The sequence below is a fragment of the Prionailurus viverrinus genome, chromosome B3 (assembly GCF_022837055.1).
Source record: "Prionailurus viverrinus isolate Anna chromosome B3, UM_Priviv_1.0, whole genome shotgun sequence".
Taxonomy (NCBI): domain Eukaryota; kingdom Metazoa; phylum Chordata; class Mammalia; order Carnivora; family Felidae; genus Prionailurus; species Prionailurus viverrinus.
Genome location: NC_062566.1, coordinates 48,688,206 through 49,149,134, shown reverse-complemented (window position 1 = coordinate 49,149,134; position 460,929 = coordinate 48,688,206). Strand labels below are relative to the sequence as shown.

Sequence of the window (460,929 nt, the reverse complement as noted above, 5' to 3'; positions counted from 1 at the left end):
CAGATTATTTCAAGTCCTACCTAATATTTTAAGGATCAACAACAAAATCATTTGGTTAAATTGAGAGAAATGGGGTTTGATTTTCAGAATTTCTTTAGGATACAGAAATTCTTTGCTGCAGCTCCTGCAGCTACACCCACAGCTAGTAAAAACATGGTTGCTTATGCAGTCATAGCAGCCAGTAAACCTGGAGAAGGGCCAAGGATGACTACAAGCAGCCCCATCTACACTTTTTTTTTTTTTTGGCAAATTTGCAAGCTTAGCAGGATTTAGAAAGATCCTTCAGCTTTTGTTTGAATTACAGAGAACCTAGGAAGAGAGGAAAAATTGTTCATTTAATGAAAATATTCCCCTGATAGGAGCTAAAAAAGGACTTTTACTTAATTTTGCCTTGGTACTGAGGTGGCACATGGAGAGAGAAAGTAGGGATATTAGGCTCTGGGTTCCACCTGCACTGGGGATTATATTAGGGCAGAAAGAAAAATTTCCAGGAATGATGATCTCAGTTTCTTAGAGCCAGAATAATTTAGGGAGAAAAAAGGAGTTAGATGTGGCATTCTAGCTTACTGACTTAAATTTGGTAGTCATTTTATAAATGTGTAGGTGTGTTATGGACTGAATGTGTCCCCCCAAAATCCATGACCTCTAACCCCTAATGTGATAGTATTTGGAGATTATGCCTTTGGGAGGTAATTAGGGTTCAGTTCGATCCTGAGAGTGGAGTTCTCATGATGGGATTAGTAGTAACCTTATAAGAAGAGGAAGAAGAGCAAGAGAGATCTCTCAGCTTGGGCAAGAGGAAAGGCCATGTGAGGACACAATGAGGAAGCCATCTGCAAGCCAGGAAGAGAACTCTCACCAAATTAGCCAGCACTTTGATCTTGGACTTCTAGAACTGTGAGGAACAAATTTCTGCGGTTTAAACCACCCAGCCTAGAGTACTTTGTTATGGCAGCTCGACTTGAGTAAGACCATGTATTTCTGGTTTTCCACAGATTCATAAAGGTCCATTAAAACAAGTTGTCATAACTATTAATAGTGTCTTTCTTCACATTAACTACAACCAACGTATTGTTTGTGTTTCCTGCACAATTTGGAAATGATTACATCTTCACGCATGGCAAGTGACTATTGGGAGGTCTTTCAATTTAATACCCCTAAATTTTAATTTGCATCTCAGGAATGGCTTGGAATTTGGAGTCTTTCTCATTCTTGAATTGAGCTATAGGAGTGCATGGGTGGTTGGTTAAGCCTGAGACTCCTGATTCTACTCAGGTCATGATCTTGTTTGTGAGATCAAGCCCCACATCAGGCTCCATGCTGAGCATAGAGCCTGCTTAGGATTCTCTCTCTGCCTCTCCTGTGCTCCCACTCTCTTTCTCTCAAAATAAATAAACATAAAAAGAGGTATATAAATGCAGTTATAAATTCATTAACTAAATGGGCTATGTGTGTTGCACACTGGTGATTGGATATTTGATGGTACCAAGGAATCATACTACTTTTGTTGAGTTGCAATGTTTTGTTATGGTTAAGTTTTTTAAACAATCTCTTTTTAAAAAGTTTTAATGTTAATTTTTGAGAGAGTGTGAGCAGGGGAGGGGCAGAGAGAGATTGGGACTGAAATCTGAAGCGGGCTCTGTGCTGACAGCAGAGAGCTCTATGCGGGGCTTGAACTCGTGAAGCCAAAAGTCAGACACAACTGACTGAGCCACCCAGGTGCCCCTAAACAAGAATCTTTTAGAGAGCTGTTGAAATTGAAGAGGAAATGATATTTTATCTAGGATTTGTTTCAAAATAATCTGGAGTGGCAACAGGGTATAAATTTTTGGCAATATCAAGGAAACAGGATGATAATTAAGAAGCTGGATGATGGATATGTGAGGGTTCTTTATATATTTTTTTCTTTATATGTTCTATACTAAAAAGATTAAAATAATTTTTGATTGTGTATAACTAGTGACTACAATTATGCTTTTATTTTCTTCTATTCTGGGTGATTCTGATAACTGCTGAAGTTAACATACAAAGAATTTTCAACTTAAGTGTCTTACCAAGCGTACAAATGAAAATGCTGGGCATTAGTACACATTGAACTAAATTTACCATGCATTTATTTAGCAACTATTAAATGTATTCAAGTAGATTTTCTCATTTAATCTCTGCAAAAGTAGGTGCTATCCCCATTTTACAAAGGAGAAAATACAGACTCTAGATAAGTGATACACAGATAGAAAATAGAATTCAGATTTTTTTCCCCCAGTTGGTCTGCCTCCCAAGATCCATGTTTTATTTCTACTATGCCATACTGCTTTTCAGACATGACCGACTACCCTTTCTTCCATGCTGTTTTTTCTTTCAGGAGTGAAAGCCTGGCACAACAGGTAAACAAACTCACGTGTGAAAATGTGAAAGATTTTGGAGGTCTTGTTGTCCTCTCCTTTCCTGTTAAGTCAACTACGGTCCCAAGACAAGAGTTAAAGGTGTACTATACCTTAAGGAAACAATGAAAACTGAATTGATAAAATTCTAGACCTAACTCACCAAGCTTTGGTTCTCCAAGAATTATTTTGACCATTATTACGTGTATTTGTGTTGGTTACTGTTCAAGATACGGAACTGGTCCTCTCATCTTACTTTCAGAACATAAATTAAGAGCTCAACCTTGATGGCTTTATGCTAACCTTGAGGACATAAGTAAAATAACTCAGAAAAAAGCAAATACTGTATGATCTCACATATACCAAATCTAAAAAAAACAACCTCAGGAGCAGTTGGATGGCTCAGTCAATAGAGCATGTGACTCTTGATCTTAGGGTCGTGAGTTTGAGCCCCACATTGGGTGTGGAGCCTACTTAAAAGAAGAAAAGATTTTTTTTTTCATCAACTGTATAGAAACAGATTTATGGTTGCCAGGGTTGGGGTGGGGAGAAGGCAGGGGAATGGGGGAAGGTTGTCAAAGGGCACAAACTTCTAGTTATAAGATGAACAAGTTCTGGTGATCTAATGTACAGCATAGTGACTGTAACTACTGTATTCTTAAAAGTTACTAAAAGAGTAGATCTTAAAAGTTCTCACCACAAAAAAAAATGTAGGATGATGGATGTGTTTGTTAACTGTCCTTATTGTAATCATTTCTCAGTATGTATGTATATCAAACCATATTGTACACCTTAAACTTACACAATCTTATATGGCAGTTATATCTCAGAAAAGTGGAGGAGTGGGGTGGGGCTTAATCCTGACACACTTAACCGTGTCCTTCCTCCTGCAGCCCACTCTGTCGACTACATCCCCTCAATTAAAAGCCATACCAGTGCAGCTCAGGAAATGGAGTAAGTGCAAAGTAGAAACATCGCCCAGCTAACACTGAGCAGCCAGTCCTTTCTTTCTCTTCCCAAAGACCTGCCACGTTTGCAATATAAGGAGGCTTGGGACTTCTCCCTACTCCTAAGCTGGTCATAACAATGGAACTTTAAAAATGCTTACGTATAGTGTGGCAGAGCTTCACAAATCTCCACCCACATTTTATAAGCGCTATTGGTTAAAGCAAGACTTGAATCCAAGAAAAGGATCTATTCATTGAGGCCTTACATGGGATTGGGTATTTTTATTCCTCCTCACCCATCTCTCCCTCCAAATAAGAAGCACCATACTTTGGTAAGTCTAGACTCAACTATGCTTAAAACAATTCCTCACTGACTAGACTGCAGAGTGGGTCATATGGGATAGACCTGAAGCTCCTTGGTACACTTGCCTTGCCCCTGGATTCCTGCACCTCCAGGCCAAGGAAAGATAAAATGAAGAGTTAATAACAGCACAAACTCCACACTTTTATCTGGAGATATTCTTTAGTGAAGCAAAAAAGGAATTATTAGTGAAGTTATATCACATTTGATTATATATTAAAACAAGTTTAATACTTGATCCCAAAGAGAAAAAAAAAAAAAAAAACCCAGGAAATGAGAAATAGAGAGCTTTAAGTTTGAGCAAGAGAATACCTACAGGGTACTTAAGGGCATAACCTTCAAAATGCTTCTGGTATGGCTTCTGCCCTTTGAGAAGGCTTTCATTAAGATGGAAAGCTGAAAGATGCCTTTTCCCCTTTGCTAACCCAACTCTTCTTGGCAGTAGGCAACAATACGTGGGGTAATATATTATTTACTAAAATGGTGAAACCCAAAGTTTTGGGTTAAATTTAGATTTTTGTGCTAAAAACTGGTTTGTCCTTTTGCCAACTGCATGCACTTTGCTTGCATACAGGACCTATAAGAAGGAACTTGAGTATCCCACTTCCCTTTAAGCTCTTCAGATGAAATTGTTTTACTTTCCTCTCCCCAACTTCTTTATCTTTACCAAGGTACCACTTTTCTCCAATAGTCCAGGCTCAAAACAGTCTTCATTTTTCTTTAGTTTTCCTTTCATAATTATAAACCTAATGCTGCAATTCAGCTGGACTTGGAGGAGAATAAGAAAAATATAGAGCCAAGGAACTGCAGTGAGAGCACAAAGGTTATAGGATATAGTGAGCCAGGTGAGGGTGGCAAGGTGTTCTCTTGAGCTCAGAAGGAATGAGCTGGAGGTCAAGGTAAAACAAGTCAAATTTGTTGGTGTTGTTGACAGCAATAGTGAACTTCTTGGTGGTCCTGCCATTCCTGGACCCAAGCAGTCCATGGCATCCACAATATTCATTCCCCCGCCCACTTAGCCAAAGACCACGTTTGCCATCCAACCACTCGGTCTCGGCAGCATACATGAAAATCCGGGCACTGTTTTTGTTGGGTCCAGCATTTACCATGGACAAGATGCAAGGATCCATATGCTTCAGGATGAAACATCAAATTTCTCCCAGGTGAACTTGCCACCAGGGCCACTATGGTGTATGAAGTCACCACCCTGGCACATAGGCCCCAGGATAGTTCTATGAAATCAGGAAACTTTATAACCAAATCCTTTGTCTTCAGTGCTCAGAGCATGAAAGTTTTATGCTGTCTTTGAAACTTTGTCTGCAAACAGCTCAATGGAGAGCTGGCCCAAGGGCTCACCATAGACAGCAATGTCAAAGAACACAGTGGAATTGACTGTGGGCTGCATTGGCATCTGCAAAGCCATACTTTAATTCTTCAATTGAACTTGCTTGTCCTCCCTGGTAAGAAATCTCCTTTGTATTTATACATTTATCTCCACAGCAAGGACTTCACCCTAAGTAAGCCTTTGTCACTTTTCTTTCAGATTACTGAGTCTTGCTGCCCTCTGAATTTAACTTTTCCTTTCCATTCCCAGACTATTCTGTCTCACTGCCACTGCAATTGTCCTCAAATACTGCTTTCATCTTGATACTCCTCTGAGCATTACCCTACAGAGTATCTGGTGGACCTCTAGGCTCATCCTTGATCTGGCCCCATCCAGCCCTAGGTTTGGGCAGCTCTGCAGTCAAGTATGATAGAATGTGAAAAATCCGTAGCATTGTTCCTGACACATAGCAGGCACTGTTAGCTTCTTTTCCCTCCTCTTACCAAGTTAGTCTCTTTACTGCCCCCAAACTACCAATAATCGTATGTGCCTCATAGATTATTCTCCCTCCAAAAAAATGTATTCACTCTAATTTTCTGCCTCTCCAAATCTAGCAAACATGAACAAATTCAAATTCTACCTTCAAATTTTAACACTATCTTTTAGGTCACAAGAGTAGTAACAAATAGAAACCATGCTTTGTTCTTGGCTAAGAAATTCAACATCATAAAAATATTGTTTCTATGTTTAACATGTCAAAATACTAATAAGGGTTATTGAGGAGCAAAGGAAATGAGAGAAGGGGAGCCATCCAAGCTGACTATAAAGCTCATATGGGAAAGATATACATGCAAAAATAGCGAGAAAACCCTGACAAAGAAGAGTGGTAAGGAGACTGACATATGCTAGATATTAGTGCCTCAATAAGGGCGCTAATCTGCCCTCATAACCTAAACACGTCTCAGAGGACCCTCCTCCAAATGCCTATAATTTGGGGATTAGGTTTCAACATGAATTTTGGGGAAATACATTCAGTGTATAGTCCATCTACAGGGGAAAAAAATAATCTATAAGTACTGATAAGGAAACATCTCCAGCTTAATATATCATTAAGTTTAAAAAGGAAAGTGCTGAAAGTGTGTATAGTGTGCTGCCTTTTAATAAAGGGAGAAGATATAAATATGTGTTTGTATTTTGAAAACCATCAAAGATCCCTGAGATTATAATAAAAGTGGTTACCCATAAAGGTTAGCCCATTGGACGGTGATGGGAGCAGAACTTTTCAATGTACCGATTGATAATTGTGGTGGTGGGGTTTTGTTTTTTTTTACCACATGAATTAAATGTATGTCCTTTAAAAAGGAGGGAGTCCCCCATCTAGAAATAAAACATAAAAATTAAGAGTTGGAAAAGCCTTCAGAGATCACTGAAAGTTTCCTCATTGTAAAAGTGAGAAAAGGAAGGAATACAAGGGGGAAATGTTCAATACAGGGTGACATAGCTAGTTTCTGAAAGAACGAGAATACAGGTCTCTTGATCAACACTTTTCCTTCTCTCTCTGTTTCTTTCTCTTCAGTCTCTTGATAGGTGCTGTCTGCCCTAGCCCTTGCTAATCTCCCTTTTTCCTAACTCACAGACGTCTTAGCTTGTTTGCTGATTATTTCATGTCTTAATTTCTTCTCATAAATGTTTACATCTTCAAAGTATATCTTTGTATTTTTGATAGCACTTCACACAGTGGCTCATAACTGCTTTGTTCATTTGTTCAATAATGTATTGAATGCTCACTAAATGACTGGCCCATTGGTAGGTTTCATGAATGCATAACTGTCAATTGGAATACTGGAAAAGGAAGTAGAAGTTTTAATCCTTGTTCTAGCATTGAACATAAAAGCAATAAGGCCTCTAATTCAGTCACCTAAAGCCATATTTAAATTTACTTTGTTAATTATTTTTCTTTGAGTAGGGCCTAGGCAGGGGGCAACATATATCCTGCTGCTCATATGTAGGTGCTAGGTGGACAAGACTATTGATCATCAATCCCAGTTTTAGGTAAACAGAGAAACTTTGGCCTGCCTGCTCTTAATAACCCATAGATTACCCTTCTAGGCCACTTATGGGATCACTATAGGTTTTCAGAAACCTTCTAGAAAAGACTCCCCAGCACTCTGTCTCCTATTTCTATCAACTGACTGCCCCATGCCAGTGTCTTGAAGGCAGGAACCATTTGTTCCTTTGTATTCCTAGCACCTGTTACAGTACCCAGCACATTTAATGTAACTGAACTGAACCGAACGTGTAGGGCCACGCACATGCTATACTTAAGATCCAAATGTGTCCTCTCCAATGTGTTTCCCACTAGAGTGAGTTTCGCCTGATTTCGAATCTTCTAATGTTTCTGATTCCCAGTTATAAATCCTGTAGCCTCTATTTCCTTACCCCACAACCATAACTACCATGTGGCCTCTATCCCTTCTGGGAATGTTTCTGTTCCCTAATCCTAAACCTAGTGGGAAGCAGTTACTTCCCTGGTTCTCCAGATAAAATTTGACAAGTTTATTTGTGTTCCTCAGGATTTCCTCAATACAAGGTTTGATATAACCCTGACCTTTGATTCTGGCAGATTGTACTCCCCCTTGGTTCAAGGGTTTCTCCAGTTGTTTCTCCAGAAACCTGAGTATATGGCATGAGGAGGAGGAAAAGAGCTTACACTTGAGTGTCTCACATGCCTGCTAAAGCACTTTGAGTCTTGTTTTCGTTATTTATAAATTTAGAATAATAGTGCTCATCTCATAATGTCATTATAGTGATTTGGAGATAAGTATGTGAAAATCCCTGGCATATAGTTACTGTTCTAGACACATCCCCCTTCTTCTCCACGAAGTGGTTTACGAATTAATGAAAAATCAAATGAATGGTTCCTGCAAGCAGCAATACTTACCTTATTCATAGAAACCTGAACTACCTGTTCATGAAGACAGGGGTAAATCCCGTCTCAATAGCTTGCGTTGGCCTGTCTCTAACATTGTGCTCTTCAGGTGTGTCACAGTATGTCCTGATCAAAAGCCAAGTCTTGTTGTGCCAATGATGTAGGTAAGTAATGGTTCCTCTTACTAGGCTCCATGAGGCCCTTGATATGATAAGGCAGAATCTCTGGCCTTTCAGTGATAACCATCTATCAGAGAATATAAGCTATCTACATAGATAACAATTACACATGGTAGAAAGTGATGCTATGACATGAGATGTATATAGAAAATGCTATGCCAGTTTAATAAGCAAAAATTACAGCTACAGATCAAAAATGGTTTGAGGGGCGCCTGGGTGGCTCATCTGGTTAAGAGTCCAACTCTTGATTTAGGCTCAGGTCATGATCCCACGGTTCATGGGTTCAAGCCCTGCATCAGGCTCTGTGCTATCAGCAATTCTGTCTCTCTGCCCTTTCCCTGCTCATGCTCTCTCTTTCTCTCTCTCTCAATCAAAATAAATGAACTTTTAAAAAAGTGTTTTCAGTCATTCAGTCAATAGAGATTTATCATAGATGTCTCTGTGCAGGGTATTAGACTAGACACTGAGGATGTAAAAATTAAGATTATATTTGCTTTTGAGACTCAGTAGTTTAATGAGAAAATAATTGCAGTACTATGTAGTAGTGACTTTTGTTTTTATAATTGTATGTTCAATGTGCTTTGGAAACAGAGATCAAGAGTGATTAACTTAGTTTTACAGATAGTATAAGGAAGAAATTATGTTTGAGCTGTGTCTTGAAGTATAAAGAGGAGTTTACCAGATAGAGAAGATGGGAAAGGATATTCATTAGGAGTTGGCTTTTCACCTTGAAAAAGTGGGAAGAATTTCAACATTCAGAAGTGAGGGGAATCTAGAATTACATCAACAAAGTTACCAAAATAGAAGACATGAAGTGAAATTGTTCTTACTGTAGTGTGGGTGAAGAAGAATTAATGAATTTGATGCAGTTTGTGGTGGGATTTAATACAATGGGAAAAACTATTAAAGATCTTTAAATTAGGACACGATATGGTTAGAACCTTAAGAAGACTAATTCCAGTTTTGTACAGGATAAGTTGGATAAGGGCACATTAGGAACAAAGAGGGCAGTCAGACCATTAAAATAGCTAGGTGAGAGGGAAGGAGACCACGCAGAAGATGGCAAGAGGAATGGAAGGGAGAGGTCAAATGGGAGAAATGTTACAGACATGGGTGTAAGTTATTGGCAGCCTGAGTGTCTGAGAGCATGGTGTACTATTGACAGAAATAAACATAAAAGATAAGGCTTGGGGGAAGTGAAAAAATTCAGCTTGGACACACTAATTTTGAGAATCTGCAAGAGAGCAGTTTCCACCGATTGGTAGAAACAGTAGGCAAAGTGGTACAAGTTGTTAAGGAGAAATGGGAAGTGAGAAAATAGGGGCAGCAAATGTGACTACTTTTTTTGTGAAGTTTGGCAATGAAGGAGAAGCCTGAATGAGGAAAGGTTTGCAGTTTCCAGTGTATGATGGACTGAGGAGACTGAGATTGTAGAGTGAAAGGGAAAACAAAAGAGCAGACCAGAAACTGAAGGAGAAAGAGGAGGGCATAAATGAGGGAGCAAGGTCATGGTATTAGAGGTATTAGTGGAGGGAAAGATATGAAATACCTCTGTGACAAGAATTTCCAGGCATAAGAGATAATGAATCTCAGATTCTACTTCAGATGATCTCAAGGGTTTATTTTCCTGGGTGGAAAAATCTCACACTGTTTTATTTTTTTTTTTCCAGTCCCTTTGCAATTAAACTAATTTCTGACTAGCTTGCAGCATGGCCTAGTTAGTAAGAGACACTTTGCTGAAGTAGAGTGGGAGTTGTGTAATTGCTTTTCCTAGTATTCTTACTGCAGAGAGCTGCTTGTTCAACTACTTCAGATTTTATATCACAATACTCTGTGACTGGTTCTTCAAAAATAGCTCTTCAGTTTGGATAGATGTTGATTTTCACAACTTTCCCAACTCAGGAATTTTAAAATTCCAGAGTTGGAGTGCTTGAGTGGCTCAGTTAGTTAACTTGATTTTTGGCTCAGGTCACAATTGTATGGTTTGTGCGATCCAGCCCCGCATTGGGCTCTGCACTGTGAGCACAGAGCCTGCTTGGGATTCTTTCTCTCCCTGTCCCTCTGCTCCTCCCCCACTCACATGCATGTGCTCTCTGTCAAAATAAAATAAATATTAAAAAGAATAAATAAATAAATAAATAAATAAATAAATAAATAAATAATCAGGAGTGAAACAATAAAGCCTCTAGAAGAAAATATATGAGAATAACTTCTTGACCAAAGATTTCTTAAATAGGACATAAAAAATACTAACCATAAAGAGGGGTGGGGAATGTGATAGATTGGGACTATTAAACAATTATAAATTTTTCATCAAAAGACACCAATAAGACAAAAAAAAGCTGAGACAGAGGGAAAGATATTCTAAATATGTAAATAAAAAAGACTCATAGCCAAATTACATTTAAAAATGCCTACAATAAGAAAAAGATAGCTCCATCATAAAATGGGCACAGAATTTAAATAGGCATTTCCTAAAAGAGACTATACTATCCAAAGGACCAATAAACATCTTGAAAGGTACTCAACTTCTTTAGTCACCAAAGAAACATATATTAAAACCACAACAAGATATTTTAGTCATCAAAATGGCTAAAATGGAAAGAACAGAAAATATCAAGTGTTTGCAATATTTGGAGCAAATAAAACTCTCATACATGGCTGGTGAAATTATAAACTGCTACAACCACCTTGGAAAATTGGTTGTATCTACTAAAGCTGAACAAATGCATACTCTGTTACCCAACAATTCCAATTCTAGGTATATAGCCAGCAGAAACTATTGGATTCTATCCAAATGTTCTACAGTTGAATAAACAAATAATTGTAGTAAATTGTTATATTGTTGTATTACTCTACAATGAGAATTAACGAACCACAACTACACACAACAGTATGGACGAATTACACAACATGATGAGCCAAAGAGGCTGGTGACAAAAGAGTTCATACTGCAGAATCCATTTGTATACAATTGAAAAATAAGCAAAGATAATCTATTCTGTTTAGAAAAGAGGATAGTGGTTATTCTGGGTGTATGTATGAGGAGGGAGCAGTGTAGTAACTGGACAGGGGAGCAAGAGAATTATCAAGGGGATACATAACATTATCTTTCTTGATCTGATAGTCATTATGCAGGTGCATTCAATTTGTAAAAACATTGAGATATACATTCATGATTTGTGCACTTTTCTGTATGCATGCAAGATTTTTTCTAAGTCAGAGGTCTAAAGTCTGTCAACCTTGTTTTCATATTAGGTTTAAATGAAGACAAGACCAAGATTGTAAGTTACTAGCTTCTCTGTGATTTATCTATTAAAACTGTCCATGCTTCTCATTAGTTTCTACCTTCCAAATCTCTCACTGCCCAGTTCTTCACATTTGGGAACTCTTTAATGATTTCAACACAAGAGAATATTATACCAGGTTCTGTACTTTGTGGTCTTTGCTTCTGTGTTATAGAGCACAGGATATCTCCCTTAAAACCCACAACACTGGGGAGCCTGGGTGGTTCAGTCGGTTAAGCGTCCGACTTCAGCTCAGGTCACAATCTCGTGGTCCATGAGTTCGAGCCCCGCGTCGGGCTCTGGGCTGATGGCTCAGAGCCTGGAGCCTGCTTCCGATTCTGTGTCTCCCTCTCTCTCTGCCCCTCCCCGTTCATGCTCTGTCTCTCTTTGTCTCAAAAATAAATAAAAACGTTAAAAAAAATTTTTAAAAATCCACAACACTAATGAAATTGCTCAAATAACTAGATAGATAATAACCTCCATTTAGTTTGAAGTTCACAACTGTAAAGTCCAGCACTATTTTAATTATGGACATCTACATTTGGTCAGTACGTTGCCGCATTCTAGTCTTCGAACCACCTTGAAGATATTTGGACAATATCATCAAGTTCAAGAGGATGTGATGATAGTGAAAGGAGATTGAAGTCAGGAATTCCTTGTTTAGGGCAGCATTCTTGTTAATAAATTATTCACCATTCAAGAGTGATAATTATACAAAAATACCTTCAATATGGACATCTGAGTACTAGAGAAAACAAGAAATAAGAAAAAAATGAAATGAGAACTAAGTTTTTAAGAGTAAAAATAAGCCTAACATCATGGAGTTTTTGGTTTTTTTACAAAGTATATTGCTGGTTCAGAAGATATGCAACTTTTTATTGGTATAGCATTTCACCCAAAATGTGATTTGGATAGAATTGATATTTTAAATAATGTTCCGTTCTGTAATTCAAGAATATGATATATCTTTTCATTTATTCTCCTATGTAAAGTTTTAAACATTTCTCATTCAGACCCAGCCCATTTCTTATTAGGTTAATTAATTTCTAAGTAAACGTAAGACAAGACTTTGAAATTCCTGGTGCTCTGTTCCCAAAGGAGCCCAAGTGGGCAGAGAGTGCGTCCTTTTTCCTCTTTAAATTGTGCACCTCCTAGTACAGTTCAGGGAGGAACAAGCTCTCCATATAACCTTAGATATATCTGTATTTTTTATTTTGATGGGGCAAAAGCAAGAAAGGAACATGTGGACGTGTTTTACCATTTTTGTGGTTGGGGTAAAAATACGAATATCCCCAATCAACCAATTTTCTCATTATTATTGCTCTTCTAATATTACCATTAGGTCCAGGGAACAGGGGTCATTGCTGTGTGCTCCATCCTGAAGAGGGCCCCATATTATCACAACCACAAAAAATAAATTATTAAAGTGCCTCTGACACCCAGGATCAGATGAAACCCTCAACAGCCAGTCCCATAATTAATCTCATTTAGTTCTCAGGAAAGTATTTCTCACCTGTCTCTGATATAAAGGCCACTTTGTTCAAATGCCACAAAGCAGGGTTCTCAAGACACTCCACACTTTAAAATTGAGGGCCCTAAAGAGCTTTTGTTTATGTTGGTTTTACCTATTGACATTCACTGAAATTTAAATTAAAACTGAAAAAATAAATAAGTTATTTAGAAACTTAACCAATTGCATGTTAATATAAATTATGTATTTTTATGAAAAATAATCACATTTTCCCAAACCAAAAAAAAAAAATTAAGAGTGACATCGTTTTACATTTTTTGCAAATCTCAATGTCTGGCTTAATAGAAGACAGATGGATTCTCATCTGCTTCTATATTCAATTTGTTAGAATATCACACACCATGCAGCCTCTGGAAAATTCCACTATACATTTGTAAGAAAATGAAAGGGAAAGCACAAATGATGTCTTAGCATTATTGTGAAAATAGTTTTGACCTTGTGGCCCCCCAAAACAGAATTGAGAACCTCCTGAGATCCCAGACCACAATTTGAGAACCACTATCACATAGGGCTGGCAATTTCACATGGTTCAATTTAATATCCGCTCCTCCCTCAAGATGCTCATTGCCCAGGTGCCTGGGTGGCTCAGTAGGTTGGGTGTCTCACTTTGGCTCAGGTCATGATCTCACAGTTGGTTCCGTTTGTGAGTTTGAGCCCGCGTTGGGTTCTGTGCAGCCCAAAGCCTAAAGCCTGCTTCGAACTCTGTGTCTCCCTCTTTCTCTGTCCCTCCCCCACTCATGCTCTCTCTCTCAAAAATAAATAAGCATTAAAAAAAAAGATATTCATTGCCAATAAATCAAATAAATACATTTCTTTAAATATGGTATGATTGCATCTTAAAAATTGCCTTTATTATACTTTCAGTAATGTCTGAGTAGTATGATACATATCTTCATCTTTTATCCAAAAAGATTTCTCAAATCAGAAAAATATGGCAGTGTAAGAGTGCTAAAGGATAAATGATACATGTAGGAAATTCAGGAAGAATGACTAATATACATATAAAAACATTTTTCACTTTGCTACTCAAAGAAACCCAAATAAAGCAACATTGGGTACTATTTTTTAATACTCAAAGTGACAAAATATTGGGGTTTTTTGTTTTAAAAAATATGAACTCGGGGCGCCTGGGTGGCGCAGTCGGTTAAGCGTCCGACTTCAGCCAGGTCACGATCTCGCGATCTCGCGGTCCGGGAGTTCTAGCCCCGCATCAGGCTCTGGGCTGATGGCTCAGAGCCTGGAGCCTGTTTCCGATTCTGTGTCTCCCTCTCTCTCTGCCCCTCCCCCATTCATGCTCTGTCTCTCTCTGTCCCAAAAATAAATAAACGTTGAAAAAAAATTTAAAAAAAATATGAACTCATATCCTTCATCATCACATTTAATGTTACCATATTTTTGGGAGAATGAACAAAAGTCTAATGGGATATGAACCCATTCAACCTCACCAAAGGCAATTTGGTAACAGGTGTAAAAAAAGGTTGGGATTTGCTGTGCCATTTGTTGCAGGAATTTCATTCCTGAAAATTTATTCCAAGAAGTTTAATCATGGATGTGTACTAATAGTTATGTGACAAATACATAAGGATATGTATTTTTATACTCAGGGCTTTTTATAATATATAATAGGCATAGGGCTGCATATAGCCAAGGAAAGGAGAACCTTTTTCTGAATTGTTCAAAAGCATCAATTGGACTACTGGGAGCCCTGCTGGAAGGGCTGAAATTGTGATCAGTATGTATTTTCATCTGCCTAATCTGTATTTTCTATATTTTCACCAATGAATAAGTATTACTTTTGCAAAAGAAAAAATAATTTTAAAAATACACCTTTTACAAGCAATTGATGGGAGTTGAATTGATGGATACATGGGTATTGATTGTACTACTCTACTTTTTTGTGTTTGAGATTTTCTACAATAAAAGGATTTCTTCTAATATCCATATGGACACAATATTTTATATAGCTTGCTCTTTCTTGAAATATGAATCCATATCTTTTTTTCACATGTGTGCTTATTCAGCTTTATTGAGCTATAATTGACAAAATTATAATATATTTAAAGCATATAAGGTGATTTGATATATGCAAACATTGTGAAAGGATTCCCACATTGACTTGACTTTTTTCTTTCTTTTTAATATAATTTATTGTCAATTGGCTTATGTACAACACCCAGTGTTCATCCCAATAAGTGCCCCCCTCAATGCCCATCACCCATTTTCCCTCTCCCTCCTGCCCTCCCCCCCTCCCTGTCCCCCCTCAGTTTGTTCTTAAGAATCTCTTATGGTTTGCCTACCAATCAATGGCAGGAAGAAAGAAGGGAGGAAAGAGGGAAAAAAGGGTCGGGGGGAGTGAAAGAGCTCTCTGCCTATGCATGTCAACTTGCAGACTCTAGTTGATTTCTGTCTTCCAAGCTTGAGATTTTCTCTTATGATTGGCCAAAGATTTAATTTCTCCAGCTTGACACCATTTGCACAGGAAAGATATTTCCTGGAAGGCCTAAGGGCATAAGAAGAAACATTGAGTGCACAAGATACCATTATGTGACATGAAATAGTTAGCAGGGACACATTTAATTTGAAGGTGTTTTTAGTAAATGTTATGAAATTCTTGTGGACTATGCAGAGCACTTTTGTGTCCCAGTGGGGGAACATGCACCTTGTGGCAAAACACAGACGTTATTAATGCGGTCTGATTGAAAGACAATGTTTTTGAAGTTTTTCAGAGGACCATCCATTAATATTTTGAAAGATCATCAGATCTGGCTGATAGGCTGGGGTAGAGATATTCAGTGTATGGGAGTATGGATTCTCAAAGGTCCATGAAGAGGAAAGGCCTTGGGGATGGAAAGTAAGAAGGTAGGCTGGTAGACAGTTAGGGTGGCAGCATGGATGCAGAAAGTGCCTGTGGGAGAAAGGAGCTGCAGAAGGGGTATGTGGTCAGAAGAAAGAAGGAATGATTTCAGTCCCTTCATTGCTCCCCCCACATCAAATTTAAAACCAAAATCTTTCAAAGACATCCTGTGTTTTTTTTAATCTTTCTATATATGTTTACTTAGATTACAATAGAGAATTATTTCTGAAATGCTGAAACTTGCTAAACCTTGCTGCATGGCTGCAAGATAATCAACATTGTTGAAAAACAGCATTTGCTGGGTATTTTTCTTTTCTCTTTTCTTTTGTTTTCTTTTTTTGGGAGAGAGAGCAAGCTGGAGAGAGGCAGAGAGAGAGGAAGAAAGAGAATCTCAAGCAGTCTCCACACCTAGCACAGAGCCCGACATAGGGCTCAATCTCACAAGCGTGAGATTATGACCTGAGCCAAAATCAAGAAGTCTGATGCTTAACCAACTGAGCCACCCAGAGGTGACCTTCCGCCCTCCAACCACCACTGAGTGTTTCTTAAGGCAAATATCTCATCTTCAGAGAAATGGCCTACAAAGCAAGACTTCAGCAAACTGTGTAGTAAGGGAACTGTCTTCAGCAGAACTCTTCCACTTTGCTTTCTCTCTTCTACTCTTGGGAACCCCACATCTCTCAACTCCATTCCAATGCAACACAGTGGGGTTATATTCGTTCTCAAGGAGCTGCACAATAGTGGGGGAGACATAGACTGTGATTTAGACTGCAATTGATAGACAAAGAAGCAAGTCATACACTAAGTAAGATAAGTACACAGTGCTAAGGGAACACAGAGAAACAAGTAAGGCAGGGATGAGATTAGAGTTCACAGGAGAGAGAAAACTTGAGGTGAAGATTAAAAGGACAATGGAAATTGCCAAATGGTGTGTGTGTGTGTGTGTCGAGGGCATGTTTCAGGAATAGAAGTAAATGCAAGGAAGGTAAGCTTGTTGTAAGAACTGCAACTAGTTTGGGGCGCCTGGGTGGCTCAGTTGGTTGAAGGTCCTACTTTGGCTCAGGTCATGATTTCGCAGCTTGTGAATTCTAGCCCCTGTGCTGGCAGCACAGAGCCTGGAGCCTGCTTCGGATTCTGTGTCTCCATGTTTCTCTCTCTCTGCCCCTCCACTGCTCATGCATGCTCTCTCTCAAAAATTAACGTTAAAAAAATTATTTTAATAAAAAAAAGAACCGCAACTAGTTCAGCATGACTAGGAATTCAGGTGCTGTGGAGGCCTGCTAGGAGATGACACTGGAGAGGGAAATAGGAAAACCCTGTATGCTGCATTGAAGAGACTTTATCTTGAAAGTGATGGGCAGCTATTTAATATCTTAAGGAGAGAGGCTTTACCTGTCAATTAATCAATTTTTTATTGATTGCCAGTTGTCTACCGTGTAACAGATACTATACTAGATGCTAGACGCTTGCTAAAAACAGGATTTTTCAAAGAAGGGGGGAAAAAGATGTATAAGGAATAATTTCATAAATGTGACTCATGGTTAAAGGGATCATGTGTGTGCAAGGTGCCAATAGGGTCATAGAAGAAGCTGCTTGTTCTGCCTACCTCCGTCACAGAGCCTACAGTGAAGCTTGAGCTGTGTTCTGAAGGACGAAAAATGTTCTAGGTATATAGATAGTGCAAAGGCAAAGGTACAAAAGAGTGGCAAGCTCCGGAAATGACCAAGGAGTCAGTATGAAAGGAGAGGAAGATAGACGTATTTAAAAAGGCAGGTGAGGCTGGATAAATTGATGACAGCCAGCTCATGAAGATCCTTGTGAGTATGCTAAGGGATTTGGACATGATGTATAGATGACAGGTGTATTTATCAGGGTCCTCTAGAAAAACAGAACCAATAGGAAGGAGATGGATAGAGAGATAGAGAGATTTTAAGGAAGTGGGTCATGCAATTGTGAGGGCTGGCAATCCAAAAGCTAAAGACAAGATGGCAGCCTAGAGATTCAGGTATGATTTGATATCATTGTCTTGAGTATGAAGACTGAAAACTCCAGCAGAAGTCCTGTGCTTCAGTCTGGAGGCAGAATTTCCTTGAGATTCTTTGGGGAAACTTCAATCTTTTGCACTTAAGACCTTCAAATTATTGGATAAAGCCTATTCACCTTATAGAGGGTAATTTGTTTTACTTAAAGTCAACTGACTGTAAATGTTATCACATCTGGACAAATACTGCATGACACCACTTGTATAAGGAATCTAAAATAGTCAAACTCATCGAAGCAGAGAGTAGAATGGTGGTTGCCAGGGGCTTGGGAAGGGAGGAAGCAAAGAGGTACAGGATACCTTGTACTTCTTTAGTCAAAGGGTACAAGGTTTTGGTTATGGAAGATGAATAGGTCCTAGAGATCTACTGCACAGTATATCATATACTTAAAATTTTGCTAAGAGGTTAAATCTTATAAATGTTATCACACACTCACAGAAAATTAATAGATAAGAGGGTAAGAAACTTTTTGAGGTGATGGGTATATTTATGGCATAGATTGTGGTGATAGCTTCATAGGCATATACTTCACTCCAAACTCATCAAGCTGTACACATTAAATATGTATGGCTTTTTTCATGCCAGTCATACTTCAGTAAAGTTGTTAAAAAAAAATAAAAATTAGAAAATGTTAATCACATCTAAAAAATCCATAATCTAGCCAAGGTAATACATAAAATTAAATATCACAGGTAATACATAAAATTAAATATCCCAATGGATAAAGAAGTTGTGGCATATATGCACAATGGACTATTACTCAGCCATAAAAAAGAATGAAATCCAGCCATCTGCAACAACATGGATGGATAGAGGGCATAATGCTAAATGAAATAAGTCAGTCGGAGAAAGACAAATACCATATGATTTCACTCATATGTGGAATTTAAGGAAAAAAACACAAATGGTCAAAGAAAAACAGAGACCATAAAAACCAAGCTCTTAAAAATTGAGAACAAACTGGTGGTTACTAGAGGGGAGGTGGGTGGGGGGATACCTAGGAAGTAGGTGAAGGGGATTAGGAGTACACTTATCATGATGAGCACTGAGTAGTGTGTAGATTTGTTGAATCATTATACTGTATGCTTGAAACTAATATAACTGTATATTATTATAATATCAGATTATATTAAATTATATGCAAATATAATTAACATAAGATCTGGAAGGAGGAGTGGGCCGAATAACTTGAGAGCCAAGTGAATAAGTGGTCATTGAAGTTATGAGATAAATTAAATACCCTCTAAAGAACAATGGTGTGAGATAGGGAGAACACTGAGGGTGGTGGAAGACATCAACATCTTTGGGATGGGGTGGATGAGGAAAGTAACATCTTTGAAGGAGACCAAGAGGAAACTGTCCACAAAGCTGGAGAGGTACCAAGGAAGGAAAGAATTGCAACAGATGCTAGAGAAAGACCAAGGGAGATAAGGACTGAAATGCCACTGTTGGATCTTGCATTTAGGAGGTCCCTGGCACCCTCAGCAAGAAGAGCTACCCCTGAGAGAAAGGTGAGAAAAAAGAGAATGTCTGAATTTAGGCATTCTTCTAAGAAAGTTGGCTATGAATGGAAGAGAGTGAGACAGTGATGGTAAAGGGGGACGTGGGGTGGAAAAGTTTGGGTTTTGTGTCATGTGTGTGTATGTGGGGTGGGGGTAGTTAAGGTAGAAGAACATGTTCATGTTCAGAGAAGAAAGGGCAATAAGAGAAACAGAGATACAAGTTACAAGGGGGAAATGGGGGACTAATTGACAAAACAGAGCCCCCCAAAAGGTAGGACAGTTTGAGATCTAGAACACAAGTATCCTAAGGGCACCTATGTGGCTCAGTTGGTTAAGCATCTGACTTCAGCTCAGGTTATTATCTCATGGTTTGTCAGTTCAAGTCCCATGTCAGGCCTGCTTGGGATTCTCTCTCCCTTTTTCTCTGCCCCTTGCACTCTCGCTCTCCCTCTCTCTCAAAAATAAATAAATAAACTTAAAAAAAAAAAAACCACAAGTATCTTAGAACTACAAGACAGATGAGTGGTGATAGATAGCAATTCTCAGAGGAGGACAAGGTTCTATGAGCATAGTAGAATAATAAGTTGGAATGGACTTTAGAATGTCCTTAGCTTTAGTGAGGTAGTGTGTTCATGTCTCCACTTGATAAATAAGATGGCCGTGGCCCAGAGAAGTTCAGTTTGCCTACTCATATGACATTATCTTCACAACCTTATTTTAAGCCTTTGGTTAATAAGATTTCCAACTTATGCCTTCCAGAAGGAACATTACTGCCTAACAGTAATCTGTGATAATAACCAGCTATACCTTATTTTTCTATTCTTCTGATTCCCTGCGGGAGAACCCACTACTGCTTGTAGTCACTACTGATTCTTTGGCTGTATTTAAAATAAAAGGCTAATAAAGACTTTACTCTTCACTGGGCATCATATGTAAGAGATGAATCACTGGGTTCTACTCCTGACACCCAGATGACACTGTATGTTAACTAACTTGAGAATAAATAAATACATACATACATACATACATACATACAGAAATAGTTTTTGCTTTTACATTAGATGGAAGATGTATACTTTCTTGTTATGTATTACTTGAAAAAATATTTTAATTTTTCAAATATTTATTTATTTTTGAAAGAGAGAGAGCATGAGCAGGGGAGGAGCAGAGAAAGAAGGAAACACAGAATCCGAAGCAGGCTCCAGGCTCTGAGCTGTCAGCACAGAGCCCAATCCGGGGCTCAAATCCATGAGCTGTGAGATCATGACCTGAGCTGAAGTCGGAGGCTTAACTGACTGAGCCACCCAGATGCCCCTAAAAATATAATTTTAATCAGAAATAATAACCCCTTTAAAATATTTTTATAGAACCATGGCTATGACCAGTTTCTATTTTGACAAAAAGTTAAATGTCCTTAAGTCTGTTCCTGAGAGATAAATACAGAAAAGTGACAAATGGAACTCAAGGTGTCCTTCAAAATTAAAACTGTAATATTCTGTGTGGACTTTCTATTATTCTAACAGGACTTTCTTCCCTTTAAAATGCTGTAAGTGATGTGACTCCCCTTCCACTGCGGCATTTTTTATGAGGGTTAGAGAAGTTTTGAGCTAGACCGTGACCATCTCATACCTATAGACAAAGAATTTTACCCAGCAAATTGTAGATTATCAGCTGTAAACTCTAATATGTCCCTAATGATTGTGTAAGCAACAATTATATAACCTTCAAGTGAGACCATCTGTGAATTGATCATTATCCTGCTCAGCCTTCATGGACTATAGTTTTTTTGGAGTTTGTTTCCAATTCTTACCCACATTTCAGTTTCTAAATCTGTGTTCTAAATTATGCTTTCAATTAGACATTGCTCAGGGGTGGAAGACTTCACAGAGAATAGCCAACTAAAGACACATTCTTTTTTTGATGTCATAGACTTTTCTGCACAAGGTGCTGCTTTGGAAAAACTGTTGTCATCCAGGAGACTTCTGTTGTGCACAAGAGACTTTCAGAGTATGTGGCTTAAGGATGGGGGTTCGGGTAGGAATAAAAACAAGCAAGGAGACACTGAGAGAGAAACACAGAAGTTCTACCTCTCTGTGGCCCATTGCTCCTAGAATATTATAAAATTCTTATTCACATGCTAGTATGTGACTTACAAAACAGCGACAGCTGAGGTGCACAAGGACATGGGCTCCCTTTCTTTAATATCTGTTCCCCTGACATCACTGAAATGATGTGATTTTGATGACATGCCTTGCAGTATGTCCAGCTGTGAGAGAAAGGCAGCTGTCTGTGCTGGGATATTAGCTTACCCTTGTCTTAGGGTCTCTGGACAGATCTGACTCTGAAACCTGATGTTCTCTCCTTGGCCTTGATGCCCAGTCCCCATGTATCCCACTGGCTCCTGTATTAACCCAGGAATACTTCACTTGTTTCTTTGCATTTAGCTGGGAACTTTCCCATGATAAACTAAATAAATTGATTATAAGCAAAAGCAAAACAAAACAAAACAAAAACAAACTGGGGGAGCTTTAGCATGGGTCCTTTCCCTTGTGCACCTGTATTCTTATTAGGTAGGGAGGAGCTTATATATTCAGATCCCTTCATGCTGCCTCTCAGGGTTTCCTCAGGAATATTACATTTTCATATGAAGAAATGAGTCTTTAATGATGGCATTTCAGATACCATGATAAGTCAAAGGAAGAGATTTGGAGATATAAGATTAAAAGTGACCTTGTCTGCCTCTCTGCCTAGTCTTGCTACTGGACAGAAGAACAGAAGAACAAATTAATTGGGGGAAAACAAATAAATTATGGAAAGAAAGATTATTTCAAAGGCAACACATGCCAGTGAGTCAGAGAGCCAATTGCAGTTCCATAATTTACATATAGAAATGGCTCATTGTGGGGCACCTGGGTGGCTCACTCGGTTAAACCTCTGACTTCGGCTTAGGTCATGATCTCACAGTTTGTGGGTTCGAGCCCCACATTGGGCTCTGTGCTGACAGTTCAGAGCCTGGAGCCTGCTTCAAATTCTGTGTCTCCCTATCTCTCTATCCCCACCACCACTTGTGCGCTCTCTCTCTCTCTCTCTCTCTCTCTCAAAAATATATAAACATTAAAAAAAAAGAAATGGCTTGTTGGAATGAAGGCTTGGACTTGCTTTCACACAGCACTCCACAAATATTGATAAAAATATTAACTGACACCATTAAAGAATGAGGGTGGGGGTTGCTGTCATTGAAAAGTGTTAAACCACTTCTCAATTTTCCCTCCTAGGTGCCAGCCAGCTTTGCAGTCAGGCAACATATTTATTGAGCACCTATTATGTGGCAGGCATTAGTTAAGTCCTTTTGTAGTATAAAAACAGGTTGTTGTTGTTGTTTCTTTTTTCATATACGAGAGCATATGAAACTCTTTGTTTATCTAGATTGAAACTTAAGTTAAAACAGTAGAAATTATCTATATAATCTGCAAATGACATTGTGCACATTTATCTTAAATAGGAAGAAAATATAAATCAAATAACTTGACCACTATATCTTTACCACGTTGTCCAATCATGAGGCAGTGAAAAAAAAAAAGTTACACATTTTCCCCTATCCCAAATCATCACATTCCTAGACACATACAGGAATAGGTTCATCCAGTAATCCCATCTTTATTCATGAATAGACTATACAAAGACACAGAGACACTCACTCTATTATATATTCCGAAATACGTCGCTTCTCTAAGTTAATCACTGAGGTACTACCCGGTTCACAGACTAATATGACCCACTGAGAGGAGGCACAGGAAGAAACATCAATCAGAACAGCAACTGGTTTCACATGTGTCCACCACAAGAAGGACCATAAAGATGGCTGGGTCATTGTACCTCCGCACTTGGTAGATTGTATAATGACATACTGATAGATTTGGAATGTTAAAATATTTCAGAGATAAAATTATAAACTCCCCAGTAACTATATAAAGAATCTCATCAACCAGTTAGAATTTCAAAAATCTTCCACAAGTTTCTCACAGTTATTTGAAAAATGAAATCAGGTTGAAGAAAATGTTTTCTCATGACTGAGTGAGGTAACATTTCTTCACGTGGAGCCCATGATCACCACCAGCAGAATCACCATGGACATCTTAAAATGCAAATTCATGGCTCCCTCTCCTTACCTTGTGAATGCAAGCTCAAGGTTGATTTTTCTGCACACTTAGGGAAACACATGCTAGTCTGTCTCATGGATAACCCAGGTGCTTGGACGCTCACTCCACCTGCAGCCTAGCAACAATCTGGCTCAGCAGAGAGGCAGTAAGGCCTGCAGGCAGAAACCAGAGTCAATAAGGAAAACTGCTCAGGCAACTGGTGTCAAAGCTTATTTTATTTTATTTTATTTTATTTTATTTTATTTTATTTTATTTTATTTATTTTTAAAGTTTATTTATTTAGTTTGAGAGAGAGAGTACAAGTGGGGGAGGGCCAGAGAGAGAGGGAAAGAGAGAGAATCCCAAGCAGGCTCTGCACTGACCAAACAGAGCCCGATGTGGGGCTCGGACCCACAAACCATGACATCATGACCTGAGCCGAAACCAAGAGTCAGAGGCTTAACCAACTGAGCCACCCAGGCACCCCAAAAACTTGTTTTTTAGACCAGTAAGATTGTAACGCCAAAAGAAAAGCACAAAGTTCTCCAAATCAACTAGGTGATCCCTGCTCCCTCTCTACTCCTCCATAAACATGTGAGATGGCAGGGAGTCAGGGTCCCTCTTCTGGAACATTTCCCAAAGTGCATTCACTAGTGCCAGTCCAGACACAGCTTTCCATGGATTGGTGAGCAGCTGGGGGTTCCTGTGCATTTGGCTAGCTCTGAGTCTGTAAGTTTTTGTTTGGGGCCTGCACTGTATGTTTTTATTTATTATCTGTATATTGCTTGATAATACTGAAGTTTGAAAAACACTGGGTATGTATTATTTAATATATTTACCTATGGTTTGGAAGAAGTAAACAGCCCAACAAAAATCATACCCTTAGATGACATCCCATAGATGACATATTACTTTAGATAGTGAGGAGTCATAAAAATGAAGTAAATTGCATATAAATAAATAAATTGCAGAAATATTTTTTGGAGGTTTTACTTAAAGAAGTATCTTCTTTATTTCTTGTAAATGTTTATTTATTTTGAGAGAGAGAGAGAGAGAGAGAGTGTGTGTGTGTGTGTGTGTGTGTGCGTGCACGCGCACGCTGGCAAGCATGAGTGCACGAGTAGGGGGAAAGGGCAGAGAGAGAAAAGAGAGAATCCCAAACAGGCTCCACACATGGAGCTTGATGTAGGGCCTGATCTCACAAACCCTGAGATCATGACCTGAGGTGAAATCAAGAGTCAGACAGTGGGTGCCTGGGTGACTCAGTGAGTTAAGCCTCTGACTTCAGCTTAGGTTATGATCTCACGCTCCTGAGTTTGAGGAGCCCTTCAGATCCTCTGTATTCCCCCTCTGTGTTCCTCCCACTAGCATGCATGCTCTCTCTCTCTCTCAAAAATAAATAAGCATTAAAAAAAAGATTCAGATGTTTAACCAATTGAACCACCCAGGCATCCCAAAACAGTATCTTCTTTAAATCAGATGCTTCCTTAAGCTAAAACCTAATAGTTTCTTTTTGGAAAAATGTAGAAAAGGCTTAAGCCTGTATGTTGATTCTATGATTTCAATTAAGTACACTTAAAGCTCAACAGTTCTGTGTCAAATAGGATTCTCTTTTTGCCAGTTAATGTTAGCATGACAAAATTGCAGAAACAATCCTTAAGGAGTTTAAGTAACTCTTTGGTGACTTCAGTCAAGTAGGTGAAAATTTTGTGGTAGGTCAACAGACTGAAAACTAGCTCTCATTGGTATAAAACCATGTGCATCACCATGTGTAGTATTGTATTCTGAGTATTACATCTGTAAGGAAAATCTGATGGAAGAAGAGAAGATCCAGAAGACAAAGTAACAACTTGAACGGGGAACCACAAAGGAGAGCATAATAATCAGACTAAAACTCTTCCATTTGGATAGAAAAACAAAAGGCAGAAAGGAGAGAAGATCTAAGTGTGAAATCATAAAGAGATGAAAAAAGTAAGCACAGCTGTTCACTAAACCCTAAAATTGTAGAATGAGAGTGCATCTCTAAAACCTTATTGAAGTAAGTTTAGCACAACTTCACATAAAAAAAATAGAACTCAAATTACTCTAAGTGGTGATATAGTTGATTATTTACAACTTCACATAAACCAATGGCTGATAGAGTCTTAGTGATGTGCCGAGTGGTGAGTTCCTAAACTCAGATGTTGATATCTAAGAGGATAGCCAAGATTTGCCACCCCTTGTCTGGGGATGCAGACCCAAGAGATAAAATGTGTGATGGCCCATGCAACCAGCCAATGTGGTAATCATTCTGACTTTAGAAAACAAAAAACAGATGAATAGAAAAAACAAGTGACTAGTGAAAGAACCACAAGATACTTTTGCTTTGGCTAAAAAACAATTGTAATGAATGTTTGTACATAATTTGTAAATTTTATCACCCATATGAAAGCTAATTTTTCATATAATATTACTATGTGCTTCACTTCTTGCATTATTGGGGGATAGTGGGATAAACATGTTTTATAGACCTATAAATCCTATGGAGTCTGCATTATTCTCTCTTCACCCTTCTGTCCTCCTTGCATTTCCTCCAACACATTCACCTTTTCCTGCCTCACTGACTTTATCTGTGCTTCTCCCATTGCCTGGATGCTCTTTTTCAACACACACATATTCATGGCTTGCTCCCTCTCCTCACCAAAGGTTCTGTGGAAATGTCACTTTCTCAGAGAGCTCTTCCCTGGCTATCCCATCAAAATTACCAGTGTGTTTTCTGGCCCCTTACCCTTTTTTGTTTTGTTTTCTTAACATTTAATAATACCTGACATAGTATACATGTATTTGTTTATTATACGTCTCCCTCACTAGAATGTAAGTCAGCTCTGTGTTGAGGAGGGACTTTATATCCCAAGTCCAAAACAATGCCTGTCATAGAACATGCATTCAGTAAATACTTGTTGAACGGATGAAGGATGAACAAGGTTCAGTAAATTTTGGACTACTGCTTATTCTGGATGGCAAAGGAATTAAAACTATTGCCAAATACAGTTCATGCAGTCTAGACAGCTAGTGACCCATTACTTAAACGCTGGGGTACCATAGATACTGTTGCTTAGTTTGTCACAACACAAATTTGGAAAAGAGCTAGGGTTTACAATTCAATTCAATAAACATAGTTTCATCAAGGTAACCCTACTCTTTAAGCATGCTTATTCCACTAATACTGAGAAGTCACAGATGTCTGTGAATTTCCTCGGAAGGTTCTGGGTTTTTCCTGCTTTCGCCATCTTAGTTTAGTTTTGGAATCATCTCATCATCTTGTGCCTGCTTTCCCTTCTGCATCTGTTGACTCACATGTGGCACTACTCCTTAGTTTTCAAAAAAACTCAGGCAGATGACTTGTGTTTGAGCAAACTTGACTGACACTTTAAGAAGTGGGGGAAATTCTACTTATGGGGGGAATTGGAACCATTATAACAGAGCAACAGAAGTAACTTCAGGTGAATGTTAAAGAGTCCTATTTATTAAAATCTTTTTTCCACCCCATCATAAGGGGCTCTTTTCATTGGTTAATTCATTATCATTTCTCTTTTTCTCTATCACCTCACATTCCTGGTATCCTCTCTCCGAGATGGTCTTCAGGGAATTTCCCATTCTTCTCCCTATCTTTGGTTCCTACTCCCACACTCAGTTTTGTTTTGTTTTGTTTTGTTTTGTTTTGCTGCTGCTGCTGTTGTTGTCTTATTTATTTGTTTTGAAAGAGAGAATCCAAAGCAGGCTCCTTGCTTTCAGCATAGAGCCCTATGTGGGACTCTAACCCAAGAACTCCTATGAGATCATAACCTGAGCCCAAATCAAGAGTCAAACCATTAACCAACTGAGCCACCCAGGCACCCCTGTCTTTTTTTTTTTATATACCCAAATTCATCAAGGTGCTCAACAGAAAAAACAAAACACAAAATAACAAACTCCAACAACCAACTTCCTTTCCTACCATCCATTTTCAAAACAGATGCAATTGTTTCCTTGTTACGAAAAATTTGCTAAGGCTTCCTAATTAGCAGTTCCGGGCAGCACTGTATATTTCATATCAGTCTTAAATCTTTTGGGAAAACTGTCTATAGCTTAAGTATAAAAGAGCTACCATATTTTTGCAAGTATTTCATTGTAACAGAAAGGAAATTAGCATTTATTGAAAAGACTACTTACTGTATGTGAAGCACTATGTTTATTACAATTTATTTAAAACCTTTCTAGCAGACACTTACTAGACCTCACCCTCCAGCTTTCCCACCCATGAGACACCTGGATTGTCCCTGGGGACTTAAGTGACCATGCCCAGCAACTCCATCCACAAAACTTTACCATCCAGGCAACTTTACTTTTACTAATTGGAGCATCCAATCACCTTTCTCTATGACAGTACAAAGATCACCTTACAAGAAAGTTCAAATCTCTTGTTTTTGTAACACTGGGCCTTTAACTTTTGTTAAATGTGTATATATATGTTTTAGGATTATGTTCCTTGTTTGGCCAGAGACTTGGCTTCAGAGAATTTTAAACTTTCAGCCAGAGTTTGAGGGGATTCCAACCCCTTTTCTATTCTAAATCTCCTATCTGAAGAGGCACAAGAGTCCCGGCTTCCTCCGCGGCAAAGCCCACGAAGCGTGTAACACCAAAGTGACTGAACTAGGCCCGACAAATGCAGGGCGCAGGGTACGGACAGGCAAGCATACGGAAACTTAGTCTAGCCTGAGCCCTGCCCTTGCCGCCCATCCCAAACTTCCCCTTTGGTCCTCCCTCCGCCCGGGTAAGGGCAGGACTGCGGAAGAGGAAGCTGTCACGGGCGCGCGCGCAGCCCCTCCCCTCCGTGACGTCCGAGACGCGACGCGTCGCAACGCAGTGCAAACTGGGAAAAGGGGATGCGCTGGGCTGGTTTCCGTCGGGCTAGCGAAGGCTAATTCTTCCTCGAGTTGTTGGAAGATGGGCCTTTGGCGAGGAGGCCGGCGTTAGTCAAGCGTTCCCGGCGCCACGGTGAGTGTGGGTCTGGGTCCTGTCCTTTGTTCCTCGGAAAGCTGTCTGCATTGAACACCCTTTCCTTTCACCAGCTGCTGGTCACTCGGGAGACCAGTCCTGTCCGCCGAGAGGGGTGGAACAACCCCGAACATAGAATCGGCTTTTAGAGGAAGGGCCCAACCTCGAGTCTTTCCCGCCGCCTACCTAGGGTTACCCAGGGAGTTTCGTGTAGTTTTTTTTCAGGTTTTCCGATCTTAGAGGTGGCCTTGACCATTCCTCGTTCTTCTTCGACACTTAGACTCGACTTTGACCTGCTTCCTCTGGCCTCCGTTTTCTGATTTTCTGCTGTCGAGCTACAATTCCAGGCCTTTGATACCATCTCTTAGACTGTTTCCCAATCCCTCTTCTGTCCCAGTCAAACTTGGTTTTAGTGAAGTCCAAGTATGAGTTTAAAGAGCCTATAAGCTCATCAGAATTAAAATATGCCTTTCCCAAATAAAAGCTTTTGCTAAAATGTGGCCTCTCTCCTGGAGTTGCGGGACAAGTTAATTTCACCTCCACTCCACCTTGGTAATTTCAGAACCCTGAATCGCACTGATGTTCATTTATACATAAAGCTGTAGACCACACTTCTCGGGTTCATTCTTTTCTCCAGTTCATTCTGTGACCTTGAAGCAAGTCATATAATCACTAACAAAATACTTACCTGAAGGCATTTAATATTTGTTAAGCACCTTGAGGGTTTCAGATGAAAGGGATGTTACTCTTTCCGAATCTGCAAGCAGTCTTAGTTTTTGTATGTCTTCTGCAGCCAGTAAAAATATCAAGTGATATTGTTAAGGAACTGTACCTGTTCTAGGCTTGCTCTGGGGCTTTGCTCTGTAAGCAGATTTTGCATTTCAACAGATTCTGTTTAAGGTTCATTGTCAAATGTCTTTCTGATGGATTTAAATAGTTTCTTGTGACTCCACAGTACTGGACCAGTTTGTCTGAAAGGTGATGTAGGTTGTGCTTTGCTTTTATCATATTGCTCTGGCTGCCTTGAAACGTGTATCCCTTTTTTTGTGGCACATTGGTATATCTTTAAAATTAGATAGTAAGATTCTTATAATAGTAAAACAACACTTGTTATTAATGACCTAAATATGCATTAATTGCATGTAAGCATGTAGGTATGTATTCTTTAAGAAAACAATGCGTGAGAAAAACAAAAACAATTTAAAGATGTCTTTCTAGCATTTAACTCTGTATATCTGCTTGACCTTTATTAATCATTGTGGTCATTTGTTCAGTAATATGAACATACTGGGAAAGATCCAAAATGGCTTCTGTAAAGTTCTAAAATCAAGCATATTAGATTTTTTTCCCTTAAAATATCTAACATATTTTCTACATGAAGTTGCAATTATTTTTGTAGAGATTAAGGGGAAAATGTGCCCATTAAATATGAGTTGATAACCAAATTAGATATAGTTAAGGAAGCATTTTTAAAAAACTATTGGTTATTGTCCCAGTTACAAATTGCTATATAACGAGTCACTCCAAAGTAGCTTCAAACTACAATGTTTTATCTGTTATATTTCTCTGGGCTGCCTGGGGTCAGCTGGTTGATTCTCACTTAAGAGTTTCATGCAGGGGCGCCTGGGTGGCGCAGTCGGTTAAGCGTCCGACTTCAGCCAGGTCACGATCTCGCGGCCCGTGAGTTCGAGCCCCGCGTCAGGCTCTGGGCTGATGGCTCAGAGCCTGGAGCCTGTTTCCGATTCTGTGTCTCCCTCTCTCTCTGCCCCTCCCCCGTTCATGCTCTGTCTCTCTCTGTCCCAAAAATAAATAAAAAACGTTGAAAAAAAAAAATTTAAAAAAAAAAAGAGTTTCATGCATTTGTAGTTAGATAAGCAGCTAGGTTTTGGAGTCATCTGAAAGCTTACTCGAGTGGGATATCCCAGATGGCTCATTTGTATGGGTGGCAGTTGATGTTGTCTGGGAGTTCAGCTGGGGATGTTATCTGGAGCGCCTGCACATGGACTCTTCATGTGCCTTGGACGTCTCACAGCATGGAGTTTGAGTTTCAAGAGCAAGTATTTGAGGAGACAGAAGTGAAAGCTGTCTCTTAAAGCTGGACCCAGAAATTGGCATAGCATTGCTCCCAGCATTCTCTGTTAGAGCAGTCAGAGCCTTCCCCTAACCAAGTGATAGACCCTACCTTTTTTGGAGGGAAGAATATCAAAGAATTTGGGGGCCATTAACCTACTATAATAAAGTTGTATTAAACTAATGTTTGGATTTAATAGTAGATGCGGAGTAAGGTACACTTCTGATTTCTTTAACCATAATGCTTTGTATCTTCACAGTACGTTACAATTTTCAAAGCATTTCTCTGTGGGTATTTTGTCATTTGGTACTTAGGAAAACTCTGTAGAAGCAGATGAATCGTTCCCATTTTGTAGATGACATAAACTGAGGAGTAGCAGTGTTGGTGTTGGGAGGATTTAAGGAATTTGCCCGAAGTCATGTGCTAATAAATGGAAAGTGAAACCAAGACCTACAGTGCTCTAATAACATAAAACTTAATATAGTAAATGATGAAATATTATATTAAGCTTATTTGGAATTCCATATTTATCGCCATACTAATTCAAGTAAAACTACTCATGTGTAGTGGTGAATAAAGTCAGTGTCTCCTCTAACACATTACAGTTTAGTTTTTCATAATTCTGAATTCTCTGAAACATACCAATAATGATGTGAACCTGTATGTCTTTATAGTAAGAGAAATTGTTACATGTTATAATACCAATTTCAAAACAAATTAGTCCTGAAAAAGTTATGGGTATAGGAATCCTGAAGGTTTTATTTTAATTATTATTCTCTCAGTTACATAATTTTAAAAATGAAAATGATTTCTGAGGGCACCTGGGTAGCTCAGTCAGTTACACGTCTGACTTTGGCTCTGGTTATGATCTCATGGTTTGTGAGTTCGAGCCCATGTTGGGCTCCGTGCTGACAGTGCGGAGCCTTCTTGGGATTCTCTCTCTCTCTCTCTCTCTCTCTCTCTCTCTCTCTCTTTTTCTCTCTTCTTCTCAAAAATAAACTTCAAAAAGAAAAAGAACATGGTTTCTTATTATTTTGATAGATTGGGAATCATAAGACTTAAAATATTGATATCAACTAGAGCCTAATTGTCATCGTCATACTGTTTCACTGCTTTTAGTAACATGCTTATATCCATTTTTTATGTCCATGGATCTGTCTTGACCACGTGTTAGAATTTACCTGAGGAGCTTTTAAAAAATACCTGTGTGCAAGTCCCATGCTCTAAGATTCTAATATAAGCATTTAGGAGTGGGTTCTGCACATCAATATTTTTAAAAATTCTTTAGGGGATTCTACAGCTAAGATTGAGAAGCATGTCTGCTTTTGTTTATGGTGGTTTTTGGTACATACTAAGTGATGTGGTTCCCTGTTCATCTATTCTTGCATATGCTAAAAAAAATTAAGGAGATAGGGAGAAGATGTACAAAATGGATTAAGGTTATAAATGTAAGTAGACACCTGTTACAGAAAACAGTTACCCTTCTGGTTTCTTTCTAGGAATAGTCTTAATTCAAGTTACAGATTTTGGCATGGTTTGTTAGTACCTATATGATGGTTCTTTGCTTTATATTAACATTATGTACTTCTCTTTCATCTTAAAAGGTGGAAGCTTTGTTAGGAGGTATAGTCTGTGTATTTCTTATAGCTTCTGACATGGCACCTTGAATAGATGTAGGGAGTCTAATAAATGTTTGCCAAATAGAAGACAATTTATACAGTCAGTCTTCAAAACTAGGACTAGTTTATTCTTTTTTTTTTTCTTTTTAAGCATTGTAAGAACTTAAAGTTCTTTGAAGCTCTTTTTTTGTGCTTTTCATGACGTTGCACTTATCTGGTTTTTCTTCAGGCTGTTTCTTTCCTCTTTTAGAAATATTCCCTTTCATACTCCTCCCCACCAGGTTCTGAGCCCTTCAAGTATATTATCAGTTATAGAGAAACACGATCTTATTTCCTTGATTCATTCTCCTGATTTATTATTAGCATAAATGATGTCTGTGTTTTAAAAACTATTATAGAAATCTTAAAGTATACATAAAAGTGAAGAAAACCAGATTATTTTGAACCACATCCTAGATAATATATCATTTAAGTGTCAATACTTTGTTATCTCCCAAAACAATAGGGATTATCAAAATTAACATTAATGCTTTAATAGTTGATTTAATATTTGTCTGGTCTCTCTATGGACCAAGTCTCTAATTACATATTTATATCTCTGTCAAGACATCTTTAGGTGTTGTTCTTTTTGTATACATGTTCAAAATTTTCTGTAAATCAATAGTTCTCATTTGGGAGTAATTTTGCCCCCCAGAGGTCATTCAGGAATGTCTGGAGACATTTTTGGTTGTCACAACAGGATGGAGATGAATACTACTGGCATCTAGTGGGTAGAGTCCAGGGATGCTCCTAAATATCCTACAATGCAGAGAGCAGCCTCCCACAACAAATTTTTATCTGGTCCAAAATAGGAGTAGTGCCCAGGTTGAGAAGTGCTGCGGTAAACTGACATTTTTAAGACCACAGTATTCATTTTGTTGTTGTTGTTAGTAGCACTACCATTCTGTGGTGTGTGTGTGTGTGTGTGTGTGTGTGTGTGTGTGTGTACAGAAGAGAAAATTTTCTGTTTCAGTCTGTTACAAAAGCATGCTTCTGCCTTTTTGTGTTCTCTTAAGTGCAACGGCCTGCTAATTCTTATCCAAGAATAGCTGTAAGGGATTACAAAGTATTATTCTTTTGTTCTTGTTTCTTCACATCCATCTTGTATATTCCCACTTTGACCTGCCCTGAGATACCATTTTTCCCTTCAAAACTGGTTTAGGGGTGCCTGGGTGACTCAATTGGTTAAGCGTCCACCTCTTGATTGTGGCCCAGGTCATGATCTCATAGTCGTGAGATTGAGCCCCCATGAGATTGAGCCCCACGTTGGGGCCTAAGAGTCTCTCTCTCCCTCTCCCCTGCTTGCTCTTCTCTCTCCCTTCCTCTCTGTCTCCCTCTCTCCCTCTCTCTCTCTCTCTCTCTCAAAAAAAAAAACAAAACAAAACTAGTTTATTGCCTGCTGAATAAAATATAAACAATACTTGACGGCTTCAGAAGTCCTCCATGATATGACTCCATCTCCTTACCTAATATAATTTATTGTTAGCCAACCATTATTAAGTGTTGACTGTAAGGACTGAGGTAGGTGCTAGGGATCTAGCATGTCAGAGTAGTGACACGTAAAGAGTACATTTGCATGTAATCCATTGATCTGATAATTTCCCAGTACTGATGGTGCCCAATTTACAATGGTTTGACTTAGGATTTTTCAACTTTTTGATGACGCAGAAGTGATACACATTCGGTAGAAACCGTACTTCAAATTTTGAATTTTGATCTTTTCCCAGGCAACACTATGTGGTATATTCTCTTGTGATGCTGGGCAGTGGCAGTGAGCCAGAGCACCCAGTCAGCCATGTGATAGTGAGGGTAAACAACTGATACACTCCAACTATTCTGTTTTCAGTTTCAGTATACAATAAATTATATGAGATATTTAACACTTTATTGTAAAGTAAGTTTTGTGATAGATGGCTTTGCCCGACTATTGGCTAATGTAAGTGATCTGAGCACGTTTAAGGTAGGCTAGGTCAAGCTATGATGTTTGTTAGGTTAGGTATATTACATGCATTTTCAGCTTAATGATATTTTCAATTTATGATGGATTTATTGAGACATTACCCCATCATAAATTGAGAAGGATTTGTAATCCCTATAGTATTCCTTATTTTTTTCATTGCCTTCCCATACTAATTCCTCATTTTGTGTCTTTGTTCATGTTGGTTTCCTCTTCTGGAATGCCCTCCTTTCTCTCTGTTCATAGCTAAATCTCATCCATAGGGCTAATTTCTGTCTCTGCTTCATCACATCATCATGAACACTGCATGTTTATGAGGTATGAGGGTCTTAAAACCTAGTCATAACTGTCATTTGGCCCAAATACCATACTAAGGCAAAGGCAATGACATAGATTACACATACTGTAGACCTGAGATCAAGAAATGAACTTCCAAGAACTGGGGCCATCAAGGATGGAAGAAGTGGACCTTAAGTTGGTCCTTGAAAGCAGAAGGACCAGCACAAAAGAGAAGAGAGTGGCTGGAAGAAGCTACACTGCATTTTCTCCTTCTTTTGACTTCCCAGTGACTGGAGTCACATATTAATGTACAGAGTAGCAATTAGTTGATGGCTTATTATTTAATAAGTATTAGATTGGTCTTGGTAACTAAACTAAGATTTGAATCAGAAGCCCTGTGGTGACTCTCTTTATCCTCTAGAGCAGTGTCACTCGAAGTAGTCAATCTGTGTGATAGGCTTGAATATGAATCAGTGGATTGCTTTCTTCACAGAGAAAGTCTTGCTCCTATAACAACTTCAGTGTGCTTAATTGATTTACATTCTTTCATAAATTTCTTATGTTATCACACACGGGTGACAGTTCCCCAACCATCACTGGTCTGTGGGCCACACTTGGAATAGCATTACTCTGCAGAACTTGTACACTTTTTCATTTGTAACCTATAGTAAGAAATACATTTTACATTTCAACCCAGTGTTCTGTATATGCATATGCATATAAACAAAACTAAAGTTTGATGAAACAATACTTAACCTTACCATATGTGACATGCTCTCATATTTTCTCATCAATTTTATTTTTTAAATGCTGATTGTGACCTTCTAAATGGTCTTAAAAAAATAAGGAATACTATAGGGATTACAAATCCTTCTCAATTTATGATGGGGTAATGTCTCAATAAATCCATCATAAATTGAAAATATCATTAAGCTACAAATGCATGTAATACACCTAACCTAACAAACATCATAGCTTAGCCTAGGCTACCTTAAACGTGCTCAGATCACTTACATTAGCCAATAGTTGAGCAAAGCCATCTATCACAAAACCTACTTTACAATAAAGTGTTAAAAAATTTTTTTGAGTATTTATTTTGAGAGAGACAGAGTGTGTGTGTGCGTGAGAGCAGGGGAGGAGCAGAGAGAGAGGGAGAGATAGAATCTCAAGCAGGCTCCATGCTGTCAGCACATAGCCCAACATGGGGCTTGATCCCATGACTGTGAGACCACAACCTGAGCTGATAGTTAAGATTCAGACACTCAACCAACTGAGCCACCCAGGTGTAGGTGGATTTTTAAAACACTACTGTCACACAGCAAGTGCTAGACACATAGCAGATACTTAGAAAATATTTAGAAAATAAGTTTTAGCAGTCACTAATTCTTGAAGGGGTTGAGCCTTTTAATACTTTAGGATTACCTTATTATTTTTTTTAATCTATTTATTTTGAGAGAGCATGAGTGGGGAAGGGACAGAGAGAGAGAGAGAGAGAGTGAGAGTGAGAGAGAGAACCCCAAGCAGGCTCTGTGCTGTCAGACAGCAGAGCCCGATTCAGGGCTCGATCCCATGAACTGTGAGATCATGACCTGAACTGAAATCAAGAGTTGAACGCTTAAGTGACTGAGCCACCCAGGTGCCCCAACTTTAAGAGTACTTTAAAACATTTCATGAGGTGTGCCTGGGTGGCTCAGTCAGTTAAGCATCTGACTCTGGCTCAGGTCATCATCTCACGGTTTGTGAGTTCAAGCCCCATATCGGGCTGCGTGCTGACAGCTCAGAGCTGGAGCCTGCTTCAGATTCTGAGTCTCCGTCTCTCTCTCTCTGCCCCTCCCCTGCTCATGCTCTGTCTCTCTCTCCCTCTCTCAAATATAAACACTAAAAAAAAATTAAAACATTTCATGAATACTTACTACCCTATGGCATTTAAATTAGAATGAGTATAGAATGCCTTATATGACACATAAGGCAATCAGAAGATACAATGAGTGCTATTGCTGTCAGAAGGGTAGAGATGAGATGAGATGATGGATGCCTGCTGGAGACAAACTTTGCTTTCCTTTCAGCTTTGCCAAGAACCCAGGCAGTGGCTCGTGTGAAGCCCTAGTTCAGATATCAGGACCAGTTTGAATACCACAAACCTCAGTCTTCACTTTTTTTACTTTATAGTCTTTGTGGTTCAGGTCATCTCATTTCTACTTTTTCTCTTTGGAAGAATCAGAAGGATGTCATAAACAGAGAGTGGATACATCTGCGTTCCCTTTCCTTCCCCCATTGTTAGCTCATTTCAGTACTGTCTGGATTTCACTTTTGGAGCATTGCCGTTTGACTGAAGCTGAAGTATTTCATCTTTTTTTTTTTTTTTTAAGTTTATTTATTTATTTTGAGAGAAAGATAGTGAGCAGGGGAGAGGCAGAGAGAGAGGAGAGAGAATCCCAAGCGGTCTCCACCCTGTCAGTGCAAAGCCCTATGCGGGGCTCAAACTCACAAACTCTGAGATCATGACCTGAGCCGAAATCAAGAGTCAGATGGTTAACTGACTGAGCCACCCAGGCGCCCCTGAAATATTTCATCTTTATCAGATTTACACATCTTAAGAAAATTAATTTTTTAGAAGAACTTTAATTTTTCTTACATATCCTTTTTTGTTTTTATTTGTTTTTAATTTACAAACCTTTCTGAAGCATAACACAGTTTTAGTGGGCTGTATGTTATATTCAGTTCTAGAGCTAAACAAGTAGACTGTATAAATTGAGTTCTATACATATTAAACATTTTATAAGGATCAGTAGGATTGTTGTGACAACAACAAACTGCTGCTGCTCTTTTTCTTGTTTTTACTGTTACAGCCCAAATAAATTATGATTTCATCCAGTGATACAGCCCTTAATTTATTTTGTCAGTCTATTTTGAAATCTCTTTAGAGGTTTTCACTTTAAAGTGTAGCAGAATGACTTATCAGGAATTTAACACATTAAATTTCGCATAGATTTAAGTTACACATGTATCCTTCTTTGCTGTCTTATTTGTTTAGGGGAAATACTCTTTACCTTGTACTTTGACTTCTGTAGAATGTGTGCTTGTAGAGACAAACAGCAATTAAGGCAGTACTGTTAAGTATTTTTAATACCAGGCATCTTATTTAACAGCATAATTTATATAATTTTGTGAATGAAAATGAAAACAACCTTGGTCCTTTTATTAGAGAAAATGTTTTCTTATTTCAGCTATTCTCAAAAATCAAATAATGACAGGGGTGCCTGGCTGGCTCAGTCAGTAGAGCATGCTACTCTTCATCTCGGGGTTATAAATTGGAGTGGGTGTAGAGATTACTTAAAAATAAAATCTTAAAAAAAAAAATCAAATAAGGACAGAGAAGTTCACTTTAAAAAATACAATCTTTCATGGGGCGCCTGGGTGGCGCAGTCGGTTAAGCGTCCAACTTCAGCCAGGTCACGATCTCGCGGTCCGTGAGTTCGAGCCCCACGTCAGGCTCTGGGCTGATGGCTCAGAGCCTGGAGCCTGTTTCCGATTCTGTGTCTCCCTCTCTCTCTCTCTGCCCCTCCCCCGTTCATGCTCTGTCTCTCTCTGTCCCAAAAAATAAATAAAACATTGAAAAAAAAAATACAATCTTTCTCCCAGAAACCCTCAGAAAAAACTTTGTCACCGTAATCTTATTATTGTACTTTCCCTCCATGTATTTAATTGTTAGCCAATCCCTGTTATTCTACCTTTGCAGTGTCTCTTGTATCTGCCTCCTCCATTCCATCTCTCCTGCCCTAGTTCTGACCTTCATCATCTTTCCTTAGGATCATTATCATAGGTTACTAGTGTCTTCTTTATCTCCAGTCTTTTAAAACCTAACTTTGTAGTGTTGCCAGTTTGGATCATGTAACTCTCTTCTTCAGAACCTTATGGTTATTACCTTTAGAAAACAAAGTGAATGCTTTAATGTGACATTCAAGGCCTTCCATTTTCTGTTCCCAGACTATTTTTTCAGGCTTTCCTGTCTAGTAGGTCTTAGTTCTTTCCCTATATCAGCTAGTTCCTAAAGATGTTCTTTGATTTTTTTCCTGTCAAAAGCCTTTTACCAAGATTCACATAAATGCTGTCTCTTCCAAGATCCCTCTTCTCATGGTTAATCTTCCTTGTTAATTTTTCTTATTGTACAATGTTTGTAACTCTTTATAGTTGGATATCTTATGTGTTGTATTACCATTGCTTCCAGCTTTCTCTTTCACGTTAATTTTTTTAAACTTGTTGAGGCAAGAGATATCTAATCTTTGAGTTCTTGGCAGCACAATATCTTTTATACAGCAGGATATCTGTGAATGTTTGAATTGAATTTAATCTTGAGATAGCTAATGGTTTCCTATTTTAAGTTACCTAGGTAGCATAATTAGTTTTTGTATTATTTGTCTTTCAAAGATCCAAGCTTTAAAGGTAATCATGAAAAACAAATGCAACTGAGAATATTGTCTAGACCTTAATTTTAGAAGGTTCAAATCAATAGCTTTCTTTCCCAGCCAAGAAACCTAATTGTCATGAATCAACAAAATAGGCTCTATCTGACTTTTTGAACATATATTCTGTGGTTAGACCACTAACTTGTGACCCAGATAGAGAATAGAGTTGGCAAAACAGGTACTGTCAGACTGGTACCTGGTTACTCTGCCTAACTCTGGCTTTAGTCCCTGTCTTAGCACACTTACTAGTATCACCAACAAAAAATGATTGGGTTTTGGGGGAATTACATTTCAAGAGGTGGTTTGTATTGGGGGAGCAGATATTTGTTCACTGTTGGCTAAGTAAGCCTAAGATCTTAGCTGAGCTACTTGAGGGCAGAAGAGTCAGAAATAGCTCTTGTTACCATTATCTGTCTTCTGGCCTCATTAATAGTCCCAGCTCCAGTGTCCCCTGCCCTCTGCTATATGTTTCCTTAAACACCTTCCTTAAGAGTTTCTTGACCTTACTGTGCTTTCCTTTAGTCAAATGTATTACTCCTCAACTATTGCTTCTTATATTTCAGTAGAAATCATGTTCCTGGAGCACTATCCAACTCTATCCCAGCATTCTCTTTTTTATTGCCAGTTTTTTATTTTTCAAGCTATCTACAATGTTTCCATTTCTTTATTCCTTAATGCTCATGCTTTTGCTTCTATTCACACCACTGTATGGAAGCTATATTCCAAAAGATTTATATATCAGGCTCTTCCAATATTCTAAATATTTTTTATTTATTTATTTTTTTATTAAAAAAAAATTTTTTTTTTCAACATTTATTTATTTTTGGGACAGAGAGAGACAGAACATGAACGGGGGAGGGGCAGAGAGAGAGGGAGACACAGAATCGGAAACAGGCTCCAGGCTCTGAGCCATCAGCCCAGAGCCTGACGCGGGGCTCGAACTCCCAGACCGCGAGATCGTGACCTGGCTGAAGTCGGACGCTTAACCGACTGCGCCACCCAGGTGCCCCTCTAAATATATTTTTTTAAATCAATATTTTAAAACATACATATTTTGTCTTTGTTTTACCCATACTTCCTAACTTTCACATGTGTCTGGGTGTTTTCATATTTATATACAATTGCACATTTTTATTCATATTTGCATTGTTATACTCATAGTTAATTGCTTTCTTTAAAATTTTTTATGAGATCTATGTTAAGTACATTACTTAAATTCTTTTATATGTTATGAAGCATGACAATAAAATGATTACCGTATGATCACCTTCAAGTGTGCCACTGAAGCTGAGGAATAAAACCTTACTGATACCTTGTATGTGTCTCCTGATTACATCCTCTCTCTGCCTCTCCAGATACAGAATTTATGTTTATCATTTCCTGTCTGTCTTTATAGATTTATCTTATTTGTATCTTTAAGCAATACACTGTTAAATTTAATTTGTTTTAAAACTTTATACAAATGGTGTTATATATATTCCTGCTTTTTCACTCAGAGTTGGGGGGATAGGCAGGAGGTGGGAATGGGGGAAGAAAGGGTGTTCTATGGTTAAACTGTTTATCTTGGAAAGTCACGGACCATGTCTTATATACCCTTTATATCTTTAATACATAACATAGTGTTTTTTGCAAGTTAAGATACTCAGACAATGCTGTAGTCTCTGTAATTGTGAGGAAATCCAAGGGATCCCTGTCATACTCTACTTAATGGGTGCTGTGACCTGTTTTTGTGATGAATTGTTGATGAATTAGATATGTAACTAGAAGGACATTTAATGTTTTTGATCCATTTGGGAATGATGGTGTGGTCCGAAGGTTTTTTTTCCTCCCCTATCCCTTTGGCTTTAGTCACAGAACGCAGGGTGGAGAGACAAGTGTAGAAAGTGCTTCTATTTAAGACTTGTTCCTAAATGCAGAGATCTGAAACTGCTAAGTAAAGCATTTGATTAAACATGTGTTTGTAGGTGCATAGAGCAAGTATAAGATGGAAAAGCATGAATGTTATAAAAATGTAACTTTTAGAGAAAAATAGACAGCTAGGTTTGGTGACTAAGGCAGTCGGTTGATTGTACAGGGTTAGAAGGAATAAGTTTTAAAAAATCACAAAATATTAGTATTTAATATAAAAAATGACTAGAATCAAAGCAAATCAGGGTGCCTTTGGAGTTTCACAAAAGTGAACAGATGCCTTTTTCCCCCTAAGTTGTACCTTACTCAGCTTTTCAGGATTAGATATTCATTGATGACCACTCATCTAATAAAAGTAAACTGATAAAAGGAAGAGCATTAAGATAGTGAAAGGAAATGATGGGGGGAAAAGTTACAGTCTGTTAAATGCATTAATGTAGTTACAGGCATACCTTGGAGGCATTGTGAGTTCAGTTCCAGACCACTGCAATAAAACAAATATTGCAATAAAAAGAACCAAATGAATGTTTTTGTTTCCTAATCCATATGAAAGTTATGTTTACACTGTACTATAGTCTATTTAGTGTGCAATAGCATAGGTCTAAAAAACTACATTGCTAAATTAAAAAATACTTTATTGCTGGCTGGGAAGATGGTAGAGTAGGAGAACCCTAAGCTCACCTTGTCCCAGAGTTACTACTAGATAACACTCACATCAGTGTAAATGGCCCAGAAAATTATTTGGAGACTGGCATAACAAATTCCACAGCTAAAGGTGTGGAAGAAGAAGGCCCCATCAGAGAAGGTAGGGAGGGCAGAGATACAGTTTGGAAGCAAAATGAACTGCAGCTATCTATGGTGGGGAGGGAACTGGTGGTAAGAAGAAGGGCAAAAAAAAAGAGAGCTTCACACCAGAGAGCCCACACAGGGGAGACATTTTCCCATAGCATTTGCTTTGAAAGCGAGAGGAGCTGCATTTTGTGAGTTCTTACAACTGGTGGGACTTAGAGCCTGGGATTTTACCGGTGGGACTTAAAGCCTGGGATTTTAAAACTCAGCAGGCTTGGGCTCTTGGAGAGCCAGGAAGGTGTTAGGAAGTGGAGTCCCCAACCTTAAAGAGACAGCACGACAAACAGCTCATGAAGATACAGCCTGGAAGCAGCAGTTTGAAAAACACTGGGAGCAAGTGGGAAAGAGAGTGATTTATTCAGAGTGTGGCCTAGAGAGGCAGGGATCACAGAGAGACCCCAACAGGAACAAAGGAGCTGGCACACTCTCCCCAGTGTAAACACAGTGCCACCTGCAGGAACCAGCATAGCACCAACACTCACTACGTAATTTGCTTACACCAAGCCTGATCCCTGTACTTGGCAGATCGCCCTTCCCAGTCACACTTGGCTCAGTCTGGGCACCGCAGGCCCCCTCCCCCAGAAGACTGGCACAGACCCCACCAACACCTTGTCTCCCGACACATGCATTTTGTGGGACCTCAGTAATACCGGCAGCAGTGACAACATCTCATTTCGCAAGCTGACCACCACACACCTCGTTAAAATGTGTCCCACCCCACCCGGGATCAAACACTGCCCACAACAGGCAAAGAGAGCCTCTGCAGACAACTGGATTGAAGGAAAAAGAGGCCAGGTTCTCAACAGCAGAGCACACGCAACACACATGGGAGATACTCCCTGAAGCACCAGGCCCTGGGGAACAGGGGACATTGAACACAGGACATTACAGGACCTCTTCATAAGGCCATTAACGTGAAGAGCAAGAGATGTAGCTTAACTTCTTACCACAGAGAAACAAAGTTAACAAAATGAGGAGACAGAGAAATATGTCCAAAATGAAAGAACAAGACCACACCGCAACAGAAGCCTAAGTGAAATGGATATAATGTGCCTGCTAAAGAATTTAAAGTAATGATCACTAAGATAACTCACTGGACTTGAGAAAAGAGTGGACTACATCAGCGAATGAGACACTTAACAAAGAAAACAGAACCAGATATCAAGAACACTATAAATGAGGGACACCTGGGTGGCTCAGTTGGTTAAGTGTCCAGCTTCGACTCAGGTCATGATCTTGGGGTTTGTGGGTTCAAGCCCCGCATCGGGCTCTGTGCTGACAGCTCAGAGCCTGGAGCCTGTTTTGGATTCTGTGTCTCCCTCTCTCTCTGTCCCTCCCCTGCTCCTGCTCAGTCTCTCTCAAAAAAAAAAAAAAAAAAAAAAAAAAAACATTAAACAAAAAAAAGAGGAACACAATAAATGAAATTAAAATACACCTGATGGAATAAATAGCAAACTAGATGAGGCAGAGGAACAAATTAATGACCTGGAAGAGTAATGGAAAGTAACCAAGCTGAGCAAAGGAGAGGAAAGGAAATTAGGTAAATTGAGAATAGTTGTAGGGAACTCTGACTCCATCAAGTGTAGTAACATCTGCATTATAGGGATCTCCGAAGAAGAGAAAAGGGGATAGAAAATTTATTTGAAGAAATAATAATAGCTGAAAACTTCCTTAATCTGGGAAAGGACACAGATATCCAAGTCTAGGAGGCGCAGAGATCTTCCCAAAAAAATTAATGCAAGGAGGTCCATACCACAAAACATATTAATTAAAATGGCAAAAAGTAGTAATAAAAAATTCTTAAAGCAGCAAGAGAAAAGAAGATAGTTACATACAAGTGAAGCCCCATAAGCCTGTAAGCAGATTTTGCAGCAGAAACTGCAGGCCAGAAGGGAGTGGCATAATATATTCAAAGTGCTGAAAGGGAAAAATCTGCAGCCAAGAATACTCTATCCAGAAAGGCTAGCATTCAGAAGAGAAGGAGAGATGAAGAGTTTCTCAGACAAACAAAATTAAAGGAGTTCATAAGTGCTAAACCAGCCCAACAAGAAATATTAAAGGGAAATCATTGAATGGAAAGGAAAGACCATGAGAGGATGAAAAGTAAAAAACACAAGAGCAGTAAAAATGAGTATTTCTGTAAAAATTAAAGGATTCATAAAATAAAAGGATGTAAAATGTGACACCATATACCTAAAACATGGGGTGGGAGAGGAGTACAAAGTGGATCACCAACTTAATATAGATTACTATATATATAAGATGTTATAATAAACCTAAGAGTAACCACAAATAAAAAGCCAGTAATGGGTATGCAAAGAACAAAGAGAAAGGAATTCCAGTATATCACTAAAGAAAACCAATAAATCATGAAAGAGCAAGAGAAAAAAGGATCAGAGAAAATCTGTAGAAACAACCACAAAACAAGTAATAAAATGGCAATAAATACATATCTATCAACAATTACTTTGAACGTAAATTGAATGCTCCAGTCAAAAGACATAAGGTGATAGAGTGCATTAAAAAAAAAAAAAAGACCCATGAATAATGCTGCATACAGGAGGTTCATTTCAGACCAAAGACACCTGCAGATTAAAAGTGAGGGGATGGTGAAATACTTATCTTGTAAATGGATGTCAAAAGAAAGCCAAGGTAGCAATACTTACATTGGGCAAGATAGACATTAGGGCAAGGCTGTAACAGACAGACAGGGACACTATATAATCATAAAGGGGACATTCCAGCAAGAAGATCTAGCAATCGTAAATATTTAATGTACCCAACATGGGAGCTCCCAAATACATTAAACAGTTAATAGCAAGCATAAAGGAAATCATTAGTAGTAATACAATAACAGAAAGGGACTTTATTATCCCATTTACATCAATGAGCAGATCATCCAAACAAAATCAACAAGTAAACAGTAGCTTTATTTTTAAATTATGTTTGTTTAAGTAATCTCTACACCCAGCATGGGGCTTGAACTCACAACCCCTAGATCAAGAGTCACATACTCTTCTCACTGTGCCAGTCAGTCACACTGAAAACAGTAGCTTTAAATGACCACTGACCAGAGGGATTTACCGGGTATATTCAGAATATTCCATCATAAAACATCAGAATATGCACTCTTTTCAAGTGCACACGGAACATTCTCCACAAAAGATCACATATTAGGCTACAAAACAAGTCAACAAATTCAAAAAGATCAGTAATATACATCTTTTCTGACCACAACACTATGAAACTATAAATCAACTACAAGAAACTATCTGGAAAGAACACTACATGGAAGTTAAATAACATGGTACTACACAATGAATGGGTCAACCAAGAAATCAAAGAAGAAATCATAAATTTCATGGAAACAAATGAAAATGAAAACACCACAGTCTAAAATCTTCGGGATGCAGCAAAAGTGGTTCTAAGAGGGAAGTGTATAGTAATACAGGGCTACTTCAAGAAGCAAGAAAAATCTCAAACAACCTAACCTTACACCTAAAGGAGCTAGAAAAAGAACAAACATACCTAAAACCAACAGAAGGAACTATTAAGATTGGAACAGAAATAGATGACATAGAAACAAAAACAAAAAAATAGAACAGATAAATGAAATCAGGAGCTGGTCCTTTAAAAAGATCAACAGAATTGATAAACCTCTAGCCAGACTCTTCAAAAACAAACAAACTTGACTGAACAAAATCACAAACGAAACAGGAGGCATAACAACCAACACCACAGAAATACAAACAATTATAAAAGAATATTATGAAAAATTATATGCCAACAAATTGGACAACCTAGAAGAAATGGATAAATTCCTAGAAGTATATAATCTACCAAAACTAAAGCAGGAAGAAATAGAAAATTTGAACAGACTGATTACCAGCAAGGAAATTGAATGAGTCATCAAAAACTGCCAACAAACAAAAGTCAGGACCATCGCCTTCACAGACAAATTCTACCAAACATTTAAAGGAGAGTTAATACCCACTCTTCTCAAACTATTCCAAAAACTAAAAGAGAAAAAAACTTCAGAATTCATTCTATGAAGCCAGTATCACCCTGATACCAAAACTAAATAAAAACACCATAAAAAAAGAGAACTATAGGCCAATATCTCCATATTAGCAAACTGAATCCAACAATACATTAAAAAAAAAATGCACCATGATCAAGTAGATTTATTCCTGGTATGGCAGGATGGTTGGTTCAGCATTCACAAATCAATCTCTGTGATAGATCACATCAGTAAGAGAAAGGATACACACCATATGATCATTTTAATAGATGTAGAAAAAGCATTTGACAAAGTACAACATCCATGACAAAAACCCTCAACAAAGTAGGTGTAGAGGAAACATATGTCAACATAATAAAGTCCATCTATGAAAAACCCACAGTTAACATCATACTCAATGGTGAAAAACTGAAAGGTTTCCCCCTGAGATCAGGAACAAGACAAGGATGTCCATTCTCCCCACTTTTATTCAACATAGTACTGGAAGTCCTAGCCACAGCAATCAGACACCAAATAGAAATGCATCCATATTGGTAAGGGAGAAGTAAAACTTTTACTCTTTGCAGATGACATGGTACTGTATATAGAATACCCTAAAGCATAAACCAAAAAAAGTACCAGAACTGATAAATTAATTGGTAAAGTCACAGGATACAAAATCAGTGTGTAGAAATCTGTTGCATTCCTATGCACTTATAAAGAAGCAGCAGAAAGTGAAATTAAGAATTCCATTTACAGTTGCACCAAGTACAATAAAATATCTAGGAATAAATTTAACCAAGGAAGTGGAAGACCTGTACTCTGAAAACTGTAAATCACTGATGAAAGAAATTGAGGATACAAAGAAATGGAAAGACAGTCTTATGCACATAGGTTGAAAGAACAAATATTGTTCAAATGTCTATACTACCCAAAGCAATCTACGGATTTAATGCAATCCCTGTCAAAATAGCAACTCAAACTAGAACAAACAGCCCTAAAATTTGTATGGAACCACAAGAGACCCCAAGTAACCAAGGCAATCTTGAAAAAGAAAAAATGAAACTGAAGGTATCACAATTCCAGACTTTTATTACACAGGTGTAGTAATCAAAATAGTAGGATACTGGCATAAAAATAGACAATAGATCAATGGAACAGAATAGAAAACCCAGAAATAAACCCACGATTGTATAGTCCCTTAATCTTCAGCAAAGGAAGCAAGAATATACAATGGAAAAAAGACCAACAAATCGTGTTGGGCTATCTGGACAGCTACATGCAAAAGAATGAAATTGGACCACACAATGTATTTCTTCATACACAAAAATAAACTCAAAATGGATTAAAGACCTACATGTGAGACCTGAAACCACAAAAATCCTAAGAGATCATAGGCAGTAATTTCTCTACCATCGACCATAGCAACGTTTTTCTATATATATCTCATGAGGCAAGCGGAAAAATAAACTCTTGGGGCTACGTCAAAAAGCTGCACGGTAAGGGAAACAAAGGCAAACTAGTGAATGGCAGAAGATATTTGCATATAACATATCTGATAAAGGGTTAGTATCCAAAATATATAAAGAACTTATACAACCTCATACCCGAAAACAATAATCTAGTTTAAAAACAGGCAGAAGACATGAACAGACATTTCTTCACAGGAGACCTAGGGCGCCTGGGTGTCATAGTCTGTTAGGTCATAATCTCATGGTTTGTGAGTTGGAGCCCCACATTGGGCTCTGTGCTGACAGCACAGAGCCTGCTTCAGACTCTGCCTCCCTCTCTCTGCCCCTCCCCTGCTCATGCTCTTGCTCTCTCAAAAATAAACGTTTAAAAAATCTAAAGAAAAACCTATAGAGGACCAACAGACACACATAAAGGTATTCGGTGTCACTCATCATCATCATCTAAATGCAAACGAAGACTACAATGAGGTATCTCACATCTGCCAAAATGGCTAAAATCAAAGACACAAGAAACAAATGTTGGCAAGAATGAAGAAACAGGAGCCCTCATGCACTGCGCAGCCACTGGTGCAGCCACTGTCGAAAACAGTGTGACTGTTTCTTAAAAAGTTAAAAATAGGGGTGCCTGGGTGGCTCAGTCGGTTGAGCATCCGACTTCAGCTCAGGTCATGATCTCACACTCCATGAGTTCAAGCCCCGTGTCGGGCTCTGTGCTGACAGCTCAGAACCTGGAGCCTGCTTCAGATTCTGTGTCTCCCCCTCTCTCTGCCCCTCCCCTGCTCATACTCTGTCTCTCTCTGTCTTCAAAAACAAATAAAAACATTAAAAAAATTTTTTTTAAGTTAAAAACAGAACTACCCAATGATCCAGTAATCACTACTGGGTATTTACCCCCAAAATACAAAAACACTAATTCAAAGGGATACATGCACCCCTTTGTTTATTGCAGCATTATTTATAATAATAGCCAAGATATGGAAGCAACCCAAGTGTTCTTTGGTAGATGAATAGATGAAGAAGTGGTATATATTATATATATATATATATGAGTATGGCATATAATTATATGTAAAATATTTTATATGTTACATATTTATTATATATGGTGCATATATATGAAACATATTTTATATATGTAATGAAATACTTAGCGATATAAAAGAATGAAATCTTGCCATTTGCAACAACATGGATGGCACTAATATAAACGACATTTTTAGAGAGAGACAAAAGCATATTGACTCGTGGAATTTAAGAAACGAAACGAAAAAAAAAACAAGGTAGACAAACCAAGAAACAGATTCTTTTGAAAAGATTTTTTAAATGTTTATTTTCGAGAAAGAGGCAGAGCATGAACAGGGAAGGGGCAGAGAGAGAGGGAGACACAGAATCTGAAGAGGGCTCTGAGCCATCAGCACAGATCCCCATGCAGGGCTCAAACCCACCGACCTGCAAGATCATGACCTGAGCTGACCTGAGCTGAAGTCAGACACTTAACTGATTGAGCCACCCGGGCACAAACAAACTGGTAGCTACCAGAGTGGGCGGGGGGGGGGGGGGGGGGGGGGGGGGGGGGCAATCGGTGAAATATGTAATGTGGAGTAAAGAGTACATTTATCATGAAGAGCACTGAGTAATGCGTAGAATTCTTGAATCAATACGTTGTACTCCTGAAGTTAATATAACGCTATGTTAACTATACTGAAATCAAAATTAAAAACTTAATAAAAAATTATTGCTAAAAAATGCTAACCATAATCTGAGCTTTCAGCGAGTCATAATCAGTAATCACAGATAACTAAAAAATATAATAATGAAAGAGTTTGAAATACTGTGAGCATTACCAAAGTGTGACACAGACATGAAGTAAGCAGATGTTGGAAAAATGACACTAGTAGGTTTGCTTGATGCAGTGTGGCCATAAACCTTCAGTTTGTAAAAACCAGAAGCACAATAAAATGGAGTACAGTGAAACAAGGTATGCCTGTATTTATTTGAATTGCAATTAGTTCTTCACAGCAGAAGACATTGTATAAATTTAATGGGATTCCTCTGAAGCTTTCATTTGGTGACAACTTAGGATCTTGCTGAGACTTCTCATTTGCTATGCTCTCCTGATCTGCCCTATATGCATTCCTGCACACATACACACACAATTGATACATACCCAGCTTTTCTTACTCTTAATGTTCATTTTACTACTTGCTCCATCTTCCTAATCAGAATTTAGCACAGTGTATGAGGAGCAAAGAATGTAATGAAGCTTCAAAGACCCTTTTTAGAATAAACCAAAGTACTTGGGTGTATTCTGTTCATATATCCCTAGCTCCACATAAAGTGGCCCTGCCTACTCCCTACCCCCAGTTTGTTTCCTTTTATAAACTGGTATTATCAATGAGAGAGGGAAATATTTCTAAATGAAACTTCTTTCTACTTGTGATCTATGCATTAATGCAGATTTAATGGTAGAAAAATATAGAAGTTCCTATTCTGTTAATTCTTTTGACAGGAAAGATTCTTTTTTTTTTTTTTTTTAATTTTTTTTTTTTCAACGTTTATTTATTTTTGGGACAGAGAGAGACAGAGCATGAACGGGGAGGGGCAGAGAGAGAGGGAGACACAGAATCGGAAACAGGCTCCAGGCTCTGAGCCATCAGCCCAGAGCCCGACGCGGGGCTCGAACTCACGGACCACGAGATCGTGACCTGGCTGAAGTCGGACACTTAACCGACTGCGCCACCCAGGCGCCCCGAAAGATTCTTAATAATTAAGGCAAAGCAATAGAAATCATAATTCATTTAGTGAATATTTGAAAAAAATTAAATTGTTTAATGATACCCTTTATATCTTGAATTCCCAAAATAGATACTCAAGATAATTTGAAATTAACTCTTTTAACAAAAGATATAGTTTAGGGCTTTTATGTCTTTTAACTCTTTTAACAAAAGAGTCAGTTTAGAACTATTATGTCTTTTCACTTGTTAATTGGAATTATTTGCATTTGTTTTGTTTCAGAAAAGAGCTACTTTTAATGAAGTACACCGTCCATTGTGAAAGTGGAAAAGTAAAGCTAATTCATCATGCCTGCTGTGGCTTCAGTTCCCAAAGAACTCTACCTCAGTTCTTCACTAAAAGACCTCAATAAGAAGACAGAAGTTAAACCAGAGAAAATAAGCACGAAGAAGTATGTATTCTTTGCTAGTTTCACTGAATCATATATTAAGTTTTACTTCATTTCCTTATTATTAAATGAATTAGAGGAGTAGTCAATTTGAAGCTTATTTGAAAAATGGCATCATCACATGAATAAGACCTGCTTAGAGAAGTTCTTTATCTTGGCAGAATGTATGTGTATTCTGGCAAAATGCATGTTTTCTATTCTTTGGACAATATATCAAATTATAAGTTTACGAGGTGAAGACTACGAGGTTTCTACAAAACTCATACAGCCACAGTTAATGTCCTTTTATAAAATAGTGCAGAAATACTTCCTAATTAAAGATCATTTTTATCCTTGTATGTTTCACATGGAACATCTGGTCCTAGCATAGGCTTCTTTGATTAAAGGAAGTGAAATACATATTTTTTTTATCTTATATTCAGCATAATATTAATTTGTACCAATTTAACATGAACTTTTAACTAAATGATTTATTTTATGTATTTTTATTTTTGAAGACATGGAGTCTATCAACCTGCTGAGGTCGAGGCTAGAGATGATACTTTACTGATAATGATTACAATATCTATCTTGAAATAAAATATAATTGTGAGGGAGAGGTCCAGGTATTTTGATATCAACTGGAAGTAATTTTGCTAAAAATGGGCTATCAATAAGATTGTTTCTTGAAGTTTTGTCTCCGTTAAGAGACAAGAGGCAATAGCGAACTTTTCCTCTGAATTAATTTTGACCGACAAAGGAGATTTGGAGATGAATGAAGTAACTACATTATTGTAGAGTTGGAAATAGAGTTTCAGAAAGAAAGATGGATTTAGTCAGCCATATACCCTGGACTTGGGGTAAGCAGATTGTAGAAATCAGGGAGAAAAGAAAGGTTCTGTGGGTCCTCCATAAATGGAAGGCCCTAAAAAAAAAGATATGTATGATCCCAAATGAACCTGTGAACAGACGTCTAGAGAAACCTATGAATGCACAGGGACATCTTTATGAGTCATTTTCTACATAAATAGACAGAAAATGCAAAGAAAAAACATCAAGCATGAAGAGGAGGGAATAGTAGAAACTTTAAAGAAGGTCAAGAAAGAAAATCCCAAAATGAACTGGTATTTCTAAGCATCATAATTATGGACAAAATGGGCTTTTTATTTTTTTATTTTTTTTTTTTTTTAATTTTTTTTTTTCAACGTTTATTTATTTTTGGGACAGAGAGAGACAGAGCATGAACGGGGGAGGGGCAGAGAGAGAGGGAGACACAGAATCGGAAACAGGCTCCAGGCTCTGAGCCATCAGCCCAGAGCCCGACGCGGGGCTCGAACTCACGGACCGCGAGATCGTGACCTGGCTGAAGTCGGACGCTTAACCGACTGTGCCACCCAGGCGCCCCCAAAATGGGCTTTTTAAAAAGAGATCTTTTCAGGGGCAGGAAGAATAAGAGAGGGATTGTTTCACTTCTTGAGCTAAGTTGGTAATATTAATGCAGTGACAGAGAAAGCAGCTCTTTAACTTCTGTTGAATCACTTTCAAATAGGAAACAATGGGAAAGATAAAGCCACCTTGAAGCTTTCTCAGAAATCTTTACCTAATCCTAAGATAGATCAGTTTCATTCTGACAGTGTCTAGGTTAGCTCTGGGACCACCCTGGTCCCATAGGAAGTGATATGTCAGAAGGACTCCCTAAGTATAGAACCACAAACTCATGTTCTTGCTATGTCACAGCACTATTCTAAAAAATGCTAGAATCCTTTTAGGATTTTTGGTTGTTTCACTGGACTCACAGCAGCACTGCAGCCATCTCACCTTGATCTGCTACATATAAGCCCGTGAAATGTACATGCCTCAGAGTGAAAGTTTAAAGAAAACCCAAGCACTGTTGCACCTACTCCTAAGCTCTTCTAGGGAATCTCCTTTCTAGCTTTGGTTTGATTTACTTCTGTCCTAGGACTGTGATGCCATGCTAGGCAGGGCATACACACTGACTAAACTGGTCCTTGTATAGGACTGTCTTTGGTCCTAAATATCACTTTGGCCCTGTTCCTTTGTGTGGTGTTCTTGGCCTGACCAATTTCATCATTAATTCGTGTTTGCAGTTGTGGAGCAGTTTGAAAAATATAGAAAAACAAGAAGCACTGCTTTGCATAAATAAGTTGCCAATAAAGAGCATTATATATAAGCATTGACACTATAATTGGATTGCCAGAACTTTAGTCCTAAGTGATTGCATTTCTCTTGCAGAAATGCCTATTTTATTAATTTGCTTTCTAAAGACTGTTAACCAGACAAATGGCCTTATAATGAAGGCCACAGAATCTTTAAATATTTTACTGAAGTGGAATTTTAAAATGCCTTATTTTTAGATTTTAAATCTCTTTTCCACGAGGACCAGTGAATAAGAGTGCAGTTCAGCCATTTTGTAGAAAACTTTAACCGGCTGAAAAGATTGAATCACGTCCCCTTCCCTGTCCCTTTTTTTTTTTTTTTTTTTTTTGGATTTTTAGGTGGGGAAATTTTTACAACATAGTTAGAAAGGGATGAAGAAAACTGAAAAGTATTTTAACATTAAAGTAATAAAGATTTTGCCTTTCTTCAGTAAAAATGGTATGGAGTTTTGTTCTTTAATCAGAGTATGACTATTACATGGCTGCCCAAGGAACACTTGCCTCAGGATTATCTATTAGCAGATCTTTTAAAACTAGGCTTAATGCATTTTGAATAGCTTGATGGAATATAAACAACTATTAGGAAACAGAAGTATTTATTTGTAGGCTAGGGGAATTTTCAGGTTGTATCCTAACATATATCTAACTTTGTACCAGTTATGAAGTTATGAAGTAATGTACCAGTTATGAAGACCTTAAACATGACTCGCCCTGCCCCCTGCCAACGTGTCAAGTGTTTTAATTATTTTTTTTTTTTCTCTAATTGAAGTTATGTACAGAGTGCCCTGAAGATCTTCAAGACAGCAGAAGAAAGCAGATTAGATCGTGATGAGGAAAGGGCCTATGTACTATATATGAAATATGTGACTGTTTATAATCTTATCAAAAAAAGGCCTGATTTCAAGCAACAGCAGGTACCTTTTATTTCTGCATTCTTATTTGCTAAGTTATTTTTACGCAGCAGAGCTATCGATTTCTTCTAAGAGTTTTAACTAATACTGAAATTTAGATCACATTATTCAGCAGCATGTTCAAACTCCTTTGCAGATAGAAAAAGCAGATTTAGTTTGATTATTTGCAAAGTTATATGTGTATAAATCTGGATACACTCACACTATATACACATACCTAATTTGTCTTGGATTAATACAAGTTTTTTTTAATGTTCTATTTTTGAGAGAGAGAATGCACGCACACATGTGCAAGTCAGCAGGGGAGGGGCAGAGAGAGAGGGAGACACAGAATCTGAAACAGGCTCCAGGCTCTGAGCTGTCAGCACAGAGCCCTATGTGGGGTTCAAACTGACCATGAGATCATGACCTGAGCTGAAGTCATATGCTTAACCCACTGAACCACCCAGGCGCCTGGATTAATACAAGTTTATAGCAGCATACAGACACATAATCAGTTTTCCTCTGCACTAAATGATCGCCAAGTCAAGTGGAAGGATTCAGTTTACTCATGCATTAAATAAGAAAATTGTGGGGTGCCTGGGTGGCTCAGTGGATTAAGCGTCCCACTTTGGCTCAGGTCATGATTTGCAGTTCATGAGTTTGAGCCCCGCATCAGGCTCTGTGCTGACAGCTCAGAGCCTGGAGCCTGCTTCAGATTCTGGGCCTCCCTCCCTTTTTGCCCCTCCCCCACTCAAGCTCTGTCTCTCTGTCTTTCTCAAAAATAAATAAACATTAAAATAAAAATGTGACTGCAGCTGTACTTTCTCAGGGTTCGAGGTTTAGTCACTTATTTTGTGTGTGTGTGTTTTGTTGTTTTTTAACTTTTTTATTTGAGTGTAGTTGACCCACAATGTTAGATTAGTTTCAGTGTACAGCATAGTAATTCGGCAACTATGTGTTATGCTGTATTCACCACAAGTGTAGCTACCATCTCTCACCATACAGAACTATTGCAGTATCATTGACTACATTCTCTATGCTGTGCCTTTTATTCCCATAACTTACCCATTCCATAACTGGAAGCCTGTCTCCCATTCTCCTTCACCCATTTTCCCTATCTCCCCACCCCCCTTCCCTCTGGCAACCATCAGTTCTCTGTGTTTACAGGTATGATTCTACTTTTTGTTTGTTTATTCATTTGTACTTTTTTAGATTCCACATTTGTCTTTCTCAATCTGTTTCATTTAATATAATACTCTCTAGGTCCATCCATGTTGTCATACATTACACAGTCATCCTTTTTACAGCTGTCTAATACTCCAGTGTGTGTGTACACATACCTACACACCACATCTTCCTGTTTCATTCAACAAGTGATTAGTCAGTCCCTTGTTTTTATGTGACAGCTTTTTATATTTGAATGACATTGTAGTCATGTTAGGGTTCAGTTAATACTGATTACTTCCATTTTTATTTTTTACTATCAATGTTATTAGTATTACTTTTTCTTTTAATCCTTTGAGCAGGTACCTTTCTTCCACTTTGCTGGAGCCATGGGGAGTTAGGGAAGGAGGGTAGGAGAGGTGTAAATGATTAAAAAGAATTAATGACTAGGATAAATGTTGCTAGAGAAGATGGTTGCGTTTCAGTTGCACCAGAAATAGGCAAAAGAAGAACATAGACACTAATGAAATTGGAGGAATATTTTTTTGGTGGTTCCACCTTTACTTAGTAATAATCTTGCTGCCAGACAATAGTAGTCAAATACTGCTTATAGGTTTCTTACCTGGTGGAGAAGCCATTCTTGAATTAGTGTTGAGATTTTATTTTGTTCACTGGTGGTAGAATTGGCTTGCCTTGTTTAAATTGACTTACAGAAGTACAAAAAAAAAAAGAGTTCTCATATTCTTTGAAATAACTTTTTTTCCAGAGTAGTGTCACCAGTATAATTTCTTTTGGTTAAGTGGGTTAAGGGATGACTTTAACGTTTGATTTAATAGTAATAGGGGTACCTGGCTGGCTAAGTCGGTAGAGCATGAGACTCCTGTTCTCAGGATTGTGAGTTAGAGCCCTACATTGGGTGTAGAAATTATAAATAAATACACTTAAAAAAATTGTGATAAATCATTGCTGGTATTTCTTCTCACCAGCAAAGTCATGTTAATAATAGTTACAGGGATTTAGATGTAGCCTTGGAAAGGTGGCCCCTTGCATTTGGAGATGAATCCTCCTGTCCACAAATGGCTAGATTGGTCCTGCCTTAGAACATTCTTGGGCATGTCTGTCTGCAGGTAAGGTTTGGCCTTCCCAAATTCAAACATGTTTCTGCATGTTCTTTGATGGTTTTTACGACATCTATTAAAGTGGAATCACTTTATTTTATGTTTTAATTTTTTTTAATGGTTATTTTGAGAGAGAGACAGAGCGCGAGCAGGTTAGGGGCAGAGAGAGAGGGAGACACAGAATCTGAAGCAGGCTCCAGGCTCTGAGCTGTCAGCATGGAGCCCAACACGGGACTCGAACTCATGAACCATGAAATCATGACCTGAGCTGAAGTCAGACACTCAACCAACTGAGCCACCCAGGTACCCCAAAAATGGAATTGCTTTAAAAAGAAGTGTAGAAGTGTTTATTAGTAAAGTAAATACTTTGAAAGAGTTGCAGCTTTGGATAACTTGGTAGTTTTGGTGTCTGCCATTTTGTCTGTTGTAGGAGGGCCAGGTTTTTATGTTTACTTTTTACTGTATTTTTCTTTTAAAAAAAAAAATTTTTTTAATGTGTATTTTTGAGAGAAAGAGAGCACGAGCAGGGTAGGGGCAGAGAGAGAGAGGGAGACACAGAATCTGAAGCAGGCTCCAGGCTCTGAGCTGTCAGCCCAGAGCCCAGTGTGGGGCCCAATCCCACAAGCCGTGAGATCATGATCTGTGCCAAAGTCAGACGTTTAACCGACTGAGCCACCCAGGTGCCTCGCTGTATTTTTCTAAGTTAGTAGTCACTTTTATCCTTTGAGAAGATTGGTAGTGTTTTTCCTGCTACTACTTTTTAAAAGAGAAGGTTAGGAGTGCAGTTTAATCGATAAATTTTTTCCATTTCCACAGAGTATCTATTGCATTTCCAAAGGGAGTAGTTGAAAGTGGCAGGAGTTGTTCAGCTTAGGAAGTTCCCTGCAAAGGCTAAGGCTGTTATCTTATATACTGCAGTTGTTCATTTGCTCTGTCCAGGGTACACATCTGCTTCTGCCTTAGAACTGTTTGTCGTTTTATTTTATTTAGCCCAGCATCTCCAGTGCACGCCAAGTATGTGAAAAGTCAAATTTACTAACTAGATGGGGCGCATGGGTGGCTCAGTCAGTTGAGTGTCCAGCTTTGGCTCAGGTCATGATCACATGGTTCGAGTGCAAGCCCCGCATCGGGCTCTGTGCTGAGAGCTCAGAGCCTAGAGCCTGCTTCGGATTCTGTGTCTCCTTGTCTTTCTGCCCCACCCCCACTCGCACTCTCTCACTCGCGTGCTCGCTCTCTCTCTCTCTCTCTAAAACATTAAAAAGATTTTTTTTTAATTTGTTAGCTAGATATTTTCTGGGTTTTACCCTTTAAATCAGGTTGTGACAGAATGTAGTGTCACCAGTCTTCTTCAGAAACTTGTATCTTTCACTCTTGTACATGAGGGAATATTTCAGATTTAGATAAGACATTAACTTCATAAGCTCACTAGCAGAAGACATATTTCTTACTCGTTGAAAACAGTTTATGAAGAATGTTTTCAGGGTTATCTGAGAAGGAGGTGGAAGACTAATGATACTGAAAATATTAGTGTAGCAAAGTCTAGATAAAATCAGAATTAAATTTTTAAGTCTGTATGGCATTATTGTTGATTATTCCTAAATATTATAGGCAAACTTTTTTGTTTGGGAAATCATGAGATTTGTTTGATTTTTTAATTTTTTTTTTAATTTTTTTATTTTTTTGAGAGAGAGAACATGAAGCAGAACAGGAGCAGAGACAGAGAAAGCGAATATTAAGCACTTCACACTCTCGGCACAGAGCCTGATGTAGGGCTCGATCCCATGTCCCTGGGATCATGACCTGAGCCAAAATCAAGAACCGACTGAGCCACCAGGCACCCCAAGTTGTTTGAATTTGCATGTTCAGGAGTAAGAAAGTTTTCCTTGGGTTAACCTGAGAAGCAAACATTTTTAGTTGTGTAAGAATTGGATGTTATTTTTTTATTTTGCCAATTGTCAATATTGAAAACTTGAAAATATTCATACTTGCTTTAACTGTGATCCTTTAAGAGCACGGAAAGAGAGAATTATTGACAAGAAACCTTACTAATATTAGGGAAGGGTCTTCTGGAAATTTGTAACAGGTATGCCTAAACACAATGTTTTCAGCTTTTAAACAGTGTTAGGCTGGGCTTACGCTGGCTTTTTAATAAATTCATGTCAAAAAATTAATATAACAAGTCATGGTATTTTTTGTTTTTGTGTTTTATTTTTATGAGAGAAACCTTACAGTAATGACTAAATTTTGTTTTCTGTTAAGAGAATATTGCATCTAAAGTCTGGACATTGTGGCACTGAAGTAATTACAGTTTCCACTGTAATTTTCAGTTGATACAGTTTTGAAAAAAACTAAACTTTTATTGAAATTATATAGGGAAGGATCCTTTTAATTTATTTAGTCTTTATTTAGAAGAATAAGCCTAACTGAAACATTACCTACTTATTTATTTATTTTAAGTAATCTCTACACCCAACATGGGGCTCAGATTCATAACCCTGCCCCTGAGAAGAGTCTCAAGCTCTATCACCTAAGCCAGCCAGGTACCCCCAAACATGATCTTCTTTTAGGCTAGATAGATATATGATAGCTATAGGTTTTAAGTTTGTTTATTTTTGAGAGAGAGAGAGAGAAAATGGGAGAGGGGCAGGGACAGAGGATCCCAAGCAGGCTCCACACTGTCTGCATAGAGCCCTCAACAGGGCTTGACTCATGAATGGCGAGATGGGTGAGGCCGTGACCTGAGGCAAAATCAAGAGTCAGAAGCTTAAGCAAGTGAGCTTAAGTTTGATGCTTAACTGATTGAGCCACCCAGGCACTCCCTTGGATCTTTTTACATTTTATTACTATATCATTTGTGATGAACTGTGCTACTAGGCTCTATTTGCACAGTCACATTGACAGGTTGTGGCTAATTAGATCCAAAAATCAGTTAGCTGAGTCTCACTATGCTATTGTCATGTCAAACCAACCTTGATTTGAAGATATCTCTGACTGCAGGATTCAGTGAGTGACTTCTTAGAGAAGTGATCTTGTAGCAGGATTCTCGCACAGAGAGTCGTGACACCGAGGCTTTTCTGTTTAGGAAGCAGCTTTATTCATGCCGGCAATGGCTCATTTGAGATCATACCCGAAGAACTGAGCCCTGAACGTCATGTGGCATAGTTTTTTTATATATTTTTTATTTCTTTGTCTTCCATATATGGTAACACACAAACATGTAGTCTGATTAAGTGGTCTTGTGTTACAAGGTTGTGAGGGATGTCATGTATGCTTATAGCCAGGTTGCCTTGAGGGCTTTTTTTCCTTTATATTCCTTAGTGAGGACACACTACTACAATTTTTCTTAACTTTATTATGCTTGTTAGTAAATTATGTGCCAAACAAGTTGTGTGTGTGTGTGTGTGTGTGTGTGTGTGTGTGTGTGTTTAAAGAAGAGTATATTATTAATGATTTATTTCTACCATTTGATTTTCATTCAAGGTTTCCTTGGATGTGAAACTTGTTTTATATCAAATGTTTGACTCCACTTGAGAGGTGGGTCACTATTATAAAATAAAGGTGGAAGCCCCAAAACATCTCAGTATAAAACAAGTAAAACAAAATAAATCCCATGTCAATATACAATTTACTGCTTCTCAGACTAGAGAAAAAAAACTAACATATTTACAAAAGGAAATATATATTTTGCTCCTGAAAGCTTTGCTTTTTGTCACTTATTCATAAATAGTAATAGTATTTATACTTCTTAAAGGTGTCTCCCAAATAAATAAAATTATTACCTATTAGTTTTTTTTAGCATACTATTGATATGAAGAGATACTTTGGAACATTCAGAAAATAAGTTGTGTTTATATAGGTTAAAAGTTTAAAAAAAATACTTCAATCATAATGTTTTCATCCAACCTTTCTTTTACATAGCACCATGATTTTAACGTTTTTAGCATTAGTGCTGTGTACAATGGCCAGTACTAAAATTATGGGATGGTTTTCTTATAATTTTAGGACTACTTTCATTCAATACTTGGACTTGCAAACATCAAAAAAGCTATTGAAGAAGCCGAAAGACTCTCTGAAAGCCTTAAACTCAGGTACAAACATTATTATAAAATCTTTAAAAGAACATATATTTAGAAGATAAAAATAATATTTAGAACTTGTCTGACCATGCATATGAATCCTAGTTCCTAGCAATAAATCTTACGTTAACTGGAACACAAAAATGAGAATCTTTTGCCATATTAATGCCTTTATTGTGTTCATGTGTTACCATTCATATCTTTTACTGAAAATCTAAAAATATGTAGAATGATAGATTCTTAAGGTAAGCATTGGTAGAGTAGATGGGAGCTCAGGTCCAATTTTTTCTAACTCTCTGGCAGGATTCTTGAGAAAAATATAATTCCTCATATTCCCCAGGTTATAATGTGCTACTGGACATTGGTCTTAGGGAAATGAAGTATTTGTGGTTAGTTTTGAACTGCATAGTTTGCAAAAATTTTGTATGTTTAAAAACAAATCTAATTCTAATATTTGTCATGAGTGCCTTATCAGACTTAGAAAGTAATTAGAAATTAAAAACAGTATGTTTGAATTTTTAGTTATTAATAATTCTTTGTTTTTTTATTTTTATTTATTTTGGTTAGTCATTCTTTGAATAATGAAATAAAAGAGGAACGATTTTTCTTAATGATTTTTCACACTTGGATCAATTAACTAGTCTAATTATATACATCATAGTCTTTACTTACAAATTATTTTTTTGAATTAATGTATTCCCTTCATCCTTCCCAGAAATTACTAATCTTGGAGCTGGAATATGTTAAGATGGTTGATAAAAGTTGGAATCACTATTCTCTTCCTCCTTTAGCCAGTTAATGAACTAAGTAGAGTAGAATTTCTCCTAATCTTTGAGTTACCCCTATTGACTGTTTCTCTTGGATTTACTAGGTTTTTCCCTACTTGTACTGTTATCAACAGTAATATTCTTTATTCTTTTATCTTTCGGGCATTAGGGCCATTTTCTCACTTATTATCTTTTTTATATTTTGAACTACTTTATAAGTAAATGAGTCTTTAGAGTTAATTTTAGGATTTTAAGTCCTTTGTAAAAGAAATTGCAGCAGATGTGAAATTCAGTGGAAAGGTTGAAATTAGTGTAAGGAAAGAACAAAAAACATTAAACAACTTTAACTTGAGATCATAGTGTTTCTTTTCAGGATATTTGGCAATTTGAAATAAGTCTACAGAGGGCAAATTTATGACTTGTGGTTTGTAACAGAACACTGGCAGAATCAAATTTCAGTTGGAGGGAGAAAGTATGCTGCCATAAAATATCCTAAGGTAGGGTACCAATTTTATGGAACTGGAAGTCCTTTACTTTTCATGATCATGCCAATAAAAGACACCTTGACTTGTTTTCTCAACTAGATATGAAGAAGCTGAGGTTCGAAAAAAACTTGAAGAAAAGGACAGACAGGAGGAGCAGCTGCAGAAACAGAAAAGGCAAGAAGTAGGAAGAGAGGATGGTGGTACATCAAATAAAAGTTCCTTGGAAAATGTAATGGATTCCAGAGACAAAACCCAAAAGGTATTTCAAATTTATTCTGTGATGTTAAAAAAGACTGGTTCCTTTTTTTCAGATGATTTGCTTAAGGTGAGTTGAGATACAACAACAATGTACTTTGAGACAACAAGGGTAAAATTTAATGTGTTTTTTATTAGAAATTGAGTTAAATATTCTAGCTTCATTTGATCCCAGGTTTCTCTTGGAGCTTCCATAGAACTGTGTTCTGTGCATTAATTAGTTTTTTTGCAGTCACTGTTAACTTGATAACAGTAGTAGAAAGAGCATTAAAGCTGTGATTTAGTATATCTGAGTTCCAGTCCCATGTCAGGTCTTGCTTAACTGTTCTGGGACTTCATTTCCTTACTGCCAAGTGAAGATCTTGAAATAGATGATTTTTAAGGTTTCTTCTTTCTAATAAATGTAATTTGCATTGAAAAGGATTTGGTGTACTAATTTGGTGCCTAACCTTTTATCCATTTCTAGGGTCTCATACTCTTCTCTTTGCTTTTTCTTCCTTTCTGCCCATTTCCCTTTCCTCTTCTGTTTCATTTTATTCAGCAGCTCCTTGAAATCTAGCTACATCATTTGTTTGCCAAGAACCATCAGTGACTCAGTCTGTACCTGCCAGCTACCACTGTCTACTGTATCTCCTTCCTTCACCTTCTGAGGAACAATTCTTCCTAAAATAAAATTTCTTTTTTGGGGGGGGGCTCAACCGACATTTATTGAGGAGTTACTATATTCTAGTCACCATACATTATCTATAGTTAACTCTTAGAAAAAAAATTTTTTTAGATTATTTATTATTTAATTTATATCCAAGTTAATTAGCATATAGTGCAACAATGATTTCAGGAGTGGACTCCTTAATGTCCCTTACACATTTAGCCCTTCCCCCCTCCAGCAACCCTCTGTTCTCCATATTTAAGAGTCTCTTATGTTTTGTCCCCCTCCCTGTTTTTATGTTATTTTTCTTCCCTTCCCTTATGTTCATCTGTTTTGTATCTAAATTCCTTATATGAGTGAAGTCATATGATATTTGTCTTTCTCTAATTTCTCATAGCATAATACCCTCTAGTCCGTCCACGTAGTTGCAGATGGCAACATTTCATTCTTTTTGATTGCTCCATTGTATACATATACACCACATCTTCTTTATCCATTTGTCTGTTGATGGACATTTGGGCTCTTTCCATACTTTGGCTATTGTTGATAGTGCTGCGATAAACATTGGGGTGCATGTATCCCTTCAAAACAGCATACCTGTATCCCTTGGATAAATACCTAGTAGTGCAATTGCCAGGTTGTAAGGTAGTTCTATTTTTAGTTTTTTGAGGAACCTCCATACTGTTTTCCAGAGTGGCTGCACCAGTTTGCATTCCCACCAGCAGTGCAAAAGAGATCCTCTCTCTCCACATCCTCCCCAACATCCGTTGTTGCCTGAGTTGTGAATGTTAGCCATTCTGACAGGTGTAAGGTGGTATCTCACTGTGGTTTTGATTTGTATTTCCGTGATGATGAGTGATGTTGAACATTTTTTCATGTGTCAGTTGGCCATCTGGTTGTCTTCTTTGGAGACGTGTCTGTTCATGTCTTTTGCCCATTTCTTCACTAGATTATTTGTTTGGGTGTTGAGTTTGATAAGATCTTTATAGATTTTGGATACTAACCCTTTATCTGATATGTCGTTTGCAAATATCTTCTCCCCTAAAATATAATTTCTTAAACTCTGTTGAAATTCAGGGAAGGATTTCTGCTTTACTTTTTCTTAAGCATTTTGTAGCTTTCAGCTATCATTTGTGTGTGAATCATCATTGGTTTCATTAAGAAATAGATGTTGAGGGTGCTTGGGTGGTTCACTTGGTTAAGCTCCTGACTCTTGATTTCAGCTCTGGTCATGATCGCATGGGTTTGTGGGATCAAGCCCTGCATTGGGCTCATCCATGCTGATAGCATGGAGCCTACTTGGGATTCTCTTTCTTCCTCTCTCTCTTCCCCTCACCTGCCCGCACTCTGTCTCTCTCAAAATAAATAAATAATAATAAATAAATAAACATTAAAAAACATTTAAATATTTGACCTTATACTAAGCACTGTGTAAAAAGAAATGAAGAACTAGTGGTTTGTTGATTTTAGGAACTCATAATATAAGCTAAATAACACTATCTTAGGGAGATATAGGTTAAATGGCTGATATAGATAAATACAAGACTTCAAAGAACTATGTGAAATGATATTTTAATCTCTTCATTTTGTTGCCTTTCCAACAGGAGGGCCAACTACTTTTTTGTTACTTTTATTTTTGTTTAGCCTTTTTATATTGGGAAAAAACCACAATTAAACACTGTTACCCAGTTGCAATAGTCAACTAACATTTGTCACATTTTTTTTTTGTCACATTTTGTATCTGTACCTCTCCCCTTTTCTTTTGCTGTATTATTTCAAAGGAAGTTTCAGATAACATACCATTTTGCCCCTAAATATTTCAATATGCATCTCAAAGAAAGGGACATTTTCTCAATAATGACAATGCTACTTTTCCATCTCACAAGATTAATAGTAATTCCCTGATGTAATATCCAGCCTATATCCACATTTACCCACTATCTCATAGTGATACTGCAGAGTTGATTTGTTTGAATTAGGATCCGGATGAGGTCCACTTACAGTCTTTTGGTTGTTATGTCTCTTAAATTTAAGTCTCTGTAATACTCTCTGCTTGAGTTCCCCTTTAATTTTTTTTGTTTCATGCCTTTGGCTTTTTAATACTAGATCAGTTCTTTGAAATGAACCAACCACATTCGGGATTTATCCGATTGTTTCCTCCTTGTATTATTTAATTTCTACTTCTATCTTCCATATTTCTTGTAGGCTGAAAGTTCAGCCTAGCAGCTTAATAGGATTCAGGTTCAGTTTTTGTTTTGGCAAGAATGCTTAGTAGCCGATACTGTGTACTTCATAGTGTATAATATTAGGAAGCACGTAATATACATTTCTTTTTTAATCTTAGTAATGCTAAAATGGATCAGTAGGCTCAGGTAGGTCATTGGTTTTCCCATCTATAAAATGAGTTAGTACCTGACAGAATTATCATATGTTGTCTTGGTTAGAAAATACAAATTTGTAAAACCTTATATTACTTCATCTTCCTTTCATTATATAAAGAGAACTCTGAAGGGAATTGCCAGAATTTTTATTTCATTGCAAGAAATATTCTCTCATTAAATTAAATATTAAATTTCTGTAACAGTCTGTGCTTTTACATTATATTTAGTCATTAACTGAAGAAAATTTCAAGGAAGTGTTAAATGATTCTGATGTGCTGCTGGTTATTTTAGCTGTTATCTATTGCCAGATAACGTGGGGAAGCCATTATTGTTCATCTGTATCTTAATAAAATGCCAGTACTCCACATGCTTCATTTTCCAGGCTTTTAGTTTCAATGATGTAATAGAGTTGAACTTTATGTTTCTATGAAAATTTTTACTTCTATTAAAGTTGAAACTTTTTTTTCCTGTGAAATAGATAAATGGTGAAAAGAGTGACAAAAATGAGACCACAGAGAAAGGTAAGTGTGACAGAAAGAGGGAGTCCTTTTAGGTTATTATTGAGATCTTCTTTTAATCAAAATAAGCTTCAGATTTTACACAATGAGATCTTAACGTTGTGTCTAATTTGTATGTAAGCTTTATCATTTTTCTTAGCCTATGCAATTATATTGAAAATGTGTTTATATTCCGTATATATCATGGGGAATATTTATGGTAATATGTAATTAAAAACATCAAAACCATAGTTTATACTTTTCATTCTTTTTTTTCAAGATGTAGTTTAGCATAGCAGTTAAGAGCATGGACTCTCTGAAGTCAGACTACCTGGATTTTACTGGCCCCTCCTGAATTTCCATGTGATCTTGAGCATGTTATTTAATCTCTACCTTAATTTCCCCATCTGTAAAGTGAGGATAATATTAATACCGATTTTATAGATTTACTGTGAGGATTGAATGAGTTAATATATTTGAAACTCTTAGTAACGTGATATGAGGATTTGTGTATTAGCTATTATGACTTATGGTTCTAGTTTGTAGACCTAATTATTTAAAATCTTCACTCCCCTCAAAAATATCTACACCAGTAATTTGGATATTATCCATAGGTGGTGTTGATGTTCCAATTACACGTATGTGACCTATACAACAGGACTCAGACAGTTGCCTAAGTTTTCCTTTCTCAGAAAAGATTTAATTATTAATTGTATGTAACACTAAAATAAATTTTCTATTTAAAGTATTATCATACAACAATTTAAAAAATAAGATACCTTCCTAAAAGATGTTATTAATTCATTCCAAGATTTGTTTTTATCTATGTTTTTTGTATCTCATTCTGCTTAGGTGTTATTTCCCTAAGTGGTTTGTTCCCAACTTGTTTAGATGATTTTGTTGTCTAAATGATCTTGATGGTTAGAGAAGTAGGGTGGTTATTTTCAGCTGGGTATTTAACTTAGGAGATCATGTGACTACGTTCTTCTCACATCTCACTGCCAAAATAGTTCTTTACATTTTTAAGCTCCCTTGTAGCAGCTTTTTATCTTTCTAATATTTATTTATTTACTTTTAAAGTTTTTATTATTGAAGTATAGTTGACTTTGTTGTGCTTTTTAATCTTTCATTTCAGATGGTAGAAGCTGTAAGAGGAAAATAGCAACATAACAAATATTTATTTTGGTTAAATATTAAAGGGCTGGAGAATAAACATTTTAGGCTTGGGGGGGTCACTGAGGTTCGTGCTGTCACAGCAGGAAAGCAGCAGCCATTGGCAATATGTAAACACGTTTGTACAGCTGTGTTCCATTAAAAACAGGTGGCCATAGTTTGTCAACCCTTGATGCAGAACACAAAAAACAAGCCTTTGACTTGTTACTCTAGAAATACTTGAAAATCTAAATGTTTTTTAAATAGTCCCCATAAGACCTCATCAGAGACTTTTTAAAAAGAATTTAGAAACTGTCAAGAATTTTTGAACCATGGATGTTTTTTTCTGGTTGACATTTTTCAAATGATTTAATTATTAAATAGAGAATAAGAAAATCTTCATGAGATACATATATTAATTTCCTTTATTTTGTACCAGCGACAGTCAGCACCTTATGTAGTTGTAACCTCAACAGCTAGCTTTGGTATTTAAGCCTTCAGAAATGGAACATTGAACTAGTTTCTTGATGAATGTCAAAAACACAAATTATATTTAATGTTAGTTTAAAAAGTAGTAAGTAGTGTGATGGGATAGCAGGTATATGACACCTAGTGTACCTCACTCTTCTAGAAGAAGCAATTATTGTCCTGTGTTTAGTGATAAGAAAGCATGTGGAACTAGGTGTTTTTTGTTGCTTATATTGTCTCTCTTGATTCCAAGGGGCAATCACAGCGAAGGAGCTATACACAATGATGATGGATGAAAACATCAGCTTGATTATAATGGATGCTCGAAGAATGCAGGATTATCAAGATTCCCATATTTCAAATTCTCTCAGTGTTCCTGAAGAAGCCATCAGTCCAGGGTGGGTCATTGTGTATTTAGGTAAAATGGTTAACTGTAGACAGTAGTAAATGTTACTACTTACCATCCAGGCTAAATATGATAAAGTAGGCTTTCTTCTCCGGTTACTCCATAATGTTACACTTTACTCTTTCTCTGAAGGGTGGTATAAAGAACATTTTGGTTTGGGTGTTTTCTCCTATTTGTGACATTTGTAGTCTTATTGGAAGAGAAGTGAAGCTGCCTTTGTGTGCCCTCTCTCCCAAGGTTTTTTTTGACTAATTTTTCCTTTTTTTATTTATGAGCTTGTGAAGTATATGCACCAAATTGACTAAAATCATGAACTGATTGAATTGTTTTTTTATTTAGGAATACCCCATAGTGGGACACCTGGTTGGCTCAGTTGGTTAAGCATCCAGGTCTTCATTTTGGCTCAGGTCATGATCTCACAATTCATGGGATCGAGCCCCATGTCAGGTTCTGCACTGTTAGCTTGGAGCTTGCTTGAGATTCTCTCCTCTCTCTCTGCCCCTCCCCAGCTCATGCTCACTCTCACTCTCTCAAAAACAAATGAATAAAATTTTAAAAATTAAAAAAAATAAAAAAGAAATATCCATCCTGTTATCTGTAGTAAAAGAGTACATAAATACTTTTTGGGGGAAAAAAAAAACAGTATCGCCAACTGATTAAGTAAATGGATAGACTCCAAAGTCAGACTATATTCAGATCGAAATTGTTTCTTCTCAGCTACATTACTTCTAGCCAGTGACCTAACCTCTCTAAGCCCATATCCATCTATAAAATAGGAATAGTAATATTACCTATCTCAGGTTTTGAGAAGCTTAAGTGAAATTTTATATACACAAACTTACCACAGTGGCTGGCACTAGTAAGGACTCATTAAAATTTTTTTTTCTTTTTTGATAAGGATGTTAATCTATAAAATAATGTAAAGTTACTTGCATGAATATATTATGTATTAAAAACTATCATCATAATGACATCATAATGGAGCTAAACCTCCATATCCAGGGCTATTTTTAGTATTTCAAGTGTTAAATAAATTATATAACCTCTCTGGGTCTTAGTTTATGGGATTGGATTAAAATCTGTGGCCCATTTTAAGATTAACTTAAACAGCATTGAAAAGACATACTTTTTTTTTTTTTTTTTTTTTTAATGTTTATTTATTTTTGGGACAGAGAGAGACAGAGCATGAATGGGGGAGGGGCAGAGAGAGAGGGAGACACAGAATTGGAAACAGGCTCCAGGCTCTGAGCCATCAGCCCAGAGCCTGACGCGGGGCTCGAACTCACGGACCGCGAGATCGTGACCTGGCTGAAGTCGGACGCTTAACCGACTGCGCCACCCAGGCGCCCCAAAAGACATACTTTTTAAATTAAGTAGTAAAAAAAAAAGGGGGGGGTGCGCCTGGGTGGCTCAGTCAGTTAAGTGTACGACTTCGGCTCAGGTCATGATCTTGCTGTCCGTGTGTTTGAGCCCTGCTTCAGGCTCAGAGCCTGGAGCCCACTTCAGATTCTGTGTCTTCCTCTCTCTCTGCCCCTCTCCCGCTTACACACGATCACGCTCTCTTTCAAAAATAAATAAACATTAAAAAAATTTAAAAATAAGTAAATTAGGCAGTAAAATTTGCATAGTTTTTGGCACATTTTTTGACGCTTGATAAAGTTTGACCTGAAGAATAGGGTGCTTTGTAAATAATGCTGTTGAAAAGTGACACTAGAGTACTTAGTCTAATCAAGTGGGTGTCACTGTATTCCTAGGATTTGAATAGGCAAAATTGTATTAATCTTTGGATGGTCTAATCTGTACTAGCAGAAAGCCTGGGTTTTTATTGAGTTTAAGTGTTTCCCAAAATGCGAGAAATTTGACTACTATGAAACTCATGATGAGTTTAGGTTGAAGATTAAAGAGTGATGAACTGCATGCCAAGAAAATTATTCCCCTTTAACTTTTGTTTCAGTCTTTCTGAAGTCATTAAAAGAAGTCTGTTTGGTGCTAGCATTCCTTTTTAATATTTGCTTATCTTTTTCACCAGAGAGTAGGCCTTAGAGCTTTCTGGAGGCAACAGTATCTACAGCTAGCTGATGGTGATTACTGTATTCTTTATTTTTGATTTTTTCTTAAACATTTTAATACCATATAGCATACATACAAAAGCACTCCTGTCCTAAGTATTTGGCTCAGTGAATTTTCAAAAGCAACACACCCATTTAGTACACCCATTTATCTGACCAGAAATAGAATATTACTATCATTCCAGAATCCCTTCATATGCCCTCTGTTAGTTACTACCCATATCCCCACCCACCAAAGGGAACCACCAGCTTCTAACAGAATAGATTTATTTTTGGGGCGCCTGGGTGGCTGAGTCGGTTAAGCATCTGACTTTGGTTCAGGTCATGATCTCATGGTCCATGAGTTCAAGCCCTGTGTCAGGCTCTGTGCTGACAGCTCGGAGCCTGGAGCCTGCTTTGGATTCTGTGTCTCCTCTCTCTCTGCCCCTTCCCTTCTTGTGCTCTGTCTTTCTCTGTCTCTCTCAAAAATAAATAAACATTGGGGCGCCTGGGTGGCGCAGTCGGTTAAGCGTCCGACTTCAGCCAGGTCACGATCTCGCGGTCCGGGAGTTCGAGCCCCGCGTCAGGCTCTGGGCTGATGGCTCAGAGCCTGGAGCCTGTTTCCGATTCTGTGTTTTCCTCTCTCTCTGCCCCTCCCCCATTCATGCTCTGTCTCTCTCTGTCCCAAAAATAAATAAACGTTGAGAAAAAAAAAAAAAAATTTAAAAAAAAAAATAAATAAACATTAAAAAATTAAAAAAAAAAAAAGGACAGATTTATTTTTGTCTGTTTTTGTATTTTATATAAAAGGAAATATATAATCTATAGTTTTTTATATATCTGGCTGCTTGTACTCCATATTATTGGTGTAGTTATGGTTCATTCTGTTGTGTGAATAAAGCATAATTTTACTGATGTATGTATTTTACTGATTATCATTTATTCATTAGATATGCTGTTGTTTCCATGTATATGGGACTGTACATTTTCCTGTTAAATTTAAGTAAAGGATCACTTTCAATTAAGTAATTAAATTAATAATTAAGTTTATTAAATAATAGACAAGGTAGGGCAAAATTGCAGCAATTTGTAAAGATGTTACATGAAAGACTGAGTTTGGGAAATGCTAGTGATACAATTATTTCCTAAAGTGTTTTTTATAGAGTACTAATCTTGAGTTTTTAGACTAAAAGGCAAATATATCCCTAGAGTCAGGGATAGTCCTTAATATCACATTTCAGGGGTGCCTGGGTGGCTCATTTAGTTAAATGTTTACCTCTTGATTTCAGCTCAGGTCATGATCTCACGATTCGTGAGTTCAAGCCCCGAATCAGGCTCTGTGCTGACAGTGCAGGACCTGCTTGGGATTCTCTCTCTCATGCTTTCTCTCTGCCCCTCCTCTGCTTGAGCACTGTCTCTCTCAAAAATAAATAAGTAAACATTAACAGTAAAAAGAAATCATATTTCAATTTTTTTCATTCTTATCACTATATATCAGGTGAGAATATTAGGAGACAGTATTTTATATTTCTTCTCTTTTCCTTTATTTCCTACAAGATATAGTAGCCAACATTATTATATAGGAGCAAGTTTTTTTTTTCTTTTAAATAATCTAAACCATTTCTTTTACTTATGAATAAAAGTGTACCAGTCCTGCCCAGCTTGCCAGTATTATCAGTTAAATATTAAAATGCTTAGTGCTTTGCCAGGAATAATATGGAGTTTCTTACCTGATAGAACAAATTTGTATTATTTATTCAGTCATTCAGCACTCATATACTGAGCACTAGTTTTCTGTGGGCTGGATTGCTATGGTTCTAAGTACTGGGGCTTACCTATTGAACAAAAAATTTGCTTCATGGAGCTTATATTTTAACAGGGAGGTGGGATAGCAAAACAGACAATAAACCGTAAAATATATGTCTGCTATTTAATAAGTGCAATGGAGATGGGTGTATCAAGTGTGTACATTGGGCTAGGTATTAAAATTTTAATCCAGGAAGGCTTCATGGAGAAGTTATTACTGAGCAGATTTTGAGAGGGTAAAGGAAATGAGTGATGGCAGTTATCTGAAGGAAAAGGATTCCAGATAGAAAGGCACAGAGGCAGAGACCCTTAGGCAGGAGTATACCTGAATAAGCAGGAACTACAAGGAGGCAGTGGCTGGTGTCGAGTGGAATAAATGGGCAAGTAGTTAGTGATGAGAAGTTGATGTAATAGGATTTGGGGGGGAGGGGCTGTGCTGCAGGACCACTCTAAGGACTTTAGGTAACTTTTAAATTAACTTTTATGTGAGCAAAAGACATGAATAGCATGCTTTAATGTACAGTTGATATTTTTCACAGTTGATGATTTAAAAGGCAGCACAGCAGAACAGCTAAGAGCATGGACGTGAACAAGATTGCCTGAATTTGAAATTTGGCTTCACTTGGCATCTGTAACCTTCGATAGGTCAATTAATATTTTTGTGCCCCAGTTTCTCCATTTATAAAATGGGGTTAGTAATGCCTACTTCATAGGATTTGTTGTGAGGGTTCAGTTGAGATTCTATGAAAATAAAGCATTTAGGAGAGTATCTGGCACATAGTAAATGCTCTATGTGTTTGTTAAATAAGCATTTTGGTATTTGGTTAGCAATTATCTACATAGGTATAAGAGAACTGAAGTATAAATAATGTTACCCAAGTGATCCCCCAGTTATTTATATTTAGCTGAGAGAGGTGTTCAGATGACTTCTTTGCAGTTTTGGCTTCCTTTTTTGTGAGGGGTTACAGTTGATTCCATTTCTTTGAGTTTCTAATAATTACTAAAACATATTCCAGTGTTATGCAGAGGTGAAGTTATTAAACATTTTAGGATTATTTATTATCCAGACATACAATTTGACTTTAGAAAGAAATGTTGCTGAAAATTTACTGTGGTACAGACTAAAAGAAAACTCAGTGTCTTATATTAGTATATTAAGACTTCTTGTCTACCTTTGCCCCAATACAAATGTTAATACATTTCAGAGTCACTGCTAGTTGGATTGAAGCAAAACTCCCAGATGATTCTAAAGACACATGGAAGAAGAGGGGGAATGTGGAATATGTGGTACTTCTTGACTGGTTTAGTTCAACAAAAGATTTACAACTTGGAACAACTCTACGGAGTCTGAAAGATGCACTTTTCAAGGTTAGCAAGTTTCCTTGTTAGTTCACTGTAATTGTAAGCCTTCTTTGGTTGTTAGAAAGGTATACTGACTAGCTGTTTATCTTAAGGATAAGAAGATTCAGCAGCTTTGGTTGGAGATTTTTTTTTTAAATGCAGATTTAAAAGACTAGTTTTGAATCATCAAATAATAATAAACTGATAATATAACATAAGATTAGAATTTCCAGGAACATAAACTGTCTAAAAAAAAGCGTTATTTTTTTGTTTTAAGAATTAGACTATGGGGGCGCCTGGGTGGTGCAGTCGGTTAAGCGTCCGACTTCAGCCAGGTCACGATCTCGCAGTCAGTGAGTTCGAGCCCCGCGTCAGGCTCTGGGCTGATGGCTCAGAGCCTGGAGCCTGTTTCCGATTCTGTGTCTCCCTCTCTCTCTGCCCCTCCCCCGTTCATGCTCTGTCTCTCTCTGTCCCAAAAATAAATAAACGTTGAAAAAAAAAAAAAAAAGAATTAGACTATGACAGAGAGGGAGAAAGGCAAACCATCAGAGACTCTTAAATACAGAGAACAAACTGAGGGTGGAATGGGGGAGGCGGGGAATAGGTGATGGGCATTGAGGAGGGCCCTTGTTGGGATGAGCACTGGATGTTGTAAGTAATGAACTACAGGAATCTACCCCAAAAACCAAGAGCACACTTTACACACTGTTTAGTCAATTTGACAATAAATTATATTAAAAATAAATAAAAAAGAATTAGACTACGAAACATAGAAGCAAAGGAAGAAGTCACTAAGGAGAAAAAGCTTGTTAGATTTGACTTGACAAAAATAAATTTGTGGAAAAATACCATATGATTAGATTGCAGAAGACAAATAGAATATTTGCAATAAAAAGGGCAGTACAGTTGGCCTTTGAATAACAGTGTTTAGGGGTACCAACACCCTGCCACAATTTTTGACTTATCCCAAATTTTACTAATACTGTTGACCAAAAGCCTTACTTATAAACAGTCAATTAGCAAAGTATTTTTATATGTATTATATACTGTATTCTTACAATAAAGTAAGCTAGAAAAAAGCAAATGTTATAAATTATATAAAATTATATAAAATAATGAAAAAATTACTGAAATCATAATTCAATCATAATTAAAATCACAGTTACTGTACTGTATGTATATTTATTGGAAAAAGGCCCCATATAGATGGGTAAGCAGCACCAGGATAAGAATGGTGGCAGCAGTGGGCCTGGCCCTGGAATGGTAGGGTTCCACAGCCTGGTAACCTCTACTGAGCGATGGCAGCCACTGGGTAGGCCTGTAGGTGGCGACAGCACCCTTGAATCACAGTATAGCTGCCTAGAGGTGTACCACCAGCCTGTGGCCATTGGCAACCACAGCCTCATGTGAATGTTCTGGCCTCCAGGAGCCACCATGGGGAGGAGCATTCTGCCCTTGGCCAGGGAGGGTCCTAGGCCCAAGGAGGACCAGGGCAGGGAGGAGGGAATACGAAGAATGCTGGACTTCCTGGGCAGCACCGACCTGTACTCTGCGGGGTGTGTCTCCACTTCAGCCTCACCTCCTGTCCACCAGTCCAGGGCTTTCAGCCTGACCACTCTGCTGGCATATAAGGACCTGAAGCTGTGTCCAGTTTGGGGCTTCTGGGAGCTGCTGACAGCTGGTGACAGCCTCAACAGGTTGCCCAGGTACTCATTTGGGCAACAGGCACAACCTCTGCACTAGTCGCTTTCAATTTGGTCCCATCGGTGGGCAGTTGTAAATGCCTGTGGCTTTTGCCATCAACTCAAAGGGGAGAAAAAAGTGTGTAAGTGGACTTGGCGCAGTTCAAACCCATGTTGTTCAACAGTCAACTATAGAACACCTAAAATATGAAGGAACTTTTGCAAATAAAAAAATTATTTAAGATAAAATAGTAAAATAAGTAGTGGACATAGGCATGAACAGAAGAGGAAATACAAGAGACAAACATAAAAACAATCCTCTTTACTAGTAGAAATGCAGTTAAAAAAGTGAATGCCATTTTCTGATCAAATTAGCAAAGAAAAAATAATCAGTATAATTTGTTAAATTATTAAACTGATAGTACTAAATGAATGCTGGTAAGAATCAAACTTAATCTGCTCTTAGGAAGGTCAGTTGATGGAACATTACCCTTCAGGAGGACAATCTTAAAAGCCTTAAAACAGTTCATGCTTTAAAATAGGGAATCTAGAAATATACCCAAGTACAGATCGATACATGAAACTGCCAGTATTCAACTAGTTTTGATGTACAATACTGGCACTTTCATAAAGTTCAGCCTAAGATATATGTAGGTTTAGTGTATGAGAAAGATGATTTAACAAGTCAGTGTGGGGAAAAATGGATAAAAATGAATGGTTTGGAGACAGCTGGCTAGCCAGTAGGTAAAAAGAAAGGGGACCCCTACCTTACTTCTTAGATCACACCATATTCCAGATGGGTCAATTATATAAATATGTTGATTGAAATAGTGAAGTAGTACTAGGAAAAAGCATTTGTAGGTCTTGTAAACCAAGACACCATGAAGGAAGATCAATGTATTTGACTGTTTTAATTCCATAAATAAAGTAAAAATCAATCAGGAAAATAATTGTAACATATATGACAAAGAGCTATTTTTCTTAATATTCAAAGTACATTCACTATGTACTAAGAAAATAGCAAATTCTACTGAAAAATGGGCAAAGGATGAGATTATTTAAGTCATAGAATATTATAAACATTTAATATTAATAAACGTTAAAAGATGTGCAGCTTCACTGATAAAAGCTAATTAAAACATGATTCCATTTTCTATCCACCAGTTTGGTAAAAATTATAAAGATTTATGATAGGCTTTCTCATAAACTGTTGGTAAGTATATAAATTGGTATCATCTTTTGAAGGGCAATTTGGCAGCATCTACCAAACTTTTAATCCAGCAGTTCTAGTTCTAGTAAATTACCCTGCAGAAATATATATATAGATACATATTTTTAATGATCATTTAAAGATTAGGAATGTATACTAAAAGCCTTAAAATGTTCATGTGCCTTGGCTCAGCCACTCCACTTCTGGGGATTTTTCCCTAATGGAGTTGATTGGGTATGTGCGTATATCAGGATCTTCAGTATTTATCTCAGCATTTTTATAACGGGAAAGATAACCATAAGTGTTCCATTGGTTGATTCAGTTTTGGGGTGTGTGTATGTGTGTATAAAACAGAATATTATCTGGTCATTACAAGTGGTGGTGATAGGACCCTTAGTAAAAGATGTTCATGTAAGAGAAAAGCAGCAGCATAAAAGTTTCACTGTTTCATAAAAATAAAATTTAAAGTATGTATCTACATAGAAAATGGTAAGAATAAATCCTACAATGTCAAAGTTGTATCTCGGGGTGCTCAAATGATGGATGATTTTTAAATATATGAACATACTTTCACAATTTTCTTCTAAGATCATGTATTACTTGTGTGGTTTTAAAAACCTGATCTATCCATGTGTTTCATTTAATGCTGAATTTTGAATTCTCTCATTTTTTATCATTTAGATGAATCTTCAAGAGCAATTTTAAAATTCAGTTTTTTGTGTTGTTTTTTTTTTTACTGTGAAGAGACTGCTGCCATATTGAAAATACTATTGCCTAATCTTGAAAATATTATGCTAAGTGAAAGAAAAATAAAAATACTGTTTCCTTATTTCCTAGTGGGAAAGCAAAACTGTCCTGCGCAATGAGCCTTTGGTTTTAGAAGGAGGCTATGACAACTGGCTACTTTGTTATCCCCAGTATACAACAAATGCTAAAGTCACTCCACCCCCACGAGGCAAGAATGAAGAGGTGTCTATCTCATGTATGTATGTGAAAATTTTTGTTTAAAATTGCTTTGGTAAAATAAACTTTGGTAGTGTTCTTGGTTGTGTGTTTAGTTATCCTACTGGATAGCAGTTTGTTTTCAGGCGTAAAAAATATAAGATGTCCACATCCTAGAAGTTAAATGTTTAATTCTTTAAGATTGTTGTGGTTGTCACTTCATTTACTTTATCTTTATCACATAGTAACATGCATGAGATATGTAACTACTATTTATGGGGTTTGCTCTTCTTTCATACCTATTATTCTTTTGGGAATTTTAGTGGATTTTACTTATCCTTCACTGGAAGAATCAATTCCTTCTAAACCTACTGCCCAGATGCCACTTCCTTCTGTAGAAATAAATGAAAATACAGAATTTTTAAATGATCAAGATGAGAGAATGGCACCACTGAACATATCAACTCCAATTGAGTCAATTGCTGCTTCTAAATCTGATGTTTTACCCATAATTCAGCCAGTGCCTGTTGTAAAGAATGTTCCACAGGTATGTGTTTGATTTCTTTTAACTGTATTGTTTCTCTTTTTTAATATTATGTTAAATACATAGTATACAAATGAAGTTTTATTTATAAGCTTTTATGTTTTAGGAAGAAAAATACCAGTGAGAAGAATTTATATGTTTTGGTGCCTTTTGGCTATAAAGATTTTGCATTATAATTCAGTCCTGTTACCACAGCAGTGATAAAATAGATAAGTCAAAAGATTTCAAAGCCAGCTAGCAGTGTGTTTACTGTAGGAAGTACCAGTAAAAGATTGTATTATGACAGAAAACGTGAAGATTTTCAGGGTTTTCTTGTATTGTAATTTAACCCATAGTATTTTCCCAAATAGTTTGGCTTAAAGATGATAACGTGATGTCAATATATTGGTTTCAAAATAATACCGTAGTTCCGTTTCCTTAGAGTTTGACAAGTAAATAACATGCATAGTTTTTGTTGTTACTTCCTTTGTTATTATTATAGGTGCCATACAATATTCTATTAGTTTTAGATGTACAACACAGTGATTAGACCTTTATATACCTTATGAAATGATCACCATAAGTCTAGATTCCATCTGTGAACCGTTCAGAGTTATTACGATATTATAGAAAATGTAGTCTATGCTGTACTTTTCATTCTTGTGACTTATTTATTTCTTAACTGTAAGTTTGTGCCTCTTAATCTCCATTACCTATTTCACCCATCCTTCCAAACACCTCCCCTCTGGCAACCATAAGTTTGTTCTATTTATTTATGAGACTTTTTCTGTTTTGCTTTGTTTGCCTTGCTTTTTAGATTATACATATATATAAGTGAAATCATAAAGCACTTGTCTTTGTCTGACTTATTTCACTCAGCATAATACCCTCTCGGTCCATCCTTGTCACAAATGGCAGGATTTCATCCTTTTTCATGGCTGAGTATTACATTACTATATAGATAGCACATGTTCTTCATTCATCTGTTGATGAATACAAGTTGTTTCTATATCTTAGCTTTGTAAATACTGTAATTAACTAGGGTTCATATATCTTTCTGAATTAGTGTTTTTATTTTCTTCAGATGAATGGAATTATCAAAGGCGGAGTTGCTAGACCATATGATAGTTCTCTTTTTAATTTTTTGAGAAATTTCCATACTGTTTTCTCTGGTGGCTGCACCAATTTACATTCCCACCAACAGTGCACCAGTGTTCCTTTTCATCACATTCTTACCAACATTTTCTAGTTTTGTTCTTTTTTTTTTTTTAATGTTTATTTTTGAGGGAGAGAAAGAGAGAGAATGGGGGAGGGGCAGATAGAGAGGGAGACAGAATCCGAAGCAGGCTCCAGGCTCTGAGCTGTCAGCACAGAGCCCAACGCGAGGCTTGATCTCACGAACCATGAGATCATGACCTGAGCCAAAGTCGGATGCTCAACCTGCTGAGCTACCCAGGCGCCCCTCTATTTTTGTTCTTTTTGAGATTACCCATTCTGACAGGTGTAAAGTGATACCTCATTGTGATTTTAATTTGCATTTCCCTAATGATTAGTAATGTTGAGCATCTTTTCATGGTTTTCTTGGCCATCTGTATGTCTTCTATGGAAAAATGTCTATCAGGTCCTTGGCCCTTTTTATTTTATTTTATTTTTTCTAATTTTTTTTTTCCTTGGCCCATTTTTAAATCAGATTGTTTTGTTGGGTGTTGAGTTGCATGAGTTCATGTGAGCAGGGGAGGGAGAGAGAGAGAAAGAGAGAATCCCAAGCAGGTTCCACGCTCAACATTGAACCTGACACAGGGCTCAATCCCACAACCCTGGGATCACAATCTGTGCTGAAATCAAGAGTCAGACACTAAACCAACTGAGCCACCCAGACACCCACATGAGTTCTTTATATATTTTGGATATTAACCCATTATCATATATGTCATTTGCAAATATATAATCTAATTCAGTAGGATGCCTTTTCATTTTGTTGATGGTTTCCTTCACTGTGCAAAGCTTTTTAGCGTGATAAATGAGTCCCATTTGTTTATTTTTGCTTTTGTTGCCCTTGGCTGAGGAGACAGATCCAAATATATTGCTAGGATCAGTCTCCAAGAATTTACTACCTATGTTTTCTTTTAGGAATTTTATGGTTGCAGGTCTTACATCTACATCTTCAATCCATTTTGAGTGTACTTCCTTATTGATAAAGAAAGTGTGGTCCAGTTTCATTCTTTGCGTGTAGCCGTTTCAGTCTTACCAACACCATTTATTGAAGAGATTGTCTTTTCCCCATTGTATATTCTTGCCTCCTTTCTTATAGATTAATTACCATATAAGGGTGGATTTATTTCTAAGTTCTCTATACTGTTCCATTGATCTGTGCAGCTGTTTTTTAATGCCAGTACTATATTGCTGATTACTGTAGCCTTGTAGTATATCTTGGAATCTAGAATTGCAACACCTCCAGCTTTGTTCTTCTTTGTCAACATTGCTTTGGCTATTGGGAGTCTTTTGTGGTTCCATACAAATTTCAGGATTTTTTTTGTTCTGGTTCTGTGAAAAATTGTATTGGTAATTTTATAGAGATTGTATTAAATCTGTATGTTGCTTTGGGTAGCATTGATGTTTTAACAATATTAATTCTTCCAATCCATGAGCACAGTACATCTTTCCATTTTTCTCCTCTTCAGTTTCTTTCATCAATGTCTTAAAGTTATGAGAGTATAGGTTTTTCACCTCCTTGATTAAATTTATTCATAAATATTTTATTCTTTCTGATGCGGTTGGAAATCGGATAGTTTTCTCAATTTCCCTTTGTGATGCTTCATGATTAGTGTGTAGAAACAACAGATTTCTGTATATTGATTTTGTATTCTCCAACTTTATTGAATTCATTTATTCTAATAGGTTTTCTGGTGAAGTCTAGGGTTTTCTACATAGATTGTCATGTGATTATAGATAGAACCAGTTTTACTTCTTCCTTACCAATTTGGATGTGTTCTATTTCTTTTTCTCATCTGATTGCTATCTATGGCTAGGACTTCCAGTGCTATGTTGAATAAAAGTACCAAGGGTAGATATCCTCATTATTAAAGCAAAATCTTTTAGCGTTTCACCATTGAGTGTGATGTTAGGTGTGGGTTTGTTATATACTTTCTTATATGTTGAGAGTTTTAGCATAAATGGATGCTGAGTTTGTTGAGAGTTAATAGCATAAATGGATGATGAATTTTGTCAGATGCTTTTTCCACATCTGCTTGAGATGATCATAGGGTTTGTATCCTTCATTTTGTTAATTGATTTGCAGGTATTGAACCATCCCTGTATCCCTGGAATAAATCCCTCTTGGTTGTGGTAAAAGATCCTTTTAATGTACTGTTGAATTCAGTTTGTTGATATTTTGTTGAGGATTCTTGCAGCTCACTTTATCAGGGATATTGGTTACTAATTTTCATTTTTGTAGTGTTTTTGCCTGCTGTTGGTATGAGGGTAATGCTGGCCTTGCACAATGAATTTGGAAGCGTTCCTTCCTCTTCAATTTCTTGGAATAGTTTGAGAAAAATACCTATTAACTCTTCTTTGGTAGAAGTCACATGTGAAACTATCTGTTCTTGGAATTTGGATTGTTGGGAGTTTTTGATTACTGATTCAATTTCATTACTAGTACAGGTGTGTATCAGAGATGCTGTTCATTCAAATCCAGGCCACCACAATAAAGTGCATATCACAACAAAGCAAGTCAGTGAATTTTTGGTTTTCCCATTCATATAAAAGATCATTACATAAAGAATGAATGGGTCAACCAGGCAATTAGAGAAGAAATTAAAAAATATATGGAAACAAATGAAAATGAAAATACAACAATCCAAATGCTTTGGGATGCAGTGAAGGCACTCCTGAGAGGAAAATACATTGCAATCCAGGCCTGTCTCAAGAAACAAGAAAAATCCCAAATTCAAAATCTAACAGCACACCTAAAGGAAATAGAAGCAGAACAGCAAAGACACCCCAAACCCAGCAGAAGAAGAGAAATAATAAAGATCAGAGCAGAAATAAACAATATAGAATCTAAAAAAAACTGTAGAGCAGATCAATGAAACCAAGAGTTGGTTTTTTGAAAAAATAAACAAAATTGATAAACCTCTAGCCAGGCTTCTCAAAAAGAAAAGGGAGATGACCCAAATAGGTAAGATCATGAATTAAAAAGGAATTATTACAGCCAATCCCTCAGAAAGACAAGCAGTTATCAGGGAATACTGTGAAAAACTATATGCAACAAACTGGACAACCTGGAAGAAATGGACAAATTCCTAAACACCCACACACTTCCAAAATTCAAACAGGAAGAAATAGAAAACTTGAACAGACCCATAAGCAGAGAAGAAATTGAATCAGTTATCAAAAATCTCCCAACAAATAAGAGTCCAGGACCAGATGGCTTCCCAGGGGAATTCTACCAGACATTTAAAGCCGAGATAATACCTATCCTTCTCAAGCTATTCCAAAAAATAGAAAGGGAAGGAAAACTTCCAGACTCATTCTGTGAGGCCAGCATTACTTTGATTGCTAAACCAGAGACCCAGCAAAAAAGAACTGCAGGCCAATATCCCTGATGAATATGGATGCAAAAATTCTCAATAACATACTAGCAAATCGAATTCAACAGCATATAAAAAGAATTATTCACCATGATCAAGTGGGATTCATTCCTGGGCTGCAGGGCTGGTTCAACATTCGCAAATCAATCAACGTGATACATCACATTAATAAAAGAAAAGAACCATATGATCCTGTCAATCGATGCAGAAAAAGCATTTGACAAAATTCAGCATGCTTTCTTAATAAAAACCCTCGAGAAAGTCAGGATAGAAGGAACATACTTAGACATCATAAAAGCCATTTATGAAAGCCCACAGCTAACATCATCCTCAATGGGGAAAAACTGAGAGCTTTCCCCCTGAGATCAGGAACACGACAGGGATGTCCACTCTCACCGCTGTTGTTTAACATAGTGCTGGAAGTGCTAGCATCAGCAATGAGACAACAAAAGGAAATCAAAGGCATCAAAATTGGCAAAGATGAAGTCAAGCTTTCACTTTTTGCAGATGACATGATATTCTACATGGAAAACCCAAGAGACTCCACCAAAGTCTGCTAGAACTGATGCATGAATTCAGCCAAGTCGCAGGATACAAAATCAATACACAGATATCAGTTGCATTCTTATACACTAATAATGAAGCAACAGAAAGACAAACTGATCCCATTCACAATTGCACCAAGAAGCGTAAAATAACCTAGGAATAAACCTAACCAAAGATGTAAAAGATCTGTATGCTGAAAACTATAGAAAGCTTATGAAGGAAATTGAAGAAGATATAAAGAAATGGAAAAACATCCCGTGCTCATGGGTTGGAAGAATACTGTTAAAATGTCAATACTACCCAAAGCTATCTACACATTCAATGCAATCCCAATCAAAATCGCACCAGCATTCTCGAAGCTAGAACAAGCAATCCTAAAATTTGTATGGAACCACAAAAGGCCCCGAATAGCCAAAGTAATTTTGAAGAAGAAGACCAAAGCAGGAGGCATCACAATCCCAGACTTTAGCCTCTACTACAAAGCTGTAATCAAGACAGCATGGTATTGGCACAAAAACAGGCACATAGACCAATGGAATAGAATAGAAACCCCAGAACTAGACCCACAGAAGGATGGCCAACTCATCTTTGACAAAGCAGGAAAGAACATTCAATGGAAAAAAGACAGTCTCTTTAACAAATGGTGCTGGGAGAACTGGACAGCAACATGCAGAAGGATGAAACTAGACCACTTTCTCACACCATTCACAAAAATAAACTCAAAATGGATAAAGGACCTGAATGTGAGACAGGAAACCATCAAAACCCTAGAGGAGAAAACAGGAAAAGACCTCTCTGACCTCAGCCGTAGCAATTTCTTACTTGACACATCCCCAAAGGCAAGGGAATTAAAAGCAAAAAGGAACTCTTGGGACCTCATGAAGATGAAAAGCTTCTGCACAGCAAAGGAAACAATCAACAGAACTAAAAGGCAACCAACAGAATGGGAAAAGATATTTGCAAATGACATATCGGACAAAGGGCTAGTATCCAAAATCTATACAGAGCTCACCAAACTCCACACCCGAAAAACAAGTAATCCAGTGAAGAAATGGGCAGAAAACATGAAGAGACACTTCTCTAAAGAAGACATCTGGATGGCCAAGAGGCACATGAAAAGATGTTCAATGTCGCTCCTCATCAGAGAAATACAAATCAGAACCACCCTCAGATATCACCTCACGCCAGTCAGAGGGACCAAAATGAACAAATCAGGAGACTATAGATGCTAGCAAGGATGTGGAGAAGTAGGAACCCTCTTGCACTGTTGGTGGAAATGCAAACTGGTGCAGCCGCTCTGGAAAACAGTGTGGAGGTTCCTCAAAAAATTAAAAATAGATCTACCCTACGACCCAGCAGTAGCACTGCTAGGAATTTACCCAAGGGATACAGGAGTGCTGATTATAGGGGCACTTGTACCCCAATGTTTATAGCAGCACTTTCAGCAATAGCCAAATTATGGAAAGAGCCTAAATGTCCATCAACTGATGAATGGATAAAGAAATTGTGGTTTGTATACACAACGGAATACTACATGGCAATGAGAAAGAATGAAATATGGCCTTTAGTAGCAACGTGGATGGAACTGGAGAGTGTTATGCTAGTGAAATAAGTCATACAGAGAAAGACATAATCATGTTTTCACTCTATGTGGATCCTGAGAAACTTAACAGAAGACCATGGGGGATGGAAAGGAAAAAATAAAAAAAGGTTAGAGAGGGTGGGAGCCAAAATATAAGAGACTCTTAAAAACAGAACAAACTGAGGGTTGATGGGGGGTGGCAGGGAGGGGGGTGGGTGATGGGTATTGAGGAGGGTACCTGTTGGGTAGAGCACTGGGTATTGTATGGAAACCAATTTGGCAATAAATTTCATATTTTAAAAAAAGATCATTAGATTATACTGTAGTCTACTAAGTGTGCAGTAGCATTAAGACTGAAAAAAACCATGTACACGTCTTAATTAAAAAATTTTACTGCTAAAATATGCTAACCATCATTTGAAATTACAGGAAGATGTAATCTTTTTGCTTGTGGAGGGTCTTGCCTCACTGTTGATGACTACTGACTATTGATAATGGGTGGTTGCTAAAGTTTGGGGTAGCTCTGACAATTTCTTTTTTTTTTTTTTTTTTTTTTCAACATTTTTTATTTATTTTTGGGACAGAGAGAGACAGAGCATGAACAGGGGAGGGGCAGAGAGAGAGGGAGACACAGAATCAGAAACAGGCTCCAGGCTCCTGGCCATCAGCCCAGAGCCTGACGCGGGGCTCGAACTCACAGACCGCGAGATCGTGACCTGGCTGAAGTCGGACGCTTAACCGACTGCGCCACCCAGGCGCCCCCTGACAATTTCTTAAAATAAGACGAGAATGAAGTTTGCCATATCATTTAACTCTTTCACAAATGATTGCTTTGTAGTATGTGATGCTGTTTAATAGCATTTTCCCCACCATAAAACTTCTTGCAAAATTTGGGTTAGTTTTCTCAAACCCTGCTGCTGCTTTATCAACTAAGTTCGTTATATTCTAAATTCTTTGTTGTCATTTCAGCAATCTTCACATCATCTTCACCAGTAGATTCCATTTTAAGGAACCACATTCTTTACTCATCCAAAAGAAGCAACTCTTCATCCATTCAAATTTTTTCATGAGATAGCCACAATTTAGTCACATCTTCAGGCTCACTTGTAATTCTAGTTCTCTTGCTGTTTCCACCACATTTGCAATTAGTTTCACCACTTAAGTCTTAAAATCTTCAAAGTCATCCATGAGGACTGAGATCAACTTCTTCCAAACTCCTGTTAAATGTTGAAATTTTGACATCCTTCCACAAATCACTAATGTTCTTAATTTCATGTAGAATGGTATATCCTTGCCAAGAGGTTTTCAATGACCTTCCTAGTTAGTAGGAATCACTATCTATGCTGCTCTAGCCTCACAAAGTGAATTTCTTTAGTAAGATTTGAAAGTTACCATGACTTCTTGATCACTGGGCTGCAGAATGGAATGTTAACAGGCATGAAAACATTAATCTTTTTATACGTTCAGTCAAAATTCTGTTTACCAGGTACATTGTCAGTGAGCAGTAATATTTTAGAAGGAGTCTTTTTCTGAATAGTAGGCCTCAATGTGTGCTTAAAATACTCAGTAAGTCATGTTGTAAACAGGTGTGCTATCATCCAGACTTTGTTGTTCCGTTGATAGAGCACAGGCAGATTAGATTTAGCATAATTCTTAAGGGTCGTAGGATTTTCAGAACGGTCAATAAGCATTGGCTTCAGCTGAAAGTCACCAGCTGTATTAGCCCTTAATAAGAGAGTCAGCCTATCTTCTGAAGCCTTGAAGCCGGGCATTGACTTCTCCTCTCTAGCTTTGAAAGTCCTAGATGGCATCTTGTCCAGTAGAAGGTTGTTCCATCTATATTAATATCTTAGCTAATTTTTCTAGATAACTTGCTGAAGCTTCTACATTAGCACCTGCTGCCTTCACCTTGAACTTTTATGTTATGGAGACAGCTTCTTTCCTTAAATCTCATGACCCAACCTTTGCCAATATCATTTTTTTTTTTCCTGCAGCTTCCTCACCTCTCGTAGCCGTCATAGTGTTGAAGAGAATTAGGGCCTTGCTCTGAATTAGGCTTTGCTTATAGGAGTGTTGTGGTTGATTTGGTCTTAGGCTTTGCTTATAGGAGTGTTGTGGTTGATATGGTCTTCTGCCCAGACCACTAAACAACAGTAAGGCTGTTTCACATTCTTATTATTTGTATATTCACTGAACTAACACTTCAAAAATTTTTGAAGAGTTCCTTTGCATTTTCAACTTGGCTTTTTGATGTAAGGCCTAGCTTTTGGCCTAACTCAGCTTTTGATATGCCTTCCTCATTAAGCTTAATTGTGTATAGCTTTTGATTTAAAGTGATAGAAACGTGACTCTTCCTTTCACTTGAACATGTAAGAGGCCATTGCAGGGTTATTTATTCATTGATCTAATTTTGGTATTGTGTCTTGGGGAAAAGGAGAGGGAGAGAGATGGGGGAACAGCTGGTCCTTAGAGCGGTCAGAACATCCACAACATTTACTAAGTTACATAGGTGTGGTTCGTGGCACCAGAAAACAATTAAAATAGTAACATCAAAGGTCAGTGGTCACAAATCACCATAATAAATATAATAATAATAAAAAGTTTGTGAAGTATTATAACAATTACCTAAATGTGACACAGAGACATGAAGTGAGCAGATGCTGTTGGAGGAATGGCACTAATAGCCTTGTTTGATTCACGGTTGCCAAAAACCTTTAATGTTTAAAAAACACAGTATCTGTGAAGTGAAATAAAGCGAAGTGCAGTAAAACAAGTTATGCCTGTAATCAGTCTGTTCACATTTTCTGTTCCCCTGAGTGAGTCTTAGAAGATTGGATGCTTCAAGGAATTTATCCTTTTTTCCTAGGTTGCCCAATTTGTTGGCATATAAGCTTTCATAATCTTTTTTTTAAATTTGTTTATTTATTTTGAGAGTGAGAGAGAGAAAACAACATGGGCAGGGGGAGGGGCAGAGAGAAAGTGAAAGAGAGAATTCCAAGCAGGCTCCTTGCTGCCAACACACGGAACCCAACATATGGGGCTTGATCTCATGAACTGCGAGATCACGACCTGAGCTGAAATCAAAGAGTTGGATGCTTAACCAGCTAAGCCATGCAGACTCTCCATAATTTTCCATAATCTTCTGTAATCTTTTGTATTTCTGTGGGGTCAAGTTGTTATTTCCTCTCCTTCATTTCTGATTTTGTTTATTTGAGTCCATTCTTGTTTTCTTGATGAGTCTGACTAAAGGTTTATCAGTTTTATTCATATCTTCAAAAAACCTGCTCTTGATATCATTGATCTTTTCTATTATTCTTTTACTATTTCATTTATTTCTGATCTGTTTCCTTCCTTCTGCTGGTTTTGAGCTTTGTTCTAGCTTATTTAGGTGTAAAGTTAGATGTTTTTTTATTTGAGATTTTTCTTGTTTTTTGATGTGGGCCTATATGACTATAAACTTCCCTCTTGGAACTGTTTTTGCTGCATCCCAAAGATTTTGGACCATTGTGTTTTCATGTTCATTTGTTTCCATTTATTTTTTAATTTCCTCTTTGATTTCCTGGTTGATCGATTTGTTGTTTAGTTGCTCTATGTTTGTGTTCTTTCCAGATTTTTTTCTTGTAAATTGATTTCTAGTTTCATACTGTTACAGTTGGAAAAGATGCTTGATATAATTTCAGTCTTCCTAAATGTATTAAGACTTGTTTTGTGGCCTAACATGTGATCTGTCCTGGAGAAGATTTCGTGTACACTTGAAAAGAATATGTATTCTGTTGTTTTGAAATGGAATGTACTGTCTATGTCTGTTAGATCAATGTGATCTAATGTGTCCTTCAAAGCTACTATTTCCCTTGTTTATTTTCTGTCTGGATAATCTATCCATTCATGTAAGTATGGTTCAAGCCCCCTACTATCATTGTATTATGATCAATTTCTTCCTTTATGTCTTGTTAATATTTGGTCTACGTATTCAGGATGGGTGAATAATATAATATAAATATATATGATATAAATAAAGATAAATAAAATAAATAGGATGGGTGCATAGATATTTATAATTGTATCCTCTCATTAGGTTGATCCCTTTATCATCATATAATGCCCTTCCTTGTCTCTGTCTTTGTTTTAAAGTCTGTTTCGTCTGATAAAACTATTGCTATCCCAGCTTTTTTTTTTTAATCCCTTCACTTTTTTTTTTTCCCTATCCCTTCACTTTTCATCTGTATTTGTCTTTAGGTCTAAAGTCTCTTGTAGGGAGCATATAGATGATTCTTATTTATTTATTTTTATTCATTCTGGCACACTGTGTATTTGATTGGAGCACTTAGTGCATTCATATTCAAAGTAATTATTGATAGGTATGTGCTTCTTGCCATTTTACGTTTTTCTGATAGTTTATGTAGCTCTTTTCTGTTTCTTTGTTCTTCTTTTGCTATCTTCCCTTGTTATTTGATGACTTTCTCTAACGTTTGTTTGGATTCCTTTCTCTATTTTTTGTGTATCTAGTACAATTTTTTGGGTTTTGTACCATTAGGTTCATATATAACACCTTAAATATATAGCAGTCACACACATTTTATATTTCTGACACATTTTCCATTTTTATATTTCTCCAACAATTGTAAACATACTTGAATTTACTACTTCCATCTTAATCTTCATAGTAGTTTTAGAATTGGTTGATCCCCTACCTTTACTATATTTGTTTTTACCAGTAAGATTTTTTCTTGTAAAATTTTACTTCTAGTTATGGCCTTTTCTTTTCCAGTTAATGAAGTCCCTTTAACCTTCTATGTAAGCCTACTTTAGTGATAATGAACTCCTTTAACTTTTATCTGGGAAACTCTTTATCTCTCCTTTAATTCTGAATGATAACCTTAGTAGGTAGAGTATTATTGGTTGTAGGCTTTTCCTTTCAGCAATTTGAATATATCGTGCAATTTGAATATATTCAATTCAGCAATTTGAATATATCCCTTCTGGCCTTCAGTTTCTGCTGAAAGATCAGCTGATAGCCTTATAGGGTTTCCCTTATAGGTGACTTTTTGCTTCTTTAAAAATTCCCTTTATCTTTAACCTTTGACATGTTAATTATTATGTTTTGGTGCACACCTCTTTGTTTCATCTTGTTTTGGGTTCTCTGCTTCCTGGACCTGGATTGTCTGTTTTCTTCTCTAGGTTAAGAAAGTATTGGGAGAGGGGAAAGTGGGTGATGGGCATTGAGGAAGGGCATCTGTTGGGATGAGCACTGGGTGTTGTATGGAAAACAATTTGACAATAAATTATATTTAATGTAAAAAAATAAAAATTAAAAAAAATTTTTTTTAAAGTATTGTTATATTTTTTCAAATAAGTTTTCTTCCCCTTCTCCTTCTGGTATCCCCATAATGCAAATATTAGTACACTTGATGTTGTCGCAGTCATACCTTAAACTACCCTTTTTTGTTTAAAATATTTTTCTGTTGTTCAACTTGATTTCTACTACTCTGTCTTCCAGATCACTCATCTGTTCTTTTGTATCTTTTAATCTGCTGTTACTCCTTCTAGTATATTTTTCATTTCAGTTATTTTATTCTTCAGCTCTGAGTTGTTCTTTCTTATATTTTCGACCTCTTTATTAAAGTTCTTGTATGTTCATCCATTCTTCCATGTTTACTGAACATCATTATGACCATTACTTTGAACTCTTTATCAGATAGATTGCTTATCTCTGGTTCTTTTAATGAAGTTTCATTTTGCTCTTTTGAACATTTACCTCTGCCTCCTCATTTTGTTTGACTCTCTGTGTTTCTGTGTATTCTGATGCATCTCCCAGTTTTGAAGGAGTGGCCTTCAAAGGTACCCTGTGGGGCCAAGATGCACAGTCTCCTCTGGGTCATCAGAAGCAGGCACTTCAGGGGTATCTCCTATGGGCTGTGTGTGCCCTGGTGTGAATGGCTCAGAGGCCTGATCACAATTGTTTAGAACTAACGCCTTCCCCATCCCCAGCAGAACTTCTTGGGGGAGTGGGGGACTGCTGTCATGGCTTAGGCTGCCCACCAGGTGTGGCTGAGCCTGAACTGCCTTGGATGGGTACCTGGCAAAGTATGTGTATTGGGCGGGGCTGATCCATAGGCGATCACCAGGTGGGGTGAATGGTGGCACATGGAGAGTATCAGAAGTGGTGCCTACCAGCATTTCTATTCCTGGAGAAAGTCCCTATAGATCCCTGCCCCTCCTGCACATACCCTAAAATTAGTTAATAAGTTTTCTTCACATATGGCCCCGGTGCTTTTCAAACTGTCGCCTCTCTGTTGGGTCTGAAAACAAGTGAATTTGTGGCTGGCCCTTTAAGAGCAGAGTCTCTGTGTCCTGTAGCTCTCTGGCTCTCCTGGAGATAAGCCCAATTGATTTTCATAGCCAGACATTGTGGGGGCTCATCCTTCCTATACAGGCCCCTTGGGTAAGGGTGCCTAATGTGGGACTTAAACCCCTTGATCCTCAGGGAGGACCTCTACATTTGTGATTATTCCTGCCATTTGTATATTGCTGCACAATGTATGTGGCTACTGGCTAGACTGTGTCTCTGCCCCTCCTACCTCTCTGAATGTGGCTTTTTATTTATATTTTTAGTTGTGAAAGAGCTGTTTCACTAGTATTCAGGTCATTCTCAGAGAGTTTGTCTATATTTAGTTGTAATTTGGTGTGTCTGTGGAAAGAGGTGAGCTCAAGATCTTTCTACTCCACCATCTTGATCTCCTCTGCAGCAGGCATGTTTTAACAATAGTTACTTAAATGATTTTAAATAACCAGTGTATTACAATAAAAATGCAGCTTTTTTCTCTACATTTTACTCAAAGGAAGGTAAACTAATTCTCCCTTATTGTTTTTCCAAAAGATTTTTTATAACATTTATTTTTATTTTTTCGTATATATTTCAAGTGTTTCATATTTGAAATGGATGTCATTTGATTTGTACAATAGGCTATGAATAGAAAACTTAATCTTTTTTTATATCAAATGAGATGGTTTATTTCTTCATTTTTTTTTTTTAAAGGTCTTCTACTTTTAATATTTTGGACTAAATCTTAAGACTGAACAGTATGTGATTAATTTTTCTTAACATAAATTTAAGAAATTGAAAAAAAAAGCGTATGTTATTGTACTTCCTTTAAACTTAATCAACATGTTATTTGAACCATAATCCTTTTGTGACTGAGATATGTGCGATTTGTCTAACATATTCTGAGGATTTTCTATGTGAAAGACAGCATGAAGGTTTACAGATATGATTAAGCTGTGAATTCTGTTTGATGTTTAGAAGGAGAAAGTTGTACAAAATTAAACAACGTATAAGGCAGAATATAATTGCTCACCAGAGCACAGAGCAAGGAGAGAAATTTTGACAGGGTATCAGAGAGATCTTCATAGAGAGGCAGTATTTTTATCTGGGCTATGAGTTCAATAGGATTTGAGGATGAAAGAGACAAGTAGATTTTGTGACTAAAGGAACAAAGCATGCTCTGGAACCAGTGAGTAGTTTTGACGTGCTTGGACACAGCTCTCTGTTGGAGACAGGCAAGTGTGAGAGTAGATAAGATTGGAAAGATGGGCAAGAGTCATCAAGAGATACTTGGATCAAATTGGAATTTTATCCTGTAGGCACAAGGAAAATTAAAGAATTTTAAAGGTGAAAGTAACATGATCATAGTTATGGTTTTAAAATTAGGGGGGAAATGGATCAAGTTGTTAAAATGTAGATGGAAACTTATTTTGGTTCCTTTCCATGGAACTTTGATTATCCTTATCCTTGTAGTGGTTCTTCACACTTCATTCTCAAATGTAGAAAAAAGACAATAGATTTTTAAAGTAAAGAGGTAAAAAGAGAAGTGAGGAGCAAAGGTATGATTTTTTCTTCACTAAAATCTTCCTATGGTATTATTTTCTAGTTGCAAAACATATAATTCATTTTGTAAGAATACCATGCAAGTTGTTATTGGCAGATATTCTTATTAGTTGTTATACTTGTTTCAGTAAATTTTACTCTTAAAAGAAATGATGTTAGGGTCATTTCTAACAATTTTGTAGAATTAATATGCTATTAAATTGAGGTAATAAACATTTAACACACTAATTCAGGAATTTAGATAGTTTATTAAGCTCAATTTGTATTTAGTAACTTAACTGTTGTGAAAACTGTTACAGAATATTTTATTCATTCCTTCAACAGCATATTTATTTACTGTCTATCAGGCACAGTCTTTACCCTCCTGAAGCTTATATCTTAGGAGGGAAGAAAGATCTTAAACAAGTTCCACTAATTGGAAACAGTGTAGAGGATGGGGCGCCTGGGTGGCTTGTCGGTTAAGCATCCGACTTCGGCTCAGGTCATGATCTCACCGTCTGTGGGTTCGAGCCCCGCATCGGGCTGTGTGCTGACAGCTCAGAGCCTGGAGCCTGCTTCCGATTCTGTGTCTCCCTCTCTCTCTGGCCCTCTTCTGTCCATGTTCTGTCTCTCTCTGTCGCAAAAATAAATAAAAACATTTTAAAAAATTTAAAAAAAAAAGGAAACAGTGTAGAGGAGATGTTGGCATGGACTTGGTTGGTGCTGATGGAGAGGGACAGAGGAAGAAAATCATCAGACTGCATAAGGGCAGGGGAGGACATATAGAACTCAGCTTTCTGGTTTGAGCTATGTTTGGATAGTGGTTACATCCATGAGATAAGGACAGTGTTAGTAGGGGGAATAGCATGTATTCAGTTTTGGCCATACTTGGTTTGTGGTGTATATGTGAGACGCTGACATGGAGATACTGAATAGGCAATTGGTTATGTGGAAATGGAACTTTAGGTATGTTTTAGGTGAACTCTTCCATTTCCATATACAGAACATATACAGAATATCATGGTGTATTGAAAGTATGGAGTCAAGTAGGAAGTAAGTGCCAAGTGCCTTTTGAGAAACCTTGACATAGGGTAATGTTATCAATAGATGTTCTGGCAAATGTTGTCTCCACAAAGGTGATGGTTCTTTTATAACAACTGAGGTTACATTCCTGGATTTTGGCAAAAATATTCTTGGCTCTGTTTTTGTTAATATAGGTTGATCGTACTAAAAAACCAGCAGTCAAATTGCCTGAAGATCATAGAATAAAATCTGAAAATAAAGATCACGAGCAACAGTCTTCTCAGGATGGAAAAGTTGTTCCTGATCGCTCCACAAAGCCAGTATTTCCCCCTCCAACTGCCATGTTAACAGATGAAGAAAAAGCTCGTATTCATGCAGAAACTGCTCTTCTAATGGAGAAAAACAAACAAGAAAAAGAACTTCGAGAAAAGCAGCAAGAAGAACAGAAAGAGAAACTGAGGCGAGAAGAACAAGAACAAAAAGTCAGAAAGAAACAAGAAACTGAAGAAAGTGAAATCACCGAGAAACAACAAAAAGCAAAAGAAGAAATGGAAAGGAGAGAAAGTGAACAGGCCAAGAAAGAAGATAAGGAAACCTCAGCAAAGAGGGGCAGAGAAATAACAGGAATAAAAAGACAAAGTAAAAGTGAACATGAAACTACTGATGCTAAGAAATCTGCAGAAGATAGGGGTAAAAGGTGTCCCACCCCAGAACTGCAGAAAAAGTCAGTGGGAGATGGACCCCATGCCTCTGTGGCAGGAGATTCAAATTCAGGCAAGGTAAGCAGAAACAGTACAAATTGCCAAGTAAGGGAAATAAAATGTTATATGTAAGAAGATGATACCACTAGCATTCTATAGATAAGGGCAGACCTTTTAAGTAATTTTCTAGTGGGTGATAGATTTATACTGATCTATCTACATTTACTCACCTACTCTTTTGGTTGGCTGGAAATGGAATTGCTTTTTTTGTCTATGAAATGCAATATGTGTTAGCAATTGAGATAACTAACTACATACTTCATTTTTATATGTGATATATGATCATCAGAAGACTAGAATGAAATATAATCTTCCTCTCAGTACAGAGGAGTTAGGTGCCAAATATGTATATGGTAGAGTTTGTATTTGTTTCATATATGTCCAAAATCAGTAACATCTAAATGGCCCAACATTTATCTTTGTGTATAAAGATTTTTTTGGTTACATCTTTGTCCTTTTGTTTATTGCTTCATCTAATCAGTAATATTGGCAATAATCCCATTAATGTTGCTTTTTTTTCTGCCCTGGGCTATTCCCCAAAATTGATTCCCATAATTTTGAGGAAAATTTTTTGTTGTTATTCTTTTTTAACCTAATAATATCATATGTGCTTTTTATTTTTTTCCTCTATTATACAATTAACAATGCCTTTCCCTTTTGAACAATAAGTTTTTATAATAGTAGGAACAGTTATAGTCCTTTTTATATGCACGTAAATAGAAATAACGTTCTTGGTAGTGTAGAAAATGACTTTGGATGGAAGACAAAATACTATATCTTTACAGAATGTCTACCTTTATGACTTTTGAAGCAGCAGTTCAGGCATATGGCAAAAATAACAATTTATATTAATGGCACACTTATTCAAGGAACACTTAATCTAGTAACCTTAACTACCAAAAATACAACTCTCATATAAAAACCTTCTAAACACCTAAAGTTAGGGAAATGAAGCTCATGTACTAAAACGTTCTCACTTTATTTATGGGAGACTCAGAATTGTTGAGCTCTTCCAATTTTAATATTATTCATTAAATATTACTCAGTAGTAGTTACTATACGCCAAGGATTTTTCATACGTTATCTTATCCTTCTAATGATAAGCCCATGAGATATTTAATTTACAAATAAAATTGAAACTTGGAGGTTAAATAATTTGTCTTAGAGCCCATATTCAGTGAGATTCCAAAGCTACTTCCTTTCTGTCTTGCTTCACTTAGAGATAGGCAGTCATAAAGAACTGAAAGCATTCATATTTCTGGGGTCATTTACTATATAGGTGCCAAATAGCCCTGCAAATCTAAGTAGCCCCAAGAATATCACATTAGTTTTTGACATTTCCTGTGATATATAACACATTGAAAACAAGATTGTATTTATTATGTGGTCCTTTTAAAAGTAGGTAACATATATAATTTATTCTAAATAAATTTTATTAAATTATCACAAAGATTTAGAAGTTTTTACTTTACTGTAATTTTTAAATGAACTATAAAATTAAAGTGAAAAAATTTTAAGTTTATTTATTTTTGAGAGAGAGAGAGCAGGGGAGGGGCAGAGAGGTGGCAGGGGAAGAGAGAGGATCCCAAGGATCCACTGACAGTGCAGAGCCTGACATGGGGCTCAAACTCAAACCGTGAGATCATGTACTGAGCTGAAATCAAGAGTCAGAAGCTTAACCAACTTAGCCACCCAGGTGTACCAAAGTGAATTTTTAAGGAACTCATGATAGGTTCCAAGAGGATATAACATAGGTTTTGTACTTTTGAGTATTGTGTATGAAACTCCTGTTATCTCTTCATTCTCTTCAGGGTGTTCATTTTGGGAGAACATGACTACTTCGAAGGTAACATCATATGAGATTAAAATAAAAGGATAGTGTTCAAAAGAGGCTATGGTGACTATACACTGATGACCAGCATCATGTATTAGGAATCAGTGCTTGCTTCCCAATCCACTGTGATTTGCAGCCCACCCCCATTGATTCATCAGTTTCTTTTCTTCTTTACCGTTAGTGTCAGGAAATTCCACATGGGCTCTATCACCTTTAATTAAAAATATCTATACTTTGAGGGGCACCTGGGTGGCTCAGTCGGTTAAGAGACCAACTTTGACTCAGGTCATGATCTCATGGTTCGTGGGTTTGAGCCCCGTGTCAGGCTCTGTGCTGACAGCCCAGATCCTGGAGCTGCTTTGGATTCTGTGTCTCCCTCTCTCTCTGCCTCTCCCCTGGTTGTGCTCAGTTTCTCTCTCTCTCAAAAATAAGTAAACGTTAAAAAATCTATATATATATATATAAAAATATCTATACTTTGACAATAAAATTGAATAAACTTTGGGCGCCTGGCTAGCTCAGTCAATTAAGTGTCTGACTCTTGATTTCAGCTCAGGTCTTGATCTCAGGGTTGTGAGTTCAGGCCCCGCAGTGGGCTCTGTGTTGGGTGTGGATTCTACTCTTAAAAAAAATTTTTTTTTCTAAGAAACTTTCAGAAGTGTCATTTTTTTTCTTCTTTTATATTTCAGTCGGATGGATTTACTTGTATTAGCTAGTGGTTGATAGGTAAGTTTTTATGGGAGGAAAGTTAAAGTTTTCTTTCACTTCTAAAATTTTAATAATTTTTACAGCCTGTTAAGATTAAAGGACAACCAGAAAGTGGAATTCTAAAGACTGGAACTTTTAGAGAGAATACAGAAGACACTGAAAGAAACAAAGTGAGTAGTAGTTCATTGGGTGGGGGGAAAACATGGATTATAACCACATGGTTGTCTTTACCATATTGTCATCCTCCATCTTAAGATCTACTTTCTGAGGAAATCGTTGCTATCTTTTATAGCTGTTTTTTGTTTATTTTTACATATTGATCCATTTATATACTAAAGGGAATGAATAGATGTGGGGCACCTGGGTGGCTCAGTCGGTTAAGCGTCTGACTCTGTTTCGGCTCAGGTCATGATCTAATGGTTTCGTGAGTTCGAGTTCCGCATTGGGCTCTGTGCTAACAGTGTGGAGCCTGGTTGATATTTTCTCTCTCTCTCTCTCTCTCTCTCTCTCTCTCTCTCTCTCTCTCTCTCTCTTTTTCTTTCTTTCTCTACTCCTCCCCTGGTCATGCTGTCTCTGTTTCTCCCAAAATAAATAAATAAAACTTAAAAAAATTATTTTTAAATTTTAAAAAAAGGGAATAGATGTTTGTCTTCCTATTTAAAGTACAACAGTATATTCTCATTTTATGAAATTAGAAAATAAATTAGAAAATACCTAGGCCTTACTACATGATCCAGCAATTCTACTTCTAGGTATATACCCACAAGAATTGAAAGCAGGACCTTACACACCTATGTTCATAGCAGTATTATTCACATAGCCAACTAGCCAAGAAATGTAAGCAACCCAAATATCCATTGACAGAAGAATGTATAAACAAATGTGATAAATACATACAATGGTGTATTATTTAGCCTTTTTAAAAAGGAAGGAAATTCTGACACATGCTACAACGTGGATGAATCTTCAGGACATTTTGCAAGTGAAATAAGCCAGTCACAAAGAGACAAATACTGTATGATTCCATTTATATAAGGTGGTTGCCAAGTAGATGGAAGTGAGTTGTTTAAATGGGTGCAGAGTTTTGAGTTTTGCAAGATGAAGAAAGTTCTTGAAATTGGTTCCACAACACCGAGAATATACTTAATGCCACTAACCTATACACTTAAAAATGGTTAAAATGACAAGTCTTATTTTCTGTTACTTTATCACAATTTTTGAAATATTTAGGTCTTATATAAGACACCTTTGCTTTTGTTTTTATTTAAGAGTTTTATTGAGGTAATATTTGCATACCATAAAATTCACGCATTTTTAGTGTACAGCTTAGTGGTTTCAGTTCAAAGGTGTGAAGCAAGTATTTACTCAATCCATTTTAGAACATTTTCATCATACCAGAAAGATCTCAGTGCCCAATTATAGTCACTCTCTGTCCTTACCCTAAAGCCACAAGCAACCATGATCTACTCTGTCTTCATAGTTAGGTCTCTTCTGGACATACCAGATAAATGGAATCGTGGGTGTGTGTGGGTGTGTGTGTGTGTGTACATACATATGGTCTCTTGCATTTGGCTTTTAACTAGTATAATTTTTTGAGATTCATCCATGTATCTGTAGTTTATTCCTTTGTATTTACTGAATAGGATTCCCTCATGTGGGTATACTACATTTTATTCATTCACCAGTTAATGGATATTTGGATTGCTTCTGCTTCTTTTGGGCTATTATGAATAATGTTGTGAGCATTTGTACATAAGTCTTTGTGTGCAGATATGTTTCATTTCTTTTGGGTTGATACCTAGCAGTGGAAATGTCTTTGTGTTTTTTGTTTTTTGTTTTTTAAAGAAACTTAAAAAACCATCATCATTATAGGCTTGTGCATATACACATTGCTCTTCCCCTTGCTGTGGCAGTATTTGGACTTTGAGACAACATACAGAGTTATTCATTTTTAAACTTCATTTAAAAAACATTAAGGGCAGCCAACACAGGTTTTTTGGTTTTTTGATACAAGTAGCTTAAGTTTGTGTATGGCAAAATTTAATTGATTTTTTTTTTTTTTTAAACCAGGCTCGAGAACCTTTGACAAGAGCACGAAGTGAAGAAATGGGGAGGATCGTACCAGGACTGCCTTCAGGCTGGGCCAAGGTAAAACTCAAAATTAGCACATACATAACATGGTCATGTGTTCTTTTTTATAAAGCTTTTTTTGTTTATTCTATGTCTTCTCTAATGCAGAGTCAATTCTGTTTCTTCATGGTGGAGGACATAGCCCATTCCCCTAATTATAGCAGGATTGGATTTCTCAGTATAACCAATCTGAGATGCTGGCTACCATATATGAACATTTCTGGCCTTTGTCATTTAGAAGCAGTGTATTATTCTAATACCTAAAGTTCTTTGGAAGTTTAATCATAGAAGTGATTATGACCATCTTACTCAAATTATTGTAATCCGAAAGTAAACTTAGCAATAGAATACCCTTGAGTGATTTTCTTTAGTTTGTAATGGTCATTGTTTTTTGACCTGTTTTATTTTTGTTTTTGTTTCTTTTTTATCTAAGTTTCTTGACCCAATCACTGGAACTTTTCGTTATTATCATTCACCCACCAACACTGTTCATATGTATCCACCGGAAATGGCTCCTTCATCTGCACCTCCTGCCACCCCTCCAACTCATAAAGCCAAGCCACAGATCCCTGCTGAGCGGGATAGGGAACCGTCCAAACTGAAGCGTTCCTACTCCTCCCCAGATATAACCCAGGCCATTCAAGAGGAAGAGAAGAGGAAGCCAACAGTAACTCCAACAGTTAATCGGGAAAATAAGTAAGTTTATCCTAACTCTTAGAACTAGAAGAATCTGCTATATTTGAAAAGTTCTACTCTAAACATTTCAGCTTATTAAGATCAGGAAGTCAGAAATTTCTGAGGGTGGCTGTTCTAGCCATTGTTATGTAGCACAGAGGAAAAGTGAATGGATTAAATTCCTTGGTTCTTATCCCAAGTGCTAACTTAAATTTATCAGGAAGGTTATCATAATCCGTATTAATGTAGGTATAAAAGAATATATATTATTATATTTTAGGGCAGCATGATATAGACTACCTAGAAGTTTTTCATAAATCTCCATGGTCCCTAAATCTCTCTTTGAGGACCATAATCTGTAGGACTGTTGAGTTTGTTTTGTTGCAGCTCTCAAATTCCAAACTTTTTTTTTAACTCAGCCGAATACTGCGGGAGTAAACTTAAATAGTGTTAAAATAACAAGTATTGTGGTATCAGTTCCTAATCCTTATTCTGTTCCCTTTTTTTTTCATTGCATTTCTGCTATTCTCTTTATAAGTAGTTATCAGTAGGTTCAATTAAGTTTCCCAAATCAATATCTCTGTTTAGATGTTTTCCTGGTGTGATCCCTCTAATGCTCCTGGTTTATGATTGATAGGATTGTGAGGAGATAATTATCAAATCTGCTTATTGTAATCTTTACTTTTTGGGGCAGGTGGATAGATGGAAATATAAATAAATGGGTTTATGTTAGGACTGACTATTAAAACTGGTAAAATTTAATTCTTTTTTGAATCATCATTGGGGATTGTTTTTGTTTTGGTTTTAAAGATTTTTTTTGAGAGAGAGGGAACATGACCATATGCATACAAGTTGGGGAGAGGCAGAGAGAGAATCCTAAACAGGCTCCACACTGTCAGGACAGAGCCTGACGGGCAGCTCAATCCCACAAACTGAGATCATGACCTGAGCCAAAACCGAGAGTTGGACCTTAACCGAATGAGCCACCTGGGCGCCCCTCATTTTAAATTTAAATAGCCACCTGGGGCTAGTGTCTACCACATTTGTCAGCATATCTCTACACTTCAGGTAATAGTACCCAAATAATCCCTGCCTCTTTTGAGATTATTCCACTGTAAGATATTCTTTATTCTTTGTTTGGCGTCCTGGTTGAGTTCAACATTTGGTAATGCTGAACTTCCTAGGATTACTTAAAGGAATTTGAAAGAGCCTTCTCTACTAGAAGTCTCTGCCTGTTGATGAGAATCCAGGGACTCTATCTCCGGGTGTAAGAACAATAGACCCCCCCATAAGAGGTTAAGGTACTGTTTCATGGGAGGGTCACAAAATACAAGCAGTGTTACCTAGATAGTAAGTGTCCTGTAAGACCCAGTACCTTTTGGCTTATTAACTCTTTCCAAGATTACTGTGTACTGTGATACCAATGGTGGAGTTTACTGCCATTTGTAATATGAACCTTAATTTTAGATGCCATGCATTTTAAGACATTCTGTACACTTTTTCTTCCTCAGGCCAACGTGCTACCCTAAAGCTGAGATCACAAGGCTTTCTGCTTCTCAGATTCGGAACCTCAATCCTGTTTTTGGAGGATCTGGACCAGCTCTCACTGGACTTCGTAATTTAGGAAATACTTGCTATATGAACTCAATACTGCAGTGCCTATGTAATGCTCCACATTTGGCCGATTATTTCAACCGAAACTGTTACCAGGACGATATTAACAGGTAAAGAAATTTCATACTTTTTGCAATATAATATTAGAAGGACGATCTAACTACACTTTCTTACCACCCAGCTCCAGAGAGAAGTCAAATTAGGAAGGGGGGAAAATATCTTTAAGAAAAATGTGAGAGTGCTCGCTTCGGCAGCACATATACTAAAATTGGAACAATACAGAGAATCATGGCCCCTGCGCAACGATATGTGAGAAAAGCCCCCTCTAATTGGTAAAGGACAGATAGGCAAAGGCAGAACCTCATATAAACTGGAGCCTGTTGAGGAGAAGGAGACAGTACAGGATTTGCAGCCCAAAAGAAGCAAGTTGGCGAGGTATAATCAAAGTAAGAATCAGATGAATATTTGGTAATAAACCTGTGATTAAATAAACATTTTAGTGTTGGATTACAGATACGAAGAGTTTAATGTTGACCTCAAGAACCTGCTGTACCTTGACCTTTTAAAACTTCCTTTATTGCTGTTTTCTAATTTTATTTGCAAAGGTCAAATTTGTTGGGGCATAAAGGTGAAGTGGCTGAAGAGTTTGGCATAATTATGAAAGCCCTGTGGACAGGACAGTACAGGTATATCAGTCCAAAAGACTTTAAAATCACCATTGGGAAGATCAATGACCAGTTTGCAGGATATAGCCAGCAAGATTCACAAGAACTGCTTCTGTTCCTAATGGATGGACTCCATGAAGATCTAAATAAAGTAAGAAATTTGTTTTCTAAGTTGTAAAGGCTCTTTAAGGTTGCTCAACACTGCGATCATTTTTATAGCAATTTAAAATTATAGTTGGGGCGCCCAGGTGGCTCAGTCAATTGAGCATCCGACTCTTGGTTTTGGCTCAGGTCATGATCTCATGGTCGTGAGTTCAAGCCCCGCATTGGGCTCTGCGCTGACAGTGCAGAGCCTGCTTGGGATTCTGTTTCTGCCCTTCCCCTGCTTGCTCTCTCCGTCTCTCTCTCTCTGTCTCAGTCTCTCTCTCTCCCTCAAAAAGTAAATTAAAAAAAATTAAAAAGTAAATTTAAAAAACTAAAAATTAAATTAAAATAAAAAAAATTAAAAATAGAATTATCTTATGATCCAGTAATTCCAATACTGTGTCTTTACTCAAAGAAAATGAAAACACTAATTCAAAACAATATATGCACTTCTATGTTGATTGCAGCATTATTTACAATAGCCAAGGTATGGAGGCAACCCAAATGTCCATCCATGGGTGAATGGATTTTTTAAAATGCGGTACACACACACACACACACACACACTAGAATGTGTGACACACTAGAATGTCACTCAGCCAGGGTGCCTGAGTGGCCCAGTCAGTTAAGCATTGACTCTTGGTTTCAGCTTAGGTCATGATCTCACAGCCATTAGATCGAGCCCTATGTCAGGCTCTGCACTGGGTGTGGAGGCTGCTTAAAATTGTCTCTTCCTCTTCCCCTCTCCCTGCCTTGAGTGCACGTGTGCTCCCCCTCTCAAAAATTAAATAAGTAACATGTTAAAAAAAAATAAAATTATAGTTGGTGATTGTTCAATAGTAGTTTATTCAAATCTAGTGACTTTGTACTAAGGTCAGAAACTATAAAACAAATATATCTGATATGTCTAATATTTGAAAAGAAGTATATACAATTTTTTTATATTTGCTTACTAAAATGGTAGGTTGTGAGAAATTGTAAATGTTGAAATAGTTGTTAGAGATACTCTGTGACCACATGTATGTGAAAGTGAAATCATAAATATTTTTTTTAAGTTTATTCATTTATTTTGAGAGAGAGAGAGCATGCACATGTGCTTGAGTGGGAGAGAGGCAGAGAAAGAGGAAGAGAATCCCAAGCAGGCTCCACACTGTAGCACAGAGCCCCACACAGAGCCTGACGTGGGGCTCACGAACCATGAGATCATGACCTGAGCCGAAGTCAGTTGTTTAACTGAGCCACCCAGGTGCCCCAAACATAAATTTTACAAAAGATTAGCTGTAGAGAGCTTGAACATCTTTATTATTGTATATTTATGTATTTTGTATATGTTTTATCAGTTTTATAGTTTTTTCTAAAATAAGAATTGCCTCATGTAACCAAAGGATTCATGTGAAAAGTTGAGACATGTATGTCTCTAATACCTTTGGGATCCCTGTTACCATTGAACGTACATACATACACACGGACATACATGTGTATGTATAAATACGTGTTTTGTATGGATATATGTGTGAATATATATAGGATATGTGTATATCCATCCACAAGCCTAGGACAACAGCTTGCAGCGGTGTATGGGATGTCTTCTCTTTTCAAAACCAGAATTTCAACTTAAAAACAGTTAATAAAATATACTTTCATTTAAAGTTTTTATTTGAATTGAAGTTAACATTCATTGTAATATTAGTTTCAGGTGTACAGTAAAGTGATTCAGTATTTCCATACGTCACTCATTCAACACCCAGTGACAAGTCCACTCCTTAATCCCCATCACCTAAAAAAAAATGTATTTTATTAATTTCTGTTTAGTAAAATAAGTCATACCCTTCTGATAAAGTGGGATTTTGGGGGAGGATTTTTGGCTGGAATTTTTTTTTTTTTTTTTTTTACCTCTGAATGAGATTAGAACTCCTTTATGAAAGAAACCAGAAATGTTTCTAAATCTGCAAAGTGTATTCAATATATTCTTTTAGTTTTCTATTTAAATGATGATTTTGAGATATTGATATCAATTTTAATATTATTTCCAGGCTGATAATCGGAAGAGACATAAAGAAGAAAATAATGATCACCTTGATGACTTTAAAGCTGCAGAGCATGCTTGGCAGAAACATAAGCAGCTCAATGAATCTATTATTGTTGCACTTTTTCAGGGTCAGTTCAAATCCACAGTACAGTGCCTCACCTGTCACAAAAAGTCTAGGACATTTGAGGCCTTCATGTATTTGTCTCTACCATTAGCTTCTACAAGTAAATGTACATTACAGGTAAGTTTGAGAGAAAATGATTTGCTGAATAAATGCTGTTTCTATGCATACAAAGATGGACTTTATTCAGCAGAGTCTGTACTTTGCCCCTATAAATGTTTTGTAGGTAAAACTCCTACATAAATTTTGTTTTAATTATGTTTATGTGTATTAGAAAATTTAAAAAAAAATTTAAATTACTCTTTCAGAATTCAGGGCACCTGGCTGGCTCAGTTGGTTAAGCGTCCAACTCTTGATTTCAGCTCAGGTTATAATCTCACAGTTTGTGATTTTGAGCCCCGTGTCAGGCTCTGTGCTGACGCTGTGGAGTCTGCTTGGGATTCTCTCTCTCCCTCTCTCTCTCCCCTCACCCACTTGCACACTCTCTCTCCAAATAAATTAACTTACAAAATTTAAAAAACATTTTAGGGCACGTGGATGGCTCAGTCGGTTAAGCATCTGACTTCAGCTCAGGTCTTGATCTTGCAATTCATGAGTTCAAGCCCTGCATCGGACTATGTGCTGACTGCGTAGAGCCTGCTTGGGATTCTCTCTCCCTCTCTCTGCCCTTCCCCCACTCACACTTCCTCTCTCTCAAAATAAATAAACTTAAAAAAAAATTTTTTTAAATACTTTTCAGAATCGATAAATGTTTTTAAAGTTTGTATTTTGAAGAAATAGAACTTCTATTTTAAAAGTTAATTTGAAAATTGCATATTGACTTTAATTAAATTCCCTTTTTATAAGAATTTGCTCTATGTGGGGATCAGATAAATAGCCTGTTTTCTACCCAGTAACAGTGTGATTTAGCTAGCTTGTTGATACCTTGAGTGTTAGCTCCCTTGAGAATGTCATTTCTTCCAGTAAGACTTCCTGAGGCACCAGGCAGAGGTGGCTCCTGTGTACATTCAGGATGCACAGTCCTGCTTCCCTCTGTCAGGGGCAGCGCCCACCAATCCCTGCACTGATTACTGTTGGCTCTCCCCTCTGGGCTCCCCACTAGGTCGTAAACTTTATGACAGAACTATTTTCTGCTAGTTACCTGTTGTGTCCTTTCATACCTGGCAGAATAACTTACTGAATTAGATGCTCAATGATACTGTGTTGAAGAAAGGAATTAGTGAGTAACTACTACTTGTTTTTGCCTCCAGGACTGCCTTAGATTATTTTCCAAAGAAGAAAAGCTCACAGACAACAACAGGTTTTACTGCAGTCATTGCAGAACTCGACGGGACTCTCTAAAAAAGATAGAGATCTGGAAGTTGCCACCTGTGCTTTTAGTGCATCTGAAACGGTAAAAGGAACATATTTTTCTGCAGTTTAGATGAAGGAAGTCTTAAGTTGTACTTCATTCTAAGTCATTTTGTTGCATTGCCTGCTAAGGATGTATTACAAAGGAAGATTATCTGGTTAGGGAAACAAGGCAGAAATGAGGAGACTCCAGTTCCTTACTTTAGTGTTTGCAAGAACAGCAAAATGACAACACGGTGCTTTTAGGTCATTTCATCTTTTAAAAATTAGTGAAATTGCATTTCAAATATAAAATTTTACATCATAAAAAATCCATGTGAAAATGTATAAAATCACACAGCATAACTCTAATACAAATGATAAGTCAATAAAATTTATTGTAAACTAAGAAAAGATTTAATCCTGTGCTGAAAATGAGAATGCAGTTTTAGAGAAGATGTTAAGGATGCCATTGCTGGGTGCAGCTATTTTTGTCCACATTTTTCTAGCCTGTGAAAAAGGTCTGGCCCTATAATAGATGGGATAATAGCAAGAGAGTTGTAAAATCTGTTCCAGATGTTGTCTTTTGATTCTTTTATCTTTATGGAATCCATTCATGGAGTGATAACTATGAATCATTATTTTGAAAAACTTTTTAAAAGGAGGTTTCATCTTTTTATTGAGAGCTGTAATTTTTGTCTCAAACGAAGCATTTCTATTTTAATTATTTGTTTCATTTTGTATTATTGGAAATTCTTAGGCAATTACTTTTGTTAGTTTCTATATTGACCTGTTCAAATTCCTCACGTAAATTTTCTACCAGAAGCTTGTTCCATCAGTTTTTCTCTTCTTGAGGATTGTGGAGGTACAGATAAACATTCTATAAATGATTACACATATGTTAAGATTTCTAGTGCTATGTATTAATTCTTTGGAGAATACAGGTATCTAAAAATATAAATGGTTCAGAATTCAGTTTTTGAAAACTAATTCTGAAATAATCTTATCGCACCAACCAAAGTACCAGTATTTTGGTGTTTAAAGGAGTAGAGTATGTCAGGATAATGGAATGCCATTACAGTTCTCCCCTGCTATCCAAAAGTAGAGTGTTCCTGTGAAATCTTTCATAAGCCAAAATGGTGTAAAGCAAAGAAGCAGTTATCATTAATTTATATAGAAAATCTTTCAGTATTCCCAGACCCCCAAAATAACCTTCTCTTAGACTTTTCTAATACCTTAGGACACATCTTGCTTAACAGATGCACAAAACAGATCAAGATAAAACACAGGTACGGGCAGACAATTCAAAGCTGTGGCAGCTTGACCCTGAGTATTCTGGGAAGGAGCATGGTGATGCCACTTTATCTATTCAGCAGGGTGCCTGCTGCCTCCAGCAGCCTACTGCAAACAAACGCTGCCCAGTGCTGCTTTCCCCTTTTCACCTTTTTTCTTAAAAGCAGAAACCTTCTTTGGATTTCTTTTAGGGAGCTAAAACAGGTAACTCATGGAAGTCTTGTAAAAATGAAGTGGTGTAACACCAGCCTTTGAAAAGCAGGGGATACCTGTGTAGTCTGTGTGCTTATGATTTCCAGCTTCAGTTTCCCCAAAAGTACAGTCTTAACAGCTAGAGCAGCTCTCCTTAGTCTTTCCTCTGTACTCGTATGGTAGTTAGCATTATAAACGTGGGTCTTCATAACTTTTTACCTCTGCAGAAGACTCATCGAACAGTTGTCGCTGGCCTAGGGGTCAGGGCACCCAGGTGTGGCTCTGTCTCCACCACCTTAGCTGTTTGACTGAGGGCAGGTCATTTCATATCTGCTCATACCTTCGTTTTCTCATTGGTAAAGTGGAAATGAAGCCAAATGTCTTTCCAGGTCCCTCCACCATTGAAATTCTGAGTGTGTTTGAAATGAATTTTCTGGTCTTAGCTACAAATCTAGAACATTAATGAATGAATTCAAGTCTTTCCAGTGTTTGTGGTCTCTCAGTTTAATTGCTATCCTGTTTCACTCTACAGTTTTTCCTACGATGGCAGGTGGAAGCAGAAACTACAGACCTCTGTGGATTTCCCATTAGAGAATCTTGACTTGTCACAGTATGTTATTGGTCCAAAGAACAATTTGAAGAAATATAATTTGTTTTCTGTTTCAGTAAGTATCTTGTTGGAACTAAATCCTTTCTCTTTTTCTAAGCAAACTATAAAAATAAGAGTTTCATGTGGTTCCTTAACCTCATAGGAAAATAACATAAAGCTTTGAAGTATTTAAAATATGACAATAATTTCAGTTTGAACTGATTTTCTATCTTGTTTGGCACAGAATCACTATGGTGGGCTGGATGGAGGCCACTACACTGCCTATTGTAAAAATGCAGCAAGACAGCGGTGGTTTAAATTTGATGATCATGAAGTTTCTGATATCTCCGTTTCTTCTGTGAAGTCTTCGGCAGCTTATATCCTCTTTTATACTTCATTGGGACCACGAGCAACTGATGTAGCCACATAAGGAGAAGTAGGTTCTAAGCTAGTTATCTTTTAAGAAGCTGAGCAACACAACTCTTGACATGCTTATAAAGATACTGGATAAATACAGCTGGCCATTTAGAGGAATTCTAAGACCGTGGGAGCTGTGTTACTATCACCATATACTTTAGGTCAGTGCCATTATCGAAAAACTGACTAATAACATATAACGAGTATTGCAGTTAAGCACTCCTTACAGGTACCATTTATTTCAAAACCTTTATAGTTTGCTCCAAAGTTAAAATAATTAGCTAAGCATTATTCTTCTCCTGGTCTAAAAACCATTATATCCTTTCTTTTCCTTTTCACTGTTATGGCCTTTTCACATTTCTAAATCCCAGCTTGATCTATGAATACTCTAGAATGATGTAAAGCAGATAGGAATGTATGTGTATATATTTATTGCACACTTGCACATCAAATCAATGTACATAGTATAATAACGTGGTCCTTGTGTGAAGCCTAGAACTCAGAGGACTGTTTGTTTTTCCTTTTTCTTTTGGCCTTTTCTGAGTAACTGCAGTGCTTTCTTAGGGAAATGACAGGGCAAAGCTATTTTTTTGTTGGCTTTGGGCTGTATTTGTGCACTAAATCTTTATTCTAAAAAATAAATGGAAACTTTTCTTTAATTTTTTAAAATGAGAATTTTCATTTACACCTACATTAAAATCTTAATGAGAAAAATAATTTAAAACCCTGTAAATGTTCTGTCTTTATTTTTTTATCAAACCATTTTATATACACACACACTTTGTCCTACTATGTGACTTAAAATTTAGTTCACTTATCCTGTTGTATTAGGACTTGATTTTACTCTTCCTTCAACTTGACCCAGAACTGCATAAAGCACTTATTTAGAATTCTCAAGAGTTGGGAATCAGGATTAAAATTAAAAGGGATAGGGATCGGGAATGACTACAGAATAAACTGCATTAAGAACCACATCTTTGCAAAGTGATGTGTTAAAAGAGAGGAGCTGAGAATGTATTATTTACCTCACAGACTCAGGCGCTATAGATGAAGTCAGTAAAAACTCCCCATATAAAAATATTCTAGAAGTTGCTTCTGAAAGATGCCACTATGAGTAAAGATGAGTCTTGAATCGTGAGGTTGGCATCTTTTCATATTCTGCAGTTGGTCTAAGAATCTTAGAGTTTTTGGCTAAATTATCAGATCAATGAAATATTTCCAGGGGCGCCTGGGTGGCACAGTCGGTTAAGCGTCCGACTTCAGCCAGGTCACGATCTCGCGGTCCGTGAGTTCGAGCCCCGCGTCAGGCTCTGGGGCTGATGGCTCAGAGCCTGGAGCCTGATTCCGATTCTGTGTCTCCCTCTCTCTCTGCCCCTCCCCCGTTCATGCTCTGTCTCTCTCTGTCCCAAAAATAAATAAACGTTGAAAAAAAAAAATTTTAAAAAAAAAAAAAAAAAAAAAGAAATATTTCCAAATCATAAGGTCACAGAGCCACTTGAACAAAACTTACTTTGTTTAGCTCCATGAAGTATCTTTGGAGAATACTTTGTTGCATATATATAATTGAGGTATTTTAGGTTTAAAAATATCCATCCTAATAGACATTGAATTTTGAAACCTGAAATTAATACATACTTTGCTGTGCTTTGCAGGCCCCCATCCATTAGCATTTCATCATGCTGCCTTTTTCAGGAGGCCAGGACCTCTCTTCTCTGCTAGAGGCTTATCATATAAAAAAGTGCATAATACAGTAGAAAGAGTGAAAATTATGTTGGATGTAAGTAAATTGCAAGAGTTTAATGACAAAGCAAACCTGAAGTACCAGTTTCTGATTGCTTGTTTTGCAGTTTTCAGTTCTGCAGTTTTGCACCATTTTCCTAGCTCTTGCATTTTTTTATAGGTATAGAAAAGGGCTGGCAACTGTAGAACAGGAGATAGGCTGTAGCAGTTTGCACTGAAGTATCTGGAATCTCACTGACTCGTGTGTCATCAAAGCTATACCAGGCCTGGGTCACTGAGTTCTTGCAGAAAGCAGTGTAGTGGCCACCGTCCAGATCACCAAAGTGGTTCTAGGGGAAGAACGAATGTCAGACTTAATATTCCCAAGCAGATAACTCTACTAGAACAAAAAAAGGTATAGCCAAGAAATATTTTTCACAATTGTCCCTTACACTAAATTAAAAGGAGGAGGTAATGTTGTTAAATGATAGATATGGCCTGACTGCTACAATATTTTTCTTCCATTGAACTGCGTATACATTGGGCCTATCGACTAACGAATCTATGAATGAAATAGTTTAGTATTTGGCAGCATCTAATATTTATGACTGAATACTGAGCATCTACTATACATAGACTATTAAACGTTAAAGGAGTTGGGGCACCTGGGTGGCTCAGTTGGTTAAGCTTCCAACTTCGGCTCAGGTCATGATCTCACAGTTCGTGAGTTCAAGTCCTGCGTCGGGCTCTGTGCTGACAGCTCAGAGCCTGGAGCCTGCTTCAGATTCGGTGTCTCCCTCTCTCTCTGCCCTTCCCCTGCTCACACTCTCTCTCAAAAATAAACATTAAAATTTTTAAAAACATTGAAGATTTTAAAATAAGATAGTCCTCTTTCCTAAATGAGCCTACAGTTTAATTTTAAAGATAGGAAAAAGGACATTTAACATTGGGACAAGACAGTTAACTGCATATTGCTCCTACACAATTTGAGGGGTTATGCGACAACAACCCCCTCGGTCATGTAGCATCCAGAGAAGAACCTATTCCATTCTCTTTTCCATGTCTTTCCTAACCCCGTAAAGGAATGTTTGAAACCGGCACTGGAGAACCTCACTTTGGTGTGGACTGTGAGGAAGAATGCATTTCATATTTTTGTATGATTGAAAAAATATTTTGTGACCTGAACATTATATGAATCTCAAATTACAGCAAGTAAAGTTTCATGGGAACACAGCCATGCTCATTCGTTTTATATCTTTTAGTAGCTGCCTTCACACAACAATAGTAAAGCTGAATAGTTGCAGTAGAAACTGCTGGCCAACAAAGCCTAAAATATTTACTGTCTGGCCTTTTACAGAATAAGTTTGCTGACCCCTGGTATAGAGGGCAGAAGATGGTCAATTATAGTCATTTAGTAGTCAATATAGAATTGATAGTGAGTTCAGCTCTAATACTACACAATGGCTTTAAGGTGTATTTAACCTTCCTGAGCTTTAATTTCCCCATCTATTAAAATGGGGTAATAAAATATGTCTTGTCTTACATAGCAGTTATCAGATGTCTTTGAAATTACGGAAGTAGCACATAGGAGATACTTACTAAATATTCCCTTAGACCTTCATCTTCCCTACCTCTCACTTTACATGTTACAGAAATATCCCAAAGCTGACATTTAAAAGATCCGAGCTCTAGTCCTGGTCCTTGCCCTGTGACCTTATTTGGGGGGCTATTTTGAGAATGATTTGAGGGGTGCTTGGCAAAAGGAAAGAACTATATTCTGTTTCTGGATAGATGTGCTTTCATTCAGGCTGTACAGGACACCCACATATAGAATGTTCTTGAACATTCTAAAAAATGACCATGAACATAATACACAGTGCTATAAGCTTAAGATGTTATATATGAACCTCATGGTAACCAGAAGCTCATAACATTGAACAGATGCACAAAAATTAAAGAGAAAACCAAACCTAACACTACAGAAATCATCAAGCACAATAAAAGAAAGCAAGAGAATAAAGGATCAGAGAAAGACCACAAAAACAACCAGAAAACAAAATGGCAATAAGTTTACTTACCAGTAATTAAATGTAAATGGCCTAAATCCTCCAATCAAAACACATAGGGTGGTGGAATTGATTTAAAAAAGCACACACATAAACCGTCTATATGTTGCTGGCTACAAGACACTCAACCTCACACCTAAAGATGCATACAGATTGAAAGTGAAAAAACAGCATGCAAATGGATGTGAAAAAAAAAACCATGCTTCTATCAGAAAAAATAAACTTTTTAATTTTTTTCAATGTTTTTGAGAGAGAGCAGGGGAGAGGCAGAGAGAGAACGAGACACAGAATCTGAAGCAGGCTCCAGGCTCTGAGCTGTCAGCACAAAGCCTGAAGCAGGCTTGAACCCATGAACTGTGAGATCATGACCTGAGCCAAAGTTGGACACTTAACCACCCAACTGAGCCACCCAAGTGACCAAGATAAAATAAATGTTAAAACAAAAACTGTAAGAAGAGACAAAGAAGGGCATTACATAACAGTGAAGGAATCAATCCAACAAGAGGAGCTAAAAATTGTAAATATCTATGCATCCAACATTGGATTACCTAAATATATAAAGCAAATATTAACAGATGTAAAGAGATAAATTGGTAATATAGTAATACTAGGGAACGTGAAAACCCCAGTTACATCAGGGCCCCTGGGTGACTCAGTCACTTGAGCATCTAACTCTTGATTTCAGCTCAGGTCATGATCCCAGGGTCATGGGATCAAGCACCACGTTGGACTTTTGGGTGAGTGTGGAACCTGCTTAAGATTCTCTTTCTCTCTCTCTCTCCCTCTGCCTGCCCCCCCCCCCCCCCGCCACACACTCTCTGATAAAAAATTAAAAATAAAAAATCTTAAAAAAAACAACAGCCACTTACATCAATGGATAGATCATCCAGGAAGAAAAATCAATAAGGAAACTTTGAGTGAAACATTAGACCAGGTGGACATAAAAGATCTACACAAACATTCCATACAAAAACAAGAGAACAGACATTCTTTTCAAGTACATCTGGAACATTCTCCATAATAGAACATATGTTAGGCTCCAAAGTGGTGGTAAATTTAAGAAGACTGAAACCATATCATGCATCTTTTCTGACCACAGCAGTATGAAAAGAGAAATCAATCACAAGAAAAAAAACACAATCATGTGGAGGCTAAAAAACATGATACTAACAACCGAAAGGTCAATGAAGTAATCAAAAAAGTTATAAAAATACATGAAAACAAAGGAATGATCCAAAACCTTTGGGATGCAGCAAAAAGCAGTTCTAAAAGGGCAATTTATAACAATACAGGACTACCTCAAGAAACAATCTCAAACAACCTAACATTACACCTAAAGGAACTAGAAAAACAAAACAAATAAAGCCCAAGGTTAGTAGATGGGAGAAAATAAAAAAGAACAGAAATAAAGGTATAGAGACAAAAAAAAATAGAAAAAAATTAATGAAAAGAGCTGGTTCCTTGAAAAGATAAAATTGATGAACCCTTAGCCAGACTCCTCAAGAAAAGAAGAGAAAGACCCAAATAAGTAAAAAAAGAAAGAGAAGTAACAACTAACAGCACAGAAATACAAAGGGTTATAAAGAAAACATTGTGAAAAAGTATGTGCCAACAAATTGGAAAACCCAGAAGAAATGGATAAATTCCTAGAAACATACAATCTTCCAAAATTCAATCAGAAGGAAATAGAAAACCTGAAGAGACCAATGACTAATAACAAAAATGAATTGGTTTTCAAAAAACTACCAAAAAAATAAAAGTCCAGGACCAGATGGCTTCACAGGTAAACTATACCATTTAAAGAAGACTTTATACCTATTCTCTTCAAACTATTCCAAAAAATAGAAGAGTAAGGAAAGCTTCCAAGTTTATTCTATGAAGCCAGCATCACCCTGACACCAAAACCAAAGACACCACAAAAAAAAAAAAACAAACAAAAAAAACTACAGGCAAATATCCCTGATGTACATAGATACAAAAAATCCTCCACAACATATTAACAAATCGCATTCATCTAGATGATAAAGGATCATTCACCATGCTCACTTCAACAGCACATCTACTAACATGGGAATGATACAGATATTATCATGGCCCCTGCACAAGAATCACAAATTTGTGACATGTTGCATATTAAAAAAAAAAAATCATTCACCACAATCAATTGGAATTTATTCTGGGGCTGCAAGGATGGTTCAATATTCACAAATCAATAAACATGATACACCGTATCAATAAAACATAAAAATCATCATCTGCATCTCAATAGATGCAGAAAAAGCATTTGACAAAGTACAACATCAATTCATTTAAAAAACTCTCAAAAGTGGCACCTGGGTTGGCTCAGTCAGTTAAGTGCCTGACTCTTGATTTCAGCCCAGTTCATACCTTATAGTTTGTGGGATTGAGCCCCATGTCAGGCTCTGTGCTGCAGCCTGCTTGGGATTCTCTCACTTCTCTTTCTGCCCCTGCTCCTGCTCATGCATGCTCTCTCTCCCTGTTTCTCTCAAAATAAGTAAACATTAAAAAAAACAAAAAAACCTCAACAGTGGGTTTAAAAGGAACATACCTCAACTTAACAAAGGATATATATGACAAATTCATAGCTAACATCGCATTCAGTGGTGAAAAATGATGTGGAGAACAAAGGCAAAAGAAATATAGAAAAAAATTTTTTAAAAATTTTTAACAAGTACTTAAGACAGGTAGAGTGACCTTTTCTCAAGGAGCTTAGCTGCCTTCATGTTAATCTTTGCTAGAGGCAAAAGGCAACCTCATCTTGACATTAGCTGGGCCTCCAGGATCCTGTAAAAATCCCCTTGGAAACTTTATCTCCACCTCCTCAAGATATATGTTACCAATTATTTTCCAAAAACATGGCCCACTGATATACATCTGAAAAGTCTCATGACTAACAGTTTACTCGACAGTAGTAAATGACCTTTTCGTAGCAACAGCTAGCTCCTCAAGGTCCAAATTCCTTAAAAACTTCTCCTATCCCTAACCCCCTCCCAACTTGAAAGTATGTCACTCCTCATGACCTCAGAGCAGCTACAACAACCCTTTTTGTACCAAAGACATCTCAAGAATTGTTTCTTGACTGTTCACTCCCGAACCCCAACATGACACATCAAAAAACAGAATTTTGCTCTAAAATTGTAAGACAAGGATGCCCACTGTCACTTTTATTCAACACAGTATTAAAGTCCTGGTTATAGCAAGCAGACAACAAAAATAAAAAAGAGGCATCCATATTGGTAAAGAAGTTAAACTGTCACTATTTGCAGATGACATGAATCCTTAAGATCCACCAATAAACTACTAGAATTAATAAATGAATTCAGTAAAATTGAAGGATACAAAATTAATACCCAGAGGTCTGGGAAGATGTTGGAGTAGGAGGACACTAAGTTTGCCTTGTCTCACGGATCCAACTAGATAACACCCATATCAGCATAAATAACCCAGAAAACAATCCAGAGACTGCCAGAACAAACTCCACAACTAGGGGCCACATTGAAGAAGGTAGGAATGGCAAAGATGTGGTCTAGAAGTAAAATAGACCATGGCTGTCTGTGGTAGAGAGAGAGCCAATGACACTGAGAAGGGAAGAAAACAGACTTTTACTCTAGGGATATTTGCCTTTGAATATGAGAGGGGCTGAATTTCCTGAGTTCTTAAAACCAGTAGAGCTTAGCCTAGAATTTAAAAATAATCAGGCTTGGCTCTGGGAGAGACTGGAGGGTGCTAAGAAACAGAGTTCCCTCCCCTAAAGAGACAGCATAACAAACAGGCTGTACACATACTGTGTAGAATCAGCAGTTTGAGAAACACCAGGGGGGCAGATGGGAGGAAGAGTGATTTGCTCATCTCAGAGTGTGGCCTAGAGAGACAGGAAGCACAGGGAGACCTTTCCAGGAAAAAAGGAGCTGGCAGAAGCCATTTCCTCCCCCAACCCCAGCATAAACGACGGCCACCTATGGGAAAGAGAACAGCCCAGATACTCCTTACCTAAATTGCTTGCATCAAGCCCCAATACCCCAGACTTTGCTGGGTCTGTCCTTCCCAATCACACTCTCTCCTCAGTCCTGGTGCTGCAAGCCCCCTCCCCGTAAAGACGAGCGCACACCTTGTTAACACATCTCCTGAACCACACATTTTGCAAAACGTCACTTCCAGCAGCATGGAGGGCTGGTCTCATTTTGCAAACAGACCACTGCACACCTCATGGTCCACAACAGACAAAGAGAGCCTCCATAGACAATTGGACTGAAGGAAAAAGAGGCCAGGGCTCAACAGGAGAGCACACACAACACACATAGGAGATATGTTTTTGAAGCACCAGGTCCTGAGGAAGAGGGGACAATGCACTTCAGGGCACTATAGGAATTCTTCTTTATAAGGCTATTATCATTAAGAGCAAGAGAAGTAGGTGACTTTCCTAAAAGAGAAACAGACATAGAGAGTTAAACAAAAGGAGGAGACAGAGAAACATCTCTCATATGAAAGATCAGGACCAAACCGCAGAAAGAGACCAAAGTGAAATCAATGTAAGAGAATTTAAGTGGAAAGAGAATTTAAAGTAATGGTCACAAAGATACTCAGTGAACTTAAGAGTGGAGGACATCAGTGTGACCCTTAACAAAGAGAAAAAACCAATCAGATATCAAGAACAAAATAAATGAAATTAAAAATACACTTGATGGAATAAATAGCAGGCTAGATGAAGCAGAGGAATGAATTACTGACCTGGAAAACAGAATAATGGAAAATAACCAAGCTGAGCAAAAGTGATGAAAGAAAATTATGTAAATTGATAATAGTCATAGAGAACTCTGAGTCCATCAAGTCAGAACATCCACATTATAGGGATCCCAGAAGAAGAGACAAATAAGGAGGCAGAAAATTTATTTGAAAAAATAGTAGCTGAAAACTTCCATAATCTAGGGAAGGACACAGATAACCAGATCCAGGAGGCAAAGAGATTCCGCCCCCAACAAAATTCAATGTAAGGAGGTCCACACCAAGACACATAGTAATTAAAATGGCAAAAAGTCGTGATAAAAAAATTTTTGGAAGCAGCAAGAGAAAAGAAACTGTTACATACAAGTGAAACCCCATAAGGCTATAAGCGGATTTTTCAGCAGAAACATTGAATATATCATGCCACGTTCTTCCAGACAGCAAAGTGCTGAAGGGAAATATTTAAGGCCCGGAATACTCTATCCAGCAAAGCTATCATTCAGAAGAGAAGGAGGGATAAAGAGTTTTTCAGGCAAACAAAACTGAAGGAGGTTATGACCACTAAACCTGACCTCCAAGAAATAGTAAAAGGGAAACTTTGAGTGGAAAGAAAGACCATAAGTGAGAGTATGAAAAATAAAAAACACAAAAACAGTAAAAAATAAGTATTTCTGTAAATCAAAGAATTCATAAAATAAAAGGATGCAAAATAGGACACCATACACCTAAAAACATAGAAGGAAAGAAGAGTAAAAAATGGGCTTAAACTTAAGTGACCATCAACTTAATATAGACTGCTATATGCAGAAGACATTATATACAAACCTAATGATAACCACAAATCAAAAGCCAGTAATATATATGAAAAAAAAATGAAGGAATCCAAGTATTAAGGAAAGCCAACAAAACATGAAAGAGAGCAAGAAAGGATCAAAGAACATCTATAGAAACAACCACAAACCAAGTAACAAAATGGCAATAAATACATATCTATCAATAATTGCTTTGAATGTAAACTGAACATTCCAGTCAAAAAAACACAAGATGACAGAATGCATTACAAAAAAAAAAAAAAAAAGATCCATCTATATGCTGCCTACAAAAGACCAATCTCAGGCTGACAAGAGACCTGCAGATTGGAAGTGAGAGGATGGAGAAACATTTATGATGTAAATGGATGCCAAAAGGTAGCTATACTTATATAGAACATATTGGACTTTAAAACAAAGACTGTGGGGCGCCTGGGTGGCTCAGTCAGTTAAGCAGCCGACTACAGCTCAGGTCATGATCTCACGGTCCATGAGTTCAAGTCCCGCGTCAGGCTCTGTGCTGACAACTCGGAGCCTGGAGCCTGTTTCAGAATCTGTGTCTCCCTCTCTCTGACCCTCCCCCATTCATGCTCTGTCTCTCTGTGTCTCAAAAATAAATAAACGTTAAAAAAAATTTCTTTAAAAATAAAAATAAAAAAAAATAAAACAAAGACTGTAACAAGAGACAAAAAAGGATAAGAAAGGGGATAATCCATCACGAAGATATAATAATTGTACTTATTTATTCACCAAACACAGAAGCACCCAAATACACAAAATGGTTAATAACAAACATAAAGGAACTAGTTGGAACAGCTTTGAATGATACAATGAACCAGATGGATTTAGCAGATACATCAGAACATTCCATCCTCAAACAGCAGAATACACACTCTTGTCAAGTGCACATGGAACATTCTCCACAATAGATCACATATGAGGCCACAAAAGTCTCAACAAATGCAAGAAATCAAAATTATACCTACAACTTTTCTGACCACAATGCTATAACCACAAGAAAAAATCTGGAAAGACCACAAATAACATGGATGTTAATTAACATGTTATTAAATAATGAGTCAACCAAGAAATCAAAAAACAAATAAAAAATTACATGGAAACAAATGAAAGTGAAAACACAAGAGTCCCAAATATTTGAGATGCAACAAAAGTGGTTCTAAGAAGGAAGTTTATAGCAATAAAAGTCTACCTCAGGAAGCAGGAAAAATCTTAAATGACCTAACCTTACATCTAAAGAAGCTAAAAACAGAAGAACAAACAAAACCCCAAACCAGCAGAAGGAAGGAAATAATGAAGATTAGAGGAGAAATCAATGATCTAGAAACTAAAAAATCAATACAACAGATCAATGAAACCAGGAGATGATTCTTTGAAAAGATGGATAAAACTGATAAACCTCTAGCAAGACTCACTAAAAAAAAAAAAAAAAAAAAAAAAATACAGAACCGAAATAAAGAAAATTACTAATGCAAGAGGATAAATAACATCACAGAAATACAAACAATGGTAACAATATAATGAAAAGCTATATGCCAATAGACATCTTAGAAGAAATGGATAAATATCTAGAAACAAATAACCTACCAAAGCTAAAGCAAGAAAAAATAGAAAATTTGAACACATCAATCACCAGCAATGAAATTGAAACAATAATCAAAACTCCCCCCAGACAAAAGTCCAGGACCTGATGGCTTCACGGTGAATTCTACCAAACATATAAAGAAGAGATAATACCATTCTTCTCAAACTATTCCAAAAAATTCAAGAGGAAGGAAAACTTTCAAATTTATTCTATGAGACCAGTATCACCTTGATACCAAAACTAGATAAAGATACCACACACAAAAAAAGAGAACTACAGGCCAGTATCTCTCACAAATACAGATGCAAAATCCTCAACAAAATATTAGCAAACCAAATTCAACAGTGTATTAAAAAAATCATATACCACAATTAAGTGGGATTTAAAACTGGGATACAAGAGTGGTTCAATATTTGCAAAGCAATCAATGTGATACATAGCATCAATAAAAGAAATGGTTAAAACCATATGATCATTTCAATAGGTGTAGAAAAAGCATTTGACAAAATACAACATTCATTCATGATAAAAACTCTCTGCAAAGTAGGCCTAGAGGGAACACATCTCAACATAATAAAGACCTTTATATGAAAACCCACAGCCAACATCATACTCAATGGGGAAAATCTGAGAGCTTTTCCCCCTAAGGTTAGGAACAAGACAATGATGTCCATTCTTAGCACTTTTATTCAAAATAGTACTGCAAGTCCTAGCCACATCAATTAAACAACATAAATAAAGGCATCCAAATTTGCAAGGAAGAAGTAGATGACATACTATATATATGTAGACTCCACCAAAAAACCTACTAGAACCGATAAATGAATTCAGTGAAATCGCAGGATACAAAAATCAAGATACAGAAATCTGTTGTATTCCTATATACTAATAATGAGGCAGCAGAAAGTGAAATAAAGAAAAAAATTCCAGGGGCACCTGGGTGGCTCAGTCTGTTAAACATCTGACTTCAGCTCAGATCATGATCTCACAGTTTGTGGGTTTGAGCCCCATGTCAGGCTCTGTGCTGACAGCTCAGAGCCTAGAGCCTTGCTTCAGATTTTGTGTCTCCCTCTCTCTCTGCCCCTCCCCCACTCATGCTCTCTCTCTTTCTCTCTCTCTCTCTCTCAGAAATAAATAAGAATTTTAATTTTTTTTTTCCAACGTTTATTTATTTTTGGGACAGAGAGAGACAGAGCATGAACGGGGGAGGGGCAGAGAGAGAGGGAGACACAGAATCGGAAACAGGTTCCAGGCTCTGAGCCATCAGCCCAGAGCCCGACGCGGGGCTCGAACTCACGGACCATGAGATCGTGACCTGGCTGAGGTCGGACGCTTAACCGACTGCGCCACCCAGGCACCCCATAGATAAGAATTTTAAAAAAGAAAAAAAATTCCATTTACAATTGCACCAAAACAATAAAATGTCTAGGAATAAACAACCAAAGAGCTAAAAGACCCATACTCTGAACAGTATAAAACACTGATGAAAGAAAAAGAAGATGACACAAAGAAATGTAAAGATATATGCTCATGGATTGGAAGAATAAATACTGTTAAAATGTGTATACAACCCAAAGCAATCTACAGATTTAATGCAATCCCTATCAAAATAGCAACAGCCTTTTTCATAGAACTAGAACAAACAATCCTAAAATTTGTATGGAACAAAAGATCTCAAATATCCAAAGCAATCTGAAAAAGAAAAAAAAAACCCTGGAAATATCAAGTAATATTACAAGAATTCCAGATTTCAAGTTACATTACAAAGCAGTAGTAATCAAAATACTATGGTACAGTCATAAAAATAGATACAATGATCAATGGAATACAGCAGAAAACCCAAAAATCAACCCACAATTATATGGTCAATTAACTGACAAGGGAGGAATGAATGTTCAATAGGAAGCAGTCTCTTCAACAAATGGTGCTGGGAAAACTGGACAGCCACATGCAAAAGAACGAAACTCAACCAGTTTCTTTCACTATACACAAAAATAAACTCAAAATGGATTAAAGACCTAAATTTGAGACCTGAAACCATAAAAATCCCTGAAGAGAGCATAGGCGGTAATGTTGCTGACATCGGCCGTAGCAAAAAAATTCCTGCACAGGAAGGAAACAATCAACAAAACTAGAATGCAATGTAATGGGAGAAGATATTTGCAAATATCATACCCGATAAAGGGTTGGTATCCAAATATATATAAATAACTTCTACAACTCAACACCAAAAAACATAATCCAATTAAAAAATGGGCGGAAGACATGAAGAGACATTTGTTCCAAAGAAGACATACAGATGGCCAACAGACACATTAAAAGATGCTCAACATCATAAATCATCAGGGAAATGCAAATCAAAACTACAATGAGGTATCACCTCACACCTGTCAGAATGGTTAAAATAAAAAACATAAGAAACAAGTGTTAAAAAGGATGTCAAGAAAAAGGAACCCTGGTGCACTGCTGGTAGGAATGCAAACTGGTGTAGCCACTGTGGAAAACAGTACAGAGGTTTCCCAAAAACAAAAAAATAGAACTACCATATGATCTAGAAACTCCACTACTGGGTATTTACCCAAAGAAAATGAATACATTAATTCAAAAAGATATCTGCACCCCTATGTTTAATGCAGCATTATTTATAATAGCCAAGATATGGAAACAACTCAAGTGTTGATCCATAGATCAATGGATAAAGAAGATATGATATGGATATTATACATATACATATATATATATATATATACACACACACATACACACTCAGTCATAAAAAAGAATGAAATGTTGCCATTTGCAGTAACATGGATGAATCTAGAGTGTTTAATGCTAAGTGAACTAAATCAGAGAAAGACAAATACCACATGATTTCACTCCTGTGGAATCCAAGAAACAAAACAAATAAAGAAAAAACAAGGAAAACAAAAAACACAGACTCTTAACTGTAGAAAACAAACTGATGGTTACCATGGGAGTATGGTAGGGGTTAGGTAAAATAGGTGATGGGGATTAAGAATACACTTAATCATGACCAGCACGGAGAAATGTATAAACTGATCAGTCACTATTTTGTACACCTGAAATTAACATAACACTGTATGTGAATTATACTTGAATAAAAAAATGGTAAAAGAAAGAAAGAAACAAAGAGAAAGAAAGAAAGAATATATTCTGGAATCAGAAAGAACTGAATGTAAACTCTGATCCCATTAGTTTTTAGCTGTGTGACTTTGATCAATTAACCCCTCTAGGACTTTTTTCTTATAATAAATTAATAATAAAAAATATGTTCTACACTATAAAATTATTATAAATTTTTTTACTTAAGAAATATAGTGGATACTTGCAGTGAAATCAAGGAAAAGGGGGTTCTGTACCATGCAATAAATATTTGCTCATAGAATTCAAAATTAGTAAATAGCAATATTAGTATTATATTAGTCTACCTTGTAAGCACTGTAAGCAAGTTAATATTAGTGGAGAAGAATTAATAATGTATACTTGAGGGGCACCTGGGTGGCTCAGTTGGTTAAGCATCTGACTTCAGTTCAGGTCATGATCTTGCGGTTTGTGAGTTTGAGCCCCGCATCAGGCTCTGTGCTGACTGATTCTGTGTCTCCCTCTCTCTCCGCCTTTCCCTCTCTCTCTCTCTCTCTCTCTCTCTCTCTCTCTCACACACACACACACACACACTCTCTCTCTCTCTCTCTCTCTCTCTCTCTCTCTCTCAGAAATAAAGCATTTTTTAAAATTAAAAAAATAATAATTTCTACTTAACATTAAACATATCCAGTGAAAACATTAAACATATACAGTTGATACAAATAAAACTATTGCAAAAAATATGAAAAAGACATACTTTAATAGGATAGGAAAAACTAATAGCAAAGAAATATGGTAAGATGATCAACCTTATTAATAATCAGGGAAATGCACTTTAAGAACAAAATGAGATACAATTTCAGACCACTAGACGGGCAAAAACTAAATCTGATAATAATTGATAGGGCTATATATTGGTACAACCTCTTTGAAAACCATTAACATTACCTAGAAAGTTAAATTTTCATACACTCTATGATCCAAATGACTTCACTTCTAAATATATATGCTAGACAAACTCACATATCTGCAAGAATGTCTACATAATGTCGATCATAATAGCAAAAAATCTGGAAACGATCAAATGTCCATGAACAGGGCAATAGATAAATTACAGTACCTTCACACATATCATATGCTAAGTGAAATTATAGCTACATATAAAAATATGGATGAATTTTAAAAATAATACAATGAAAAAAGAACTTGCCAAAGTCTAAAAAATATAATGCATTTTTATAGCTAAAACGCAAAGAGTCTAAGCAATAATTTATAAATATATACAATAAAATGATATTAAACAGTCAAGAAAATAATAAACATTAAATTGAGAATACTATAACCTCAAGAGGATAAGGCAAGAGAATGGATTCTCCAGAGCCAAGCGTAGATGAGAGGCCCGTGGAAGAGGGAAGGAAGGGTGGTGAGGCGGTGCAGGCTACACGGACTGGCAGGAGGGAGCCGGGGCAGAGGGGCAGCCTGCCAGCAAAGCAGAACCCCCGAGTCTGGCTTGCAAAAACGGAGGGGCCGGACAGAGCGCGTTTGGACAGCAAGCGGGAGTTAACATCTAGAAGGTTATAAGCTAACAGCTCTGCTCGGAGAGCAGGAGGGCTGGAGGACAACGAGAGGGAGAGTTGTTGCGCCCCGGAAGAAAGGCACTCACCAGCACCATCTCCCTCGCCCATCTCCCAGCCAAAATCCAAAAGGGAACCAGTTCCTGCCAGGGAACTTGCTTGTACTGCGCAAACACCCAACGCTGTGCTTCTGCGGATCCACACCTCCAGCAGCAGGTCTGACTCCCTCCCAGTGCTGCAGGGCCCCTCCTGAAGCGGATCTCCGAAGGAAAAGCGAGCGGAGCCTGCCCTTCCCGCCCCTGTGCATCTTGCCGATCCACCCCAGCTAATACTCCAGATCCCCAGCACCACAAGCCTGACAGTGCAAGTAGCCCAGAGAGGCCACGCCACCCCACAGTGAATCCCACCCCTAGGAGAGGGGAAGAGAAGGTACACACCAGTCTGACTGTGGCCCCAGCGGTGGGCTGGGGGCAGACATCAGGTCTGACTGCGGCCCTGCCCACCAATGCAAGTTATTCAAGACAGCACAGGGGAAGTGCCCTGTAGTTCTGCACCACTCCAGGGACTATCCAAAATGACCAAACGGAAGAATTCCCCTCAGAAGAATCTCCAGGAAATAACAACAGCTAATGAACTGATCAAAAAGGATTTAAATAATATAACAGAAAGTGAATTTAGAATAATAGTCATAAAATTAATCGCTGGGCTTGAAAACAGTATAGAGGACAGCAGAGAATCTATTGCTACAGATATCAAGGGACTAAGAAACGCCAGGAGGAGCTAAAAAATGCTGTAAATGAGCTGCAAAATAAAATGGAGACAACCACAGCTCGGATTGAAGAGGCAGAGGAGAGAATAGGTGAACTAGAAGATAAAATTATGGAAAAAGAGGAACCTGAGAAAAAGAGAGAAAAAAAATCCAAAAGTATGAGGGGAAAATTAGAGAACTAAGTGATGCACTAAAGAGAAATAATCTACACATAATTGGTATTCCAGAGGAGGAAGAGAGAGGGAAAGGTGCTGAAGGTGTACTTGAAGAAATAATAGCTGAGAACTTCCCTGATCTGGGGAAGGAAAAAGGCATTGAAATCCAAGAGGCACAGAGAACTCCCTTCAGACGTAACTTGAATCGATCTTTTGCACGACATATCATAGTGAAACTGGCAAAATACAAGGATAAAGAGAAAATTCTGAAAGCAGCTAGGGATAAACGTACTCTAACATATAAAGGGAAACCTATAAGACTCGTGACCGATCTCTCTACTGAAACTTGGCAGGCCAGAAAGGAATGACAGGAAGTCTTCAATGTGATGAACAGAAAAAATATGCAGCTGAGAATCCTTTATCCAGCAAATCTGTCATTTAGAATAGAAGGAGAGATAAAAGTCTTCCCAAACAAACAAAAACTGAAGGAATTCATCACCACTAAACCAGCCCTACAAGAGATTCTAAGGGGGATCCTGTGAGACAAAGTACCAGAGACATCGCTACAAGCATGAAACCTACAGTCATCACAATGACTCTACACTCATATCTTTCTATAATAGCACTGAATGTAAATGGACTAAATGTGCCAACCAAAAGACATAGGGTATCAGAATGGATAAAAAAAACAAGACCCATCTATTTGTTGTCTACAAGAGACTCATTTTAGACCTGAGGACACCTTCAGATTGAAAGTGAGGGGATGGAGAACTATCTATCATGCTACTGGAAGTCAAAAGAGAGCTGGAGTAGCCATACTTATATCAGACAAACTAGACTTTAAATTAAAGGCTATAACAAGAGATGAAGACGGGCATTATATAATAATTACAGGGTCTATCCATCAGGAAGTGCTAACAATTATAAATGTCTATGCACCGAATATGGGAGCTCCCAAATATATAAAACAATTACTCATAAACATAAGCAACCTTATTGATAAGAATGTGGTAATTGCAGGGGACTTTAACACCCCACTCACAGCAATGGATAGATCATCTAGACACATGGCCAATAAAGAAACAAGGGCCCTGAATGATACATTGGATTAGATGGACTTGACAGATATATTTAGAACCCTGCATCCCAAAGTAACAGAATATACTTTCTTCTCGAGTGCACATGGAACATTCTCCAAGATAGATCACATACTGGGTCACAAAACAGCCCTTCATAAGTATACAAGAATTGAGATCATACCATGCATACTTTCGGACCACAATGCTATGAAGCTTGAAATCAACCACAGGAAAAAGTCTGGAAAACCTCCAAAAGCAGGGAGGTTAAAGAACACCCTCCTACAGAATGAATGGGTCAACCAGGTAATTAGAGAAGAAATTAAAAAATATATGGAAGCAAATGAAAATGAAAATACAACAATCCAAATGCTTTGGGATGCAGCAAAGGAAGTCCTGAGAGGAAAATACATTGTAATCCAGGCCTGTCTCAAGAAACAAGAAAAATCCCAAATACAAAATCGAACAGCACACCTAAAGGAAATAGAAGCAGAACAGCAAAGACACCCCAAACCCAACAGAAGAAGAGAAATAATAAAGATCAGAGCAGAAATAAACAATATAGAATCTAAAAAAAACTGTAGAGCAGATCAATGAAACCAAGAGTTGGTTTTTTGAAAAAATAAAAAAAATTGATAAACCTCTAGCCAGGCTTCTCAAAAAGAAAAGGGAGATGACCCAAATAGATAACATCACGAATGAAAATGGAATTATCACAACCAATCCCTCAGAAATACAAGCAATTATCAGGGAATACTATGAAAAACTATTTGCCAACAAACTGGACAACCTGGAAGAAATGGACAAATTCCTAAACACCCACACACTTCCAAAACTCAATCAGGAGGAAATAGAAAGCTTGAACAGACCCATAACCAGAGAAGAAATTGAATCAGTTATCAAAAATCTCCCAACAAATAAGAGTCCAGGACCAGATGGCCTCCCAGGGGAGTTCTACCAGACGTTGAAAGCCGAGATAATACCTATCCTTCTCAAGCTATTCCAAAAAATAGAAAGGGAAGGAAAACTTCCAGACTCATTCTATGAAGCAGTATTACTTTGATTGCTAAACCAGAGACCCAGTAAAAACAGAGAACTACAGGCCAATATCCCTGATGAATATGGATGCAAAAATTCTCAATAACATACTAGCAAATCGAATTCAACAGTATATAAAAAGAATTATTCACCATGATCAAGTGGGATTCATTCCTGGGCTGCAGGGCTGGTTCAACATTCGCAAATCAATCAACGTGATACATCACATTAATAAAAGAAAAGATAAGAACCATATGACCCTGTCAATCGGTGCAGAAAAAGCATTTGACAAAATTCAGCATCCTTTCTTAATAAAAACCCTCGAGAAAGTCGGGATAGAAAAAACATACTTAAAGATCATAAAAGCCATTTATGAAAAGCCCACAGCTAACATCATCCTCAATGGGGAAAAACTGAGAGCTTTCCCCCTGAGATCAGGAACACGACAGGGATGTCCACTCTCACCGCTGTTGTTTAACATAGTGCTGGAAGTGCTAGCATCAGCAATGAGACAACAAAAGGAAATCAAAGGCATCAAAATTGGCAAAGATGAAGTCAAGCTTTCACTTTTTGAGATGACATGATATTCTACATGGAAAACCCGAGAGACTCCACCAAAGTCTGCTAGAACTGATGCATGAATTCAGCCAAGTCGCAGGATACACAATCAATGTACAGAAATCAGTTGCATTCTTATACACTAATAATGAAGCAACAGAAAGACAAATAAAGAAACTGATCCCATTCACAATTGCACCAAGAAGCATAAAATACCTAGGAATAAGTCTAACCAAAGATGTAAAAGATCTGTATGCTGAAAACTATAGAAAGCTTATGAAGGAAATTGAAGAAGCTATAAAGAAATGGAAAAACATTCCGTGCTCATGGGTTGGAAGAATAAATATTGTCAAAATGTCAATACTACCCAAAGCTATCTACACATTCAATGCAATCCCAATCAAAATCGCACCAGCATTCTTCTCGAAGCCAGAACAAGCAATCCTAAAATTCATATGGAACCACAAAAGGCCCCGAATAGCCGAAGTAATTTTGAAGAAGAAGACCAAAGCAGGAGGCATCACAATCCCAGACTTTAGCCTCTACTACAAAGCTGTAATCATCAAGACAGCATGGTATTGGCACAAAAACAGGCACATAGACCAATGGAATAGAATAGAAACCCCAGAACTAGACCCACAGAAGGATGGCCAACTCATCTTTGACAAAGCAGGAAAGAACATTCAATGGAAAAAAGACAGTCTCTTTAACAAATGGTGCTGGGAGAACTGGACAGCAACATGCAGAAGGATGAAACTAGACCACTTTCTCACACCATTCACAAAAATAAACTCAAAATGGATAAAGGACCTGAATGTGAGACAGGAAACCATCAAAACCCTAGAGGAGAAAACAGGAAAAGACCTCTCTGACCTCAGCCGTAGCAATTTCTTACTTGACACATCCCCAAAGGCAAGGGAATTAAAAGCAAAAAGGAACTCTTGGGACCTCATGAAGATAAAAAGCTTCTGCACAGCAAAGGAAACAATCAACAGAACTAAAAGGCAACCAACGGAATGGGAAAAGATATTTGCAAATGACATATCGGACAAAGGGCTAGTATCCAAAATCTATACAGAGCTCACCAAACTCCACACCCGAAAAACAAGTAATCCAGTGAAGAAATGGGCAGAAAACATGAAGAGACACTTCTCTAAAGAAGACATCTGGATGGCCAAGAGGCACATGAAAAGATGTTCAATGTCGCTCCTCATCAGAGAAATACAAATCAGAACCACCCTCAGATATCACCTCACGCCAGTCAGAGGGACCAAAATGAACAAATCAGGAGACTATAGATGCTAGCAAGGATGTGGAGAAGTAGGAACCCTCTTGCACTGTTGGTGGGAATGCAAACTGGTGCAGCCACTCTGGAAAACAGTGTGGAGGTTCCTCAAAAAATTAAAAATAGACCTACCCTATGACCCAGCAGTAGCACTGCTAGGAATTTACCCAAGGGATACAGGAGTACTGATGCATAGGGGCACTTGTACCCCAATGATTATAGCAGCACTCTCAACAATAGCCAAATTATGGAAAGAGCCTAAATGTCCATCAACTGATGAATGGATAACGAAATTGTGGCTTATATACACAATGGAGTACTACGTGGCAATGAGAAAGAATGAAATATGGCCCTTTGTCGCAACGTGGACGGAACTGGAGAGTGTGATGCTAAGTGAAATAAGCCGTACAGAGAAAGACAGATACCATATGGTTTCACTCTTATGTGGATCCTGAGAAACTTAACAGGAACCCATGGGGGAGGGGAAGGGAAAAAAAAAAAGAGAGAGGTTAGAGTGGGAGAGAGCCAAAGCATAACAGACTCTTAAAAAAAGGAGAACAAACTGAGGGCTGATGGGGGGTGGGAGGGAAGGGGGGGTGGGTGATGGGTATTGAAGAGGGCATCTTTTGGGATGAGCACTGGGTGTTGTATGGAAACCAATTTGACAATAAATTTCATATATTTAAAAAAAAAGAGGATAAGGCAAAAGATAGAGGGAAAGACCATACAGATAGATTTAACTGTACTGATCATGTTTAAATTTATAAGTTGGGTGATAATTTCACAGTTATTCATTTATTATGCTTAATGACTTCCATATATCTGACATATAGTCCTTTGTATTTATCAAATATCACATAATGACATTCAAAAGAAAAAGAAAGGGATAGAAAATATACAAAGAATATCATCCAAAAGAAAGCTGGCATAGTTTTATCAATATTAGCCTAGATAAATTAGTCTAATATTTCACTCAAAGTGAAAAGCATTTTTACGAATAAAAGATTCTCCGTATGATATAAGGAACAATTCACTAGATTGTTCTAGTGAATTGTGCAATTCACTAGATTGCACTAGATACAAAATTGCACACATAGCTTCAAATTATGGAAATTAAAAATGACAACTACTAGAAAATTTTGACCAAAATCACAATCTTTTAACACACATCCTTCAGTTATTTTGAAAAAGCAAACAAAAACTTATTAAGAGTATATAATATTTGAACAACACAATTAATAAATTATATCTAAATGAAATATGGAACTCTGAACCTAATTTAAAAAATCCTTTCAAGCACACATAAATCTCGGCCACAAGGCAAATATCAACACATGCCAAGAATAAATAACATTTGGACCACATTTCCTAATAAGAATGCAGTTAAGTTAGAAGTTAGCAACAAAACAATGATGAAAAAAATCATGTTTGTGGGGGGCCTGCATGGCTCAGTCAGTTAAGCATCCAACTCTTGATTTCAGTTCAGGTCATGATCTCACAATTCATGAGCTCGAGTCCTACATCGGGCTCTGCGCTGACAGCACTGAGCCTGGTTGGATTCTCTGTCTCTCTTTGCCCCTTGTCCTCTCGTGCTTTCTCTCTTAAATAAATAAACTTAAAAAAAAATCATGTTTGGATGTATCATGTAAATGGATGTCAAAACAAAGTCAGAGTAGCAGGATATATATCGGACAAACTAGACTTTATTCTTGTATTTTTTTTTTTTTATCCTGCTTTGGTAACAGAGTATACTGGCCTCATAGAATGATTGTGAATGTGTTGCCTCTATTCCATTATTTGTAAGATTTTGATGGAAAAATTGGAGTAATTATTGGTTTAAATGTTTGATAGCATTTGTCAATGAAATCTTGTGGTCTTGGGCTTTTCTCTGCTGGCAGATTCTTGATTCCTAATTCAACTTTCATTCATGCTTTTGGTCCAAGATTTCCTACTTCTTGAATTCAAGATTGATGATTCAATCATGGTAACTTGGGCATTATCTGATTTTTTTTTCACTCTAAGTTATCTGATTTGTTAGTATATAATTGTTTATAGTAATCTGTTATACTATATTTCTGTGGTTCTGCTATATTGTTTTCTCTTCCATTTCTCATTTTGGTGTTTGAGTATTCTCTCTTTTTTTGTCTTAGTTACAGTAGTTAAAGCATTGCCATTTTCCTTATTTTTTATTGTTTGCAAAACTGGTCATTACTTTCAATGTTATGTTATTGATTATTCTGGTCTATTTTATCTCTGATCTTCCTCGGTTATTTCCCTCCTCTACTAAATTTCAGCTAAGTTTCCTTTTTTTCTAGTTTCTTATGGTGTAACATTCAATTTTTTCTTAATAGAAGCATTTATAGCATAAATTTCACTCTAACATCTGCTTTTGATGCATCTCGTAGGTTTTGGAATATTGTGTTTTCTTTTTCTTTTGTTATAGGACATATTTTGATTTGCAGTTTGATTTCTTATTTGGTCCACTGCTTGTGTAGTGTGTTGCTTAATTTTTAAATATTTAATATTTACATTGTAGATATTCCAGCTTTGTTTTATTGTTGATCGTTGGTTTTGTACAAAAGACTGTGGTTGGAAAATATACTTGGTATGATTTTAGACTTTTTTTAAAGTTTATTTATTTAGAGAGACAGCATGAGCAGGGGAGGGGCAGAGAGAGAATCTCAAGCAGGCTTTCCACTGATAGTGCAGAGCCTGATGTAGGGGCTCCATCTCACAAACCAAGAGATCATACCCTGAGCTGAAATCAAGAGCCACCCAGGTGCTGGATGATTTCAGTCCTTCTTAGGTCTGCAATATTTGTTAGGTCTCTTTTTTATGTGATTTAACCAGGGGTTTCTTCTGTATGCACTTGAGGAAAAGGTCTTGGATGGAATGTTTTATATGTATCTTTTAGAACCATGTATTCTGAGGTATACTTCAGGTAAGAAATGTTCTTGTTGAAAAAAAATAGCTTAGGGTACTTGTTTAAACTAAAGTATATCAGGGGCAACTGGGGAGCTCAGTTAAGCACCCAACTTTAGCTCAGGTCACCATCTCACAGTTCCTAGGTTCAAGCCCTACATCAGGTTCTGTGCTGACAACTCAGAGTCTGGAAACTGCTTCAGATTCTATGTCTCCCTCTCTCTCTCTCTCTCTCTCTGCACCTCCCTCACTCATTCTCTGTCTCTCAAAAATAAAATAAACCTTAAAAATTTTTTTGAAAATAAAGTGTATCAGAGGGGAAGTGGGGATGGGTGAAACAGGTGAATAAGATTAAGAATATACTCATGATGAGCACTGAGTAATGTTTTGAATTTTTAATCATATTGTACATCTGTTTATATAAACAGTATATTTACTATACTGGGGTTGAAATTAAAAAAATTTTAAAAATCATGTATGGAATTTTTTTACTAGTGGATAAAAAAACACTGGATAAAAACACTAGTGGGTAAAAAAACACCTCTAACTAGTAGATTAAAAAAACACTGTGTGTGTGTGTGTGTGTGTGTGTGTGTGTGTGTATTCATTCATCCCCATACATTTGAAGATATAGAAAAGGGACAATTTTATTTTTTAATTCCAGTTAGTTGGGGCGCCTGGGTGGCTCAGTTTGTTGAGCATCTGACTTCAGCTCGGGTCATGATCTCATGGTTCACGAGTTCAAGCCCCACGTCGGGCTCTGTGCTGACAGCTCAGAGCCTGGAGCCTGCTTCAGATTCTGTGTCTTTCTCTCTCTCTCTGCTCCTCCCCCACTCATGCTCTGTCTCTTTCAAAAATAAATACAAACAAATAAATAAATTCAAGTTAGTTAATCTACAGTGTAGTATTAGTTTCAGGTGTACAATTTAGTGATTCACAACACTTGGTGCTCATCACAGCAAGGGCAGTAATTAATCCCCATCACCTATTTCAACCATCTCCCCACCCACCTCCCCCCTGTTAATAATCAATTTGTTCTTTATAGTTAAGAGTCTGTTTCAGGGCTCCTAAGTGGCTCAGTAGGTTATCGGTATGAATCTGGATTTTGGATCAGGTCATAATCTCATGGTTCATGGGTTAGAGTTCCACATCCCCCCAGTCTGCAGCCTGCTTGGGATTCACTTTCTCTTCCCCTCTTTTTGCCCCTCCCCTGCTCATGCTCTCAAAAATAAACATTTTTTAAAAAGAGTCTGTTTCTTGGTTTGCTTCTTTTTTCTTCCTATAATCATTTGCTTTGCTTCTTAAATTCCACATTTGAGTGAAATCATATGGTATTTGTCTTTCTCTGACTTATTTCACATAATATACTCTAGTTTCTTTTTTTTATTTTTGAGAGAGACAGAGCATAAGTAGGGGAGGGGCAGAGAGAGAAGGAGACACAGAATCACAAGCAGGTTCCAACCTCTGAGCTGTCAGCACAGACCCCGACGCTGGGCTTGAACCCATGAACCATGAGATCATGACCTGAGCTGAAGCTGGACACTTAACCAACTGAGCTATCCAGGTGCCCCAACATACTCTAGTTTCATCCACATCATTGCAAATGGCAAGATTTAATTCTTTTTGATGGCTGAGTAATATTCCATTGTGTGTGTATGTGTGTATATATATATATATATATATATATATATGTATATATATATACACACATGTGTATATATATATGTATATATATATATACATATGTGTGTATATAACATTTTCTTTCTCCATTCACTAATCAGTGGACATTTGGACTCTTACCATAATTTTACTATTGTAAATAATGCTGCTATCAACATCAAGGGTGTATGTATCCCTTTCAATTAGCATTTTTATGTTAGTATTTTTACATTCTTTGAGTAAATACGTAGTAGCGCAATTGCTGGGTCATAGGGTAGTTCTATTTTTTTTTTTTAATTTTTAAAAAATTTTTATTTTTTGAGGAAGAGTGAAAATGCACATGACCAGGGGAGGGGCAAAGGAAGGGAGTGAGAGAATGATGAAGACAAACTCCATACCTTTTATGAAAAGTTAATGGCCACAGAAGGTGCTGCTGATTCTCTGGGTGAAGAATGGAAGGGTATGTGGTCCAAATCAGTGGTGGAAATGACAAAGAGACCTCCTCCATGAAGCAGGGTGTCTTGACCCATGGCTGTGTCTGCCTGCTGCTGAGTAAGGGGCATTCCTGCTACCGACCAAGGAGGACTGGGGGGAAGAAGCACAAATCTGTTCGGGGTTGCACTGTGGCTGCCAATATCAGTGTTCTCAACTTGATCATTGTGGAAAAGGGGGAGAAGGATATTCCTGGACTCACTGGTACTACTGTGCCTCATCACCTGGGGCCCAAAAGAGCTCACAGAATCTGCAAACTTTTCAATCTCTTTAAAGATGATGACGTCTGCCAGTATGCTATAAGGAAGGCCCTAAACAAAGATAAGAAACCAAGAACCAAAGCACCCAAGATTCAACGTCTTGTTATTCCACGTGTCCTCCAACACAAACATCGGCATACTGCTTTGAAGAAACACGATACTAAGAAAAATAAGGAAGAGGCTGCAGAAAATGCTAAACTTTTGGCCAAGAGAATGAAGGAGGCCAAAGTAAAACGCCAGGAACAGATTGCCAAGAGACAGAGGCTGTCCTCTCTGAGAGCCTCTACCTCTGAGTCTGAGTCCAGTCAAAAAGGAGATTTTTCTAAGAGTAACAAATAAGATTAGACATCAAAAACAAAATAAAACGAGTTGGGCACTTAACCGACTGAGCCACCCGGTGTCCCTAATTTTTTGAGGAAACTTCACACAGTTTTCACAGGGGCAGCACCAAGTTTGCATTCCCACCAGTAGTGGTAAATGGCCAGTTTTATTTTTTTTTAATTTTTTTTCTATCGCTAAGCATACTTTGTTTTTTTTTTATTTTTTTAAATATGAAATTTATTGTCAAATTGGTTTCCATACAACACCCAGTGGCGCCCTCTCAATACCCATCACCCACTTTCCCCTCCCTCCCACCCCCCATCAACCCTCAGTTTGTTCTGTTTTTAAGAGTCTCTTATGGTTTGTCTCCCTCCCTCTCTTTTTTTTCCTTCCCCTCCCATGGTCTTCTGTTAAGTTTCTCAGGATCCACATAAGAGTGAAAACATGATTATCTGTCCTTCTCTGTATGACTTATTTCACTTAGCGTAACACTCTCCAGTTCCATCCATGTTGCTACAAAAGGCCACATTTCATTCTTTCTCATTGACAAGTAGTATTCCATTGTGTATATAAACCACAACTTATTTACCCATTCATCAGTTGATGGACATTTAGGCTCTTTCCATAATTTGGCTATTGTTGAGAGTGCTGCTATAAACATTGGGGTACAAGTGCCCCTATGCATCAGCACTCCTGTATCCCTTGGGTAAATTCCTAGCAGTGCTATTGCTGGGTAGTAGGGTAGATCTATTTTTAATTTTTTGAGGAACCTCCACACTGTTTTCCAGAGTGGCCTCACCAGTTTGCATTCCCACCAACAGTGCAAGAGGATTCCCATTTCTCCACATCCTTGCCAGCATCTATAGTCTCCTGATTTGTTCATTTTGGCCCCTCTGACTAGTGTGAGGTGATACCTGAGTGTGGTTTTGATTTGTATTTCCCTGATGAGGAGTGACGTTGAGCATCTTTTCATGTGCCTGTTGGAAAATGGCCAGTTTTAAACAGAACTTTAAATATCGTGTTAAGGTTAAAAAAAAAAAAAGCTTTTAGAAGACTCTAGGTAAATGTCTTTGTGATCTTTGGGTAATTCGTGGCATTTTCACACAATAGAATACTATACAGCAATGAGAACCAACAACTACAGTGCACAAAATATGAATGAATTCTGCAGAATTTTTAGTGGAAAGAGCCAGACACAAAAAGCGTACCTGCTGTATTATCTTGTTTGTTTTTAAAATTTTTTTAAATCTTTATTTTTGACAGAGAAAACGCGACTGGGGGAGGAACACACAGAGAGGGAGAAGACACAGAATCGGAAGCAGGCTCCAGGCTCCGAGCTGTTAGTGCAAAGCCTGACGTGGGGCTGGAACTCAACGATGTGCCAGATTATGACCTGAGCCGAAGTTGGACCCTCAGGTGACTGAGCTATCCAGGTGCCCCTACAGTATTTTATTCTTAGCATTGGTGGAGGATAATGTGAATGCTTATTACATTGTCCCTTCTGTGCCTGAAATATTTCAAAATCTCAAAAATAGTCTTTCTAAAAACTTCAAGAGGGTTGAAGGAAGTAAACACTGTTAGCATGTTTGCTACTTTCAAATATTGGGAGGGACATCATGTATAAGAAAGAAAAAGACTTGGGACGAATGGAAGAAATTATGAGGAGGAAGGCAGACTTTTATGAACTATCAGAGGCAACATGAAATAGTGGCAAGATCAGAACTGTCTGGAGCCAGCCCGCCTCGCTTCAGATCTTGGCTCTGTCCTCTTAGGCTGTATGATTGGGGCAGTTTATTTAACCCTACTGTTCTGTTTCCCATCCTGTAAAAGGGGGATAATAATAGTCCTTACCTCACAGGGCTATAGAAGGACTAAAGGATATTTGCAAAGTGTTGAGAACAGTGCCAGGTACATAACAGGCACTATACATTTGTAAAGTAAGTCCAAACAAATCTGTCAGATAAAGAGCCTGCCTTGCAAAGCAATAAGCTCTTCAAGGGCTTGTGCAAAGGCTGGAAAAATCTCAATTAAGGATGATGTAGAGGTATCCATTTCTGGTCTAGAGAAGTACTTCTCAAACTTCCATAGGCATTTGAATCACATAGGGATCTTGCTAAAATGCATGTTCTGAATCACTAAGTCTGGGGTGAGCCTGAGATTCTTTATATCTGAAAGTCACGCTAATGCTGCAGGGCTTCCGAGAACAACAGCTTTAGGAACAGAGCTCTAAATGGCCTTTCCCTGTGGCCATACATCATAGTTACAAAGATGCTTAGTTCTTACTTCTGCTCAGTCATCAATTTCCAGTAAATTCTAAATATATTTGTCTTTCAAAAGCAACTTTTGGCCCCTCAGTTAACAATTTGTATTTTTCTTTAAATGTTTATTTGGGAGGGGGGGGTGTGGATAGGGGCAGAGAGAGAAGGAGACAGAGGATCTGAAGCAGGCTCCAGGCTCTGCACTGACAGCAGTGAGCCTGACACAGGCTTTGAACTCCCGAACCATGAGATCATGACCCGAGCTAAAGTCAGACGCTCAACTGACTGAGCCACCCAGGAACCCCTTAACTAATAGTAATTTAAACACTAGAAGGCCTACCAATTTATAGGAGGTTTGGGGCAAATCTTTTCATACAAATTTGTATCTTCTCATAATGTGGATAATTATATACTCTTTTACAAATTCAGCTTTCTGACTTTGGATTTTCATGAAGAACAAATGCTTATAATCAGAAATTTAAACAGTAAAATATAGGGGAGGCAGTTCCTATAACATTCTGGAATTCACAGTAGAAGCTATATTTGATCTGATAGAAGATGGCACTTTAGATTTCCAGTAGGGAAGTAAAAGAAAGAAAACCACATGTGAGAGCAGGATAGATAAGAAAGAAGGAGACTGTCAAGGCTTAAACTAAGAAAAAATGGGGGCACGTGGGTGTCTCAGTCAGCTAAGCATCTGACTTTGGCTCAGGTCATGGTCTCGCAGTTCATGGGTTCGAGCCCGGCATTGGTCTCTGTGCTGACAGCTTGGAGCTTGGAGCCTGCTTTGGATTGATTCTGTGTCTCTCTCTCTCTGCCTCTCCCCTACTTGTACTCGTTCTCTCTCTCTCAAAAAATCAATAAACGTTTAAAAATATTTTTAAAAAAGAAACAAGGATCATTTTTTAAAGGTTGGAGATATGGTTCTGAGAGGTTAAACAGGTTAAAAAGTGGGATGGACATTTTATAATGTATTAATTCAACAAGCTCAATAGGAGAATTAGTTGTCTGTGTATCAGAGGACCCTGGTGAAGCACAGTGGGCTCTGCTGGGAGCTCTTTGATGTGCTCTGGGCCCAGCTGGACCTCCCAGGTTCAAGGGGAAATCAGGGTGTGTGATCCAGAAGAGAAACCCAGAGAATGGCTTGGTGCCTGGGGATGGTCGACATTGTAGGAAGCTCTGGATGATTTGGTCTGAATTATACTCCACACTTTCCTTCCTTCAGGGAATCCTCAGTGACAGATGACTTAGAGCCAAAGGGAACCCCTAGAGTTTCCTGAGGACTGGATAACTATAGACTGGCTATAGAGTGTCTCATGAATATTCAACACAAAGCTGCTGAAACTAACTTCTGCTGCCCCACAGCCCAACCTGCAAGTACCCCCAGATCTGAACTAGCCAATGAGTGGGGGGGAAAGCCAGCAGGCAATGGACAGGACATTTTATTTTGTCATTATTCTACTGTTCTAAGTCAAAGCAGAAAGTTCCAAGCTCTGTATTTTGCTTTAAAAAGAAGAATATAGGAGAAGTGAGGGAAAGATAAGAGTAGGCATTCAAGGGATGCCTGGGTTAAGTGTCCAACTTTAGCTCAGGTCATGATCTCACAGTCTGTGAGTTTGAGCCCCACATCAGGCTCTGTGGTGAAAGCTCAGATGTGCTCAGATTCTGTGTCTCCCTCTTTCTCTCTGCCTCTCCCCGGCTCACTCTTGTGCTCCTCTCTCTCTTTCTGTCTCAACAGTAAATGTTAAAAAAAAATAAAATAAAAAAGAATAGGCATTCGAGTAGATAATTCTATAATTTTCTTTAAACGTGTGTTATTTTTAAATAGTTTCAGTATTTTACTCACCACAACCGCACAGAGGTTATATTTAGGGTGTTTCCGAAAAACTGGACAAATATAAGGACTAAGGTCCAAGTTTGTGAGTGGATAATGAATATCTGTCCTCAGTTTTCTTTTCATTGTACCCAGAATGTCAAATCTGGAGAGAGAAACATGTGCAAAATACAAAGTAAGTTTGTATATGACTCATTAGTGAAGTCTACATACCTTGGTAAATTCCAAGTACAGTTACAAGTAATTTCTTACAAAGGTAATTTGGCACAGACCTGTACATAATTTCCCTTATCTATGTATACTTATAATCTCCACATTCCTTAGTGTCACCAGAACTGACACTGGTTGGGCCAGGGGTATGAGTCAGAGGGTAAGACATTACAGAATCAATCCAGTGAGAAGGCAACAGGGAAAAAGCCAGGCTTGACATCAGGGAGTAGAAATGACCTGACTGACTCAGCTTTTCCTTATCTTGATTTTAGCACATGTTGTCTTGGCAATGCCCTTTTACCAGCTCTGAGGTTTGTTTTTTTAATGTTTATTTTTTGGGGGGGGGGAGCATGAGCGTGGGGCACTGGGGGGGTGGGTAGCGGTGGCAGACACAGAGGAAAACATAGAATCTGAAGCAAGCTCCACGCTAATCAAGTTGTCAGCACAGAGCCCAACATGGGGCTCAAACCCATGAACCATGAGATCATGACTTGAGCCAAAGTCAGACACTTAAACAATTGAGCCACTCAGTCACCTCTCCAGCTCTGAAGGTTTTTTGTTTTTTGTTTTTAATGTGTATTTATTTTAGAGAGAGCACGTGAGCAGGGGAGGGGCAGAGAGAGAGAGAGAGAGAGAGAGAGAGAGAAACACAGAATCAGAAGTAGGCTCCAGTTGCTGAGCCGTCAGCACAGAGCCTGACATGGGGCCCAAACACACGAACTGTGAGATCGTGACCTGAGCTGATGTCAGACAATTAACAAACTGAGCTACCCAGGCACCCCTCTGAGGTTTTAACGTATCTTTAATAAGATAAAATTTTCTGCGAATCTTGTCACATTCTCGAATTGTTATATAGATCAGCAGTTCCCAAATTTGAACTCCTATCAGCATCACTGGAGTTTTTTCAAAAATTATGTTTATTTTAGAAAAATGGCTGATTTAGGGCTGGGGCAGGAAAATTATTGCATGACCATGCTTATGTACCATAGCAAAATAAAGGAAGATTTATACTCATATAAAAACCTATATGCTAATGTTTATAGCAGCTATATTCGTATCTGCCACAAATTGGTATCAGCCCAAACGTTCATCAACTGATGAATGAATAAACAATTGTGATACAGTCACGAAAGGGAATACTACACAGCAAGACAAAGGAAAGATCCACTAACTGATGCCACGACACGAATTCATCTCAGAAACATTATGTTAAGTGAAAGAAGCGGAACTCAAAAACGAAACAAAAAAAACCAAAAACAAAAACAAAAAACAAAACCACACATGGTATAACAAAGGACATTCTGGAAAAGGCAAAACTATAAAGACAGAAATCTGATCAGACGATTCCAGAGGCTGAGGGTAGGAGAAAGGGTGGCTTATAAGAAAATGTTTTGGGGTGACGGACGTACTCTGTATGTTGGCTGTGATGGTTTACATGACTGCATGTATTTGTCAAAATTCATAGAACTGTACACCTAAAATGGATACATTTTGTACTTGCAATTATACTTTAATAAACCTAAACTAACTAATGGGCTCAGAGCAACAGGCCTGAAGGGTCTCCCACTGGTCAATTTTGTGTGTGTGTGTTTTTTAAATATATGAAATTTATTGTCAAATTGGTTTCCATACAACACCCAGTGCTCATCCCAAAAGATGCCCTCTTCAATACCCATCACCCACCCTCCCTTCCCTCCCACCCCCCATCAGCCCTCAGTTTGTTCTCCTTTTTTTAAGAGTCTGTTATGCTTTGGCTCTCTCCCACTCTAACCTCTCTCTCTTTTTTTTTTCCTTCCCCTCCCCCATGGGTTCCTGTTAAGTTTCTCAGGATCCACATAAGAGTGAAACCATATGGTATCTGTCTTTCTCTGTACGGCTTATTTCACTTAGCATCACACTCTCCAGTTCCATCCATGTTGCGACAAAGGGCCATTTTCATTCTTTCTCATTGCCACGTAGTACTCCATTGTGTATATAAACCACAATTTCGTTATCCATTCATCAGTTGATGGACATTTAGGCTCTTTCCATAATTTGGCTATTGTTGAGAGTGCTGCTATAATCATTGGGGTACAAGTGCCCCTATGCATCAGTACTCCTGTATCCCTTGGGTAAATTCCTAGCAGTGCTACTGCTGGGTCATAGGGTAGGTCTATTTTTAATTTTTTGAGGAACTTCCACACTGTTTTCCAGAGTGGCTGCACCAGTTTGCATTCCCACCAACAGTGCAAGAGGGTTCCTACTTCTCCACATCCTTGCTAGCATCTATAGTCTCCTGATTTGTTCATTTTGGTCCCTCTGACTGGCGTGAGGTGATATCTGAGGGTGGTTCTGATTTGTATTTCTCTGATGAGGAGCGACATTGAACACCTTTTCATGTGCCTCTTGGCCATCCAGATGTCTTCTTTAGAGAAGTGTCTCTTCATGTTTTCTGCCCATTTCTTCACTGGATTACTTGTTTTTCGGGTGTGGAGTTTGGTGAGCTCTGTATAGATTTTGGATACTAGCCCTTTGTCCGATATGTCATTTGCAAATATCTTTTCCCATTCCGTTGGTTGCCTTTTAGTTCTGTTGATTGTTTCCTTTGCTGTGCAGAAGCTTTTTATCTTCATGAGGTCCCAAGAGTTCCTTTTTGCTTTTAATTCCCTTGCCTTTGGGGATGTGTCAAGTAAGAAATTGCTACGGCTGAGGTCAGAGAGGTCTTTTCCTGTTTTCTCCTCTAGGGTTTTGATGGTTTCCTGTCTCACATTCAGGTCCTTTATCCATTTTGAGTTTATTTTTGTGAATGGTGTGAGAAAGTGGTCTAGTTTCATCCTTCTGCATGTTGCTGTCCAGTTCTCCCAGCACCATTTGTTAAAGAGACTGTCTTTTTTCCATTGAATGTTCTTTCCTGCTTTGTCAAAGATGAGTTGGCCATCCTTCTGTGGGTCTAGTTCTGGGGTTTCTATTCTATTCCATTGGTCTATGTGCCTGTTTTTGTGCCAATACCATGCTGTCTTGATGATTACAGCTTTGTAGTAGAGGCTAAAGTCTGGGATTGTGATGCCTCCTGCTTTGGTCTTCTTCTTCAAAATTACTTTGGCTATTCGGGGCCTTTTGTGGTTCCATATGAATTTTAGGATTGCTTGTTCTGGCTTCGAGAAGAATGCTGGTGCGATTTTGATTGGGATTGCATTGAATGTGTAGATAGCTTTGGGTAGTATTGACATTTTGACAATATTTATTCTTCCAACCCATGAGCACGGAATGTTTTTCCATTTCTTTATAGCTTCTTCAATTTCCTTCATAAGCTTTCTATAGTTTTCAGCATACAGATCTTTTACATCTTTGGTTAGACTTATTCCTAGGTATTTTATGCTTCTTGGTGCAATTGTGAATGGGATCAGTTTCTTTATTTGTCTTTCTGTTGCTTCATTATTAGTGTATAAGAATGCAACTGATTTCTGTACATTGATTGTGTATCCTGCGACTTGGCTGAATTCATGCATCAGTTCTAGCAGACTTTGGTGGAGTCTCTCGGGTTTTCCATGTAGAATATCATGTCATCTCAAAAAGTGAAAGCTTGACTTCATCTTTGCCAATTTTGATGCCTTTGATTTCCTTTTGTTGTCTCATTGCTGATGCTAGCACTTCCAGCACTATGTTAAACAACAGCGGTGAGAGTGGACATCCCTGTCGTGTTCCTGATCTCAGGGGGAAAGCTCTCAGTTTTTCCCCATTGAGGATGATGTTAGCTGTGGGCTTTTCATAAATGGCTTTTATGATCTTTAAGTATGTTTTTTCTATCCCGACTTTCTCGAGGGTTTTTATTAAGAAAGGATGCTGAATTTTGTCAAATGCTTTTTCTGCACCGATTGACAGGGTCATATGGTTCTTATCTTTTCTTTTATTAATGTGATGTATCACGTTGATTGATTTGCGAATGTTGAACCAGCCCTGCAGCCCAGGAATGAATCCCACTTGATCATGGTGAATAATTCTTTTTATATACTGTTGAATTCGATTTGCTAGTATGTTATTGAGAATTTTTGCATCCATATTCATCAGGGATATTGGCCTGTAGTTCTCTGTTTTTACTGGGTCTCTGGTTTAGCAATCAAAGTAATACTGCTTCATAGAATGAGTCTGGAAGTTTTCCTTCCCTTTCTATTTTTTGGAATAGCTTGAGAAGGATAGGTATTATCTCGGCTTTCAACGTCTGGTAGAACTCCCCTGGGAGGCCATCTGGTCCTGGACTCTTATTTGTTGGGAGATTTTTGATAACTGATTCAATTTCTTCTCTGGTTATGGGTCTGTTCAAGCTTTCTATTTCCTCCTGATTGAGTTTTGGAAGTGTGTGGGTGTTTAGGAATTTGTCCATTTCTTCCAGGTTGTCCAGTTTGTTGGCAAATAGTTTTTCATAGTATTCCCTGATAATTGCTTGTATTTCTGAGGGATTGGTTGTGATAATTCCATTTTCATTCGTGATGTTATCTATTTGGGTCATCTCCCTTTTCTTTTTGAGAAGCCTGGCTAGAGGTTTATCAATTTTTTTTTATTTTTTCAAAACACCAACTCTTGGTTTCATTGATCTGCTCTACAGTTTTTTTTAGATTCTATATTGTTTATTTCTGCTCTGATCTTTATTATTTCTCTTCCTCTGCTGGGTTTACCCACTGGTCAATTTTGAAAAATTTAAACATCAAGAAGAATGATGATACTAATGATATTAAGCACATGGACTTTAAAAATATCCAGGCGTCCAGAGTTATGCTAATTACAGAGGGAAACTATACCTTTAAATGGTGGGATATTATAGTCACTACTGTATCTAAGAATCAAACATAACATCACCAATAGTGGGCCAAACTTTGATGATGTGCCTCCTGATGTAATGTGGTAACAAGTATAGAAAGTCACCTGGGCTGAATTCTTGCTTAAAAAAAAAAAAAAAAAGAGTTTAGCTTGAGCCTCACTTGGATCAGCTGGAGGGAGAAGGCACTAGATTCTTCTTTGGAACCTCTCAGAAAGGAATGCAGCCTTACAGACAGTTTGATTTTAGCCTTCTAAGACCCACGTTAGCCTTCTAACTACAAAACTATAAGGCGAACACTACACACATTAAAATGCCAAGATTGCTAGGAAAATAGAATAGGAGGATCTGAAGCTCACTTCGTTCCCTGGTCCCATGGAGCAACTAAGTCAGAAAATGACCCAAAGCCTGGCATTATAGACTTTCCATAGTTAATCATAAAGAGGAGGCCACATGGAAAAGGGTAAGAGGGGCAGAGTCCCAGTGGGGAACCAAACTTTCCAGGAAACTAACCACATAGGGGAGAGACACCACATGCATGTAGGCAGAGGAGCAGACCCCACAGCAGGCACCCTGGACACAGGGACCTGCACTGGAAAGAGTCACCATAATATCTGGCTTTGAAAACAAAACAGAAAGCCAATCTACTGAATGGGAGAAGATATTTGTATAGGTAATATGTCCAATAAGGGCTTAGTATCCAAAACATATAAAGAATGGATAACTCAACACCAAAAAACAAATAAGAAAAAACTGAGCCTGGCTGGCTCAGTCAGTGGAACATGCGACTCTTGATCTCAGAGTCGTGAGCTCAAGCCCCACACTGGGGGTAGAATTTACTTAAAGATGAAACAAACAAAAACCAATAATCCAATTAAAAATGGGCAGAGGACCTATATCTCTCCAAAGAAGATATATATCAAAACCACAAGGAGATAGCACCTCACACCTGTCAGATAACTAAAATCAAAAAGATAAGAAACCAGTGTTGGCAAGGATGTGGAGAAGAAGGAACCCTCGTACAGTGTTGGTCAGAAGGCAAACTGGCATAAACACTGTGGAAAAAAATTAAAGATAGAATTTTTAATTCTCTAAATTTTAGTTTAAAATTTTAAATTTAAAAAAATTTAAGAAACCTTAAAATTCAAAAATTCAAAAAATTAAAAATAGAATTACCATATGGTCCAATAATTTCACTATTGGGTATTTACCCAAAGAATACAAAAACATTAATTTGAAAAAGATACACACACACCTATATTTATTGCAGCATTATTTATAATAGCTAAGATATGGAAGCAATCCAAGTGTCCATCAATAGATGAATGGATAAAGAAGTTGTATATATCTACAAGGATTATTACTCAACCATAAAAAGGAACAAAATCTTGCCATCTGCAACAACACGGATGGATCTAGAGGGGATGATGCTAAATGAAATAAGTCAGAGAAAAACAAATACCCTATGATTTCCCTCCGTGTAGAATTTAAGGAACAAAACCAACAAAGAAAAAGCGACAAAAAAAAAAAAACCACATCAGACTCAAATACAGAGAACCAGCTGTTACCAGAGAGGAAGTTGATGGAGGGATGGGTGCAATGGGTCAAGGGAATTGGAAATACTTATCGTGATGAGCACTGACCAACATATAGAATTGCTGAATCCTTATATGGTACACCTGAAACTAATCTAACACTGCAGGTTAGAGTTCAATAAAAAAGGTTAAAATGGCAGATTTTATGTTACATATATTTTATCACAAATTTTTAAAAGTTTGTAATGTAATATACTGAATAGCACTGAATCACACACTTTAAATGGTTATATTGCATGGTTGTCAATTCTGTCTCCATAAAGCCTTTAAAAAAAAAATCTGTTCACAAAATGTCAAAATCCATACCTTTTTAAGTGAAAGATAATTACTTTTGGTGCTTTGGAAATACTGGCCCTCACTGCTGTTTCTTGCTTGGTTTCACAGAAGGAACAGTGGATTTGGTTATGCCAGGTCAGTGTATCTTGTTGAAAAAAACACTGGAGACAGTCCTGTTGAGGAAAAAAAAAAGCACTGGGTAACCAAACTGGATGGACCGCAGCCAGGCTTTCTGTTTTCAGAAGGACTTTGCAAGAGTTGTAGAAATGTAATCCTCAGCACTTTCCTCAAAGTCAACATATCCAGGAGGTACCAGTGTCTCAAGCTGCTGCCTGGATAGGTGCAAAATCTACCCGACAAAGGGGATGCTTCTTTCTTGCTTAGTTACTGAAATGGATCCAAGTGCCCATCTCACTTCTAATCTCTGGATCTGCATTTTAACCTTTCTGGTTTATAACAGAATAATACTGACTGTGCAAATTCCACTAAGCAAGTCAGGCAGCTGTTTTATGTGATTCATCACATCACAAAAGTGATCTGGAGACTGAAAAATTACACTGCCCACTGTTTTGGATAATAAAGACCACAGAACACCCCGAATTAGATCCCATGCCCACCGGGGCCACCCTCAATGGAACCGGCACCCCTGCTCTGCAAACCATTAACCTAAAGAGAAAGATGAGCAGATTCTCTTTTCAGCAGACTTGCCAGCACCTCATTTAGAGTCTTCAAAATCTGTTTCCAGTAATCTTTAGCAGTTTGATCTGAGAACAAAGCCCAGTTCTAAATAAGTGGTAGGATTCTGTTCTCCAATTTGGTATGTGAAAACTTTTAGCAATAAATGTGCTTTCATAATTTAGGTAGAAAAAAATAAATGTGTATTTTTCTGCAAGGGAATATATTCGTCCCTGCCTTCTAGCTGTCCCCTGCTTTCTATCACTATCCTTCCCCCTACCGTTTACAGATTAATTTTTGGTATTATGGTGAAGAAAATTCAAAAGGTAAACTAAGGCACTATATTCCATTCTATCTTTCCAACATATGCCACACAGCTTCCGTCCAAACACAAGAACTCAAAACCAAGTCAGAATCTTCTATATATAGTTACCAACCTGGATCTACAGACCTCGAGGGTGAGGAAGGGTCACAAAATTTTTACAAGAATGTATGAATTCCCTATATGCACCAAGCCATCTCAGCAGAATGAATAAACCCTACCTGTCATTCCAATTTCACAACGAGGCTGTTTTATTGAGTACATTGGGAAATACAACTGAATTCATGCTAACTTTTGGCTGTATGTCACTTTCCTATCAAATGTTGTCATATGGGCTTCCAATTTGTTTTAACTTACAAAGCAGCCCCCATCATAATAGAAAATGTAGGCAACAGCCCTGAGAAGTGGGATCCAGGAGGAACCACACCTACCTGAAGAGAGCACTGGTAATCGGATGGAATGGGGAGGCAAAGAATGGTGAAGACTTCATTCTTGTAGGTGCAGTTCTCACACTTCAAACACATGATGCTATAGTTGAGCTGCCCTTCAAACAGCTGGGTGATGATGGAGACCTCATTGGCAATTGTCTTCCTGCAGCACCTTGGAATAGATCCTTTTTCATATGATTTTCGATGGCACTGAGTCAAGGAACAAATTAGCTCTGAATCAACTACTGGTTATTTGAAAAAAAAAAAAGTTTTTAATACAATGACTTGTTTTTTTTCTATCACAATGACACATTGCTACCAAAAACCACTTAGTTTTGGATTCCGACAATAGAGTAAGCTCTTCTTAAGAGTATCGATTAGGTGTGATTTCTGATAATTCAGTTATTTTCCTCATAAATGACACCTAGCAATGATGACTCCCTACCCCTGGTAAGACACATGGCCGTGCCCCAGAAGCTGACAGCCTACAAAAGTATGAGACAGGGTCTGGGGGACAGTACTTCTTGGGAAGAGGGTAAGGAAGCTTGTGAACTAGCTTTCAGTCATGCAAACTGATATAAAGGTAAAATAAAGAAATTGACCTCTTCTCCAGCCCCTTCAGATTATGGCAACCTGATTTAACTAACCTTACAGCCCAATTTGAATCTAGCTCATACTGAGAAGTAGCATTTCTGGGAGCACAACCTGACTTGTTAGCAGTTTTAGGGCCTCAGTAGAATATACCTTTGGAAGATGCATTGACTCCACCGCCAGCTTTACTTCGGAGCTGCACGCGCTGCTCTCCTTTGCCTTGCTGCTTTTATTACGCCCTGCTGCCAAGGTCTTCTACCTGATGGTAATTTAATGTCCCTAATTCCAACTTTGGGCTCGGAAACGAGAATGCTATTTATTTCAGATTGGCTGCAGATGAGGACCTAAGTGATTTTATTGACCACCACCCTCCCCTCTGTCAAAAAAAAAAAAAAAAAGTTCCGCCAGGTATATCTTATTAGAAAAAATGAAAAAAGGAACTGAGGATTGCAGATGAGAGTGATTAATGGCTATAGTTTGTGATCTCTGATATTAAGTATTTCTTTAATATTAAGGATATTAACTTTGAAGTAAGCTAACGCCGGCACAAGGACACTGCATAAAACCAAGGACCTATCTTTGTGGAGTACGCGTCTCAGATCAAGGCTGAAGGCAGTGGGTCTCACAGATAAGGGCAAAACCCTTCGTTACTGGCGATCTCATGTTTTATTAAATGTATGTCCTGATCCAGTAAATAACTCTGGTTAGGAATGCTTGGCATGAAGATGAAACAGCAGTATTTAGATCTTTTAATTCCGAGCTTAACATTTTCTTGGGTTTGTAGTTACCAAGAACACGTACTTTAAGTTGTAAAGCTCTATATGTTATACCTCATGAGGACTATATTTGTATAAAAATGCAATTTTCACTTTAGAAAACTAGTCTGTGCAGATGTTATTTGCAAAGGGAACCGATTAGCGTTTCCCGCACCTGCTGATCACTGGAAACACCAAGTGAGCTTTACTAAAGGACAGCCCGAGAAGTTTTAATTCAATAACGCTGGAGTGAGGAGCGTCTTAGAATCTGTGGCGTAAAACTCTTCCCAGGTGATTCTGATGATTCACTAAGTTTGGTAAATACAGACCAATTCAAACACTAACTTGAACGTCCCCCTACACATCCCCCAGCACCTGTGCTCAACACAGAGTGGGCAATATTGACAGAAGAAATGAAAGAATGAAAAATGAAAGTTGCCCATAGAGCTGAGGTCTACCTTATTTCAAGTCCATTGATGTCACTTACCTTTTTCAGAGATTCATGAAGCTCATTCAGTACATAAATCAAGAATTCCTGGGCATCTTGTTGCGTTTTTTTCATGAATGCTGGGTAGAGGTTGCCAAAAGCTGACCGAAATATTTCTGGCGAGACGCATTCTGAGTCTCCAAGCCACATATCTGTCATCACGTAGGCAAACGCAGTGGCAACTTCACTGCAATCCCTTGGAAGAAGGAAGGAGAATATTTCTGGCTGATTTAATGAAAGGAAAGCACCTAAAAACTCAAGCATACGTGGCATCAGACTGAAAACAAAGCTCTGTTCTTGGTTGAACTTCCGGTCTCTGGGGCTCTGCGGCCTCTACTGACTTGTTTAGCCCCCATTAGGGACTTCAGAGGGCTCCCTCCCTCACCTCCCCTTGGGGGAGCAAGGGGCGGAGGCTGGGCGGCAGAGAACGCAAATGGCTTACTTTTGAAGAGCAGTAATGTACTTTCCCGAGAGAAAGTATTCCACCAGCGGTGAAATGCTGCAGAGACACTGGAGAATGGCGTTCATGTAACACGTGTTGCCCAAGTTCCGCAGGCCTGTCACTCCCTGGGAATGGGGCTGGTTCTCCTCCACCTCCTTGACTGGAGAGCTGTCATAGTGATCTGTGCACTCTGCGCTGTGTTGGGGCCACGCAGAGAGAAATGAGAGCATTTTGAGGGTATAAAATATGTGAAAGTGACAACAAATCACTCTCAAGCTCATGATACAAAGAAGAGTCCTCAATGAGACTTCTGTCAAATACATTCCCTACCCAGAACAGAAGTACTCAAACTCAAGGTCTAAAATTGCATTACTTATTCTGGAATTCTGAACAGTGCCTGCAGCCAAATAAAGGGAGGTAGAAGATTCTTCCTGAAACCAGATCAAGAGGACAGAAATAACGGCCTTTCGGAGACCTAGAATTGCTTGGCTAAAACTGCACTTTCACTCTGAATACCAAAGTATTTCTTTTTTTTTTTTTTTTTTCCTCTCTGGGCCAAATAATTTAATGATTTGTAGTAACAGTAATGGCAATAGATAGTAGTTAATAAAAACAATAGCTATCATGTATTGAGCCTCGCCAGTTGTTAATATGCATTTTCCCATTTAATCCTTTCTATGGGGTAGGTATACTTATTTAAAAAAAATTTTTTTTAATGTTTATTTATTTTTGAGAGAGATACAGGGCACGAGCAGGGGAGGGGCAGAGCAAGAGGGAGACACAGAATCTGAAGCAGGCTCCAGGCTCTGAGCTGTCAGCACAGAGCCCGACGCGGGCTCAAACTCACCAGCCATGAGATCATGACCTGAGCCGAGGTCAGATGCTCAACCGAGCCACCCAGGCGCCCCCAGGTGTGCCCTGTTTTTAAATCCTGTTTTACAGAGTAAATATCACATTTAAGTGGTTTAGTCATTTGCCTATGATATAAGTATGTGCAGTAGTATGTGGAGAGAAGGAATACCTATCTACGTACCTACCTACCTGAGTTATTTGGATTTATATATCATATATTAAGAGAGTGTATGTGTACACATACATATATATGGCATATGTACATATTGAGAGCATATACACATACTAAAGATATCAACATTAAGAGCACATATATGTGTGTATAATATGTACGTGTGTGTATGTATTCATATAAACACACATGTACACAGAGAGAGAAAGAGCATAGGCTTTGTAAAGAACAGATCTTAGTTTAAGTCCTGACTCTGCCAGTTTCTAGTTACACGATGTGGGACACTTATATCTGTGTCTCATCTATAAAATAGGATCAATGCTACCATGTAGGGTTGTTGGGAGGATTAGATTAAATGATGTGAGGCACATGGCACAGATTGCATAGTTAATAAATGGCAACCTAAAAATATTTTTGAACAAGTGACTGATGTAGGCTGTTCCTAAGAGTAAGTGTATAGAATTCGAGAATTCATGTGCACAGACAGCCCAGCACAGAGGAGAGAACAGGTTCCCAGGGAGTCCTCCTCTCTCCACACAAGCTTCCTTTTGTAATTTGACTATTGCTCACGGCAGCCCAGCATCTTTGTCCTTTATGATTTTTCTTCCCGTGTACAGTATCTAAAATTGGGTCTCCATGAGACAGTTACCTCACCTCAGTACCTCCATTTACAATTCTGCCAGTTAGAAAAGTGTTCACTATTACATGATGTTCATTTCATGTTTATTGACTGGGGTCATCGGAGGCCCTGGACGGCCCCTCTTTAGGAATATCTATTGCCTAGATATTAAACAACATCTTCCCTTCCTTTTGTGGGCCCTCCACTGGGTCAAACCTGGGGGAACCCTTCCAAAGGTGACATGTATCCCCGACTCCTTTGACATGCCCCGCCCCCCAAATGAACTTATCAAGAAAGCTATGGTAGATAGTGGCTCACAGGACATAGTAGATACTGAAGTCATCTGCAGGGCAGGGCCGCTCTGAAGCCATTTTAGTGCATCTACGTTGGACTTTCACTTCTATTCAGGGACTACATCTAATCCTTTTAACTTCATTTCTCTGAGCCTGTTACTTTAGCTCTTTTTGTTTGTAATAAACAATTTGTATGTTTCCCTCCCTTTTCAGTAGATGCAAACTGATTTTTATCTGTACTTCAGGTACATTCCAACTTAGATTTTCCATACATCATAATCATTTCCATTCACCCTCAGGATTCTAGCATGTTGCCATGAGATACTGTTACTCAGCTGCTTAAAAACTTTAAAAACATTAGATTTCAGAGAATGAACTGAACATATAAGCTCTATTCCCCCATCACTCAGTTTCTCTTTTGTGTGTGTGTGTGTAATATATATCTTATATATTATCTCTTGTGTGTGTGTGTGTAATATATATAAGATACATCATACATATGTATAAGATAGATCAACATATACATATGTATGATCTGTCTTATACACATACACAGATGTGTGTGTGTAATATATATCTTATATATCTTATATATTATCTCGTGTGTGTGTATGTAATATATATCTTATATATATATGATAGATCATATATATATGATAGATCATATATAGATCTAAGATAGATATATGTAAGATATATATATGATCTAAGATCATATATAAGATATACATATGATCTTATACACATACACAGAAGATTTACCTCCATATAGTCCATTATGGCAACTCTGCCTCCTTTTGGTGCCCATCCCCATTCCCAGGGATCACATCACTCCTAGATCCCAAGGGAATATTTCTCACCCTGGGAAGGGAGGCAGTTGGACTTTGCTGCTTCTAAAAATTGATAGCATTGGGATAGACTGGAGTCTTTCTTTTTGTGGTCACCAACTACAGTCCAAAGAGGGTGCAGACATACATATACACCCCACTAAGGCCACCCAGGGCAAATATAAAGTGTTCATCATAGAAGGATTTATAAACTGAGGGGCAGCAAAGCTCACAATCTTCCAAGCTCTCAACCCATTGTCTTCATTCTTAAGAAACCATTCTTAAGAAACCCTTCAGTAGGGGCGCCTGGGTGGCTCAGTCGGTTAAGCGTCCAACTTTGGCTTCAGGTCATGATCTTGCAGTTTGTGAGTTCAAGCCCCGCGTCGGGCTCTGTGCTGACAGCTCAGAACCTGCAGCCTGTTTCGGATTCTATGTCTCTCTCTCTCTCTCTCTGACCCTCCCCCGTTCATGCTCTGTCTCTCTCTGTCTCAAAAATAAATAAACGTTAAAAAAAAAAAAAAAAGAAAGCCTTCAGTAAAGAGGGACCCACCCCCAACTATGCTCTATCTGGATGAAAAGAGGTCAGAGAGTAGGTGCAACCATGCAACCTGGGTAGGGAAGTGGTCTTGCTAGAAAGGGGACCCTCTGGAGCTCCAAATTTGGTACCAGTTTGTTCTTTTTCTGAGCTCAGAATCTGTGAAGAATGGTGAAGAAAGAGCCTTAGGGCCAATCCAGTTTGTCTTTTCTCAATTCTGCATTAAAATGAATGAAGTAATAAAATAACAACTTTTCAAAAATGTAAATTTCAGGAAAGATAAAGAAGGCTAAGAACCATAACAGATTAAAAATAAACTGGAGGGGCTCCTGCGTGGTTCAGTCGGTTAAGTGTCAGACTCTTGCTTTCAGCCCAGGTCATGAGCTCATGGTTCATGGGATTGAGCCCCGTGTCGGGCTCTGTGCTGACAGCATGAAGCCTACTTGGGATTCATTCTCTCTCCCTCTCTCTCTCCCTCTCTCTCTCTCTCTCTCTCTCTGCCCCACCCCCACTCGTGCTCTCTCTCAAGTAAATAAACATTAAAAAAAAAAAAGAATGATTGTTCTTCAATGTCTGTATATATAAGAGATCTTGGCAATGAGAGATGTTGCGTTTTATGGCTATTTTATATTTGTGGTCTATTTAAAAGGGGTTCATGAAGTCACCTGAGTGGTGATTCCGCAGGACTTGAATCCTGTCACTCTGCTCCTTTGGTCTGTGTACTTCTCCCAAATACTTCTGTTTCTCCCCATCAGTGGAGTCTTGTTAAAATTTCATTTTATGATTGATGCTTATAGGTAAAAACACAACACATATTCATATGTTGATATTATATCCAAGGACCTTCCTAAACTCAGTCTATAATTTTTATATAGGTTCTTTGGATTTTCTGTAAACATTCAAGTCATCTGCCAAAAATAAGCCTTACGTTTTCCTTCCCAATCCTAATACTTTTTATTTCCTACCTTGTGAACTAATTAGCACCTTCAGTAAAATGCTGAATAGAAGTGGGGATAGTAGGCATCCTTAGCTCACTCCTGAACTAAGAAGGAAAGCTCTGAATAATTCACCATTATGTATGATGTTTGCTAAAGGCATAGGTTCTTTGGAGAATTGTCATCATGACAGACATTGAGAGTGATGAGGTTCTTCTGTATCTTTTGAGGCAATCATGAGAGTTTTCTTCTTGTAGTCTGCTATGATGGTCACATATTAAACCAATCTTCTGTTCCTCAGATAAACTTACCTTGTTAGTGATGTAGTATTTTCACAAATTGCTGGATTCTATTTGTTAATCTTTTGTTCAAGACTTTTGTATCTATGCTCATGAATAAAAGGAGTTTTATGTTAGTGTTCTGTGCTGTGTAACAAGTTATCACAAACTTAGTGGTTTAAAACAACACACATTTTATTATCTTAGTTTCTGGAAGTTGGAGTCCAGACATGGCTTAGCTGGAATCACATGTTGCATTTTGTGGTCATGTCTTTTTAGGTCCTTCATCCTATAATAGTTCTTATGCATCTCCTTGACTTTCAAGAACTTGATACTTTTCAAAATTTCTGGCTAGTTATTTTGAAGAATATCCCTCAGTTTGAGATATTTCCTAAGATTCATACTATGCATTTCTAATATCACAGAAGTAATGCTGTGCTCTTTTTACTGCATTGTACTAGGTGCTACGCATTTTTGATTTGTCTCAATACTTGTGATATTAGCTGTAATCACTCACAAAAAGTGAGGTCTGCCAAGTTTCTCTACTGTAGTTACTTTTCCCTTTTGTAATCAGTATTTTGTAGAGAGAACTTTGAGACAATGTAAATGATCCATTCCTTATCAAACTTTCACAAACTAGTTTTAACATTAATTGATGTTGCTTGGCTAGATTAATTATAACTATGGTGGTTGCCAAATGGTCGTTTTCTAATGCCATTATTCCAACTGCACTCATCAATTGCTACCCTGCTCTAAAGAGCAGCTTTTTCTTTTCCCTGTTTATTCTTTTAACCAGTGTGGACTCATGAATTCCTACTTTATTTGATGGATTATAATGTTACCATTATTTATTTTTGATATACAAAGTGCCTCAAGATTAGCCAGCAGAGGGCTCTTCAAGATGTTTTCTGTACCTGTTTGACGGGTCCCCATCATTCTTTGAACACTTCCTTATTTTTGGCACGTGAGATCTTCCAGACATAACCTGCCCCAGTCCTAGAGTTAGTCATTTCTCGAAGAGCCCTGGTTCCTTTTAGAGAATAGTATTTAGAATAGAGATGCAGAAGCTAGATGTACTCATGCTATTGCAGTGTCACAACCCTATCATCTTCAGTGTTTCCTTATGTGATCAACTCCTCTACATGTAACTCATCTGTTGCTGCTACCCTCCCAACCACATACACCACACATACCTCATTCTCACCCTGCTTTTCTGACACCTCACACAAGGCCTACCTAAATTGATCTCAACTAATGGCTTCTAAACTAAATTGTGAATGGATAAAAGAAGGAAACCTGGCTCTGTTATTGCCTGCTTCCTTCTTTGATGGATTACGTTTTTAAAACTTCCCTTCCCCTCAGACTCTTTTTTTTTCTTTCTAATTGTCGAGAGATTTCACATTGTTTTTATATTCTTGGATTGTTTCCTTTAAATATTTCAACAAATACTCAAGGAGCCCTTGTTATCTTAATCTATCTGGGTCTAAAGTTGGAATAGCAAGGGATACCATTATTATCCCAACATACTTTTTTAAAATGTTTATTTATTCTGGGGGAGGGGGAGAGAGAGGGAGAGAAAGAGAATCTCAAGCAGGCTCCGCGTTGTCAGCTCAGAGCCCAACATGAGGCTGGAACTCACAAACTGAGATCACAACTTGAGCCGAAATCAAGAGTCAGACACCTAACCAACTGAGCTATCCTGGTGCCCCTTAACCTATTTGGTTTTTAAGATCTGGATGGCTTGTCATAACTCTGTGTGAAATTTTATTTGGTTCCTTGAGATCACATACTGAGTCAGGATAGCAAGGTTACTCATGCTTAAAATTACTTTTTGATCAATTAATATCTGTAACTTTACCCAACTGGATGAGATCTTTAGTGTGCTTAACTACCATCTTCCCCTGAATCTTCTTTTAATATTTAAAAATGTTTTATTCTAGTTTACTTTAAAATTTTATATCATGTATAAATATTTTCCAGCAAGCATTTGAATTTGTACATTTTATGAACATTTGCTTTTCTCTGTATCTTTTATCTCATGTCTTCCCATTTAGATTTTTTCTTTTTGATTGAGTAAATCCTTGATTAACATTTTCCAAGAAAGTGGTGAACTTTCTGAGAATGCCATCACATGGCTGGGCTCAATGTCCTCCCTTTCTCCTAATAATATTGCTTTACTGCCTCTTGGATACTATATGACAGAAGAAAATTCTTTTGTCAATCTGATTTTTTTTTCTTCATAAACATTATATTATTATTATTATTAGCTACTTATTTGCAGAGTTACCAAACTGTGGCCTGAAGTAGGTACTTCTATTTTTTTCCTTTCTAGGTCTTGCATTCTGGAACTCCTATTAAATAATTGTTGTAGCTCATTCATTAGTCCAGAAAATATCTATTGTGCATCAGTTCCGTGTCGGTCACTGGGCTAGACGTTTAGTAGTGAATAAAATACAATTCTTTACCTTAACACAGCTTACAATATGTTGATCATTTGGATTTATTCTGCTTTCAACTCTTCCCACATATCTTGCATTGTTTTAACTTTCTTACACTGTTACGATTGAGCACTTGTAAAGTTACTTTATTTGAATTATCTTGATGTTTTAGCTTTACATTTGTGCTCACGGCTACTTTTTACATCCTTTGTTCTAATTTCATTCTTAAACTGAATCCTAAAAGTGCCTTCAAGAGATGAAAATGGAGCATACTTAAGCACTTTGGTGCAAATTATACACATCTACATATCTCATAAACATGTGCTCATACTTTAACAGAAGAAGCTACAAGATAAGTTCCTTGTAAAGAAAAAATCACTCTCAGAATTTTCTGTATTCTCTGCCATGTCCTCCTTTCTTCATTGGAATTCCCAAGGTTAAAGAGGCAACATGAAGAAACCTATTATTTGAGTACATTTATGTGCTGAGTACTGCACCTTCACAACAGTCTGAGATCAGTATTATCAAAGAGGTTTGCTCAAGTAGCTGGTCACTCATGGAATAAGAGACAGAGCAAGAACGAAAGTCCAAGTCTATCTAGTTCCATTTTGCATTGCATACACAGCAGCTACAGAATTGGGAGACCCATAGATGTAGGACTTACCAGTACCTCATTTTTATTGCCAGATAATATTCTATCATATGGATTTATCACTATTTTACTTATCTGCTCACATGTTGTACACTTGGGTTATTTTCATTTTTTAGCTATTATCAATAATGCTGATATGAACATTCATGTATAAGGTTTTGTGTAGACATATTTTCATTTTCTTGGACATATACCCAGGAGTAAAACTGCTGTCATATGGTAACTCTAATTAACCTTTTGAGAAGCTTCCACTGTTCTTTGCGAAGTGTCAATACTACTCAAATCCCCACCAGCAATATATGAGCATTCCAATTTCTCCACCTGCTCCTTCTCAACACCTGCTGTCATCTTTTTGATTCTAGCTATCCTAGTGGGAGTGAAGTGGCATTCATTCCATTGTAGTTTTGATTTGAATTTCCCTGACGGCTAATAAAGACTTTTTTCATGTGTTTATTGACCACTCCTATGTCTTTGGAGAAATGTCTACTCAATCCTTTGCCCAGTTTTATTTTATTAATTTTTAAATTTTTATTTATTTTTTTTTTAATTTTTTTTTTCAACGTTTATTTATTTTTGGGACAGAGAGAGAGAGACAGAGCATGAACGGGGGAGGGGCAGAGAGAGAGGGAGACACAGAATCGGAAGCAGGCTCCAGGTTCTGAGCCATCAGCCCAGAGCCTGACGCGGGGCTCGAACTCACGGACTGCAAGATCGTGACCTGGCTGAAGTCGGACGCTTAACCGACTGCGCCACCCAGGCGCCCCAAAATTTTTATTTATTTTTGACACAGAGAGACAGAGCACAAGTCGGGGAGGGGCAGAGAGAGACTGAGACAGAATCCGAAGCAGGCTCCAGGCTCCAAGCCGTCAGCACAGAGCCTGACGCGGGCTCGAACCCACAGACTGTGAGATCATGACCTGAGCTGAAGTCGGACGCTCAACCGACTGAGCCACCCAGGCGCCCCTCCTTTGCCCAGTTTTAAATTGGGATGTCTTTTTATTATTGAATTGTAAGTTCTTTATACAAGTCCTTTATCAGATAGATTACTTGCAAAAATTTTCTCCCACCGAGTTGTCTTTTCCTTGTTGATAGTGTACTTTAAAGCACAAAATTTTTAATTTTGATGAAGTTCAATTTTACTTTTTTTCTTTGGTTGCTTTTGCTATTGGTGTCATATCTAAGAAACAATGGGTTACTCCAAGGTCACAAAGATTTACCCTTACATTTTCTTCTAAGTTTTATGATTTGGCACTTACATTCAAGTTTGTGATCCATTTTGAAATAACTTTTGTATATGGTGTGAGGCAGAGGCTCAACTTCATTCTTTTGCATGTAGATATCTAGTTGTCCCTGCACAGTTTATTGAAAATTCTTTCCCCTTTGAGTTGTTTTGACACCCTTGTCAAGAATCAATTTACCATATATTATTGATTTATATGTTGTAACACATGGTCTTGATTACTGTAGCTCTCTATGGGGAAGAGTATTTTAACAGCCTTTTAAGGTAATTGTGGATTCTTATTTAAGACGACACTAAAATTGGACAAATGGTAGTTTCCTAAAGGTCAACTGCAGTATAGAATCTGAAATCTTATAAACTTTTCATACTCTGTTGGATCTTTAGATCATCTGGAAAATATTTGTTGTGAAGATTTCCAAATGTGGACACATTTCATTACACACTATCAAGGTAACCATTGTTAAGTCAACACTGATTTCATTAGGAAAGTTTTGGGAAGCTGTCATGTTACTGGTGTTAATAGGCAAGTTTTACCCAAATTCCAATTTTCTCTTGAAAACTCAAATTTTCGCATTAACAAGTACTATTATTCTTTGGCCAAATCCTCAAGTCTAAATACCCCTGGTTTGCCTGCCAGTCACTCTTTCAAAGTAGAAATGATGCGCAGTGAAAAAGTGCCTAGTTCATTTTCACTTGTGTTTTTTCTTCAAACCACCATTGCACTTCATTCTTTAGCAAAAGTTTTATGTGTTTCTCATTTTGCCTACCGATATTAAGGACATGTATTGAAGGGTCAAGATTAAGTAAAAATTAACTTATGACTTCAGCAAAGACATTTTAAATGAAATATAAATATAAATATAAATATAAATATAAATATAAATATAAATATAAATATAAATATAAATATAAATATAAATATATATATATATATATATATATATATATATTTTAACTGTGGTATTAGACTGAAGGACAGGACCACCATGTAGAGTTTGGTGCTACAGCTTCAACTTGTGCTAAGACCCATCAATCATTTTGCCTCACCAGTAAAACTTTCAACACAGAGAAAAAGGCAAGTATTATCTTAGGATTATAGAATATATAGTATTATTTGACCTTGTGGGGCCCCTGAAAGTGCCCTATGTACATTCAGTGCCTATGGTCCATTTCCAGAACCACTGACCTCATCAATAGATCCAGGTAATGACCATCAAAAAGACAACCAGAATTGTGTGTCCTCATGGAACTAGACACCACCACCAAGGACTCATTCTCATCAAACATCTAGACTCTGACCAAGCCTTTAACTAACCATTTAAGGCATATTCAAGAGAGAAACACGTAAAATGGCACCTAAGGGAAAGAATTAGCAAAATCTTGAATGTGGGAAACATTTTTTTTTAAGATTTATTTTTGAGAGGGACAGTGCAAGTGGGGGAGGAGCAGAGAGAAAGGGAGGCATAGAATCTGAAGCAGCTCCAGGCTCCCAGCTGTGAGCACAGAGCCCAAGATGGGGCTCAAACTCACAAACCGTGAAATCATGACCTGAGCTGCTTAATGGACTAGAGCCACCCAGGTACTCCTGGAATACTTTTTAGAACAAATGATCAGATTCTTCAAAAAATGAATTGGGGGTGCCTGGGTGGCTCAGTTGGCTGGGCAACCAACTCTTAGTTTCAGCTCACCTGAAACATGATCTCGCAGTTCCTGAGTTTCAGCCCCACAGGGGGGCTCTGTGCTGACAGTGTAGGGCCTGCTTTGGGATTCTCTTTCCTCCCCCCTCTCTGCCCCTCCCCTGCTAGTACACACAAACTCCTTCTCTCCCTCTCAAAATAAATAAATTGAAAAAGAAATGAATTGGTCGGTGGTGGTGGGGAGTGGTTGAAGCCTATATATATCAAGAGACTTTAAAGACAAATCAAGATTAAATTATTTATACACTGCAGTTGTAAAGATAAATCAAACAACTGCAATGTATAAATAAATCTTACCTGGGTCCTGACTCAACCAAACCGTAAAAAAATTTTTTTGGAGAACATTTTCTGAAATTGAGAAACTTAATTTTTGAGGCGTGAAGATATCAGTTCTCACACTTTAGAAACATATACCAAGACATTTATAATTAAAATGAAAGAAAAGTTCCATGGATGCAGATTGCACAGAAATTCCAAGGAAAAGGGGCACCTGGTGGCTCAGTTGGTTGAGCGTCTGACTACGGTTCTATGATCTCATAGCTTGTGAGTTCGAGCCCCACGTCCGGCTCTGTGCTGCCAGCTGAGACTGCAGCCTGCTTTGGACTGTCTGCCTCTCTCTGCCCTCCCCCACTCACTCTGTCTCTCTCTCTCTCTAAAATAAACATTAGGAAATCAAGGAGGGGGGAGGGGAACACCAGGGAGCTAAATGTAGAGTAGGGCAGCACACGAAAGCAAGCAGTTATTGTGGAGTGTGTAGCTTTTCTGAATAACCATGTCCTCTCCCTCCCTGCTCTCTGTTCGTTACCACTAAGGCAGAATCATGGACTCCAGTTAGAAATTCTGCTTTGAGGAATTTCCAGAGTGCAGAAGGAAAATATATTCCAGAGGTTCAAAACCATAGCTTGGGATTTTCCCTAAAAGGCTCACAGATTATCTAATACTAGAAATATTCTGCGGTACACATACTTATTGAGCACCTATATTCCATACTACAAACTCCAACAAGGCACTAAGGGAAACACAAAAATAAATAAGACAGCTCGCAGTTGGTAACACAGACCAAGTTTTGAGAGCCACACATTGGTTGGGAGGTTTCACTCCAGTACATAATTACTGAACAATTAATTAAGCACCAGTTGTGACTGATCTGAGGATCCAGGTTCCCCCAAAACAGGTACCTTTGTGAAATCTAGCTGGGAAACAATGAGAGCAGAAGGATCACAAAAATGCCCACACATGGATTCATCCTTTTCTGCAAATAATTACTTGATCTCTGAGTGATAAATGACTACTGGGTACACTTGCTTTGATTGTCTGCTTAAACACATAAGACTATATATATCACTGTGATCTATCTTCCTCAAGAGAAAGTTTGGTATTGTAGAAAAACATTTAAAAATTCATGTTTTGTTTTTTTTTTCAGTATACATATCACAAATTATGAACTATGCAAGGTGCTGGGTGATATAGTAGTGAAAAATCCTAAAGGTCCTTTCCTCTGTGAAATGTACAATCTAATGGGGTATATATCTATGAAACAACAGCCCAATTTAAGGCTGGGAAACAAGGGTAATTTTTATATTTTTCTTTACATTTTAAAATATTTACCTTACAATACAATGAACATGCATTACTTTAAAAATAATGAAGGCTCATAGATCCCCAGATAGATGAAGGCAAATTATCAGAGAACATCTATGTAAGACGTTTTAAGAAGTAATTTGGGGGACACCTGGGTGGCTCAGTTGGTTAAGCTTCTGACTCCTGACTCTTGATTTCAGCTCAGGTCATGATCACAGTCCTGAGATCCAGCCTCGTGATGGACTCCGCTCCCTCTCCGTCTGCCCCTCCCCTGCTCATGTGCGCTCTCAAAAAAAAAAAAAAAAAAGTAATTTGGCAAAGAGATGAGCTCTGTTCTCAGCAGAATGACACTGAGAAGAAAATGCTAAAGAGATTACGCAAATGACACTTTCAGACCAGAGTAATAATGACAAAATTCAGTAATCTAAGGAAAGATCATACTTCTTTGGAATGAGAAATGTGGTCTTCGGGTAAACTGTTACTTTCCAGAATTAACAACAAAAAAAAGTTATCGGATAGATTTAGTTTGGAAAAGCAACCAGGAACTGGTACAGAAATCAATCATCACTATGCTTAAAAGTCAACATAACACAGGGCTCAAGAGCATACTCAAAAGCCAGTTTCCCGGGTTTGAATCCTAGTGCTGCTACATTCTAATTATAAGAATCTTAGGAAAGTTACTTTATCTAATGCTTTTATTTTCTAATTGGTAAAACAAGATAATAACCTATATTTCATAAGATTGTTGTAAGGATTAAATGGGTGTAAGTACTTTATATATAAAGCAGTTAGAGTAATGCCTGGCACATATTAAGTGCTACATAAAGACTGGTTACTATTAACATCTTATGAAAATAATCAACATAAAATTAAATTTCAAAAGATAACCCATATCTCCATTTTCTGACATAACAAGAAACAGATTGAAAAGAGAGAGAGAGAGAGAGAGAGAGAGAGAGAGACAGAGAGAAGGAAACCAAGACCACATTAAACAATACACAGGACAGAAGATGAAAGGTGTACAAAATGGTTCATTTAAAAAAGCTGATACTTGGGGCGCCTGGGTGGCGCAGTCGGTTAAGCGTCCGACTTCAGCCAGGTCACGATCTCGCGCTCTGTAAGTTCGAGCCCCGCGTCAGGCTCTGGGCTGATGGCTCAGAGCCTGGAGCCTGTTTCTGATTCTGTGTCTCCCTCTCTCTCTGCCCCTCCCCCGTTCATGCTCTGTCTCACTCTATCCCAAAAATAAATAAACGTTGAAAAAAAAAAAAAAAAAAATTTTAAAAAAGCTGATACTCTGTAATTAAAAAAACACTTTGAAAACATAGATAATTTTTCAGAATGATTGAACTCAGTAAACATCTGTAAACAAGAATAAATTTATTTAATTTCTTTTAAAGATTTAATGATATACAAAATGTATATAGTATAATATCTTTAATACACTTTTTCTTTCTTCCCCTCCCCCCCATTAATATTAAACACTATTTAAACAGCTCATCTCTTCTTGCCTTGTCTGTATCTATGAGATACACTACTGAATACAAGTAAGATTTACACTGCTCCTTCCTAAATAAAAATTAAAATTAGTACCTAGGAAACAAAGAGAAAAAAAGCGTAAAACTTTAGTCAGATGAAAGCTTTTCTTGTTGTTGAGTATTCAACAGTATCTGGGGCAGTTAAAGTACATTTTTATTGGCATAAAGTTACATTGCAATCTCCCGACATCACATAATGATAATCCAACTCAATTTCTTAAATAAGTACCACAAACAATACTCATGTTCAGGTGTTCCTACACAATTTTAAATAGAAGCAAGAATTTACGTTTACATTCTGATTTGGTGTACTGTCAATAAGATCTTTGGAGAAGTGTGTAGCTTCCAGGTTGTCACTACAGTTACAGATAGGAAAAAAGCACTTGAACTTTTTTTACAAGGTAACTGCTCTTGAACAACAAGTTTCTCCTCTGATATATTTAGGTTAGACCAGTTTACCATGGCTTTCTTCTACTTAACAATGACTTGAAAAAACAATGTTAAAAAAAAAATAACACTAATACCTTTGCACAATTTGGGGTCTATTTAACAAAAAAAAATTGGCTCCATCTTTAAATATGGAGCCTAATCCTGATTCATAAAGTCCCTCTGTGAAAATAGTTTTCAGCTCAGGCTTCTTGTATCCCTATGGATCTAGAATAATAAATCATCTCCTTTTCCGTGGCCAACAAGCATCTAGTTGGGGACTAGTGACATCATCACTGAACACACTAAAACATACTGAGGAAGACGTCTGCCATTTAACCAAAAGGCTGGGCGATTTCTTCTTTTCACTAGCTGAATGGCAGGAAACCAGCTGCCAATAAAATCTACACTGACACTTAACTTTGGTTAATGGTATTGCACCACATGAGAGAGGGTGTCACCCTCATCAGAACAAAGTCAAATGAAATCTTCTGCTAAAAGAGCCCTTTAAAAAGTTATAAATACTAATTTTCCTTTACCTTTAAAATTTAACAGCTGCCAGCTGTATCCTATAGGGAGCTCCTGACTGACTAGTTTAATCAGGTCAAAAGAATACCGACCTTTTAACAGTGCCAGAATCAGCATATTCATTTGCACACATTTTTCTCTATTACCAAACAATTTCCTCCTGAAGGAAAAATGACAAGGTAACATTTTTGTGAGGTGTAGGCAAAAAAACCCACAATGATTCAGTAATATTATAACATCAGACGAATAGAATTAGTTGATTCTGATTCTTTGGTGGAATTTCCAGGCTGAAGAGTCAAATCTGAAGGTTCATCCTGAGGAAATATAATTTTATCAGGTGTATAGTCATTCCTCTTCAGATCTATATTCACACCCCCAACAAAAAAAGAAGAAAAAAGTCAGTATTTCTTAGAAATGAAAAGTTAAGAACATTTTCTAAATCAATTTTCCTCTAAATGTGCCACATCTATTTTCTAGGAGGTAGTTTTTAATTAAAAAGTCACAAAATATATACACATAAAAACGAAATCATTCATTCATTCAACATATAAGTATTCTGCTCTGACCAAGAGTCAATAACTCATGTAAGAGTGGAAACACAGCAATAAGCAAGGCAGACAGGTATGGTTCCTGCTCTCATGGAACTTATATTCTTGTAGATGAAGAAAAATAAATAGAAAAATAACAGAATTATTATTAGTAACAAATGCTTTGAAGCAAACAGTCTGGTGAGAGCCAGACAAGAGATAGTATAAGCTGATTCTTTCATTAGACAAGGCTGGGCTGAAGAGGCACAGGAGGTAATATCTGAGTAAAGACCTCAATATTGAGAAATGACCTATCAAAGCTCTGAGCAGAGGGAAGTTTAACTGCAGACCGTAAAAAGGAAATGAACTTGGCATTTTTGAAGAATGGCAAGAAGACAGCATGGCTTGTATGTAGTGAATGAGGGGAAGACTAGTAGCAAATGGGGTCAAGCAACAGTTAAAGACCAAGGGTTATCAAAATCTAGCCAGTGAGCCAAATCTCACTTGCTGCCTGTTTTTGTAAATGGTTTTACTGGAATGCAGCTATGCTCATTTGTTTACAGATGTTCTGTGGCTATTTCTGCACTACCATTGTACAGCCAGGTAGCTGAGACATAGGCCATATGGTCCACAAAGCCTAAAATATTTACTACCTTGTCTTTTACAGCAAAGTTTGTTGACCCCTGATTTATGGGATGCAAGCTATGGTAAGGAGTACAGATTACAATGAAAATCTGGGGGCGCCTGGGTGGCTCAGTCGGTTGAGCATCCGACTTTGGCTCAGGTCATGATCTCGCCGTCTGTGAGTTCGAGCCCTGCGTCGGGCTCTGTGCTGACAGCTCAGAGCCTGGAGCCTGCTTCGGATGCTGTGTCTCCCACTCTCTCTGCCCCTCCCCTGCTCATGCTCTGTCTCTCTCTCTCTGTCAAAAATAAACATTAAAAAAAAATTAAAAAAATCTGTTGGAAGGTACTAAGCAGTATTAAGGAAGGAACATAATCAAATTTAAGTGTCTATTCTGACTGTCATGTTAAGTCTTGTTAGGGGCATTTGGCAAGAACACATGAAAGAAGTGGTGGCAACAAAGATGAAGAGAAATGGATAAATTCTAGGAAGATTTCAGAGCAGAGCAGACAGAGTTCAAAAGATTGGGAATGCAAGGTGAGAGAAAAAAACCAATTAACTTTTAGGTTTTGGTCTAAGCAACTGAGTAAACACTGGTTTACTCAGGGTAAAGCTGAGCTGGAAATGATGGGTGGGAAATGAGAGTCAAGAGTTGTGGAATGGATATACTACCTATAAAGATACTTTAGGGTAACCCAGTAGAGATGCAAGAAACTGAATATAGAAACAGGAGCTCAGGAAAGACAGTAAGTCTTCATTCAGTTAAACATGGTACTATCAGTATGCAGATTACATTTATAGCTATGGGATAGGATGAAATCATTTTGGGAATTATAGACAATAGTTGCAGAATTGGAAAACAATGCAGTAATACCAAGTTTAACTTAAAACTAACCATAGTCATGCACATATCCTTATGCTTTTATCTCCATATAAAATAGAGCTCAGAATATGAACTCTCAGCTGAGAATATGAACTGCTTATTTTGAGTGATAGCCTATATTCAACGATCCAAATACATATTTGCTATTGTATGAGTACATTTTGATAAATTTTAAATTTAAAAGACTGTGCCAGTGTGGCCTTAGGGAATGCAAATTAATTTGTAGTTGTATTGTACACCAAGAACAATGGAAAGAAACCCAATTATAATTCAAGTTCTGAAAATGTTAACTTATGGTATAACCATGGACAAATTATCTGACTTCTAAAATGTTCTGGAAAATGACAGATTTGGGTTGGAATGTTTCTAAGGTCTCTTCCAAGCTACGAAATCTTGACTATATTAGTAATTTAAAAATTAATTAAAAAAATAGATATACTACTTAAAATATTATTAGATCCAAAACCAAATAAACATTATATCTGGGCTACCTATTAATAAATTCACCACTGTTATGTTCTAGTTCTGGCTAAAATGGACTAAGGATATTCAACTCTCTCTCTCCCACTGATTATAAGTAAAAACCCTTCACATAAGCATAAAGTCACTATCTCAGTATCCTGAAAAGTTAACAGCAGACATATTGAGGAAGGGGATGAAAACCCGAAGAATGGCCTAGCCTAGATTGGTGGTGAGTTTCCTGGGTTTTTTTCCCCCTCTCTTATTTTTCAAGCTTAGACTTACAGATAGCTGGCTTGATCTCAGAAATGTATAGTGAGCATGGAAAGAAAAAGCTTTAAGACTTTCTGACCAGAAGATCAGGAAGGGGGACTCTGTGGGATGGAGAATGTTGAGGGGAATGCCCTCTTTTTGCTCCTCTGGCCCTTACCTACAAGTCCCAGTCATGAAGAGGCACTTTTGAGGTGGTGGCACCTGGGCAAGCACCTACAATTCCAAGAGAAAACCTTTTTCTGGGACTACAAGAACTAAAAATAGGTATCTTTAAGAGCCAAAAAAAATTTTTTCCCTCTTTCTAGCATCAGAAATGGACTCAGTTGAAGGAAATGTGTGACAGCATAGGGAAGCCACAATCCTGACTTTCCAGGCAAAGTACCTTATCTGTCCCCTGTACCCCCCACCCCTGTCCCGCTCCAACCAAAAAAGAAAAAAAAAAAAAAAAAAAAAAAAAAGGCCTTGAAAATCACAAAATATGGAATCGTGGAAGGGAGGAAAATGGAGAGAGGGATACCCTAAATTTGTGTATGAAATCCCAAGTTCACCTTTGAGTGGCAAATATGTGAAAAGACAGCATAGGATGGGCTTTGAGGACTAAACTATGTGCTGACCTCCACTCAGTTTCCAGACTTGACCATGTTTGACACAGTGAGGCTGACCTAAGTACTACTGCAAAAGCTTTGAAAACTAAACTGACGTTGGAATCACAGCTACAAAAGGTAGACTAGGACTTGTAAATTGAGCTTAAATGAGCTGTCTACTAACACAAATAAACAAAAATCAACATTCTCTAGAGGATTTTTAGTAAGAATAAGAATCTCCTAGTCAAAATATCTAGGACACATTCTAAAATTACCAGATACAAAGAACTAGAAACATCTCAAAGAAAAAGACAAGTGATGCCAACCTTAAGGTTATTCTGATGGAATGATAAAAGACTTTAAACCAGCTATTACAACCATATTTCATGAAGTGGTGCAAACAAACTTGAGATGATTGAAAAAAACAAGTTTTCAGCAGAGAAATAATCAGTATAAAAGAACCAAAAGGAAGTTTATAGGACTGAAAAACATAACTGAAACAACAAATCCAGTGTGCGGGCTTAAAAGCAGAATGAAGAAATGAAGAGTAAGGGAAAAGTCTGTGAACTTGACAGAGCAATAGAAATTATTCAATCTAAACAACAGACAAAAAATAATTTTTAGGGGCGCCTGGGTGGCGCAGTCGGTTAAGCATCCGACTTCAGCCAGGTCACGATCTCGAGGTCCGTGAGTTCGAGCCCCGCGTCGGGCTCTGGGCTGATGGCTCAGAGCCTGGAGCCTGTTTCCGATTCTGTGTCTCTCTCTCTCCCTCTGCCCCTCCCCCGTTCATGCTCTGTCTCTCTCTGTCCCAAAAATAAATAAACGTTGAAAAAAAAAATTTAAAAAAAAAATAATAATTTTTAAGGAAATAACCAGAGACTCAAGTCCCTGAGAAACAATATAAACATGTCTAATATTTTTTTTTAATGTTTATTTATTTCTGAGACAGAGAGAGAGAGAGAGCATGAGTGGGGGAGGGGCAGAGAGAGAGGGAGACACAGAATCAGAAGAAGGCTCCAGGCTCTGAGCTGTCAGCACAGAGCCCGACGTGGGGCTCCAACTTACAAACCGTGAGATCATGACCTGAGCCAAAGTCAGTTGCTCAACCGACTGAGCCACCCAGGTGCCCAAAAATGTCTAATATTCTTATTATGTGAGTCTCAAAAAGAGATGAAAAGAGATTGATGCAGAACAAATATTTGAAGAACAGCTAAAAACTTCCTCAATTTGACAAAAATCATAAATTTACAAATAAGCAAACCTGAACCAAGATAAACTCAGAAAAACCTACAACTAGACATCTCATAATCAAACTGCTGAAAATCCAAATTTTGAAACAAGCTAGATTATAATGATACATCACATATAGGAGAAGAACAATTCAAATGACTGTGAAATTTTCATCAGAGATAACAGAGGCCAGAAAACAGCAAACATTTTCTATGCCCTGAAAGAAGTATCAACCTAAAATTCTAGATCCAGTAAAAAATAGCCTTCAAGAATGAAGGCAAAATATACACATTCTTGATAAGAAGAACTAAGAGCAACCGCTAAAAAAAATAAACATAAAGATAAAACAATACTAAAACAGAGTGGGGGGTGGAAAAAGAAGGCATTAATCAGAAAAGAGTACAACAGAAGATCTGTATCTAATCACATCAATAATTATGTAAAATGTAAAGGGTCTGAAACATTAGTTAAAAATGGAAATTAAGTAAAAAAAAAAAAACAACAACACAAAAAAACAAATTAAACCTATGACCCAACTATATGCTGTCTGCAAGCAGCCCACTTCAAATATAATTAACATATATATAAGGGGCTCCTGGGTGGCTCAGTCGGTTCAGCGTCTGACTTTGGCTCAGGTCATGATCTCATGGTTCACGGGTTAAGAGTTCCATGTTGGGCTGTGTGCTGACAAGTCAGTCTGGAGCCAGCTTTGGATTCTATATCTCCCTCTCTCTCTCTGCCCCTTCCCTGTTTGCATGGTCCTGCTAAAAAAGGAAGGAAGGAAGGAAGGAAGGAAGGAAGGAAGGAAGGGAGGGAGGAAAGAAGGAAGGAAGGAAGGAAGGAAGGAAAGAAAGAAAGAAAGAAAGAAAGAAAGAAAGAAAGAAAGAAAGAAAAAGAAAGAAAGAAAAAGAGAAAGAAAGAGAAAAGAAAGAAAGAAAGAAAGAAAGAAAGAAAGAAAAAGAAAGAAAGAAATTTATAGAAGTAAACTTCTTGTTAGAAAAGGCCTCAAATCAATAATCCAAGTATTTCCCCCCACCAGGTTCATTTCTTATTATTATTTCTTTTTATTTTATTTTTTGTTTTTTAAAATTTACATCCAAATTAGTTAGCATATAGTGCAACAATGATTTCAGGAGTAGATTCCTTAGTGCCTCTTACCCATTTAGCCCATCCCCCCCTCCTACGACCCCTCCAGTAACCCTCAGTTTGTTCTCCATATTTATGAGTCTCTTCTGTTTTGTCCCCCTCCCTGTTTTTATATTATTTTTGTTTCCCTGCCCTTATGTTGATCTGTTTTGTCTCTTAAAGTCCTCATATGAGTGACGTCATATGATTTTTGTCTTTCTCTGACTAATTTCACTTAGCATAATACCCTCCAGTTCCATCCACATAGTTACAAATGGCAAGATTTCATTCTTTTTGATTGCTGAGTAATACTCCATTTTATGTATATATATACACCACATTTTCTTTATCCATTCATCCATCGATGGACATTTGGGGTCTTTCCATACTTTGGCTATTGTGGAGAGTGCTGCTATAAACATGGGGGTGCATGTGTCCCTTCGAAACAGCACACCTGTATCCCTTGGATAAATGCCTAGTAGTGCAATTGCTGGGTCTTAGGGTAGTTCTATTTTTAGTTTTTTGAGGAACCTCCATACTGTTTTCCAGAGTGGCTGCACCAGCTTGCATTCCCAAATAATCCAAGTTTTTACTTTAACAAAGAACAAATGACCCAAAGCAAGCAGAAAGACAGAATAAAGAGAATAAATCAATGAAATTGAAAACAGAAAGTAGAGTAAAACAATGCAAAGAAAAGCTGGTTCTCTCAAAGTATCAAAAGAACTAATAAACCTTAGCCAGAATGGCGAAGAAACAAAAAACAAATTATCATAAGAAAGGACTCACAAGATCCCAGACATTGAACAAATTAGTATATAAATAACCCTATGCCCATAAATTTGACAACTTAAGTAAAACAAACCAATTCCTTGAAAGACACAAACTACTAAAACTCAATTTAAAAAATGGATGACCCCTCTGGGGCGCATGGGTGGCTCACTCAGTTGAGGGTCCGACTTCAGCTCGGGTCACGATCTCGCAATTCGTGAGTTTGAGCCCCACATCGGGCTCTGTGCTGACAGCTCAGAGCCTGGAGCCTGTTTCAAATTCTCTGTCTCCCTCTCTCTCTGCCCCTCCCGTGGTCTCTGTCTCTCAAAAATGAATAAACATTAAATAAATAAATAATAAAAAAATGGATGACCCCAACAATCCTACATCAATTAACATATTAAACTGTTCCTTAAAAACCATCTGACAAAGAACTTCAGACTGAGAGAGTTTTACTTGACAATTCTATCAAACATTTAAAATGAGAAAAGTATCGATTCTATATAATTTGTTCCTCGAAAAAGAAAAGGTGTGAACATTTCTAACTTATTTTTAAGGTCAATATTACGGTGATACCAAAAGAAGAGAAAGATAGTACAAGGAAAAAAACCACAAACATAGACCAATATTCTTCATGAACACAGATGCAAAAAGCCTCAACAACATATGAATAAAGTGAGTCCAACAATACATAAAAAAGGGTAATATATCATGACAAAGTAGTCTGTCCTGAATGCATGACTGGTTCAACATTTCAAAAATCGAGGCAATACAATGTACTATTAACCTATTAAAGAAGAAAACACAAATGACCATATAAACACATGCAGACAAAATATCTGACAAAATTTAATACCCATTCAGGATAAACATTTTCAAGAAACAAGAAGTGAAGAAAATTTTCTCAACCTAATAAAGTATATCTAAAAAACTCTTACAAGCTAGCATCATGTTAATGGTGGAAGACCGAAGGCTTTCCCTTTAAGATCAGGAACAAAGCAGATTCTACTTTCACTATTCCTTTCACTATTCAACACTGTATGAGAATTCCTTGCCAGTGCAAAAAGTCAAGAAAAAAGGAAATAAAAGGCATATAGGTTGAAAAGGAATATAACTGTCTCTACTATCTATACAGAAAATTCCAGTAAGTTTACAAAACAAAACAAAAAACAATTCCTAGAATTATGTTACCTTAGTTGTAGGATACAAGGTCAACAAAAAACAAAAACAAAACAAAAACCTCCAAACAATAACAACAAAACTCAAACCAAACAAAAAAATAAACAAAAATAAAAAAAAACCCAAACCAAAGAAAAAACCCAAGGTTAATAAAGAAAGAAAAAAAACAAACACAAGAATTAATGGTCTTTCTGTACATTAACAATCAACAATTAAAAACTGTGGCATTGGGGCATGTGGGTGGCTCAGTCCATTGGCTGTCCGACTTCGGCTCAGGTCTTGCTGTTTGTGAGTTCGAGCTCTGCATCAGGCTCTGTGCTGACAGCTCAGAGCCTGGAGCCTGCTTCTGATCTGTGTCTTCCTCATAAATAAACATTAAAAAAAAAAAAAAAGTAGCATTTACATGCTTACTATGTGCCTGGCACTGTTCTAGGTACTTCACAAATACTAATTCATTTAATTCTAAAAAACAAAACAAAAAACCTATCTCTATAATGTAGGTATTTTCTGGACCCATGCAACCTGGCTCCTAACTCCAACCTCTTAACTACTGAGTTATCTATCAGTCATAATGACAGGGACATTAAAAAACACAGCTCAAGGGTTAAGTCTCAGGCAGAGATTTTTTAAAAAAATTTTTAATGTTTATTTTTCAGAGAGAGAGAGAGAGAGAGAGAGAGAGAGAGAGACAGAGCATGAGCAGTGGAAGGGCAGAGAAAGAGAGGGAGACACAGAATCAGAAGCAGGCTCTAGGCTCCAAGCTGTCAGCACAGAGCCCAACGCAGGGCTCGAACTCACAAACTGCGAGATCGTGACCTGAGCCGAAGTTGGACGCTTAACCGCTCAACCGACTGAGCCACCCCTCAGGAAGCTGTAATTTTTAAAAAGTTTCACAGGGAGGCTGATACACACCAAAGAATGAGAACCACTGGTTTGTGCTATAGCTTAGATTCAATAGTAACTGGTAATTTTTCAAATGTATAAATGAAATTACAATCCTGAGAGAATATATCTGAAGTTCTTGTTCCTGCTTCATGGGAATACTCCTCCAACTCTTTGCCAGGCTAACTTTAAAGTCTATTTAACCTTCAGTTTTAGGCAATCTGTCAGTTCCTCAGGTAGCACTCCCTGACCTCTTACCTGCTTACCTGTTCTATTTCTTCTGTTTGGCATTAACGACAGTCCTACCTGTTAATCCTGTCAGTATCTAAGATTTGACTAAATTCCATTGAGGTCAGGGATCATGTTTGTCTGGTTCACAATTGTACTGTTAACATCTAGCACAATTCTTGGCAGCGAGCAGACACATAATAAATGTATTAAATTAACAAACTTTGTATTTTTAAAAGCAATTAAAGAAAACATAGATCCATTTATTAAATAATGTGTATTTATGCCCTCAGCTTTATGAAGAATTGTAGTAACCAAATGTGCTAACAATTTATACGTTATACTAAGAAAATGTTACCTGGAAGTTTAAGCTTTCTACAACAAGAATTACAGTGATGTTTTGCTCTAAAGTTTTTTATTGCATCTTCACCTAGATTTGCTGGGCCAAAAACCATATCACAGGATCTGTGGAATTGGTAGTTAAAAAAAGAAAAAAGAAAAAAAAAAAGACAGTTTATGCAAATAGAAATGTAGAATTTGAAATTATAAACATATCTTCATGAAATTATTAAAACTTATTACCTCTTTTCTTCTGCTTTTATCACAGACGGATCAGTCAAATTTTCACCCACACCTTTATATGTATATATAAAAAAAGATAATTTATATTGTATAATTGATACAAACATTGACATTTGCATAATAAAATTAGTTATGAGAGATTTTATAGCATCAATTATTACACAATGTTAAATTTTTCAAGAGTATAGGTTTTCTCTCTTAGTATTTCATAACTTGTGACCTTAACACTGCACCTAGGACACACACAGCTCCTGCACCAGGAATAAAAGTTAATTGTCAGAGTTGGGAGATAGGCAGGTGGACTCCTGATGGCACTTCCTTTTGATGCAACAGGGACAAAGCTGGAAAACAAACAGTTTATGTAAACAGTTTACATGATCTCCCCCTTTTTCACCTTATTAGCAAAGAACATTTTGGAACACGAAGGCATAATTTATAGGCCATTTTTAAAGTGTTTCCCATTTTTAAAAATCATATACTACCACATTTATCTTCTTCAAAAATATTCAGGTTACATAAAGAATAAGATTGTGAACATCTTCCTTTACTTCCATTCCTCCCCAGAGGTACTAAAAGTGTAATTAAATATTTTCAGTCTTTCTTATCTATTTATTCACATAAAAGAATACCTATTGACCTACTACTCATCAGACTGGCAAAGATTAAGAATATTTAGTACTGGAGAGTCCGCAGAGAAATGGGAACTCATATACAGTGCTAAGTATGTGTTCCCATAACTTTTTGGAAAAATAACCCAGTGGCTGTTAAAATTGCACTCATCTCTTCTTACTAAGCCAATTCAGAAATCTACTTAATGGAAATGAAAGTAGCAATACATGAGTATATTTGTTGCAGCACTGTTTACAGTAGCAAAAAAAAAAAGAAAAAAAGGGGGGGTAAATCATGCCACCCCTCCATACTATAGGTTATCATGCATGCATCTATTAAAAGCAGTAACTCAGATTTATCAGTAATGACCCAAAAGATGTCCATGATATATTGTTAGGTAGACAAAAACAAATCTCACACACTCACACACACACACACACACACACGAGGCATCATCCCAGTTGGAGGAAAATCACAACACAAAATATTAAAAATAAGGAAAAAAAACCCTTCTATTTGTGTACAGTATTTGTCTTCACCAAAGTTAGAGAAATAATGAAATGGGAAAACTTTTTAATATATTTCCATATTGTTTATTTGTGGTAATCGTGTAAAATATTTTTTTAATGTTTGTTTTTGAAAGAGAGAATGCGAGTGAGCAGAGGAGGGGAAAGAGAGAAGGAGAAAGAATCCCAAGCAGGCTCTATACTACCCATGCAGAGCCCGTGGGGTTCAAACTCATGAACCATGAAATCATGACTTGAGCCAAAATCAAGAATCAGATGCTCAACCAACTGAGCCACCCAGGCGCCCCTTGTGTAAAACAGCTCTATGAAAAATGGCTCCAGGAACACATTAATGTAATAATGTAATGTAAAGAACATTAAAACTACTTTGTTTACTGAAAATAAGTCCCATCTTTTATTTTCATTTATTTAAAGTTTATTTTTGAGAAAGACAGAGGGAGAGAGAGAGAGAGAGAGAGAGAGAGAGTCAGGTGCTAGCAGAGGAGGGACAGAGAGAGGGGGAGACTGAATCAGAAGCAGGCTCCAGGCTCTGAGCTGTCAGCACAGAGCCCGACGCGGGGCTCAAACTCAAAGACTGCGAGATCATGACCTGAGCCCAAGTTGGAGGCTTAACCAAATAAGCTACCTAGGCGCCCTTATTTTCATTTATTTATTTTTTTAAAATAAGCTCTATGTTCAACATGGGGCTTGAACTCACGGCCGTGAGATCAAGAGTTGCATGCCCTACTGACTGAGCCAGCCAGGCACCCTAACTCCCATCTTTTAAATTAGGAATTCAGATAAAATCTGTTTGGCTTTACCTCCTATGCATGTTTGAAGATAATTAAATGTCACTATTTAAGAATATACTTAAAGATCTTTTTTACTTAATTGGATTGACCTAATAATACATATCAGTTTTCACTTTATATACTATTAAATCATTTATGTAAACTGATGAACTACTGAAAAAAGGGTAGTTATTTTTACAGATTTTCTTTCTTCAGCTTGATTCCATGCCATTTGCTTTTCAGCAAAATCCTTTATATCTGTGACTATATGTAACAAAAAAAGTCATCAAGTGATAAACATTCTAAATAACTGTTCTTATGTATAGATTTTGAAATCTGGTCTATGGTGACATTTGAAATTAAGGCTGCTCTTTCAGGAAAAAAATCATGGAAGTTATAATAAGAAAGTACAACTCAGGTAGAGCAGGCAACCTGCTCAGTTTTATTTTCCTCTGACCCTGCAGACAGACAATACTCTAAGCAAATGTGCCCTCTCCAAGCCACAATTTCCATTTTTTTCTTTTCCACATATGACAGATTCTGTCTACAAAAATGGTTATGATCAGTTTTTCCTTCCTTGTATAGATGCTACTCCACCCACCAAGTGCTGGAATCCATTCCCCACTTCTTGAACTGGGCTATCTTTATTATCTGCCTTGATCAGTAAAATGTGGAGGAGGAGATCTGGGCCAGTTCTGGAACTAATGTTAAGAGTTTCTGCTTTTTCTCTGGAGGAAGCTAGCTGCTATGTAAAAATCTAACTACCTGAAACTACCATGTTATGACCAAGGTCACAGATAACTAGCCACATGGAGAGATCACTTGGTGGAGAACTGAGGGATTCAGATGTCAGTGAACAGAAACCTCAGACATTTGACTCTAGTCATGTTGTTCATGCTTATTCTCCAGTCATTTGAACCTTCTGAGAAGACAGCAGAGATAAGCCATCCCCACCATGTCCCATCCAAATTCCTGAACCAAAGAACTGGAAACAAATAAAATGGTAGTTTTAATCCCTAAATATTTAGGTAGTTTAGTTCACAATAATAGATAACATAAACACCAAGAACAGGAACACATGCTACTGTTTTAAATAAACAGTATAGTTTTAAAAGACTAAAACTACATACACATCTAAGAATAGAATAGTGGATTGCATGTGTTTCTGCTCATCAAAAAAATATATATATTATGTAAGTAATAATCAAGGAAGCAAGATCCCACTATTCAGGGCCCTGATGGCTATATGCTATGGCTGTTATTGACTTGCTTTTTTATTTTTTTCAACGTTTATTTATTTTTTTTGGGGGGGGACAGAGAGAGACAGAGCATGAACGGGGGAGGGGCAGAGAGAGAGGGAGACACAGAATCAGAAACAGGCTCCAGGCTCTGAGCCATCAGCCCAGAGCCCGATGCGGGGCTCGAACTCACGGACCGCGAGATCGTGACCTGGCTGAAGTCGGACGCTTAACCGACTGCGCCACCCAGGAGCCCCTTGACTTGCTTTTTTAATAGCTTTTACTAACCTGAGGTTTTTACCGATCTATAAGTTAGAAGATGACCGTATATCATTCAAAACACATGAACAGGTGAGAACCTACTGTACAATTTTACTTTAGCAATACTTTAATAAATTTACCTTGTAAATCAAGTACCAATAGCTCCCCTCTTGTATATTCATATGTCCAGTGGCTAAAGGCCAGCATGATTTCTTCCAGTGTATTAGTTGGTATAATCTCATCACCATTATTATTGTTGTATTTTCTAAATTCTCCAGTCATACATTCTTCCACAGCAAACCACTGTCCTGCTGAATGGCAATACAGCAGGAAAACTTCAAGGAACCTTATGAAAAACAGTTATAGATATTACTAGTAGTTTTGTTAATAAAATTCTAATTGAGCTTTTAAATGGGTAAATAATTAAATATTCAGCATTAATAACGAAGGTCAAAAGACAATGGTATCCAGATAAAACTGCAAGATCTCAGAAAAATTTCAAGATTTACCTTGGAGAATATGGTATGGATTTGGGTTTCATTTGGTTGAAGGCAAACGTGAGCTTTTGTGCTGCTCTCTGTTGCTGTATTTCCTACAGAACAACAACAAAAAAATACACCTAAAAAATCTCCTTGCTGAACACTGAAACTAAGAGGTTTTTTGGTTTAACATACATTAGAAGACAAAACATGAACTCCAAATAATGTTCTACTGTTATGCATTCACTAGCACTTACTCTGAGACAGAGATGCAGAACTGTATCTTCCTTATAAATACTTGACCATGTGTTGACCACCTCAGGAAGAAAAGATTTGATAATATAAAGATGACCTGATTTGAGGATATCATGTTCTGACCAGGTACACTGTACTTTGACAGCTCTCCGTAAACCTCCTCCCATCTCCTCTTTACTTAAAAACTCTATTTTGGCACAAAGGCCAAGCTGTGACCAAGAAGACATGCTGTTATTCAGTATACTGGGTGAACTCTCTTCCAAGCGATACACTGTGACAGGCTCACCTGCAAGATGAATGGACACAATTTGAGGTCAAATTATGACCCTTTAAAATGACAAAGTAGAATAAAAATTGGCAGGTATCTTGTTAAGATTAAGTAAGAAACAGAAAATTAACTGGACAAAGTTGTAATTTTATAAAGGAAGTTTAAGGGCAACAAATGCTCAGAAATCAAGAATCTACTAATATTTCTAAATTTATGTATATTAGTAGTAATAAACATTTTTGAAATTATGATCATTTTCAAGAAAAACTTTAAGAAAGCAACTGTTCCACAAAATTTGTGGTGTCAATTTATCTATGCTTTCTATACTAAACAATGGGTTAAGATCCTTTCTTAATTAGAATACACTATTACTTCTGGATATGATGGAAATACAGAAATCTAATATTTCTGATCACTCCTTCTTCTATTTAAACTATACCTGACTCTTGCTAATTAAAATTTATATGAAATTGACACTTCTCAACGTGACCACTCCTTCTATTACCACCCATGTTCTACATCACAGCTAAAAATCACACTATTAATAAAAGGTTTATTTTCTCCTTCATTTCTTTACTATTTGGATTTACCTCTTGGAGGCACAGGTGTAAATGGAATGCTCTGGGATAATCTCATCAAATTATTTCTTTCCACAGCTGCACAAAAATGAGAGAAAAATAATGAAATCCTTTCTAAAAGCTCAAAATATTGTTAGATTTTGTTTTTAATAGTACTGACCTGAGTAATAGTAATTTGTATCCATAACTGGTTTAAATGGAGAAGCGAGACCTAAAATGGCAAATAAACAAATGAAAGCCTTTTAAAAGTACTAATGTGGTATAAAAATTTTTGCTCATTCTCATACAATCATCCTAAGTTCCCCTCATATAAGCTCTCTTCACTGAACAGAAAAAATAAATAGTAAAATACACTCATCATGTGCTTGCTCTATTATCCTTTTTCATTGTGCCAGATTATCCTAACTGTGCACTCAGATACCTGGAAGGGAAAAAGCACGTGACATTTCACACTCTCCTGTCATAAGCTGCGCTTTTCCCACACCCTCCACCCCCACTCAAAAAGGAAAAGATCTTTTAGTTTAGGAGCTGGAGCTTGTAACCAAGTAGCCATTTTAGTGGGCTGACCATAAGAAGATGAACTTCTGGAATGTGAAACATACCCAAAAGCCCTTCCTCCATATTTAAATGTATTTGAGAATTTGACTTTTTAACTGTAATGAGAAGACTGGAGAATCAATTGAATTTTCCATGTGTTAAGTTTAATGAATATTAATGAAAAAGACCTTACTGTCTTGAGAAGAAGAAAATCAGTCAATAGTTTTAATACTATGTAGGAAATATAAAATATACATATTATATATATATTATAGGACTATATATACACATGTATATATGATGTATATATGTATGTATATATGTATATATGATGTATATATACATCATAGGACTATAGAGGAGGGGTACTAAATGTCTTCTGCTTGCAGAAAGGTTGAAGGATGTCTCAGAGAAAGAGAAGGGGAAAAAGAATAGTCTGGAAGACAGTGGTGTGGTCAGGGCAACATTTTCAGACACGGAACTGTTAAAGCACATGCTACACTTGAGAAACTGCAAGTTGTTTAGTATGAACAGAAACAGCAGTTTTCAAAACTAATTTTATACACATAAATATATATCACGTATAATAGATATAAATAAATTTATAATAAACATATATCAGAATCACCTGTGGGGCTTTTTCACTGTGCACCTACCCAGATCTCACTTCAAAAAATTCTGTAGGTGTGTGTCAGCGTAAAGTGATTCTCCGTAAGTACTTGGACATGTAACCAGGACTGCAAACTAACGAGCAAGAGTACAGGCACGCCTGTAGGAGGTAAAGCTACAGAATCAGGGAATACCAAATAGTTAGGAGCCAAATATGCCATGCTAAGAAAGGACACGATTTTACCCAATGACAGTGAGGAAAATGTAAAGCAGAGGAGGATCAGTTTGGTGGAAGAATAGAAGACAGACTAGAAGGGAGATTAAGTGGCACAACTCTAAAAACCTACGGGACAGTAACAACTAAATGTGAACACATACATACCCTACCACCTACAAATTCCAGTCCTAAGTACATGCCCAATAAAAAACAAATACATATGTTTACCAAACAACATGAATAAGACTACTCATAATGGCACTCATGGTTCATAATAATCATACAATGGAAGCTACTGAAATGCCTATCAAATAACAGAATGCATACATTCAATAGATTCATATAAGGAAATACTATATAGTAATGAGAATGTGCAAACTACCACTATACACAAAAATATTGATGAATCTTATAAACATATGTTAGGAGGAAAAAGCCAGACACAAAGTACATACTTTATGATTCCATTTATATATTCCATAAACAAACAGAGACAAAAATATACATGTGTTATTCAGGGGCAGAGGTTAAAACACAAGGACACGAGGAGCTGAGATACTGGCAATATTCTGTTTTGTGACCTGGGTGCTGATTACAGGGGCATAGTTGCTTAGAGAGAATTCACTGAGAGGCTTATCTCTACCTTTTTTGTATGCATGTTATATATACTTCAATAAAAGGTTTAAAAAATGATGAAGTGTGAACTGAAAGCAGCAGAATAATGTATAGTGGAAGATGGAGTCTTAATATTTAAGAAGTAAATACAACAGGACTTTGTGAGTGCAAGGTCAAGGGGGTCAAGAATAACTCCTTCTCAGATTTTACCTAGTAGACTGAAAGAGTATCACTCACTAAAACAGGGTATACAAGGGAAAGAGCATACTAGGTCACAGGGACGAAGGGGGGTAGGGTGACAGTAAAGATATATCATTCACATGGTGAGTTCATGTATATGTGAAACTACTATATCGAAGAGAAACTAGCTGAACAAAGAACTTTTTACCACCTTGGCTCTTTCAAACACGAAGTCTGAAGTTTCTTAGCTAGAATAATGTGGTATTTGCTATAACATAACATCATATATAATCCTCATTTTTTTGCATTAAATCTACCATATGGACTCACCATTTAACGTTCCTTCTTCAGATGGCCTAAAGAAAACACCAAAAAATACAAGTTGTGACACAATCTTTGTTTTGGCTACCATACACTTTGTAAAATTATGATTATTTAATATAATGTGATTAAAGTAATTCTGAGATCCAGATTCACTTTTGTTTGAATATATGCCATTTCCCTTAAAGCCAATGCCAAATTCATATATGGATATAAATATATGTTTAATCTGTACTAAAAATCTCTTTCCAGCTCTTACCTTCTACCTAATATAAATATTTTATTATAGGAAGTATTTTGACCCTAGCATCATCCCTTTGCTGTTGATAAACTACTCTTTTTTCAGCACCCAAAAAGTGCTGACCAACTCCACCTTTCTGGGTACTTCTTTGGCTCAACATTCTGTAAGACAAGGTTCTCTTGTTAGCTGAGTTAACATCAAGTACCTATTCTGTATTTACATCCTATGGTTTTGGTTATAAAACACAGTATACTCTGAAGAGATCTGATTACAGTTTGATCTTCCAAGTGCCATACAAGGCCCAGAGCACCCAAAGAACTTGAACACTGCATACCCATGTGGTACCTGGTTTATTTTCTTCTCTATATATTCACATATATTTCTGATGCACAGAAAGCACTAGGGGAAACACTGTGGTTCCTTCTCAAATAGTCCATATCAGAAAGTAACTCTCCCATGCTGTGCTGACTGCTCAGAGCTCAGAGCCTGGAGCCTGTTTCCGATTCTCTTCCTGTGTCTCCCTCTCTTCTGCAACACCCACCCCCGGCCCCCCCCCACTCACTTTCTGTCTTTCTTTCCTTCAAAAATAAACAAACATAAAAAAAAAAGATGACTTTTTCTTTTGTAAACGTCCTCTGGAATCCTAAAATATAGTAATCATAGCATCGCCATAATGATAGTATAACTATATAAAATTGTAATTTTAAATGTATATATTAACTCATAATAAATGAGTTCCCTCAGTCTCTTCTATGTAAAGACAAGAGATGTTAAAATAAATAATCATCACTCACAGATAAAAGAGTGTTTTAAAAGATGGTACAAAGAACAGAAAAAACCCCCAATAACTATGATACTTTTCAGGTTAACGATGAGAAAAGGCTTACTTACATTTCTCTGTTTGATGGTCTATCTTGTAACCAATCCTTTAGTCAAAAACAAACACAAACAAAAATTAAAGAAAAAAATCTCTCTAGAAGAAGCATAACTGTTTAACCCTGTTTTGTTTCCCTATAGTCTGAAAAATTAATGTGAAGTCCTTATTTTATACAACTGAACTAAAAAAATAATAAATGGATATAATTACCATAAGACCATTCCACAAGGTAGAATAAAGAATTTCATGAGTGCTATTTCCTACAACATAATTACACTCTGGCTAGTTTCTTTACTTCTGATGACAACTTTATATTCTTATACATTTGTTTCTATGATTCTAAATAGTATGTGCTCATTGAAAAAGAAAAACACAACGAAGTAGAAAGAGTAAAATTAAAATCATGCATACTGTAAACAAATCACTAAAAACATATAAGCATATCTCACTGAAGTCTTTTTCTGTATACGTGCATATTGTTTTTATTCTGTATTTTTTCCATTTAATTATAACTCTATAATTATATTCTCATCCAGTTTAGTAATTCTCTGTTTGGCTGTGCCTAATCTATGTTATTATAACCCCCACTGAGTTATTTTTTATCCTAGATTTTTATCTAATTTTTCAGGACTTTCTGAGTAGTATCTTATCTTTTTTTCATATTTTTAATACCGTCTCTTTTATGGTTTTAGTCACCTTAATCATATTATTTTATAACTTGTAACCAGTAATTCTACTATCTCAAGTTGGTAGAGGTTTATTAATACTGTTTGTGTAACTTGAATCCCAGAAGTTCTGTAATTTCGCATTGTCAGGTCATCTTCAATGGAACTTACTTTGTGGCAAAATTGTGCAGGGTGTGTCCTTCCAAAAAGGAGGAATTGTTACTGTGAAACTGTGTTCACTAACCCCCTTTCCTCACTGAAATAATTTTTTTAATAATATGACTTTCCATAATATAATCTATCTCCTTATAGCAGAATGTAAATAAAATGTTCTTGATGATCCAGGATAATTATGAATACTGATTTCTATACTTGACTATAAAGGACCAATTTTTCTACTTTCTCCCAAGTTATTTATCTTGATGCCAGAGTATGCTTTTAAAGAGTATTTGTGGGGAACCTGGGTGGCTCAGTTGGTTAAGTGTCCGACTTCGACTCAGGTCATGATCTCACAGTTTGTGAGTTTGAGCCTTACATCAGGCTCTGTGCTGACAGCTCGGAGCCTGAAGCCTTCTTCAGATTCTGTATCTTCCTCTCTCTCTGCCCCTCCCCAACTCATGTTCTATCTCTCTCTCAATAATAAATAAACTTTAAAAAAAAATTTAAAGAGTATTTGTAAAATCAAATACTACCCCAGTTGGCTGGGAATGACTACATACAACCAGTTTCAATACAAACAGAGATTCCTAACTTTCTTTTGAATAAATTTTTCTGTAAAATTTCCTAACTATTATGCAGATAGTAATCTCTCTGACATTGGCCACAGCAACACTTTTTTTAGATGCATCTTCTGAGACAAGGGAAATAAAAGCAAAAATAAACTACTGGGACTACATCAGAAAGTTTCTGCACAGTGAAGGAAACAATCAACAAAACTAAAAGGCAACCTATAGAATAGAAGAATATGTTTGCAAAAAACATATCTGATAAAGGGTTAGCATCCAAAATATATAAAGAACTTATACAACTCAATACCCAAACAACAAATAATCCAATTAAAAGATGGGCAAAAGACATAAACAGATTTCTCCAAAGAAGACATCCAGATGGCAAACAGACACATGAAAAGAGGCTCAACATCACTCATCAGGGAAATACAAATCAAACCTACAATGACATAGCACCTCACATCTATAAGAATGGTCAAAATCAAAAACCGAAGAAACAACCAGTGCTGGTGAAGATGTAGAGAAAAAAGAACACTCTTCCACCACTGGTGGGAATGCAAACTGGTATAGCCACTGTGGAAAACAGTTTGGAGGTTCCTCAAAAAGTTAAAAACAGAACTACCCTATGATGCAGTAATTGCACTACTGGGTATCTACCCAAAAATACAAAAACACTAACTCAAAGGAATACATGCACTCCTGTGTTTATTGCAGCATTATTTATAACAGCCAAACAATGGAAGGAGCTCAAGTGTCTAGTGATCGATGAATGCATGAAGAAGATGAGGTATAAATATAAATATAAATATACCACGGAATATTATTTAGCAATAAAAAAGAACAAAACTGCCACTCTGGAAAACAGTATGGAGGTTCCTCAAAAAATTAAAAATAGAACTACCCTACAACCCAGCAATTGCACTATTAGGTATTTATCCAAGGGATACAGGTGTGCTGTTTCAAAGGGGCACGCGCATCCCAATGTTTATGGCAGCACTATCAACAATAGCCAAAGTATGGAAAGAGCCCAAATGTCCATCAATGGAGGAATGGATAAAGAAGATGTTATATATATATATACACACACATACATACACACACACAATGGAGTACTCAGCAATCAAAAAGAATGAAATCTTGCTATTTGCAACTACGTGGATGGAACTGGAGGGTATTATGCTAAGTGAAATTAGTCAGAGAAAGACACATATCTTATGACTTCATGCATATGAGGAATTTAAGACACAGAACAGATGAACACAAGGAAAGGGAAGCAAAAATAATATAAAAACAAGGAGGGGAAGAAAACATAAGAGACTCTTAAATATGGAGAACAGAGGGTTACTGGTGGGGTTGTGGGGGGGGGGGGTGATGGGCTAAATGGGTAAGGGGCATTAAAGAATCCACTCCTGAAATCATTGTTGCACTATATGCTAACTTGGATGTAAAAAAATAAATAAATAAATAAAATAAAATAAAATAAAATAAAATAAAATAAAATAAGAATAAAACCTTGCCATTTGCAACTACATGGATGGAACTAGAGTGTAGTATGCTAAGTGAAATAAGTCAGTCAGAGAAAGACAAATACCATTATGATTTATTTCACTCATATGTGGAACAAAACAAATGAGCAAAGGAAAAACAAAACAAAACAAAGAGAGAGAGAGACAACCAAGAAACAGATTCAACTATAGAGAACAAACTGATGGTTACCAGACGGAAGGTAGTGGGAGGATAGGGTAACTAGGGGGTGGGGATTAAAGACTACATTTATCATGATGAAAAACATAACATGATAAAAACAAAAAAACATAGACACACATATACATACATACAAACAAATTCTTAACTATTCACACTACAGGAAGAAACTCTTTTCAAAGAATAAATTGCTAATATTCTAAGAATAAATGCACTAATGTCAGTTTTCTAAGGTAAAATTTTTTGAAAGCTAAACAGAACCTCAAATAAAATATCACCATCTTTTTTTAGTTCTTCTTTAATAAATATATATTTTAAAATACACATTTGTTAACTGAAATGTACAAACCGGTAGTAAAGCTGCTTTGGAATCTACTTCATGAGTTTCTTCTGTGGATGGCCTTCTATTGCTAGTTTCCACTTAAAGAAAATTAAAAAAAAAATTAGTTATACAACTAAAATATTTTGATACCAACCAACCAAACACGAAGTGTTTCAACACACAGTGTAACTTTCATAAACTAACTTATCCTCTCCCCAACACTGCTGAACATTAATAGTTAACATGAGGCCCACAGGTCTCTTGGCAGGACACCAAAATTATTCAATTTATTTTTGTAAAAAAGCAGTAAGAAATAAGAGTCTGAAGGAAAAAGTCTTAGTCTTCCTATTTCCAAATTTCTTGTGTATTCATTCTACCATGGATATTTTTTGTGTATGTGTGTACAATCACCATTTTTTTTAACCATAAAAGGTAGAATAATATATATTTTAGGGTTTTTGTTGTTGGTTTAACTTTAAGCTTGGAGATCTTTCCAATCACAGAAAATTTCTCTATTCTATTTTGATGCTACACTGAACTTCATACTATGGCTGTACAGTAATTGTAGAGAATAACAACCAAACTCCTACTAATGGACATTTGGTATGATTTCAATCTCTTGCCATTCTAACATTGCAATTAATCATCCTATACATATTAATAGTCTTATACATACACTGTTTTACAATAATGGAAAAAACAGTTCATCTTTTCTGCCACGACTTAAAATGGCAGGCATCTCTGTCATATTTTGTTATTTTATCCTAAATAAATTTTAGAATTAAGCCTATTTTTAAAAAGTCAGGATGTTACATTATTTTTTTAATTAATTTTTTTTTAATGTTTACTCATTTTTGAGAGAGGGAGACAGAGTGCTATCAGGGGTGGGGCACAGAGAGAGGGAGACACAACCTGAAGCAGGCTCCAGGTTCCAAGCTGTCAGCACAGAGGCTCAAACTCATGAACCATGAGATCATGATCTGAGCTGAAGCCGGATGCTTAACTGACTGAACCACCCAGGTGCCCCAAGGATGTTAAATTTTAAAGAAACTTATAATTCACAACTTTATGACACAGTAAAGAAAAACCTCAGAATGAATGAATGGTGATGGGAAATCTTAGAATGAAATTTGTATTCTAAGTGTAGAGGCCAAAAAAACCAGACTGAAGTACATTAGAAGAGTCTGGGCAAAACTTTTTCTAGATGATGAAACTGATAGCATTACTTATCTGAATATCTTGAAGAAATGTAGCCCAATAGCAGAGAATCTACTTTGATCTAGCCAAAATTATAACTATATTGTGGGAAAGAATAAATGTGTGTGCATGTGCATGCGTGTGTTTGTGTCTTCTGGGAACAGGAGGAAGAGGAAAAGTTTGATCCTTGTCTTCTTTAGTGGGAGGTTAATAATTATTGTTTAAAACTGAAATACAGGGGCGCCTGGGTGGCGCAGTCGGTTAAGCGTCCGACTTCAGCCAGGTCACGATCTCGCGGTCCGGGAGTTCGAACCCCGCGTCAGGCTCTGGGCTGATGGCTCGGAGCCTGGAGCCTGTTTCCGATTCTGTGTCTCCCTCTCTCTCTGCCCCTCCCCCGTTCATGCTCGGTCTCTCTCTGTCCCAAAAATAAATAAACCTTGAAAAAAAAAATTAAAAAAAAAACAAACTGAAATACAAGGATGCAAAATTAGAAGCGTGTTAACTTCAGAAATAACATCCATGTTACTGAAAATAATTTTTTTTTCTTCTGTCCTAACCATTCTACCATATCTTTTTATTTTATTTTTCAGTGAGAATACTAAACAGGGGCGCCTGGGTGGTTCAGATATCTGACTTTGGCCCAGGTCATGATCTCATGGTTGGTGAGTTTGAGCCCGCGTCAGGCTTTGCGGATAGGTCAGAGCCTGGAGCCTGCTTCGAATCCTGTGTCTCCCTCTCTCTCTGACCCTCCCCTGGCTCATGCTCTCTCTCAAAAAAATAAAATAAATAAAAAAAATTTTAAAAAGAGGGTATTAAATAGGAATGAAAACAGCCAGAATCCTTGCCTTGGTTCCCCATCTGGCTTTCAACATATCATTATGAAAGAGAATATCTGTGATAACTTTCTGTAGATAACCCTTTATTCAGATTAAGGAGACTCTATTCTAACTTTAGGAAGAGTTTTAATCATGAATGGATACTGAATTTCATCAAATGCCTTTTCTGCAGCTACTGAGATGAACAAATGATTTTTCTCCTCTAATCTGTTACTATCATGCATCAATTATATTTTTATATATATTCCCCTCCACCCCCAGGTAAGCTCTACACCCAACCCGGGCTTGAACTCACAACCCTGAGATCAAGAGTCACATGCTCTACTGACTGAGCCAGCCAGGTGCCCCTCATCAATTATATTTTTGATGTTAATGTTAAACCAACTTGCACTCCTGGAATATATCCAACGTGATACTGCTGTATACAAAAAGAGAATGAAAGGGGAAATGATGGTGAGGGGGACATGGTAGTGATGTTTTTCTTAAGGAATCTTATAAAGGCTACATGTACATTAATGAAACGTTGACTAATAAATTTATATGCATATATAACCAACTCATAAAAAAGTATGTTATGGAAACATCCCCAGTCCATTTAATTCTCAAGTTAAAAATTGAAGGTGTAGAGCAAAATGTATGGTATGTTACTTTCTGTGTAAAAAATAGAAGGAAAGACTACCGTCACATACTATGTGTGTGAAACTCTACAGGATAAAAACAACAGTGGTTACATACAGGGCTGGAATGAGAGGGAGACTTATTTTCAAAGTGCTTGTATGTGTATGTATTTCAATTTTTGAACCAAATAAATGTATTAACTATTAGAAAAATAAATTTTTAAAAGTTTATTTATTTTTTGAGATACAGTTGAGTGGGGGAGGGGCAGAGAGAGAGGGAGAGAGGAATCCCAAGCAGGCTCCACACCGCCAGCATGGAACCTGATGCGGGGCTCAAACTCATGAACCTAGAGATCATGACCTGAGCTGAACCAAGAGTCAGACATTTAACCAACTGAGCCACCCAAGCACCCCTGTATTAGCTATTTTAAAAGTTAAATTAAAAAAATGTTGACTAAATGATAATACTGATTAAAATAGATTTATAAAAAGCAAGCCTTTATATTTCATCTTTAGGACTAAACAATTTGTAAAAAATATCAGAATACTAGAATTGTGTGTTTTATTCAAGGTTGCAGCAACAATGACGGACCAGAATCGTCATTCTCTGACTCCCAAAACATTCACTGCTTAGGTGTGTGACATACGTAATAATACATTTAAAGCTTAAGTGAATATGTTTGGTAACATAATTCACATAGTCAAAGAACTTACCTTGTTCTGAAGGAAGAGGAATAGAAGTTTTGTGACATTCAGTAAATCCAGCATGAGAACTCATGTGTTTCAAAGTGTTTTCAGAAGGAATATCATTCTGCATATTACACATAAACATAATTTAAAAATAATCAAACTGAATTTCAAATAAATGTTCTAAGTAGTATAAGAGACTCTGTTTCTATTTAGCTCAATATACTTTAATCTACCTAGTCACCAAAGGGTATATTACAGGTTACAGTTAATTTTCTTCAATGACCTTCTCAAAAAACTGCATCAAAATATCCTACTTGCTTATTGTTCATAAATCCATCTGAATGGATCCTTTTTCATAGTAATATGATTTCATTAAAAACTTGGGAGAAAATATTTATCAGTTCACCTAAAAAAGAAAAAGCTATTTTACACTAATATTGATAGATTATAACAATTTGGAAGGTGGAAGAGTAGTTTTTTTGGGAAACCTCAGTAGGTTTCTTATTGATTATATAAGCTGTTCATATAACCAAAGATCTATCTGCTCATTATTTGTCACGTTTCAATTTTTTCCAAATTTGTTTTGACTTATCTATGATTTCCATTTTTTGGTACTTCTATCTTTTCTCATCCTTCGTTTAATATCACCTCTTCCTCATATGTTTAGAAAGCCTTCCTGGTTTTACTGACTTGGCATTACTATTTTCTTAAGTTTATGATTTGAGCTTTTACATTTAAAGCTAGAATTCATCTGGGCTTATGAAGTGACATGAGAACATAAACAGACTTTTCCAAATGTCTACTCGATTATCCAATTTGTATTTACTGACAAGGCATTTCCCTTATCGTCAATTTCTAATCCAACTCTTCTTATTAAATTCTTATTTGTAAACAAGTTACTTTGTAGTCACTAAAATGTTTAGCTAAATATTCATGTTTCAACTGTTCTACCTGTGTAATATTTTATAGTCTAATTCTCCCTCATTTTCTTCTTTTTACCTATATATTTTCCCAGATGAACTAACAAACTGCATTAAAATAATGTGGGGACAACCCAAAACATTCACCCTGTTTTCTCTTTTCAACTATAAACAATTCACCCTATTATGCAACTTTAAAATATTTCCAAACCTCTACCACCTCTCAGAAAGAATGAATTTAAAAATGTTACTACCAAAAATAAACTATTACTTTCATTTAAAAAATTACTTGTATCTCAAGAAAAGTAAGTTTTTCTACCTTTGATGCTCTGCACTCTTCATATACAGCTGATTTATACAGCCAAGTGAGAGGGCTAACATTTTTTCTGTAGTTACAGAGCAATTCCAATTTCCTTTCTGATTTTAGTTCTTTTGGAACCAGATCTAGCTATTTATTTGCTTAAGTATTTTCCATCTATGACACAAGTTCTAGTACAGGATTGATGGTGGGCTTCAAGGTATTTGTAAAACTCCATATACCTTAATAGATAAAATTTTGTATACGTCCATTTTTTGGGGAAGAGGGTCTACAGTTTTCATTTGATTTTCAAAGGGGTATATAACCTACAAAAGTTCAAGAACTCAAAGTCTCAGACCATCATGGGCTAGAACTCATTATTCTATTATTACAGTCTGAGTTCTTTTCCTCTAAGTGAATTACTCAAAATTGTTTAATTCAAAACAGCCACAGAAACTTGTAATTTCTTCTTACTTTTACCAGGAAGTTACCTGCACTTCAAAATTTTCAGCGCACTCTTGCTTTAAATTCATTTAAACTCATTGTTAAAAGGCAAAATCTGTGGGGGAAACCTTGCCAGGTACCCTTTCCCATTAAGAAATACCCATTTATCCTAAATGACTTCCTATGTATATCAAGTGCTTCTTTATAGCAAAACGATGCCACCAGAATGTGCTGATGTAATTTTTTTTCAACTGCCATTGTGGTACTTATGAAGACAGTTTAAAAGTTCAGTGAAATACATATTAGACAATGACAGCCTAAGTCAGAGTAATTGTTACTTAGGATTGAAAGAAACAGATAACTAAAAAAATTTTTAGGAAACAAAACAAGTTAGACTTGGCTGTTGATTAGAAGAGAGAGCAGTGCAGTTTTGCTCTCTAAACTAAAATGCTGATGTTATTAACAGAGGCAGGAAATACAGAAGAACAAATACATCTGCTGAACAAGAAGATGATGAATTTGAGTTTCTGATTGCTGAGTTTGACAACTATAAGAGTTCCAACTAGTTAGCTCTAACCTTTTACTGTGGTGTCATATCAATGCTCTAGTCAGAATCTCTCCAAAGATTTACTTTCCCTACATCTCTTCCCAGCCTTCAGTTTTCCTGTCTAAAATCCAAATGTAGATATGGCTATAAAAAAATTCATGCTATTTTCAACTATATAGCTGAGAAATCATATTCTTGGTTTCCTCTTGACTCCTTAATCACTTTACACAATAGTTACTCTAAACCTTCTCTTTCTCAAGTACTCCCTTGTGGTTTCCATTAGTCTTACTGGAAAAACAAATGCCTTAAAAGATTCAACAAACTCCCCAGATTATTTATTCTCTTTAAGTTTTAAAAAAACTTTGTGTGATTTATATACAATGAAGCACACAGATTCTTGAAGAGTAAGTTAGAGAAAAGTTTTAGCATTCTTTCTCTCCAACGCAAAATATTTGTGTGACAACTCTATCAGTCTGTCCTCCCATCTGAAAAAAGTTATACTTTTTATTTTAAGATTATCATCTAAGTGATCGATTTTACTCCATCTAGGTCTTTTTGCTTTTTTAAATTATAATTCCCAGTCAGTTCTTCCTCCCTGTAAGAAACTCAGATAAAACAAGAGATACAACTTAAAAAAACCCCACTGGTTTCCCTACTGGTTCCTTTCCCTCATTTTAAGACTCTATCATTATGGGTATTTATGAAAGCAACAGTTAAGAAATAACTTTTCATTCATTGTTCTGTACATTTAAACAGTTACTCAACAAATATTTATTGAGTATCTTACACCTGCACATAACAGTGTAGTTAGGTATATTCAGCTTTTTACTGATTGCTAGATTCTTTGACAGACATGGTTATGTTCTAATAAACTTCTGGGCCTGGGAAAGAGTTGAGCTCTGTATTTAGTGAATGAGAAATGTATAGGGAGAAGCATTTAGAAAAAGAGAAATGTTAAATTGGTGTTTTTATGTTCATTAATATAAGTGCAAACTATTTGTATACTTTTCATATTCGATTGTTTCTTCTTTTTAAATGATGTATGATTTAAATATTTGGGATCATCAAGTTGGTGATGGTCTCTGCTAAAACTGCATTTTTATTGGAACGTTTAGTTCTATTTTGAACTAAACCCCCAAATAGCAAAATAAAATTGAATTGTGCTGTAATAAAGATTTACTTACAGATAACATTTCTTTTATTTTGTTTGATGTTTCTTTGAACTTCTGTAAATAATCTATGCTATCTCTGTGTCCTTAAAGAGAAAAAAAAAGATTACAACAAAAATATTTACTTTTTATCAAAATAATGTCATTGCTTAAAGTCTATATAAACAAGTGATTCATATTGCTTTCCAAGTAGTTTTGAGGGCTCTGAAGTTTCCTATAGATCTTTTGATAAATACTAAAAATATGTGTCAAGAAGCTGGAGAAGATGAGCAATTCAGTTTACAGTAACAGTAAAAGCCTAAGGGCCTTCTAAAAGAATCCAACATGTGATATGAATTGCTTGAAATTTAAAAAGAGGGAAGCGATCATTTCTACTATTAATAAATATAAAAATACATGGGGTGCTTGGGGGGCTCAGTTGGTTAAGCATCCAACTCTTGGTTTCGGCTCAGGTCATGATCTCATGGTTCGTGAGTACGAGACCCACATCAGGCTCTGCACTAACAGCACAGAGCCTGCCTGGGATTCTCACTCTCCTTCTCTCTTTGCCGCTTCTCTGCTCTGTCTCTCAAAATAAATAAACTTAAAAAAGAAAGTTAAAAAAAAAAAACTACATATATGTTATACATATATATCCAAACTATATATACACAAATCATATATAAATATATAGATAACTAAATATATCCATCCCAATGGCAATATACTAACAGACTAAAAATGTGCTTTTACAGAATACATTGGGATAGATTTTATGTAGGCAAAGCTGTCTCTATAAATCCACAGTAAACTGTATATAACCTAGCAGTAGAGATCAGTATGCTCTGTACCTAGATAACTTACAGGGTTGGCCTCCATGTGGAGATTTTACATGGACATAACATATTCTTTGACCAATCTCAATACATGTTCCACGACTAGGTAAATTTCTAAGCTGGGAAAGCTCAAATAAGTATTAAGACAAGGTTAGGATACATCATAGGATGCCACCCGATGAAAAAATTCAAACCTGAAGAGACAGAGGACATCACTCATGCCTCAGAACACTCTGGTCATGTCCACAAACGACCCAAGTTATTTTTTTAAGAAATTTTTAAAAAATACTTTAATAATCTAACAGGAAGACTCTTAGAACACTATATTCTCCCAAATGCAAGGAAACGTTAGCTCTATGAAGTGTTCCCTCTTCATCTTTTCCTTCCATATGATACACTGTCAACATTTAAATATGCTTAGGTCTCTCCATCATTAAAAATAAAACAAGTAAGGGGCGCCTGGGTGGCTCAGTCGGTTGAGTGTCTGACTTCAGCTCAGGTCATGATCTCACGGTTTGTGGGTTTAAGCCACACATCAGGCTCTATGCGGACAGCTTGGAGCCTGGAGCCTGCTTCGGATTCTGTGTCTCCCATTCTCTCTGCTCCTCCCCTGCTCACGCTGCCTCTCTCTCTCTCAAATAAACATTAAAAATAATTAAAAATAAACAAAACAAATAAAAAACCTTACACAAAAACCACATTATGAGTTCTTTCTTTTTATATTTATAGTAAGCTTTTTTTTAATCTTTTTTTTTTTAATATTTAAAAAAAATTTTTTTTTAACATTTATTTATTTTTGAGACAGAGAGAGACAGAGCATGAACAGGGGAGGGGCAGAGAGAGAGGGAGACACAGAATCGGAAACGGGCTCCAGGCTCTGAGCTGTCACCACAGAGCCCGACGCGGGGCTTGAACTCACGGACCGTGAGATCATGACCTGAGCCGAAGTCCGACGCTTAACCGACCAAGCCACCCAGGCGCCCCTAATCTTCTTTTTTAATGTTTATTTTTTGAAGGAGAGAGACACAGAGCGTGAGCAGGGGACGGGCAGAGAGAAAGGGAGACACAGAATTCGAAGTTGGCCCCTGGCTCTGAGCTGTCAACACAGCCTGACGCGGGGTTCAAACCCACGGGCTGTGAGATCATGACCTGAGCTGAAGTCGGACACTCAACCAACTGAGCCACCCAGGCGCCCTGCCTTAATAGTAAGCTTTTAATTGCCCATCCCATCTGCAGTCTCCCTCTTTACATTTCCTCCTCTCATTCACACTTTATTTCAATATAATCTGGCTTCTGCCTCAACTGCTTCACTGAAACAGATTTCACAAAGGTCATTAATTTATTATTACTGCCAAAATAAATACATTTTCAGTCCTTATTTTACTTCAGCTAGCTGACGTGTTAAGAATGAGTCATTCCTTTCTGAAATGCTCTTCTCTCTGGGTATATAAATGGGTTGACCATAAATCCTCCACTTTCCAAGCAGAGTCCTGGTTTTCCCTATTGCCCTAATGTAATTTACTGTACCCGTCACTCTCAAAAGTGTACTGGTTGGGCTGAAAAATTATATGGTCACCCTATTTGTAAGACACTGATCTTTTCCAGTTATTTCTATCTAGCCTCCTCTGTACCTTTCTATTATTCTCCAAATATTTAACATTTATGAATAACTCAGGTTCTGTCAACTAGTTAACTGAATTCAGTAGAAGAGTCTCAAATTCAAAAGAGCCCAAGTAAGTTTTACATACAACTGTTATTATAGTAAATTCACCAAAGAAGAATGTGCCAATAGAACTATTACAGCTCAATTTCAACCTATTTCCCCGACTTGATTCCTTTTAGAAATTTTAGAACTATACTCTATGAAAAGTAGTCCACTTATCATACAAGTTCAGTTTTATTAATTAGCTACTTATTTTTATTTCTAAGGTGATAATTATAATTTTTAATGTTTATTTATATTTGAGAGAGACAGAGCATGAACGGGGGGAAGGGCAGAGAGAGAGAGAGACACAGAATCTGAAGCAGGCTCCAGTCTCCGAGCTGTCAGCACAGAGCCCGATGCGGTTCAAACTCATGAACCGTGAGATCATGACCTGAGCTGAAGTCAGAGGCCCAACCAGCTGAGCCACCCAGGCACCCCAGGTGATAATTAAAAAATAAATAATATTTATATACAAATGTTAGTTTGCCAAACTTACCTACAAATGCTCCAAATTCTACATTATCTCCTTCTGCAGCTTTAGAGCAAACAGTTTCTTGATCTTTGGTTACAGTTTCTGAGTGGCTTTTACAACTTGGCTGGGAAGGTGTACTAACAAAAAATTTGGTTGGTGGGGATGACAGATGTGGTATGCTATTAGATGAACTGCCTAATTTTTGATTTTTACTGAACATTTTTAACATTTCTACCCCATGTGGTCTCTGTCGCAGTTCTGGAGGAGAAATAGCACTTGGGAATAAGGCACCACAAGAGGAACCAGCCTCTGGGAAATTGAATTCTTTTCTCTGGGGTATTACAGGTAAATCCTGACCAAATATGTTACATTGGGTATCTTTTTCATCTTTCATAAAAATATTACAAAGAAAAGGATTAGTACTTTCAAGACCACCTTGGGGAAGAGAGGAGCTAAGTGTATTTACAACACTATGCTTTTTCCATACAGAAGGTCTTATAGGACCATCATCAATAAGGTTTTGAGCCAAATGTTTGGAAATACTCAATTCTCGTGTGATTTCATTGTGAACTTTGCTAGCTTCTGAAGCTTTCTGGGCAGTGAGTGTTTTTAATGTATCTACAGTCAGGGCTGAAAGATCTTGCAAATGGCCAATTTGAGAATCTAATGACTGTAATGATCTTTTTATATAGTTGACACGATCTCCAACTTCTTTAATTTGAATGCACATCTGCTCCACCCTGTAGGAGAAACACAGGCTTTTTATAAATGTTAAAAATTAATGTTTGAGAGATTCTTTCTGTAATCTCAATAAATGCCAATGGTAAAAAGAAATTTTACATGTACTCACACAAGGTAAGATATAAAATATGATTATTTATTTATAAAAGGCACACAATGTTTAAGAAGGATCCACTGCTAATTCTATTATAGTAAAATGTAAGAGTTCATAAAACATTTTTGTTCCATAGGCTATTTATTATGATTTCTGCACATCAAAGTAACACACACACAAATATGTATAAAGCTACATATATAAAGAACTAACATTACCATCTGCTTCCAGAATGTAGCAAAGCTAATGGGGAAAAAAAATGCTTTAAAACAATAAGGATAGTTTCACTTTTCTCCACTGACTCTTCACTGTCCTCTATAACAAGGTCAAAAAATAACAAGAAATTGACTTACACTAAGTATTAGAAGTAAAGAACTGAATTGTCTTCCAATATGTAAAACTATTATTAAGTTTACTTATTTGACAAAGATAAGTTGAACAATGGGCATGTAGAAGACATAAAAAAAAACCCACTCTGACATATCAATTATAATTAAAAAGCTTCTGAACCTTTCAAAAGTGACACGAATTCTCTCTTCACTCCCAGAATGGAATTTGTCATCTTTTTCATTAAAATACATCTCAACACACTGCTCTTCAAAGTCATGTAGTTTCTTTTGATCTTCTTCTGTTAAAAAAAGTTCTAAGCAGGGAAAAGAACAAAAAAATCAATGAAGACTATCAAGATATCAAATTGCAGTCATGGGTCTTATGAATTATTCAGGGTTCATAAGACTATATCCATCATCTATATACTTATTCTCTTTTTACTGTAGTGTTTCTAAAGCAATGGGCAGATATTTTCTTTTTTTTTTTTTTTCTTTAGCAGAATAGTTTCAGTACCTCATCCTCTTCTGATTTTCATTTTCCTATTAAATACTCTTAACCCTATCTATCTTTCTCTTTATACCTCCCCCTCATTTATCTAGGTAGAGGAATTTAAGAACCAATTTAGTAGAGCAGAAAACCATTGTAAAATTAAAAGCAAGGTTTGGTATGATTAGTCTCATGTAGTATACAGAATAAAAGTATTATTGTTCACAGAGCAGCAAAAACGGTTTATAGAACAGCAAATGTTATGGTTTCCATTATCATTTTAATGAAAACAGACATACCACACTCAAAAGAAGTTTAGTACTAAATTCAGTTTTATAGAGATTGTAGTATACTCAAAATTCTTTTATGTTCAGACATATTCAACAGAAGTTTTTATAGTAACATTAGCAATTACGTCTTCTGAACAAAGTTAACACTTAGCCTTCAGTGTAGTACTGATAAGTGATAAAACACAAATATTTGCCTTAATATATTTTACTTACTTGGTCCATCTGAAGTCTTATCTTTTTTTCTTCTTTTACATATGCAGCAAAACAGAGAAACTATATGGCTGAGAATGATAAGTGGTGGAGGCAGAACTGGTTTCTCATGATAAGCCATAATAAAATGATAACGCTGGTACTTCCATACAATATTGGAAATTGCCTTTACTTGTAAATACACATTACTTGAATAACAAAGGAAAAAAAATAAAACAAACATAGTTAATCATACTTTAAAGTTTTAAATACTAGATATTTTATTATAATTCTGTTCTAAACAAGGATTCCAAAGAGTACTCTACCATACATAAACTAAAAGGCAAATGAGAAACTGGAAAAAATACATGCAGTAAGTATAAGGCACAAGTTTGATACTATTGAAGGTCTTAATTATAAACTCCCAGAAAAATGAGCAGAAAATATGATCCTAAAATTTTAAAATTATATACAAATGACAAAACCATAAGAAAATAATAAATCTTAGAAGCAAAGTAAGCTCAAATAAAAACAATATACTTTTATGTACTATCAAACTAGCAACCATTAACGATAACAATACCTAGTGTTGGCAGAGATTTGAGGATGCAAGTCTACTTTAGTTTAAATTCAGAAAGTCCTAAAAATGCATATATCAAACAGTTCAACTTTTAGGAAAACATACTTAAGGATGGATAAAAATTTAACCACATGGTTTTTGAGAACAAAAAAATTATAGACAAACTCAACAATGTAACATATTGGTTGAAAAATTAGGCTCTATCATGGAATATCAGATATTCCTGAAACTGGAGTGGGGTGCCTGGGTAGCTTCGTCAGTTAAGCGTCCCACTCTTGATTTTAGCTCAGGTCATGATCTAACTGCTTGTGAGTTTAAGTCCCATATCTGGCTTTGTACTGACAGTTCAGAGCCTGCTTGGATTTTCTCTGTCTCTTTCTGTCTCTCCCCCGCTGTCTCTCAAAATAAATAAATATTAAAAAAAACTGGAGAGGGGTATTTATTAATGTTGAATAATAGTCATGTTTTGCTTAATTAAAAACAGTATAGGTGGGGCGCCTGGGTGGTGCAGTCGGTTAAGCGTCCGACTTCAGCCAGGTCACGATCTCGCGGTCCGTGAGTTCGAGCCCCGGATCAGGCTCTGGGCTGATGGCTCGGAGCCTGGAGCCTGTTTCCGATTCTGTGTCTCCCTCTCTCTCTGCCCCTCCCCCGTTCATGCTCGGTCTCTCTCTGTCCCAAAAATAAATAAAGAAAAACGAAGAAAAAAAAAATTAAAAAAAAAAAAAAACAGTATACAAAATATAAGAACATTATTTCTGAACAGAAAAGTATTCACAAATATTCATAAAAAATAACAGAAAGAGGTACACCAAAAAATATAAATGAGATTACTGATGAATTTTCCATTTGCCTTTCTGTTTTATATACTAAATGTGTATTCCTTGGCAACATAGTAAAACTACCAAATCAAGGTTAAATTTATAAAAGAACTGCATGTTGATTTGAAAAAGCATGCCTTCCTATTCGTAATTTTCAAAGATAATTTTAATAGTTTAAGCTCTACGAAGTTTTTGTATTTGAAATTTTGTACATATCCTTCAAAATGAAAACTATATATTAAATGATCTCATTATAATAAGCAACTGCATAAAATTCTTACTTGAAAAATGCAATAAGAAGATTGACCATAATGATATACTGTACAAAGAGGTAGACCGCTTGAAGAAATGGAGTCAACCATGTCCCAGGACCACAGATTTGAGAGATAGTGGAATCATTTGCACACACTTTGGAAAGAAGAAAACAGTTTAGATATAGTATTCACACCAGTAACTATTTTAAATTAGTATTTACATACTTTTGAAGGAAGTTTTGATTATGTAGAAATCTGTTTCAGATTCTAGTAAAAGCTTCTGGGCAAGCAGTTGGAACACAAACTTAAAAAATATTCCAACATAGGGGCACCTGAGTGACTCAGTTGGTTAAGCGTCCCGCTCTTGATTTCTACTCAGGTCATGATCCCACAGTCCTGAGATGGAGCCCCCGATCAGGTTCTGTGCTGCATGTGGGCCTGCTTAAGACTCTCCCTCCCACTCCTGCCCTTCCCTGGCTTGCGCTCATGTTCTCTCTCTCAGTCTCTTTCTCAAAAAATCCAAAATAGAAAAACTTTGTGAAGGATGTGGGTATGTGTTCTACCACCCTAATCTAGATGAGATGGTATACAGTTGTATTATGTATGCAATTCAAAGCAGGGTTTAGTTCAAGGAACATTAAGTAGAAGAAAATTCCCAGATTTAGCCACACTATAGCATTTCTGTAAGAAAAAATAACAACTATAAAAGGGTATGGTAAACTCAGTAAATTTACAAACATGAAGATTACTGAGTTTACCTTACTATGTCACAAAAGAAGGTTGAAAGAGCGGTTTAAGTGCCTTTCAAATAGATAATGATTAGATTTTAATTCCTTGGTTTTCATCAACCTCACCAGGAATGTTTCTGAAACCAGAACACAGCTGAATAAAAACAAGGAAGGGAAGGGCTTTAGTACCCACCAGGGTATTAAAAGAATAAAGCAAAATAATTTAAGTAGGGTAAGCATTAGAATTAAATAATCATGAATTAGTGACAAGTTTTATATAAATGCTTATAATTAGCATTTGTTTAGTAATCATTTAAAAATATATACACCACTGAAACACTCAAACGCACAACGTTTTTTTGGTCTTAAAAAGCGTTATGACTCTTGGGGTGCCTGGGTGGCTCAGTCACTTAAGACTCTGACTCTTAATTTTGGCTCAGGTCACTATCTCATGGTTCGTGTGCTTGAGGCCCGACTTGGACTCTGCTGACAGCAAGAGGAGACTGCTTGGGATCCTCTCTCTGCCCCTCCCATTGCGTGTGTGTGTGCACGCGTGCTCTCTCTCTCTGAACATTTTTTTAAAAAAAAGCTTGAGGAATCTATTTCTATTCTATTCACATTAGTTTGACAAAGCAAGTACCCAAGGAAGAGAATGAAGGAGACTAAAAAGCTATATCCAATACTTTATAATACTAAACTAGAACTACATCAGAAAAAAAGCAGAAAATGAAAACCTGAAAAGGGCATTAAACAGGAAAGCATTAAACATAAAATTTGACCAGACTGGTAAAACCTCACAGTTTTAAGCAAAATCTGGTAACAACCATCCTCTAAATAAATAGGTGCCTAGGGAGCAACACAGGTATGGGGTGAGGGAGGAATAAAGATGAGAGAGAGTATAAAAGAGATCAAGAGCAAAACTAACAAAACAAAGATTCTATAATGCAAAATAAAGATTCTATAATGCAAATGTAGAGGTCTGTAGAACATCCCTGAAAGCTGGCAGCATCACCCATGTTCACAAGCTATCTAGCCTCATGAGCTAAAACAATTTTAAAAAGTTTATTACCTGTGCAGTTGAATTTTGTAATTCAAGAGTTTATCCACTACCATATTTGGATTAGTTCTAATCCTATTACCCTCACCCCAACTGTTTTGGAGATAAGCAGGATGAAGCCAATGTGAGCTAATGAGTTTGAAAGAACAGGTTCAATAGGGGGCTTCTGGGAAAGGGACATTTTACCCTTAAGAGAACCAAAGAAAACACTCTCTTTCCTCTACTAGTGACAGTCTTCCAATCATAAAGGAAACCTGTATGAATCAGACATTGCGATTACAGAGCAGTGGGATAATAAAGAACAAATGTTAACAGCTATGAATTAACAAACTCCAAAGACCACTACCTCTGAATTCTATGTCACATGAGCTAATATATGTCCTTATTTTGTAAGCCAGGTTAGGCCAGATTTCCATTTATGGCTGAAAAAGTTCTAAAAATACTTTTTTCCAAATAATTTTTGTAGTTCTTTTCCTCCCCCTGGGCTAAACTAATGTATTTTGAGAGGGCTTAGGTTAGTAATATTTTGACTTGTGAAAATATTTAATATTACTGTAATGCAATCTAACTTTAAAACATAAATAACCAAAAGATGAATTTGTAAACATAAACCCTTACCATCAATTTCATATGCGTAAACTTCACCAAAAATCATCCAGTATGGATGAAAAACTATATCTTTAGCAAGAGTCCAAGAAGGTGCTTCACGAGGATAAAGTATTGCTTTTCTGGGAACACCAAAACTAAGTAATACAAGAGCCATAATCACTACAATGTAGAACATATTGGCTACCTGTTAAAAAATGAACAACGTTAAAATATATGGGAATTTAAAAACAATGACAATTATTCATGTTAAAATAGTTTTTAACGTTGTAATAGACAACTAGAATCTTTTGTATTTCTTTTTATTTCTAGTATTAGCATTCAGGAAAAATCTCATCACTACATAAACCTTAATGTCAAGGAGATTATGTAAAAATTGATTTGTGAAGCTAGACAGGTTCAGATCATTTTCTGTACAATGAACCATATCCCTGGTTCCAACTGGAGTCTGCTTATCTTGAGTCCATGAAGATTTAAAGAGGTATAGACACATGGGCAGATTCAGGGAATCAATTTCCACATGTGCTCTTTCTTAAAGTTGTTGTATTGTTATACTGGAGGTTCAGACTCGCTCTTCTACCTCCCTTTGATATTTGTTCTTTGCCCACTTCATACACAAAAAGGTATTTGTTCTCACCCATCTTGAACTCCACACCATGGTGCCTTATCCTACACTGTGAAACCTCCTAGGAGCTAAGTAAAACAATAAACTGAATTATCAGCATGGGTGTTGAAAAAAATAAATGAAACTAATAAATGGTTAAAAAATCCTTTTACAAATCAGGTAGTCTGCAATTCTTTAATTTCAACAAAGTTGAAAAAGAGCCTAATTGAACTATCACCTAATAAATCAATAAAAAAAAATTTACTGTTAAATCACAATGTGAATTTTGGTATCATTACTCAAGAATTCTAAGAATTAAGTGAAATCATTATTCAAGAATTCTAAGAGTTAATTTCTATCCACTTTTCTAAGTGTACAAGTGTTCAGTATTTACATCTAAAAAAGTGAATACTGTCTTACTCCAACAACATAGTATTCATCCACAAATAATAATCTACAGGGGGAAGACCCACACAGATTAAGAGACTGCATTTACAATAAATCTGTACTTTAATCTACTACAATAAATCAACCTAAATAATTATTATGACATTTGCATATATTTGCAATAAATTAACAATAATTCTGTATCTCCCCTCTCTCTGCCTTTCCCATGCTCATGCTGTCTCTCTCAATAATAAATGTTAAAAAATTTTTTTTAAATAAAATAAAATATAGTTAGACAGATATAAATATTCTGTAGAAGAGGAACATGGGCCCCATAAAATTATACAGCAAATAAACCTGATCTAGCAGAAAAAGATAAAAAAAAAACTCCCCTAAAAAAATCATGTTGGAGATGTGATCTGTAGGATAAACCTAACTTAGTCAAAAAAGCTAAGGATGTCAGTGTAGATAAGGGTAGTCATTTCTGGCAGAAAGAAGAACATAAGCTATGGTACCATGATAGGGACTATGTTAAAAAAATTAGAGAAAAGCCTGTATGACTACAGCATAGTTAAGAGGTCAAAAACTGGTTAAGAGATGAGACTTAGATCTCTGTGATGGGTATTGAAGAGGGCATCTTTTGGGATGAGCACTGGGTGTTGTATGGAAACCAATCTGACAATAAATTTCATATATTAAAAAAAAAAAAGACATGAGACTAAGAAAGCAAGGAAGATGTTTCTATTGGAAGAAACAAGGTAAAAAGTACATAAGATCTCCATCATTTCTTAAAACTGCATGTGAATCTATAATTAACTCAAAATTAAAAGTAAAAAAAGAAAAGCAAGAAGTCATACTGGGCAGGGTTTAAGGATTTCATTAAGTATAATGATCTCTAGGGGTAATGAAAAAGCTTTAGATTTTTTACAAAGCGGGTATGATATATTCAGATATGCATTTTGAAATTACTCTAGCTATAATATAAAGATAGGCCACAGTGGTTATGAGTAAACAGATTTTACTACATTACTGCAGGTGCCAGATGATGGACTGGTTTAGGGTAGTAGTAGTAGTAGTAAAGACGAAAAGAACTTCAACAAGTAGCTAATAAACTTGTATTTTTCATTCTCATCTCAAATGCTTCTAGAAAGTAGCATTTAAAAACTAAAACATTTTAAGATAAAACGAAAAAATATGGTTTTCATAATCTTATCCCATCACATATTTTCTTCAAAAGTTAATATCTGGAGGAATGGCTGATTTGAAGTATGAAGCAAATAAAAATGAAATAACATTCTCTAATTCAAGCAAAACTATGTTAGTAACAGGTTTTTATGATTTTAAGAAAACATATCAATAAACCCATGAATATTATTAGATGCCTCTCAACTTACCATTTTCCCAATCATCATTACATAAGGTCCTGCCTGTTGATTTACAGCTAGAAAGTCTAGCAAACGCACATACCAAAATATTATGTTAAGACAGTAAATTAATCTTCCAGCAACAAAAACATGATTATCATATGCATTCTCAAAGTTCCATTTTGCTCCAAATCTTAGTCCAAATCCAATGAAGAAAGAAATTATAGCAATTGTATCACTGATATTGAAGTAATCACTAAACCACACTTTAATCTTCTGGCTTATTTTCCCAGCTTCAGACATAAAGATCTAAGGATAAAAAAGAAAAAAAAATCTAATTAAGCTGTTTAAGAAATCAGTTTCTTCCTATTAAAACATATACCAGCATTCAATTATAATATCACAGTAGAATTTTATATCTTTTAATATTTCAAAGTATTTTTTTAAATTGAAGTACAGTTAACACATGTTACATTAGCTTTATGTATACAACATAGTGATTCAACAACTCTATACCTTATGCTATGTTCACAAGTGTAGCTACCATCTGTCACCACACAATGCTGTTACAGTAACAATGACTATATTCCAACTATGCTGTACATTTCAGCCCCATGACTTACTCATTCCATAACTACAAATCAGTACCTCCTACTCCCCTTCACTCGTTTTGCCAATCTCTCCTCTCCTCCTCCTCCACCATCACTTTGTTCTCTGTATTTACAGGTCTGTTTTTCTGTTTGCTTGTTTGGTTTTTTTTTTGTTGTTGGATCTCATATATAAGTGAAATTATACAGTATTTCTCACATGGCATTTGGGAAAATATGTTTGATTATCTTGGCATCTGATGATGTATTTGACCACTAAAACAATTCAGTAAGATATGAGAGACAGATACTACTTGTCCTCATTCCACATACATATATGTGTGTGTATATATAAACCCATATAAGTATGTATATATACCCACAAATAAATGACCTATTCAATCAAGGTCATCTTACTAATAATTTGAAAATCTCAAATTAGAACACAGTTCTCTAGAAAGTGAGATACTTCTGAAAGTTGTTTTATTTTTCATTGAAACAACAAAAGAATATCCTAGTAGAATCTTCCAAAGGTGTCTTATTTGCAGAAAGTAAACAACTCAGTGGTTTAAGTACCTGTACTTATCTCTTCCCTTAAATATAAAAATTAAAAAAAAATTTTTTTGGGTGGGGAATGGTAATATATTTACAGCTTTAAAATTATAGTGTATATAAAAATAAGTACTGAAGGGGCGCCTGGGTGGCTCAGTCGGTTAGGTGTCTGACTTTGGCTCAGGTCATGATCTCATGGTTCACGAGTTTGAGCCCCACATCGGGCTCTCTGCTGTCAGCACGGAGCCTGCTTCAGATTCTGAGTGCCCTCCTTCTCTATGCTCCTTCCTGGCTTGTGCTTGCTCTCTCTCTCTCTTCTCAAAAGTAAATAAACATTAAAAAAAGTAAGTATTGAAAAGTCTCCCATCCACTCTTGGTTCCTCAGCCAATTAACTTCCCTTCTGACTAGAGGCAACCACTGTTATTATAATGTAAAGAATCCTTACAGAACTATTTTATGAATGTGCACTTAAAAAATTCTTTGCAACTTACATTTTTCATTTAACAATTTAATTTTTTCAAACATGTTTGTAAAACAACAGATTCCATAAATATATAAAACATGAACTCATGATCCTCAGATCAAGAGTCAGACACTTGGGGCGCCTGGGTGGCTCAGTCAGTTAAGCGGCCGACTTCGGCTCAGGTCATGATCTCGCGGTCCGTGAGTTCGAGCCCCGAGTCGGGCTCTGTGCTGACTGCTCAGAGCCTGCAGCCTGTTTCAGACTCTGTGTCTCCCTCTCTCTCTGACCCTCCCCCGTTCATGCTCTGTCTCTCTCTGTCTCAAAAAAAAAAAAAAAAAAAAAAGAGTCAGACACTTAATCAACTGAGCCAGCCAGGCACCCCCACTGATTTCTATTCTTACGCCACAATTTTTAGAACAGTAAAAATAAACATGTTCTATAATGTCATCACCTACTGAAATGATAACACATACACATACACATACCCCTACCCATACCAAAAAACAAACAAAACACCTTCCACACATATAGTAAGTTACTGGTAGGAAAAACTAAAGACATACCTCACGGACTTTCTCGATAGCATAGGTAAAAATATAAGCAATAACAATCCATTCTTGAACTGAAGGTAATCGTTCCATTTGTACAAGAACCACAAATGTATAAAGCATCAGAAATCCTAAATATGCCAGCTAATTTAAAAAAATACAAAATATAGTGTTATGAAGTAAAATGTTTTACTATAAAAATTTTCAAACACACAGAAAAAGAGACTAAATGAACCCCTGTGAACTATTTCCCAGCTTCAATCATTAAAGTTTTAGAAGTAACTCTTCAGTGTATACACTGCTTTTATCAATCAAAATACAAATGGTTCCCAGAGTATAACTGTGTTGTTCTAGAACTTTGATGACTTTTCAGTACTTCATACAGGAGAAATTATACAAGATTTATGTTCTCAGCATAGTTCATATAATTCCATTTAACTTATACCTATATATTAAATATATTATAGAAATTCATCACTATCATCATCAAGAAACAAATACTACCTGCTTCCTTCTTCCCCCAACCAAACAGCATTCCCAGAAATACAACTGGTATTTTCCTAACTCCCAGTCACTGTGGATTTGAATCCCAAGAAATGAAAACAGATATGAAAACCATTTTCCTGGGGCACAGGGGTGGCTCAGTTGGTTAAGCATCCCACTCTTGATTTTGGCTCAGGTCATGATCTCATAGTTCATGGGATTGAGTCCTACATTGGGCTCTGCACTGACCTGATGGCATAGGCCTACTTGGGATTCTCTCTCTCCCTCTCTCTGCCCTTCCCTGCTAGCATGTCACTCTCTCTTTCTCGCTCTCTCAAAATAAACAAATTAAGAACAAAAAAAAGCATCTTCCCTAGGTAAGGGATCATCCCACTTGTGATACTCTTAACAGAAAAGATTGAGGTAAAGTGATAAGATCTATGTATAACAACATCTGAAGAGTCATTTCATTTCAGAGGAGACCCAAGACTTAGCTGACCCTTAAACAATTGTATTCAAGAATCCTCACATCACTCTCCCTGCCTCTCCAAGTGTTAAAATAAGCCGTATTCATGATTAAAGATATGGGAGGGTAGGGAAGTAAACTCCAATAAATAAGAAGAAAGAGATATCTCTATTTGGCCACCAGGGCTATCCATTTTTAAATAGTCACTCACATGAATGCAAACGTGATGAAAGTGAAAAACAATAAAATAATAACAAAATACACAACTTAAGAATTTTTCTGGGGGGCGCCTGGATGGCTCAGTCAATTAAGCATCCAACTTCAGCTCAGGTCATGATCTTGCAGTCTGTGAGTTTGAGCCCTCCGTCGGGCTCTGTGCTGAGGGCTCAAGGCCTGGAGCCTGCTTCAGATTCTGTGTCTCCCTCTCTCTGCCCCTCTCCCACTCGTACTCTGTCTCTCTCAAAAATAAATAAACATTAAAAAAAAATTTTTTTTTTAAGAATTTTTCTGGGAAGGGGAATAAAAACTCATTCACTCAACCCATGGTTAAAAGTTGGGGCTAATGTCATATATTTCTTGAGGTGAGCCTCTCCCCCATGGACATATTTACCTGGGAGAAAAAAACTGTTCTTCCAGAAAGCAAGAGAAAAGCCAATTATGTGTCAGATGATAAAACATGTACTATAGTATGATTAAGGAAATAAGCCGATAAATAAAACGATATGAATGACCTAGATTACTTCTGACCTTCAAATTAACACTGCAAAAAGGTTCATTTCAAAAAGTCTGGGGGCGCCTGGGTGGCGCAGTCAGTTGAGCGTCCGACTTCAGCCAGGTCACGATCTCGCGGTTCGTGGGTTCGAGCCCCGCGTCGGGCTCTGGGCTGATGGCTCAGAGCCTGGAGCCTGTTTCTGATTCTGTGTCTCCCTCTCTCTCTGCCCCTCCCCCGTTCATGCTCTGTCTCTCTCTGTCCCAAAAATAAATAAAAAAAAACAAAACAAAACAAACAAACAAACAAAAAACGTTGAAAAAAAAAAAAGTCTACACATTCTCTGCAAAAATCCTAAAGCACAAAGACATGTCTTTCTGACATACTGACACATTGTCTCTTCTGGTTAACTTTTGCCAATGTTTTTGGTGGACAACTAGTATTTGATACCCACTTACAAAGGCATATGGTTATCACATTTTTGCTTAGAAAATTTCTAGTTTCAATTTGATCTAAGATTTGTTAGTGTTTGTCATTTTTTATGACGGCAAATGAGATAAAACTAAGTTAAACATGTGCTCTTTTAAATGGAAAATGGCTTGTCAGTAATCTAAGTTATGTCAAAGTTAATACGGACTTTAGACCAAAGGTCCCCTAAAGCCTATCCTTTAAAACTGTTATGCTCATACAGCTTAAAAACATACAACATACCGTATTAAACCAGAATTTTACAATTGGTGCATGATAAAAGGCATAAAACTTTCGCGTAATGGGAAGCTTTTTTGATTTTATTTGTATCTCCATTTCATTCTTTCCTTCATTGCTGTCCAATATTCTTACTTCTTTAAACACTTCCTAAAATAAAAATAACACTTATCATATATTTATTCACAAAAAATTTATATTTACTTAAAAACATTTTTCTTCCTTACCATGGGAATCTCTTCTGCTATGTTCTGAAAGTTGTTTTCGCTATCTTCCATTGTCATTTGATGGGCATCTTGAGATTGTGGAATATGAGACATTTCTGCCTTTGTTTTATATTCTAGCATTAATATGGCAGGCGGAACTAAAATGCTTAATATGACCTAAAAATTTAGAAGCACGTAAGTTTACATTTTAAAATTAATGACCTTCAAGAATAAAAAGCTATTAAATATCTTGATTATTAGTTAGCCAGTTTGCCCCTGTTAGCATAGGGGAAAAAAAACCTCAAAAACATCATTTTTTACTTACATATTATATTTAAAGAGGCCCAGGTTGAATTATTTTAAGGAGTAACAAAACATGTCAGTATTATTATTATGATGATATAGAAAAGACTTAATAATTACTATAGAAAAATTATTATAGATGTGTCCTTTAAAAAAAAAAACAGTTCAGGGGCACCTGGGTGGCTCAGTCGGTTAAGCCTCCGACTTCAGCTCAGGTCACGATCTCACGGTCCGTGAGTTCGAGCCCCGCGTCGGGCTCTGGGCTGATGGCTCAGAGCCTGGAGCCTGCTTCCGATTCTGTGTCTCCCTCTCTCTCTCTGCCCCTCCCCCGTTCATGCTCTGTCTCTGTCTGTCTCAAAAATAAATAAACGTTAAAAAAAAAAAATTAAAAAAATAAAAAATAAAAAAATAAAAAAAACAGTTCATAATCTGTTCAGAAAACACATTTTTGTTTAAATAAAATTAAAGCCTTATGAAATTGCTATGTGCGTAATTTTATCCTAAATCTCAATGCAAGTGTTCCATGTCATAACATGATTATTCAGCTTGTGCCTCTATAAACAAACAAGTTTATTTGTAAAATTTTATGTATTATTGCAAAATCCTAAAACACAAAGAAATTATAATTGTGTATCAGGTTTTCTATTGGTTAATCTTTCACCATTATTTTTATTAGATGATCAGTATTTGTTACCCACTTACAATGGTGAAACTACTTGCCTGATTTCTGCCTTCTACATTTCTGTACCTTATTTAAGATATAAGATAATGAAAAGGAAAGTTTAAAGTAGTATCTCTCACTGTGAGGAACCCAAAGTACCAGTCAACATTTTATCCAAATTCTTAACCATAAAAACTAGGTACATCCAATATACTTCAAGTAAATTAAAAGTAACAAATTATTAAGTTAGTAGACAGATCCTGGACTTGAGAATTTGAAATTATCTTTTCATAAAGAAGCAACTTTTTTTCATGCCTAGTCAGGGCTATAAACACCAACACTTCCATTTGTTGCTCTCATGCCTCTGGCTCAGAGAGAGGCAATAATCATTATACGTTACACTTGAAAAGGATTCAGAGTGAAGAATAGGGAGGAAAAAAGAGGCCATTTCATGCCACTTGAGATAAAACGCCAACACTGCCACCTCCACCACCCTCATAAATCGGGGCATTTTACTATATATCTGGGCTAATTCCTCTGTTCTTTTTATCTAATCACACACTTTATACCAAATTGTTTCTAAAGTATACCTTGTACCAGGAATTTTTCCTCATATTCAGCCTTCCCATCCACATATCAGATAACAACATTTGTGTACAGGTGTGGGCTACAAAGGGTCTAAGTCTTGAAGAAACTGCCAACTTGAGGCAGGTAGAGTTACTCCAGTTTTTCAGTTCATAAGTGAGCAATTTCATAGCCATGGTTTCATCTTGTCTGAAGGACTGTTCCAATAATTCAACTGCGAGTTGACCAAAATCACTATCAAAAGATAAAAACCAAAACATTCATACTACCAAACTACAGTTCTAACATTATTCTTAAATAATTTCGTAACATGTTCCCATTTTTAATATTTTCACACACACAATCAGGGAACTGTAAGGCATTAGAATCACAGCTCTATGTTTTCAGATATCTACTACTACGTGGATATCACAAAATATTAAAATATGTCACATTAAGAACAAGTCTGAAAAGGTAACTTTGGAGCACTTTCTCCTCATCTTGGAAATAAACCTGCAGTTTCACAGGAAACCCAAACTGACAATGTTCAGATGCTCTGTTCAAAAAGTCGTATCTATATAGTATTTCAAACATAGAAAAGGGTTGATAGCCAGTGGAAAGACTAATGTGAACAGGGACTAACCTAATCATGAAAACACCTGAACCTTAGATACTCAGTAAGTAATTCTAAGATCCCTGCTTGTTATTTTCAGTACAACTCTGACTCTCTTCCAAAGACAGTCCATTTTGGCAGAGGGAGGTCCTATTTTCTATCATAAAGTTTACTACAAAGTATCTTTTCAGCTTAATATTCTATTATTCCTCTAAGTGTAAACTTCTGTGAACTGTTTTACTCTTCAATATATGTAGCTCCACCTCTGAAATGCCCTTCCAGTTGGATTCGTTTCCTTAGAACACAGTTCAAACCTCACTTTCTTCCTTTCCTTACCACTTCAAATGAAACTTTTCCTAATCGAATTAATTGCTAGTATGTGCAATTAATAAGATGACTTACGGATTTCTTTCTTGCCAAAATATTTAACTCTTGAATTTAAACAATATAATAAACCTCTTTTTACATGCATAAGCAGCAATGTTTCCTTCTGAATTAAAAAAAAATAACAAATATATTTTAATTGTACCAATAAAATTATATATATATATACATATATACCCACACAGTGCATGACACTATAACCTCCATTTAAATATGATCTGGATGTATTTTTTAAATGAAATGATAAAATCTAACTTACTTAGAATACTGTTTCAATTCTTCTGAAGTATCATCTACGAGATCACTCTGCTTTGCTTCATATGCCATTGAACGATAGATCTTACAGGCAACTAATGCTTTAGCCATTGATTCTTCACCATGCTGCCATAAAAAACGGGCCATGACCTGCCTCTTCATAAGGCAAGCCCAAATTAACAGTTCATTAAGTGGATAAGGAAAGCGCTTGGTTTCTGGATCATCAATATCTACAATTTCATCTTTGGCTCTTTTTTTCTTTCCTTCTTCCACAGCTGTATCAATCTTCAAGGGAAAACAAATGTCTAAGATTCATTATAATAAGGCCATATGACGTTAATCTCAGAATTTTATAAAATCTCCTTTGTACTGTTCAACTTCATACAACTGCACAAATTAAATCAAAATAGTATAAATTTTATATACTTGATTTTATTATAGCTCAAATTTTACCAAAATGTTATTTCTAAAAAAAAAAAAAAAGGTATTTGCATCAATAGACACTTTTCCAAAGAAGACATCCAGATGGCTAACTTATATATATATATAAAAAAAAATGCTCAACATCACTCATCATCAGGGAAATATAAATCAAAACCACACTGAGATATTACCTCACACCTGTCAGAATGGTTAAAATTAACAACTCAGGCAACAACAGATACTGGCGAGGATGCAGAGAAAGGGGTAAGCTTTTACACTGCTGGTGGGAATGCAAACTGGTGCAGCCACTCTTGAAAACAGTATGGAAGTTCCTCACAAAATTAAAAATAGAACTATCCTACCACCCAGCAATTGCAGAATGAGGTATTTATCTAAAGGATACAAAAATGCTGATCTGAAAGGGGCACATGCACCCCAATGTTTACAGCAACACTTTTGAGAATAGCCAAAAGTATGGAAAAAGTCCAAATGTCCATCAACTGATGAATGGATAAAGAAGACGTGGTGTATATATATTCAATGGAATACTACTTAGCGATGAAAAAGAATGAAATCTTGCCATTTGCAATACTGTGGCTGGAACGAGTGTAATATGCTAAGCTAAATAAGTCATAGAAAGACATGTCATATGATTTCATTCATTGGTGGAATTTAAGATACAAAACAGATGAACATAAGGGAAGGGAAGCAAAAATAAGATAAAAACAGAAAGGGAGACAAACCATAAGAGACTCCTAAAATACAGAGAACAAACTGAGGGTTGCTGGCAGGATGTTGGGTGGGGGAAAGGGCTAAAGGGGCAAGGGGCATTAAGGAGGACACTGGATGGGATGAGCACTGGGTGTTATAAGTAAGTGACGAATCAACAAATTCTATTCCTGAATGAACAAATAATTTAAAAATGTCTTTGTAATAAAGTTTTCCAAAATTAAAGGGCCTAAATATTTCAATATCTGATAAAACATAATTTTAATGAAAGACAAGTTTGGATAAGACACATTGTCTTGCATGTTGTTAATCAAGTTAAAGTGGAATAAGAGGAGGCAGTTTAGCATTTATCAAAATATTTAAAAATTTTTATTATCACAGCTAAATACAAAAACTTAATAGAATTGTTAACTCATAATGAATATCTTTTTGTATATGGGAAAATAATCAAAAATGTATCTACAAACATAAGTTGAATCTTACTAAAACAAGCAATTTTTTATTTCATAAATACTAGTAAATTAGAAAGAACAAAATTCAGAAAGGGTAGTATTTACGCAAACATACCTTTGGTCGATAGGGTTGTGCTGTTTTAATGAAATGATTGTGTCTCATTTTTTCCTTTTTATCTGCCCTATTGCCAAAAGATTCATGACTCTTGCGCAACTGAGGAGTGCTGCTGGAGGTATTTCGGCCAGACCTCTGAAAATGAAAGCTTATTCGTTTTTACAGACTTAAATATACTAATATGCTATAAAAATTCAATAATCAATCCAAATATATATATATACACACACACACACACACATATACATATATGTGTATATACACACACACATATAAATGTATAAATATATACATATACACACATATACATAAATGTGTGTGTATATGCATACAAAAATGATTTTAGATTTTGATTACAAAATATTTCTATGTATCTTAGTTGAAAAAACCATTTTTAAGACGATGTTACTTCACTGTTCTTATATTTAGTAGTTTTAAACTTTTAAAGTGTATGAATTTTTAACTTACAAAGTGTATAAAGTACACATATAAACCACCCCCCCAAAATATTACATACCCGATTATTTCCACCAAGACTGTTATAAATTAATCGAAAACGTTTCCGAGTGTAGGTGCACCTGTAAGTTCCTCCCATAAGATATTCAATAACAAGTCCTATATCAATTAGGGTGATCTTATATCCTGGAGGAAGATTTCCCTGGAAACAAAACATTAGTTTTAATTTTTTTTTATGTTTATTATTTTTGAGAGAGAGAGAGCAAGCAGGGAAGGGACAGAGAGAGACGGAGACACACAGAATCGGAGGCAGGCTCCAGGCTCTGAGCTGTCAGCACAGAGCCCGATGCAGGGCTCGAACTCACAGACCACAAGATCATGACCTGAGCTGTAGTCGGCCGCCCAAATGACTGAGCCACAAAGGCGCCCCAAAAACATTAGTTTTAAATAGACAAGACATTTCTCAATATTTCCATTCATGCCTATAAAGACACCTACTCTCCAAAATGACAAATGTTTACTTGTTACAGGAAGCTGGGGTTGCAGCTATCTTTGCAGGAGAAGGGAGTAACTTGGTCCTCCATTTCCTCTGTAAGAAGAGATAATTCTCAAGTTCTGAAATATGGCTTGCAGCAGCAGATCCTTTATCTTTCCACTGCTCTAATACTTCACACAAAGAGGCAAAGGAACTTCTAAGAGCCAAGTATTCCATTTTCACTGTGGCACATACCATAAATTGCATTTTCCTGCAAAAATAATGCTATAATTGCTACTTATGTTTCCAAATAAGCCCGTAAGTACTTATAAGTATTTTTTTAGCCAAAATTATATTGGCTATATTATAGGTTACACAAGTTTTTATAGCCTCATCTAAGATTTAAACTACCACTTGTAACACTGTTTAGAACTAAGACTTCATTTCCCTAGGATATCAATTTAAAAATAAACTCCTGGAACAGGAGCCATTTGTGAGTTTGGAAACACTGCCTGTTCAGAATCAAATATTTGGTTAATTTCATTAAATAATCTTAAAAGGGCTTAATCATAAGATGATTTACATATATCAACTAATTCTGCCCTTCTACCATCATCATTCTTTCAATTTTCCTAATTATCACCTCATGAACTTAGTACTTTAAAAAATGTTTATACCGGGGCGCCTGGGTGGCGCAGTCGGTTAAGCGTCCGACTTCAGCCAGGTCACGATCTCGCGGTCCGTGAGTTCGAGCCCCGCGTCAGGCTCTGGGCTGATGGCTCAGAGCCTGGAGCCTGTTTCCGATTCTGTGTCTCCTTCTCTCTCTGCCCCTCCCCCGTTCATGCTCTGTCTCTCTCTGTCCCAAAAATAAATAAACGTTGAAAAAAAAAAATTTTTTTTAAATGTTTATATCATGGGGCACCTGGGTGGCTCAGTCGGTTAAGTGTCCGACTTTGGCTCAAGTCATGATCTCACAGTTTGTGAGTTTGAGCCCCACATCAGGCTCCGTGCTGACAGCTCAGAGCCTGGAGTCTGCTTTGGATTTTGTGTCTCCCTCTCTCTCTGCTCCTCCCCCACTCATTCTCCCTCTCTCTCTCAAAAATAAACATTAAAAAAATGTTTATACCTTTTATAATTTGGTTTCATCTGTGAAGTTTTAAATTTCTAGATACTTATATTCTTTAATCTCCAATTTAAAAATAAAAAGTATTTTCATCTTAGGTGCAAGATTTTTGTTTTTGTCTTGAGCAACCTCAAAATATACTTTATGAGCAAGGATGTCATATACGGTATTTTTATTTTTATTTTTATTTGTGAAGAGAGAACATGCAAGTGCATGAGGGAAGGGCAGAGAGAGAGAGAGAGAGAGAGAGAGAATCTGAAGTAGACTCCATGCCCAGCACAAGCCCAACAATGGGACTGATCTCACCACCTGAAATTATGACTTGAGCTGAAATCAAGAGTTGGACTTTTTTTTTTAAATGTTTATTTATTTAGTTTTGAGAGAAACAGAGCATGCAAGTGGGAGAGGGGCTGAGAGAGAAAGAGAGAATCCCAAGCAGGCTCTACACTGTCACCACAGAGCCCAATGCAGAGCTCAAACTCACTAACCATGTGATCATGACCTGAGCCGAAATCAAGAGTGGTATGCTTAACCAAATGAACCACCTAGGCACCTCTGTCAAATTAAAAAAAATAAAACTAAAGGGGTGCCCAGGTGGCTCAGTAGGTTAAGCGTCTGACTCTTGGTTTCAGCTCAGGTCATGATTGCATGGGTTGTGGGATGGACCCTGAATATTCTCTCTCCCTCTCTCTCTGCCCCTTCCCCACCTGCACTTTCTTTCTCTCAAAATAAATAAATAAACTCAAATTAATAAATAAAAAATTTGACAAGGGTGCCAGGGTAGCCAGCTCAGTTGGTTTAGTGTCTGACTCTTAATTTCAGCTCAGGTCATATCTCACAGTTAACAAGACTGAGCCCCCATAGGCCTCTATGCTGAGCATGGAGCCTGCTTGGGATTCTCTCTCTCCCTCTCTCTCCTACTCTGCTCTCTCTCTCTCTCTCTCTCGAAATAAATAAACAAACATTAAAAAATTAAAAACATAAAAACTTCACAAATGCCATTAGGATATGGTCCCATTTAAATGGGAAATAAAATTATAGGAAATAATGCGAGTTATCTAAAAAAACAATAAGCAGTTTCTCAAACTATACAGATAATACTTATAACACTCAACTTTAATTTGAATTGAAAATAGTCAATTACTGCCTTTACTTTAGGATTTTTCACTTACGGAAATAAAAAAATTTGGCTTATTTAGTATAGCCACCAAGGTAAAGGTAGTGTATACCAAATCTCATATTTGTTCCTAGAATTAACAACTACAGTTCTTTCTGCTAACCCACATAAGTAAATCATAACGCAAATGTGTTTTAGAAACTGCTGGACTGGAACCTGGGTAGCTCAGTTGGTTAAACGTCCAACTTCAGCTCAGGTCATGATCTCTCAGCTCATGAATTCGAGCCCCTCGTCCAGCTCTATGCTGACAGCTCAGAGCCTGGAATCTGCTTCGCATTCTGTGACTCTGAATCCGTCTCTCTCTGCCCCTCCCCAGCTCATGCTCTATCTCTGTCTCTCAAATAAACGTCAGAAACCCATGGACTAAAGGTCTCTCCCATCAGTCAAGCGTCTAGGAAGAAAAAAAAAAAAGCTTATTTAAACAACAAAACAAAAAAACAATGTGAAATGTCCAGAATAGGCAAATCCAGACATACAGAAAGTAGATTAACAGTTGCCAAGGGCAGGGGCAGAGGAGTAGAGAAAGTAGAGTAAGGAGTAGAGAAAGAAACAGGAATGGAGAGTGACTGCTAATGGGTTAGTCTAAAATTAGACTGTAGGAGTGACTGGGTGGCTCAGTTGGTTAAGCAGCCGACTCCTGGTTTCAGCTCAGGTCATGATCTCACAGTTTGTGAGTTCGAGCCCCCAGTGGTCTCTGTGCTGACAGCACAAAGTCTGCTTGCGATTCTCTCCCTCTCTGTCTACTCCTTCCCCACTCATGCTCGGGCTGCCTCTCTCAAAATAAATAAATAAACTTTTTAAAAATTAAAAAAAAAATTTGATTGTAGTCACAGTAGCACAACTCTGTGAATATACTAAAATCCAATGAACACTCTGAATGAATTTTATGACATGTAAAATTTTTTAATAAAGTTATAAGGGAAAACACCTGGAAAAAATTGAATTAAAGAAAAACATATTTTTAAGTATAATAAAGTCTAAGTTTTTCCCATGGGAACCTAGTTTAGTATTAAATAAGCGACAAAACACAAAAAAAATCAAAACAGAAAATGACATTACTATTTTAATTTTTCAGTTATTTAATAGTACACTTACATATATTAACAAGTAAAAGTTTGAAGAATTCTAGGAAGCATTTTAGTTCAGAAACTACAAAAATATTTCAGTTAATTAAATGAATACCTTTTCACCTAGGAAAATAAAACTACTGGATACCAATATTTTAAATGACTATAAAATTTTTAATAGATGTCTAAAACTATTAATTCACAAAGAATCCCAATAGAAGAGAAGGGAAATATTAGTACATCAAGTTTAGTCCCCACAGAATGGCTTTAAACCACACGACAGTGCTATATATTCCACCATGACCAATACTGAATATGAAAAGAGAAACCATGCGCACATGAACGCAAACATTTCAGCACTTTTGGCAAACTCTGCCATGAAGATCATCATCCAGTGTTTCCCTCAATGTCTTTATTCACAGTCCTCTAAGGCCCAGGAAACAAATTTCTTCTGAACACAGACAAAGAAGATACATTTTATCAATAATCTTCCTTTATGGACCAATGAGCATTATGAAATTCATCACAGTCTATCTCAGATGACTAGAAGCTCATAAAACTTGGTCTGAGTATAATTAACTTTCCTTTTTTCTTGATTTCTGGTACACTATTTTCTTTACTTTTGTTACCACAAATGTAGCCCTTACTTTACCTTGTTCTAAAAAGTGTCACTTTTTTTTTTTTTAATTTTTTTTTTCAATGTTTATTTATTTTGGGGACAGAGAGAGACAGAGCATGAACGGGGGAGGGGCAGAGAGAGAGGGAGACACAGAATCGGAAACAGGCTCCAGGCTCTGAGCCATCAGTCCAGAGCCCGACGCGGGGCTCGAACTCACGGACCGTGAGATCATGACCTGGCTGAAGTCGGACGCTTAACCGACTGCGCCACCCAGGCGCCCCTAAAAAGTGTCACTTTATTGCTATTTTTGAGATGGACATTACTTAAATGTGTTTTAGGAACAGATGAAGTGTAACCAAATTTTTAAATTGCATTTTCAAAAACAAAAATAATCTCTTACCTGTTTGACATCCCGAACAAGATGAAAAAGCATTGGATTAGTTGGACCTTGTTTCTTTAAGGAGAAAAAATTAGAGCGAACTATTACTTTCTTCTAAAATAATTTAACAACTTCTCTTTTTGTTACTTACTGAACTTTATCAACCTTCTTGCCCAAATCATATTTTCAGTTAAATAAATTCTGTTCATAAAATGGAGCAAAGAAAAAGATATAATCATTTTGTATTATCATATTTACCTTCATTAAGATGTGTAATTTATGTTGTTTTACTTATGCAGAACACAAATTTATAATCACGAAAACATTTAAGTGTCACAATTATATCTTTAATCTACATTTCTTTAATTGGTAATGGAGCTTTACACTCTTCTTATTAAAATGTACCTTGTTTCTGCCACTAAATCAAGTTGCATCAATACTTTAAATATTTTGGATAATAAACTTTAAAAATTTATATATGTCATCTTAATTTCCACCTAAGGAAGTTAAAACGGAATACTTACATCCATAAATACCTTATTATCTTACTTCCATTTACGTATACTATTAGACTAAACACAAATGTCATTTTTACAGTAATCTTATGTTGATGGTGTCCTGTATTTTGAAAAAAACCCCAGTGTGTATGTCCCCCATCAAGGCTGAGGTAAATGGACCAAAAATGTATCCTAAACTTTTTAGACAGTGGTCTGATCCATCTGAAACCTACTACAGTGAATTCTAGGCAGCATCACAAATCAAGACACTTATTTTCAATATTTTAAATCTATTGTTTAAAAGAAATATCAAATGGGATTTTCCTCCCATCACTGTGTTATTAATTCTTAAGAGGTTATTATAGTAATCAACTCAATCTACTTGAACATTTTGACCACATATACTTGGTAATAGATTTTCAAATCTCAGTGGGTAAACCTCTTATTTCTTTACAAATACTTTCTCTTTTAATTATTTTTCAAATGTTTATTTATTTTGAGAGAGAGAGAGCATGAGTGAGGAAGGGGCAGAAAGAGGGGGGAAGGGAGAGAATCCCAAGCAAGCTCTGTGCTGTCAGGTTTGTGTAGCGCTCAAACCCACGAACTGTGAGATCATGACCTGAGCTGAATACATGGGTCAGATGCTTAACTGACTGAGCCAATCAGTCAGGGTGCCCCCCAAAATATTTTCATTTCAAAATTCTGTATAATATCTAAAGATGACTGTAACTAATATTGTGTATATTGTGTATTTAGCCTTACTTTGCTCTTTCTTTTTACAATATTTTTTAAAGTTTATTTATTTATTTAGAAAGAGAGAGACAGCAGGGGAGGGGCAGAGAGAGAGACAGGGAGAGAGGGGGAGAGGAAGAGGAAGAGAGAGAGAGGTAGAGAATGAATCCCAAACAGGCTCCACACTGTTAGTGCAGAGCCTGATGCAGGGCTCGAACTCATAACCATTAGATCGTGACCTGAGCCAAAGTCAGACACTGAACCGACTAAGCCACTCAGGTGCCCTCTTTTACTATTTAATCTATCCACTCAGAACCTAAGTTTTCTCTGGCAATTCTTCCTTGTATGTTAATTTTTTAAAAATAAATACAAAGTATTTCACATTTTTAGGTATTAGCAAGTTTCATTATATTTTCTCTAACAGTATATAATCACATAAACATGCAATATTTAGAATTCTATTTTATCTTAATCCATTACTGTTTATTCATTATATTAATTTCTTAGTATAAAGGAAATATATTTTAATATAGCAGTTTTCAAAGTGTGTCTAGTTTCCCCTGATGGCCCCCAAGACTCTTTCAAAAGGTCCTTGAAATCAAAAATATTTTCAGAATCATGTTAAGATATTTGCATTTTTTCATTCTCACTCTCTCTCAGTGATTAGTGTTTTCCAGAGGCTTCTTGATGTATGATATCATAAGATTAAATTCAAAAGCAAATATAAGAATCCAGTTGTCTTCTATGAAGCCTGATACTAAAGAGATTTGTAAAACAGTATATGTATTCTATTCTCTTCACTTTTTTTTCTCGAAAAATGTTTTTTTGTGTTAACATGTGACAGATTATTATTGTTACCTAAACAAACTAATATTTTAAAAATTTCTTGGTTTTATTCTGTAATATGGTAAGTATCGAGACACATAAACCCTTTTAAGAACAGCTCTTTTAAGTCCCCAATAATTTTTATGTAATAGGACACTGATACCCCAAAAGTTTGAGAGCCACTACTTTATCATATTATATAATCCCTTAACGTTAAAAAAATTTTTATTAGTAACTGATGCTGAAAAGTTTATCTTAATAATTTGAATTACACATTAAAAAAATTACTTGCCTTGCTAATGGGATCAATTTTTATTTTTATTTTTTTATATCTGGTTTATATTTCAAGGATAAACCTTACTTCAGCACAATGAATAATCCTTTTAATTTTTATATTTGTTCACTAGAAACAGAAGGTCATCAAAGTTCAATGTAACTGTGCTAGACATTATTAAAGATAAAAAATGGAGGAAAAATAAGAATATAATCCTTATTCAAAAAAAATTTATAATCCACAGGGGAAGATACAATTGTCCTCAACTAACTTCCTCAATGAGCTTCATGGAGGCAGCAGCATGGCATTTGAACTATGTTCTTAATAATGAATAAAATTCCAGTAAGTAGAGAGTAGCTGAGAGAAAAACACACTGCAGTGTGTAAACAAGAACTGCTTTTTTGTTAAGTTTATGTTTTTGAAGAACAGTAGGAAGACAACATAACAAACATTTATGGAAAGGTACGGGTGGGAATAAAAGGCCAAGTGAAAGAGCTATGACAAAATTTCAAAAGCTGGAGAGCTTTGAAAATCAAGCAAAGAGTTTGGGTATTATTTTATACACACTGGGAGCTATTAAAAGTTTTTTATTTAAATTTTATTTAAATGTTAGTTAACATACCTTGCAAAATTGGTTTCAGGAGAATTCAGTGATTCACAAGTGCCCTCCTTAGTACCCATCACTCATCTAGCCCATCTCCCACCCACCTCCCTCTGTCAACCTATAGTTTGTTCTCTATCATTAAGAGTCTCTTGTGGTTTGTTCCCTCTCTTCTCTTCCCTTCCCCTTCCCTTTTATTCATGTTTTGTTTCTTAAATTCCACACATAAGTGAAATCATATGGTATTTGTCTTTCTCTGACTTATTTTGTTAGCATAACACATTCTAGCTCCATCCACATCATTGCAAATGGCAAGACTTCATTCTTTTAGATGGCTGAGTAATATACCATTATATATACATGTGTGTGTGTATATATATATATATACACACATACACACCACATCTTATCTATTCATCAGTTGATGAGCATTTGGGCTCTCTTCATAGTTTGGCTATTGTTGATAATGCTGCTGTAAACACTGGGAGGCATGTACCTCCTTTGAATCTGTAGTTTGTATCACTTGGGTAAATACCTAATAGTGCAATTGCTGGATTGTAGGGTAATTCTATTTTTAGTTTCTTGCATCCTCGCCAACATCTGTTGTTTCCTGAGTGGTTAATTTTAGCCATTTTGACAGGTGTGAGGTGGTATCTCATCCTGGTTTTGATTTGCATTTCCCTGAAGATAAGTGATGTTGAGTATCTTTTCAGGTGTAGGTTGGCCATCTGGATGTCTTCTCTGGAAAAGTGTCTATTCATGTCTTCTGCCCATTTCTTCACTGGATTATTTGTCTTTCGTGTGTTAAGTTTGATAAGCTCTTTAAATATTTTGGATACTACCCTTTATCAGATATGTCATTTGCAAATATCTTCGCCCATTCCATAGGCTGTCTTTTAGTTTTGTTGATGGTTTCCTTCACTGTGCAGAAGATTTTTATCTTGATGAAGTCCCAATAGTTCATGTGTGCTTTTGTTTCCTCTGCCTTCAGCAACATGTCTATTAAGAAGCTGCACCAGTCGAGGTCAAAGAGGTTGCTGCCTATGTTCTCTTCTAGGATTTTGATAGGTTCCTGTCTCACATTTAGGTCTTCCATCAATTTGAATTTATTTCTGTGTATGGTATAAGAAAGTGGTCCAGTTTCATTTTTCTGCCTATCCCCATCCAGTTTTCCCAACACCATTTGTTGAAGAGACTCTTTTTTCCATTGGATATTCTTTTCTGCTTTGTTAAAGATGAGTTGACTATACGGTTGGGGAGTCCATCTGTGGGTTTTCTACCCTGTTCCGTTGATGTGTGTGTCTGTTTTTGTGCCAGTACCAAATTGTCCTGATGACTATAGTTTTTTGGTTTCTTGTTTTTTTTTTTTTTTTTTTTTTTGAGAAAAAGAGAAAGAGGGCGCAAGTGAGCAAAGGGAAGAGAGACAGGGTGGGGGTGGGGTGGGGGCGGGAGCAGAGCTCATGTTTTTTTTATCGGAGGCAGGGCTTGTGCTCACCAGAAGCAAGGCTCAAGCTCAAACTCACAAACCGTGAAATGATGACCTGAGCTAAAGTCAGATGCTTAATGCCTAAGCCACCCAGGAGCCCGCCTAAAGCTTTGTAATAAAGCTTGAAATCCGGAATCATGATTTGTTTTTTCCTTTTTCAGTATTGCTTTGGCTATTTGGGGTCTTTTGTGGCTCCTTACACATTTTAGGATTGTTTGTTGTAGCTCTGTGAAAAATGCTGGTGGTATTTTGATGGGGATAGCATTGAATATGAAGATTGCTTTGGGTAGTATAGACATTTTAACAATGTTTGTTTTCCAAACCATGAGCATGGAATGCTTTTCCATTTCTTTGTGTCCTCTTCAATTTCCTTCATAAGTGTTCTATAGTTTTCAGAGTACACATCTTTTACTTCCTTAAGTTTATACCTAAGTATCTTATTGTTTTGGGTACAATTGCAAATGGAATCAATTCTTTTATTTCTTTTCCTGCTGCTTTGTTATTGGTGTATAGAAATGCAACAGATTTCTGCCCATTGATTTTATATACTGCAACTATGCTGAATTCATGTGTTAGTTCTAGCAATTTTTTGGTGGAGTCTTTGGTTTTCTACATAGAGTATAACATCGTCTGCAAATAAACAGTGAAAGTTTGACTTCTTCCTTGCCAATATGGATGCCTTTTATTTTTGTTGTCTGATTGCTCAGACTACGATTTCCAGTACTATATTAAATAGTAATGATGAGAATGGACATCCCTCTCTTGTTCCACACCAGAGAGGAAAACCTCTCAGTTTTCCCCACTTGAGGGTATTAGCTGTGGGTCTTTTATATATAGCCTTTATGATAGTCCATCTATACCTACTTAGTTTTTAACAAGAATGGATGCTATATTTTGTCAGATGATTTTTCTGCATCTATTGACAGGCTCATATGGCTCTTACCCTCTCTTTTATTAATGTGGGGTATGTATCAGATTGATTGCTTTGCAAACACTGAACTACCCCTGTAGCCCAGGAATAAATCCCACTTGATCACAGTAATTCTTTTCATGTACTGTTGGATTTGATTCGCTAGTACCTTTTTTTTGTTTGTTTTTACAATTGCTAGTATCTTGTTGAGAATGTTTGCATCCATGTTCATCAGGGTATTGTTTGTAACTCTCCTTTTTAGTGGGGTCTTCATCTGATTTTTGAATGAAGGTAATGCTGGCTTCAATGAGTTTGGAAGTTTTCCTTCCATTTCTATTTTTAGAACAGTTTGAGAAGAATAGGTGTTAACTCTTCTTTAAAGGTCTGGTAGAATTCCCCTGGGAAGTCATCTGGCCCAGGACTCATTTGTTGGGAGATTTTTTATTACTGATTCAATTTCTTTGCTGGCTATGGGTCTGTTCAAACTTTCTATTTCTTCCTGTTTCAGTTTTGGTAGTTTGTGAGTTTCTAGGAATTTGTTTACTTCTTCCAGATTGCCCAGTTTGTAGGCATATCATTTTCATAATATTCTCTTATAACTGTATTTCTGTGGTGCTGATTGTGATCTCTCCTCTTTCACTTGTGATTTTATCTATTTGGGTCCTTTATCTTTTCTTTTGGTAAGTCTGGCTAAGGGTTTATCAATTTTGTTAATTCTTTCAAAGAACCAGCTCTTGGTTTTGATTTTTTTGTGTGTTTGTTTCTATATCTTTTATTTCTGCTCTAATCTTCATTATTTCCCTTATTCTGCTGCTGCTGGCTTTAGACTTTACTTGCTGTTCCTTTTCTAGCTCTTTTAGGCGTAGGTTAGGTTATGTATCTGGGGCCTTTCCTGTGTCTTGAGATAGGCCTGAATTGCACTATACTTCCCTTTTTGGACTGCATTTGCTGCATCCCAAAGGTTTTGGACCATTGGGTTTTCATTTTCATTTGTTTTCATGTATTTTTTAAAATTTCTTCTTTAATTTCATTCTTTAGTAGGATATTATATATATATATATAATGTCCATGTATTTGAAGGCTTTTCATGTATTTTTTAAAATTTCTTCTTTAATTTCATTCTTTAGTAGGATATTATATATATATATATATATATATATATATATATATATATATATATATATATATATAATGTCCATGTATTTGAAGGCTTTCCAAATTTTTTTGCGTGGTTTACTTCAAGTTTCATAGAGTTGTGATCTGAAAATATGCATGGTATTATCTCAACATTTTTGTACCTGATGAGGGCTGATTTGTGACTCAATACATGATCTGTTTTTGGAGAATATTCCACGTGCACTCAAAAAGAATGTGTATTCTATTGCTTTAAGATGAAATATTCTGAATGTATCTGGTAAGTCCATCTGGTCCAGTATCATTCAAAGCCATTGTTTCTTTGTTGATTTTCTGCTTAGATGACCTGTCCATTGTTGTATGTGGGATGCTAAAGTCCCCAACTATCACTGTATTATTATCAATGAGTTTATTATTAATTGACAACTATCACTGTATTATTATCAATGAGTTTATTATTAAATGATTTATATACTTTGGGTGGGTCCAAGTTGGGGGAATAAATATTTATAACTGTTAGATCTTCTTAATGGATAGAACCCTGTTTTAAAATGTAGTTTGTCTGATTTAATTATGAATACTGTGGCTTTCTTTTGACATCCATTAACATGATAGACAGTTCTCCATCCCCTCACTTTCAATCTGCAGGTGTCTTTAGGTCTAAAATGAGTCTCTTGTAGGCAGCATATAGATGTATCATTTTTTTTATCCATTCTGATACCCTACATCTTTTGATTCTCCAGAGAATTTAGTCAGAGTGATTACTGAAAGATATGAATTTAGTATCATAGTGTTACCTGTAGAGTTGGTGTTTTTGGTGATGCTCTCTGGTCCTTTCTACTCTTTGTTGCTTTTAGTCTTTTTTCTCCCCCCTCCACTCAAAGAGTCCTCCCTTAAAATTTTCTATAGGGCAGGTTTAGTGGTCACAAACTCCTTTAGTTTTTGTCTGGGAGACTCTTTATTTCTCCTTCTATTCTGAATGACAGCCTTGCTGGATACAGTATTCTTGGCTGTGTATTTTTCTGATTCAGCACGTTGAAAATACACTGTCACTCCTTTCTGGCCTAAGTTTTGTGGACAGATATGCTGTGAACGTGATTTGTCTTCCCTTGTAGGTTAAGGACTTTTTCCCCCATGCTGCTTTCAGGTTTCTTTCCTTGTGTGTGTATTTTGAGAATCTGACTATGATATGTCTTGGCAATGGCTGCCTTTGTTGAATTTAATGGGAGTTCTCTATGCTTCTTGGATTTTGATGTCTGTGTCCTTCCCCAGATTAGGATAAGTTTTCAGCTACAATTTGCTCACACAAACTTTCTGCCCCTTTTTCTCTCTCTTCATCTTCTGGGACTCCTATGATACAAATGTTATTACATTTAATAAATTACTGAGTTCCCTAAGTCTGCCTTCATGATCCCTGACCTTTGTTTCCCTCTTCTTTACAGCTTCATTATTTTCCACAATTTTATCTTCTGTATCACTAATTCCCCCTCTGCCTTGTCCATCCTCATTTTTATGGCCTCTATTTGGATCTGCATCTTGGTTATAGCAGTTTTTAAAACATTTATTTATCTTGAGAGAGAAAAAGAGCATGTGAGCAAGCAGGGAAGGGGCAGAGAGAGGGAGACAGAGAATCCCAAGCAGGCTCCATGCTGTAAGCACAGCCTGACACAGGGCTCAACCCTACAATGCACAAGATCATGACTTGAGCTGAAATCAGGAGTCAGATGCTTAACTGACTGAGCCACCCAGGCACCTTGTTGCTATAGCATTTTTAATTTCAGTCCGTGTAGATTTCGGGTCTTTTATCTCTGCAGAAATGGATTCTCTAGTGTCTTCTATGCTTTTATTCCCCAAGCCCAGCTAATATCCTTATAATCATTTAAAAAATTTTTTAATGTTTATTTATGAGAAAGACAGAGTGTGAGGTGGGGAGGGGCAGAGAGAGAGAGAGAGAGAGAGAGAGAGAGAGAGAGAGAGAGAGAGAGGGAGAGAGACACAGAATCCAAAGCAGGCTCCAGGCTCTGAGCTGTCAGCACAAGAGCCCAATGCGGGGCTCGAACTCAGGACCGCAAGATCATGACCTGAGCTGAAGTTGGACGTTTAACCAACTGAGCCAACCAGGCACCCCTAAATTCTAGTTCAGACATCTTACTGCATTGATTAAATCCTTGGCTGTCATATCTTCCTGTTCTTTCTTTTGAGGTGAATTCCTCTATCTTGTCATTTTTGATTACAAAAAACAGTAATAACAGAATCAAATAAAAATTTAAAAAGTAAAAAAAAAAAAAATCATATAATGGAAGCTAGATCCTAGGTGTGTTTTGGTCTGCTTGTTAAAAGAAGCTTGGAAGACAAAAGAGAAAAGAAGAGAGAAAAAAATATTAAAAAAAAAACAAAAAAAACACACAAAAAAAACAAACGATAAAAAGGCCGTCTAGGACGCTCAGTCAGTTGAGAGTCCAACTTATTTCAGGTATGGCTGTGTTTCGAAACCCCACATTTTAGAGACCCCTATGGCTCAGACCCAAAGCCATCCTCTGGGGAACGGTCTTGCTGTGCTATGTCTGGGGCTGGCTTGTCCCAGAAAATGGTTGCACCACGGTGCACTGGCACCAGCTCGAGTTTATGGTAAATAACAATACACAGCTGGTACCAGGGTTTACTGCCCTCAGCCACATCTCTGTTCCTATACAGGTGACTGAGGTGGCTTGATGGTGACCACTGGGTGTTTTGCTTGTGGAGAGGCCATATCACCTCTACCAAACGCACTCCAAGCAGGGGAACCGCTTCTCCCCATGCGACCTAGGGGATCCTCAGACTGGACAGCCTGCTCCCAGGTCTCCACCCTGCTTCCTCACTGGAGTAGCACCAGTGGCTGACCTCTGAAACTTGACTCTGTGCTCCGCTGTTTATAAAAGACTGGCAGTAATGAAACCCTCTCCTTTTTCCCCCATTAGTGGTTTCAGGGAGCAGTTTTCTCTTATGTAGTCCTCTGTGCATGTTTTCACTCCTTCTCTTTAGATGCTTTTATAGCGAGTGCTTTCTTGCACAAACCCAATGCACTGCTCTCTCTCCCTCTGTCTTTCTCCTCCCTGGGAAAACAGCTCCCTCCCATGTGAAGCACCACGGCTCTTCTATCCCCCAATTCACCTCTCCACACCATGTACCTGCTGTGTTCTCTCCCTCAAATTACTCAGATTGTTCTGTTACCCAGAACAATTGATCTGTTACTCAGATCAATTTTCTAGATATTCAAATGGTTTGATGTCAATCTAGCTGTGTTCAAGGGACAAGACAAGCCCAGGGTCTCCTTACTACTCTGCCATTTTAAACCCCCCACCCCCACCACCACGGATCTATCAAAAAATTTTAAACTGAAGAAAGACATGGTAAAATATATGATTATAAGAATAATTAGTTTAAAGAACTAATTTGAAGAAAGGATAAGAAGATTAGACTACTGAAGTAGTATGACTGCTATAAAGACAAGGTACAAAGACTTTAGGAATGAAAAGGAGATAAATAAGTAGAAACTGATGAATGGACAGACAGCTTTGCAAAGAAGTCAGATTTAGAAAGCTAGGATTTGGTAATAGTGCACTTCAAAGTATAGCTCAATTAAAGCTGGCAACATGGAAAACCAATAAGATGGCAGTATTTACTCTCTCCAATGCTAGACATGTGAAATTTCAAAATGAAATGATTTCAAAAGGCTTTGTAAGGGGGATAGTTTTCAGGAGCTCTTTAGAAAACAATGAAAAATGGTATGTAACCTAAAAGGGGGACACCATAAGGTCAAAATCATGAAAAACAAAAAGGATAAACAAAAAAACAATGTGTAATTTTTTACAAAAAAAGGCATCAATAAAAAGGCATCAATAAAAATTTAGTGTAACAAATGACGACCGAGAAAAAAGAAAAAGAAGGAAATACAATTATTCTGTAATTAAGAAGCTGATCCTAGAGTTTTAAAAAGGGGCGAGGATAAGGAAAAGACAGGCTTGTTAACACTTTACCTTTTCCCTATGTTGCTACGATGACAGGGAAAATCTCCAGAAACAAGGAAATGGTTTCAGATTGTCATATAGCACACTAAGACTTACAGGACACTAAGACTGGCTGCAATTTTTCCAAGTAATCAAGCAAATCATTAAAGGTTTTAGCAGAATTGGATATGTTTAAGTAAAATGACATTTCCCAAAGATAACAAAGCTTAGTCAACAAAGAATTTTAACACACACTTACTGTGTTGTAAAGTTCTTCCAGTCTAGGAATGGTAAGGAATTTATGCATGCTCACTCCATTTTCAATAAGTAGTTTTACAAATGCAACTCTATCCATCACAAGAGCATCAAGCATAGCTTGTTCCAAGGATCCAACCTAAAATATCAAAATTAGTGAATATATTTCACACATTCTAATTATACAAATAATTCTCAATGCAAGTCCTAGGATTTATACTTATTTGTTTTTGAACAGTTTTGGAACAAACTAAAAAGATGCAAAATAGTAAAAGGCTAGAACTTAAGGTATAAAGGGAATAGAAGAAAAGACCTCTCTATACTAGCATTCCCCAAAGAATACTCCATAAGCACTATTTCTGCAGGAGAGAAGTGTTACATGGGGGGGGGGGGGGGGGGGGGGGGGGACAAGAAAGAATCCATCATCAAGTAAATTTGGGGGAAAAAATCTTAGAGCAATGGTTCTCAATGTTTAGGAAAGGTTTTTTGGACAGATCATTTCACTATTTGGGGGCCATTACTAACATTCAAAGGATACCAGATATCATGCACTACGCCAGACAATTTCACTCAGAAAGGACTGTCCGATATCTCACACAACTTTGTTATGCTGTTGGACTTTCATGTGTGAAAATGCAATAATTCTGCTTTACATATAAACACAAAGTATTGTCATAGTTTGTTTTGCAATGAAGTTTCCAAAAATACAACATCATATTAGTTACATAAGATGGTACTTAGTTTTCTTTAGAACTTTAACAGAAATTATTCACCATTAGAGAAAAATTACATCTCCTAATAGCAATACAATCTGTGCCATTTGAGTTTAATGTAAACCATGTACGTCAGTCAGTATTTTTAAGCTGCCCCTTTTAAGTTTTTAGGGACTCTTTATAGACTTCAACAGACTCTGAATCAAATGCTGTTAAATTAGTGGAGACACAAATATAGAAATTTCAAGTATCATTAATAGGGTATTTTATTTTATTTAAGAAACAATTTTTAAAAATCATTTATTTTTGAGAGAGAGACAGAATGTAAGCAGGGGAGGAAGAGAGAGAGAGGGAGAAAGAGAATCCTAAGCAGACTCCAGGCTCTGAGCTGTCAGCACAGAGCCTGACTTGGGGCTCGAACTCACAAACCGAGAGATCATGACCTAAGCCGAAGTCAGACACTTAACTCAGCAACCCAGGCGCCTCATAAAGGGTATTTTATTAATAGAACACTAATATATTTAATATTAATGCATTAACATTAGTATATTTTATATGTATATTAAGATATTTTAAATATCTCATATTATTGCTTCTGTATATTTTTAATATTTTAGTACCATATGATAAAATAAAACTTCGTGGGGAAAATCAGTATCAAAATTATTGGCTGTTTTTTGGTTTTTTTTTTAACCTGTTGTTTTTCAATTTATTCTGTCTGCATAAGTTTACTAGATAACTGTACAACTTCTCTACAGCAGCTTCTATTACCATTTCTCCAATCTGTCCTCTATTTCCATCTCTTAGCAAAGGATCTGGTCACCAAGATCTTCTTAAGGATACAGACTAAATGCACACCTCATACATGATGGGATTTCAACATGGAAGATATGTTTTCTGCAGTTTTTAAGTATATTTATTTATTTTTTGAGAGTAAGTGCACAAGGAAAGGAGGGGTGGGGGGACGGGGGGAGAGAGAGAGAATTCCAGATTCTCTCAAGAATAAGATGCTCAACCAACTGAGCCACCCAGGTGCCCATGTTTTCTGCAATATTTTTTATCACTCAGCTCTATGTCACAACAAGGGAAATACTTTGATATTGCACTTAAAAATAAGGCTGAACTAATTAATAACACTGTAAAACTTATTCAATTTCTCCTATTAATAGCCACTGATTTATCAAGGCATGCTATTCTTATTTTAGGATTCTTTCTCTTATCATATACAAATAATTCTCATATGTTATTACTTATTCTAACTACTTTTGCTCTAATTCCTATTTGTTCCTCTTCTTTGCTCTTTCCTTGTCCTATAGTTGTCAATGGGTATTTTTCTGCTCCCCACGGAATTTAAATTACTGACAACATTTCCATATTAGCATGTACTCACAACTGCACCATTTTACATGGATTCTACATAAAATAAGTGCAAGCATATAATTATTTATTATGCTATTTATGTTTCCATTCTTAAGTATTGTCACTCTGAAATACCTATTTTTATTATAAATGACTTTCATTTATTTTTATCACAATATGGCATTATATTGTTGTTTTCTTTAATGTTTACTTATTTTGAGAAAGAGAGCACAAGCAAGGGAGGGGCAGACAGAAGAAGAGAGAGAATCCCAAGTAGGCTCTGCAATGCCAGCTCAGAGCCCAACACAGAGCTCAATCTCATGAACCGTGAGATCATGACCTGAGCCAAAACCAAGAGTTGGATGGTTAAAAGACTAAGCCACCCAGGCTCCCCAATATATTTTTATTTGTATAGTAAGTACTTGATAAAATTTTATTTTCATGTAATAAAAAGGGCATAATGAAACTTATATTTTAAAAAAGAAGTGTTCTATCTGAATTGAGTTTATAACCACTGCCCAAAACAACAATAAAGCCTTACGAAATTTTCACATCTGAGGAAAAAAAGGTTTAGTTAAAGAAAAAGTATTTGCTTTGTTCCACATTTCTTCATACACTCCATGCGTAACTCTTAACAACAAAGAGGAAAAACTGAAAAAATAGTGCTGCAAACTCTAGTATAAAGGAAAGCACAAAATCAAATAGGTAACATTGTATTTAATAGATCCATGAGATAAACCATATATACACAGAAGATGACGGCTTTTTCCAAGTCTTTACACTTGAGATAAAAAAATTCAATGAAGCTATTCAAGGGACTAAAAGGTTGGTTTACTATCGAAGAGTTTTACCACAGCTGATCAACATTAATTTCTTTCTCTGAAGTCCTGTAAGAATGGAAGTGACTAAATCTCTTTTTTATTATTTATAGGAAATACATCTCCATGGTTTAAAAAAACCATCAAATACCAAAAATGGCATAAAATGAAACTTTCTCTCTTCTGCCCATCTTTATACAAACATATCTCATAGTAACAGTTTCCAAAAAGGTTCTATGACTACACAGTGCATGCAGATATGCCTGAATGTGTGTACATCCAAAAACAGAATTTGCTACAAAGAAGCTCATGCTGTGCATACTTTTCTCCACTTTGCTGTTTACATTTCATAGAAAAGATTTAGCTCATCCTCTGTAAAGGCTGGATAAAAATTCACTGTGGGAATGAACATTTAATTTGCCAAATTTCCTATTGATTCAGACATGTAAAAAAATTTATCAAGCATTTACTATGTGCCAGGCTGTGAATATAGGAGGTGAACAAAAATAGTCTTTCTTCTATAAAATTTACTATCCAGGAGTAGAGAGAGAAATAAATAGCTAAGATATATAAATGATTTCTCAGATAGTGATAAATACTAAAGAAAAAAAATGGCAGAGAAGAACACAGAAAATGCTGTCATAGGGGACTTCTATTAAAATAGGTTAGACAATAAAAAGCCTACTTGAGGAGATGTTTGGTTAGAAACCAGAAAAAGAGGGGTGCCTGGCTAGCTCAACCGGGGGAGGATGCAATTCTTAATCTTGGAGCTGTGAGTTTGAGCCACATTGGGTGTAGAAATTACTTAATAAATAAAAATTAAAAAAAAAAAAAGGAAACCAGAAAAAGAAAACGAAGCAAGTCTAGGCAGGCATATAAGGGAATAGGGTTCCAGACCAAAAAAACCCCACAAGTACAAAGACAGGAATATTATTGGTATGTTTTAAAAACAGTAAGAAGGCCAATATGGTTACATAAAAGAGTGCAAAGGGAATAGTGGTAACATGTAAAGTAAGAGAGGCAGTAATGGGGCAAATGATGTGGAACCCTATAAGCCATCATAAGGGCTCTGGACTGTGCTTTGCATAAATGTGATGTGATCCATCTTCTGTGTAATAGGAGAGGAAGAATGAGAGTAAGGAAACAAACAGGATGCTACTAAAACAATAAAGAAGAAGGGTGACAGTAGATTGAACCAGGATGATAAAAAAATTGCATATTTTAAAGTAAATATGAAAACATTTACAAATGTTACTGAACTGGAATATATGAAAAAGAGAAAAGTAAAAAATGACACTAAGGCTTCTTATCTCAAAAACTGGGAAAAGGTTGTTGCAGTTTGGTTAAGATGAGAAAGACCACTAAAGGAACTAGTCTAAACATCTGATATAACACTATATTGAATTATCTTGTACATATAGGAATATTTCTTTTTTTTCCTTTCTTTTTTAATCTTTTGACCCCCTTCACCCATTTTGTCCCACTTCCCCACCCCCTCACCTCTAGCAACCACCAATCTGTTTATATATTCCACATATAATAGAGACCATATGGTATTTATATTTCACCTAGCATAATGATCTCAAGATCCATCTATGTTGCTGCAAATGGCAAGATTTCATTCTTTCTTATGGCTGAATAATATTCCATGTATTCCATACAATTACCTTATCCATTCATCCATCAAGCCAGAAAACAATGAACAAAATGGCAATTAGTACATACCTATAATAATTACTTTAAATGTAAATGGACTAAATGCTCCAATCAAAATGCACACAGTGGTTGAATGGATTTAAAAAAACAAGACTCATCATCTATATGATGTCTACAAGAGACTCACTTTAGATGTAAAGTCATACACTAAAAGCGAAGAAACAGAATTAAGATATTCCATGCAAATGGAAACCAAAAGACAGAATAGGTATACTTATCTCAGACAAAACAGATTTTAAAACAAAGACTGTAATAAAAGATAAAAAGGAAGGGATCAATCCACAAGAAGATATAACATTTATAAATATTTATACATCCAACATAGGAGAACCTAACTATGTAACACAATTAATACAGACACAAGGGATTAAGAGACATCAATAATGATAGGATACTTTAATACACCCTCCATTATATCAATGGACAGATCATCCAGACAGAAAATCAATAAAAAAAAATTGGCCTTCGAGGCACCTGAGTGGCTCAGTTGGTTGAGCATTCGACTTCGGCTCAGGCCATGATCTCATGGTTCATGGGTTCGAGCCCCACGTTGGGCCCTGTGCTGACAGCTCAGAGCCTGGAGCCTGCTTCGGATTCTGTGTCTCCCTCCTCTCTCTGCCCCTCCCCTGATTATGCTCTGTCTCTCTCTGCCTCTCTCGCTCGAAAATAAATAAATGTTAAAAAAAATTAAAAAAAAAAATTAAAAATTGGCCTTCAATGGACTTAATAGATATATACAGAACATCCTATCCAAAAGCAACAGAACACACATGTCAAGTATGTACATGGAACATTTTCCAGGATCGATAATATGGCAGGCCATAAAACAAGTTTTGATAAAATTATGAGGACTGATAATCATCAAGCATCTTTTCCAACCACAATGGTATTAACTAGAAATTAATTACATGAAAAAAATTGGGAAATTCACAAATATGTGAAGATTAAACAACATGCTACTGAACAATGAATGAGTCAAAGAAGAAACAAAAAAAATCTTGAGACAAAGAAAATTGGAAATACAATAAACCATCATTTGTAGAATGCAACAAAAGCAGTTCTAATAGGAAAGCTGACAGCAATAGATGCCTACCTCAAAAACTTCTAAAAGTCTCAAACTTAAATTTATACCTCAAGGAATTAGAAAAAGAATAAACAAAACCCAAAGTTAATAGCAGGAAGAAAGTAACAAAGATTAGAATAGAAATAATGAAACATAAACTAAAATGACAATAGAGAAGGTCAATGAAATCAATGAAACCTAAGAGCTAGTTGTTTGAAAAGATAAAAAGCTGAGAAATCTTTGGCTACACCCATCAAGAAAAAAAAAAAGAGGACTCAAAATCAGAAAATAGGTGATGCTACAACTGATACCAGAGAAATATAAATGATTTTAAAAGACTACTATGAACAATTACACACTAAAAAATTGGACAACCTAGAAGAAATGGGAAAACTCAATCCACTAAGGCTAAATGATGATGAAATGGAAAATATGAACAGACCAATTATGAGTAAGGAGATTGAATCAGTAATCAAAAACCTACCAAAAAACAGAAGAGCAGGACCAGACAGCTTTCTGGTGAATTCTACCAACAATCAAATCCTTCTTAATCTCTTCCAAAAAAATAAGGAGTGAATTCTTCCAAACTCATTTTATGAGGCTAGCATTATCCTGACAACACAAGAAAATTACAGGCCAATATCCCTAATAAACAAAGATGTATAATAGGGCACCATTTCTAAGATTTCTTTCAGTTCTAGGATTTTCAGTGATGTATACCCTATAACAAAGGTTTTATCATGAGCAAAACAGAACTTAGGAAATCCTAAATGGATCTGCATGTCGTAGAAATGTTTAGCTAAACCAATCTTGCATTTTTGGCAGACAGGTAAAATGTCAATTCAGATCACATTTCCAGCAAATACTTTGTTATTATGCAGTTTAAGTGAATTACATTGTGTATATATTTACATACCAGCCACTGCTGTCCATAAACAAACACATGATTTTTGGCAATGTCAACTCTATCCCATGCCAGTGTAAGGATAAGCTGGTCAAATGCTGATGCATTAGTGCCTAATTGAATAAAGAAAACAGTTAAGTTCAATTAATTTATCTCCATTAAAATGTGAACACTTATGAACCTTTCCCATTTCCTTTTAATTAACTTACACAGTTCATGTCAGCCACTGCTCAGAGGTAGCCGGTCTCAGAGAGATAAGGTTACCCCAGGGCTTAGGACTTTTATTTTCCAACTATAGAAAACACACAGCCTCATTTACTGCAAACACTTCAGAATGCAATAGGAATAAAACAAAAATTACCTGTTTCTATCACAGAGATAGTACTATGTTAGAATTATGAAAAATATCCTTACAACAGGTGCTTTCCTGTACGTATATAAATTCATACATATACTTTTAATTGTTCATGCAAAAGTACATCCTACGATACAAAGTATTCAGTAGCCTACTTTATGTGTCTTAATATCATACCCTTAGTTCCTTATAATAGTACATACAGATTAACCTCATATACACATTAACAATACTTTTTAAAGGTGAGCTAAACTTGATTCAACAATCACACTAATGGGCATTCAGGTTATTTTGAATTTTTTGGTGAATATATTTTTAGGTACATGTTTATTTAAATAGGATGACTCTGTAGAAGCCAAAATGCTGGGAAGAAGAATACATACTTTCAAACTTTTAATATACTGCCAAAATATGTCCCAAAAAGGTTATAAGAAACTTTCAATGGTATAAGAATACCCAGTAGGAGAGTAAAATGCTTCTTTTATTAATATTTACTTTAATTATAATATTGACCATCTTTCCACATTTTTCCCAGGCATTTATATTATTCTGCTAACATTTTTACTTAAATTCAGACTCCTTTTCCCATGAGGTATTCATCATCTTACCATTAATTTATAACAACTCTTTGTGGTCTCTCCACAATCCTATTCCTTAATTTCCTCATCTATAAAATGAAGAAATAATAGGAAATCTGTCTCTTAGGGTTGTTATAAGATTAAATGATAAAAAACGTAAACCACTAAAACACAATGGCTAGCACAAAGAAAATTATATGACAAATATTGAGTTCTCTTTTTATTTTTTATATGTAGGCAATCCCATTTATTGATTCTTCCCTTTACAGTTTCTGAATTTCCTACTACTTATTATGTCTTTTTCCCAAGATGTAAATAGGTTATATTTTATTGCAGTATTTTTCAAATGTTTAATCTATTGGCAATTTATTATGGTCTAATGTTTGGGAAATTCTTGTGAATGCTTAGTGCTCTTTTACTCTGCTCTGGCCACTTCACTGCATACTTGTGACTTTCAAGTACCCACCCAGATGAGACACAGTTTTAGCTTCTAATTTTTAGGAAGATTTTTCACCATAATTCTGTTTGTTTTATCAGTTGGATGTCTTTGGCAAGATATGTGAGAGGACAACAGTTCAATGTGATGTGTATTAACTCTTTAGTCCTCAAATATACCACTAGTTTTCTTTCCAAACTTCCTTTCAGAATGAAAACAGCATGTTTAAGAACATACTAATTTCTATCAACCAATACCTTATTACCTTTAAACATTTATTTTTCAGTCAATTAAAAATGTGACACATTCTTAACAGGATAAATAAATGGGTCTGGTGGCATACACCTTTCTAAAAATTAAAAAATTTTAAAAATTTCTGCAAGACAAAAACAAAAGCTCATTTGCTGACAAACAAAGCTAGCACTGTTATGTTCCACAAAGAATAATTACTGAAAAATTCCCCCAAGTTCAGCCAAATTAAAAGTCCTACCTTATATAAATAGGCTATGAATAAGATCTTACAAATAAAAAAATTTAAATCTTACCTTTCAGTAATGCAGTAAGTATTGCTACATCTATATCCTGATGTTCATCTGATCCAATATGGAAAACCGTGATCTATTTAAAGATGAATTCATAATATTATGCCTTTATATTTTCAAAGCTAAGGCATAAGGTATACAAAACAGAAACTAATTTCAAACCACATAGGAGATACAGTTTTTTGGGGTTTTGGTCAGAAATTAACTTCATTTCAACAAAAGACCCCCACAAAATTAAAAAATTTTCTCATCTACCAAATAAAAATGGCAAATATACTCAAAATGTTTAGTTTAATATTATATTCACTTTCTGACCTATTTTAGGTCCTTTACTACAATAAGCAACTTATGGCCTCAGAATACAGATTACGTATCTGAGTAAATCTTGACATTATTTCTACAGAATGAACATTTAATTCAAGTAATATATATGTGTGTTCTTGAATGAGAAATGTTTTATTTATTCAATTTTTAATTTTTTTTAATGTTTATTTATCTTCAAGAGAGAGGGAGACACAGAGCTCAAGCAGGGAAGGGGCAGAGAGAGAGGGAGACACAGAATCTGAAGCAGGCTCCAGGGTCCGAGCTGGGAGCACAGAGCCCAACGTGGGGCTTGAACTCACGAACTGCGAGATCATGACCTCAGCTGAAGTCGGACGTTCAACCGACTGAGCCACTCAGGTGCCCCGATAAATGTCTTATTTAATCCTTTTACTGGAAATGTCTCTGAATTATCTGAAGTGAAACACCACTTGAGAGATTTTTATTTAATAACATTTTTCATAAAGTAAAAGATTATAATCCCATATAATTTTTTCCTTTCAACTTTATTGTGTATAAAAATGAAATACATGAAACGAAACAGATCAAACCATGTTATCATCTACCTATTATAGTTGTTAAAAATTTTATCTCTGAAAACTTAAGCCCATGTTTAGATGAATGAAATTAGGCAACACTGATCTTTAATTTGGGCACTGAGAGTAAAATAAAATCTTTTCTAAATTTTTTTTTAAGACTTTTTTTTCAGTAATCTCTAGACCCAATGTGGGATCAAATTTACAACCCTGAGATTAAGAGTTGCATGCTCTACCGACCGAGCCAACCAAGAGCTCCTACAGATATATTTTGGAGAAACCATTAACAACTCTTGACAGTTCTTGCTTGATTCTAGATATAATCTGTGGAGGTCTAGTTATTAAACTTTTCCCAAAACAGAAATGCAAATATATGTCTCAATACCATACAGAAACCATAGTCCTTCTATGATATCCCTCCAACTGAACAAAATAATAAATGACATCTTTGCATGGTTAAAAAATATTTTAAAATTTTAAACCCAAATTTAAAACAAAAGTATTTCACCAATTTATAATGTATTTTGAATGAAATAAAGAGGGTTATTCTGCAAAATCTACTTACAAGCTCCTTTCTTTTCATGCATTCCATCAGTGTTTGAAATAAATGAACTGCTTCACTTTGGCCAAAGTTAAATGTTTTTTTGATTGTTGAAATAATATCAGGCTCTGCTGCATCAGGAAGATTGCTGGAGTGAAAGGAAACATAACTTAATTCACTGATTTCAATTTCTATTATTTGTAGAATCTAATATGAAGTATAGATGAATCTATGTTAAGACCTTTAACATACTGTATTAATATTAAGTACTTCACCCTGAGTGAAATATCCTCCTTCATGAGACTCCCAACTGTAAGTCATATGGGAGGAAAAACGGGAGTTATTTTTCTCTTTGTATTATTTCTTAATTGTTTTACAAGGCATGTGTTGCTATAACAGTACTCACATTTATAAGATACTGTATAAAGATAATTTTAAGATATTATTATGTAGTAAGCAATACTTTGCCAAGATATCTTAAACACGAGCACATTCACATTTTCTCATTACATGGCTCAAAAATATAATGACATAAAACATTATAAAATACAAAAATGAAAATTCATAGTGAAAGTCTCCCACTATCTTCCATCTGCCCAGTTCCATCTCAACTGCTTTCCTCTTTCCATGTATATACTTTGGTAATCTTCCAAAATCTAGTATGGATACCAACCTTTCTCAGCCACAAACTGTTATGTAGATATACCATAATTTGTTTATCTAGTCCTCTTGATACACATTCTATTTTGTTCCAATCTTTTACTTTTACAAAAAACATTGTAATGAGTAACTTTTTATAATCTTGTGTATATCACACGTGTAAAAGTACACGTATACCAACAATTCCTAGAAATGGAACAAAGGGGTCAAAAGATACATGCCTCTGTATGTTTCATAGATCTTACAAAATTGTCCTCTATGAAGACTGTTATATTTTAATTCATTCCCATAATGTATAAGACAAGCTATTTCCTCAAATCTTAAAGGTATTATTAAACTTTAAATTTTCATGTTCATAAAATACTGAAATGAATCCAATATTCTAAAAACCATAAGTCTCTTCACATAGTTATTAAAATCTTTTTTGCAATCACATACTTACCCTCCTTCTTCTGTTTGTTTATGAATATAAGCCAGTAGATCTGCAGCTCTGCCTGTTCCTTCACAAACAACGACTGGAACAGGAGGACTTTCCTGAAGGTATTCTAAAACTGTGAGGATGACATTTGGTCCACCCTCAAATATAAGTGCCACCACAGGGACACCTTGTCCAATTCCTTAACAAAGTAAAAGATTGCAAGGTATCAGGCAAAACATAGAGTAATTTAATCTTATTTTTTTACTTAATCAAAACCAAAATAAAAATAAGCCAAAATATAATTTCTTATACGACTGTGCTGACTTCACTTTAGGTATTCAACATGATACCAAATCTTGCATAAGTAAGTTAAACACCGAATACATTACTTTTTCATTAAATTAAAATCTGTTCTAAATGACAAAATTAGAAATACAATACTTCTATGATTAGGCATGCACTAGAATTTAGATTCACTGAAAAGTAAAATTTATTTTGTATATTTCACTAATTGGAACTCTTGACAAATAATTTATAACACCAATTTGTTTTTCTTTTTAAGATTTTTAAAATTTTTAAGTAATCTCTACACACAACATGGGGCCTGACCTCACAACCCTGAGATCAAGAGTTGCATGCCCCACCCACTGGGCCAGCCAAGACACCCCTAGTTTGCTTTCTAATACTGTGGGAGTTGAACTTCTAATGTATATTTGTTTTTACTCGTTTTTAAAATGTGTATTTCTGATTTCAAATGCAATGAGACATTAACATAAAAATTAATGACAGAGTCAGGACTACCTAAATGTAACTGATAAAAAAAAAAAATCCAAGACCTCTATAAGAGTAACAGAAAAGATTTAGTGAAGAATACCAATTTTTGTTTTTACAATAACTTGCAGTGAAAGAATCCCAATACACATAAATGTAGGATTCTAAAACATTCCTGAATTTTAGGAGAGGATATGACTCCAACATAATTTGAATGCACCCTTCTATAATTTTGTATTTCGATTTCACTTTGTCACAAAGCCCACCTTCTTGGTGTCCTAGGACTATAAAATTTCTTCTTTTTGAAAGAGAAATCTAGAAGTTGAATCAGAAAGTATGACCATAGTTGGAAAGGAAGACCAGTGTCAAGAATACCAATTTTTAAGACACAGCTACCAAAGAGTGATACCTATTCATGTTATAAACTTTAAACAAGATGATTCTTACTTTGCAATAAACTATCTTTTTTTCCTCTTTTCCTCTTCAATCTTGAATTTCAAGTCATGTATTAGAATACATCACACATTAAGAATATTTCTGAATTCCTTGGGCTGCAAGGGGATTACAACAGCAACAGAGCTTCCAATGAACCTTTGTGGCTTTGGCCTCAATATGTGAATACCCTATTTGGGCTCAGACTTCCTATTTGGCCTAAGATCAGTCCTTTTTTTTTTTAATTTTTTTTAATCTTTATTTATTTTTGAGAGAGAGAGAGACAGAGAAGAAGTGTGAACAGGGGAGGAATAGAGAGAGAGGGAGTCACTCAATCTGAAGCAGGCTCCAGGCTCCGAGGTGTCAGCACAAAGCCCAAAGCAGGGCTCAAACTCATGAGCCATGAGATCATGATCTGAGCCAAAGTCAGACGCTTAACTGACTGAGCCACCCAGTCACCCCTATGATCAGTCATTTTGGTTGTTCTGTATGCTGTCTTGCTACAAAAGGAAATAAACCCTCCGAAGAACCTTTTTAGAATCTTTTTAGAATCTAGCCTAGAATGATCTCAACAATAACAAACTTATAAATTCCCTTACTAGCATGAATTCTTTGCTGATTAATAGTTTTTTCAAGTTCTCTTCTCAGTCTGACTTCTGCCCCATACTTTCCAACAGTGCCATCATCCACCAATATGAAATGGGAATGTAGATTATTCAGAACATTCAATTTGCTCAGAGGGTTCAACAATGTTTGATAAGGAGCAACCACCTAAACAATAGCAAACATGAGTTAGTGGGCAGGATTAATTATAATATAAATAAAAAATAACTTTGAAATAATCTATAAAGGCAAGTAAGAGGTAAAATTCTATTTACAATATAGTAACAAATAGAAAATGTCAAAAAAAAAAAAAGGTGTCAAAAAGCACAAGCTTTTCTTTTTTAGGTTCATGGTTTTTTTTCTCCCAACACTTTTTTTTCCAAATTTTTATTTAAATTCTACTTAGTTAACATACAGTGCAATACTGGTTTCAGGAGTAGAATTCAGTGATTCATCAATTACATACAACACCCAGTGAAAAAGTACAAGCTTTTAACCAACTGAAAATTAACCAACAATGGGTTGAACCATACAACAGTATTTCATCTCATTTCAGAATATATATTATTTTTTTAAAGTTTATTTATTTATTTATTTATTTTGAGGGGAGAGGAGAGACAGAGAGAGAAAGAGAGAGAGAGAATCCCAAGTAGGCTCCAGGCTGTCAGCACAGAGCCCAACGTGGGGCTACATCCCATGAACCTTGAGATCACGACCTGAGCCAAAACCAAGAATCAGACGCTTAACCAACTAAGCCACCCAGACGCCCCTAGAATATATACTATTTTATTATTACATGCAAAGGAAACCGAAAATAAATAATAAGTAGTGTGAATAAACTGTTAGGTTATTAGTGAATAAAGAGCAATATACAAAGGACACTGAATTAGAGCAATCAAGTGTTATATTGCTATTTTTCTAGCCCTAAGGAGAATCTTTAAATTTGATAATAGAAATATAATCACACTTGAAAGTGATCATTATAATTCAGTAATTCTTTTTTACTAGTCTCTTGACAAATATTTATAACCAATTCACATGTCCTTAACCTATTCAAATAAAACACTAGCAACTGATTACTACTCTTAGTGACAATAAAATTAATTCTTAATGTCATTAAAAATTTAATTTCAAAGACTGGTGTGATTTGGAAAAGGTGTGAAATAGCTATACAAAACAGAAACCGAAACATACTAATAATATAATACAGGGCACCTGGGTGGCCCAGTCGTTTAAGCATCTGACTTCAGTTCAGGTCATGATCTCATGGTTCGTGGGTTCGAGCCCCACTGTCAGGCTTTGTGCTGACAGCTCGGAGCCTGGAGCCTGCTTCAGATTCTCCCTCTCTCTCTGCCCCTCCCCCACTCAAACTCTGTCTCTCAAAAAAATAAGTAGTAAACATTAAAAAAAAAAAATTTAAATAATATAATGCCAATTACTTATATCTATGAATGCATTTTTTTTTTTTTTTTTTTTTTTTTGGGACAGAGAGAGACAGAGCATGAACGGGGGAGGGGCAGAGAGAGAGGGAGACACAGAATCGGAAACAGGCTCCAGGCTCTGAGCTGTCAGCACAGAGCCCGACGCGGGGCTCGAACTCACGGACCGCAAGATCGTGACCTGGCTGAAGTCGGACGCTTAACTGACTGCGCCACCCAGGCGCCCCACTATGAATGCATTTTTGAAAGGATAGTAAGAAAACCTCAAGAAAATAACTTAAAAAATTTTTTTTTAATGTTTATTTTTGAGGGGGGGGAAGGGGCAAAGAGAGAGGGAGAGAGAGGGAGAATCTGAAGCAGGCTCCAGGTTCTGAGCTGTCAGCACAGAGCCCAATGTGGGGCTTGAACCCATGAGCCATGAGATCATGACCTAGGCCGAAGTCAGATGCTTAACTGACTGAGCCACCCAGGCACCCCAAGAAAATACTTTTTAAACATAATTTGAAAAGTATAGTATGATCATGAATAGTTTAAGTTGACTTGCACTATTTTTACTCTAATTTTGTTTATACAGAAGTTCAAACATAAGAAGTTTTTTAAATCATTCTTACATCTCTCCCAACAAGATCATTTCTGTTTTCAATCACTCCCCATGGAGCTATTCCAATAGTGCAAATCTTTCGAGATGATCTGGAAGCATGTTCTTTGAGGGCATCACCAACATGTTTTGCCACACCTGTTTATACAAAATTTATTTCACTTTATTTGAAAGTAGTTATTGTTTTCAGAATAATCCTGTGCTCAATCTATGACACTATAATTGGTGATATTTTTCTTTATACAAAGATAAAAAGCAATGAGGTCCAAAAGACAAACTGATGAAAGAAAACACAAGGACCAAAAAGAAAACAAACAAAAGAATCCCACAATGTCAAATCACTACAACTGCCTGAAACACATGTAAAAATAACTTTTACCATGTTGTTAGGCCTAGTCCTCTCTTAGATTCCTCATGTAAGTAACTGTAGTTTGTTATTGTTCTACACATCATCTAAAAAAAAATGAAGAGTATGGCTCAGGACCATAAGCAACACACACACACACACACACACACACACACACACACACACACCCACACCCACACCAAGCAACTACAAAAGTTGTCCAACTGAATCAAAAATAAGGAAAAAAGTAGAAAAGGTAATTCAAAAGAGCATGTAACTCCTCATTATCACTTGTATGGGCTGAACTGTATCTTTCCCAAAATTCTTATGTTGAAATCCTAATCCCAGCACCTCAGAATGTGACTGTATTTGGAGACAGGTCCTTTAAGGAGACTATACATTGTAAATGAGGCCCTAACCCAATCTGTCTGGTGTCCTTTTATGGAAAGGAAATTTTGGACCCAGAAAGAGATACCAGGAATGCACATGCACAAAGAGGAAACAGTGAGAAAGTGACCATCTACAAGCCAAGGAGAGAGGCCTCGGGAGGAGCCAAACCTGCTAACAACTTGATCTTGGGACCTCCAAAATTGTGAGAAAATTTATTTTGCTTAAGCCACCCAGCCTGTGGTATTTTGTTATGGAAACCCTAGAAAACCAATGCATCGCTCAATTTGATTTTTATAATGCATTAGATCTCCTTCCTCATCTGGATTATGGAAATAGCCTCTTCACTGGTCTTCCAACTGCTGCCTTGCCTGTGCATAGTCTATTTTCAAAACATCATCCAAATGATCTTTGTTCTTGTCAACTCTCTGCTTAAACCTTCCCTTCTTACTCAGAGTAAATGTGAAAGTCCTTGCTTGTAATGGCCTATAAGGTTTTATATAATGATGTGCCTTTGCCCCTGCTATTCACCACTCTACCCCAACTCACGCCATCCCATCACCCACCATACCTCCATACCTTTCCAACCTCATCATCTAGCCTTCCTTATTCATTCTACTTACCTACACTGTACCCTTCTTACCATTCTTCCAACAAACTAGCAGTTTATTTTCTTTTAAATACTCTGTCCCACACTATTCTTATCTTGCTCCCTCATTTCCTTCAATTTCTACTCAGATGTCACCATATTAATGAAGCCCCCTCCACCATCCCTCACCATCCTTCCTCTATATTTCATGTGTCTCCATAGCACTTATCATCTAACATGTAATAACATATTTACATGTTTGTTATCTGTTTGTTATCTGCATCTCCCCTGCTAAAATATAAGCTCCACAAAGGTAAATATTTTCTTTGCTTTGTGGAATGGTAGATCTTTAGCATCCAGAAGAATGCCTGACACACAATGAGATTCAAAAACCAGCTGCTGATAATGAATTAAATGTCTGCAAACAGTAATAATTATATTTTACTTTGGACACTAAAGTTAATCTGCCATTTTTAGATCTAACTTATATATGTGGTAAAGAAGACTTGGAATGAAAAATTATAGTATATTAAAAATTAATTTTGAAAGCTACTTCTTACCACTGCCTAGGCAATGGACTGCCATCCTGGGTTCAATTTACCAGTAGTCAGAGAGTGACAGGAGTAACACTTGGCTCTATAGTAGGGGTCAACAACCTTTTTCTGGTAAAAGGTCAAATAATAAACATTTTAGGGTTTGCAAGGTAAACAGTCTCTGTCACATCTATTCACCTCTGTTGTTGTAGTGCAAATGTAACTATAGATAATTCAAAAACAAATGAGTGTAGCTGTGCTCCAATAAATCTTTATTTACAAAAACAATGACTGGGTTGGATTTGGTGCCTGGGACCACAGTTTGTTAATACCTGCTCTACAGTTATTATTTTTAAGACTAAATGAAAATCAAATACTTCTACAATTACCATTTATACTTAGGAACTATATAAATTATTTAACAGAAAAAGATGAATATACTGATATTTGGTGTTGACTATTATTTAAAATATCTAATTAATATTATGAGACATTTATAAACACACTAAATAAAATTGATATAATCATCACATTACCTGTATTTACTCCTCCAGTTAAAATCCAGGCTCCGGTTGTAACTGCAGCTTTAATAAGACCCTTTCCAAGCAGCTGCTTGATTCGTGGGTGAAGCTCAAATTTCTGCATGCCTCCATGCACAGAGATAACAAGTTTGGGTAATTCCATTTGCCATTCTTTAAGCAGAAGTTGTAGAATGACTTCAGGTTTGGTGTCATATGATAGTCTCACATACTAAAAAAAGATTTTTAAAAGGACAAAATAACTGAATATGTTCATAGGTTTCATAATGCAACATTATACAACTTAAAAAATGTTATTTAGATCAGATTATTATTAAATAGATTTGACAGGTTGCTTTTAATGTACTTAACACTCCTAGGAATAAACAATAACAAATGATTTTAAAGTTGGAAAATCAGTCTGTAAGAGCTATAGAAGCAGTGGTACTCAAATTTTTAACCTTTAAAACATAAATATTTTCCTCTTTCTGTTTATATAAACTCAATTACTCTTTATCTATGCACAGTATTTAATGGTTTGGTGTAACTATGAGTATGCAGTAGTGGGAAGTGCTAAGGCTAGCTACAGTGATGATAAAAGGGAAAAAGAGAAAAGAATAATGAAAAAAAATGGAAGCTTCTACAACTCTTGCTATAAACAGAGGCAAATACTGTATTAACTTTGAAAATTATGCCAATGATCCAGTCTATTTATAACAGAATTTTGAATATGCAGTAAAATAACAAAAATATTTTTTTACTCAATATTTCAAGGTGTTCAAATGGATTCACAAGTTTAATATTTGAAAAATTCTATAGAAAATAAGCTGTCCCATCTGTGGTATAATTTACTCTTGTTTGAAAGGTTAAGAAAATTATCTTTGTCTTAAGTGACATCACGAAACTTACTTGCTATGACCACTCTAATTCATTTTCTCTAATGTGTTTGTATGATTTACTGCATAAGAAATCTGAAATATTCATATGTTGGAAGAAAAACATTAAAAAAAAGGTTTTTTTAAAAATGTTTACTTATTTTTGAGAGAGAAAGAGAAACAGTACAAGCAGAAGAGGGGCAGAGAGAGTAAGGGAGACACAGAATCCCAAGTAGGCTCCAGGCTCCGAGCTGTCAGCAGAGGGCCTGACACAGGGCTCAAATTCACGGACCACAAAATCATGACCTGAGCCCAAGCTAGACACATAACCAACTGAGCCACCCAAGCACCCCAGAAGAAAAACATTTTTAATCATCTCTAAGAAAGGTTCCTTGCAAAACAATATATTGCCCACTGCTTTACAGAGCTCAAATACCAATGAAAAATATTCTAAAATATCAAAATCCAAAATATCAGAATTCTACAAAAATGAGAAGACTCTAGAGAATGCAATGAGATTTGTTCTATACGAGGTCTTCCCACATTAGTTTTAAGTCATTATTATATTTGGGTACATAAAATAGTGTTTAGAAAACAAATTTAAAAAAAGATTATTTAAGGAATAAATAAGGAATTCCACTTTGGACAATGGTAGACTAGACTGTCTTGAATTAACTCTGCCCCTAGGAACAGAGAAGCTAGAAAATAAATAACACTTTTTTAAAGTTTATTTATTTAGGGAGAGAAAGCGCAAATAGGGGAGGGGCAGAGAGAGTGAAAATCCCAAGCAGACTCTGCACCATCAGCACAGAGTCTGACAAAGGGCTTGAACTCATGACTTGCAAGATCATGACCTGAGCCAAAGTCCGCACTTAAATGACTGAGCCAGGAGCGCCTGGGTGCCTCAGTTGGTTGAGCGTCCAACTTCAGCTCTGGTCATGATCTCGCAGTTGATGAGCTCGAGCCCTGCATCGGGCTCTGTGCTGACAGCTCAGAGCCCAGAGCCTGCTTCAGATTCTGTGTCTCCCTCTCTCTCCATCTCTCCCCAGCTCATGCTCTGTCTCTCTCTCTCAAAAATAAAGATAAACATTAAAAAAAATTAAAAAAAAAAATGACTGAGCCACCCAGGCATCCCATAAATAACAGGTCTGAAAGCATCAGAAAGCTACCAAGGCCATGAAAAACTGGGATCCAGATCCGAAAGAATAGGAAAACTTGGAGAGATGAATCCACCTTTAGCACTGCTTTTCCCAGCAAGGCAGGGAGTTAGAACAAAGAACAACCTAAAGGGTAAAATGTTCGTGAATCTAAACAAATAATAATTATGTTTGGGGGGTTTAAAATTATGCCAACAAAAGCACGTAAGTCATGAGAGAAATAAATGCAGTTAAAAAGTATTCTGAAGGTTCTCGCACTGTCCAAAAAGTAGTAAAAGGACTAACTTACAATAAATTAAAATGCATTTTGTAGTGTTTACTATAAGATTAATCTATAGAAAGGGGCACCTGAGTGGCTCAGTTGGTTAAGCACCCAACTCTTGATTTTGGCTCAGGTCATGATCTCACAATTCATGAGTTCAAGCCCCGCACTGGAGCTGTCAGCACAGAGCCTCCTTGGGATTCTCTCTCTCCCTCTCTCTCTCTGCCTTACCCCTGCTCATTCTCTCCCTCTCTCTCAAAACCAACCAACCAACAAACAAACAAACAAAGATTTAATCTACAGAAAAACAATGTTATCAATAACATGCTAATAAAGAAGGAAATAATAAAAAAAATACTTAATCCAAAGCATGTAAGAAAGAAAAGGGAATAAAGAAAAAGTGCGACAGTAACTAAACTTAAAAATTATGTGCTTCTTAAAAAGAAACCTCTTGGGGCGCCTGGGTGGCTCAGTTGGTTAAGCATCCGACTTCGGCTCAGGTCATGATCTCGCGGTCCGTGAGTTCAAGCCTCGCATCGGGCTCTGTGCTGACAGCTCAGAGCCTGGAGCCTGTTTCAGATTCTGTGTCTCCCTCTCTCTCTGGCCCTCCCCCGCTCATGCTCTGTCTCTCTCTGTCTCAAAAATAAATAAACGTTAAAAAAAATTTTTAAAAAAAAAAAGAAAGAAAAAAGAAACCTCTTAAACATAAGGAAAGGTTAAAAGTAAAAGGGAAGAAAAAAAAAAAACTTAGCTATGCTGATTTAAGAAAAACCAGACACTGGAGGCACCTGGATGCCCCAGGTGATGATCTTGCAATTCACGAGTTCGAGCCCTGCATTGGGCTCTGTGCTGACAGCTCAGAGTCCGGAGCCTGCCTCAGATTCTGTGTCTCCCTCTCTCTCTGCCCACCTCCCACCCCCAGCTCGTGCTCTGTCTCTCCCTCTCTCTCTCAAAAATAAAAACATTAAAAAAGAAAAAAAGAAAAACCAGACTTTGTCAAAAAAAATGAGATTAAAAGACATTTCATAATGATAAAAGGTTCAATTTACCAAAAAGATATGATACTTCTATATTTATATGCACCTATACAAATAACTTCAAAATACGTAACAAAATGGCTGAGACTAATTTCCTGACTTACTGTTACATAAATCTTCAGACAACAAATGTGTATTATTTAGATAACAAGATAAATGAAATTTTAAAAAATCAAGTATGTGACATACCTTAGCTCTATAGGAATGAGAACCGCCTTGAAAATTTATGACTCCATAAGCATCTGTTGGGCTCTGTTCTGTATGCTTTTCCACAGACCATTCTTCTAATGTCTGATTAAAATGGTCACCCAATTTCACATCTGAGTATTTCATGGCAAGACTTGCAGTAAAACAAGCATGTTGCTTGACCAAACGACCACAAAAACACCTGAAGTAAAGAAATTTTTAAAAGATCTTTCAAAAAAATTAGTCAATGGAAAACTGAATTAAAATGAACGAACCAATGAAGAGTATAAAATAATTTAACTTTTTAATTTTACAATACCAATAAATTAATACCTTCAACATAGCATGAAAATAGTATAAATACATTTGCTTGTGATGATGTAGTCCTCTAACTTTAGTGTGGGACACCTAAAAAATGTAGTATAACCACATAATAGAACAGTATTCAGCAGCAGAAAGGAATGAACCACTAATAAACACAATATGGATGATCTCAAAATTATCATGCTGCACGAAAGAATCCAGATGCCAAACAAAACGTATTTCTATGATTTCATGTATAAAGAATTCAAGAAAATACAAACTAACCTATACAGTGATAACACTGGTGACCCAGGTCCAGGAGTAGAAAGAGCAATTGTATTCTACCTAGAAGCAATTATTGGACACTACTACATAGGAAGCCAGAACCCAGTGGAGCCAGTCAGTCTCAATGATTTCACAAAAAAATCTTAACTGCAGTTTGTAGAAACCAAAGGAGCTAGATTTGTAGGGCAAAAAACAAAGAGAGGAGGGAGCTACATGAGAGAGTTCCAGATTTTTGCAGAACGGTCTCCTTGAACGTGAATAAGAATAAACTACCCAAAGCAAACAAGAACTACTAGACAACAGTAGGCCAAATAACTCCAGAAGTTCATAAAGGGCAGGGAACAGTTTGTGTTGTCACCAGCCAAAGTACAGATCTCAATCAATATACAAGACCTATAAAAGGGTCATCAGAAGAGTAATGCCTATTACTCCCTAACAGAAAATTACAAAATCCAGCACCCTAAGACATAAAGTTCATAACGCATAGCATCCATCAAAAATTACAAAGCATGCGCGGCACCTGGGTGGCTCAGTTGGTTAAGCATCTGACTCCTGATTTTGGCTCAGGTTATGATCTCGTGGTTTGTGGGACTGAACTCTGTGTTGGGCTCCAAGCTGACAGCATGGATCATGCTTTTTATACTCTCCTCTCTATCTGCCCCTCCCCTGGCTCGATCTCTCTCTCTCTCTCTCTCTCTCAAAACATTTTTTTTTTAATTACGAAGCATGCAAAGAAGTAGGAAAATAAGTAGGAAACAAATCATTACGTGAAGACACAAAATTGTACAGACATGGTTGAATTAGCAGAAACTATAACAACTACTATAAATAAACTCCATTAAAAATATGCTCTGGGAGGTGACCAGAATGAAAACATGACCACAATCAGGGAGGAACTGGGAAAAAAAAATTTTTTTTGAGAGAGAGAGAGAGAGAGAGAGAGAGAGAGAGAGAGCGCGAGCACATGCTCGCGCATACACACACACACACACACACACACACACACACACACACACACGAGTTGAGGAGGGGCAGAGGAAGAGAAAGAGAGAATCTTCAGTAGGCTCCATGCCCACTAGAGCCTAACTCAGGGTTTGATCTCATGACCATGGGATCATGACCTGAGTTGAAATCAAGAGTAGGATGTTAACCAACTGAGCCATCAAGGCACCCCTGTAAAACACTTTTTTAAAAAAGGCCGAACCAGGGGCACCTGAGTGGCTCAGTTAGTTAAGTATCTTACTCTTGATCTCAGCTCAGGTCTTGATCTCAGGGTTGTGAGTTCAAACCCTGCAATGGGTTTCATGCTGGACATGAAGCCTACTAAAAATTAAATTAAATTAAATTAAATTAAATTAAATTAAATTAAATTAAACAAAACATGCAACTATAACATCTAAAAATAATATCTGAGCAATCCCTAACAAAATAACACCACCATTCTTCACAGAGCTAGAACAAACAATCCGAAAATTTGCATGGAACCAGAAAAGACCCCGAACAGCCAAAGCAATCTTGAAAAAGAAAACCAAAGCTGGAGGTATCACAGTGCCAGACTTCAAGATGTATTACAAAGCTGTAATCATCAAGACAGTATGGTATTGGCACATAAACAGACAGACACTCAGATCAATGGAACACAATAGAGAACTCAGAAATGGACCCACAAAAGTATGGCCAACTAATCTTTGAGAAAGCAGGAAAGAACACCCAACAGAATAGAGAGAGTCTCTTCAGCAAATGGTTCTAGGAAAACTGGACAGCGACATGCAGAAAAATGAACCTGGACCACTTAAAATGGATGGATGAAAGACCTAAATGTAATACAGGAAGCCATCAAAATCCAAGAGGAGAAAGCAGGCAAAAACCTCTTTGACCTCAGTCACAGCAACTTCTTACGCCACACATCTCCGGGGGCAAAAATGGAACTACTGGGACCTCATCAAAATAAAAAGCTTCTATACAGCGAAGGAAACAATCAGCAAAACTAAAAGGCAACTGACGGAATGAGAGAAGATACTTGCAAGTGACCTATCAGATAAAGGGTTAGTATCCAAAATCTATAAAGAACTTATCAAACTCAACACCCCCAAAAAAACAAATAATCCACTGAAGAAATGGGCAAAAGACATGAATATCTTCTCCAGAGAAGACATCCAGATGGCCAACCGACACATGAAAATGCTCAACATCACTCATCATCAGGGAAATACAAATCAAAACCACAATGGGATACCACCTCACAACTGTCCGAATGGCTAACATTAACAATTCAGGCAACAACAGATGTTGGCAAGGATGCGGAAAAAGAGGATCTCTTTTGCACTGCTGGTGGGAATGCAAACTGGTGCAGTCACTCTGGAAAACAGTATGGAGGTTCCTCAAAAAACTAAAAAATAGAACTACACTACAACCTGGCAATTGCGCTACTAGGTATTTATCCAAGGGATACAGGTGTGCTGTTTCAAAGGAAAACATGCACCCCAAAGTTTATAGCAGTACTATCAACAATGGCCAAAGTATGGAAAGAGCCCAAATGCCCATCAACAGATGAATGGATAAAGATATGGTACATACATATATACAATGGAGCAATCAAAAAGAATGAAATCTTGCAACTACATGGATGGAACTGGAGGGTATTATGCTAAGCGAAATTAGTCAGAGAAAGACAAATATCATATGACTTCACGCATACGAGGAATTTAAGATACAAAACAGATGAACATAAGGGAAGGGAAGCAAAAATAATATTAAAAACAGGGAGGAGGACAAAACATAAGAGACTCTTTTTTATTTTTTTATTTTTTTTTAATTTTTTTTTTCAACGTTTATTTATTTTTGGGACAGAGAGAGACAGAGCATGAACGGGGGAGGGGCAGAGAGAGAGGGAGACACAGAATCGGAAACAGGCTCCAGGCTCTGAGCCCTCAGCCCAGAGCCCGACGCGGGGCTCGAACTCAGGACCGCGAGATCGTGACTTGGCTGAAGTCGACGCTTAACCGACTGCGCCACCCAGGCGCCCCCATAAGAGACTCTTAAACATAGAGAACAAACAGAGTGTTGCTGGAGGGGTTGTGGGAGGGCAGGAGCGCTAAATGGGTAAAGGGCATTAAGGAACCTATTCCTGAAATCACTGTTGCACTATATGCTAACTTAGATGTAAATTAAAAAATTAAATAAACTAATAAATAATAAAATAAAAATAATATCTGAAATGAAAATGCCATACGATAAGATTTATAACATATAAGACACCACAAAGAAAGAAAACCCGTAAACTTGAAAAAATAGCAAAAGACTCTATCCAAACTGAAACAATGACAGAAAAGACTGGAGGGGAACAAAAGGAATAGAACATTAGCAACCTGTGGAACAATATTAAGTATCTCAACACACACACATAATCCAAGGCCCAGAAATGAGGGAGTGGAAATAAAAATTTGAAAACACTGGGCAAAAATCTGAAAACTATTTGAAAGACAAATTTGAGCAGTTCAATAACAACTAAGGAAAACAAGCTTAAAGAAATCACACTAGAGCACTGCTGAAAGCCAGTGATAGAGAAAATCTTAAAAGTAGAAAAGTAGCAAAAAAAAAAAAAAAAAAAAGAAAGAAAGAAAAGTAGCAGAGTACAAGTGTCACAATATACGCCAAAGAACAAAGCTAATTATGACAGCAGACATCCTATAAAAAAATCATGCAATCCACAGTCACTGTGGTATAGCATCTTACTTTTTAAGTTTTATTTATGTAATCTCTAAACCCAACGTGGGGCTCAAATTCACAACCCCAAGATTAAGAGTAGCATGCTGTTCCAAGTGAGCCAGCCAGGTACCCCAACTTGTTTGCAAAGCATCTTTAAAGTAATAAAAGGAAAAACAAAACAAAACTCCTTATCAAATCAGAATCCTGTAAGACTGGAACAAAACTATCAGCCAACCAAAGTGACTGAATAGACATTTACAGAACACTCCACCAGCAAAAGAATAAAAACTCTACTTGAGTGCACAGGAAGTATTCACCAAGATTAACCATATTCTGGGCCACAAAATAAGTCTCAATAAACTAAAATAAGGATGGAAATCATATAAAGTATGTTCTCAGACTACAGTGAAATTAAACTAGAAACCAATAAAAGAAACATACTGGGAAAATCCTCAAGTTTTTGGAAATTAAATGACACACTTTTTATTAACTCATGGATCAAAGAAAGTCACAAAGAAACTAGAAAATACTTGAAAAAATGAAAATAGAAATAATATCAAAATATGCGGGATCTAACTGTACAGTGTTTAGTATAAAAGCTAGTGTATTTATATGCATACTTTGGACTATAAAAATATATAGGATAAAAATTTGTAATATATAAATTAGAAAACAAGATCTGCAAGCAATACTAATCTAAACTTCCACCTTAAAAAACTAAAAAGGGCAAATTAAACCCAAAGTAAGCAGATAGGAAGAAATAATAAAGAGAACATAATGAAATATGAAAAGAAAAACTAATGAAGCAAAAAGACCAACAAAATTCAACATCTATTCACTAGAAACATTTTCAGCAAACTAGGAAAAGAGACAACTTCTTCAACACAGATATCCTCATACTTACTAAGCATTGGCCATGAGTACTACTCACTACATCCTGAGTCCTGTGAGTCCTTCTAGCTAATCACCAAACCTCAAGGTCATCCTGGGGACACTTGACAAAAGTAGACAAAATATATGAGATAACTGTTTTTAACTACTGAACAAGAGGTACTGAGACTTCAATCCCTGACATGAAGAAAAATATATGAGGTGAGTCCCATAAATGCACCACACTGGGGCAGTTTCTCAACCATTATGCACTGAGATAATGCCCAGGTAAAAAATGGCAGTGTCAAGAGCTGAGGAAGGAAGCAACAAACAGAATTCCAGACTGCTGAAACAGCTAGAATTTGTAGCAGGGTACAAGAGAAGAGAGAACTATAAAGAGGGAGAAAAGAAACTTGCATGAGGAGTCACCATGGGTTCTTGGCCATACACTGAGCTGGATCTGTGTTAGTCAAGACTTTGACACCTAGCAGAAATCACTTGCTGTGGGTCTGAGAACGGAATCATAAAGAGCTGGGAAACACTGCAGTTTTAGCTCAGAGTGAAAAGCCATACTGGACATACTGCTGAGATCCTAAAAAGGTTATGCCTTAGGAGTACAGTCCATATTCTAAGACTAAGTTCAAAATAAAAATAGAATTGCCCTAACAAAGAATAAAATCAAGCCTGATAGGACAAAATAATCTGCCAATAATTTAATCACCTGTCAGAACAAAATTCAAATTCTTCAAAGGAAGACAACATAGCCCAGAACTCCTGAGGTGGATCATGCAAACACAGAGCATATAATAAAAAATTACTATATATATTAAAAAGCAAAAAAGTGACTTGTAATCAAGAAAAAAGTAAATTCAATAATTCAACAGAAACAGACCCTAAATGACACCTGATGTTGGAATTAGTAAAAAAAAATTTTAATGCAGATGTTATAAATATGTTCAAAGACTTCTATAAATAGAAGATGATGTGATAACAAGGATACAGACAGGGCATCTCAGTAGTGACTTAGAAACTGTAATAAAGAATCAAAAATTTTAGAACTGAAAAATATAATGCACAAAAAGTTCACTGGATGGGCCAAACAGCATTATTGGTGACTGCAGAAATAATTAGTGAAAGAAAATATACAAAGCTATAGTAATCAAAGAAAAAAAAAATTAGTGAATCTTAAGACATATCAATACAAATGTTCTACTTTAATCAGCATAATTTTAATTATTAATTTTAATTATTTAATTAAAATAAAATTTTAATTACAAAAAAAAAAACAGGGCCTCAGTAACCCATGGAAAATATCATACAATCTAACAAAGGTATAACTGGAGTCTCAGAGGGAAGAAAGAGAGAATGGGGCAGAAAAATATTTTAAGAAACATGACTAAAAACTTCCCAATCCAGTGATAGATATGAACTTGCAAATATTACTGCAGAGTATATACAAAGAGAACCACTCTTAGGCACATTGTATACCTGCTGCTGGAAACTAAAGATACAGAAAAAAAATCTTTAAACTAGCAGAGGGAAAAAAGATGGCATTACATACAGAGTAACTACACTAGTGACAACTGACGTCTCACCAAAAACAAAAGCCAGAAGACAAAATAACGTTATCTTTAAAGTGCTGGAATGGGAAAATGGTCAACTCAGCATTCTACATCTAGAGAAAATATCCTTCAAAAATGAGTTAAAAAAAAAAAACCTGAAAAATATGAAAATACATTTTCAGATAAACCAGTTTGAGAAAATTCACCTCCACTACCTGCATTATATCAAACACTAAAGGAAGCTCCTCAGTCTGAGTGGAAAGATACCAGATGGAACCTCACATATAAAGGAAGGAATGTATAAGACTGGAAATGGTAAAACAACTCAATATATCTAAAATGAACTCACTGTGTACTTTTCTTCCTAGCCTACCTACCAGAGACCTTCTATTATTACTCTTCTAACCCTTCATCAGATCTTAATGAACAAGATTACTATTTACTTAGATAAGTTAGAAATTTAGGTACTATCTTCAAATCTTCCTTTCTCTACACATTCATCAAATCTTATTGAGCTTATCTCATTCATCCCTTCAAATATGTCTACCTCTCTTCATCATCATAGCCACTATATTAATTCAAGCTGATTTATTCCAAAATTACTCCAAAACTTTCCAAACTACTTTTTTCTCCCAATAATCTCCTCAAAATGCCAACTGCTTTTACCAAAGAAGAAAAAAAAGAAGAAAACAAAATCAAAACTATGTGTCACAGTATATAGTTTAAATGATCTGGTCCCTACTTATTTCTCCAGCTCACATCTTTCCAATATCCATATTACATTCTGCAGTTTCCTTACAGAACCATAATCTCTTTCACTGTCAGGCTTTTCCACATCCTATTCTGTCTGCCTAAATCACTTTTGCTCAATCTTTACCCAACTAATTCACATCCAGCTTTAGAACTCTGCTCATATAGTTTCCTTGGAGTTTCACACCTTATCCTTTCTCTCCCAACTCTGAGTAAAGTAACCCTCAAACATAATAACCTGTGAGTTTTATACCTTTTTATTCTAACTGATGCTTTTAATAGATTTGTTTTATTTTTCAAAATTTGTTCAACAGAGTTATGTTATTAAACTTACCTGACAAGTTGCTGACAAATTTGACATCCTGGAAGGCATCTATAAAACAAGGTAAATTATTTATTTCTTAAAAGTTAAAAAAAAAATAGTTTAAACTATATAAAATCTATGTAATAGTACAAAACAAAGCAAAATTACATACTTAGTTTAATTTTTCAGTACATATCATAGGTCATTTATACCTTGATATATATATTCAAATAACTATTTTCTTAACTCACATAGTTTCCACTTTTTTTTTTTTAATTTTAGAAAGAGAGAAAGCACCAGTGGGGGAGAGAGTCAGAGAGGGGGAGAGAGAGAATCTTAAGCAGGCTCCACCCTCAGCGTGGAGCCCGATGCAGGACTCAATCCCACAACCCTGGGATCAGGACCCGAACTGAAATCAAGACTCAGATGCTCAACTGACTGAGCCACCCACGCGTCCCTCCACATTTTTTAAATTGTAGTTGACATACAATGTTAGTTTCAGATATACAACATAGTGATTCAACAATTCTATACATTAGTCAGTGCTCACCAAGATAAGTACAGTCACTATCTGCCACCATACAATGTTATTATAGTATTATTAACTATATTCCTTATGCTGTACTTTCCTCTCATTATTTATTTTACAACTTAAGTTTGTACCTCTTACTTCCCTTCACCTATTTTACCCAACGCCTCACCCTCCTAATATTTAAAATAGCTTCCATTATTTTAAATACAATTAGTTGTGACAAAAACCAGAAACTATAAGAGAAAAAGACTGATAGATTTAACTACATAAAAATACACTTTGTTATGTGGCAAAAATATGTCACTCATAAAGTCTAAAAAGAAACTGAGGAAAAAATAATTGCAGGCAAAAGGTTAGTTTCCCAACTATATAAAGAGTTTCACCAAATCTACATAAAAAAGGAAAATATATGGATACTTCATGGTAAAAACACATATGAAAAGGTATTTGATTAGAAAAGATTTTTTAACCTTTAAGACAGTATCTTGGAAAGAACAGAGATATGTAGACTCATGTTGGTGGGAGTATAAACTGATACAATCTCTATGGAGGGCAATTTGGTAATACCCATCAAAATGAAAAAAATATAAACTCCTCAAATTCTAATACCAATACTAAAAGTATAGGCTAAAAAATATTTGTAGCAATATACAAGGTTGTTCATTCATTACAGCATTTTTTTTCTAATAGCAAAAAGAAAAACAGAATAGCTAAAATGTTCGTTAACAAGGGACTACTAAAACAAATTATAATCCAGATATATAATTTAAAAGGATGAAACAATTAAGAAAAGTGGTTACTGCCAAGATAATAAACACAGTGGGTTAAATGGTATGTAATTAAAAGGGGAGAGGAAGGAGTAAATACACATCGGCTAGGACATGCAAAGACCATGCAAAGACAGTATCTGGCTATCTCTGAAAGGTATTCCAAGAATTAGTAACATTGGTTTTCTTTAGGAAAGGGAACTTATAGTTAAGGCACAGTGGTAGAAAGGAGCCTTTCACTTATAAATTTTGATATCTTATAAACCCATGTATTAAACCTATTTATATGAACAACTGGGTGGCTCAGTAAGTTAAGCATCCGACTTTGGCTCAGGTCATGATCTCACTGTTCATGGGTTTGAGCCCATGTCAGGCTCTGTGCTGACAGCTCAGAGTCTGGAGCCTGCTTCAGATTCTGTGTCTGCCTCTCCCCCACTTGCACTCTCTCTCACTCTCTCTCAAAAATCAACATTAAAAAAAAAATTTTTTTAATTAAACCTATTCATAAAAAAACTAATTTTAAAACTCAACTAGTGTAGGGGTGCCTGGATGGCTCAGTCGGTTAAGCGTCTGACTTTGGCTCAGGTCATGATCTCGCAGTTTGTGAGTTCAAGCTCCGCATCAGGCTCTGTAAGGACAAGCTCGGAGCCTGAAGCCTACTTCGGATTCTGTGTCTCCCTTTCTGTCTGCCCTCCCCTGTTCATGCTCTGTCACTCTCCCTCTCGAAAATAAAAATTAAAAATTATAAATAAATAAATAAATAAATAAATAAATAAACCTTAAACAAAATTTCAACTAGTATAGAAGGAAATGACCAGCTATCACTGTTTAAAAATTATGCCTCATATGGATGGCTAAAGCCAAAGATACTTAATAACAAAATGAGACTTAACACCTAATGAGTACTTTTATTGTTTCTACTGCAAAATGAAATTAATGAATTTATAGGAAATAAACTCCATATTAATAATATAATCTACTTGTTTAATAGAAACATAATTTCCTCCCAAAGAAAGAACAATGTCTTACTTTGAAATGACACACTGAACTAAGGAGATCTAAATTCTAATCCCACCTTTATGAATTATTAGTCATGTGACCTGGGAAATGTCACTTCTGCTCTCTGGTTAAGAAATGTAGTATTACATTGTAACAAAACATCTATAATAATTAGAAAGAAATTCAAATTGATCCAAAAAATAATGACTGAAAGAGACATTAAGATGATCTGTTTTGGGGTGCCTGAGTGGCTTAGTCAGTTAAGCATCCAACTCTTGATTTCGGCACAGGTTGTGATCTCATGGTCATGAAAATAGAGCCCTGTGTCAGCAATTCTCTCTCCCCCTCTCTCTTTGCCCTTACCCTGCACATATGCATATACTCTCTCTCTCTCAAAAAAGAAAAAAATAATAATGTTTTAATTATCTAAAAGACATTTACAGAACCCACAAAAAATTGAATATAAAAAGATAAAAAATGTTTTCTCAAAAATCAAATAAATGCAAATTTAAAATATACACTATTTTCTACTTAACACTTTTTCTTGAAGATAATGAAAAATGTTACTCTAATCAATATTTAATAAAGTAAGCATTCTTGTCACTACTGGTAATAATATATATTGCTTTAATCCTTTTAGAAAGTCTTTTGGCATTACATACCCTAAGAGGGGGAAAAAACCTTAAATACAGGGGTGCCTGGGTGGCTCAGTCAGTTGAGCGTCTGACTTTGGCTCAGGTCATGATCTCACGGTTTGTGAGTTCAAGCCCCACTTCGGGCTCTGTGCTGATAGCTTGGGACCTGGAGCCTGCTTTGGATTCTGTGCCTCCCTCTCTCTCTGCTCCTCCCCTGCTCACACTCTGTCTCTCTCTCAAAAATAAATAAAGATTTAAAAAAGTTAAAGGAAAATAAAATTGACAAAACCTGTTTATTCTGACTGATTTGTGGTAAGAAAAGAAATTAAAAAAAAAAACCTTAAATACAAAAAAAGTTTTATCCTCTAAGGTCTTCATTATGGCCTAATTTTACTTTATAATGGCTAAGAATTGAAAACCACCCAAATCTGCCCAACAGTGGAACAGGTATGCGAATTATGGCATATACACTAACAGAATATTAGTATTACCATTCTTATAAAATATCTGCAATATCAAAAAATATATTACTATAACATTTTGTTAAAGAGCATATACAGTATTTTACAGACTAAATGTATCAGTATTTTAAAACAAAACCTACTGAAGAAATATTAAAAGTAAATGCACCAAAATGTTATTAATAATGACTGCCTTGACATACTGAAACTCTGAGTACTGAACCAACTTTCTGATTCTCAAAAGTTTTCAAAATTTATCATGTACATGGCTCTTCTAACAGATACTTGTTTAAGAGAGACATATATTCAAAATAGAGTTTTCTCACTGTCAAAGAGAAATGTTGAATTCAAACAGCAGGTTTATGAAATGTAACAAACAGAAGGTTTAGAAATTCCATTCAACAAATATTTACTAAATACCCACTATGAACAATAACAGTGACAGATGCTATAATTTAAAATACACCAGTTAATAAAAAATTACCCATTTCCCTATTTTTCTAAAAAGTTTTATTACTGATATATAGTTGACATACCACTGTTATATAAGTTTCAGGTATACAACATAGTGACCAACTATACTGAAAATGCATACCACAGTAAATTGTCCCATTATTATAATATTACTGACTATACTCCTTATGCTGTACTTTTTTTTTTATCTCTGTGACTTATTCATTTTATTCATTTATTTCATGCATCTCCCCACCACACCCCTCACCCTCCACCCCATCTACTCTAGAAACTACCAATTTGTTCTCTGTATTTATAAGTCTATTTTTATCTGTTCTGGTTTTCAGAGTCCATATATGAGTAAAATCATATGGTATTTGTCTTTCTCTGCCTTACTTATTTCTCTTAGCATAATACCCTCAAGGTCTATCCATGTTGTTACAAATAGCAAGATTCCATTCTTCTTTATGACTAAGTAATATTCCACTGTATGTGTATACACACACCACACACCCACACACCCACACAGTATCTTCTTTATTTATCTATTGATGAACACTTATGATGCTTCCACAGCTGGGCTACTGTAAATAAGGCTGCAAGAAATACAGGAGTGCATATATCTTTTTTAATCAGTGTTTTTGTTTTCTTTGGGTACTAAGTAGTGGAATTCCTGATCAAATGGTATTCCTATTTTTAATTTTTGAGGACCACCACACTTTCATGGTCACTGTATCAAATTACATTCCCACAAATAGTGCAAAATGGTTCCCTTTTCTCCACATCTTTGCCACCACTTTTTATTTTTTGTCATTCTGATACTAGCCATTCTGACTAGTAGGAGATGAGGATAGCTCATTGATTTTTTTTTTCTTTCCATTGAGGCTTTGATTTTCATTTCCCTGATGATTAGTGACGTTGAGCATCTTTTCATGTATCTGTTGGCCATCTGTGTGTCTTCTCTGAGACAATGTCTATTTGGGTCTTCTGCCTAATTTTAATCAGACCATTTTTTTTTGCTGTTGAGTTATAGACGTTCTTTATACATTTAGGACACTAACCTCTTACCAGATATATCATTTGCAAATATCTTCTCCCACTCAGTAAGTTGCCTTTTGTTTTATTAATGGCTTCCTTTGATGTGGAAAAGCCTTTCATTTTTGTATAATCCTAATAGCTTATTACTGCTTTTGTTTCCCTTGCTTGAGGAGACATTTCCATAAAAATGTTGCTAAGGCATATATACAAGAGATTACTTATTTTCTTCTAGGAGTTTAATGATTTCAGGTCTCACATTTAAGTCTTTAATCCATTTTGAGTTTATTTTTGTTTATGGTATAAGAAAGCAGTCCAGTTTTATTCTTTGCATGTAGCTGTCCATTTTTCTCAACACTATTTGATGAAGAAATGGCTTTTTTCCCCACTGTATATTTTTGCTATCTTTCTCACAGATTAATTGACCATATAAGCATGGGTTATTTCCGGGCTCTCTATCCTATTCCATTAACCTCTATTTTTGTGCCAGTACCATACTGACTTGATTACTATAGTTTTGTAGTATATCTTGAAATCTGGGATTGTGCTAACCTTCAGCTTTGTTCTTCTTTCTCAAGATTGCTTTGGCTATATAGGGTCTTCTGTGGTTTCATATAAATTTTAGGTTGATTTATTATAGTTCTGAATTTGGCTATGTTTTGATAAGAGTCATATATCAAATGGAAGTAAAAGTTGCAGACAAGTTAACTGAGCAGAGAAGAAGATTTGGCAGGAGATGAGAAAGGTAAGAAGATTCAAAATTCTTTCTCAACTAATTTTTCCTAAGTGCCTGTAAAGAGAGGTTCTCTGTATGCTAGGAACCTCTCTGCATGACAGGAAATAACTCTATCTTTGATTTGCCCTTTTAAACTTTTTTCTATTTTTATGCCTCAAAAAAAAAATCATGAAAAATGTTACTTCAGTAAATACCTCAATAGGTCAACTTTTTCTTGAATTTTAACTAGCACCTTTACTTTAAAATTTTTCTATTACCAAAACCATTTTAAAGACCAAAAAGTCAATTAGAGATGCCTATAACCTCTGACAACAGGTTTTCTAGGAGATGCTGAGTTCTATCTACATTTTGGCAAACAAATACAGCAACTATTAGGTTTGCATTGGTTTCTTTAGCATGAACCATAGTGTTGGGTACTCAAAAGATGTTTAATAAATACATACACATTTTTAAGTTCTCATTATCGGTGAATCAGTTAAAAATGAGTCTTAATTGCCCTATCTTTGTAACATACTAGTATGATCTGGGGGAGTATAGGGATGGGGGAATACTCTGAGGAAGTAAACATCATTAAGAACTCCAGGGTGCCTGTGTGGCTCAGTTGTGAAACATGTGACTTCAGCTCAGGTCAGGATCTCATCGTTTGTGAGTTAGAGTTGCACACATCAGGTGAGCTTGAGCCCTGCACTGGGTGAGCACAAGCCCTGCTTTGGGTAAAACATGAGCCCCGCTTTGGCTGAGCCCCAGTTCTCTGTGTCTCTCTCTGCCCCTCATGGGATCCTCTGCCCCTTGCTCACTAGCCCCCTCTCTATCTCTCAAAAATACAAAAAATAAGAACTCCAGAATACTGATATTGTGCTAAGGATATCTCCTTCTCTCAATCTTAAATAATTAACAGCATGCACAAAAGTTAACAATAATTATAACTATTTTACTAATTTTGGCTTTTATCTGTACTGACAGCTCAGAGCCTGGAGCCTACTTCTGATTCTGTGTCTCCCCCTCTCTCTCTGCCCCACCCCTGCTCACGCTGTCTCTCTCTCAAAAATAAATAAGCATTAAAAATAATAATAATTTGGTTTTTAATAAATAAACTCCAATATAATTTACATCTAAATTTCTAGAAGAACCCAAGAAACAAAGGTATGCTTACCTGTGAGGGTCTTTGGAACTTGGTATAATATATACACATTCCCTCTTCGTCAAAGTGCTTTCTATCCAGGATTTCTGGGACTGAAACAAAAAGTTTTAAAAGATGGTTTATAAATTAACCCACCAATACTACAGTAAAATAATGTAATGATAAATACATAAAAACAAATAATTCCATACTATTTAATTTTTTTCCCAATCCAGTAAATATTTACCGTTAAGTATATAGTAAAGGCTTACTGAAGATAGCATACCTAAAATATCAGAATGAGTCCATTCAAGTCCATTGTTATTTGGATTACTAAATCAACATGCTGTGAAGATACTATTGCTTCATATAATGTGAGGAGGAAAATCAAGTTTGAGATTCCCACTATGGGCCAAAAACCTCAAGAGGGGGCAGTATGATCCTGGGAAATGGATCATTTAAAAGCCAATTAAAAGTGACCGTCAGAAAACGATATCAAACAAATCCTAAAAGAAAAATATCAGGAAAAATAGAGACTAAGCTTCAATAGAGATAGGGCAAGTTATTACATGATTACAGATGTCTGATTCACCAGATTGCTGTAACAATCTTAAATCTGAGTAACCAAATCAATAGTCTCAAAATATATAAAGTGAAAATTTAACAGGGAAAATAAGACAAATTTTAGGATCACAGTGGAAGATTAAAAAATTCCATCAATTACTGTAAAATTTGAAATAATTTTTAAAATTTAAAAGATATTTTATTTTGGAGAAAGAGGGAGTATGAGTGGGGGAGAGGGGCAGAGGGAAAGAAAGACAGTATGTTAAGCAGACTCCACATACAGCGTGGAGCCCAATGCGAGGCTCAATCCCACAAACCATGAGATCATGACCTGAGCCTAAATCAAGAGTCAGATGCTTGACCAATTAAGCCACCCACACACCCCTAAACGATTTTTTTAAATTGATTTTTTATATCACTACTTAAGCTTCTCCCTGGATCCTTAGACTCTTAGACTCTGGATCCTTATCCTGCTACTGGTGACTGATTACAAAAGGATGAGGCATTATGTACTGGGACAGACAAAACTCTATACATTATAATAGATTAAAGACCATTGGTTCCATCCTCCATGTAATATATTAGTATTAACAGGACAGTCCAAAAAGGAAGAGCCCATGTTCTAAAAGGAAACCTCTAGGAGAAGAAACATAAGACAAAATTATGATGGGTGAAGTTTTGCAGGTTCCTCTCAAATCCTTCAGGTACTGTAACGATAAAACTTAGTCTGTCCCCCAATGCTAATTCTGGTACCAAAATTCTGTCTCTCCATCCAAAATGTCCATCTCCTAGGTCAAGGGTTCTTTATTTAAATATACTCACGTAGGTAGGAGCAAATTATACCATAATCTCCTGGTTATAATAAAACACAGGATGACCGCTAGAAGTCAGGGCACTGAATCAGCAAAATATCTTACATTCTAAAACTCAGCATAATCCCTCCACCATTCCCTAACTACTCCATAACTATTCCATAATAGAACTAGACAAAAACAAAACAATGACCTCTAGTTTCACTTTAAAACCCTGACCATGGGGCGCCTGGGTGGCGCAGTCGGTTAAGCGTCCGACTTCAGCCAGGTCACGATCTCGCGGTCCGTGAGTTCGAGCCCCGCATCGGGCTCTGGGCTGATGGCTCAGAGCCTGGAGCCTGTTTCCGATTCTGTGTCTCCCTCTCTCTCTGCCCCTCCCCCGTTCATGCTCTGTCTCTCTCTGTCCCAAAAATAAATAAACGTTGAAAAAAAAAATTAAAAAAAAAAAAAAAAAAAAAAAAAAAAAAAAAAACAAAACCCTGACCACAGGGGCACCTGGGTGTCTCAGTTGGTTAGGCAACTGACTTCGGCTCAGGTCATGATCTCACAGTTCATGAGTTCGAGCCCCGCGTCGGGCTCTGTGCTGACAGCTCAGAGCCTGGAGCCTACTTCAGATTCTGTGTCTTCCCCTCTCTCTACCCCTCCCCTGCTCATGCTCTGTGTCTGTCTCTCAATAATAAATAAACGCTAAAAAAAAAAAACAACTCTGACCACAAACCTCAAATGCTCCTTAATGATGCCCAATAATCGCACAATATTTCTCTGGTCCATTTTCTCATTCTCCTGTATGATTTCACAGTATTTCCTTCTTTCCTCAAACCTCTAACCCTCCTTTCCCATTCTTAATCTCAAAAGATGACCTCACTTCCCATTTAACTGAGCAAATTTAAGCAACAAGAACATGTACAACTTCCATCACATCTAGCCACTAATGAGCCCATATATTCTGCTTTCCTTCCTGTGACTATGTTTACTTCTATTTAAGTCCAACCACTCCTCTTGCATCCTAGGTCCCACACACCTCACGAAGTAAAGGTCACTCTCTACAATTAATTTTTTTTTTGTCCTTTATTAACTCATTCCCATCAACATGCAACACGCTACCAACTCTCATTTTAAAAAACAAACACAACAAACTTTTGTTTGACCCCACCTTCTCCTCAAGTTAACACTCCATATTTCTGCCTCCACCTACAGTACAGATCACAGGTAAAAGTTTTTCCCTCTTTTCTTTTCCTCCCATGCTTTCTAAACCCCACTCCAGTCAGACTTTCAAGCCAACCATTCTTTCTCTAAATCCAAAAATCAATTTTCAGGACTCATCTTCACTGATATATCAGCAGCATTTAACAAAGCTGATCATTCTCACCTACTTAAAACATCTTCATGAGTTAGTTTGGTTTTCTTCTCTTCACTGCTCACTCCTTCTACCTCCTTTGCTGATTCCTCCCTTTATCTCCCCAATCTTTGGAGTTCTTTTTCCCAATTATATTCACTCACATCCAGTTTATTATCAATAACTAGATGACTCCCAAATTTATATTTCTACACTAGCTCCTTCCCTAAACTCCATGCTCATATATTCAACTGCCTACTCAACAGCTTTACTCTGATGTCCAAGAGGCATCTCAAACTTAAGATGGGGTATCTGGGTGGTTGAGTTGGGTAAGTGTCCGTCTCTTGGTTTCAGCTCAGGTCATGATCTCATGGTTCATGAGATCAAGCCCCGTGTCGGGCTCTGTGCTGATAGCATGGAACTTGCTGGGCATTCTCTCTCTACCTCTGTCTCTGGCCCTCCCCTGTGTGCATGCTCTCTCAAAATAAACAAACAAACAAACACACAAGACGGCCTAAACTGAACTCACCTTTCATTGAAACACTTATTTCTTAGTCTTCCCCATCTCAGTAAATGGCAACTCTTTTCTTCCAGTTCTATTTTTTAAGGCAAAAATCTCAGTGACATTCTTGATTTCCTCTTTATCTACTTCCCCTATAAAACCCCATGAGCAAAATCTGTCAGGTTGCCTTCAAAACACATCCAGAATCCAGCCACTTCTCACATCTTCACTGCTACTATTCTGATCCAAGCCATTACCACCTTTTGCCTGGCTTAACAGAAATCACTCTATCACCCTTGCTACTTTACAGTCTATTCCTCAAGAGAGATAATCTTTTAAAAATATGTCATTATGTCACTTCTCTCTCAAGACTCTCCAATGCCTTCACGTCTTACTCAAGAGTGTTATAAAAGCCAAAGTCCTTACATTAGCCTTTAAGGTCCTAGTGCTTTGCATCTCTGCATCCTGCTTCATTACTTTGATTCTATCACCTCCTTCAAGTATTTGAGCAAATGTCACTTTCTCAGTGAGGCTTACACTATTTAAAAATGCAATTTCCAACACCATCCCTCACAGTCTTATGGAACTACAGAGTAATAGGGCCATCATCCCCAGGATCACATTTAAAGCACTGTCCTGAGAACCAAAAGATCTGACCATGTCAGTTTAAACTACTAGTATATTATTCCTAATCTAGACCTTTCTCCCACTCCACAACCATACACTGAAACTAAGGCAGAGCACATGTAACTGAAAAGACAAGACATTTCATGGAATTTCTGCTTGTAACTTAAAAAAAATATTTGGTAGTGCTACTCTAACATATGATGATGTGAGGCTGAACTTCTACCAAAACCAACTTAACCTGCTGCTTAAAACTCATGAAATTTTCATTATGCTATTATTAAGAAACACAGGATTCAGGAGTAGTGCTGAAATTACATTGTGATTTGCTTATTTAAAGTCTGCATCTCTTAGGGGCGCCTGGGTGGCTCAGCTGGTTAAGCATCTGACAGGCTCAGGTCATGATCATGGCTCGTGAGTTCGAGCCCCACGTCGGGCTCTGCTGACAGCTCAGAGTCTGGAGCCTGCTTTGGACTCTGTGTCTCCCTTACTCTCTGCACCTCCCCTGCCCCTCTCAAAAATAAACATTAAAAATATATATAAAGTTTGCATCTCTTAGACAAATTGGAAACGGTTTGTAAAAAAAGAAAAGGCAGGTTAGTGATTGTACTTATTGCTATACGCTTATTGCTTGTTCACTTATTAATATAATTCAGATACAGATAATATGGGAAAGTTTGGTCATTTTAAACATAAACTTACTATCACCCAGCAATTCCACTCTGAAGTATCTTTCCAAGAAAAACATGTCCACACACAGACTTGTATCTGAATGTTCACAGAAGCAATATTCTTAACAGGCAACGAAATAAAATATCCATATAATAGTATACTACTTAGTAAGAGGGACAAGCTAAGGATAACATGCAACATTGCTACACCTCAAAAACATTACACTAAGTGAAAAAAGGCACATGATTATGTAACTGCATTTGCATGAAATTTCTAGAAAAAGACAAAAACATAGGAACTGTTAAGTTTAGTAAATGCCTGGGGCTAAGAGTAAGAGGGGTGATAAACTGCAAACACATACTAGGAAACTTTGGGAGAGGAGAGAAGTGTACTAAAACTGTATTGTGGTGGTTATAAAACTAAATTTACTAAAAGCCATCAAACTTGTATACTTACAGAGGGCAAATTTTTTTGCCCTTATGCATTATACCACAATAAAGCTACTTGAAAGGCAGGGGAGGGTTAAGAAACATATAAAAACAGAATGAAGAGAACAAATGTATGTTTAATCAGAGTTCCAGAAGGAGAAAAGGGAAAGAATGGGCAAAGGCAATGTTTAAAGAAATGATAAGAATTTCCCAAAACTGATGAAAAACGATTTGCAGATTCTGAAAACCCAATATGAAGATAAAGAAAAAAGTTATTAAAAGACAATAAATTCAGAATAAGTTAGAGGTAAAATATTCCAGCAATGATCTTCTATTACAGTTACAAGTTTATAAAACACCTCAAGCCATATGTTTTCAAATACAAAGTGGTTGTTTTGCTGTGTTTTGCTTTGTTTTTAGTAATCTCTATACCCAACATGGGGCTCCAATTCACAAACTCCAGATCAAGAGTCACATGCGTTTCTGACTGAGCCAGCCAGGCATCCCTGACAGTGGTGTTTACAATTTGCTTTGTATAACAAATGAAGATCAAAGGAGTACAAACCCATGGGGGCAGGGGTCTTTCTAGGCTCAACCAGAAATAAAGACACCACCCCCCCAAAGACTCTCATAATCCCATAGCTACATTTGGCATGGCCTCTTATAAAAATAGATTGGGGTGGGGCGCCTGGGTGGCTCAGGGTGTTAAGCGATGGACTCTTGATTTCGGCTCAGTTCATGATGTCATGGTAGTGAGATCAAGTCCCAAGTTAAGTACTGCATAAGCCCAGGGTCTGCTTAGGGTTCTCTCCTTCTGCCCTTCTCCCACTCACACATGAGCGCTCACTTGCTCTCCAAATAAGTGAACATTAAAAAAAGGGGGGGGGGGTGTGCCTGGGTGGCTCAGTCGGTTGAGCATGTGACTTCAGCTCAGGTCATGATCTCACAGTTTGTGAGTTCAAGACCCACATGGAGCTCCACACTGACAGTATGGAGCCTGCTTGGGAATCTCTCTCCCTCTCTCGCTGCCCCTCCCCCACTCATGCTCTCTCACACTCAAAATAAATAAACTTAAAAAAAAAAAAAAAAAAAGACTGGAGTCACAGACTACCAACAAGGCAGCATCAACTATTCTTGTTTGGTGGGAGTCTCTGGATCAAACATGCAACAGACAGCTTAAGTGCAAGGTGACAAGATACACAATGAGCAGGTACAGGATCTGCCCTTGCCTCATAAACCTCAAAAGCCAGTATCTCTTGTTAACAGCTTCATGGATGACAAGGTCCCCCACAAAGGAAATGCCCAGTACAGGAGTCACTGAACAAAGGGAAACCCAAAGCTATGACTTACTTCTCTATTAGCCAATATTTTTGGTTTCCCAATTCATATAAATTTACCCATATGTCACATAAAAAATGTTGCCTAAAAACACAGTTGACATTGTATCTTTTGTAAACCCTTTGCCCAAAGTGCATATAACAAGAGGTAACTTTAATTAGTTAGATAGTGCGTTTTTCAGGCACTGTTCTAAATGTTTTATATGCGTTAACTCATCCTATTCTCACAGTAATCCTATGAATTGGGTGTTATTAGTATTCCCTCATTATAGATGCACAAACTAGTTAGACACAGAAGTTAAGAAACTGCCCAGAGTCACACAGCTAATTGTTTGCCCTGACTCCAAAACCTCTACTGACTTTTCAAGAGAAATTTAAGATAAGCATTTCAAGATCACTTGATGATATGCTTTAAATAAGCCACTGAGTAAAAATACATTAATTACTTTAAAAGGGGAATGCCTAGGTGATCATTTTGTGTATAATTTTCTGAACAGGATTGCTTCTTGGCCCTTTGACTAAGATCAAGGGTAATTTTCTGAACATGGAGGCGGGGGGGGGGGGGGGGGGGTGAAGAACAGAAGGGCTAACATACTTCTCCCAAAAGGTATTGTCAATTACTAACTACTGCTAACCAGTATTAGCTTTCCCCCTATTCTGTTCCTAGCCTGCCTAAAGCAACTTCAGCTATAGTTATTCAAACAGGGTTGTGATAGGGGCAGATTCCAACAATTTGGACTGCTCTACAGCAATGAACTAATGGCCCAGTTAAGTCTAAATGCTGGTTTGCAAAACTTTGGGTATGTACCCATTGAAATACTCACAAAAATGAGTCACAGGTATATACTTTTCATAGCTATGCCTTCCTAACTAAATGTTAATAAAAATATTTCACATTTTTATTTAAGAGATGGTTCTATATGGAAAATAAGGAATCCCAAGTAGAATTTAACATTAAGAAATGATCAGAGCTCTGGATAGGAAGATTAATTAATTAGGGAGACAAATAAAAGTAAACCAGAGCCACCAGTATTTGTGGGAGGGGCAATGGGGTTCTGGACTAGTAAAGGAATGGATACAAGAGACAATTTCCAAATCCTTTACTTTAGCATGATGCCTTCTGTTTTTGTTTTTAATTTTTTTAATGTTTATTTTTGAGAGAGAGAGAGAGAGAGAGAGAGAGAGAGACCACTAGTGGGGGAGGGGCAGAGAGAGAGAAGAAGACACAGAATCCAAAGCAGGCTCCAGGCTCCAGGCTGTAAGCAGAGAGCCCTAAGCGGGGCTGGAACTCACAAACCTCAAGATCTTGACCTGAGGTGAAGTTGGACGCTTAACTGATGAGCCATCTAGGCTTCCCTGCACGATGCCTTTTTTAACAAAACTACAGAATGATTATTAATATAGTCCTGGTTTCCCATCTTTTCTTCAAATTCACTTCTACCATTATTTTTCAACAAACGTGTGCAACTTACTGGGCCCCTAATGAACACCTCTTCTCTTAAACTGATGTTCCTTCAATTTCAGACTTAGAGAAGTATGGCTATACTCTAAATGGGGAATCAGCAAATAGTGATGGTAAATGTTTTAGGCTTTTAGACCACATACTGTCTCTGTCATATATTGTTTTGTTTTTTAAACTTTAAAAAATGTAAAAACTGGGGCCCCTGGGTGGCTCAGTCAGTTAAGCATCTGACTTGGGCTCAGGTCATGATCTCACCATTCACAAGTTTAAGCCCCGTGTCAGGCTTGGTGCTTATAGCTCAGAGCCTGGAGCCAGCTTCAGATTCTGTGTCTCCCTCTCTCTCTGCCCCACTTGCACTCTGTCTCTCAAAAATAAACATTAAAAAAAAATTTTTTTTAATGTAAGAACCATTCTTACCTCAAAGCCATACAAAACAGGCCTTGGCCACATTTGGCCCACGTGGCATAGTATACCAAGCCATACTCTGAATCCCACAAAAATATGGACTTACACGTTCCTACTGAGTCCATTCAATCCAAAAAGCATGTGCCAAGCCCTTCAAATTATTCTCCTACACTGTTTCTTGGACATTAATATCCCTTCTACCCAGTTCTACAATCCCAATAGATCCTCATATTAAGAGTTGCTTTTCAATGGGGGGGGGGGGGAAAAAAGGTGGGACTGAAGAATTTTAAATGTTCATTAACAAAGTTATTTTTCCTGTAGGAATTTCAAAAGAAAAACACTTAAAATAATCATATATTTATAGATGTTGTGTCATCTATAAATATATATAAATCATATATAAGTCCTATATAAATAAAATAAATGAAATAAATAAAAAATACAATAAATCATATACAAATTGTATATATATAAAACAATAAAACCTAAACATCACTGGGCAAAAAAATCTAGTACTTTGAGTAGATATACTAGTTTTTTTCCAGAAATAATGGTCTTTTCCAATCACCATCAACCTAAGACACTTCAGCCACTTTTAGTATTCATTTTCTAACTACTCAAAATAGGAGTGCTACTGAATTTTAGGACATAACACAAATCTTGCTCACAAATTAGTTTCATTTTATCATTCTTTTTCTAAACAAATAGCCAGGGGCGCCTGGGTAGCTCAGTTGGTTGAAAGACCACTCTTGATTTGGGCTCAGGTCATCCCAGGGACATGGGGATCGAGCCCCACGTCGGCTCCACACTCAACATGGAATCTGTTTAAGATTCTCTCTCTCCCTCTCCCCCACTCATGCACACACTCTTTCTCTCTCTGAAATAAAAATAAATAAATAAATAAATAAACAGCCAGTGCTATCCTTTCAAAACCTCAAACTTTCCACAGTAGTTTCTAATTGGCATATCCATCTAAAACTTTAATGAAACTGTTTGCTAAGTAACTTAAATCGTGTCACTCTTGATGCTCACAAATTTTGACCAAATTTTGTGTCTGTAGGGACATCAATGACATTAGTATGTTTCAAGACTATCTCTTATAGCTTCCCCTAACTTTAATATTCACCAATTTTATTTCAAGGGCTTGCGGTCTTCTCACTTTGTGTAGCTGTCAAATGTAAACATATGCTCTCCACACAAAGCATTCCTGTGCATGGCCCTCATTTATTACATTAGGGACTGGCCTCAGACACCTGAGAGTCACATACCCCCAGGTGATGGTTATAAACCCCTCCCAACGATAGGTTTATGCAAGTTTTGGAATTCTGAGTTTCTTCCCTGCCATCACATACCCAATGAAATGTGCATGGATTTTAAACATATATTAATTTCTATTTTTATACTTCTCTTCTCCTTGTTTTGCTGGGCTGCATTACTGAATTTTACCAAGAGGTGGCACACTATGAACACAAACCAGAAAATTCCTAAACTTAAATGTTTTAGGTAAAGTAAAAACTAACTATAATCACTAGAAATTAACTTAAAAATCACTTCGTGATATTCAGTAGTGAAAGAGCAGAAATTCTGGAGTCTGAGTAACTGGAGTTAGAATTATAGCTTTGTTGTTTACTATCCATGCAACCTTAGGCAAGTTTCTGACGTTGTGACCTAATAACAATACCTATCTTATAATGTTGCTCTGAAGATAAAACAAAATGATCCACGCGAGGCGTTTCAGCAGAATGCCTAACACACTGTCAAATCTCAACAATGCTTCAAAATTCTTTAAGTTATAAATTCTTCCTGTCTACCAGCAATAAGGGGCACATACATTATAAATAAACCCTCTAACCTCATCCACTGTCTCCATAAATTAGTACCAGCATATCTCCTTCCCGCCTACATGCTAATGGTAAAAATTGGGGGAAAAAATTAAAGACTGCTTTTTTCTACTTCAAGGTAACAACTGGAAATCAATCTACTTTTAAAACTAAATACACTCTATGATTCTATATATTAATATTAAAAAGGAGCTGCTAGCTATGTTAGCTCTAGCAGACTAACCCTCCCACAAATAACAGCCATAAACTTTGGACAAAATAAAAACAAAAACAAGCAAACAAACAAACAAACAACTAGTTTACATACTAAAGACCCAAAAGCAGGCAGAAAATGAATGGAGTCTATTAAAAATGAAAGGACAGCACTGAATGAGTTTCCCAGTTTTTAAGGCTTTTCTGTAACAGGCCCCATTCCATACCTACTGAACATCTAAAACTCCAATGGAAATCCCAGAGTCTTACTGGCTTAAAAAAACAAAACATCAAGTTCAAGGTGACAAAAGCAGTTGGAAAGCGATGGGAAAAGTCCTTCAAAGGAAAAAGTCACATAAAGGGTGCCCCAACCTATGGCCGACCCATGAAAAATGTATACACAGTACAGACTCCAAGCAGCCCAATTAAGAATAAAAGAACTGAACGGACACTTTGGCTGCCCACAATGAGACAGAGTATGGAATCTGAGTACAGTCAAGTAAATCAACTACTATCTTAATCTATTCTGAGTGCCATAACAAATACCATAAGCTAGGTGGCTTAAGCAACCAAAATTCACACTATCACAGTTATAGAAACTGTAATCCAACATCAATCAAGGTTCCAACAGGGTTCATGTCTGATAAAGACTCTCTCCTTGGGCTGCAGACAGCTATCTTCTCACTGTGTCTTCACATGGTACAGGGCAAGCTCTCTGGTGTCTCTTCTTATAAGGGCCTTACCCTCATGACCTCATCTAACCCTAATAACCTCCCAAAGACCCCATGTCCAAATGCCATCACACTGGAGGTTAGGGCTTTAACAAAGAATTTAGGGGAGAGTGGCACAAACACTGTTCATAACAACTACTTTAAAAAGAATCAAGTCTTCAGAAGGGGTATAACAGAACTCAGAGTCTAAAAGGTAACATTCACAGTGTCTATTACACAATTCAAAGTGACGAGACTTAAGAAGAAACAGGAAAATGTGACCCACACTCAAAAAAAAAATTAAAAAGGGGTTTACATACTAATAAAATGCATATACTTAAAAATTAAATGACGTTACAGACCTAGAAATTCTGAGTTATGTGAAACATTTGTACACAGGTCAATATGCCTGCCAACAATGGCACAGACAGTGACAAAGAAAAATTAAGGCTAGCCTAAAGCAAAATGTTGAAATAGGCTGGCACTCTGACTTCCTCTATCTTTCTCCCTCTATCTAGAGCCCAACTCATTTGACCTTCTGGCATTCTTAAAGGCCATTACTCTGGAGTTCTGCTCTTATTCTTAATTGGCTGCCAACTACTTAACTAATTCACTAATAATTAGGTATCACTGGTAATTCAGATGTGAATTCTCTGAGAGGATCTTAAAGACACTACTGAAAAGTCTCTGTGGAATAACAAACAGTTGGTGAAGTTTTATATATTAAAAAAATTAAACTGAATCAAATTCTGACTATAACTATGTTTGTAAAGAGAGTCTTATTATATCCAACCTTATTTTCTGTTTTGCTTTCCTGCTGACCTCATGGAGATTGCTACTCTGGTTGTTTAACAGTCCAATATTACCCTAGACTTATGGAACAGAAAATGTTTGATGAAGAACTGTGAGCAGTTGCCATCACACTATATCTTGGGAGTCTACGGTACTAAATAAATGAAGACAAGGCACAATTGAGTCTAAAATGTGGCCAACCTGAATCTAGCTCAAAGAGTAGTAATTTTTTCCTTATGTATTCTAGAAAGAGTCTTACCTAGAGTAATTCATTTTAATATAAAGAATTATTAATAAAATGAAAAGGGATCGAAACTCATCAAGATAAAAAAGATAATAAGCATGTTGGCCAAGGGCCACCTGGATGGCTCAGTTGGTTAAGCATCGAACTTCAGCTCAGGACATAATCTCATGGTTTGTGGGTTTGAGCCCATATGGGGCTTTGCACTGACAGTGTGAGGAGCCTGCCTGGGATTCTCTCTCTCTTACTTTCTTTCGGCCACCACCCCCCCACCCCATGAACTTAAAAAAAAAATAAGCATGTTGGCCAAAAAAACTTTTAATTTTTTGTTATTTTTTTTTAAAGAGAGAGAGAGAGAGAGCACAAATGGGGAAGAAGGGCAGAGGGAGAGGGAGCAGAGAAAATCTCAACCAGGCTCCACACTCAGCACAGAGCCTGACATGGGGCTCAATCCCACAACCCTGGGTTCATGACCTGAGCTGAAAGCAAGAGCTGGATGCTCAACCAACTGAGCCACCCAGGTGCCCTCAAATTTTTAATTGTTTATGCCAAGTTATTTTACCTAGATACCTAAGAGTGCTAAAAAAACAAAATAAATATACCGACACAGGAACAGACAAACAGAACAATGGAACAAGTTGCTTGGAAACAAAAACTTACCTTGAAGGAAACTTTTGTTGTATGATGGAGAGAACAATATGAATTAGGAGAAGATATGATTTATTCTGTGTACATGAACTATCACACTAAATCCAAAAATGAATACTACATGGATTAAAGTCAAAATGTGAAAAGCAAAACTTTAAAATTTCTACCAAAAAAAAAAAAAAAATAGAACAACTTTATAACCTCAGGAAAATAAAAGGCACATGCTATAAAGAAAATACTGATAGGGGCACCTGGCTGGCTCAGTTGGAAGAGCATGAGACTCTTGGTCTCAGAGTTGTGAGTTTGAGCCCCCCATTGAGTGCAGAAATTATTTAAATAAACTTTTTTTTTTAAAAAAAGGAGAAAATACAGATAAATTATAACACTAACATTAAAAACCAAAGTACATCAGGGCACCTGGGTGGCTCAGTCAGTTGAGCATCTGACTCCAGGTTAGGTCATGGTCTTGTGGTTGGTGGGTTCAAGCCAACATCAGGCTCTGTGCTGACGGCTCAGAGCCTGGAGCCTGCTTCAGACTGCTTCAGATTCTCTGTCTCCCTCTCTCTGTGTCCCTTCACCATTGTGCTTGGTCCCCCCATCTCTCTCTCTCTCTCAAAAATAATAAACATCTGGGTCGCCTGGGCGGCTCAGTCGGTTGGGCATCTGACTTCGGCTCAGGTCATGATATTGTGGTCTGTGACTTCAAGCTCTGCATTGGGCTCTGTGCTGACAGCTCTGAGCCTGGAGCCTGCTTCAGATTCTGATTCTATGTCTCCCTCTCTCACTGCCCCTCCCCCACTCACTCCCTCAAAAAAAAAAATGAATAAACGGTAAAATTTTTTTTAAATATAAACATTAAAAAAAATGTACATCAACAACCTAAAATAAGTAAATAGCTTACCATTAACCAAGTAAAAAGTTAAGAAATTTTTACTCTACTAGCCTTTTCTACAGGCTAGAAAAGATATTTGTAGCCATAAAGTACCACCCAAAAATATGCAGAATACATAAAGAACTTCTACAAGTAAATAAGAAAAAAATAATCCAATAGAAAAATGAGCAAAGACTATAAATAGGCAATTCATCAGAGACAAGGAAACCATAGTCAAAAACTCATAACCTGAAATAATACTCAGTATTAGTAATCAGTAACATGCAAATTAAAACAATGAGGAACTACTTCACATTCATGAGTCTGGCAAAATAAAAGAACCTAATCAATGAAGTGTGGCAAAGATGTTGGCAGAAATGGAAATTCTCATATACTTTATAGGGAGTATAAACCACACAACTACTTTGGTCAACACTTTGGCAATTATCTCTAAAGTTGAAAATGCACCCACCCTACGATTTACCAATTCTACTTCTAGATATATGCATCTTAGAAAAATTCTCACACTTGTACATTAGATGATACATACATGCACCATTATTTGTAAAAAAAAAAAAAAAAAAAAAAAAGGAAATAACCCAAATGCCAAACAACAGTAAAATGGATAGTATATTCTATAATGGAATAGTAAACAGCAGTTAAAAGAGGTGAACTAAAAAGCTGCTCTGAGCATGCACGGGGAGGATATCTTACATAGTAGTAATGTTAACTTTGAATGAGAACAAAGATAAAAAAAAAAGTAAATAAAAACAAAATGAAAGTGGTGACCTAGACCTTACCTGTATTATTAATATGAATAAACCTCCAAAACCTAATGTTGATTTAAAAAACCAACAAATTCCATGGGGCACCTGGGTAGCTCAGTTGGCTGGGCCTCCGACTTCGGCTCAGGTCATGATCTCACTGTCTGTGGGTTCAAGCCCCGCATCAGGCTTTGTGCTGTCAGCTCAAAGCCTGGAGCCTGCTTCAGATTCTGTGTGTCCCTCTCTCTCTGCCCCTCCCCTGCTCACACACTGTTTCTCTCTTTCTCTCAAAAATAAATACAGACTTAAAAAAAAATTTTTTTTAAAGTCCATAAAGGGGCACCTGGGTGGCTCAGTCAGTTGAGCGTCCAACTTCAGCTCAGGTCATGGTCTTGCAGTTCGTGAGTTCGAGTCCCACAGTGGGCTCTGTGCTAACAGCTCAGAGCCTGAAGGCTGCCTCAGATTCTCTGTGTGTGTCTCTGTCCCCTTCCCCTGCTCATGCTCTAAATAAATGTTAAAAAAAATTTTTTTAAAAAGTCCATGAAAAGATGTACGTAATTCCATATATATAAAACTACCAGGAACTACTATGTGTTATAATTCTATAATACATAGACAATACTACATATATACAACATATATAAGATATATAATATATATTTACAACTACAAAAAGCAAGCAAAGGAACAACAGGAGACAGTTATGTCTGCAGAAGTGGAAAGTGGAATGGGATTTTGATGAAGTACTTGGAAGTTTCAATTTTACCTCCAATATTTTATTTCTCAAGCTGGGCGGTAAGTACATAGACTGCTATTACATTATGATCACACTTTTATCGATCTGAATTCCACAACAAAAAACAATTACCAAAGAATTCAAATGATATACATTTATTTAAAAATATTATGTACCTGTAATCAAACAGTACAATTTAAATTCTTCACTTTTATTCCTGTCTCCTTGTTACCTAATATTTTTCCCAAAGCAACAGAATCTGTTGAATTAAATGGATCCATCACATTAATCTAATTCAATGACCACTGATATACTTTCAGATGATGCCACAAAAGTTAATCTGAAAAAGACAAATCTAAAGAAAACATTAGGACATTCTCTATTACAAAACTCCAGCCTTCATATTGTGAGTAAACCCTACCAATCTATTCTCTATCTGAGTATTTGTTAATACACTTATGTTAGATTTTCACAGTTTTTATGAAAGAGTTCTACCCATCACAGAAATCTACTTAATGAATTTCCAATCTACTAAGGATTCCTTCTGACTAGTAAATCTCTGCACTTTGACAATGTATACAATGTATACGATGCATACAACTGAATTCTGAATAATTTATCTTAAGGATATTACATAGAAATTTGGTATTAAGAAAATTCTAAGTTTTACAGCATATGAAGAAAAAATATGGTAAATAAATTTTAAGGTAACACATTCTTCATGACCTTAACTTTTGAAGTACCTGGGTGACTCAGTCAGTTAAGCATCCAACTCCTGATTTCCACTTAGATCATGGTCTCATGGTTTGTGAGTTCAAGCCCCACATCAGGCTCTGCAATGACAGTGCAGAGCCTGCTTGGGATTCTCTCTTTCTCTCCCTCTCTCTCTGTCCCTACCCTGCTCGTGCGTTTTCTCTCTCAAAATAAATAAACTTAAACAAAATTTTTTTTAATATTAAAAAAAATGACCTTAACTTTTTACTTAACATAACACCTGCCATCTTAGATCTCACAAATATACATGTCTCTGAGTATCAAGGTCCTTCTCCAAGTGCATAATATGGTGAGTCAATTATCTGCTGTACCACTTACTGGCCTAATGACCTTTGGTTGAGTGATTTTGCCTCTCTGTTCCTTCCATAAATAATGGAGAGAAAGTGCCTACTTCAAGAATTTTTTTTGAGAGTAATAATATGCAATAATATATGTAAAACATTTAGAACAATGACCACAGCTAAATGCTACTACATGTTAGCTAATATTATGAAAATCGGTCTAAAGCCTGTTACACACGTTTCTAAATCAAGAGTACCTTCTGGGTATTAGGTATTGTAAATTATACTCTTAAAGACAAGGAAGACCACTGGTTTATATACCCAAGGGTAATTTATAGACCTATATTTCTAGTCTAGTTAATGTTTATCCAATCTCCTTACAGTAATAGTCGGCTTCTCAGATAACTTTCCTTCTATTCATTCCCAGCATACTACCAAATTGTCAGAGGAAAATAGGTAACTAAGCCTACTAACTTTCACTTTGCACATATTTTTCAATCAGTGAACTCTGGGCTCAGGTTGCTATATTCCTAATAATGATGTGGCTCAAAAGTGTTTTCTTTCCATGAGGAGCTGAGTTTCTAAAAGTAGTGGTTTCCAGCAGTCTGGTAGCTAGGTAGTTGAGGTGTTAAGTTAGTAACATTTTTTCATGATGCAAAGAGGGACAAATCGTGTCTCACAAACTTTAATCCTAGTATTCTCCTGATATCAAGTAAAGATTATCATCTGCTTTTTACAGACAGAGAGGGTAACAGCAGTGCTCCTCAAAGAGTATGATTTGGCAGAGATGCTTATGTGAAGAGCCAAGTCTACCAACTTCAAAAAAACTGCCTACCACCATACATCAAAAGCGTCCCAACTCTTGATGGTGGCTCAGGTCGTGATCGTGCCATAGTGAGATCATGCCCTGCGTTGGGCTCCAGGCTGAGCATGCAGCCTGCTTGGGATTCTCTCTCTTCCTCTCTCTCTAACCCTCCCTTGCTTGCTCTTTCTCAAAATAAATAAGTAAACTTAAAAAAAATAAAAACGACATATATCTAAGTTATTTTATATTAACACACGTTAAGTGACTCGGTTAATATCCCTACAGATAGCCAAATAATGCTCATTCTAAACTAATCTCAACTACTCTGAATTTGGGTACCTCCAGGCACCAAATTTAAAGCAAGCATTTAAGAAGCAGTTGTGAAAGGAAGGAAGGAAGTCAGAAAGAAGAAGGAAAGGAAGAGAAAGAAAGAAAGAAAGAAAGAAAGAAAGAAAGAAAGAAAGAAAGAAAAGAAACTAAAATTTAATCATATACTGAAAGGTTACTACAAAAAATAAGAAAAAAGAAAAACCTAGAAAGAAATAACAGATCAATAGCAATAATCATCAATGGCTACTACTAAAACTATATAAGTGTCTAACCAAGAAATTCACAACTGATCAGGCAGCTAACACCACCAAACCCACTGATCAATCCTAACAAGAGAAAGAAAAGAAAAAGAAAAAAGAAAAGAAAAAAGAAAAACAATCAGAAAGCATGTGCTTGTTAATGTGATGCAATACAAGATACATAGCACGACCTGTGAAGTACTCTTGCCAAAATATCATACCACAATCTGATCAAGTCTTTAGATTAAGCACAGGAAATAGAGAAACAAGTTACATCACACTGTATGGATGTATCGAACAAAATCCAAGCTGTGGGAAATTCTACAGGACAAATGATCTGGATTTTTCTTATTAAATAAATGGTAAGTGATAAGACCAAAAAAAAAAAAAAAGGGAGGGGTTACTAGAGACTGAAAGACTTATTTATCAACCAAATGCTATATGGAATTCTTTGGATTCTGAATTAAACAAGCCAACTGAAGAAAAACATGAACCAATCAGGGAAATAAGCTGAATATTTAATTATATTAAAGAATTACTCATTTTCCAGGTGTGTTAATAGTACTATGGATGTATTAAGAGTCCTTATCTTTTTAGAGATACACAGAATGAAGCTTTTATAGATATGTCCAAGATTTGCTTTTAAGTCATCCTATTTAAGGGGGAATGGGAGTGATAATAGAGGAAACAAAATACACATTTCAAACTGTCAAAACTGGTCATAAATATATGGTGATTGATTTTCCTATTATATTTCTGTATGTGTGAAATGTCCCATATTATAATGTTAAAGAGAGAGAGAATATCAGAGCACTAGACCAAAAATATCTGATTGGTGGAACTCTCAAACTTTTGCAAGTGCTTGTGCGTCAACAGACTTTTATTTAAAAATCAAAACCAGGGGCGCCTGGGTGGCGCAGTCGGTTAAGCGTCCGACTTCAGCCAGGTCACGATCTCGCGGTCCATGAGTTCGAGCCCCGCGTCGGGCTCTGGGTTGATGGCTCGGAGCCTGGAGCCTGTTTCCGATTCTGTGTCTCCCTCTCTCTCTGCCCCTCCCTCGTTCATGCTCTGTCTCTCTCTGTCCCAAAAATAAATAAAAAACGTTGAAAAAAAAAAATTTTAAAAATCAAAACCAAAAGTGTACATTTTAAGTACTGCCTTTAAGTATTAATTTGCATATTTTAAGTAATGACTTCAATTATAACACATTTTCATTTTATGTCGCGTTCTTATTACTGACATTTGCCAATACACACATACTTTACTCCGCAAAGTAACCAAGTTCTGAATATTCTATCTCCTAAACATCTCAATCTGTTCCATCTTCTACTACTTCATTTCAAACCATTGACATTTGGTCGGAGTCTTGCTATTGCCTCCTCATGGGTCTCTCTTTTCAACTTAAACACACACCATTCATCTTCCATATTGTTTCCTTAAGTGGATCCCATACATCTCCAGCATGAAATCCAAACTTCTTCACATGACATACATTGCCCTCAGAAATCTGGTCCTTGTCTGTCTCTAGAATACTCCCACCAGCATCCCATATCATCCCATACTCCACTCATTCATATCTACATAAAGTATTTGTACAGTAGTTCCCTGAATAAACTAAGGATTTTCTTCCCTCTAACCCTCAATTCCCTTGGACTAAAACCACCAATTCAATGCCCCTTCTATCTCCAGTTTAATTCCAATTCCTACTGCCTCTACAAGGCTCTAGTACTATCAGCTTTTGGGCAAACCCACCCAGACTTTCCTTTCTCTCCTTGATTACCCCGTATTTTCAAAGAAATCTATGCAATGGTATCACACTATCCTCCTGGTTTTTGCCTATCTGTACTGCCTTCAAAACTATTAAGGTATCACAGTGTGTGCAATACAGTAGACACTGTTTATGATGTATGCACCTTCCACTGACAACTAGATCTTTTATAAATAACTAGAATGTAAGCTGTTTGAAAGTGGAAAACTTGTCTAGCACATATTTGCCGCTCCAGTGCCTATGACAGTGCTTGGAATATATTAACCACTAAATAAGCGATTACCAAATGAATAAAACAAATTATTTCCAATAGCCACGGTAGATAATTTTGTACAAAATTTGATTCCACTCCAGTTTTTTAACTTGTGTTTCTTGGTATTTTGTTTTATATTATTTTATGGTTAGCTGATTAGTTTTAAAGCTTTTTAAAATGCAGAAAAATTTTGTATGCTTTCTTTTAGTGTCAAAGAAGAAACTGATTACCAGAAAGAAGCAAATGCTTTAAATAAGAATTTACAGGGGCACCTTGGTGGCTCAGTCGGTTGGGCGTCCGACTTCAGCTCAGGTCGTGATCTTGCCATCTGTGGGTTTGAGCCCCGCGTCGGGCTCTGTGCTGACTGCTCAGAGCCTGGAGCCTGTTTCAGATTCTGTGTCTCCCTCTCTCTGCCCCTCCCCCGTTCATGCTCTGCCTCTCTCTGTCTCAAAAATAAATAAAGGTTAAAAAAAATTTTTTTAAATAAGAATTTACAGTAAGAATTATACAGTGTAGATACAAGATACTAAAGTGAATTTTCAGGTCACAGTGCTGACCTAAAATTTGAGGGGGCTCAACAGATTATTATTGGACAACCTCAGTTTTCAGTTTTCACTATAATTTAATTGGAAATTAAAAAAAAAAAAAAATTCCAGAACTCAGTAGCAGTCAGGACTCAAGCATGTAAAAACTAAAATCAGATCCTAAATTTCAAATTTTTAAAGTGAGAATTTCTCTCTGTAAAATCAACAGGAATGTTAGCATGTACAACCAACACTGAGTTCACGTTATGTGCCAAGGATGGTGCACAACTTATGTATACCAACATACCGTCTGGGGGAGCACATCTGCTATAAAAAGACTGGACATAAATGGAAAGAGAGCAGGAAAAGGAGAAACTCAGACCACATCTTAATTTTTGGAAGCTGGGTTTCAAAGCATGCAAACAAGACATTAAGAGGCTGAGTTTGAAAAGAGCATCTAAGGTAAGACTAAGAAATTATAAATTTTCACTAGAAAGTCATTAGAAACAAAGGTGTCTGGTTGTATTAATAAAATATTAGGAAACAATGCCTTTGAAGGTGATGAATCATCTTAATTTCCATTTTCTAAGGTATCTAAATGTTTTTTAAGATACTGAAATGATAATGTTCAAATTTATACTGTTTACCATAAAAAGAAAAACTAGACACATCACCGAAGATTCAGAACTAATGGTTTGCTTTTTTTCATACAAAAGGAACTTTCATTCAACCCCCACCCCAAAACATATTCTCTTAAAAATCCATGTAAGTAACAAGTTAAAATATCTGGCATCAGTAAAGAAACTTAAACCCTTCTTTTAAAATTAGGAAAAAAAGTAAAACGAAGTTTTTATTGACTTTACATTACCAAAGAAGGTGGAAAACAGTGTAAGGTGCATTATTTATTCAAAGTATAACTATATTCGTGGTTTCACTTTTGTATGGCACCTAAATTAACTTCTGCTGAAAAGTAAACCTGCCAGACTCCAGCAGAGGGAGAGTTGTTTGCACGAAACCAACAAGTTCAAGTACTGACCAGAAAAACACCTCGCTCGTCAAGTCCCTGTAAATTACTTTCTTTGTAAAAAATCTTCAAATTTGATCCCTGGCCTTAACAACAACAACAACAACAACAACAACAACAACAACAGGCTAACGAAAGCTGCAATGCACCGCATCCCTCTCGCCACTCTGCACCGTAGGTTTAAAACACAACTAACCCTTCTCTAGAGCAACAGATGGGGTTGTTAGATATAAATCCAGACAACACATCGCCTCGATACCTCCAGCAGCGCCCCCAATAAAAATGTTTAATTCTTGCTAAAGAAAACTGCAAACCAGGTCCACCGTCAATACCGTCAAACCCCTCCTCTTTGGCTCCAAAAGGGAAACGTACCTGTGGAGTATCTACTGCGCAGCAAACAAGGCACAGTTCCAATCCCGCGTCCTCTATCCCTTTTTTGTTCCCTCCCAGCCCTCCTTCCCTTTCCAAGCAGAACTTTAGCAGAGCATTTGGCTCCCTTATCTGCTAGCAACTGGCGCCAGGAGGAAGGCGCTCCCAGGAGATGCGGAGGTTGAGCCCTGCGTCTGGCGCGCTGCGGCCGCTCTGCTCATCCAGGTACTCCCTGGCTCGCGCTTCTGCCGCCTCGAGCGGTCCCTGGTCGGAGCCAGGGCTCTGCTGTGGGGATTCCCGCGGCGAGCCGTCGGGCGAGATTTGCTACCTGCTTCCTGCCCCTCACCCCCGAACGAACTGCACTCCCGTCCCGCCGGGGCAAGTCCGGAAGGCAACTAGGAGTTCCTTCGCCCCAGGCAGCATGGCCCCGGACACACACTGGCCGGTCGGGTCCCCCCCCCTCCCTTCCGCAACCCCCAGGACTATTCCCCCGCCGCGGCCTGCGTGGGTCCAGTACCATTCTCCTCACGGGGCGGACTCCGGAAGGGCAGCAACTCCACCTCCTCCTCCTCCGCGGCCTGTAGCCATCTATCGGGAAGCGTCTCTGGAGGCGGCAGCAGAGGCCGCCGGACAAGGACAGCCCAGGGAAACCTTCTCAGAACTAACTCAGCTCCGGCACTAGCAGCAGAAGCTGAGTCTTTCATAATTGTGCGACCAACTCCTCCGGGGGACTGGCCACAGGGACGCGCCCGCGCCCGCCTCCGCCGGCGACGGGGCTGAAGACAGACCACGTGAGGGGCGCGTCGTGTGCGTCGCCGCCCGCGGGCTGGGTCACGTGAAGGGCGCGCGCTCCCTCACTTCCAGACTGCCTCCCTGCGCGCCGCGCGCACGCGCCGGGCACGGGAGCTTCGAGCTCCAGCGCTGTGGGTTTCCCGGGAAGGGTCGGCTGTTTTCCCAGGGTCTCCAGTGTGTACTTGGGCGGGACTCGCACAAACATCTGTGTCCCCTCCCGGGATGGAGCTGAAGGAAGCAATAGTGGAGGATTAAGGTTCTGGGCCTCCGGGATCCTGCCTGGAGTTGCGGCGTGGTCTCATCACCGCTGGCGGGGCCTGGGCTCCCCCCCCCCCCCCCCCCCCCGCCCCGCCCCGCCCCTGCGCTAACAGGGCTTGGCCACTGCCTGTGCTCTGCTGCGTTTCCGAGCCCCTTCCCTGTGCGTTAGACGGGGGCCTTACTCTCCTCGTCCAAAATGCCAAATCATCACACCCCAAATCATATTCTCTCTCCAATTTACCCTGTTTCTGCCAGAAAAAATTCTCCCAGATTTAACTGTGGGCTGCATCCTTTCCCTCCGGAGATGTCGCCCACAGACAACTCATACAGCACGTGCCTTAACCAAAGACTGCAGGTTGCTCCTGGGTCTAATACCTCTTTGCCTTTTCTTTTCCTTTGCTAACACACCAGCCAAGGTTTGACAATTAGCGATAGTTTACTAAGTTGTTTTTCACACATGATTCTTCTCCCGAGGAAAAAATTGGTCCATCTGATCCTCTATTACCTGATTTTATCACACCTCTTTTTTAAAAACAGCTTTATTGAGGAATAATTGACATACAATAACCTACACATATTTAAATGTACATTTTGGCAAGTGTTGACATATGTATGCACTTACGAAATCACTATGACAAGCCAGTGAACATACTCATTACCCCTCAAGTTTCCTCCGCAGTTTGTAACTATAGATTCGTTTGCATATTCCATGGTTTTATATAATGGAATCATACAACATGTACCTTTTTTTTGGTCTGGCTCCTTTCACTCAGCATAACTATAACTTAAACATTATGATCATGTTTATGTATGTATGTTATGTATTATGAACATAATCTTCAACAAAATTAATCTGCCCATTGTTTTACCTAATATGCTTTGGCAGTTCTTGTGAACAATCTTCAAGTACTGTGTATTCCCTCCCCATCTGGCAGGTCCAGCAGGACCAAGGTTTAAAAAAAAAACACTCTTACATGTGTCATACCTTTCCTACTAGATTATCAGCCCCTTGGGGCAGGGATTTTGGCTAATTTATGCATACATTCAACAAATGTTTATTTTCTAGATGTCAGCTGGGCCTACTCACTTACTGCCTGAATCAAGTTTATAATCTAGAAAGTGGAGAAAAACCAGAAAATCAAAATACAATGAGATGAGAGTGCTTTGTTTTCCTCAGTCTCTGTGACTCTGGCCCTTTTTTGCACCCACAAATGCTTCATCCCTTGCTTGGATGATGTAGAAAGGTAATAATAGCTCCATGGCACTTGATCTCCAGAGCTCTTGCTAAATTGGAGCATTTAGTTCACAGTTAGAAATGAGAAATATAATTCATCTTTAATTGAACTAATGAAAATAAAGTCCTTAATTTACAGGTTATCAGAAGCCCTGAAGTTCAACATGCTGATTTGCAGTAAGTGATCAATTCTGGAGGATGAATTAATTCTTTTTTTAAAAAAAAGTACTTAGGGGGTTCTGGGTGGCTCATCTGACTTGGGCTCAGGTCATGATTTGACAGTTTATGTGTTCAAACCCTGCATCAAGCTAGCTGCTGTCAGTGAGGAGCCCACTTTGGATCCTCTGTCCCCCTCTTTCTGTCCCTCCCCCTCTCGGACTCTCCCTCTCTCAACAATAAATAAACATAAAAAAATACTGAGTTCCTAAGACTATATTAGGAATAGTCCTCTTTAATGTTCAGTGATGAATAAAGATGGATGTGTTCAGTATTTAAGAAAATGTTCATTAAATGCTCTCTTTCTGTCTCACTTATTTCCCATAGGGGCTCTGTTTCCATTTTGGTCAATGACATCTCTAATTCCCACTCTCAATGAATCATATACTGATTCTCCTTCCTATCCTTGCCCAGTTATTTGCAACAATTCAACAAACATTTACTACTACACTCTTTTTAAAGCACTAAGTGAAGTGTTATACGTGATTTAAAAAAAATGGAAAAGCATGGTACCATACCAACTCTTAGATTTTTTATTTGTGTATTTAGAATGTTTTTCTGGGGCACCTGGGTGGCTGAGTCAGTTGGGCAACTGACTTCGGCTCAGGTCATGATCTTGTGGTTCACCAGTTTGAGCCCTGCATTGGCCTCTGAGCTGACAGCTCAGAGCCTGGACCCTGCTTCAGATTCTGTCTCCCTCTCCCTCTGTCCCTCCCCCACTCGCACACTGTCTCTGTCTCTCTCAAAAATAAATAAACATTTAAAAATAAATAAATAAAAGGGTCACCTGGGTGCCTGGGTGTCTGAGTCGATTAAGTATCCGACTTTGGCTCAGGTCATGATCTCATGGTGTGAGATGGAGCCCCACGTTGGGCTCTGTGCTGACAGCTCAGAGTCTGGAGCCTACTTCTGATTCTGTGTCTCCCTCTCTCTCTTCCCCTCCCCAGCTCTCACTCTTTTCTCTCTCTCAAAACTAAATAAACATTTAAAAAGTTAAAATAAATAAACAAGGGGAGCCTGGGTGGCTCAGTCAGTTGGGCGTCTGACTTGGGCTCAGGTCATGATCTCGTGATCCGTGAGTTCGAGCCCCGCATCGGGCTCTGGGCTGACAGCTCAGAGCCTGGAGCCTGTTTCAGATTCTGTGTCTCCCTCTCTCTCTGACCCTCCCTGCTCATGCTCTGTCTCTGTCTCAAAAATAAATAAATGTTAAAAAAAATTTTTTTAATAAAATAAGTAAATAAAATGTTTTACTTTGAGATAATTGTAGAATTATAGGAAGTTGCAAAGAAATGCACAAAGAAGTACAAATACATTTCCCCAATATCCCTTTCCCCTCCCCCCAGCATCTCATATAACCACAGCACAATATCAAACCAAGAAATTGACATTGGCAAAATCCACAGAGTTTATGCAGATTTCACCAGTTACACGTGCACTCATTTGTATATATGTTTGTGTGTAGCTCTATACAATTTTGTCACATGTGTAGCCTGGACTAACCACCCAAACAATCAAGATGCCCAACTATCACCATGAGATCCCTCATGTCACCTGTTTTACAGCCACACCCCTTCCATCTCACTCCTAACCTCTGACACCCACCGATCTGTAACTCTAGCCCCATAATTATGTTATTCACAATTGTTACCTAAATGGAGTCATGCAATATATATCCACTTGTGGCTAGACTCACTAAGCATAATTCCCTGGAGATCCATCCAAGCTGCTGCTTGCATCAGCAGTTTATTCTTTTTCACTGCCAAACAGTACCTCATGACATGGATGGACCACAGTTTGTCCATTTACCTTTTGAAGGACATTTGGGTCTCTACAACCAAAGCTGCTATGAATATTTGTGTACAAGTTCCTCTGTGAAAATAAGTCTTCATTTCTCTGAGATAAATGCAATTGGTAGGCCCTTCATAAGTCCATTTTTAGTTTTTAGAGGAACTGGTTATATTTTGAAGATAGAGTCCAAGGATCACCTGACAGACAGGATGTGGGTGTGAGAGAAAAGAGTCAAGGAGTCAAGGATAGTTTGAAATGAGCTGATATGTAGAACAGCGGTAGAACATAGTAGCAGCTCATTAAATGTTGGCTACACAAATGACCACAAACACAACACAAACGAAGAAATGAGAAAATCCATGAGACACCATAAGCTACAGACATTGCCTTAGAAGGCATTAAGAGTCACTCTTGGGAACTTAGTGCATGGAAATCCCTTTGATTATTTGCATGAAACTGAAAAAGAAGAGTCCCACTTCCTCATAGAATATAGAAAGCCACAAGAGAATGCCACATCCATTCTAATGAGAAAAAGGCAAATAAACCACAAAACTATGATTTTTAAAACTCATCAGAGAACAGAGGCCATCATAGGCAACAGAAAGAACTGAATTCCAAAGAACTACAGGTGTCTCCTAGGAAAGACAGGACAAATGATGTTGCTTTGGGTGAGTGAAAGTGTCTGTGGGCTGGAGAGAGTTTACCACCACTTACCCCTTCCCCCTACCCTCCCACCCCCACCCCTAGTTCTTTCCCTGAAGGAAGATTGGAGGCAGTCAATCCTCAGGTTTTCAGCTGTCAGTCTAGTACATGAATTCTCAATGTCAAAACGGGTGATATTATCTGCTTCAAGGAAGTGAAAACTGATTCTTAGGGCAGGGGGTGAAAAATATTACTCTTTTTACATATAAAGCACAGGTGTACACATAGTACATAAATAAACATTACAGTTTCATGAAGGGAAGGATATAATTAGGAAAAACATGTCTAAAAAAGATTCCATAGTGGAGTGATAACAAAAAAAAAGGGAGGGTGAGAATGATTTAGATACAGAGATAGATACAAGCCTAACTCATAATGAAGATAAATGTTATAATCGCTGTGGTAGCCAACCTCCAATAGGGCCCTCAATGTTCTTCACTTCCTGGTATTCTCATCCTTGTGTAATCTCCCAAATTGAATAGGACTGACCTGTGTGGCCAATGGAATATAGTGGGAATGGCAATGTGTCAGACTTCCAAGCCTTGGTCATAAAAGACATTTTGGCTTCCACCTTGTTCTTTTAGATCACTCACTCTGGAGGAATTCAACTGCCATGTCAGGAGGACACTCAAGTGGTTCTTGAAGATGTACAAGGGACGAGGAAATGATACCTCCTGCAACAACCAAAATTAACTTGCCAGCCATGTGGGTAAGCCATCCTGAGAATGTATCCTTCAACCCCAGATAAGATGTCAGATGACTGCATCCCCAACTGACATATCCTCATGAAAAACTGTGAGATAGAGTCACTGCTAAGCCATTCCCAAATTCCTGATTCTTGGGAACTTTGAGAAATGATAAGTGTTTTTTGTTCTTTCAAGTTATTAATTTGGGGGTTATCTATTATGCAGCAATATATAACTGATAAACAATGTTATACAAATAAGGCACTATGCAGTGGTAGAATCTAATCACCAGGGGGGAATATTTGCAAAGCTTGGGGGCCCTAGAATACGAATTGAGTATTGTGGGAAGAATTGGAAAGGTGTATATAGAAGTATAGTAAGGTGTTCTAGATAAAGAGAATACTCAAACATAGGCAGAGAGGTACAACCATGTCATATCAACCCTTTTAAGTGATAAAAGGCTTGGACTGCAGTAATATAAACCCAAACAGCCTCTTCCTTAGAATTAATTTAGTAAGAATGGTCCTTAAGTCTCTTCTGTACTTAAAACCCTTCAGTGGCTCTTATTGCTCTTATAACAGGTCCCAATACCTTAGTATCTGATCCCATCTTATTTTTCCAGGTTTTTTTTTTTGTTATATATATATATATATATATATATATATATATATATATGAAATTTATTGACCAATTGGTTTCCATACAACACCCAGTGCTCATCCCAAAAGGTGCCCTCCTCAATACCCATCACCCACCCTCCCCTCCCTCCCACCCCCCATCAACCCTCAGTTTGTTCTCAGTTTTTAACAGTCTCTTATGCTTTGGCTGTCTCCCACTCTAACCTCTTTTTTTTTTTTTCTTCCCCTCCCCCATGGGTTCCTGTTAAGTTTCTCAGGATCCACATAAGAGTGAAACCATATGGTATCTGTCTTTCTCTGTATGGCTTATTTCACTTAGCATCACACTCTCCAGTTCCATCCACGTTGCTACAAAAGGCCATATTTCATTTTTTCTCATTGCCATGTAATATTCCATTGTGTATATAAACCACAATTTCTTTATCCATTCATCAGTTGATGGACATTTCGGCTCTTTCCATAATTTGGCTATTGTTGAGAGTGCTGCTATGAACATTGGGGTACAAGTGCCCCTATGCATCAGTACTCCTGTATCCCTTGGGTAAATTCCTAGCAGTGCTATTGCTGGGTCATAGGGTAGGTCTATTTTTAATTTTCTGAGGAACCTCCACACTGCTTTCCAGAGCGGCTGCACCAATTTGCATTCCCACCAACAGTGCAAGAGGGTTCGCGTTTCTCCACATCCTCTCCAGCATCTATAGTCTCCTGATTTGTTCATTTTGGCCACTCTGACTGGCGTGAGGTGATATCTGAGTGTGGTTTTGATTTGTATTTCCCTGATAAGGAGCAACGCTGAACATCTTTTCATGTGCCTGTTGGCCATCTGGATGTCTTCTTTAGAGAAGTGTCTATTCATGTTTTCTGCCCATTTCTTCACTGGGTTATTTGTTTTTCGGGTGTGGAGTTTGGTGAGCTCTTTATAGATTTTAGATACTAGCCCTTTGTCCGATATGTCATTTGCAAATATCTTTTCCCATTCCGTTGGTTGCCTTTTAGTTTTGTGGATTGTTTCCTTTGCTGTGCAGAAGCTTTTTATCTTCATAAGGTCCCAGTAATTCACTTTTGCTTTTAATTCCCTTGCCTTTGGGGATGTGTCGAGTAAGAGATTGCTACGGCTGAGGTCAGAGAGGTCTTTTCCTGCTTTCTCCTCTAAGGTTTTGATGGTTTCCTGTCTCACATTTAGGTCCTTTATCCATTTTGAGTTTATTTTTGTGAATGGTGTGAGAAAGTGGTCTAGTTTCAACCTTCTGCATGTTGCTGTCCAGTTCTCCCAGCACCATTTGTTAAAGAGGCTGTCTTTTTTCCATTGGATGTTCTTTCCTGCTTTGTCAAAGATGAGTTGGCCATACGTTTGTGGGTCTAGTTCTGGGGTTTCTATTCTATTCCATTGGTCTATGTGTCTGTTTTTGTGCCATTATTTTTCCAGTTTTATCTCTAGCTACTTCTCCTAGCCCACTTCCCATACCCTTCAAACGTACCTTATCAGTACTCAACTTGTAAATTCCTTCTTTCAAGATTTTTTTTTTTTAATTTCCTCCCTACAGCACACCGAATCTGAGTTAGGTGCTCCTTCTATATGCTCCCATTGTACACTATATTCCTTGTAATAGCATTTCTCTCCCTGTATTCTAATTACCAACTTACATGCCAATCCCCTCACCTCCTGCCAACAAATGTTCAAGGAACCTAATCTTATCCGTCTTATTTACCAGTGTATCCGGGCTCAATGACACATATGGAGGAATCATCCAATAATATTTGTTGAAGAAAAAAATAAACCTACTGATAGGCCAGATTCTACAGATATACCTCAGTCCTTTGATTCAAGCATGCAGAGTTCTATCAGATTAAGACAAAGTGCTATTCTTACATAGGAAAGGGTTACAGGAAGTGGAGCAGAACATGGAAGTCTGTGTTCTCACAGCATATTGTTTAATTCATCAGCCATCCATTTACCCATCACATTTGTTGAACATCTTCTGTGGAGTACACAGTGTGTGCTAGGTTACTTCTTGCGTGGCTCAGGCCTTGTGCTACTGTTTGTATCTCTTTAAATGTTTTATTCTAGGAGAACTTGGGTGGCTCCATCGGTTAAGTATCAGACTCTTGATTTCAGCTTGGGTCATGATCTCCTGGTTGGTGAGACCAAGCCCAGTGTTGCTCTCTGCACTGACAGTGTGGAGCCTGCTTGAGATTCTCTCTCCTCTCTCTCTCCACCTCTCCCTGCCTCTCAAAATAACTAAATAAAACTTAAAAAAAATGTTTTATTCTAAAACTGACTACACTGGCCTTAGTTTCTGAGTGTCCAATACCCTAGTGCACATGGTCTGTTGAAACAACTGAGATATCCTCTAAGAAGCTAGAAATAAGAAGGACAAAAAGAAGATGGAAGTAAGAGAAATATAAAATTAAATTACTCTTATGAAATCAATTTCCTAGGCATCAGTTCCCTTAATACTATCCATATCCTTGTCTTCATTTATCACCATGGATATATAAATATACCTCAGTTTGAGGACCACTGCCTTAGAATACTAACTCTGATTACCCCCATGATGATTAAGTTTGGGTGTCAACTTGACTGGGACATGGAGTGCCCAGATTAAACACGATTTCTAAGGGAGGATCTGTGAGGGTGTTTCTGCACGAGATTAGCATTTGAATTGGTATACTGAGTAAAGCAGATGGCTCTCCCCAGTGTGGATGCGGCTTCTTCCAATCTATGGAGGACCCAAATAGAACAAAAAGGCAGAAGAAGGGGGAATTTATTCTCTGCCTGACTGATGAGCTGGGACATCAGTCATCTCCTGTTCTTCACTGCAAATACGTCACCAGCCCTCTGGTTCTCAGAGCTATACCACCAGCTTTCCTGAGTCTCCAGCTTACAAACAGCAAATAGTTGGATTTCTCAAACTCCATAATTTCATGAGCCAATCATATATATATCAGTTATGTTCTCTGCAGAATCTGGACTAATACAACCCATCTTCCATCTTACTGCTTCAATCTACTGATATATTTTATTTTATTGTACGGAATTACAATAGTGTGGTCAACAAAAGGTTTTCAAGTAAAAAAATTTTTCTTATGATAAAATGATATCAAAAGTGAATAATTGGGGGTGCTTGGGTGGCTCAGTCGGTTGAGTGTCCGACTTCAGCTCAGGTCATGATCTCACGGTTCATGAGTTTGGGCCCCACATCGGTCTCTGTGCTGACAGCTCACAGCCTGGAAGCCTGCTTCCGATTGATTCTGTGTCTGCCTCTCTCTCTCTCTGCCCCTCCCCCACACGTGCTCTGTCTCTCTCTGCCACTCAAAAATAAAGAAAACTAATAAAATAAAGAAAAAAAAGAAATGAATAATTGAAATTTGAAATTAAAACACAATACCATTTACATTAGTACTGAAAAATGACACACTTTGGTATGAATCTAACAAAATATATATAAGATTCATATGAAGAAAACTACAAAATTCTGAGGAAAGAAATCAAATAAACTCTAAATAAATAGAAAGATACTCCATCTACGTGGGTAAGAAAGCTCAGTATTGTCAAGATATCAGTTCTTCTCAATTTGATCTATAAATTCAACATAATTCCAATCAAAATCTCAGTAAGTTACTTTGTGGATACCAACAAGCCATTTCTAAAGTTTACATGGAGAGGCGAAATACTGAAAACAACCAGCACAGTATTAAAGGAGAACAAAGTGGAGGGCTGACATGATACTACCTAACTTCAAGACTTATTACTAAGCTACAGTAATAAAGACAATTTCTTCTTTGTTTTTGTAATTTAAATTTGTTAACAAATATATACAATACTTGGTGTTGCATTCACATTTAGAAACTTTCAGAAGCACATTTCACTGATTTAAATGCAAACATCTGCAGTGGGGATATTCTAAATATTAGCAGATTTTCTGAGGTTTTAGGGTATTTAACAATAAAGAGGCTTAATTTTAACCTGGAAAAAATATTTCTAGAATATTCTGAGTTTATTGTAAGTTGTACTATATCTGAAGCAACAATAAGTAGTACAACTTCTGAATGATTAGTATCTGTGACGCTCATCAAGTTTTATGACTTCCCAGAATTCTTTTATTTAATGTTTATTTATTTTTGAATGAGAGAGAGACAGAGCTTGAGCAGGGGAGGGGCAGAGACGAGGGAGGCACAGAATCCGAAGCAGGCTCCAAGGTCTGAGCTGTCAGCACAGAGCCCAACATCGGGCTTGAACTCATGAGCCATGAGATCATGACCTGAGACCAAGTCATGCTTAACCAACTGAGCCACCCAGGCATCCCCCTATAATTCTTTAATACATGTTTTATAAACCTTGACATTCACACAAATATAGAGGTTTACATTCAGATGAATAAAGCAGGTTTACAATGAAACAATTTGAAAGCATCGAAGTCTTTACCTCCCTACATTGAATGGCTAGCTAACATTTGTGGAATGGTTTCTATTATCCAGTTGTTGTTCTTGATACACTTAACATGTATTAAGTCCTCTCAACTCCATCAGCTAGGTATCCTTATTATTGTCCTTGTTGTAGAGAGGAGGAAACTGAGGCACAGGACAGAGCCAGGAATACAACCAACACAGTCTAATTCCAGAGTTTATGTCCTTAACCTTTTTCTGTATTACCCTTTGTGACAATAAAAACAAAAACAAAAACTGAGAAATTGGTCACTAATAATCGAGAACAGATTATACTTGATTCAGTCTTTCACAAAACCTTTTCCTCAATCTATTTAATGAGCTAATTAAATATCTTTGTTTTCTTCACTAGGTCCAAATAGCTGGCTTATATAAATGTTTCCACAGTAATCAGGCTTTGACCTTTCCCTGAATGGATTTGCCACTAGAATAAGTCCCTGGGCAACTGAGAAAGAGACACTGTATCTCAAAACTGAAGAGGAACAACTTAGAATGCTGGCAACATGAATATAATTCAAATCAATTAAAGCATCAAAACAAAAAGACAGCCAATATATGAAATGTTTATTTTTTGTAAATTTTCCCTGTCACCTAAATTAGACACTTATAAATTTGGAAAATCCTTTGTTTATGTAAGCAGAGAGTGATTAATCCAGTTCCAACAAATTGTGTTGTACTTTGTATAGAGGATTAATGGATTTTCTTCCTGAGGCTTTCTTTCAAAAAAATTAACCTGGTTTGCAAGAGGAAAGCTTATATAATGGCAACCAAAAATACCTGGAATATTTCAAATATTAATCTCTAACCCCAATAGCTTAGTACAGTGCCTGGCATATCATTGGTATTCAGTAAATAGTTCTTGAATTATTGAGAGGATGAAAATTGGGCTTCTTGAACTTTATTACATGCAAATATGTCAATTAGCTACATAATATACAAGTTAATACATATTTTTTGTAACTTTTCTTTGGCCCTAGTTTATTTTTTTATTTTTTTTAAATGTTTGTTTATTTTTGAGAGAGAGAGAGAGAAAATGTGAGTGAGGGAAGGGAGAGAGAAGGGGGACAGAGGGGAAGCAGGCCTTCCCTTCTGACAGCAGTAAGCCCGATGCAGGGCTTGAACTCATGAACTGCAAGATCAAGACTTGAGACGAAGTCGGATGCTCAACTAACTGAGCCACCCAGGCGTCCCTGGCAGTAGTTTATTTTTAAAAGAAAAAAAAAAAAGAAATCTCTTCCTAAAGCTTTAAAACCCTACCCCAAGTGACTGTATTTGGGCAGAAACTAGAACCAATTACCAGTAGCCATAGAGAGAAATTCCCCCTTGAGTTGAACAAAGCCTTTGTGTTGATGAGGAATGTTCTTGCTGGGACTGTATAAACTGCTCTGAAGTGTATATAAGTCTATAATGAACGGATGACTATCTGGGTAGAGTTTAGAGGGGTCTGAGACTAAATGTATCCAACTATAATGAACAGTGATAATTTTCTTAAAACTAATTTTGATGTTGGAGCTACCCCTAAATCATTTGATTCAACTATTTCTTGAGAAAATAAAAACAAACAAAAAGCACCCCAAACCAAAAACTATGAGGTTTATGTAAAAAATTAATCTTTGAAACAAACAAACAAACAAACCACAAAAAAACCCTAATCTCTGAATTTCAGCCTTAGGCAGAGACTTACTTAATCACATAAAACTGAGAGATGAACAATCAGGTTGTACACATTAGTGATTTTGGATTTCAGAGATTATGAGACTGTGTTGTAGATTTTAATTTTCATGGTTAATGTTTAAATTATTAATTGGTGGTTCTATTAGTGAATTGTTATCCATTTGCATAGACATATCAATGTTTTTGAGCAAACCCAAGTAGTAAGATATATAAAAAGATAAGTCTGGGGCACCTGGGTGGCTCAGTCAGTTAAGCGGCCGACTTCGGCTCGGGTCATGATCTCGCGGTCCATGAGTTCGAGCCCCGCGTCGGGCTCTGTGCTGACAGCTCAGAGCCTGGAGCCTACTTCCGATTCTGTGTCTCCCTCTCTCTGACCCTCCCCCATGCATACTCTGTCCTCTGTTTCAAAAATAAATAAACGTTAAAAAAAAAAAAAATATATATATATATATATAAAAGATAACTGTGTTCAAACTCGATTATCTAGTTTGAAACAGCTGTTTGCTTTGATATTTATTCTGGTTTCTTAAAAAAAAAAAGGTTTTCTTTACATAGGATATTGGTAAAAAATTGAAAACAAGGAATCTCAAGAAAAAAATCTCATTTTCTGATACTGGATATCATTTTTTCTGTCTTATATTAGCATTGCTAACATATATATCCTAACTTAATAGCAATTAATTAAGATTTTAGCATTTCAAACTCTCAACAATAGCCAAATTATGGAAACAGCCTAAATGTCCATCAATTGACGAATGGGTAAAGAAATTGTGGTTTATATACACAATGGAATACTACGTGGCAATGAGAAAGAATGAAATATGGCCTTTTGTAGCAACGTGGATGGAACTGGAGAGTGTGATGCTAAGTGAAATAAGTCAGGTAGAGAAAGACAGATGCCATATGTTTTCACTCTTATATGGATCCTGAGAAACTTAACAGAAGTCCATGGGGGAGGGGAAGAAAAAAAAAAAAAGAGGTTAGAGAGGGAGGGAGCCAAAGCATAAGAGACTGTTAAAAACTGAGAACAAACTGAGGGTTGATGGGGGGTGGGAGGGAGGGGAGGGTGGGTGATGGGTATTGAGGAGGGCACCTGTTGGGATGAGCACTGGGTGTTGTATGGAAACCAATTTGACAATAAATTTCATATAAAAAAAAAGATTTTAGCATTTTAAGATCATTATAGGAAGTTCCTGAAATGGAAGTTAAATGTCATTAAAATGGAATTACTCTAAGTATATATGTTTGTTTATGTGTGTCAGTATGTGTATACTTGCCGCACTATTCTTAGGAGAGATTTTCATCTTGTTTCATGAAAATCTCAAGCGGATAACACACAGGTAGCTAATCTTAACCTACTATACTTTAAGATCATAAAAGCCAATTATAGTATACATAAGACCCTAAGTAAAACTAAAACATGTAAAAACATAAAATAACTAGGGAAACCAGCTACTCACTGTATTAATTGACTCTGTGCTTTGAAAAAGATTTACATATAACATAGCTGCTTAATACCAAATGATTATAAATATACAGCTGAAGAGTAAAAATATGAGGAGAGATGCACATGAAAGGAAATTGAACATACACCTAATTTTTCTCCCTCGCAATATTACATGAAACAGTTCTCCAAAGAAAAATGAAAAATTTTGACAAAAAATGTCATGCAGGTGGTGTGGGGGGGGGATTTCATTCCTACACAAGAGTAGAAACAAACACCCATCACCCAGCTTCAATGATTATCAAGATTTTACTGCATTTGCTTAATCTTCTTCCTTTTTCTTATTGTTTAGCTGAAGCTGATTTAACTTCTTTTTCTTTCTTTCTTTCTTTCTTTCTTTCTTTCTTTCTTTCTTTCTTTCTTTCTTTTTAATATTTATTTAATTTGGAGAGAGTGCAAGTTGGGGAGGAGCAGAGAGAGAAGGGGACAGAGGATTCCAAGCAGGCTCTGCTGACAGGCTGACAGCAGTGAGCCGATGCAGGCAGGGTTCGAACTCACGAACTTCGAGATCATGACCTGAACCAAAGTCAGACATTCAACTGACTGAGCCACCCAGGTGCCCCAAAGCTGATTTCACTTAAAGCGGATCATGGACATGATTTAATTTAAAGCAGCTCATGGATATCATATCATTTTGCTCCTCTATATCTCAACATACATCTCTTTTGAAAAATGGACTTCATGACATTATCATATCTAAAAAAAATAAACAATAATTATTTGGTACTGTCTTTTATCTGGTTCATTACCAAATTTTCCTAGCGGGTTCACAAATGTCTTGTTTAGTTAGTTTGCTGAATTGGGATCTAAGCAAGGTCTACACAGGGATTTGGGTATCATGTCACAGAAATTTCTTTTAATTTACAGCAACTCCTCCTTCCTCACTTTTCTCCTCTATGCTATTGATTTATTACAAGAATCAATTCAGTTGTCTTTTAGAATGTTGCATATTCTGTATATATAAGTTTGCTCCCTTGAGTGTCATTTAACTTGTTTCTTCATCTTCCATATTTCCCATAGTTAGAAGTTCATGCTCTAAATTTGATTAGATTCCAGGTTATTATTTTTGGCAAGAACACTTCACAGTGCTTTGTGCTTCATAGTGTATTGAAAGGCTTATAATGTCTGGTTGTCCCACTTTTAGTAATGTTGATATTTATCTATGATTTCAGGTGCTGACAGCTTACACCTTCCTTTTATCTAATGGTTTCATACACTGATGATCATTGCCTAAACCAATTATTTCATTCAGGATTGCAAAATGGTTATTTTCTAATCCTGTCATTCATGAAGAATCACAGATCTGCTCCCCTACTTCATGTAGCTGGGCAAGTGTCTCTCCCTGACTCTGGTAGAAAAGTGGAGTTTTGATCCTTGGAGAGAGTAAAACAGGAGGTCTCTGGCCTTGAGGATCCAGTCACAATTGAAGGCATGCATAGGTAACATACTGGAAATGGTATTTGAATGAATGTTTACATAACGAATGCTAAGACTGTCAACTCTTTCCCCAACCACACGACTCCAGGAGATTGGAAGAGATTGTTCTTCAGGAATCTGATCATCCCAAGAGAAATACTTAAAGGTACTAACCTCAGGCTTTCCCAACAGCAAAGCCAGACAATGCTGGCTCATCCTACAATGTACCTTTCATTTAATAAGCCCCTCTTATGTGCTCAGAGTATCCAATTGGGTTTTTAGTTTCTCTTAAACATGAGCAGAAAAACAAAGATTACCTTTCCTGTGAAGAAAACTTCTAATTTTTAACATACAGGAAGGAGTTGGAAGAAAGCAATGGCTATACACAGATAACAGTTCCAAAAACAAGGAAGCAAACAAACAAAAAACCAAGTAAACAAAAGCCCTATCATTCATATTTTCAGAAATAAGAGAATATATGGCACCAATGAGACAGCAATTGGATGCTATAAAAAATAAAGTGTCAGAAAGCAAAAAAGAGCTCTTGGAAATTAAAAACATGTTAGCAGAAATAAAAAATTCAAGAAAAGTTTAGAAGATAATGTTAAGGAAATCTTCCAGATAAAGGGCAAAAAGATAAGAGATAGAATATTGGAGAGGAAAGGTAAGACAAATAGAAGATTAGTACGGAAGGTGCAACATTGAAATATCAGGGCTTCCAGAAAGAAAGAACAGAGAAAATGAAGGGGAGGTAGTAAGAATGAAATTATTTTAAAATATTTTCCAAAATTGAAGGATAGAGGTTGCTAGACTGAAAGAGTCATTGAGTGATCAGTATAATGGATAAAAATATACCCATACTGGAAATAAATATAAAAAAAATACACACACACACATCATGTATGTTCTAAGAATACTTTGGAATTCACTTACACTACAAAGTGTCCATTATTTATCTGAAATTCAGATTTAAATGGGCATCCTGTACTGTATCTGGGAATCCTACATTGACCTTGTCATTACCAGTATTGGCAATTCTTCATAATTATAATTTGTAACAATCCACTCAGATCACCACTGCTCATCTATTCAACTTCTGATATTCCAAACCCAACAATCACTCAACAATATAGGGACAAAATGCATTTATCCTAACACTTTTTCACTATCATTCATCACCCACTCAAATCTTCATGTCCTTCCTTACCCAGCTTAAATTTCAAAGGTAATAAGTTAAATTCACTCCTTCACATACATCCTATATTCCCCTCTTCCTCTTTAAACTTCTTGAATTTGCTTGGTTAAGTCACAAAGTGTGGTCCCTAGGCCAACAGTACCTATGTCACCTGGGAACTTGTTAGAAATGGGCATTTTTGGTTGGGTCCTACCTCAGACATGAATTTAAAACTCTGGGACTGCAGCCAAGCAATCTGTGGTTCAACAAGGCTTCCGGTTGAGTCCGATACATGGGGTCTCACATTTTAGCATGTGAAAGATGACCTCTAAAGCGTGTTAAAAAACCAGATTGCTGTACCCAATCCTCGGAGTTTCTCTTTCAGTATAGAGTGGAGACAAAAATCTCACATTTTTAACAAGTTTCAAATGATGCTGTTGCAGAACCAGGAACTGCACATTGAGGTCCTGTCCCTATAACAATCACTCTCTCACCTTTTAAAGATAACTTTTTCCTTTCTCTTCAAACTTTCTGGGCGCCTGGGTGGCTCAGTGGGTTAAGTATCTGACTCTTGATTTCAGTTCAGGTCATGATCTCATGGTTTGTGGTGAGCCCGGGTGGCACTCCATGCTGAGAGTGAGGAGCCTACTTGGGATTTTCTTTCTCTCTCCCCCTCTCTGTCTCTCCCCAGCTCATGCTCTCTTGTGTGCATGCTCTCTCAAAATAAATAAATAACTTAAAAACAAGCAAACTTTCTTCATCTCCTTCTGAAACTGACTCTCAGCTGATGACCCTGATCAGGACTTTGCTTGCAGAATATAAAAACACTCAGAATAGAAATTCTCATGCTCCCACCAATCACAAATACTTCTCTACCTGCATCTGTATTCATATACACCACCTAATCTCCAGTTTCTGGAGAGGAACCCCCCATGTTCCTATCTAGTGCAAGCCCTTCCACTTGGACAGTAGATCCTATCACCCCTGGCCTACTTGAGATAAATTGACTTCATTCTCTGACTTCTTTCCTACATCATCAAAATTTCCCTTTCTACTGGATCCCCATCAACAAACATGCTGTTATTTCTGCCTCTGTCAAACCACCCTTCCCCAAATCCAAACTTCTTGACCCCATTTCTCTTCTTTCTTTTATTTATTTAAAAAAAAAAATTTTTTTTTTCAACGTTTATTTATTTTTGGGACAGAGAGAGACAGAGCATGAATAGGGGAGGGGCAGAGAGAGAGGGAGACACAGAATCGGAAACAGGCTCCAGGCTCTGAGCCATCAGCCCAGAGCCTGATGCGGGGCTCGAACTCCCGGACCGCGAGATCGTGACCTGGCTGAAGTCGGACGCTTAACCGACTGCGCCACCCAGGCGCCCCTCTTCTTTCTTTTAGAATAAAATACCATAAGGGAATCATCTGTACTTGTTTTTTCCACATGTATCTTTCCATTCCAAACTGTGAGTCCTAAACTGAGATTTGAAGGGCCTACACTGATGGTTGTGTGTGGAAGGTGGGACTGTGCACCGAAGTTTCCTACAAAGAGGAGGGCAGGAATGGAGAAGAAAACGATGGGAGATTAAGCTAGATAGGCACAGGGGCTACACTAGTTAAGCTCTAAAAATCACAGTAAGGAATCTAGACTGTTCTGAGACAAATTTGGTGCTGTTAAAGGTTTTTTTTAAAGCACTTGAGTTGCATGATCACATATCCATTTAGGAAAGAGCACTGGCTTATGATGTAGAAGAGTGATTGATAGCAAAATTAGCATTTGCAAGACCAGTTAAGAGTTTGTTCACAGTATAGATGGATTAAATTGAGTTCACGGCAGTGGCGATGGTGAATACGAGCATTGAGAGACATTTGGAAGATGGAATGGAGACGACTTGCCAATTGCATTGGTCTATTTTATTTGCACTGATCAGGGCTGGAGTGGATTTTTAGGAAATAATTGGTGAGGCTTTAATTGAAAAATGTTCCAAACACATAAATTTGTGGATAAAGCATTTTTCATTTGTAAAAAAAATTACTTGGTTTTCCATAGCTAGCAGGGCCTATTTATAGGTAAACATTACTTAGAATCTGATTGTTACCTTTCCCACTTAATCTAGAGAAAAAATCCTCTGATCCAAATTGAAGTTTTTAATAGAATGACATGTCAAACCATACACTTTCATCTGCAACTAAGACTCTTAAGAACTCTTAAGAGAACTGGTGAGAAATCAGTGCCTTACTACGGTTTACAAGGATCTCTCTCCAGAATTCTGCTAAGTTTGGCTATTGCTGCCAGAGCAGTGTCTATTCTGAGAACTCACATGCAGGCAGTTGAAATTTCCAAAACTTTTTTGCTAAGATAGTTTGTTATCATTAATGTTGCCTAGAATTGGTCATTGTTTTCAATTGCTGGTATTAATGCTTTTCATGATATATTATTTTTACCTTTATTTTTTAAGTTTATTTTGAGAGGGAGAAAAAGAGACAGAGAGACAGAGAGACAGAGAGACAGAGAGAGAGAAAATGAGCAGGGGAGGAGGAGCAGAGAGAAAATCCCAGGCAGGCTTCAACTCTTCACGACCATGAGATCATGACCTGAGCTGAAATCAAGAGTTGGGACCTTAACTGACTGAGCCACCCAAGTGCCGCTGGAGTCTAGGTTTTATGCCTTTGCCTTATTTTTAATTTGTTGTGGGTCATTTGGGTAGGGGCCACAAGAAATATTAAAGTTGAGAACTACTGATCTAGACTCTTAGGGTTACAGAAATGGAAATGTGAATATAAAATTTAGTCCTCCTATTTTCTAACAAAACAAAATGAACTCCAGGCTAATAAACATAATTTTTAAAGAACATAAATTAATTTTATTTAAAGACAAAAACTTGAGAGTTGGTTATTTTTTACTCCCACTATACACATTAAACTGTTTATAAGGCTAACTACCTAAAGAAAATATGAATAATTTATTATTTAACCATATGTTAGTATGAATACCTATTAAGAGTCAATAGACTTTCGTGATTTGTATTTTGAATCTTAATAGAAGCATATCATAGAAAATGCAAAAGGTGTTAAGAGTATACAGTGAAAAATACATCTCCCTCTTAACCCCTGTGCCCTAGCCATCTTACTTGCCCTCTTCCTAGAAACAGCCACTCTTTCCAGTTTCTTATGCATCTTTCCAGACACATGGATATTTGGGCATATGGGATGAAACAAGGCTCCTCTGCGCAGGGCATGGAGAGGACTGGACTTCCTCAACATGTGGTCAAGACAAACACATTAGAAATCTATATCTGAGCCAACCACATCTGAGTTAAAAGAATAATACAATGGCAGCGGGCATCTTAGTAATTTGTGACACAAATGCCATCAATGTCCATTTCAACAGATAGGATTTCTTGGTTAAAAAAAAAGTCTAAAATGCATTTATTCAATAAATACTTATGAAGGGGCATTATGTATCAGTACAAATTTGCAATAAATGACGCTTATGGACTCTAGATTTTATGGACAATTTGTCAGACTTAAATAACTATACAATTTCATAAGTGATGATTACCATTTATATTTTATGTGAACACGATCTGGTATACTTTTAGTTCATTTTCAATTATTCACCATTAAAAATAAAACAAATTTAAATTCTATTTTAAAATATAATTTATTGAACACCATAATGAATTCAATACATTATAAAATTGTTTTTCTTGTCAGTATTGGCACATAATGAAGTTTTAAAGCATTGCTAAATTAACACTTGAAAAAATTTTAAATTTTAAATCTGTTCCATAAAAAAAAATAAAGACCAGTAGTGTTATAAAACTATTAATTTGCACCAACTTACATATCAAAGTGTTAAAAAAAGAATTCCACACTCAAACCATCATCTAAGAAGTAAAAATTCAATCATATGCAATTTTAAAAACGTTCTCATTTGAACAAAATACAACAGAAGATATAAAATAGGCAAAAACTTTACAATGATTTGTCCTACTGGGAAATTTTACAGGCTAAGCAGATAAACTTTAGATATATAAAAAAAAAAAAAATCCATACTCCAAAGGAATAGAAGTTGTTTACAGTATTTTTTATGTAATTTTCTAATCAAAGAAACATGACATTAAATATTCTACATTTTTTTCCTCTTTGTTGCCTCTTAATTGACAATAATGAGGACTATTCTAAAAATTTAGTTTAAAAATACTTTTTCCACCAATGAACATTTTCATAGATGCAAAGGCTGTCCTTAAGTAAGGGAACATTAAACAAGGAAATTTATATATATGGTCTTCACTATAATATGGCCTGTTTATTACTTTGTCAATCATTTTTACTCTGAAATTTTAGTAACCGAAACGATGAGTACTGCACAATTTCTTTCAAATTCCAAAAGGTTGAGTAATTGATTTAGGTCACTGGAATTTACAGAGTATCTTTCTTCCAGGAAGCAAAAAGGTACTTATATTCAGTATTTTGGTTTTATTTATATTACCCTCTCCATCCCCCTTTAGAATTGTCCTCTGAGATAAATAGAGCACTGAAAATAAAAAGTTTAAAACTGTAGAATTGGTTATTTGGCATCATCTTGAATAAATTCAACTTTTTTCCTTATTAATGGGAAAATATAAAACCTTTCAAACCAGTGCATTCTACTGGTCTGAAATGCAATTCCTGTGTTTTTGAAATCTCATTGGTGGAGATCAGCCTGAAATTCTAGAAATCAAGCCAAACTAAAATTAGTTCAAATGTCTTTAGTCAAAAAAACAAAAAAACAACTGTTTGCTTATACCTATGGCAGAAATCAAAAGAGCAAAGAAAAACTAGAAAGTTCATTTGTATTTACTCTAAATTTTCATTTCACCAAAATCTCTATGGACATGAAACTAAAATCTATACATGCCAACAGCAGAATTCTCTTCCTTCAAAAGTAAATCACAGATTCTACAAAGGTATTGCTAATCTAAAAAAATCTACAAAAACATAATGTATTAGAATATCAAGGTCTTTCACCATTAACCTCACATTTATCTTTGCTGGTCTAAATTAAAGTAAAAATCACCTACCCTACAATTTGAGATATTACTTTGTTTGATACGCTACAAAATGTTCACAGGGAAGATCTAAAAAGTATTTTTTTTTTCTTGCAATATATCTCACTGTTGTAAAGACATGTTCAGGAAAAAACCAACTCTCTTTCCCGACAAGTTATAGGTGGTGGGAAGATGAGAGAGGAAGAAAGGACACGCGTGGCCTTTTAAGGAGCAATTTTCATCTCTCATCCTTCCTTAATTTTGATTTCCAAAATAAAATATTTCCAGCTAGGTTGCTAGAGAGGGTCTTAGAATACAACATAAAGTTGACATCGAGAATGGAGAAACTTGGAGAATTTCACTGTTTCTTATTTTTATTAATCAATAGGATCTCAATAGCAAACTAGAACAAAGTTTTACTTCTTTGATAACTTACAGTTGGATAAAGTTGAATTTGTATCAAATAACTAAGATTTCAGATTTCTAGATGTAAAATGCTCTTCATAAAATGTGGTTGAGGCTTTAAAGTATCAGAAAGTTGGGATGAGTACAGATAATTTTACTAAAAAAGCTCTATTTTGGCAAACATCTTATTGATATTATAAATGAAAATATAGCTGGAGCTTTAAAATGGCACTTAATCTGTTCTATCAGAGTCTGCCAAATAAATTAGATTCTTTGGAAAAAATTCAAACTTGATATTATGGAGGCAAAATTAAGATTAACTCTTACTTGTCAGATACTTACCTGTCATATTGCCATAAACCAAAGGACCCATAAGTATACTAAGTGGAAAGAGGGGCTCATTGTCAAGGGAGCTGCTCTACCTACAGTTTACTCAGCAAAAATTAATTAAACAAAAGCAACTAATTGCCTCAACTGTTAAATTTACTTCAAACATAAATGCTTTAAAAAGCATTAGCTTTATCTTTTAATCAGAGAAATGGTCTTAGGATGAAAGATCAGACTTGTTCACAATCTTGTACATTACTTGCAGGGAAATGCAAAATCCTGTTGTTGCAGTCACTCATCATTTGGGAATTTTTTTTAAATGTTTATTTATTTTTAAGAGAGAGAGACAGAGACAGAGCACAAGTGGAGGAGGGGGAGAGAGAGAGGGAGACACAGAATCTGAAGCAGGCTCCAGGATCTGAGCAATCAGCACAGAGCCAGACACGGAGCTTGAAACATGAAACGTGAGATCATGACTTGAGCTGAAGTGGACGCTCAACTGACTGAGCCACCCAGGCACCCCTGGGAATTTCTTTTTTTTTTTTTTTTTAATTTTTTTTTTCAACGTTTATTTATTTTTGGGACAGAGAGAGACAGAGCATGAACGGGGGAGGGGCAGAGAGAGAGGGAGACACAGAATCGGAAACAGGCTCCAGGCTCTGAGCCATCAGCCCAGAGCCTGACGCGGGGCTCGAACTCACGGACCATGAGATCGTGACCTGGCTGAAGTCGGACGCTTAACCGACTGCGCCACCCAGGCGCCCCTACCCCTGGGAATTTCTTAAAGAAAATAGAAGACAGTAGAAAGATACTTTGACTTCTGACTCCCAGGATAATGTTCAAGGCCACATTTGAGATTTGGCAAAGAATGAGAAAGATATTTTTCAAGTTGGAAGGTACCACCAGGTACCAGAGTGATTAATTGGTCTAAATTACTCATTTTGCACATGAGAAAACTGAGATACAAGGGTTTTAAGCTAAGACAATTTACTCAAATTCTTTTATTGTCATTAAATTGAGACTAACCCAGCCTCCTGTCTTTTGTCTCCAATTCTTTCCTCTGGAGCACACTTTGTATATTAGTAAGTCATCCTCCATCAAAATATTAAAAAATTAACAGTGCTTTCCTATGGGGAAAGGAATGGGAATTAGGGGAAAAAAAGGTGGTGGATGAGGGGGTAAGAAGAGATGGTTAGGGATGTTATACTCACACAATGAGCCACATGTGTTAATATAAAAGTTGACTAAAAAATATTTTACAAAATGTCAAGCCTTAACACCAAAAGAACCAAATTCCAGAGGTAAGAAATACCATGGTGAAATTGAATGTTAGTGTAGAAATTTAAGCTACCTCTTCAAGAAAAACAGACCACTGAAAACTGAAGACTAGTTCTATATATTATGTTTCTTTATATCTGGAAAAATATTTTAATATAATACATAGGCAGACTAAAGTAATTCAGATTTTCAAGTTTAAAAAAAGACTGGGATTTTTAAAAAAACCTTATGCTACAAAAATACGCATTTATAGATATTCCCAAATCCTATTTTTCTAACCACTGCAGTGAAAAGATCCAAAATTTCATCGCTGAACTGCCTTCTAGCATGATCTTAAGCAGTTATTTCTATAGAGCATAAAGTTTATGTAATTCTTTACAGTAAAATCTGTTCATAAACTCACGTTGACAGAAATACTTTAATCTATCATTAAGAGTTGAAAGAAACAGATTTTAGTAGAGGGGTGGGTCAAGACAGTTTTTTAGAAAAATATACTGTGTATAATAGATCTTGAAAATTACACAGACCATACGCTTTTATTTAATGTGAAGGCACAACTTTAACATAGTTAAAAGCAAATGTATTTCAACTATTTGATGTAATTGTCAGTACCAGCTCTTTAAAAATATATATTTGCAAGCATATCATTGAAGCTTCTTTCAGACTGTCAATTCAAAAATCAATTTCAAAAGTCAAACTCTATTTGTAGAAAATCAATTGACAGGTCTACAAAATATTATTGTTGGACATTCTGTTCGCCAGCAGCCACAGGGCTTTCTTCATTTGTTGCATAGTCCAGGTGGCCCATCACCTAGGCACAAATAAAACAAGTTAGGAAATGCAAATTTTCAATTTGCCCTCAATATTCACTAATTTGGCAAAAGGATTCCCACTTTTTAAAAAGGACACAGAGTACTCCCTGGGACTGAGCACTCCTTTTGGAGCAATGCAGTGGCTCAACATCCATGCTCTAAGAATAAGATCAGGGTAACAGAGAAAGCCTCACCATTTGACTCGGAGTCAACCTGATGAACTCTTTCTTTAGATCTTCTACTATTTCCATTTCCCAATACGAATTGCCCTTCATGGCAATGGGAACTCTACCACAAAAGGAAGATATTCCTGATGCTTAATCTAGGACACTATTCCAGGCAGTGTTCACTCCTAAAGGTAAAAAAACTAAAAATGACCCCACAAGTCCCTTTGAGAATACCTGCTGGTTTGGGGACAGTGTAACTTGGTTGATGCCTTGAACAATTTAAGAATGATACTTGAGGGGTGCCTGGGTGGCTCACTTGGTTAAGCATCTGACTTCGGCTCCGGTCGTGATCTCACAGTTCATGAGTTCGAGCCCTGCATTGGGCTCTGTGCTGACAGCTGGAAGTCTGGAGCCTGTTTCAGATTCTGTGTCTGCCTCCCTCTCTGCCCCTCCCCCACTCACACTCTGTGTGCCTCTCTCCCTCAAAAATAAATAAAACACTAAAAAAAAAGAATGATACATGAAATTACGGAAACATTGTATGACAAACATTTCTACTAAAAACAAATATACTGAAGGTACTTAAAAGGTCAAATGAGTATCTGAAAATAAAATCAAGACTACATTTGCTATAGACTACTTTAGAGGAATTACCAGTTAAACTTTTCTCAAACGATCACTTCAGCTATGCTCCATATTCCCAAATAAATCTTTTCATATTTGGGAATGAAGGAAGAAGAAACTGCTTACATGTTTTCAGTTTCTTCTTCAGATAAACTTGCTTAAAAATAGAAAGTACCTACTGTCTTTGCGAAGATTGTCAAAGATTTTTAGATTAGTGATTAATTTTCAGTACTGTGATGCACATTTTCCCTTCTTTATCAAGAATTAGAAGAAAGACCAGCAAGATAAATGTTCCTATTTTTGTAAAAGGATTCTAAAAGCTTCAGTGTTTTTTGGAAAAGGAAGCAGAAGGTGGAGTCATTTCCAAACGGGGTCTCTGAACTTGCCAGACAAGAAGAACACAACATGAGCTGAAGCTTCTGCTGACAATTGTCTCAAGTAACAGAGACAACTTATAAAACCCAAACCTGCCAGTACTCTACAAGTCACCTCAAGGCCAAAGCAGTTTTGAGGTCCTTTATTTGCCAAAGATATTCTCTACATTAAGATAGTTACATGTTCGTAGCACTTCGAGGGGGGGAAGGTCCAATCAAGAAAGGTTAACATATTTACCAAACATTTCACTAGATGAAACATAAGATAAAGTTGTTGAACTGTTGATTTTAGTCATAATTCAAATGAGGGACAGAAAGGAGAAGCATGTAAGATATATTTAGGCTCCTTTTCTTCTAGTAATTTAGAAGCTCTGAGGATAAGAGGTTGGAGCTGTGGGGAAAGAGAACTAAGTGGCCTCAGCAGAATGGGTGCTGGGGAAATCCTCTTTCTTCCCCAAGACCTGCTTACCCTGGCAATTGTACCCTAATGACAGCCTATACTCCCGACGTTACCACACACCTCTTCTTTCCTAAACCTCAGTTACCTCACTGGCACTATAATCTAATTCCTAACTACATAAGCAATGTATTAGATTAAAAGAAAAACTTTCAAAATCAACTTATTAAGAAGTAAAAATCTGTACTCTTTATTTACTTTTCTTTACCGACTTTTCAATGAAAGCAAAGCAATATAGAAACATAAAGCATGACCTTGAAATAGGTTTGTATGTATGTAAGTAGTATTTATTTATTTATTTTAATGTGTATTTCTTTTTGAGAGAGACAGAGCGCAAGTAGGGGAGGAGCAGAGAGAGTGAGGGAAACACAGAATCCAAAGCAGGCTCCATGCTCTGAGCTGTCAGCAAAGAGCCTGATATGGGGCTTGAACTTACAAACCGTGAGATCATGACCCAAGCCAAAGCCAGATGCTTAACTGACTGAGCTACCCAGGTCCCCCAGATAGGTTTTTACTTTTAAAAAACTTTGGGGAGGTGCATCTGGGTGGCTCAGTCGATTGGGCATCTGACTTCAGCTCAGGTCATGATCCTGCGGTTCGTGGGTTTAAGCCCTGCGTTAGGCTCTGTGCTGACAGCTCGGAGCCCGGAGCCTGCTTCAGATTCTGTCTCTGTCTCTCTGCCCCTCCCCTGTTCATGCTCACTCATGCTCTCTCTCAAATATAAAATAAAAAACATAAAAAAAAAATTTTTTTTTTAAATTTTTTTATGTAGGCTTCACACCCAGTGAGGAGTCCAGTGTGGGACCTGAACTCATGACCCTGAGATCAAGACCTGAGCTGAGATCAAGTTGGATGTCTAACCAACTGAACCACCCAGGCACCCCAAAATAGGTTTTTAAAAACATAACAAAAATTAATATAGATAATAAAATTAACTGGCAAAATTGGTATAGTTCTTCATAATATTTGTAAATAAGCAAGGTCGATTTGGAAAGATGTTCTCTGAAATTGGGTCAGCTTGCCTGGCATTTACTGATAGTTCTGCCTATCTATAAGTGAACCAGACTCCAGAAACACTCTAATAAAACTATCATTAAAGGGGGAGAGGTAACCGGAGAGTTGTTGATACTAAAGCAGTGTTGTTCTAAGTATCTCTGTATTCGGACTTGTCAGTTACAGCTTGTGACTTCTAAAAATAATTAGAAGCACTAGTGACATTTAACAGAGACAAACCCACTGTTTACTGGGTATCAACAAACCGAACACTTACTTCCTATCCAGAGTAAAAGAGCCCATTGGAGATTGCTGCATAACTCTAACTCCACTGATTTAGAAACAAACAAAAAAATCCCCTAAAATGATGATTTCTTTTAGTTGTTCTTTATGCCAAAGTAATTATGCCACTGCTTGATTTTTCTCTCCAGAGAAAAAAACACCTTTATTTATTCTACACTAATTAGAACTTAAGACTTTGAGTACAATCACATGGAATTGAATACTGTAACTCTTGAAGCATTCATGAGTTGAAGCATTAAAAAAAAAAGCTGAAGTATTTTCTTGAAGCATTCAAGAAAAAAGTTCATAGTAAATAATAGTGTAAATGGCTTTGAATTATAGGAAAATAATATACAATTAAGATCTCCAAATTAGTAATATTTTAGTGAAATCCTATAGAAATGTTACTTCTTTTGATCAGAAAAATTAATGGAAAGGGCTGAAAGACTCTAAGTAAAATACTAAAGTACTTCTATGAAGTCTCAGTTTTAGAAATAAATGGAGTATAATTTCCCCTTTGGAAAAAAGTATAAAAAGGCTAACCATGACATTTAAAAAATCTCCAGTGCACATATGTGGATCTTGAGAAACTTAACAGAAGAGCATGGGGGAGGGGAAGGGGAAAAAAAGTTAGAGGGACAGAGAAAAACCATAAGAGACTCTTAAATACAGAGAACAAACTGAGGGTTGATGGGGGGTGGGTGAGAGGGGAAAGTGGGTGATGGGCACTGAAGGAGGGCACTTGTTGGGGTGAGCACTGGGTGTTGTATGTAAGCCAATTTAACAGTAAATCATATATTAAAAAAAAAAAAATCCCCAGTGCAAAGGCCTGCTTTTTACCACCACTATTCTTTTTTTTTTTTAATTTTTAAAAATGTTTATTCACTTTTGAGAGAGAGAGAGAGAGAGACAGAGACAGAGACAGCATGAGCAGGGGAGGGGCAGAGGGAGAGGGAGACAGAATCTGAAGCAGGCTCCAGGCTCTGAGCTGTCAGCACAGAACCCAACACAGGGCTTGAACTCACAAACCATGAGATCATGATCTGAGCTGAAGTCAGATGCTTAACCGACTGAGCCATCCAGGTGCCCTGATTTACCACCACTATTCTTGAACCCACTCTAGTATCAGATATTGGAATGAACTAAATGATTAATAGCATAAACAAGTATGTCACCACCTTAGATTCTGGCTTTATTTTATATTACCCATTTTGTATTTGATTATGTCACAAAGTAGCAAAAACTGTTGGCACTTGCAAAAAGAAATGATTACATATAAAGACTGTAAAGATACTAGTCTAATTTAACGTTTAAAAGTGTCTCACTTTTAAACACAACAAACATAATAATTTTGGCAATTTTATGAGGGCTGCTAAAACACAAACTTACACACATACACACAAAAGTGACTAAAGGTCAGTGGATTAAGGACTGAACATTACAGATGCTTTGCATGAAGAATTTCAATAACACTAATGGAGAATTTATAGTGTATAAAATACTGTTATCAGCAGTGTGGGTTCCTAATACCTATGAGATAATAACTAACTGAGGAAGGTATACATAAATATCTACACTGTGAAGCAAATATTAATAAGTATTTAAAATACAAAATCTACAAAAAATATGGGGAAAGGTGAATCTAATTTCAAGTGGAGAACTCTTGGGTATCTGCTTGGAGAAGGAAGATTTTGAGTTGGGAATACTATAAGAGATATTCTGGAAACCATCTGGCAATGCTATGAAAATAATGGAGGCAGAGGGAGAGAATGGAAAAGGTTATGACACTGCTAGACTGAGAGATGAACCAGGAACTACCTGAGGGTTGATTTCAGGGCTGACCCTCAGGTGTGTCTTACACTGGGTCAATACCTTGTCTCCCTCTGTTTTACCAGACTTTTTGAGGTTCCAGGTTGTACTTTCAAAGCCTCTGCCTAGCCTTACCTGATCTCATCCACTTGCCTACCAAGCCCTGGGCTAACCCACCACTATGGATTAGATTTTCCCACCTGCCTGTAGATCCAACCTCATTTCATGGATGAGGAGACAGTCATAAGAGATGACGTGACTTGGCAGAACTGATTCCAAGGCCTATAATATACTGTTTCCCACAAATGTCAACATTCAAGCTAAATTAATTTTGAGTTTAGCTACATTTTTTTTTTAAAAAAAGGAAACTGCTGTGTATATATATATATATATATATATATATATATATACATATATTTAAAAAATTTTTTTAAAATGTTTGTTTATTTTTGAGGGACAGAGAGAGGCAGCGCGCAAGCGGGGAAGGGGCAGAGAGAGAGGGAGACACAGAATCCAAAGCAGGCTCCAGGCTCCAGGCTCCGAACTGTCAGCACAGAGCCCGAAGCGGGGCTCGAACCCACGAGCTGTGAGATCGTGACCTGAACCAAGGTCAGACGCTTAACCAACTGAGCCACCCAAGTGCCCCTGAACTGCTGTATATTTTAAAGTTTATTTATTTTGAGAGAGAGAGAGCGAGTGAGCGAGCAAGAGAGTGAGAGAGAGACAGCAGGAGGAGCAGACAGAGAGGGAGGGAAAAGAGAATCCCAAGCAGGTTCCACACTGTAAACGCAGAGTCCAATGTGGGGTTTGAACTCATGAACCATGAAATCACGACCTGAGCCAAACCAAGAGTCAGACACCTAACTGACTGAGCCACCCAGGTGCCCCTAATTTTAAGTTTAAAGGCTGGACAAAAGTAGTAAGACATTTTCTTTTTCACAATGGGGATAACTTTGTGAAGGCATTATATTCTATAAGTTTCAAAAATGCTGGTTTTCTAAAAAAAATAGATTCTCTCCTGGCAGCAGTCTGTAATATTCTGCAACTAGCTTGCCTAAAATTTCAGCATGTGCCTTTTCTTCATATTTTAAAGTGTAGTGTACAGTGGGAAAATGACCACATTTAACAGATTTCTTTTTCCTCTGAGGCTTGTGATGGCTATCAGATCTTTTTGCAAACTGAGTTAAACGAACTAGATTTAACAAACACCTTAAGTTTTAATATTCAAACTGGGAAAACAGAAATCTAGTTAATGAACTGAAAAGTAACAGTCAAGCAACAAATAAACCAAAACAGAAAACCCAATTCCTATAAATAATAGCAGCAAATACACAGTGTTTATGATATGCCAGGCCCTATTCTAGGCAATGTGCATATTTGACAACAACCAACCCTCTGAAATAGGATGATTATTATTCTTTTTTACACTGGAGGAAACTGAGGCTCCAAGAAGCTAAGTAACTTGTCTTAGGCCATGTAGTTAATAATGAACAAAATCAGAGTTCAAACTTCGGTAATCTGGTACCAGACTCCACACTTTTATTACTATGTGCTATTTTATATTCTGAATATCTTTACTTAATAGAATGATGACATCACACTCCAAAAGTGAGAAGTGTATAAACAAAGTTGTCTTACTCTTTTTTTCTCTTAATCTTTTTTCTTTAAAAAAATTTTTTTTTAAGTTTATTTTTAAGAGAGAGAGAGAGAGAGAGACATAAAGTGTGAGGAGGGCAGGGGCAGAGACAGAGGGGGACAGAGGATCTGAAGCAGGCTCTGTACTGACAGCAGAGAGCCCGATGTGGGCTCGAACTCACAAACTGTAAGATCATGACCTGAGCTGAAGGCAGATGCTTAACCAACTGAGCCATCCAGGCACCCTTTTTTCTTTTTTAATATAGTTAAACTGTAAAACAAAGTTCACAAGCTGCCTCCCTGTCCACCCCTCCCCACCCCTGCAAATTTGTTTTACCTTTTTGGGTATGTTAAAGTGAATTTTCCTACAACCAATTGTCTTATTTAGCTTCTATGTTATATGATTAAGGCCCTGCTGGGGTTATTTACTACTGCCTACAGCAGTCTGCCCTGCTGGGGTTATTTACTACTGCTTTGTGTCAGCTGTAGTGGTCTTCCCCTTAATAGGTAGTTACTGTGAAGCAGAATTCTAGTTTTTTTCAAGATCACTATTTTTAAGAATGAGAATGAAACTTGGATGGTCTAAGGCAGAGGAGTTGTTCATAGGGAATATAAATGCATCCCTTGGTTGAATTCCTTCCTTACCTACCATCCTCTTTCCCCTCAATAAACATCATAGAGAGAAAGGAGGAAAGGTAATAAACCAGAGAGAAAGTGAGCTGTATTTTCAAAGAAACACAATGTTATTACATTTACGTATATGACATCTTTAAAATTCAACTATTTGTAGTGTGAGTTGGCATAAAAAGATCTCCACACAAAATGTTCAAAGTAGTTGGCCCTAAAGGAAGGTGGCGGCATGTGGAATTGTTAGAAAAGGACGTTCTATGTTTACTTTAGACACTTTTGTATTACTTGTTTAAAGAATGTAAACATGCATTACTTTGTAATTAAAACACACACACAAAAAAAGAAAGTAAAAACAGGATTAGGGTGTATGTAAAAATTTTAGTTCATTAATTGCCACTAATAATATTAACCTATTAATCATTATAATAGAACAAGGATAATCAGAAATCCTTCAATGAACATTTTTTCACATCAACTTTGTCCAAATGTTTAATCACTTTCTGGACAATCCCCTGAAGAGAAATTACTGGGTCAAAGGAAATGGTAGTAAAATACAGTACATGTGTTTGAGAGTATTACATAGCCATTAAAATGATTTTTTTAATAAGGAATTTAAAAATGAAATAACACGCAGTGAAAAAAACAAAACAGAGAACTCTTTGGAGTATGGTATCATCTACCCACATACGCATTTATCCAAGAAGGCACACGAGGGAACTCACATAAATCTTAAGAGCGCCCACCCTCGAGGTGGTGGAATTATTGGTGGACTTCCTTTTCTTGTGTTTTTCTATATTTTTAAATTTTTCTGTAATAAGCACACATTTTTAAAATAAAATGCTCTAAAAGCTGTATTAAAGGGGAAGGAAAATTTTGTAAGTAAAAATGCTGGTGATGAAAATAACAAGACACATACTTCTTGTGTGTCTTACATTCTGTAAGACAGTTATATGTGTTCTCATTAACAGTTCCGAATTTAAATTCTAACCTAAAAATTTAATGTCAACCCTAATCAAAATCTCCTTAGACATCTTCTCTGTCCTGCTCTACCTCATAACCAGTGAATCAGATAGAAACTTCTTGCTCACAGTTCTGTCCCGAGCTGCTGCTTCTCCCTCTGTGTTCTCACTCGGTGCTTCCAAATTTCTGTCTCTAGCTAGGTCTGTTTCCTGCACATCAGGAGACATTCATTCATTTGCCTATTATTTCTCTCTTCTTGTTGGTCCTATAGGTGCTCTAAAATGTCCAATATTGAATTCATCACCATTTTCCTCAAACCTGTTGCCCTTCTTTATCTCTGTGAATGATATCACATCTACCTACTCAGTTACCTAAGGCAGAAATCCTGACTCCATTTCCTTCTCTTCTCCCTATACTGACACTATCACTGTATTCCATTAATTATGACTCTAAATTTCTCTGGACTTCGTCCTCTTCTTTTGATCTCAATACTGTATTGATTCTGGCTACTATTGCCCCTGATTATAATAGCTGCTTTAAGTTTTGCTCCTTTCTTCAATCCATTTTGTAGATTTCTTAAAACCCTTAAATGGTCTCCTATGTTCTCAAGATAAGAGTTCAAAGACCTCTTTGAAGGTCTTTGGCTTACAAGACCTTATGGGCTGTCACCCCTGTTTCCTTCTCCAGTTTTCATTTCCTACTGTTACTCAACATTATAGTCATCCTAAATTTCACTCAGTTTCTAGAATGTGCCATGCTCTCTTCCCTCTGAGCCTTTCAAGACATGGTTCTTTCCACATGGAACACATGGCTCAGGCTTCAAGTTTCAACACATAAATTTAACATTCTTTAAGACTTCTCTAAATCACCTTTGATTCTGTCACAAAACCACAAGCACTGGGTATCCCATTGCTAGCTTTCATGGCACCCTATATAACAAATAAATACATTTATCATACTTTGTTAGTGTCTATCTGCATCCTCCACAAGCATCTCACTTTCAAGAGGCCATGAGAGTAAGACTGTTTCTAACTTGTTCATCTTTTATCACCAGCACCTAAAATAGTACCTGGCTCACAGAACTGCTCAATTAACATTTTCTATATGAAAATAAAACTATTTTAAGAAAATGGTTATGAAGAGCACTTTCTGGGATGTGGCTTTCAAAGGCTAAAGTAGAGTGTATGCTGTAGGACATACTTTAATTTTTAAAAATCTATAAAAATAAAAAATTGTGTGGGTGCCTTCTTCATGTAAAAGTTACATGCTATTTTACTGGCTTAGTCGAGGGCCTTGTAGCCATAATCCATGCGCATAAACATAAGTTGAGACAAAGGCATTGTGAGGTAGGCAGGGCAAGTATTATTATTTTAACGAAATTTCAAAGGAATTACAAGATTTACCCAAAAGAATTCTAGACCACTGCTTCTTCAAATTATAGTAGTCTAACTTAATGAGTTAATCACCTCTTGTTAAATAAAGATGATACCGTAGACCAACTGCAAGATGGATATGAACTTTGAACTGTTTACCTACTAACAGAATTGCAGCCACCCACCCAAAGTATCTCTATTTTTGTTCATGTGACCACTAACACACATGTATGAGGGTGGATGGAGGACAGTAGTTTGTTGTAATAGGCAAAGCAGAGCTAACTGCCTCATGAAAAAAATCAATGTGATGACCCTGACCTTAGTAAGCTAGAGTTTCCCAATCCCCTTTAATTTCAATGGAAACAAATTTTACTGGAATATCAAGAACATTTAGAAAAAGGAGAAAGGGGCTTAACTGTAATGAAGAAAAAATGCAAACATAACAGGTTCTGATACCATGATTTCCTCTGCTCCAGGGATTTTACAGAAAGGTCTGTCTTGATCCAGTTAAATCTGAAATGGGTACCCTATTGAATTTAGTTAGACCCTTTTAGGTACTAAAGAGAGTAGAATTTTTATCTGCAAAACCTTAGGACTCTAACTATATAAATAAATAGCTAATATCAGACTCAAAAATTCTGTACTTATAGTTTTATTTTTCATGAAGCCTACTTTCCTGTGCGGATTTGAAAACTTATGTTGAAATGCTGTTGTGGTTTTCCCTGATGCCCTCCCACTGCTTCTTGGTAGTCTCACCTGGAGTCACCAGGATTTTGGCATCAGATGAGATGAAAACTGATGATGCAGCAGGTGGACAGTAAGGGAGTAATGATGGAAAAAACTTGGGACATCCTGACAGATCCAAGGTAACTTCTGGGCACATAAAAGCTTTGATGTATATATATATAGGCAGTTCCCAGCCAAAGTTAGTCACTGAATTACATCCTAAGATAACTTGGTAACCAAGATAGAAGAAGCACATACCTGATAGCCGTTACCTTTCCAGAACTTTTTCATTTCCTTACGTCTCCAAGCAACAACTGAGGCAGTAATAAGTGTGCAAGGAACTAAATAGAGGAGAGCAGGTTGCCCCTTTTTCATCAGCACCAGAACCACAAATGTAAGTATCATGCCAACAGAATAGGCTATAAGAAGAATACCAATTGTCAGTCATTTCTACATGCTACCAAAGGCAGATTTTGACTCCCTCACTGAAGTGGTGGTTTTCAAATATTTCTAAGGATATTTTTGCCCTATGACTTTTTTCCTAATTTCATCATTTTCCTAGACAGCAATTAGGAGAGACACTCTACAGAGCTTTTGAAAATTTGGAAACTAGTTAGTATTTCAATTATAATTACCCTAATCATCAATCATTGATAAAGACAGTAATTCAAAAGTCTCAGTCACTGTTAAGGATGGTAAGTCATTGCACATTTTGGATAACTAAAATCTGTACCAAGGGGTACTAAAAGTTGCTTTGAAAAATCTTCCTAATTTTAATTATATACTTCCAGGGCTTCAACAAGTGCATACCAAACACCATCTGATCTTTCCTTAATGACTGAGGGTCTCATCACGAACATGGGATCTCAGAACATTGGAGCTAGAAGACCCTTGACAGACAATTCAGTCTACCTCCTGATTTTATAGATGAGGCAATGGAGGACCAGGGAAGTTAAGTGAACTTCCCAAAATTATACAGCACAATGGACAGAGAACCCTGTAATCTGCTTTTCATTGAGTGTTCTTTTATTCTATCACACTGACTGGTGCTGGACTTTAATATGTTAATGCCCTTAAACAGTATCATTCTTAATATCCTTAGACTGCTTTTCTTATTTCTTTATGTTTTTTTTCTTTTTGTCATCATTTCATTCACTTAGCTGTTCTTTCTTGCCGTCAGGTACCTGTTTCTAGTAATACCCTTCTCTATTGCTAGTGTACATTCTTAAGTTACTGCATTTAACTCCACTATGGAATTGAAAACCTTGCTAGCACAGTATGTAAATGGTTCTGGTACAGGCTGCTTACCTAAGAATAAAGAACTTTGGTGTATGAACTTTGAGATACCTGTTTGATATGCTTAGAAGTATTTTTTGGCTTACTTCCTATTCTTGTCTGTTCTCAATAATGGAAATAAAGGGATAAATGACAATTCTGCTGTCCTAGGTTAGATGTTATTGTGCCATAAATTTATATACATACACATTTATTCATATAGTATTTTAAGAAAATCTAATATTATACAATTTATTGATTACTGATGTGCCATATGCTCTAATAAAGCATGTAAAATATCTAATAAGCTAATAAAGCTAATAAAGCATATAAAATATGCTTATATCTAATATAAAACCTACTGATTTACTTTCATATATAATTTTTTTAAACCTCAAAAACTTTATGATATAGGTATTAAAGTATTATTCCTTTTTGATGGAAAAACTTGTCTTATTAGTTAATGATGAAGAATTAGAATCCCGGACTCCTTATTTTGACACCTCTACCTTTTCCTACAGACAATATAATTCAAACATAATAGAAAAAAACAGAAGTTTACCAATTGTGGAGGAAACATAGTATATAGAAGAAGAACCAGTCTGAACATCAAATCTTCTACAGTATGCAACCAACAGTCCTAAAAAACAAAAAATAAATTAAAAAAAAAACAAGAAAACCAAAACTCCACATAATTTTCTTAAAAACAGTAACAGCAACACAAATTTAACTGCAACAGCACACACTGCATTATATTTAACCTTCATTTTTATAGCACGAGAACATTAAAGTACCCACAAATTCTGGACAAAATTATAAACGCTGATTTTTTTTTAACTTAATGCCATTTTTAAACATTTTTCCAAGCCATTAAACAATCTTTAAAAACATGATTTTTTATTAGCTGCTTAACATTCTATGATATGGAGAAAATTTTTTATTATATTTCTGTGGTATCAGTTGTATTGTCTCCTCTTTCATTTAGAATTTTAATGATGTAGGTTCTCTATTTCTTAGTCTAATTGAAGGTCTGTCATTATTAGCTTTTTAAAGGACCAACTCTTAGTTTCATTAATCTTTTCTACTGTTTTCCTGTTCTCTATTTTTGCTGTATTTTATTATTTCCTTCTTTCTGCTAACTTTGGGCTTAGTTTGTTCTTCTTTTTCTAGTTCCTTACGTGTAAAGTTAGGCTGCTTATTTGAGGTTTTTCTATTTTCTTGATCTATGTGCTTATCACTATAAACTTCCTGCTTAAACTGCTTTTGTTGTATCTCATATGTTTTGGAATGCTGTTTCTCTTATCATTTTTTTTAAGTATTTTTTAATTTCTCTTTTAATTTTTTCTTCGATGCTTTAGTTGTTCAAACTATTTTGTTTAATTTCTATGTATGTGTGAATCTTCCAGTTTTCCTCCTGTTACTGATTTCTAGTTTCATGCCACTGTGGTCATAAAATATACTTGGTATGTAATTTCAATCTTCTTAAACTTGCTAAGATTTGCTCTGTGGCCTAACATGTGATCTATCCTAGAAAATGAACTAAGAGAGTTGCTGCACTGGCCTCTGCCATACCAACTCACAAGGCAGAGCTGTTAGCTTCTCTCTATCTGGCTTTACTATGTAAACTAAAAGTCTTTTTCAGAAGCAGCCGTACTTTTTACCCTTCACAGGCACTTAGTACAGAGAGACTGCAAGAAAAGCAAGGAAGGACAATCTCTCAGCTGATTAGCAAAGACTTCTAAGTCTTTTACTTCTAAGCTATATTATTAATGGGCTGGGATTAAGTTTACACTGTAGGTTGCCCAGTGAGAATATGCAGACCTGCAACAACTATCAAAGAAGACAGACCATATGCTCTATTTTTTTGGTATTATAATGCCATATAACTATTATTTTAAAATAGAAGTAATAGAAATTACAATACACTTCGTATTATTAAATTCAACTTTTGAAGAGTTTTATTACAAACTTTCTTGGGGAAGTAGGTCAAACTGATTCTAGGTGCTTCCTCTAAGAAACTTTTTTTGAGCCATGGGAGATATCTTTGGTTGTTACCATTTGGGCTTTTTCTTCTACCCCTTGAAATGCTTTTTTTTTTTTCCTATCTTGGTCATTGACTCAGCTCTAGCCATAGCTACAAATACTTAATACAGAGTAGGTAACTTTCAATAGATACTAAATGTTGGCGATTTTAAACCATCAGTATATTTGTACTGAAACTGTTACTATTGCTTACCTGGTACAATAATGTCTCCAAAACCCAGTATTGAAACTGGCATGAGGCACACACTCATTACTGAGAAATAGGCCAGCTTTGGTACCCTGATGACTACCGGTAACTGTAATTATGGGGGGAAAAAAAAGGCACCAATAAACTTCTTAGGAATATTTACCCACATCTCTTAGAAAGGGAAGGATATGAGAGTAATTGTTTTAAAACTTTTAAATAGACATTTTAGAAGAACTTGAAATCAGAGAACATAAACTATACATATATACTCTGAATCTATAGAAAGGTTGAAAGAAATAGATACACAAGTTTGGAAAAATGAAACCCAACACACATAAGGGTTGACAGTATTAATCTAGTATCCCCGCATCTAACCTTTTTTTTCCCTTTTTACCAAAAATCGGACTGAGGCCTTGACATAGATTTTTTAAAATTTTTTATTATTATTATTTTTTTTGCAATCTGGATTTTTTCCCCCAAAGAAGAATCTTGTCTCAGAGGGTATGATTTAAAGTCCAATGAACATATCTGAAATACAATCCTTACTTTCTCATGGGGAGCTGAGGGTTGAGCAGTGGCTTCCACCAAGTTTCCATCATTCTAGGATGAAACCCAAGTCAATAGGTATTTAATAATTTAGAATAACTAAGAAAAGGGCTATATTTTGCGAGAAATAAAGTTTTACAATACCTTAACATGCACTACATGACCAATGAATTATACAGGAAGGCAAAATTATTAACTGGACACACATATATACGCTGGCAGCCATTTCTATTTAATTGCCATCCCTACCTTTTCATTATTTCCAAAAGGTCCAGCTGCAAGTTCAACCATGATGCTCTCGCCATTCTAAAATTGAGGAGGAAGATGAAAGAAATTGCCCAATCACTTAAAGAGAACAATCTACCAGTATTCAAAAATAATTTGACCCCATGGCTAATGGCCTACAGAAAACTGATGAAAAATGGGCTGTAGAACACTTTTTTCCTAAAAGAGTCTAGCAAAAATTGGAGCCATCTAAAACAAAATTCACCTAGCATATGGCTTCACACTATTAGAGCTCAACAATGATCAGAAACTAGCAGATAAACCACACACAGATTATTCAAGTGAAGCTTTGGGCAGTGATCTGTACTGACAACTAACAGCTACTAGCATTTTTAATAGGCTATAAATTTTAAGTGCTTGTAGTTACATTATGTCATATATTATGTGCCCTTAGTCATTTTTAGCAATAACAATGAATAGAGACACAAGAAATATTAAAATCTGATTTGTAATAAATATTGGTAACTTTCTTTGAATAAAAAAGACTTTTGACCTTCTGCCTACTTGCCATAATAACAATGAAGCCAAACTTGAAAAGACCCAGTCCTAAAGAACTTGAGAAACATCTTAAGCTTGTCTCCTGTCCAGTTTCAGCCTTGCCAGCTTTTTATGTCCCAATCAAAACATTAACCTTAGCTGAATTTCATCCATGGTATCTGGCTAAGGCCTTTTTATGTGGGCTGTGCGAGGAGTTCCTTAATAGTTCCTTCCTGATAGCCAAGTCTGTTGTGAAAGGGAAACATTTGGAGGCAGCAAATTAAGACTGCTAGAAGCATCGATCTATGCTTTACATTATGATGAGTATATCACCAAATAGGTAGTGGGAAGATAAATAAATGCTGCATAAGGAGAATTTGATTGACTAGTTATAATATTTTCCATGTGGGTGGGGAACACTGGAGAAATCACTTTAGTGTTTTTAAGAGGACTTCACTGATACCTGAGCTGAGTAGAAAGGATACAATCTCTAGCTACAGAAATCTTTTCCTCATGTTAAGCTTCAGGTTACAGAAGGGTTAAGTGCCACAGGAGTTTAGGAAAATAGACTAATATTAAATACAGTTCCTTATAGCAAATTACCATAATGTGATTTAATTTCTAGACAGAGTACATTTTGGTTCATTTTCTGTTATTTTAAACACTTAAGTAAAGACCATCACTGACATCCTCTCCTACATTCAAAGATATCTAAGTAGTATTTGTAAGATACTATACCAAGTTACAGGGTGGGTGGAAAAAAAATGAAGACAGGTTCTTATAGCCAGCCTGCTCAGCTTACTCATTAAAACTCTACTAACACCAGAGTTGAAAAATAGGTTTAAAATGCTCAATGTTTAATCCTTAAAATTTTCAGTTAAAAAAACCTCAAAAATCAGAAATTATATATGTAATTTTTATTTTGAGTTACCTACTAAGGTAAGGTCTACAGCCTTAATAAAAACAAGCAAACCAAACTCAGAAGAAGGTGTTAAAGTAAATCTGCACTAGTGAACTTCAAAGAGCACTTCTAATTTTTTACACCAGATCAGATTACTAGAAATCACATTCCTGATCGGTGGGAACTAATATGGAAAAAAAAGAAGATGAAAAATTCTCTAGGCAGAGAATAAACAGAGAGGGCTCATAGACACCTTTATTATTATCCTGTATCTTTAAAATTCTGAGACTCCAGTATTAAAACTGAATGGAAATTTTAAGGGTTTAGTTACAGTTCATATCTATATCCACTGTGTAATAAACGTGTCATATGCTAGGATTATCTGATTTATGAGAATGGCTTTGTACAGAAAATGCTTTACTTTCATTATGAGACCCCTTTAGAGTGACTTACAAAAACATTTTTTGAACCGAATAAATTGATACAAGATGGGACAGCTATAGATAGAACTTAAAAAAATGCTTTCGGGTGCCTGGATGGCTCAGTTAGTTAAGTGTCCAACTCTTGGTTTCAGCTCAGGTAATGATCTAATGGTTCATGGGTTCAAGTCCCACACTCTGTGCTGGCAGTGCAGAGCCTGCTTGGGATTCTCTGTCTCCCTCTTTCTGCCCTTCCCTCATGCTCTGTCTCTCTCCCTCTCTCAAAAATAAATAAATGTTAAAACAATGCTTTCATTAATTGACATTTTTTGTTATAATCCATAATACTAATTCTATGCTTTAAAAAGGTTACTTTTGCTCAACAAAGTCACTGAGTCAAATGGCTCATCATTAAGGCACAGAAAGATTCTAGTTAAAATGGTCCAGTTAGCTCTAATTTGGGGCAGTTAACTATGTTTACTACCTACTTGCATTTTAGCTCCCAACAGGGCACATGTTTGTGCCACATATTTATGCTATTATAGCAAATAGTAAAAGTGCAATTTTACAGTGATTTCACAGATGACAGGGGCTAAAGAATAAAGAACTAATGGGAAAAAAATAGTGATTATAATATCAGATACTGAATATGTGAGAATGACAAAGGATAAAGAGATGATATAAAGTTACAAAATAAGACTCAACATAAAAAGGGGAAATTGGGAGAACTGAGCAATAAAATACTCACAAGATAGGAATTGAGATAAGGCAGAAAATCATGACAAGTAATGAAGGACTATCACACTCACCCAACACCTCTCCCTTATTCTGGGAACAGCAATGCCATTTTATGGAAGAGCTAGTGGCAGGGCTGGTTTAGGTGAACCAGGAGCTGTCAGCTGCCGATTCTAACCTCAGAAAAAGCCAGTCTATGACAGTGAACAAATGGACAGAAGTGGAAAGGGAGAGTATATGCCCCTAGGTCTAGTTTCTCCTGAGGCCCAGCCCCACCCTGGCCTCTGGTGGATAGAGGAGGGGCTTTGGATAGAGGAGGGGTCCTTTCTGATATAGACAGGTTACAGTGGGTTCTGTCAGTTCTGCCCAAAAGAATTCTACTGACGGAAGAGGAAGGCTGGAATGCTAGCCAACACTCCCTCATGGAACGGATTAGGAAACAGAAGCACAAAGTGCTGAGTGACCTCCCAGGGTAACAAGGTTACAGAGCCTCACATTAGGTGCTCTTTCTTAGTCTCAAATTAGGGGTACAGAAAGGAAAGCAACAATGACACATTTTCATTCTTTTTGCTGTTTATATTATCTATGGCAAACATTTATTGTTTTATAATAAGAAAAGTTACTTTAAAATGAGTAGGAAGAAAATTTGTGTTCTCATGATTAGCCAGGAAATACTTTTCTTTAGTAGAATAACTTAAAGGCTTAAAAAAATCCCCTAGTAAAAGGCCAATTTCAATGACAATTTTTTGAAAGAGAATTAGAATGCATTCAATGGTAAATACCTGCAAAATCAACAATCTAAGAGCAGGTTTAAGATTCTCATCTTTTAGCATGTTTCTCATACCTTTGTGATGAATGGTGTTATGAAAACAAAAAATACATCATAGAGGAGGAGAAGGCCTAGCAGTATCACACATGACTGTTGAAAAAAGAAACATGTAAAGGTCAAATTTTCAATATCTAAATTAAGAGATTATACTATTTTGCAAGTACAAATAAACACGTGAAATTACATTTGAACACTAGTTTTTGAAAGGTATTTAACAGTTATTATTTATACTTTTATTCTACCTATCACATTAAAAATTTTATCTTCTTTATCCTATTCTTTAAAAAAAAATGAATCACTAAGTCAAAGAAATGCTCTTCGTTGATATTTTGTCTATAAGGATTTTGTGAAACTGACATATTATACAAATGATTAAAAATATTTTAGCTATCAAATCAGTGGTTGGCTGAGGCTGGTTATTAGGACTGATAGCAAAAGGGCAGAACAGAGCTTTTGAAGAGATGAGAAATGTTATACAATTAAGATGGTGGCTACAAAATCATTCATTTGCAAAACTTTAATAAACTGTACACTTACAATGGGTGCATTTTATTATATGTAAATTATACATTAATAAAGTTTTTTTAAAAAGAAAAAATTATTTTAGCTAGCAAAGTAGTATACTTTACCTTGAAGTTGGGTAACTTCAGTGTTTTAATTAAATTCAGACAAAAAGCAATCCCCAAGATATCCTGTAAAATCCAAGCCCACCTAAAATCAAAAGAAGTTAACTTTAATTGGTTTATGTAGTTATTTTTAGATGGGACTTTTCAAAAGAAATAGATCACTAAAGTGATATCATTCAATTGCTATGATTTGACTATTTGATTACTAAACAGCAATTATAATGACCAAAAAACCTCTCATATGCTCCATATTTATCAGTTTACTGTCCTAGAATAACGAATACCACTATACTAAGAAAAAGTTGAAAGCCTACCTCAGAATATATATCAGATATAGTGCATACTTATCTTTAACCTTTGAACTTATACACAGGTCCCTTTTAGAAAGGTAGCTCAAAACAAAGGATATTAGTGTTAATATACATCCAGAGAGCTACAATCTAAAGGAAGTAAGATCTATGTAACAGACTCTACAAGGAATTGATATGCATAATTATCAACTGAAGCTGCCAAAAATTGTATACGCTTTGCTTCCAAATTTTAGTCTATAAGTGGTTCTGGGCTTTAATAATTTTATTAATAAACCATTAAAAAGTTAAAATTTTTTTCTGGTTATCCTTCCTGCAAATGGACAGATATCTGTGTATTTCCTCTCTTACATAAAAGATGGCATACTCTAGATATCCTTTTCTCACTTAAAAACACACCCTTAGGGGGCGCCTGGGTGGCTCAGTTGGTTAAGCATCCGACTCCTGATTTGGGCTCAGTCATGATCTCACAGTTCATGAGTTCAAGCCCCACACTGGGCTCTGTGCTGACAGCACGGAGACTGCTTGGGATTCTCTGTCTCCTCTCTCTTTGCACCTCCCTCGCTTTCTTTCTTTTTCTCTCAAAAATAAATAAATAAATAACCATAAAAAAAAAAATACACCCTGGAAATCACTGCAAATCAATTCATAGAGATCTTCATCCTTAACAGCTGCATTGTACTTGGGTGGGTATACCATAATTAAGTATATTTTTGAAGCCTATTTCAGCTTAGATGTTTAAATCATAATATATATTTGCTTCTCTATATGACCTTGAATCCATTAGCATAAGATCTGTTTATTTAAGTATTTATTTAGCTTGTTTCAAGACTATGGTATTCTGGGATAAAAGCAAAAAAAAAAAATCCATACTAACCAAAATGCATAATTATCATGCAAGATATAAAATAATGTATTCTTTTTTTTCAACGTTTTTTTTAATTTTTATTTTTGGGACAGAGAGAGACAGAGCATGAACGGGGGAGGGGCAGAGAGAGAGGGAGACACAGAATCGGAAACAGGCTCCAGGCTCTGAGCCATCAGCCCAGAGCCCGACGCGGGGCTCGAACTCCCGGACCACGAGATCGTGACCTGGCTGAAGTCGGACGTTTAACCGACTGCGCCACCCAGGCGCCCCTAAAATAATGTATTCTTAATCTAAGAGCAAATACACTGAGTAGTCATACCTATCTTCATTTCTAAATACAGCCCAAACAACAGATATTGCTATGCATAGTCCAGAGAGAAAGATAAGTCTCACTTCAATGCTTTTGCCACGAAATGTAATCCTAAAAAACAGATCAAAATAGGTTAGTTTACTCTGTAGATGAATTACAATGTTCATGTAATATGAGAAATGGCAAATGTTAACCACAGTCACAAGAAAGTTATTAAAATATCAATTTAAGTTTTAAGTACAACAAATGATACATCAAAAAATTTTTTATCAGTTCAACAGAACTGTCTGTGATGATGGAAATGTTTCAGATCTGTGCTGTCCAGTATAGTAGCTACATGTGGTTATTAGCATTTGAAATGTGGCTAACGAGACTGAGGAACTGAATTGTTAAATTTATTTAATTTTAATTAACTTAACTTTAAACAGCCACATGTATATTGGATTGCACAGGTTTAAAACAGCACTCCTACTTTTCCCTGTATCATTTTAAATTACAAATACCAACGTTATAGAATTCCTTGTAAGAGATACATACGCGCATTGTCCACAGGGTATCTTACGAATTAGTGCAGCAAGACAGTTGTACAGACTCATTGCTGATGCTATGCAGAAAATTGCTATCATAACATAAACTAGAAAAAAAACAAGACACTAAGTTATATGAGAACAAAAGGAAATGTGATAAGAAAATATTTATACAAGCAATATTAAGGTTTAGCTTTCTTACTGAAACACGATACTTTCAATGCAGTGACCATACTATAATTTGAATAGGTTACTAAACTGAAAATATTTACAACTTGAGTTTCATTGAAGAGTGGGTAGGATTGCTCAAGGGCTGAAGCTGTCTCTACAGTTTCTATCATTCAATGATTCAAACTAACATGTCTGTTAAAGATGTTTACAAAGTGAGTTGTAGATATTTCTAAGTATTTAAATGTAAGGAATGGACAAATTAAGAAAACAATATACGGTGCCTGGGTGGCTCAGGTGGTTGAATGTCTGACTTTGGCTCAGGTCATGATCTCTCGGGGTTGTGAGTTTGAGCCCCACATTGGGCTCTGGGCTGTCAGTGCAAAGCCTGCTTTGGATCTACTCTCTCTTTAAAAAATAAACATAGTATATGTATAAATATAGTATAAATAGTATAATAGTTTAAATAGTATAAAAATAGTATAAATGTTTTTAAATAGTATAAATGTTTTTAAAAATGCAGGTTAAGGATGAGAACGGACACCTACCTTAGACATTAACCACGCTATCTATATTTTCCTATGGTGGAATTTATCTCTAATAACTTGATCTGTGGTAAAACCAAATCCATTTAAACAAACTCTGTTATGCTATGAAACTAAGGTAGTTAAAATTCAATTATTTTTCTATATTAGCTATAGTTATTTGACAATTATTTAAAATTACATTTAATCTCCTTATTCCTAAACAGGGGAAGAAATGATTGTACTTTAAAATAAAATATTCACTTTCTTAGCTTTCTCAAAATTTCACAATGGAAATACAAATTTTACCTGAATTTTTCAAGTTCCACTAAATTTCAGAAAATTATAACTCTGTGTAGGTGAGAAAGAGAGTAATCTAGAGACAGTAAATCAATCTTTCTTCTTTTTAACCAATACAGCTTCTATTGAATCTTTAGAATGTCACAAAAAAGCCTGAAAAATCACCTGGCATCTTGCTGTTTCTGTAGCTGGACAACTTAGATCTTGTTCACGAGTCTGCAAAACTATTCCTTTTTTAGAAACATAGCTACCATTCCCCAATTTTCTGATATCCTTGTTTTCAACTATTGGCCCCTTTCTAATTGGTGAACTTGGACAAATTACTTTTTTAGTTCCTTGTTACTTGTTATTACTAGTTATATATGGTAATGTAAGCAGTAAGAAAGACAGTAAAAAATTGCCAAGTTATGTTTGGTAAATCATACACCAAAGGTTGCCCACCCAAGTTTTAAAACATAGGTAGAAATTATGCTCTTGAGACCCAAACAGTTTTAGGTATTTTATTCAATGCCTCCTATACTAAGAAAACGATTAGGCATGGGAAAGAATATGGTTAATATAACTATCTTTAGTTACTTTCTTGAACATGACTTAACATTAAATGGTAAGGGGAAACCTCACAATTTGATACATTTCATATATTAAAAATAGCAGCAACTTTAGCCAAAAGGAACCATAAGGAACCAAAATAAAAATAAATTTTGCAACATCACATAGATTTAGTCAGTCATAATTAAATCCCATGTCCTGGGATAAACCATAAGATTTAACGATCTCCCTCTTACATTAAAAATTACATTTATAGGGGTGCCTTGGGTGGCTAAGTCATTTGACCGTCTGACTTGATTTCAGCTCAGGTTATGATCCCAGGGTCCTGGGATTAAGCCCCATGGTAGGCTCTACACTAAGTGTGGAGCTGCTCTCTCTCTCTCTCTCCCCCGCTCTGCCTGTCTCCCCTGTTCGTGTTCTCTGTCTCAAATATAATTAAAAAATTAAAAAAATTACATTTATAAACAAGGCTTTTTAAATACCAATAAGTTTAAAGAAATTTCTCACCAAAAATGAAAACATGCTTTAGGATAGGGTAGAGGAATCCCTTTTCAAAGATCACTAATTAACTGACTTTGGGTCAGACGCAAACTGAAGGCTGTGTATTAAATTAGAAATATAAGCTGCACAATGACAATGTAATAGAAATAACTTTCCTAGTATCTATTCTCCCAGCAACAGATTGAAATAGGAGTGACATTGAAATAATTAATTTTTCTTTCATGTTTTAATGTTTATGGGGGTGGGGGATGGTGGAGGTAGAGAGACAGGAAGAGAGAATCCCAAGAAGGCTCCATGCTCAGTGCAGGTTTGATCCCACAAATTGCAAGTTCATGACCTGAGCTGAAATCAAGAGCCAGATGTCCAACTTACTGAGCCACCCAAGCGCCCTGAAATAATTCTTTTTTCTAATTGGAAATATATGTCATAGTAGACAGGAGAAATTAGACAATAAGCTGAAACTAACCTCAGTTTTCTAGTCCAGAAAATTTACTAATATTCTCTAAATAAGCACTACAGTCTGTAGCAGTTTTTACAAAGGGTTTTTGCCAATTCTTATCAGGCACACTGCCCTATATCCTGGTCCCCTCCTCTTTGTGCTGTACATCAGCCAGAGATGGCAAATTTCCATTCTTTCAGGCTACTAGCAAGATAGTCCAGGGGATGGGCAAGACCATACAGTTCCTACCCCTACCTTCTTAAAGGAAAGGTATCAGTTACTATCTAGACCACAGGCAAGTCCTTGCATGTTTGTATGTCTTTAGATGTAGTATAATCCCGACTGTTTATACAAGCAAAATAAAATATGAGCAACACATCTTGATTTGCAAGCTGACAAAAGAACAAACTACACTTTGGGAGTGAGCAGAGGCAAATCAATTAGCAATTTGAATAAACTTCAAATTCAGTGTAATAAACTTTTAATAAAGTTCAAATAATAAAGTTTTAGTGTGCTGCTTAGATATTGGGCTATCAAGCTTTATGTGCAGAGAGGGAAACTTAGGGATCACAGCAATTCTTTCAAGTCATATGAAGTAGTGTTCTTATCTGAAGATGTAGTATATTTTCAATCTGAGTATTTTTTATCCCAGAGTAATGGGGATCCTAACACTTCTGATAGTTTAAAAAGTTAGTATCACTTTTTAATTATTTGCTTAAGCTTTCCAGGTAGAATACCTTAAAGGAAATCTGGTGAAGTAAATGAAAAAATTGTATGCTGAAAGTAGCAAATATAAAATAGGACTTCTTACCCAACCATTTGTAGAAGAAATAAAGTAAGACCATCATAACACAGCAGATGACCACAAATATTATAACTGTTAGAGGACTAAAAGTTAAATATTCTTCCTTCTTTCTCCTCATTTCTCTATCTTCAGTGTTTGTCACGGCCTTCATGTTCTCCCTGCATAAACATACACAGGAACTTGAGAAAATTTCTGCCAGGTACAGTTATTTTTAAAATTGACCTCCAACACCAACTTAAATTTGTTTCTGACTACAAAGTAATATACTTTAAAAAACTGCACACCAAACAAATAGAAAATACTTAATCTAGAAAGTAAAAGGTCCCTATAAGCTCTATGCTCCAGAGACGATCTATTATTAATCACTAACTTCTGAAACAACACTTTTTTCTTTTCTGGAAGCAAAATTATTGACACAGATGATATTTATCACATAAACAAATTAATGTTTGTAGATGTTTATACTATCTAATTTGAAAACTATATTGATGTAATAAATTTCTGATGATAACCAATTCTTTTAACATACTTATTACCAAGTTACAGACAGTAAAGTACTTCTAAAATTAGCTTCTCTTACAGGTAAACATTAAATTCTTCTTTCAGTCAACTCAGTATTTACTGTATACCTGTTCTGTGCTCATCAGGATATTACAAAGCATTCAAAAGAAGTTCAAGACATAGCTTTCTCCTACCTTAACATAGCAACAACCCTTGCTAAGCCACACAGCTAATAAAAGCAGAGATAAAAGTTGAAGAGGGGTCAGTAGTGTCCTTTGTTGAGCAGTCTCTGTTCTGTCATCTTATTGTCTCATCTCAGTTACATGGAGCCCTCTATATACTTTTTTACTTCTACTCCCTTCAGCTCTGATCAACTAAAGTCTCATTTCCTTTGCTTACACCCTGACCCTTCTCATCAGGTCTGGCTCAATACAAACTTCTGGTTAAAAAAAGTTTACTTCTATCAAATTGTCCACTTGCCAGACTGCTTATTTACCAACATACCACTTTCTTATTAGAAAACTGTTGACTAGTATGGTCACTACATCGAGTATTTGTGACTCAAGGGAGGCTGCCTGGGAAAAGAGCAGGGAAAGGGTCTGGGGACAGCCACACCAGCACATTCTGGCAACTGCAGAGCTGGATGTGAAGGTATCAACAGAAGTATCAATAAAAGTGGCATCTGAGTGGTAAAAGGTGCCAACCTTTGGTATCTGTCATTGCAAACAGATACACTTAAAGCTATTTTTATCACAGTGAAAGATATATATATATTCATATATATCACAATGAAAGATTTATATATTCCTATTCAGTAAACCAGCAGACCACTTTAAAGGAAAAGATAAATATGGCAAAGTAAAAAGCACCAGGCAATTTTTGGAAAGGAAACATATACTAGATTTATATCATATAAAATACAACAATTCATCTTTTAAAACACTATATTCCTGGGGCGCCTGGGTGGCGCAGTCGGTTAAGCGTCCGACTTCAGCCAGGTCACGATCTCGCGGTCCGTGAGTTTGAGCCCCACGTCGGGCTCTGGGCTGATGGCTCGGAGCCTGGAGCCTGTTTCCGATTCTGTGTCTCCCTCTCTCTCTGCCCCTCCCCCGTTCATGCTCTGTCTCTCTCTGTCCCAAAAATAAATAAAAAAGTTGAAAAAAAAAAATTAAAACACTATATTCCTAAGTAGCTTAAGAGCTATGTATAATGAAAAGCTAAGCTTTTTTTCATGCCATCTTGAGTTTATGGAGCTTGAGAACCAATGATTTCATTATAATAAGACTTTAATTCTCAGTTTTAAACTGAACCAAGGCACCTTTCCCTTCTGCATAAGGTACATCTTTCATTTGGCAGGTAATTCTGACTTACGAATTCCTGTTCTGGTAAACTTTCCCTTTCCTAAGTTTTACTCTCTTTCCCCTTCTCTTTTAACTCTTTTTACTTGCTAAATGACAGTCCATATGTTCATTTTTAAAAATTAAGATCTTATTGACATATAATATTAGTTTCAGGTATACAACATAATGACTTGGTATTTGCATACATAACAAAATGGTCACAATAGGTATAGTTAACATCCGTCACCACAGTCACATTTATTTTCTTGTGATAAGAACTTTTAAGATCTACTCTCTTAGCAACTTTCAAATACACAATACAGTCTTACCAATTATAGTCACCATGCTGTACATCACATCCCCAAGAGTTACTTATTTTATAACCAGAAGTTTGTACCTTTTGATAACCCTCATTCATTTTGCCACCCTCACTCCCTGCCTCTGGGAACCATCAATCTGACTCTCTGTGTCTCTGAGTTCCTTTTTTGTTTGCTTCCACATATCAGTGACATTATACAGTATTTGTCTTTCTCTGTCTGACTTATTTTACTTATAGCACAGTGCGTTCAAAGCCCATCCATGTTGTTGCAAATGGTGCTAATGTTCTTAATCATTCTACTTTTTACAAAACATTTTTCCCTTTGTCACTGATGCATCTTCTCTTTCTTGTATTATAAGGTCAGGCCCCTCACCCACACCCACACATACACTTAGTTCTATCTTTACTTTACTGTTAGAATCAGTCATCTCAATTTCAAAATTCATAATCTCGAAAGAGAGAATTAAAAAAAATTTTTTTAGTGTTTATTTATTTTTCAGACACAGAGAGACAGAACATGAGGAGGGGAGAGGCAGAGACAGAAGGAGACACAGAATCTGAAGTAGGCTCCAGGCTCTGAGCTGTTAGCACAGAGCCTGACGCGGGGCTTGAACTCATGAACCATGAGATCGTGACCTGAGCTGAAGTTGGACGCTTAACCGACTGAGCCACCCAGGCGCTCTTTGAAAGGGAATTTTAAAAGCAGCAAGAGAAAACATTTATGTACAAGGGAAACCTCATAAGGGTATAGGCTGAATTTTCAACAGAAACCTTATACAGGCCAGAAAAGGGTGGCATGATATATTCAAAGTACTGAAAGGAAAAAATGTGCAACCAAGAATATTCTATCCAGCAAGGCTATAATTCAGAATAGAAGGAGAGATAAGGAAATTCCCAGACAAACAAAAGTTAAAAGAATTCATCACCACCAAACCTGCTCTACAAGAAATGTTAAAGGGGACTCTTTGAGTGGAAAGGAAAGACCATAAGTGGGAGTAAAAAAAAGTAGGAAGCACAAAAGCAGTAAAAAATAAGTATATCCAAAAAAATCAGTCAAGGGACTCACAAAATCAAAAGATGTAAAGTATGCTATCATATACTTAAAACCCGGGAGGTGGGGGGTAAAGAATGGGTTCAAATGTAAGTGACCATCAAGTTAACACTAACTGCTATATGCAGATTTACATATAAACCTAATGGTAACCACAAATCAAAAACCTTGTAAAACATATGCAAAAAACAAAAAGAAAGCTGGGGCACCTGGATGGCTCAGTCGGTTAAGTGTCTGACTCTTGGTTTTGGCTTGGGTCATGGTATTACAGTTTCATGGGGTCAAGTCCCACATTGGGTTCTGTGCTGCCAGCACACAGCCTGCTTGGGATTCTCTGTCTCCCTCTCTCTCTGCCCCTCTCCACTCATGCTGTGTCTGTCTCTCTCAAAATAAATAAATTAATTAAAAAATAAATAAAAAGAAAGGAATCCAAGTATCTCACAAAGAAACCCAACTAATTGTCAGAGAAGAGAGCAAGGAAAGAAACAGAAAAGAACCACAAAAACAATCATAAAAAGAGTAACAAAATGACAATAAGTACATATCTATCAATAATTACTTTGAATGTAAATAGACAAAGTGTTTCAATCAAAAGATAGAGGGTGACAGAATGGAAAAAAAAAAGAAGAGCCATCTGTATGCTGCCTAACAAGAGACTCATTTCAGACCTGCAGACACATGCAGATTGAAAGTGAAAGGAAGGAAAAGCATTTATCATCACATGGGTATGAAAAGAAAGCTGAAGTAGCAATACTTATATCAGAAAAAATAGACTTAATTATTTTTTAATGTATTTATTCTGAGAGAGAGAGTGGAGGAGGGGCAGAGGCTGGATGGGGCAGGGAGAGACAGAGAGAAAGAAGAGAGAAAGAAGAGAGAAAGACAGATAAAGAGAGGGAATCCCAAGCAGGCTCCATGCCCAGGGCTGGGACTCAATCCCATGACTGTGAGATCACGACCTAAACCAAAATCCAGAGTCAGACACATAACTGATTGAGCCACCCAGGTACCCTAGAAACAAACTTTAAAAACTGTAACAAGAGACAAAGGACACTATATAATAATAAAGGGGACCATCCAATGAGAAGATATAACAGTTGTACGTATTTATGCACCCAACATGAAAACACCCAAATACATAAAACAGTTAATAACAAACAAAAAGGAAAGAAATGATAGTAATACAATAATAATAGGGAACTTTAACAACCCACTTACATCAAAGGACTGATCATCCAAACAGGAAATCAACAAGGAAATGGTGACTTTGAATGACCCATTGAACCAGGTGGATTTAACAGATATATTCAGAACTTTCCATCTTAAAACAGCAGAATACACATTCTTTTCAAGTGCACATGGAACATTCTCCACAACAGACCACATATAAGACCACAAAACAAGCCTCAATAATTAAAAAAGATAAAAGTCATACCAAGCATCTTTTCTGACCACAATGCTATGAAACTGGAAATCAACCACAAGAAAAAAGCTGGAAGACCACAAGTTAACATGGAGGTTAAATAATATGCTACTAAACAATGAATAGGTCAACCAAAAAAATCAAACAAGAAATAAAAAATTAGAAACAAAAAGGCACAAAATCTTTGGGATGCAGCAAAAAAAGTTTTCAGGGAAGTTTATAGCAATACAGGCCTATCTGAAGAAGCAAGAAAAAAATCTCAAACAAATAACCTAACCTTACACCTAAAGGAGCTAGAAAAAGAAGAAACAAAGAAACTCAAAACCAGCAGAAGGAAGGAAATAACAAATAACAGAACAGAAATAAAGGAAACAGAAACTAAAAAACACAAAACAATAGAACAGATAAATGAAACCAGGAGCTGGTTCTTTGAAAAGACCAACAAAATTGATAAACCTTTAGCCAAACTCATAAAAAGAGAGAGAGAGAGAGAGAGAGAGAGGACTCAAACAAAATCACAAATGAAAGAGGAGAAATAACAACCAACACCACAGAAATACAAAGAATTACAAGAGAATATTATAAAAAATTAAATGGCAACAAATTGGACAACTGAGAAGAAACGGATAAATTCCTAGAAACATACAATCTCCCATAACTGAATCAGCAATAGAAACTTTGAACAGACTGAGGACCAGCAATGAAATTGAATCAGTAATCAAAAAACTCCCAACAAACAAAAGTCCAAGACCAGACAGCTTCACAGCTGAATTTTACCAAACATTTAAAGAGAAGTGAGTATCTATTCTTCTCAAACTATTCCAAAAAATAAGAGGAAGGAAAGCTTCAAAACTCATTCTATGAGGCCAGGAGTACCAAAACCAGATAAAGCCACCCCCCCCCCCAAAAAAGAGAACTGTAAGTCAATATCTCTGATGAACATAGATGCAAAAATCCTCAACAAAATATTAGCAAACCAAATCCAACAATAAATTAAAAAAAATTCATTAACCACAATAAACTGGGATTTTTGTTCAGGATGCAAGGGTGGTTTAATATTCAGAAATCAATCAGTGTGATACATCACAGTAATAAGACAAAGGGTGCCTGGGTGGCTCAGTCGATTGAGCGTCTGACTCTTGATTTTGGCTCAGGTCATGATCTCGCAGTTTGTTGGATTGAGCCCTGTGTTGGGCTCTGCACTGACAGTGCAGAGCCTGCTTGAGATGCTCTCTTTCTCCCTCTCTTGGCCCCTCCCCTGCTCATGTGAGCGTATGTGAGCACATGTGCGTGCACACACGCTCACTCTCTCTCTCTCTCAAAATAAACGTTAAAAAAAAAAAGAAATTACAAATAAACTTCATTTAGTTGCAAATAAGTCCTTTTTAATGGAACCTACAGACCAATTCACAAGATGAGTATACTGTCCTTTACGCATAAAATAATATGATTGAAGCACATTTTTAAATTCAGAGTTGTAAATATGAACTGATCCTTTTAAACAATGTTGCCTGCTTTAACCCAGAGCCAAAGAAACACAACTATAAGAAGATTGGTTTCAGGTTGTTAATCAACAGGAAAATCTAAATTTTATGTACATTTAGAATTTCTATATTTAAGTAAAATGTGAACATGCTTCATATCCTTAGAATTCCTAAAGCATTAAACAGAATGATGAAGTCACACTGTAATGACTGAACTCAGGAAGAGCTGAAACCCCCAGCCCTACTTTCTCTTGCTTATTTTCTTTCAATCTAAATAAATAGGCACATTAGGACACTAAGTATCTTCATCTTTTCTGTGAGAGATAACTAAACATTTTAATTTTAAAAAGCCTTTGATGTAATTTCGATGTTATCCTACCAGCAGAAGGGTTAGAGGAAGCTATGACTCCCTTCTTCTCAGTGAAAAGTTAAATGTCCTACAGGAGGACAAACCTGCAATCTTATCTCATTAGCACTATATTCTGAGGTCAGGTAAATTTTAAATGTTAACATGATTGAAATGATTATCAAACAATAATTTTTTTAATCATCTATCACAAAAACACTGAAGTTTAGTTAAACTTACAATTCAATTAGTCCACTCCAATAGCCTCCTAATGCCACAGTGAACACAGCAATTACAAAAATAACTACCATAGTATAGTCAAAGTTGGGCCACGATGGAGAATACATTTTCACAGTAATGTTATCTCCAAGAGTCTGAAAGGCAAAATAACAGTTAAAACATCAGAATTAGTTTTCTTTCTACTACAGCCTATGGCAGCAATACTCTCATTTCACTCTGAAAATGATACTATACGTTACAAAATCCACAACACTAGAACCATTTTTGACAACATAATGTATTCTCTTGTCATAACTATGAGGCTATACTTTGGGTTATTAAATCTTGAAAGTTCAGTGTTCCACACAATCACATCTTGTCAGGGATTTAAAGCTACGATAAAGGATGTAACAGAGATTATTAAAAAGTCAAAACAAATCAGTATCTTTTCTAAAGTCAGGGCTCTGAAGCACCTTGTGCTCACTGGGAGATAAACATTTCCCAAATAAAGACCTGATTGGCCTTTATAGCTTCTTGTTAGCAAATGGAGCATATATAATTTAAATTTATTATCAATAGTTAAAAGTAAAGAATTGTACTATGTATAAACTTTGTATAATACATAATTACTAATTTACCTGCTTCATATCTTTAAAATCTTTGTAGTTTATAAATGCAATAACTATTTTCACATCATGAAATTCAGATTTGTTTCCTGAGGGAGGAAACTGAAAGAAAAAAACATATTATGAGCTACTAGTATATTTACAGAATAAAATACACATTATTCCATTAAATATAAACATTATATCTTTTTTTTTAGTTATAAAACAAAGTTTCATATGTTCTTTCTTGATATAATAGTAAGAGTTCTCAAACTGGAATCCTTTTAGCATAAACTTAAACCGACTTATATGTAGGTATATCGTGTGTGTGTGTGTGTGTGTACACACATATACAGACATGTTTGTACCTAACAAATATGTTAGGACAAAGTCTTGCTCAATTTAGGAATAGAAAAGAAATTACAGGGGCGCGGGGTGGCTTAGTTGGTTAAGCGTCTGACTTCGTCTCAGGTCATGATATTACGGCTCGTGGGTTCAAGCCCCATGTCAGGCTCTGTGCTGACAGCTCAGAGCCTGAATCCTGCTTTCAGATTCTGTCTCCTTCTCTCTCTGCAGCTCCCCTGCTCATACTCTCTCTCTCTCTCTCTCTCAAAAAATAAGTAAACATTAAAAAAATAAAAAAAAAAAGAAATTATAAAGTTTTCCAGTTCAATGCCTATCAGTGCCAGAATATTTATTTTAAAATAACCCTATAATGGGATTATTCAAAACTTGGCCCATAAATTACATACCAAAAAGATAGTTCAATTCCTGTGAAATTTGATATCATGAGTTCAAGAGTTACTTAAGTTTTACAACTTACTAGGACACTGTTATTGGCAACCAATAATGCTTCAGCACCTCCTGTTTTTGCAATTCTGGCTTTTTCAAGAAAATGGCAGGTTCCCCACTGTACCACAACTGCTTTGCTCTTTATTCCTTCAGGTGGAATATCAGAAAGATTGCACAATGGTGTGGTAGTCAGATTCATCAAACTGATGGAAGTCTGAAAAGACAAAATGTCTTTAACATGATAAAGATCATATTTCATAATAAATGCATTCAATGACAAAGTATCAATATTGGTTTAATACCAGGTTCTTTTAAATTAGAAATATTTTATGACAACCAGGCTTTGAGTTAAGTATTTTAAAATTCCCTAACTTGTTTTTCCCACAGACAGAAAAACATGTAAGCCAAAGCAAAAAAAAATAATCATCATATATTACAGCTAGTTCACACACTAAAATATAATACTCATTCTTGCCTTTCAATAATTCTATGTTTACAAATAAATATTAACTGTGATTTACTTACTGCATTTTCTAGGGTACTTGGAAGATCTGTCCAATGAGGGTTATAGAGCATGCAGTAGTCCTTAGACGGTACAGGTTTGCCATTTCCAGACGCATGCAGGATTGCTTCCTGAGCAGCTGTCTAGGACACGAACAATAATTTTCACACTGGTAATAATCTGGTTTGCCAACAACAAAACACTTTAATAATGCTATTTATACATAAGGTTTGACAGTACTTCCTTAAGAGGGAAGATCTTCCAATGAATTTATTTCTTATTTGAGGAAACACTTAAGTTATATTCATTTGCCCAGAACACATTCTTTTAAGGAAAATAAGTCACTTTCTTACGGGGACACAATTATGACCTTGCTATAAGAGCTATATCCCACAGAGGATTCTTGTTGTGTGATAACTTCAAACTCCCTTCACACCCTAAAACTTACTTTCTCAATCTCTTATGAGTTATTACTTCATTGTTTTTTTAAAGTTTCCTTTTTTTTATTTTGAGAGAGAGGGAGAGAGAGGGAGATGGTGGGAGGGGCAGAGAGAGAAGGAGACAGAATCCCAAGCAGGCTCCGTGTTGTTAGCAGAGCCCAATGCGGGGCTTGAACCCACAAACCGTGAGATCACAACCTGAGCCAAAGTCAAGAGTAGGACACTTAACGGACTGAGCCACCCAAGCACCCCTACTTCAGAGTTTATGTAGTGCATTTAATATTCCTCAACCTGCCTTGGATGTCCACTCTCACCATTGTTATTTAACACAGTACTGGAAGTCTTAGCCTCAGCAATCAGACAACAAAAAGAAATAAAAGGCATCCAGATCGGCAAGGAAGAAGTCAAACTTTTGCTATTAGTAGATGACATGATACTCTATGTAGGAAACCCGAAAGGCTAGACCAAAATATTGGTAGAACTGATACACAAATTCTGTAAAGTCTCAGGATACAAAATCAATGTACAGAAATCTGTTGCATTTCTATACACCAATAATGAAACAGCAGAGAGAGAAATCAAGAGAGTGATCTCATTTACAATTATACCAAAAACCTAGGAAATAATCTAACCAAAGAGGTAAAAGATCTGTACTCCAAAAACTATAAACACTTATGAAAGAAACTGAAGATAACACAAAGAAATGGAAAAATATTCCATGCTCATGGACAGGAAGAATACTGTTAAAATGTCTATACTGCCCAAAGCAATGTACATATTCAGTGCAGTCCCTATCAAAATAACCACCAGTATTTTTCACAGAGCTACAACAAATAATCTTAAAATTTGTATGGAACCACAAAAGACCCTGAATAGCCAAAGCAATCCTGAAAAAGAAAAGCAAAGCTGGAGGCATCACAATTGCAGACTTCAAGCTATATTACAAAGCTGTAGTCATCAAGACAGTATGGTATTGGCACAAAAACAGACACATAGATCAATGGAACAGAATAGAAAACCTAGAAATGAACCCACAACTATATGGTTAATTCACCTTCGATAAAGCAGGAAAGAATATCCAGTGAAAGTCTCTTCAACAAATGGTGTTGGGAAAACTGGACAGAGACATGCAGAAGAATGAAACTCGACCACTTTTCTTACACCATACACGAAACTAAATTCAAAATGGATGAAAGACCTAAATGTGAGGCAGAGAACTGTCAAAATCCTAGATGAGAACACAGGCAGCAACCTCTTTGATCTCAGCCACAGCAACTTCTTACTAGACATGTCTCTGGAGGGAAGGGAAACAAAAGCAAATACGAACTATTGGGACCTCATCAAGACAAAACTTCTGCATAGCGAACAATCAACAAAACTAAAAGGAAACCGCTGGAATGAGAGAAGATCTTTGCAAATGACACATCTGATAAAGGGTTAGTATCCAAAATGTATAAAGAACTTATCAAATGCAACACACAAAAACCGAATAATCCTGTGAAGAAATGGACAGAAGACATGAATAGACATTTTTCCAAAGACATACAGATAGCCAAGAGACAAATGAAAAGATGTTCAACATCACTCGTCATTGGGAATATATACATCAAAACTACAATAAGATACTACTTCACACCTGTCAGAATGGCTAAAATTTAACAACTCAGGGAACAACAGGTATTAGCAAGGACGCAGAGAAAGGGAAACACTTTTGCACTGCTGGCGGGAATGCAAACTGGTGTGGCCACTCTGGAAAACAGTATGGAGGTTCCACAAAAAGTGAAAAACAGAACTACTATGCGACTCAGCAACTGCACTACTAGGTATTTATCCAAAGGATACAAAGACACTGATTTAAAGGGGCACATGTACCTTGATGTTTACAGCAGCACTCTCAACAATAGCCAAATTATGGAAAGATCCCAAATGTCCACTGACTGATAAATGGATAAAGAAAATGTGGCATATATACATATATATATGCATGTACATATATGTATATCCATATATGTATTATATATGTATATGTATGTACGCATATACATATATACACATGTATATATATGCATGTACATACATACATACATACATACATACACACCATGGAATATTACTCAGCCATAAAAAAAGAATTGAATCTTGCCATTTGCAACAACAAATGATGGACCTAGAGAGTATAATGCTAAGCAAAATATATCAGAGAAAGAAAAATACTGTATGATTTCACTCTTATGTTGAATTTAAGAAACAAAACAGATGAACATGGGGAAAGAAAAAGAGGGAGGCAAACGATAAGAGAAACTGTTAACTATAGAGAACAAACTGAGGGCGCTAGAGGCAGACGGGTGGGGGATGGGCTAAATAGGTGATGGGGATTAAGGAGGGCACTTGTTATGATGAGCAATGGATATTACATGTAAGTGATGAATCACTAAATTCTCCTGAAACTAATATTACACTGTATGTTACCTACCTAGAATTTAAATAAAAACTTGAAACATAAAAAAAAAGAAATACCTCAACCTGTCCTAACTTCCATATTCTACCAGTTAAAAAAAAAAAAAGTACATTATTATTTCTAAGTGCTACCTGTGAAAGAAATTCTGAGAAACTACAACTCTCAAGTCTTCAAGATTCTGCAACTGCCTATTCAAAAAGACTAATCCAGAGTTCAAAGAGAAGAAAAAAGAAGAAATGAAAAAATGTTCTGTCCTTTGCCTCATTTCCCACTACCTGGGAAAAAAGGCAGAGAAGAGCCAAGAAGTAACTGAAAAGAATAACTAACGCAGATGGGGTGGGAGTGGAGAGTATGAAATGAAGAAACACCCTGAGATAATTAGAATACCACATCACATCACAATTCCCTTCAAACCTGAACTGATCCAAATCCTTCTCTGTCCTCCTCTGAACAAATCTTTCTCTAAATCTTCTTAAAAATTTTTAAAAATAATGTTTATTTTTACTGTAATTTTTGAGAGAGAGTGTGCACGCACACGTACGAGCAGGTGAGAGGCAGAAGAGAGGGAGAGACAGAATCCCAAGCAGGCTCCGCGCTGTCAGCAGAGCCCAACGCAGGACTCAATCCCACAAACCTTGAGACCATGACCTGAGCCGAAACCAACAGCTGGACGCTTAACCAACTGAGGCACCAGCCACCCCTGAACAAATCTTTCTCTAAAACGTACGAGAAAAAAGTCTGCTTGGCAAATAAAGATAATGTACCAAGGCTCTACCACTAAGGCATGCATTAGGCTGAGCTACATAAAATTGCTATTTGACCATTTTTGTATAAAATTGGTAATTTTGTCACAGGTCAATCTAAATTTATACAGTACAAAAATACTCTAATCCATGCTCTCTTACCTAAAATCTCCTCTGAACATTTGGGATTAGAAGGACTTCTGGCATATTTGGGACTTCATTAGCTTACGGATCTAAGCAAGTGTAGGGAATTTATAAAACATACTATCACATTACACGGAATAATGAAGACAAGGAAATTATTTGTGGAAAAAAGAAATGTTGCTTTCATTCAGCTGTTTCCATGTTGGTCATGAATGGATTTATTCGACAGCAGAGGTGAACCAATATCCTAAATTCTTACTATACACTAAACTATTTGTAGGTTACTAACTATACAAACTAAACAGTATATTTAGGTTTTTGTACACATATCTGATCTACTATTACTGTTTTACTAGTGAGGACTCTGAGACTTAGAGAAGTCACTAACATAACTTACATAAGTTATACAGCAGAATAATCAATTCTAACTATAGAGAGTAATCCTGCAGATAATCGTGAGGGATGATTAAGTTTGGGTTAAACATTTTTTTAAAAGAATTTGTAAGTGAATTGGGTACTTCTTTTTTAAAAAAATTTTTTTAATGTTTATTCATTTTTGAGAGAGAAAGAGACGCAGTGTGAGCAGGGAAGGGGCAGAAGAGAGGGAGACATAGAACTCGAAGCAGGCTCCAGGCCCCAAGCTGTCAGCACAGAGCCTGACACAGGGCTTGAACTCACAAACTGTGAGATCATGACCTGAGCTGAAGTTGAATGTTTAAGTGACTGAGCCACCAAGGGGCACTGAATTGGGTACTTTTTAATGAATCCAACAAAACAGCACATGATGTCCTAGGATGTCCTGGATTAGTGATGTTGAGTTTGATTATTTGATTAATGTAGTAACTGCAGGATTTCTCTAGTATAAAGTTATGTATTTCTTTCTCTTTGTGACTGGTTAGAAAGTAATCTGTAGCACCATGTAAACAGTTCAACAACCTCTCACCTAGTTTTAGCCTCCATGATGATCCATGCTTGAATTTAATTTTAAATATTACATTGGGGGTTGAGAAATGGTCATTGTTTTTTAATACTGTAATTCCTTCTGCATTTATTAGCTAGTATTCTTTAAAAAAGAGCTTTACTCTCTCCTTCTACTACCTTTTGCTTGGTATCACTAGAGGTTCACTGATTTTTAAAAATTTAATGTAATAGAAGCATTTGTTTGATGTTCAAATTGTCCCAAATTTGGTCATCAGGGCCTCTTGCAGCTGGCTCTTTGTATCCTTTGACAAGACCCCACTAGTCTTTGAGGACTTCCTTATTTTTTGGCACAAGATGTCCTAGGCTGACTTTATTCTTTACCTGCCACAGGTCCCAAACCAGTCATACTACTAAGCTCCTTGTGGAGAAGAATGGTATTTAGATAAAGATTTGGGTTCTAATTATGCACAAAGCTGAAGTGGTGCAGCCTTTAAATAGACAACTGGTAGTATCTATAAAAAATTTTAATACATAGAATCCTGATTCATATCCTACAGATGTATTATAGAGAGCACAGAAATAAGCCCACGTGTATATGGTCAATTAATCTATGATAAAGGAGGCAAGAACATACAATGGGGAAAAGATAGTCTCTTCAACAAATGGTGCTGGGATTACATGGACAACAACAAATGGGCAACTACATGCAAAAGAATGAAACTGGCCATCTTTCTTTCTTTCTTTCTTTAACAAATACCTGTTTATTTAAGTAATCTCTATACCCTACATGGGAGTTGAACTCATGACCCTGAGATCATGAGTTACATGCTCTTCCAACTGCGCCAGCCAGGCACCCCCAGACCACTTTCTTATACCATACACAAACATAAACTCAGAATGATTAAAGACCTAAATGTGAGACCTGAAACAATAAAACCAGAAGAAAACACAGGCAGTAATTTCTGTCATCAGTTACAGAAATATTTTTCTACATACATGGCATTTTGGCATTTTGTTTGTTTGCTTATTTATTGGGTGTGTGAGAGAGTGAAAGCAGGGGAGGGGCAGAGAGAGAGGGAGAATCTCAAGCAGGCTCTGCACTGTCAGCACAGAGCCCCATGCAGGGCCTGATCCCACCAACCATGAAATCATGACCTGAAACAAAATCAAGGGTCAGTCACCCAACCACTGAGCCACCCAGGCGCCCTGTCATTTAACCTGTTTTAAGCTTCAACATTCTCAACTTTAACATAGAGTTGTCATGAAGATTAAGTTGGATGATGCAATTATTTGCACATTAAGCTCTTAGTAAATGGTAACTATTAGCATTAATAACACATCTAGCACTTTGCCAAGTACTTGTATCATGCAGAAGAAACATGAGATGACTAATGGTCGCTTAGGGTTTGGTGGGAAGTGGGGATAAGAGGTGATAGCTAAAGGAAATGGGGTTCCTTTCTTTTTCAAAAAGATTTTTTAGATCAGCTTTAGGGTCACAGCAAAACTGTGCAGGAGTACAGAGTACCCACATACCCATGCCACACACAGGTACAGCCTCCCATTATCAACATCTGCACCAGAGGGGTACATTTGTTACAATAAATAAACATACAATGACACATCATTACCATCCACAGTCCATAGTTTACATTTAGGATTTACTCTTGGTGTTGTACATTCTATACATTTTGACAAATGTATGCTATTTATCCACCATTACAGTATCCTATGCAACATGGAATAGTTTCACTGCCCTAAACATCCTGTGTGTTCCACCTATTTGGTTTCTTTCTGAGGTGATGTAAATGTTTTAAAATGGACAGTATTAATGACTGCACATATCTGTGAATACACTAAAAGCCACTGCATTGTACACTTCAAATAGGTGAACTGCACAGTATGTGAATTATAGCTCAATAAAGCTGCCCTTCTCCAGAGGAACACTACACAAGAAATTACAGTCTTACCAGGAAGATTGAAAACAAACCTGAAACAGATAAGCAAAAACATAATGTGATTAGTCAGAGTCTCTAATAAAAGCTTTAGTGTTCCTATGGTGTTAAAGATGTAAATTCTTGGGCCCTATTCCAGATCTACTCAATCAGAAACCCCCAGGCAGTTTATTTTTACAAGCCCTTCTGGAGATTCTGTTACTTGTAAAAGTTTGAGAACCATAGCTACAGGAGCAGTGCTTAAGATTTATTATACATACATATCACTTAGCAATCATATTAAATGGCAGATTTTGATTCAGTAGGTCTGGGTGGAGTGTGAGTTCTGCATTTTTAACAAGCTTCCAGGTGATGCTGATGCTGCTGGTATATGGACCACACCTTGAGTAGCAAGGCTCTAAGAGAACAGAGTAGTGGAAACCACATTACTGTCAGTCAATTAGTAGGGAAGCATAAAGAAAAGGCTTGAAACTCAGTATCCCCTTAAGCATTACAAACACCAAATTAGGTGAGACTTGTGGTCCACCCACATGCTACTGGTGTTAGATCACTTGACAAAGACCTTACGGTGTAAGGGCAGAATACCTTCCTTCACATCTTCCAAGTTATAGACATGGTGCTAAACACTGAATTTTCCTTTGTCATCAACTGTGGTCTGGCCTTCTATGACTTTATTCATTCAACCTTTAAAAATTATGCTTGCATTTTTTTTTTTCAGAAATTATCTTACAATTCTGAAGGTTACAAGTTGCACACAGATCTCATTGGGCTAAAATCTGAGTATTGACAGAGCTGCATTCCTTCCTGGGGCTCCTAGGGACAAATTCCTTTCCTTACTTTTTCCAGCTTCTAAAGACTGCCCAAGTCAGTTGGATCATGGCTCCTTTTCTCTGTCTTCAAAGCCAGCAATTTTGTTCTCTCTGATTGTTCTTCTATAGTCACATCTCCCTGACTCTCTTCTACCTCCGTCTTACAGTTTTTTTTTAAATTTGTTTTTAAAATTTACATTCAAGTTAGTTAGCACATAGTGCAAAAAAGTGTGGACGAATTTGCATGTCATCCTTGTGCAGGGGCTGTGCTAACCTTCTCTGCATCGTCCCAACTTTAGTGTATGTGCTGCCGAAGCGAGCGCTGTATTTGCATTTTCAATCAGTAATGAAAACATTCTCTTAGTAAAAAGCTGAGTATCAAGAGCTTGAAGGGATTTAGACAAAATATTCTAGTGTCTTCATTTCGTGGCTTAAACAAGTCCCCAACGACCAAAGCGAAGTGGTCTCAGGGGCCAAGATTAGAACTGGGCTCTCCAACACCCAGACCAGCAGTCTTCAACTCTGCTACCACTTCAGGTTCCCTCATGCAGTTACATCCCCAAGCACCTCTTGGCGCCCAACTATCACTCTCCAGCTTTAATGCGGGATGCCCGCATTAGCTGTTAACTCCCTCTTCCGTGATACTGGTATGGGTCTTCTACCACCACTCAAGCTCCTCTAATTCCCCATTAGTTCCTCCCACATTCTAAATATCTGAAACTCAACGTCATTTCCTTATAGTCTTCCAAATAACCCCAGTTCTGGGGCTCTGGGCTTCATGGAATTCCTTTTCCTACGACAACTTCTTACTGTTTGCCCTGTATCTTCCCTCTTCACATCAGTTCCTACAAGTAGTGGGTGTGGACTCAAGCTTTCTTCAGGACAATCAAATCATCTATTTTATACCACTGTCGCTCTATATTCACATCCTACTTGATCCTTACCACAAGGTAAGTAAGTTTACTAGCCCATGGTATGAACTGGTGGTCCCTTTTTGGACTCAAATTTGTCTCCAATAAAACTTCATGGGATTCTCTGTTGCTCACGAACAGTTCCTATTACTTTATCCAGAACACCTGACTTCAAGCATATTCACTATCATCTTTTCAAACCAAAAACTAGTGATGTTTAAGTCTATCTTGATGTTACAGTTACCTATTCCTTTGCTTAAATAGCTTTTGCTATGACAAGTGTCAAATGATTACCAAAGGTCTAAAAAAGAACAACTACAATGATGTATATACTATACTCACATCCTTGCACATGTATTAGATCCCCATTTTCTGAGACCAATCAGACATTAAACAAAGGGATGTGTACAGGAGCTTTTATTTCATCAGTATACTTACAGCGAGTCAGTCTCACACTGACCTTCACGTCCCTGTCTCTTGGGAGTACATCCATGCTTTACATTCTAGTCTCTAGGTAGTTCCAACCACGGGCATTTGAATCCCTAGCCTCTGTTCCAACAGCCTCCTGATGCTGACTCACCAGCCTAGTATTAACCTACTGAGAACAGGCCTGCTCTACTCCTGTCCAAGCTAATAGTGCGGTTCAAGGATTCTTCTTCGACCCTGGTTCCCAGGTTTTATTTGTCTTCCACCTTTCTTTCTTCTTCAAAAGATATCTTCTAGTATTGGATCTATTTTTGAAACTTAAGTCTTCACATATTCCTTTGGAAAAGAACAATTCTAGCTAAAAATTTATCTAACATACTACCACCTACCCTATATACATGTCATTCTTTGGGTCTGCCAGAGCTCTGTACCTTGGCCCATTGTCACCTGATCAAGTATAGCTCTGAATAATACAATGTTAACCTTTTCCCACATGTATATTTAATTCCCTTAAAAAGCCTCAACATATTTGTCAAGCATGGTTCTTTTTTCCTGGAGATTATGCTCAGTATTCTGTGCAGCAATTTCTTTCCCTTTATTATAGATCAGTGCTTCTTGAACTTTAATATTCTTTTTTTGAAAACTTTTTTTTAATGTTTACTTATTTTTGAGAGAGAAACAGACAGCATGAGTGGGGAAGGGGCAGAGAGAAAGGGAGACACAGAATCTGAAGCAGGCTCCAGGCTCTAAGCTGTCAGCACAGAGCCCATTGCGGGGCTCAAACTCACAAACTGTGAGATCATGACCTGAGCCGAAGTCAGCCGCTCAAACAACTGACTTTTTAAAAAAAATTTTTTAATGTTTATTTATTTTTGAGAGAGAGAGACAGAGAGCATGAGAAGGGCAGAGGCAGAGAAAGACGGGGACACAGAATCCATCTCAAGTCGGCTCCAGGCTCTGAGCTGTCAGCACAGAGCCCAACACGGGGCTCAAACTCTAGAGCTGTGAGATCATGACCTGAATAGAAGTTGGACTCTTAACTGACTGAGCCACCCAGGCACCCCTTAAACTTTAATGTTCTTATTAAAATGCAGATTCTGATCCAACAGCTCTTAGGTGGAGCTTGTGATCACGCATTTTGAACAAGCTTCCAGGTGATGCTCTGATACTGGTCCACAGAGTACATGGTTATATACTTCATCATGAATAGCAGTGAAACTCACAAGTTTTCCAGACATTACTGAGATCCTCCTAGGAATTTTCTCAAGAGGTGAGTCACACTGTACCTGCAGTCTGCTGGTATAGCCAATGTTCATATTTTGGCCAGTAGTTCCCCCATCTCACCCAAGAGTTCCTTCAAAACTCTTCAGTATATGCATCACTGGGTCCCAGCTTCCCCATCCCTTTCTACATCTGTCAATTAAACCAGGTTCATGTTATTTGTATTGTTATCCATTAGATATACGCAACCCTTCAGTTTCAAGGGGCAGTGTGTGAATGTAACTGTAATTCTCTCTCCAATTAACCCCCTGGCAATCTTCCTACATAAAATCTACAAATTAAATTATTTCGGTATTTTTAGACACCAAATACAAGAACTGGGAGGCTTGGGAGCAAATTTTGTTAATAAATAGAATTTATCTATAATGAAAATGAGTAATTAAAAAAAAAACAAAGCTACATTCCTAAACCAGAAGATAAACTTGCAATGTAATCACTGAACGGTAAATGCAATAGGAGCAACAGTCACCTATCACCCTTAAATCACTGCAATGTAGTGGGTATCCCTTTCTTTATAAACATCTTTCTCTTTACACAGTTACACAGTTAATAGCAATACAATAAAAGAGCTGAAAGGGGTCTCTACAGGAAAGATAGAGTTGAGGTTGTGTGTCTTGAATGACACACTCCAAAGTTAGGCCTAAATAACTTTCTGATCATTCACTATTATATATTTTCTATGCCTGTTTTCTCCCTGTTAAGTTATATAATCAACAACCTACATTGTTTCCATTCCTACTTCCAGGATTCAAAGTTTAAGGAAATGATACACTGGAAGTGACTAGACCCATACCCATAAAGATTAAGCGTAATCTTAACTACTTATTTAGTGGCTCAGTGGGTGCTAGGACATTAAATAGGTATTCACAGGAACTCAGAGGAGTCTATGGGCCATGGGAAAAGTAGAGCCAGCATCATTCCTTGCACTCAGAGAATCTGGGGATATGTAATGTTTAGGGGAAGAGGTATTAGGTATGGGAGACATTCATTTATTTGATACTTTGTAGTCTATGAGATGCTAGGGGAGACAGCAGAGAATGAGTCCAGTAGAGTTTCTCCTTCATGTGGATTATATTTTACTTGTTACCTAGATCTATCCTTCTGCTTGGTTTTCCCTAAGTAATCTTAGTACCTAGTGATATAACTCAACTGTTACAAAATTTATGATTTACACTAGAATTCACAAATTCAAGTAACTACAAGGCCAGGCAGGTAATATAAGTGCATAAAAAGTTGATCTAAGGCCATAGTGCATAGTAATATTTGGCAAATTCTGACCTAAAAACAAAAATTTTTAACAAAACTTTAGTATCTGGGGATAAGGGTCTGTACCTGGAGACTTTATGGTCTAGAGTTTTGTAAACAGACCCAATCTCAGGTGATTTTTAACCAAAAAGGCGATCAAATATATAATAAATATGACTTCTATCTTTAAGCCCTTTCTTATGAATAAATTTACAAATTTATCTGATTAGTCTTCTGATGTATTTTTGATTTACAAGAAAACATTAATGACCAACTTAGTGGAAAAATATCAAGGAATGTCTAGAAATCCTGGGTTCTACTTGTCTTTTTCAGGCCCTTCTGTATGAACTAGGACAAGTCATACCTTCCTGAACCTTCTCAGGATTATTTTGAGAGGAGATGCATGTGTAGATGTTACATTTTCACAGCCATCAGTGACTTAGAAAGTAGAGTGGGATGCAGAATCCTCAGAGATAGCTCAGAGGAAAGAAGGCAAAAAAAAAAAAAAAAGTTGTGAAGAATCTAAAAGAAAAGAATGTCTAATATCGGGCTACCCTAACAAAATACCACAGACTGGGTGGCTTAAATAACAGAAATTTATTTTCTCACAGTCTGGAACCTAGAAGTTCAAGATCAAGGTGCCAGCATAGCTGATTTCATAGCTGATGAAGGGCTCATTTCCTAGCTTGTAGATGGCTGCCTTCTCACTGTGTCTTTACATGGCTGGGAAAGACAGCAAGGCAACAATCCCATCATAAGGGCCCTACACTGATACGTCATCTAAACTTAATTATCCCCCAAAGGCCCCATCTCCAAATATCATCACACTGGGGGGTCAGGGCTTCAACATAAGAATCTGGGGCACAAAATCCAGTCCACAGCATTTTGCCTCAGGGCCACCAAATTCATTTCCTTCTTACAGGCAAAAAAATACTCATTTCATCCCAACAGCCCCCAAAGTCTTAACTCATTCCAGCATCAACTCTATAGTCCGAAGTTTCATCTAATATCATTTAAGTCAAATATGGGTGAAAATTAAGATACAGTTCATTCTAAGGCAACATTCCTCTCCAGCTATGGAACCAGACAAGTTATGTGTTTCTTTTTTTTTTTTAATGTTTATTTATTTCTGAGACAGAGAGAGAGCATGAGTGGGGGAGGGGCAAAGAGAGAGAGGCACACACAGAATCTGAAGCAGGTTCCAGACTCTGAGCTGTCAGCACAGAGCCTGACATGGGGCTCGAACTCACAAACCGTGAGATCATGACCTGAGCCGAAGTCGGTGGCTCAACTGACTGAGCCACCCAGGTGCCCCAAGTTATATGCTTCTAAAACATAATGTAGACATTAGCATTCCAAAAGGGAGAAATCAGAAGGAAGAAAGTGGTGACAGGACTCAAGCAAGTCCAAAACGTAGCAAGACAAATTCCATTAGGTTTTAAGGCTCACGAATAATCCTTTCTGGCTCAATGTCCCACCTTCCAGGCCCACTGGGGTGGCAGCATCACCTCCATGGCCCTGTGGAGTCTGGTCCCCAAAGCTTCCAAAAGAAGCCATAAGGCCTGTTGAGACTGAGGCAGTGGCCTGATGGTATCTGAATTGCCTTTGGGGTCATTTCTCCTTCTTGAAGAACAATCCACGTTCACAACCACAGAGCTCTATCATCCCATTTTGTCAAATCCAAGAAGTCCAACAGCCTTTCTTCATTTTGTCCAAAGTCTGTATTTAGTTCAAACTGGCAGTATGTTTGCTCAAAAATCCTGAAACTCTTTATCAGATGGTTTTCTAGCCACACAGTATTCTTTGCAGAACAAGTTTCATTTTTTGCAATATGGATGGGCTGAGAAATTTTCCAAATCTTCAAATTCTAGTTATTTTTTCCTTAACAATTCCTTCTTTCATTCTTCTCTCTCCATTTGCATTTTACTATAAGCAGTCAGGAGGAATCACACTGCTCCATTAACACTTTGATTAGAAATCTCCTCAGCTAAATATCTAACTGCACTGCTCACAATTCTTCCTTCTACGAAACACCACAACATAGTTCAAAGTTCTTTGCCATTTTATAACAAGGATTGCATTTCCTCCAGTTTCTAACACCATATTCCTCATTTTTGAGACTCTACCAAATTGTCCTATTTCTAGCAAGCATCTCAAACCTCTTCTAGCCTCTACCCTGTTACAAAGCTGCTGACACAGGTTTAGGTATTAGTGAAGTACCCCACTCCTGGTACCCAAATCTGTCTTAGCTTGGGCTGCTATAACAAAATACCAGAGTTGGTACCTTGAACAGAAATTTATTTTTCTCACAGTTCTAGATACTAGAAGTTCAAGGTAAAGGTGCCAGCATGGTTGGTTTCTGGTAAGAGCTTTCTTTTTGGCTTGTAGACAGATACTTTTTCGCTATGTCATCACATGGTGTGTGTGTGTGTTGGGGGGTGAGTATTAGGGGAGAGAGAGAGAACAAGCTCTTGGTTGTCTTTTACTTACAAGGCACCAATCCTTCACAAGGGATCTACCCTCTGACTTCATCTAAACCTACTTATCTCCCAGAGGCCCATTTCCAAATACCATCACACTGGGGGGTCAGGGCTTCAACATATGTTTTGGGAGTGGTGGAGAAGGGATACAACTCAGTCTACAACATAACAGCTCAGCATGTCTCTGATAGCTTGGGTAGCAGAACATACTTCCTTTCCTCAGGAGCATGAGAGAAGAGGGCAGAAAAGAAAGAATTAAAGAAGATTCTTTGACTTGGTGTAGTATACCAAAGGAATGCAGATTTCAGCAAGAGATTTCTCTGCTGGGGATCCTGATTATCACTTCACTGTAATAGGTTCAAGATGTAGCTATGTAACACTTCAAATTCTTTGAAGTAATGAAAAAATGAACAGAACTTTTGTAAAAACATGGAAAGGATTCAGGATTCTTCAGAGAACTCTGAAGCAATTTTAGAAAACAGATCCAGGCTAAACTTTTCTGATTTTCTTGAAACATAACTCTGTGACTGAGTCCAAACACTGTGAAATAAAGGCCTAATAGTTGTGGCTAGGGATGGGGCTTGGGCTGGGGAAGCATGACTGCGAAACAGAATCATGGCAAGGCCAAGAGAGAACTAACTGTCTACCACACACTCTTCATTTCTAGACTTAACAGGTTTAATGGGTTTAGAAATCACCAAAACATCAGATGTACTGAAGCCTGAGTTTCACATACACAGTGAGGTCACAATGATGTAAAGAGGACAAGATGAGGAGGGTAGGCTACATGATGGTGAAAGGCCTTTCCAATACTAAATCCTCTGTGTTTTCTACAAGGATGCGGCAGTGGATTCTGGAGATTATGTGCTGCTATTTTGTGCTGCTTGTGGATGAGGATAGTGGCCCTGTTCTTACATAACTAAAGGGAAAGTTGGTAGCAGTGCCAGCTGCAAGAGCCCAGAAAAGAGAAATGAAATAATTAAACTGGCATCATTAATTCAAATGAACTCAGAGGGGCCACCTAGAGCTGTAAGATTAAGGAAGAATAAACTAGGGCTTCAGGGAGAAAATGGTAAGAAGAAAAAAAAATCTGTAAGCCTTCAGACAGTGTTGGAGGAAAGGAAGTAGGTATCCAGTAAGTAAGCAGAAAGGAGAGAGAGTGCTCCTGCTGTGGAAAAGTATACCAGATTTGAGTTCCTCAGAAAAGGAAAGATTGTTTCAGGAAATTAAAGGAAGAAAGGGTCAAGAAGAAAACAAATCCACTGAAAAAGGCTTTACATATCAAAAAGATCTCACCAATGGATGCAAAAATCCTCAAGGAGATACTAGCCAACCGGATCCAACAATATATTAAAAAAATTATTCACCACGACCAAGTGGAATTTATACCTAGGATGCAGGGCTGGTTTAACATCCAGAAAACAATCAATGTGATATATCACACCAATAAGAGGACAAGACCCACATGATCCTCTCAACAGATGCAGAGAAAGCATTTGACAAAATAGAGCATCCTTTCTTGATAAAAACACTCAAGAAAGTAGGGCAAGAAGGATCATACCTCGAGATCATAAAAGCCAAATATGAGAGACCCACCGCTAACATCATCCTCAATGAGGAAAAACTGAGCGCTTTCCCCCTAAGGTCAGGAACAAGACAGGGATGTCCACTCTCACCACTGTTACTCAACATAGTATCTGAAGTCCTAGCCTCAGCAGTCAGACAACACAAAGTAATAAAAGGCATCCAAACCGACAAGGAGGAAGTCAAAACTTTCACTCTTCACAGATGACATGATACTCTTTTTGGAAAACCCAAAAGATTTCACCAAAAAACTGCTAGAACTGATCCATGAATTCAGAAAGTCGCAGGCTATAAAATCAATGCACAGAAATCGGTTGCATTCCTATCCCCCAATAATGAAGCAACAGAAAGAGAAATCAGGAGAATCAATCCCATTTACAACAGCACCAAAAACCATAAAATACCTAGGAATAAACCTAACCAAAGAGATGAAAAATCTCAACACTGAAAACTATAGAAAGCTTATGAATGAAATTGAAGCAGACACACAAAAAAATGGAAAAATATTCCATGCTCCTGGATTGGAAGAACAAATATTGTTAAAATGTCGATACTACCCAAAGCAATCTATATATTCAATGCAATCTCTATCAAAGTAACACCAGCATTCTTCACAGAGCTAGAACAAATGATCCTAAAATTTGTATGGAACCAGCAAAACATCTTGAATAGCCGAAGCCATCCAAAAAAGAAAACCAAAGCTGGAGGCATCACAATCCCTACTTCAAGATGATTACAAAGCTGTAATCATCAAGACAACATGGTACTGGCACAAAACAGACACACAGATCAACGGAACAGACTAGAGAACCCAGAAATGGACCCACAAATGTATGGCCAACTAATCTTTGACAAAGCAGAGCGAATATCCAATGGAATAAAGACAGTCTCTTCAGCAAATGGTGTTGGGAAAATTGGACAGCAACATGCAGAAAAATGAACCTGGACCATTTTCTTACACCATACACAAAAATAAACTCAAAATGGATGAAAGACCTAGAGGTAAGACAGGAAGCCATCAAAGTCCTAGAGGAGACAGCAGGCAAAAACCTTTTTGACCTCGGCCACCCAGGGGGCACATGCATCCAAATTTTTATAGCAGTGCTATTGACAATAGCCAAAGCATGGAAAGAGCCCAAATGTCCATTGACAGATATACATACATACATAGACATACACATACACACACACACACACACACATACACACACATTGGAGTATTACTCAGCAATCAATAAGAATGAAATCTTGCCATTTGCAACTATGTGGATGAAACTAGAGGGTATCATCCTAGGTGAAATTAGCCCGAGAAAGACAAATATCATATGACTTCACACATGAGGAATTTAAGATACAAAACAGATGAACATAAAGGAAGGGAAGCAAAAATAATATAAAAACAAGGAGGGGGACAAACATAATAGACTCTTAAATACAAAGAATAAACTGAGGGTTGTTGGAGGGGTAGGGGTAGGGGCCCAATGGGTAAGGGACATTAAGGAAGGCACTTGTTGGGATGAGCACTGGGTGTTATACATAGGGGATGAATCACTGAAATCTACTCCTGAAATTATTGCATTATATGCTAACTAACTTGGATGTAAAATAATAAATAAATTAATTACATTGAAAAAAAAACTATCTTTGGTGAAGGATCAGTTTTGTTTCTGCGGTTATGAGTGCTTCTCTCCATGTTTCAAGGACTGATCCTGCTGTAAAAATGCAATTAAAATAAATAAATAGAAACAGGAGGGGCACCTGGGTGGCTCAGTTGGTTGAGTGTCTGACTTCAGCTCAGGTCATGATCTCACACTCCGTGAGTTCAAGCCCCGCATCGGGCTCTGTGCTGACAGATCAGAGCCTAGAGCCTGCTTCAGATTCTGTGTCTCCCCCTCTCTCTGCCCCTCCCCTGCTCATGCTCTGCCTCTCTCTGTCTCAAAAATAAGTAAAAACATTTAAAAAAAAAAACTAGAAACAGGAAATAAAAACAGATGTAGAAAAAAATACAACAAAGGATGCCTTTTTGCTCATTTTGCTGTTTGGGGGTGAGCAGGGAGAGGAGATTATGATGATTAGATTATAGAAGTCCAAATTATTTTTATTCCTACACATTATTGCCTGAATATCTAGCATATCTTTATCCTCTGCTTCTTCCTCCTATAATTCTTTCCCTTGTCCTCCCCACATAGATACCAAATCCTGGAAGAAAAGAAATATACCAAGTCCTGGTTTACGATAAATTTTCACTGCAACATTACTTACATTTTTTTTACGTTTCCTAATATAGCCTTGTAAAAATTCTTTAAGCTCTAATTATCTTACATAAACATTCTAAAATGAAAAAAAAAAGATTTTGTCAGTATATTCGCAGTCACTGGCACAGAGCCTGGCATATAATAGATGCACATTAAATATCTGCGGAGGAAAAGACAGTTGCCGTGTCCCACAACAGCCCTCAAAAGATTGTAGGCTAGCTACAATTTAGAATAGGGACGACCTTTAGATTTGTTAAGCCCTTGAAATTACACAAAAATTCTGCTGTCATCTTTTAGTGAGAGGGCTCAGGGGCTTTTGATAAGAATTTCAATGTGAGTTATAAGCAATTGATATATTATTAAATTAATTATAGTGTTGACAAAAGATTAGTGGGAATGTGATATATAAGGTATATTCCTAAAATTAGCTGAAGTGGCTCAAATGAAAATTTGCAAGAGTGCAAAAACACTCAGACAAGTTGTATACCTAGGTTATAGTTTTATGTGTATTTACATACTACCTGAATTATCTTTTAGACATACCATACATGGCAAACTACACCTCAGAGCTTCAGACTACACCGCCACTTTATTGTTCTTTTTATATTACACTTCCCTTCCACCTCACAAAGACAATTTTTAGATACATTATCTTCCATGTTCCTCACGTTGCCTAGCAAAGTTATGAATACACCAAAGGCACTTAACTATTTTAGTTCTGATTTTGGTTTTTTAATAAATGTTAAAGATACTTTTGTATTAAATATATTCACTAATAGTAATTCTTTAAACAGCAGAGGATGCAAAATACACTGTATCAGAGAAGTTACATATTCTAATGGAAAGAACTAGACAGGCACACACTATACCAATTCTGTGTCGATAAAGCTCCCAGAAGTTTCCAACCTGAAAATCCCTAAGTCAAATTTCCAAGAAATATAAAAACTGAAACACCAAACACCCCGTCCACCCACCCAGTAATCAAATGAGGCGTAGCAGGAACTACAAGAGGAGGAAGACCAAAAAAAGAAAAAAAAAAAAAGAAAAAGAAAAAGAAAAAAATCATCTGTATTCGAGCAATTAAACTAAAGTGCAGTCTTTGAACCGCTGAACACCCCGGGAGCACGTATAACGTTTTTCTTCTTCCAGAGGGTAAAAAAGAGCAAGATGCTGTAAGACGGGCTACACGATAAAACTCAAGAGGTCAATTTAAAATTCCTGGAACAGAGAAAAACTACAGACAACCCCGAAGGTCGAAGTAGCTAGAGGGGTTCCACAGAGAGCTTTCTTGGGGTGGGTATTTCGAAGACTTCAAAGGACGGGAGTGGGGGTGGGGTAGGAAGGCAGGAGAAACAAGGCTGAAGAAGGGGCGGCTGGAAGGAAAGGGAGAAATAGGAAGGGGGGCAGGCCGCTAGGGCGCACGCACTGGAGACGCCGGGTAGCAGCCCGGGGGTGGGGAGGAGAAGGGGCAGGGAGACCCGGCCCCGCCCCGGGGAGGCCCGAGCGCCCGGCCGTCCCCCTTACCAGCGGGAGCAGGAAGCCCCAGAGCAGGGCGGTCGCGGCCAGGGGCAGCGGCCGCTGCGGCCCCATCGGACTGCTGGGCGCCCGGCGGCGCGGCGCTTCTCGGCTGGTACAGTCTCCGGGTCCCGCCGCGGCGCTGCCTCTGGGGCCGGCACGGACGGGCGCGGGCGGCGGGGCTGGCTGGGCAGGGGCCGCCGCTGCTGCTGGGGCCGCTATTGCAGCGCCGACTTCCTCTTCCGGCCCCGCCCAGAGGACGCGGAAACCCCCGCGCGGGGCACGTGGAATTCGGGTCCGCGCGCGCCGCCAGTCGGGCAGTCTCCGCGCTCTCCGGTCCCGGTGATGGCAGGCAGCCTACTGTGGGTCTGGGCGTGTCTCTTTCCAGCTGCCTGACCTGAACTCTCTCCAGAGTCCGGGGAAGGGGGGGGGGGGGTGTGGAGGGGGACACCGAAGCAACTTTTTCGATACCCTCTTCCTCGTAGGAGTCGCCGTGCGCCTGCTCTATACCCCAGTACCGATGCGGCTGCCAGGGCCAAAATTCTACGTGCGCTGAGCCTTAAGGCATCTGCTTGCCGGCAGGTCCCTGTCACTCACACTTACATCCCCAGTCCTTCCACTGTCTCCAAAACCGCTGCGACCTCCGTATCCAGGCCGCCGACCTTTCTCTCCTCCAAACTGGTCTGTTTACACGCTAGGCAGTGTAAACATAGCAGTCCTAGATGTAAATCAGATCATGTCACTCCCCATCACGCTTGGAACAACATCGAAACTCTATTCTGTCCTACAAAGTGTACATAATATGGTTCCTGTCTTCTCTGACTCTATCTTCACTACCTTCCCACGCTTGCTTTACATCCACATGGGCCACTTTTTCTTTCATCTTTCGTACTCTTCTCAATACCGGTTTGCTGGCGTTCAGTTATCAGTTTAAATGTCACTTCCCCAGAGGAAACTTCCTGACATACCCCATCTAATGTAGCCATCCAGTCACTCTTATACCACATGGCTTACTTTAATTGTCTGCAAAGCACTTTTCACTCATATTCTTATTTATGTGTCCATTTATGATGTCACCTCCCACTTACTAACAAGGAGTGTCTTTGCTTTGTTAACTGCCATATCCCTTGTACTTACAATATCAGGTATAAAGTAGGTCCTCAAATATTTGTTGGATGAATAGTTAATACTGAGCACTGAATAGGATGCTGTCCCTGCCATTCCACTGCTGAGTTTAGCAAGGGACACAGATGTGTGAGCAAACATAGTTCAGGGTGAATAGTGACTCTTTTGTCTACACAAGATGCCTTGGGAGTATCAAAGGAACACATAAAAGGGGTGCCAGGAAAAGTTCCAACCTAAGCTGAGTCTAGAAGGGTGAGTTAATTTTAGCCAGGCAATGGGCAGGGAAAGGGGGAGACTTCCAGGAAGAGTGAACCATTAGTGTCAAAGCCAAAGGTGACATTGGAGGAACTGCAAAACTTGGGCTTGGCTGAAGTTATGAGTGGTGAAAGATGAAGTGAGAGAAGAGGGCAGAGGCCAAATCACAAACAGATTGGGACGTCCTGCTTGGGACTTTAGGCTTCATCCAGTTGTTGGAAAACAGATTAATAATAATTAGAGCAGTGACAACTTCTGGTGTAGAAAGCTCTCTGTGATGGCAGGCAGAGTGGCAGTTGGATTGAAACAGGACAAGAGTAGGATCCAGGAAACCTGCTGGACAGCTGTGTAACCTAACCCAGGCCAGGGATAGTGAGGGCCTGGAAATGGGGAGAAGGAGGTGGATCAGAAAGATTTGTAGCAGAATTTGGTAACTGAGACGACATGGGAGATGAAGGAGAGGGAAGATTACTAGGATCCTGTCCTGGGCCATTTATTGAGATGATTGCCATGGGAGTTCGGTGGGGGTGGAGGGGAGATAAATTAGTTTGGACATGTTTTGAAATACTTGTGGAACATCGATGTCAAATGTCTGTAGGTTGATGGCTAGGTAGGTTAGTCTAAGCTTAGTAGCACAATGAGGCCAGAATACAGGTCTCCTGCCCGTCAATCCTTAACTCTTTTTACACTTTCTAGCTGCTGAGGACAAGTGAGTTTCCTCTTTAGTAAAATGGCTGTGATGGACTAGATGACTTCATCTCTAAATATTCCCTCCTGCCCATAGTGGCACTTTGCCTAGTGAATCTCCAGCGTGGCTCCTGAGGCTGTCTAAAGATCTCTGGTTTTCCTGTCTACGTTTATGCCCACTTTTCCTTTTCAATTGGAGAATATTTTGTGCTTGCAGCCAAAGAAACTGTGTTATAGGCTAGTTCTTTGTGCAGTCTCTCTTTGCCTGCTTTAGTTTTCTCAGCTGAGAAATGTGGACAGTAATACCTGTACTGCCTGCCTCACATGATCGTTGTAAAAATTACATGATTTGTAGTGTGAGTAAAATTAACTCTGAAAAAAAATTTTTAAGTAGAAGGAGGAAAGGGAGAGAAGAAGAAAGAAAAGAAAAATAGAAGCTATATTATTGCTGTTGCCCAAAGTATCAGCACTTACGACAAATCATAATTCTTCTGCCAGAATGGTGTCTTCTGGGTCAAAGTCCCTATGCGGGATGAAGTGAAGAAAACTGGGAGAGTTAATGGAAGATTAAAAGATTCTTGTGTGATGACTACTGGAAAGGCTGTTAAAAGTTATTTGGCATATACTTCTGTAACACATGAATCTCCCTGCAAGTCTTATGTATGATAAAGAGTACCAAGATAGGCGTGCCTGGGTGGCTCAGTAGGTTAGGCATCCAACTTCAACCCAGGTCATGATCTCACGGTTCATGAGTTTAAGCCCCACATTGGACTCTGTGCTGACAGTGCAGAGCCTCGAGCCTGCTTCAGATTCTGTGTCTCCCTCTCTCTCTGCCCCTCCCCTGCTTGCACTCTGTCTCCCCAAAATAAATAAATATTTTTAAAAAATGTTTAAAGAGTACCAGGGTAAGTTTCAGTCATTATTTTTCTTCCATAAATAAAACTATGTATAAAAATCCAATTACAGAAAACAAGTATCATTAGATTACAGATCATTTTGATTTCTAAATATACTTAGTTAATGGAATTTTTTCCCAATGATAACAGATAGAATGTTGTAGGTTGTTGGAACTTATGTTTTCTTCTAAGAGTTTTATAGTTTAGGGTCTTATGTTTAAGCGTTTATTAAAAATTTTTCATTTTATTTATTTGACAGACAGAGGAAGTGAGTAGGGGAGAGGGAGAGAGGGGGGGGGGAGAGAGAGAGAGAGAGAGAGAGAGAGAGAGAGAGAGAGAGAGAGAGAGAAAATCTTAAGCAGGCTCCATGCTCAGCACGGAGCCCAACATGGGACTCAATCCTATGACCCTGGGATTATGACCTGAGCCGAAATCAAGAGTTGAACACTCAACTCTTGAGCCACCCAGGTGGCCCAAGTCTTTAAATCATTTTGAATTGATTGTAGGGTTATCACTCTTTCAGTGGGAGTAATGATTACCAGCTCGGCCTCAGTAATTATTTTGTCCACAGATTAAAAAGCTGCTTAGAGTTTCCTGGTATTCCTTTTCTGTAGAAACTACCTGGCTTTGGTTACATGCTTTCCTTCTCTAATACCTGTTTATGAGGCATTTCTCCTTGAGGAGAATATGTCACTTGAATTCTTCCTAGTTTAAAAGAGGGAACTAGGAGTAGATAGGTGAGCCATCAGCTATAGTTTCATCACTAGATATTCTGTTCACCTGTTCACATATATTTATTACTGTTATTGACAGAATTTCTCCCCATTAGACTTATGTCAATCAGTCAAACATAGTTGCCACTTCCTACATGAGAGGTGAATTTAAATATTAACTTGGCTTCTTAGGGCAGAAGAGTATTCAGTAGATGGAAATATTAGGAGAAAGAATTTCATAAAGCCCACAGCTATGGAGCAGCATGTGACCCAAGGTGGTAGAACAAAATTTCAAGCTCTGGTCACTTCTCTTAGGAAATCTCTGTAAACTCTCAACAAGGAAACTTCTTGAATGCAACACCATGCAAAGTTTATTTTTTTTTCAATATATGAAGTTTATTGTCAAATTGGTTTCCATACAACACCCAGTGCTCATCCCAAAAGGTGCCCTCCTCAATACCCATCACCCACCCTCCCCTCCCTCCCACCCCCCCATCAACCCTCAGTTTGTTCTCAGTTTTTAAGAGTCTCTTATGCTTTGGCTCTCTCCCACTCTAACCTCCTTTTTTTTTTTTTTTTTTCCTTCCCCTCCCCCATGGGTTTCTGTTAAGTTTCTCAGGATCCACCTAAGAGTGAAAACATATGGTATCTTTCTCTGTATGGCTTATTTCACTTAGCATAACACTCTCCAGTTCCATCCATGTTGCTACAAAGGGCCATATTTCATTCTTTCTCATTGCAAAGTTTAATAATAATGTCTTATAAACTATTATTATTTGAAAGCTCACATTTACACCTGAGGGTTTTTTTTGCATGCATTATATAATTTAATTAATTTGAGGCAATTTATTACTTTCATTATGTAGACAAGGAAGTATAGAGGTCAAATTATTCATATGAAATATCCCACAAAATATGGAGCAGATTGGGATTTAAACCCAATCCAGATAGGATTCTGGAAAGAGAGTGGAGTAGGAAGTACCCAGAATCTGTAAATCAGATTCCCATTTGTATCATATAGGTGCTCAGTAAACATTTGTTTAATTAAGAACTTTTCTTGGTAATTAAGAAATCTGTGTTGTGGTTTTGAATATTTTTAGGTTCAACTAAGTTACATCGGAAGTGTCTTCTAAGGCTTAAACAAAAACTAGTCTTTGGATCTAATTAAAAAAAAATCAGTTCTTTGGGGAGCCTGGGTGGCTCCATTGGTTAAGCGTCTGACCTCGGCTCAGGTCATGATCTCACACTCCGTGAGTTCAAGCCCCGCATTGGGCTCTGTGCTGACAGCTCAGAGCCTGGAGCCTGCTTTGGATTCTGTGTTTCCCTGTCTCTCGGCCCCTCCCCTGCTCATGCTCTGTCTCTCTCAGTCTCTCAATAATAAATAAATGTTTAAAAAAATTTAAAAAAATCAGTTATTTTAATTTGCTTAGAAAACCTGAAGGTCTCCTCACTGGTTATAGGAGAAAGAAATTTAAGTTGCAGATTCAATATTGACATGATTCTTTTGGGTCATAAGATTATTAAACCCCAATATATATATATATATGTATATGTATACATATATATATTAAAAATTATGTCACTTTCTGAAGAGTTTAAATTTACCAAGTGAATTCCTGATAACAGCATAGATTTTTTTCCTTCTGGGTTATATTTTGCACTAAAAATGAATAAAGATAACTTGGTACATAAGATAACATTATAAATAGATTGTATATATGTGAATTCCTTGAACAAGTGTTTTATAATAAAGTTTCTAAAAGAAAATGTATTATAAGCCACAGTTATATTGTCCCTGGTGTTGAGGCATAACAAGAGGTGCTGTCTCTTCTATAAATCAGTGTGACTTCGGGGAGCAGTAGTTGATTTTAGATGTTGCTGGGAATGGCAAAGCCTAGCCCGTTTCCAAGCTTCCCAGGCAGAACAGATTGAAATCACATACTGCTAAAATCCCTTTCTGGCTTCAGATGAATTAATTGACGGTTTTCTTGCTTGGGCAGTACAATATTATCTATTGGCATGTTGAGACTATTCTGGGCTTCTAAAACCAAGTCGTTTTATTTATAGGAGTTTCCAAATTAATAAACTTTCACCTATGGCAAGTAACTACGGTCAGATCTTTTTGATGTGCAAAGATATTTGTAAGATTCTAAGGCACCATTCATTATACGACAGAGTACTTTCCACATGACTTTTCTGGCTCTATTTTTCTATGAATCTATGAACTATTAGCTACTCAGGGGAAAACAGACTTGGGATTTTTGACGAAGAGTGTAATTCAGGAAACTAGATTGAGCTATTATGTGCTAGATGAATAAGGAAAATTTGTAGTCATAAACCAGTGCTTTGCTTTCTCCAGTTCAATTATGACAATTCATAAAAATAGATTAACATCTTAAATCATTATTTTATGAATCTGATTTGGCAGGAATGTTACATTCATAACAATGTGCAGGCTAACCCTCTTGAGTTTTCTGCTGAAAATATAAAGTATATGATTATATTTTCTTGTTAACAAGCCTTGACAGTATTAAGCTTTCCCCTTCTTTTCCATGTTTTTCATTAACCTACACCTGGTATTCTGTGTCAGGTGTACATGCCAGAGATCGCAATGATAGGACCATGTGATATTGCCAGGCCAGTCTAGGCATTAGTGTGGGACCCAGTCAGCAACTACAGCTGGTCACTTCCAGCCACTCATATCAGCTGACATGGGAACATCAATTTAAAAGAGGCTGGTGACCCACTGTCACGAGATACAGACTTAAGGCCATGAGTTAAAATTCAATAACGAAAGAGAAGAGCACAGGAAACAGAGAAGAGTGAGAAAAGTATTTTACAATTTACAGATAAAAGAGCACTATATAGTCTTCAACTTAAGTTTTTATTTAAGTATAATATACAGGCCGCAGAGTGCACATATTGTAAGTATACGCCTTGATGAGCATTCACAAACTCCACACACCTGTGTATCCACAACATGATCAGAAACTGAGCATTACTCGCTCCTCAAAAGTCCCTCTTGGGTTTCTTTCCAGTGACCATTTGCTCCCAAGAGTAACCGCATTCTGATTTCTTTTTTCCCTCAGCGTTATTGAGATATAATTGACATATAACATTGTGTAGATTTGAGGTGTGCAATGTGATGACTCAAAATACATATATATTGTGAAATGATTACAATGATAAGGTTATAGTTATTTTGTGTGTGTGTGTGTGTGTGTGTGTGGTGAGATCATTTAAGATTTACTCTCTGATCAACTTTCATGTATAAAATATAGTATTGTTAACTATGGTCACCATGCTGTACATTAGATCCCCCAAATGTATTCATTTTATAAATAGAAGTTGTACCCTTTGACCCTCATCTCCCCATTTCCTCCATTTCCCAGCCCCTGGCAACCACCATTCTACTGTTTCTGTGAGGTCAGCTTTTTTAGATTACACGTTTAACTAAATTCATACAGTATTTGTCTTTCTCTGACTTTTTTCACTTAGCATGAATGTCTTCAAGTTTTATCCATGTTCTCCATGGCAAGATTTTCTTCTTTATTATGGCTGAAAAATGTTCCTATGTGTATATACTTACGCATTTCCTTTATCCATTCATTTATTGACAGGTACTTACGTTGTTTCCATGTCTTGGCTATTGTGAATAGGGCTGCACTGAACATGGGAGAGATTTCATTTCCTTCAGGTATACCAAGAAGTGGGATTGTTGTTTTCCACAATGGCTGTACCACTTTTTATTTCCAACAAGAGTACACAAGAGTTCTCCTTTATCTGCATCCTTGCCAACATCTGTTTTTTCCCTGTTGTTAATTTTAGCCATTCTGACAGGTGCGAGGTAATAGCTCATCATGGTTTTGATTTGTATTTCCCTGATGATGAGTGATGTTGAGCATCTTTTCATGTGTCTGTTAGCCATCTGGATGTCTTCTTTGGAAAAATGTCTATTCATGTCTCCTGCCCATTTGTTCACTGGATTATTTGTTTTTTAGGGTGTTGAATTGATAAGTTCTTTACAAATTTTGGATTTTGGATACTAGCCCTTTATCAAATATGTCATTTGGTAGTATCTCCCATTCCCAACAATTTTGTTGATTGTTTCCTTGCTGTGCAGAAGCTTTCTATCTTGGTGAAGTCCCAATAGTTCATGTTTGCTTTTGTTTCCTTTGCCTCCAGCGATGTGTCTAGTAAGAAGTTGCTACTGCCAAGGTCAAAGAGGTTGCTGCTTGTTGTCACCTCTAGGATTTTGATGGTTTTCTGTCTCACATTTAGGTCTTTAATCCATTTTGGATTTATTTTCATGTATGGTGTAAGAAAGTGGTCAAGTTTCATTCTTCTGCATGTCATTGTCCAGTTTTCCCAACACCATTTGTTGAAGAGACTGTCTTTTTTCCATTGGATATTCTTTCCTGCTTTGTCACAGATGAGTTGTGGGTCCATTTCTGGGTTTTCTATTCTGTTCCATTGATCTATGTGTCTGTTTTTGTGCCAGTACCATACTGTCTTGATAACTACAGCTTTGTAATACAGCTTGAAGTCCGGAATCATGATGCCTCCAGTTTTGTTTTTCTTTTTCAGGATTGCTTTGGTTAGTCAGGGTCTTTTGTGGCTCCATACAAATTTTAGGATTGTTTGTTCTAGCTCTGTGAAAAATGCTGTTGGTATTTTGTTAGGGATTGCACTGAATGTGTAGACTGCAGTGCGAGTATAGACATTTTAATAATGTTTTTCCAATCCGTGAGCAATAGATTTCCATTTCTTTGTGTCATCTTCAATTTCTTTAGTTTTCAGAGTAGAGATCTTTTACCTCTCTGGTTAGGTTTATTCCTAACTATCTTATGGTTTTTGGTGCAATCAGCATTGATTCTCTCATTTCTTTTTCTGCTCCATTATTGGTGTATAGAAATGCAACAGATTTCTATATGTTGATTTTATATCCTGTGACCTTGCTGAATTCATGCATTGATTCTGGCAATATTTTGTTGGAGTCTTTCGGATTTTCTATATAGAGTATCATGTCATCTGCAAATAGTGAAAATTTGACTTCCTCCTTGCCGATGGATGCCTTTTATTTCTTTTTATTGTTTGATTGCTGAGGCTAGGATTTCCAGTACTATGTTAAATAGTAATGGTGTGAGTGGATATCTCTGTCTTATTCCTGACCATAGAAAAAAAAAGCTCTTAGTTGTTCCCCATTGAAGATGATGTTAGCTGTGGGCCTTTTCTATCTGACCTTTATTATGATTTGGTATGTTCCATCTGTACCTACTTAGTTGAAAGTCTTTATCAAGAATAGCTTCTATATTTTGTCAAATGTTTTTTCTGCATCTATTGAGAGGTTCATATGGTTCTTATCCTTTCTTTTATTAATGTGATATATCACATTGATTGATTTGTGAATATTGAACCACCCCTCTAGTCCAGGAATAAATTCCACTTGATTATGGTGAATCATTCATTTAATGTACTCTTGTATTTGATTTGCTAGTATCTTGTTGAGAATTTTTGCATCCGTGTTCATCAGGGATATTGTTCTTTTTAGTGGGGTCTTTGTCTGGTTTTGGAATGAAGGTAATGCTGGCCAGTAAAGCATTGTTTTAAACAGTGAAAAACATGGCCTGAACTCATTCCCTGAGTCTCAAGTCTTATCCTTTCCCTGATCTCACTGAAAGTTCTAGTCACTCCTGGTCTTTGAGCATTCTGGAACCTGTTTGCCACCACCTATGCCTTATTCTGGGTAATAACCACTCCTCTGGGCCTCAGTTCGGATGGCACTTCTTTCAGAAACCATTCCCCTTCCCCTAAACTACTATCCTTCTGCATTTCCCATTTGCTTGCATGTGTCCCCAGGAGACTGTGGGCAGAGGCTGTGTCTTAACTATGTATACGATCCCCAGTGTGAACCCAGGTTTGGTTGAAGATATTTATCTTTTTACAAATGAATAAATAATCCAGTGATAGACATTCATCATTGTAAGACCTAGTGAGTTTTTGTAGACACAGAACACTATCTGGTTATTATATAATTTCTCCTCAGTTTTAATAAATACAGAAATTGAATGTGAACATTTTCAAAAGGAAAATGTTTCTTTTCAAACATCATTGTTGAAACATAGCCTTCTACACATCTTGCTGTTTCAGTGGTATTTTATATTTGTTGCATTAGAGAAATAGGACCATTGTTAAGCGAGGTTCCACATGTCTTCAGTGTGTCCCCATCTCCATGTCCTCTGGGAAAAGAGGGAAAAGCAGGTGTGCTGAAGGGTCTCAGGAGTTTTCCCACCTGAGTCTGTCTACTGTTGTTTAGATAATAGGCTGGTTTCTCCATCTCCTCTGGCCCAAGGCTGCTCTTTAGGTCTGGAGGGACTAACCTGAGTTGGAAGATGGATGTGGACTGGGCTAAGTTGATGATAAGAAGCACTTAGGGTATTAGTTTAAAAATATAAATTCTCCATTGCCATCCCAGATCCTCTTAATCAGAATCCCCAGAGGAGGGGATTATCTAGGCTTTAGCCTGGTTAAGTTTTAAGAGCCCCAGGTGATTGTTATCAAGAGCAAAGTGTGGGAAATGCTGTTTGGGAATTTTGAAGTGTCTTAGGAGCTGGGACTTGTAAAGTTGGTGGTGTGCTGGAGCTGTGTTGAAATGAGAGCTGATTGTACATATCTCTTCCCAACTCCATGTTTGGTAACTTCTTGTTGATAGCTTGAAATTTGTCACGATAGGAATATTTATACCACAAATTTTGGCGAATGCTACAAATCAGGGCATTCCTTATCCTCCAGAGAGGTGGTTGTTAAAAATTTATGAGCACACCACCAACTACAGAAGTGAACCAAACAAATGAAAATCCTTTCCTTCATGGAACTCACATTCTAACGGGGAAGATAGACATAAAAAGTAAGTGAATTATGTTAGAAGTATATTAGAAGAGGATAAACACTCAAGAGGCAAAATTGGGGAAAGAAAGGAGGATGTGTGTCTGGGGTGAACATTGCAATTCTTAATAAAGTGGTCAGGAAAGTTCTCACTGAGAACATAATATTTTTGAACACTAATTTGAAAGAGAGGAGGGAGTAACCCATGCAGATAGCTAAGAGAAGAATGGTCTGGGCAGAGAAAATGGTAAGTGCCAAGGCCCTGGGTCAGGAATGCTGCAAGGGGGCCACTAGAGCTGGAGCCAAGTGAGGGAGGGGTAGAGAAGTGGGAGCTGAGATCCTCAAGGTAATGGGTAAAGGTGGGGAGGGGTGGCAGACCAGATCATGAAAAGACCTAGAAAGACTCTGTGAAGAATTGAGAGAACTTAATAGGGCCAAATTGCAGTTTTTTACACAGTTAAAAATATAAAGGCATCAAATATTACCTTGCTAGATTCTTTGCTGAAGTTAAAGGTAACTTCCCAATTGCTTTCTTTACACTGGTTTAACTTCTAGACTTGAGTTGGTAGCACTAGCCACGGGTAACTATTTGAATTTACATTAATTAAGTTTCACATCAGGGAAATGAAAATCAAAACCACAATGAGATCTTACAGCTGTCAGAGTGGCTAACATCAACAACACAAGAAACAAGTGTTGGCAAGGATGTGGAGAAAAAGGAATCCTTGTGTATTGTTGGTGAGAATGTAAATTGGTGCAGCCACTGTGGAAAATAGAATTAAGAGTCCTTAAACAATTATAAATAGATATCCTATGATCCAATAATTCCAGTACTGGGTATTTACCTAAAGAAAGTGAAAACATTAATTCAAAAAGATACATACACCCCTATGTTTATTGCAGCATTATTTACAACAGGCAAGATATGGAAGCAGCCTGAGTTCATCAAAAGGAAGTCCGTTAATAAGAAAGATGTGGTATATATATATGATGGAGTATTACACAGCCATAAAAAGGATGAAATTGTGCCATTTGTCACAACATGGATAGACCTAGAGGGTACTATACTAAGTGAAATAGGTCAGACTGGGAAAGCCAGCTACCACATGATTTCACTCATATGTGGAATTAAAAAAAAAGAAACATACAAAAGCAAAATCAGAACTGTAAATACAGAGAATAAACTGATGGTTGCCAGAAGAGAGAGTGGTACAGAGATGGGCAAAATGGGTGAAGGAAAGTGGGACATACAGGCTTACAGTTATAGAATGAATAAGACACGGGAATAAAAGGCACAGCCAACTACAGAAGTCCAAAATATAGACCAAAATATTGTAATAGTATTGTATGGGGACAGATGATAGCTACACTTGTGGTAAGCATAGCCTAATGGATAAACTTGTCAAATCACTATGTTGTACACCTGAAACTAATGTAATATTGTGTATCAACCACTCAAATAAAAAAATGTTTTGGGGGCACCTGGGTGGCTCAGTTGGTTAAGCACCCGACTTTGGCTCAGGTCATGATCTCGTGGTTCATGAGTTCAAGTCCCACGTTGGGCTCTGTGCTGACCTCTGAGAGCCTGGAGCCTGCTTCAGATTCTGTGTCTCCTTCTCTCCCTACCTCTCCTCTGCTCACACTCTGTCTTTCTCTCTCTCTCTCTCAAAAATAAACAGTAAAAAAAAAGTCTTAAAAATTAAATTTGAATAAAATTAATTTAAATTATGAAAATAAAATTAAAAATTCAGTTCTTCAGTTGTAATGGCTATATTTCAAGTGTTCAATACCCACATGTGACCAATAGCTACCATGTTGGGCAGCACAGATATAGGACATTCCCATCATTGCAGAAGGTTCTACTGGATAGAGCTGCTCTAATCTTGACGGGGTTAGTATAGGCTGGGCTCTGATTCGTAGCCTTTTTGTGGATGGTGCGTTTGCCTTAGCAGAACTTTTGGCAAGAACACCTTGGTACAGGCATTCTGGAGCCATTTGACTTCTGTTCAGATTGTAAGTTTCTATTTCAGGACCTTATGTCTGAAAGTAGCTTTAGGTAAAACCTGCAATCTTCTCCAGAGACGCCCTTCAGTTCATTTATATATTCATAAAAAGTGAATGGTCACTGGCTATTACCTTGCTTGTATAACCTGTTGTTGTGAAAAGCAAGGATGGGGTTGATGCAAATTACTGGTCAAAAATGGACCAAATTACAGCCTGGAGACTTTATTTATTTATTTATTTATTTTGTGGTTGTTTTCAGTACTAAGGATTCACAACAAATAGTGATTAAATCTGAGATAGAAATTGCTCAGAGTCAAGAAATGCAAAACAATCCCTTACTCTTTTCTGTGAGAAAGGATGCTTTGTAGGGTTAACTCAGGGTTCTTCACCCAATCCTTCCCCAATGCTCCCACTCTGTGGAGTAAGGAAGGGGCCATCAAAACGTGGTCTGACTTGGGACTTTTCTCTCACTGGTTCTGTGTGGTGAAGGGAAAGCCATCACTGAACATTATAAAACTGGCTTATACTGTGAGTTTCTAAGCTGGGTTACTTAGAGCAGGATGTTTCATGAGCATTCTTTACATCCTGCTAGTGATGGGGTCTTTGGGGGAACATGTATACCCTGAGCTTGGCTGAGCATAGATCTCTTGAGCTGAGGAAACTTGGCACCTGTGTTTCCTTAGGTATTTCTCCAGATGGAGTCTGGGTCTTTTTGGCCAGGGGCATCCTTACACCTCTCCAGCTCCCTTCATCTAGTATTCTTTTCCCTCTTTGCTCAGCCAAATTTAGTGCAGAGTTCTACAGACTGGCGTTTCTCTCCCTCCAAACTTGCCCTCTGGGAAGAATCTGAACAGTTTATTTATGTTAAAATATAAATGACTTAGTGATTACTTTCCCCAGAAATAATTTTACGGAAACTGAGACAATCCCCTTGTTGGTATAAGTCAAAGGAATAAAGCTCTAATTATGGAAATTCAGATATTGGCTAAGCATCTTTCTAGTGCCTCTGAGGCAACATCATGTTTACAGTTAGAATATACATATATCCAGTTTGCCTGGGACATTCTTGGTTTCCACCTATTGCTCTTGCGTATTTACTAACAGTGTTCCCTTTCACTCTCAAAATATCTGGATGATGAATTAAACAGTCACCTTATTTGTGGCTCTTTCTCTGCCTAAAGCCTGGAGAATAGCCGCAAGGCAGAACCTTCTCAAACTTACTTCCTAGAGTTAGCTTCCCCTAATAATTTCTATGCCTTTCCCTCCCTTTTCAAATTTCATTCTCAAATTGGAAAGTACTACAAGACAAATGATAGTACCTGGCATATTATTTTTTTTTCAGCAGTTGGTTAAATAATGTAATAAATCTTGGTTCTTGAATAAAATCCTAAAGGTGCACATCTTTCCACTATCAATTTAATAGTCCTGATTTCAAATATTTCCCTTTATGTCTTTATGTTTGTGTACGGGAACATACTTCCTCTAATGCTTTATTGCATTATTTCCTCACATTGGCATTTTGATCGGGTTGATTCCACTTTTTATTTCTAGAGCTACAGTGACTTTGGTCACAGATTTTTGTCCAAAGGGCATGCAATTAGAATGTTATGATCCTGCCTTTGGGCTCTACATCTTATCTGAGATAAGAGCCTGGAGTTCATTCCCAGCGAGACTAGCCTAAAGGCAAACTGGAACACCAATAAGTAGCAGTGGGCTATGCCTGCATGCATATAAATGGCATTTTAAGAAGATAGCATAAAGCTACAAAGTCATAATATTACTTTAGAGAGAGACTGGGGCTATAAGAAGCACACCATGCAAGCACTTACATTTTTAGCTGTTCTAAATTCTCTATTGGTTATTATGAAAGTATATGTATATTCATTTGGATTTTTACGTCAAGGAGATATTTTAATAGTTCTCTTTGCTTGTGCAGCTGTTTCCCTTAAATATATTGGTATACATCTTACAACTTACTTTTATAAAAAGCCAGGGCAAAAAGAATTTGTCTTGACATTTTGCTTAGCACTCAGATCACAGAATTTCTAAACTCAAGGATGACAAAAGAATTTTCATAATTTTGCCCCTGTAACCCTTTGGTTCCAATTGGTTAGAAATTAACCTATTTAATGTCCTCTGGAGCAAAGGGTTAAATCCTAGCATCAAGGTTAATTTAAAACAACAGTCAGCCTCCTGTGCAAACATTCTCTTCCACTTAAGGACACGCTCATTTTTTTTTTCCATTCCAAATGCTAGTTTACAATTCACTGAGCTAGTTTTCTATTTATAGCATCTTTGCCTTAAATGTTTTTGCCTTCCTGATATCTCTTAAATATCAGGAGTTATTTCTTAAACACAAAAAAGCATATCTACCTTCGCACCAAAAATACCCAAGAAAATTATCTATAAAATTATCTATAGCAGTAATAGCCGTGACAATATGAAAACAATATATTAGTACGAATGAGAAGATATTAACAGGCTGCCTCTTTCCATTAGCTGAAGAACTTAGACACAGAAATAGTAACTGAGTAAAAATAAAAATGAACATGTATAATCTCCTGAAGGGAATGAAGAATACATTCTAACTAGATGGAAAGATGATATTCTAGTTTACTAATTAAAACCTCTTAGATTTATGGTTGTAGTTCGAAAGAGACACGATGGTTGTGGACCAGGAAGGTGGATTAGTCAGGAAAGCTGGCTTGGATCTGTCTTCAGGCCTGGGCTCTGACTCGGCTTCGTAGGCCCTGGGACTTTCTTTTGTCAGGACATCTACAGGAAGTCACAAGAAAACAAATGAACAAACGAAATCTCCATGTATTCATTTTTAGCTTTTAAAAATTTGTGTCTATATATGTATACTGTATAGATAAATATATGCCTGTATATGTACTTGCCTGCATGTGCTGATTTTTTTGTTGGGATCTTAGATGCAGAAAGTTGAGTTAATGCCATTCTTCAGTGACTGGCATATTATCATTATTGATCCCTCTTTATATATCCATCCACCCATCCATCAATCCATCCATCCATCCATCCATTCCTTTTGATCGTCATACTCTACTCCCATTCCCCTATCCTCATAGGTACTTTAATATATTTTATGTGTATCTTTTTTTACTTGAATGTGTTAGCAACTTGTGTATTACTTTATGTGCTTGTATTTTTAGTTCACATCAATAGTATTGCATTCTGTCTTTTGTCATTAAGTACTATGTTTTGAAGATCTGTTCTTATTCTTATATGGTATGTATAATCCATTGCCTCCAACCTATTCACTTTGTCAGTAATGGCAACCCACATTACCTCCAACTCCCCAGCAGCATAAACAATGCTCCAGTGAACACCCTTTTCCATCTTCCTGAGAGACGAATCTAATTGATATAAACTGATACTCATTGTCTTTTTGAAATTTTGTTTAAAAATTTTCTCCCAAATGGGAGAGCCAGTTTTCCCAACATCACCTAAACATATAGTGATTTGTGGTTCCACTTTCATTGCATAATAAGTTTCCATTTGTGCATGGGTGTGTCTCTGAGTTCTTCTCTCTGTCCAAATACTTATTTCCAGTGAGCAAAATAATTTCCAGTGAGTTATTGTTTCCCAGAGAAATAGTAACTTGTGTAGATTCACCAGGGAACCACCCCCTCTTCTGATTACGTGGCAGATCAAATGATAAATCAGAAAGTTTTCTGGTGAGCATGGAGTCAAGATAGATCATTTTTAAGGGATATTTTAATGTGTGCATCTAATCTAGCTGAAAATCTCTGCCCCATAAAAGAATAGTTGTCTGCTGAGCAGCATCTTTGTAACTAGGCAATGCTTATTTGGTTCTTCACCTCTATGCTCCAAACAGATCTGCTCCCTTTTTTTCAATACCACATTTGTTCTTCAGGCTGGCTGGTACAAGTCATCAGAATTGAGCATGTTTTAGAACAATCACATTCTACGCTTGCCTTCTGAGATGACTCCAAGTCACTTCAGCTATACTTAATTAAACAGATGAAAGGTAGTATAGCTTTAGGACACAGATGAGTTTGCATCCTGGTTATACCATTTCTTAGCAGACACTGCATAATGCCTACCTATCCGATTTTTTACTGCAATTTCCCCACTTCCACTCTCACCCACTCCCATGTCTTCCTTGCCGCATTTTTGAAGCTGGCAGCATGTCCAGTCTCGGGGAATTAATTGTGTTTGTAGCCACATGCAGATGTGACACTTGATGCGGTGTTGGACACCCTGTGACCATGACAAAATGGCTTAAGATGAAAAAATCAGCTTATTTATGATGGCACATCGGAAGGATGGAAGGAGTTTGTGTTCTGAAGGATACCATGGAGCTGCTGAATCAATCCTGGAACTGCCTACTTCCAAACCTCTCGTTAAGTAAACAGTAAATGTGCTTGCGGTTAAACACTTGCTACTCAAATGTGGTCTGCAGGCCAGCACTGGCATCACTTCATTGCTTATTAAAAATTAAGAAACACCCCCACCCCCAAACTACTGAATTAGAATTATTAGTTTAACAAGATCCCAGATAATTCTTTAAAAAAATTTTTTTTAATGTTTATTTATTTTTGACAGAGACAGAGCATGAGCAGAGGAGGGGCAGAGAGAGAGGGAGACACAGAGTCTGAAGCAGGCTCCAGGCTCCGAGCTGTCAGCGCAGAGCCCAATGCGGGGCTTGAACTCACAGACAGCGAGATCATGACCTGAGCCCAAGTCAGACGCTCAACCGATTGAGCCACCCAGGCGCCCCGATCCCAGATAATTCTTATGCATATTAAATTTTGAGAAGCACTGATATAAGCCATTCCTCACAAATGTGTATTTCTTGCAGCTGAATTCATCCTGATTGACACACTGTGACATTGTCCACGTTACCTAAAGCATCTAAACCTCGGTTTCCTTATCCATAAAATAGGAGTGATAATCAATGTCTGGCATATACTTAGCACTCAATGTTAGCTATCTTTACTGGAGTCTGCAAACATCCTTAGTGTAGGTAGTAAAGTGTGATTGCAAATGCAATGCTCTGCCCTTCCAGGATGGAAACTGGGTGTTTCCAGGACATCTGTGGGGTGAGGCTTTTATTGTCACTGTTGCTGCCAGGAGTATAGGACAGACTATTCTAGCAGCTACTTTCCTGAGAACTGACAATTGACAATTTGTACCTACAAGCAGCAGGTTTGATTTATTTTTTAACTTCCTTAAGCTCAATAATAGAAGTCATTGTTTAGAAATGACTAGGTCTGTTTGGCTGGACAGTAAAGATACAGGCTGGCTAAGGAAAGCAAAGCATATTAGGAAGGAGTGAAGGACAAAAGAGATTAAAGAAGGAAAACAGTTTAAAAGCTTGTATACGTGCAGTAGGACAACTGGTGGGGACTTTTGTAAGCTTGCATGTTGAGTCATCAAATGGTAAGCTGAGGTCCTGGTAGGCTTGATTTAGAACAATAAAATAATGTGTACATGCCAAGCATGCACTAAAATGCAGTGTATTTATATCTTATAGAAATACAAGGCATGAATACAAACGATTAATGTATTTGTGATACTCTACAATTAAAACACGTTTGTCACAAAAAGCATCACTAAAATTTTAAATGTCAATAGCAAAGCAAAATACCTTGATGACCTCTGAACTGCGCTGTCTCAGAACTTCTCTGTGAGGCCCTACTCCTTACTTTAGGCTGGAGAGAAAGGTCAAGAGGACACCTGGCTCCAGACCCAGCCATATCAGGGGGTGAAAGGTAGGCATGGGCCCAACTGAAAGTAAAGGCTCTGACACCCCAAAGCTCAAAGGGGCCTCAGTGAAACACAGGAAAAATGGACACAGTTGAACTAAATACTTGGTCTGCCAACTAGGGCACCAGGGTACAATACGGTTTCCCAGCATGACTGGGGAAGGCAGGGTGTAAAGAAGGTAGATAAGACACAAGATCCCAAACAGGCAGAAAACTGGCTTTTCCTGCTTACCATGGTTAATCAGTGTGGAATGGCCTCTGGAGGAGGGTTTATAGCTCTGGTGCAGGACCCAGCAAAAGCAAAGCAAGGTCTATTCCTGGAATATAAAACTAAAAACTCTAAAAGCAGGACAAAGCTTTACAAAAAGCACCGGAACTCAGGCTAGGTAGCAGTGCCCATCACTAGAACTAGAACAGGGAGCCTCATGTGCATAAGGAACTGCAACTCCTTAGTTCCCTTATGGACAGCACTGGCCAAGTCCCAGGTTAGGTCTGTGTCACGGAGGAAATGGTGGGAAACAGAGAAGCCCCGTGGTCAGCACTACAAGAGTACCTGCTACTTTAGGCCCTTACCATTTGGGTGGGCCAAGCTGTGTAAGTGCTTTTTATCCCAGCCCTTGGATGGGTGAATATAAGGCTTTGAGTGTGATTAAGAATCCAAATTCAGGGGCGCCTGGGTGGCGCAGTCGGTTAAGCGTCCGACTTCAGCCAGGTCACGATCTCGCGGTCCGTGAGTTCAAGCCCCGCGTCAGGCTCTGGGCTGATGGCTCGGAGCCTGGAGCCTGTTTCCGATTCTGTGTCTCCCTCTCTCTCTGCCCCTCCCCCGTTCATGCTCTGTCTCTCTCTGTCCCAAAATAAATAAACGTTAAAAAAGATTTTTAGAAAAAGTTCTCTCTTTAAAAAAAAAAAAAAAAAAAGAATCCAAATTCAATGGCTGAACACAGTAATTTCTTATTTGTGTCACAGTCCAACATGAATTGTTTGGGATCAGGTCGGTGGATGTTTACCCAGACATTCAGGCGATTCAGGCTCCAAGCATTTCCTATCTTGTGGCTCTAGTATCTTCTCGGGCCTTGAAATCCTCCACTGATTCCTCTGCATCCATTTGAAGGGACTGAAAGAGTGAGGGAGAAGCTAAGTCCAGTATTTTATGGGCTAGGCCTGGAGGTAGGTCCATCATTTCTGCCTACTTTCCATTGGTGAGAACTAGTCACGAAGCTCATCCTAGCTGCAAGCAGACTGATAAACGTTTTCCAGAAGTATGCTGTGAAGAGAACACAAATAGTGATGAATAGGTAGCCAGTCTGCCACAAGAGAAGGAGGCAGAGGCTGCAGCAGGAATCAGTTTTATAGGAAGTAGGTTAAAATAGTTTCTCTTTTAAAAAGTTAATTTATTTATGGGAAATGGCAAGAAATAATTGGTTCATTAGTTGATTGGTTTATTGCTCTATTCACCTGATCAATAAAGAGTTTATTGAGGATTGAGTGTGCTGGGCACATCAAGAGGAATTTATTTAACACATATTAGTGGAGTGTTACTATTGCCAAACAGTGTTTTAGGTGGTAGGTCTAGAACTGCAAACAAAATTAGTCAATGCCGCTGACTTCCAGTGACCTCAAATTAGTGGGAGATATAGACATGGATGCTAAAAAAAAACCCATAGTGGAAGATGGTAAGTATTATAATAGAGAGGTACTATGGAACCCAGAGGAAAATGCATCTGAATTTAGCTGGGGTGGTAGTGGCCTGGGAATAATAATATAGCTAGTATTTGTTGAGTTTTTTCCCAGGTGCTAAACCCAGTAAAGTTATTATTCTCATTTTACAGATGAGGAAATGCAAGCAGTGAAGAGTTAAATAACTTCCCCAAACTTGCTTAGCTTATGAGATGGAACCCACATTTGAACCTGAGACTAGCAAATTCCAAAACCCATACTCTTTCCTTTATATGCCATCCTGTGTTGACAGAAGACATAAGGGCTGGTTCTTAGAGTAGAGGTAGGAGTTGGATTGATGATAAGGTGCAAAGGCCTTTTAGGTGTTGTGAACAAGTGTGTGCAAAAGCATGAGTAGTAAAAGAGCATGTTGCATTGAGGAAACTGTTGTGAACTAGGACAGACTAAACTAAGTCGTAACAAATACCCCCCAAATCTCAGTGGCTCAACACAACAAAAATTGACTTCTCACTTACACACTGTTCCAGGCAGGTCGACCGTGGGTTTTGCTTTACATAGTCACTTAGGGACCTATGAGGCCATTCAAGGCAGAGTAGAGAATGTAGAGTAGAAAATGTAGAGAATCAGGCATCAACTTTTTTCTGCCTCAGCCTAGAAGTGACACACATCAATTCCCCTCTTAGGACACTGACCAGAGCTAGTCACATGGCTCCAACCAACTGCTATCAGCTAGTCAGGATGTGGGAGAAAAATGAAGTAGTGTGTGGGTATTACTGTCTGATGCATCTTGTATCTACTTACAAAAAATTTTTTTAACTTATTTTAAGTGGAGGTAGAATACATCAAAATAAAAAAATCTGACTCCTGATCTAAACCTTGGTGACTGGTCTGATTTTAATTTGTCTCAGGTAAATTCTCACTGGAGGATTTCTGGAAAGTATAGATCAGTTCTAGGCTGAACCAAGATTTGAATCTCTCTGAGCTTTTAGAGAGGATCAAACTTTCAGACAAAACTTTAGGTAGGTCTGGAACTGAACCACTATGTTCCATGGAACATAGATTAACTTGGACTGGGCCAACACTTGGGCCAGATAAAAGTGTGTTAAATGATAAATTCAGGATATTTTACATAACTTAACTGAGACTTTTCTCATGATATTATTGTGTGAGAAACAAGCTTTAAAATGAAAATAGAAATGATTTTTGATTTTATGTGTTTACAAATCTCTTAGTAGGCTGTTTAATGGTAAACAATTGGAAAAAATGCAAGTAATTCCATAACCATAGGTCCTTAATAACATGGTAAGGTAATATATTTTTGAGAGTCTACATTCCAAAATTTTGCATGTAACTTTTAGTGTTAGAAGGGTGAAGGGTTCGGCAAGAGGTTGAAGAGATGAACAAATAGATTATTTGTATTAAAATCTTTTACTAGTCTTGTGATTAATCCCTCAGGAGTTTTTAAAGTGGTGTGCTTTCTTTATTCCAAGTTTCTATCAAAGTTTGTATCTTAATCTTATTTTAAAAACAACAAAGCAACAAAGAACCCAGAAATGGACCCACAAATGTATGGCCAACTAATCTTTGACAAAGCAGGAAAGAATATCCAATGGAATGAAGACAGTGTCTTCAGAAAGTGGTGCTGGGAAAACTGGACAGCGACATGCAGAAGAATGAACCTGGACCACTTTCTTACACCATACACAAAAATAAACTCAAAATGGATGAAAGACCTCAATGTAAGAAAGGAAGCCATCAAAATCCTCGAGGAGAAAGCAGGCAAAAACCTCTTTGATCTTGGCCGCAGCAACTTCTTACTCAACACATCTCCAGAGGCAAGGGAAACAAAAGCAAAACTGAATTACTGGGACCTCATAAAAATAAAAAGCTTCTGCACAACAAAGGAAACAATCAGGAAAACTAAAAGACAACCAACAGAATGGGAGAATATATTTGCAAATGACATATTGGATAAAGGGTTAGTATCCAAAATCTATAAAGAACTTATCAAACTCAACACCCAAAAAACAAATAATCTGGTGAAGAAATGGGCAAAAGACATGAATAGACACTTTTCCAAGGAAGACATCCAGATGGCCAACTGATACATGAAAAAATGCTCCACATCACTCATCATCAGGGAAATACAAATCAAAACCACAATGAGATACCCCCTGACACCTGTCAGAATGGCTAACATGAACAATTCAGGCAACAACAGATGTTGGCGAGGATGCGGAGAAAGAGGATCTCTTTTGCGTTGTTAGTGGGAATGCAAGCTGGTGCAGCCACTCTGGAAAACAGTATGGAGGCTCCTCAAAAAACTAAAAATAAAACTACCCTACGACCCAGCAATTGCACTACTAGGCATTTAGCCACGGGATACAGGTGTGCTGTTTTGAAGGGACACATGCACCCCCATGTTTATAGCAGAACTATCAACAATAGCCAAAGTATGGAAAGAGCCCAAATGCCCCTCGATGGATGAATGGATAAAGAAGATGTGGTATATATATACAATGGAGTATTACTCAGCAATCAAAAAGAATGAAATCTTGCCATTTGCAACTATGTGGATGGAACTGGAGGGTATTATGCTAAGTGAAATTAGTCAGTCAGAGAAAGACAAAAATCATAAGACTTCACTCATATGAGGACTTTAGGAGACAAAACAATGAACATAAGGGAAGGGAAACAAAAATAATAAGAAAACGGGGAGGGGGACAAAACAGAAGAGACTCATAAATATGGAGAACAAACTGAGGGTTGCTGGAGGGGTTGTGGGAGGGGGGATGGGCTAAATGGGTAAGGTGCATTAAGGAATCTACTCCTGAAATCATTGTTTCATTATATGCTAACTAATTAGGATGTAAATTTAAAAAAATAAAAAATAAAATTAAAAAAATAAATAAAAAATAAAAACAACGAAATGATTCTTAGGCACTCACCATTGATCAGTACTATTTTTTTTATTATTATTATTATTATTTTTTAAAGCATTTTTTTTTTAATTTTTTAACTTTTTATTTTTATTTTTATTTTTGAGACAGAGAGAGACAGAGCATGAACGGGGGAGGGGCAGAAAGAGAGGGGGACACAGAATCGGAAGCAGGCTCCAGGCTCTGAGCCAACAGCCCAGAGCCCGACGCGGGGCTCGAACTCACGGACCGTGAGATCGTGACCTGAGCTGAAGTCGGACGCTCAACCGACTGAGCCACCCAGGCGCCCCTATTATTATTTTTTTAATGTTTATTTATTCTTGAGAAACAGACACAGCATGATCAGGGGAGGGGCACCGAGAGAGACACACACAGAATCTGAGGCAGATGCTACCAGCACAGAGCCCAATGCAGGGCTCAGACTCACAAACTGCAATATCATGACCTGAGCTGAAGTCAGACACTTAATCAACTGAGCCACCTACCTAGGCGTCCCATGATCAGTACTATTATACTCTTGTTTTATAGACAAGTAAGCAGATCTCTGAAAAGTTAAATAACCTAGCCAAAACATCAGGCTGGAGTTCAAACCCAGGATGACTGATCAGAGTTCATAGCTTTTTTCAGGTTTACTTATTCAGTAGACAAGTTGAGAGCAAGCAGCAGGACAATTGACAAGAGGGTGAATGAAAATTATTCTTTACCTAATATTTAAATCTGGGCCATCAAGCAAAATTTTCAAGGAAACATTCTTTATTTTCCTGATCTGCTCATGCAAGAAATGTTCTTGCTACACAGCCCTGGGGAATTCTTTTTTTTTTTTTTTTTTTTTTTTTAATTCCCTGAACCACTGCAAGAGTGGGTGGGCTGGACACATTAACAAGTCATAACATGAAATCAGCTGTGACAGGCCTTTCTGTGTCCTGTCATCAGCTTCCCAAGTGTCAGAGAGGTGGCTCAATCTGTGCTGCAAGTTTGTGTTGCCACCAACCAGAGAAAAAATAGTGTACTGGGAATACACTGTGCCAACCATTTCAAGACAAAATGATCTTAATTTCTTTTTAATAACATAATTATCCCAATTAGACTAAATGTTTATAACGGGAAGTTCACTCAGTAGTGGTGAATAGATTTTTTTTAAAGACTTTATTTTTTAGAATAGTTTTAGGTTCACAGCAAAATTGAGTGGAAAGTACAGAGAGTTTCCATATACCCCCCACCCTAATGCATGCATACCCTCCCCCATGAACAACATTCCCCACTATGGTGGTACATTTGTTAGGATTGGTGAACCTACATTGATAAATCATTATCACTCAAAGAATAGACTTTTTTAACTTGAAAGACTAGTTGTCTAATTCCAAATGACCCAGCCAGACAACTGATATATTCATTGTGAACATTCAGACTAAGTATTATCAAAAGTAGCCTTTGTTAGAAGTACATATTTCTAGAATGATATTCAGAGAGTTTCTGAAGATTTTAATAAGGTTTTTCTCTCAATGGGAATAGCTTTATGTTTTTGTGGGTTCCCCTCACCCCATCCCTGGTTATTTCTCATTGGAAGCTTAATACTCCACAGGGGCAGGAAAGGATAGATTGGCAGTTTGCCCAAAAAATAAGGTCTATGTGGAGACTGACTCTAGCCCTGACTAGCCCTAAGCCATTCTCATTGTCATAAAGTAATCAGAGTGGGAGAAAGCACTCTCATTTCTCCTCCAAAACAAGTTGGAAAAGAAGAATTTTGAAATCCATTTTGGAACCAGTGGAAAATGTGTTAGCAACAATAACATGAGTAGTTAATATTTATTGATTAAATAGAATTTCTACTATGTGCTAGACACTATGCTAAGCCCTTTGTATATGTTGTTTCATTTAACCCTCATAAGCATCCTATGAGATAGGTATTATTATTATTCCCATTTTACAAATGGATAGAGGCTAAGTACCATGCAGAAGGGCATATCACACTGCTAAATTGCAGGACTGAGATTTAATTTCAAGTGTATTAGAGTAGGGTAACTGGCTTAATAATCCCCCAATTCATAGTGAAGTAACAAAATAAAATTTGTTCCTTTCTGGGGCAAAGTGCAGGATTGATGGTCCTCATCAGGTAGCTCTCTTAGGCAACTCACCTGTAAGCCGGGTCTCATGTACCCATGCCCCTTCCATTTTGTGGCTTGAGCATGTTGTAGCCTCAAGACCTCCCATCATCAACCAGCCTGATGGAGTGATGGAAAGAGACCATGGAAAACTGAATAGAATGTTTTATGGCTACACCTGGAAGTAGTGACATCCCTGCTGTCCACATTCCATAGGCTGTCACATAGTTCAACGCAGATGCAAGGGAATCTGGGAGATGTGGTTTAGCTCCATGTTCCAGAAGAAGAGGCAGCCTGCATATTGGTGAACCCAAAAAATCTCTCCACAGCAGATTTGTCTGACTTAGGACTGTAACCACTAGACTCTTCTGTAACTCTACTCTCCTTCCCTAATCTTTGACCAGAGGTAAACTATGAAGTCTGATACTTAATACCACATGACATAAATCCGTTTGGGAGTTTAAAGACAATAAGAAGTGGTATAGTGCAGCCATTGTGAGTCTAGGAGCCAACTCTAAACCTGATGACCTACTTATACTAGGTGACCTTGGGCAAGTTTCTGAATCTCTGCTTTTCCTCATCTATAAATTGAAAAATAATAATATTTTCTTTTGCATGTCTCACAGATTCCTATGAGGGCCAAGGAAATATTTTATGTAAAAAAAATTATAAAAAGTATAGTGATTTACAAAATGTCTGAGGTTGTTGGTATTATTATTATTACTCCTTAAGTGCTAATATGATTGATATAGATAATAATCACTATATAATATTGGAGACGATGAAACCACTGGGAGTAGGGCTGGTCATGGAATGCTTTGTGGGAGAGGTGGAATTTGAAACTTACTTGGAAGAATGAATAATATTTACACAGTAAGAGAAATAGGGAGAGGGATTCAAGGCAGGGAGTATTGGACTATCAATCAAGTAGAGGCTGGAAGGAGCAGTCTGCTTGCGAAACACTGAGAAAACTGCTTTTCCTTGAAGGCTTCTGAGGTTGATGTGGGCAGGGCAGTGTTCAGGCTGCTGTCAACTCTGTCTCCCTTAAGCCATATGTTGAGACATTTCTCTGTGGGCCATGCACATCTCTGCATATCTTGCAAGTGAAGCACTGATTGAATTTTGTTCCCAACTACCTTGTCAAAAATGTTTGATAGTGATACTATGTCCCTCTGGAGCAAAGGGCAGGCATGTTGATTGCCCACTATAAAAGATTCAAAGGAGATAGCAGCCACCTCCAACACAGCATCATGACTGCTTTCAGATTGCCCAAGAAACCCAACATTGTCCAAAAAGAAGACCAAAATGTTCATCTGGCACCATCAGACTAATATGTCAAAATTAAGCATAACTGGCAGAAACCCAGAGGCAGCGACAACAGGGTACAGAAAAGATTCAAGCGCCAGATATTGATGCCCAATATTGGTTATGGCAGTTAACAAGTAGATGAAGCAAATGCCTAGTGGTTTCTGGAAGTTTCTGGTCTACAATCTCCAAAAGTTAGAAGTGCTGCTGATATGCAACAAATCTTACTGTGCTGAGATTGATTACAGAGTTTCCTCTAAGAACCACAAAGCCATCCTGGAAAGAGCAACCCAGCGGGCCATGAGTCACCAATCCCAATGCCAGGCTACACAGTGCAGAAAATAAATTGACAGTTCCTGTGCAAGTTTTATTTGTTTTAAATAAAACCATAAAACTCTGAACAGGAAAACAAAGATTCAATTTCTTGATGCTCAGAGTTCTTCATGTACAGGTGTTAACTGGCCCTATTCACATTGCCTTGTACAAACTAAGTTTGGGGGAACTGGCTTTAAAAAATGCAGATAACGTAGCTATTAATATTGCTGTCAGTAATAAACTATTTTTGTCTCTGACCCAGGAGTCTAATACCTTCTACCATCCATGAAACTGTGACAAGCTAACTTGTTAACTTGCAAGTGGGGTAAAACTCAGACCCTCTGATATTCTCGATAGAACCTCTCCCTAGGAGGGATTTCACTGAACAACACTACATGACAGGTGGGGTACTAAGTGCTAGGGATACCAAACCAAAGTCACAGTTATTGCCTTCAAGGAGCCTCCAATGTCCAGATTGGGGACTGACTGAGTTTGGTACTAGAATTTCAGCATGACTAAATCACTAAGCTGGTGAACATGCACGAAGGAAGATCAAACTCAGACTAAAAAAACCGTAGCCACAATTGTGATTATAGCACAACAGGGTAGAAACCATATGGTGTTTGGTTCTCTGAGAATAGGCAAATTGTCTACAAATGGCAAGAACTGAGAAACACAAAGGTACATGGAGACTTCAAAAAGGCTTCCGGGGCACCTGAGTGGCTCAGTCATTTAAGCGACTGACTTCTGCTCAGGTTATGATCTCGCAATTCCTGAGCTTGAACTCCACATCGGGCTCTACACTGACAACTCAGAGCCTGAGTCTGCTTCGAATTCTTGTGTCTTCCTCTCTCTCTCTCTCTCTGCTTCTCTATCTCTCTCAAAAATTAATCAACATTAAAAAAAAAAAGCTTTAAAACAGTACCCTTCAGTGCTCAGTCTGCTAAGAAAGATGGCTTTAGATAAACTTGTTCTTTCTATAACTCTTGAATACAGTGTCCTGAAGGGTGACTGTAGGAGCATCATTTTCTGGCCCAGAGAGCAATGAGTATGCCTGCTGCTGGTGATGTTGCTAAGTCAGATTTCTAACCCTGGGATTGCATCTAGAATAGGAGAGAAGGCAGGTACTATGTTAAATGTGGGCATGGCCAATGAACAAAACTATACTCTGAAGGCAGGAAAGTCACATATAGATGGAAAAGGATCTAGAACCTTAAGGCTGTGGTCTATGAAGCAGAATTGGATTCACATTCAGGGCCCAAGAAACTCTTAATTTTTAATAGATAGGGGCTCTGTCAGAAAATTGGATGAGGACTTATGACAATCAGGAAGTGAAGAAACTTAGCACATGAGGTACATTGTAGTCTAGGTCCGGCAGACAGTGCTAACAGTGCTAAAACAATTTAGTAAATCAACAGGGTATTCTAGGCTTATCTGATAAACTACATACAAATAGGTGCTACATACAAAAATGGTGTTTGGGAAAAGTGAGTACCTGACAGTGACACTTAATATGTAACAACACAGGGGCGCCTGGGTGGCTCAGTTGGTTAAGCGTCCGACTTCGGCTCAGGTCATGATCTCACGGTTCATGAGTTTGAGCCCTACGTCAGGCTCTATGCTGACAGTTCAGAGCCTGGAGCCTGCTTCCGATTCTGTGTCTCCCTCTCTCTCTGCCCCTCCCCCGCTCATGGTCTGTCTCTCTCTGTCTCTCAATAATAAATAAACATTAAAAAAATATGTAACAGCATAAAACCAGGTACTTTATACATATGGCAGGCATGAGTTTGGTCCTTGCACAGAGAGCAAGAATCCACTCATTCAACATGTGTATAGGGATAAAGCAGTGAATGAGACAGACAACATCCCTGTCCTATTTTATTCTAAATGAAGTTAAATCTAGCTCTGAGCCACTTTGGTCAAAGGAGATGAGAAATCCAGAATTTGTCATGTTTATTTGGGGGGGGGGATTCATTAGGGGTATCTTGTACCTTCTCCAGGTCTTACACACTCCAAAATATTATGAGACAGGCCCTCTGGTCTTCAGACTGCATTAGCTACCACTCCTGGGTAACTGTCATCCAAATCCTTATGGTTCTAGACCACCCCTAAAAGTTATATGGCCTAGAACAAGAGTACAAATAGAGGTTCGTATGCCATATATTAAATATTTTAAAGTTATAAACCAAGCTGAAAAACTATTAAATAGACTAGATTCTATCATTCTATCTTGATAAATATAATTTCATAACAAGCTGGAAAGCCTGCTTTGAATTAAGAAATTGGGGACTTCTTGAAGTTCTGAATGTGGCAATGTAGGAAAGGTGGCTCCTGGTCCTACCTGTGGCTTGCCCTCTTTCTTTTCACACCCCAGCACTGTCCTGCCCAATAAGGGAACTTGCACAAATGTGTGTATATTGTCCAGCTTGCACATACAAACTCTGTTTGCCAATCCCCACTTCTGACAAAAGGTCACATTTTAACTTTCCCTCAAGTGAGGGTGTACACACAGGTGCACAGCTGTCTTCAGGAAGATGGACCCTGGAAAGATACTGGTGCAGAACTTGGAAGCAGTTCAGAGTAATTTGGGCTGGGAATTCTGGGGTCTCATGTATGTAAAGCATGGCCTAAAAGAGTGAGGTGTGGGCTCTGGGTGTGCATGTCCTTTGTAGACCTCTTGCCCCATAAGGAGGGATGCAGCCAATGGAAGGCCAAAGCAGGGACCTCTAAAATGTTGGAGGCAGCATGGGAGCTTGTCTCACCCAGGTATACAGGTGATACTGTCCATGTGGTTGGGTGATTCCACTAATTTTAAGCAAGGCTTGGGCCAGGGATCTAAAATTGAGACACTTGAAGTATAGGTCACCCATCTTGTTCCCTGAGATGCTGCACACTACTAAGTCAGCCATCATTATAAGAGGCCATGGCTCCAACTACTGTGTGGAAGTAAGGCACATGTCCTTGAATCTCTTGAAACCCATAAACCTATCCCCCTAAACATAGAAATATGTTTCCCAAATAGCTTTCTCTTTAGTTTTTGCCTTCTTCTTATTCTCCCAACTCTTGGTGTCTCCTGCCATCTGGAACAATATAGCTATATCATCTCCAAGACTGTTGTGTTCTGAGCATCAAGCAACTTTTAATTTTGGCCTTACAACATTAAAGCCATTAGACACTCCCTGAGGCAGACTTGGCTACTTTCCTTGGATGGGGGAAGCAAAAATACCTACTGCTACCAGAACAAGATATAGATTAACACCTCAAATAGTTGCCCCACCAACGATAGGTATTATTTATGGAGATATAGTGGCTTTGCTTCCAGATGACTACAATAAAGCAAATACTGCAATACACAAGTCAAATGAATTTTTTTTGGTTTCTCGATGTATATAAAGTTATGTTTATACTATACTGTAGTCTCTTAAGTCTGCAATAGCATAATGTCTAAAACCCAATGTACATCCTTAGTTAAAGAACACTTTATTGCAGGGCACCTGGGTGGTTCAGTCAGTTAAGTGTCTGACTCTTGATTTTGGCTTAAGTCATGATCTCATGGTTTGTGGGATCAAGCCCTGTGTTGGGCTCCATGCTGACTGAGCCTGCTTGGGATTCTCTCTCTCCCTCTCTCTCTGCCCTCCCCCTGCTCATGAGGGCTCTCTCAAAATAAATAAATAAATAAATAAATAAATAAATAAATAAATAAATAAAAATTTTTAAAAAAGAATACTTAATGCTAAAAAATACTAACCCTCATCTGAGCTTTCAGCAAGTTGTAAAATTTTGCTGGTGGAGGGTCTTGTTTCGATGTTGATGGCTGCTGACTGCTCAGGATGGTAGTTGCTGAAGATTCTGGTAATTTCGTAAAATATGACAACAGTGAAGTTGCTGTATCTATTGACTCTTCCTTTCATGAACATTTTCTCTATAGCATGTGATGCTGTTTGATAGCATTTCACTGACAGTGAAGCATCTTCAAAATTGGAATCAATCCTCTCAAAGTCTGCTGCTGCTTTATCAACTAAGTTTATCTAATATTCTGAATCCTTTGTTGTCATTTTAACAATCTTCATAGTATCCTCACCGGGAATAGATTCCATCTCAAGAAACCACTTTCTTTGCTCAGCCATAAGAAGCAACTCCTCATCCATTCCTCTTTTATCATGAGATTGCATCTTCAGGCTCCACTTCTAATTCCAGTTTTCTTGCTCTTTCTACCACATCTGCAGTTACTGCCTTCACTGAAGTCTTGAACTTCTCAAAGTCATCCACGAAGGCTGAAATTAGCTTCTTCCAAACTCCTGTTAATGTCAATATTTTGACCTCTTACCATGCATCACAAATGTTCTTATTGGCATCTAGAGTGGTGAATCCTTTCCAGAAGATTTTCAATTTATTTTTCCCAGATCAATCAGAGGCATCACTACCTATGGCAGCTATGGACTTATGAAATGTATTTCTTAAATAATAAGATTTGAAAGTTGAAATTATTCCTTGGTCCATGGGCTGCAGAATGGATGTTGTTTTGGCAGGCATGAAAACAACACTAGTTGTACATCTCAGTCAGAACTTGGGTGACCACATGCATTGTCAACGAGCAGTAATATTTTGAAAAGAATCTTTTTTTCTGAGTAATAGTCTCAACAGTGGGCTTAAAATATTCAGTAAGCCATGTTGTATACAGATGTGCTGTCATCCAGGCTTTGTTGTCCCATTGATAGAACACAGGCACAGTAGATTTAGCAAAGTTTTTAAGGGCCCTAGGATTTTTGGAATGGCCAATGAGCATTGGCTTCAGCTTAAATCATCAGCTGCATTAGCTCCTAACAAGAGAATCAGTCCAATTCTTGGAAACTCTGAAGTCACATATTGACTTCCTTCCAGCTATGAAAGTCACACATGGCATCTTCTTCCAGTAGAAGACTGTTTTGTCTACACTGAAAATGGTTAGTGTAGCCATCTTCATTAACCTTCTTAGCTAGATCTAGATAACTTGCTGCAGCTTCTACATCAGCACTTGCTGCTTCACCTTGCACTTTTATGTTTTGAAAATATAAAAGTTTTCTTTAAATTTTTTTTAATGTTTATTCATTTTTGAAAGACAGAGAGAGAGCACAAGCAGGGGTGGGGTGGAGAGAGAGAGGGGGACACAGAATCTGAAGCAGGCTCCAGGCTCTGAGCTGTCAGCACAAAGCCCCACTCGGGGCTCGAACTCACGTACTGCGAGATCATGACCTGAGCTGAAGTCGGATGCTCAACTGACTGAGCCACCCAGGCACCCCCATAAAAGTTTTCTTTAAATCTTGTGACCCAACCTTTACTAGCTTCAAACTTTTCCCTCACCTCTCTCATCCTTCATAGAATTGAAGAGTTAGGGTCTTGCTCTGGATTGGGCTTTGGCTTAAGAGAATGTTATGGATGGTTTTAATGGGGTTTTAGAGTGATTGGTGGAGATTAGAGCTGACAGCCAACAAAGAATTGTTGAAGACATCTTTGGTGCAAAAGGTGATTTTATTAAAGCAAGGGGACTGGACCCATGGGCAGCAAGAGCTGTTTTCTAAGTGTGAGGGGTGACCATTTATATATTATGGAGTTGGGAGAGATAAAGTAAAGAGGAAGTCTCTAAAGCAATTTTTGTATGTTAAAGAAGACTCATAAGATACTGGAGGCTTAGCTATTGTCAAGCTAAGGTTGCTTTTCCTTTAGTAAGGCATTTAACATTATGACTATAGGGCGTTCCTGGAGAAATATTTCACTCTGTATTTGCCTCAAGTATTTGTCAATGGGCTTCAGGTTATAAGGAGATTGAATTTTGCCTGCTGTTTCCTTCTTGCCTTTGTTCCCCACATCGCTATGGAGGGGAGGGTGATATTAGGGCTCCAGGAAACTGAGTCTATAGGTTTCTGGGGATTAGGCTATCAGATTGCCTTTTTCTTATTTGCTAAGACATGTGTAAACTGATGGAGACTCACGTCTTGCATAACTATGATCTCTATCAATTAACCATTTGTTTTCTTTCATTTCCTTTGCTCTTGGGTAGTTGGGATTGTCTGAGGAATATTACACATATCCCACCTTGTTTTGGGGTATGTGTGTTGTTAGCTTGTCCTTTGTCCTCAGCTTGCCTTATGCTCCCTCATCAGTTTGATCTATCCAGACCACTAAAACTTTTTCCATATTCCTTATCATTTATGAGTTTACTAGAGTAGCTCTTGGAATTTCCTTCAAAAACTCTCCCTTTGCATCCACAACTTGGCTGTTTGACACAGAGGCCTAGCTTTCAGCCTATCTTGGCATTTATGCCTTCCTTATTAAGCTTAATCATTTCTAGCTTTTGATTGAAAGTGAGAGATGTGAGACTCTTTCTTTCCCTTGAACACTTAGAGGCCATTGTAGAGATATTCATTAGCCTAATTTTAATATTGTTGTCTCAGAGACTAGGGAGACCCAATGAGAAGGAGAGAAACCTGTTCCAGGTCGGTGTAACAGTCAGAATAGAATACACACAGCATTTCATGATTAACTTTACTGTCTTATCTGGGCACAGTTCATGGTGCCTGAAGATAATTCCAATAGTAACATCAAAGATTCACTGTTCACAGATCAGCATAGCAAATACAATAACAATGGAAACACGTAAAATATTGTGAGAATTATCAAACTGTGAAACAGAGATAAGAAATGTTCAACAACTGTTGGAAAAATGACTCTGATAGACTTGCTTAACACAAGGTTGCCACAAACCTTCAATTTGCAAAAAGCACAATATCTGCAAAGCACAATAAGGCAAAGTACAATAAAACAAGGTATGCCAATGCATATTATCTCATTCATTTCTTTACAACAGTCTTATTGAGAAAATGAAACGAAAGTTCAGGAAGATTAAACAACTTGCTGAAGGTCGTAAAAGAGAAGAACAGAATACAGCTTCAGAGTTCTGTCATCCAAGGACCATGCTCTCTCCTCATCCATACTATCATCTACCACACCTAAGAGCCTTAAGGAATTCAGAAACAAATTTATGAAACTATCAGCCCAAAGTGTATAATCTTGTGTACCTGTTCCATCCATTAGAATAGATCCTATTGTTTTTTGAGATTTGTTTTTTGAGATTCCAGAGCATTACAAAAGATTCAATGAGAGAAAAATTGGGACCTGTTAGATGACACATTTCTATTATATAATCTTGTAGCATTTTACCAAAATATGGACTGTATATTGTACAGCACTAGGGAATTAGTCAAATCATTTTGCATCATTGTTTTAGTTCCAAAAAACCACTAAGATGCTCAGCAAAAAAGCCAGACATTGTCAAACATAAAATTAAATAAACATAACTTGTAAATAAAAGAGAATCGATTGTGGAATGTTGTTTGGTCAGTTCTTATTGTTTTCCATCTTTTTGTTTCCTAATTCCCATTCTGCTTAGGACAGCTGTGTTCTCCTAAAGGGTAGGGCAGAAGGACTCTCCAGGTCTGGTTTTGTTGATGGTTTTATATTGCTCATTGTGAGTTTCAAGAATGATCACCCAGGGTGAAGAACAAGGATTTACTATACTGTAAACTTTTAAATCATGGAACATAAAACTTTTCCCCCATTTATTTTCATGTTAAAATTCAGACACCATCAAATCCAGACCCTAGTTGCCTCACTGACACACTTAAAAAGAAAGTAGGGGAAATAACCAGGAAGAGGGGAAAGGAGACACGCTTGAGTATAATTTCACGAGGTCCTGGCCTTTGCCTGATCCTATGGGGAGCTCTGGAGCACAACTTCTACCTCAGGGTTTATCCAGCCTTGAGTAAAAAAAGCTCAGCTTTCATATTCAGGCACCAATCAATGACTATGTTTCCCCTCAGGCAATTCTGAATTTCTGCCAGTACTGGCAAAGCAGTTCATTGAAAACAAAGCAAACAGAAGCTGAAAGATGGCCCCCAGAACTGATCAAAAGGATCAGAGAGCTACGAGTGGTACACAGACAGTATCAGCTTTGCCAGAGACCATCTAATCTATAGTTTGTAATTTTTTCACTGTAGGTTTGACTTTCTTGATCAATAGACAAAAGGTCAATTAGCATCCAGTAGTGGTAGAGGAAGAGGGTCTTGGTGATTTGAAATGTTAGAGTAGCTTATGAAATTTAGACAACCCCCTACCCAAGATTCTAAGGGAGTCAAACTGGTAGGACTACGGTCACATGTTCTTATGTACCACAAAAAGCCTTCAGGCAATTGATCACTAAATATGCCCTGTGTCACCAGGACCATAGAGAAGGTAAAATGTTTATCTGACTCAGTCCTTATCTAAAGATGCTCACACTACAGTTGTTGAGATGAAATTCACACGCATGAAACAAGTATGAGCAACACCAACACTATATAATTAGAGACTGTTGGATTCCGAGAAAAGAGAAATAGACTCCCTTTGGCTATACTTTTTCAGAGACTCACAGTATGAGTGGTGAATAAGGTCAGATCAAGCCCATGCATGCAGTCATTCAACCAATCTAAGTGGGCCAGATGACAAGCTTGTTAGGTCTGAGGGCTGGCAGAACAGATCAGAAGATAGTATTGTAAGTACAATGATAAAATGTGTACTTTGGGGAGTTATTTGGGTGCTATTAATACTTTTTAGTAGGAAGTTCAATTATTGTATTTTATTGAATCTAAGATGTTATGAATTGTAAAATTTGCCATTGTTTTATTCAGCATTAGGAAAGAAAAAACCCTTCCAGTTAGGCAATGCAATACCTTCAATGTCTCACAAATCCCAATTGCAGAGGTATTGTAATGTGAAATAAACATTCATTTAAGAAGTGATGAAATGGGGCTGTAAGAGACATGATTGGGCTTAATCCTTTCCTCTGGCTGTCTTTTGCTTTTAGAGGACAGACAGAGGAGTGCCCACTTTTCCCCTTCTATAGTACTTAGTCCTGTCAGTCTCTGCATTTCCTAAGGGGAGAAGAAAAATGATAACAAGTCCTTTGGTTTCTAGCACTTACTCCAATAGAACTAGCTCAGTAGTGTAATGAGGCCAGTAATAGTATCTGAAGTAGTAGCTAATATTGATCAGATGCTTAGTATAAATTCAGCACTGGGTTAATTGCTTTTTACCCATTACTTAATTTAATACTTAATCTGTTGAATAAAAGTATTAGTGTATCCATTTTACTGATAAGTAAACTGAGATTTAAAGAGGGTATTCAATTTACCTGAGGTCACACAGCTGGTAACTACCTGAGCTGAGACTGGGATGCAGATCTGTCTACCTCCCAAGTTTATGTTTTTACTCACTATGCCAGTAGGCGATTTGATAAGACCCGATCTCCTGTGAAGGAAGAAGACATTTCATTGCAGTCAGCATTTACCAGTAACATCTGTTCTTAGGGATCATTCAGAAAGCAAAAACGGTCATACCAGCTAAAGAGAAGACTGAGTGACCCACCTTAAATTATGACTATATCTCTGATGTCACTCTTGCATAACCAGTCTTTACACAGTCTTTGCGAATTATACTGCTGGATAATGAATTTTAAATTGCACGTCTAAGTAGACTAAGAACTCTATAGTTAGTGGGTTATATTTAAGTGACCACAGAATAGATAAGGTGCACAATTAAAGAGTACATTTCTTCCAAACCCTTAATTTGTGTTAGGATACTCAATTACCACCCTCTGTGTGCAGGCATGAATTTTGATCTCGTAGCAATGAGGTCAGGCCCAGAAGTCTGCAGATTCAGAATTATTTATCAACAAGCATTACTTAACCCACGTTTGACACAACTGTTTACGTTCACAGGCAATTTGGGGTGTCTGAATTTAGAACAGGTTAGCTAAACCTTGATAAACCTGAGGTAATAGAATTTTGGGACAGAAGTGTCAGTTTGCTAGCATCTTTTTTTTTAAAGTTTTTTTTTTTTAACATTTATTTATTTTTGAAAGACAGAGAGAGCATGAGCAGGTAAGGTGGGGAGAGAGAATGAGAGGGAGACACAGAATCCAAAGCAGGTTCCAGGCTCTGAGTTGTCGGCACACAGCCCAATGTGGGACTTGAACCCACAAACCGTGAGATCATGACCTGAGCCAAAGTCAGGTGCTTAACTGACTGAGCCACCCAGATGCCTCAGTTTGGTGGCATCTTAGTGAGGTTAGTCCAATCACCCTATAAACTAGACCAGTGATTCTCAAACTTTTGGGTCTCAGGACCCCTTTACACTCTTAAAAAATATTGAGGACCCCAAGTAGCTTTTGTTTATGTGGGTTTTATCTATGACTATTTCCCATATTAGCAATTAAAGTGGGGAAATTTAAAAAGCATTTATTAATTCATTTGAAATAATAATGCAATTACATGAACTAAAATGATACCAGATAAGATACTTTCTAATGACCAATATTCTTTAAGAGTTTTTGTCAAAATTTTTTTATTATGGTAAAATATAAATGACATAAAAGTGACCATTTTAACCACTTTTAAGTGTACAGTTCACTGATATGAAATGTATTCACATTGTTATGAACCATTCATTTATCTCTAGAACATTCTCATCTTCCCAAACTGAAATTCATACTCATTAAACAATAGTAACTGCCCTTCATCTTCTTTCCTCAAGTCTCTGGCAACCACCATTCTACTTTCTGTTTCTATAAATTTGAGTATTTCTAGCTACCTCATAAGTGGTATGTTATACCTATAAGTAGAATCATGTAACATTTGTCTTTTTGTGACTGGCTTATTTCACTTAGCACAGTGTCTTCAGGGTTTACCCATGTTATAGCATGTGTCACAACTTCATTCTTTTAAAAAGCTGAATAATATTCCGTTGCCTATGTATATACCACATTTTAAAAAATCCATTTATCTTTTGACAGATATTTGAGTTGCTTCCACCTTTGGGCTATTGTGAAGAATGCTGCTATGAACATTAATAAACAAATATCTGCTCATGTCTCTGCTTCCAATTCTTTTGGATATTTATCCAGAAGTGGAATTGTTGGATTATATGTTAAACTCAAAATATGTTTAATATTTTGAGGAACTGTCATATAGTTTTCTTGGGCCAACGTTTTTTATCACTACCTATTTTTTGCTAAAAACAAATTGTTGTTTGTTTAAAAATTTTTTTATTTGAGTATAGTTGACACTAAAACTTTTAAAACACATCATTAATACTATTGAAATTTTTTTTATTTTTCTTGGATTTTGTTCAATAACAAAACATTTGATGAGTAGCTCATGGATTTGATATATGATGTAAAGAATTATGAGTTCTTTGGATGATAGCTTTCTCATAGACCTACCTTTCAAGAAGCTGTGAAACCAAAGCAGAAAATGTAACTTAAAGTCTACTAGCAAAAGAATAAAAATAAGAGAGAAAAAATAATGTCTACTGGGCACTGAGTATGCTCCAGGCATTGTTCTAAGTATTGGGGATATAGCTTTAAACATAATAGAGTCCTTGCCCCCAAAGGTGAGCTATAGCTTACCATAAAAGTTCTGAAATGGTGATCTTCAAGTGGTCTGAGGGCTTTCTCATCTGTCAGAAAAATCAACAGTTCATAACTATTATTATTTTTTTATTTTGAGAGAGAAAGAGAGAGAGAGAGAGCAAGGGAGGGGCAGAGAGAAAGGGATAGAGAATTCCAAGCAGGCTTAGTGCTGTAAGAGCAGAGACCAAAGCGGGGCTCAATCCCATGACTGTGAGAGCGTGACCTGAACTGAAATCAAGAGTCAGATGCCTAACTGACTGAGCCACTGAGGCACCCCAACAGTTCATTATTATGCCAGTGTCTATCCTTCGCCAGTGGTGCAATGGCGGACAACCTTGAGAGATAGTTCCAGTAGTCTGTATCCCTGTCCTCTCAAGAATTGAGATAAATGATCTTTATCTGGTAATTGTGGTTGAAGGTGTTAAAATTATCTAGATATTTCCTCCCCCCCCAGCCTATTCTTCTTTTATTAGCCTTCCTTTCCTCTAAAATTACCACCTGCTAATATGCAGCTGCATATTTGAGTGTGATGAGTTTTTTTGGTGCAAATATGCTCCAGTAATCACCTATGTCAACATATCCCAGTTCACAACAGATTTGCCACAGGAGAACTTTAAATTAAAAAATAACAAGATTCATTTACGTTTTTTTTAAGTTCAAAGTCAGCAGGATTTGTATGAATTATAGGAAGGTGAAAAACAATAAATATGAAAACGATGACTTCTGATTTGTTATTCTTCTGAACAGGTAAGGACACAGATCCAAACACTCATTGGATTCTATGCTATGAAAGTTATCATTATAAAACAGTGAAACACTCCTTTAACTGTGACAGTTTATACATTCCAGTGAAATTCGGTTTTAAATCTGAACACAGGGAATACACTGGAATGACACAAAAACTTCCTAAGGATTAAAAGTACACATACAAAATCCATGAAAGAAGCCCTTGATTACTTATTGTTTCTTCTGCAAGACACACTAATGTTACATACAAGAAGAAGAAGAAAAAGAAGAAGAAGAAGAAGAGAAAGAAGAAAAAGAAGAAGATAGCATTGGTAGTAATAAACAGTGCAAATCATACTTCAGGAAAAACAAAGAGTAGTATGATATTAGAATGAAGGCAAAGAATACTACAGAAAAAATTTTGAAATACATTCTATAGTAAGATTCATGACTGACAGTATAGAGTGTGAGCATGTCATAGGCTATTGTTAGAGACTGCATTTCACTTGTTTTCATGTCTCTCTTGATACAGAGGATGATTCCAAGTTTCTGATATGGTCTGTTTTGGTTATTCAGCTCTAGCCTGTAACTGATGGCAATTCTGCTGGCTATAACATCCACCAGCATAAAAGGAGAAGCCATTCTCACAGAAAAGAGCAAAAAAGCAGTTCAAGCAATTTCATGTTAGGATCAACTATGACTTAACTATAAGAGACTCATAAATACTGAAAACAAACTGAAGGTTGATGGGGGGTGGGGGAGAGGGGAAAGTGAGTGATGGGCATTGAGGAGGGCACCTGTTGGGATGAGAAACAAACAAACAAACAAACAAAGAATTGTGCCTTAAAAAAAACCATGTGAGTTGGGTCTGGGTGTCAGAGCATTCATTCATTCATTGTTTCAATATTTATTGAGTGCTGGAATGGGCCAGGCACTGTGGTAGGCACTGGGTATATAGGGTGAGCAAAAGAAACTGTCCTTAGATTTGTTTCTTGATGTTCCAATTTTATTAATTCCATAATTATACTGGTTTGGTTCTTGTGCCAGTTATTAAATATTGTCTCTTACCTCCACACCCACTCCTCTTATTTGAGATGCCAGAGCTGGGACCATGCATACCACATTTCTGCTTTGCCAGTTTCTCTCTGTTAGGGACTTTTTTTTTTTCAAGTTTATTTATTTTGAGAGAGACAGAGAGAGAGAGAGAGAGAGCGTCACGGAAGCAGGGGTGGGGCAGACACAGAGGGAGAGAGAGAATCCCAAGCAAGCTCCACACTGTCAGCATACAGCCAGATTCCCCCCCGCCCCCACCACCAAATCTTCTAAGTTTTAATTATTCCAACCTCTTCTCTTTGTTCCCCACCCCTGAGGTGAAACTCCCTTTTGCAATGAATCTGTATCTCTATATCTAAATCTATATTTATATCTAATATATATATCTCTTGTATCTGATCTTTCTGTTTTTCTTTTTTGATTCTTCAGTAACTAGATAACAATTCTTTAACTCCTTTGGTTAAAATAACTAATGGTTTCTGGCTCCTGATTGAACACTGGTTAACACAGTCTTAATTTGTTTTGTAATTCTCTTTTACAGATCTCATTTGTTTTCATTTTATAATAAGTTCTTATCTTATCATAAACATGCCAGCACAGAGAACTCTTGCATTTTTTCTGTTCTTTATGTTTCCAGACCACTTATGGTATGCCATGTTCCTTTCCTTATTACTGTTTTCTTTGCTGAGTATATGTGCATAGTTGCTTTGTGTTTTCTTTTATCTTGCCTTGTTCATACTTAATATTTTTCATAAATTTTCTTTTCATCTTGCTCATCCATACCCTGGACAATTCTTTTCTAGACATGTTTTACTTTGATGCAGTGTGGGTAAATCTCCCTTGGCATCCTTTCTATCTAACAAGTGTTTGTCTTTTCCTATACCTACAGTTTGAGGATTCATAGCAAGAACAGATTTATTGAGATCCATGAAATGAGAAATGAATGCACCATATTTCCTTGTTATACAATCTCAGTAGTTATTATGTAATGAAGTCTCTCTCTGCTGGACTATGACCTTTCCTGATTTCAGAAGTCTCTCCATAAATATGAATCATGCTGAATCATGTTTTTGTTTTTATTTTTATTTTATTTATTTTATTTTAATTTTTAATGTTTATTCATTTATGAGAGATGGAGAGAGACAGAGCATGAGCGGGGAAGGGGCAGAGAGAGGGAGACACAGAATCTGAAACAGGCTCCAGGCTCTGAGCTATCAGCACAGAGCCTGGTGCGGGGCTCAAACTCACGAACTGCGAGATCCTGACCTGAGCCAAAGTCAGATGCTCAACTGACTGAGCCACCCAGGCGCCCCCATGTTTTTATTTTAAAATGAAAAGTTAAGGGCAACTTGTATTAGGTGTATAACTAAGTACTGTTTATGAAGAAACTTCTTACTTTATCTTTTAGGTTACAAAAATAATGTACCTTCAAGATTAAAGAAAAAAAATGCATCATACAACTTTAGTATCCTTGCTACTACTAATTGGTCCAGGACCTAATATTGGACTCTAGTCAGATATCTATGATATATATAATCTTTTGTAAAAGCTCTGCCCAACAAAGACCTCCAATATTGCATAGTGAATGTCCAAAACAATCAGATGGTCTTTTTGAGGGCATTTGAAGTTGACATCCAAAAGAAATAATTTGGTAGTTGTGGGAATAGCAGAAATAGAGTTAAACAGTATTCAAATATCCTTAAAAGTGGAGTACCAGAATTGGAATTGAGAGGTTAATGTTGTGCTGATGATGAGAATACAAGTTAATGTCTTATATGTTAAGACATTCTGGTTCTGGAACTGTTTGCTATTCCTACAAGCCATGTTGTTATCTCTCGGTAAACCACAATTACTTAACATGGCTTGAAACTTAAAAGAGTGTTAACTTTTAACTTGTTTCTGGTTGTTTACTATTACATGTAAACAGCCTTATGTACATAGTTGTAATCTTCTGTTGAATTATTTCCATAGCATAAACTGTCAGAAGTGGCCTTAATTATTTCAAGAAATAAATATTATGATTTTTGCTACCTATGTTGCCATATTACTTTTCAGAAGAATTGTAGGAGTTTGTCAGCAAGATTTGAATGTAGATTTTACTACAGTCTTGTGCATTTTTTTAAGTTTTTTTAGTTTTATGGGTATATAATTGTACATCAAAACCTTCTTAGTTTGTATTTCTTTGATTTATAAATATTGTCAAGAAATTTTTTGATAAACTTTATGCAGATCACAAGTCCACATGCTCAATGGACCAGCAGGCAAAACTTCAAAGCTTCTAATTAATGATATTTGAGTCAGCAATGTGTAAATCTTAGATTGAGTTCTATTATTTGTGCACTTGAAAACAAAGATCTGATTAAACGTAAACCACAGTATAAGATTGACAGGCTTCTGCTTGGACTAGACATGATCTCATCAGTGCTTCAACAAAAGACTACTCTTAATTGCATTAATTTTCATGGAAGGATTAGCTTTTATTCTCTTTTATTTTGGTCTTAACTAGCAGAAATAATCAGAATTAAATGATTGATCTCAGAAATCTTTTGCTCCTAGACCAATTTTCCACTTGAACCCATCTATAATTGCCAAGATAACACTTTTGCATGCTTCCACTATTATACCACTATCATTTTTAATAGGATGTTTTCAAATTTTATGGTGGTCCTAAAAAGGAAAAGTCTTCCAATTTTGTTTTGAGGGCTTTGATAGCTAGGAACTTCTAGCACGGCAAGGCAAGAAAGCCCCAGTTAACATTTGTTCTTGATCTACTCTGTAGTTTTAAGATTATCTGTACTGAAGTGGAGAAGGTAATGTGGAAGAATTCAGTCAAAATGGTGAACTGAATACAATCTTTTTTGCCCCACTTCATACACACAAATGCTGGATTAAAAAAATAATACTAACTTAAGGAATATATACCCAAGCTCAAAAGCAGGAAAGAAAATTCTCTGGAAACCTATAGAGACATAGCAGGTAAAAGGAGCTGAAGCCTTGTTGTCCACTGGAGGAAACAAACTGACCTATGCCTTTGAGTTGGGCAAATCTAGGTATGGGACCTGAGGGAGCTGTGAAATTACTACGCTGTCCTCAAGTGGGGATCAGGAAGCCCGAAGGCCAAGAGTTGTTGCAAATGTGAGCCAATTTGCCATGGATGGAAATAGAACAACGTGCAAGTGAAGGAGACCTCAGGGACTACTCAGAGTGGGAGTTACCCTAAACGTGGACTATCCACAGGGCACCTGGGTGGCTCAGTTGGTTGAGCGTCCTACCTCGGCTCAGATCATGATCTCATGGTCTGTGGATTCAAGCCATGCGTTGGGTTCTGTGCTGACAGCTCAGAGCCTGGAGCCTGCTTCAGATTCTGTGTCTCCCTCTCTCTCTGCTCCTCCCCTGCTCACAATCTGTCTCTGTCTGTGTCTCTCTCTCTCAAAAATAAACATTAAAAAAAAGTTTTTTTTAAATGTGGACTTCCCAAAGCCAAGAAACAAATATAAAAATATATGAAACCCATAGGGTTCAGAAATGACTAACAATGAAACCATCTCATACAGAGGCTCCCATCACCCTGCTGCTCACAGGACAACATACAATTCTAGCTGAAGGGAAACTCTCAGATAAAAAGTATAAAATCCATTAAGAGTACATTGATGTGGGGTGCCTGGGTGACTCAGTTGGTAAGCGTCTGACTCTTGAATTCGACCCAGGTCATGATCTTGCGGTCCATAAGATCAAGCTCCACGTCAGCCTCTATGCTGATTCCCTCTCCCTTTCTCTCTGCCCCTCCCCTGCTTGCACTCTCTCTCAAAATAAATAAATAAACTTAAAAAAAAAAGAATACATTTATGTTTGAACTACATTTTTAAAAAATTAACATCTAAATACCTCCTAGTGAAATGGTAGAATATCAATGAAAAAGTCTTCTAAAACAGAAGATTGACAAGAGAGGAAAACAATCAGGTTCCTTATCAGCAAAACAAATCCCGGAAAACAGAGATAATACCTTCAATGTATTGAGGCTTCATTATGATTGTGTGAATGTATACTTTCATTTTCAATAGTTGTCAAAATAAAACTCTATACCATGATTAATTATCATTGAAGAGTAAGAGCAAAAGACTTTTTCATATGTACAAATACTAAGAGAGCTTGTTATCCATAGGTGCTTGATGAAAAAACCACCGGAGAATGTACTTTAGCAAGAAGAATGTATCCAGAAGCAGGAGTGGACCTGGACAACCATAACTGACTTTAGAAAAAAAAAAAAATCACAGCTGAATTTTAAAAAGTGTGTAACTTTCAATTTGGCCTTGGGAAATACATTTCTATTCAATGTCATATATAATGTTGATAGACAAATTCTTGTCTCTGCAAAGTTTTCCAGGAGACACTGATGTTATAACTGTCATGAGATGGATCAAAAACATTTGGTTTTCTTAACATAATGCCCAGACTTGTACCACAAGTATCACAAACTCTTCAAAATGAAAATTACACATTCACACAATCATAATTAAGCCTATGGCTGGGGGTTGAGTAAAAAGAAGGGTCAGCTTTTAATATAGACTTAACTGTTATAAATTCCAGTAAGTGTTAACACCTAAAGTGAGATGGAATTCCTAGGATTAATCAAGAATAAATTACCTGAATCCATAAACATCCTAAACTTAGTCTGATGTGAGTCTATCCTCATTACCTTTGACTTTTTTGTAACCTTTCAGCCTCTTTCTTGAATTAAAGGGTTTAAAGAAGACTACAATCTTATTACTGCAAACCTATATTTCTGTGGTTTGTAATGGGCATATTAGCAGTTCTGAGGTCGACCTCAACTTTTCAATACCTTACCATTTGATATCTCATTTTGAACATGTTATTTTCTACTTGCTCCTGCCATTAGCATTTTTCTTTGTATGAGGTCAGGTGAGTTACTTCAAGGTGAAAACAGTTGCTCAAATAAATTTAGCACAGAGCCTTTGCTCAAATAGTTTACTGAATTTTAGTTGACTTAAGAAACATAGTGTCCTATTTCTCTGATGCTGCAGTTTTTAACATATTCCAGGATGTTGATGAGGAAGTATGAGTGTAAGACATGGTCCCTAACTGTGTGGAATATACAATCTGTTGGGGAGATGAGGCATGGGAAACAGGATAGGGCCAGTTTATAGGTGTCTCTACTGACAGATTTGAGTAGCTTGGATTTGATCTGACAGGGAATAGAGATATGTTGACTTTCCAGAGTAAGCAAGTGAGATGCCCAAAATGATGTTTCAGAATAATATAAGCAGAAATCCAAACACTGTCTAATAATCTTCACAATTACAGCCAATTCTGTATGATCCATATCAGGCTTATTTGCCTATCGTGAGAATTAATTTCAGCAGATATTTAGACTAAAAACTGGAATTAGCCTGTCATTCAGCAGGCTTGTGGACTGCCTTCCTCACCATCTGTTAACATGCTCTTTGGAATGCAAATTTTAACATTTGCCTATACAAAACATAATTAGAAAGATAACACTGCTGTCAAAATCATAAAACCCAACATAATTATTTCCTCTATCATCATCCTTTTTGGCTGAACTCTGCATATTTTTGGCATTATAAACCACTGTCTTTAATGGCTTCTTTATGATACAACACCATCCTGTGTTTCTTCTTAAATTATAAAAATAATACAAGGAAAATATCATTGTGATCAGGTTGTGGGGAAGGACTTCTTAAACAAGACATAAAGTGCAATTCACAAAGCAAAACATCAGCATTATGTATGGCTGCATATGTTATCCCCTGCACAACTCCAGAGTGGGCCATTCACATAGATCCTGATGTGAATACCTCCCTCAGAGTGTGTAATGTGGTGGCCTGGTGAAAAATGGATGGATTTCACAAAAGACACTATAAACGAACTTAAGAAGGAGGACAAAATAGAGAAGATATTTTCAGTGTCTAAAGCCAACTAAGAATATCTAGAAAAACATACCTAATCATAATATAATGCAAGCCACAATGTGAGTCACATATGTAATTTTAAATTTTCTAGTAGCCACATTATAAAAAGCAAAAATATACAGGTGAAATTAATTTTAACAATAATTTTAACACAATACATCTAAAATATTACTTTAACATAAAATCAATATACAATTATTGAGATATTTTACATTGTTTTGGTATTGAATCTTTGAAATTTGGTGTGCATTTTTACACTTACAGTGCATGTCAATTTGGACTAGCCATACTTCATGGACCCAGTAGCTCATGTCTGGATAGTTAATGATTAGTGGCTAGTAGTTACTATTTTGGACTGCACAGCTCTAGAATATAAACAATACTCCTGGAAATCAACAAATAAAAGGAAACTTAGAAAAAAATGGGGAAAAGATACAATCAAAGAGTTTATTGAAGGAGAAACTTGAAATCTTAAGAGATATTCAAACTCTTTAGGAAAAATTAATCAAGAAGATACAACTTTATATATAACAATTTTGCAAAAATTGGATATTACCAACTATTGGCAAAAATGTGTAGAAATGGGAGTTCTTGTGATCTGCTGGTAGAAATGTAAGCTGTTGCAGACATTTCTAAAGAGGAATTTGGCTTTCTTGTACTTAGAGCAACATGATGTGGTAAGTGAAAAAATAACACAATGAGTTCTACAGCAAATGCCACTTATTTACATTCAAACACACAAACTCCACAAACCTCACATATTTTACAGGAATATATGCATATTTATGGACACATAATTACAGTGGGTGTTGGGGGTAGAGGGAGAAAATGGGATGAGGAATAAAAATGGAAAAATGTAATACCGCTCATGGTGAAAAGTTCATAATGCAAAGTTCTCATTCTAAATTCCCAAAACCTCTTCTACTGATTCTTTTTTTGGGGGGGGGGCGGAGGGGGTTTTCTTTCTTTTCTTTTTTTTCCTTTCACATTTTAGAGGGAAATCTTCACAATTTCTGCTCACCATTTTACATATCTCTCTGTAAGAAAGCTCCATCTGACTTAAATTGTCTTCTCTATGCCAAATCCTCCTACGTCTGTATCTCCAACCAAGTCCTCTTGGACTACCTAGTTTTCTTACTTCCTAGTGCACATTTTCCAAACTCAACACCATGAGCATTCTCTTCCTCTCCATCCTAGGTACTGCTCTCTTTCTAAGCTTTCTTAAATCTACCACCATCATTCCTCCAGTCTCAAGAGGAGCATTTATGGTCTTCTTTGACTCTTTCCTCTCCTTGTCCATAGCATCTAGGTAGTTATTGAGACTTCTTGTTTTTACTGTGAACATCATTGCTATCTTATTCTCAGTGCCATGCTCTAAACCTAAAGAACTCACTCTCCGCCTTTAGTTTTTTTTCTTGTTTTTATAAAAATACTTTATTTTTTTAATGTTTATTTATTTTTGAGAGAGTGCAAGTGGGGGTGGGGCAAAGAGAGGGGGACAGAGGACCTGAAGCAGGCTCTTTGCTGACAGCAGTGAGCCCAATGTGGGGCTTGAACTCATGAACTGCAAGATCATGACCTCAGCTGAAGTTGGATGCCTAACTGACTGAGCCACTCAGGTGCCCCAAAAGACTTTATTTTTTAAGAGCAGTTTTAGGTTCACAGCAAAATTGAAGGGAAGGTATAGAGATTTCCCATATGCTCCCTGCCTCTACATATGCATAGCCTCCTCCATTAGCAACATCCCCAACCAGGGTGATACATTTGTTACAACTGAAGAACCCACACTGACACATCATAATTACTCAAAGTTCATAGCTTACAATAGGGTTCACTCTTGGTGGTGTACATTCTAGAGGTCTGGATAAATGTATAATGACATGTATCCATCATTATAGTATCATGTAGAGTATTGTCACTGCTTTAAGAATCCTCTGTGCTCTACCTGTTCACCCTCCACACTCACCTTTAGGTTTTCATTCCTCTAGTCCATTTGCAAATTGCCAAATCTCCCTATAGCACTGTGTTCATCATATTGCTACCTTCCTCTAAGCTGTTAATGGTGCCAATAGTGAGATTTCATTGTCTTTTGGCTGCTCAGCACTTATTTCTCCTTCACACCTCAATTCCTTTTGGGGGAATTATCTCTTGTCAGTCTGGAAAAACTACTAATCCAGTACTCAGCTTCTTCAGCAATGAGAAGGACCCAAGCTAAGGCTTTGAAACTCTCTATCCATCTATTTGAATCCTTAGCAGTGTAATAAAGAGATCAAATATGATTGGATATTCATTCACCCTAGCCATCCTTCTGGTTCCTGCTTTTTAGTCCTCAGAGGTCACTTTGCTTTCTAATATTTCCAGACCTGGTTCTCCAGCCTTCTGGGGCTTCTGATATTTATCCTATAAACTCTTCTCTTGAAGTTTGCCATAGTTAGTTTCTGATGCTTGCAAGCAGAGCCTGACTGATACCTTCTCTGCTGTACAAAGAACAAACTTCTTTCCTGGTTTCAGATCCTCTACGATCTAAACCCAGCCTTATTTTCTTTTATTCACCAAAGTCACAGCCAGGTCAGTAACTCCCCAACTCTGGAAAATGACATGTTAGTTTTGCTTCTGTGCTTTATAAAACCCTGGAATGATCTACTCTCTTCTGTGCATTTATACCTATTTACTGATTCTTCAAGGTTCTGTTCAGGATTTCTTTTCTCTATGAAAACAAGCATTATGCTCTATATTGTCTTCCACTATCTTTGCAATCTGTTAGTACTTAGTGTCTGTTAATAATTTTCTGGTTGGAATCATATAATTTTGCAATTGTGGGAATATTTGATGATCCAATCTCCTATCCCCTCCAGATTAAACAAAAATTTTTATGGTTTATTTATTTTTGAGAGAGAGAGAAACAGAGCACGAGCAGAAGAGGGGCAGAGAGAGGGGGAGACACAGAATGTAAAACAGGTTCCAAGCTCTGAGATGTCAGTGCAGAGCCCAACGTGGGGCTCAAACCCATGAACCATGAGATCATGACCTGAGCTGAAGTTGGATGGTTAATCAACTGAGCCACCAAGGCACCCCTCTCTAGATTTTTTTTGACTGAGAGCCTATGCCTCATCCATTGTTGGAAGTCTTTCTTACATGGAATGGAGATTTGTCATCCTATAACTCGTTAGTTCCTTTGCTGATTTCAGCTTGATACTCAAATAAACTAAGAATATCTTAAATATAGGTTTAGCTAGTAGGCTAGTCCTTCCATCTTTGTGTCATCTGAGAACTTGGTAAGGCTACCTTCAATGTCTTTATGTTGTTGATAAAAATATGAAAGAAAACGGGGCCAAAGACTAGTACTCTCTTGGATACATATATTCTGATACATGGATATGATATTTAACTAGCTATGAATCACTTAATGATTTGCATTTCACATATTTTCCAAAATAATGTTGTAAGAGACTTTGTGAAAAGCTTTGCTGAATCAAGATGCACAAATCTATGATATTCCCCTGAGATACTAAGATAATCTAGTTATTCTACCAAAAAGAAATGGGTTATTTTGTTTTGGTTTGTTCCTAGTGAATTCATGTCAGCTGATGATCACCACATACCTTTGTAAATGTTCCCCAACTGTTTAATAATCCATTCTACACTTTAAGGCAATTACATTTTCTCTCTTTACTAGCCTTGGGCTGTAACACCCTCACCACCTCTCTTTCCCCTTGATTTGCATTTTAGTATGCATTTGAAAATTATGAAAATGATATATGGTCATCATAAAATTATTCACATGTAACAGAAATGTACAAAGAAAGAAATAAAATCTCCCTCCCAATCAATCCTGGTGTTGACAGATTGGAATGTATACTTCTAGACATTTTTCATGTACTAACATTCTTCAATAGTTTTAAAATGAGATCATACCCTACATACTGTATTACAACTTCGTTTTTTCACCTAACAATATATCATTAACATCGTTCTGTGTGTGTCATATAGAGCGATCATATTTACTCAATGGGTGCATGGAATTCCTTTGTAAACACTGCAGAAATGCCCTCTTATACATGTGTCTCTCTTTCTCCACCTCTTTTTCTACATGTTCTCCCTTAAGACTAAAGAGGAAACTCCCTAGAGAAAAAAGGGAGGAAGGAGCCCTGCTCAGTCCCAGGGGCTCTTTTTTTTTAATAGTTTGATATGAAGACACCTTTATTTTTTTAAATGTTTATTTTTGAGAGAGAGAGAGATTGAAAGACAGAGACGGGGGGCGGGGGAGAGAGAGAGAGAGAGAGAGAGAGAGAGGTAGAATGAGTGGGGGAGGGGCAGAGAGAGAGGGAGACAAAATCCAAAGCAGGCTCCAGGCTGTCAGCACAGAGCCCAATGTGGGGCTGGAACTCATGAACTGTGTGATCATGATCTGAGTCAAAGTCAAATGATTAACTGAGCCATCCAGGCGTCCCTGTTCTAGGGGCTCTTAAGTACATAGTCATGTCGTTATCTTGACATGGAAATTTATGGTTTATGATTGCTTTCACATTTCATTTAATATTCATGCAAGTGTGTGAAGTAGGTTGACAGGTAAGTCATCCCATTTTATTAACTCTCAGAGATATTAAAATGATCTGCTTCATACCTCACAACTAGTTAGGGGAAGAATGAGATTAGAATCCAAGTCTTCTGTCTCCTACCTAGTCGGCTGCCTATTACAATGGAGACAGCTGCTTTCCACTCGCATGTGGAAGGAGAATAGGACTAACTGAAAAAACCTGTGTAGTGATTCACAGGGACCTCGGGATAATGGTTGCCAGGAATGTGCTGCATCAGCCAGTGGTGTCATGTTGAGCAGTGTTGGTTTGGGTAGTTTTTTTATATGGTGAGAAACAAAGAGAATGAAAGTCTCTCTCCATGTGTTTCTTAGGTTGATCAATGATTTCTGCTTATGCAGTAGAGACCAGCATAGCATGCATATGCACCTAGGTTCTTAACTGTAAGGCTGGGATTCTTAACCCTGTCTGCATGTCAGAATTGCTTGGAGAGCTTTAAAAACCATCCTGTGGACCTCAAACCCCAGAGAGTCTGACTCAATTGTCTGGAAGCAGGAAACTTCTCCGATGATTCTAATATGCAATCAGGGTTAAGAACCACGTAGTGGGAGGGCAACCTGAATTGTGACATTGTAGTTAAGCTTTACTAGGCTTCTGAGAAGAAACATTTCCCCCTTTCTCTGCAAGTTTGCCCCATCAGAAGGGTTTCCAACTCCTTGAATTTTTAGACATCCTCCCAGCATGCATAGGACTACATACATAGATGTTTGTTGATCAGCTAGCCGAAGAAGGTTTAGCAGTCAGCAAAAAATGAGACAGGAAACAAACAAACAAACAAACAAACAAAAACAGCATCTATTTTGGGAATGGGGGAAAAATAAAAAGGAAGTACCACAGAGTGTAAAATCAAGATTTTCTTACTAAGGGAAATTCTATAACGTATTGTGACTTCATCTTTTTTTTTATGTTTATTTACTGATTTTGAGAGAGAGAGAGGATCCCAACCAGGCTTTGTGCTGTCAGTGCAGAGCCCAACCCTGGCTCAATCTCAGGAACTGTGACATCATGACCTGAGCAGAAACCAAGAGTCGATGCTTAACCAACTGAGCCACCCAGAAGCCCAGTGACTTGACCTTTTGAATAGATCATAGCCATTAGTGTCAGGAAGACTCAGGGAGATTGCTGTACAGTCTTTCCAGAGAAGGGGGCACTTGTCATTTCCAGGGCCTCCACAAGTCCTATTTTACTCCATATTTACCTTCAGGGCTAAAGCAGTAACTCCAGTTCATTTTCTGCTTATAGTTCTGGGGTCTTAGAATCTGGGCTGAAATCCATACTCTGAATTTCAGAATAGCCCTTGGCAAACACGGCCTCCATTTATTTGTTTGTTTGTTTGTTTGTTTAAAGTGTTTATTTTTGAGAGAGAGAGAGAGAGAGAGAGAGAGAATGAGTGGGGAGGAGCAGGGAGAGGGAGTCAGAGGATCCAAAGCAGACTCTGTGCTGACAGCAGAGAGCTGGATGTGGGTCTCAAACTCATGAAATGAGAGATTGTGACCTGAGCTGAAGTCTGATGCTCAACTGACTGAGCCACCCAGGCACCCCTAAACATGGCCTCCATTTAGAGGATATTTATCTTTTAACTAGGAGCCAACACCTTGAAGGGTACAGGTTGAGTGGGCTGAAGTCACTTTATACTTACAGTAACCTTTTAAGTAAGTTTGGTATTCTCTTTATCAATACCAGAAAGCATTGAGAAACTTATAGATCCTAATCACCTTGGGTGAATAGTCACTCACAGATCCCAAGAAGGGCAAGAAAATAACCTGGATTTTACTTCCATAAACCTTATAGATTAAAAAAAATCTTAAAATGTTACATGGTTTATATCTCCAAAGTAGGACTGTGTATGACTACCTCCCACATTGGAAAGAAGATACCTCTGGAGTATAAAGGCACAAAACAGCAAGGAACAAAGGCACTGAATACAAATACATGGAAAAAATTAGAAAGAAACCAATAGCCCCCAAAATAAAATCAAGATAGGTAGAGAGGAGTAAAATTAAACAGGCAGTTAAATAAATGAGAAACAATTATTTGTATTCAGACTATCATGTGGATAAATATCATAATCAAATATACTTATGGGTAGGGTAATCAGCCATCTCAGTTTTCTTGGAACTGTCCTGATTTTAGCACTGAAATTCCCTTGTATTGGGGAAACATTCAATCCTGGGCAAAATGAGAGGATTGGTCCCCTTACTTATAAGCCCATCTTCTTAGAGAACTAATGAACATAAGAAAATCTATTAGCTAGCGTCCTATCATACACTCAAATTATAATAATTGGAAGGTTTAATAAAAGGACTATTTTAAAAGGTATGGGCATATTGCAGGAAAATCACAATACAGAGTGTAATGTCCTTGGACTGATAACAGCAGGGCTCTCTGTACCTCTCCAAGGCTTAAAGTGGTGAGAAGAAGGATCTGGATATAGATGGATCCTGGAGGTAGAGGGATATATGAAGAAGGCCACCTGACAGAAGCTGAGACCTTTGATGGAGGGATACACCTGATATACAACAGTACTTTGGGGCAGGACGTAAATATCCCGATGTCTCTTGCCTCCCTCCCTCTAACTTCCTGCTGGTGCTTCCCATTGGCCAAACCCAACCAGAAATGAGAAGAAAGGAAGCTGTTGGTCTGCCTTCTAGCATACAGAGCAGGGTGGAAAAAGTGGAAGGTGGATCTGAAGGACAAATGGAAAGTATCTAGCATAGAAAGAAAGAATGAGTGACTATAACTGTATTTTTCTCTGAAAAATAAAGGGTATAGAACAGTAGTTTTTCCCTCCAAATCAGGCTTTTGGGGAGAGAAGGGTGAAGAGAAGGAGAAACAGACTTGGCTTTGGGATTCAAACGTGCCTAAGAGTTAGAGACTTCAATGATCAATGATTTCCAATAAAACTTTTTGTGCTGATGCTAATGTGTTTTTTTCCCCTTTTCATCATTAAAAAAACCCTGTAGTTGCCACACAATGTTACATTAGTTTGAGGTGTACAATATGGTGACACCTATATATGTTGTGCTATGCTCACAAGTGTAGCCACAATCTGTCACCACACAACGTTATTACAATACCATTGACTATAGTTCCTATGATGTACCTTTCATCTCTGTGACTTATTCTTTACATAACTAAAATCCTGTACCTCCCATCCCCCTTCACCCATTTTGCCCATCCCCCTCACCCGTCTCTCTGGCAAACACCAGTTTATTCTCTGTATTTATGGGGTTTAGTCTGTTTCTGTGTTGTTTATGTGTTTTGTTTTTTAGATTCCACATATAAGCGAAATCATATGGTATTTGTTTTTCTGGGTCTGACCTACTTCACTCAGCATGATACCCTCTAGGTTAATGGAAATGTTTTATATTTGCCTGATACTGTGGCTATTGAGTAACTGAAATCTGGCTAATGTTACTGATAATGTGAATTTTAAATTGTATTTGATTCTAGTTAATTTAAAGAGACACTCATGGCTTCTAGATACTGTATTGGATGGTGTAGGCCCATACGCAGAGGTCTTTTATGCCAATATACTGTTACACTGGAGAGAAGCCAGAATGAGCTGGGTTCTGTTGGGAACATAATAAAAAAAGATGTGACCACCAATTGTCCCGTGAGCTGGACTCAGCCATTCAGACCCTCCTTACCCTTTTCTCTGTCCTTGAAATGTGGGTTCTGCTTGCCTTTTCCAGTCCCAGAGGCTGCTCCTAGAACATAGCCTTGAGGTGGTAATGTTGAAAATACCTGCATGGTATACATGACTGAGCCCCATTAGGACCTCTTTATAAACTTTTAAGATTTGGAGGGTGAATGCAGGGATCCATTTGTCTTGCTACCACCCAAGACAAGCCTTGTATGTAAGTTCCTTTTGCTATTATTGAAATTACCACCTACCAACATGGAGTGGCCTGTTTTTTCCTTTGGTTTTTCCCTGACTTCTGTATACAAGGGGCAATTTCACACTTGATCTTAGCCAAAAGGCCGAGAAGCGATACAAGGGGCAATTTCAAATTATACCAGGAAAGTCCTTGAGAGGGCTGCAAACCTACAACTGGCAAGCCAGCCAGAAGACCAAAGAAATGAGCCTTGGGAAAGATTCATTTCCCAGGAAAATCCCAAGTTGGCCATTGACCTCTGTGTGGGGAAGGATGCTCATTCAAGCCTCTTAAATTTCCCTAGCTTTGGAAAAGACACATCCGTGGGGGCCAACACATCCTGAGTTGGCCATTGACCTCTATGTGGGCAAGGGTGGTCCATGTGTCAGATACTGGTAGACCACCACATGAGTACAAGGACGCCCAGGAAATGCCACCCAGTCTAGTATGCTTGTGGGAGGCACTGCACATTGCAGGCTGTGGCAAGGAAGGGATACACACGGTGGCCGCAGGGGGTTGGCCTCTACTATAAGCAGTTTGGCTGGTTACATATGCCCAGCTGGAGGCTGAAGCTCATGTCTGAAAGTTAAAAAATGAACTAAGATTAGAAAAGAACATAAAACCCGGCAGACAAGATGAGAGAGCAAGATAAAAACTTAGGGACCTTAATATGCTGTTTTGCAAAGCTAGGAGGATAGCAAATACCACAGATTAAGATCCAGGCACTTGTGACAAAGCCTAATTAGGACACTAAGAGCTAAAATCTCTTTAAAAATCATAAACATGAAAAAGAAATATTATGGTAATTGATGAAGAGACAGACAAAATGCCCTATGTTTTCAAAGCTCTTACTACAAAGGGAAATTTTTATTTTTTAAAAATGTTTATTTATTTATTTTGAGAGAGAGGGCAAGCATGAATGGGGGAGGGACAGAGCCAGAGGGAGAGAGAATCCCAAGCAGGCATCATGCTCAGTGTGGAACCCCATGTGGGGCTCCATCCCACAACCATGAAATCATGACCCGAGCTGAAATCAAGAGTCAGATGCTTAACTGACTGAGCCACTCAGGTGCCCACAAAGGAAAAATTTTAAATAGCAATTACTCCCAAAACTCTTAGGAGAAAACTTGCATTCTTTCTGTCTCTTAGAGGTGTAAATTTTTTTTTTTTTAAGTTGTAAATCTTATCATGTCTTTAAAATGTAAATACCCCAGGAGATAGCCAAGACATTGTTTACAGTGGCTGAATTTAAAAGAAACAAAAGAGAGGAAAAAGCTTCTTTAAAATACAGACAGCTAGAAATAATAAGAGCAACTCTGTATGCAGGAAAATAGGAAATATATAAGAAAAGTATGAAGAATGAAAATATATTTTTGTTGAGGTAAAAGAAAATAACTTTGTTCTGAAGTTAGACTTGTTTAGAGAGGAAAAAACTTAGGATAAAATCTTAATAAAAAATAAAATTATAGAAGGTTTGTGAAGGGGAATCTTTAGAAAAGAATTTTATGCATGGTCAGGACTAAGACTGCAATGAATGAATTTTAAAAGTACACTGGTGTGGGGCACCTGGGTGGCTCAGTCGGTTGAGCCTCCGACTTCAGCTCAGGTCATGATCTCGCGGTCCGTGAGTTTGAGCCCCGCGTCCGGCTCTGTGCTGACAGCTCAGAGCCTGGAGCCTGCTTCGGATTCTTTGTCTCCTCTCTCTGCCCCTAACCCACTCACATTCTGTCTCTGTCTCTCTCAAAAATAATAAATAAACATTAAAAAAATAAAAAAAAATAAATTTCTAAAAGTACACTGATGTAAGATTAAAATTTGATTTTTCTCTGTTAAAAAGACAAAATTTTCTTAGATTGCTGGTCTGCCCTTGATAAGAAATTATAAACAAAGGTTTTTGTTTACATGCCCCCAAAACAAAGTTTCTAGTTTTTACCTTTACCAGGTTTATAAAAAAAACTCTTATCGGATCTTTAACCAAGGCCATTTAAAATTTTTTTGTTATTTGCAGACAATTTTTGTTTTACTCTGACACTTCTTTTTCACATATATTCCTATGAAAGTTCTTCATCCTCTAGGAGATTCATAGAAAAAACTTTGACAGGTGGATGTTTTTGGTAAGTAAGTAAGGTCAATTTGCCTTCATATGGGAGGGACAATGATAAAGTACTCACCTAAAGCTACCTCCACAGGCCCACAATATGTCATGGGATGGTAGCTGGGGACCTCTCTCTCTGTGTGCTCATCCACATCGGTAAGATGAACCCATTGCACTGATAATGTAACGCTAATATAAAAGACTTACCTCTGCTGCAGGATGCCTTGCAGGCTTTGTTAGAGCATCTACGAGGGAGAGGATAAACAATGGACCCACAGGAAATTCAAGGCCTAGGTACTGCCATAAAATTTTGGGTATTATCTGGTCGGGTAAGACTCGTATTGTCCCAAAAGCTGTGATTGCTAAGGTGCAAGCCTGTCCAACCATAAGAATGTAAAATAAATGCAAACCTTGGTAGGGATTTGGGGGTTTTAGAGCACTTTTATTCCCCACCTGGCACAATGCTTCCATTCCTCATGCCTTTTGGTAAAGAAAGGGCACATGTGGGATTGGGGATTGAAACAACAAGTGGTCTTTGAGTAGACAAAAATACTAATGAAACAGATTAAAGCTCTGGGCATTTCCCAAGTAGGGCTAACATTTGAGTTAAATATATCTGTGAGTCCAAAAAACATGGGTAGGCACCACAGCAAAAACAACAGAATGGGAAAATACCTCTAGGATTTTGGACCCAATTATGGAAAGGGACAAATACTTGATATATCCCCATAGAGCAACAGCTCCTAGCAGTGTACATAGTGCTCCTCCAGGTAGGGCCTCTCACATAGTAGCCAATGCAGCAGCCAGTGGGCTGAACTCAAAGCAGTCTGGCTAGTGATCACTCATGAACCCTGGCCATTAACCCTTTACACTGACAGCTCAGCTATTCTAAGGGGATTAACCCTATGGCTTGGAAAATAGAAAACCAAGGGATTGATGATTATGAATAAGTCTTTATGGCCTATGAATAAGCCCTTATAGACATTTGGGTTCATCTGCAAGAGTCCAAGGCAGTCCTCACTATTTTCCATGTCTCAACTCATAAGGCATTGGCAACTGCTGGTAAGGTGATGCTTTAGCTTGGTACAAGCTTTATCTACTGACCCTTTAGTAGATACAACAGATTGAGTGCATAGAAAAAATGGCCTTCACAATGCTCAAATGAAAGGACATATTGCCAGGGGTGCTGGATTGCTTTTGAAGTACAGTGAAATGGTTAGTACAATAACAACCTGTCCTGTGTATTCTAAATACCACTCAAGGCAACTGCCAAAAGAATGTGGGTCCATGTACCAGAGTTCTCAACTGGTAGGTAATTGGCAAATTGATTATATTGACACCCTTCCTCTGAATGAAGGATCTAAATATACTCTGGTTTATATGGACACTGACTCTGGCCTAACCCGAGCTTTTTCCTGCTTTGGTGCAAGCCAGGCTGACACCATTAGGAGATTAGAGAAATTAAATCCTATATACGGAGGAGAGAGGCTGGGAAGATGGTGGAGTAGAATCCTAAGTTTGTCTTGTCCTATGGATACAACTAGATAACACTCACATCAGTGTAAATAACCCAGAAAATAATCTGAAGCCTGGCAGAACAAACTCCACAACTAAGAGGAGAAGAGGCCACCTCAAGGAAGGTAGAAAGGGTGAAGACATGGTTTGGGAGAGAAATAGATCATGGCCATCCAAGGTGGATAGGGAGCTGGTGGCACAGAGAAGGGCAAAAATAGACTTTGACACTGGGGGGCCCACATGGGGAAGACAAATCCCCATAATATTTGGCTTTGAAAGTAAGAGGGGCTGAATTTTGTGAGTTCTTACAACCAGTGGGACTTAAAGCCTGGAATATAAAAAAATCAGCAGGGAAATCCAGGAGGGCATTAGGGAGTGGAGTCTCCAGCCTTAAAGAGACAGTACAAAAACAGTCCATAGAGATACAGCCTGGAAGCAGCAGTTTGAAAAACACATGGCACAGATGGGAGGGAGAGGGATTTGTTCATCTAGGAGCATGGCCTGGAGAGGTAGGGATCACCAGAAGACCCTTCCAGGAACAAGGAGCTGGCATGCACCATTTCCCTCCTCCAACCTCAGAATAAACACAGGGCCACCTTCCGGAAACACTCACTCCCTAACTTGCTTACACCAAGCTTACACCAAGGTCATGATATGCAAGATTGGGCAAAAAACATAACATTAAATAGAGGTTTAATCTACCCTATAACCCACAAATGACAGGGTTAATAAAAATAAGAAATATATATTAAAGCAACAGATTAAACTGTTAACAGATAAAACCACCTTGGCCAGGTCAACTAAAGTATTTTTCTAGGTTTAATAAATTTAAATTATCAACCAGGAGGGCCTGTTGCCCCATATACCAAACTGGGGACCCCTGCCAAGGCACCCAACACAAAAAAGTATAGAAGTCTCAGGAAATAGCTATTGCCTTGATTCTCATCGTAGATCAGCTGCTATGCTGCTGAGAACACAGGGCTCCATCACACCTGGGAAAGGAATTTGCTACTGGAATTTGCAGTAGGACATGTGGCCAAAGTTGGTGAGTTACTTCACACCCTTGGGTGAGGGGGCGCTCCTCAATCTCCACTGGGATCCCACCATCCAGCTACAAGCTGGACTTGTTAAAATACACTCTGTGTGAAGTAGAAAATACACCTCGAGAGAGAGGAGAAGATAGGGGTCCTGGTTTGGCATATCCCATCCTTAGTCCATCTCCTAATGCCTGACAATACTTATATGGTATGTACAACCAAGCTAAGATGCCGAAGCTGCCAACCTCACTCTTCCCAAGGCCAAATAGACAGTTTTTCATAATGTGATTGTTCGGTCACTGTGTTTGTTTCCTTCGTAGGCCTGGAGGATATTATAGCACACATAGAAACTCTTACTACATTCACTCAGCAAGCCCTGAATGAGCCAACAAAACTTGTCCCAGTAACCACTGAAATGACTCTAATGAGAAAAGCTGCCTTCCAAATAGAATGGCTTTTAGACATTGTTACTGTCGCACAAGGAGGCACCTGTCCCATTCATTATCCAAACGGTATGTTATATACTCTTAACTGACGAGTCTGCTATTGTATCATCTTCATTAAGTCACATGAGGACACAAGTAAATGCTCTGAATGATTCAACCCCCAGCCAGGAGATTTAATAAATTGATGGTTTGAATCCTGGGGCTCTTGGTAGAGAAAGTTGTCAATAACTTTAAAAATTATGGTCTTAACCTATGTTTTCTCTTACATGTGCTTGTATTGTTGCTGTGGCATCTGCCTCCAACGCAGCCAGATAGCCACCAGAAGAGCCACCTTCATGCTAATAAAAACCCTTGCTGACTGCTCACAAGAGGGGTATATATGAAATCACAAGAGCTGGTCACAAGGGTGGACTATGAAGGGGGTGCCTGGGTGGCTCAGTTGGTTGACACTCTGACTCTTGATTTCGGATCAGGTAATGATCTCATGGTTTGTGGGATCAACCCCCATGACCAGGGATTCTCTCTCTCCCTCTCTCTCTGCCCCTCCCCCGCTCATAGTGTGTGCATGTGCTCTCTCTCTCTCTCTCAAAATAAATAAAGTTAAAAATTAAAAAAAAGGGTGGAGTGTTGGGAAATGTGATAAAAAAAGACATGACTATTGATTGACCTGTGAGCTGGACCTGGGTGCTTAGAGGCTCCTCATTCCCTCCCCTCTCCTCCCCTGTCCTTGAAATGTGTATTCGGTTTGCTTTTCCCACTCCCAGAGGCTGCTCCAAGGGCATAGGCTTGAGGCGGTGATATGATGTATACCTGCATGGTACATATGACTGAGCCCAGCCAGCACCTTTTCATAAACTTTTAAGATTTGGAGGATGCCTCTAGGGATCCATTTGTCTTGCTGCCACCCAAGACAAGCCTCATATGCAACTTCCCTTTGCTATTATTAAAATTGCCACCTACCAGGAATGGCCTACCAAGAATGGCCTGCTTCTTTCTTTGGTCTCTCCATGACCTCTACATGCACATGGGAGCAATTCGAATTACATCAGGAAAGCTCCCGAGAAGGCTATGAACCTACAGGTTCACACTGCTTTCAACCTCATCTTAACTGCTTTGAAACACTTTACAACATTGATTATTCCTTCCTCCTTAAACTATTCTTGTATTTGGCTTTTATGATACTATACTCTCCTGATTTTCTATCTACTTCTTTGTCCATTCCTTCTCCTTCTCTTTTGTAGGTTGGTCTTCATTTGCTCCTTAAATGTTCCTCAATATGTGTGGGTACTCTGGTCTGCAAGTAACAGAAAACTCAAAGAGATTTGAAAAAAAAAGGAAATAGATCTCACATTATAAGAAGTCCAGAATTCAGGTGACTCAAGGATTGTGCAACTCAGCAGCTGAATTAAGTAGTCGAGGTCCCAGGTTCTTTTACGTCTTTCTTTTCTGCATCCTTATATGTCAGATTTGTTCTTGGATTAACAACTTTCATGGTTACAAAATACGTGCTGCAATTCCAGACATAATCCTCAAAAAAGGAGAAGGCTTCTTTTCCTTTAACTCTTGTAGAAAGCTGTCCAAGAAACCTCAAGCAAACTTCTTATATCTTGTCAAGAGTTGTACATATGTCCATGTCTAAACCAATCTCTGGGAGTTACTATGATTAGTTCAGATCAGTGGTTCTCAAGCTTTGCTGAACATTTGGATTACCTGAGAAATTTTTAAAAATCCTGATGCTCCAATACAATTAAATTGCAATCTCTAGGGATGGACATAAAAACTTATATATATAATTTTTATGGAGATATAATTAACATAATTCACCTATTTAAAGTGAACAAATGAGTGGTTCTTAGTAGTATATTCACAGTTATCCAACCATCACCATGGTCAGTTTTAGAGCATTTTCATTTCATCTCCTGCTAAAAACCCTGTTCTCATTAGCAGTCATTCCCCATTTCTCCCTAAGCTGCCAGTCCTAGGCAACCTCTAATCTACTTTATACCTCTATAGATTAGCCTATTCTGGATATTTCATATACATGGGATCATACATTATGTAGGTTTTTGTGACTGGCTTCCTTCACATAGCATAAAGTTTTCAAGGTTTACTCATGTTGTAGCATATATCAGTACTTCACCCCTTTTCATGATTGAATATTATCCCATTGTATGCATTGTCACATTTTATTTATCTATTCATTCAGTTAATGGATAGTTGGGTTGTTTCTGCTTTTTGGTTATTATATATAATTCTGCTGTGAGCATTTGTGTATGAGTTTTCCTATGGACATATTTTTCATTTCTCTTGAGTGTATACATAGGAGCAGAATTGCCGGTTATGTGATAATTCTAATGCTTAATCTTTTGAAGAACTGCCAGACTGTTTTCTAAAATGTCTGCACTATTTTATGTTCTCACCAGCAACGTATAAAGGTTCCAATTTCTCTTCATCCTCATCAATAATTATCATCTGTCTTTTTAAAATTATAGTCATTATAGTCATCCTAGTGGCTATTTTTTGAAGCAGTATTTCATTGTGGTTTTCATTTGTATTTCCATATGCAAATCGCATTTCCATATAGCTAATGATATTGAGCATCTTTTCATGTATTTGTGGACCATTATGTCTTCTTTGGAGAAATGTTTATATCATTTGCCCATTTTTAAATTGGGTTGTTTTCTTTTTATTAAGTTTTAAGAGTTCTTTATATATTTGATGCAAGTTCTTTATCAAATATGCAATTTACATTACTTTACCCCATTTTGTGGGTTGTCTTTTCACTTTCTTGATGATATTCTTTGAGGCACAAAGGTTTTTAATCTTGAGAAGCCCAATTTATTTTTTTCTTTTGTCATGTGTGCTTTGGTGTCATGTCTAAAAAACCATTGCCAAATCTGAGGTCATGAAGATTTACTGCTATGTTTTCTTCTATGAATTTTTATAATTATTAGCTCCTGTAGTTGTGTCCATGATCCATCTTAAACTAATTTTGTGTATGGTGTGAGGAAGTGATCCAATTTCATTCTTTGCATGTAAATATCCAGTTGCCCTGACATCATTTGTTGAAGAGACTGTTCTTTTCCAATTGGATTGTCTTTGCATCCTGTAGAAAATTAATTGATGGTAAATGTGAGAGTTTATTCCTGGGCTTTCAATTCTACCCTACTGATCTAGATACCTATTCTTTTTTTTTTTATGTTTTTATTTTATTTTTGAGAGAGAGAGAGAGACAGAGCACGTGCAGGGCGGGGCGGGGGGGGGGGGGGTGATGCAGAGAGAGAGGGAAACACAGAATCTGAAGTAGACTCCAGGCTCCAAGGTGTCAGTACAGAACCTGATGTGGGGCTCGAGCTCATGAACCACGAGATCATGACTGAGCCACCCAGGCACCCCCTATATACCTATTCTTATACCAATACCACATTGTCTTGAGTACTATAGCTTTGTGGTAAATTTTGAAATCAGAGTGTGAGTCCTCCAACTTTGTTCCTCTTTAAGATTGTTTTGGTGATTCTGGAATCCTTACATTTCTGTATGAAATTTAGGATCAACTTGTTAATTTCTACAAAAAAGCCAGCTTGGATTTTGACAGGAATTTTGTTTAATCTGTAGATCAATTGAGGAGAATTGTTTTCTTTTAACAATATTAAGCCTTCTGATCCATGAACATGAGATGTCTTTCTATTTATTTAGATATTCAAAAATTTCTTTGAACAGTGTTTAATAGTTGTCAGAGTATTAGAACTAGTTCTGGAGTGGTAGAGAGTGGGTTATTGTTAGGATGTTAGCTTCCCCTAATGCACATGAATTACATGGGGAGAAGAAACCACCAAATAAAAGTCTAGGTTCTCTTCAGACAGAACAAAAGGTTATGCAGTGAGTAGTAATTCCTTAGGCTTGATTGGTGAATTGGGAACCCACACTGAGGAAAAGAAGGCAGAATATGGTTTATTTTTACTTTTCTTTCCCCTTCTGCCTTTTTGCAGCTTCTGGTTCTTCAAGGGTAGGTAGGGATGAATGGGTGACTGGTAAATGGGCTAAGACTGGTACCATTTTTAGTTTTCTCTTAGCTGTGGAATGCCCTCTGTGATCAAATGTCTCTCCTCTGTAGAGCAATTTTATGGGTTCTTTGGCAAATCTGTGGTGGACTTCCACACAGCTTTTTATGCCAAAGGTAATCTTTTCTCTGGGTATACTTTGGGGATCTCCCCTCACCTTCTCTGTCTCTAGGTGTACATTAGGGTTGGGAGGGGGCCAGGGGAGGGGGTTGGGAGGGTGGAGCAGCTGTCTCAGTGGTCAGTTTCTTCAGACAAAGTTCTTTCCAACAGTTCATACCTGGCTACCTGTAGCTAGGGTGTCAATTTGGCTCAAGGAATTCATGTGCTCTTGGCATGCCAAGTGGTTGAAGTGCAGTGTAACCAGCTCTGATGCCCCTATCCTTGTCTTGTTGTCATGGTAGTTCTAGCCAGTCTCCTGCCTTCAGACTTCTCCAGACAAGAACAGGCATTAGGCTTAAGACTCTTGGGATCCTTATCAAGTTCTCTCAGGTCTCCCAGGCTCTGCTCTGATAGTTAAGTAGCCTGGGGTAGGCCTAAGAGTTTCTATAACTCAGACAGGTTTCATTCAAAGAATGAAATGCTAGTCTCTCTTGTTGCAGGCTATCCCAATATCTGTGAAGATTCTCTTAGAATTCTGTGTACTTGGCTTGAGGGAGAGTGTAAGGGAGGAGGAAAAAGAGCAGAGCCTTCATTAGCCTATATGACCTTGTGTGAGTTAGCAGAAGGACATTACTTCTCAAGATACTTTACTGCCATCTGCTGGAAAATTGTTATAACACTATATAAATCTCTGATGACTGTGGGGTGAATGGTGCCCCCTGTAGTTGTGCAGTGTACATGTAGCACAGCTATAAAGAGTATTCCCAAGAGAAAAAATCTCAACATCCTTTGCTTCTATGAATCCCCTTCAATGACTCCTTTGCTGACAAGTTTCTTTTCTCATATGTAGATTATGTGATAAGGGTTTTTAATCTTTTTTTATATCCTGCAAAGATGTATCTAGCACCTATCCTCCCAATGTGGGAGTATTTATTGCCCTTTATCTTCAACTTTGTAGCCTTAGATGAAATTATGAGAAAACAGAAAAGTCTCATTTTACTTCTTGTATTGCCTTTTGTTAGCCAACTGTTAGGTGGAATGCAAAGATAACTTACAAGAATCCAGATGATAACAGCTCTTTCGAATGAAGTACAAAATATCTATAATAAACTTTCCCCACCAAAGAAGTTAGCAGTAACCAAATATACTCTAGATTAGAATGTGTCAATGAATTTAAAAAGTACCAGTTTATAATTTAGAGCCTAGTACATAATAAATGGATACTTGATGAATGAATGAGAAAATGAATGAATGAATGAATGACCAAATAGAAACTATCTGAGACTCTGAATCATTTGTTTTAATTCATCAGGTTCTTTCTTTCTTTTTTTTTTTTTAATAACGATTGTTCTTTTTTCTTTATTTTATTTTTTAATTTAAAAAATTGTAATGTTTATTTTTGAGAGAGATACAGTGTGAACGGGGGGAGGAGCAGAGAGAGAGGGAGACACAGAATCGGAGGCAGGCTCCAGGGTCTGAGCTGTCAGCACAGAGCCTGATATGGGACTTGAACCCACAAGCCATGAAATCATGACCTGAGCCAAAGTTGGATGCTTAACCGACTGAGCCACCCAGGCACCCCTAATTCATCAGTTTCTTTCTGTGAGAATCTGCCCCATATCAATTGTTTTAGTTTCTTGCGCCTTCATAAGAAATTAGCACAAACTGGGTGGCTTAAAACAACAGAAATTTCTCTCACAGTCTTGGGGCCAGAAGTCCAAAATCAAGGTTTGGGAGGGTTGGTTCCTCCTGGAGGTTCTGAGAGAGAATTCATTCCAAGCCTCACTCTTATCTTCTGGTGGTGGCTAGCAATCCTTGGTGTTCCTTGGCTTGTAGCTGCATATCTCCAATCTCTGCTTCCATCTTCACATGGCAATCTCACTTGTGTCTCTAATCTTCTCTTTTCTCTTATAAGGACACGGCCATGGGATTTAGGGCTCATCCTAAATCTAGAATGATCTTACCCCAAGATTCTTAAGTTAATTATATCTGCAAAGACCCTATTTCAAATAAGGTTGCATTCAAAGGTACCAGGGAATAGAACTTGGATGTACCATTTTGGTATGGATGATGCAGCCCACTAACCACTGAAAATCACTCATGCTGTGATCCATACCTCTGTCATGCAATACAAGTGAATGATTTTTTTCCATAGCTGCTTTCCAGCAGACAGTAGGATTCCATTTGGCCAGTGAAAGTATGGCTTTGACTTTCCACCAGTGTCACTACCAATCATGAGGAACACACCCATCACTGCACCCACACTAATGAGGTCAGACGTGTCTGGACTTTGCATGATAACAAGCCAGGGAAAATCACAAATAGAAAACCATCTTGTCCATAATATTCTGAGAGGTACAGTCATCAAATTAATTGAGATGTAAAAAAAATGATAGTTTCTTTGAAAATATAGAGAAACAAGAGGCACACTAGAAGTTTCCTTCCTTGTTAGCTCAGTGGTTTCTCCTGATACTAAAAATTTTTATAGTGTTCCAATTTCTCAAAAGACTCTACTACAAAAATGAGGTGAGAAAAGTCTTGTTCTTTATCAAATATGTATAGCCATAGCTTCTGAACTAGAATGAACCCAGTAAAATATACATATATTTTTTCAGATATAGTATGTTTTGGTGAGCAGGGAGATCTTGTTTCTTCTCACTGAACTGTGATTGAAAGTGCCTGGCCACCATGCAGCTCGTTTGAGAATCTGTCTGAGCACCAGCATCTTTACCACGTGCATTCCAATCTCAACAGAGGGTTCTCACAGTCCAATAGGATTCCTCAATGAACAACATTCATTGTTTCTTGCCTATTCTTTTTTTCCTGCTGGGTGGGTTAAATCTTTCTTTCTGAAGAATATTCTTTGTGTTTAAATGAAAAGTTTTATCAATGTACACACATATATAGGGAATTCTCACAAAGCAATCACCAAGATCTAAACTTAACAGTATTTTTGGGGCTCCTGGGTGGCTCAGTCGGTTGAGCGGCCAACTTCGGCTCAGGTCACGATCTCGCAGTCCGTGAGTTCGAGCCCCGTGTCCGGCTCTGTGCTGACAGCCTGGAGCCTGTTTTGGATTCTGTGTCTCCCTCTCTCTGACCCTCCCCCATTCATGCTCTGTCTCTCTCTGTCTCAAAAATAAATAAACGTTAAAAAAAATTAAAAAATAAAAAAATAAACTTAGCAGTATTTTGTCAACAGTAATATGTAATCTATTTTTTTTTTGGCCTGAAATATTTTATTTTTATTTTTAATTTTATTTTATTGAAAAAATGTCTTAATGTTTACTTATTCTTGAGAGAGAGATAGAGTGTGAGCAGGGAGGGGCACAGAGAGAGGAAGAAAGAATCTGAAGCAGGCTCCAAGCTCTGACCTCTCGGCACAGAGCCTGATGCGGACCTGGAACCCATGAACCGTGAGATCATAACCTGAGCCAAAGTTGGATGCTTAGCCCACTGAGCCACCAGGCACCCTTAGGCTGATATGTTTTAAAGAAGATCCTAGACATCATACCATTTTATCCCTACATACATTGGTGTGCATCCTTGAAAATTATAGATATTTTCTTACATACCATATACAATACCAATATCATACTCAACAATAATTCTTCAGTATCATCTAATACCCAGTCTATGTTCAAATTTCCCTAGTGGTCTCAAAAATGTCTTTTTGTGGTTTGAGTTTCTTTAAATCAGGACCCAAGTAAGACGCACACACAAAATTATATTGTTGTGTCTTTTCAATCTCCTCTAGTACAGGGTTTGTTAGCAGTGGCACTATTGATGTTTTGGAACAGATAATTCTTACATGTGTGGGCAGTCCTGTGCATTGCAGGATGTTTAGCAGCATCCTTGGCCTCTACTTCCTAGATTCCAGTAGCAATTCTCACATTCAGACAATCAAAAATGTCTCCAGACATTGTTAAATGTCCCCCTGAGGACAAAATCATCTCTGGTGAGAATACTGATCTAGTACAGTCCTCTTTTTTTTTAAATGTGACATTGAATTAAGGAATAAATTAGTTGAGTTGTCTTGTGGAATGTCCCACATTCTGAATTTGTTTGGTTCCTTATGGGATCATCTAACTTATTCCTCTATTCCATTTTCCTGTCATTGGAAACCAGGCTAAGAGAGGCAAAGTTACCGTCTCAGGCTCAATATTTTTGACAAAAATTCTTAAGAGTTGGTGCCATATTGTGTCAAATCAGGAGACTAGCATGTCTGATTGTGTCATTACTCTTGATGCTAAGATTAATCAGTAGGTTCAGATAGTGACAGTCTGAGCCCTTCACTGCAATGTTCTCCAACAAACTTCTATTTAGTGGTTTCATTCATTGATGAGTTTTACCTGTATCAACTATTTCATTAGGCTGAATATTAGAGATTTTCTAATTCTATCTGTGCTTTATAATTAAAAAACTTTTAAAAAAGTTTTAATTTAAAATCTAGTTAACATACAGTGTAATACTAGTTTCAGATGTACAATATAGTGATTCAACGCTTCCATGTAATACCTTGAATTCATCACAACAAGTGTACTCTTTAATCCCCATCATCTATTTATCCCATTTTACCATTCATCTCCCTTCTGGTAACCCTCAGATTGTTCTCTATAGTGAAGAGTCTATTTCTTGGTTTGCATCTCTCTCTCTCTTTTTCCCTATTGCTCATTTGTTTTGTTTCTTCAATTCCATATATGAGTACAATCATATAGTATTTGTCTTTTTCTGACTTTATTTCACTTAGCGTAATACTCTCTAGCTCCATCTATATCATTGCAAATAGCAAGATTTCATTCTTTTTTTTATGGATGGGTAATATTCCAGTGTGTGTGTGTGTGTGTGTGTGTGTGTATAATCATAAATCTTTTTTATCCATTCATCAATCAATGGACACTTGGGCTGGTACATAATGCTGCTATAAACATTGGAGTACACGTTAGTGTACTATATTAGAATTAGTATTTTTGGGAGCGCTTGGGTGGCTCAGTTGGTTAAGTGTCCAACTTCAGCTCAGGTCAAGATCTCATGGTTTGTGAGTTTGAGCCCTATATCAGGCTCTGTGCTATCAGCTTGGAGCCTGGAGCCTGCTTCAGATTCTGTGTCTCCCTCTGTCTCTGCCTCTCCTCCACTCACATTTGGTCTCTCTCTCAAAAACAAACAAACAAACAAACAAACAAACAAACAAACATGAGTTTGTATTTTTGTGTTGAGTGAATACCTAGTAGTGCAACTGCTGGATCATTTGGTATTTCTATTTTTAACTTTTTGAGGAACTTCTATACTATTTTCCAGAGTGGCTGCACCAATTTGCATTCCCGCCAATATGCAAGAGGGTACCCCTTTCTCCACATCCTTACAAACACCTGTTGTTTCTTGTGTTTTTGGTTTTAGCCATTCTGACTGATGTGAGGTGATATTGTAAGTTTTTTTTAAGTTTAATTTAAATTCATTATAGTTAACACACAGTGTTATATTAATTTAAAGTGTACACTATAGTGATTCAACAGTTCTATACATTACTCAGTGCTCATCATAATAAGTGTACTCTTAATCCCCTTCACCTATTTCACCAATCCCTCCACCTACCTCCCCTCTAATAACCATCAGGAGGTTCTATATAGTTAAGAGTGTGCTTTTGATTTGTTTCTTTTTTTCTCTTTGTTCATTTATTTTGTTTCTCAAATTCCACATATGAATGAAACCATATGGTATTTGTCTTTCTCTGACTGACTTATTTCACTTAGCATTATACCCTCTACATCCACCTTTGTTGTTGCAAATGGCAAGATTTCATTCTTTTTTTATGTCTGAGTAATTTTCCGTTATATATATATGTGTGTGTGTGCGTGTGTGTGTGTGTGTGTGTGTGTGTGTATTACATCTTTATACATTCATCTATTGATGGAAATTGGGCTGCTTCCATAATCTGGCTATTGTAAATAATGCTGCAATAAACATAAGGGTGCATATGACTTTTTGAATTAGTGTTTTCATATTCCTTTTTTTTCAGAGAAATTTATTTATTTAAATTTTAATTTCAGTATAGTTAACATACAGTATTATATTAGTGTACAAAATATAGTGATTCAACATTATATTCTACATTGTTCATTGCTCATCAAGATAAGTGCACTCTTAATCCCCTTCACCTATTTCACCCATCCTCCTATCCACCTCCCCTCTGGTAACTAGTTTGTTCTCTATAAATAAGAACCTGTTTTTGGTTTATCTCTTTCTTTTTCTTTCTTTTTTTTTGTTTCTTAAATTGCACATATTTGTGAAATTATGTAATATTTGTAATATCCCATTGTGTATATATACCACATATTCTTTAAAATATTTTTTTAATGTTTATTTTTTAAGAGAGAGACAGAGCCTGAGCAGGGGAGGAGCAGAGAGAGTGGGAGACACAGATTTGGAAGCAAGATCATGACCTGAGCCGAAGTCAGATGCCTAATCCACTGAGCAACCCAGGAGTCCCTATACCACACCTTTATTCATTCATCTACTGATGGACACTTGGGCTGCTTCCATAATTAGGCTATTTGAAATGATGCTTCAATAAATATAGGGGTGCATACATCTTTTTGAATTAGTTTTTTCATATTCTTTAGGTAAATACCCAGTAGTGGAATTACTGGATCATATGATAAGTTTTAATTTTTTGAGGAACATCTGTACTATTTTCCATAGTGTCTGCACCAGTTTGCATTCCCCCCAACAGTGCACAAAGGTTCCTTTTTCTCCACAGCCTCACCAACACTTGTTTCTTATGGATTTGATTTTAGCCATTCTGACAAGTATGAACCCACATCTCATTGTGGGTTTTTAAAAAAATTTTTAATGTTTATTTATTTTTGAAGGAGAGAGATACAGAGCGTGAGCAGGGAGGGGAAGAGAGAGAGAGGGAGACACAGAAACCAAAGCAGGCTCTAAGCTGTCAGCACAGAGCCCCACATGAGGCTCCAACTCACAAGCTGGAGATCATGACCTGAGCTGAAGTTGGCTGCTTAACTGACTAAGCCACCCAGGTGCCCCTCGTTGTGGTTTTGATTTCCATTTCTCTGATGATGAGTGATGTTGAGCATCTTTTCATGTGTCTGTTGGACATTTATATGTCTTCTTTGGAGCAAAAATCTCATGTCTTCTGCCCATTTTTAAATTGGATTATTTGTTATTTGGTGTTAAATTTTATAAGTTCTTTATATATTTTGCATACAAACCTTTTATTGGATATGTCATTTGCAAATAACATCTCCCATTCAGTAGGTTGTCTTTTAGTTTTGTTGATTGTTTTCTTCACTGTGCAGAAGCTTTTTATTTTGATGTAGTCACAATAGTTTATTTTTGCTTCCCCGCCCCCCCCCCCCCCCCCCCCCCCCGCTTGCTTCAGGAGACATATAGAAAAATGTTGCTATGGCCAATATCTTAGCTATTACTACCTAAGCTCTCTTCTAGGATTTTTATGGTTTCAGGTCTCACATTTAGGTCTTTAACCATTTTGAGTTTATTTTTTGTATATGGCGTGAGAAAGTGGGTCTAGTTTCATACTTATGTGTGTTGCTGTCCAGTTTTCCTAACAGCATTTGTTGAAGAGACTATCTTTTTCCCACTGCATATTCTTGCTTCCTTTGTTGAAGATTAATTGACTATATAATTGTGAGTTTATTTCTCAGCTCTCTATTCTGTTCCATTGACCCATGTGTTTATTTTTGTGCCAGTGCCATACTGTTTTGATTACTACAGGTTTTTTTTTTCCTAAATTTATTTTTGGGACAGAGAGAGACAGAGCATGAATGGGGGAGGGGCAGAGAGAGAGGGAGACACAGAATTGGAAACAGGCTCCAGGTTCTGAGCCATCAGCCCAGAGCCTGACGCGGGGCTCGAACTCATGGACCGCGAGATCGTGACCTGGCTGAAGTCGGACGCTTAACCGACTGCGCCACCCAGGCGCCCCTTGATTACTACAGTTTTGTGTATTTCTTGAAATCTGGGATAGTGATATCTCCAGTTTTATTTTTATTTTTCAAGATTGCTTTGGCTATTCGGGGTCTTTAGTGATTCCATGCAAATTTTAGGATTATTTGTTCTAGTTCTATGAAAAATGCTATTGGTATTTTGATAGGGATTGCATTAAATCTGTAGATTGCTTTGGGTAGGACATTTTAACAATATTTTTATTCTGATCCATGAGCAAGAAATATCTACTTGTGTCATCTTCAATTCCTTTCATCAATGTTTTATAGTTTTCAGAGTACATCTTTCACTTCCTTCATTAAGTTTATTTTATTATTTTTGGTATAATTGTAAATGGTATTGTTTTCTTTTTTTTTTAAGTTTTTTTTTTTTAACGTTTATTTATTTTTGAGACAGAGAGACAGAGCATGAACGGGGGAGGGGCAGAGAGAGAGGGAGACATAGAATCGGAAGCAGGCTCCAGGCTCTAAGCCATCAGCCCAGAGCCTGACGCGGGGCTCGAACTCACGGACCGCGAGATCGTGACCCGGGCTGAAGTCGGACGCTTAACCGACTGAGCCACCCAGGCGCCCCAATGGTATTGTTTTCTTAATTTCTCTTTCTGCTACTTCATTATTAGTGTATAGAAATGCAATGGATTTCTGTATATTGATTTTATATCCTGTGACCTTACTGACTTAATAAAAAAAATTTTTTAGAGCATTTTCAACTTAACAGTGGAAAGTACAGAGAGTTCCCATGTATCCCTTGTCCCCACACCCACAATTTCCTATACTATTGACATCCCACACCAGAGTGGTATATTTTGTTACAATCTATGAATCCTCTTATCGCCCAACGATCACATCTTACCTTAAGTTTAACTCTTGGTGTCGTACATTCTATGAGCTTTGGCAAATGTATAATGACATGTATCTACCATGGCTTCATCAAACTGAGAAGTTTCACTGTCCCCAAACTCCTGTGCTCTGCCATTCATCTCTCCCTCTTCCCTAACCCCTGGCAACCATTGATCTTTTTACTGTCTCCATAGTTTTCCCTTTTCCAGAATGTTATATAGTTGGATTATATTTATGTAGCCTTTCAGATTGGCTTCCTTCACTTTGTAATACCATTTAAGGTTATCCACATCCTTTTGTGGCTTGGTAGCTCATTTGTTTTTAAACTGAAAAACATTCCATTGCATGATTGTACCACAGTATATTTATCCCTCACCTACTGAGGGACATCTTAGTTGCTTCCAAGTTTTGGCAGTTATGAGTAAAGCCGCTGTAAACATTTGTGTGTAAGTTTCTGTATGGAGAGGTTTTCAAGTCCTTTGGGTAGATACTAAGAAGTGCGATTGCGGGATCATATAATAAGTGTACATTTAGTTTTGTAAGAAACAGCCAAACTGTCTTTTTAAATGGCTGTACCATTTTGTGTTCCCATCAGCAGTGACTAAGAAAGAGCTCCTGTTTGCTCCATATCCTTGTTAGCATTTGGTGTCAGTATTTTGGTGTTAGCATTTGGTGCCCGTTCTAATAGGTGTATAGTACTATCTCATTGTCGTTTTAATTTGCAATTCCTTAATGACATATTATGTTTAGCATATTTTCATATGCTTACTTGCCATCTGTATGTATTCTTTCATGAGGTACCTGTTCAGGTGTTTTGTCCATTTTTTATTCATGTTGATAATTTTCTTACTGTTGGGTTTTAAGTGTTCCTTGCATATTTTTGGATAAATTTCTTTATCAGATGTGTATTTTGCAAATATTTCCCTCTAGCCTGTGGCTTGTTTTCTCATTTTTTTCACATTGTCTTTCTTTTTTTCTTTAACTGAATGCCAGCCTTCATAGTGTTTATATTTTTCCAGCTTTATTGAGATATAATTGATATATAACATTGTGTAAGCTTAAGGTATACAACATGATGATTTGATACATGTATATATTGTTAAATGATTAAATTAAAGTTAGGTAACACATCTATCACTTCACATAATTACATATTTTTGGTGCTGAAAACATTTAAGATCTATTATTCTCTTTGCAACTTTCAAGAATATAATATAGTATTGTTAACTACAGCTACCATGCTGAATATTAGATTTCCCAGAAATTATTCATTTTATAACTGGAAGTTTGTACTCTTTGACCAATATGTCCTCATTTCTCCCATCCCCTATCCCCTGACAACTACCATTCTATCCTCTGTTTCAATGAGTTTGGCATTTTTAAAAAAGATTCCACATATAAGTGAGATCAGATCTAGTATTTGTCTTTCCCAGTCTGGTTTATTTCACTTAGCATAAGGCCTTCAAGGTCCATTCATGTTGTCTCAAATGACAAGATTTCCTTCTTTTTTATGGCTGAATAATATTTGTGTGTGTGTGTGTAATATTTTATTTATCAATTTTTTTTTATCCATTCATCTGTTGATGGACACTTAGGTTGTTTCCATATCTGGGCTATTGCAAATAATGCTGCAATAAACATGGGGGTGCAGCTATCTCCTAAGATAGTGATATTGTCCTTCACAGAGCACAAGTTTTTCAATTTAATGAAACCCAGCTTACCAATTGTTTCTTTCCTAGAACATGCTTTGGGTGTTGTATCTAAAATGTCATTGCCCTTACTCAACATGTCTCCTGAGGCAAGGGAAACAAAAGCAAAAATGAACTATTGGGACCTCATCAAATAAAAAGCTTCTGCACAGCGAAGGAAACAATCAGCAAAGCTAAAAGGCAACCTACGGAATGGGAGAAGATATTTGAAAATGACATATTATATAAAGGGTTAGTATCCAAAATCTATAAAGAACTTATCCAACTCAACACCCCAAAAACAAATAATCCAGTGAAGAAATGGGCAAAAGAATGGAAAAATGAATGGAAACTTCTCCAAAGAAGACATCCAGATGGCCAACTGACACATGAAAAAATGCTCAACATCACTCATCATCAGGGAAATACAAATCAAAACCACAATGAGATATCACCTGACACCTGTCAGAATGGCTAACATGAACAACTCAGGAAACAACAGATGTTGGCAAGGATGTGGAGAGAGAGGATCTCTTTTGCACTTCTGGTGGGAATGCAAACTGGTGCAGCCACTCTGGAAAACAGTATGGAGGTTCCTCAAAAAACTAAAAATAAAACTACCTTACAACCCAGCAATTGCACTACTAGGTATTTATCCAAGGGATACAGGTATCCTGTTTTGAAGGGACACATGCACCCCCATGTTTATAGCAGCACTATCAACAGTAACCAAAGTATGGAAAGAGCCCAAATGTCCACTAATGGATGAATGGATAAAGAAGATGTGGTACATATAGATACATATGGAGTATTACTTGGCAATCAAAAAGAACGAAATTTTGCTATTTGCAACTACATGGATGGAACTAGAGGGTATTATGCTAAGCGAAATTAGAGAAAGACAAATATCATATGACTTCACTCATATGAGGACTTTAAGACACAGAACAGATGAACACAAGCAAAAATAATATAAAAACAGGGAAGGGGACAAAACATAAGAGACTCTTAAATATGGAGAACAGAGGGTTACTGGAGGGGTTGTGGGGGGATGGGCTCAATGGGTAAGGGACATTAAGGAATCTACTCCTGAAATCATTGTTGCACTATATGCTAACTAATTTGGATGTAAATTTAAAAAATAAAATTAAAATTAAAAAATAAAAATAAAATAAAATAGTCATTGCCATAGTGTTCTGCCTATTTGTCCCCCCATGAATCTCTCTTTATGTGTGTTTTTCCACTTACGGTTCTTTTTTTAAAATATATAATTTATTGTCAAATTGGTTTCCATATAACACCCAGTGCTCATCCCAACAAGTGCCCTCCCCAATGCCCATCACCCACTTTCCCCTCTCCCCCACCCCCCATCAACCCTCAGTTTGTTCTCTATATTTAAGAGACTCTTATGGTTTGCCTCCCTCCCTCTCTGTTCGTAACTATTTTTCCCCCTTCCCTTCCTTCATGGTCTTCTGTTAAGTTTCTCAAGATCCACATATGAGTGAAAACGTATGATATCTGTCTTTCTCTGACTGACTTATTTCACTTAGCATAGTACCCTCCAGTTCCATCCATGTTGCTGCAAATGGACAGATTTCATTCTTTCTCATTGCCAAGTAGTATTCCATTGTATATAGAAACCACATCTTCTTTATCCATTCATCAGTTGATGGACATTTAGGCTCTTTTCATAATTTGGCTATTGTTGAAAGTGCTGCTATAAACATTGGGGTATGAGTGCCCCTATGCATCAGCACTCCTGTATCCCTTGGGTAAATTCCTAGCAGTGCTATTTCTGGGTCATAGGGTAGTTCTATTTTTAATTTCTTGAGGAACCTCCACACTGTTTTCCAGAGTGGCTGCACCAGTTTGCATTCCCGCCACCAGTGTCTACTTAGGATTCTTATAACTGGCAGGGAATATGAACTTACGCCTTATATCCATGAGTGGCACGGGTCTGGGTTCTGATTTCTTTTGATTCATGGCCCAGCTGACAGCAGGGTTTCTTGCTACATCTGATAGAGTCCACAGTACCTGCTCTTCTACTTCAAGGGCAGTCCTTTGTGGCTCCCCTCATTGTGTGCAGACTTTGGTCTCAGCTCCCTGTCGTTCTTTTTTTCACATTATGATCTTACTTTTAAAGTCTGTATTTATTTTATCAGGTTTTTTTTTTAATGTTCATTATTTATCTGAGAGAGAGAGAGAGAGAGAGAGAGGCAGAGCGCGAGTGGGGGAGGGGCAGAGAGAGAAGGAGACACAGAATCTGAAGTAGGCTCAAGGCTCTGAGCTGTGAGCATAAAAGCCCAAAGCGGGGCTCAAACTCAGGAACCACGAGATCAAGACCTAAGCTGAAGTCAGATGCTTAACCGACTGAGCCACCCAGGTGCCCCTAAAGTCTGTATTTACTTTTAAATAATTTTATTAAAAAAATTTTTTTTAAATATACATACTGTAAAATTTTACCGTCTTAACTATTTTCAAGTGTACCATTCAGTGGCATTACGTATGTGCACATTTTTGTGCTACCATTGCCACCATTCATCGCCAAAACTTTCATCTTCCCAAAATGAAATTCCATCCCCATTAAACAATAACTCCCCATTCCTCCCTCCCCCATAGCCTTTGGAAACTACCATTTTACTGTTTAGCTCTAGGAATTTGACTATTTTAAGTACCTCATATAAGTGGAATCATAAAATATTGTCTTTCTGTGACTGGCTTATTTCACTTAGCATAATGTCTTCAAGGTTTGTCCATGTTGTCAGATATCAGAATTCTCTTCCTTTTTCAGGATGAACAACATTCTATTGTATGTATATATCACATTTTGTTTATTCATTCATCCATCCCTCATTGGATACTTGGGTTGCTTCCACCTCTTGGCTATTGAGAGTAATGCTACTATGAGTAAGCATGTACAATCAGCCTCCTGTCTTTTGCGGACTTCAGACTTAGTGTCCTTTCCTCATAGTGTGTTTAAACTCTATCTCTCAGCCCCTAAGACCAATTTCCCATTTCAAAACCCTTCTGAGTGGTATAGCCTCTACTCCCACTTGTCAGGGCCCCTAGGTACATTGTGTACCATGCATGTCCTATAGAAGGGCACTTCAGCAAGGTGGTGTACAGGGTTGAAATCAAGCTTGAGTTCCATTCATCAGGTCCTGAACCCATAAGGTTGAATCTACTCAGAGGGTACTCCATTTTCTGATTTATGCAGAGGCACCTAATGAATTGGCTGTCTTACTGCTGTGTTGCTTCCTGTTAGGGCTTTTAGTTTCTGCTTCCATTCTGGCATCCAGAGACTTCCTTCTCTGTCTTTTGAACTTGTCTACATATTTAATTTTTTGTTGCTGTTATATGTGTTTCATCTCTATATGTTTGGAATAGGAAAAGAAGTTATTTTCATTGACTGAAAGTTTTGACCTTTATTGTTATTTTAAAACAATACACTTCTTTTGTATGCCCTTTATTCTTCCAAATTTCTTTTATATTAAAAGAAACAGGAACAGTTAAATGATAAATCTATTAAATTAGGAGCAAAAAGATAAGAGTAATGAAGGGTGGATATAATGCTGGGAGCATATTTGTGCCAAGGGGAGGTCCTGAAAATGAACCCTACCTGCCTATTTCAAAGATCAAGGGAAATATGATGGACTATACTTAGGGCATATTATTTGGTAATTGATATGTACACAAAATATAACTTGGTATTCTTTAATTTTCCCAAACAAGCAAAAAGATAAACCTCTCTTAGCCCCATAACATAGAGGAGTACTATGTACTCATTTTTCTGATATTTGAGTTTTTATATGTACAATACTGACTCTTCTAAGTTTGGTTTCTCATTCCAAGAACCAGAACATTCCTCATTTATACAAAGATTCTGTTCCTGCCTTCCTTTGTTATAATATCTGGCAGGTATCTATGGGAGATGTTTTCTGCTCAGTCTCACTGGCTCTATTTGAAGCGGAAGATGAAGCATTTTTCTTTGAAGGCAAAAGATTTTAGTTCTCCCTCTGTGCTTTCCCTCACACAATGACCTAGTAAAATGGAGTCATGAATTTTGCTTATCTTGTTTTGATAGATGTGAAGGTAGAAGACACAGCTTTAGGATTCTAATCCTACAAGTGAGGTCAGATCTGAGAAGTCATCAAGTCCTAGATTTGAGGCCATTGAGGTAGCCTAGAATTTCTCTTTTTGTTGGCCACAGAGCATAAGCAGAGAGCCTATAGTCATGAAAGCTGCCTAGAGGTCTGGCAGCTGGGATAGTTACTTGAATTGTATGGGAAAGTCCAGTCTCCCCAGCCAACAAAAGAGAGCCTCTCTTTTCACTGGCACCTTGCTCAAACTATACATAAGGCATCTACATTCAATTTTGCATAAAGTGGCTGATTTCAGAGCAGCCAAAGTAGGAGTGAAATTAACTTGGTTCAAAACAACATTACATGGGAAACCAATATTTGTGCTTACCAGTGCTGTAACAAAGATTAGGTTTGCCTGAGATGAGATGGATGTGATCAGAAAGAGAAGGACCAGTTAAAAAGAAAACAAAAAAACAAAAAAACAAAAAAAAAAAAGGATGAGTCATGGGGTACTTTTGCAATGTGAAACAGAAATAGTTTACCTTTGTGGTTTTGTTCCCCGGGGGAGTTTGAAGGTGCAGGATATAATTCTCCCAACCTTAGCTCACTATCCTGGTTGTTACCTCTAATATTAGTTTCTGAAATAGTCTTGTGGGGGTGGGAGACCAAGACGTAAGATGGTCTGCTACTGTCTTTACCCAGGCTCAGAGAAAGGCATCTTTTACACCGAGTGTCAGAAGAGATTGAAGATTGGGGAGTGATGTTTCCATGGGAACCTAGGTGTGCAAAGGGGCTTGTTCAATTACAAGGTAGCCTCCTTTAATTACAAGGTAGCCTAGGTATTAGCAGTTTTCCTTCTCAAGAAATTCCACCAGAAAGAGTCTAGCCTCTAATAGGATTGCTGCTCCTTCTAGGCCACCCTAATCCCTCAGTGAATCCTAGCTCATGCCTTAGTGGTGATTCCTCCTCCAATTCCTTCATTCTTCTAATTGTCATACCTGGTGTCCATCTAAAACTCCTACTTCTAAGTTATTGCAGACTGCCACTGGATTCCTTGGGGGAGGAAAGCACACAGATGGGAATATGCATTCCTCCAAGTTCATCTCCCATATTCTATCACATGGACAGAGTGTAAGAGCATGTGTCCCAACCACATTTTAAGCAAATCCCTTTTCTCTATTTTATTGGCCATAGAACAATTTTACCTGCAGTACAAATATAACAGTGATTTACACTTTTCTCTCAATAATTGGCTGTAGGAATCAAATTTTCTTACTAAACTATTCTCAGAAGTATACATTGTGCCATAACTTTATCACAGCACCTACCTGCAATGCAGTCTGATACTGCTCTTCCTGAGAAGAATTTTATTCTTGTGCTTACTTTGCTCTTTTCTGTACAAACTCCCTTTCATATACTTCCACGTTTTGTTGGAATTATACTGTCCTTTTCCCCTCCTTTCCCAACCAGTTCAGAGGCTTGGGGGAGATATGAGTTGTGTACTCCCGCTTTTCCAGTGGATTCTTTCCTGCCTCCTTTACTCTTCCTTCTCCCCTCTCCTGCTCTCATCACTGCCATCCCCATCTGCTTTTTCCTCTCTCTCCCCTCCTTCTCCCAGTCTCATAGCACCCTCTAAGAAATCTGTTTAGCAGGAAGAAGGTCTCTGTACACTGGTATTAATTTCTTCCTTGGCTGTATTTTTAGCTTTTGTATAGTCTCTGAGATTTCTGCTACAACAACATTCCATGGAGGGCAGCTGGACGCTAGGGAAAGGAGAGGGAAATTTGGGCAAAAACAAGGGGAGCAGGGAAGGATAAGGGCCCGAGGAGACCTCAAACAAGCTAACATAGGGCATTTGGGAATAAACCCTAAAAACAGACACACTTTTACAATGTTTTAGAATTTTAAAAGTGATTTTTACATTTGTTACCTGACTTATCTAGGGGCATAGGTATGCTTTTTCACATTTTATAGCTGAGAAAATAGGGCTATAAATTAAGAATAACATAAACAGTGATGAGGTGGGTTATAATAGCAGAGTTGGGATTTGAGGCTTCTGGCTGTATTTCTCTGTCCACCATTATTACACAGTGTCAGGAAAGGTCAGGGGTTGAATTTAGGGAGAATTCAAGTCACCTGACCAAAACAAAACAAAACAAAACTGTGCTTTTTACAAACTAAAACCCAAAAGTCAAGACTTAAGCTCTAAATTATCATGATTAACTTTCCTGTGGTAACAGGATCATTTCAAAACTTAGGAATGTCTGTAACAGCTACATAGAGTGAATTACTTTCCAAATTAGGAATATCCCTTAATAGTCAATAGAAGAACGAATAAAAGTGTGGAAGAGTAAATCTGCTTAAAGATAAATATAGGATCAACTTTTAAAAATTCCTAAAGCGTTGACAGCATTAGACCTAATTTCCAAGTGGGCAGAAAGCTCTTTCTAGAATAGCTTTGCTGCAGTCCCATGTGGAGGCAGAAAGATGACCATGAACACTGTTTGAGGTCCCTTCCAGCAAGGCAGGTGGGGTGAACATATCAGTGGGTCATTTTCACTTTTCGTGATCCCCAAATCTTGCAGATTCTCTTGTTCTCTGTCCTTTCAGTGCCTTTGTGAACTGCTCATTTTACTTTAAAGCACCTCCAGAATTGCCAGGGCAAACATTCAGAGTAAGGAGTTTATTGAATGTAAGGTCTCTAGAAAACAGACTGCTGTGTCACTGCATTTGGAAAGCAATCATTTTAAGATCGTTTTCAGGTAAGTGAAAGACCAGCACAACAAACTGATAGAACTGTCTGTCATCTGATCTCCTGCAGCCATTCTGATGAGAAGTGTGTTCCTGTTAAGAATCTGAGCAGAGGCTCTAGCCAGGAGGGCTCTGTTTTGCTAGAATCCTGCCCCAATTTAAGGGTCAGATTGCAGCTCTCCCCAAAAATTGCTCTGTAGTAGGTTGTATTATTTGGAAAATTCCAACAAAGCACCAGAATGTCTGAGATAAGCGAGCTCTTTGTAAATTAAGGAGAAAAATAAAGGACATCAGCATAATCCTATCTCTAAACCAAATCTGGATAATGTAAAAGGACTTCCAAATAACACCATTTAACTCCTTCTTTGCCAGGAGTACAAAAATCTGCACTCTTTCTCAGCAAACCAAGTAGCAACCCCTCATGAACTTGCTATTTAAACTGCGGAAAGGAGAAGAAAAAAAAGTGGGAATAAAGAAGGTAACATGAGAAGATGGCAAGGAAATATCTACTCTTAAACACCTGGGGACCAAAAAGATTTGTAATGCCAAAATTTGCTTATGGAATGTCCTCAACCCGGGGCACCTGGGTGGCTCAGTACGTTGAGCTCCTGACTCTCTTGGGTCATGATCTCATGGTTTGTGTGTTTGAGCCCTGAATTGGGCCCCGTGCTGACAGTGCAGAGCCTGATCCAGATTCTCTGTCTCCCTCTCTCTCTGCCCCTCCCTGGCTCTCTCTCTCTCTCAAAAATAAATAAGTAAACCTTAAAAAAAAAAATGTCCTCAACCCCACTAGGACCCAGGATCCATTGACCCTGACACCTTTCTTCATCACCCCTTACCTCCACTGTATCCTTACTTCCCTCCCTACCCAGGTTCCATTCACAGACCTTGTGTACATCCCCAATGTCTTTACCCCTCTCTCCTTTCATATATTTATCTGGCAAAACCCTAACTAATTATAATTAGTTCTACCGACTTCACACCTCAGAACATTGGGGAGAAACACATAACCATGGTGACTGGACTCTGTTGAAATTCGAAATCATAGGCATCCTGTAGCCGCCCCCCCCCCCACCCCATGCTTCTTGGCTATTCCATTGCATTGCCCTCTCCCCTAGACAGCTAGTCTACACCTGCTCCCCCTTTTTACTCTGCGGGTCACCTTGCTCACTATTGCTTTATATGAATAATCAGAAGAAACTTCCATGTGCTCTCATCACCCCAACTGCCCCACAACTCAGATTCATTAAACTGTTGGAAGATGGCACACAGCAGTGTCTTCATGCCCCTGCCCTAGCTGTCATTTACTTAAAGGACAGAATATTTTCTGGACGTTAAAACAATCAGAGAGCATCAAGATAGCACTGTCCTGGGAATGCTCCCTGACAGCAGTGTCCCTTTGTCTTGTGTTGCTGCATCTCTTCCATTTGAAGCTTCAGTTAGTGGATGCAAGCCTATCTAAACTGGGGACCAAACATTTGTCCCCTGCCTACATTTCTGGTGAACTACAAGCAGGTCACATGTCTCCCTGGGCCAGCTCTGGGAGCTTGCGAGGTATACAGTCTGCTTTTGCCCTCACTGCTGTGAATCCTGTCCAGCTGCCACCCAGAGCCCTGCCCAAGGTTTGCAGGTACGTGTCCCAGGGATAGGGTTTGACCATACAGGCTAGCACCTGCACAGGGCTGCCCACCCAGTGCTGCTTTGCTTTCTGCCACCTCCCCTGATGTCTGCCAGAAGAAGAGGCCATAGTAGGACTTAGGAACTCAATATTGGGCATACTCATAATAGCTACCATTTAACAAGTATCTTATGTGCCAAAAGGCTTACACCCATTAGCTTGTTAATTCCCACAGCCACATTCCAAAGTACGTTTCACTGTCCTCACTTTCTAGATGTGAACACCCTTGCCTCGACTTCAGGTTTGTGAAAAGCACCCTCTCTGGCAAGAATGCACATTTCCCCAGGCACCAGGAGCAACAGGGCTGCCCCAAGCCATTGAGATTTGTATGGAAAGAAAGGAGACATTGCTTCCACCTCGAAAGTGACAAAGCTGGCAGAGATAAGCACAGGCTTAGAAGCTAACAGTTGTGTTCTCATTAAGAATACATAGCTAAGTTCTCCTCTGAGAACATTTGTGTTTGGATTTCCTCAAAGTGCTCTCCACCATCCATGATTTTTACTTTTTGGAAAGGGCGCAGTTAGGTCATCTCACCAGGACAAAAGTGACAATGAGTAGTCAAGTTTTACCACTTTCTAGACTGAAAAGCTCTCTAGCTTTGAAATAACAGCTTTTCTAGATTCTTCAGTTGTCTGCCAACCCTGCCCCCCATCTTTTTGTTGTTGTTGTTTTATTTTTTGTTTAAAAAAATATTTTTTAATGTTTATTTTTGAGAGAGAGAGAGTATGTGTAAGGTGGGGGAGGGGCAGAGAGAGAGGGAGACAGGATCACAAGCCAGCGCTGCACTGACAGCATAGAACCCAATGCAGGGCTTGAACTCACCAACTGTGAGATCATAACCCAAGCTGAAGTTGGTCACTTAACTGACTGAGACACCCAGGCACACCCCTGCCCCAATCTTTAAAAAATCTTATAAGTTCTGGGCATACGTTGAAACATCCACATTTAAAAGTTTAGAAAACTGAGATTTAGAGAGGCTTAATATCTTACTCAAAATCAGCCAGGACCTGGGCCCAGATCTTGAGATACAAGTTCTACACATCCTCCATAATAGAACACTGTAAAATTAAGCTTCTGTAAACTCACAAAAACTTTGAGAGACATTCCTTAATAAGGCCCCAAGGTTGGACATGCTTGTATTTATTTTTTCTGTGGAAAAGAAACTAGCTCCATGTAACTATAGCTGGAAAAATAAATACGGATCTAGTTTGTTCCTATAATTCTGAATTCTACATCTTAGAAGCTTAGAGTCATAAATTTTAGACATTATTTAGTCCAATTTCATCATCAATTTTAAGTATAAGGGAAAACTTGGAATAGCCTTATTTAAAACAAAAATGTGCCTTTAGATGTAATGCTATTTTTACATTCACGTTATTGACAAATGAACCTATTGGGACAAAAATAATATTAGAGTAAGATATATTTGAGGCTACAACTGGTCCTCTTTATGTTAAAATTATGGGTTTAAAATATATATTAGGGTGCAGGTGAGAACAGCACAGCTATTTTATGAAGACTATGAAAGTACAATGAAAGTTTTGGCTTTCATACAACATTTGAGTTTGTTTTGTAGATTCTTCCTCATAATTAGATTTAGAGTTTAGATGATCTCATGTGACTCTCTTAGAAAAACAGAAGTTTTAGCCAAGCACTGACATGCAAAATAAAAACAAAAATCTTTTCCCTTCAGGGTCTAACCTAGCTATAGTTTTAGCTGGAAGTCAGGCAATGCATCTACACATGCACAGTAATTAAATCTAGCTTCTAACAAACTTGAAGTTAAATTTTAATGACCTTTTATAGCTGGCTAATAAATGGTATGTAAATGAGTCATGGATGGAGACTTTATATAAAATGCCACAAAACAGTACTGATTGATACACTGCAAAGAAAAGAGGCCTTGGAAATCTGTGTTCTGCCACCATAGATCCTTAGCCAAATCATTTAGCTTCTCTGAGTCTCAGTTTCCTCATTGGTACAATATGATGGTTGCATTCGGTCATTGTAACTAATGCATGTAAAGTTCTTAAGTCCCCAGAGCTCTTATCCATGCGTAGTCTGACTTAATTCTTACAATTCCATGAAAGAAAGAAGGTCAGGTACTGTTACCTACATTACACAAGCTCATGAAGGCTAAAATACATGACCAAAGTTACACAGTTTGTAAATGGTGGAGCTAGGATTCAGATGCAATTTAGACACAATTCTCCACAACAGGCATAGGTAGACACCATACTTATCACCTCTAAAAGTCCGATATAATAAAGTGGTGTTTAGTCATTACTCAATTATAACCAGACTTTTAAAGTGCCTTAAACACTATTCAACAGGTACAACACGTTCTCTAGCCTGCAGGACTGAATGATCTTATGATTCCTCTGTAGGAGGATCCAATTAAGTGCTAAGTTAATAGCCAACTTTATAGCCAAGCTAATAGAAAAGCCACATTACACTGGCTCTGTTTTGCCAGACCAGCCACTTTGAAGACTTCGAGCTGATTTATGTCCCATGATATTTGTTGGAATCTCAAGGCTACTGTAAAAAAAAAAAAAATTCTCCCATTGCTGTTACTAAAATGTGCTAAGTAAGTCACAATAGTAGCCAGAATATTTGTGAGTAAACAATGTAGAATATTCAACTAGTTTAAGAAATGATGCTAGCTATGTGTCTCCAAGCTCTTTCCTCAGATATTTGACCCCAGGCATTTGGTAAATCCTAAAAAGCCATTATTTCAGCAGGTGTTGGTTTCCACTTGAAGGCAAGCCAAATATTACATGTGCATGGCATACATTTGTATTTTTCAAAGGGTTTTCACTTTGGCTATTTCATTTTATCCTTATACAATGCTAATGTGTAGGTTGAAGTTGTTCTCTATGATCTCCAAAACAGCTATTTATTTATTTAGTCTCTAGTTTTTTTTGTCTGTTTTTAACCCACTGGGGCATTACTAATGTTAACGCATACAATAATATAATAGAGCACTATGTTTCAAAAGTTGTAAATCAACCTAGGTTCAGTAATCAACTTTGCAAATTTGAAAGGATAACAAAAAATTGATAGGGATTGGCAAAAATACCTTTGTAGCAGATATGCCCCAAACACTTAAGGATTCAGAAGGAGGCCAGAATAAATTAATACTATTTTTAAAACATAAAATAGGAAATAATTGAACACAACTTTACCAAAACCTATGGATGTTCAATGGAAGAGAAGAGAATGTGGAGTAAGGTTAACGGGTGTCATGATTTAATCAATGGTCTTTATAATAAACTTTAAAAGGTTATTTGAAAGTGTTAGCTTTCCTTTTTATAAAGAAGAAACATGCTAGTATGTACTTTGGAAAAAAATACCTGGAGACACGCACACCATGTTATTAGCAGCAATTATCAAGGAGAGACTATTTATTTGTATCGATTTTGATCTGATCAAAAGTTTCCAAATATTCTTGAAATATGTGCGAGAGTGTTCTCTTTAGTTAGACAGTAAGCTCAGTCTCCTTTATTTTTTTTTAAATTTTTTAAAATTTTTTTTTAACGTTTATTTATTTTTGAGACAGAGAGAGACAGAGCATGAATTGGGGAGGGTCAGAGAGAGGGAGACACAGAATCTGAAACAGGCTCCAGGCTCTGAGCTGTCAGCACAGAGCCCGACGCGGGGCTCGAACTCACAGACTGTGAGATCATGACCTGAGCCGAAGTCGGACGCTTAACCGACTGAGCCACCCAGGCACCCCAAGCTCAGTCTCCTTTAAAAATTCCAGCTGGAGGGGTGCTTGGCGGGCTCAGTTGGTGGAGCATGTAACTCTTGATCTTGGGGTTGTGAGTTTGAGCCCCATGGTGGGTGTTGAGATCATTTAAAAATAAAATCTTAAAAAAAAAAATCAATGGAGCTATTGATCCATCTGCAAACTTACTATTGCTGGAGACATTTTAAGTCAGTGTGTTTCAACCATAGGCCCATCAAAATTCGACTTTGTGTCTTTCTCATAAATTCTAATTGATGAGGGAAAAGGAGGAGAGGAGAGAATGAGATCCAGAAGTAACAAGATGGAGGTTAAGGTATTATGGTCAGATTTTAATTTATCCAGGAACAGAGTGAGTAGCATTGTAAGTCTAATGCCAGTCATCGTATATATCAGAATATTCAGGGCCTCCTAACCATTTTATATCTGGAAAGGCTCCAAGAAAAAAGCCTAATTCGGTTTACTGACGCTTTGGGACCATCCTGGAGCTGGGGCTGGAGTGTTTTTCTTCATCTGTTCCCTCTGGGTGCAGTTAAGGGGCCACCTAGTGACTGGGCTGGGAATTGTAGCTACCCTACAGTGCCCTCCCCCCACCTCACTCCACCACAATGCACACACTCCAGGAAGCTTGTCAGTTCACATGTGGAATGAAAGAAATTAGGTTGGCAAACTTCTCTCTAATAGAAACCGCCTTAACAACCCACTTTGCAAGTCTGTCTCCTTGTCCAGAATCATCTTTCACAGAGCCTTAAATTCTCACATTACCTAACAGGATTACCAAGAGGATACACTGAAATTACATAAACTAAAACACAAAAATGCAGTTTTAAAAGTTACAGTTATTGTTTGTGTTAGCCAAACCTTGGGAATAGGTCACAGAAGAGTTTTGTTAAGTGCCAGTCTGTTATAAAATCAGAGATGTTAAGGTAGGCAAAACTTGGGAAGTCCATAGTTTTAAAACCTTCATTCTAAGAAGGAAGAAACTGAGGTTTAGAGATGTAAAGAGGAGGGACTTCATGGGGCTGTTCTACTTCCATTCATTTGTTTATTAACAGATATTTTTCACTGAATTTCTTTTTTCCTTTTTTTTAAATGTTTGTTTATTTTGAGAGAAAGAGAGAGAGCACAAGTGAGCAGAGGAAGGAAAGAGAGGAAGAGAGAGAATCCCAAGCAGGTTCCATACGTCAGCGCCGAGCCTGATGTTGGGCTCAGTCTCACAAACCGTGAGATCATGACTTGAGCTGAAACCAGGAGTCAGACGCTTAATCCACTGAGTCACTGAGGCGCCCTGTTCACTTAATTTTTACTAAGAGCTAGGTGCTGGGGAAGCAAAGATGGATAAGGCACAAGGAGCACTCTGTCCAGAGGAGAGCCAGATTCAGAAGCAAGTAAAAATGAGTGTGGGAGTGAAGTGGTACAGCTGTACAAAGGACCTGCTTGTGTTAGACCCACCAGAGACACCGTGTACCCTATAAGACAACATGCTTTAAAAAGCACACAGAATAAACAAAATGTGGTATATCAATACAAAGGAATATTATTTAGTTTTAAAAAGGAAGGAAATTCTGACACATGCTACAATATGGATTAAACTTGAGGACATTATGCTAAATGAAATAAGCCAGTCACATAGGGTCAAATACTGTATGATTCCACGTATATGAGATACCTAGTCAGATTCACAGAGACAGTAAGTAGAATGGTGGTTGCCAGGGGCTGAGGGAGGGGGAGAGGGGGAGTCATTGTTTAATGGGGACTGAGTTCCAATTCAGAAAGATGAGAAAGTTCTGGAGATGGATGGTGGTGATGGTTGCACAACATTGTGAATGTCCTTAATACTGCTGAACTGTACACTTAAAACTGGTTAAGATGGTAAATTTTATGTTATATATATTTTTTACCACATTAAAACAATTACACAGAAAGCATCACGATAGTCAGAATAGCTGGTATCAAAAAGATAGAAGTGTTGGCAAGTTGTGGAGAAAAGAGAACGCTTGTGCTCTATTGGTGGGAATGTAAATTGGTGCAGCCACTATGGGAAACAGTAGGGAGGTTCTTCAAAAAATTAAAAATAGAAATGCCAAATGAGTTGGTAATTCCACTGCTGAGTATTTACCCAAAGAAAATGAAAACACTAATTTGAAAAGATATGTGCGCCCCTATGTTTATTGCAGCATTATTTATAATAGTCAAGATATGGAAGCAACCTAAGTGTCCACTGATACCTGAATGGATAAAGGAGTTGTGGTATACATCTACAATGAAATATTACTCAGCCACAAAAAAGAATGAAATCTTGCCATTTGCAACAATATGGATGCACCTACAGAGTATTATGCTAAATGAAATAAGCCAGACAGAGAAAGACAAATACCATACAATTTCACTTATATGTGGAATTAAAACAAGCAAACAAATAAATAATAGAAGCAGACTCATAAATACAGAGATCAAACTGGTGGCTGCCAGAGTGGGGTGGAGGGATGGACAAAATAGGTGAAGGAGGTTAGGAGGTACAAACTTCCATTTATAAAATAAATAAATCATGAGGATGAAAAGTACAGCATAGGGATAGTCAATAATATTGTACTAATTTTGTATTGTGACAGATAGTAACTATACTTATCGTGGTGAGCATTTGAGTAATGTATGGGGTTGTCAAATCACTAATGTTGTACACCCAAAACTAATATAACAGTGTAAAAAATAAAATAATAAAAAAGTTGCATCACACACAGAAAAGAACACAGAAAGCAATGAGAATGAAGCAACTATAGTTCCACATGATATGACAGGGAACGCATACAATGTTGAGCAAAGGAAGCCAGACACAAAAGGATGCAAACTGTCTGCTTTCTATATCATGTATGTGTTAAAATTCAGGATAGTGGTCATCACTGGGGGAGGCAGAGACGGGACAGCATGGGCTTCCAGGGATCTGGTAATGCTTCTGTTTCTCCATCCAGGAAGGAACGCTTACTTTGTAAAGATCAATTGCACTTTATACCTATAATTTGTGCAGTTTTCTGTATATATATTAAAACTCGGCTTATTGTTGTTGATTTATGGGACATAGACCAACTGAAGAGGAATCAGTAGGATAGTAAAGGGACTTACTTCATAGGAGGAAAGGTTGACTATTTTCAGGATGGTCAGAGTAGTTTAGAATCTTCAAATATCTGAAAAAGTGGCATGTGGAAGAAGAAGCCAGTTTCACTTATTATACCCAGAGGGGTAGAACTTGGGGATGATGGGTGGGAGGTAGAGGAAGACAGAATTTAGCTCATTATAAAGGATGCTTCAATTGCAGGGTTAGAATGGGATCTCTCAGGAGATCATACAGTCAGATGGAATGAGCACTGACTTCTGAGCCAACGGGAAAGTGGCTTTGTCACTTTCTTGGAACTATCTATGTCACTCTATTGAGTCTCAGTTCCACAACTGTAAACTGGGGCTAGTGCTAAGTAGCTTGCTGGGTTAGTTATAGGGCTTGTGACAATGTATACAACATGCCTCAAATAGGCCTTGGCCCATAAGAGGCACTCTATAAGTGGTAGAAACTATTTTCAGTAGAAAATTAAATAGGTAGATAATACCTTGGTAATGTGTTAGAATGTGTATTGAAGTATTGGTCTTTTTCAACCCCAAGAATCTATGGCTCTTTGTATCTTTCTTTGTAATTTTCTCAAGGTCACACAACTATTGTTGCAAGGCCCTCTGTCCCTGAGGTGGTTTTCTCTAGTGGGCTGCCTTGGGCAGGAGAGTTACTAGTAGTAAGCCATTACCCACCAGAGGTAAATAGATATTTACATCAGCAATAGGCCCTGAGGTACAGGACCCTGTTCCTTTAAATTCTCAATGTGCTCTGGGAAAGTTCAAAGAGGGGAAAACCTGGGAAGGTTGTTCAAGTGGTAGGTTATAAATGGGACAGTTTACAGCTTGAAGATACCATAGATCTCATGGTATCAAATTAAGCATATGACTTTGGCTCAGGTCATGATCTCATGGTTCTTGAGTTCGAGCCCTGCATTGGGCTCTGTGCTGACAGCTTAGAGCCTGGAGCCTGCTTCAGATTCTGTGTCTTCCTCTTTCTCTGCCCCTTCCCTGCTCACTCTCGAAAATACATAAAAACATTAAAAAAAATTTTTTTAAGTGGATTAAAGAAAAAAATGAAGACAAAATTAGCTTGTCTCATCATTTTTCAGGGTCCAGTTCTTATTGGTGGTTAAATTAATAAATCATAAGGCATAAAAAAGAGATGCCATTTTGAAAAACAGTTTCTTCATTTGTAGTCAAAAGCAGTATGCTCAGTCCACAAAGACGAGAAGAACCTGGGTTAGTTAGCACTTTGGACTGAGTTTTCCCACAGCCTCTTTCTTCCCCTGACTGTGGGCTTCTTCCAGAAGGAAATGACTTGCTGGAGTGGGACTTCTGAGATTTACTCTAGGCTCCCCACTGATCTCTGTTGACTATTACTGCCTCAGATTTACACCCTGGAAACAAGGAGAGTCCCTGAGACAAGAGACCTGAGGAAACAGACACCTAGAAAAAGTCTCCTTTTGTCTTAGGCATTACACACTCTAGACTGACCCTTTGAACTTGCTTATTTTCTATAGCTGCTCGAATATTATATCTTGGCCCATTCAACTTCATGTGAAATGAAAAATAATAGGAATTTAGCTCACTATAGCTTTGGCCTTAGCCAAAGGAAAGAAATACCAGCAGCTTCCTTTTGCAAGTAGCGACTTATTTTAGCATTTGCCCTCTCCAGACTAAAGCCCTTGGTAGAAACCAACATTACAGCCCAAGCCCACACAAAAACCTCAGATTTTAGTCATAAGTCTCACAAGGATGTTGCATCAGTTCTTAGTTTACCAAACGGAAACAATGGCATGCTCAAAATGAGTAATTTGACGGGAGTATAACGAAAGGACTACTTACTAAGGTAAACAGGGTATGGGGCGGGTGGGGAGAAGCAAAAGGGATTTGGATAGTATCCCAAGGTTAGCAGCTGCATGCAAAGGAAAGGGAGTACAGTAGTTACAGAGATGGTTCTGTATGCATCGGAATCTCCTGCAGGGCTTGTGAAAACATAGATTGCTGGGCCTTCTCTGGGAGTTTCCGCTTTGGTAGGTTTGGGGTAGGACTAGAGTATTTGTATTTTTCACACATTCTCTGGTGCTGCTGGTCTGGGGGAAAACCTCTGAAAAGGCAGTTTGGCTTGAGTTGTGCCCTCCAACCTGAAGAGACCCAGCAGAGAAGACACCAGGGAATCTAATCCAGGCAGCCTCATGCCCTCCTGCCCTCTCTCTGTAGCTCCCCCTCCATGAAACTCAACCAGCAGCCAGCAGGCGAGGGAGCCCAATGATGCTCAGAAAGTTCAACCTCCAGAATGTGGATCAGATTGGAGAGTGGATCTGAAGGAGTAAACAGAAAATATCCAGCTCTTCCACTCCAAAATATTTTCCAAGTACCTTCTCCTCACCATTTTTTTTCACACTATCTTATATTACTATTTTACTTTCCAGTGTACATGTAACATTCATATGCATGATGTAATGTGATTCTCACAGCAACCCTACAGGATAGGCGGGGATGATATTTATGCTCATTTACAAGTAAGGCAACAAATGAGGCTCAAAATTGATAAAGGCTGCACATTTGGTAAGAGCTGGGATTTCACCCCAAGTTTGCTAGGTCCTAATGTGGGGTTCTTGCCACCACTTCACACTTTAGACATGAGCGAATCCAGCAGTGATGCTGGTCTCCCAACAACAGGCTCTTGGGAAGTTATGTGTTCATCCCTCACTGCCCCATATGCAAGGCCCTCAAGCTACACTCTTTTCTGGGAGAGGTGGCCTCCCTTTTTGACTGGGGAGTTCACCCCTTCATCAGGGCCTATGGTGAATTTAGAAATGCCAGAGTCATTTCTTTGCGTTATTCACTGTTTTTCAAATTTTTCAGTGGCAGGGCGACTCAAAGTCTTGATTTGGAGGTTCTCGCCCCCTCTGGGTTCAGAACCTTTTGAGAAACAGACACATGAATCAGACATATTGAGAGAAAAGAGTTAGCTTTGATGGTGGTGAGGCCAAAGTGGAGGAGTCACATGTCAGGGTGTACAACCGCACTTCCCAATACTCTACTCTAGACCTTCTGGTGAGGCAGGGGTGGGTGCACTGAGCATGCTCAGTTCCTTCCCCAGGGCCCCAGTCAGGTAAGTCACTCCCTCTTTGGGGAGAACCGGGAGGGGACAAGCAGAAAGGCAAATGGTCTCCGCAATTTTGAAGAAGTGGAAGTTTCTATTTTATGGACCTGGGAGAGGGAGAAAATGGCTTCCCCTAGTAATAATGTCCTTTGAGGGCATCTTGCTCTTAGCACTATGGAAGAAGAATTGATGTAATTAATTCTGTCATATGATCTAGGTATTGTAATTTTAAAGATTTGACTTTCATTAGTAGATTAGTATGGCCTCAGGCCTCAATATACTCTCATTTCTTTGATATGCTACTTTGTTTCCTTTAACTAGATTCATTTCTGATCCCTTGATCATTTTTGACAATGCTCTGGACCAAGGCCCACTTGAATTTGAGAAAGTTCCCATGGTTTCCTTTTGAGAAGATCCCTGCTTATCGAATCTAGAGCCTATCTCTCTTTCTTGTCCAGGATTAGGTAGACTATTGGGAAAAGTCTTTATGAAGATTTCCTGGGAACTGGAGTTTTAAAATAAGTGTCTGTGGGAAAATACTCTCTAACTACAGAAGGGGCTCTGTTTTTGCCTCTACTTACTTCTCAAGTTCTTTGGGGAAAAGAAAGTATCATAGGTCAAATCTTTTTACAAGTAAGCTCCACTGGACTGTCCAAATACACGGTATGGATTAGAATTTTGTTTCATTGACTACGATTTGAAATAGGTTAGATATAAGCTGCGCTGTGGAGGACTCTCTTAGAGATTTTCATTGCAAAGGTACTTGTAGAGGAGTTTACCTGTAAACAACAGATCTCTTCCAGCTAAGTTTTTACCAGGCTGATTCAGACTGGGGAGCAGGAGTGGGAAAATACTGTGGACACAGTCTGCTGGCTAGCAGTCAAGGCAGAGGAAAGAAAACACAGGCAAAGGTCTGTGTGAAATGTGAATCTGAGTCACGGAGGGAGAGGAAGAAAATAGCATGTGTCATTCTGAAAAAGCTCCTCTTAGGGCAGTTTCTTTTGGCTGTAACTGCTGCCTCTCCCCTGGAGAGAGTCACAGGGCCTCTCTTGGCTCTTCCTGCCACATTTTCAGACTTAAAAGGAAGCCACCTTCAGGCAAATTCCCTCTTCCTCCCAAGAAAGAAAATAAAAGGAAATTGAGAGTCCTGCTCTCTGAAGAACCTGGGTCCGGTTTTGAAATGAACTCAGGAAAGTGCCCTGCCTTCAGGGGTTGGGAGTATCTGCAGTCACAACTGGGGCTTGCTCCTCTGGTGCCCTCTTGGGTATGAGTGTGGAACTGTTTTCTTTAAAGTGGCCTAAATCCCCACCATTGCAGTCCCCAGAACTCTACCCAGCATGTCTCCTTTTCTAGGCCTTGCCTCTCAGCCTGGAGAGTTTCCTGAACAAATTCTGGTCACTCCTAAGCCTTCTCTCTTGAAATTTTTCTCTGGTAACCCTCTATAGACCCTCATCAATGTATTAAGTTTTCTAAACAAATTCTTTCTCTTTCTACTTTTGCATGCATCTCTGGTCACTAAGTCCCAGAAAGATCCTGTAGAAAATGTCAATCAATAACAGACAAGCATTTCTAAACTTCACTTAACAATTTTATAGTTTTATTGAAATATAATTTACACATCATATTCACCCATTGTAAGTGTACAGCCAATGATTTTTATTAAATTTACAGTACTATGCAATCACTGTTACAGTTTAGGTTTAGAACACTTCCAAAGCCCCATGAAGTTCCCTCACAAGTATTTGCAGCCAATCCTCAATTTCACCTCCAATTTCGGGCGGCTACTGATCTGATTTCTGTCTGAAGATTTTCCTTTTCTGGTCATAGCATATAAATGTACACTTTATAACAAGCTTCTTTCAGTTGGCATAATGTTACCAAGGTTCATCCATGTTGTAGTATGTATCAGTGCTTCGTTCCATTTCATAGCTGAAAAATAGTCCATTATACGGACATACTAGTTTTGTTTATCCATTCATCAGTTGATGGACATCTGCGTTGTTTCCAGCTTTGGGTTATTATGAATAAACAAACTGCTATGGGGGCATGTAGGTGGCTCAGTTGGTTAAGGGTCCAACTTCAGGTCAGGTCATGATCTACAGTTCGTGAGTTCAAGCTCCGCATCGGGCTCTGTGCTGACAGCTCAAAGCCTGGAGCCTGCTTTGGATTCGGTGTCTCCCTTTCTCTCTGTCCCTCCCCTGCTCGTGCTCTGTCTCTCTCTGTCTCTCAAAAATGAAAAGACCTTAAAAAAACAAACAAAAAACCAAACTGCTGTGAACATTTATGTACAAGTCTTTGTGTGAACATATAGTTTCATTTCTCTTGGGTAAATACCTAGTAGAGTTTCTAGGTCATATGGCAAATTTGTTTACCTTTTTAAAAAACTACCAAGTTGTTTTATAATGTGGCTTTTCCATTTTACATTCCCACCAGCAATATATAAAAAGTTTCCCATGTCTTCTTCAACACTTGGTATTGTCTATACTTTGATTATGGCCCTAGTGGGTGTGTAATGGTATCTTCTTGTGGTTTTAATTTGAATTCTCCTAGTCACTAATAATGTTGAGTGTTTTTTCAAGTACTTGTTACCCGTTCATGTATTCTCTTTGGTGAAATGTGCATTTCCTCATTTTTAAATTGGATTGTTAGTCTTCTGATTACTAAGTTATGAGTTCTCTGTGTATTTGGATACAACTCCTCTACCAGATATATAGCTTATAAATATTTTCTTTCAGTCTATGTCTTATCTTTTGAACTTATTAAGAGTTTTCTTTGAAGCCCAAAAGTTGTCACTTTGATGAAGTCCAGTTTATCAATTTTTTGTGGATTGCACTTTTGAGATCATATTTAAGAACTCTGTCTAGCCTAAGGTCATGAAGAATTTATCTTATATTTTATTCTAGAACTTTTAGTTTTACATTTACATTTAGAAGGCAGCTATGCTCACTACTATACCACCAAGGCTACATTACATTTACATTTAGGTCTAAGAGTCCTTTTGAGTTAATTTTTGGGGGGTGGTGTGATGTAAAAGTCTAAGTTAACTTTTTTTCCATATGGATATCAAACTGTACCAGCATCATTTGTTGAAAAGATTGTCCTTTCTCCATTGAACTATCTTGGATACTTCACTGAAAATCAATTGACCATAGGGGTACTTGGGTGGCTCAGTCAGTTAAACGCCAACTCTTAGTTTCAGCTCAGGTCATGATTTCACAGTTTGTGGGATCGAGCCCCAGGTTGGGCTCTGAGCTGATAGCAAGGAGCCTGCTTGGGATTCTCTCTTTCCTTCTCTCTCTGACCCTCCCCTGCTTGTGTGCTCTCTCTCTCTCTCTCTCAAAATAAACATTAAAAAAAGAAAGAAAGAAAATCAGGTGCCAGGGTGGCTTAGTCCATTAAGTGTCTGACTTTGGCTCAGGTCATAATCTCTTGGTTCAGATCCTGAGTTTGAGTCCCGTGTCGGGCTCTGTGTTGACAGCTCAGAGCCTGGAGCCTGCTTCGGATTCTGTGTCTCCCTTTCTCTCTGTCCCTTCCCTGCTCATTCTGTCTCTGTCTCTAATGTCTCTAATGTCTCTGTCTCTAATGTCTTTAATGTTAATAAATAAACATTAAAAAATTTACATTTGGTTCTCTTTTTAAAAACAGATTATGTCTTTTTATTGAATTATGTATTTGTTAAGTCACTGTTGTCATATATTCTTTTAATTATTTAAACATGGTTTCCTTGGGTTCTTTGAACATATTTATAATAACTGCTTTGAAATCTTTGCTAAATCCAACATGTAGGCCCACTCAGAGACAGTTTCTATTAACTCCTTTTTCCCCTGAATATAAGTCATCTTTCCTGCTTCTTTGAAACTTCATAATTTTGTTGTTGAAAGCCGGACATTTAATTTTTTTTAAGTTTTAATTTAAATTCCAGTTAGTTAACATACAATATAATATTAGTTTCAGGTATACAATTTAGTGATTCAACACTTCTATACAACACCTGGTGCTCATCATAAGTGCACTCCTTAATACTCATCACCTATTTCAGCCATCCCCCCACTCACCTCCCCTGTGGGAGCCATCATTTTATTCTCTATAGTTAAGAGTCTGTTTCTTGGTTTGCCTCTCTCTCTTTTTTCTCTTTGCTCATTTGTTTTATTTCTTTTTTTTAACTTATTAAACAAATATTTTAAAATGTTTATTTACTTTTGAGAGCAAGAGCTAGTGAACATGAGCAGGAGAGGGGCAGAGAGAGAAGGGGACAGAGGATCTGAAGCAGGCTCCAGGCTCCAAGCTGTCAGTACAGAGCCTGACACGGGGCTTGAATTCACAAACTGCCAGATCATGACCTGAGCCAAAGCTGGACACCTAACCAGTCACCCAGGTGCCCCTTGTTTGTTCTGTTTCTTAAATTCCCCCTATGATTGAAATCATATGGTATTTGTTCCTCTCTGACTGACTTATTTTGCTTGGCATAATACTAATACTCTGTAGCTCCATTCAGGTCATTGCAAATGGCAAGATTTCATTCTTTTTATGGCTCAGTAATATTCCACTGTATATAAGTACCACATCTTCTTTATCTATTCATCAGTTGATGGACACTTGGGCTGTTTCCATATTTTGGCTATTGTAGATATGCTGCTATAAACATTGGGGTGCATGTATCCCTTTGTATTAGTATTTTTGTATTCTTTGGGTAAATACCTAGTAGTGCAATGCTGGATCATAGGGTGATTCTATTTGTAACTTTTGGAGGAACCTCCATACTGTTTTCCAGAGTGGCTGCACCAGTTTGCATTCCCACCAGCAGTGCAGGAGGGTTCCCCTTTCTTTACATCCTTGCCAACACCTGTTGTTTCTTGTGTTGCTGATTTTAGGCATTTTTTTAAGTTTATCTATTTATTTTTGAGAGAGAGAAAGAGAGAGCACAAGTGAGGGAGAGTCAGAGAGAGAAGGAGACACAGAATCTGAAGCAGGCCCCAGGTTCTGATCTGTCAGTCCAGAGCCAGACACGAGGCTCAAACCCATGAACTGTGAGATCTTGACCTGAGCTGAAGTCGGACATTTAACCAATGAGGCACTCAGGCACCCTGATTTTGGCCATTCTGACAGATGTTAGGTGATATCTCATTGTAGTTTTGGTTTGTATTTCCCTGTTGATGAGTGATGTTGAGCATCTTTTCATGTGTCTATTGGCCATCTGTATGTCTTATTTGGAAAAATGTTTATTCAGGTCTCCTGTCCATTTTTAAATTGGATTATTCATTTTTTGGGTATTGAGTTTTAGAAGTTCTTTATAGATTTCGGACACTAACCCTTTATCAGATATGTCGTTTGCAAATATCTTCTCCCGTTCCATAGGTTGCCTTTCAGTTTTATTGATGTTTTGTTTTCTTTGCTGTGCAGAAGGTTTTTATTTTGATGAAGTAAGAAGTTGCTAGTAAGAAGTTGCTACTATTGATGTCAAAAATGTTGCTGCCTGTGTTCTCCTCTATGATTTTAATGGTTTCAGGTCTCATATTTAGGTATTTAATCCATTTTGAGCTTATTTTTGTGTATGATGTAAGAAAGTGATCCAGTTTCATTCTTTTGCATGTTGCTGTCCAGTTTTTCCCAACACCATTTGTTGAAGAGACTGTCTTTTTCCCATTGGATGTTCTTTTCCACTTTGTTGAAGATTAACTGACCATGTAGTTGTAGGTTCATTTCTGGGTTTTCTATTCGGTTCCATTGACCTATGTGCCTATTTTTGTGTCGGTACCCTACTGTTTTGATCACTACGGCTTTGTAATATAACTTGAAGTCGGGATTTGAGGGCTCCAGGAAAGCTGAGCATATTAGATAAAATTCTGTAGCAAATCTGGTTTCTGATTTCTACCCCTAGTGATAGTTGTTGCTGTTTTTTTCTTTGTTTGTTTAGTGCCTTGTCTGGACTAAACCTATGGATGTCTCCCTCACCTTGTGTGCTCATGATATCTCTGGATTTTTAGGGGTCATCCTGGATCTGCACAGCTTGGTGGTCAGGCAAGGATTGATCAGAGGTTGTGCTCAAACCACAGAGTCAGTAAGACTTCCATTCCTTGCTATTCGATACGTGTGTGGTTTGGAGGGAACTTTCACATTTTAGGCAGTTTTCACATCTGCCTGACTTTTACTTTCCAACAGGCCTTGTGTCTACTTTGTGCGTACACGCAGCCTTGGGTTGGCCAGTGATGGATGGAGAGCCACTATCTAGGACTGTCTATTTCCTGATCTCTTTTTTAAATTATTGGCTAGTCTTTGATCCATTGCTTACCCTAGTCAGAACTGTAGCCTCAGGCTGGCAGATGCCACTGGATTTTTCACATTTGTCTCCAAATTAAATGAGTTCCCTCCAGCAAGGAAGGTGTAAGTTTTCATGACTTGCTCCACCCAGATAGATCACGGTACCAATCAAACTTACTGGGCAGAGGGGCCTGGAGGAGTAGCCTCAGGGAAAAACAACCTAGAACCCTCCATTCTTATCTGATGTGTGGTACTTTTTAATGAATTGATACTTTTCAATTTGTTGTGTGCTTCTGAGTGATTTCTAAAACACTGGAATGGATATTTTTGATAATTTTGCTGTATACTTGTTTTCCATGGAGAGGATTTGCTTATCTCCTTTCTTCATCATGTGAGAAGTCCTGCCCTGAAATCCATTTTTATGTTACATAAGATTGTGTTTATCAAGCAGTTATCTATAAAATGCTAGATTGTTGTTTGCTAAAAAATCTGTTTCATATTTTACAAATGTTTGGGAAATGTTGAGTTAAATAAAATTAAATAGGATTCTTTATTATAGGACTTCACAGGGTCATGAATATTCCAAGATACCTTGCACATCTCTAAGAGCAGGGCTGTGGAGTAGAGTACAAGTATGCAGCATTTTCCAATTAATTTAGCCACAGAATATCTTTTACGATGAGTATCTATTAATAAGTTAAGAAACAATGGTAAATTCTGGGACAAATGAACTGTTTAGACTTTAAGAGATGGTCATCAATGGGTACTTCTTTATATTCCCACAGATCATTGTCAGTAGTGGGGAACAAATAACCAGATGTTCTCCCAGCACCCTTTTATCCTAATAAATCTTTCTCTGGTCCTGCTTTAATCCCTGACACTTTAAGCTCCCATTAGTTCTGTCTCTGAGGCAAACCCACTTATTTTATTTAATTTTAAAAAAAATTTTTATGTTTATTTTTTTATGTTGAAAGAGAGAGACCGACAGCAAGCAGGGGAAGGGCAGAGAGAGAGGGGGAGAGAGATAATTCCAAGCGGGCTCTGCACTGCTAGCATAGAGCCCTATGTGGAACTCAAGCCCACGAACAGTGAGATCATGACCTGAGCCGAAACCAACAGTTGGATGCCTAACCAACTGAGCTACTCAGGCAGCCCCAAACCCACTTAATCTACCCTGACAGAGAAGGTTCAGTTGGGACCTGAATGGACCTCTGAGTTCCTAGTTCCTGGCTTCCTTCCTAAAATGGTTTTAATTTTCCTTATGATTATAAAATTAATGTTATCATTTTTAAAAATTCAGTAAATAGCACAAAGTATAAAGAAAAGCATACAGAGTAATCATAATTTAACCATCCTAGGCAATCACCTTTAACATTTAGGTATTTATGTGTCCAGATATTTTTCTATGCTTACCCTTCCCTCCCACACACTCTTCATTTATGAAATGTAAAATGAGTGCTTACTAAGTGTCAGGCATTTTGCCAGGTGCTGGGCAAATGGTGGTGAACACTTGATCCTTGGTCTCAAGAAGCATTCAGTCTAGTGAGGGAGAAAGACATTAAGTAAATCTGGTAAATAATTTCATATTTACAAATTGTGATAAATGTGAGATTGATATGTATTTTGGCAAAGACAGACTCAAGCCACATACACATGTTTTATAACCTGTTTTCTTCACTCATATCAATCTTTCCATGACAACAAATATAGATTCTGTGCTAGAATCAAGAATAAGAAAAACATGCTCCTATTCCTGAGGGTTTGGTTCTAACAGAGGAGAGAGACATATAAATAGATCATTTCAATTCAATTTTAGTAGAGGTTGTATAAACATGGAGCAGGGAAGGCTTCATGGAGAAGGTGACTGCATGAGTTCTGTTTTAAAGGAAAAATAGAAAATTTCTAGTTAAGAGCAGAAGGATATTCCAGGCAGTCATCATGTGCAAAAACAAAGGAGTTAAAAGTGTGGCATATTCAGGGAACTGTTGGCTGCTTGATATTGCTAAAACAAAAAACGCTAACCTAAGCCTAGTAGGAGAAAAGGCTAGAGAGTTGGGCAATGAGAAAGCTATCAAGGCCTACATCCCCCTGGTAAAGAGTTTGCATTTTATCCGTCAGACTAGTCTGAACTGAGAAAAACATGATCAGATTTCTGAGATAGAAAACTCTCTCTAAAAGGTTGGCTGAAAGGAAAAGAAATCGGTGATAGTGGGTGATTAATTAGAAGAGTTTTATAATAATCCAGGACAGAAATGGTGGCAGGGGAAATGGAGCAAATGGGGGTGAATTAACCATGTTATTAGGGGTAAATGGAGGCAATTTAGCTAGAGTGGGAAATCAGAATTATTTGGAGAGCTGACAAGGACTTTTCAGGGAAAACAATGCCAAGAGTAAAGGTATGAAGAAAGCTAAATGGAGTTTAGAAGTTGGGGTTGGGAATAGGATACATGCCTGGGAACCTAGGGGAGAGTCTCGTATAGGTGAGATCCTTGGAGGCAAGGATATTTGTGTGTCCTTGTAACTCCCCTTTCACGTGGTTCCCAGGCTCATTCCCAGGACGGCATGACAACCTTGCAGTAAGTGAGCATGAATTACTGTTGTTTGTCTTGAATAGTGCCATCAAATGAAGGCAGAAATTTTTGGGAAAATGTTACCTGAAAGAATGATTCCCTAGAGATACATCTTGAGAAGAAGTGGGTTGAATTCTCTGTGGGTATGGGGTGGAATCTAAGGCTTTTAAAGTGAAAGCTAATATTTATATATCAAATATTTCTGAAGAAATAGATGGTAACAGTTGTTTCTAGGGAAGGAAAGGGGGCAGCTGGGGGATGAGAGGGGCAAAAGATTTTGCTCAGCATAACGTTTTGTACATTTTGAGTTTTGAATGGAGGGAATTTAATGTCTATTCAAAATAAAAGGTTTTTTTTTTAAATTTTTTTAACGTTTATTTATTTTTGAGACAGAGAGAGACAGAGCATGAACGGGGGGGGGGGGGGCAGAGAGAGAGGGAGACACAGAATCGGAAGCAGGCTCCAGGCTCCGAGCCATCAACCCAGAGCCCGACGTGGGGCTCAAACTCACGGACCGCGAGATCGTGACCTGAGTCGAAGTCGGACGCTTAACCGACTGAG

At 37.4% G+C, this 460,929-nt stretch overlaps 4 protein-coding genes and 3 pseudogenes across 5 annotated transcripts; 3 read left to right on the top strand and 4 right to left on the bottom strand.

Annotated features, from left to right (window-relative positions):
• Positions 1-28,373: 28,373 nt before the first annotated feature.
• On the top strand, positions 28,374-107,181 carry USP8 (ubiquitin specific peptidase 8). Its single transcript, XM_047863696.1, has 20 exons — positions 28,374-28,492; positions 50,168-50,336; positions 53,259-53,403; positions 59,667-59,752; positions 61,092-61,251; positions 64,756-64,798; positions 66,648-66,792; positions 71,860-72,022; positions 75,725-75,869; positions 76,153-76,376; positions 92,151-92,735; positions 95,343-95,429; positions 97,330-97,407; positions 97,823-98,085; positions 99,576-99,788; positions 100,284-100,494; positions 102,521-102,757; positions 103,888-104,030; positions 105,984-106,116; positions 106,285-107,181. The coding sequence occupies exons 2-20, from the start codon at positions 50,233-50,235 to the stop codon at positions 106,468-106,470; spliced, it is 3,351 nt and encodes a 1,116-aa protein (XP_047719652.1). The 5' UTR covers positions 28,374-28,492; positions 50,168-50,232; the 3' UTR covers positions 106,471-107,181.
• On the top strand, positions 99,917-100,009 carry LOC125169186 (uncharacterized; annotated as a pseudogene).
• A 1,153-nt stretch (positions 107,182-108,334) lies between the features above and the next one.
• USP50 (ubiquitin specific peptidase 50) lies at positions 108,335-149,471 on the bottom strand. Its single transcript, XM_047863201.1, has 7 exons — positions 149,241-149,471; positions 147,280-147,474; positions 146,838-147,033; positions 145,008-145,214; positions 143,610-143,752; positions 136,719-136,851; positions 108,335-108,526 (listed from the first exon to the last, which is right to left on the bottom strand). The coding sequence occupies exons 1-7, from the start codon at positions 149,291-149,293 to the stop codon at positions 108,335-108,337; spliced, it is 1,119 nt and encodes a 372-aa protein (XP_047719157.1). The 5' UTR covers positions 149,294-149,471.
• LOC125169196 (uncharacterized) lies at positions 112,281-112,380 on the top strand (annotated as a pseudogene).
• Positions 149,472-160,760: 11,289 nt separating the features above from the next.
• Positions 160,761-283,844, bottom strand: TRPM7 (transient receptor potential cation channel subfamily M member 7). Of its 2 annotated transcripts, XM_047862335.1 has the most exons (39): positions 283,718-283,844; positions 261,930-262,009; positions 255,189-255,227; positions 247,380-247,578; positions 243,878-244,091; positions 241,500-241,624; positions 239,446-239,617; positions 237,668-237,842; positions 236,590-236,713; positions 235,171-235,243; positions 233,269-233,369; positions 226,688-226,822; positions 216,005-216,058; positions 211,205-211,345; positions 210,688-210,822; positions 208,973-209,253; positions 207,743-207,971; positions 206,210-206,365; positions 205,989-206,132; positions 203,635-203,763; positions 201,499-201,777; positions 199,126-199,300; positions 196,750-196,876; positions 195,095-195,279; positions 194,286-194,418; positions 192,965-193,680; positions 189,964-190,034; positions 186,595-186,691; positions 183,258-183,328; positions 179,826-179,860; positions 178,703-178,728; positions 176,375-176,425; positions 176,227-176,292; positions 175,371-175,654; positions 175,144-175,226; positions 174,775-174,980; positions 171,230-171,281; positions 171,006-171,112; positions 160,761-162,248 (listed from the first exon to the last, which is right to left on the bottom strand). In XM_047862335.1, exons 1-39 carry the CDS (start codon positions 283,718-283,720, stop codon positions 162,118-162,120), a joined length of 5,604 nt encoding a protein of 1,867 aa, XP_047718291.1. In that variant the 5' UTR covers positions 283,721-283,844; the 3' UTR covers positions 160,761-162,117. The 2 variants fall into 2 exon arrangements, with proteins under 2 accessions (XP_047718291.1, XP_047718292.1); XM_047862336.1 differs by lacking the exon at positions 216,005-216,058.
• Positions 283,845-307,167: 23,323 nt separating this feature from the next.
• On the bottom strand, positions 307,168-359,236 carry SPPL2A (signal peptide peptidase like 2A). Its single transcript, XM_047863114.1, has 15 exons — positions 358,988-359,236; positions 339,838-339,957; positions 339,344-339,526; positions 338,554-338,643; positions 337,937-338,070; positions 331,239-331,390; positions 327,957-328,053; positions 327,429-327,530; positions 325,937-326,018; positions 325,323-325,397; positions 321,911-321,967; positions 321,122-321,224; positions 319,448-319,525; positions 317,869-318,029; positions 307,168-307,579 (listed from the first exon to the last, which is right to left on the bottom strand). Exons 1-15 carry the CDS (start codon positions 359,051-359,053, stop codon positions 307,505-307,507), a joined length of 1,575 nt encoding a protein of 524 aa, XP_047719070.1. The 5' UTR covers positions 359,054-359,236; the 3' UTR covers positions 307,168-307,504.
• Positions 347,504-347,604, bottom strand: LOC125169170 (uncharacterized; annotated as a pseudogene).
• Positions 359,237-460,929: the final 101,693 nt, after the last annotated feature.

Coding starts and splice junctions, on each gene's coding strand:
- USP8 (XM_047863696.1), top strand. CDS start 50,233: ATGCCTGCTGTGGCTTCAGTTCCCAAAGAACTCTACCTCAGTTCTTCA. Junction 66,793..71,859: donor GAAGAAGCCATCAGTCCAGG/GTGGGTCATTGT, acceptor AATACATTTCAG/AGTCACTGCTAGTTGGATTG. Junction 76,377..92,150: donor TTGTAAAGAATGTTCCACAG/GTATGTGTTTGA, acceptor TTGTTAATATAG/GTTGATCGTACTAAAAAACC.
- USP50 (XM_047863201.1), bottom strand. CDS start 149,293: ATGGCTTCAGAGCGGCCCTGCCCTGCAGATGACTTCAGTATCTACTAT. Junction 145,215..146,837: donor TTCATGAATCTCTGAAAAAG/GTAAGTGACATC, acceptor TCCTTGACTCAG/TGCCATCGAAAATCATATGA. Junction 143,753..145,007: donor ATTACCAGTGCTCTCTTCAG/GTAGGTGTGGTT, acceptor TTTCCTCAACAG/GACTGTCTCCAGTGTTTTTT.
- TRPM7 (XM_047862335.1), bottom strand. Junction 244,092..247,379: donor CTCATTCCTATAGAGCTAAG/GTATGTCACATA, acceptor ATCTTTTTTTAG/TATGTGAGACTATCATATGA. Junction 195,280..196,749: donor CTTCTTATTGCATTTTTCAA/GTAAGAATTTTA, acceptor TTGTTATTCAAG/TAATGTGTATTTACAAGTAA.
- SPPL2A (XM_047863114.1), bottom strand. CDS start 359,053: ATGGGGCCGCAGCGGCCGCTGCCCCTGGCCGCGACCGCCCTGCTCTGG. Junction 327,531..327,956: donor ATACCCTGTGGACAATGCGC/GTATGTATCTCT, acceptor TCTGTTTTTTAG/GATTACATTTCGTGGCAAAA. Junction 326,019..327,428: donor GTATTTAGAAATGAAGATAG/GTATGACTACTC, acceptor TTTTGATTTTAG/GTGGGCTTGGATTTTACAGG.